Source organism: Diuraphis noxia, unplaced genomic scaffold, assembly GCF_037042655.1.
Source record: "Diuraphis noxia isolate RWA-SAM2 unplaced genomic scaffold, SU_Dnox_SAM2 contig0003, whole genome shotgun sequence".
Classification (NCBI taxonomy): domain Eukaryota; kingdom Metazoa; phylum Arthropoda; class Insecta; order Hemiptera; family Aphididae; genus Diuraphis; species Diuraphis noxia.
In genome coordinates, this window is record NW_028301713.1 from 27,429,449 (window position 1) to 28,006,164 (window position 576,716).

The 576,716-nt window shown below is 28.5% G+C and overlaps 8 protein-coding genes, 2 long non-coding RNA genes and 4 pseudogenes across 36 annotated transcripts in view; 9 read left to right on the forward strand and 5 right to left on the reverse strand.

Annotated features, from left to right (window-relative positions):
* Positions 1-10,420: 10,420 nt before the first annotated feature.
* Positions 10,421-288,372, reverse strand: cac (calcium voltage-gated channel subunit cacophony). Of its 17 annotated transcripts, XM_089223711.1 has the most exons (42): positions 287,914-288,372; positions 161,025-161,217; positions 68,570-68,782; positions 65,531-65,636; positions 65,270-65,409; positions 63,210-63,307; positions 62,001-62,142; positions 55,576-55,819; positions 55,053-55,156; positions 53,454-53,569; positions 53,240-53,299; positions 52,954-53,055; positions 52,711-52,731; positions 51,618-51,830; positions 51,244-51,466; positions 50,553-50,757; positions 50,250-50,471; positions 50,079-50,179; positions 49,881-50,015; positions 49,592-49,781; positions 49,394-49,506; positions 48,480-48,740; positions 47,414-47,581; positions 46,651-46,852; positions 45,074-45,238; positions 44,026-44,136; positions 41,819-41,902; positions 40,545-40,634; positions 33,690-33,806; positions 32,723-32,880; positions 32,377-32,527; positions 31,515-31,642; positions 30,857-31,059; positions 30,623-30,727; positions 30,439-30,545; positions 28,868-28,897; positions 26,769-26,887; positions 26,231-26,240; positions 25,612-25,668; positions 23,658-23,797; positions 22,651-22,808; positions 10,421-17,446 (listed from the first exon to the last, which is right to left on the reverse strand). In XM_089223711.1, the coding sequence occupies exons 2-42, from the start codon at positions 161,204-161,206 to the stop codon at positions 16,542-16,544; spliced, it is 6,399 nt and encodes a 2,132-aa protein (XP_089079837.1). In that variant the 5' UTR covers positions 161,207-161,217; positions 287,914-288,372; the 3' UTR covers positions 10,421-16,541. The 17 variants fall into 17 exon arrangements, with proteins under 17 accessions (XP_089079837.1, XP_089079822.1, XP_089079823.1 ...); XM_089223696.1 differs by lacking the exon at positions 25,612-25,668; XM_089223697.1 differs by lacking the exons at positions 25,612-25,668; positions 63,210-63,307 and adding an exon at positions 65,000-65,097.
* On the forward strand, positions 205,150-221,715 carry LOC149057158 (uncharacterized). Its single transcript, XR_016190984.1, has 4 exons — positions 205,150-205,342; positions 216,250-216,589; positions 216,647-216,762; positions 221,209-221,715. It is a non-coding gene; the product is annotated as an uncharacterized LOC149057158 (long non-coding RNA).
* Positions 209,022-209,521, forward strand: LOC149057159 (uncharacterized; annotated as a pseudogene).
* LOC149057160 (uncharacterized) lies at positions 214,059-214,719 on the forward strand (annotated as a pseudogene).
* A 38,692-nt stretch (positions 288,373-327,064) lies between the features above and the next one.
* On the forward strand, positions 327,065-338,674 carry LOC149057161 (uncharacterized). Its single transcript, XR_016191129.1, has 5 exons — positions 327,065-327,463; positions 337,508-337,591; positions 337,749-337,817; positions 338,072-338,230; positions 338,369-338,674. It is a non-coding gene; the product is annotated as an uncharacterized LOC149057161 (long non-coding RNA).
* Positions 338,675-350,891: 12,217 nt separating this feature from the next.
* Positions 350,892-351,329, forward strand: LOC149057162 (uncharacterized). Its single transcript, XM_089223330.1, has one exon. It carries the CDS (start codon positions 350,892-350,894, stop codon positions 351,327-351,329), a length of 438 nt encoding a protein of 145 aa, XP_089079456.1.
* Positions 351,330-353,923: 2,594 nt separating this feature from the next.
* On the reverse strand, positions 353,924-354,565 carry LOC149057163 (uncharacterized; annotated as a pseudogene).
* A 6,671-nt stretch (positions 354,566-361,236) lies between these two features.
* Positions 361,237-368,126, forward strand: LOC107174011 (uncharacterized). Of its 2 annotated transcripts, none has more exons than XM_015524800.2 (9): positions 361,237-361,656; positions 363,477-363,592; positions 364,038-364,187; positions 365,253-365,325; positions 365,407-365,570; positions 365,669-365,780; positions 365,869-366,089; positions 366,460-366,628; positions 367,311-368,126. In XM_015524800.2, the coding sequence occupies exons 1-9, from the start codon at positions 361,635-361,637 to the stop codon at positions 367,415-367,417; spliced, it is 1,134 nt and encodes a 377-aa protein (XP_015380286.1). In that variant the 5' UTR covers positions 361,237-361,634; the 3' UTR covers positions 367,418-368,126. The 2 variants fall into 2 exon arrangements, with proteins under 2 accessions (XP_015380286.1, XP_015380288.1); XM_015524802.2 differs by having other exon boundaries at positions 361,238-361,675.
* Positions 368,127-370,428: 2,302 nt separating this feature from the next.
* Positions 370,429-376,035, forward strand: LOC149057164 (uncharacterized). The gene is made up of 2 exons (XM_089223336.1): positions 370,429-371,147; positions 373,244-376,035. Exon 2 carries the CDS (start codon positions 373,360-373,362, stop codon positions 376,033-376,035), a length of 2,676 nt encoding a protein of 891 aa, XP_089079462.1. The 5' UTR covers positions 370,429-371,147; positions 373,244-373,359.
* Positions 376,036-377,152: 1,117 nt separating this feature from the next.
* On the reverse strand, positions 377,153-385,042 carry LOC107174013 (uncharacterized). 7 transcript variants are annotated; one of them, XM_089224318.1, is made up of 11 exons: positions 384,787-385,039; positions 384,148-384,277; positions 382,246-382,467; positions 382,015-382,171; positions 381,007-381,896; positions 380,531-380,626; positions 380,379-380,464; positions 380,006-380,067; positions 379,282-379,320; positions 378,825-378,913; positions 377,153-377,211 (listed from the first exon to the last, which is right to left on the reverse strand). In XM_089224318.1, exons 2-11 carry the CDS (start codon positions 384,157-384,159, stop codon positions 377,206-377,208), a joined length of 1,659 nt encoding a protein of 552 aa, XP_089080444.1. In that variant the 5' UTR covers positions 384,160-384,277; positions 384,787-385,039; the 3' UTR covers positions 377,153-377,205. The 7 variants fall into 7 exon arrangements, with proteins under 7 accessions (XP_089080444.1, XP_015380291.1, XP_015380296.2 ...); XM_015524805.2 differs by having other exon boundaries at positions 378,738-378,913; positions 384,787-385,038; XM_015524810.2 differs by lacking the exon at positions 377,153-377,211 and having other exon boundaries at positions 378,392-378,913; positions 380,531-380,623; positions 384,787-385,042.
* A 2,962-nt stretch (positions 385,043-388,004) lies between these two features.
* LOC107174007 (small ribosomal subunit protein uS8A) lies at positions 388,005-394,565 on the forward strand. Its single transcript, XM_089221976.1, has 4 exons — positions 388,005-388,162; positions 388,423-388,577; positions 389,301-389,466; positions 394,416-394,565. Exons 2-4 carry the CDS (start codon positions 388,445-388,447, stop codon positions 394,507-394,509), a joined length of 393 nt encoding a protein of 130 aa, XP_089078102.1. The 5' UTR covers positions 388,005-388,162; positions 388,423-388,444; the 3' UTR covers positions 394,510-394,565.
* Positions 394,566-394,709: 144 nt separating this feature from the next.
* Elk (Eag-like K[+] channel) overlaps positions 394,710-576,716 on the forward strand; it is a 231,636-nt gene continuing 49,629 nt past the window's right edge. For 3 of the 4 annotated variants that reach the window (XM_089221972.1, XM_089221975.1, XM_089221974.1), the window contains exons 1-6: positions 414,495-415,150; positions 425,036-425,121; positions 459,453-459,686; positions 497,901-498,038; positions 527,005-527,138; positions 539,068-539,296. In XM_089221972.1, coding sequence (XP_089078098.1) covers positions 425,046-425,121; positions 459,453-459,686; positions 497,901-498,038; positions 527,005-527,138; positions 539,068-539,296 — 811 coding nt within the window. In that variant the 5' untranslated portion in view covers positions 414,495-415,150; positions 425,036-425,045. Of the gene's footprint in view, positions 395,928-414,494; positions 415,151-425,035; positions 425,122-459,452; positions 459,687-497,900; positions 498,039-527,004; positions 527,139-539,067; positions 539,297-576,716 lie in introns of those variants that run through there. The other variant, XM_089221973.1, reaches the window with a different exon arrangement.
* LOC107174016 (uncharacterized) lies at positions 430,434-435,177 on the reverse strand. The gene is made up of 2 exons (XM_015524814.2): positions 435,010-435,177; positions 430,434-431,677 (listed from the first exon to the last, which is right to left on the reverse strand). Exons 1-2 carry the CDS (start codon positions 435,028-435,030, stop codon positions 431,183-431,185), a joined length of 516 nt encoding a protein of 171 aa, XP_015380300.1. The 5' UTR covers positions 435,031-435,177; the 3' UTR covers positions 430,434-431,182.
* Positions 492,830-493,459, reverse strand: LOC149057165 (uncharacterized; annotated as a pseudogene).

The window sequence follows — 576,716 nt, forward strand, 5'->3', positions numbered from 1 at the left end:
ACAACACTCATTATTTAAAAATGTATTGACTTCTTTCAAATTTTATTTTTTCAAAATTGTAGATTTACACTCTTCTTGAATTGTTTATTTTTTTTATATTTTTCACCCTTATATTTATTAGATAAGCCACTATCAACTTTTGATTTTCAAATGGTAACCTATACTTAAAATTTTATAAATTAATAAAGCTATTTTTTTTTATTAATTATTACGTTAAAATTTCGAATTTAGCGCTAGTAGTTTATGAGTTATAGGTATTTAAAGTTTAGATTGGCAAAGTGGAGTGGTAACCACGCAAAATGTTTGTCCATTGCTCCGTTTGTCTAAAATTTAAATACTTATAACTCATAAATAACTCGTCCTAAATTCGATTTTTATGTATCAAAATTTTTAGAAAAATATTCTGCTTTGGAACGTGAAATTAAAAAACTATGTTGCCATTCAAAAAAGTAAAAAACTTAAAAAATTATAAGGATAAAAAATATTTAAAAATATAATTTTTTAATAAAATCGTTGGTTTTTAACAACTTGAAATTATGTAAAAAAATATTTTGAAAAAAGTCAATACTTTTTTAAATAATAAGTGTTGTTTGATAAAAGAATCACCCTGTATATATACTTGATTTAACAATAATAATACTTGAAGTAAGAATTTGATATGGATAGTTCTTTAATAAATGTATTTAAATTATTTATAGACATAATTGTAGGGAAGTAAAAACAATTATACCTATTAGTTTAATGTAGCACTAATACATTTTATCAGTGATATCGATAAAATATGGTTATTTGGGAGTGCGAGCACCAAAATTAATTTGATATGATTTTTTTTATTTATAAGTGTTATATGTGATGCCAAGTTCCAACACTATATTTTGTTTATATTGTAGGGCTTTTAATATTGTCCGACAAATTCCAACAAATGTCCAACAACGTCCAACAAGTCCTAGTGGAAGTTGTTGGAATGTTTTCGAAAAGTTTTGATCACTTTGTATAGTGTTGGTCGTGTACTTGGCACTACAAACTTCAAAGTCGCGTAACTTTTCTAAACTTTTCCAACAAATTCCAACAAATGTCCAACAACGTCCAACAAGTCCGAGTAGGAGTTGTTGGAATGTTTTCGAAAAGTTTTGAATACTTTGTAGTGTTGGTCATGTACTTGGCACTACAAACTTCAAAGTCTCGTAACTTTTCTAAACTTTTCCAACAAATTCCAACAAATGTCCAACAACGTCCAACAAGTCCGAGTAGGAGTTGTTGGAATGTTTTCGAAAAGTTTTGAGTACTTTGTAGTGTTGGACGTGTACTTGGCACTACAAACTTCAAAGACTCGTAACTTTTCTAAACTTTTCCAACAAATTCCAACAAATGTCCAACAACGTCCAACAAGTCCGAGTAGGAATTGTTGGAATGTTTTTGAAAAGTTTTGAGTACTTTGTAGTGCCAACTTCACGTACCTAAGAAGTGCATCGATTTCTACCGGCGATTAAGATTACTGCAAGTACTATATTGTCTCGCAATATAGGCATATCGTTATAGCATAAAAATGTTAAAATTGTATTTTTTTTTTATCTTTAATTCAATATATTATATGATAAATATACGATATTATTATAGTTATGCCACAACGGCGTACGCAAAATTTTTCAATTGGGGGGAGGAGTCCTTGAAAAAAAATAATTACCGACTGTCAACACTCGTTGAATTCATAACCTATGTATATTATGTCTACTATGTTCAATATTGTATGTACTGAACTTCCTTTTACAATAAACGATGGGGGCCGGAGTGGAAGTATGTAATGCGAAAGCTGCAGTCCCCGCGCGCTCCGGTCATCGATACCATGACAAAAAAAAAATGGTTTAACATGTTAACTCGGACATCGGAATAACGACGCTTGGATAGACGGACAGTGTCAATGCTATAACATCAGTTCAATTGTTATCATAGATTATAGATTTATATGGACAGTGGCACGGCTAAATATATAGTATCTTTAATCATGACTGCTGCAGACTGAAATGTATAAAAATATTATCTACGAACCTTATAGGAGTTTACCCAGTTTAGGACACTATGGTTTGCATTGTTTGCAATAAACAGGTTTTTTTTCTTTTTTTTATTCATAAAGTTTTACTGACGAATGTCATCTTAACTTACTGTTAATAACATTATTTTTTTTAACATTTAGAAAATAAATAACAATTAAAAAAAATACATTAGTGATATAAGATACAAATGACTACATATATGTAATATAATAATAATATTATAATATTATAATTTCTTATTAAATTAAATTAAATTAAATAAATTAGTTATAGGCGTTATAGCAACAAGTCGTGGGGACGTCCACGCTTGAGTCGGCGTACAGAAGGAGGGACACTTAGTTTGTAATATTTCGCACTGTGAGCAGAGTTGATGTGGCCGAAGAAGTTGATTGCTGATTTTTTTATGAACTCAACTATTGTGGGTAGCTGGAAGTCTTGATGAAGTGCATCGTTGCGTACAAACCATGGGGCATTAGAAATGGTTCTCAGAACTTTTGATTGAAAGATTTGTATTTTATGTATGTGGGTTTTTGCACAATTTCCCCACACAGGGGATGCGTAAAGAAGTAATGGTCGTAGTATTTGCTTATATAGCATAAGAGAGCATCTCCAGCTTAATGCAGTTTGACGGTTAATCAACGGGTATAGAACTTTTAGTCTTTGGTAGCCTTGTTGTAGTTTGGAGGTGATATGAGGATTCCAGGTTAATTTCCTGTCCAAGATTACACCGAGGTATTTGATATTTGGTGACCAAGGAATACTATTACCGTTCAATGCAATAAACAAGTAAACACACGATTTAAGAAACTATATTAAATCGAGGTAAATATAAAAACAAAAAACAATAATACGAGCAATGGGGGGGGGGGGGGGGGTTAAGCCCGTTAGCCCCTCTTAATGCGGACGTCACTGTTATTTTATTAAAAATAAACACTATATTATGTTAGTATAATTAGGTACTAACTACTAACTAATATGAAATAATACTAATTGATATTAGACATAGGCGCAAATATTCTGGTGGGGGGGCTTAAGGGGTATTAAAGGCACGCAGTACAATATTGTCAAATGATTTGCAATCCCATATAGCCTTATCATTCGGCTTCCGTTTTTGACAAGACAAATTCCTTTCTGTTTCGTACACGCTTCTTATAGGACTGTCTGTATCAAATGGTTAAAATTGAGTTGGCGTTTTTTTTTCCAAATATTTTGTTTGTTAAGTAGATTATAAAAATATTATCGTTCGTCGTAGCGTTTGCGTAGTTATTGCTTCTATTTTTTTGTGAGGCGGTTGTCGCAATTTGATCGAAAAGTAAACAACACTCCAGCATAATTTTATTAAATCGATAAACATTTAACTTTTATCGGGCACCTACACGTTATATGATCGTGTAAAGCTTAAAACAGTCTCAACGGACCTAATGACGTTGTTTTCGTAAATTATTATATAATTGGTACATCCGTCATGTTCATCCGGACTCATTCGTTTAATCGGTGTGCAGATTTAGTGCATTGAACTCGTCAGACACTGCAGATTAAATCCCGCCCGTGCAATATCATTCGACAAAGCCTCTTTTCGGGGTCGTACTTTTTTTTTTTTTTTTATTGCCGCTGTACCTAATATTCTTCCAAACCGGTGGCGAACGGGGAGGATGAGCGCAGAAGAGGGCAGCGGTGCGCAACGGCTCGGAAACTGCGCTCGTCATCATTTATCAAAACGCATTCGCTATATTATGGAGAGACGCATCGTTCCATTATTTCACCGAAAACTCCTTGAAAGAGCGCACGCACACACACGCACACACGCATGTGTAATATAACAATGCGAGTGGCAAAATCATATAAAAGATGATGATGATAATAATAATATAAAATAAAAACGTGAACTCCGTATAACGGTAAGCCGAACAAAACGCGAACAGGCCAATACGATGACGACTATATAATAACAATATAATATATACGAATGAACCAGAAAATAGTTAGAAATATGGTTTGGTTAGGCGGAGGGGCAGGGTGTGCCTGGCCCACCCAAAGTATTCAGAAGGACTCATCGTTATATATGTATGTATAATGATGGTTTTTGTTTCCAATTTTTTAATAGATTTTTCATAGAACATAAAAATAGAAAAATTCTTTTATATTAGTATTTAAATTATATTTATTGTATTCCATTTAAAAATTGTGTTTATATATTATTATATTAAATATTTGGATATTATTTATCATTACGATTATTAAAAGAATTATTTATTATATTTGATTTTTATTTATGTATTTAAACGTGTTTTTTTCTTTATTACAATAATTAGTTACTGGCAAAATTATAAAATATAGTTTTATTACTTATATTGGGTTATGTATTTATATATTTGTAGTAATGATATGCTGATATACTGATAAATATCTTTTTACAGTATAAGCAATTAATAACCATATTTAAATTTATGAAAATGTAAATATATATTGTAGGTTAAATCTTTTATACCAGATAGTTGAATATGCCTTTATACGTTTATACTCAATAAAATAATAATAATTACTATAATATGGATTATATCACATACGCAATATAAAAAATACTTTAAAAACCAATAAAATATGCACTGAAATATGCAATAAAAAGTTAAAAAATATCCTAAAAATTATGATTTAATCCATGTATAACCCGACGGAACAATGACTGGTTCAGGAGAAAAACATGCACGTGGAGCTTTAGACTTAAAAGAACTGCAATACGACAAATCGCGGGCTGAGAATGAAAAGGTTCTATGTCAGAATATCAAATTGTTCAGCTTAGCGATTTTTAACTTTGATACCCAATATCTTTTTTTCTGTTCATTTTATGAATACCACTATAATTTTAATAAATAAATTAATACATTTACTGTCAGATACATTGTGAGTATTAAGTATTGGACATCCGTACATTTTATAAAAACTAAAAAACTGGGAAAAAAGTGTATAAGAAGAAAAAAGTTCTCTGTATAGAACCTTTTCATTCTTCCAACTAAATGATATGTTATACATAGAACTTTTTTCTTTTTCTGTAGTGCTATACAATATTTTTCTTCTTGTCAGTGTTGCCGACACATGCAACATGAATAATTATAATAACATAATGTTCTTACATTATTTTAATGTTTAATCAAAAACAATAATTATTAACAATTTGAGCAAATAAATAAAACACATTAGGTATCACATCATCGTCTTGACAAAATATTAAAACAAAATAATAAACATAAATTGGCGGCAATTGAAATCGATAACAATATAGTAAATAGTTTTAAAATTCAAACTATAATAATATTATTAAATCTATAAATACCGGCTGGCTACTATTACAAAAATATTGTACGATATTATTGTAATTTTTGTTTTATCGTATCAACGACATCGTGTATTATTGATAGAACCTTTTAATACTAACCAACATTGAATAACATGACGATAGAACCTTTTCATACTTATGTAAACTTATCAGAATAACAAAGTTCTACCGAGCTACAGCTATAATCACGATTCTGTAATTTTTCAAGATATAGAACCTTTTCATTTTCTATATCTCACTAAGTACTAATTGTAAAAACATCATTTTTGAATCAAAAGATGCACAATTAAAAACTAAACAAATTAATGCAAAAAAACGATTTTTGAAAAAAAAGGACATAGAACCTTTTCATTCTCAGTCCGCGAAATGGAGCTTAAAAAGATTTTTTTTCTAATTTTAGATATAACTTTATTGACAGATTTATATTACACATTTCCCTATTTTATCTAACTTCTTCTGCTTGCGCCTTATGATTTACCATGTACCACGTAAAATAGACGATTTTCGGATGCACCGATTTCATCGTTTAAGGGGCGCTGATGCATCAGTAACCTAACCTAACCTAACGTTCATCAAATATAAATATACAGAAATAATTTATTATAAAACAAACGGCATCATTGGAGATCGCTATATAAAAATAAAAATAAATATATAAAAACATATTGCTCAAAACCCTGAAGTATGAAAAATTCCCTAACCTAACCTAACTTAACCTGACCTAACGTTTCGTTTCCGAGCTCTTATTAAAATACACGAAATTGATTTGTATCTTAATTTATTATAATTTCAAGTTTTTGGAAAAAAATATGCAAACTCTATTGTTATTGTATTGTCTAGAAACGATTATAACCTATAATAAATTGCATATTCAATAATGTATTGCCGTCTATGTTGCAAATAGATTTTTATAATATATGATGACTTTATATCGATAACTCTATTAGCTACAGTATGTGATAATAATAATAATTTAATTGTTAGTAATTAAGTAAAAACGAAACGTCGGGACTATATTTAGGGCTGTCTTGAATTTGTTTCACATTACGCACCGCATTTAAGAGTATATTGATGGGGGGAGGGGGAGGGGGTAAAACTGCGTTAGAAACATCAACATAAATACTTACCTGTGTGGTGCTGCAGCAAGCATTGTGGCTTGTTGAACGTCAAAATAATAATACACAAACGGAGTGTACAAGGATACGACCACGGATGGGAGATGGATCGGACCATAATGCCAAAAGATGAAAAGCAGGATGATGGCTTTCTTTTTCTTACCTATCTTTTTCTTCTTCTTCTTCTTCAAATTTTTTTCCTCCTTTTCGAATCGGTCTAATATCGCATTTGTATTCTTTTCCTCTCCTCTTTTCCTATTAAGCAGCTATTTAAATCACCTTTAATACACATGACGTGTCTTACCTTATATCGACTCCATTGGCTGCTGCAGTTTCTTGGCGAAAATTCAATTGGTAACGTCTATTATTCTTAGGTATTTGTGTCAGAGTTTTCCTACGAATAGTGCGGTTATATATACATTAAAAACACACGGTAAAACGTGCTATTTACCGTTTTTAATTAATTTCCTAAAGACCTGCTGCAGTTTAATGTTTTTTGTTTGGTTATGATGTACAGTAGAAAAGTGAATGTGTACTTAAACAAGATTTATCATCAAAAACTGTTTTAAATCCCATTTATTTGTCTCGATTATCCTGCTCAAAAAAAAACCGAGTTGGACTCGCGCACCGAGGGTTTCGTAAAAACCTGTAGAATATAAGTAAAAGTTCACCCATCACACGACAATCGAGTCATAGTTATGGTATATTAAATTTTTATTGCAAAATGAAATTTATAACATCAAAATATGGAAAGCTGGAGGATCATAAATACGCGTTCATGAGGAAAAGAATTAGAAGTTTAAAATTATTTGGAAAAAAAAAATATGTGATCTAACTAAAAATTTAAGGTTTTCGGAATTTTTCTGTTATATGTGCGATAAAACATTGCTTCATGCCGAATTTCGAGATTCTAAATCGACTTGAAGTACCCTATAGGTTTTGATTCCCTCGCAAGTAGTCGCGGGTTTGAAAATATGCGGCTTAAATTGTTATTATTTCTTTCGATTGCGTTGACATAAAACTTTGATTTTGTTACAGTTTAAAGGTATTATAGACTTAAGTATTTAATATGAATTTTAATTTAATACCTCAGCGCGTTCATGAGATAAGGAGTAGTAACTTTGAAATTTTCAAAAATGTCAAAAATATTTTTCAAAAATACTTTTTTTTTTATATGATGAAACTAAAAATTTACGGTTTTCGTAATTTTTTCTATATCTGTACTATATGACGTGACTTCGTACTAAATTTCAAGATTCTAAGTTCACGGGAAGTACCCTGTAGGTTTTGATTCCCGTGCGAATTTCGAAAATGTGCGGCCTAAATGGCTGTATCTTTTGATTACGTTGGCTTAGAAGGTTGATTTTTCTACAGCTTCCAGGGACAGTAGACCTGAGTATCATATAGAAATTTCAGTTTGATACCTCCACGCGTTGCTGAGAAAAACGGTCTTGACAGACGGACGGACGGACAACAAAGTGATCCTATCAGGGTTCCGTTTTTTTCTTTTGAGGTACGGAACCCTAAAAAACGATAATATTACGATTACGATGCCATTATATATAATAATAACAATACTAGCATATTACTTATTATATTTTAATTGTGTATAGATTGTAAATTTCCTTTAATTTATAAATATTTAAAAAAAAAAACACATTATATCCATTATTGAAATTACATAATATTAGAAACGTACTACCCGCCATGACCCCCCCCCCCCCCCTCTTAATCTCGACTCTATGTGTTGTATTGAATTTGAGAAGAGTACACAATATATACGTATTATAACAATCAAAAAGGAAAATCTCAGTCATATTCATATTCCCATTGTCTATGTATTTCATTCTTGCAGTTGTTTGGAACAATGACAAACCTACAGTGCCTTGTCACGCCAATATAGGTATAACAACATACAGGTACTCCCCGATGTGCAAGTTGTGTTATCGCCACTGGACGCCGTTTTCAAATCATAATATTTTAACAATAATAATATAATATTAGGTTTTTGGTACGATTTGCGATCATATTATTTTATTGACAAAAGTTAAAACACAATTTTTTGAATATATATTATACTATCCACCATTTTATTGAAAACATTTTTTTTTCATAAAATTTAGCTTACATTTTTGACAAAATATTCGTTTCAATAACATAGCTGCGCAGACTGCTAAGACTGTTTCCGTGACCAAATATCTAGGGTCATTGTTCTGCTATTATTCAATAACGAGCAACATTTAGGGAATTTCCAGTCTCATCTTTAAAAAGCTGCCCGCGAGATCTATGAGTGTTCGATCCGTTCCAGGGATTGAAAAAAACCGAATTTTTTTTCGATTTCGATTTCTGTTTCGGATGGTATTTATTTTTCCGATTTCGATTTTAAACTGTTTAAAATCGGTATCCAATATCGGATTCAGACCCTGGTTACTGGTTAGTTCTAAATGTTTATCAGTGTTAGTAAAATTTAACGCTGGTACCATTCTCGTGCAGGTACACACGCATATGCACATTATTGTCAACAACTCGACAGCAAAATAATGAAATTAACTGTTCAAATTTCACGTCGACTTACCTATGTTGATTCGACAAAATTGAAGTAAGTGAAAGTTGTCCGATTTTGATTCTGAAAAATGTTTATATATCGTTCGTATAAAACTTTCGGTTTTTAATTTTGATTATGTATTGAAAACTTCATATTTTCAAGTTTTCAATTACAGTTAAGTCCAATAACAAAATATTTTACTTTTACACATTGTTTGGTATGACGGTCTATACACGGTTTTCTACAGAGAATATATTTTTTTTTTTTTTAGAATAAAAATCGGACAAAGGAAACTAACTTGAATTTTGCCAAAACTAAAGGTATATTTTCGATTTAAAATTGACTGCGCAATAGCGACGATGTCCCACAATCGTATTACCAACAATTTGGTAAACAAACTATTAGGAGTTATAAAAAATAGTTTTGTATGACGCGTAGAAATATTTGAATGTGGGGCAGACCGATAAACCAAATTATTTATTTTTTTCTTCTAAACATCCCGTGACTTTTTTGAACTCTTTTTTTACCGAACACACTACGTAGGTATATAGGTATATATATAGGGTGTTTCACGATGATTTGATATGGAATAACTTTTGTTGTGTTGAATATTTAAACTTTTTGTTTCTACATAACTTATAGACACTTGCACCACTATATTTTTAGTGAATTTTTTAATTTTTAATACTGAAAATAAAAAACTTAAAAATTTATAAAATATTTTTTTGGATAAACTCAAAATAGCCTATTTGTGAATCTGGTTATTAGATTAATTTTGATGGTAAAATTATTTATCTAAGTCAAGCAGTTTATTTTTCAGAATTTTCTTTAAATTCAATATTTTTTTAGTTAAATTAATTTGGAACGTAATGGCTTTTTCTAATAATATGATTTTTGAGAATTGGCTGACTTTTTTATCAAATCTTTATGTTACACCCTACCTCCTTATATATATGTGTATTACAGATGTACGATCTGCAAAAATGTTCTCCAAAGTTTGAAAATGTCCAATATATTTGCAGATATAGGCACTCGTGTAAAAATCGTAAAAAAAAAAAATGAAGAAAACAATCGTTTTTTTCTAAAATTTATCATTTTCTTTTCTTTTTTTTTATATATATTTTTTCTTTATTATAACACAAATAAAAACAGATAAATTTTAATAGTAATAAAAAATAATAAATACAATGATAATAATAATAATAATAATAATATAATTATACATATAATAATATTAATATATTATATTGTATATATGTATATTATATAATTATAAAGGTATTACATATTAATATGATGCACATAAGTTCGTAAATATGCATAAATAAATGTATGTCACAATTAACTCGTCTATAGAAGTCGACATAAGTTTCGTAAAAAAAAAAAAAAAACAATATAATATGTATAAATAAACAATTTTAAACGTTATACCGTCTAAGCATATTTCTGTGGTGAAGGGGGGTGGCGGGAGGGAGGATAAATAAAAATGACAGAAATTAAATGTACATAAACTATATAATTATAGTCCAATAATGCGTACACGGAATGATGTAGTAGTATATAATATAATATTATTATAATTATTATTTAAAAACGACGTATGAAAAAAAAAAATGAATTTTTTTTTGGTATTCATAAATTTTTATTTTTTTTAGTATTTTTTTTTTTTTTTTTATAAGATAAAATCTACGCGCGTCTTGTTTTTACAGCATAGAAAAACGGATTGTCGAAAAAGTAACAACAACAAATATTATTTAACAAAAAAATTCGACAATTCATTTTAAATATATCTAAAAAAAAATAGTTTGTTCTAAAAGGAAATCCCTAAAACAATTAGGTAATAATATATGAATCACATTGGAAAAAAAATAGTAATATACCCGTTCCACCTCCGTTTTTATACAGTTTTTTTTTAATTTTTTTTTAGTATAATGATAACACTATTTTTTTAAATATAGGTACTTAAAATTAAATTTTATACATTTTTTTTTTTTTAAATTTTTTTCAACTTTTATTTTGTAACAAAAAAAGGAAATTACAACCGGAAACTTACGGTTAGTAATAAGGCAACTTTGATTACAATATTATTAATAATTTACATTATAATTTAGTGTTCGCAGGTATTGTATATTGAATTTTTTCTTCTTATAATATGTAGGTACCTATATTATTATATATATATTTTTTAATGGCCAAAGACAAAGTGTTGTTATACATATAGACAAGCACGGAAGGGACATCAGCAAGCGTAAATAAAGATATATATATATATAGATGTATATAGATAGAGAGATGGTTAAAGACGTATCATTTATATTTTGTATACATATATTACTAGGTAGGTATACATTATATGTAAAGGATAATAATAAAAAAAAATTTTTTCTTTCGATGGGAAAACAAATTGGATTTCCGAAAATTGGAAAATATCATATCAGACGGAATTGAATACACCACTTATTTTTTTCAAAATTATTATTAAGATATATTATACACAGGTTTGTCGTTTTATCACAGATTTTTTATTTTTCAATAACGCTTCTAAATGCGTTATGCTCAGATGATGTAAGTATATTAGTATGTTAAAATTGCGTTTAATGAGAGTAATAATAGTAATAATAATAATTATATTATAATTTATTATATTTTCATAACATAACAAAAACAAAAAAAATCTTGCGAGAATTGTCAGTTGAAAACACAATAATATTATGTTGAATGATAAAATTTAACGATAAAAATCACCTAAAAATATGAATTCACGACGATCCGTTTATAATAATAATAATAATATCATTAGTATTACAATCAAAATTTATATTGGCAGTTTGAAAACATAAACACGTCGGTGGTGAGACGACGGCAAATAATTAAAATGAAAATTAACATTATATTTTATGGTCCCGTGTGAAATAAAATGTATTATCAACTAGAAAAATTATCCTAGAACTTGATATAATATTGATTTTTTTTTTTTTTTTAAATCGTATTTATTAAAAACAAAAAAATAAACGAATTAAATTAACAATCAAACAAAATCTATACTATGTACAAAGTCATCATTTTATTCACAAATACAGAGATAAAATATAAAGATATAGACGATAAATAGATATTATAGATAGTTAGAGAGAGAGAGAGAGAGAGATATAGAGAAAAGATAAAGACAGGACGATGAGAGAGTGTGAGTGAGAAAGATGTACGCGGGACAACTTATGTATATAATGTTATTCTATCAATCATTATATTATTATGTCTATTTCATTTAAAATTATTTACGTGTATAATATCATATACTCGGTCTGCAGGCACGCACTTGGATCGAAATCGGATACGATTGTTTTTTGAAAATACGAGTCAAGAGTTCTAATTCGATTTATCGGTTTTCAAACACACACACACACTCGCGTTTTAGTCATCACGTCGTAGTGGTGTTTCAGATGCGTCTCCGCACTTTGACCTTCGGGCGAACATATACATACAGACAGAGCTTGATTTACGATTCATCATTATATTGCATTAATAATTTCATACGAGGGGCGGTCCCTAATTACTCGAAATCTAAGCTAGGTGCCTACACGCCAACCATGATATTGTTATACACCTATTATAACTATGGGTAACAAGGACAAAAAGGAGAAACAAATAATTCGTGAGAAATTCAAATGTCACCACAACTACGGTATTAATATGATGAATATCGTTGTCACTTTAATATCGTGTTCTCTGAATGTCTGCCAAGCCTTGTACAAAGCTCACGGGGTGTAAATGTTTGCGAAGCCGTCAACAAAGACAATAATAATTATAATAGGTGTTATGTCGACGTATTATTAATATATCGCGATACGATTAATATGTATTATTTTTTTTTATTTTCCGAAATAAAACCGTTTTATTCAGACGGGTATATACCTACGTATGTCATATCATAATTATGTCGGTGGTTTTGCTCGAATCACGCCCTGTACATAATATTATGTATATGCCGTAGTTTAATATACCTTATAATATGTGGCGTGAGGTGTGTGTGTGGAAGTCATGGTAAACTAAACTGCACAGACGAGGAGAGGAAACAAACAAACTTAATAGTTGAAAATAATATAGTAGAAACAGTGTTATTTATATACGATGAATATATTATCACGAGTACGTCATATTATGGTTTATAAAACCTACGTTTCCGAAACCGCACGAGATGAAACGATTGACAAAAAACAATAATATAAATGAAACGAAACAATATCATATTATTGTATACAAAAGAGAAACGCGAAATGTACAAACAGAACATATTATAATATGATAATAGTATAATTTACAACACGGTTGCCTACACGATCGCACGCAACTTTACAAGTCGCATAATATTGTATAATATAATAATAATAATAATAATAATAATGATAAAATATCATAATAGAGTAGATCATACTGAAAATAACATCGTATAATAAACGCTCCAAGAGTAGGTTCGAAACGAAAAAACCACAAAACACAATATGCTGATTAAATTATTAAACGGTGATCAAACATCATACACGCTCACAAATTAATACAATAGGTCGCGGTAATTAGAGAGAAATCCACAACGATTGTGAAAAACCTGCAGCGTCTACGAAAGCGTTTTCAGATGATGATCATAATATAATATAATGGGTACCTACTATATATATATAATATATTGTAATTATATACTATTATTATTATTATTGTTATTATCAATGAAAAACGGGGGAAAACGATGACGCGCTCGTTGCCGAGACAATCGCTTTTTGTACTTTTAGGCAAAGCGAAATTCGGATTGAGATGATGAAACGCATCCACACAACTGCCGACGAAATCCGACGACTCGAACACAATGGTTCGGAAAACTCGACCCGAAATCGTAAATTTCGATTATCGTGAGTCTGTGACGACGTGTTTGCTCAACGATGAATATAATATATATTATATGAACGTATTATTATAGAGTCGTACGACGACATTACAGTGCTGGAGGTTTAAACGAATAATACGATATTAGGTTCGTTTTTCGCTTTGTCCGAGAAAGTGTTTTTTTTTTTTTACTTTCGACTAGTTACCGTCATTTTCAATACGATTCCGAAAACAATGTCGCGCGGACATCCCCTCGCCGTCATAATAATAACATAAAAACAGATGCTGCGGAAGAAGACGCGCGTGTCGTGTTCGTTTCGAATTTCCGGGAAATTAACAATTTAATACACGGGTTGTATTAAGTTGGTACGCCTGAATGTACCGAAAATTATAATCGACATAAAATTATGTTTTAATGTTTGTACACAACGAACATTTGACTATTAATATTATGTAACGAAATCATTACGCTGGCAATACTACGTTTGCACACGATAAAATATTGTGTTTTATTTAGCTGCAGAATATGACGAATTTTTCAAAATTAAAAAAATGTTTAGTCTGATGATTTGACGAAGTTATTATTACGTATGTAGGTAACGCATCATGTCTATCATCGTATTACAAAAGCTATATAATATCGTGACGAGAATAAAATGTTATGAAATTAATACGATCACAGACGATAAGGAGACGCAAAAAATAGTTCGGGTGCCCTTTGGTTGCGCAGTTTTGAGAAGAAAAAAAAACAATTATAGCGTCATTGAATTTTATTGCCGAAAAAAGTCGCCATTTGCAGTCGTATACTCGGAGTTTTAATTCAAATCGTAAATATTGGACAAAAAAAAAAAATAATTAATAATAAAAATAAAAATCGAGAGTAAATCTTAGCGTTGCAACAATGCAACTATGACATTCTTATCATTATTTTAGTACTTACATTGAGCGTATAATATATATATGTATTATAAATAATATCTATATCGGCGTGAGAACCACGAAACGTATACTGTACGTACTTTAGGTTAGGTTGAGTTAGGTTACAGAATCGATATCGAGAATTGTGGTGTGGGAGGGGGCTTGGCTGAAAAATATGCAATCGATTTATTTCGAAATAGTACGTATCGTCATCACTCATATTATAACGGTGTGTAGAAAAATTATGGTTTGGAAAACAAACATTTAAAACGATAAACATAGAGTAATTATCTAATATTAAATACGGATGTAAATATATCATATTATTTATTTCAAATTATATTAAGTATAATGCGTTTCAGAATCGTTTACGTATTACGTGTCCTGCGGCGAAATAAGCAATAACAATAATATTACACTTGATAATAAAAAACAATTAGTTTTTATTAAAGTGGATTTTCGGTTGTGATGGGGGGGGGGGGGTAGTTATTTACAACGATTGTTATGATGTAGTTTATTAAACTTTAAATAGGTAATTCGAGTCAACAGATCTATATTAATAATCATATAATATATTTCGATATTGTTGTGTGTGTGTGTGTGTGTGTGTAATATATGATTGTAATGAGTAGAGCAATAAAATAATTTTACGATATAATAGAACGAGACACGACACCATGATGTTGATAATAATAATAATAATAATAATGATAATAATAAATAAGAGACGCTTGTAATGTGTAGGTGAACACGACGACGGTGAATTTTATTATATTGTGATGGGTGGCATTCGTGTGGGTGAAAGGGTTGTTGTACGGTTGAAGGGACGACTGAGTGAACAGAAGGGAATGTCCGGCCATATAAAAAAAACGTACGAATATTATAACATAAACGTATATTATGTACCTACACACGAACATATTATTATAATAATAATATGTTACGATTTGAACATGTACGGAAATAACTGCGCGACGATTGTAATACAATTATTATTATTGTTCTGTGAGTAAAAATACCTTCACGAGATATAAAACAAAACGAAACAAAAAAAACAACACTGCGGAAATACAATATTATTATTTATCCACTAAATATAATATTATAATGTAATATACCATATTATCGAGCTCTCAACAAAATGTTTCAACGTACACCGTCGAGATGAGACGTACGTTAAAAAATCAATAATATACTTAAAAAAATTAAAACGAAAAAACGACGAGAATAATACGCGCAAAACAACGAGCCGTGTGTTTTTCATTTTTTTTTTTTTTTTTTTTTTTTTTTTAAGTTCGGAAATAGTTATTAATTATAATAATAATAATAATTAGGTAATAGTTATAATTATAATAATAATAATAATATATGTTAATATTTATAAATTTGGGCGGTGGCAGCGGCGGCTACTGCTGCTGCTTGTTCAGCGGCGACGGCGACAGCGGCGGAACAGAACGTGAGGAGTAGTCCGACAGCGACGACAAAGAGGACGAGGACGACGAGCAGGACGACGCGACAGCGATCAGCGACAGTCGAGGCGATCGTGGCGCCGACGACCGAAACGATCTGACGAGCGTTGTCCGCCGTTGTCGCGACCGTCGTTGGCGGCTGCTGCAGCTTAGTCTATTGTCGTCGTCGTCGTCGCTGCTGCTGCTGCTGTTGCTGCAATGGCGGCGGCGACGGCCACTACCAGACAGTAAGGGTTAGCACCAGTCGTCCTCGTCCGAATCGCTGTGCCGGCTGCTCACACGGCCACCGCTGCTTCCGCCGCCGCTCTTTTGCCGCCTGATGGCGGACACCGATGACGACGACGACGGCTGCTGCTGCTTAGACGACGACGACGCGTACCCGTTGCGCACCGGCGACGGCAGCAGCCGGCCGCTGCGGCCGATCGACATGGCTTGCTCGAAGCTGAGCGGTGGCATTGCCGTCATGGCCATACTCTGTCGGGCAACGGCCGCGGCTGTAGACGTGGACGACGCGGCCGCGGGCGGCGGTTTGGGCAGCGCCGCGGGTTGGCCGCGCGTCGGCGACGCGTTCAGCTTCGGGAAATTTATCGAGGCCGAGTGGTGCGGCGGCCGGAGCTGCAGCGACGACGGCTTGTTGGGCGTGGGCGGCAACCGGCGCCTGTTGCAACCGGCCACTGCCAGCACGGGGTAACTGCTGTTGACCAGCACGGACGGTGGCGGCATCGTCATGACCGCCGATGCCGCGGCCGCCCCGGTCATCATGGCCGACATGGAGGTCGCGTGGCCGCCGCCGCCACCCAATAACGACTGCGGCCCGTGGTGAGACACGGACGACGAAGACGACGGCGGCGGTGCCGATTGCTGGTGCTGTCTCGACGATGTCAGCCCGGCGGCGGCGGACGACGAAACCGATGTGCCGCCACCGCCGCCTCCTCCACCGTGATGCTGCTGATGGTGCTGCTGCTGGTGCTGCTGCTGGTGATGGTGCTGCTGCTGGTGCCGGCCACTGCCGTTCGTCGACACCGGCGATGGGGAACGCGACCGCTGGTCCAGGCTGGTGGTGCCGTAGTACGTGCGGCCGCTCTCCGACCTATCCGGGCTGGGTGACCGGACCGGACTCGTGGACGCCGACCAAGAACCTGCGGGACAGACGTGAACACGCGCACGACCACGTTTCATCGTTATATTAATATTATGGTTTTAACCGTTATACCTATCATGTACACACATGGTATACTTTATTATTATGATTATTTATGCCATCGCAATAAATGTACTTTAACATAATGCTCTAATATATTATAATATTATTTACGCATTGCATAGCAGTAGGTATATTATGATAATAATATATCGATGGCTCGTGGCACTCTTACACAAGTATTTACGTTCATATCGAATATTATGTGTTATTATTCAAAAATACATAAATACGCTCTAAAAATCGAGTGAAGAGTGATCGTTGTTTATAAAACTTGAATGGGTAGTTTTTGTTGTTGTAATAATTTAAATGTTTTAAACTGATGATACATAAATCCATTCATACATTTGCCCCCTCTCCCTCAGTCCACATCTAAATCATTATTCTTAGTATTTTTTCGACTATAGTGACAGCTGCATTCCGCCAATTAGAAATGCCTCAAGTAATAACATCGCAGTACTTTTTACAGACAACGGACATACTGACCGGTGTAAGCCTTTCATGAGTTAAGAGGATGCTTATCGTCCTCGTACGTATTGTCTCCGCTTTTCAAATGTATAAGACACGGAGAATTATGCTCAGTGGAACCGATTTTGGTCGTTACGCAGCTTAAAGTACACTCGACCCCTTCTCCTCAGTCTCCTATCAAAATAGACCTATACTTTATACCCTGTCAAAGCAGTACCGTCCTCGTAATCTCTCCTAACTATATTGAAAATGTTTTTATTAAATCCCTTCAAACTTAGTCGATGTTAATGTTTTGAATACTAAGAATTTTAAATTATTAATAATATTGAAGTTGAAAAAATTAATGAAAAAAATATGAAGAAGACATCGTTATGGCGAGTAAATTTTATGAAAGATTAAATCATATTATGTTTTCAAAAATTTTTATCGGATAAATAGGTTAGGAATTAATAATATATGCTTGAAAAAAGATTGAAGCTTTTGACCAAAAGACAAAAAAAACGAAATAGTTAATATTAATTTGTTTAATTCGTTTTTACACGTGCGGGAGCGGGAGCGCTCCGATATTTAACACATTTACACTACTTGCATTAGTATTTGCCTATATCGAACTCCTTGAAAATTGTCGTGGTCGAATTGAATATTAGATTGAATATTATAATATAAGATGTGATCAAACCCAAAGACAAAAAATATCGTATTTGGTCGCTGTCGCTGCTCGATTTTAACAATATATTAATTATTAAGTGAATTATATAATTATATATAAATATATGTATACAAATACAAAATATTAAAACATAAAAACGCTTAAAACTCGATTATACATTAAAACTTCCTAAAAAACCGACGAGAGATATCTTTAGACGACATAATATTATTATTATGTTGTCACCTCTAAGTTTTATCACAGCGGTCTATAAAGTATTTGCATATTAAAGATAACAACACAAAATCAGTTCTTCTCAATGCAAATTTGCCATGTCGCATGCGCTTGTGTGAGGCCGCGGAGACAACACATCACGTGCGTTCCTAAGCTATATATGTGAATACGTATAGGTATATGTTAAAAGACAAAAACTGCAATTATTATTATTTTTTGCCTATACTATATAGGTATTATGTAAACGATAAAACGGAGAGTTTTCGATAAATCTCAGTCGAATGGCAAAGGAGTGTAATACCTATTATATTATTTATAATTGTTATTATTGATTGGTTATTTGATATGAATATAATTATGCGCATAATATTTTTATGCATTCACACCTATATTTTCTGTATCCAAGAATCGTCGCACGTTTTATTGTTGTACATAAAGTAATAATAATATTGCCAATCGTTTGATTCCGAGAGTTCGTGTATAATAATATTATTATACAATTCACACGAATTGAATGTATAATATGATGATATATCGATTTCTCACTATATAGGTCAAAGGGATCAGGAAATCGTATGAGATGCATTTATAATAATTAAAATCGTATTATAGCATTTGATTGAAGGCACGGACTGCACAATAAATTGCAGCATTATTATATACCCGTATTTTAATATCGGTTAAAAAAAACCAATATTATTAATGAACACAAAACAGCAGTCGAAATAACGTACCTATATAACATTATAATAGGTACCAATACGGTTAAATGTTATAAGCTGTCAATAATCAGATAATATCAGCATTTTATGTCATACTAAACGACAAAAGTTTGGGATGCTGGGAAAAACCCCAGAAAATAGTTATAGAACAATAATTTATGATACTTATTCTAAAAAAAAAAATTATAATATTATGTGAAAAAAAATGTTAAAATGTAAAAAAAAAAAAACGAATTACCTATGAAACCGATTCAGTAATTTTATCAATAAAACACTGGTAAAAAATAGTGTATTATTAAGATTATTCCTTTAGCGACTTAATACGGACTGCGAGTCATCTGTATACTCGTCGTATATTTAAAGATTCCGATATCACCACAGAGTAAACTGCAGCGAAACAATGGCTATTATATTTCAGCGGAAAGCTTTCGTTTCAAAACGTATATAATACATAGGTATAGTTACATTAATCGCATTCATATGACCAATTTACTCAAAAACCAAATAAAATCCATAAACTATTACAAGGCATATAAACGCTTAATAATTGTACTATTTTCGCTGTAAGGCATGCTCACCCCTATTTTTATTTTTATTTTTCAATAATGCAGTTACTCGACGACGTATGGTTTTTAGCGTTTTTAAATATGATATACTTATAGTTGATATACCTAATAAGTATACTTAAAGAACGTACTGAAGAGATACAAACTTTTGGTTTTCAAATGAGAATCTCAGTTTTCTCATTATTTAGTGGATAATGTTTTTAGCGTATCAAAATTCTAACGAGTAGTGATTGGGTTATTTATTCATATTCAATTTTTTTTATTAAGGATTTTAGGTCTAAAATAATGGGTTTGGAAGAAATAGGGGCTATGGCGATTTAAAAATGTTAAGTGTAATTAATATTAATTTATTGACGTTTACAATTTGTAAAAATATTCAGTCTTATAATAAATACTAGTATTTTCATTATTTTATTACCTTTTTTTTTTATTTTAAGGACTATTTTCCTTACTATATATACTATATAGGTCCTGTTCTAATAACTGAAGAAACTGCTTTATTGAATTTTTAATGAGGCGTACAACAACATTTCAAAAACAATTTCCAACTAAATAATTTCCAGATAAAATGGAGATTCTCATTCTAAACATAGAAGACTGTATTGTCACAGAACACTTACTTAAGTACCGTCCGAACAGTTTTTGAGAATTTCAAAGTGTGGTCTCAATGTATAGTTAAAAATTCTGGAAATCTATATTCAAATAAATTCATCGAGAAAAGTAAGAAAATGGAGGTGAGCATTTTTGGTGATCAGCATGTTATAAATATTGAGTATTGTATGCGTCGAAACATAAATTGTATACACATGTTTTAATGAGTGTAATAATAATTGACCAATGATTATAAAACTACTCTTTGAATTTTTTATTAGTATGTAAATGTTTTTTTTATTATTTCTGTTGTGGTATAATAATAATATATAGTATAATATACTGTATACAGCTCATGCGGGCGGATGATTAAATAAAATGTACACAAAAAATAATTTAAATCTATTATACCTACTGTATTAAAAAAAAATAATAGCATAATAAATAATATAATATACCTAATATACTTGTATTATGTCAATAATAATATATGTATTATAGTTGGAAATTATTAATTAATAATGAGATGATATAGGTAAATATAGCAAGATTAGTCAAACAATATTAAATTATCAAAATCATCTCACAGTTGTATTACAATATTGCTGATAATAATATTTCGTAATGTGCAGTATAATATATTATACGCATATGTGATATGTACACATTTGATAGAAATGCCGTTAAAAATCTGAACGCAATACGAAATTCAAGTAAAACAAAAATAACAATATTATGTAATCATCGTACAAGTTTATATAATATGTACTAGGCATATGTATATCGATTCGCAAGTAATAATAAAATGATATAATAATGATAAAGAAATAAAATACGTGCAATAATAATATTGTACCGTTATCCTTATGTCTGACTTCGAGTACCTCGACCTAACAAAAAAAAAACCACCGATGGTTTACTATCGAATATGTCACATCATCATCATCATCATATAATATACGTTTGATCGTCACAATTCCGATATTGATATGCGTCGGTCAAACGCACAAATTATAAACATCACATCGTTGATCCACAATTAGTATATTTTAATAATTTTCACAAAATTACTAGCGACAACAGTGACTTGTCTTCTTGTTCAAGTGATAAAGGAAAATTTTTCAAAAAAATTCAGAGACTTCGTATTATTTTTAATCTAGTCTTGCATACTATGTTTTGTATTCATATTTTATTGGAATAATAATAAAACTATAATTTTAGGCAATCATATTATCATAATGGCTATTCGTAAATAAATATGTATTTATAGTACTTAGTTTATAAAATAAAATCAAATATAAAAATTATTAATTTGCTATGCATTTGTAATCGAGATTAGTGGTTTCCGTCAGAACGAGAGATTATTAGAATTAATTTAAATATATTTAATTAATTTTCAGTAATATTTTAAAGATTCCTAGCCCTTGTTATAACGATATATACACTGCATGTACGGGCGGTAAAGATACGTTATTGTACCTATATTATGCAGCGTAATATCGAATATTATATGTGTGCGGTAACAGAGTAGGTACGGTATAATATATTATGTCGTCGATCGACATTAAATTACAAATATCAAACCTACACATGGACAGAGGATCATATTATATAAAAGTATAAAACCACAAGAGACTATATATTATAATACTACTGATTTATTTAAGGCGATGGTCACAACTTCGATAGAGGGTTGGTTGTGGGCAGATTCGACGTTTTTCTGTCGAAAAATGGGTGCCTACACGCAATAATATAATCATCGTACTACGATGTACATCGCCCATATTGTATATAGTGATACATTTTTATTATAATAATACGGCGTGATAAACCGTGTGAATCGCATTATAGTTATGGGTATACCTGTTCGATTGCAATATTATGTTGGTTTAGGTAAAAATCGCGCATTTACCTCTAGGATGACGACGATGGTCCAGCTGTTTGACGATTTCGACGACGTTGGACACAGTGTCACTGAAGCCGATCTCGTGCGGATGATGACTGTGGTGATGGTAGTGGTGAGATTGTTGATGATATCTCCTGATTGGCGACGGGGTATGACGCTCTCTACTGTGTCCAACACGTACGGCAACAACACATAACACAATATAATAATATAGTAATCGTGTTAAAACGGTTTAATAAACAAAATCAGGGAGACCCCGTCCTCCACTCGTCGTACATTCACCTACTCGTCATCCTAATCGACACACGCTTTATTTCTTTATTATTATTATTTTTTTAATTCTGAGATCCACACGCTATATGTGGATATAATAATGTATACATATGATATTGTTCCCACTTATCTGAGCAGAATAATACACACATTTCGAAACCATTTTTCTTTTTTTTTACGTCAAATACCTCGAATCAATGTATCGTAATACCTATATATTATTAGTAAAAAAAAAGAATTGATCGTTGGCGGATACGCTTTATGAATAATTATCTGGTGCAGTATACTTATTACTTATATTATAATAGTAGATATATGATCCACGACCAAACAACCTTTAGACGTCATTTATGAAGAAAAAAACGCGTTTTCAATAATTAATTATTGTTTGGTTAAAGTTAAAAATTTGCGGCGATTAAACGAAATAATATCATTCCTCCCATCCCCTGGGCCTCACGCCCGCAAGTATTGTGTCACAACGGACCACGGTGGTAAAAGTCACGTCTAAAAGTGGGTTTCCACCATGCACGTTCGCGTAAATCCTTTGCCGTGATAGGTTGGTCCGGGTAAGGTTACCACACGATTAACCTGCACGTTACCGTGTTGTTGGACATATAGCTGAACATTGTACGACTGTACGGTATACGCGTATAATGGAAACCCGCCCTTATAATGCGCACAACAATTTTATCGTAGCAGTAGTGGTATAATATGATGGTTGTCGGTGGTTGACCGCTTACCGTATGCTCGGCGATCGCGATCTCTGTTGTCTGTAACCGGGATGTAAGTGCATACCCTGGTGCTGGGGCTGTTGTCCGTCGGAGTTGGAGTCTTCGGACGGCCTCCGCGATGAAATCACCACGTCGGTCAGCTCCATCACCTGTAAATCGTCCATGACCTAGTGTATAAATATACTGTTTCCGCGTGTATGTAAGACGTTTGCCGACGTTAATACGCACAATATACGTATAATATTATATAATATTGTATATTGTTTTATGACGTATTAGTGGCGGTTAAGTTAATATTTATAATATCATAATATGATAATGTTTGTTTTATTTACACGTATTATATTATAATATAATAATAATGTAATAATGGGAATGCTGTTGAAAAATCAAAACAAACAATAATAGTATAACATTAATGATAATAATACAAAATATTAAAAATAGTCAAAAAAATGGATAAAACCTAACGAAATGAAAACCTGGTGTATATTATGAAAGGAACTTATATATAACAACATTTAAGTTTCCAGGAAGAGAGGAAAAATTAGAAAAAAAAAACATTTATTTTCTCGATTTAAGCAGGAAATAAATATTTAATAACAATATATCATGTATATTGTATAATAAAATTACACACACGGCAGTGCTTTGCCGGTAGTATTTATTGAACGGGTAATATTATGTAAGGGACGAGTCCTGCTTAAAAAAAAAAAAAAATGATAATAATAACAACTATCCCGGTAGGGAATAACAATATTATCGGGATTTTCGGGATTTTGTTTTTTGAACGAAAAGAAAACTACGGTAAACACTCATAAAAAAGAAAAAAAAAACAGTAAACGAAAACAAAAAATTAAACAAGTATCATAGGGTAGTGCGGTTAAATTGTTCCTACGCATGTTGTTGTATAGATTCAAATTTCGTGAGGGGATTGAAAAATAAAAATAAAACAAAAACCGCGGGAGTAATTTAAAATTATTTCACCAACTGACCACAGTTCTATATAAAGATATATGAATAATATGTATAATGTTAATAATGAAAAAGTGGATAAGATTTTGAAAAGTGCATGCAAATTTTGCGCCACATGCATCGTGCAAAATTAAAGTCTATAAATATTATAAATATAATAATAGTTAGAAATACATTATATACCTAAATATAACATAATAATAATTATTAAACATATTAATTAATTGTATACATCTATCCTGGAATAATATTATGTAACAACAGACAAATAGTGTCCGTCCAACACTAAACAATAATATTTAGTACATACGACAGAATATAACAATATAACAATACCTAATAATAATATAATATTACCTTAATGGCATACCTACCTAAATTAAATATATATATATGTATGTATGCTAAATAATAATAGTGATATCCTTACCAAGTCAACAAATAATAATGATAATAATAGTAATAATAATAATAATAATAATAATAATAATAATAATAATAATAATAGTAATAATAATAATGATAATAGTAAATAAATCGTTCTAAATCATCTAAACTCTCTATAAATATTTAACATGTCGTTTTTGTTTCAACGAAGGGTCGTGAAGTGAGCGTATAATATTATATATGCATATATATACATATATTATACACACACATATAAATGTATGATATGCTATATATAGTATATACATGTATACACATATATACTTAAGAGAGAGTTCCATCAAGTGACTAGAGTCTATGCAACCACACAAAAAAGGTCTAAATATACTGTATTATCGAAATTCATATAGTTTCCGAAAAAAAAGTCGAAATTCAAGAGTTCTACGTATATAAACGAAATACAAAAATATAACAACATATAAAATTTAACTTTATATTATTGTAAAGATTATAATATATGTATAAATCAACCAAGGAGTAAAAAAACACAACGTATCTATATCCGGGGGAGTTAATAAAATCTCAAACCGTCAAAATATACCTTTTCTAAAATATCGCCACGTCTCCTCCTCAAACGTTTGGATTGCGTTATATACCGCTGAAAATACACAAACACAGAGCCGTTTTACACACAGATTGTAGTCACTTGACACAATTAAACATTTTGGCACTTGTGGAATCAATATCATCAGTGAACTATATATATATATATATATATATATTATATATATTTAATATTATATTATTATCATGTTGTAAGTATATAGTGCGTAGGTATATCATATTATTATGTTATATTTTTAAATTATAAACATACCTACGTTATTGGACCGTAGAAATAATAATTTAAGTTTTTTTTTACCAGATTTCGATTTATATAATAGTAAGATAAGTACCTTTACGCATGTATAGGTGTGAATAATAAATACTAAATTATATAGGTATACTATAAAAAAATATACCGAACGTATTAGTATTACTTAGTAATAATAATCGTCTACAGTCATTAAAAAAATCGTCTTACAAGTCTCGTCGTTGTGCTTTCTAGCCTTAAAATAAATATATATATATATAAAGAAATAAACGGGAAAGGGTGAATCTCTATGGGTCGGGTTGACGTATTCATGAGTAAATATATTACTTGGTCATACGGTCATCACCTTTTTAGACCTGAAACAAATAAAACCATCCGTCACCGGTATAATATTAGACAGCTAAGTTTAAAACGTCACCTGAGTCGGTGAGTAAATTACGACATACTACTACAATAACGACTACCAACACATCACACGACACTATGAAACATTCTATTCGCCACATCAATACCTATTTATTATATTGTAATCGTAAAATTTTGTTTAACTCAACAAATCATCATTTGTTTTCGTTTAATATATGTTAACAGAAAATTCAAAACATTTTACGCACTTAACACGTCTTATATATAATACCTAATTCATCGATTGTTATTGTTTTTACAATTAACGACGATTGAAATTCACGAGATTATGATAATTATGCCAACAGATATTATAATATCGTAACATTTACTCCGCGATTGTTATAGAAACATTTAAATAACGTTTGATCGCATATAAAATATAATCATCGTGATCAGATATTGGAATTTAGGTCATGATTTTCTAATGTCATAGGTATTGCTAACGAACGCGAAATGTGTCTTTGAATATTTATTACCGGCTCCTGGAGTTGTTCCTGGTCAGCAAACAGCTGTTTTCGTCCTCGTCCTGTCCGCGTTCCGCGTTCCAATTTGTTGCACCGGCAGCCTCCATCAGGCACGTGAAGAATGATGAGTGCTGTTTGAAATTTTTACACAATAATGTTTTATAGAAAAAAGATAGCATAAAGATAAAATAATTAACTAGAAATGGAAAAAAACAATAAAAAATTAGCAAAAAATTACATATAGTAGCTTGTTAGAAGTGCAACAGTGTGCAACTATAGTTTTGTATAGCCTAACCACCACCACCTCCCTAAAAAAAGAAGCTTTATATGTATGATTTTTTTTATACGAAGACGTTGTACGAAGCTTTATCATCAAGCGGGTGTATGTATAAGCTTAAAAAACAGAAATAATAATTATTTTACATTTTATTTTCAAATCTCACGATTTATTGTTTTCTTTCTTTCTTTCTTTTTTTATATATATAAAATATAGTATGATATTAATTTTCTTAGTTGTATATTGTTGTCATTTAAATAAAAGGAAAAATAAATATAAATAACAAACCATTGCATTCTAATATACATATTATATTCTAACTACACATTCACAATATGTAATAATATACAGTATAATAGTAATAATAATAGTATCACATATAATATTCTAAATCCGTGCAAATACTGTGGGATTACTTTCTAAGAATGCGGGTACGCAAAAACACAATGCAAAAAGTCTAAGTCAATAACTAATTTAGTATTTCGTAAGAAGTGTTTATAAGTATATATTAATAAAAAAAAGTATACAAAATAAAATATGCGATAATATAAAGAAATATTATGATGAAGTATGCTATGCTAATAGACATATAATAATATTATTGAGTGGATATGAAATAAATAAATAAATAAATAAATATATATATATATATATATATATATATATATATAAATGAATGAATAAAATAATGTTAATGTAATTCGCTCTAAGGTATATATATATATATATATACTGATCTGTTGAGAGACCCGTGCTTATACATGACTGTAATTATATAGTTAGTTAAAAATGAATCTATTAAAATATAATTTAAAAAAAAAAAAAATAATGAAAAATTAGATACAAATAGTATATATGATAATATAAAATGTTTAGCGCTATGTAAAAGAATCTAATATAGCCAGCTGAACTGTGGTCTAATAGACGAACAAAAATATGTTTATATGACGTGTACACGCACGTTACCTATAGTCTAGAATAATTAATATGGTTAATATACATAAATATATGTATATATCGATAAAAAAGGGTGTTATAGTAATAAAATACATGTTTCAGGTAACTCGGGTTTTAATTTGTAATGTGCTTTTAAAAGACAGGGGATTGAACGAATAATAAGTCGAAAAAAAAACAAAAATAATAATAAAACAAAAAATAAAAAATAAAAAATAAACAAACAAAACAAATAAAAATTATGGAAACATAATAAATGAAAGTTAACTATAAATCGTGATTGAACTAAAATGAAAAACATCGACCTTTCGATAACAATAATATGCTATTATAATAATATATTATGTTAATCACGTCAAAACACAAGTTGAAACGTTGCGACATTAAGTTTATTTTAATTTATTTACAGGGGTGTATACGGACTACAGAGATAGATATTGAACACGGTGATTTTTTTTAAACTCTGTCTGTGTGGAATTATATCAATGATTTTAAATTTTAAATATTTTGCTGACTAAAACGTTTATAAAATATATTAATAACATTTCCAATATCGTTTTATTTCGTTATACAGCGAAATGTATAGCTTTGTTATGCCGTTGTAAGAAGTTTAGCAACGTTTCATCTTAGCGTCTGAATATTATGATATGAATAATGAAAATGAGAGTTGAACCACACTTAAAAATAGCTGTACAGTGAAAAATTAAATTTAAAATGAATAGGTAATAATTTAATAAATATAAATACAAAAACATAAAAAAAAATTAAAAAAACAAAACGATAGTATGAAAAAAAAAATATGAAACTAATGATTAAAAATAATAATAATAATAATAAATTTATATATAAAAATAATTGAATAAACTCAAATAAATACTACCGGCTCTGGGGAACTATGTTCTGCAATGTCCTGAAAGCAAACACATAAATATAAACTGTCTCTATGTCGACTGTTCTCAATTTCCATTTACTAGGTAATTTCGTTCACCCTTTTTCCATGCTCTAAAAAAATATTATGTGTTCTACGAATATTCTAAGCCTAAAAACATCAACAGTGTTCCACGATTTTATGCCTAAAAACAATTTCACCTAACCTTCAATATTCTTCACACATTGACAAATTATTATTTTGTGCACATACTACACTAATCAATGACATTATATTATATATACCTACTTCACTGACTATAATCACCTATCTACTAAAAAAAAACTTTATTATATATCAAATATATTGTAATATATTATGTTTAAAGCTATAAAAAAAAATTAATAAAAAATAATAAAAATGAAAACGATAAACCAACAACACTTTTATTTGTGTTATAATATTTCAACTAAACCTGTACTATTACGTTGATATTATAATATAAACATCAATCAGTTCTGTTTATTATATATATTATTATAAACGTATAAATTTCAAGGATTTTTTTTTTAGAAAAGTTATAGGGGTCTTACAACACAAAACAAAAAACAAAACAATAATTTAAACAAAAACATATCGTCAAACATGTGTAAACGTGTAAAAGCAAAACGTGTATTTTATTTCGTGTGTTCATAAAGCTCAATGTTGTAAATTTTTGCAAAAACAAATTTAGTGTCTTCGTTGTACACCCAAAGTACGAAAACAATTTTGTGGTGGTTTTCTTGTTTTTTTAATAATATTGTTATTGCTATTATTTTGTATAAGTATATTAATTATAGTTTAAAATATGTATAATAATCTTCAAATTTTCTCGTACCTTGTAAATTATAATTATTTATAATGCGGAAATAGAACTATAACGAAAATCATTCACTCGCACACAACATTGATTTTTGAACCATTATTAAAATAATAACAAATAAACCAAAACAACAAAATAACAGAACAGAACATAACAATCCGAAATTAAATAACTGTGCATGCGCTGTACACCAACCAATAATAATAATTGTTTCACCAAAACACATCAATGGAAAACATTGTAACGGGTCCAAGGAAAATAAACACGCATCGATATAATAACAGTTCACAACACAAATAATATAGGTAACATAATATATGACAATTCGTAAAAAATAAAAAATAAAATCAGGGATAACAACACTCAAACAATAAACAAAAAACACAACCGACTTCAACGCAGGTACATTAAATTATGTATATATAAATATATATTATTTTTATTTTTAGGGTTTTTTTTCGTAAAATTTACTAACATTTTTATCGTGTGATTTCCTCACGGGCTGTGATAATACATATATAATGTATTTATTATTATATTTGTTTTACCTATAAATATCCTCGTATTTTTTTAACTTTTTTTTTTGATTTTTTAACAATAATATATCATAATATATGTTTTAATCCTCTTTCAGATATAAATATTACCATTGTTTTAGCTTGCAAGGGTAATTAAAAAATGGATAATATTCAGTATAAACGTTGAATATGAATTGTATTACCTGTGGATTTGATGATTCGACTTGTCCGAATCTCGTGGACTTCCAGCTCTCTAAAATTAACAGACCCGCGTATATCTTGCCTACTGTCAATTTTCCAGCGTTCAGACCTATGCGTCAAATGTAAAATATTTTTAATAAAATTCATTCCCCGTTAACTTATGGAGAAAATGAAAAAAAAACCCACAATCGCTTTTCGGAATGAGTAAGTCCAAAATCTTTCTGGCCTGCAACGGCCATATGTGTCTGATGGTCTCTCTCAATTCCTCGTCCGCCTGGTCCATCTCTTCAGCTATGGACAGAAATACATAATACATTTTATCGATTTGCTAGTGGAACATGGCGGCAAACGATTTGACTAACCACACAGACCACAACAATAACAATACTATGCACTATCAATACAATGACGCTCACTCACCACATCGCATCTTTATGCTCAAGTTTTCCCGGATGAGGGCGAACAGCGTTGTGGTGAACTGCACTTTGCCGTCTTGGTCGACCGGCATGTTCATCCGGATGAGTTTCTTGTACGCCAAACGGTTGGGGCACTTGTTGCCGAAACCCAATGGCGGGTCAATGTTTTTGAGCATATCGTACATTTCGGTGTAGTGTATCTTTCCCCTGAGGTGCGCACAATCAAACAATACAATTGTTACTAACGGTTCGTAGGTCGTTTAGATATCATTATATTATTGTCAGGGTTTCAAGAATTGAATGCATTAAAAAAAAAATCACTAACTATGCGCGCCTTCACCTCGTACTCTTGAAAGTAATTTATTAAAATATTATGTTTTTATTGATATAAAACAATCAATGTTTCACCGAAATGTATAAGAAAAAAAAACGGTTTTATTACGCATTAGTTAGCACTATGATAATGTCTAAATCCAAAATTAAATTTCGTGTTTCTAGTATGGTTATGTAGGTATTGCATAAAATTTGTATCTAATAATACTTGTTATATACTTGAAATTTAAAGTAAAATTCATCAAACATGCAAAGTTGTTAGATTCTGATTGTTACAATTGAATACAATATAGGTACCTTATATTTATATAATATATGTTACTACTCACGTGGCATTCGGATCGTATTCCGCCCAGATCCGTACGAATTCGTCCAGGTGATGGGCACCCAGAATTGACGAGTCTCTGGTCAGGTAATCAAAGTTGTCCATGATGACCGCCACGAACAAGTTCAACATCTGCGGCGTGAAAAGGACAAATGTTATAATATTATACTATCATGCCGTATAGTCGTTTTAAGGGGAAAACGAGGAGGAAGAGGCTGGTGGAACGGACGTGAATAACGACTCATCGTATTATATATGTTTAATGATTATCATTACGATCGACGACGAACGCGTCGATACGTCCCACACAGCATTAAAATATTTTCCATAGTAGTCAAAATAATCAAAAGAGTTGCGTAAATAATTAGAAAATAATTTTTAATTATTAATTGGTCCAAGAAGTTCATATTTGGAAAATATTTTACAGAAAACATTAACAAAAATATTTTAATCACATATTTTCCAAAAAAACATTTTCATAGAAAATTAAAAAAAATATTTAGTCAACATTTTTATGGAATCATATAATATAGCATAATATTTGGTTATTATGTGAAGAAAATATTTATGCAATATTGTTAGTTAATTATTTATTATTCAATCCGCTTCAAAATATTATGATTTACCAAATGATGTGTGGGGTGTGTATCGTTGGCGCCAGTGGTGAATATACGATGGAGGGGGGGGGGTGGCTAGTGGGCTGAAGCCCCACTTTAAATTACATTCGTAACTGTTAACATAAATATAATAGCCTCTAGGTTCTAGATGATTTGTTAGTTGCTATAATAGGTATTATAGCCCAGCCCGAAAATTATTTGTATACATAATACGCCACTGGTTAGCGCGGATAAGTTAGACTTGCTTACCAGAAACGAGCAGAAAAATATGAACGACACAAAATACATGTAGGCCATGTTCGAACCGCAATCGTTGTCCGGCTTCCTGGCACCGGCCTCGCACATTTTCCCGTGATTACACGACAACATGATCGACGGCCACGCTTCGCCCGTGGCGCATCTGTAAAACGGAAACGCGTTAAAACATGTACGGATACACAAAATCTGTTGTGATTCGTTCATGCGAAAAACAGTACGCTATATTTCATAAGATGTCGCGACGACGGATACCATTCACAATAGTTTAACAATATGTATTATTATTATATAGTAATATATCGTCAAAATATAATAATATTAGTATCGTAATCATTACCGAAACAACAACATTAGACCCTGGACAAACGTTTGGAAATTGTTGTGCCTGTTGATTTCCGTGTTGGGGTTCAGCTCAATGTTGCCGAAAATCTGCATCCCGATGATGGCGTATATGAAGAACAACATGCCGATCAGCAAGCATACGTAGGGCAGGGCCTGCGGCGAAACAAATGGTTAATGGTCGGCGGACTGTCGCGGGTGTGCGGAAAATAATATTCTGGAAGTGGTTTTTTTTTTTTTTTTTTTGGGAGGGGGTGTCTTCTATGCCTGTACACTCTCCGACTTAAAAAAAAAGACCTAAATATTGGTATTATCATTTATTTTATAATTTACTATTTATATTTTAGTATATGTTAGACACCTCCCCTCCCCGAGAAATCACCCAAAATACGCCACTGACTGGAATACTAAAACGGGTGGAACTGTTTTCACTCAAAATCGAATTTTTGGTTTTCACTCAAATTAATCAACTTCGCCGAAGCCCAGAAAAATGGATTTGGTTTTTACCCATAGAAATATTATCCCTCACAAACGAAAAAAACATTTTGGTCACCGTTGTCCGAGAGGGTGTTTGACACAAGCAATGTAGTGAAACAACGAAATGTTTTATTTTTATAGGTTTTACCCCGAGAACGCATAAAAATACTTTAATATTCCATAAGTAGGTACACCGTCACCCTCCCAAAAAACACAACACGTAGACTAAACCACAAATGGTGTTGAGGCCTATTAAATTAGTAAAAGAGGGTAAATATTACTTTGCTTATTGTGATAACTGTATACAGATTGTAAATTATCTTAATAATAAAAAAAGGGTTTACACTGATATTTTTGTTGCCGATCATGCATATTCCTATGGGCGGAAACCAAAACCCTATTTTTGAGTTCGAGCTTATTTTTTGAATTTTGAAATTCAATTTAATCGCGCATGTATTATATTGTAATAATATATAACATATACGTACTTTGAACGACTGGACGAACGTCCAGAGCAATATCCGTATCGTGTACCCTTGCCGGAGCAGTTTTATCAGTCTTGCGGCTCGGAAAAGCCTGAGGAATCCGACGTTGATGAAGTTTTCCTGCAACAACAGGTTTTCGTTTACCACACATGGCGCAAAATTGTGCGAAAAGGCCCGCGCCCGGTGACGGTATAATATTGTTATTATACTCGCGCGCCGGTAAAATAATATAAGTACAGCATTTATAACAATATTACATCATTATAAATTATATAGACAACTCCCACTTAACATATGTTATATTTCAAGAAAAAAAAAACAACGGCGTACTTAAGCTCTACACGATAATATTTTAATATGATTAAACGCGTGTATTTTACATAATATTATTATGCGCATCATCACACGAACTAAAGTGTATTTGAACGTCAAGCTCGACGGCGGCGGCATTGTATCAAACATAATAGTTATATAGGTGTGACCCACTATTATTATTATTATTATATATAGGTAGGATGATCCGTTTAACAAGCCAACATTTCATGTTATCTTTTAAGTCAATTTTAGTATTTTTGAAATGTGTATATGAGTTGTTAATATTATTTAAAGCACTATTTTCTTCAAAAATAAATATTATAAAATATTGTTGCTCCTTTTTTTTCTTTCAATATAACGGTTGCTTAGATTTCTTTAGATTACAATTTTTTTTTTATATGTCGATCTGTATTGCTGCGTATAATTTTGTAATCAGAAGAAGAATATTAATAAAAAGAAGACCCTTAGCTATTAAATCTTCTTTATTTATATGTTACAGTCATTTTGAATCGTGAATACAAACTAATTGTTTTGTTGTGCAATATTTTGCATTATATTTATTAATGATTTTAATTTTATTATTTCATATTTATTATATTATGAATATTTTTAAACACTATCATCATAATGATAGAAATTAAATGCTTAATATTGATGGTCAACGATGTAAATAAACAAATAATTAAGTTATTATTTATTACTGTATTGAGATTATTTAGTATTCATTATCTACCTAATTATATATTGTAATGATGTGTGCTTAAGCCATCATATCTTTTTAAATTCAATATATATGATAAAATAATTATAATAATTGTTAGCCATTAAGGATAAGATAGGATACACACATACACACACACACACATACAACATTATATATAAGGAGCTCCGTTTTTAGTCACTGGGCCAGACGTGTTGTACGATCATGGTACGATCATAATCGAGTGTAAAAGACTACGCAGATCGTGTACACAGAAAGACGTAATATTGTTAAAGTTAAAAATATATGTGTGTGTATTAAAAATAAATAAATTAGTTAGTTAAAAATATAATATGTTAATGCCCATTAAAAATAAATTAAATAAAAGTAATATTAATAGACCAAAGAAAAAGGTTTTATTAATTTAAAATACAATTCGATTACCTCACCTGTACCTCAGACGCTAACCACGGTTTCAATTGGGAAGTCAATTTAAGGATTGGAAAGGTAATATATAATGATATTATTATAACCACTAGTTTTAATCATTATAATATGCACTTAAATTACTAGATTTATAGCATTTAGAATTGCAATGTCTGCTGCTTTCCTACACAAGTTTTGCAATGCTGCGTACCAGTGTATCAATTATTCATCAATCATTATATTAGTTTTTAATAAATAATTATAATAATATTATATTTGTTTTAAAATATTTTAAAATGTTGATTATTAGTATTATGTTTATTATTAAGCTATTGTATACAAATAATTTGTTTGTATTCACGATCCAAATTTCCTGAGGTTGACCAAAATACTGCCTATGTAACTTTCCTGGTGTTTCACATGAACCCTATTATGTATATTGAATTGTTTAAAAATGAATTTTGTCTCTGAAAAAGCAATTGAAAACCAAATAGATAGAAAAATTAAAAATTAATTTAATTTGTGAAAATATAGTGTTACCTCTGTACAAAATCATATCTTTTTTACTTAGAAAATTAGTTTAGCCAGTCAAACGGATCATTCCGTACATGCATTTTATATAACATAATATTTTTTTGTATCGTAATATTATGGAGCGTGAAAAATATGATATTAAATAATAATAATGTTTGTGTGATAAGTTATTATTACTATTATTTTATATTATTAATCATGCGTCAATAGCCCGAACATAAAAAATAGTGTAAATTATAACGCGCAAACATATTGTAGGTACTTATGTTGCAGTGGCGTACTTGAACAGAGAAAACGATAATAAAAGAGATGGTGGTAACCGATTTTTCTACACGACCCTTGAATATCGGTGTCGAAGTTCAACATAATAATAATAATAACAATGATCTTTTCTTGAAAATCATTTTTTAAAATACAGAAATCAATTTTTATTTCGATCAAAGCCAATCGCAAATCTGTCGATTTCATCGTTACAATAATGTATATTATCGATACGCAAAAAGGACTAAGCCCATCCATCTCCCATCAAACCCGTTGACCCATCATCAATTACGCCACTGAAATATAAAAGTCGAGATTTCCGAAACGACTCTTATCCTGCCTTGTGTTCGGACGTTGCAATGATATGATAATAATTATATGCGACGGCGGCGATGAGGAAATCGAGTGGGTTTAATGTGTAAATATATATTAGGTATGTTGTTCGGCATCGGCAGAGTTGTGTGCGGCGGTGTACGGTACGCCTCACTAAAGATCAATTTTAGTAGTATTGTTTTCCGTGATGAACGCATGAATAATAACGATAAGAACAGCAATGACTACTATACGGCAATTTAATGATATTATTAAAATATTATGTTATCATTGACATGTGTACCTATTTTTTCAGCGGTCTGCTTCGTACAAAATAATAATAATAACAATAACAATAATATATTTGTCTTAGATCATAATATTGTGTATATGTATATATATATACTATTTTTTATATTGTATATCATACTATGGGTGGAGCTTCAGCGTATTATTTTGTTGTCGATATTAGCGTCGAGTCTCTGAATTGGGTGTTCGATATGCGCATGTGCTATGCAACTCGTCGCATAATAATTATCCATAGGCCGTAAAACAAGGTCAATATTATATTACAATAATATAATGTGTCTAAATAAGCGATTATAGTTGCATCGCGAATGCGCGTATATCGAACACCTAATTCAGAGATTCATCGCTAGTAAAATTGGCAGAAATTTTTTTTTTTGTATTCATATTATATGTGCTGTGACTCCATCCACAGTATATATTATTATGATCTAAGATAATATTTGCATATTATTATGATAGACTGATCGTGTGCCAAGCGTCAGCATCGAAATTTGCGGCAGCGGCGATATAATATTATGATTTTTTTATTTAGCAGTGGCGGCGGCGGCGATATCTCAACAGTAATTATATTGTTAATCTTATAAAAAAAATAATATTGTACATAGCATCAGCAGCAGAGCGTTTAAAATATTAATATATATTACACACCGATATAACACATAACATAATAATATAACATACGATGACTTGCGCAAGCTAGAGGCGCGGTGGACCGGAGTCCGTCCGTCGTCGGCCGAATCGTACGTCGTTTTGTACGATAATATTTTTATAATAATATTATGATAACATTAACAACAATATTATATTAACACAATACAAGAAAATATATACACATACGCAGCGGACGCGGAGAGTGTCGTGGCTGCAGCAATGTCGCGGCCGTTTTTTTCCAGAGCCCCAACCGGCATATCACTCAACAGTGGCGGATTTAAGGGAGAGGGGGGGGGGTGCTCACCACCGTGACATTCGATACAACTGAACCCACGATAAATAGGTCCCAATTGATATTATAATATCGCTAGCGGGCAATGAGTATATTATGTTCACGATATATGATATGGGTAATATCGAAGATTTTGATTATCCCATACCGTCTTCGTTTAATGCCGGGGGAGGGGGAGGTGTCAAATTCGAAGTAGGGAGGGCACATTCTTGGATGGATAACGAATAGTGTATAGTCGTGTGAGTATAGACGAATAATTAAAGAATACGCGTATGATGTACCTACTCACTATACCGACCCATGGAGCGCACGACGCCAGAGCTTCTGTAAAATTCGGGGTGCAAACATTGCTAGCTGCTACGACCTCCACGCCTGGATTTATTTCAAAAATATATACTCAATACCGGTGAAAACTATCGAAAATGGTGATGTCAAAATATATATAATAATGTATAACTATTCTAAAACAATATATTCCAACAAAAAAACTATACAACATATTACTATAATATATATATTTATATTATATATTATATAGGTGGTATACATATAATTATAATAAATAATAACATAAATTGACACGGAATAGAAATGTGTGACTGTGTGAGAGAAACAATACCAAATTAAATTAATAAAAAAACGAAACAAAAAACTTTCGCTCGCGTTCCGGACACTCGGGTTTTTGCTAATGAGATTTTAATCCAAAAATATATTTTTAGACAGGCCTGGACATTTTTAATTTTTATTTATTTTCTTTGCATATGTAGGTTACCTAATGAAATTGCTACAAGAAATATTTTAAGGCAAATTATCTAATTACAGTTTAATCTCTAACTTTCTAACTTTCTACCATATATTTTTTTTTAAATACATCCATAATATTGTATATAAAAGTGGCTAAAAATGTATAGTTTAATTATGCTTTATTATATTGTAGGTACTTTAACACTTGAATTATGAATGTTATTTTAGTATTTGTGTATAGGACACAATAATAATAATTATTTAGATCGAAAAAAAATGTATAATTAAGATTAATAGGATATTAAATTATAATAATACCTCTTTAGTAGTTATTTTCTATTCTATGACATCGTTGTTGCGGGTTATTATACTATACTTTGACACTTGTGTGCCCTATAATTTAATGCAGTTTATTGTAATCTAATATTATGAATTTGTAGTAGGTACCAGTTATAAAAATGTATTAAATGGAAATTAATTAAAAATATAATATGTAAACTAAAACGACATCGAAAATCAGCTAGCGAGCAGTTTTAAAAAGCATAATATAAAACATACACCACACTATGAAAAAAAAAATGCAATGACTTACAGTAAATAATTATACATAAACCTAAGAGCTGAGATTTTAAATCGTTTGTTGCATTGCATATTATTATAATATATCGATCGCAGGAAACTCTAGAAAAACTACTTGCAAGTGGACTCGATCAGAAAAAAACATATTATTTATAAATAAACCTAATAAAAATGTCAAATTAGTAAAGAAAAACTAGTAATAATAAATAGTTGGAATAGAATTATTATTGTTATTCTTCGAGCAAAATATTGTGAAACGCAATTATAATGTCCTATCCAAAATAACGATCATACCTAATATTACATTTTTGCGTTAAATTTTAGGCGAGTACATTATAATTATTGTTATCACCTAATAAATTAATAATGAAAACAAAGGTGGTTTAAAATATATATATATATATAATATTGTTATATTTTCTATACTGTAATAATTTACGTATATTATTATTTTTGAATGCTATATATTGTGTAACAAAATACTCTACAAAAAATAATGACAATAACTACAGTTATTATTAATAACTTATACTATTCTTATTATTCAAAGGTCAGTTTAAATAATATGCTATAATATAACAATATACTAGCCATGGTGTGTTTCTATGTGTATAATAGTATTAATAATAATATGTTGCTACGATGATAAATAATATTATTGTACTTTGGGTACCTACTATAATACTAATAATGCATTAGATGTATTAATATATAATTAGTTATATGACAGTAGTACCTATGTGTGGTATAAACATCAATACTCACTACTTTTTTCTAAAATATTGGATTGTAATACTAATAATTATAAAATAGGATATAATCAAACGTATTTCGTACTACTATACATATAGTATTATGATATACCTACGCGTATAAAACAGCTTTATATTCACAATATCAAAGTCACTATAGTAATGTCATAGGTATAAAAACATAGACCAAAAATCCGAGTAACCCTTAATGAATTATTAATTATTATAATTGTTTTCAATTTCCGTAAACGACAAAATAATATCAATAATTATGATAATAATCATCCGATTTGACGGGAAAAATTGAACGAAAAAATAAAGGACAATCAACTACGGTTATAACGAAAGAATTATAAATAGTATTTAAGCACAATACTATTAAATACCTCAGAAATCCGGATTGACGTTTAAAATTAAAACTACTGTATGTTGGCGATAAAAACGATTTTTATGATATCACGCGTATTCAAGCTGTACGTAGGCCACCTTTGCGGTTAAGGTCCCCAAAAAATAAGAATGATAGGACGCGCCTACACAAAAATCGAACATATTATTTTTGATTTTACTAGGTTATAATATAATTTTAAACAAAACAAATCGTGTTGAGTATTGTCATCACACAGCAGGTGTAAATCGTTACACACAAATATTTAACTGACTATAATATAATAAAATTGTGATTGTGGACAACTGTTTTCTAAATAAGTGTCCTAATAAATGTAAATATATATATATATATATATATATATATTTGGTTGCTGCTTAATTAGTAAGAGCAATTTTTCGATAGCCATTGTGTCGCAAAATAAACAAATATGTATATTTTTTTTCTCAAAAATAAAATAAAATAAAAAATAAAATCCATGTCCAAAGACCAAAAAAAAAAAAATTACAAAAGACACATTCTTCAACAGTATACAAGTGCGGTCTACGTCGGATGCAACAAATTGGCGTACTCCTGATGTTTTAAATATAAAATTTACCTCCACAATTTCTCCGAACATCATTTTCGGTGGTATGTCTTTTTCTATATTTTTCGGGAACACAATTCGGTACACATATACGAGGCGTTCCTATACAAGAGTAAACATGTTACAGATGCTTTTGAAAGTTTATTGTTTTATTTTTATATTCAGATTAGTATTAATAGGTATTTTTAGTTTATTGCATGCGAATTTCCGATAAACGTCGACTTAGACTCGGTGTCCATTCATGTTCTCGAATCTTGACCAAATTTTTGGTTTATGCTATATCATAATATTACTCTACATTTTATTTGGTTCGATAAAAATATTATAATGTAGGTAAAGAAAGTCTCGATCTGTAACCCGACTGGCTTATCTTAGTGTACCTAAAATTGCGGTTTGCGAACATCATCACTACATAATTTTTGCATGGCGCCTGCGTTTTATAGATTTTACATTTATAGTGAATATTCTGTCAAAAGTACAGAGATGAAAACGGTTCGAAAAGCATTTCACCGGCATCAATACTATATGGGTATTTTAAAGCTCTAAGTTACGTCGCGGAAAGTTTATTTAATATAATATAATGTGAATATCGTTAAGGGACGAAATCGACAACGTGCCGGTCGGTTCGCTACAATAATATTTTTGGGAAAAAAGGATGATAATATTAATAGGTTTATGTCTATGTAAAGCGTGTGTAGCGATGGACTGAAAAATATTCACGATGACCGAAATATTATGCAGCGCACAAAGTGGTCGCTAAAAATATTGGTATATATAGTTATGTATTAATTATATAGGAACGTAAACTTGGGTTCTCAACAATATAGATTAATCATATAATAATATCAAACATCGTCACCTGACGTAACAACAACACCGCCTGTCTCAGTTTTCGCAAGTTTTACGGCAGTTAAAAAAAAGTCCATTTCTCCGCAGTTGATGCAGATATCTATAGTGCGATTATAATGCTCTGATATGCGTTAAATAAATACAATAGATTCACTTAAAATGTGAGACAATCGGTGTTGTCTCTTCGTCAACGATTTATATATGTAGCATTTGTTATAAAATATTAGTATTTTATAATACGTATGAGAGAGACAACCATATAGACGAACACACACTTGCATTCAGAACTTAATAATTTTAAATGTAAAATACATCATTTTTTTTTTAATTTTTACATGATTCATAAATATTATGTTATATTATATGCATAGGAAAGAATACGTAGCTGCTAAAATGGTTATAAATGCATATACATAGTATTATTAAAAATATCTTACCCCAAATTCGATGACCAGCGCGTCCACGATACTTCCAATGACCGTAATAAAGTCGAAAATATTCCACGGATCTTTAAAAAAATTCTGAAAACCATTTCGTTAAGCAAACAATGTGTTTTGGTTAGACGTTTGTGTGCAAATACATAATCATATATTATATACTATGTTGAATTAATTAAAAAAAAAAAATTATTATTATTGTGATTAGTGTAAATATTGTATATACGCATGCTTTCCATTGGAATCACCGTGGGAGGATGTGGCACATATTCGTACAAAGAAGGTCGAAAACAAAAATAAATTATAAATATTAGGAGCAATATATTAATTTATTTTTAATCGTATAGGTCTATGAAAATAATGTATAATATCATCGTTATACAATATTACAAAATATTAGATTATAATTAATTTATCATAGATAAATCATAGCATTTATAAATTATCATTTACCTTGCATCCAAACGCGATGAGTTTTAAGACACATTCTACCAGGAATAGCAGCGTCAATAAATGATTGAGGTTCAGTAGAACATTGTTAAGTAGATGCGATTCGCGATGGTGCTGCAGCCACGAAATAAACAACCAAATAAAAGCAACGATTTAATATTACACAGGCAACTAATTTAATGACTTTGGTTAATAATATTGTATCTAATAATAAAACTTTGGTACTGGTAAAAAAAAAAAAAAAATCTAATTTGTACAATCTATACATATTTATATATATTATATATATATATAGGTATAATATATATATATATATATATATATATATATATATATATATATATAATATAATAACATCCGATTTTGGTATTTAAGTTTGTGAAAAACTCGAAAGAAAACAATGGAAATAACATCATTTTTTTTTTTACCATAAATTCTGAAAAAAAATTGTGATAGTTTAGTCATTAAACTATTATATTATTATATTATAATGTATATAAAACATGTCAGATGTTTAAGACATTCAGATGAATTTCAGAAATACGAATCTAACGAATCCTTAGGATTATCATAATGATGATAATAATAATAATAATAACAACAACAATAATAATAATACCTAACTATAATTATAATATTGTGTACTATTTTATAGCTGTGTGCTGCAGGATATTATATAGTGTCACATATAATACCACAACGATGACAAGAATATAATATATATATATATAATATATATATACATCTTGTACTATCGCGTTTGTGAATCCGTGTGTGGAAATGTTGAATCCATTGTGGCTCAAGACTGAGCATAAAACGAAGCGATATACGACGATGACTGCGCGCGCCATATTATATTTTCGTAGCGGTAAACATGCAGATCACGACGAGTACCCCCTACCCCACCATTTACCAACCCGGTGGGTATAAGAGGTATATACAATAATAATTATAATATATTTAACCCTGAATTCGATGGAATTATATTATAGGATCTTATTAAAAAAAAAAAAAAAACAAATTAACAATATCAGTATAGTAGTTGTGGCATGCGAAATAATAACATAGAATTCAAAACGCAAGACATAAGCGGACATAAAGGTACCATATCAAATACACACACACACACGATAATACATGAATAAATCATGCTTGTTTGTCTACATAACACTATATGCAAAGAACATAACATAATAAAGTGGCAGCTATAAGTAGTATGTGTCTGTAAAACTCACGTCATCATATTTATTGGAACAGTCCATAAAATTTCGAGACCACTTACCTTAGAAACGCTGTAGAATTATATCTCTGCAGTGTAGTAAGTAGGTGGAATATATAGCATTGTACACTTCATTCCGGTAGGTAGGTAGTTAATTTTTGAAATTAATTATTTTCAAAGAGGATTGTTGTCAGTGAGACTAATACGATTAAACGATTTTTATTCTTATTTAGAGGAGCAAATTCAATGGAAAGCACGTAACGAACATATATCATTGTAATAATAATATCAATCATTTTTTTTTTGTAACCAAAATTTGTAAAACGTTTCAAAACAAAAATAACTTAACAAACAATAATTAAAGTTTTTAAAGTATAATATAATATGCGAAGCGACGGTAATATGAACATATTATATAACATATTATATTATATTATTTATACTTTAGAGTGATAAATGATTTTTTGTAATTCTAGACAATATCTATTATATTAATCGAAATATTATGGTTACTACTACTTGGCACGTGTTCTCTTACCCTGACTCCGAACGCCAAAATTTTGAGTACGCACTCAATGGTAAACATGCCAGTAAACACCATGTTCATGTAATGTAGAGCAGTCTTGTAGGATTTTTTTTGTTGATAAAACTATAAAAATGAATAAAAAACAAACAATCATCAACCATTAAAGTGAAAAAAAAAATAACGAAAGAAAGAAAGAAAGAAAGATCGAGTGAAAGAACGAAGAGCATTAATTGTTCTGATAGTGAACTAAATATAATAAAATAACATTTCACAAATGTTACACAATTATATTATAACCGTTTTCGTTGTATAGACTGATACAATTTATTTAAATAAAAATATATGTTATCAGTTAGTCGACAACAAAATGAAGAAATAAATAAATCGATATAAAAGGCAGCAATGCGTTTAGTTAAATCAATTTAGTATTTATTAATTCATTTTTTTTTTTTTTTTTGTTAGAAGTTGAAAGCAAAAGTTATGCTGAATAATAGAGAAAAAGATAAACATAAGCAACCTGAAAATAAAATAAATTTAAAAAAATTAAAACCATGATGTGTGTGATATCCACAGCAAATAGGAGTGATCAGCTTAAACAAATTGTGCATGCAATAAAATATGTTGGTCGATAATTTATTCAAAATCAAAATAACTCTAATAGTAATCTCCGCGATAAGTAAAAACGTCGATTTCACGAAAAAATTTGTACTACAATAAATCACTGCGTTGTACTCTCGTGACGATAATATTGTCAACATTTCGTTCGTATTTGTAGTTTATTCTCGTAATAATAATTTTCAAATTATTACTATTATACAAATAATAGTATAGTATTGTAGTCGTTGTTGTTTGGTGCGTAAATTAACTATCATGTTAAATACATGATGATTATAATATTAATAATAAAAATAAACGAGTTCAACAAACATCCGACGGTACGACAGTAATAATTACTATATTATATTTCAATAAGGACAAAAAATTTTACGGCTAAACATGTTTCATAAAATTTATATGTGACGAAACGCGTCCAACGGCGCACCGACGACGATAGACTTACCTTCATCATGAGTAACAGCGTGTTCAAGACGATCAGTATCATGATGAAATATTCAAACGGCGTAGATACTACTAGGCGCCATATTTTGTATTTCATACTGTTCCTGTCTTTTGGCATGTACCTCTCCAGCGGTTTCGCTTGTATAGTAAAATCGATACACGATTTCTGAAACACACGATCAATCGGCAATCGTCATTAACACTATTAGGTATACTATTTAATATTTATACCACATCACCGGTTGATATGTTTGGTTAACGCAGTGACGCGGTCTCCTGGTCGGGGGATTAACGTGGAAGTAATTAGTTGGTGAGTAGTACAGCGAAGAATAAACACATCACAGCTACCTATCTCTCTTTATAGTTTGTATACATGTATACATAGGTAAAGTCTCCCAATCGTTTTTTTTTTTTTTTTACCACAACAAAGCTGCATTTTTAATAATACGTCAAAAGGTGATCTATGGTTTAAAAACGCAATGACGTAATATTTATTATTCATAATAATGTCATTAGGGCCGGAGTGGCGCAGTGGTCACACAGTTGACTACGACTCACACAGTCATCGGTTCGATTCATACCAAAGTGCAAAAAAAAATGCGGTTCTACGTGATCACCAAATCCCCAAGTTGTCGTCCGATTGCGTCATCCGGTTTCCAACTAAGTCCCACTTCACTGGGAGTGAAGACCGCACATGTATCCTCTTGGAGAAGGCGGTAGTATCATGTATATAGTGATATATACATAGATAAATAGTTCACCTGATCTCCCTACTACCCACTTGGGATAAGCATTGACCAAGACCTAAAGGCCGTTTCAATGAACAAATACAAAAAAATAATAATAATGTCATAATATGACGTTTGGACGATGAAGAAAATCTGCGAAAATCGAGCGCATGTAGTGCGGTTACGGATACCATATAGAGCGGTGTGCGTCAAGAGAGGATTGAAGTTTGTTGAAATTATTATGTTAATACGATATTATAATATTATGGTGATAAAATAATTAGTTAATAATGATATAACGCATACTCGTAAACGTTATATTAATAATCGTATTTTGTAAATTTTAAAATAAATTGCAAAAAGACGTCACTAAAGAGGGCAAGAAGGCTAGTGTTGCACACTTACACCGATAGTCTGTAGCCAAGAAATATATTTAATTTGGAGAAAGAATGGACGCTTAAACATAACTAAAATTCTTCAGATGAATCATTGAAAACGCTCACTAATACCAATAAACCATCAGAAAAGTTATTAGTTTGGTATCCCTATCGTTACGACAGTAGCGTTGCCTAAGGAGGGAGGTGTGCTAAGGGGCTGTATACCAATTTCAAGAAAATTAAAAATTATTACTATAGTCTACGAAAGTTACTGCAAATACAACTTTGTACAGCCATACAGGAATCGAAATTTAAAATGAAACTTCGAAATCAGTTAGGTTTTGGCTAACCTAAATGGGAGACCCTAGTGAAACTTAGTCTGCGTAAATTAAATAGATTATCCTCCGCAAAGAAAAATCTTGGCTTCATCACTGCATTACAGCAATAGTACTACACTACGAGCAATGTCCTACCTGGTTTTTATCAATTTCACCGTCTTGTAGTTCAGCCTCTCCCTGCTCTTGAAACGTAATGATGATCAACGCGACGAATATGTTGACAAAGAAGAAAGGAAACACGATAAAATAAATTATGTAGAACAACGACCTCTCGATGTGATAATTCGGTATGGGCCCGTGGTCCTCTTCAGTGGCCGCTATCGAATTTTGCAACACCCTGATGGAAACAACGAAAATTCCAGTCAGTCTATCCTATGACACACTTCTATCTGACATAATATAATGTAAACTGCGACGTGTGTTATTTATAAATAGAGCAAGAACGCATATATTTTTTTTATATATTTTAAACTTTTCGAGGCTTAAATTTTTTGAACATTCATTATAAACGTACAACTTCATAGCGTTTATCGATAAATATTTTACGTTAGCAATTCTTGAGGATGAAATTAAGACGTAATAATACAGTGGAACCTCTAAACACCGGACACTCTCGGTCACTAAATTTCGTCCACTATTCGGAGATGTCAGTTATTAAGATGGTAAATACTATGAGTACAAATGTGGCCGTTCCCAAAATTCCGTCCGTTAGTTGGAGGTGTCCGTCAAAAGAGGTTTCACTGTATTTAAAAAATAATTTTTTTTTTTTTAAATATAACATCATACCGAGTGGTATATAATTATAATTATTGTAAAATGGTTTATTAGCGTTGCCGCAAAAATGCTTGAAAGTCCTTGCTCTATTTATAATTCGCGTCACAGCCGAGTGTTTACGCACTGGGGCCATCCTTCGCCCGTTTGGACGGCGAACAGTGTCAACATGGCCACAGCCACGTTATCGTAGTAGAAGGCCTGTTGATCCCATACCCTCTTCTCCGAGGTTGGTATAAACTTTTGCGAATTTACGTCTTCCGTGTCGCCGGCTTCATATTTGAAATAATAACCCCTGTAAATTGCAAACGATCATAGTTATTATACATAGTCATCAACCGGACGAAGCACTTGCACAGTTGTTAGCGTGGTTTCGGTCATTAGCATCGAGCGATTTTGTATTACGAAAAATTATGTTTGATTATAATATATTTTAGGGATATTTTATTTAAATTATTCAGTTTCATTTATATTATTGTATTAGGTACCAAGTTTTGTGTTATCATATTATTAATTGTACAACTACCAAAAACGATTTATTAAGGCACCAATTACTATAGTAGGGGATTAAGGTATTTGAAATTTTGGTTATTTTTGAAGTTATATTTTATAATTGAGAGCGATAATAAAAAAAGACTCCCTCAGCCGATTTGAGCGTTAACCATTGCAAACAGTAACTAACAGTTTTGCTATTCTGTACGCGATTGAAGTATTTTGAAAATTATTACAATGTCGTTGTTTATTCATTGACTTTATTTATCTATTATTACCGCTTTTATTTCGAGTACCGTTTCGAAAATGAAAAAATGATCTGTCTAAAGTACCAGCTCATGAACACTACCATTCAGAAAAGATGCTATACTTGATACTTTTGAGCAAGTTTAGAGGGAGAAAAAGTGTCTACAGAATAAAAAATAAAAATAAAAATAAATAAACACTATGGTAAAACCAATACATTCCTCGCTCCGCTCAGAATCTAAAAACTTATACAGTTGAAAAAGCCTTATGTTTATAATTTATATTTTTTATGGAACACACGTGTTTTATCAATACACAACTTCAAAAGATGTAAGTATGTATAATTTCGTCCATACGTAATTGCAACACTTTTTTATAAACTTGTGAACGGAGTGATCAGACTAAACGTTTTTTACGTGCGGTAATGCACACTTACATCATTATAATATACTCACTGGCATGTGCCGTTGACGGATTTGCTGCTGTCGTTGCAGTAAAAAAACTTGCCGTGGAACAGCTGAACTGCAATTACAGCAAAGATGAAATGAAATAGTATGTACACGATAAGTATGTTGATCACGTTCTTCAGAGAATTGACCACACAGTCGAACACAGCTTTGAGCTTGGGCACGCGCTTGATGGTCTTCAGCGGTCGCAATACTCGCAACACGCGAAGCGACTTGATAGTCGACAAGTTAGTGCCGACGGAACCACCTCTGTAACATAAACGAGAAAGCGCATGTGGTCAGGAAAATTTTACTAAATAACGATGGGACCATAGTTCATACTTAAAATGCCACTAATTGTAGGTTCAAGTAACACTAAAATGTAAAGTTATAGAAATTAATGAAAAAAAGTATCAGTTTTCAAGACATTTCATTGGTGTTCGAATTTTTTCTTTGTTATCTGTATGTGGTACTTATTTTATTACAAATCATAATATTATTATTACATTTAATTTATTTTACTTACTTTAGTAAATTTACGCATTTTAAACATTATTTATCTTTTCGTGTTTGTTATCAGCGTAATGATTTTATTTACTCGTCCGTATGTATTATAAATAATAATTATTATTATTAGGTCATAAAGACATAAAATCTATTTTATGTTTCAAATACATAATACAAGTAGGACGTAGGTACACTATAGATTATTGGATGTTTTGTTTTTGACATAACTAATAGTTCTGGACATGACGTTTAAGAGGCCAGTATAATATGGTTTTAGAATTATGTATGAATAATGGGCAGAATGATATCAATCATTGGAAACGCAATAGATTCTAATAAAACAGTTTTGATTAAAATTTCGGACAAAAACAACTTTTGGATTCTTAGCCATTGGTTTTGTTATTTTGGTACATTACCCCTTTTGGAATATGAATGAAGCGAACGCGCAGATGACCACAACTGCATCCATTATGTTCCAAAACTCTCTGAGGTACGAACCGGGATGTAAAATTACCCCTAGATCGATTATCTGCAACAATACACATAAGTAGCGTTATAGAGTATCCTTGTTACAGAGGGTTTTCGTTTCACAGTGTCCAGTTGCTGCCTCTTACCTTTAGTATCATTTCTATGGCAAAAATCACCGTGAACACGTTGTCGACTACGTCCAAATAATCGTTCCAATCCGAATCATCGTTAATCGGATCTTCGGCGGCTAATGCCACACTGCTCAAAATGATAATCAGCATGATAAAAAAATCAAAATATCTTAGATTGACGATCCAATGAGCGGCTCTTCTAATACTGTAAGCAAAATTAAAGCAATATGCAATGAGTAGGTATTAAGCGTGAGAGGGAAAATTAATACAAATTAAAATTTTAGTGTAGACTATAAAAAATTACCCGTTGGTAGGTGACAATAAAAACATAGATGAATACGGTAACATAGGTTTCGGTCCTTCGTCTTCTTCCTCTTCTTCTACTTTGCTGTCAGGTTCGTCCGAATGGTGTTTTCGGTGATGTCTGATAAGTGAAACACTTCGAATTATTTCATAAATTAATGTCAAAAACACTCATGAACATGGTTATCAAATGTTTTACCTGGAATTTTGCGATGGCGATGTTGGTATCATTTCCATCTTGGACGGGTCAGTACTCATTTGTAATGCTTCCATTTCCTTCTCGAGTTCTTGTTGTTGTTTCTATACAATATAAGCACCAGCATGAATGAAAAGCATCATAATATAATATTTACCTACCGCTCCCACTTACCTCTTTGTCCTCTTCTTCTTGTTCTTCCTCGGCAGCTGTTAATTCTTGTGCGTTCGCTAAATTGTCGACGGCAATGGCCAAGAACACATTCAACAGCGTATAGTTACCAAACAATACTAAGATAATAAAGTACAGAGCATATATCATCCCTCCACCTTGAGTCTGGGCTTGACTTCTAATGCCTTGATACATGACTTCGTTCCAATCTTCGCCGGTCAAAATCTTAGGGTGAAATTAATAATATAATTAAAAATATTAATAATAATGATAGTAATATAAGATATTTTTATGCGAGTAACTAACTTGAAACACGGTTAGCAGAGCTATTGGGAACGTGTTGAAATTTGTTGCGGGCGTTCCTTCCTCGAAATTGAACTGCCCACCGAACAACTGCATACCGAGCAGTGCAAATATCAGTATGAACAAAAACAGTAGGAAAAGCAACGATATAATTGATCTCATGGAGTTGAGTAACGATATCACGAGGTTCCTCAACGAAGACCAATACCTGAGACGATACGATAAGGAATTACGTGGCTGTGGTGTACCCGACATGACTCTAAGAGTGTTTTACAGACGACTACGTCGGATAATAATATAATTAAGAAAGCCTGGGCAAGTCAATGATAATTTTTAATTGAGTTAAGTTTAGTTGATAGAAAACACTAAAAAGTTTAAAGTAAATTAATTCGTTTAAGTTAAATATTTTTTTGCATATATTATTAACAAAATGTAAATATTTAAGCTATAATATGCATCATCAATAATAATTGTATTATATATTTTATTTGTTAATTATTATGTTTCAATAAATGTAACGTGGATTCGATTAAATTTAACTTGTTATTTATTAAATTTACAATACAAATCAGTTAAGTCGATGAAAATTGAATTTTCAAAATTTAAGTTAAAAAGTTAAAGTCAACTCAACTTTAACTTTTTAACTCGTTTATACCCAGGCTTTAAAATAAATATAAAAACGCGAAAAATTTACTTTGTCACTTTGAATATTCTTAACAACCGAAGTGCTCTCAGCACAGACAAACCAAAGGAACCACCTTTGACAGCTGACCAAACGACTTCGAATATGGAACCCATGATTACGACGCAATCGAAACGGTTGAACGCGGAATCAAAGTATATCCGTATGCCGAGCGCGTACATCTTAATGAACATTTCGGCCATGAAGAGCATGAGGAACACGTACTCAGAATAAACTGTTATTTTCAAAACCGTTACAATTAATATTAATAATAACAATAAAAATAAAAATCGCGGAAAACATTTTTTTTTTTTTTTTAACGCGGTTGTTAAAAGAATAAAATTATGAAGAAAGCAAAAAAAAGTTAAATCAATGAAAAGTCTTACAGACAAAATTCGTTATGTATTCTGGTTGTTTGTGATGTTCGATAGCCACGAACACTGTATTAAAAAACACTAATACGATGACGAACCAATAGAACCATTGCGCTTTTACCATGCGTCTGATCCAAAACCTAAATCGTTTTTCGGCTCTCCACATGGAAGCACAAACGCCCTTTTTCCGCATTCGGTCTTTGAACGTCGGAGTGCGCGGGAAACCTGCGGATTCGTAATAGATTGTTTTCATTAATCTTGGCAAAACACTACTGATCTATGTATAATATACGCTATTCTGTCTACCGATAAACTCGTTATAATAAAACACCAATGGCTAGCCGGCAGCGGTTATATGTGTGAAAGCATAACGTCGTACAAGTAATTAATATTATACCTATCGTGGGCATAGATAGGTAGATAGGTAGGTACTTTTCAATAGTAATTTAATGATTCGGACGACAAAAAACGTATAGATAAGTGACGGGAGAATAGATAGATAATAATATAAATAAAATAAAAAGCAATGATTCTGATCGTGATGATAATATTACAGTACACGACTGTACAATAGTAATTTAAACAAAATAATAATTTGCTCGTAATAATACAACCGTTCGTATACCAAGGTATAGTTTTATCGGTAAATATAATGTGAAATCGTTGGATACCGCGCACGTAACGCTATCATAATCGTCCATATAACCGCCGCTGTGGAATCAGCAACACCGTTTAATAATAACTGTTATAATGTAATAATATACATATTTTATGTTTGAAACAAAGTGTATTTTTTCTCTACAAATTCGTATTATGTACACAAGTTGATTGTTTTAATTATAATAACATTGTCTATGACTACTATATATATATATATAATAATATATCTAAATATTATTATCAACTGTTCACTCTTGTACGCACACACGCATACATCACACGTACACAAACACACGCGCCTCGGACATGCAAAAGTTTGTGTTCTTTCGCAGTGAATAAAATTCCGGGCGTTTCTAAATAACACCCTCATCTCAAACAAAACGTTCTAGGCAAAACTCACGCTTGATGTACATCCCTCTTATACGTGAAACAAAAAAAACCGTACCTTTTTTGCCTTTACCAAGCACTGAAACATAACATTGAACATATCGATAAGGTTTTAATAGGTTTTAGTTATATACACTGTAATGAAACATTATCATAATATTATAGGAGACGGGAGAAAACGTTTATTAGCCACCAACGGCATATCACAATAGAAACACGGGGCGTTTATCACCCCCCGGAATCCACGCCATATGCAATCGCCACGCAGCACAGAGAAATTTACGTATATTATCGTGTTTACCTTCATCGGCTTCTTCTTCCTCGCACTCTTCCTCGGATTCGGTGCTCTTGCTTTTTCCCAACGTTTTCAGTTTTTTCCTTTTTATGTCAGCTCTTCTTCTCGCTGCGAGAAACCGTAAAAACACGTCGCATTGTAATATTACGCAGGTATAACTTAATAATATATGTAATAAGGGTAGAGGTGGGTACAGTATGATAATAATAATAATATTCTTTTCGAGGAAAACCGAATGTAACGTCGAAAAAAATAAATCAATAACGCCGAAGTCGTTCGGCGTGATGTTTACCTTCGATAATGTGTCTTCTCTCCTCATCCGTAGTCCGTTCTTCGGCCAGGATGACCTCCTCTACAGCATCGAAAAAGCGACAGAAAACATAAAAAAAAACCGACGCGTTAGTTGATTCGTTCGAGACGTCATCGCGACAGTCGCCGTTTAATTACTGTACGCATTACGATTTCTACGGGGGTACAAACATTTTCGAACTCAAGCCGACACTTACCGGCTTTGCATATCCAGTCTACATAACCGTTGAGCTCGCGTTCCAGCTGTTGCTGTCGCCTTAGCTTCAAGAACGTTTGCCGGTTTTCGACTTTTTCTCTTTCTTTAGCGAATTCTCTACAAAGCCAGGATACAAGGATCGATATTACATGGACTACTATTATAAAATACTGAAATCTACTATTATATATATATATATATATATATATATTGTAATATGTAAATTATTGTGTCGTTTTTGAACAAAAAAAACATTACCAAACCAAAATTAAACTCACGCAGGGTCTTTGCAGGACGCTATATTATTGTTTATTATTATTATATGCATGTGCATGGATATACAAGGTGATTCTTTTAAGTGGGTACACTAATTATCTCGAAAAGTATTTACTTTTTTCAAAATATTTTTTTACATGGTTTCAAGTTGTTAAAAAACCAACGTTTTAATTAAAAAATTATATTTTTAAATATTTTTTATCCTTATAATTTTTTAAGTTTTTTACTTTTTTGAATGACAACATAGAGTTTTAATTTCATATTCCAAAGCAGAATATTTTTCTAAGTATTTTGATTCATAAAAATCGAATTTAGGGCTAGTAGTTTTTGAGTTATAAGTATTTTTTAATGTTTAGATTGGCAGAGTGGAGTGGTACGGGGTTACCCCGCAAAGTGTTTGTCCACTACTCCACTTTTCTAAACTTTAAATACATATAACTCATAAACTAATCGTCCTAAATTCGATTTTTATGAAGCAAAGTACTTAGAAAAATATTCTGCTTTGGAATATGAAATTAAAACTCTATGTTGTCATTCAAAAAAGTAAAAAACTTAAAAAATTATAAGGATAAAAAATATTTAAAAATATAATTTTTTAACAAAAAGGTTGGTTTTTTAACAACTTGAAACCATGTAAAAATATATTTCGAAAAAAGTCAATACTTTTCGAGATAATTAGTGTACCCACTTAAAAGAATCACCCTGTATTGGATAATTTGTTTTTCAATATTATATTATTGTGCGCGGAACCCCGGTAGCCTTTATTGCAGCAGGTAATAATAATTTTTGTGACGGCAAGTAAAAAAATGTACGTGTACTCAATGTACTCGAGGTATATACACAACGGCAACGGCATTATTATATTATATACTTGGAAAGTTGGAACACAAAATGTAGGTAGGTCAAATACGTATACACACATATTATCAAGGTATCATTGACTGTTCGCAAAATAATTACGCGCGTTTAGAACACGGTATTGATAAAAATACCTGCTGCCGTAATCCAGTTAATGTAAGTATTAAGCATATCGATGTATTTTTTTTTCGTGCGCATCTTGTAATATTTAGCCTGCCGTTCTACGCGTGTTCTCTCGTTCGAGAACTCTCTGCAAAGCGTACAAAAGCGTAAGAAATCCTCATCGGGTATTATTACGTAGGTACCGAATATTCGTTTATATTTTTAACATAATATCCTATAAATAGATACTTGTCTGTCTGTTTGTTTATTTTTACCGTAACATAATATTATATCATATTATTATTGTTGTATGTTTCAGCGGTTTAGTTTAGTTACAATATAGTACGATAGAAATCAGACTCACCCGCTAAGCACACCGAGAACTAAATTGAGCATAAAAAATGAACCTAGAATAATTAGTGGTACAAAATATATCCAATTGAATGGCACGCCGTACGCATCGTTCATCTGAAACCACAAAAAAACATTAATATCGGCAGATCAAATGTACGTAATTCACAAAATGCAGAAGTCACACGTTTTCAAAATATTAAAGTGGAAATACTTACTAGGATAATTATATAGGTAGGTGAGGTATAATAATAGTTGCTAAAAAAACCGTTTTATCAGTTATCGAACAGATAAGGCGTACAAAACGTTTGATAAATATTTTTAAATTGTAAAAGTTTTGATTGGATAATCGATACGAAACAACACGAACCGCAATTATTTACAATCGATGTATAGTTTTCATTTCGCGGCACAACGTTAGTAAGATCTAAACGCGACGAAAAATTAATTTCTATACTACATAATAATATATAATCATTTTCGTTATTTATTTTTTTGTTTTTTTCATATTAACTATAATACGCCGTTCAACTTACCCAGTACAGGATGGTAGTCCACCCCTCCATGGTGATGCATTGGAAAACGGTGAGCATGGCCAGTCCGATGTTATCGAACGATGTGATCCCGTAGTTGGGACCTACCCAGTTCTCAATGCACGTGGACGTCTCGTTATTACAGAAGTACGCGTTGTACGGTTTCGTTTTCTCGTCTGCGTCCGAGTCCGAGTTGCAAGGCGCCGGGTTCGCTCCCTCGATTTCCATCGCAATCAGATTATCCAACCTAATACATCAACTCAAACGCATTAATATGTGACCGTGCTGCGAAAACGGTTCAGTGGGGATGGTAAATTTGTCTGGAGCTATTATAATAATATTATGGACTATAGTTTGCACCAAATAAGAGCGCACCGCGTTGGCGCATCCAAACCCCCCCCCCTCTACCCATCGGGCACGCATGACAGAGTCACTCGCTCTGTCATTGGTCGCCGTTAGTCCGTGCGCCGCCCGGTACGCTCTCATTCGGTACAGACTATAGATAAAATATATACTTTTGATATGTTGTCGACAATGTAAACATCGATCTGACGATACGTATATCATTACGAAAAATACCGATATATCGATATTTTGTTCATTTTTTTCCAATCAATATACATAAATGTCGCATTGTCATCGCTCTTAAAGTATTAAATTAGTGAAAATCTACCAAGTGACGGCACTATGTGTAATAGCTAGGTATTATATATACCTATTAAATAAGTAAATAATTGCTACACTAATGAAAACAATATCCTTATTTGGGCTATTGTGTACCAAGATACACTGGAAATGTTGTACATATATCACTTATATATGGCTATAAGCCCACATTAATATCAAATTGAACACAATGGTCTATTAAATTAATCAAATTCGATTTTATTGTTTAATTTTAAATTCTACCGAGTCACGGGTTGAGTGGAAACTAAAATAACTATAATTATTTGTCCTACCACGAGAGTACCTAATCTAAAACTAACAAATGTGAATGCTTTTGACTATGCCACCCTCCCCCTCATCACCATTAAAGATTCTCGGAACGCAGGTGTTATTAAATCAAATATATAAATATAATAAACAATCATTGAAAAAAAAAATTTTATTAAAAAATTCAAATTGGTAAATATGAAATTAATATGAAATTTTATTTTGTTTTTTTAATAATAAATATCAATATTCCATTATTATTGACCTAAACATATCAATGTACCGATATTATCGAAGGGCAAATATTGATGACAAAATATCGATATATCAATGTCTAATTATATTATCCCTAAATGCGTGTGGCACAACATGATGTGTACCTCTTATTTAGTTAAGTTCGTACATTGCAGACAAGATACCAACATAAGGTATTAATTATTATTATATTTTACACCATATAAACGTTTTTGTCACTCGGAGAATATTATAATATAATAGTATTTAGTACTTATACCCATAATTATAGTAGTATGGTGGTGTCCCGTAAACGAACATGTGATTAAACGATATTGTGGTAACAATAACAACACGATACTCGCACGATATTCGCATCACGATACTCGCAGATACTCGCGGGATATTCGCGGGATACTCGCGGGATACTCGCACATTACTTAATATACGACGTCGACATTTTCGTTATATAATTATTATTAACATTGAAACACATTGTAGTTGTTGTAATTATATTTCAAAATATAATAATCTTGTATGATAACTTAAGTAGGTATTAAACATGTATTATACATAAATACGCACACACGCACACAAACATGATCAATATTTTGATCAATAATAGTATTATATAATAATACCTTTTATTATGTTACTGGTGAATGGTGATCCATAGCTGTTCTTGTCGTATTAAATGCTAAAATTATTGACAACGCTAAAACAGTCGTGACCGATGAACATTAAATGACTAACCAGTTTAAAATTAACCCACATCTTCCCGTACGTAGACAACGAACATGTAAATGATAATAATATGGTCCAAACATTGCAGTGTGTTTTTTCCACCGGTTTAGCCTAGTGAGTAGCTAGCATATATTCAACCGGTTTAATTGAACCGGTTTTAGGTATAGTAAAATACGGCTATAAAGAGGGGCAAAGTACAATATTAGCTGATTATTCATGGGGGTGGAGGGGGGGAAGTGAATGTGGATTTTTGTCAAAGTTATTGAACTGGTAGTTGAAATTTAAATACAATTTAATGTCATATATCCACATGTAATGTTATGTCATGTCCGTCTTACAAATGTACAACATGGGGAATTTGCGTTCATTAGTACCACGGACTAAAATATACTGGAATGGTATCGATTACCTTATAAGGGGTCCTCAAATGTTTCGATACCGCCGTGAGGTACAACTAGGGGTAAAAGCGCCATCTATACGTGTATTATAAAACATTTCCGTGGCCCAATATTCATACCACAAATATAATATACAATAACATAGGTAGTAATATAATATAGTATAATATAATTAAGGTGATTATTTTATAACACTCATTATTTCAAAAAGTATTGACATTTATTCAAATTTATTTTTTAAATTTTAGTTTCGTACTTGTCTACATGCTTGTTAAGTTTTAATATTTTCATCCTAATATTTATCAAGTAAACCACTATTAACTTTTGTTTTTCAAATCAACCCATACTAAACATTTTATAAACTAATAAGGCTATTTTTTCTATGAATTTTCACGTTCAAATTTTAATTTTTCGTTGATCTGTTGATGATATAATATAGCTGCTCTAATTGGGCGGTTTTGGTAGCTGTTTGTGTGTAAATGTGCTATACCTAATCGCGTTGCGTTATTCGCGTGTAAAAAGTATTAGAATTGGAGCTATCGCGTTTCACCGGACGCGACGGAAATGATTATGTGGTATGTATGTACCTATAACACCTAAAAACCACCCAACTTTGAGCAGCTATAACTCACTAATGGATTAACAAAACTTAAAAGTGGTAACGGGAAAATTCATGAAAACAAATAGATTTATGAATATATTAAATTATCAATGTAGGTTGTCATTTGAAAATCGAAAGTTGATAGTTTTTTTATTATTTAATATAAGGATGAAAAACTAAAAATGTTATACAATTTTAGAAAAGCATGAATCTACAAGTTAAAAAAAAAAACTTGAAAAAAGTCAATACTTTTTGAAATAATGAGTGTTCAGCGATAAAAGAATCACTCTGTATATATATATATATATATATATATATATATATTATCAGTGATTCAAACATCTAAGTATACCATATTTATTTTATATTTACGAGACAAGCCTTTGGAAAATACTACATAGGTACCTATAGTATTAACCGAGGCGGAAAACGTCAATATTGGCAAGATACATTAATTTTGTGATAGGGTTCATTCGATAAGTAATTAGAGGTGCAAGGAGGGATATAGAAAGGAATATGATTTTTAGAACTATGTGGCGGTACCTTAAAGTTAATAATATATACTTAAATATTAGATATTAGTTACGTTGTATGTTAGTAGGAGCGCTTTTACCACTAGACGTACTTCTTATGGATGTGGGGGAGTGGCAGTGTCGAAACACTTGAGGACCGTTCCATCACTACCTCTCAACCATTTTGATACCAGTTCAGTATAATATCTTAGTCCGTTACTAAAACCAAGAGTACGTCGTTGGTTTTCTAATAATAGAGTGCATTTACCTGTTAGCTACTGGGCTGTGATCAAACTTTAAAGTAATAAGGATAACATCTGCACTCTGCAGTTTCTACAATGTCGGCATTTCACGATATTTTAATTTCTTAGCGAGTATGAACATGTTAAATATTAAAACGTAAAATGCTCATATAACTACCTGAAAAATGTAAATATCGTAAGAAACCTACGCGAGGACACAGATATAATGTTCTTTTAGTTTTGAGCTTGACCACAGCACAAAATTGGTTCTGCTCGACTTGAATTAGATATAATATTCAAATATTATTATTTATAAGTCAACACATGCGTATGGGACGTCATATTAAATCCTGTTAAATAAGCCAACGGTCTATTTTTTTTTCAAACAAACGAGCATGCTTATATGCACTTTTATGGTATACCGTATAATGCAAAAAGATCAATTAATCAGAAACATGAAGGAGTATCTTAATAATATAACATTAATCCAGCATAACAGGTATCATTAAAATATTGATTAATTATTTAAACACACTCAACAAAACGATTTTGTAATATTATAACTGGAGTACATACAGCTGAATATTACTGTTTTAGAATCAATACAGAGATAACATAAATGTTATGACTTGGTCTTTCGATAATCAAATTCTGTATAGTATGATATTATTATGTCATATCGCATTAAACGAATAAATATTAAAGCTTACTGAAATATAATATACTTAGCTAACATATAAGTATTTAAGGATAATACAAAATGAAAATAAAATAACTGAAAATATTATTAATTGTTGTATATTATTCATACCTGTTTTATAGTTAATCTTTTAACTTTTCCTTAGTTTTGCGCTGTCATTATAAAATAGTATCGGTCACGCATGTATTTGTTAAATTGTTTTTAAACTTATTGTGGGTGAATTAGAGTCGGACTAGGAAAACACGAAATTAAAGGGAGTGCCCGTGGCGTAATTATGGGGGTGGATATGAGGATATTATATCCCCCCCCCCCAGAGACTTTTTGTTTTAAAACAACCATAATTTTATTAAATTCCCGTAAGCACTTTGCTTTAAGAGTTTAAGATTTTAAAATAAGAAATAAGAATTCATGGAAATTATAGTTGAGATTTGTATTTATTTTAATAGTTTAAAACTGCGATATTCCTCAACAATTACAATATACGACAAGAAAATTGTACGGTTCATATTTAAAAGATAACTTTGAAAAAAATTATTAAACTATTTACCTCATTTACTTTATAATAAACATAATACCATGATCTATGAAATTTAATGGTAAAGGGGGGGGAGTATGCTATAGTATAAACTTATATCCTACCCCAGAACAAATTCCAAATTACGCCACTTATTAGGGACCCGCTAAAAAGTTCGAGTTACAAAACGATAATACATAATTGTAAAAAATCTAAGATCGATAAACGTTTGAGATATTGATAATTTTGAGTTAATTAAGTCCAACTATAATTATTGTTTTTCATGATTGTATCGTATGTATGGCGACGTTGGTATTTAATATAATACAATTATTTCAATACCTACTTCATTCTATTCGTATATATATATATATATATATATATATATATATATATATATATGTATTGTGCGTGTAATAATTAAATCATTCATAAAACCATAGTTCGGAAAATTTAGTTGTTTTATTTTAAATTGATAAATAAAAATAATCAATCAACTATATTCGATAAGAGTTTGACAAATTAGTATAAAATATAAGAGATTGACGTGGACGAAAAAATAATTAACCGGATTTTCAAATAATAATAATAATAATAAAAAGCAAGTATTAAGTGGATGTCACTCTGCAGTACAGTAGGTTACCGGTGGGTTACTGTAATGGATGGTATTAAATTTAAATTCAATGGTGTAATATCATTGTATACGAAAAACGATTCTGAGCGGAGACGGTTTATCAGTCTAGGATATGTTATACTATATTAATTATATTGTTATAATTTCAATATAAAAAAACGTCGTCCATAATTATTTAATATTATAAAATCGTGAAATCGTAAGTTTTTCTCCTTTTAACAGCTTTTATTTCTAGTTCCGTTTCGAAAGTCGAAAAATGACCTTTTTAATGTAACTCAAGAACATTACCTTTCAGAAAAAAGATGCTACCTACACTTGATACTTTTAAGCAAGTTTAGAGGGAGAAAAAGTGTTTACAGAATAAAAAAGAAAAAGAAATAAACATCATTGTAAAACAAATACATTCCTCGCTCCGCTCAGAACCTAAAAAATCGTACTTACGAGTTACGACTCTAAATTTTATGTAAGTACGTCGGAATTTTCGGAAACATAACGATTTCTTACAACAACTACTTCTTGCCGCTGTTGTAAGAAATTTGTCTTTCAGCGTCAATACGATAATAAATATGTACTCGGAACTATAAGCGTTCGATTACGAGGTGAAATAAACAGTGTTATTGGTAGACCACCACAGTGTAGGAAGAACTCGAATAACAAAAATGTATACAGCGTGCCAATAAAGACAGGTGTACCTATAATTATCGGCTTCAAACGGATATAGGACAACAAATAAATAAACAAACGCAGCAAACGGGTAGGTTTCCCCTGCAGCTTCACGGCGGTATAACACGGGCGCTGTTCCGCCGACTGCAGGCGCTACAGGGAAAACGCACCACGTTTCAACTGTCCAACTTCCGGCTTATGATAAATAACGTAGGTTAGGTAGTATACTTATCGCGTATACGAGAACACGCACTTGTAGCAAGTCTTGTGCAACGCTCCGGAGTAAAACTCCAATCCAATGATTGCGAATATGATGATGGCAAATAACACCAACAAACCGATCTGGAGCAGCGGAGCCATCGCCTTGATGATGGATTTCAGCACGACCTGCAGACCTAAACGGGGAGAAAAAAAACACACACACATCGGGTTTAAGTCTTGCCAGCAATATAGGTCATCGGTTGCGTCTAGCAAACCATATTATTTCGTATAGTAAGTACGATACATATAGAATATAGTATAATAAATTTCCTCCAATAATAATTGGTCGACGGCAATACTACTCGCGAGTATACGTCGTATTTAATAATATTATAATAACAATATTATATAAGCCATATAGCACAGCGCATTTAGTGGAAATATTAAATTGTACGACGTAGGCAAACAGATAATTTTTCTGACACGAGGCCATATGAAATCAATAATAATATAGATTACCTATGCTATAATAATAATAAATAATCAGTCGACTCTTGAAAACTTGAATCTCTAAGGGAATAAAAAAAAAAATTCAACCAGTTTCGAGTTGTGCCTATAATGTGAAGTACGTCGAAAGCTCAAACACAATTTCATGACGTAACTGCAGGGGTGACCAAAACGCGGCTTGCGCCTCATCGTCTCACTATCCGTGCAAATAATACGTCTGACCTTTGTTTTTCCTTCGCACTATTTTTTTTATTGCATCGTGTTGCTCACGAATTTTGGATCGCTGGCCATCTCAGGCTGTGTAAAATATTACGTATAAACTATAACAAATAATAGAAAGGAAAGCGTTACACATTAATATTAATCGTCCGATGGAGATAGACGGGACAAAAGTCAGTAAAAATCACAACCTACCACACGTTGTACAATATTAATATTACATTTAGGCGTATAATAGCTGTGTATAAAATATTATAATATAATAATATAAATACAATAAAGTATATGCGATGCATCGACGCGACCATTATTATTGGACGTTACCGTTCAATGGGCAAATTGTTATTTTTCGGTTATTATTGTTATTTTTTTGTTTTTTTCTCTGTTGACCTCCATCGTCTGACTCCTTGGCGTGGTGACGTGGGGGAGGGGTGTGTCAAGGGAAATGGGGTTTGCGAGGTCAAGAGCAAACCCCGCTCTACATATATTTTTATTAGTCGGTTCCGTCGTGTGCGTGTGTTTGCGATGTACTCACTTGGAATTCCGGAGACCAATTTGAGCGGCCTCAATACCCGGATCGCTCGCAGCGTCCGCAGATCCATGTTTGCCGCTGACGGTATTTGTGTTATACATCTGTGGCAACAACACTTCTAATCACTACTCAGTGCGCTACCTACCCCAAAATAAACACGCAATCCGTTCTATTCATCTAGTTCTATGCGTCTATATGTATATAGTTAATAAATAATGTATCTGGACGTGTCTATTTAATAATAATAATAATAATAATAATAATAATAATAATAATAATAATAACGATAATGATAATAATAATAATAATAATAATAATAATAATAATAATAATAATAATATATAATATATCTGTTCGATATGGTCGTGCGCGATGGTCCCGAATACAAAATAATAATAATAATAATAAAAAAATTGTAATAATAACAATATATAATATATATATATATAAAATATATATATAATATGTAATAATATGTAAATAGGAAGTAATATAATTATAATAATAATAATAATAATAATAATTATAATAAATAAAACAAACCGGAATCTACGGATCGAAATACAAGAATATTTAAGATACGATCAAATATAGCAAAAATAATGTCGGTATATATATATATTATATATATATATATATATATAATTTTTATGTATTATGCATTAATTTTTTTATTATTTCGTGTGTTAACCATTTTAAGTTAGGGTGCCAGGAATATAGTTGAAAAAAAAAGCACAGGGACAGAGCCGAGGTTGTGATGACAACGGTTTTTTAACGACGACACGCGTGTAAAATATAATAACATATGATATGTAATAATATGGTAATGACATATTGCGTTCCCGTTTCAATTTTTTTCAAACTTGAAACTTGAACTTTTATACTCCCGGGGTTTCCTGATTTTGACCGATGTACAAAATATTATAAACTGCCATACTATAAACAGACCAATAATTTTCTACGTTCGCCAACATTATCGTCCACTATATTCCTAATGTATAATATATTATATGTATTAATATTATGGTCTGATAGCAGCATATTATTGAAAATACAACACATAATATTAAAATATAAAAAATAAAATAGGTATATACGATCCAAAAAAATCTACGATATTAATATTTATTATAATATTATCTACGGTTGACTCGCTCAACTCAACGATGACGTGCAGATTTCTAATAGAAAATTATTTTATATTTCGAGGTAAAGTAATAACCGTATAATATATCAATAAAATATATAATATGTATTATTCATAAAAAACAAAACAAAAAAAACAAAATATTTATAAACGATCAACAGCTTTATACAAAATATATATATATATATATATATATAAATAATATAGACCCGTTTTGTTATTATAATTCTATCTAGTTTTCTAATACGCCTAATCGGAACTAAATGATGTATGAATACTGTTATAAAATCTGTTCGAATCAAGCCGAATAATAATATATAATCCAACTACAAATCGATCAACTGTATCAACGGTAGTTCTACACGGGAATTTCTATCATCCAGCAAAAAGTCCAAAAGAATAATGTATATATTATGTATATATGTAAATATATATAATATATGTATAATATATATATGTATAAAAGTTCGCAAACCAACGGTTACGGTCTAATCCGATACTCGGAATATGTCTATACCAAATGCAATAATACGCCTACAAAAACGGGTTAAACAAATGGTTTTACTGAAAAATAATAGAACATTCGAGGATTTTTATTGTGTCAAAAATGCTTTCCTGTGGTCCTGAGACATTTCGAGTGTCTTACTTGGGATTCTCGAAACCAGTTTCAAAGGCCTGAGCACCCGAAAGGACCTCAACATCCTCATGTCCAGCATGTTGGACTCCATGAATTCAGTCATTGACCTAGAAATCGGTAAACCCCTGAGTCCAATGTATCCCTAGCCGATTTAAAATAGTTTTTCTTAACATATACGTTTTGTTCTAATTTTTTTTTTCTTAGATTTCGTGTCTATTTTTTAAGTATTTTTTTTTATATTAAAATTAGAGTATTATCATAATAAAACAGTGTACTCACCCTGTTACAACTACAAAAAAGTCCATAATGTTCCATATATTACGAAGATATGAGCCGCTGTGCAGTAAAAAACCTAAAGCTAATATTTTGAGAGTCGCTTCGACGCAAAAAATTGCTAGGAAAACGAGTTCGGTTGACTCCTGAAATTATTACAACCAACGAAACGTATTTTAGTATATCTAATAGAAAACACCAGACCAAAAAACCAAAAATCGTTTTATAGGAGGTGAAAAAATGTGCAGTTGCACCAGTATGATTTACCAAAGTCTTAGCAAGTACAGTCTTGTCTCCCCTGGGCAGATGTTCCTCCAGAGCCAACACCACGCAGTTGGCTATGATGGTTAACAGCACCGCATATTCGAACGGAGTGCAAAATATTTGAATTAAGAAAAAATACAATAATAATAGTATAACGTCGTGCACAAATACGAAGCTGGAGGAAAAAAATTACATCTACGTTGAATATTATGCAATTTAATTCTTCTCCCTTGTACTTTGGATTATGGGGACAACATAAAAAAGTGGAGCGGGAGCATTGCGTCGTCATAATAAAGTGTTTTAACGAAATCATATTATATACATATACTACGACGATCGAAAACGAAAGTACAACACTGATAGGATACAATATTGGTACCTATATATATGTATATATTATGTATTATATGACGACGTTAAGTTATTGACCTTGAACATGACTCAGTGCGTGTTTGGAGTCTCATAAAAATATTATACTTTATAGGGGCGGCCGGATGAATAAAGATAGAGAGAGAGAGAGAGAGATAGACGGACAGAGAGATCATTAAATTATTTCCGTTAAATCTAAACAGTGTCACGTCCTCCGGCCTCTCATGAAAATGGCGTGCGCGCGCAAGTAGAGAAAACAACGACTCTGGGCTTATTTATATTAGGTTCTGCACGAAAACCACACTCACAGGGGTTTTCACTACTGACCTATTAAATGCAAGTTTATATTACCCACAGATATACATACGAGTACACACACTATTCGTGGCGTAGAACAAGGACGACCGATGACGTACGCAAATATTCGATTGCACTTTTGAGGTTGCAGGCGACAAGCCCTTAAGATTGTGATCGTATGAATACAATGAAAACTATTTATCATAAATTAATTCATAATTCCTATAAATATATGATCGGTATACATGATTATACAGGCTGATTGGATTTAAAAATACTATATTAGACACCTATCGCCAGTGGCGTGCCCAAGGGGGGAGGTTAGGGGTTATATCCCCCCCCATTGGCTTTTTTTGTTAACTTCAACTTATTAGATATTACCATAGACATATATAAACATTTATATATGGATATGGATATTACTTTTAAAATTATCAGTAATAAGGTATTGCTTATAAATTATTTCCCATTGGCTATTATAAACATTCACTATACGGATTATACTGATTATAGATGAGTGATTATGTATTCATGTTAATACAAGCAATAAATCCTCTAAGTAATAATTAATTATGTTTGTGGTAAGATATAAGATAGAATGATGGATCATGCTTATCAAAAGTATAAATATAAATTTTCGTTTGGAATAACGAATAACTAAGTTGTTTTTTAAGAATTATTTTTCTTTTGTATATTAATTATTTTAATAAAGGTTATAAATGTTTTTAGTTTAATATTGTCATTTTATTTAAACAATAGTGTATAGTGTGTGGCTATTTAAATTAATTCTAATTGTAGAATGATACTCAATATGCATGAATGTACATATTATGTTTAGCAATTTTTGTGTTTGGATAACCATGATTAATTTAAATGTACCTACTTTTACTAAAAAAATTATAACATATATCCCTCCCCAATGAAATTTCCTTGCCACGCCACTGCCTATCGCGGAGGTAAAGCGTTATCGACCAGTCATCTACTCTATAATTATAATGTTAGTATAGGATCTTTTTTGTTTAGGAAACTTCTATCTAATTGGGTTTAATTTAAGTAGGTATACCACAATAAAATCTCTCTCTTTTAGTAATGTATATAGGCAGCCGTCGTTCGGATAACCGCTTTCGACGAGCCACGCGTGATTTATTTAAAAATATAATAACTTAAATAGGTACAAAAGCATCCGACAGATTTATTTCTAAATGTCTAGTAATATAATAATGCGTACCACTCGAACGTCCCTGCAGCGTTTACCAACCGACAAAAGTAGTTGCAACTATTATTCAGCTTTGCATTTAGATCCCCAGTACAAGCCGCTCATCCCTCTAGAGGCCATTTTTGTAAACTGCGATTCTCGGATGGTAATTCTTTTAAAATTTAAATCGAACAATTATTATTATACGGTTTCGAAAACCACCCTGTTAACGTCGGTCTAATACTATACGTCTATATAATGTTATGGCTGCGATGTCAACACTTTCCTCGGTGAAGTGTACACTTTATTATTATTTACACACGTTTTGAAACCAGAGTCACTTTAGTTGCGTCCCGTATAAAAGGTATACACGAATTGCGTGCCAAAAATTACAGGACGGAATTCGTATATTTTAATCAGGGGTTCTCGAACAACTAACAAAAATAAATAACAGTTTTAAATATAATCACAAGTCAATCAAATAGTTTTTTTTATGAAATGCAATAAAAAGTAAATAAATGTTAAATCTTTTAGATCTAATCAAAATCAAAATCAATATGGTCCATAATATATTAAATAAATAATAACATAATAATGTTGTTCATCAAAATTTCAGTCAAAAATTAGGTTTATATATTTTATTCATTATCGTGATTTGTATCATCACTGTCGAAACATCTAATCAGAGCCTGCAGGCTTTCTCATATAATTATTATACCTCGGAGAACCCCTGGAAACGAAATAAAAATTCTACTAAATCATTAAGTTTCTTAAAAATAACCAAATTGCCTTATCTGACATTTGTATTTTTTTTTTTTTTTATCTTTCTCTCACTACCTATGTTGTACTTATATTTTAACGTTATGCCTTTGTAAATCATCTACATTGTACTTATAATATTCATAACGTTATTTAGCACCAAATCTAATATTTACATCGTACAATATGCCAATAACCTTAGTTGTTGCGGCTCTAATAAATAAAAAATAATAAATAAAAAATTCTACTGCCTAATCAATATAGTGGGACGCAATTCATGTGCCTATAGCTTTTTAACGGGACGCGTGCTGGTCGGTCGAACGGAAGGTGTGAGTGTGGGCCGCGCGCAGGACCCGTTCAGATAATATTATCATGTTTTAGTGATATTATATCGACACGAATCGGGCGTTTCAAAAGGATATGGCCATTCGATGATGAACTTGGTGTACCGGCGGACGGGGTTGTCGGTGCTGAACAGGAACAGGGACGACGGCCCGGGGGGCGCGTCCGCCTGCTGGTGGTGGTGATGGTGGTGATGGTGGTGGGACCGTGGCCTCCCCATGCCGGCGGATGTTCCCGCCGACCCGATGCAGTCACGTCCCGCGGCCGCAGCGACTTCCTTCTCCGCCGCCAACCTGCAGTAAACGGCAAACAAAACGTCCAACATTAATACGTGTGGATTAATACTTTACCGTACACACATTATTGCATAAGACATAAAACAAAATAACGGGAGCGATCGCTGCACCATGACAATAAATAATATTTAATAAATTATTCGATGAGTAAATACGTAGGTATAGGCATACCCTGTCTCAAAAGAGAACAATCACATTTTGTGCATCATTAATGGGTTGAGAACAATGCTGTGATCACGCTAACGCAGCGATTGTTGCAATTGAAAAAAGATTCGGCGATGACGAAAACTGGTCGACCGACTGATTATTCTCTTATTTAGAAACCGTCTATTGCGTAGTATATGGTTGTTTTATTGGCTATTTTTGGTACGGAACGTAATTGTTTCCAACACAAGTCGTGTGATCCACCTATATAGGCGTATACTTGCATGTACTTACAGTGAAACCTCTGCAATAATTCGAATCAGTCGGGGACAAGAGAAAAGTTCAAATATTATCGAAAACTCGACTTCGGCATAGATGTTCGAGTTCAAGATTCTAATGTAATACTATTGTTATACACATTATATTAACGTAACATTGGGCGTTAAAGGTATTAAGCATAAAAGATTCGTCATGAACGAGACACACCAGCAAATAGAAATACTCATATATTATTATTATACGTATAGGCACGACAATTTGAGTCGGTATAGGCATAATAATTGCAATAGCCATAAAATGAAAGTTTGCTTAACATCGCCTTGTCTAATATAATATTTTGATACAATATTATATACTTGGAATTTAAAAATCAATCTTTACGTAACAATACGAATATCGTCTCGAGGTGATTTTTCATTCAAACCCGACGACGTGTTAGAAATATAAAAACAAAACTATCGTTGTTAGACTACCCAGGTCTTCGACAAATTCTTGAAAATAGTCTTAGAGAAATACATACTCTCAACGATTATTGTCAATTCAATATTTTAATACAAACGAAACGCACCGCTTTGTACGCTATATAGGTAGGCATTATACAATGATATTGATTATAATTTTGATATTATCAGTTTTCATAGACGACGAATGGTCTTTAAACAGTTTAAACATATTTAAAATATATTATATTTTTTGAAAACGAAAAATTAATCGAACAAAATCCATTATCGACCGTGGCAGTTTTTTTTTCGTTAAACGTTATTATCCAGCTATTATTATTGACGGTTGAACGGGAGTAAATCGATATCAATACGCCCCAACTATGGCATACAATCTGCAGAAGTCTTGTAACATTAGCGTACCTATTACATCAGCTATTATTATGGCATTGAAAATGTATTTCACCGATAAAGATTTACCCGCAAAGAAACAATAAGTGCAAATCGCGAATTAAAAAATAATCCATGACTTACAAACTTGGCTAACTTTAACAACAATTAAAAGTTTCATAGCGTCTTTTGAAAAATGAAATCATTATGTTTGTTTGTTACATATTATTATTAAAACATCGACACAACACTCAATGTCTGATATATTTGGCTTAAAATTCCTTTGAAAATCGCCTGCGATAAGCTGCAGGTATTTTGTTTTCTTTTGTGACACAAAACTTGGGAGTCGTATGAGCGCTATTTAATCTTTTTCTTTCCTCCCGCGCGTGTTACTACAGTGTAGGTAAATATTTTCAAATAATAACGATGATATCCCTTTAATATGCTGTTTTTTAATCAGCTCAAATAGTTTGGCTTTTCTTTGTCTTTGAATCAAACAATATTTTTAAAAAAAAAGATAGATACCACTAAAATATTATACGCATTAGTTATTAGTTTCCACCGTTGAGCTTTTAAGTTTTTACTTATTTTGTTTGATACGAACTGAAATTTTACAAAATAAAATATATTAACATATTTTTTTTATCTTTCAGCATTATAATACGATATATAGGTACTTTCGTTCTATTCTGAGTCATCTTTCATACATCTTTTATGCAATATCATGCCTATGACCTATATTCATGTTGTTCCTAAGTATATAGGTATATATTATATATTATAGTATAGCCCGAGTATAGGTATTCATAAATTACCATCTTTAGTATTTTATTATACGACTTTTTCCTAACTATTTTTTTTTTTTTAGACTGATGTAATACGATTATTGAATGCTAACGCAACAATATGTAAACATGTTAGTTGTAATTTATTGGATTATGGAAAATTGGAAAGATATATAAATAGTATAATGTGTATGATAAAAACAACTTTTTACATAATAGCTTGTAGATTTATAAATTATCTGAATTTCGTTTGTTTTTTGTACGTTTTATTCTGATGATTTGTAATAGGTATGAGTGAAATTAATAAACGATATAGTGAATTTATCAAAGTCCAAACGTCGAGTTCGTCAAAACGTTATATTGATTTAATTAATTTTATTTATTTCGTTAAGTTTTCGTGACATCTTGTATTTTAATATATTTAACTATTTAAATACACAGTTAGGTAACGATAATTAATTTAGGAAACGAGTTTTTTCAAAAATAATATGAGTTGGAAATGGGGGAATTTAGCAGGACTGATAAATTAAATCACTTGGCAAAAATATTTAACTACACGAAAAGACATTCGCCGAAGCGATAGTATTGGAAAATATATTAAAATGGTAAATGCAATTATTATGATATGATAACAATATTATAATACATTTTTATTTGCTTTTTTTATTCAAATAATTCGTTTACGTCAGCAAATTGAATATCATATACAATTATTTGACGATGGATCATTATTATTGGTGTGGGAAATAAGGCACATGGACATTTAACTCGTAATAATGTTTAAACCATTAAGCGATCATAATATAATAATAATAATCGTCGTATATACACCTTAATTTATTGATTACCTTATAATAATATTATTTCAGCGACAATTTGGTTAACAACTCGCAAACGAAATAAGTCGTTTCAATTATCGTTACAAATATTATATAATACACACTTAATATTATTTTCCAAGCGTAACAATAATTTCGAAATAACCTTTTTCATAGCATTAATAAAAAACTTTTTTCTCCGCAAACACGATTTTTTTTATAGCGCCCCGGTGAACGTGACAATTTTTTTCTTTAAGACAATAATAATAACAATAATTATGATTACAACTTACAAGTAGGTAGTGATGAGTATACTGCAGTGTCCGATATTACGTATAGTGTTTTAGCTGGAGTTTTCGGGATGTAAAAATAAAGTTTACATAATCTCTTCACTTGAAAAAAAAAAGGACAGGCGTCTTGCGACATTCTATATGCACATGTACTTAATAATATAATAACTTGAGTACCTACTAACACACACACACACACACACACACGAGTGAGTGTACACCATGTGAACGGTATTCATTTAAAAATGCAATTTTATCACGTAATTTAAAAGCTGAATACTTCGAAAGTCGTCAACGTGACTCATAATCAACTTTATTTCACGATGCGTCAAAAGATATTAAACACGGTTCATTAAAAATAGATATAAAAAAACTGTTTGTACTTAAAGCAAGTAAATGTTACACGAGTTATACGGAGCATTATATATGTTATCCTCAAATCTCTATTCAAACTCTTTGCATCCGTGCAGACTGCCCGTGCAGTATGGTTCAAGAAATAAATACACAATATTTAATCAAGTACAAACAAGTATTATTTACAAACAACTATTGGTACACCGCATTTGCAACAAACTGGATTAAAAACGAAAAATCGATACGAATAGGTAGATAATAATAATGCAAATGGAAAAAAAATATGGAATAATTTATTATTATTATTTATATTTTTTGAAGATTTTATTCAGTACCTAAGTAATAATATCTATACATAATTATTTATAAGTAATGATAACAACTAGATTTACCTAAAGATTTTTTTTCATATTTCGACTTGAGTACCTATTTCATCATTAAATCATTTAGAAAAATATAAAAATAATACGATGATGTCGAATTTCAAACGTAAAATTATCTTCGCCTGAGTCATGCGTTAGAATATTAATAATATTAATATACTAAAAATTAAGACTTAAGCACTAAGCTGCCTCAGTACAATGTAAATACACAATAACAACTAAAAGAGAAATTTTATCGACACTGTTATCTTAAGAAATCGACTTGATAAAATTTATTTTATAGTAACACTTTACTGAGCTCGTCGCGTATAATAAATAAGAAACTTCTCTACTGAATATGACGTAGTCACTTTTCAATATTTAAGGCATCGAGGAGAATTAATTTCAAATAAAATACGAGTTCTAACAAAATCATTATTTTTGAATTCAAAACATATTTAAAACTGTTCACTTTCGACTGAAACATATACAATGTACTTATTATTTCATACGTGCAATTGTAAATAATAAAATATATAAAGACCTTCGACACTCTTTTAGTTTAGGGCGCCTTACGCAATCAAGGAACAGTAGTAGAGGACCGAAAAACCGTGGCGTTGTCGCAGGGTATTTTTAATCTCTCGACACAGAACTTGTAGGCGACCGTTACTGGTTGGAGGGTAAATTCTCTTGACACGGTTGGTCCGCACATTTTCAATTAATGTTACATATATACCATATGTTGTATCGTACGGAATTATGGTGTATATATAACTATTATACGTCTTGAATTGCCAAATTATTGGAAAATCAACAATTAATTATAATATAAAAAATATAATTAAATAATGTGCACACGGTTAGGTTAGGTTAGTTTTTTCATCTTATTTGTTTTTAATATAACTGAATTTATCGATATCCAAGTACAATTATTAATAATAATAAAAAAATGTGCAAGGGCACAGGGGCACGACCATTAATGTGAAATGTTTTAATAAAAATAATACCCTATATTCATATTCTGTATTTATGAAGCTTATCGTATATGATTTAATAATAACGAGACGGCAAGTCGATGGATTGCTTACTATTTTATAATATGTTTTGGCTATGGAATTTACAGTAAATCGATTTGCTCAAATAACCTGCGCTTTGTCGCTTTGACGCCAAAATGTTTGGTTTGCTGTACAGCTGCAGTTGTAGGCGCATAATATTACACACATATATATATTTTCTCTTTGATAATATTACGATGTGATTTACAATCCCTATCAACGGGATTTTCGTCAAGTAGAAACGGTAAGTTAACAAAGTTCATAAATGGAAATCCATACACACTAGTAGGTATATCTTACCGCCCGGTGGTCTTAAAAAGTGCAGTAGATGGTAAATACCTAGATGTGTTAGCAAGGAAATTTAATTTTTGCACCGCAGCATTGCCAAAACACGCCTAGATGCAGTTTACCACTACATTTATAATACAGTACCAAATGCGATGTTATAATATATGATTCATACTCAAAATCAAATCCTCCCACTAAAAAAAAAAAAAAAAATGCTACAACACGCTCGTCGCGCATTCAGTGAGCAATATCGCGGACCGGCCGGTCTTGCGCTTGCTGCTGCGCCGCAAGACGGTAGCTGGTGCGTTGCCGACCGGTGGCGGCAGCGACGGCGATGTCCGTGGCGGGCCGGGCAATACGCGTTGTTTGGTGGCGATCGATGCGCTCCACGGCGGTGGCCTCAGCTCGCGGCGGCGTCCGTGACGTCACTGGCCACCGAGTCACGGTTGTTATTACGTCACGGACGATAAACCCGTCCCACTAACCAAGTTCGAGTCGATACACCGTCCCCCGGCCACCGACGCCGGTGAAAGGGAGAGTTTCTGTCGCCGGAGCCGCCACCGCCGCCGCCGCCACGTTGCCGGTCCGCACGCGCGTCGCACTGGCTGATTTTTTGCGCACACACACCTTTGAATGGCCCGGCGGCGGCGTCGGCGAGCTCGTAGTCGTCGTCGTACTCTTTTGCCCGTCGTAACCGTCGCTGTTCCGGTAACAACCGTTACTACTTGACCTTTTTCCGCGTTACGTCAATACGCGCGCGGCGAGCAGAGGGTGAAAAAGAAAAGAAATCGCGCGCGCCGCACTTTATTAAACACGCGGGGGCGCGCGCGCGCACTCACACTCGTGCGCCAATACACACACACACACACGCACGCATGCACGAGTAACCCGCCATCACCACTAACGCTGCGCACTCATATTATATGTATAATAGTCATATAATACCATATAGTCATTACTATTATGTACATAAAACAGCATATAACTCTATGTGTACCTACCTACTTCTGAACATTTTAATACCGGATGATCCGTTTAATGTGAAACACTCCCTTTTTCAAAAAACTATACTAACGTTTTTTAAAATATTATCACACAATTGTTTAGCAAGTCGCTAAAAATTACATTTTCTCACTATTTTTTATAGTTAACAATTTTTAAAATCTTTTGAGTACATAATTTAATACACGGAAAATGACATTCATTTTTTAATTCCTTATACCTTAGTAGAATTTTCTTTTTTGGAGTAGGTACCTATACTTCTTTTGACGTATAGAAATCGAATTTTGGACGAGTAGTTTATGAAGGGGTTATAAGTATTTAGAGTTTAGTGGAATAGAAATACTCCATAAAATGTTGGTCTACTACTCCGCTCATACCTATGCACTTAATAAACACTTGTTATTTAAAAATTACTTGTCCGAGATTTGATTTTCATAGATAAAAATACTCAAAATAATATTCTGCTTGGAAAAATGTACCTATATATGTTGTGATTTGAAAGATTGAAAAGCTAAAAAAAATGATAATGATAAAAACAGTAAAAATTTAATTGATTTAGTAATTTTGTAATGACTTAAACAATGTAGGTTAAATAGATAACTTTGTTAGTGTCTTCACTCGTCTCAAATAATAAGATGTGTCTTACGCTAAGTGGATCACACCCGTATATACTTACACTATTATGCGCGGATAACAACATCGTGGTTATCGTATAGGTATATCCTAAATTCCTAAATATCACCAACACTCCATCACCATCGATAATTATTATTATAAACCCTATATTTTGTAGTGTAGTCTAATAAAAAGAGATTAGAAATCGTAAATTATTATTTGATTGTAGTGATTGTACATTGTTAAATTCTCATAACTCATTTAAAAATTAAATTTAAAAAAATACCACGAGATTCACTAGATAATATTCATACTTTTAAATTTGATAATAGATCAATCCACTTTAATTTTAAACACAACAGAGTTAAGAGGACGCCACACCCGCTTGTGTTGTCTCCGTCTTACAAACGTATAACATAGCAAAATCTGTTTAGCGCGGGACAACTTTTCTCCCTCAATATTTATAATAGAATTTTCAAAATTTCACAACGCGTTGGTAAGAACTTTATCTGTGTCATAGCGTCGTTATTTTTTTGATAGCACAAACCAATAATTTTAAGTAATTTAATGAAAAAATAAAAAATAAATGTATTTTCTTAAGCTTATAACTTTAATTATATTTATGTTATAAAAAAAATAACGACGCTATGACACAGATAAAGTTCTTACCTATGCGTTGTGGAATTTTGGTAATTCTACTATAAATACAAAGGGGGTAAAGTTGTCCCGCACTAAACAGATTTTGCTATGTTATACGTTTGTAAGACGGAGACAACACATGCGGGTGTGGCGCGGCGTCCTCTTAAGTATAATATACTATTCATAATAAGTTAAATATTGTGTTACCTATATATGTATGTATGCATTTGGAAGACGAACAGACAACGCGTGTTGGAGTGTGCTTCCTCATAAACGACATTTTCAGGCAAATAATCGATTAAAAGTTTATTTATTTTTAGTTCACTATCTAAAATAAAAAAAATAAAGATCGAGAACTATTAAACATCGTCATGAGAATTTACTTTGAATTTAAATTATCTGACGGACAAATTACTGAATATAATATTACTTTAATATTATTACCTTAATATTTAACAAACATTTTGACATTTAACGTACTTATCGAACCTGCAGTACAATAATAATATTCTACATATCTTCTTGCTCGGGTAAGAGGTGATCAAACTCCTTTTCAGTAAAATCTTGGTGTCGTAACCATGCAAATTAACGTTAAATTTTCTATATTTTTTATTTTGTCACATATTTATATCTATAATATTTCTCAAACACTGTATAGTTATCAAAATAGTATAGCTCTTTTTGCACTTTGTTTTATAAATATAATCGTATTAGTTAATTTTCGATTTTTTTTTAGTTTTTATAAGTATTTTTATATATAATGTTGATAAAAGTTAATTGCCCGGGAAATAAGCTTAAAAGTTTAATACAAGGTTTTTCATAAGTAGTTATTATTGAAATTTTTAAAAAAGTATTAAGTTTTTTTTTTATAAACGATTAACGTGAACAAATAAGCAATATATTTTTTTGATTCGAAAATTACATACATTTGAATTTGTATTTTTTTGTTTTGTAGTCAATACCCCTTAAATATTTTTCTTTAATTCCTTGGAATTGAAGATTAATTATAAAAAGTCTCATAATTTTTTTAATTTTTCTTATCGCATATCGCAACCTAAAATATTTCGAAAATACATGTATATTTTTTTTTAGACTCTTAATTTTTAAATTTTTTCAAAAGGAGATCACACTTAAACAAATAATAAGGATTTTTTTTTTTTTAATTTGCATTTTATTATAAAATAATTATAGCAAAGCGATTAAAAAAAATAATAAGGATTATGTTTATATTTTAGAAATTCAAAAAATATCATTCGTAAAGATCTGAAACTTTCCGACATTATGTATATTATTAATTAGTGTACCTACACAAAAAACTTTCAAAATATTTAAATTACATTTAAGCTATTTTAACGGTGATCAGTGATCACACTGTTATAATATTCACATCATTGGTCTTTACTTAATAGTTGTTATAGTAATACTATAACAAATGCGAATATGCGATTCGTTTTTGGGAAAAAATAGTTTAGAACTGTTTTTCGTGGTTTACAAAACATTATTATAATTACATTATTTACAACGATCTATCATTAAATAATTGATATTATACTCAATGACCTGATAAATACCTATACAATACAGAGTAGCGGTTTCCCAGCGACATTTTTTTATTGACTGTTACTCGTATTTTTCTGTTGTCGGTTCATCCACATCAGCTATATAATATTATTATTTTATTATTTAAATTTTTTGGAGTAGCCCCCTCTCCTCGAAATTTTAAGAAAAATAATTTCTATTGTGCGCGACGAATTAACGAATTTAAAACCCCGCTTATAGTTGCGCTCTCTAGGTAGACGGATTATAGTATTCACTATTCAGTATTTATAGTACCTACATAGGTATATTATTGTACATTGTTGCGCTTCGGTCTCGAGACAGTACGAAATATTATCACGGTTAAAAATTGGTATAGTAATTGTCTATAGCTGTTTCAAGTTTTTAGCAGTGTGCAGACGTTGAATAGGTTTTTGTTTAATTTTAGAAAATGTAGACACATTATTATACTATTTATAATAATTCAAAAGAAAATTAAAACTCTTTATCCCCTTTTTTCAAAAATGTGTAAAATAATTGATTTCACACTAACAAGTTCTAAGAGTAAATATCATAGGGCTACGGATACAAATATTTAAATTACAAAAGTGTATTATTATATAGGCTAGAACGATTAAGTATGTTATGAAAATGTATGAATATAAATTTGCATTGCACTTTAGTATACTGTACGTATGTACGTAAACAAATTATCAGCCACTCATGACCTCACGCCCATCCCAACAAAGAAAAATCATGACAACGTCAATGTTTTAATCGATAATATGAGTTTTGGGCTTGTTAATTGTGATTAATGTAAAAATATCAAAGCCAAAATAATATAGATAATTTATTAAACAATAAACGATAAAAAGAAATGCCTTTTCAAAACGCAAGTTTCTCAATAATTAATTATAAAATATATGAAGGTATTTTAGTTTATAAACAACTATAAGATACCTATACGCGTGCGTAGGTGCATGTTTTTTAACATTAAATATTTTATTCAATATTACCTTTAATAATACGTGAGTTGCAAATTTGTTTCCATAAAATTTTTCCACAAAGACACAAAATATTAATGCATACAAAAATATCATACCATAATTATGTGTTTCATCAGTTGGTTAAGTATGTAGGTATAGGCACTTGTTATCACTTATTAGTTTTCATGTATGTCGATTAAACACGCGACCACGAGGAGTGCAGACGACCGACTATCTTTATAGTATAATATGGTATCAACATAATTATAAGTTATAACAATAGTCAAAAGTATGGTAATGAATTAAGAGAACTCTTTGGTTGCATTATACAATATTATGTATTATTTTATCGACGCACGCTCTCTATTTGGATAATAATTATTACTATTTCCGTCCACTTCTGTTTTTATAAACAAAACGGTACCGAAAGACATATATTATTGCGATAACAGTTGTATTGTAATTAAGTATATTATAGTTTGCAGTAGTCTGAATTGCGATACCTTGCCGCTATGCACGTCATCTATATAGGCTGACATTCCCCAAAAATTGGATAGTCCAGCGGATCACTTATTACATTAATCTGGCTCCGATCAGAATTCTATATATATAGCTGCTTACTGATCGCACAGAGAATATCTAATATTCTAGGCACGTGACAGCTGCGCAAATTTAATAATATATAGGTACCTAGTGTTTTTGGAAATAATAAATAATTTGAAAAATATTATTTTTATTCCGCTCTGCCCATTTGATTTTAAATGACGCTCATAGACGGATTGCAGCCCGTCATATACCTATCTATTTTAATAAAATTATCAATTGCGTTTCACATGTATTTTTATTTATAATATCATTAACTAATCGCGTTCGCCTGGTATAAAATATGTTTAATACGGCGATCGCTGTGTATAATATTATACATCAGTATGTCATGATATTATTATCATTGTTGTTATCGTAAGGTTTGAATATTGAGTACCCGGCGACGGAAATAGGTTATACTTGACACTTCCCGTTTTAACGCGATCGTCGTAGGGGCCTTATTATTATATTATAATATTATGTTTTATTGGATTGATTTAAACTTATTTAACTATTTATATAGTATATATATATATATATATATATACCGTGTGTTCACCAATTTAGAGAACACTGAATTTCTCGGCCAGATTATGTTGGAATAAATCGAATATTTTTACAAGCTAGTGGTCTACAAATACACATTTTCAGATAAACTTCAAATTTTTAACTCTCTCGGTACGCTCATGCGCCATGCAACTTATTTTTTTTTTAATAGCAACCGGTATTTTGATACTAAATTCGGATAAATTGAATTTTTTTAAGTCATTTTGACCAATTAACAATGAATCTAAAATCAAAATTGACTGAATGAGAGCTATTCAAATTTTAATAAATAATATAATTTTACAATTCATTATAAAATGCATAAAACCATTTATGATTATTTATTATTGGTTACTTTTTGAATATTTTTACGTATACAGTTGCAATTAATTTTAATTAAATAATTGTATATCCATATTATGTTAACCTTATTTATAACACGTACTAGTTAAAAAAAAAAAAAAAATATGTAAAAATATTCAAAAAGTAACCAATAATAAATAATTATAAATGGTTTTATGCATATTATAATGAATAAATTGTAAAAATGATTTGGTATCAAAAATAACGGTTACAATTTAAAAAAAATTAGTCGCGTTGCGCATGCGCGTACCAGGAGGGTTAAAAATTTGAAATTTATCTAAAACTGTGTAATATTTGTATACCACTAGCTTGTAAAAAAAATTGATTTATTCCAGCATAATTCGGCAGAGAAATTCAGTGTTCCCTAAATTGGTGAACACACGGTATACTATCTGCAATGGGATAATTATAGAGAGGGGATCGTACCAGGGGTACTATGCACTTCTCCTCCCGGATTCATCGTAAAGATGTATTGTAGAGGACTGTATATTATTATATATATATATATATAATGTATAATCATACAAATCTAATCGAAAACTAAACAGGGTGGCATACTGGCATTGGTGTGTATCACAACAAAGCATTCGGAGGTTTAAAATTGTGGTATTTACATAAATTCAGAATTTTAAAATTATTGAAAATATTTTTTTAAGAAAACGTTAAAACTAGCAATATATTTACCTGCAAGGCGTATCAAAATAATTTGAGTTGTGTAAAATGTAATTACCGATATTTATGTTCTGTATTATCGCCCAAAATACACAACGTTGTCATAATAAGCAAAAGCACTTACGGAATGAATAGAAAAAAATTAATTTAACTGATAACGATAACGATTAAATGTCGATAATGCAGTACAATAATAATTATTAATTTAAGTTATATTGGGACCTTGCAGCTTGCCATTAAAACAAATATTTAACAAAATAATTTTAAAATACAAGTATTTTTTAATTCGTTTATTATATAAGTGTATTATGACATGACTAAACATCAAATGGAAATACAATAGGCCGTAGATATTTCCCTCCAAAAAATACAATAAAAAAGCGGGTAAGTGGATGTCGCTCTGCTGTACATTAGGGGGTGCCCCCCCCCAGGGGCGGGGTGGACCTCTGACTAGGGTAGGTTAAATTTGAATGCATTGATAGGTATCATTGTTTACGAAAAACGATTCTGAACGGAGATGATTTGTCAGTCTAGGATAATATATTATATTTAAATATTGTCATACATTCTATTCTGTAACAAATATTTTATTTTTCAATTAGGACGCATTTTGCATAAGGCATAGTTAATAGGTTAATCAATTTTTCCAAAAAACATTGCAAGTAGTTATCATAATTCATAATACCTTATATTATCATACATACATATGTACCTGGTTTGAGGATAAATTGTTATCGTTACGCGATTTCATAAAAATTTTAAACTCAAACGCTCAAAACATTTTTCCTATAATGACGCTTCAAATTTTCTCTATAGTTATTTGAAGCATAACTTATGGAAAACTTAGTGTTGAATTTTATAACCTTAAATATAAATACAAACAATATTATGAATTTTAAACTACAAAATAATTCGCAAATATTCATGGTTTTGACGAATTTTTGTCAATATGTGAAATTCAAATGCTAATAAAAATTTAATTTGAATTTCCGGTGGACATTTTTTTTGTGATAAGGATTGAAAAATTTGTAAGGAATCTTGTACTAAATTTTCAATTCTTAGATTTAAAAAGATTATTTTTCATGAATTTCTAGGTTGAAACAATTTGCGAATTTTTGTGACGTTTACGTATTTTGTCAAAATTTAAAATTTGAATGCTTATAAAAAAACATTGTGACTATGAATTTATTTTATTTTTCAACTGCTATCGTAATAATATGTTAAGAGCCTTGTATTAAATTTTCAAGATTTTCTACTCAAAAAATATATTTTAATTTAAAAAAAAACTATTTATCAATATTTATAAAACAATTATCGAAAATTGCATATACCTATGAATAGTTCAACTTAAATCAAACATTTTTGAAAATTTCATGGTAGATAGAATATACTTATATAAACATTCGGTGAAAATTTCATGTATCAATGGTCATTTGCTTTAAAGTTACATCAAAAATCAAAATCGATTTTGTCGAAAACTGATTGTACGTAAAATTTCCTGTTTTCCCCTTAATTTTTAGTTTGTTTTTCTCAATTATTTAGAAAAGTATTAAGAATTTTTTACTTTTGACCCCCCAAAGTACCAACTAGATTCACTTTCTGATCGAACGAGGTACTGAAGTAAAAAATCGAAGCACTTTTACTGCCCCAAAACATGATGACAGACACAAAAAAAAATATTCATGGTTTTGACGAATTTTTGTCAATATTTGAACTTCAAATGCTAATAAAAAAAAATTGTGCCTATGTATTCTTATAATTTTTTCAATCATTATAAGAATAACATATGAGGAACTGTGTATTAAATTTTCAAGTTTTTTGATAGTGCCAAAAAAATTTTATCGACACTTCAAAAAAAATTTTTCAGAAAAATTGAAAATTTCAGTTGTCATTAAATATCTAAAAAAAGTCAAAATATTTCAAAATTTAAATCATGTAAAGAAAATGCCAATCTAAATAACTGGTGAAATTTTCAAGTATCTATGTCTTATACTTTTTGAATAATAACAAAATTTTAAATCGTTATTGTTACACTATTTCGTAAAAATTTAAAATTCAAACGCACTTAAAATTGTTCCTATAATGATATTTAAAGTTTTTTTAATAGCTACTCGAAGGAAAACTAATGGAAAACTTAGTGTTGTATTTTTAATCCTTAGTTATAAACACAAAATTTTTTATGATTTTTCAACTTCAAAATTACTTGCAAATTTTCGCGTTTTCGACAGATTTCGTAAAAATTTGAAACTATAAACGCTTATAAAAAAAAAATTGTGACTTAGGATTTTTAATTTTTTTTAGCTACAATAAGAAAAACTCATTAGGAACCTTGTATTAAATTTTCAAGTTTTTTTGGTAGGCCAACATTTTTTTACCGGCATTTATAAAAAGAATTCTCGAAAAAATTGAAAATTTCAGTGGTCTATAAATAACTCAAAAAAAGTCAAAAATTTTTGAAAATTAAACTGTATATAGATATCACTAACATAAATATTTGGTGGAAATTTCAAGTATTTATAGTGATTAGTTTTTGAAATACAACCATATAAAAAATCGATTTGGTCGAAGACTGGTTTTTCGTAAAAATTCCCGTTTTTCGTAAAAATTCCCGTTTTTCTGTCATTTTTTTTTGAAAACTGTTGGAAAATGTTTACTTTTGACCTGTATAATGCCCCAATGATATTCACTTTTACATCGGAAACCATCACCCCCCAAAGTTTGAAATTGAAGCATTATTTCGACTAGTTATGCTGTACACAGACACAAAAAAAATAAATAAATAAATAAACACATATCATTGTAAAATCAATTCATTCATCACTTCGTTCTGAATCTAAAATAGTTCTTGATCATTTTCCCTCACCTTCCATTTTTCTCCAATGTTTAATAAATAAAATACTTAAATAGCCAGTATACAGTATAAATAGTTTATACATAGCAACAATAAAAAAGAAAAATAATATGATTATATAATATTTTATATTTTTTTTATAATTATAGGACATTTCAGCAACAAATGAATACCTATTTAAAGAAAAGAAAAATTAGAATTAATATGAATAATAATTGTTTTACTTTTTGTAATTACCCAGACAAGCGTTTTTTGATAGCTGATATAGATAGTCGATACCAGAATGTACGTAATAATCAACCAATAAGCGCTAACTGTGATTCTAGCCTTACGCAATCCTTATAATACGGACCTCTGGCTAAAATATTGGAGGAAAATAGTCATAATTTTAGTAGAAAATGATTTGGAGAAAAATGGAAACCAACCTTTTTTTTTGTGGAAGGAAATGGTCAGTGGAGGAAAACGGTATCTCGTTTTTGGCGGAAAATGGAACCGTCCATATATAATAATGTACTACCTATTCATCATATAATCATTAAATCATATACCTACATCAGAGGGCAGGTAGGTATTGATTTTATTGAATTAAAATTAATTGATTTTACGATAACCTAAACACTTAACACGCACACATATATATACCATACATGCCATATATACCTATATGTTTTTATTTTAACAGTATGGTAATGTTTAGGGGAGAAGGCCGAATGTAACGTCCGTTTACGCTATATCGATCCCGTGTTTTATATAGGCCACGTTCTGCGTTGAATCCACCATCGCCGCGTGAGTATATTTGTGTGTTTTTAAAATTATTTTATGCTGTCTGCTAAATCGAACGTGAAAACCCGCTCTTGTTGTCTTCTCTGTCCACCATACATAATATACACATACTTCAGAGATTATTCCACAATGAATGTATAATAAGTAATAACAATAAATTATGGATTAGAAATTAAATCTTTTTAATTTTAAATGCATATTATAATCATTTTACAAAATAATAATTATAATAATACGTTCTTAAATAAACTATGTATTTTGATCGGTACGATGGACATACATATTGTACACCAATTTTATTTTATTTCAACTAAAACTCGAAACTCAGATTTAATTTTTAATATTTAATGCTGTGCTAACTTCCATTGGTACTTACATCGAGCAATAATATATTCTGTTATAGCCGCATTCAGTATTGGTACACATCATACATACGCGCCTCGTAGAGGTTAAAATTATCTATTAATCCTATATTTGTATTATTATGAATATGGTACTATCAAATTCACCAGTAAATCATTGTATGTAGGCAATTTGTTTAAGTGATTTATAAAATGCTAATCATCGAGAATTCAATAATCGACTACCTACTGATAAATAACATTTCTTAATTAAATTCCTATTTAAAATATACGTACCCAAATTTAGTTTGTTACGTAGTGTGTTAATCGAAATTAATTACAAATAATATTAACCACAGCACAGAAATAATGGTGTTTGCGCGCACACATATACGCTCACGCACACACACAAACACACACGCGCGTTGGATTTCACAAAGAGAACAACATACAATATTAATGCAATATTATGGAGTATTTACACAAACATACTATCGCAGTTTAAAAACGAAAGAAAACATAAATGAATATAATGGAGTCTGTGAAATAATTTACAATATTGTATTCATATGATTATTATAGGAAATACAATTATAGTCTTATACACTTGTACGACTTTTGTATAAATTGCAATGTTAATTATTATTGTATACGTGAATTAATGAGAAGTCGGTTATAACATTTTAAAGGGCGTTCTATATAGAATATAATAATATGTAAACTTATTTCCTTTAGCTAATACGTTTGATAAAAATTGTTACTGACTTCCACAGTCACTATACAATATACTAATATTATGTATTGCGTGTAATGTCAAATTATACGTTATAAATAAATTGAATAATAATAATAAGTAGAAACTTAAAAAAAGATGTATATACTTTATAAAAATGATGCCATTTCGACGCTACTAGAATATGAAAATATTGTAATAGTAATTTGTTAATGCGGTTTTTACTGCATCAACATGGATATTTATAATTATTAAAAAATACAATTACATTTTAATGTTGTTAGTTACATAATATTTTGTGAACATGGTATAATACAATATGTCACTATACCATATAATATTATATAAATATTTTTTCCCTATTTGAACAGCTATTAAAATTTTGCATAAAACAAAAACAGTGAACAAATAGTTATTTAAAAAAAAAAAAATGCATAATTCAAAATGTTTATGGTATACTTGCACGTATAATCGATAGAATTTAATTAAATAAGAAAAGTATGGGTACGTAATGACGCGTTCACCTTCAGACCGCGCCTCAATCGATTATAAAGTGCACACTGCACACTGCACATGCGTACTAGTCAACAGACGACTACCAACAAATCATATTTTAGTCGTCGTGCGAATTAAGAATTTTTAGTGATCCTAAAATGGTAGAATAAAATGTTAAGCCATTATTCAACCATTAATTTTATTGTATTTACTCGTTTATTATCCCTAATCTATTAATACAAAAATAGAAAAATATAACAAATATTATCATTATTGATATAAATAATTTTGATACATTAAATTATTGTTAACTGGACAATTTGGGTTCCGTATATAGGTATTGATAGGTACATTGATTACATCAAAATAATTTTTTTTATAGTGCCATAAAGTAACTAAAAATGTACTTGGCACATGATATTAATATAACATACCTACCCACCAAGCTATTAAACTAATAATAATAATAATATGGAATTTAGCAAAGGGTATACTTTACACGGAAAATTCATGAACTCGTGGTGTTAATGTCGAATATAAACTCATATAAGGTACATAATTTCATTGAGTTTTCGCCATTGGATGAATGTATAAGTATAGGTTTAATAGAAATAATAGAATATACAATTACTATAACGTTAAAGCTACGCCCACGTTTCAAATAAAAAATAAAATCTACAACGGCTATTATATGTACCTCAATAAAGAATTATATTAGAATTTTGCATTATTTATTTCGAATATCACATCAACAAAACTAAAAATAATATAACATAGGCATCTATATCATGACAGATAACTTACTATAGAATAGGTTTTTGGAAATGTTTGAAAAAATATTTTCATTACTCCGTTTTGAATCAATAAGATATTTACGTTCAGAACTAGAAGTATACCTAGTTTACGTATAATATACGAGGTATCATGCAGTTTATTATGTCAGTGTTCTTTTCAGACGACATACAATGACATTCATACTAAAGTTTAACATAGTACGCCGACTAAAAAATAATGAATAAAGAATTAATATAAATAATAATAATATTTACGTACTTTCGGAAACAATACTTCTTCAAAAAACACAAATAGGTAGTATCAGATATATAATATTATTGATTTGAGAATTAACACAGTGTTGAGTAATTAAGTGGCATGATGGTTAATCAACGTTAAAAGTTTATAATTATTATAATTTGTAAATAATACTTGAATTTAAAATTCATAAGTTACAAAAAATATACATCGATATATAATTATAGGTATACGAATTATGGATATGATCATTATATAATTTAGGTATCAGAGAAATAATATAGTTAAAGTTATAATTCTTAAAAATAATGTTCAACAAAATTAATTGCGGATAGTAATATGATACGTTTTATAAAATTTAATTTATTTTAACATCAATATACTTCATGCATCTCTTTACATTATTGACAAGTTCAATGAATGATTATTTATTTAAATGCTTATAAATTATGGTTTATAATATATTAATAAATAATAATTCTTACAGTCATTAGTAGAATTATTATTGGTTAAGCGCAGAATATTTTTTTCAGACACTGTGGGACATTCAGTTGTATAAAATGTAATTATTTTGACGCAATTTAAATTTAAAACTAAGTTTTTCGTCAATTTTTCAATCAAGCTTACATAAAGTTTAGGTACCTAGCTCCTATTCTTATAACCAACTCATAGATCAAAACATTTTTTTAATTGATTTTATTATTAATACCTAGTCTAATAAATAATAATAACTATGTTGTACAACAATAATTTTTGTCTTTACGTTTCGGGGTTTTCATAGTTTTTTTTAACGTTTCGGAATCAATGAAGTATACTGACGATTATATTATTATTATTACATCGATCCACGTTAAAAAAAATCGACCTGAATCATATAGCAGTGAATAAATGGACCTATACGTTATTTTTTGTCCTCTAGTGAAATTTTGCAAATCTTTTTCTTCACATCGTGGTGACGATGGTAGTTTGGTGTAGATATGTTTTCAATCGATTTCAGGGTGGGTAGACAGGATACTCACCCGCATCAGAGCATAGCAATAAATAAATAAATTCAAATCGGAAACTGTAAGTTATCCTCGGGCCGGGTACGCGCGCGCACTAACGGGTATATGCACCTATAATATATGCATACAATATACCTGCATTATAGCCTCGGTGACTTATTATTAACTGAATATATTGTCGAGTAAACAAGATACATCCATATTATTTTAGTATATTATTCAATAATGTATAAGTACCGCCTACTTATATTTCAATACATTTTCCAAAATTTGAAAAAGTCACATTTAGTGGAAATAATATGGAATATAAATGAAATGGAATCTTCAAAAAATCAGCTTACAACATGTTGTTTATATAAGTTTGATAATAATATTAGTAATTTTTTAGAGTTGTGCGTGTGCGTTCCATGTGAATATGTGCGAAGTAACTTGCAATGAACACATTTACGATTCACTTACCTACTATTAGAACAACCAAAATAAGTTATCGTTAAACAGATAGAACATGCATTTCTTTAGTATATAATGCATTTAAAAAATATGTAACAATTTACGCAATAAATAAATAATTTAAATTAACGGTTCAGTAAAATATTAATGAAGTCTTAAACGTATAGCTATAATTTTTCTAGAATTTTATGCATTTAAAAGTGTAATCTAATACCTAACCCTAATCAATTGGTAGATTATATTCATGAACAAAAGCCTACGAAATTAATAGCCGGAGGAATTGATAGTTATGATGTTATGAACATATAGTACCTAGTCGTAGATATCGGATTTTAACCATATCTATACAAGTAAGCAACAATAACAACAATAACAGCTAATAATTCCTATACAATATTTTAAATAGGAATCTGTATAGTATATAATATTATATATAATTTTTTTTTTGAAATAACATCGCACATCTCAAAACCAAATACTACGATAGCCAAGTCGTGCGTCATCCGATGCTTACATATAAATATATTATTATTTTCGAATCTGTACGATATACAGAGCCGTATAAAGGTATTTTTGCCCTAAAAATAAGAAAAAAACTTTTAAAAAAAACCATGATAGTTTATTAGAAACTGAGTGTCATTAGTTTTTTTTATCATCCAAATGACCTAGGTACCGTATTATATCAAAATGCTCTCCTCCAAAATTTTGCACCCCTAAAAATTTACCAACCCGGGCCTAAGCCCCATCCTGGCCCCCCTAAATACGTCCCTGACGATATAATATAGTAATCATTATGCATTAGTTAAACTGAGCACGTTATATTGTTGTATAAGATTGTTTATTATAATATTATTATTATTATTGTTATATCATCGTTGACGCAATATTCACGACGTGTCGACAATACGCTAATTTTCGGGAGCACGCGTGTGTGCACCACACTAATATACCGGAATCCGGGTAAAGTGGTATTGGCGGTATGTGGCAGGGGGGAAGGATAGAAAGGGTTCTGATCGAGCCGGTAGAACCGCCTCCGCCGCCGCCAAACGAAATTGTTGGTAATTTAAAGAGCGACCGAGCTTGCCGGCTGGCTAGCGGGAGAGCATCCACCACCTCCGTCGACAATATGATATAGCGAAGCTAATTGGATTATATTGAATATAATTCCACTAAACCATCTAAAGAGCCACGTAATTCGACAAATATTTTCTGTCGCATTTTAACTGAAGTGTCCTATCTGAGCGTTTACGTATATGTATTATTTAGGCACTGAATTTACACGCAGCAGTTTTTATCTTTAGCATAGGTATAATGACGATATACATAGGAATCGCAAACGATATTATGTTATAATTTATGAGTCGAGGAGAAAAAAATATCCACCACGCCTAACTTAAGACGACATCCTATTACCTTATCCAATTTCAGACCCAGAAAATTAATTAACTGTGTAAACTGATAAATTAAATTGTAAATATTTTTAAAATGTCATAAAACCGTGAAGTGTCATGTTAACACAGTTTTAAATTAGGTATGTTGTATTTAAATACAGAACATAAATTAATAATATTTTTATTTGGTTTTATTTATAAGATTTAAGACCATGCGTATGTGAATAATAATAAATTATGAATATTTCACATCTACACAACATTATAGTACACTATCTATATAATTATGTGATCAAAACCCCGGTAGAGACAGGAATTCAGTCTGATATATTTGTATTATAGTATGGGCTCGCGTACGGAAATTCTTCTACAATCATTTTCAATATCGTTTGTAGTTGAACAAAGTTAATAACACAGAAACCACTCGTTCAAAAATATATTTTAATTCACTAAATTAAATTATTATTCATTTAAATTATCCATTAAACAATGCACAGTAGAAAATATGGAGGTTCTCGTTTACATAACAGAAGTTTGTATCTTCACTAGACATATAGCAGTTTCCTTAAGAATATAATATAAAAAATCTCAAGAATATGCAAATATGTCTTTAAATATATTTAAAAATTCCAAAAATTAGATTTTGAACAACTGCATTTTTGAATAAAATAAAGACGGTGGGCATACTTGGTGGTTACTAATAATAGACATATTATATTATGTAATGGTACCACTAGCTATGCGCATGCCCAAGACTAATACTGAACACCGAAATATTTAATATACATAAACATATATACGTAGTTCATAATCATATTATGGTATTATATGCTATGTTGCTAGTGTACAAATACAAAAAATATAATATCGTATTATTGAAGACAACTGGAGTATTAATGATATCAAAACGATAATAATAGTATTTGATTATTTTGATATATTATGCCATATTTAAGATTTATTTACGCAATATTATATTATATGAGCGTGTAAAACAGCACTACAGCGGGACCCTAAACGGTTCATTCCGTTTCATAAAATAAAAAAACTATCAATACGACAAAGTAATAATATAATAGGATATATTATCCTATTCACGACATGATATAATATAATATAATATTATAGTGGCATATAAATTACGAAAACTTTTAGAAAACGTAATTTATGTTGTACATGTGTTTTTCTCTCGTCGAAACGAAAGGCATAGTTTTATTTTTCATCAATAAAGCAGCGTCAATCGATTTTCAATTCGATCGTTTGCTCCGCTGTTTATAGCAGTAGTTATGATATAGATATTAGATACATATAGCTGATTTCGGTGGATTTGGAGTATATCATCTTTTTAAAACCTTTTTGGTAATGCAATCGCTATAATGACCAAATGTTCTGACTTACCATTTATGGGTTTTAATTTAATGACCCTACAGTTTAATATTGAAAAATATAAAATATATTATAATTTACAGGTACCATAACTAATTATGGAGTTTGAAACTGCAATATGTTATACCTATTATTCAAATAATTGTAATATTAATCATTCCAAATATTGCGTAGGCACATAATAATAATACCTAGGTATAATGTACCTTGTACCTATTTGGAATATCAATAGTTCGTAACATTTTATAGCTTCAGAAATAAATACTTTAAAACCATTCCAAAAATGTATAGTACCTGCGGAGTACGCGAACCTATCCACTGGAACAATAAGAAAAATCATCTATACACTAACGACTTATGAACCTTTTGTACATGAAATATAATGTAACACGAGTCGTGCTGTATTATATTATATTATATTACAGCCCAAACATCAGAATTCAGCATGAAATGAGAATAAAAAACAACCGGGGAAGTCACTCTGCGCTATAGAATAATAATATTTTGTTGAATGTCTATAGTATACCCCTAGTCATTGTGTAGTGTAAGTCAGTGTAGGTAGTGATTTATGACGTCACTTTCACTGATGTGATGATGGTGTAGTGATCACGTCTAGTCCATAGCAATGGTCACTGGATGTGATGAAAAGTATTCTGAGCTGATACGGTCTGTCTACCTATATTTTTAAGGATTTTTAGTCTTTACCTCTAGTCATTGCAGTAATGTATGATTATTGTTAATTTAATTTGAATTTAATGACAAGTTAAACTGACATAAATACGGCGAATAACTATTCTGAGTTAATATATCGACCCACCCCTAAATTATAAACTATGGATCCAATTTGTTACCATAAGGCATAAACCACACTCAAAGTTGAAGATCGAAATAGTTTTTAATTTCCTTTACTATACACACCATTGCAGTAGGTATAACCAATGATACATTTATCACTCTTTTAAAATCAATGAAAAATGTATACCTGTTTCGAAATCTAATACAGTAAAATGATAAATATAATATATCTATGTATACAGATACATAGCATTAGAGTATACCAATGTTTTATTTAATTTACGGCAGTGGCATATTAGGTGTTCAACCGTGGAAGTTTCACCGCAAGTTTAGCATTGGTCAAGTTCTGATCTGTTCATAAGGTGTTTATGGGTCACCCATGTGTGACCTATCCGTAATCTGTTTAAAATTACTTCCTGGCGTCTTGGTAATGAGAAGAATGGCCATGGATAAACTATAGATTTTATCTTATTGAGCTTGGTGTGAAGTGATGACCACGAGATCTGCCATTGAGTTAAAATGTGTTTGTCGATGACGGATTTTAGATCGTGAAGAGTATAGGTGTGCATTTTGTAAGAGAGATGGGAGGAGATGGCTTCTTTGGCATACGTGTCAGCCAATTCATTTCCCCGGATTCCGACGTGGCTGGGTATCCAGCAGAGAATGATGATCTGTGCATTGGTTTTGAGACGGTGTATCTGATTGTGAATTTTTCTAGATAATATGCTGTTGAGTTGGTGTAGATTTAGAATACTGGTTAATGTGCTGAGAGAGTCACTAAAGATTATGGCTTTGTTTATTCTATTTTCATATACGTATAATATCGAGAGCTTGGGAGATCGCAGTGGCTTCGGCTGTAAAGACTGAGCAGAAATCTGGTAGCTTGAACATTTGTTTTATTTCGTTGTATACCACTGCGGCTCCCACACCCAAGTTTGTTTTAGAGCCGTTAGTGAAAAACTTAGTATACTCTTGGTGGTTGTCCAAGAATGAGTAAAATTCTTTCCTATATACACTGGGCAAAGTATCCGCTTTGGGGAGTAGGGATAATGTGGCGTTTATATTCGTATCCATGATCCATGGGGGAATGTGGGGACATTCGTGTTTGATAATTCCGGAACGATCAATATTTGTGTTTTCTAGCAGGTTTCTGATACCTTGGTGTGAGGGAAGATTGTTTTGAGAACGCCTAGCGGCTAGAAGCATACCATTCTTTTTCCTTATTAGGCAGATGGGAGGGGTTTGAGTAATGTTAAATAGGCTGGGAATTGGAGACGAACGAAATGCTCCGGAAACTAACCTTAGGCCGGAGTTATGTATTGTTTCGATCATTTTTAAGTTCGAAGGTTTCGCATTGATGAAGAGGAAAGATCCATATTCCAATTTTGACAGTATGAGGGATTTGTAAATCATTTTGAGTGAAGACGAATTTGCGACCCATGAAGTGTGAGCCAACATCTTGAGAATGTTTATTCTTGTTATTGTTGCTTTTCTAATTTCTTTAAGGTATGCGCACCAATTATTTCTTGAGTCGAATACGATTCCTAAGATTTTTAAAAATGTTGTGTTGTGTATTGGAACATTGTTTATTTTGATGTCTATTGCCTGATATTTTTTTTGGAGGGAGAAAATGATGCTCTGAGATTTTGAGGCAGAGAAACGGAAACCGGATTTAGTTGACTATTTTTCTAGTGATGAAAGTGAATCTTGTAATACGGGTTGTATATTTTGGGAGTTTTTCCCATAAGACTTATTGTAGTATTACATTATTACATATTGGTTAACAGCTGTTTACCAAGTGTTAAAATATTAATGTACCTAATGGCAAAATATTTAATATATTATCGTTACATCGATTGTAATCGATATATTTATATCAGTATATTTTGAAGTTCTTCCAATCATTGTAATTTATTGTAAATTATGTTATTTTTTCTATTGGTCTTTTGACAAACCCAACAGGAAGGGCCATGAGTTAAAATAATAATTTATTTTTTAATAACGCCAAAAAACTTGTATTCTAATGATATTAAACTTAGATGACCAAGTGAGAAAAACTTTATTTTAATAATAATAATAAAAAAGAAAATGGAATATTTTTGTAACTAACAAATTAGCCATATGAAAATGATGTACCTGTGTATCTGTATTTATAATTTAAGAAAAATGTATGCTTAAACCACATAATAAGTGTACAAAGGTAAATATTACTTTTTTCGAAGAGCATTTCTACTCAAAATTAAAACAACTCTTTACAAATTAAACGATTAAACATATCATTATAAATTAATAATTATAATGTAAAATATAATATCATGTACACACTTAAAATATAGTGATAAATAGACAACTGAAACGACTTGTATTGATGTATTTTTAGAGATATTTAATTAAAAATAATGTTAGGTAATCAAAGCTCAATACGATGCCATAGTGTTTGATAAATGACTATAATTGCATGTTGATAGCATGCAGGGTTTTGCTTTGGTTAATTTGTCATATGGGTGAGGGGTTTAACATTACGAGGGATTCCTCATAACTTTGGTATGCTGATGCTGTATGTATGTATCTATGTATGTATGTATACATATATATATATATATATATATATATATATATATATATATATATATATATATATATATATATATATATATATATATCAATAACTATTTAGATTTTTACAGTAATATTTGTAGGAGAAATATACTTACCATTATTTAATTTTTATTCTTTTAGCGTTTCACCTTGTGCGATACACCTTATATACATTATACATACGCATATGCGTATCTTGTAAATGCATACGTATAAATGGATAATTGGATGTCATTGGTAACCATACAACGTTGATAACGTGTAAATATACACACAATATATTACATATTATAACTGCCGTCAGCCGTGTAGGATATACGAGAAGGGTGGTATACAAATCCAATAAGTGTCATTTCCGTTCACATTTTATACAAGTATTGATTTCAACCTATTATAATGATAGTGGCAAAATCGATATTAATACTTTTTTTTAAAACTTATCACAACTCATATTTTTTTAAATTTAAATTTTATTTTATATGTGCGAAATATATACAAATTTATTAAAAAAAAAAAAAAACTATATATTATTATATAAGCACGTTTATATATGTATATATTATTCAAAGTAGTAATTATATGTAACCCCCTCATTGGTTGACTTACTATATTATATTTTTCACAAATGTGAAAAAATATTAAAATGGTGTTCAATAAGTACATAATGTAAAAATATAACAGAATATCGATAACACGTAGGTAGTTGGTACAATACTAAATAGAGTTATAACGCGCTTGATTATATTAATATCGCTGTTCATGTGTGTTTGGTAAGAGGGTGGTTAGGATAGATACTGCACCAAATAATAATTATATGACCTGAAATAAAAATAGCCAGCCAGTTAGATAGTTTCAATATTACTGGTTATTTTAATGGGCTATTAAGTGAACTTTTCCATTAAAAAAATAATATAATTATAGTTGGTAACAATATCGTAGTATGAAATTATTTTTGACTATAATAAGTAATTACCTATCTATTTACATATCAGTAGTTTTTCATAAAAAAAATATTCAGATTCGATAATATAAATGAAATACCAATTGTATAATATTATACGATTTCCAATTGGTAAGAATTTTATTATTATTAATTATTAATTAATATTAATTGTATTTACAATCTATATTATATAATACAACACGTACATTGGATAGTTATAAGTTTTTGACACGGGGTTCACATTACACAAGAAAAATTCATCTATATTACTCTGAAGTTATATATATAAAAGTAAAAAGAATATAATATAACTAGATAGGTATAAATCAGAGTTAAAGCTTATAAACCATTGTCATTTTTAAAATATATATAGTTTAGGTTAGGAATTTAGGATAAAAGGTCTCTAGACTCGATGTAGAACGATTACGCTAATTTGCAGAAACGTTTTAATTTTTAGTACACATTAATATACATACACGATTCCATATGATTGTAAACGTAATCTTGTCATTCCGAAAATGTGTAAAAATGATATATGTATATTATTGTAACGTATAGTATATTATAAATATTGTTGTCCTTTAAACGGTTCTGCTCTTTTGATAACAAAACTTCCGGAAAACATGATTTTAGTTTACATTTTACACATTGTAGGATTCGTTTAATTATCGTATTTTATATTATTGTAACTTGGATTTATGATTAATTATTTCCTTATGATGAGTTATATTTTGGAATTATAAATTTTTAACAGACTTTATATGTAAGGCGGTTAGAAAAACTAGTATACTCTACAGGGTGTCCCGTGAGGATTTACCCATTGTAATATCTCCCGAAATAATGGTGATATCGAAATCCTGGTTTTGTAATAAGACTCAAAAGGATGAGAATTACAATTATTTCAATTTTAATTGACTTTAATGTTTTGGTAAAAAAGTTAAAAAATATATTTTTTTATTTAATTATTTCCAAAAAAAAATAAAGATAGCCATTTTGTAGAGTTTATTTTTCTGAAGATATTGACGTTTTTCAAAATTTTATTTTCATTAATTTCCTGAGTTTTAATATTTTTTTTAGTTTCGAGAAAAATTGCGAATTATTTAACACCGTAATGTTATCAAACATGTGATCCGCCACGCCACGCGCATTCCCTTACAACCGGCTGAATTATACCTTTCGTGTTCCTAATAGTTATAAATTATAATCATATTTTATTTCTTCAAAACTAGAAAAAATATTAAAAATCAGAAAATTAATATAAAATTAAATTTTGAAATGTCAATATTTTCAGAAAAATAAACTCTACAAAATGGCTATCTTTAATATTTTTGGAAATAATTAAATAAAAAAATATATTTTTACATTTTTAACAAAAACATTAAAATAAATTTAAAAATTAAATAATTGTAGTTCATATCCCCGTGAATCTTATTATAAAACCAGATATCTCCATTATTTCGTGAGATATCGCAATGGGTAAATCCTCGCGGGACACCCTGTATATAGTATATTATTTGGATAATTTGAATAATATAATAATATAATTTAATATATATTTAATACAATTTTATAACTACATATTAACATATTTAATTTACATAAAACAAAATTAATATTATTACAGGGGGGGTTGAGGTGAAAATAATAATATTTTAGAGATGTCGTTTGGTTTTTATATCACTCATCGCTATGAATATTTTTTTATGACTCTAGCAGGTTATGAGTAAAGTCAGTAAAATTTTCCAGTTTATTATTAGGTTGTATTATGGAATTAAAATATAACAATTAACTATTAGTAGTTTTACCATTAGTCACGTAAATGATTAAGCGCAATAAAAATAAAATATACACACAACGTTGATGTTTACATAAATATAATCATAATATCATGACGAATATGTACCTATTACAGGGGTTTATGGCAAGTAGGTTGGTATAAAAATGTTTGAGTCGACTGGGTCAAAAGCAGTCTTATACCTAAGCTCGTCATTATAATGAAAATCATTTTAAGACAAATAACTTTTAATATAATATTCATTTGGTCGATTCGTGGCAGGCGCGTAGTTTCAAAGAAATCTATGGCATTGAAATTTTGAGAAAAATTACAACAATATAAAACACTCTATGATTATAATATTATTATTTATTACCTATCATTATGTGTTTCGGAACCATGAAAAGTGTATATACCTATAATAATGACATTTGTTTTCGAGTTCACGGAGCGTAGTTTAAATTGAGCTAGTATTATAGTAATCGGAGTTATAAAACTATAAAACTTCTAAATATTTTAATAAGTATACCTATTATAATTAAAAACATAATGATTTAGCAGTCTTTTTTTAAATACCACTTAAAAATGAAGTATGTAAAATATGTCTCAGTGTAATATATTATTTATATTTATTTTAAATACTACATTATTTACCTCATTTTTTTAAATAAAAAATTTTTTTTTGTAAAATGTGATATTTGTATAATATGATATAATATATCATTATAAACGTGTACCTATACTATATTATACACTACACAGGTCTTAGATTTTCAAGATTTCTCTATCTAAGTAATAATTGTGTTTTCAACGCAAACCTCATCAAAATAAAATAAAACATAATATTTTACGAAATTTTTCATGATGCCATTAAAATAACACAAGATTCAAATTTACCTGGAAAATAATTTTATCCAAATTTAAACCTAAAAAAATAATGAAATTCGGTGTAAACATTTTTTTAAAAACAATGAAATTCCAATACCAATTAATTAAAAAATTAAGAATTAATTTTTATTTAATGTTACTAATTTTTAATTTTTATACATGAGAATATTTTGTTAAAGTTTTCTTCAGTTAAATTGATTTAAAAAAAATCGTTATCTTGCATAACATATTATATTTATACGATTATTTAACTAAAACCAATTTTAAATCATAAATGGTTACTTTAAATTTCACTAGATATTTCATTGAAGACTTTTTCTGTTGCATTTGAACAATATATAATATTCATTATTGGTCTATACGTTAAATATAATAGTATAATTATTTTTAATAGACGCATATTTCAAAATTATTAAATTGATTAATTTAAATTTAAAAAAAAAATGCACAACTGTGCGTATATCGATTAGCATTTTTTAATATTCACAAATTTTTTACATATAATTTCTTATATGTTTGTAAATTTATTTTGCGATTCTTAATACCTACATAGAACGGATGGCGAATAAACCGTCATAAAAATAGCTTATGCATACGTAGTTTGTGTAAAATAAAAGCAAATAGTTTTTTTTTTACTCCACCAATGAAAAAAAACTGATCAATAAACATTAAAAAATAAATAAAATACATTTTGTGTAGGTACCTATATACTCAATGGGCGTTTGACGTCCTCGGAGAACATGATTGAATGGGCAATTTCATTAAGGTGGCCTTTCGAGTGGAAACTTCAAAGGGTCATTAAACTTAAAGGGGCTAGTGAAAAGTTAATTCTTTCAGATATAATATAACTGTTCATGTTAGTTGTAACGGTATATAGTGTATAATATAATATATGTCCATAAATACTATGATGACGCTCGTATAATTATTTTATCTCATTATCAGTTTCTAAACTGCATTTTCAACAAGTTTTAATCAATAATAATTCTCTCATATTTAGGTATTCGACTGACTATCTATGCGATTATTTATCTAAAATAACTATACACAAATATAGTATACATAATTAATTTATATGTAATAAAACATTGGTTTTTGTTTTTCATCTAAAATTATAAAAATTAAATGTTTCTACTTTTATATTCAGATATACCAAGTTAATTTAAAACAAAGTGGAATCAATTTTATGTTTTCAAATAATTTCTATATAATTTAATGTTTATTGTATATAATATAATATATTTAAATAATTAAATTTATTTATTAGACTGAATAAACTGTTTTTCATCCGTTTTCTATTGATAAGAATTCGATTATTTTTCATGACTGATTAAGGACTTAATGCTTGCACAATGTGAAATATTATTGTTCAGATTATTCATTTAAATGATGTTAAACAATTATCATTATTTATAACATGAATTTGTTTGAAATTTATATCAGAATACTGGTATAAGCTTTTATGTATGTTCAATGTTTTGATGTTATAGTTATTATGTGATATATTTTTATTTATACATGCTATCAGACACATCTAATTTTTGTGCAGAAAAGGGGAACTAAATTTTATTTAAAAATAATTACTAATTTTTAAAAACTTTTATTAAGCTTGGTTGAATTGATTTAAAATCTATTGAGATCATAATATTTAGCATAATTTATGTTATGAAATGATTACCCAATAGAAATGTTAAACACTGTGATAATATATAAGAATATTATAATTTTAGAACAAATATAGGTACAACAATATTCAGTCGAATCCAGTTAGTATTAATAATATTTTTTTTTATAAAACTTTTCTTATATTGTTATTTATCATTTCTTAAATCTCTCAACAATAGGCTTAAATAAAATTCTTTAGAATAAGTTGTAAGGTGTTAGATAAGACATATTATACTTGGTTTATTAAGGATTTATTTATCAAAAATAATAAGGCGTAGCTTGTAGGTTTAAACATATTTGTAAACAATATTTTACCAGAGCATTTTATAATAATATTTTAGCATAAAAGCATAAATAAAAAAACAATATTTATAAGGAAACACCTAGAGTGCCCATAACCTTATAGATTGTGGAACAAATAGTAAGAAACATTAATTACGATACTAACACTGATATATACTATAAACTATAGAGTATAGACTCTATAGCGTCATTGTTTTCATTAGTATTTTATTATTTTGTAATTATAAAAAACATAGTTTTTTCGTCAATTATCGTATATATACCCAGATCAGAGAAAATACTAAGTTTCCGATATTCATTCTAGATAGAACTCATCTTGAACCCCAACTCAATAACTGCCTCAATAAAATTCATCATCACCCCCAATCTTCTCAACACGTTTTAAAATTACTCTCTCATTGTACTTTCAACTAGTATTTAAGTGTACTTCTTGTATAATAACGATTTGTATATTTCCATAATTTGGACCCAATGGCCAATGTCACCGTGGGTTTAAATTAATAATAATAATAATAATAATTTAAAAACAACAGAGTTTACGTTACATATTATTTTATAAAGCAAACAAATATATATCACGTTATAGTTTCTGATTGTGAAACACAAAAATGTATATTTAAATAAATATTGTCCGATACATTATATCTTATTTATTGATTTTTTTAACAATATCGTCAAGTCACTTACCATAATTTGAAATGGATATATTGTATGATTTACACGAAATTTAAATTAAATATATTATATTAAACATCAAAAATTCAAATTATATTAAGGGGTATACATTTTAGTATTGAAGTATCAAATGAGAAAATTTTTAAAGTAGGTTTTACTATTCGAATACTTAATATGACACGGCGCAATAGATAGGCTATATATGTACATTAATGTTACAATAATATACACTATCTACATATTATATTTTTATTAATATCCTTGAATCATAATTAATCAAATGAACTAAATCCACATTACGCCAATATTATATAATATTATGTACGTTTGAACAGATTAGGTTTAAACATTAAAAAAAAAAAATAGGAAACTTTTACTGCTACTGTACAACTGATTTCGAGTGTATCAAGACTTGGGACGATATAGTGATCTAGATATTATATGAATGTGTTAAATTTGATCTCAATGACTAATTATCGCTTAAATTACTAAACGGAGACTAGGAATGTCATTTAGAGGGTGGCATAGTGTTCTTTGAACCTTTTTTTTTCTATGTCTTTTATTGGCCAGCCATACAATTTTGATGTCAATACTAAAAATACGTCAGGTTTACTTAACATTGGAGGAATCAATAATTTAAAATTTTATAATTGACTGGATTGGAGCTTTTGAAATTAATAATATACCTCAACTATAAATTTGAGAAATCAAATATTTAGATTACTGCTCAATAAAGAACATATGTACTCAACCAAAAATGTATATTTAGAACAAAATGTGCTTCCTGTAAAAAAAAATATTTAAAAATAACTACTTTTTTTTAAAAGTTATAATTTATTACAATTGATAATGCTTGGAGTCATACAAGAGTCAATATGACTCAAAATGACGACAACAATATACAAAAACCAATTTTTTCATTAAAAAAATTTAAAAAAACTACATCTAGTAGACAATTTGAAATAATAGTTACCAAATTGTGTGAAAAAAATAGCAAACACCTATATAATAAATCTTCTAATTTATTTATTTAAAAAAAAGCCTGCTGCAATGGTTAGGTTGGCTTGGAGTATCCAAACGAATTGATTTTTAATAATATTACTAAATTTATTTAATCATAATTAATGTAACCTAATTTTTGTTTAGACATTTTATATCATCATAATATGCTTGTGTATTTTAAAATAACAACTTTTATTATTTATCTATCTGTAATTTCAATGTAATTCTATTTTGAACACAAATTCTCTTAGTAGATCATAGTAATTTTATGTATAATGAAATGAAGAAGAAAAAAAAGATGTACCTATGTTATATTGAAAGTCACCAAGATTAGTATAATATTATAATACTATAAAATAACAATAAACTGTGTTTATGAAATAATCGTCGTTAACGTTTATAAAAAAGTTGTAATTATAAACGTATTATTAAATTCTTAAAGTAAAACATAGTGAAATATATAACAAATCATTCAGGATTAGATCAGATGGCTGAGATCATATGTTGAAAAAATAGAGAAGAAAATTATACTCAAACGCACTAAATTGTGGGATGAACCAGAACTTAGAAGGTAGAGTTGTTCAAAAAAGTATATAACATCTTTTTGAGCTTAAGAAAGATCTACAGCAATGAGCTGAATAAATTATTGGAGGAGAATTGTTTTGGAAACTACAAGCACGATGACCTGTGGCACTCAGGAGAAGAAGACGCATTAAATGGTGCGAGATCAAAATATTTTTAAAATTAAATTGTGTCCAAAGATTTTTTTTCATCAAATAATATTTTGTATAAATATTTCTATTTCCATTTTTTTCATATATTTTATCTATTTTTTTTTTTTGAATAGTAAGGTACTAGAATTTTTCTACTCTACAACCATCAAAGTAACAACTAGGTCCAATTTTCTACCAAAAACATCCATAATAATTGAAAACAAAAGCGGTTTTATGTTCCAAAACGCAATGCACTCTAAACATATATTATTATAAAAGTAATACCTACATAAGTTGTTCCATCAAGAATCTAAAAAGTAAACGTACAAAAGTTAAACTGTCTAATGTCATTCCGTTGTAATAATTTTTAGTAATTTAAAAGCTAAACTACTCATATGATTTTCTTAATTATTTTAGATATAAGACCTATTACTATTTAATAATTTTAAAACTTTTTAATTGTTCGAGAATAATTAACATTTGTTTATTTTGATATGCTTTATGTATTGAATAAATTTGATGGACTATTCACGATTAATTAATAATCAATAAACAATAAAAAAAAATATTTAATATTTATTGTAGATCCCATAACATTCTTTATCCAACTTAGACAAATAAATACAATTTTTATTTAACTTTTTTCAATTTTTATATTAATTTGAACTAGATATAGTTAATCATTGAATATTACAGTTGAATGTTGTATTGTTCAAAATAAATTATTAAAAACTTCAATAATCATATCATGATACAATTAATATTATTATATAATTCTGTATTGTGCAATCAATTATACATCTATAAATAGATATTCAAATCAACATATCATTAATTAAACGTTTTCAATACAATTAAATTTACGTATAGCGTAGGTATAGGTGATAAAAAAAAATCCAGCGAATAATACAATTTCATTCGAATGTCAAATATAGGTACACGAAATAATTAAAATTATATAATATTATAACAGAGTCGATGTATATTACATTATTATATAATTCCAATTTATCGTGTTATATATATTATATAAAAATATTTTTATATTTTTGTAATATATGTGTACAGGAGTGTTAAAGAAAAATTTTTTTCACTGTTATGTTTCTTTGAAAATTATAAAATACATAGGTGGAACCACCACGATAAAATAAAAAAAACATCGGAAAAAATGTATCTATTCTCATTTCTCACTATATTTAAAGAACTACAGAGTGATGTATATTCGGTTATTTTTGAATTAGGAATGTATGTGGATTACCTTCGAATAACATAATACATAGAAAAGATTCTAACGTTTAGGTGTATTCAAGTTTGGACAAATAAAAATAAATAAATAAAACGATGAACTGGGTAAACGAAATATTTAAAATCTCATTATGATGCCACTGATCTTATAATTAGGTAATTCCATCGTAATTTCTGCAACACTCGTAAGTCAATTTAAACCAAAGTTTAAAGTTGAGCTGTTTGTGTAAATATACTATTCCCGAGGAATAACTTTTGTGTTCACTTTATCGTTAATTGTTCGTCAAAAGTTTTTGATGGCACAGGTGCAATAAAAATAAATTAAATTTTCCAATTACCTATATGAAACGCATATTGACTTTTAAAAATGTTTTTACCGAAAAAAATATTTTTTATTTTACTATTCAAATATTGTAACGTGCCTCACAGAGTGTGTTCGTACATAATAATATAATAATTTTCGATGACCTATGTCAAGATCGACTGGCTTAAATTTTATATGGTATATAAAATTACTATATAGGCTAGGTACTCACGAATATCTTTATTGAGCTAGAGATTTTTCTATGTACTACTGATTTTGTATAGACTGGCCAGCCGGAAAAATATTTGTAGAAAACAATATTACACAATAACTGATGTCTCAGTATGTATACTACACTACTACAGTATAGTTACATAACAGTGATTTCAATTTGTATTAAAAACGAATTTCACATATACGTGTGACAGATATCATTAATACGAGTAGAAGTATATTGTAGGTAAACAATAATTTTTATAAAATGTTCACGATTCTGAATTAGAATTTTCCACCAGCTTATTATTCTTGACGGGTGTATCTCCCTTGACACGTTTATTTTACGAGTAAGATTTCTCAAGTCCGAAAAAAAATCTAATAATAGTACCTATATGAATAATAATTGTATAAACCCAGGTAGTAAGTTATATCAATCAGTGTTCCCAATAGTGGAATGGATTAAACAATAGAAGCGGAGGCTTGATGTCGCAGAAATTCTCTGCATGTATTAATCGAGTAGCGTTGAACAGGATGTTAGGAGTTTGAAGTAGAAGAGTAAACTACGCATTAGTCATTAGGTACTGAAGCGCGACTATCGGAATGTTCAATAATTAAATCTAACTCTCAACCCTCGATATGTGTAATAATAGTATCGAATCTATTTCCATAATGAAAAACTATTTTAACATCCAGCGACACGGTAGTGTCGCGAGCTAAGTAAAAAAAAAAGGAAGGCGAAGCACTCGACCGTGTATATATACAGAAACCTAAACATTCCCATTTAATACGTGTTAATATTTTGGTATTCTTTATTAAAGGCTGTAGGTCTAATAAATGAACCAAATAGTTAGAATGAGATATCAATCGATCGAGAAAATCATAGGCTACGTGCTTTTATAATTTTAAATAGAATCGGTTGAATAGTATTTTAGTTATGATCAAAAAACTGTGGATATTTAAGTGATCATTTTATATTACTTTCGCCGCCGGCTGCCGTATTAAACGCGTCATGTTGACGGGACGAGTGAGAGGATTCTTGCGACGGCGGCGTGTGTCTCCCACTACTATTGCTTCCCCCCACCGCTAGACACATACAACATACTAACACGCGAACATGGTCCACAATCGCTTATCAGTTATCGGTATCGGTGCATTCTGTTTTCGTAATTTGAAATTTCGTTTTTTCGTCTCGCGTCCTGCGTACGAGCTTGTTGTCGGCGTTATTGTCTCGTGTCCATAATATTATTATTCAATGCACGTGGTATCACCAAACCTAACCGTATCGACTATCTATCATTTTCCATTGAGCATTTTATTGTTAAATAATATATAGTCGTTATAATAATAATTATTATTATAACAGTCTTTATTATAATTTATAATACTTTATTGTGACTGTCTTCATATTTGTGTCGAATTGTGTCTACATTAAAAATGGTAACTTAACTCCAAAAGGCGCGAGATATGAGGAAAAAAAATATCAGGAGTCTACTCAATCTAAAATCGTAGTTGAAAGTTATAATAGTACTACTATTAAACAGTGCAGTATTAACACGGTACATGAAGTACCACTAAAAAGAAAGAATCCAAAATCCAAACAGTTATTTCCATTTTATTAAATATTGAAAAATGTACCAATAGATCAATTGGTAAATTAAAAATGCCTCTGGTTCAAGGTAGGTGTACTGCAGATAGAGTATTAAAATGGGTGCTGAAGTATAGGAAACAAAATGTACTTTTGTATAGAACGATATGTTTAAACATCTTAAAAAAATTATAAATAAGACATTACATCATAATAATGGAAAAAAAAATAAAAAATATCTTGACCCTAATAAAAACTAATGATATCTCAACAAAAACACTACGTCAACTCCGTGTAAAAAAACGCTAAGTAAAAAAAAAAAAATATATAAATGCAATAAAATGTGTGATATAAGGTGGAATCTAAGTAAATAGTTTAATGAATAAAATGTATGTATAAATAATTAATTCAAATTTAATAAAAATTGGTTATTTATATTAATTTATAATATGAATTATTTTAACTCAAATTGATCCAATTTTGGTTTACTTGGCCGGAAGATTCAGTCTAAAAAATGTATAGCCAAGTTCTAATAGTTTATGTAATAAATAATGAAAGCACCATTACAATAAATAAATTGTTTCCGGCTAAGTAAACCAAAATTGGATCAATTTGAGTTAAAATAATTCATATTATAAATTAATATAAATAACCAATTTTTATTAAATTTGAATTAATTATTTATACATACATTTTATTCATTAAACTATTTACTTAGATTCCACCTTATATCACACATTTTATTGCATTTATATATTTTTTTTTTTTTACTTAGCGTTTTTTTACACGGAGTTGACGTAGTGTTTTTGTTGAGATATTATTATACAAAAAAATAGTGATTATTCAATAGCTGCAGGAAATATATTATGTTTCTTAGGTCTAACGAAGCTGCTAGGATCACGATTTTGTTCAGGGATTTTAAAAAACTAAATATAAAAGTTAACACCGATTTTTATGTATGGAGTAGACTTGGAAAATTCGGAAAAACGACGATAGCAGATTCCTCGTTTTTCAAAAGACAATTCCCGAGAAGGATTTTCGAAGTTGTGTAGGGCACTGTTACCAACAATATTATAATTGGATGACAAGAAAAAGTGAAGAATTATTAAAATCGCCTTTTTAAATGCTGATAAATTGTAGGAGCAATCAGAAACAAGAGACTACAACTCAATCATAAGCATAATGGTACGCTTGAAAAAAACAAAAATTAACACGTAAAGTATAAAAAGTAGTGAAAAAAAGTCTAATTAAAAGCAGGCACGTCGTATATGGTGGGGGCTTTGGGGTTTCGATCTCGAAATATGGTAGGTATATATATCGAAGATATGTTATTTATTTTTATCAATCAATATATTTTTGATATTGAATATTGTACATTTTTCATTCACCTCCCCCCCTAAAAAAAAAAATTTGTTGAAGAAAGATATGAAAAATCTAACAGAAGGATCAGATTGGAAGGAACCACGAGCAGCTCGCTAGGATGGTCCTAGAAGTTAACTCCGTTAACATCACCATTTTTTTTTTCTTAATTAAAAAAAACACATTTAATGTAGGTAGTACGTATTTTTATATAAATAATAATTATAGTAAAAATGTCAATCCCTGAGAAGAGAACATCACTCGTAAGTAGCACAAGTTGAAGGCACTGTCCATGATGTGACCACAATCTCAGTCCGGTCATCCAGCTGGTTGTCTTTGTCGGGTGCGCGACACACAGAGCCTATGGATTTTCGTTCGTCGGGGGTTTCGTTACGGCGGAGCTAGTGGGACGCGGGGAACGCCCGGGCAGCGTCGACGTCGACCGTCTACCGCCACCACGACATGCTGTATTGTTCGCGACGTTCACGACTCGCCTGCCCGTATCATCGCATACACATAATGTAACACATACGCATATATATATATATATATATATATATATATATATATATACATATATATATATATACACACACATAACGGTGGCGGCGGCGGCGGCGGCGTCTCTTTCACCTCCTCCCAATCCCAAAAAACACCCCCATCGAGGTTATGCCCCCCCATCGTTATTATAGTGTTGCATTGCGACACACGGTGTTCGGCCGCTCGCCGACCGTAACCGTACCCTCGCGAGCACACGCAAACGCGGTTTTCCCGCACACATAATACACCCACACCCCTACACACACACACACACACACACACATGTATATCTTACGAGCCAGCCGCCGCCACTAAAGCGTTTCCATGGAGATGCGATCGGTGGCTGCTATATATATATATATTAATATATAAGTTCTTCTGACCAATTATTGTATAATATACATATCAGCAATACATCATGTATAATTTTATTGTACATGTGTGTATTTTTGTGGGCAATAATGTGAATTTTGATTTGTATTGTATCGTTGCCGCCAACCCATTCTTAGTTCTTATAAGAATATCACACCTCATTATTATATCAAAAACACATCTTTCGATTATTGCATAGCGATTTTATCACCGTATATAATGATTAATTATCATTGTAATTTCCCAAGCAATACTCTCGGATCGTGTGTAAAAAAATATTTTATATTTTAATATTGTAACTTTTCTCATAATTTTTATACGTCGACATAATAGCTGTCAACGACCCGTGTTGGGATCAACTGGCTTATATAGTATAATATATAATTACTAGGGTGCAGGTACTTACGAGTTACGGTTGCCTATATTACTCTACAAATTTTCCAGTAGTCTACTGATTTTGAATGGGCTGACATGCTGGTTAAATATTTTTAGGATGCAATATTATATAAAAACTGATTTCTCGGTACGTACATATATTATAGTGGTTTAAATTTTTAATAATTACAAATTTTACATATGCGTGCAACGGATATAGGTACCTAATATATGTATTCAACAGTAAGTATACAATACTATCATACAATTTTCAAGATTCCGTGTTAACTTCGCTACCACTAGCATACCCTTAGCCCTTATAATAATATCATTCCTTACTATACTCTACAGAACATGTCTTCGAAATTATTGCGAAGTGACTCCATCTTCTTATATAATAATTATTACAATTTTTCACTTAAAAAAACTTTGATCGTGTGTGCACGTCACCACGGAAAGAACCCTGTCGCAAAATAAAGGGAGTCTCGAGGCTTTTATTAAGTATATTATTCTGAATACCTACAAGAATACATTATACATATTATATAGTATATACTGTCGAGCATATAAATACGATCAATTCATAATTTAAAGAAAAAAATAATGTATGATAATAATAACGTTGTAGTGGTGAAAATTTAGAAGCGGTTTAATTATATTTGGTTATTTTTTATCATTATTTATATTTATCATTATTTATTTATATTTATTTATATTTTATACCATTTATACTACTATTAATGTTTGGTAAATAACTAAACGGGCTAGATATATTCTATCCTTTATTCATTTGAGACCTAAAATCCTTAATTTGAGAACGAGATTTTTTTTAACTTTCCATTTAATGCTCAAGAGTGTCCACATGATCACAAATAATAACTATATTACCTAAGTATACAATGTATAATAACTACAAAATATTTTTAAAAAACGTGGAAGGTCACTAGGCGAATATTGCAACAGTATATATTTTCATACTACCATTTTGTTTTCTTTAATTTATGAAAATTAATTTAAATCGATCAAGTTTCTTAATTTTTTCTATAAAGTCATAATAATATAAAGTAGGTGCTAGATGACAACTGAAAATCATGATTTTTTTTGTATTTAAATCAAATTAATACAATACATATATGTGAAAACATAAACGCTTATAATGCATATTTCAAAATCATAAATTTTAAACATACGATTTATTTAATACAACCGAATTAAGCGTAGTTTATGATGGGGAAAATGAGTGGAATAAAAATATTCATCATTGATTTCTGAATATAATACTATTTATTTTATTCAAATTCAAATGTAGATATAATTGGTTAAAAGTTGGTTAGTTTTTGTTTTAACACACACACATATATACCTATTTATTTTAATAATTCAATCTGCTCAGGAGTGGATATAAGCTATACATTATTTTGTATTCATGTATAATAATTTATTACATTTCAGGTATAAGTAACTGCAGTGGTAGAAATAGTTGGGAAGGATGATGGTATTAAAAATATAACTGGACATTATGTAAAACATTGTCGCTCATTGATAAAATATAAAATAATGCACATGAGCATATTATAGTGCTCTAATCTCTGAAAAACATGAATTTCTCGAATTTCACTTTATAACTTTAATAGTGTTATTTTTTATTTTATAAAATTTTAGCCTGTTTTATAAGTTAATAACAGAATAATAATTATAAACAGGTATAATTTGCAATACTGATTTTGCTTGTTATATCAAAATACGTGAAATGAACTTGTCCTATTCTATTTTTGTATAAATATCAAAAGCAAAATTTCATATATTACACATTTATACTTTTGCTCCGAATTAGTTTGTACAACAATAACCGTAATAAGTTTAAGTAACATTTATTTTGAGATTTTCTTTTTATAACAACATTCTTATGTTTTATCAACATTCATTTTTACTAATCTTTATAAATAATAAATTATTAATACTATTACAAGAAAAAAGAAAGTATACAGTTTTTCAATTTTAGTAATATTTGTATTATGGGTACACTATGTATATACTAAATAGTAAATAGATTTGTTAGACTTAATATAAGAAATTTTGTCTAAGTACTCATCAGAATAACTGTTGTAACACGTGCATATCTATCGGAAAACAAGTTTTTATTGTTAGGACAAAATAAATCTGTCCTTGATAGTGATCAAAGCGGTGTGAAACTTTTACTAAAATTAACGTTTGAGAAATAGTTTAAAACAAAATTGAAAGTTCCTAATACTCTTTGGAAAAGCCATAAAAAAAAAATATGAATAGTTGAATAATTATTATCGTAACATAATTAGGAACAATTTGAAAATTTTATAATCCATTATAAATTTCAGTCTTAATTCCCTTTTTAGTTTATGATACTTCAAATCAACTCATTAAATCTTTAGTCTTCACCATTATATAAATTATAATTCATATATCTTGAGATGCATATTCAAAACGTTATACAGCCTAACAGTAAAAATTATAAAGACTTAGCTATAATACATTTAAATTGATATTAAAACAATACTTAAAAAACATTTAGATGTACATTATTATTGGGTATATTTTATTAAAATAATAAAATATTTTAGATGTTTAATTAAATTTTTGAAAGAATCGAAAATATAAATTTGTTCAAATGTCCATAATTTTAATAAATTATATCATGTTTTAAAGTTAGTTTAATTATTAACAAATTTATAATTAGGTATAAACTAATTAAATCGTTGAGTTGATATTAGTTTACAATTAATAATTTGGATTAAAAGCAATCTATATAAGTAAATACATATATGTGGTAAGTTAGAATGAGAGACCGGGCAACATGCTATTTTATATTATGGACATAATTTAATTTATAAATATTAGTATAAATATAATTATTATGATCATAATTGATATCAATATAATTTAATATAATTATTTATGATCCGAAGTTATTTTCTAATCATAGTGCCCATATTAATTTATTCTACACAAATATTGAATAAGTATAATATTAATTTATACTGTTTTATTACCTAACTATTTATTTTTCTTTATTGAATTTGTTTTTTCTAATTATTAATCATAAAAAATGTATATAATTAATTTAACTGTCAAAAATTGACATTTATAATGAGGAAATGGAAAATCAAATAGCATTAGGGCGCAATCAGATAATACCTATTGGCTAGTGAAGTAAAGTTAGTGGATACAAAAATAATGATACTTAAAATGTAATAATATACCGTTTGGCATGGCGTTTACTCATGGGGGGTTTATCGTTTTATACTCGGTTTTGTATAACATTAGTGTAATATATATATAATATATATTATATATACCTATATTAGTATGGGTGTACCGGAAACTATACATATATTATATACAGTAAAACAACAATGATGCGCTGACTTAATTAATTAAATATATGCATATACGATATACCAATTTTATAGTACAGTAATGTTTAGTACATATAATTTGGGCTTCGGCATTGAAACAATTTATTGCGATTTTTTAGGATTACCTTTAGGTTGCATCAATGTTGATATTTAAACGATTTCTATTAAGATTTCATTAACAAAAAATAATGATTGGTTTGTATTATGAACACAGACTTTCAGAGCTTTAAAGATGAGATATTTCAATGCTAAAATTATATATTTATTTTATTTTATATGACACGATACCTGCCCACTAAAAATCTACCAACAGTGCGTAATATGACTATTTCACTTATAATTAACTTGGATTTTTATAATTTATTATTCAATATTGAAATACTTGTCCGATATAAAACAACAAATCAGTAAACGAAAAAAAAAAATTATTTTTATTATTGAGGACACAATACTATAGGACATTACTGATAAAACGTAGGTACTCTGATCGCAACACAATAGTTTCCTGAGAGACCAAGTATACTTCAATTTACAACGTATATTATTATAAAATAATTCATATTTTGGTATATAATTATTATAAAAATCTCCATGCAGCATATGTTACAAGGACTATAATTCTATGAAAGTTAAATTATTGGGATTTTACGAAAGTATAGCTTATAATAATATTATACTCATATAATATGAAAAAAAAACCAATTTTAAAAACTAGAATATATAAAACCAACAACTCTCGTAGGATTATACGATTAATATTATGATTGCCTATCCACACTTCATGGAATCTGTGTACAATATAAATGAAAATATAATTTCGTATGAATTACCTTGATGTTCAGAAATCGGCTTCTAATTCTCAGAAAATTGATGATGCTTTTCGCCGGACCGGAAATAATAAAGTTCACAAACATAATATTATACGTACAACTCACTGTACTGCAATGACTCGCTCCACGAGGAGAAAACTAAAATTTTCACACTGCTTATCAGTACCTATTAATACGCACTCACTGCGGACGAAGTGAAAATATTATTCGATCGAGAATCAAACAGGGTGCTGAAAAAAGTCTAACACCGACCGCGAATTTCCCAGGAATTGACTGACTGACGACAAAGAAAAATATCGCGGTTACGCGCGATTGCGAATACGCTGTACAGCGCCGGCCGTCAAATATTTATACCACGTTTGATACGGTAGATTTTAGACCATGGTTGTGGTGTTTAGTTCATTGTGAAACGCGGCACGGTTGCAGACTGTGAACCAGCCATAGATCTATCTATGGGACCAGACGACTGCGATGTTTTCTGATGGTTAAGGAAAGCGGTTGCTGCTAACTGCAGTTGTGAACTTGTTGTAATAATTGTCTGTGCGTCCGCCACGTCTGGTTTCCTAAAAATCGTTCGCATGTTGCCGTGCAGTTCACTTCGCGATTGCGTAAATTTTAAAAAGTTTTGTGTTTGTGTAGTGTGACTACATTCTAGTGAAATGCGCTTTGTGTAGATAATTTTTGCAACCATCATCACGACTTGGACTGTATAGATTACAACGAGACTTGGCAGTCTACGGTGATTTCGAGGTAAGGCGAAATTAAGTCATGTACCCATGTATACATATTATTCACAGTTCTTCATAATTTACTGTTGCTTAGATTCTAAGCCTTGGAATATATACTCTAGTTTTGCACATGTAATATGGTTTAGATTTAAATAAAACTTAATAAATTATTCGTGAAATCGCTGACTCCTAGATACCGAATATCGGTTTAAAGGATTGGTTCCTCTACACATAAATCCCAATATCACCTTATTTAAAATATGACAAAATACATACCTTCCTATAGTCTAGCTAAAAAATAATATGGGTGCTAGGGGCTATTATCATACTTTGAGTATTTTTTTATAATGTACAATTTCGAATTCTTAGTTTTTTTTTATAACAAATATTTGTGTTGATCCAATAACTATTTAGGTAAATAATTTGCTCAAGTGATTAAATGAGACAATTATATCGACGTCTATTGATAAAACGGTACTGATAATACATATTAGTGATATGCAATTCCTTGTTGCGAGATTGTTCATTTTCAGAAAAGCCTCAATATAACTAAAAACTACGAAATAAGTTTGACGCCATCCGTGTATACTTGCACACACACACACCCACATACACATTTTTTTATTATTATATTTTAATATATTTTTGCAGCGGCGTAATCCTCTAATTTCTTTATTATTAATTCGACAATGAATGATATGTAAATATAATATATTATCTATTTGTTTGAAAAATTATAATTACAATTAGCATTGGGCTTGTGCGTTTAGTTTACTGCTTCACGGAGAGTTCTTCCTCTCTGTCGTTAAAGCTGGCGTCATCCCCGCCGCTGTTGTTTGACAACGTCATAACGGTCAAGGCCGTTTGTCGAAGAGGTCGCCGCGCTCGCCCTAATAAAACAATCCACCGTCGTCGTTTTTATCGTAAAATACAGCGGCGTCAACAACGATATTATTATATCAAACCTACCTACAATATATATAGTATATATTATATACGTGTTAAATGATATTGCGGGGACGCATTTGTACGACACTTGTTAAAAATTACAAAGATAAATTTCTCGATTCGATTTATCTAAAAGAATTCACGCTTCAACATTGGCGATCAGCAATAATTTGTTGAGTGCGATGGAAAGATTCTGTTGCCATCAAAAATCATGATACTTAATACAAATATAATGCATAAGAATACGTCCCAGTAATGTAAATGCAAAGTTCTAGCAATTTTAATATTATAATCATTAATTTTACAATGATACGATTAATTAACGTGTTATACGAAGGGTTGTTACGAGTTTTTTCTTCCGCGATTAGATTCTCGAGGAAACTGAAAAATGTGATGTCCCACATTACAGCAGTAGGTACATAGGTATAGTCTACATATTATTTTTAAATTGTTCTGATTGTTGTAGTTGCTTAAATTCTGTTGTGCAAACTTTTTTTTTGTCAAAATATAATAATATAATACCATAATTTAATAACATATTATAACACGAACGCTAATGAGAAACCTCACTATACCACAAGCACGAGTATACATTATAAAATAGGTACATGTGTTATACATTTTAAACTCAAGGAACTTATTTTATAATATAATATTATAGACTTTAAACAGTTTAAACTTTTAGAGATAATTGTCACTTTTTTCTTTATTATCGATAATATTTTATTGTAATTATTAATAACTAATGGATCAAAAATAACGACGCGTGAATTCCTCTTAGTACTTGTGGGGTGGTAAAAATTGCCAGTAATTTGTGTCATAATATTATAATTGAAAAATACAACTATGTATACCTATCTACTTAATATTATGTACACTACGTACCTTGTTTATCTCCACGGTAGGCGGTAGCAATATACTAATATACATTAAGCATACTAGAATTTCACAATGTTATAGGGAAAATAAAAACGTGGATTAGCTTATTGACTTTTTAATGCATAAATAAGTTTATAAGGTAGAGGACTACTGTTATAAATAGTTTATTGAGACGACGCTTGCTGAGTGCCAAATACAGTCCTGCACATTATTTTTTTTCGAGATTAAAAAATCCAATTGTTCTGATTTGATTGTTTAAGACGTTAATAATAATATTAATAGTAATATTATTATTTTAAAAGAAATGTTTTATTTCACAGTGTAATTTATTACTATGCTTTAAGTATGCATTTTAAAGTTAAAACTCGAAAGTTTCATAATAATAAAAATTTTGTATTATTCTTTTAAATATTATTCTAGATCGATTGCATAAGCATTGTTTTTATTATTCTTAAAGGGTTATTCGAATTCATAAGACTATTTGTAGCAGTTTCTATAATTCTAGAGTATAATATATAATTTTATGATATTATTAGTACAATATAATATATTATATATTATATCATACATCGCTTGTCATAATATCAACGCAGAAACGCATTTAATAGTACAGTACAATAAGTACAATAGTAACTAGTCTAATTTAACCTAACTAAAAATGAGATAGCGATATTTTTGACTATGAGAGTATATTTATAGCCATGTCCATACGATTAAGTTCTAATATGAAGATTAGATAATACTAAATTATAGTATGTATAACAACTTTTAACTATATAGATAAAATATTGATACATAACTATATAAGTTACTCGTATTACAATACTGTGGAACGTTCAATGTTTTATAATCATATAAAAGATAATGATGTATAATCTGTAGTAGCAGCAGCTTGCTGATGGCATTTTAAAAATGAATATACATTTTATCACTTTTTCATCATCACCCAAGTACACTACCTGTTTGAATATTATACATTTTTAAGTGATTTGAAAAAATAAACATAAAAATTATTCTGGTGGGTAGTGGTAGGATAAAATATTGCCAATACTAACTATATTGAAATACAGCTTCGTAACGTGTCTATACCTCGCCAAAGTCACTCGATAATAATTACCCCATTTTCTGAACGGGTAGATATATGCAACTTCAGTATAGTTCATAAATTTATAATGTCATATTATTATTATCGGGAATTGAATTCGAGTATTTTTGGTTCTTGGGTTAACTCTACGTTGCCATCCCGGGGTTAATGCCATTTGTGAAGGCGTGTCATTGCGGTATACTCTCCGGAAGAAGACGCGATACGTTTTATTATGCATTATATCATGCGCAGCAGTGATGTGCACGCTTTATTACTCACGTAAACGGCGTACACAAGAGCTGATACAGAGAAAATCGGTGGATATAACAAAATTGTAGTAGAATATTAATTCATGTGTTGTAAGCGATTATAATATTTTTTTTTAGGTAAGCAATTTTTCAATATCAATATAATAATTAATATTTGTTTTGCTCAATATTACATAATTTTACATTTTTTACATTTTTTACCATTCAACAGCTTTTAAATACAGAAAAGTTAAGTAAAGAAAATGTAAAAATGTAATATAATACAAAAAAAAATACGATTTACCTGAATATTATGCTACAATATTTAATGACTTGTCACTTTTGTAGCTACGTGTAACTATAAATATTACGAAATAATAAGTCAATATAAAAGCTTTATTATAAAAAACTACTAGATACAGTCAGTGTTGTATAAAGATAAATTTTTAATTATCTAGATAAAGATAAAAGATAATTGACAGAAAATTTATCTAGATGAAGATAAAAAATACATCACAATTTAATTATCTAGATAAAGATTAAATATTAAATTTTTTTATCTAGATAAAAAAAAAATAGTTGCTTAATAGGTAAGGTATCAATCACAAAACTAAATTTTCCTAAAAAAATGATTTAATGTTTTTTAATAAAAGTTCAAACAGTAAGCATAGCGCAATTTTTAAGTTAACATAAAATGTTAAATGTGATATGAAAAACAAAAGTATATAGCTATATATAACTTATACCTAATACCGATAATCGATAACCAGTGATTATAAAAGGAATGATTTGTATTATGTAGGTATAAACAGTGTTGTATTTTATCTAGATAAATTATACCGTATACCGTATAAATATAAATTTAATATATTGTAATCGGAAAATAAAAATACGTAAATAAAATTTAATAATATAATATTTTTTTTCTTTAATACATACACAATCTGTACCTGCGGCACAATAAGAGTATGACCAAAGTTAAAATAAAGAAAATATGTTTAATGAAAACACAGTTGCAATCAGTACATTTTTCCATAATATAAACACTAAATACCCATTGTAAATAATAACTATAATAATGTAGTAAAATGTATTCCAAAATTTAATGTATACATATATATATTTTCCTTTCTTTTTCTTGTATAAATTTTAAATAAAGTAGGCTAAAACCCTGTGTTGTTGAAGCCTTAATAAACTTTGAAAAAAATATGTTATCTAGATGATTTATTTATTTATCTTGGATAACGTCTCAGATAACATTATTCACATTTATCTAGATAAAATACAACACTGGATACAGTATTGTTAATTGTTGGTGATGTGATCTTGAATTTTTTTCTTATAGACCAATATTTTTAATTTTAGCGGATTTCGTAATGATATATAAATTATTATGATATATTTAACATAAGATACCAGCTAGTGTTTCTACCAAGCCATATTTCAGTTTTTATAAATTATATTCAAAATGTTGTTAAATCCACCTTTATTATAACCTATTTTCTCTGTATTATACATATAACATAAAATAGACTATCAGAGAGACGTTCATGTAAACAATATTTTTTTAAATGCGAAAAAACTCATCGAAATCAACGATCCCGACGTACAGGTTTGAAGAACTGTAGTTTTGGACGCTCGTACGTTTAACCTTCAAAATATACTATTATTGTATATAAGAATCGTATTATATTTTATAATACAATATGAATAGTTTGTACTGACGTAGGGCTCAGAAAATTAAGTGCGCAAGTGTGTGTATGTGTTTGGCTCGGATGATGATCGAGCGAGTGTGGTCCACAGTACAAAATATATTATTAATTAAACACGCGATAATCGTTTTAAGAGGCACTGCAGGATACACAGTTGAGTAGAGCCGGAATTTGTCGCAAAACGACACGTCTTCCTGTTCTTCCACTCGTCGACCCCTCTTGCGCGTCCGCCCGACATGGACGCTGTCGCCACTACTCCTCCCCCGTACCAAGATTGTTATTCTTATTATACGCCGCCGCGGGATGGGATTTTGGTTTGGCGAAGGCGGCGGCGGCGGTGGTGGCGGTGGCAAAAGACACCGCGATAACACGGTCGCTTATGCTCGGGGTTGGGCCGTGTGTTGTAAGACAGTAGGGGCAAAAGGGGTGTGTTTGCTGACGGTGGTGGTGAACGATGATAACAGAGTGATAGTGAAACGGTTTTCCGGCACGCGGTTAAAACGCGCGTGTATGCATCGCCCGCATTTGTTACATACTTACATATTAGTATATTATTACAGGTACCTACATGTTATATCGTAAATAAATCGTAAATATTTACTTCTAACACCGGTTTGTATACAATAATATAATTACGATTAGATGGACGAGAGCGAACTTTTCATTACTACTTTTATACTGTTTGTGACTATACTCGTATACAATCGAGTCGTATACACAATCTAGAGTAAACTAAAATTCTATACTAACATTCAGCCACCTTGCAGAGATTCTTCGGTGGATAGATTGTAGTTGGCGGCAACAGTGTACTATATTACTACATAATGTACTTACGAGTGCCAAAAATTCTCGAGAGCGTGGAAGGCACTCGGTAATCCCCCTCACCTCATATGGTTGATATGCGCGGGGGTTCGTAGTAGCTGCATGTAAAGGTTGTGATATTATAATATTATGTATTTTAAACGTAATACCTATTATTGTACATTATGTTTAAATCATCATAAACCCCTTAATGATATGGCGGGACGACGTGCCGCCGCTGGTAAATTCCTTGATTTGCCCAAAGACGCGATTTGTGTCCTAACCTATAACCTCTGCCGCGCGTATAATAATATCGATACTGATAACAATACTATATAGATTTCGTTGTAAAAATAGCTCGACCAAGTCAGGCGAAGCGGTCGGGCTGGGTTGAGCGCGGGACGGGATGACTATACAACTAACTGACCTTTGCTAGGAGTTCGAGGTCATCGGGTCCGGCGGTCATCTTACTGTCGGTCCGGTGCGCCGGCTATCTTCCATTGACCGTTTCCACGGCTGCTACAGCGCCGGAGAACGGAACGCAGCGGTTTCGTGGTCGTCGCGGTCGTCGACGACGTCGTTACGGTCGTCGTCGTCGACGTATTCACCGTCACCGCGCGTCGAACTTATCGCTACGGCGCCCGATGAAGATTGTGCGACGACGGTGGTGTGTGGCGGCGGCGGCTGCGGAGCTCAGGCCACACGCCCGGACCACACCGCACCGCACCGGTTTCCGCGACGGCGTCTAGGAGCGTTCGGCGTCGTCGTCGTTACGATTTTATTCGATTTTTATTAAAATATTTTTTTTATATTATTACCACCGCTATATGACGGAAAGTACACTGTCGAGGCGGCGTCGGCGGTAAACACTACACGCACTCGCGTTCACACGCGGACGAGCTCGAACCAAGTGCACCGCACACACAACATATACACGCACACGGACGGGCGCACTCACAAACGCACAGTGGTAAACGACCCGTGGGGAAGGGGGGGGGGTGTAAACACACTCGAGACGAGAGAACGCACTGGTTTTATTCCCAAACGGGTTTCGGTTTTAATTCAATTTAAAAAAATACATTTCGTCGATTAAATTAAATTTCATGTGTGCGTACATAGCATATACATTATATTTATATATATATGCGTGTATGAGTGAGTGTGTGTTTGTGTATATTTATTATGATTTATTTATTTTTTATATATATATATATATATATATATATTATATTTAGTATTATAATTATAATTATTATTTTTATTATTATTATTAATAATATTATGCAGTTTTAGCTTACGCGCGCGTATCGCCGTCAAAACGCACTAGGTCCGGACTGCTGTGTGCGCGCTACTACCGCGGCGGCAAGTCCCCGTTTCACGCGGTAGAGAGTCGCACGCGCGGCGGCGGCGGCGGCGGCGGCGGCTCCTCCAGGGCGCCACCGTCCCACCATCACCCGGCGCACCGCTACCGCGACACCGCGCGCGCCATCCCTTCGGCGAACCACCCTCCACCGCCGCCGACAGGCCGACGGCCCCGGCCGCTAACAACGCCGCGTCGATAAGTTGCCACGTTGCCGTTTCGCGGGCGTAAAAGCACAGCACGCACACGCATACACGAGCGCGGTCGCGCGCGCGCGGGCCATATACGTGTATAGGTACACGTTCGCCGCCGCCGCCACCAAGTGTAATAATAATATTCCCATCGCCGGTCTCTCACCGCGTTATTATATTATTGTAGTAATATATTGTATTATACCGTGGGTACGTGTTGTCATCGGCGTGACTAGTGGTTGGGGTGGGAGCTTACCACCCCATAGACATACGTAGCTCCCCACCACCACTAGTTTTTTTAAAATTTACAGTAGCATTTTAAATCCTAATCTTTGTATACATAAAGGAAACAACCGCCATGGGTGCCATGCCTGTAAAATAATTGATTGTATACAAATATAAAATTATATTATGTTAATATTATGAACGTAGGTACCAAATTTACGAGTTTAAATTATATGATGATGTGGTGTCAAAATACACATTAGATCGACTATAGTTATACGTAAGTAGCCAAGTAGGCGTGAATAATTATAAGGTAATAAATTAAATCGTACTATTTTATAGTTGTTATATTGCTTAAATTTTATTTTTAATGACCAATGGGAAGGTGTTAAGGTTTTTGTTTTCAATTCTGATTTTACAGAACTCTCCACGACTACTCAATTGTATAATAACACTTATGAGATGGGAGGGTGTGTGAGTTGTTTTTGGCCCCACAACTCATTTTGAACTTTGGTTTTCTAGGGCTATAGTTCCCGTCCATGCATGTTTTATATTATTATTATTATTTTGATACGATGTATAATAACATAAGTCTCGTCTGCAAATACTCACGCACACACGCATTTCGTAACAGTACATTAAGCCCCTTATTTGCGGGTACGTGTATAAAGCAAGTCCGTTTGTAGTCGGTGCGCGTGGGACACGGCGCAACGTCGTAGGCGTTTCCGTCGGCATTTAGCCTTTGCTTGAGCGATATAATTATAATATCAATAAGTAAGTCAATATATGTTTATTGGTGTATGATGAAACACTGAAATTTTGATATGCCTTCATTATACATTTTATTTTATTCTCGTGATAAAAATAGTTTCTTCGTTTAAATTGAAAAATATAATGTAGTAGTGTAGTCGTTTAAATGCGATTTTTTAAAGAGTTTTTTTAGTATTTTTTCATTATTTTTCAACATATTACAATAATATTGAAATTTATAATGATATGTGATCAAAAAAAAAATTGTAATGTATATAATATCATAGCATACTTACATATAGGTACCTACATATATACTAATACATTGTACCACTAACCTGTGTTATACTTCAAAATTTATTAACGTTCATAATATCAATAATTTGACATTTATACTAAAATACATTATCTATATTATAATTTATAATTCTCTGATGATTATATCATTTCCAAACTATTTTTGAGTTATCTATTTATAGAAATTTGATTTTTGTGATTTGTCACAGTTTGAATTTTCATCATTAATTTGTTTTCTTTGACTTTCAATTATTTACTTGTAAATCAAGATAACATTTCAATTCAATACAAGATTTTTCATACCTATGTGGTTTTTTTTGTTAACGAATTTTCGCGTGTTTTTTTATTATTACATTTGAGACGTCGAAATTTCAATCTTCATAATTATTATATATTGGCAATAATTTTCATATTACATAATCTATACACATATACCTAATATTTTAATACTGCTGAATGTGTGTAAAAGAATTTTATTATAAATACATTACGGTATTAAACTCTTGCAGAGACTTTTTCGAAACTCGATATTTGACGTTGTGCTGATGAAAGACTTCCACCAAATGATACAAGCGTAATACTACAATAAAATAAACATATTACCAGCTATTTTAGTATTTTTTAATGCTTATTGAACTCGCTGATTAGGAAAGAATTACCTACTTCTATTATTTACGGAATTCCACGGCTAGCATAATATGATAAATAAATTTAAAATTAAATTTTAACTACCTAGTAGTTTTTGTATTATTTTAGTTGTTTACTCAGGACAGTATAATAGGTTCATGACAATGGGTTTGGAAAATAATATGTGATTCGAAAATGTTAGCAATTAATATTAATCTATTAAAATTATTATAATTCGTAAATATGCTTTAATTATATTATAATTAATACTGTTGAGAAACTACTCGTTAAAATTTTGAGTTAGAAACAATAAAATGTTCAAAAAAAAATATCCACTTCATAGAATGTATTACTACAAGATACTACTTGAGTAGTAGAGAAACTCATCTAAATAATTTTAAAATATGGTTTTTAAGTATTTACAATACTTAAAATTTTCAAAACAATCAGAACATAAATGTTTTATTCATAAATAATGGACAAAATCGGAGTTAGCGTACTTGGTGAATAACCCTGTATATATGACACGTGTAAAGCGCAATACCACGTGAAATTTTTACGTGTCGTTTTCTTGCAACGTTAGACTTAATCCCGGATTCATTAAATAATATCACGATGGTCGAATACCCACGGGAAGAACTGCGGGGTGACTCTATCCTTCGCATATCACCCTTCGTGCATTTACCTAGTTCTCACTTTATGTCATCACACTAATATGCACTTGGTCGTGAAAATCATGTTTTGTAAATGGCCGCGTGAATATATTCAGTATAATACTGTCTGTGATTTTTGCGAAATTCTCACAGTTTAATATGAAATATTGTAACACACATTTTTTATCATCCTGTATACATAATATTATTATAATATACATCAACAGCTATTACACCAACGCTTTTCCGCTTTCTGACAGATTATTACACGTGTACAAATAGAATATACGTATCGGTATCACGTCATTATATTATTATATAATGTTATATGAAAGAAGGGAGCCTTGATTTTTCTTTATAATCATCATCCTTTACAAATCTACCTACTTTAGAAAATCCATGATGACCCACACAGCCACTAACGGTTCCTAGCAATATACGGTCTTGAAAACATCATATACTATTATTATTCATCGTACATGTATACTATAATAAATTATCTAATAAGACATTATATTATTAAAGTAAGCTTATCCTATTAAAGTTTTATAAGTATGGAATTTTGTTATTTTATAACAGAAGCGAGTATTTTAATTGTAATATATATTTAATTTTAATATGATTTGAATCGATATTTACATACATTACGGCATCATCGTCAAAATATTATTATACGACTCGGATTTATAATATTCTGCAATATCAAATATTAAAATATGCTAACATTAACAGATAATAATATTAGATACTCTTATAATGTTAAAATAAAGTATTAAAAAAATTAATACATTTAAATATTAAACTACATTTGAGCAAACCCGTAGAGTCTTAAATAACTTCACTAATATTAAATACAAATAAATAATTATCATAAAATATCGTAAAAATATAATTGAATACACATAAATAATAATAAAAAAATAATATTTTTGTTTATTGGTGCATTTATAATCGTAATAAAATCGTACGATAAAAATCACTATTTGTATTTAATATATTAGCGAAAGTATATTATAATGCACTACAGTTTTGCCCTTGAGGCCCTGAGATAAAAGTCAGTATACAGTTTTGCTCAAATGAGGTTGGTCATAACTAGGTTTGCTCGGTCAAAAGCCGAAATATGACTTTGATCCAAGGATTATGGGCAGTTCGCGTTTTGACCGGGCATTTCTGAGGTTTGCCCGATTTCTACTTTTGCCCGTAACATATATATATTATATATATACAAGGTATAACAGATAGAACTGAGTTTTTGGAATAACTTTTGTTCAAATTAATATTAAATTTTTTTTTCATAAGTGACCTTAGAGCTACATATGTATACCTTTTTTTTGTTTTATTTTTTAGTGCCGAAAAAAAATCAAGTTTAATAAAAAATGATTTTACCCTATTTGTGAATCTGATTATAAGAACAATTTTGATGGTAAAAAGCTTTATCTAAGTTACTTAGTTTCTTTTTTAGAATTTTCCTAAATTCAATATTTTTTTGGTTAAATTAATTTGGAACGCAATAACTTTTTAACAAAATATAATTTTTGAGAATTTGCTGACATGAGTATATTTCTTAAATTATTTACTTATCATAATAATGTTAACAATTTTTGTCATACGATGAATTAGCATAGTTTATTTTTTTTTTTTTTTGGTCAGATCTTTCTGTTATATTTTGTATATATATATTAGGAACTATCAAGTATGTATAAATACGTACTCCCATGTTTATATTATAAATTAACAGTTAAATTATTTCACTGGACGATTAGTGTTTTTTAGTAATCTCATAACTATCAATATACATTTTCCTTTTAGATTTTGACCAAAGATTACACAATGTAATTATTATTTTTATGTCTGAAGACATTTTTTATAATACACAAAATACACCAATCTTCAATATACTATCTGATACGAAATTTAATTTAATTTACATTTTATATTTTCGTATTAAATAGCCAATTAAAATAACCGGAAGAACAAAAGCAATATAAGAAAATATATGAATATTTACTAAACACCCTGCAGTTTTGAATATATTGGATAAGTGATTAAATTATAAATATAATATTATTATACATAATATTTTATTTATGTTATCATTAATATTAATATTGGAATCACAAAAAATTAAATTTTATTAAAAACTTGTGTAGTATAATAGTATCAGTTTTCCCATATTAAGGTTTTGAGTGGAGCGATGAATTTATTGATTTTCAATGATGTGGGTTTTTTTTTTTTTTTTTATTAATTAAAGGCTTCAAATACAAATGTTTATTAGCCTACAATGGTTTACATGTTTAATTTATAATATAATGGAGATTTGATAGTTGTGATGTGCTGTCTTTGGTTCTTGTCTTATATATTGGTTGTAAGGTCGGCCATCTTGATGAAGTTTACTATGTTTTTTTCTTGTCCTGGTCCGAGTGCGTCTTTGAGTGAGGAGGTGTTCATTTTTGCTTTTGATCTGGCGTTATGGTAAGTGGGGCATTCTAGGAATATATGTTTAACGGTGAGTTCGCAGTTGCATGTTTCACACCTGGGTTTGAGCTCTCTACGCATAAGATAGGAATGGGTGATTCTGGTATGTTCGATGCGTACTCTGGCGATCATGGTCTCTTTATGTCGTGTAAGCTTGACTGGAGGGTCCGGCCATTTTTTGGTTAATGGTTTTATTTGTGTTTTGTTTTTTATTTTAGTGTCAGCAGTCGTTTTATTTAAAATTTTTATTTTTAACTCCAATAGTTTTTTATGGAATTTTACGGGATCAATAGTAAATATCTAAGTACTAGACTTGGCCAAATAATTGGATAGAACCAAAATTTTAAACAAACCGAGTTTTTGATAAAGTAATATTTTACTTCTTTGTTATAATTCTTAAATAAATAGCGTTACACACTTAAAATGTTCACTGAATGTTTATGTATTCATTTTTTGTGGTCAATGAAAGTTTACAAATATTCACAATTCCATGATATTTTTTTAAAATAATATTTAAAGGTATACCTAATGCTTACAAAATTCGTAAAAAGTGTAATTTGTATAGCTTGAGCTTGAAAAATGATTAAAAGGTTACAAATAAATAGTTTTTACTGAAAACAAAAATCTAATGTTTTGAGGAAAATAGGCATTTTATCAAAGAATAAGAATTTAAATTATCTTCTTGGAATCCAATTATTTTTATAGGGTCATGAAATTTGTATGTACATAATTACATTTTAGTGTATTGCTTAGACATTTACAAATATCTAGATTAGTTTTAAGTTATTATCTATATTGCCATAAATTACCTACTAAATAATAGCAATATATATATATATAATAAGTATAGTCATAATGTCTGTTAGATTGTGTTTGTTGTACAAATATTATGATTTATGATTTCATTCAAATGTAACACTTCAATAATGGTGACTTACTCAAAGACAATTTTACGAATAACACTCAACATGTATTGCACATTACAGCTATTGCCTAAACAGCCCATCATTTCTTATGGTCTGACTTCTAAAAACCACATAACCATAACTTATAATATAATAATTATCAATCAAGTTAAATCGATGGAACATTTCACTTTTGTCGTTTGCAACGAAAAAGCTAATACAATGTAGTAATCAGAAATCTGCATCACTCCACCATCGTAACTACGGCACAGATATTGCAGTAGTTAGGTAGAAACTAGTAATATTGATTTCAGTATTGTACTAAAAAATACCAAAAATTCGTTGTAATTTATAAATATCATAAATGTATTGTAATTAATTTATAATCTCTTCTTAAATAATATTTAATTCTACAAAAAATTAATATTTTTTACATTTTACAATAACAATATCTATGCCTAAATTGGTTAAACCAAACATCTTTCATCGTATGGTTGGACCATAAATGTTTGTTTTAAATTTTCGAAATGAAAGGCTCTTTGAGTTAGAGCTAAAAGTTATTACACCTCGAAAATTTCGTTCTACGTCAGTTAAAGTAACAAAGCGTAATCATTGAAAAATTTCCCTTGTGCTGTGAATATATCATTAAACTATGATACATTTTATTTTAATAATGGTTTTATTTTCAATAACTTTCTTGAAGTTTTCATGGACTGATATACCAATTTCACAAAATATATTGTCTAATTTATTTTGAACTTTTTTAATCATTTTAATAGTTTCTATTATCGGAAGTCCTTGATTTTCTAATTTTAAAATCGCGTCCTGTAAAAATCCGTAGCTTTAGTGAATATCTACTAAATCAGTTGAAGTTAAAGTCTGAATCAAAACATTTCGTGATACTTATATTGAAACAGCTTCGTAAGAATCAAATTCTTGTATGGTACTTTTTATTTCATTAAAATATTTACAATAGGATGATACAGCCTCAAGCCATGTACCCCAGCGAGTGATAATAAGTTGTGACGGTAATGACGTACCTGGTACTTAATTTTTAAAAAGATTAGTTCGGCTTGAACGAAAATCATCGGGCCAAAGAAGGAGCATTGATTTATCGGACGATGTTGTTATTGTTGAATAATTTGCTTATTAAGAATTTCCGTATTTAATAAGTACACTTTTCTTGGTTATAGTTGGTTTGAAGTGTTCCAATCACAACGTTGCCACAAATGACATATTCATTAACATTTTTGATCTCATCAATTGAGAACCAAATTTTATTTCCCTTTATATTGTTTCCTGGATTATTTTAAGTACCGGAATACACTTTATTTATGTAATTTTTGTGTGATGTAGATTCTTTCAGAATTTCCTATGAGTATGAATATATACGAATGTATACGTTTCCAAAAATAAACGAAATTCTGGGTTATTGATTTTATGCAACAAAATACTGACCGATAACAAAGCTTTACACAAGTCTTTAGAAAATTATGATTTTTTGTAATTGTAGTTACCTGAAGTTACAATATTTACGTTTTTGTGGTATTTTGTCAATTAATTGTCTGTTTATACTTTCAGTTTCGATATAGTGTGTTAACTTTAAACTTTCGTTAAGCAATTACTTTTGTTTCACATGATTTACATAAAAGTACGATTCATCACATAAAAACGAAATTCTCAAAAAATTGTTATACGTATTTTTTTTAAAGAAAAAGTTAACAGTGAAAATAGTAGTTAGCTTAGTTTTTGTTATATTTACAAAACATATACAAAACACGATTGCTCAAAATTCTAGAAATGACTAAAGAACAGCTGATTATAACAGTCAAAAAGTTATATTTTACAAATTATTTTTGTATTGTATTGGACATCTTTCGATTTGATATGATCAAAATAATCAGTGGCGTAACTTGGAGTCAATCTTGGGGGGGGGGACAAGCAGTAGTAAAACTAAAAATGCATATATATAACTAATCTTAGTTCGCATTGTGCTATTGTGGTAATAACTAATAACCCGCCATGCCATCACTGTCATCTATCTGCAATTCCTTGTCTTAATATATGAAGGCGCTCGATTTATAATGATACTATTAATAAATAATAATCTTAGGCACTCAAAAAGTCAAAACGATTAATCTATTATTATTAATTATTAAACAATCCATTATGCTGTTTAATTTTGCTATGATAAAATAGAAATTTAATTATAAGTTATAACTTTTAAAGCGGGGCAAAACGATACTATTGCCCGCTCAATAAAATATCTGGAGGGGCAGTAGCCCCCTCTTTCTCCCCCCAGATTATGCCTATGAAAATAATATACATAAAATATCATTATTACTTTATACTATACTAGCAATTAGATTTTATGGCTGAAGATATTTTAGTATAATAATATCTATACAACTGTCGAGTGTCGACTAGATATATAGATTAAATAGTTGTATAAATTAGAAAATTCAATGAAATCACAATAAAATTGAAAAATTCCAAAAAAATGTATTTAAAACTTCTAGATTTGAATTCGTACTTACATGCAACGTATTTAAAACTTAGCAATAATTTGAAAACGTAGCAAAAAGTTGCAAATGCAAAAATATATGTTCCCTAGTAATCGCCGTCACTCACATGAAATACCGAAATGGGAGTGCAAATAAAATTATTATATTATATTGATTTACGAACATTCATTAAAATGAGACGGCGTAGAGTATGTAGTAGAAAAGCATGGTTTAATCTAACAGGAAATAAATCAAATAGTGCTTGCATATATTGTTGTTGTTCTAATTAATTTGTACTACATATTCTGCACGTTTGTGTTTATTAAAAAAATAAAAAAATATAAGTACATTGGTATTTATCTCGATATTTTTTTTTAACAAACATTATCTCTACTTTAAAAATTAAAAATTCGGCATAGCCGTATTGAATATATTTATATTGCATATACAGTAAAAAATAATAATTTCAATTACTAAATATTATAATAGGTAGGTTTCGTCAAATGTGTATGTTTTTATTATCTATTATATGATACTATATAGTATTTTAATATTTATACATACTTATACTGTAAGTTATAGGTAGTAATTTATATAAAAGATTTTGGTATATATATATATATATATATACAGAAAATAAGTAAGAAATACGAGGGTTAAATATTTTTTAATCAAAATATTTTAAATATGTAGTAGAAATATATTAATATAATATGTTCCTGTTACGTAGTGAACCTATATGTATACGTTTGGCAGACTTTATAGACTTTGTCCACCAAGAGAACGCGCAACGGGTTGACTAAATTTTTCGTTTTTCTGTGAATCTCCGTGTGATACTTATTCATAGGAGAAGTAGTTGATGATATCAGGGTGACGTAGGGGGATGCGTAAAATCGGCGCGTTCTCTCGCCGGAGAGAGTATACAACGCATTTTGACATAGAAGTTAAATAATTTTAAATTTAAATATATTAAAGTATTTTAATTAATACTCTTATTGTATCCTTCAGGTACAGATTGTGTATATAACAATAATAAAAAAATATATATTTAAAAAAAATACAATACTAAAATTATTCACCGGAAACTTTAATTTTTTTGTGTACTTAAATGGCCTATCCATAACGCCGTGTTATCCTAATTTGATTATTGAAGTGCATTACAAAAATTTTCGTGAATCACATTTATACTAATTTTAAAAAGCTTACGCATTGGTGTTGATTTGCCACGCTGTATGTTTTTTAATCGATTAATAAAATTACATTAAACAAGTACATGTTTTAAATTTATACGTATAATGAATATAGTATAATATTATTATACCTATATACTCTTATATGAAATATATTCTAGTTTATATTTTGTACTACACTTGTTTCCATGAAAAAATTGCGCTATAGATTAATAAGTAAAAAAAATCATAACTATTATCTGTTTCAGAATAATCTAGTTGGTGGAAAAATTAAAAAAAAAATTCCTACAAAACCAATTATGATATTATTACATTATTATTATCAACACTGTTAAGAGTTAAGTTATTAAAATATTATAACCGAATGAATTATGAATGGATATAATATTCTGTTGTTTTTATGACTTCTGTCTTACGGGTGCATTATAATTATAAGAAACCGAAACACAGTTTAGTCATGATTGCAATGTACGTCATATTAATGATAAATAAATAGTATAATATGCGTAGCGTGTGCCGTGCGGTAAACAAACTGACCGAGTGAAACAACACAATAATTTACAGTTCATACATATCTAATTTAGTGTCCATGTTTTGTATCAAATACGCAGGTTATTAAAGTTAGTGTATTATTATTGTTGTTTTTGTTATAAATGTAATATATGTATTAATATTAGTTACGTCAATTATATTTATTTGTTTAGCTTTTCAAAGTGAATATTGGTGTGATGAATTAAAAAAATTTGATTTTATAATTATGATCCAACTGAAAAACTGAAAAATTTAAATTTGTAATTTAATGTTATGTTAAAATAATGTAAATAACAAATCGTATATTTATCTTTCAATAATATGCATTAGTGTTAAAAATAGAATGTTTATTTATTGTGGGTTGAACACTACTAGTGTGGGTTACTACTAGTTGAACTATTAAATCAAATTAATTAAAAAAATAATTATATGACATAAATATAATTTTTTAACTTACGACGAACCTCGGTTTCAATGTATAACACTATATTTGTCACGTGTATAAAAATTATTAAGTCGAAATATTATAACGAGTTTCTCATTATCAATCATGTATAAGAATTTGGAATAGGTTTGTTTACTTTGCAGAAATTAGACCATGGTAAATTTCAGAGATTTGGTTCAGGTCTACCCATGTTTTAGTGCACATGATAAACTGTTAAAATAGATGTGTTAATTATGAATATCATGTTACCAATAACCTTAAAACAGTATACCTAGGTTTGGGTTATACTCAGCTTGAGCATATGACTTCACCATAACTGAGCTGAAATCAGCAGCATTATATGCGCTATTTCGTTGCTTGTAAGTGCATATATAAGCGTTAAAAAGTACTTGATTTTTTTTTAGTGCCAGAACTTTCAAGCCTAATACTAATAAATATCAGTTATTAGTAAATAAATTTATATTTTTTCAGTAAAATATTATATAATAACAAAAATATAAACAATATTTAAATACATACTGTTAATATATATTTTAAATAGTGTTTATAACTTTTTAGTTTTTATCACTTATCAGAAACAAAGCAGGCGTCAGGAAAAAACTTCTCTATTGTGTAAACAAAGTTGTAATATATAATTCATAGCTTTTCAATAAATTTCCATGACAACCAAAAGGAAAACAATTAATTATTTAAAAAACAAAAATGACTTATGGTTAAGAGGATTTAAATATAAAATGCATTTAAGACGAAACATATCTGAGTGGTTTGATCAATCAATTTTAGGATAATTGATCAGCGTATAGTTTGCAAAGGGAACTGCTCCTGAATTTTAAATAATTTGTTTATAATAATAATAATCAGCATAACAATGGTGTTTTTAAAATAAAAATCTAAATAGCAGAAAAAATTATAAATATGACGTTAAGCTAAATTTGTTTCAAGATTAAACATAATATTATATAATGTATTTTATCTTACACACATTCAAAATACTTTTGAAGTAATAAGCCCGAGGACCCAGAGGCTTCACCTACTTTCATAAGTTGCGCTACTGTATTGAAGATTAAGATTAAGATTAAGGTGTTTTAACAAAATGTTTTCAAGATCGGGTATGGTATGATAAATTTATAACACCAAATATTTTAATAATATATTATGTAATAATTTGCAGTGAACGTGGCGTATTGCGTTTAATTGTACGTTTGAGTATAATGATAATATTATATTAACTTGTTACAAGTTATACATACGATCACAAGGTTGGGAATAGATCCGGACAATAAAATAATATGCTACTAATGTTGTAACACTATAAATTATCTTTCGTTATCGCGATCGTGTGTTCGTTATCGATTTAGAATTCTACCCCTAGATTTCCGTAATAATTAAAATGGCATAAAATTTACACGAGTATCTAGATAAAGAGAGTAGGCGTTATGGATATAAGGATAAAATATTCAATTCATTCGAAGAAAACAATAGCTAATACAATATTATTATGATTGCACAACTGTAAACGTTAGCATCATATACCTAAAATAAAATGTATGTGAAATTATTAATATAATATAAGGTAAATGACTTAAGTAGCATGTTTTTATGACAATTTGTTTTGACTTAATTTTCTTTTCTTCTCGATTTCTCTTCCGTGTTTTGTTCTATTGAAAAATTTGACAACTTTATTCGGTCGATCATTACAGGCAAATCACATCTTCAAATTCAGCTCGAAAAATAATTTACACCTTCCAAAAAAAAATGTGTTTTATCAAAAATTGAAACTTAAATGTTATTTATTTCATATACTCGTAATGTTATATAAGAACACAATTCCAATTCGGTGAGAATATTTTTCATTATTATTTATTTATCTATTTTTTTATCTGTACATCAAATATAGCAATTAATTGATTTTTAAATATTGTTTACAAATTTACAAAAGATGTGTTTTATTTTTCTAATAAAATGTACATAATATTCTACAACACGGTCGTAAACGAGAATAAAATAAGCAGTTATACATTTAGCAGTAACCTTTCCAGTTGAATGTGAATTACACTGATGAGGTTGATAACCACTATATAGAAAAATCGAAGGTCTCAATAATGGGTTACATTTTATATATTAATATTCTTTTTTTTTCATAGTATAATTCCTGAAGCTATATGCATAGGGAACAATATAGTTGATATGTGACATTTTGAATGAAAAAAAGTATAATAAAAGAGAGCATTTACAATATTTACATCGTTGGATGTACATAAGCGTTATTTTTTTATTCCTGATTATTCTTGAGTTTTGAAAATTAATTTTATTAGGTAATATACTTATGTGTATATTCATCATATCGTAATGCTATAGTATCTATATTATTGTTACCGCGGGGACGGCTGTCGTCGTTGTCATAGATTGACTCCAGCGCAGCATTATCTCCAGTTGACAAAAATATAAAATAATAAAATCGCTCTCAGGTTTTGGTTTTATTGCCGCGGTACACATTTTCTATTTTTCTTTTAAACGTTATTTGGAGGTGCTAAAAAAAAATTCGATGACGCAGAGAACGACTGCAGTAGACGACCTTTGTCCTTTTAGTATACATCATATTATATAATATACAGAATGCTCCATTTAACGAAAGACATTCTAATTATTGTTATTTCAGAAAACACTCATTTTTTGAAAATATTTGTTTTACATGATGTTAAGTTTCGTTAAAAAACAACATTCTTGGAGAAAAAATAAAAATTTTTTAGCATTTATTACCGAAGATATATTTTTTTTTAAATCCTTACTCTTTTGAATGATAACATACATTTTTAATTTAATATTCGTTAATAGAATATTATTTAGAGTTTTGATTAGTTGATCTTGATAAAACGCATATTAAGAAGTATAAGAATTTAATTTTTTGACAAGCCGTATGATGGACGAATAGTTTGCATACTTCTGTACCATTTCACTCCACATATTATCTAAAATTTGAATATGTACTTATAACCCATCATAGACTACCTCGATGAAAATTCGTAAATTTCAATAAGGATAACGAAATAAAAGTTATAATTTTTTTTCCAAAAATTTTGTTCTACTGTGACTCAAATACACAAAAAATATTTTCAAAAAATTCAACAGTTTTTAAAATAATGAACGCCATATGTTAAATTGATCAAGCAGTTTACCATATTAAATATTAACATGACGTGAATGTAGGCTTTAATAACAATGCATCGACGTTTGATTATTATAACCATAGTAGTAACTTGGCCATAAAATTAAGGGGAGGTCAGGGGTTGGAGTCTTCAAATTTTCTGATAGCAAAATAAGGTATGAGAACAGTAACTATAAATTGTACCCCTTCCTATTTACGCCTAAAAATATATTATTATTATATTCCAGATATGATATTTCGTCCAAATGACAATTTCATCCTTCACAATGTATAAAAATAAAATAAAATAATATTATGAACACCACCACCGAGGAAGGGCACTGCCGAGTTCGTTAACCGACACGTCACGAAATCCTAATACGCGCCACCGACCATACACTTTAATACCTTCTATCCCGTAAATAGTTAATGGTGCTGTATTGACCCACGGTCCTACGAGCCAATAATAATTGGTTTGTGTGTGTGTGCGTGCGGATACCCACACGTGTGTCTTTTATTCGGCTGGCAGCAATGCCATCCGATTCCGACCGATTACATAATAATAATATGTAATATACATATATATTTATGGGCTGACTGATATTATTATAATTATATTTTATATACACGCAGAATGATAACAATTACGTATAATTATATTAAAACCTATATTTTTTATGTATTAATACACATATAATATACCTACATATGTTTTTTTAAATTCATTCGAAACGTGTAACACACGCCACTGCGACCGCTCGTATAATAATAACCTATACCTAATCACATTAGGCACACGCGGAAAATAGATGATATTACAAATTTACAACCCCTTGTCCCGTCCGCATTATTGTGGGTACGCACACGCGCGCGCACGAGTGTCATCGCGTGCTGTCGCGCACGACTTTTACTCGTTATTCCGATGGCGCTGCCTTTATCACAATACCACAACGTTCACGTAAACACTCGTGGTGTTTCTAGGCGTATATAGTAGAGATTCTCAAACATTTCGCATACCACCCGACATTTGTCTTATGGATAGGCCGTTAAAATGTGTAGGTAACAATAATGACAAAAAATAAAAATTAGAACGATTTTAAAATTGAAATACATATTTTACAACCACAATATAATGCATAAAAATAATAATTTGAGTAAATTTATCATAGTATTTATATAAAGTGCTTATTAATACATGATATTCAATAGTGTATGTCAATTAAACTATTTTAATTATATACAATATATACATTAGTAGAAACATGGTTTTCTACTATAATACTATTAATATATTATGTTATGTAGCCTTTTGCGGGGATCGCTGTCAGTGATATTCGTGCCACGCAGTTTAAGATCCACTGGTGTTGAGTGATTCGATTCGAATATATTTCTGTATAGGGACGCACATATACTTGGGTAAGGGTGAAGTGTGAGGGTCGTTAAGGCCAGATATATTTATTGCATGCTATTTAAACAACTTAACTGTAAATTCAAATACTTACCCCAATAAATTATATACATATTATTTTATGTTTAATGTATTTAATTCAACTTAAATATACAATACTAATATATATAACATTTAATAAATTGTGTTATTACTTAATTTAGGATGATTCACCAAGCATGATAGCCCGAACCTTTAGATATACTTATTAAAGACCATATAACACTAAGACACTCCTTATAAAGTATAAATTAAACAAATATTAAAAAATAGAAAAAAAATGGTTTTTGAGTATATTTTAAAATTTAAAAAATCAGAATTTTCTTAATTTCATTATTAAAGAAAACGTGGGAGTGAGAATTCTAGTGATTGACCCTGAATATTTGCAGTAAACACTAAAAAAATATTTTATATTTATAGTTTCTAATTGCAATGATAAATATTAAAAATTACATAAAGTTTAAAAAAAAATGTGGAAAGATAAGATAAAAAATCGATTTTGTACTATACATTTTAAACATTTAAGCCGACATAATTTTGGTTTATCCATGGATACTAAAAAAAACTAAATTACTTCGTATAATAATTAGTGAAGATGGTGCCCTTTGTTAAAAACCTAATGTTAGCAAACATTAGTCATTACGTCACGAGTTGAGTTTATGGTTAAAGAAGACATTTGTTTTTTAATTAGCTTTCTTTAATAATTAATGGTTTATTATTTTACCATTATGTATTTATTTATGAATACAACTTAGGTTTTATTTACAAAAATAATAAAAAGCCAACTGACAAAAATATATTAATTTTGTTTTCCAACAAAATATAGCATTATATTGCGACTTTTTATTAAAACAATTACGAAATGTTTTCAAACCATACACATTCGATAATAAATTATATTACTTTAACCTAATTTATAGTTTGGAGTGTTAATATAATATATGCAGTATAATAATATCATAATTAAATTATGTATGATTTTTATAAAACAAGTAAACTAAACCACAGTTATTGACTAATATTGAGTTATTGTTTATTCATCATTATAAAGCTGAGAAAATGGTGCAATCGTCATTAATTCGAGTTTACCTTAATTATAGTATAGTTTATAAAAAATAAAAATAACGTTTGAGCTCTAGTACCTTTATCGGGAGTTTACAAAACACCAATAAGTGTTTCTATTCATAGGTAGTTGTGAACTTTAAGTTTATTCACAAAAGCATAACGAAACTTTCATGATTAATAGTACCTTCCTAAACAGTATAGCGGTAATATCGTCTACTCAACTAGGTAACTAGGTAGATACGTCATTATTTTTCACATTTATTGTGTTCACTAATTTTATGAAACTATTTATGTTCACTAAAATTGTTCAGTATCGAGTTGGCATTCAACTACTATATATCAACTACACTGCACGCAAAATCCCTTTGCTTTCAATACTATTTCATATTTGTGTTCGAAGTAAGAATCAATCTTCATAAATTCGTAGTATACTGTAAATATTATAATCTGTATTTTTTAAGTATGCTCACCTGTTCTCATTATTCTCTTTAATAATATATTAATTCATATTTCTGACTTTTTATTTTACTTAAGGAATGTCTTATGATAAAACTACTATTTTTAAAATGGGAACATTTCACCCATTTTTACTACTAATTATTTGGTAGCTGATTTTTTTTAACAATTATAATGTATCTAAATCAAAATTTAATGAGTAGTTTTATAGTCATTAAAATGTTTATATTAAGGATAATAATCCTTGAAAATGGTTTTAGAAAAATATATCTAATATTATATCTAGTATTAAATTTAGACTTGGGCCATTTTACTAACATATTCAAATCATCTAAGTATCCATAACTACTAAACCCATTGGTCAATGTCATTGAAATGATATTATATTTTGTACACAAATCTATATGACTCATTGACTTGAAATGAATTACTTCAATTATGATTTAGAAACATCGAAATTCTCAAGAAAAAAAATATCAGCTGAATAATTATAAGTGGGGTTCCTATATGAAAAATAGATCTCCGTATTAATCCGAGATCATTGATGATAGGGGGTACAACACATTTCAAGAATCTGAAAATATTGTCTTCGAGTGTATTAAATCAGAAGTTGAATAAATACACATAATTTAAGCATTCAAATAAAACAAGCATACTTAAAATCAAACATTTTATAGTATAATAAATTACGCATGTGTAATAACTACAGCGTTCAATTTGTATAATATGTTCAAGTATGAAATAATTTTATATTTTTTATCCACTTTCTTGTATACTCGTATAATATATTATTATTATACTGATGGTTAATGCTTGTACGTACCTACCTATATTTAATATAATATTATTATATACGTATATATTTAGTCCCCATGGACTGAAATTTGATACTTTTTTTAACCTCTTTATTACCCGCAATGCGATTGCTTGGCCGATATTTGATTTGTGACCGCTGAATAAGCAAGTGGAAAGTCAATGAAACCTCTGCGAAAAAATAATATATTATTTAGGTCGGTCTGAAAATATATCCATTACATCTATTGACAGAAATATATAAAGTTTTAATATTATAACGGTGGCAATGGCAGTACAACACATTACAGCTCATGAACTTAGTAAGATGTTATATATGCAAATCACTGCAGCTGTGTGTGGTGCACAATTTCATTTTAGACACTATACCAATCTATATACTCTGTTAATAGAAAATCATGTTTTTGTGGCACTAATTAATACTGTTCTAAAAGCAATAATTATTCAGTGATCGCATCATTGTGCATTATATTTTATTTAATGTGAAAACAATAGAATTTACCGTTTATAATTCATAAACTATGCGCGGTAAATTCAATATTATAGCGAGTACTTGGCTTATACTATTACATTGTACGTACTCCAAAGCTTCCAAAAATGTTTTTGTGAAAAATACTTACTTTATTAGTTTACTGTAAAAGTATAATATACTGCGCATTGTACAAATGTTTATTATATCTACAATGTACCCCTTCAGTACCTATACACAATATAAATGTAATGTATTGGAGACTATTAAGACTTCAAGGGCTGTATTGAGACTATTATTTTATAACTAATTCTTATTTATTATTTATTAGTTATTGTGTGTTTTATATATATATGTGTATATAATATATTATATTTTGATTAAGACATCTATACAATTTAAATGTTTATTATATGTTATGCGTATATGCATGGGAATATAGGTCATGAAAGACCTCATTACGATCGCGTCGTGGCAGCAGATTATTTTAAAACGACACAAAACTCTTAATTTTTTTTTTACAAAAATCGATTTTGCGTAATAAAACAAAATTAATTCTTTACCGTTCGTTGAAACATAGTATGACATTTTCACCCTCTGCTTCTGGCGTACCAACATACTAATGAGAACTAATGTACAGCTGCTTTCTGGGTTTCACTTCGAAGTGAAACACGGCGCGGTCATTAATAATTCATAAATATATATATATATATATATATATATATATATATATATGTATACCTATGTATATATTTACAATACTTACTAATACTCTTGTTGTTTTGACCATCGAATATGGATAATATATCAAGAACAACCAGAGTGTATTACATATTAATTTAAACCAAGTCAGATATAAAATATAATATATTGTTTGTTTAAGGGAACGGCTGAGGAGTTGTCTCTGTGTGGAACTATGTAATAATTAATGTGCACTTAAAAACGATAATATCATACACTCGGCCTGACTAAATGACAAACATAAATATATCATGATATTTAAATAAGTATTTACATTACGGTATCAATATTTTACATCATCAAATGTTTTGATAATTATATTGTGTTGATAACTACTATACATACACCAGATTTCATAATATAACAATTTCATAACCTGGACTTCTGTATTTTTAAGAATATTATGACAAAAACGTCAACTTAAGGTTACCATTTTTTTATAAATAAATAGATTACCATTTATCTTATTTTCGATGAATATGAAATATGAAATCTATACTGTCCATAATCATATGTTATAATTTTTTAATAGTTTTTAAATTTAGCAAGAAATACAAAAATTTTAATTTAATATAATGCACAATAGGTGTACATGTGTAAAAGTTTTCAATTGGAAATTTACTTACTTTTTCAAATATTTCACGTAGGTACCTAAAATATTAATAATTTTTCATTTTATTAGGAGCCTCCGCCAATTACTTGCTTCGCTCATTAATCCCCTAGGAGTCAAGACTACATCATAAGGTCACGTCAACGCCTCTAGGGGTTTCGCCTTAACAACTCGAATGTTACTCCCTTCTCAAGTTGAAGTTGAGTATTGGTAATTTAAAATAAAACTTAAAATATATGGAAGATAAAATATACCAAACTTTATTTTGTGAATTCTCTGTTCCCGTCGCAAGTTAATTCTTTACAGGGAACATGTGTTATATAACAATTACTAGGTAATGACAACAAGAAACACAATTTTCAATATCACAATGTACAGACATTTTCGTAAATAAATTATATTTTACAAGTTAACTTGGATTTAATTGGAAGTAAAATTATATTAATGAACTTAATATTAGTAAAAATGAAGTCAGGTTATAAAAGTTAATAAAAATGAAATCCAAATAATTGGACAAGTAGATAAACCATTTTGGTATTCATTAGGTTTCAATTTTTGAGTTTTATAAATGAGTCACGAGAACGGTAAATATGTTTCAATTTTGTACTCTAACATACATTAATATTTTTCTAAAGCATTGGGAAATAGTCGTAGGTACTTCAAATTTTATCCAAATGATTATAATATGATCATTTTCTACACATTATAAAATTTTTAAAAATTTTTAACTCTTTTTGAACTATTCATAAGCTATTTTTTTTTTTTAGAAATTTTTGATTTATTTTTTATTAATGATTTTCGATAAATAATTTTTTTTTTGGTCATAAATTTTAAAAATTAATAAAAGGTCAAACTTGGTCAAAATTACATTTTATTAAACAAAGAATATATTTTTTTATAATTTTGATCTAAATTAATAATATTATTCATGGGCCACTTATATTTGAATGTATCAAAGTAAATTATTATAACTACTGAAAAAATTTTTGAATTATATAAACAAAACATCGTTTTTTATTATAAATCATGTATCAATACATCAAAAAAAAAAAAAAAATAATAATAATAATAACATAATATATCGCTGTAAATTCAAAACATTTATCTGCGCTCAGGAAATGAAATTAGTTAATAAGTTTGTTTTTAGTATGTTGTACGATATACATGGAATATGTCAATATGAATGTATGCATTATTATTGATTCCTATATAAAAAAAAAATACTAAAATTAAATAACATAATGTTTAAGTAGGTATGTATTTATTTTTTTGGTTACAATGACAGATGGTTTCAAAATGGAAAATAAAATAAAATAATAGAGGGTTATATAACAATATACATTTGCATATCATTACTTGAGTCATGAATTATCATTTAAGTCATATATTTACATAAGTGTTAACTTTTTTAACATGAAATTGTAAGATAACGTTATGCAAACATTAAGTAAAAACTAAATGAAATTAATTACCATGAGTTTTTAATAAAAAATTCTCACCCCTGTACACACACCTGTACCTCAACCATCCAAAACCTCCCTACAAAATTATAATGACTTTAGTTTCCAATGATTGATTTCATAAAGAAAAAGCTTTTTGCTGCAGAAACTATCACTCTATTCTTTAGTTATATTTTCATCATTATCGATTGAATCATCTATTTCCACTCGGGCTTTTAAACAATTAAGACTGCCTATGAATGAAGGCAGCTGACAAATGATTAGAAATACAGTGAATACAAACAGCCGGTCTGCATACATTTGATACATTTGACCTCGCACTATATTCAAAAAATAAAAGTGAATATTTTCTATAAATTCATCAACCTTTTTATAAACCACCAAAAGAGTATAACGTAACAATCCATCGTCTATTGAAGGATGACTGATTGATGTGCACGTCATATCGCGTTTTATTTTAATTTTCATTTTATCTGACGATTGAGAACTCCGATACAAATATAATATGAGGCGAAAAATGAATTTAAGACATTTATTTAAGCCCTTTACTATGATATGCGTATACATTGTTATACTTTCAAGTTCGTTGAAAAGATAGCACCCCTTAACAAAAGGTTCTAACAGTCAATTATCCTCGGGGACATATCTAATGACTCTATCGTCTTCACTGAAACCATTTATCCACTCTAATCAATTGAATCCTTATATATCACATCATTATTATTTGTTTTTATCCAATGGACTTTTACGACACTTTATAAGTTTTTTTTTTATTATTATTTATTTTTGACTGTAAAATAAATGTGTATATATGTTATATATTTTAATTATAATCCAATATCAATTGAATTTAACGCTATTTCTGAGCAATCAAATAAAAAAAAGGGATTTTATATATTATTTATATAACTCAACGCCCAAAGGGGCAATTTAACAAAAATACATGGAAATACAGTGAAACATAAATTCGTAACATATTTAATACCTAAATTCATTAATGGCTAAAGAAAAAAAAAGTAGTTCCAGCTAAGTAATTATATCGATAAAAATTCTTACAAAAATTCCCAACTTAAAGTGAATTGATATAAATTTAAGTTGTACACAGACAAAATTATGACGAATCATTGTAATGCATTTAACAACAATAAAATTATATTACACGCAATACAAATACAAATATTGTGATTAATATTTAATTAAATTTAGGTACCTTCTTGTATAATGAAAATGTTAATAACAATAATACAAATAATATAGTTAAGCAATAACTATTTTTTTTTTTTATATCTATGGAATCCGTATTATCGAATATACATGAAGATGGTAATGAAACAAATTAACTGATAGACTGATGACTGTAGTGTAATGGGTAATTCGATAAGCATGCTCTCTCCACACGTCTGATTTAATAATGAATTTATTCAAATTCTGATTTTTGAGCTTTTAAATATACTCTCAATGAAACTTTTTTCAAGGTATCAATGTTTTTATATTCTTAAAGAAGAGTCATGTGGTGATACGAACTTCTGTTTTTTAAACGAGAACCCACGCTTTTATTGTCAATTATTTAGTGGATTATTTTTCTGAAATTCAGGTTACAGGTTGTACAGGACACCTAACCTAACCTAACCTTAGTAGTACACAAAATCTCAAGTATTTCAAAAATTTTAAAAAGCTGACTTTAATATTTGAATTATTGAAGAAAAAGGGGGATGTGTATTATTGGTGAATCACTTTATATAATATATACTAAACAAAACTAATTTCGAAGTCTATGTAGTGTGTATCTTACTAGAAATAGTAAAAATGCTGTTTGTCGTTAGGTCATTGCGGGTAGACTCGGTGGTGGTATGATGGTGGTATGAGCAGTACCGAAAATCGACAGCACTAGTCGAAACAGGAAGCGCTTTCGAAACGGAAAAAGTCTTTGCACACAAAAATGATCATGTTTAACGTGATTTCATGCAAAATATACGGACTTTACCGCGGTCACCTGAACTACAGCTCCTCCTCGAATTTTTGATCCGCGAGACCCATTCCGGTAGGTAGTCAATACTATTTCTGTCGCAATGTAATAATTGTTATTCCATTCACGCGTACCTGGTTTTTATTTACTACTAAAACTTTTTGTAATTTTTCGCATAGTATTACACTCTAACTCTAACTCTGCGCCAAATAGTCGTAACTAGGTAATAAGTCGACCGGAATATAAACTCGTCGAACACTTTCATATTGTAACGTGTTACTTATTAATGTTGTGTCTGATCGATATTAGTGTATTTAACATTCGAAACTTAAAGCCTTAGTTGATGTTGAAAATTAAAAACAAAACTTAAATTGAGTATTATAGTATTATATTAGATATAATAACGTTTTTGGATGTGACGTCATTGCTTAAGATAAGACGCGTGTTGAAAATCGGAGCAATTGAATTGGCTCCCCAATACAGGTAGTCAATATTTTACCCTTACTAAGTACCTTTGAATTGGCTTCCTACCGTTTTTTTTTCAAAAATTTATTGATTGCCAATATTTATATATATATATAATTTAAAGTACGTATAAGTCATAATTCATATATTTTATATCGTTACACAAAATTATATTAAAAAATTTAAAAACAGAAAATATTTTACCGAAGTGCGTCATTATAAAATTTATACATAAAAATCAATAAGTTAAACAAAAATATTATATTAGACTATTTTTCGGGGTCTATACTTATAATAATTTTTGTATCAGATTGAGTACTATATAATATATATAAAAAGTTGAATATGTTTGGATTTTACATCGTAAAAGTAAACGCTATAATATGAGAATCCCTGGTTAAAAAATAATATTTAACAATTTAAGGAGCGAATTTAAATATACATTTTTCAGGAGCCAATTCAAGGATCGAATTTATATTTACCCAAAATTGGGAGCCAATTCAATGGTAGCCGTTGAAAATAACATATAAAAATATATTATGTTATTAATATATCTCCTATTATTCAACAATCATTCACATTTGCCAATTGTATCCAAATTAAGTTAATTATGTGCATATATTGTATGGTTTTAAAATAAAACAAATGATTCGATTATATTAATTTATATGATTTCATTATTTTATTGTCATTGCAATATTTTTAAATAGGTAAATAAACTTTGAACTATCATAGCAGAGTGATGATTTCAATTATTTTAGTCAATCGCTTTAAACTTAATTGGGTACTTTTGAATTACAGACAACTAATTATAATGTAATTTTCTATCTGTCAATAGAATACAAAAAAAAAAAACAAAAACAAAATAAAATAAATTTAACCAAGCGTACATCGCGGGTCTGCAGATTTTGTGTGGCAAAAAGGGAATGTAATTCCCGGCAATTCTGTCGTACGGAATTTTGAACAATTTTGGAAGATTCTGTTTATACATTTCTCCTATTCTATCTACAAAATATATTTGCAATGTATTAACTTTGAATTTTGACATGTATATACAACGTTTATTTAGTTCAGCTTTTATACATAAATTAAATTCAGCAACATGAATACATATTTTAAAATGATTATTTTTCACATTATATTGACAAACGCTTTTTTTTATTGTTACATATACCTACCTAGTATTATATTATGATGAATGCTGTGTTTGTCCAAAGATTTTACTGGTCTTATGAAATTAATCTCCAAATATTGTCTTGGTCAAACATCGATTGTAATCTTGATTTAAATATTATTCATTATAGGTATATCCATTAAATTATTAATTGTGAAAGGAATAGTATGCATTTCGTTGCCTACTCCAACTATTATAGTTTTTCAGCTATTAATATAATGTTCAAAAATTAGATTATTTTAAAACTTTTTATTCATAAATTAAATATTTATATTGTGAAAATGTTATACATGCAATAATAGCTATCAAAAAAACATAAAAATAAATGTTTATATAATTAAACTATAATTAATGAATATAATATGCGGGATGTCCAATATAATAAACATATGTTAGTGTGAACCTACGAAGTGCAATAATTAGTATATAATTTAAGTATTAAAATATGTGATTAATATTTGAAAATAAAGTTGTCTTAAACTGTTCGAATTTCGATATGCAACAAACGTACGAGTATAGTATTTAACTATTCGAAGGTAGACAAAAATTAAGCTTATTATTTAGTAAAGTTATAATAATTATGTTATTGAAGATATTTTTTCTCATAATTCTACGCACGCGCATTTTGATTACTTTCCATGATATATCTATTATTTTGGATCATATAATAATGTATTTCAAACGCCTGGTTTTAAAACATTTTAATTAATTAATAATATATATATGACAGTAGGTATTATGAAACGAGCTGAATATAGAACTATCTACGATTCATATCAATTTTGGAGAACTATACCGTAACTGTATTCGTAAACAATGTAAAGACACGCAATGGCATGATTAAATTGATCGACAGGAAAAAATATTATTTTGTGTTCCATTGAAAATAGAAACCATTATTCTCATTGTTACAAATTAGAGACAAGTACCTACGCATTGTGTAATAATTATTTACGATATAGGTATATTTACTTTTGTTGATAAACAATAAACACAAACTCTGGGGAAGTCGCTCTGCTGTATAGTAAAGGTGTCAAGACATGTAAGTATCTCTCAATTGTGAGTGAGTTACTGTTGTAATGAATATGCTAAATTTCAATTCCAATGATAAAAACATGTACAAAAAAAAATTCCTAAACGGTCAGCTAACTTTTCTAAATATTTTATTAGTAATTTATTTTTCTTTAGTAATTCTGTTGTAGATAGTTCATATATAACAAAAACAAATCATTCATTATCTTTTCATTTTATAAAAAAAGTTTTGTATTTAATTTTGTTTTTATTTTTTATAATCTTTCACACCATATTATAATTATCGTCATGACAAACTCCCCCCCCCCCCACAAAAAAATTAATAAATATTTTCTATTAAATAAACACTCAAAACTGTTTATTATTTATAAAAGTTTTGTGTATTTTAGCTCACATATTATATTTTATTTTTAGATTTTATATATTAGGTAATATTACATTATAAGATGCCCTTCGAGCCAGTGGTCAAAATCCTGCAAAGTGGTCGTGTCTTGATCCTTGGGGTTTGGGGGGGGGGAGGGTTAATTGTTGTGACTGGTGAGCTAAGAAATATAATTATTATATCCATACTGAAGCTCATAATATGCAGAATCATAAGATGAAATTCTTGATTAATAATATCAATTTACAGTTTATAGTTTAAATATTTTACTATATTTATGTTTATATAATATGAATGTTTTTTTCTTTTATTTATAAATACATAATCTAGTCCTAATAAATGCATTCAAATTTTAAAATTAGTTTGATGAATGTCTTAATATACTATTTTGTAGAATATAAATAATAACGTTACTACATGTGATAACAATTTTGATTAAATGTGCACTCAAGTATTTTATATAATATACTATAACATTATAATGTAATATGTTACTTTAATCTAATAATAATATATTATTTGTGACACGATATGTCTTAATATTGTCTTTGCAGTAACGACTATATTAAGCATATTATAAAATAATAATTACTGATTTTTCACACTATGTATATTGTATACGTCATTTATCAAACGGCTTTGAAAGTTTAAAGTTTTTAATGCAAAAAGTTTGAAAGACCATTGCAAAACGGCATGATAATAATGTATGTTATATATTGCAGATATACCATACGCAATTATTTGAATTAATTTGCATACTATTAGTTATTACGAATAATATTATTATTATATTATAATATCATATAATATAATTTAATATATTATATTATATTTTTTATATCATTATTACTATATATAGTATACTATTACGAAGTTCCCGTTAACTCCACACATGTATATACCTACATGTGTAATTCAATTAGTTAAATAACAATGCATCATTTATTATTTTAAGTACATGCATGCAATGATGCACACACCTAATATAAAATATATAGATTAAACGTCAAGTTGTTGATTGTACAAATTAAAATATTCTTTTACAATATATTGAATACTACTGTAGAATTGGCATATGTGCGTCTTTTAAAATTATCGAACAATCCATAAGTACAGCTATTAAAATAAAATGTCTAACTTATTTCTACCTTATCATCAGTTTGGGGTATTGAGACCAAATATAAGACGTCATATTATTTCCAATCGCAATATAATATTTATAAATGTTAAATACAAACATAGGCACAAATAGGAAGAGGGGGGAGAGATTTAAAGGCTTAGCACCACACCAAATATTTCCGACGTTGTTTTGTTTTGAGCTTAACAGAATTATTATAAGTAGAGTTTTAGTCCCTTTTCTCTATCCAATCACAAATGTTATTTGCACCTTTGCAAAGAATAATTGAAGAGCATCACTAAATATTAAATAGTAAAACAATTTCGACAGGCGTGTATTAAAATTATATACTATTGCATTATAATAATATGGTCTACAACTATTTGAACCCATTGGCTCTGTATTGTGTGCTATTACGAAGTTTGAGCTAACTCCGCAATCCGCATATATATTATAAACATGCATGTGTAATTTAACTAATTAAATTAAAATGTATTATTATTTTATTATTTTATTATTTTACGTACACGCATGTACACACGTAAACGTAATATAAATATAGGATAAACGTAAAGTCGTAGTTCGTAAAAATTTAAATATTCTTTTTATTAATACGAAATACTCTTCTACAATTGGCATGCTATTGCGTGCGTTTCTAATAGTTTTCGAACAATCCATACGTGTACTCATTCGAACCGCACCCAGGTCAAAAAAATAATTGCTCGCCCATATCGTTATCTATTACAATACGTAATGTAATTCAAATAGGCACACAATAATTTCACGGTTATTCGTGCGTGGTTAGGACATGATATTTGCATGTACCTTACCTATAATAGTAATATTAATATGATCAGTCACTAACGGGTACTATAACGAAAATTTATAAAACTCAACAAGTCAAATGTGTAAAAAGGTTCCAGGCGTACATATATGGGCTACGAGTATTAAATAGGTTTTAGGCACCTACTGTAAAATATAATGAATAATAAAAATATTTATTTTGGCCGATTGACCAGCTAACCAATAGGTAATTATTGTAATATAATATATTAATTTATGAATAGCAAGGGCGCCGCGAGGGGGGTGCAAGGGGATGCAATTGCACCCCCTTGGCTTAAAAAATTTTTTTTATGGTATTGAAAAGATATTTTTGCATAATTATCTATTAAAAACTTTGTATCCGACGAAAAAACAAAAATAACTTTGTATCATCATATATTTAGAATAAAAATTTCTACGTATTTAACTAAAATAATTTAAACATTATTTAGAAATCAAAGTATACTATGCACGATACACCCCCCTGACAAAATTCCTGGCGGTGCCTATGATGAATAGGTTTTAGTTTTTTAATCAATGTATCATAATATTATTATAGGTGGAATTATTCATATTATTTATATTAAAATAAACTGTAATAATATAATAGATAGGAATGGTGTTTAATCATATTTCAAATGATATCGTGTATTCGTTTAAAAATATATATATAAACAAATAATTTAAATGTTTTTGTTTTTATTGATCAACGAGTCAATTAGTAAAATCCTTAGCCATTTTAGTATACAGACATATAGTTAATTTTAAATTATTTTATTTATTCGATGTTAGTAATATCAATAATTGTATTGGTTAACATTTGAAATAATATAATATAATAATATTATTATTAGTAGCTATGCATTTATTTCACATCTGCACTGATTTTGTAAAGTAAGAAAAATAAAAAAATTGCTTACATAGAATATGTTGTAGAATTAAATTAATCAACTTAATTTTTATTTTGTATCCTAACATCAATGTAAATATTATTAATACTTGAGGAAAACTATATATTTTAGTATCTGAATAATGGAAAACGAATGAATAAGTAGATATTATTTAAAGGTTAATAAAATTATAGCTTTCCATTAAATATCTAAAAAGAAAATAATATTTATGTTAGTATAAACTTTAAAAAAAGTTAATATTTTTATATATTATAGGCTGGTCAGTCAGATATACATTTATACAAACACATAAATGGTATAGATATCCTACAATATAGGATTTTTTTCATTTATATTTAATAGGCACAAGACAAATATTATTATGTCATCGTCCAATTTTACCGAAGTTGTCAGAAATTATAACTAAATGCAGAATATAGGTAAATACGTCAATTAAAATACAAAAAAATAATTAATAAAATTAAACATATTATTATCAAATAATTAATTGTATATATTTACATGTTGGAAATCTAATTTATTTTACGTAAGACGCCAACATGCAGCTGTAATATTTAATTATTAGCTTTTCTATGGAAACACGAACTACTGACGTTCGTGATCTATCGTATTAGAATAACATTATATTTTTATTATGACAATATGAAAATATACCTAAAATAATATATTAAAATAAAATGGTACCTCAAAAAACAAAACCAAAAAAAAAAAAATTAAAATAAAATATTTTAAACTATCTTTATTATATTATACGATATTGTGTTCGAAACGATACATTATTTTATTGGACCACATTTTATTTATAAATTAAAATACATCATACACATTTTGTAATTTATTAAAAACAACTATTACACTGTGTAATTTTGTATCAAACTAATATCGTGATCTTGAAAATTTAAAGCCATATAAATTGACTTACTTAGATAAAGATGGATCGATTATTGAGACAGATTTTTAAAAACGTACTTTTTACAATAATAAGATGAAATATGTATAAATCATAATGAGAAAAAAACATAAACACATACAAAATAAATATCAACTCTTAAATTAAAGTTAGAAATATAACTTTACTAATAATATACATTTATGCACACCATTCTACAATGGATTAACATACCAGACAGTCATTGCTCATACTTTATATTTATTATCTACTAACAAAAAATTTAAATTTTAGTTATCAAGACTCTATTGGAAAAAAATTATATCATGATAAAATAATTTATTTTTAAATTATGTATTGAAAATGTTGATTCCTAGATTGGTATCAATATAAAGTTTCAATAAACACATCTTTTCTTATACAATACCTATATGCACTTTAAATAGCTAGATCGTTTTTATTTAACAGCAAATATTATAAAAATTACGTTTATATGATTTTAGTAACTTGTTAATACTTTGATCTCAAATAAAATATTTTTATATAAATTAATATCTATTGTAAATCGCATAAATAATCCCTTTTTATTTTAAAAATAATAATAATTGGCGAGTCAAAAAATATTTAAAGGAAAAGTCACATTCAAGTACATAATAAGTTACGACTGCGTGTACTATACCATATTAATGTGGTTTAAAGTTGTGTGGTTGCTGCAATAATTCACGTAACGTGATTGAGTGTACGCCCCGCCCGCTTTCACTAGTTCCCGGATGGGTGGTCATCCAGGTTCTTAATTGCAAAAATCTCTCCACACATTAACTTGTTCCAAACCAACCGTACCCTCTCACCTCACAGTGAAATATATATATATATATATATATACTGTATACATTTATTATTAATTTAATATTAATTGTTATTATCTAATTTCTAAGGATATCAAAATAATTATAATATTTTAAATTTTACCCTTAACTATAAAAATATAGTTCAGGGATCTCAAAATAAATGATTTGATGTTCAAGACATTAAAATAACGTGCCAAAACATTTGTAAGATACCTATGATGAAACAAACGAATCAACGGTTTAACACCAAACATATACATTTAAAATTATTATAGTTAAATGTTTTTATTTTATTTTTTAATATATCATATTATTATACAAATACGATATAATATCACTGTACTAGATGTAAACGAATTTATGTAAATAGTAGGTACTATATCGATAAAATAATATATTAGAAGTGCAGGCATAACAAATAATTTTTATAATTCAATGTCTTAACATTTAACTAGTTAGGTAGGTAGGTACCTTTAATTTAATAATTTAAAATTAAAATACAATCTTTTTATAACGATATTTACTTTTTGAGCGATGAAAATTGTATTAAATTATTAAAAAACAAAAAATAAATAAAATAGAAGTTGAAAATAATAAACTTTCTGTCGAATTAAATACAACGGATTTTCAGTCAAGTGTTAGTGATAGCGGATAATTTTACTATTAGTCGGTCTTATTTATTTATTCGTTTGGCAGTATCATTATTACCTACTATATAGATGATATACCGATGGTTTTTTTTCGTCAATTATTATTGTAAATGTTTATATTATACGAGCCACTGATGGTTCAAAGGGATTTGGATCGTGTCCGAAACGGCCATACTGGCGCGTGTCGCTAAAGCTCCCGGACCAATCAATATCCCGTGACGATCGCCGGGGGTTCCCAAAAAAAATTACAAAAGTCTAGACCAGAGACAGAGGTGACCTATAAAAGTATTATTAATAATATCACGTTAAAAAAGTCCACTTCTGTGTGTATATATTCCATTCTACTTTCTAATAAATCAACCCGGGCAAAATGTAATATTAATTTTTCCCTGTAGGCCGTCACGCAAACGCGATTACTGTTCTATATACTATATTAAATCTATATATAGGTACACCAAACATAATATCAGTTTATTGTTATTATATTACGAGAACCTTTGTGAGTGAGTGGGGTGAAAACCAGAAATGTGGACAGAGGGTTGTTTCATTTGGTTCTGAACTTAGAGGGTGGTGGAATTCGAAATTGATGGATTAGTTGCAGGTGACGCCCTAAATTATAGTTATACGGTATATAGTTGTAAAAAAAAAAAACATTGTTTCCAGCGTCAACGCAAGTAACACGAGAATAAAAATGAAAAATCCTGACCGAGAAGAAAATAAATACGACTCCTATATTTGTTTATTTTTATACTTACCTAAATGTATTTTAGTCTTCGCTCTCGATTATTGTTAAATAATTCGAAACTTTTTAGAATTTTTTTTATACGAAATAGTAGAACATTTTATCATAACAAACTACTACAATATTTCACATAGCAGAATGATATCGTATAATACGTATTATGTTAATACAATTTCCCGAAATTTGTGTTAATTTCTTTATCTCCGTTATACGATCAAATTGTTTTTAAACTGATACTATTTATTATAGGTAGAAATAATTATTTTAAAAATCTTTAAAATCCATTCATAATAAAATAAGTACGTATACCTTATGAATTCGTCCGGTATTATAGTTATAATAATAATAATATTATGATTAAGATTTCAGTCAGCAACGATATTTATACTACTTAGTTTATAACTTTATAGCCACCGTTGAGTCATTAAAAAAATACGTATTTCGCGATCTTCAATAAAAAAAACTATATAGGTAGGTACTAACAAATAATATATTTATATGACATATTTTTTATTTTTGCGCCCAGACATAAATTGCAAACCTTATCAATTCATTGTACTGTATTGAATACGTTTTATATTGTTACTTATCAAAGAATTTTGATGACTACCTATCCGTTTCATAAGGTAATAACTACCTATCTACTTACCTACGTAAGACTTACAAAAAAAAATTTAAATTTAAATATTATTGTGAATGCATATTAAAGTAATTTTGTTTAAATAGAACTATGGCGTATTGTTTTCAAAAGTCGTGATATTATCATCAGCAGTAATCATTATAATTTTATCTGTAATAGACTAAATAATAACATTATGTTTACCTACACTAACGTATTTGATATTGCATATTCAGTGCACCGTTATATCGAAATAAGTCTCGTATTTTAATTCCGATCAGAGTATAATAATAATGTAGGTGCTTGCAGGGTACTGCTAAATTCGGTTTATGTTGTTGAGTATCTACCTAGCACTGTTTTCAATTAGTAAATTTAACTGTAGTACTTTCCGAGTGATGCTCTCAACAATAATTAATATAGCCACTTGAAGCTATATTATTTGGAATTTAAACTCAGAATACCAACGCTATTCCTGGTGAAACCAGAATGCCTCTTAAACATACCTGGAGTCGTGACCTACTCATTGAAAATTGTATATACCTCTACCTCCCCTTAATCTTATATATTCTCTCGTACTAGCAAATTTTAATCCTAGCATAGCATTCTAACATTAAGTGCTTCCAATGGGTGGCTTCTTATCTCCTGACACTCAAGTCATGTCACCTCCATACGCTTATTGTAAAATAATATTCACAGATTGTGTAAATAATAATGAAAGATAAAAAAAAAAGCGGGAAAGTGGATGTCGCTCTGCTGTACAGTAGGTTACAAGTGGGTTACTGTAATGGATGGAATTAAATTTGAATCCAATGATATTATATCATTGTACACGAAAAACGATTCTGAGCGACGATGGTTTATTTGATATATTATAGATTATTAAAAATTTCAAATCTTAGATTTAAAATAATTTTTTTTTATGAATTTCTAGCTTAAAATAATTTGCGAATTTTTGTGATTTTTACGTATTTTGTCAAAATTCAAACTTTAAATGCTTATAAAAAAAATTGTGACTATGGATTTCTTTTATTTTTTGACTGCTATTGTAACAATATGTTAAGTGGTGTATTGTATTAAATTTTCAAGCTTTTCTACCCAACAAATACATTTTTATCGATATTTATTTAAAAAAAATTAAAAATGATTAAAAATACCTATGAATAGTTCAACTTAAGTCGAATATTTTTGAAAATTGCATGGTTGATAGAATATACTTACATCAACATTCGGTGAAAATTTCATGTACCTATGGTCATTTGTTTTAAAATTACATAGACAAAATACAGGTATTAATAACATTTTTTACTTTTGACCCCCCAAAGTACAACTAGATTCACTTTCTGATCGAAAGAGGTACTGAAGTCAAAAGTCAAAGCATTTTTACTGCCCCAAAACGTGATGACAAACGCAAAAAAAAACACACACACACATCATGGTAAAATCAATACATTCATCGCTTCCCTCAAAATCTAAAACTCTGATTAAGAAATGAAACTCATAAGTAGCTGATCAATAAATAATGTTATATACGAACAATTGGTAGGAGTCTTATTATTTACAAATAATTTTATTTAATCCCTCAATTGTTTGCCATTAAAATTCTAATAGTTCCGTCGTACATTTCAAGGGAATACACATTATAATACGATAGTAATTATTATATGTTTATCCGATATAATATGTGGTCGGTAGTTATACTGCAGTGTGTTGTCACCATTGCAACTTGTATTGCGCACCGATGTTTTTCACAGAAATATATTTAAATTGCCAATCCGTATTGATTGAAAAATAAGTCAAATTTTATTTTGAGACGTCGTGTTTCGATGAAGAAATCAATCAATATAAGTGCACACGCGTGGTAGGAATTGCGTAATAACTATTAGCTAAAATTGTTTTCTGTTCTATTTATGCTACTACTACTCATTATTACACTAGCGACATTTAAAATCACATAAAACACATCGTATTGAAGCAATCAAAATGTCAATTAAAGCAGGAATCACTAGAAATTCCGAAGCTGCGAAAAACACATTTCAAAGGGATGCGATATTACAATCCAAGCTATTGAAAGTTAAATATAGTAAACATCACGTTTTACGAATTCGGATACATCGAAATTTAATTTGTAACAATTATAATATAGTGACTAAAATATTTGACAAAGTCTACATAAAGGAGTGCATTGTATAATTGTATTAATATAAACATGTTGGAAACCACAAATAGCTTATCATAACAAAATATAATGTCATAATATTATAATGTATATTATAATTGCGCATTCTAAGACAAAACTTTAATTTTGCCATGTACTGATAAAATATATCCATTATTACGTATTTTTTCAGGTATTTAAAATGTACGAGTTCATTCATAAGGATAAAAACAAACATGAGAAATGATAAAGGCAACGATAAAATTATTAAAAATATAAAATATTTTACTTTAAAAAAAATTTGTTTCATAAAAAAAAAAATGACTTCGAATGATGTGAAGAAATATTTTCAAATCTTTGAATACTTTCTTCAATACTTTCCGATGGGACAGCAAGTCGATGGAAATCATGTTAATACATATTATGTTTTGGTAACAATTTTACTGTATACGATAAAATAAATAATAATATTTCAGAACAATCGTTACATATTTCTATCGATTGAATTAGTATTAAATTGTAGTGTGAACTAACCACATTGGGGTAATATAGATACTCATAATATACGATTTATTTCCCTCATAAACGTTAATTTATTCCTTCAAAAAATACACAGTAGTAATGAATGTTATAGGAAACGAATTTCACAAGTACCTATAGAAATTTCAAACAAGTATAACTATTAGTATATAAAATTTACTTTTTCTCTTTTCCTGGTGTTAAAAATATAGTAATGATTATAAGATGATTAATAAACTCGTAAATGAATTATTAATTTTTTTTTTAAATTAACTTTGCATATATAATTGCATGATTACAGCAAAAATATCGATATTATAACGATTAAACAAGTTTGCGTATAACGATCTAATCTAACAATAATAAGTGAAGAAAAACATAATTATTTTATGTTTTTTTGATAAATTATCAACCATAAATCTTATTTTGTTAAGGTTGTCGGTTAAGGGTTTTTCAAATTTCTGCAATTCTATAAAATAATTTGAAAATTATATTTTATATTTTAGTTGCTACCTTAATTAATTATTATAATCATTTTTCGCTAATCAACCATACGATACCTAAATTGATAGCAAACGGTTTTATACGGTGCATTGCATCAACAAAATTAATTAATTCACATTAATTACCTAACCTAATTAATGTGATGAATTAATTAATTTTTTAATTTTTTTTTAAAGGTGAAAACTTTTTTGGATCTTATCAAAGCCCGAATTTTCATTTTATTTTAAATAGTACAAGAAAAATACCTACATTAGAAAAATAGAAAACATTGTGCATAATTCGAATATTTCGAATATAATATAATATTCTATATATCTTCTACAATCAATTATAATTTTGAAAATAGGGCTTTAATCTGACTTGCAAAATGTTTTCTTATTTTAAATAAAAAAAAAAAAAAAAAAACGAAATCCGACTTTATTCTACAAGGTTTGGGAATTTTTCCTATACCTAACACAAGTTTTTTTTACAAAAAACGCACCGATTTCAACGTCCTTAAATCAGTTAAATCTATTTTTATTGCATACCAATTTATGTAAATCTATATACCTATGATTATTATAACTGGATTATATTAATGTTTTATTGAATTATTAAAACTAAAATATGATTAAAATCCTAGTATAGGATATTAATTCGATATCTATTTTGTGCAGTAATAGTATAGGTATTCTTACTTAGAAATATTTATGTAACTCTCTAAATTAAAATAATATTGCCTATGTACTCGGCAAAAAAAAAAAAAACATCATTTGGATTTACAGTTCGATTGTACGGAAAAAATGAATAAAATTATTTAATTTAAGTCGTATTAATATGTACGTTTTTAAAAACGACATTATTGTGGCTAGAAATTATTTTGGTCCATCAATTTCTCGACTGGTACCTCTACCTAGGGGTGGAACATTCTTTACATTGTAAATTAATGGATTATTACCGCGCTCTGTAGTTTAAGTCACCAACTAAGAGTACACATTTATACTACTATTAAATAATAATATCCTTTCCGAATGAAATAGTTTTCCGACAGATGTCGCTTTCAGTTTCACGCGAAAAAGTTATTATTATCCTACATAATATTAAACTGTAATGTTATTTTCAATATTAAACTAAAATCAAATAAAAGACAAAATCCGTTTTACAATGAAGTTTTTATAAAAAAATTATTTTACGTTATTGACATATTTTTTTTGAGAAATAATATCGTAGGTACAATTTAAAAAAAAAATGTTAATCTTACTATATTATTATAAAAGAAAACGGAAAAATATTTGTAAAGTCAAGTATCTATACTAAAAAAAAATTCAGCATGTGAATATCAAACAAATTCATATTATATTATTACTATTTTTATTATTATATTATTATTTTTATAGTATGCATTGACGAGTGAGATTTATGATTTGTGTTATATCAGATTTAAAACCAAATTTTTTATTTAATTGTGTTGTGTATCACATCGTCTGAACATTTAAAATGGTATTTAGCAGTCCTTATTGTATTTAAATTTTTATTTTGTTAATCGAACTCATCAAATATAAGTGGTACCGAACTATTTAATATTTATACTGCTTATAGTGTGGTCGATAGGAAAATCTAACATAATTTTACAAAAATATCAAAACCACATTATTAGTATTAATAACTGTTGCCAGTTTAAAAAATATAACTGTAATTCATTTATGTTATTGATAATATACAACATTTTTTATTTATTAATAGATATTTCTCTCATCATTCTGAGTAAATTATTTCTCTGTTGTAATTTCAATATTTTTGGTAAATGTTACAGACTGCGAGAGATTACCTCAGCACATTTTTAAAATCTGATTTTTGAAATTTTTATATAGGTACACCGGTACACTTAAGGACCGTATTTTTAAATTCTTGAGATCTTGTTCTTCTTAAGGATCGAATGTCCTCGGGTGTATCACCTAAGGATAAAAGATCCATTGTTATAGTTTTATAAGATATGAGGGCTTTGATAATTTAAATGACACGACAATTTTCGAAAAAAAAACTTATTGAAAAAATAAATATTGATTCGGTTCGTGGTACTCATATAATTGCATAAAAAAACACAAGTGTACTGAAACATGGTTTTAAGGTGCACTTATAGAATTTGAATAAATAAATTGTTAAAGAAAAAAATGTTTGCTGAAAAATATTATGTAACAAGTTTGATTTTTAGTTAAGATTAATATATTATTATATTTATAATTATATAATATAATATCATTATTTTTTTATTTTTTTGGTGTATTGTTTAACTTGAAATATTTCAACAGATTACAATTTTCACCAGATCATTATAGTTTATTAAACATTACATACTTCATCAAAAATATTTGGAAGCAACTTATAATATGTTTATATGCCGAGATATTTACGGTAAATAAAGTATTTTTTCCACAGGCTTGAGATATTTTTATTACAAACATAATTTAAAAAGTTTTTCGTCTCGAAAACAAATGATCACAGGTGGCAAAAACCATCCGATAAAATTTCATTTCCTAATTTATAATATGATAAACCCTGTAACAATGTGATCGAGATTTAGGTCACGAAAATATACTAAACCATGAAGTTGGAGTAAATATAATACGGATTTTTTTATTTAAGTACAATGCAGTCCTAATCGGACTATAGTCTATTAGTTAGGAATATTTGTAATCATTCAACCGTTCATATTAAATATAATACTCAATTAGTGCTAATAATTTATTTAAATTATTAAATCTTATTTTATTCATACAAAATACATTTTGAAAAACAGAAAAAGTGATATTACCTAAACGACTCTTAAGTTTTCATTTATTTGTATTTGTTAATTAAATACATGTATATATCAATAAGAGATGAACAATGTTTATCATTTATTCAAAAACTTAGATAAAAGTTAAATTTTTCAACTGAAATAAATTCTTATTCCTTAAGTTAGTAGATGAATTTTAAAATAATTTGTATAAACAAAAATGCCATATTATATAACTATAGTATTTTATATTAATATTTTTTTTTTATATTTAATGAAAATTATTTATAGGTACACAGAATTTTTAAAAATTATGAAATTTAAAAAACAAAAACGATGAACAGCTATTTTTTGTCATTAAAAGCGTATAGGTTAGGTAACTTATTGTTCACACAAGTGTAATGTCAAATGTAACATGTTAATACTTTGTTCTACAATATTATTATCATACTCCTGATGGATATTAGAATAAAATAATATTATATTATGTAATCCACTCGAAAAGAAAATTATTAATAAAGAATTATGTTTAAACTATAAAACATTTTAAAACATTTTACAAAATAATAGTATAATCGTACTTTAATCTCTATTAACGTAAATTTCATCTTTTCATATCAGTCGCGTCTAATTATAAAACTTTATACTTCCATAATAATATGAATACATATAAAGTTTAATTAATACGCGTATGATGGTATACTATGTAGTATGTATGTACAAGTTTAGTTCAAATATGACTCTTACAAGAATATAATCTCAAAATGTAATTATATCATATATTCATATTATTATGCTAGCAGAATTAATGCAATGAGTATCTATTTAATATTTTTACATACTTTTTTATTTATTTAAAGAGCCAAATACTTCAGTTTATCGTGGAAGTGTAATTTCTGATGAAAATTATTTACTTTCGTAAGTAAAAAGTAATATTGATCACAAAAAAAAAAAAACCTATAGCTGTATAGTAACTAAATCATTAGTTATTATAATATATATTATAAAAAAATTTAGATTTCCGAAGCAATTATATGTAGAAGTACTGAACTATCTTAAAGTTCATAGATAATATTTAATTACAATATAAATTCGGTAAAGTATTTTTCAATAGACTTTTGGTCTAAACATTTATTAACGTTCAGTTTGTATTACAGTGAAACCTCCTTTAACGGACACCTTTCAATAGCGGACACCTCCAAATAGCGGACGACGTTTAAGCGACCGAGAGTGTCCGGTATTTAGAGGTTTCACTGTATAATCATGTGTATATCATCTCACAAGGGGAAATCCATTAAATTTCCTGAGGCGAGGGCCAACATTTTTAACATCGATATGAGCGGAGGGTCTTCGATCCCACACAACTAAAACATTGTCTGATTTTGAGGGCCAAGTCCCCCTCTAATTTCGATCAATGATACAACTATTTTGCACATTTAAATACTCCATAAGAATATATCCCAGCGATTACATTTTTATACATTAATATATGGTTAACCTTTACTGGTAGCATCCTACGGAATAATTATTAGTGGGTATAATATTTGTACAATTATATTACAAATACGATTAGGTTTAGTAAGGTATAGTTAGGTTAGGTAATAAAGATACCTAACCTAACTGTGATTTGTGTCTGTCTTCAGACAGGATCATAATATTATACGATACGTCTTTTGACGAATGCTTAACATCTATATAAGCTATAATGTAATGATTATAATATTGTTTAATTAACACTCACATTATGATGTCGCCTAGTTTTATTCTGGTCTGTATGAGAGCACATGTCTTATGATCCGAAGTAGTCACCGCTCGTCTCCGTCTCCTATACCGAGGACTCCCCGGGCCACCTGGATGAGGTACCGACGGGGAGCTCTCCCTACGCCGTATGCTCATGTGCCTACCAACCACGCCGCCCAACATCACTCCGTCACCTGTAACACGAAGGGTTAATACATTTAATATTTTGAGTAGCCAATAATGAATTGATAATAATTGCCGGATGCTCAAAATAATATCGGAGATGACAATGTACTTTTTTACCAAAAGGGTATGTAATAATATATTGTTTGGTTGCACGATGGCATCTTTGTTGATTATTTAGAAACTCTGATTGTAAAATACACAAAATCCTAGTCTCTACAATAAATAGGTACCTACACATTATAATACGTAATATGGCCCACCGTTTCACTTAATGCGACAAAAATGATTAACTGCAACGGATGTTTTCGTCTTGAAAAACGAGGTTCACATAGTTTTTTTAACATTGAAGTACGATATTTGTATTGATATCGAACTTTAAATGAGGCCAATAGCCAATATCAAATATAAAACAGTATTATTTACTTAATATTTTTTACATTTTCAAGTGAGTGATTTTGATGGCATGATGACGACGAGCGTTGTTTAGGGATTAAAATAAATATAAAACTTAAAAGGTAATTTATAACAGTATGACGTATACTTGAAGAAGAACTACAACGAGAGTATAAATCTGATATGAATCTTATATCAATATATTTTTCAGTAAAACAACCTATCTACCCAGTACCAAGTATAAAGTATACAATATAATATATATGTATACTAATATTAAATTCGTTTATAAGTTTTAAGCAGTTAAAATTCAATAGATGGAAGAAAAAACCAATAGCCATCAAACTTGAAAATATACTTTCCATTAAGGATATTGAATTTCGTAAAAAAGCTGAGAAAAAAACAGTTGAAAAAATTTAAGAGTTATGCAAATCCATGCATATTCTGAGCCTAAACTTTGGATAATATATACCTAAGAGAATTAAGTAAAACAAACTTTATTTGTTTTTTAACTAAAACTTCCCATAAGCTCAATTATGTTTGAGCTTTTATATAATTGTTTATGTTCAAAAAGCTGACACTATAAATTAAAAAAAATCTCTTAACCGCATCAACTATTAACCTTAGTTTAAAACCTCACAGATCAAAAACTATGATGAAATAAATATAGCATTTTTGATTTTTCGTTGTTTGTTAAAATAATATTCTGGGAGAAAAATTATTATTATTTGCCATGCTTGTATGCTTGATTATGATATACTTATTAATTGCCAATGTGTCTACATTAATGCAACAAAGAGGAATGTGTCGAGTCACAAGTTACGAATTTATTGTTTAGTTTGGAATAATATGACTAAAAACTTATATATGAGATAATTATGCATTATTGCTACATGTGTAAAATATGATGAGTATACAAGCAATAGTTGCAGATACATGAGAAAATCGCATTCAAATACTAAAAGGGGAATCATTCGTATATTTACTCATTATATATAATTACGATACCACATACCACACCATTGTATGATCATCGGTTATAACTTTCTAAGTCTTAAAAGTGCATAACTATATAAACAATAAATTCTATCGTTACCCACTGAAACACAATAACTCATCATTTTAATATATATTGTTATGCATTAATATTTAAATTGCTATTAGAAGTCAGTAAGTAAGTACTATACATTATAGTAATATAAAGTTTTTATGGTATTCGAGACTATTGTACAAGCCAAAAAAATTCTGAAACCAACATAAGCCAATCATTGTTTTTTTTTCCGAATTCATTACTTTCCACTCAGCTTAATCTGGTATGGCAAGATATAGTTAAGAGCGAACATAGGGCTTGGTACATGATATTGTAAAATTGTTAGTTCGTGTAAAAATAGGTACTAAAATACACATAAAATTGATTACGATGGTTAACACGTGAAAAAATAATAATTTATGGATAAAATATGACTAATCATCGTATTAAAACTTCATTGTAGGTTTATCAAGACTTAATGTTTTTGAAATCATGTAAACGATTTAAAAAGATAACTAATTAATTTACTAATAGATAATATAATACTACATCTAGGCCGTTTAGATAAAATTTTGTTTTTCAAAGATTATCACAGTATAGCTGCTCTTAAAATGGTATACATGTTTTCCTAAAAAAATCGTACAATTTATAACGTTCAAATAAATTATTACGGAGTCGAATTAAATTTAATTATTTTTTAAATATTAACAAAATTAATCCGTTGTAATTGAATCTATACAATCACGTCATCATAACTATTTTAATATTTTATTTATAATATGCATTCACTACCTTAGATTTTTGTATTACTGTTAATTTTTATTTAATATACTGTACAATATGTACGTCAATTAGTTCCAATTGTTGAATATTTGAAGTGTTCGGAAATTATGTAGGCTTTGGAGGGAGGGGTATACGGTGTTTCGTGTTTGGTGTTGTAAACTTGTAACTTTGTATTAATATTTGATGGATAAAGAGTTATTAACGAACTCGCATAGTTGCTCTGAAACTTACTATTCACTGTATTATAATATTATATATCTTCGAGTACGAACGATCTGAACGACTGTATGCTTCGACACTACAATATATTTTCTCGAGACGGCATTGCTGCAAACGACATTCATAACGACGACTCGATTTCAAAATAGGTAATAAAATCTTTTTATTATATTTTATTATTTTTTTAATGGTTTTCATTATTATTTATAGGTACATGCACCATGTACAAGGTGACTAGTTCAAGAATGTAGACATTCATTTTCTCTAGATATTCTATAGTTCTATACCAAAGATACACATTCAATTTCTTGAACATTCGTATTTTTATTTAACGTATAATTCTAAATAAAGAACAAAAATGTGCAGTAAATATAACCAATTTAAATGTATTTATTAAAATCCGTTTGGGATTGATATGGACAGTGTAATATAACATGATAAATATTACGATTAATGACCATACATTTTTAATTAGGATTTATAAAAATTGATGTTCCTAATATAAAAGCATCGGTCGATTCCAATTCCCGATAAACTTTTCTCCGATACATTTAGGCTATAACCACGAAAAGCTCTTATTTTACTATTATTTACAAGATTGACCGCAATTTGAAGAACTAGTGAACGATTTAAGTTTGTGAGCTGATATTATATTATTATGAATTTCTAGTTATTAGAATATTAAAAAAAGTACATTTTTTGAGTGTCGGATATATTAGATTATGCTATCAATTTAAGATTAAAATTGTTTGAGAACTAAGACTGAACACAGATTATTGACTAGGTAGTGAAAGGCAAATATTAATTTTCACTAATAATTATAATATTTTTAATTGCTATAAAAATGCGTTCAATCGTGATGTAATCAAAGTTATAATTTAAATTTTAACCAAAAAATATTGATGTCTTCACGTGTAAAATCTACTAATAATTTTTCATTTAAATATCTAATTTAATAAAAATTTAAACTTGTAAATTTGAGTACCCATCATTTTTTTTTTAAATATTCGTATATTTTAACGAATTTAAATAAAATTATTGGTTAAAATTGATTCGATTTTTGATAATTATTTAATTTTAGTAAGAACAACCTTGACAGGAACTTGTTATTATATTATCAAGCTTTGTAAAACAAATTTAATCATTTCTCTTTTAAAAATCGATAATCCATAAGAGTGTCGTGTACTACATGACGTGTACACAATATCATAAATAATGTAAATCGCATAATCAGAGCTATCCATTATCTTTGAATGTATTACAAATACCTACGTATAGCTTTTTTAACATTAAAATTGTATAACTATACAATATCTGTACAAAATAATTTGAGATCAGATTGAATTACCTCTATTAAATTGATCAAGTCTGATCTCGGGTTTTGATTTTATAATTTAATCTAAAATGTAGTTACGATGTTTCTACAGGCATTTTTTCCTCGTCGACAATTTCTAGAAGAGGTTTTACGATATACTTGGTAAAAACTATTAGTCGAGACGGTTATACAAGAAATTCTAAATTGATAAAATGTGTTGTGTTATGTTTTTTATTTGCCTTGAAATAAAGAATTTCTTTTGAAATTGCGTACACACGAATAGGTAAAACAATCGTATACACACGATAATATTGACGTTTGAAAATTAAAATAATAAACAAACGTCATCCCACTGTTGTCGTAATTTTGAGTTAAAATACCTTACATAGTATAGTATAATATACCTATAATATATTAATCCATGGGCGTAACAGAGGTGTGTGTATAATATTATAATATATATAATTAGTGTACGTTTTGCCGAAATGGCAATTCCGTATGACACACTATATTTTATTCAACCTGTCAAAATAATGAAATCCTAGATACGCCCCAAAGTATAATTATACACATTTGCTGTAGAATACTGAATAATTTAAAAATACCAAAATTAAGGTGGTGTAGTAGCGGTATTATATAATTTTCAAAACTTGAAAAAATGTTTTTTATTATCCGCTTGATAACTTCTTGCTGTTAAACTTTTGGTAAGTTGTTTCGCAATTAAATTTGCACTGCATTATGTTACAATATAATATTGCCATCTATATTATATTTTGGTGTAGTGCGTTGTATTGTATTATGTATAGTGTATGCTAATTGTTTGTATAGTTGTGAATTTGTGATTGTATTCAAAGGGCTAAGCCCACATGCTCAAAATAAATAAATATATAATCATGCATCACTACTCTTATGTCAATAGATAAATCGTAAAAAATAAGAACATCACAAAAGCACTATGTGCATTGTTAAAAAATAAACGTCAATAATACAATAATGTGTGTTGACTTTGAGTAAATATAATAATTATTTTTAAAAAAGTAAAAAAAAAACTACAATAATTATATAAAAAAAAATCATAAATGTGTAAGACTATAATGTATCATCATGAATTGATTGATATGACATGTTGGCATTGTAGGTATGATTTAAAAAAAAATCCTAAAATTATATAAAAATAAAACTTTTAGTGTAAATTATGTGCCTATAAATTGCAAGTAAGTTTTTTTTAAATTAATCTTTTACCGTAGAATGAACGTAGTAACCATGGTGCATATACCTGATTTAAAGTCAACAATTGAAATATCATTTGAATATTCTAAAGACGTATGTGACTAAATAACAAGTAATGTTTTTTTTTTTTTTTTTTTTTTTTAATATACAAACCTTTTTCTACATTGGATAAACTAAAGTAAAGCTAATAAGATATCGATATTTTATGTTTTTTTTTTTTGTGATATATTATATTCATAAAAGGCGTTCAGGAAATATTTATCATGAGGTATTGTTACACAATAGACATTTACCGTACCTATAAAATATATTAATTTAACAACGAAATGGTTTTTAGTCATTAGCATTTAATTGGATGCACTTTGTACATTTTTATTTCAATTGTTGTAACTGCATTTTTTATTTTCGAACGTTAGAAGTTTTGCGATCTCCACGAAAATAACAATTCTATAGCGTTAACAATTAATAGTTTAACATACCGTTCGTATAATGTGTTGCCTTGTGGTGCACATTTTAACCAAATAAGTGACAAGGAATTACTAAAGGGCCAGTAAATTAAATTCCTACTCACCTGGAGTAGCGTAAACGAAACCACAAAATCCTATTAGATAAAACAATAATGCTCATCTTATATAATTATATTATAATAACACCCGTGTAGGCTGTTAGAATGAAAAACCGACTGCAATGGTTTCTATTATAATTAAATATTATGTTATGTATCTTTATGTTTATGAAGTGATGAACAGAATAAGTGAATTAATAAATATAAAAGAAAATAAGTTAAATATTTAAAAATATCAATGGGAGGTGGGGAGGTTAGCAAGTGCCAATTAGTACAATAACTTTTGAAAATTCGTGATATTTTCTAACAATACTATTCAATTATTCATTGGTCATACTCATAATTCTTCAAAAACGAGTTCATGCTTATACCTAATGAAATAATTTTTAATTAGGTTAGTTTTGGGTATTTTAAATTCGTTTACGACTGTTGTAGTACTGTAGTAGCCAGTAAGGTACTTGCGTATCAACTAATTTATGTTTGATGTTAAAATATAATATTTTAAATTTAACCATTTGATAATTTGTAATTATTTAACTTTAATATTTAATTATAATATATTGAAAATATACCAACAAAATTATTATTTAAAACCATTTTGAATGAAAATAATTACTTTGGTTGCACTATAATTCATAATTTATTCTTTGGTGGTTTTTAGTAGTTTTCATCCAAAAAAAATTAATCTACCATTTTTTTTCCCAATTATAATTGTATGCTATAATAATATAGGTACATTCCGTTTTAACTTTTACTGCAGTGACAATATTATTATTTTAGTATTTATTAGTATCTACCTAGTACCTACCGAAATAATTGCAGTTGTATTGGAGTGCAGTATCTATTATACAATTAGGTTAGGTATAATAATAAAAATAATAACGAACTATGTTATGAGAAACTTCAATAATTATCGTTAATACTACCATTGATCTAATAATATGATTGCACTCTGTTATTATAATCACATGGTGTTGTATATCATACGTCATACGATGACAACCTTTCTAATCGACGAAAAACGGAACGGAAAATTGCGAGTTTAGTATTATTTATATACGACAGTTGTATAAAATACTTGGTTTATATATACATGAGCACCCCCCCCCCCTCCCCTCCCTCATCCCTGTTTCATTGTCTTGGCTATTATGCACTTTTTACGCTCAATCCTGTGAAAGACCTGCAGTCCGGCGAGAAGAGAAGTCATAAGAAACGACGAAAGATTTCGTCAACTTCCATTAGTACACGACGACGCTTTACCGATGATTTTAGATGTTAGACAATAAATTAAATGTCATGTTCACCATTTGCTGTAGCTTCGAAATCATTGTGCAAGCATGCACCACGATGATGCAATATGAGCATAATATGGCGACTGGCATTTGTTCGTGACTGCAGTTAACCGGACGGTAGTGGACAAGTGTTACGTCGGTGTCGGTTCGTTCAAACGAAAACCATCAAACGTCCAAAACAAAATCGAAGATGAACCCCATCATAGTATAACCGATACCTGGTGACTATGTATTACGGAATCTTTCCACAGAGGGGAAGTCAACTATACTGCAAGCGCGGTAAGACGCGGTATAGGTATAATAGTGTTATACAACAAAAAGTCTAATTCCTTTGTAATTTATTGTGTGTTTGTGTGCGTGATGTGACCGCAGTATAGTTACACTAATCTATGTCCAAGAAAAACAAATATTTTTTCACCCCTATAACCATATATCACCAGTGCGGAGGCCCGTATAATAGCTGCTGTTGATCGTTATAGACTGAAACCATTATTGCCATTGGAATGGACACGACAATGAGAGCCCACGTCTGAGGTAAGGGCTATAATGCATGCGACAGGGTCGTAGAACTCTAGTCTCGTACCGTCCCCCCCTCAAAGCGGTCATTCGACGTCGACGACGGACCCGAACTTCTCGGCTCGACTTGGACAACGGAATAATATATCTCAAATGTACATCTACCGCGCGTAAACGACTGTTATAGATATTTAATTCCACCTACGAAATGTCACTCGCCACTTTAGGTATTTATTGTTATTCGACAATCTGTCAAACGTCACAAACGACATGTTAAACAACACTGGTAAATACCCGAGTTACCATAGTAATTACTACAAACACGAAATACGCTAAAGGTATATTATACTATATAATAGCAACAACTCCGCGATTTGTAAATTTTTTTTTAATTTTCAACAATACAATTACGAAAATGTCAAAAGAATCTTAGGAATCGCGAAACGCATGCAGATGAAAACCTCCTCCAGCAAGTGCGCAAACATAACATATTATGTGGTGAGCGATTTCTACGATTTTTTTATTGAGACAAATATCGATATTTGTTTTTAGTACGTGTTGTAATGTTATGCTACGCGATGAACTCGTTGCAATCCATTAATTTATGTTTATACAGGGTGATTCTTTTAAGTGGGTATACTAATTATCTCGAAAAGTATTGACTTTTTTCGAAATATTTTTTTACACGGTTTCAAGTTGTTAAAAAACCAACGTTTTTATTAAAAAATAATATTTTTAAATATTTTTTATCCTTATAATTTTTTAAGTTTTTTACTTTGTTGAATGACAACATAGAGTTTTAATTTCATATTCCAAAGCAAAATATTTTTCTAAGTATTTTGATTCATAAAATCGAATTTAGGACGATTAGTTTATGAGTTATATGTATTTAAAGTTTCGACAAGCGGAGTAGTGGACTAATACTTTGCGGGGTAACCCCGTACCACTCCACTCTGCCAATCTAAACTTTAAATATTTATAACTCAAAAACTACTAGCCCTAAATTCGATTTTTATGAATCAAAATACTTAGAAAAATATTTTGCTTTGGAATATGAATTTAAAACTCTATGTTGTCATTCAAAAAAGTAAAAAACTTAAAAAATGATAAGGATAAAAAATATTTAAAAATATAATTTTTAAATTAAAACTTTGGTTTTTTAACAACATGAAACGATGTAAAAAAATATTTTGAAAAAAGTAAATACTTTTCGAGATAATTAGTGTACCCACTTAAAAGAATCACCTTGTATACATCGTTTGAAGCGTATATTTTTTATAATATATTATATTATGTTCTACAAGCTATGTATTATAGCGATATTTCAAAGATTTTAATTAATTTGATGAGATTTTAAATGCATTTTCAGAAACACAGCCTTACAGTTTTATAGGAAAATCGTGTACTCACTTCATGAATTAACTGCAAATATCATTGATTAGCACTTTGTTCATAATGCGTTCAAATATTTTCATTGAGAGTCAAAAATAATGTTTTATTTTTTTATAATCAATTGATTTGGAACCCTTTTGAAAATAAATACGTAAATACTTTAACTACGACAATACTCTCAATATATTAGTAAATTAGATTAAACATTCTTGAACATTATTATAAGTATAATAATATTATATTGATCTGTCAGAAATTTTATTTCAGGTCATTAAACAATATAAATATACCTTAAAAATAACAATGTTTTGTGATTCATCAGATTGCTTTTATTCGTGTGTATATAAAGATTAAATTAACTTGGTTTGTAAAAATAATGTTCAAAATGGTTTAGTATAAGTATCTTTAAAATAGTGATGAAGCTGCAAGTATGTAAGTGTAGATTTTTTATTCTTATAAAGTAATAATAATAATAACAATAAAAAATCCATGTTCAAATTAAGTTATAGGTACATAATTTCATTAAAACGATGTTGAGGTCGAAATTAATTGCACACGACTTTGTATGTGAAATATGTGGATACATTTGCCACCATAGATTTTCTCAAAGTGCATAATATTATTATATTAGTGGCAAAAGGTCATATATGGAACGTTACACGGCTGGTATGAACGAAAGCTGAGTAATTTAATGAAATGTTAATTTGAATTCAATTTTAAGCTTTAGTAACAACAAAGAAAAAGAAAATCAGAAAACATAAAAATAAAAAAATTTAATCCACTCCAATTTAAAAAAAAAAAAACATCTTATCATTCGAAAATTACTTCATGTGCAGAGAATATATTCTTCAATATTATTCAAACGAAACATTATGAGTAGTAGGTAAAAAAACGTTATATAAATTCCAAGTCATCGGATTCGTGTGCAAAATGAAATACAAACACATTTGCATATTTTTGTAAAATTGTTTAAAGAAATTCGATAAAAATGAACGACATCCCAATAATTTATGATTATTATTTTTTATCTTTTGATACTGATGTCCGTCAATAACTATTATAATTATTTAACTGATTACATACTATTTTAATGATAAGAAGAATTGATATTAATTAAATATGTAGGCTCATTTCAACAGTGAATGATAAAAATTAATACTTTTTTATTTTGTCAAATTATTTTTAAATTATAAAATAAATATAAATTCCGTACTATTATGGATATTATGATAATTAATATTGACATAATTCTATCTATGTATTGTAATATTCTCTAAGAAAATGATGAGCGTAATAACATAATATTATAAATTCTGATTAATATTAATTCATGTGGGCGTTAAAATGGTAAAAATCCATTAATTTTAAATTAAATTTGGATATTATTATCATTTTTACAAGTTTCAGGTTTTAAATTTTCCTTTATAAAACAACAATTTTTACAGTTACATCAAAATCAGTTAAAACAAATGACAAAACTATAACAATGTATTGAGAGTTTTTCTTTATGCACCTATACATATTATATATATATATATATATATGTAAATACCTTCATAATATAGAGTTACATAGTGTTACATAGTGTAACAGAAATACCTGACAAAAAATAACGAAAATTTGATATGCTGATTGAAAGTATGAAAAAAATTTAAAAAAAATATATCTATGATAAATGGTTCAATTATTTAAGCCTTAAAATGTTTAAAAATAATATTTTAAAAAAAATTTTTATATTAAAAATAATTTACTCGGAAAAAATATTGATATTTTAATAAACTGGAAAAATTATTTATTAATTATTTGCTATTTTGTTATTTTGAATTTTTCCATTAGAAATAAAATAAAATTTATGATTTTTATTTTCATTATTAAAAAAAAAAAATATCTAACACAGTACTTAAAGCAATAGCATCCAATAGCAAAAAAATTTTAAATATTTATTTCAACAAAAGTTATTTTATTTTTCTGGTGTTTCTGATAAATCTTAAATATAATATTATTTAAAAAATGATACAATTTTAAAGCAAAAAATTACATACGAAACGGAGAGACGAGAAACTGGAACATACGAAATTCTGTTAGAGAATCTTCACCGGACAATATAAAATGCATGCGATATTGATTAATTATTAAATCTAATTTAATCATCTAGTCCAGCGGTTCTCAAACTGTAGTACGCGGAAGGCCACATGGTGATAGGATGGAAAATTAAAAACAAATATTAGATTCTTAACGTAGGTAGCGATGATTTTACAATTTCGTATGTTTTTTCAATATTCAGATAATAAGGTTTAGGTTTCACGGAAAATATGTCAATAAATAAGATATCGTATAGGTATGATCGTTATTGATATCGTCGATATCTTTTAATCATCTTTGGTACGTGACTGATTGATAATATACTTAAGTGGTACGCGAAAAAACAAGTTTGAGAACCGCTGATCTAATCGATTGTAATATATATATATATATATAAGTGCTACCGACGTAATTTTAGATGATACACGTGTAATAATAGTCACCAAAGTTTTATGGATTATTAAATAATAATAATATAAAAAAAAAAAAACGAAAACGAAAACGAAAAAGAATATTTATATAATAACTATAATAACAGTATAGGTACCTACAATAGACGTCACTAATAATATATGATGACGGGCGATGCAATATATACGTACTTTGTTATAATGGTAATGACGAGCGTTAACGCGTATTATACCACAGTTACTATAAATTGTGACAAATCGTGACGTTAATATTCGCGAAGCCGTCGGACATGATAATATTTTATAGGCAGGCCGATTTCAAATTTAATAATAACTTAAAGTAAAAAAAAAATCCCTAACAGGCGGTCAAACCGTTGGGGATTGATGAGAAATCCATAAGCATATACACATAATACATATTCTTCTTCTTATAATAATGATAATAATTATTAATATTATATGAATTATATTTATTGTACGTCGTCAATCCTCAATCCAAAAGCGAATCGTAAACAGTCGTTTTTCTAACCGCTATGTCGTTATATGTATAATATAATAATAAAATTCGCCTTCGCGGCGCATGAAGAATTAACCATCAGCTAACCACGTAATTTATGTCGTGAAAATGTTGTGCAAGTCAAATAATTGCCTATTTTTTGCAGAAAAGTACTTACGGACGGTATATTAGAAGAAAGAAATGTTTTAATGCACAGTACAACAGGTACGCGTAAATTGAACGGATAAATAACTCTATTTTTAAAAATTTCTCTAACGAAAAGCACGGACGAGTGCACAACTGCAGTGTCATGAATGTCGACGCGTTTTGCTTCGTACCAGTACGTACCACGATTACCACACGATGCCATTTTCCATCATCGCACAATTATAAAATATATAGCACTTCAGTGTTATGAATTATAGGTCTAATAGTTGCCACCTGTCGGTAATTGTTATGATTTTTTTCTTATTATTATTATCCTGCAACTACATGGTGTAAAGCTGATGTGAAAAATATTAGTTTATATATATTTAGCATAATTTGCATAAATATAACATATGTATAATGTATGTATTTTATTATAATTAAAAAAAGCAGGTAAGTGGATGTAGCTCTGCTGTACATTAGGGATGGGGTGGACCTCTGACTAGGGTAGGTTAGATTTGAATGCAATGATAGGTATCATTGTATACGAAAAACGATTCTGAACGGAGATGTCTTCTAACCTTGTCAGTCTAGGATATATTATATTTAAATATTTTCATGTATTCTATTTTGAAACAAATATTTTATTTTTCAATTAGGACGCATTTTGCATAAGGCATGGTTAGTAAATTTTTCCAAAAACATTGCATGTAGTTATCATAATTCATAACACCTTATATTATCATAGATATACATACATATACCTGATTTGAGGATAAATTGTTATCGTTACGCGATTTCATAAAAATTTAAAACTCAAACGCTCAAAACATTTTTCCTATAATGACGCTTCAAATTTTCTCTATAGCTATTTGAAGCAAAACTTATGGAAAACTTAGTGTTGAATTTTTTAACCTTAAGTATAAATACAAATAATTTTATGAATTTTGAACAACAAAATAATTTGCAAATATTCATGGTTTTGACGAATTTTTGTCAATATTTGAACTTCAAATGCTAATAAAAAAATTGTGCTTATGTATTCTTATAATTTTTTAATCACTATAAGAATAACTTATGAGTAACTTTGTATTAAATTTTCAAGTATTTTTATTGGGCCAAAAAAGTTTTATCGACAATCAAACGCACTTAAAATTTTTCCTATAATAATGCTTCGAGTTTTTTCTATAGCTACTTGAAGGAAAACTTATAGAAAACTTAGTGTTGTATTTTTAATCCTAAGTTATAAACACAAACAATTTAATGATTTTTCAACTTCAAAATTACTTGCAAATTTTCGTGTTTTCGACAGATTTAGTAAAAATTTGAACTATAGACGCTTATAAAAATAAATAATTTTTTTTAGGAAATATTAAATATACAATACTAAAACTCATAAGGAACCTTGTATTAAATTTTCAAATTTTTTTCGTCATCCAACATTTTTTTACCGACACTTTAAAAAAAATTCTCATAAAAATCAAAAATTTCAGTGGTCTATCAATAACTCAATAAAAGTCAAAAAATTTTGAAAAATTAAACTGTATATTGATGACACTAACATAACCATTTGGTGAAAATTTCAAGTATTTACAGTGATTAGTTTTTTAATTACGACCATATAAAAAAATCGATTTGGTCAAAAACTGGTTTTACGTAAAAATTCCCGTTTTTCTGTCACTTTTTTTTTGTTTTTCTCGATTTTTTTAAAAACTGTTTACTTTTGACTTCTATGATGCACCAAGGATAGTCACCTTTCCATCGAAAACCACCCCCAAAGTTTGAAATTGAAACATCATTCGACTAGTTATGCTGTACTCAGACACAAAAAAAACACACATCATTGTAAAATCAATACATTCATCACTCCGTTCAGAATCTAAAAAGAAAGATATTTACAATTTGTTAACTTAAAAAAATAGCTGAATTTAGTACATGGTAAAAATATTAAATTTCCCTTGAATAGTTTAATGAGATTTTTTAAATATACTAAAAATATTCTATTAGTCTTCTCGAGTAGATATCATAAATTTCAAACAAAAGCTAATACTACAGCAGAATTGTTGACACTTTTGATAAACAGACAGAGTGAATGTCCGCATGGTTATTGTACCTACTTGCCGTCTGATACACATTTTTTTTTACTTCACAGTCTTCAACTGGTTTATACACATGAATAATAATAAAACAATTCTTCGTTTATCATTGAAACAAAATTTAAACCAATCATTGTATTAAAATCGACTTGACTTCGTCTAAAAGAGTATTTAAAAAAATAAAAAAATAAAAACGATATTATATTTTTATTTATACCACTTCATAAGGCTTCGGCCACATACTAGATTATAGGTAAGGCTACGATATCTTACACAGTTACACGACACGTTTAATATATATAACAGTCGAAAGAGCTAAAAATTTATGAATGACTATTGACTGTAATGTAGCATTCTGTTTATAATAATTTTAAAGTATGCTTAGCAATGAATTGCATTTACATACCCACGAGATCAGAGTAGGTGTACAGTGAAAGTTTAGTTGTTGCGCATGCGCAACATTTAAGAGTTAAAAAATTGTAAGTCATAGGAGTTTATGGTCCAATTATATAGTTTAGTCTCGTGCGTCCCGCAAAAACTTATTTGTAAAATGTTTATAGGTAACTGGAGTAATTATATTATGAATAACTGAGATAAAGAGTGCAGTAGGTACGCTGTTTTTGAGATGAAATCTACAGTTATGTCAGTATGGCTTGGTAATCATATTTTTATAGATTTGAGCGTGTTTGACATTTCGTGGTAAGTCGAACGTGTCGGTTCGTATCATTCGTAAATATGTTTCAAAACATATTGTTATCATCAGTTATTGCACAGTATAAATCGTATACCACACAGCAGTAATAACTAGCTATTGCTATAACAAAGACTTTTTGAAAACTATTCGCGAGCAATCGGCTTTGAGCTTTACAATTCAGTCGTTTATTTTATACGTTGTGTGTGTTAATTTGCATATTATACTATTTCTCAAAATCAATCCACCAGCTGCCTGCAACTCACCCCCTCGACGGGCCTGCAGGTTTACACGCGAAATGTACGTCACATCGCTGAGTCCTGTGCGGATCCCTTGGTGTAGCCGAGCGTTCATTAAATTGTGATGAAATCACGCGTTTCCGGGGAAAACACCGAGGGTGGTTTTGTCGAATTTTGTATTTTGTAGTCGTAATACACCACCGCCGTGGGTCGTCTCGATTTCCGTAGAAACTCGAAAGTCAAACGACGCCATTTTCCATGCGACTACTGACAGTGGTAAAAAAACGCACAACGATATTTTATATTTTACTAAACTACGGTGTGTGCTCTTAGACGGAACCATAGGAATGGATCTCCCTGTCTCGCTTATTTAAACAATTATTGAAAAAAAAAATATATATACATATATAAGCGGCGAATCTATGAATGAGATGTTCAACGAGCATTCGCCCGAACCGTAAAAAATTTAGCTGATGGTCGTTGGTTCACTCAGTCAGAGACTTGTCGCTAATATGTGCATCAGATTATTGCTTGGATTATATGACGTAACCATCCAAAGTATATATGATCTAAAATTGTATCTAAAATCATTACACAAATTACACGAATCGTGTCAATTTCTACAACTGCAGTGTTGTATAGAAATACCAATGATGTTAGCGAGCAACGATTTGTTGTAATAATATTATATTAATTAATCGTTGTACGCAGTCGTCGTTTCTTATGAGATTTCCCGATAATATTATAAAAGTTGAGTGAGTTTAAATTTAAATATTTCATACTTCATGAGACACCTTTTAAAAACTGGGAAAACAGTGAAAACTGTTTACACAATACAGGTAAGCATATATTTTACATGTAATTAACGATAAGAAGAAAAATGTTTATAAAGACGTTATGTTATTGAATCGAAGAGAACGCCTACAATGGAAACCATCCGTTAGTGACGTTTTTAATCTCATAAACGCAATGAAATGTATTTTATACAGTTTTATGGAACCGTTTATTCTTTTGTATCTTAAATTGGAAACTATTAAGATAATAGTATCTATGCAGTTCGGAAGCGAATGGATTATCACTAGGTTTCAAGCTTGCTGCGAATAATTTCTATTAAAATTTAAAATTCACCTTAGGACGGAAAACCAGCATAGGACCAGATTAATTCAAAGCAGCTTATCATGTTCATATTATAAGCTTTTTATTTTAACATATTAATTTATGATATATATGTGATTGATATTTTTGTGTAAGTGATCGATCGATGGTCAAAGACTGTGTAAATATCTCTTTGATATGTAATATGGTAAATATTTGTGTAGAAGGTAAATATCTAACGGTCAAAGACCGTATAAAATTGATATCCTTCGAGTGAAACATTGCCGCTCGAACATAATGGTGTAATAACCGCAGTGAAAAATGCATAATATAATATACTGTAAACATAGTACAAATAATAATTGAATACCTATACTACTTTTTGTCATTGAGCAATTTTGTTTAATGAGTTTCACACAAGCGTACATTTAATTTACATAACGAAGTAACCACTACTGTAGTCGGAAGCAATCTGGAGTAATTTGATGTTCGATTATTCGTTCAGCATATGATTTGTTATTGATTTTCAATTTAATTAATATTAACAAATAGCGTTTTGCACGTATCATGTCGGATATTGTATATTTTGTATGCAGTGATTCGCAGTGATTCGCGGTGTTTTTTTTTTTTTTTTTTTAATCTGAATAATTTCGAACTTCGTTAACCTACTTTACCTTTTTAATTTCGAATCTCATTTTGTTTGATCTTAAACATCAGTGTGATTTTGAAACGCTTGAACTTTTTGTATGCGAACACGACGCGATCAAACTGTACAATATTTGTTAAATGCAACATTTTAAGATTTCAAAACTTCAAGCCGTAATGTTCGGCTCATAGACATTGATTTTGTCGTGTAACGCATAATGATGATAGTATTTCCCAAAAACTTCAATGTAAGTTCACAGCACCTTTTTATACCGGAAGATTATGAATATACGATTTTGATCGTCTCAATTCGTAAAATTATTAAATTAACTGGTCTTGCATATTATGATCTCACAATCGATTATAAAAATTACATTGGCGCTATATGAACCAAAATTGTAAATTTTGTAACGCTTTCAAATGGAAAGGCTTATTATTAATTATATTAATAGGTATAACAAACGATTAACTTTATAATAAATGTTCGATTTTAATATTAATTGAATATTTTGTTTTGAATCTAGATGGAATGAGCTTGTAAGCCAGTAGATGATGCAGTTAATTATATCCAGTTGAATTTATCAATTCACTAAACCCTCCTGGATTTTCACTAAATTTATTAATATTAAAAATTGGTTGTCCTATAATGCTTCTCAGAAATCTTAGTCCACCAAAATTGTGCAATGGGACACGTCTACGAATTATTGGTCTACAAAAGAATTTGACTGAAGCTATTATTATGATTGGATCTGTAAAAGGTGAATCAGTTCTTATTCCTCGCATACCAATGATACTATCAGCTAGTTTATCCTTTCCTATTCAAGAGAATGCAGTTTCCTATAAAAGTATGTTTTTCCATGGCGATAAACAACTCACAAGGGCAAACCTTGAAATTTGCAGGTATCGATTTAAGAAAATATTGTTTTTCACATGGCCAATTGTATGTGGCGTGCTCCATAGTCAGTACGCCCACGAGTTTAGTTATTGAGGCACCAACAGGAATTATAGCTAATGTAATTTATAGATAAATATTATATTAACGATACAAATCAGGCTAATAAATAATTAATATAATATGAAATATTTTTTTAAACAATCTTATTTAAATTTAATTTAACTAGACAATATTTAATCTTACCAGATAACAACAATTAATAAACCCGGCAACGACGGGTAGTTCAGCTAGTATATTATACACACAATGATATATAATACGGTCTGGGTACGCAACATTCCTGATTGTGTGTGTGTGTGTGTGTGTGTGGTGGGGGGGGGGATACGAAAACCGTATTATATTATATTATGCGAACATCCAAACGTGCGGTGTATAATATTATGCGCATTATTTGCAGAGGGACTCTTGCGCGTGATATATGGCAATAATAATTATTTGTGTTTTTCTGACCGTTACCGTCGGCTTAATTATTATACGTTGAACCATTTTTTTTCTTCTGTTCTATGTGACCAGAGGCGTACATTGTGAGTATAACAGGGACCTAACCAGCCCCGTGTACTTAGATATATACTACGACGTCATAACCTATCTATATCTACCTATCCACCACATACATATACCAGCTAGGTACTTACTTGTTTACTTAATACATGCTTATGACCTACTTTCGAGTCTTAAATATGCTAGTTTAAAAATATTATTATTATGATGCTCGAGCGTAACGATGAGTTTATGTAAACGATCGATGCACGTATACGTATACGTAGATGATTTGTTTTTTCGGGCCTCCATAGGTCCGGTAAAGGGACACCACATGGACGCGCATCGCAATCGTTATTGAGTTTATCGTGTTTCGTAAACGACAAGAAAAAATAGAAAAAACGAAACAAATTCGCGAATATACAATGATTGCATGGGTCCATGTAAACTCCACCATGATAACCTTTAATTAGTGTCAACTCTTCCAGGATAAAAAAAAAAATAAACTGGATAAATTTCATATATGAAAAAAATTAGATAAAATTGAGCGGTTATAAAATCATAATATCATAGAAATAATCTTACCCATTAAATGAAAGTGATACTAACCTTCCAGTGTAAAATTGATATAATATAAAATCATAATGTTTAAAATAATAATTATCAGAGAAAATCCTACAAACTTTAATAACGCAACAACAATTATTAATCATAATAATCATACAATATGAAGGTATGGGTTGTTGGGTATGTTATGTTAATTTAACTGTGTAAAACAAAGTGATGTAAAAGTGCAATTTGTAGATATTCCAAATAGATCTGATAAAAAATTATTATTATAACTAATTGGCGTTCCTATAATAGGTACTATATACTATTTTTTTTTTTTTTAATCTTTTTAGTTTATTTGGTCGAGATATATATTTTAATATAATTACGTTTTCCAAGTGTAAAGGCCCAAGAGCCGCATGAGCAAGACGCTTCGCAAGAGCGAAGTTTCTATATACCCATGATAACAGGTAAGAAAATACAACTGACGGAGTTTATCTTTTTATTTTATTTTTTATTTAATTTATTTAATTTATTTAATTTATTTCATATTTTGTTTTTAATTTACCTTTTTATCTAACAGGTATTCTAGCGAAGTTTACAATCGTCCAATTGCATATGAATATTACATTGACACGTCATATGGATAATATTATACTAGAGTGCTAACTGATCTTATGAGTAATATGGAGATTTAAAGACAGTAGCCACCATTTTTAAAAAGGACAGCTCAATATTCATTACACAAACTACAATGTCATATTATTATACTTTTATATTATTTATTTATATATTGTGTTAGGTTTTAGGTACCTATTCATAACTATATATTAAGACATCTAATATGATCTATATGCAACATAATATTTGACCAAACAAGTAGATACTTACGAAAAAGATTATTATTCTTTATCTTTACCCAGATTTAAGAGAACAACCAAAAGTACAGAATGAAACTAGCACTATATGAATTTTAAAATTACCATGCAATTATTTGAAAAGTTTTGAATTAAATTATTTACACAATATTATTATGTGAAGTGATAATATTTACAAAAGACTTAAATTATAATAAGTCGTACTAAAACTTACAATTAGTAATTGTTATTATAAAAATAGTTATAACTGTTGTACAAATATAGGTACAAGTATTTATTATATAATCCTATAGTAGCCAAAAATTTCAGAATATACAATAATAAAATATTATGCTATTGAATTCTTAAACATACATTTTTGAACATTGATCAAGTAAGCATATTGAGTTTTTGAAATTTGAGAAAATACAATATTAAAAAAAAAAAATAATAATAATAATAATAATAAATTGAGTTTTATCATTTTGTTGACATTGATACATTTTAATATAACATTAACCCTACCTATTGAAGTAATTTTGATTTTGATTTAATATATGTTTTTTTTTTAATCCTTCCATTATAAATTTAAAATAATTTATTTTTCTATAATTTAATAATAAAATATATTTACCAATAACCATAATTATTGCAAAAGTCAATAACATAAATATAAGTCATTATTTCTAATAACTTGATAATTTGTATATAAATAGTAAGATACTAGTAAATTGTGATTTTATAATAAATTGCTTGAAAAAATATTTTAAATAGTTACAGTTCTTTTGAATTTTATTAAAAAAAAAAAAAAGGTTCAGTTATTACACTGTTATAGAGTCACAAAAGTTATACATATTATTATTATTACCTAATAAATATACTAAAAATATCATTATTATCATAGTGAGAAAATATTATCGTTTCAGTGTTCCGTGATATGACTTGCGCGATATGGGTAGACCAATTTCCGATCTCCACCCCGTAGCGATTTGTGGAACACCCATCGGGATGACTAGTCAATATAGGGGAGAGAATTTTTCTCGGAAGTCTATAACATTCTGCGTGCGAGAAACAATAATAAGATCTCGATATGCATCTCCAATCACCATCATTCGTGATCTTTGTTGAGTTTTACGGTAGAATTTAAAAACATTTTTTTATGCCTTCCCCGTTCAGAAAATATATTTTTCGTCACGATATCAAATAAATTATACACAGATATTTGTGTTAGATGTACATTTGTGAGTTCCCCGACTTAATTGTTGATTATAAATTCACTGGAAAAGCTACTATTTGTATATTTTTACGCACTGTGTAACAACATACAAATCATACTTACAGATACACAATTACAAAATAACATTAAGACGATGTACAGTCTACAATAATTATTATTTATTACTGTTATCAAAAGATATAATTTAATTAAATAATATTTTGATCATTTAGGAATGGTCAGTAAATCTGGTTTGGTTGGCCAATTTCATCATAATGCGCTGCAAGACAATTTTGTTGTAGGTATTTATAATTGTTAAATGTTAATACCTACGCACGCTGTGGGACAGGGAATGCGGAGAATTTTCGTAAGTTTACATTAGGGGTCTTAAAATTGACCAGTATATATATATGTATATATATGCCAGCCTATAAGTCTGGAAAATCCATGTCAATTATTTTAGACAGAAATATTATCAAGTTGGCCTAAATTCTTCTATAACTCAATGTTATCCGTTATAATACCACCGGTGTGTTATAGCCTGGTGTGGGGGGGGGACAGTTTCAGGGCAAAAGACGCTTATCTCAAAAATACGCGCTCAAGCTGTGATTTATACTATATTTATACATTTTACACAGAGGCTAAATATTATTTTTTTTTGTCAATCACAGCACGTATTTTATACAGGCAACATATTTTAATAATGATCGATAAAATACTCGAATGAAATAGCGTTAAAATACGAATCAGCACACAGAATTAAAAAATTGTAAATTGTTTAGTAACTGTGTAAATGATATTATATTGAATGATGTAAATATTATATAATATATACATCTGATACAAAAAAAAACCCAGCGGTGTTTGATGTCCACAAAATGAGACATTTTCAATGAGTTCGTTTCACACAATCAGAAATAACTATTATGTAATACGGCATTTATCGTTACTTACATATATATATGATATACCACAAGCGTTTTAAATATCAGACTTTTCGAAAACTTAAGTCGAATACATGATCCACTCGTAAAAATTATTCACACGCAACTTCATAATATATTGTTAATTGTTATACAGCTCTTCTGGAAACCCTTCGTGGAATATACTTGAAAGAGCACAGTGTCGACATCAGCTACGATAGTATAATATGCGTATAGGTACATAATGTAACAGTGAGAGAGAACTGACACAAACTGATTCAGTGAACCGTAAAATTAACTTACCACACAGCTAAATGTATACTGACTTAAGTGTAGAGTACCCGAGTTGAATATCATATGAATTCATAATATGATAGTGTTATAGGTACCCGAGATAAAGAATTGACATAATTCGATAAACAACTATTGGACCTAATAGTTCTGCATAGATCTGCAACTACCAACAAATTTGGACGGCTTGATATATAAATATATTTGAATAATTTCTAAAAAAAACTACAGTTTTCAAAAATATACTCTATGTACAATTAAAAATATGAAATAAAACAATGAATCATTATACTTAGTTAAACTTAACGATATTTTCGTAAATATCACTTAATATAAAACTGAAGTATTGTACTTAACTTAAACTATTATGTACATAATATATATGCCCAATACAAGCTAATACTAAAGAGCTAATTGCTTAAAGGGGAGTTGTAAAAATATTATTACTATAATTATTTATTATAATACGAGTAATTATTATGCTATTATTGAAATACTGTTTTGACCAGGTTTGGGTGTTCGTAACAACATATTATTGCTCACCGCACTAAAAGGCATAGGTACTGAGAAAAAAAATATCAGGACACTTAAAATCCATATTTTTAAGATTTATAAAATATGGTATTTAAATATGAAAGATAAATAATAGCACAAGATAATATTGAACTATTCCAAGTTTTAACTTCAGATAATAGATAATAGATAGGTTTGAAAAGAAAACAGACAATGATAACAAAGAATAAATTGATCACTCAAAAGTACCAACCAAATCTAAATTTTGTCAGAAATCACTAAAAACTGAAAATCGTTGTATTTTTTTGCTATTACAGTATTACCAAACATACATAATAAAATATATTATAAAATTAATATCGTATGACACAGAATCTAAAAGACTTCACCTAAAATTATAAAACTAGTACAAATACAAATCGAAATACGGACTCTTGTTAAAGTATATTATAGGCACCTAAGTTATTTATATGCATCGATAATAATGATCATTTTGGAAAATAATTAGGCCCAAAATAAGAACGCTGGTCGTTAATAACGACAGTCATTCTCGTTGGCTAGTAATGATTGACGTCGTACGCGTCGTCAAGGGATTCTTTCAATTTTTCGATGATTGTTTACGAAGAATGTTATTTTTGAATTCATTAACAATTGAGACTCCGACCAAAGCGTTTTATTACTTCTTCTACTATAACAAATAATCATGGACGACAGTATTGCTTCAGAAGAGAAAATCTTCAACATTATGATGGAAGATGACGATACAACCAACAGCCAAAACGAAGATACGAACATTGAAAATAAATGTTCTGATGAAGTTCTGACCACCTTTTTAGGTGGAATAGTCGAAACTATGTGTGACAAAATGACTTCAGAGTTGGACTACGACGACGGCAGCCAATTATTGCTATCTGACGACGCGCTAGGATCAACCCGGGAAGATACAATTCTCGCTGATGATGCGACAATATTGGAGATGGTGACTGAAATTCCAAAGGAAAACAGCACAAGTGAAGAGAAACGTGGCGAAAATGTCGAGACCACTCTTTTATGGGAATCAGACGAGCCAATGTGCGATGATATAACGTTGGAATTAAGACACGGTGATGGCAACCAATTATTGAAATCTTACGACGCGCTTGGATCGACCGGGCAAGATACAATTTTCGCTGATGATGCGAAAATTTTGGAGGCGGTGACTGAAATTCCAAAGGTCAACAGCACAAGTGAAGAGAAACGTGGCGAAAATGTCGAGACCACTCTTTTATGGGAATCAGACGAGCCAATGTGCGATGGTATAACGTTGGAATTTAGACACGGTGATGGCAACCAATTATTGAAATCTTACGACGCGCTTGGATCGACCGGGCAAGATACAATTTTCGCTGATGATGCGAAAATTTTGGAGGCGGTGACTGAAATTCCAAAGGTAAACAGCACAAGTGAAGAGAAACGTGGCGAAAATGTCGAGACCACTCTTTTATGGGAATCAGACGAGCCAATGTGCGATGATATAACGTTGGAATTTAGACATGGTGATGGCAACCAATTATTGAAATCTTACGACGCACTTGGATCGACCGGGCAAGATACAATTTTCGCTGATGATGCGACAATTTTGGAGGCGGTGACTGAAATTCCAAAGGAAAACAGCACCAGCGAAGAGAAACGTGGTGAAAATGTCGAGACCACTCTTTTATGGGAATCAGATGAGCTGATGCGCGATGATATTATAACGTTGGGGATGGACTACATCGACGACAGCCAATTATTGCAATCTTACGACGCGCTAGGATTAACCTGGGATAATACAATTCTCGCTGATGATGCGACAATATTGGAGGCGATGGCTGAAATTCTAAAGGAAAACAGCACAAGCGAAGAGGAACGTGGCGAAAATGTCGAGACCACTCTTTTATGCGAATCAGATGAGCTGATGTGCGATGATATTATAACGTTGGAGTTAGGACACGGCAATGGCAGCCAATTATTGAAAACTTACGACGCGCCCGGGTCACCCAGGCAAGATACAGTTCTGGCTGTCGATACAACGGAACAGGCGGAGAAGGTGGTGGGCATGCCGATCGAGGGTTACGGCAAGAAGCGGGAAGAAGATGAACTTGAAAAGAAGAATGACCCTGAAGCACCATCAGCAATAAATCACAAACCTCCACGTGGAAGATCCCGGCGGTTCATCGCCACTATGTGGAAGGGTGTGAGACGGGCAACTCGTCTTTTGCTGTGCTGTTGCTCCCGTGGGAATTAAGCCCGCAGTTGGTCCAGTGATACAAAATGCTCCACAATTTAACATAAAAATTTTTAAGTACCTAGATATTATAAAAAAAATAAAAATAATCTGAGGGGGATTAGCACGGGCTTCGAACCTCTCAGCTCCTTATCATCCGAGAAGAGCGCCAGATTAGACGGCGGTGAAAGATGGAGGAAGGTATTGGCACGTGAAAGATTCCTAAGCGGTGATGACGGTAAGGCACAGGAATACGTTCACGGACCACCTGTGGCACGGTCGTTGATGTACCTTGTTCGCTAGACCACCTGGTGACTAGGTACGGCTGCTTTGGTCGCTGTAGAGGCGACGAACGATGACTAGTAGTAACGCGTTGGCAACTATTCCGCTCCGACGGTACACCGAAGATGGCAGCGTGCAAGAAGATAATTGGTGATGGCGGCGGTGATTTCAGAGCACGACGCGCTAGATCCAGGAACACGGAAGTCACAGCGTTGCCGGACCCGTTCAAAACTGAACACAATTCAAAGCACAGTGGCGCACGACTTCCGGACGGCAATCAGGGGTTGCAGACGTAACTGACGTGTGGTCAGCGCAAAAATCACGGAAGTATATCACGGTCCACCGATACTTTCCTATTTTTGCCCAATGGTGATATCCAGTTAGCCGAGTGGCACCTCCGGTCGCCGTACGATTTCACAGGACTGCGACGGCGACAGAGACACTGAGCGACCGAAGACAGCATTCAGTCCTGTGGAATCGGGCGGCGGCAGGAGGCCCCACTCTGCTGACTGAACAAGACCATCGGACAAAAAGAGGAGAGCATCGGTGAACGTCCCCAAAATGCAGCTGTATCGTGATACTTCCGTGATTTTTGTTTTGTCCATCCGTCGGCCGCGTCTGCAACACTCGATTGACGTCCGGAAGTCGTGCACTACCGTCTGGCGATGCTGTGACTTCCGTGTTCCTGGACCAGTAGCTATAACAGCTACCCGCCGTGCTCTAAAACCGACGCCGCCACAATCATCAGTCACCAGTCGTCTTCTTGCATGCTGCCATTTTCGGTGTACCGTCGGGGCGGAATCGTTGCCTGCGTATAAAGTTGTCGTTCGTCGTTCGTCGCTCAAACACCGAACGAAGCAGCCGATATGAACTCACCTTGCCATGGGTGGGCCGTGAACATATTTGTGTGAATTACCGCCATATACCGTTAAGGGTCTTTTACGTGCCAAGCCCTTCCCCCATATTTCACAGCCGTCTTTTTTATCGTTTCTCTGGTGAGGAAGAGATGAGAGGAGCGAATAACGTCCCTCCTAAGCTTATTTTTTTTTTTTTGATAATATCTACATAAATATTTCGTACCCATTTGAAATTGTGAAGCATTTTGTGTCATTTAATTTTTTTTTTTTATAATTTATCATGTAAAATTTGGACCATTTTGTGTCATACATATTAAAATTTTGTTTATGTTATATTCGGCTTTTAAAAATAAAAATTCTGTTTTCATAAACAAAAGTTGTTACGTTTTTTTCGTATTAATAAGCGTGTATCTTTATTTATTTCAACAGGATAATAGGTTTCACTGAATAACTTGAACAAATCGTGTTCATCAGCTCGTGTGAAGGCCAATGACAATTAAAATTCATATACTTTCAAGCACACTTGAATAATATTTTTAAATTACGAATAACTAACTAAAATTTTGGGTTGCACCAAACATATATTTTAATAAATCAATTATAGTGAGACTAACAATATTTATCACTTTATTTACATATTATAATAATTAATATAATCACTAATTATTTTAATTAAATATAAATTGAAAGGAAATTTATTAGAACAAATTCAAGTTAAATAGGTACACAATAATGGTTATAATTTTTGCTAGAATTTATATGCAATAAAAAATTGTAAAATATGTATTTTATTATTTACCGAAATCAATTATATTAATTTTCACATAAAAATCAGAAACTAATTGAAACATAAACTACCTACCAATTAATACATATTTATTATTTATTACAAGTAGTTATATATCATCACATCGGATATTTAACATTATTGACACAATAATAGGTTTTTATTGGTTGAAACTGTTAAACTATTAAAAACCAAAATAATGTATTTATATAGTTATTCGTATTGGACCAACATAAATTAGATGGTAAGTTTACGACAGCCAATAATTAGGTATAGACGTTTATTAAATAAACATCATTTGAAATTCATAAGATTTTCACACAATCTCTACATATCCTTTGTTGAAAACGTGGCAAAAACATAAAACTACAAGAGATTTTATAATCACCTTTTAAGCCACAGTAATCCACTCATGCAAGATATCTCTTCCTTGTCAATCCTTGGAAGTCCTCTCAAACGGCTCAAGCTTAATTGAAATAGAAATCTACTGTTAAACAACAAACGAAAAACTATGACTTCGTTCCAATTCTCGGAGTATCGGCAACTGATAACTCCCCGTTTACAATACATCTGTTGTTATAATTTCATCGCATCTGAGTGTTATTAGTTATTACCACTGGGTAGGTTCTCTTCTCAAGCCTTATACCTTATGCCTTATGCCTTGTATGTATATAATTTTTCTTTTTTCCTCTTTCCACACATATGCTTATTGTAAACATTACAGTTTGAAAATATCTAACTAGGTATAAATATATAAAAGGAAAAATCTAAAATTTTCCAAAAACGAATTATATCAGAATTATTATAGTACATTATGTCCAAAATATGCAAAAGTATTAAAAAAAAAAAATTGTCTTATCTGAGCGAGAATAAACAACATCCGCACGATTTTGTTTATTTGGAATCAATGAAAACACCGTGCAAATGCAAATAAATCTTAGCCCTGGTTATAATAATAAGTTCTCTCTCTGTGTCATACACCTATACTCATAGTGTGTGGTAATGGTAAAATTCACACGTCATATTGTTGTACGAATCAAATCAAAACGATTAAATTGAAGTGTTACCGATGTGTGACTTTTTTAAATGTTTACTACAGTTCACTCTTCAGGGCACATGTTAAACCTAAAATATCTATACGTGTATATGTTCTGGAGTGCAATACCGTCAGACTGTTATACTAATGTAGGTACCTATATAATATATTATTATGTATTTGTTACAAACGCTTCTATATCCGTCTAAACTTTATACCCACGTGACTATACATGCATAATTAATACAAGTTAATAATTCAGGCTTAAAAATATTTACATAAATTAAAGCAGTATACAAAGGGATTTTTTTTTGAAGCTAATTCCTCATTTTCTTGAAAAGTATTTACGTTTTTGATATATTTATTTTTGCATAAAAATTATACATATTAATTATAATATAATCTCATGTTATAGTTACCTACCAAAAACCACAAATTCATTGTATTTATTTTATCATTATATTTTATTAAGGTTATTTTTATAATAGGATATTATACTTATGATTGGTTTTATACTTCAGCAACTACTTAAAGCAATCGAAGCAGAGATAAATATCGAATTACAAACGCATTTTTTATTATTATAGTTGTAATTCATGAGTATTTATTTTATTTTAAAGATATAAATTGATATAATCCTTAAAAAAAATAATTACACGTTTAAGGTACTTAAAATTGAGAAATTACAAAAGATTATAGAATTTTATAATATATATGTGGATTATTTGCGTGAAAAAAAAATTGATAAATTTATCATTGAAGTGATAAAAATGATAAAAAAAAATCTAAGGTTAAATAATAAAACATCTTAGAACCATATTTAGAACCATATTTTTGCATTCTTAAATACCTTTATTATTTCTATTGTCACCGCATACTTGACAAATTAGTTTTTTTATAATAACAATATTAACAAACTAAATATAGACCTATTGTTTTGTATCAGTACATACTATGAACATTTAAATGTCCACAATAGAAGTATATAATTAATATATTAATTATTTAAAGTAGGTAAATTATAAAAGCTATCACAGCACTTTCTTTTTTATTGTAGGTATTATGTTCTAAAGTCAAAGCATATCAATTTATTTACTTTTAACTATTACGTATACAGTGCCATAGTTGATAAACAATATATCTCATCAAGGTGGATTATTTACAAAAAATAATATAATAATAATAATATGTAATATATAATAATAATATGTATCCAGTTTAAATAACATTATAGTTCAGAATAAGCGTTTTTGACTGTATTTGATTAGAGGTTATATCACACAACACTTTTTTTAAGGTTAAAAAAATAACTTACCCTTGAAAATATAGGTACTCTCATCTCTATTTTATAACATTAATTTGAATACTAAACGACAATATTTTAACGGAAGAATGGAATCAATAAAACTTTCTTGGTTGTACCATTTCGACGTGATATCCAAAATCAGTAGCACCAACGGTTCAATTTAAATCCAAGGCCAAATAAATGCGCAACGCAACACATTTCAGGACTACACATGTTGTATTTGTCTTATAAATCGTTGATGATCGTACCCAAGAGATGAACCATTACCTTATATTTATTTAGATTTAAAGATAGACTCATCGAACAAAAAGGTATAATAATATTATTGTTGTAAGTCTATCATGTTTCAATTTCCGTCGACGATAAAAACTATTATTTCTTCGAGTCAGCAAACTAATAGAGTTGACATTGTTTAGAAAACACTTGTAACGTTTTTTTTTTTTTTTTACCAATGGTCAGAACAAATGCTACTTGCGACGTACTATAGCGGTACTTACCTAATACCTATATACAGGCCCGTATTTAGGGGGGGGGGGCAATGGGGACTATAGGCTATATAATATTAATACATTATTTAGTTAGTTTAAAATTCACGACGACATCACGCAAGTCACGAAGATACTTATAAATTCATAATAATTTATATTAATATTATAATATTTTATTTTGCAATATAACGTTTCTGAACGATAATATCGTCGGAGGGGCGTCTTTTCTTCGTGAAAATCATGCATAGGTTATGTACCTATTCAAGGTAAATTTCCTATCATGAATTAGACCTAACGACGATCGCACACGACGCGATTGTGTTATAATAACATTACCGGCTGCGGAAATGAACTGAATAATATTTTGACGAATTGCGACTTCCACTCGCTTTGAATTTCCGATATTTCACATGCCGCATATAATATCATATTATAATAATATATAATATATACACGCTATCGTGATCTATCTACATATTTATTATTCTGTGTGTAAAAAAAAAATACCAATTTTTGAGATCTGGTTGAATCGACGTGGATGCTTAAAAATTTAAAAACAAAATCACTCGAATTCACGGAAAAAATTCTTCATGTATGCTGACCGGAATAACAAACGCGTCGAAAACACAACTGCAAGCACACGATCGCTGCACCAAAACAGCTATTTTATTTAGATTGCATATTACAGCCGAACTTGGTTAACACGAAATTGTCGGATACTTTGAACCTTTTCACCGATCCCTAGGATTTCCTATTTGAACAACGCGAAAAAATCGCTATAAACTCAAATATTTTTGTGAATAATTGGAAATTTCGAGTTTTATTAATATGTGTCTACCTATTGTACCTATTACAAAATTGTGATATTTTCTTCATATATCTTTGTATATTTAGTATCGAAAATAAGATCAGTTACCGATAAGTGGCTTAATACACAACAACGATTATACTATACATAATTATATATATATATATATGGTAAATATGTTTTATTACATATTATAAAATATACGTAGGAATTAATATATTGAACTGTTAAAAAAATATAAATTTAGAAATATAAATTGAATAACTTGAATTTTATTCCGGTCCCTTCAACTTCGAGTAAAACAAGTTCGACTGTACCTATATAATATAACTAACATCTATACCTATAACCATAGTATATTACCACCGCATGATGTTCATGATGTTTAGTTGAAAATCGACTACGACGATGCAGTGGCCACAATAATATTTGATCGTAATTGATCTGCGAAAACAATATTTACGACGAATTTCCTATCATGACGCTATTATTATACAGGTAGACATCAGCACGTATAACTGCGCGTGCGCACCACACGTTTGTACTACAATGATTATCATTATTAACGGAGTTGCGGAGATGAACTGAATATTATGTGGGCGGATCGCCGCGAAAGCTGCCCGTCCACTGGCTTGAATTTCCGATATTTCACCATTTCACACTCCTCATAAGTCATAATAATATGATAATAGTTTTGTAATAACAATAATGATGATAATAACAAATTCTAGTGGCACGCGTAGCTGGAAAAACGGGTTTTTTCCGACGAGTCCCGGTGCAGCCGGTGCGGCAGGTTAGGTTAGTGTTTCCGCAACGCCGCCACCGCCGTCGACGTCGAACTCCAGTTGATCGCGGTCGTTTTCGATTGGTTTTCGCGGTTGTCGGTCGAGTAATATTAATAATGTACGTTCAAGCCGACGATGTGTTCGAACCGCGTTTACCCAATAACCATCCGATCGCGTGTGCAACAATAGGTACTTAATTAATATTATGCATGATATACAGAGTGATCCATTCAACGATATAAGCAACCATCATTATTGTTAATTATACTCAGAATACACTATAACGCGTTTATGAAAACATTGTTTTTACATATAATATCATTTATTATTATTAAAATAATTTTTAGTTGTTACAAAACGACATTTTTTAGAAAAATTCAATTTTCTACCACTTCTTTTTAGTTATTTTACTATTTTCAACAGTGATAGGTATACATAAAAATTATCATTATATTATTCTGATTCCCCTTTCATTCTGCTCATTTATTACATTAAACTAGATTGTCGCGATTTAAAAACAGTTGATTTGTAGGAAAACATTGGTGACCCTTGGCCTAAATGCTATTATAACAGATATAATGCATGAACATCAATATTGGATATTATAGAATTATACTAATGTCACATGTAACAAGAAATCATCTTAATAATGTTTAGTCAAATCGCTTATGCATAATTTCATTTAACGTCCAGTTCAATGCACTGTTTTTCATTTCAAATTAGAACTCATTTTTACAGCATGATTTATCATTATATACCTAGTTAGGTGTATATATTTTAACCTATAATAAAACTATAAACATAATAATATGTAATAGCGAACACGCATTGTTATTTATTTCCATGAGTATATCAACTTTTTTTTAAGTCTAATACGCACGCAATTCTAACATTTTATTCGTCCCTTATTTTTCACCTTGATTTTGATTCGTCCGAAAAATTTCCTTTACACCATGTAGATACCTAATATTTAAAATGAAATTAAAAAAAACTACGTTCAAATAACAATAAATAATAAAAATGAATGAAGAATAAATTAATATACTCATCATAATAAGTAATGTATTTTTCGAAATCATGAGACGTGTCACCTTTTAAAATTAACACCTCGAAATAGTATATAATATGTATATGACCCAAATACGATTTAATAAATTAAGTATATTATTATAACTCAAGCTCAGCTCCAAGCCCTTTTTACCACACAGATAAATAATTAAATAATTTGGTGACAGGGTAAATTTGAATTTTCATTCACAAACGAAATTGGTATTGAAGTAAAATATTTAGTTTTTTTTTTTTTTTTGGTGGTAGTGGTAGGTAAAAACGAGTGTACCTAAACACTAGATGCACACATTGCCAGATGACGACGTCAAGGCGAAGTAATTAAATGTATATAATGGAGTGTTTGAAATAAAAATCATAAAAATACCTCCTTGTTTTTCAAAACGTTTTAATGATATATGTATTTTTTCTCAGAGTTTAAATGACTCGATATCTGCAGATCTTTTTTTTTGTTGACGGAAGTTGAATTTGTTTTTCTAAAAATGTATATCAGTCCCTTCCTTCCCTTCCATTTTTTCATTATTAACAATTAAATGAAAACAATAATTTAATAAGCAACTACCGTGTAATTTAAATAGGTTTGCTATCTGTTAATCCGTTTAACTGCTGTCATTAAAAACTTGTACTGACAAACATTTTAATTTTACATTTTGAATTCGTTTTTCAAAAAGTAATAAATATATTTTAATCGAAAACATAAATTTACAACACCACCGCCGCTTGATAAAATCCGACGCGATGCCAATAATTATATTCCATGCTATTACCTTATTTTCAATTTTGTATTATGATGAATTAAAATGTATTTTATATATTTCATATTATTGTTGCTATTATTATTAGATTATAATCTATTGAACGTATAAAGTTAATTGTGTTTGAGAGACTATAAGATGATCGTATTATGGTTAATTATTAATGTTATTATATATAAGTATACGTATACTTATTTTTATAGAGTTCGAAATTTCACGTTTCAATTACTATTAAACGATTAAGATTATTATTGATCATACTGAATAATTGTAGAATAAAACAAAAAAAAACTGCAAGCTGCAATGTTGGCTCGAAGGAGTTAAATTTGAACTGCGCTTTCAAGCTAGTTTGATTAATTTTCAAAAGTTATATTATAATCACCATATCAATGAATTAACTTTTTGACAGCACTGAAAAAAATGTTTGGAGTGGGCGATGCAAAAGCATGTGAGTCGAGGAAAAACGTCACCTGTCGTACACGTCTTTATTGCCGACCCAGAGGACGTCGACCGGCTCGGCGACACTTAATAATAATTTTTTCAAGTTTATTTCTCTGTTATAAATTCGCAAATCGGGCTACGCTATGTACCGAAACGAAGGCCACGAGGGTACTTGCAGACCGCACAAAATAATAAATAAATAAATACGATAAGTATAGAATAATTACGAGCCAGAAACATCGCCGTAATATTTAAATAATATAAAGGTATGGACACTCAATAACATAATACCAATTAGAAAAAAATACAAATAATAATAATAATGTCGACATTTTACAACAAGTATAGGTACTAATAATAAGTAATAATAATATTATAAAGCAGGGCGCCCCGGAATCATTGATAATAATATAAAACACAATCTATTATAAGAGTACAATGTACAACAGTACTAAACAAATAAAAAATTATGTTGTGTTACAACGTTGTTCTAATAAAACACAATACACCTTCATAGTATAAATGACAATATTTTATGATCAGTACAACAAATCCCGGGTGGTCTAGTGGCAATTGTCGATCGGTCTAGTGGGGGTCCACAACCATATAGACACTGAAACGTGTAATCTCCGGGTCCAACTGCCAATGGCGGCAAAACAGGCACGAACGACGACAAGCAGATTTAAGATTCTTAAAACCACGAGGTTCTTTTTTTTTTTTATCGAAGCGTCGGCACAACGGACGCGCACACACGTCAAAACGATTGGAAGAAGACGTCGTAGGTACTTGCACCCCGAGGCACCCGAACAACGCACCACAAAAATTATTATCATTTTTTCGACATTTTCGCGTTACCGATCGTCGAACGGATTGGCGCCGTTGCGGCTGTGCACCGGAGACTAGACTTAGCCTTGACAGGTCGTGATGAGATGCCAGCTAATCATAGACATGGGACAGGCAGGGTGGGGTTATAAAATGTTCTCGACCGTAATGATCGGCGACGACATCGCCGATAACGTTTCGACGGGCTTACTACGATCGATTAGCGTACATAAATATCCGACATCACCCTTGTAGTTGCCACTGATTACAAACGTATTAGACTTGGTGAAAATTAATTTGCTATGATTTTCAAGAATGCGTCTCCAAAATTTTATAGCAATAATAAACAACTGCATTGTACCACTTACTATTTGAAAATACATCATAATATAACACAGTGGCGAACGGTGTATAGTCGTAATATTATGTGTAGGTATATGCACGCTCTAGAAAATAGATATAGTTTTTGGGAAGTTATCATCAGGAAATTGTCCACCAAGTTAACACATCATGTCCGTCTATATATATATTATATAGGTATGTATATAAGTATATAAATGTATATATATGTATACCACTTATATATATGTATATAAATGGTAGATATGCGATATTATAAAAATTATAAAAAATATCAGAACATTAAAAAAAAATCCATACACTTTGTAATTGAGAAATCTGAAATGTGGATAATACGCAAAATCTATCCATAATATTATCTACATATATTATATGGGTCGCATAGGCACATAAGTGTGTGATGGATAAAATATGAAAAAAAAACTTGGACTATTGTGCTATGTATATATCGTATATATATTATTATTATTATATTATAAGGTATTCCAGAAGCTAGCAATCTCTCGGAGTTTCATATATTATTTGGTTTTCTTATGCAGACGTACATAATAATAATAATAATAATATGTATAATTTAAACCACGTGCGTAACGTACGCGTGATATCGTTTTGGCGACACACGACGCCCTGCGAGATCGATGGTGTTTTTTTTTTACTTCCGACGGTGTGCACAAGACGACGCCTCCTGTACATAGTGGCCGCAGCCGGTAAATCCTGCAATGGATCGTTTTGAGGGATAGAGGTTACTGCGAAATGGTGTGTCGTGTGATTTAACACTCGACCAGATGACGTGAATACTTCAAATTATTACAATAAATAATAATAATAATAGTATAAATTATTTTTGATTAACTTCGAGTTCAGCGACCATGGTAATTAGCTGTCTGTAAGTTTAGTTTGTTTATAACTGCGGGGTTGTGTACGGTTGATTAGAACACGTGTACGTTGTCACTTAATAAAAGCCCGGGTGGTCATCCATCTGGGAACTAGTGATACCAGCTGATTCTTGCACTCGGAACACGTTTCGTGAATGAATTCAACCATCGCGTCATACCAGGCCATAATATTAATTATAATCTATGATTTAAACCGCGTGCATACTCGCAACGTACGCTTAATAATATGATTGTTTTGGTGACACACTGACACGTATTATGCACTATAGTATCGTGTCACGATTCCCCGCGAGATCCATGTTTTTTCTTTTTCAAACAAGGACACAAGACGTCTTCTACGATTTTTATAGCCGTATTGAATTACGTACATATATCGTCGTCATGGTATTACAATGCCAATGGTTCGTTTTGAAGGAAAGAGGTAACCTTTACGCACACATTAAAGTGCTGCGAAATGACGTGGGCTTTTGAAACAATTTTAGAGAACTTATATGATGGTATAGGTGAGCTATTACACAGCTGAGGTCGCTTTGCATATAGAATTATAGTCCACGTATGAGTAGGTACTTAACTACTGTATTTATTATTACACTATTACGTTCAAATTGGCTGGGTTTGTCTTATTTCTCGAAGTTGATTTATTTTTTTCGATGAATCTGTCCCATGACTAAAAATAAGCATAACAAAATAACTTCAGGCACATTGATTGAGTGCCACAAACTTTCAAACCTGTGCATTTTGAAAATCGATTAATTAACTAGATTAACTTCAACTTTAGCAGTGGGAATCATTTCGGAATTAGGGAGAAGCAGCTTGACGTAGCCACTCATCACATCGTTCGATCGATTTTGAACTGATACCAAAGAGTTCGAAATAATTTCCAAACTCATTATCAGAATTTGCAAATCACTCACTACACAGAAATTTCAATTTTAGTGTAGAGAGCCTCCCCCCCCCCCCCCCCCCCCCCAAAAAAAAAGGGTATCTTTGCTCCGTACGAATTTTATCATATCCCACATTGGTGATTACATTATTTTATTATTATTGTAATATTATATGCTTATATACGTAATAATATGGTTGTTGGACAGCTTTTTTCAAAAAGTTCCCACACCGTGCCGCAACCCGCTGTTTATATTGCTTCGACTAATATTATGCGTTGCAATGTTGAAACGTCTGCAGACTGCAAAGTGAGTGCGTGCCGGAGAATGTTTACGCCCGGTTCTGCCTGTCTTATACTGCTGCTTATACGCATGCCTTTTACTTCCGGTGTGTGGAGAATGGAATGGAAGGAGAAGAAGACGAAGTGAGCGAGAATTAGGGGAACAGTATATACATATCAGAGGATGCGAGGATTAATATTTGGTCACGTCGTTGACAGTGTTGCATAATATTACACGCACCCATGATGGTGGTGGGGTGTGGGAGCGGGCAGAATATACATGAGGGTGGGAGTAGGTCAAGTATATGTGCTGAATCGACGTCGAAGGGTCTGCAAACGCCACCGCGGTTGGGACGGATAGTTCGACATTATTTTTTACACGCATCACTGACCGTGGTTTTGGCCAGCTGGGCCTTTTGGTTTTGACCGTTTTCGTTTTTCAATACCATCATATAAATTAATGTAGCACAAAATATAAATTATTTAATATAAATTATTCAACGCGAAACGTCGAGCCATGTCACTTATCGCGTGTATAGTGTCAATATCAGCAGCGATGAGGATTCGGTGAGCAATATAACAATAATATTAATGATAATAATATTAATACTGTATACCTACAGGGTAGAATATCAATAATACGAGTTCAAGCCGTTTAGGTTCACAGTTCTTATCATTCACACTGGATAATTTGAGTTGCTCTAAATAAATTATTAACAATATTTATAGGTATCAAAAACAGCAGATAGATATAATATTATGCATTATTGATTGTATATGCAACGGCCAACGAGTCAACTTTGTCAGGGTTTATATGTAGTTAAATATACCATTGGCCATTGGGTTAAGTTTTCAACTTCATGGGCACATAGTAAAACAAATTTTTTTTTATATTAAGAACTTTCAATATAACTTTTATAGTTCAATAATTACAATATTGATAGACACAGTGATACAATAAGTAATAATTGGTAATTAATAATAATGAGCATATGATATAATGATAAATAAGATAATGATGTCAGATAAGAGTAAACAGAACGGAATATTAGTGTATATATACTCTATTCGCCGTAAGTTGACCCACTTGCGCGCATGCATACTGAGCCGCCGAAACGTTCAGACCCCCCATGTCGGAGACAGGTGGTTTGTGATTGGTCAGTGGTGTTCGGCAATCGGTGGTGTTCGTCGTAGTAGTCAGCTGCCACCGTGCATACAGAATGTTATACAAAATAATTTATACGAATTATAGCAATATAATAGCGCGCGTTCGCGGAGATAGTGTCGATACGTCGTGAAGATAATCAAATCACTACGTATACGCCAGGTGCGGTGGTAACGATCAACACTAGCGCTCCGAAGACGCGGTGGCCTGCACAGCTACGACCGGTTTTCTTCGAGCAAGTGGGTCAACTTACGGCGAATAGAGTATAGTAACAGAAATAATATTAAATGTAAATATCATAATCATAATTAATTGGTTGTTATTATAGCGGAAAGAAAATAATTAATTATGGAGGTTAAATCGGATAGGAATTTTGATAGAGCTAATTTTAAATTAGAGTTTTGCGGATTAATGTTCGGATTTTGAACCCGAAGTAGCAGCCGCATATGATGGGATGGATTGAGAGTGGTCAATGGGAAGGGGCTCGGAGGATATGTTTTTTGTAAATGTTATATTTTTTTTGGAGTTTGAAGACTTCAATTTGTAGCGATTTAGAATGGTTTGATAGAACTGGCACCCCTTGAAGCTGGCCGTATGATTTTCGGAACAGTGGACGCATTTAGCTGGGCTGGAGTGATCCTTGGTGCAGCTTTCTGATTCATGAGCCTAGCCGCATTTAACGCAACGCGATGGATGATGGCAGTAATTTTGCGTGTGACCATAGTCTTGACAATTGAAACATTGCGGCGGACCGTGTGTCGTTTTGTTTTGTAGATATGTTAATTGTTAACATTGGGTTCGATGTCGACAAAAAAGATAGGGAGATGACGTTTATTTTTACTAATATTGCGGACTTGCCTCACTATGTGCCCATTTTCCGACAATGCGGACGAAATGTCAGCACTGAGCGTAGACTGATGGAGGTTTCTGATAACGATCCTAAAAGGACGTTGAGAGCGAGGACGAAAAGTATGGAAACTGGCGTTAGTTTCCATCAAATGATTTGCCAGTGCATTGAAATTTTCGCGACCATTGGGATGGACGATAAGGTATAAACGAGTGGCCTTGCATGTATACCCCTTGGGCCCGACGGTCTTTATTAATACATCCTTGAATGCGGAAAAGTTATCGATGTTCCTGATGTAAAAAAGGTGGAGCCGGGGGCTCAGCCATGGTCAGAAGCGAGAGATGAAAGTACAAAAGTGACTTCACGGGAAGGTGGCGCCGCATCAAACACAGAGTCATCGTTAGAGTCAATTGAGGCGCGAACAGCGAAACGGTTTGGTGAGGTGAAAGTTTTGGTCTTTTTCCCCTCGTGAAGAGGATAATTTGGAAAAGAACTAGATAATATTCTTTTTGATGACGTAGGCGTACGAGGTGGACTATTACCGGAACGAATCATAATAAGATATACGTTGAAAACGAAAACGCAATTTACATAATTAAAATACAGATAACGGAGCGAACATAAAAGCGTGTGTTCATGGTGAACGTTATCGCCAGACTAAATTATTTATTTATTTTTTTTTTAATTATTTATTTAATATTATGTTCTCTTCCTTCAATAGATTATGTCATAACGCATAAGCTTATAAATTGATGAGCACTGGAAATTAATATTATTATGTTATTCTTCGTACGATCGACTGGATTATAACCTTCTTGTGACCACATATATAGTGCCGTAAATATACTGCACACGCTCACACATACATATACACACATGATTTAAGATATACCACAACAGCTGCAGGATAGATATAGATTCTTATAAATAATTCCAACCTACTCGCTAAATTATGGATATTGTAATCCACTTATGAATAGCACCAGTAATTTTTAACAAAATTTATGATATGGAGTTAATGTCGACCCAATAGCCCCACTCAAATGAATACTGTATTAAGCAATATGGTTTTATATACCAACAAAATATATCGAAGGAATTAATAATAACAATGTACTAAGCAACGTAGTATTCTATCAGCAAAATCTAACGTTAAGTGTAAGTATATAGCTTATGTGCATATAAGAACATTTTATTAAACTATTAAATATCAAACATTCGTATAGATACAATGTGTATGTAATATATATGCCATGTCTGCTCTAATAAGGATACAATATAATAAAAAGGCTGCATTGTGAAAGATATTAATTTAAAATTTAATTGAGTGAAAAATATACAAACTTCAAACAGCACTGTGAAAAGTTGACCACACAAATCTGATTAATATACTACGGCGGCCCATTTATATATTATACGTTTATTTAATTATCGTCACATATTTATATACAGGATGATTTTTTAAGCATGTTCACCACCATTTTTCTCTTTAATAGTACCTATACATTTATTCAAATTCTAATTTTTTGAATTTTTAATTAAAACTTAAGACCCTGTTATCAAATTTTTAATAATTTTTTGTATTACCTATGGAGTATCCTGTGGCGATACCAACTTCTATTATTCAAGTGAGAACTCCATTTTTTAATGATAATTATTTAATAAAATGTTTATACTAAGAATTAATTATAATCCTTAAAAATGATTTTATAAAAATAAAAACTATATGTAATGTTAGATGTAGTATTTATTAAATTTGGATCAGTTTTACAAATTCTTTATATTGATAAATCAATAGTAATTGTTAACTTTTTTAAATCGCCCAAGTTCCCTATCTACATAACCCATTACCATAGACATATTATCCTTAAAACACAAAGTTTCATAACTCAAAAACTACTAGCTTAAAATTTGATTTAGAAGGTTCTAATTGTAGATTTGTCACAGGATCATCTATCTTTAAGTGGTATACAAATTATAATGTCACTGATTGAAAAATGGTCTTCAAGTGTATTTAAAAATTCCAAAAATCTGAATTTTAATATATACAATAAAAATAATATAATTGTGCTTAAAAATCACCCTGTAAATGTTTGGTCGTTTTTAAATATGCTTCCTGGAAAAGTGTTCTTTTGAATTTTTGTGAAATGTACTCCAATTGCACCGACATGAGTTATAATATTCGATTGTCGTGTATTGTGAAGTGATAATATTACTAATTATCGTAGATATAATAACATGACTAGTAGGTACAAAAATTCTGCTATGTGATATAAATATAATTACTAAGTAGGTACTTATACTCTAATATGTGTTTCAAAGCCGCCCTTCGAAGGGAAGTTCGTAAAACTATACAAGCATATACTATCATCGTTAAAATAAAATACTTAGACTTAGAATTCCATGGACATGATTAAATTCCTAATAATTATTGACGTATAATAATTCCCAGTATTCAAACTTATCTCATTATGTATGTCGAAAATCAGGAACAGTTAAAAATCTATTGATCAAAAATAAAAACATAATAATACAATAAATAATAATTACGCTACGTAAAGGCTTACCCAATTTAGAGTGAAAATATTAAATTGAATATAAAAGCAAAATGTCACATTGCAAAGAGCATCCACTACAGAAATGTCTGTACATAATATACAAGAAAAGAGACAGCCTGCAGTTTGTAATAGGATTCGATTAAACTTAAATTGAAACGTCGGACAAGGGTTGCAAGACGCTTTTTCAAAATAAACTTTTTTATTTATTTTTCTCGTGATTTCGGGTGTACGAGGAAAAATATAAACCGTGAAATCGTTTTGAAATTGAGTGTTTTCGTGCGATACACAATGTCACGAGTTAACATCACAATAATAATAAATAAAATGTATCGTATTATGTGTACGTCATTCGACTGCAGTCGGTACGAATATGTTAAACAACGAAAACAAATATTAAGATTTTATTAGAAATATTCAACTTAACATCCTCGACCTCCAGAAAAAAAAGTATGAATTTAATTCTCAGTGTCATGCGTAGGTGTAATAATGTATATTGCGGATATCTACGAATACCTAAACTACTAAAATCACTTCCGAATACCTAGCTTAGATTGGGTGAGTACTCATTGACACATAAAACGTACACGCGAAACACGAGTTTATTTTTGTTTGTTGTACTTTAGTATTTATTTATTTTAAAAAGGTCGTATGAATGAGCGACGAGAGTATTTCTGTATTTTTAATTTATAGTCGTGTCCAAGGTTAACAATTTCTCGACAAATCATTATCTAGACATTATTATAATATTTTGTACAGATACCACTTTATTGACTGTTTTACAACGATTTTTGACACAAAATCAAATAATAACAATTATTAGTTATTTCGTTGCTACGGTAGAATGAATAAATAAATATTTTTTTTTCGACTAATTAAATTTACTTTGAATAATAAACAAAAACGTTTTACTTCTGGTGTCTACCTGAATTGTTTTTGAATGTTTTGTTTTAATATTTATGCAACTTTCTACATTAGTTTCTAGTCTATAACAAAAGACTTATTTATACTACATACATGTTTACTATATCAATTATTAATGAATTTTGTGTTTGTTCACGACACGTCTATTGTTCTTGTTTGGCTGCTACTTCTAATTATTATTATACGCTTCTTATGAAATGGCTCTAAGGTTAAAGGTATAGTTTGTGTTGTTAGTGGTTCCCTACCTATACTATACGCTATTTTCTAGGAAACTCGAGGTTCCTTATGCACGTCTAATATGATTATTTTTTTTTACAACGTATTCATATTAATAGTTTGGTTTAATTGACTAAAAAATCGTGTATACGCAGAATAAATATCGATGATTGTTCAGTTAATGGTTTAATGCTGAATATGAAATTTAAAAATAAATTCTAAAAATTGCAGTCGGAGGAATTGGGAGAGGTCCATAATGAGCGGTGTCTTAATATTTAAAAATTATGATGTATAGTTCTTTGATTAGAAAACACCCCTTTTTTGGTGTTTGGATTATCTGAATAAAAATGTTTCATATTTTGTGAGGCTGCGCATAATTTATTGTAGTCATAATTTTAGTACCAACTTAAAATTAAATTCGTCTATTTTGTTTTAGTTGTACTGTTAGTTTTTTTTTTTTTAATTTTAAATCTATTCAATTGGAAATTCACAACTTTAAATTACCTTCAGGGTAAAACTTCAATTATTGATTCTGTAATTTATAATGTTATTAGTTAAATCTCAACTATCATAATGTCCATGAATTCTTAATTCTTAAATCTTAAATTGTTTTTGAGTCAAATTCTTACGGGGCGTAGATTATAGTTATTAAAAAAAAAAGTCTGTGGTGGGGAAAAATTCCCATATCCTCTCCATCGTTATACGCTTGCAAATATACTGCAAGGTATATTTATCTATTGCTCGATACTTTATCTTCAAACCAATTAATATAAATTATTTTATTTTTTGAGTTTTGCGCGATTATTTATATAAACTAACTCACGTGACTACGAATATAATAGACCTAATACACGTAAATGTTATATAAATTATAATTTCTATGAATGTTTTTATTCACTCAGTGTGGTAATGTTTCGGTTTGTCTCTTCTGTGTTATATAGTGAACAGTACGAAATCACGAATTTAACTTTCGTATTACAAAATTTTTGAAATCTGTCGAGGTAAAACCTGTTTTTTTTTATATAGTTTTAAATTTAGTGAAATTAAAATAAATAAAGACACCAATATTCTTCCTGGGTAACTATAATAAGCTATAAAAATAAACTGTAAAAGTATAAAAGGAAAAATTTGTACCTATAAACGTTGATATATCTCATTATCATTGAGTATACTCAAACTTGGTATTATTCTAAAAATATGATGTACCCAAACAGTGTGTTGATTTTTTAGGTCCGAAAACATGTACTTAAGCGTGTGTTCCCAATCGTTCTCCCAAATCCCAGGTATAAATATTGTCTTATGTCTAACCGTGTTGTGGCTTAATTTCTGTATGCCCAAATTGTATCCATTGAATTCAATCGGGTTAGGTTAAGTAAACACCAATAATTGTACAATATCGATACAACAGCAGTACCGTATATCATAACACGTCATATATTATCATTTGTACTCACCACACGGTCATTATATCTATGCACTGCATGCATGAAATCCCCGAACATTGTGTCAACGCGTTTCACATAGGTTTTTATTTGTTTTATCGTCGAGCTCTGATTTGCATGACGGTCGGTATAGGTATTTATAATATTTGAATCAAATCGCACGAGAGCTTATCGATCATACACGACTATGCACGACCATCCAACGTGTCGTTGTGAACTTACGATGGCGCGGTGTACGTCTGTCCCGTTATAAATTTAAAAGCGTACGGACACAGACACTCTGGCGCGCACATCATAAGTACATATATATAATATAGTATAGACTATCTGGCATGTAATGAAAACAAATACGAAAAACGAACCGTAGAAATTCGCGAACACTGTACAACTACCCTTAAGTGAGGTTTTTATTACCGCTTTCGTTCATCGCGTATACGCCGTCTCACATAATACACGTGAAAACTGTGATGTAAGTACCTATATATATTTATTATATGCGTATATATACACTACACACGTCATGACCGGACCACCGAACTGAGGTGATGGTGTACACCACATGCCGTAATGGGTTCACGCGTTTGAGAGTATAGACAGATATAATTACAATTTACAATTTACAATAATAATAGGAATCTACCTACCCATACAACCTATCAGCAACAGCAGCAGTAGTATAGTGGCCATACAGCCAATATAGTTGTAAAGAAAGTGACGCAGAAAATTATATTGTTATGTTTATGATAGGTATTGTAGATTTATATAGAAGGACATTTTCGGCCACATTATAATGAGTGTCAATAAATGTCGAACGTTTTGGTGACAACTGATATGTTCGATACCAAGGTTCCTAGGGTACTGTATATAGGATAACATTATTGAGTATAGAGCGCAAAGCGCCACGAAATTTTTTACTTTTTAGTATCACAATAATAATAATAATAATGCTGCACATATCATCTTTTAGCCACCACAACTTCAAAAGTACTCGTTTGTAGGAATTTCATGATGCGACCGTTTTTGGATCGATCTCTATATTATTATTATTGTTAGCAGATGTATATTCGATGGTTCGTTTAGACATTTAGTGCTCTTTGTTATACGATTTTTTTGTAATCGCTGTTATTTTTACCAGCGATATTGAGTTGTAGTTGGTCGCGTATCGAAGTTTGTATCGCACACAACGAGTGACTATTACGCCGTTTTTTATGCAAAATAAAATTCACAGTCCATTTACGAAAACTTTCTTATTTTTGATTAAATTTTATCCTTAACGATTCATAACGTTATTGTTAATATACTTGCAAATGTGTTATGCGTCGTGCGACCGATGAGTTTTTGGCACTATACGTAATATTACTATCATATAATTATAATATTATGTTTTCGTCTGTTAATATTTTACCCGTTTAGTTCATTGATTCTACAGTATAGTGTTCATATAGAGGGTAGATACCCATTGCAAAGGTTTTAAGAAAAATTGAATTAGTTTCGATGTCTTACAGAAAATGTAAACCCTATTTGTTTATTTATTTTTTGAAACTTTCCTAACTGCAGAATGTCATGTTTTATTCATTTCCCACTTTCAAATGGTTAAACTTTTAGTTTGATCGTTTAAACTGAAAATTGTAACTGTTAAAATTAATGTAAAAATGTTTATCTTAATTTTGACATTTACAATATATGTTATGGTTCTATTGTTTTATTATTATTATTACAATAATTTATTAGTTCTTTTATACTACTTCTTTTCAAACCTAAAATATTAGTAGAAACGGATATTTTAAATATTGTGTAATATTATTTTCTAATAATTCACGTGGTTGAATAAAATAGATATTATTATTGTGATGCACAATGAACAATTTTATGTAATATGAACATTTAAGCTATAATTATTTAGAAAATTTGTCTAACGCGGCGCGAATTCGAAACTTTGTTCACTATTTTAATAAAAAAAATCCCATGCGTTTTGCTACCGAAACGTTGTCACATTATTTAAGGCGATTAGTGAACAAATCGATATCTTATAACTTTAACGATATTCGCTGTTTTCGTTTTCTTTTTTCATAATCTTCATTATTAACTGTTGCACCTACGACGATTTCCACATAAATCGATAAAAAATCGATTTTTTTACGACCAACCGAATGATGATTATAGTAGATATACGCGAAGCGTAGTGTATGAACCTCAATAATAAAATCCTGTGGCCAATAAGTTTTCAGTATAACGACAGTACCTACTAGCTATGGTAACATAACAGTTATCATTTTTTTTCTCACCCCGTTTATACTTTATACTGTGTCGTCGTTTTCACACGCAGCACCGTGTTTGATGGCCATAATATAGTCGTACCTCTGGTGAGGACTATAATAATACATAGAATTATATATATGCTTTACTCAGCGGTTGAAAACTTTTTAACAGATCGTTCTTCGAACCGGTGGGTGTAAAACGAATGGCTTTTTTTAACGATGATAACAGTTTAAAATAACATATAGGTATACTACATATATAGGTATAGTTAAATGGCACACAGGTACGTACCGGATTAGATGTATATATAGGTAATATATATACATAATATATGCGTGCATAAGGTGTAACCTCGTGCGAGGCGTTTAACGCGTTCTGCAGCAGGCAAATATTGTTTTAGTCGTAAATAATTAACAAACGGGTCAGCGCAATTCATGACGTGTTGTCAAGCCGGACACGTAAAGTCAAGTGGCGTCGTAAAACGTATAGTTTCTTCGTTGGTTAAACATACCTGTAAAAAAAAAAAAATTAAAAAAATAACGAAACAATGTAATAGAAAACGATATGATATAATAATAACAGACATTTCAACATTATATTAGGGTGTATGTGTAATTCATAAATATTGGATGGTTCTGTCGCCAAGTGATCCATATTTAAACGAAAAATATTCACATTGTTCCTATTGTCCTATGTCATAAAAAACCACATTAAAAAAAAAAATAAAAAAAATATATATATTGTTTTATTTCAGTCTCGCTATTTTGAACGACAAAATATTATACAGCTTTAATCTCATATTCCAAAGCATAATATTTTTTACAGGTATTCAATACTTAAAATCGAAGGACAAATAATTTATCTGTTATATTAGTATTTTAAGATTACGGAGTAGTGGACCAACATTTTACGAGTAACCATATTCCACTCCGTTTATCTAAACTTTAAAACATTAACCCTAAATTCAATTTGTTTATATTATCGAAATTCTCAAAAAAATTTTCTGATTAGGAAATTGAAATTAAAATTGTATAAGGTCCTTAAAAAAGTAAAAACATTATGGAAAAATTAAGAGGATAAAAAATATTAAAAAGCATAATTTAGGTATACAACAAAAATATGTTTTTTGTAACGACTTAAAATCATGTAAAAAAAATATTTTCAAAAACGTTAATTTATACTTTCCCAATTAATGATTGGTGTATATTATGTAGTTAAATGGATCACCCGGTATAAGTATATACTTATTAATAACGATCATCGCGGCAAGATTCTCCGACGAAATTAAATTGGGGTTCTTGCGGTTGAATTATGCAACGGCGCAGTATGCCAAACTTAAGTACACGCATAATACAACATATACTATATTAAAATATATTCCAACTAATCAAGTAATATAAAATTACCGTTTGATAAAGTTGTCGGCTTGGGAGACCGAATGTGTATACAGTGAAACCTCCTTTAACATACTGAATTTTGGGAACGGCGACATGTGTACTCAATGTATTTACCCTCTTAATAGCGGACATCTCCGAATAGCAGAAGAAATTTAAGAGATCGTGAGTGTTCGATATTCAGAGATTTCACTGCATATGTTTTATGTATTATTAAGACATATTTTATAAAGTTTTAGTTTTTATCGACAAATTACTGTCATCGTAAAATCCTAAATTTTCATTTAAGTTTTTCCATTCCATCTATATATCAAACGACAATACGAAATTCTATATAATATATATGTTACGGTGAATGATGTAAACGTGGTAAAAGACGTCATTCCCCGGTAAATGACATCATTTACCTAAAAATTGGTAAACGTTGTAAATGCAGACATTCTCCGGTTATTGTCGTCAATCACCAGTTTAATTGGAGAATGATGTTTAAAAAAAATTTCAAAGCTTGATGTCGGTACAACTGTTCGTGTCCCAATATTAGATGTTGATAGAGCACGTGGTTCTCCGCGTAATTTACTTGCTATTATTATTTCATGCGTAGATGACATGTATAAATTATGTAAGGTAATTTTAATTTGATAATGTTTATTTAATTTAAATTAAATAAATACCCGAATGTTTGAACCAGGTACAGAATATGGGGTGTTGAAACACAAATATACACGAGCACAAATTTATCCGTGTAAAGTAAAATTTCTAGAGCTAGATGAAGCCATGAAAAAAATTAAAGACAGGGAAATAACATTAAGAGAAGCTGCAGCAGGACATGGAATGCTGGTCATCAAGGATTTAATCGATGCAACTGCAAAACTGGTTGTGGTACTAAAAAAATTGATTGCAGTGCAGCAGAAATGTTGTGCAATTCAAAATGTCATGTTAACCAAAATTGTACAAATAAAAATTGTATTAATAATAAATCATTATTATAAATAGTACCTACCTATAGTAAAAAAATCAGTGTATTATTTGAGATTTATCATCATTTACCACTAGTTTTGGTAAATTACATCAATGACCGGTGAAAGATGTACATTTGAATTTAAAATTTGGTTTTTTACATCATTTACCTACATAATCGAATCAATTTGGTAAAAGACGTCATTCACTGGAGAATGACGACATTCACCAATATTCATCTTTTACCGTAACATATATACGAATACGATCTTCTATTCGTGAGCATTCCGTTACTGCATTTTTGTCTTCGTAATAATAATATTATATTATTTCATCACTGACACTGCAATATAAACGAATTCTGAATCAAAAGCCTACGGTTGTAAATTCCGTTTTATAACTGAGGGTTATGCAATAACTACGCACACATTTTATACGTCTTTATTATACTACATCGCGAATCATTACGATTGTCCAACAACCTGTGTAATTATATTAATTTGTTAAAGAGACAGTCAGCCGTCCGATGAAAACTTTTAATCTGGTTTATATGGTCTGGTTATTGACCGAAACCTATGTAATATGTACCATAATATAGATACCACGGTCAGTAGAGTGTAGGAAAAATGGTTTCGGCCAAGTATGTAGTGTAAACCATGTATATTGTATATATATATATATATATATATTATGTACTACTCGTCACATCATACGTAAAATCATTTAAATTATTCACACAGGTTCGATTCGATTGGAAGTGTCGTCAGTGGGTGAATCCTTTCATTAAAATAATATTATCTGTCAGTCATACTTTTAGCCTATATTCTTATAATAATATAGATTGTGTATTACTAGTAAAAAAAAGGTTAACTTCGATGGTTAATTTTTTTTTCATATGTATCGAAATCCTATTGTTTCAGTATAGGTTCTATATTACGCAAAAGGTTTGTGAAATCGCGAGTAGTGATGGTAAATATAGGTAGACTCTAATACCGAGAGGGGGAGGAGAAAGATAAGAAACTTTTCGTATATAAATACTATAATACGTATATTTATAACAATAATGTAATGTGATGTATTGGAAAATAATAAAAAATATCAATGCAGATATATGTGTAGGTAGGAACGTATAATATATAAGACAATGGAGCTTTAAATATTATGACGATTTTTATTCGGTCATCAATTTTCCTTCCAGTATTAATATATTTTGTTTAATATTATATGTAATATAACAAGGCAAAACGAAGACACCTGTTATTTTTAACCATATTGCACCGAATTTATGTCGGCCGAAGAATAATCATTTCTCGGAAATTTCACCTACCGTGGATCGGGAGTTACCGGTTTCCACCAAAAGTGGACCCTTCCCTTTTCCCACAATTCTCGACAAAACCGTACGTCATTTTCGTTTTCCTCCAATTCTCTTTTCCGCCAAATCAAAAAAGTTTGTCTAGTGAATATTATTTATGTCAGTCATATTATAATTTACATATATAATTTAAATTATTTTGTAAATTAAATATAAGGCGCATAATAATAGTTTTCTTACTATTATTAAAAATATTGTAGGTGCTATAATCATTATAGTACAAAATTATATATATACGTACTGTGATTTAACCTAGTGATAAGAAACAAAATTTAATTAATTTTATATGTAAATTAAAATATGACTGAAAAGGATGTGAAATAAAAATGGTCCCCCGTGGACCATGATTGTCGTTGTTTACAAATAATAAAATAGCGATTGTAACTGGATAATATTATACTCGCGGTCTATAGTGTTTATTGTATTTTATAAGCACATTGTTTAATTAAATAAATAATTATTTATGCATAATGTTATTATTTATCAACAATAATAATTAATAAGCAAATTAACTGATTACGCTAAAATCATATTTGCTTGTTAAATTAATATACACAAGATAATTTTGAATGTATTATCATTGACAAATATTTTTTGAATTTATTAATACCTATTTAAAATCTTAAGCGGTTGAAACCAAATACTCCATCATAATAACACAATATAATATCTACCTACCAGACTAATTAAAAATATATTTTTAATTAAAATTGAAATCAAAAACTTTATAGCTAGTCTTGGTAACTTTTAAAGCGTCGGTATGATATCTACTAAATTACAGGCGATCTTAACAAAATCAATTTCAACGTTTTACCTTGTGATCAACGGACACGACCCACAGTGTTCAAACATAATGTAACAAAATCAAAAAAACTAACAGTTAACTATATTATTCTAATTAATATATATTATATATAATTATGTCATATTATGATGCGACTCCCCGAACTGCATCCTACCTATAAATGGTGTTTTGGTTTTTTAAGTATTTAAAACATGTTTGGTTACTGTTTGGAAGAAATCCGCATATTATATCTTGAAACCAATTTTGTAAACAAAAAATAATAACACATATTTTCTATTTCCGTCGTAAATCTCAAATCCTTGTTTGAGTGTGCTTCTTTGAAATGGGATTTTGAGGAAATCCTTTCTTAGTAAAATCGAAGGCACTGTCAGTATGGCAAGTCCTTAAATATAACAACTTCGACTCTCGCTCTACGTTGATTAGTCCGCAAGTCAGTTACTCAGGTTTCATTATATGTGGGCAGAGTGTATGGCTCGGAGCTTACTGAAAAATAAAAAAAATTTCGATCGATTTGGACGGTTCGAAGAAGGCTTAGACCAATGATCGTTACTTTAAAGCGGCTTAACGGTTACCAAAATAACATCTCGATTTCTTCCGCGTATTATTCTTTTATTTCTTATCACAATTATTATTGTCATTATTTCACGTAGGTAGAAAATAGAGTTACTTATAGGTAATCACATATAGGTACTATCCGGCTCCGCAGATGCAGGATTATTGCCCATCTCGGTTTATATATTTTTATCACCCTGTAATACACCTATATATAGTCAAACCTATACTATGTACTACATACCTATAACACAACATAATATCATCAACAGTTAATATCGTGCTCTGTGACAACGATGTCAGGCGTATAATGTACATAATATAATAATTATATTATATAGACGCGATACTGTCGTTATTATTTAATGTAGGGGAGACCGGGTACAAATGTAACACGGGTCAACTGTAACATTGTTGATTTTCTCTTCTAGGTTCGATTTAAGAATAAAAATTATGACAAAAATACGATAGTTGTCCCACTATAATAGCAACTAGTTCCTCTTTATCAATACGGCGATATCATATTGTCCTTATCAGAAAAATAATAAAATACGTTTATCAACTCAGATTGTAAATAAAATATTTTGTGGTATTTTATTATTTAAACGTTGTTATTTATTTATAATTTTTAGTTACTGTTTTATTTATATATGGAAAGAAGTGTTCTTTAACTTGATTTTCTTGTCTCGTCTGTGCGTAGTAAGTATTTTTTTTTATATTTACTTTCTTACATAAATATTGATTGGGGACAATTGTAACAGTTAAACGGGGACAAATGTAACATTTTATTATTGTTTATTAAATTTATATTTTGTAAGAAGAAATTATTCATTATTCTTTGTTATAGGTAATAGCCATGCCACAAATAAGACAAAGAACAACAAATAGAGGCACTGATAGTGAAGCCTTAAAGAGAGCTGCAGAAATCTGTATAAACGAAAACAAAGCTGAAAGATCAGTTGCAAATCAATTTGAAATTTGTCATGTAAGTTTAAATCGTTACATAAAAAAAAATGAAAGCTCACCGTGATTCTGGTGGTCCTCTACCTGAATGTTGTTATCACCCTCACACGCGAGTATTTAACAATTTACAAGAGGCCATGTTAACAAATTATCTAAAAAATTGTGCCGAAATGTACTTTGGTTTGAACACCAAAGATGTGAAAAAACTTGCTTATGAATTTGCATTAAAATTAGATTTAAAAATACCACCTAGTTGGACCAAACATGAATTTGCAGGTGATGTTTAGTTTTCTAGTTTTTTAAAACGCAACAATACATTATCCGTAAGAAAATCAGAGGCTACAAGTTTAGCTAGGGCAATGAACTTCAACCCAAATGTTAAAAAATTTATGGATAAATATGATTCAGTTCTTGTCAAATATAAGTTGGAAGCACATCAGATATATAACTTAGATGAAACTGGGATAACTACTGTGCAAAATCCTGGTAAAATATTAGCATTGGTTACAATATGTGCTTAGCAGTTAGTGCTCTAGGCAATACTATACCACCTATGTTTATATTTCTGAAAATGAATTATAAAGATAATTTTATTAGAGGAAGACTACCAGGGTGTATAGGCACATCAAATAAATCAGGGTGGATGCAAGGAGACCAATTCTTAGAAGTTATGCAACATCTTGTCAACTATGTAAGACCCACACCAGAAAAAAAGGTGCCAATACTACTAGATAACCACGAATCACATTTATATCTACCAGTAATTGATTATTGTAGAAAAAATGGTGTTGTGTTGTTTTCATTTCCCCCTCATTGCTCCCACAAACTTTAACCTTTATACAGATCAGTGTTTGGTCCATTCAAAAAATTAATTTACCAAGAAATGGATTCTTGGATGAAGAGTAACCCTGGTAAAAGATTTACTATATATGATTTACTCTCTGTTACTACTAATGCCCTTGTAAACGCAGCTACATCAAAAAATATTATTAATGGGTTTTCCTGTGCCTGGTGTATGGCCATTCCATAGAAATGTGTTTAATGACGATGAATATGCACCGTCAACTGTTACAAACATTGTTTTAAATAGTACAGATAATATGCAACCTAATGAAACATCTATTAACACGAAAACAGTTATAACAAACATAATAACTGAAACATTAAGTCAAGAACCAATAACTATATCACCTGAAAGTATTAGACCTTATCCTAAATCTCAATTAGCACAAAAAATGGCAAGAAAGGCTGGGAGAAAAAAGGAACAACTAAAATACTAACAGACACACCAGAAAAAAATGAAATTGAACAAAATGCTAACAAAAAAAAAAAAAAATTGCTAAACGCAAACTATTATATACAGAAGCTAGAAAAAATAAACAAACATCCAAAGCCACAAAAAAAAAAAATAAAAATAAGATAGTTGATGAAAGTGATGAAGATGATGATGCTTTTTGTACGATTTGCTCAGAACTTTATTCAAAAAGTAAAAGTGGAGAGTCATGGATTCAATGCCACAAGTGCAAACTTTGGTCTCATGAAGCTTGTACTAAAAATGACTTTACTGTATTTTATATTTGTGATAATTGTGAGGCTGATGATATTTAACTTTTAATGTTGTAACATTGAGACTGATATTGTTTTAATTAGTTATTTTTAAGAGTTATAAAATTTATTATTTTAATTTTATTATTTTATTAAGTATGTTTTACTACTATTTTTAAATTTTTATATTTAGTTATAAAGGCTTAAACTATAAAATTATTATATTAAGTATGTTTTACCACTTTTTTTTTTAATATTTATATTCAGTTATAAAGGCTCAAACTATAAAAATGTTATAACTTGTTGTTTATTATTATATTAGGTATGTTCTACCACTGTTTTTTTTATATTTATACTTAGTTATAAAGGCTAAAACTATAAAAATTTTATAACTTATTGTTTATTATTATATTAGGTATGTTTTACCACTGTTTTTTTAATATTTATATTTAGTTATAAAGGCTTAAACTATTAAAAATCTAATTTTGATTAATATATTATGTATGTGTTACATTTGGCCCAGAACCGGGTACAATATTGTTACATTTCTTTTTTCTTTTTTTAGATCAGATTTTACAGATTCACATATGGAAGTTAATGTTCAATTTATACATATTTCTTAAGATTACAAATTACTGAATCATTTTAGTGCAAAATCAATGCTAGAAAGTTTAAATTTTCCTATAAATAAATAATAGTATGGGAAATGTTACAATTGTATCCGGTCTCCATTTGGTCTGCTGCTGTTCGTTGCGTATTTATATCCTATACTCAGTACAGTAGGTTTTTTTTTATTAATTATTTATTATATAAATATAATTATATAAAAATATATATATATATATATATTAATTACCGATATATGTTGGAAATGCCGTCGTGGCATTAATTTTAAACAAATATTATGTATTTATATCTAGGTACTACTCGCGATCCGGATATTGCTATAAGTACATTTCAGATAAGAAATCTTTTCCTGGGGATGCCAATATATGATAGGGATACGTCTACACGATTAACAAAGCTTTAAAGAACAAAGATCAACAACTCTCGTTTAATACGAAATTTAAAATAATATATTGTGCGGCAAAACGTGTATGTAAAATTAATAATCTAGATTCAGTGCGGGCAAAATTGGCGGGGGATTATGAAGGGAATGAACCCTGGTGACCTTTTATCCGATGTTTATGATCTGACGACCATAAATAATAACCAAATTGTTTATGTCAAAAAGTCATCCCTGTCGGTAGGATATGTGCGGTAAAAGTGGTAAGTCTCTACTTGACAAAATCATTTGACCACCGCACTGTCTTGATTTAATGGTAAATCTATTCAAGACGATTTACTTTAATCTCAAAAATAGAAAATGACTAACTTTACGAGAATGTTATTTATAAGACCTCGCTGGTTTTACAAGTTAATATAATATTTAAACGACAGACAACAATTATAACACTAACATATTAACCAATATTATGAAACATAAACAACAGTGATGATAATAAAAAATTTAATTTAATTTTTTTTAGAAGGGAGAGCAGGTGAGTCACCAATGTCTTCTCCTGAACCGGCTGAACCAAGAAGCATTGGCTGGCATCGGTAATTCCCGGATGGGTGACCACTCTGAATTTTAGTGACAAATCCTTGTCGCCCGTACATCAAGTTTCACAACCAACCATAAATCATGTGTATATATATATATTTAAAAAAAATCTAATAGCCATCATAGTCGCCAATGATCAAGATGAATAAAAAAACAAATAAAAACATTATATTTTCCTAAAAAATTTTAAACAGACTGCCGTACCGTAACCCGTAAAGGCCTAAAACATTATGTCGTTGAAGATAAATTTTATGTTACGTACCTAGGTATATTATATTTGGTGTTGTCGCTGCTGGATATGTATTATATTAATGTGTTTTCAGGTTTTAATTGAATTTGCTGTACGTTTTAATCAAGTCGTTAATCACACAAACAGTTAACTAATGGAAAATGATTTACCTACCGCGTAACGAGATAATAATATCCTTTGATATGGTAGGTAGGTAAAATAAAATGGTAAGGTATTACAGTCGATTTCATTTATTATTATTTTTTTTTTACGTTTTAATTTAAACGCTCGCCTTTGAACCATAGGAATATTTTATGATGTTTCTAATCCGTAATAAAAAGTAAATCGTCTTCAACTGTACCGTAACGTCTTTGTTAAGAGTTCATATTTATTACCCTCGGAAACAATTACGATAATAGCTTTTAAAATACATTAAATTAATAACATTTGTGCACAATAAACTGAAAATAACGATTTTTGTTTTCAATTTATTTAGTTAGAAGTTATAACACCTCATCCGTAACTATACACTAGAACCGAGGCAAACTTTATTCCAAACAACAAATTTTGGTTTAAAACTTTTAGGTACTTTTTGTAATCATTTATGTTATTTTATTCGTCACAATTCAAGCGTGTATTGGTATGATGACAAATGAACACGAGAACATCTCGTTTACAATCTTAACACAGTATAATATGCGTTTACCATATTTTTCCTTGTAAATAATTACAACACATTAATAATTATATATATATGGGTGGCACGCGTTTCGCCCAAAATCAACCTTTACCGTTTCGCCCAGATACCCGTTTCGACCAAAGCCATTTTAGTCGTTTTCAAATTAAGTTGGCAATGGTTTTTAAATAATATAATACATATATCATTATATAACTTTTATTATTATTATTATTAGCTATTTTTAAAAAAGTTCTGATTATTTTAAAATAATTTTGTATAGCATTTTTGATAAAATTAACCTTAAACGCATTTTTTTACGTGCTTTTTCTAAGTTTTTAGAGCATTTTTTACAATTTGTTCATAAAAACATGTCAATGAACAAAAATACTGTTGTGATTAACAAGATGCCTACTTTTGTAAAACTGCCAACGATACTAATAATTGATCATATGGCAATAGCCAGGACTTTCCGCTCAAATTATCGACGTTATATAGGTATCTATTACAAGCTATCTCAGTTATTATCAACCAATTAGTACAACGAGAACTGCTATATTAGACTCGTAGTTGTAGTAAAAAATAATATTATAGTGTTTTTTTATAACTGTAATAATGTATAATTAAATATGATGTATTATATAAAAACTTTTCCTATGGCCTTTTTTTAAAAATATCTAATAATAATAATAAAAGTTATATAATGATATATGTATTATATTATTTAAAAACCATTGCCAACTTAATTTGAAAACGACTAAAATGGCTTTGGTCAAAACGGGTATCTGGGCGAAACGGGATAGGTTGATTTTGGGTGAAACGGGCTGCGCCCATATATATCATTATAGTTAACACTGCAGTGTTATAATATGTTTTATTATATATTTACGTTTGTGGAAAAAAAATTTATTTTAAAATGTAAATATTGCATTCGTTTACTATAATTATTAATGGTAATTGTAACGAATATGAGTGTTTAGATCAGTGATAATTCTACCATAATATTATACTGTGATACGTTTTATAAATTAATCCAATCAAAATATGGGTACCTTGAAAAACTATAAAAAAAAAACGGGGTCGCTTTACACCGAATATGACCATGTCTTATAGTCTCTGGGGGAAGTGAAAAAGGAAAATTCGATTTCCTCGTTTTACGAGTCCGCGTGGGAAATGGTAATAAATACGACGTTTTCTGATAACGTCATCGCCGTTTGAAAGAGTCCAACACATTTCCAGTTAAAATTTCGGGTACGGGGATCTTGGTAAAAATATGTCATTATTATAAAAATATAAAATGTTTAGAACTTAGATGCATTATTCTAACACCGATTTACTGGCACGATTTAAGTCCAACGCGTCGATGCGTTGTTAACTATGTGACTTTTGGTCTCAATAATATTAATATATAATATGTGTTGTGAGTTTTATTTTTTTAGCATGGATGTTTTGGGACACGGAACACCTTTTTTTCTAACCAATTTTCATGACGCTTTGTTTATCACGCTTATCTCAATTTTCTTTGCGGTAGTAACTATATGCTACTATGCTACCGCAATAATATTTAAATATAAATATCGACAAAAAAATTATATATTTTTTTTTTTTTCATTTAACGCGATGTATACCGAGCTTTGACGTTAATACTAATATTGTTATTGTCATGTATATTTGACGGCATTGTTTATTTTCCTCATCATAACACAATATTATATAGTTCATGATATTATTTTATAATATTCACCACCGTGTTTTCCCGTTTTTCAACTCAGGTAAATTGTGAATCGCGGTTGCCCTCCCCATCGATATAAAACAGGGTAATTTTTTTTTTTTAATTATGGTTTTGTATTATATTATGTAATATGATAAAGTTTAGAAATATACATATGATTTTATTATTTTATTTAAAATCCGTCTGCCGTATAGAATTCAAAGCGACCGTATGAATAATTAATACCTATTCGGTTCATTTACAAAATATAATATTATACATTTTTACTTTAATTCTATGAATACTGCAGCGGAGTGCCTTCACAGCTATAGTTACCATCACATATGTATCTGTACATGTATACTATATAATCATATTCACCGGACATTTGAGGGGTCCCCCCGGTTGTAACCACTAACCGGATCACTGAAAGGGAGCGTTGTTAACAGTATAATAATGATTATGAATTGGTTTTATTTCATCGCCGTCATCATACGAGTCCATATTAAAATATATAATATCGTAACGATCGTAGTTTTTCTTTGATGGTCAAATATACTTGAATTTTTAATTAGAAACGTTTATATACATTATACGGTATCAATATGATTTACCTATCTATATTTATAATATTATGCACCGTTAAAATGAATTTAATTATTATGTAAAGCACATGAGCCGTATAATATATGTATAATGTACGTTGTGCATATTATAAATTATACAGTTTCGTGGCGGCCAGGAATGTTGAACGGGGAGGACTGTATACATGTCTTGCAATAGGACTTACTCTTGAAGTATAGTTGATTGGAATAAAAAGTAAAGAAATCTTATAAATATTTTAATCACATTACATATTATTATTATATTAAAATGCACGTCAAGGTTGGTTAATAAAATATTAAAAATCAATGTACGTCGTTTATAATTTAATAATCGATTGTTTTATCTGAAAACCAAATATATATGGCACACGTCAAATTATTATTCCAAAATTCATCTTGCTACTTGCTGTTTATCTCGGAGATATTATAAATAGTCCTCTATATAGTATCACATAATGGATACGCCGCTGACTGAGCATATACTCTACTCGATATTTTATTACATCAAACAAACTCTTAGATATTAGGTACTTAATAATAATAATAATAATATACATATAATCGAGTTCCCGAGACATTTGTAATTTATTTTTATTGACTGTCTTGCAATGTATGCGATAATTATAAAAACTATTCACAAGTCCATGACAACCTATATATGGTACAATATATTGCAATAGAACAAACTGAAACAGATTTATTTATCACTATGATAGAACTCAAATAATACTGCTGTCTCTGAAAAAAAAAATAATATATTATGCGTTGTATAACACGCGTCAAAAATTACATTTTCCAAAATTGATTGTAGGTACCCGTTTAATTATGATTATCTATTATTCTAAGTGGTGTCATTTTTTCCAAGTCAAATACACTTTTATTTCTACCTATATATGTATAATACATATATAGGTATAGAACTATACAGATCTTCAGATACCTAACTGGATAGCTCGATAGAGCTAAAAGTGTATTTGACTTGGAAAAAACGACACTTAGAATAATAGATAATAGATAGCATACAAACGAAAAGAATAACGACGATTTTTTTTTCATCACTCGTCGTCGTGGACTTTTAATCGACACGATTTCACGTCGTCGGCACATAAATCGCGAGCGACACGTTAACACTTACAACTATACTTATATTATACTACCAAAGTGGATATTATACATGTATATGTAAATGAGGCATAAAGCTATTGTACGACGGTGATGTAAGTACGCGACGCACGTCAAATCACGTTATCGTTATATACGGAGAGAGATCAATCGATACATTGCGTTGGTATATTTAATAATAATAACTGGGTAAGAAAATCATATCATGTGGGACGACAGACGATTGACAATATTCCAATAATAATAACTTTACCGCGTATCGCAATATATTTATATATATTATATACACACGAGCTTCATGTCAAATCGCTGATATTTTGCTGCCAAGCTCCGTTGACGTTATCTGCAGGACGTTACACACACTGCAGCCGATGCACCACCTGCAGCACCTACTTGTTGCTAACGACGACTGTTACAACTATCGCTCGATGACTGACATAATAATGATAATGATATCGTCAGAACGATGACTCGTTATTCAACCGAGATTTCTATCGCCGAGTTTTAATTGCATGGTGTTGTTATTATTGTTTTTGTTTCAGCTTCAACGTCCGACGACCATCCGCTCACCGCCCTCAGAAGTAGCGGACGAGGACGTTTTAAAAGAAGAAAAAAATACAACGACCTTTCCTAGAATTGATGATCGATTTTGAAGACCACGCAATTAATATATATGTATTGTTGTTTACAAATTAAGTCTTCGATAGCGAATAGGCAATGGGATAGCTCGTGATTAAATGTTAGATAATATAATGTATTTCTTAAATATATTTTAGTACCTGTCCTATCATACTGTAGAAGTTTTCACAAATAATTACTATGTTACTAGATTACAATTTTCCAAGTTTTTAAATAGATTGTATAATATTAATGATATTCATAAATTTGATTTTTTTTCGTGATTTAGACTTCCAGTTCGTACAAAATGTTACGATATGACTTATATTGTTTGATAGTAGATGTTTTTTTAAACATATTTTGTTATGCAACACTTTCCACTCGATAATAATATTATTATTATCTATAAATATTTATGTTTTTTTTTTTAATAATCAGATGTTATATAAGTTATGAACCATGTTTTATGTTTTATGTAATACTTTAACTATCAAATGAAATATACATTGTAATATACTAATTTAATATACATAGGTATACATAAATACTAGTGGTTTATTGCTATATTTTATTCCAAACGTTAAAACAAATATATGCATATAGTTGGTATATGTATTATTTATACCAAGTTTAGATGACTCTAAGATTTAGGAAACTTGAAAACTAAATTTAAAAAAAACAAAGTATTTCATAGGCAGTGTACATAATTTGTATTGTATTAATACACAAAGGTATAATTTAATAAATACATATTTTTATTAATTATTTACAAATCACTGATTTGTTTGAAGAACGTGAAGCGTTGTGAATTGTGAGGTATTCGAGGTGTTTTGTACCTTTGTAATACGATCGTTGCACAACAATCATACACAAATATCTTTATTGGTGTTATAATCGTTCGTCAGAACTGGGAATGCCATTCATAAACGAAATTCAGAAGATAATTTAAAACAGTTAATATTAAAAGCAGTAGGTACTTTAAGAATTTTCAATAAAATTAAAAATGTCCAAAATATTATATTAAATAATAAGAAATCTGTGAAAAATATTAAGAGCAAATGCGGGATATGCGAAAGCGCACCCTTGCGTATCAATAACTACTCCCCTTACTCGGTATATCCGTATTACGGATTATAATATATAGGTACATTAAACGAGTATAAATAATTTATTGCCTTGTTCCGTGCGTCGAAACGTCGGTGAAACGAATCTCTGAACGAGGCTCCATCATATTATATTATCAACTCTGGTCTCTGGCCCGACAACGCCACTGCAAGTTTCCCCAGGATTACGTACCAAGTGGTTCGTTAAGGTAGTAAGACCCACACCATTTTCTCCTGTATTATCATAACTCATTCATAGGTTCTCGGTAAATTATTTACGCCTCTGCGACGCTTATAAAGAATTTATCGTATTAACGGCAAACCGTGGTAAAATAGTCGTGTGACATAATAATATAATATAATATAGCAATATTATATAATTAATATTATTAAGGGTAGTTATTATTGTGACGATAATAGTCACTTCATATCATTCATAATATATTATAAGTAAGCTATTAAATGGAATATATAGGGTGATTTACACAACATGCTCACCACCTTTTAGATTCTGAACGGAGTGAATGGAGTGATGAATGTATTGATTTTACAATGATGTGTGTTTTTTTTTTTTGTGTCTGTGTACAGCATAACTAGTCGAAATTATGTTTCAATTTCAAACGTTGGGGATGATTTTCGATGTAAAAGTGAATATCCTTGGTGCATTATAAATACAGGTCAAAAGTAAATATCGTAAATATAAATAAAAAATCGAGAAAAACAAAAAAAAAGTGACAGAAAAACGGGAATTTTTACGCAAAACCAATTTTCGACCAAATCGATTTTTTTATATGGTTGTAATTCAAAAACTAATCACTGTAAATACTTGAAATTTTCACCAAATGTTTATGATATATCTATCTATATGATATGATATATCTTTATGTTATCTATATACAGTTAAATTTTCAAAATATTTTGACTTTTTTTTAGTTATTTATAGACCACTGAAATTTTCGATATTTTGAGAATTTTTTTTTGAAGTGTCGGTAAAAAAAATTTGGATGACCAAAAAAACTTGAAAATTTAATACAAGGTCCCTATGAGTTGTTTTTATTGCATCTAAAAAAATATTAAAAATCATTAGTCACAATTTTTTTTTATAAGCGTTTTTAGTTTAAATTTTTACGGAAATCTGTCGAAAACGCGAAAGTTTGCAAGTAATTTTGAAGTTGGAAAATCATAAAATTGTTCGTGTTTATAACTAAGGATTAAAAATACAACACTAAGTTTGTCATAAGCTTTCCTTCAAGTAGCTATAGAGGAAACTTGAAGCTTCATTATAGGAAATATTTTAAGTGTGTTTGAATTTTAAATTTTTACGAAATAGAGTAACGATAACGATTTTAAATATTTGTAAATATTCAAAAAGTATAAGTCGTAGATACTTAAAAATTTTACCAGTTATTTAAATTGGCATTTTTATTACATGATTTAATTTTCAAAATATTTTGACTTTTTTTGACATATTTATAGACAACTGAAATTTTCAATTTTTCTGAAAAATTCTTTTTGAAGTGTTGTTAAAATTTTTTGGCCCAATAAAAATACTTGAAAATTTAATACTAAGTTTCTCATAAGTTATTTTTATAGCGATTAAAAAATTTTAAGAATACATAGGCACAATTTTTTTTTATTAGCATTTGAAGTTCAAATATTGACAAAAAATTGTCAAAACCATGAATATTTGCAAATTATTTTGTAGTTCAAAATTCATAAAATTGTTTGTATTTATATCGAGGGTAAAAAAATTCAACAATAAGTTTTCCATAAGTTTTGCTTTAAATAGCTATAGAAAAATTTTGAAATGTCATTATATAGGAAAAATGTTTTGAGCGTTTGAGTTTTAAATTTTTATGAAATTGCGTAACGAAACGATTTATCCTCAAACCAGATATATGTATATCTATCATATAATATAAGGCATTATTAATTATGATAACTACACGCAATGTTTTTGGAAAAATTGATTAACAATGTCTTATGCAAAAATGCGTCCTAATTGAAAAATAAAATATTTGTTTCAAAATAGAATACATGACAATATTTAAATATAATATATCCTAAACTAACAAATCATCTCCGTTCAGAATCGTTTTTCGTATACAATGATACCTATCATTGCATTCAAATTTAACCTACCCTAGTCAGAGGTCCACCCCACCTCCTAATATACAGCAGAGTGGTACCCACTTCTCCGCTTTTTTTGTAATATATTCATAAATGTAACCTACAACAACGAGACGGGAAAATTATGTGGGCCTTTCCCTCCCCCACGAAAAACTTTTAAAAAAAACATTGACCTATATCACTTATACTATAAGATACTCAGGTTGTGATATGAGTCACCTATAGAGTCGTATTGATCGAGATACGCACATAACGCTTATTTCTCAATATTATTATTGTGAGGTTAATAATGTTACATGTTGTGATTTAGCGTTTGTGTTATAATTCATTTAAAACTATGATGCATAATAAATATACATACAACAACGACCATATTTGATAGCTATATTTATAATAACATTATGAAACCAAAAATTAACGTAAAATACAATATTGTAGGGTAACAATTGTATACATAACGATGATAATTTTCCGTGTACATAATTAGTTTAAATTATGATTGCAATTTTCACTATTAATTTATGTTTCCGACCGGACAAAACGTATTGCATCCTGCTTGATGATCTATTATATTTCTCGGAGTCAGTCTTATAAAGGAATTGAGTAAAATTGTTCATATACATTTTAAGTAAAATACGCAATTTAAATTCATTCTCAATGTACCTGAATTTAAAATCAAAAACTTATTATTTTTAGTATATGTATTTTCTATTTTGATTATAATTAGGTGAAATAAAATAAAATATATTGAGAATTAATAATACTATAATATTTGGCACTGTAAATTTTACTCAACCGAAATATTAGAACTTAAAGAAAATAGATAAGTTAATTTTATAGTTCCACATTGATACGATTTAATTTTTGTGAACAATGAAAATCGATTCAGATGGTTGATGACTGATAAGGTAAAAAAAATACATATCTATATATACTTATTTTACCAAGAATTCAAGTAACAAAGAAGTGAATTTTCAATTTTAAAATTATTTAACAACGTATAATATGTTATAAGACATGAAATAACTCGGAGTAGGTAAAAATTAATAAACATCAACAAATAAGTGGGTACCTCGAACGGTCGACAATTGTCCAACTTTACTGTCTTCCTAGACATTTCTTTAAAAGGTTGTTCTTCTGTTATATCGGAATTCCTCAGAAATACTTTCACATTCGACACCTTAATTTTTAATAACTTATCGCTCAAATTAAACTCAATTTCGTTAATCTTTTATAAATTGTTTAATTTGCACATTTCATTTTACGTTCTAGAATAAATTCAACACCAGGCGCAAAGCGTTAAAATAAACGGAATAATTTGCGTACGGAATTATAAAAAAACGAGTCTGGTGCGTATATAGCTCGCCAGATTTTTCAATTCAATGTATTTTATTTTTCATTAGCGAAATACAGTTTTTTTTAATTTTAATTTTTTAATAACAAACCTGTATTTTTTGCTTTCTTTCAATCCACTTTGATTTTTTTTATCATTATTATTATTATTTACAATCAAAAGAATTATTAATGCTTAGGGAGAAATAAACGTTCAACTTTAATAACTATATAGGACGCAGTTGTTTACAATTCAGACATTCTGTAATGTTTTAATAGCTTTTCAGTAAACAGCGAAATGTAATACTGACCAATATCAATGTGTAGGTACCCTAAAAAGGTTTCCTTTGAGATGTAACATTTACAAATACATTTCCTCTCGTCATCTTTATTTCGTATAGGACTAAACGTTTCGATTTCCACAACGATCGAATAAATAATATATATATATGCTGTAATAACAAATAAGGTTCACTTAAAACAAGTCACCATATCTCGTAAATTGATTTGTTGCATATAAATCGTTTATTTCTTAAATATTTTTATATATATCGATTGTCGTTCAGCAAATATGATTATTACTTCCATACATTTGAAGAAATAAATCGACAGAACGTGCAAATAATTGTACACAAATTTATAAGAATGATTATAAAACAATAATAAATGATTGTAGATTTTTGTAATATTATTTGATATTTTTGATACTTTTGGCGGAATCAACGGCAAATCAAAATACGATATCAATATAACTATAATGGTTATATAATCTAAAAACAAATCGATATTTTAACGTGTCCACACTGTGTTACTGTCTATTTTAAGCCATCCACACTGTTCAATGTATAATGTGTAAAGTGAACGTTCTTTGTCCGCAACGTTTTTTTTTTGTAAAGTTTGATACATCATTACGAAAAAAAAAATCATTTTTTCATCACATCATAAACGGCGACGATGACGTCGGCAATTAAGCGATATAAAGAGAATAAAAAACTCAATGTCGGCGCATTATTGTCATCGCAATTTTGAAAAATGGAAAAGTTCTCCTGTTTTTTTTTTTCAATTACTATATCGAAATTGAAAACGTCTTAGAGAAACGATTTTCTCTTCTCTCTCCTCCACGCAACTACGTGCCAAACTTTTCTAGTAGTTGTCATCGTCACCATTGTCACAGCCCCTTGGGTAGCTCTCTCTCTCTCTCTCTCTCTCTCTCTCTCTCTCTCTCTCTCTCTGTCCTGGAAAACGATTAAATTATATATATACAGTGCAGGAAGTTGAGATTACGGACCAGTGTTTTGTTATTTATATTTATTTTCGCACTACGAATCGGCGGTTAATTGTTCAAGGCAGTAGCACTGTTTACAGAACGTTTGGTAGTTAAGTACGTATCGATCGGTCCGAATGTGTGATCTGGAGAAAATGAAAATGAAAATGAATAAAACCAACAAATGAGGTATTTGACAACCTATATCATGTATACCTATGTCTACCACGAAGTGATAATAACATACTCAGAGTATTTACTCATTGTCATTGCTGAACTGCCGTTGTGTACTATTGCCAACACGAATACAAAAAGCGGAAGTTTTTATTTGTGTGTTCACTCATGGTTTTCAATTTACTAAACATATACGCCTCGTAATTCGCTTTTCGCCGTATGACACAGTGGTCACCGTATGATCTGAATAAAAAACTTAGTTTTTAACTTAACTCGCTTTGATCCGCCTAAGCTTTGCATACTCCATACGTAGCAAACAACCGAAGTATAAACATGTATCAACGGAATTTGAATAAATTAAAACTGGCCAAGTCATGTGGTAATTATCAAGTGTATCTAGCCATACGGAGGCCATCACTGTAACTTGTAAGTATATTCATTTAATTGTAACATACGACAAAAGAACCTGACCAGAAACGGTGTCGTCTGCCCTCTGTAGATTATACTATTTTAAGAACATATTTTAATATATAAGTTATTCATGATAATATATTTGTCTATTAATCATAGGAATATGAGTTATGCCAGAATATCTGTGACTTTCAAACGTCGGAAAGAGTACAATATTCATTAAATATATATATATAATGAGTGATGCGTAATTAAATTTTCAAAAAATATTTTGGCCTAAAAACAAAAATGTTATCAACTCAAGTAATGATTAGGTAAAATAATATAGCTCTAATCAAAAAAAAATCTGAAGTTTAAAATGTGGTGAATTAACGCTAAGAGATAAAACATATTTAAAAAAAATTGTTTAATATCTAGAAAATGCAATTCTAAATATTTTACAACAAATTTCAATCGGTAAGCCTATTCACTTTTTAACTATAACAAAACAAACCGTTTTTCCGATTATTTTGTTAAGTGCAGTGCGCGTCTTACTTTTGATCCCTTAAAAGCATCAACTAGATATAAGTTGAATTTGTCTGTTCCGATGGCGATGATGACAGACACAATATTAAACACACGATGTAAAATCAAAATTGGTGTTTCTGGTCGTGTTTGTCTGGTCAACAAACGCAGATAACTCGTTGGTTTGCTTTTAAATTTTAATACAAAGCGTCATTATTCAGAAAAGCTTGTGTACAATTCAGTCAAATACATTTTAATCAAATAATGAATATTAAACAATCACACAGCATTTAAGTGTTGACGTTCTAATACAACTCCTATAATAATAGGTATTATATTGCATTTATTCCATACGTACCTACTCGGTAAAATTTGGGCTACCAACTGGCAATGTTGATATAAAACCCCAATAAAACCATCAAAGTCATTATAAATAGCGACTTTGATGGTTATATAACTTCCAAGCTCTACAAATAAACTGTCTCGAAATGAAAAATAGTTTGCATCCTCTGAGGATATTACAGCAAAACTTGCCTCAGTAGCTAGTACTTAGTGAAACCATGCACAAACATCTCATATGTCTAATATGTATACGTAAAAACTATCAACTGATAAAATTAATTTTGCCGAAATTCGTTGGACCTTAGTTGCAGTAAAAGCGTCGGAATAAAAAAACAAATCAAATGCATCGCATAACTAGTGCAGCAGTCAATGAAATAATAACTGACTTCATTAAAGTCGTACGTTTATCTATAAATTTGGTTCGAAAGCACTATTCGTTATTATTTCCCAAGACAGTAAAATATTAACCAGCATTTAAAAACGTTTGATAAGGTCACAATAATAATATGTTAGATATTGTGAAAGAAGTTTGATCATATTACGTAGACATAAATTAATTAGTGATGACCAAAACAATACCAAGACTTTCAAAATCTTGGTCTTGGTCTTGAGTATACACCTTAGTTTTATTTAGATATATGTAGATACATGGAAGTTTTCGATAAATTCATGAATTTAGAGTAAAAAAATTAATTTATACCACCACAGGACACTATGTCGATGGTGCATAATTCTAAACTATAAAAATATGGTCCTCAAAAATTCCAAAAGACTGAGTTTGAATACATTTCTATATTAAATAAAAAAGGGAGTGATCATGCATCATAATACATTGTCTAGTATTATAATGACACACATATTATAGCTATTATATAGTCAAAGTATATTTTATTTATGTATTATTATATTATAATTTCGCTACCTATGTATACGGCCATAATATATTTGTATAACTCCTGGTGCCCATGTTGTCATCGGATTTTAATTGGTAAAGTTTAATAAATAAAAAAAATGACTAAATAAGGAAATGTTTGTATTCAATTTCATAAATTTTTTTTCACATAAAAACCTTTTTAAACAATGTAGCTTGAAATATTGTTTTAATAAATTAAATATCCCATTACCTGCTGAGTGAAAAGGTTTAATTAAGTTTTAGTATAGTTTCAAAAAAACTTTTTTTCATTTAAATTATTTAAAAAATTAAAAATTAACAATTTTACAATTTAATCATTAACCGTATCGGAATTAAAAAATAAATATATTTTGTTGATGTAATGTAATATAAGGGTATATAGTACAAGGAATACTAAAATGTTATTTTTATGTAGATATAGAAGATGATATTATTGTATGAACACAATAATACATATTTTAACAATTTTAACGTGTTTACACAAAAAAATTTTTACGTGATTTCACATAATATCGCACATAATGATAATTATTATTTTGGAATAATAATATTGGCGTTATTAGATTTTTTAAGCCTTCAATACAATATATAATTGGATGGCATCAAAAGAGAAGTTTATACGCGGAAAAGTTAAAATTTATAAACTTAATTAATACTCGTAATAATCTTTATTATAATGGTATTTCGAATGATTATTTCGAAATTTGTGTCTACAATTGAATATTATGAAAACCACCGAGTAACAAGTTATTAGTTCGCATTATTAATGAAATCTAATTTTAATAATGACATAAAATATAAATGCAGTTAGTCGTATAAATGAATATAGTGTAATGAAAATTATACTTGAAAATGTTAACAGTTTGTATGAAGCTAGAATAATTGGACGTTTAACAAAATATAAGCGTCCGAATTATTATTATTATTTTTTTTTTTTTACAAAGTGAGTTATAGACTCATAATACACAATTACATAGTCAATAAATAACAATACATATAAATACATAATATAGATGAGTATAAAAATGACTTAACTCTTAAAATTAAAGAATTTTAAGTTAATTTTACGACATATCTATCTATCATAGGCGCAACTTGTTTCAGCACCACAGATCCTGATAATCATAAACTAAAATATAATTTAAAAAAATGTGAGGGCTACGCATACATCGGTGTGCTAAGCCACAACGCCACCCTTATTGCACGAATGCGACTTGCTGTATAATAATTTATATGAAAAAAAAAATGGTCGTGAATTATTTCGTTACTATGATAGCTTAGATGCTTAGAATAATTAGACCTAATCGAACTACTGTTAGTAATAATACGAATAAAACATTTCCCTGGTCGTTTAACGTTGTTTTCGATCTTCTAACCACCGTCGTCGACTGTATTATAACGGCAAATCCGTAATAATATAATATAGCACGAATCATTTAAATCTGCAGCAAATACGCCACATACACGCTGACGTCATAATTTCTAAAAATCGTCGTGTATTACGTGCTTTTATCCTGTTTAGACTGGGCCGGAAACCGCCGGGGAATGGAAAAAAAAAAACGATAGGGCCTACATCCCTGCGATGCAGGATAAAGTAATAGTAAAAATATGTGTTGTAAAATCTTACCAAGACTGCTGGTTATAATATTATAACGAAATAGCTGCAAGGAAGGATGTACCGATGTTGTATATATCTATACCACACCTGTAGCAGCAGCAGATGCTCGGATTCCGAATAAACAGTTTTCGTTTTTCACTTTTGTATCGCATCTGCTGCTGCTTCTGTTTGTAAGGTATACTTAACGATTATCACACACACACACACACACACACACACACACACACACACACACACACACACACGCACATTTATATAAATTCCGGCTATGGGAAAATATCAACGAAATTAGTGCACAAACAAACTTCCTGCCGGTATACGACAATGCTGCTGCTACTGAGCGCCGAACAATCTCCGGCACGACAAATTACACCGATAAATCAGTAATTCAGTTACTAGCGTTTGTTTGAAAAAGATCTCAGAGAGTATATTGTATTCTACACTTTCGACGGAAAATTGTGAGCATACACCCCGCACCTCCGTCCACTTAAGTCCAATAGAAACGCACGAACAGACAAGAGCATTATTCCAATAATCGTGCTTTTAAAATAATATATTATATGCAATATAATATTTTTGTAGCATCGTCTTCCAGGGCCAAATGAATAACAATGATTATTGTTATTTTTTATATCGATTCGTTCTTAAGTGATAATACCTACTAACTAAGGTATGTTTGAATAGTATTAATTATATCGAACAACTTCAAACTGTTGCACGCTCGTTGTAATTTTATCGAAATTGCGCTCGTGACACAATAATTAAAAGTTTTGAATTTCAAATATTTCAAAATTGAATAAGTAAAATTATGAAAAAAATATAAATTTTTTTTTAAACGTACTAAGCTATATTTTTACCAAAACATTATTAGGAGAGCACACAAACATCACTCATAGGAATATCGCATTTAAGTGTACCCGTTTTGGCACACAGGGTTACTATAATGTCGATGAATCGAATGTAGGTGCATTAAATGGTACATGTGGCTCGATAATGATGTTCAGCCGTGTACCAGAAATGATACAACTTGGCGACATGTTATAAGCATTAAAAAAAACCATGGTAATTAACTTGTTAAATTTAATTTGTAGACAAAAATTAAGTTTTTCTAGAAAAATAATTTTACGAGGTTTTAAAACTTTTGAGAAATTTAAATAGCTCGATACCTAATAATTAATCATCATTGAAATTTTGTGATAAAATAATATTGCACAAGATAAAATAATAATAATATTTCTTCGTAAAAAGAGAACTTACATTATTGTTGGGTAATTACTATATTTCGTTGGTATAAAAGATGATTGACAAAAATTGTGAAGTGATCACGTATAATACCATAAAGATAATTGAATGATTCCTAATCAATTGTTCGAATAATTTTATTTTGGGGTACATAATACAAACATCAATATTGTGTACCTACATAATATATTAATATATAAATAAATCTATTTAATGAAAAGTTATCTTTTTGTTCCGGTTGCAGGTTTTTCTTTTTCTTTTAATGTTTTGCGTGTACGGATATCCGGACCTAAAAACAATGTCTGGCCGGCAACTGAACAAAAGGTTTTTATCACAGTTCGTCTCTGCAGTCACTATAATGGATTACTGTCGTTCAATTAGAAACATTGCTCTAAAGTCTCTAAAGCATTTTTTTGTTCACAGTTCACTTTATATATTATACATAATATTATAATACGATCGCTCGTATTTTGTCGCGTGTTCAATATAACCAAGAGGATATGCTATTTTTTTTTCTGGAGATTTGCTAAGACTTGCTGCATAATTAATAAAATAACTATAAATCTAAGAGAGATTTTTATTCACCCCTTCGGGCTATATAGTCAGATTAAAATCCAATGACGCAATTACACTTCCTTATTTCAGATTGAGAAGCTGGAAATAAATTCCCAGCTGATAGTATTAGCGGAGAGGCTTGTACCTTTCGGTTCTTTTTTTTTTACCCCAGAAAAATTGAATATTATTAAACCTTTTCAGTAGTAGTTATAATAAATAATTCAAAAAATGCATTAAACATTATAACATTATAGCATTATATTTACACTAAAATATATTTTCTCATTAGGTATAATATTATTTATCTCGAGTAAATTATAGAATTAATTGCTATCACCATTGATTATAGAATAAAAATTATAATAAATATTATAGTAATATTATATTATATTACTATAGTATTAATGTAATTTAATATATGTGTTATTTCAATTATATATATAAAATATAATTGCATGTTAGTTTGTCGTAGCTGTAAAAACTGGTGTAAACTTAACAATATAATTTAAGCCAATATCTACCTAATATTACCAATTAAATAACTATAATAAATATCCACATTACCAGCATATTATGATGTATTTTTTTTGATTCTGAATTATTTATAGATGTGAAAATTAATAAACATATTCGTTCGTTTACAAATGATAAAAATTATGCAAATGTATTTGTAAATAATTTAAAACGACGTTTCACTCAATAAAACTACATCGTATGATACTGATAATGTAATAAAACAATAAGCCATCAACGTACATAATATTATAATAATATAACTACTAAAAGTAATTTAATTACCCACTATTAAAATGATTTTGCGAATTTTTTATCGTAATTTATATCGGGACATTGAACACATAAAAAATATTATTATTACTTTCCTAAAATATAAAATGTATCTTTACGAAATATTATTAATCATTATATACTTACCTACTTCAGACTCTCAATTATTATAAGGCAATAACATTAAGTAATGCAAGCCACAGAATACACATTGTAATAATATACTCACGAAAGAAACGTTGTCTACCATTTGAAAAAAAAACCGAAACCACTGACATTAAAAAATAATATTTTCTGGTCATGATCACGTACCTAATTGCTTTACAATAAGTCCTTGTGTCTATATTATACTACATTTATTATGTTTTATTATTTATCACATTTTAAAATATTGTTATCAGTCATTATATTATAATATAGTGTTGTTGATTTTGACCTACACGCTGCTGATATTATGTGCGCGTTTGCTTGCCCACACATTCGTTTTTAATGATTTGTTATACTTCCAACGAGGTAGTCGTTAAAAGTTTTATGAGCTCATTAACTCTGGCAAAGTGTTCGCATGTTTTTTTCCCCTTTCAAGTGTGGTAGTCGTAGTGGTCGAGACTATCGGTTTTTATAAAATTTCTTTCTCTGCAGTGCGTTGTGTGTGTGTACACGGTTTTTTTTCTCCTTACTTTCTCACCAGCGCACTCTAGACACTTGGTTTTTGAGCTTAACTAGTGGATTTTCGTTACTCACCATTGACTCGTTCGATTTCCAAAAACACTGCGGATAGTCGCAAGTTAACGATATCGTCAGAAAATTTGTCTAAACGTCGCATTAAGCCACCCCCAGGAATCGACCACTCCGCGACGGGTTGCTCAACCAAATTAATCGACCACAAAAGTCAGAGCTTCAAACGTCTTATAGCAGTATACTGCAATGTTTTCGAGAAAAAACAATTACGATACCTGCAGGGGATCCCGCAAACCGGAATGGAAATGTTTGCAGTCTCGGTAGTCGGAAAATAAAAAAATAGGCTTAGGTATTTTATCCCCGGAAATGTAAAGGTCGGGTTTTCACATTTGGACGGAAACTAGAGAGCAAAATAAAAATTAAAACGACACAGTAGATTTAGCTCTAAGGTCTAAAGGTCTTAACTTTAAACATTTTATCGGATCACATTTTCAAATCGAGAAGTCAGCACGTTTGTTTAATTTTTCACATTTAAACGTCATTTCACGCCGTAGACACACCTGGCTTAAAAACTCGTTCATTATAAATGTATAAAATATTATTTCTACGGGAACGAACGAATTATTAAATTGTTAATTCTGCATTTGAGTAACATGTTGAGTACCAAACTTATAATCCGCTATTCACAATACAACTTTATCACAATATAAAATTGAAAATACATTACAATTTTACTTCGTGGAATATGCAGTTTACATATTTTTATTACTAGTGACTGTGTTAGAATTATATATTATATTATATAAAAGCATATTAATTAATTAATAACAATATTAACAGTTATTGGTGCACTTCAATCGTATTATAAATAAAAATACTAATGAGAGCATAAGTAATAAGTCATCGTGAAATATTGTTTAAAATAATCAATTGTATAAATCTTAAGTGGTTGAAACTAAACATCCCATCATAATAACAGAATATATTCCTACCTATCAACCATCAGACTAATTAAAAACATATTTAAATTAAAACTGAAATCGAAAACCTGACAGTCTTGTTAATATTTATGGCGTCGGTATAATACCTATTACCCACCTACCAAATAACAGGCGGTCTTAAAAAAATCAATTTAAAAGTTTTATTGTGTGTACAGAGTACATGAACTATATTTAAAACAGTTGTTTACACCCGAATAGCTTATACGAGTACAAGATGTGGGTTTTCTGTAAAATCAAGCGATCAAACATAATATGAAATCAAAAAATGAACGGTTAACATAATACTTTGATAAAGCTTCTATAACTATCTAATTGGTTTTTTAAATATTTTAAAATACACTAATACGTTGTAACTTTGAAAAATCCACAAATTCTTGAAAAAATTACAGGTAATAATGTAATTTTTGTATTAGTTAATACATTTTCATCGATCTTACAAGATTGAACATCGATTTGCTATATTAAGCAGGTTTAATTGAACTACTCGCAGGCACTTACTTGCTAGGGTTACTATATAAATGTAATCATTATATTATATTAATATTATACTAATGTTATACAATAGTATAATATTGTCAATAGAGTATATGAAGTATACAATAATGATATTACATTAATTTATTTAAAAAAACAAAAGTTGTCTAAAAGTCTAAATCTGTGTGTTTAATCGTGCCATTTTGAAGTTTTGGTCAATAGACCAAAAGACGTGTGTCATTATTTTCTGATGCAGTTTAATATTTTTGATTGCAACATATTCTGATGCAATACGCGCAGAATTAGGACCTGAACTATAATTTATATATTGATTAAACTTGCAAGGCAGTTATTCATGATGAGTAATTAAATATAATATGTGTGAAGAAAAAAAAATTAGATATAATGTTGTACTTGAGTTATTACGGAATCAAGGTAAGGGCGGAGCATATCATTTTTGAATCCGTAAATATTGCGGCACTTTGACCATGACGTCATAATCCAGGATATTTCGCGCGGGAAATCGTCTCATAAAACGTGAAACGGGTTTATATTGTTCTATGCTTATATGGTTTACGGAGTAATATTATTCTAGGGTAATCTGGGTAATATTTATACGCTTTTACAAAATACGAGTTATTTAATAAGTATGATTATTCATATGATTGCATTTATTGTTTCCAATTAAAAATACGCCTTAAAATACTTGCATAAATAAATAATATTGAAATGAAAAATAAAAATAAAAAACTAATATTTTTGTTATGACTTGATGTTATCAGTATACAGCAAATGTTATTATGTATTATCATTAATTTACTATTGGTTTTATTTCAAACTGTCGGTTGTCGTCTGTCATCTGTAGATCTGATCTACTACAGCCTATGGTAGTGTGGTTTGTACTATTCTACGTTATACTTTTGAACTTCTCATATATTATATAATATTATAATACACTATGTCCGAGAAAAAAAGTACGTATAAATATTGTTATGTACCAAAATGTGAAAGTACAGCTACTAAAACACCAGACAAATTATTTCTATCAGTGCCTAAAGAGAAAAAAAAGAATATTATGGTGTAAAGTTGCTAGAAGAGCTAATAATCATTATTACTGTTGTTAAGATCACTTTAATGTAAGTATATACCTTATTCTTAATGAACTTATAATATATTTTTTTCATGAACAATTCCGTAAGTACCTACCTATTACTTATTTACTAGTAAATAATTTTCTTAATCTCAATGGACAAAATACAATTTACATAATACAAATGCAACTTATTTAAAAAATTATTTCTATATAGTTACTTATATTATTAGTTACTTTATTTTCTTTATTATAGCTAGAAGATGATTTAGTCAACTATATTTGACTTAAAATCATGGGCCCATCTAATGTGAAACACCTTAAACTAAAGCCAAATGTTATTCCCCATAAGTTTGACTGCCAGATAGACCGTAAACAAATTACCAACACACTACCAACTAGAGTTGTCTATAAAAAAAGAGCAAGGCGTGATTTGGTTGAAGCAGAAGTAAATAATACGCCCGAATATAATATTAGTAAATGTTATAATCATAAAGTAATAATATAGTTGTACTTGATATTTATATTGTAGATACAACGAGACACTTGATTATTTTTTTCACTGTGAACTATCTAATAGTTTCTAGTTTTCTATTATCAATTTTAATATAAAGCAACCTAAATTTTTCTAACTATTTTAAAGCACATTCTGCCTAGTTTTAAAAAAAAATTATTAAGTAAGCATAACTGGTGCATGATAAACATTTCTCTGTATTTAACTTATTTCTTAACATTTGTGCTGTATATGCATCATATTAAACTATACAAGCTGTGATAATATAACCACAATAGTTATACATTTTCTCGAATAACTATATCTATGTAAATTCCTTGGCTTGTGCTTTGCATAATAATATATATCAAAACTTAAAATAAAAATTATATTTATAATCTATAATATATATATATATATATATATATATATATATATATAAAGATTATATAATTATATAATATACAAAATAACAATTCAAATCTTTAAATAAAGAAATTAAACGCCAAGGCGCGACGACCAACAAGATTCTTATAAGTGCGACCACTAAGAGGCAAAACTATACTAGCTGGATATTGACGTCAAGCGTAGGCCACGCCCCATTATAAACGTACGCGTAACACTTTAAGTTTGATAACTCGGTCAATTTTAATTTTTAATAAAAATTAAAAAATACAGGTCTTTTTATTTACTGTCAGTAAGAGATTTAAGTAATAATAAAAAATATGTTCAGGTCCTAATTATTGTAGTGTAAAATATTTATTAAACTTGAATATTACCATACTATTTTGTTTTACGTATGTCCTGAGGGGCTGTATGCGTCCTTTTTAATCGTTCACTTTCAGTTTGCCGGAAAACGTTTGTCAAGGACTCGCTCGAGCCTGTTTTATAATTTCTCCGATTTTGTTTGAATTCATATAATAGGTGCTATCATTAATTAAACATAAAACATAGCTGTGTTAAACGCATGCCACACGCAGTTGTACGAGGTTAATATTATTATATTATTACGATATAATTAACGGACGAACGATACAAAACAGTCGACAGAAAAAAAAAACAATACAGTCTCCAATTACCGTGAGGGTGTTTAATAACGTATATAATATGCAAACCATATATTATTATAACGAAATAATCTGAAATCACAATATACGCCGATCGGTATTGATATGAATACAAATTTCCTTTCATTTTTGTTCGTACGTTTTACTATATTTCAAAAAAAAATCGTTGTTCGTTGGTCACGATAATAATATGGTATATATTTTGGCTTAAGTTTATTTTCGTACCTATCGCAACAACCGTAGCAATGGCTAATAACAATTCTAGTCAGTGGAGTGTAATTTATATTGTAAGTCGATAATATGATTAACGAACGAACGACACAAAACAACCGATTGAAATAAAACAATACAGTTACAACCCAACATGGTTGTGATATTCGTCAATCGTTGAAACTGATAAATAAATTGAAATTGACCGCGCCAATAAATGATTCGTGTACACCAAACGTGGTTTCGACCACGCCGCCATAGTGTGGTCAGGCCCAAATTCATCTTTATACATTTTACGATATTTAAAAAAAATGCTGTTCGACAGGCTAAAATGTTAGCCTCTGATTTTATACCCTAGTTGGTTTCGAGAAAATTTTGAGTTAAACTTTAAACTTTATTCCCTTATCACAACTGTAATGGTCAATAATATTATTATTATTTCGGTTAGAAGCAGTTTTGAGACTAATTTCGATAAATTTATCTAAATAAATAGTTGCCAATTATCAATTTAAGTATCTAAAGTAAAATTTTACCCATCTAAATAAATTTATCTTAACGAGTAAAAACAATAATTGTATAAATGGTAAAAATATTTTTACATTTGTACATAATAAATATAATAATAATATTTAACATCAAGCAGTGTTCATTTATTTGATATTATATCATTATAACTTAAATGAATAAAATATTTAATTTTACAAATGTATTATTAATTTATACTTTTCCCTAATTTCCATTACAAACTTTAATTTAAACTTAATGTCTGTGAACCATATTCAAAATATTAGTAAGGTAAGGTATGTTCTTAAAAAGATATTTTTAATAATAATTTATATAGATCAATTTTATTATTGTCATCTTTTATCATTGTCTAGATGATTTTTTTGCCATTTTATCATAAACTTTACCTATATAAAAATGTATAAAATTCCAATACTGGTCAGCAGTCATTGTATATGATACACTGCGCGGTTGTGCAGTGTTCGTCGATTAAAATAATAGAAATAATATTAACACATAATCTCATATATTACGCCATATTTGTGTATTTTTACATGATGTTCGTGTCCCTACGGTTGATATTTTATAATCATTTTGAATTTAGTGATTAATGTATATTATAGTTATAGCTGTTATTATAAAGCCGTTAATTAACGATCTAATTTTCACGAGGCAAGTGTTTATTTGCACTTCCTGATTGTAAATTATATAGCTATTAAATCGATGAATTCAGAGCTCAATATATGACTGAAGACATGCAAATTAGCTTTAAAAATAATAATTATACCAGTATTGCGAACAATAAATTAAACCATAATTGTGCGATCGTTACAACATAAGAGGTATATAATATTGATAAATCATAATAATAACTGTAGGTACATTATATTCAAGCATTGCACAGCTGGACGTGATATATACATATATACATATATCTTATAAACCTGTAACTCTGTCATTTTGGCGTTCTGCGATTTCAATTTTGGTTTTTACAATATAGTGAATTTATTAAATATGAAAATTAATGCCCAGAAATTTATTTGTTTTTTATTTCGTTTTCGCTGGCGATATTTTGATTTTAAGGCGAGGTATGAGTTTGTAAATTATCACATTTAAAAAATGCTTCATAACTTTTTTCAAATTAAAATATTGAACAATGTTATTGATGCAAAAAAAAAACACACGACGTTTTTACCTTTAAGTTTTGATAATATGTAAATTAACTCTATTATTCTAATTAAAGACATAACTTTTGTACAGCTAAACGAAAATTTGCTATGTCGTGCGTTTATAAGACGGGCAAGGTGGGGGTTTGTCTAATATGGTGTTTTTAGTTTTCAAATTTAAGTTTAACCAGCAGTCTTGTAAATAATAATCTTATTTCAACTTTTTTAATAAATATTTTAGAATTGAAAACTTAAGAGCTACTTAAAATTTAACAATACATAAAAACACAATTATTGAAAACTTACAAGAATATTGACATTAAATTAACTTTTTGGATTGCAATATGATATTTCAAGTAAATATTGTACAACTCTTTTGAATAAAACTCACTGTAAAATAGTACCTACTTAATAATATTACAGTTTAAGTTGTTGATACTTAGAAAGTGACTGGAAGCCAATACTTTTTTCGTAAAATGTAATAAGTGATATTTTTAAAAACTTTTTACCATAGTATTCAATTTCTCGTTTGTGATGTGCGTATAATACTGTTATATATGTTTCACTAAACAAAACAAAAAGGGTTTTATAAATTATAATCATACTATCTACTGTTATAGCGTATATATAGGACTTTGAAATCGTATTAGTGAATTGTTTATAATATAATAAACCTATAGGTATATTTACAGTGGTATATACTTTCAAAATTAATACAACGAAATAAATTTATATTTTATATGGGTTCAATATATTAAGGTTTAATTATATCGAATATCAATTCAGTCTATAATGTATTCATGAATGAATAATATTATTTTAGCGCAATATTTTTGAGTAACTACTAACTGTAAAATCAATACAGTGCATTCGTTGTATATGAACTAAAAATAAACCTTTTTTTTTTAAATTGATTTGATAAATAAATTAATGTCCAATCTTCAACACTGTTGATACCTCTTAAGCGTTATGCGAGCATGTGACAGGGGGTTAATTTATTTTTAAACGTTAATTTATTATTTAATATCCATTTTAATAAACTTTAATAGCTTTATTATTGTTATTTATATTTTTCAAGCATATAGCTTTACTCAATAAATCTATACACGATTAAAATGACCTTTTCGCCTACTTACATGTTACGGCGACAAATTTAGTCTCGTCGATTATGCTTCAGTAAACAGCCACAATGCCACATATTTTAAATGCGATCTCCAGTATTGTACTATGTCATTTATTCATTCTATGTATAGAATATTTTACTTGATATTGTATAAACATCTTATGTAATAATACACACATAGTCGGAAATTCGTCAATTGTACAACCTATACAAATTGAATTGTTATAGGTATATCATTTACTAACATGGTATAAATATCCAATAATATTTCATCACCCGTCTACGTATTATCAGGCGATAAATACATTATTTTTCAATTCATTTGATATTGGCATGAAAATACAACACAGCAATAAGCGTAAAATTGTAGTTTATACTTAAAATATTTAACTTGAATTAAAAGAGCAGCAGTAGATAGAATTCGTTGTCTTTATAACATTTGAAAAGAATAATAAACTTTTAGATTAAAAAATCAATTAAAATGAATCAACATTTTATTAAAAACGGCTGTTTGCGTTTATATATTTTTTCTTGTTTTTATGTTGTTTTTGTTTAGTTTGAAATCAAATAGGTACTTATATTTTAGTATTTAAAGAATAAAAATGATATATGCTCAGTTTTTAATCAATGGAATATAACTATTGCTGTTTAAAGCTATAATAATTTAACTATGGTTTGATAATAATATGTTGTGAGGCTGGGTATGGCCTAATTTATACAAAATAAGAAGAATTATTAAGAGAACAGAAAAAAGATCCTAAAAGACTATTATCATTATACATTCAATATCTTCATTAAACATTTCAGAATATTAATACAGACTAACAAAAAAATAAAATTTAAAATATATAAAAATTGTAATTAACATTTAAGAGATTAACTAATGGCCCTTGCTGCAGAGTTATATAATATAAAGATCAATAAAAAAAAAAAAATGAAATTTATTTTATTTAACTCAATAATATGCATTTTATAGATGCATAAACAGACCAAACCGATGAACTTCATTTGAGATTGTTTACGCTATGATTAACACTTTTTGACATTTTAAGATACAACTCTTAATTGTTCAAAATCCTAGGGATAAGTTACAGCTGTAAATTTAGTATTTTTCGAATGAAGAACATTACGTTTATATTAAATAAAGATAAACATTTTAATATAACAAATTTAGTTATTAAGATGGAAGGATGTTACTACCTTATATTTTAAACTTGGCTTAAGCCAACATAAAAATTCAGTGTAGAACAAAAATAATTATCCCATTACCACAAATGCTGATATACCTACCAAACGTTTGGAAAAAAAATTGATGGTATAACACACCTAAACTTTAATATTATGTTTGTTATTAAGTCGGGTGAGATTATTTTTTTTTTACAAGAAAAAAAGATTAAAAACATATACTCATTATAGTTTTTAATTATTCTACTTATATATTAGATTTTCTTTTCGAAAAATATTTATAACCACTGACGTATTTTGGGTGCCAACGGGAAGTTTGTTCATGTCATTTAATTAAATTTCAAACTTTCTTTAACACTTGTGTGGTCCGATTATGTTCAACAGTTATGTTAAACAGTTTTCATATTTTACCAACATTTCTATTTTTACTCTAAAAAGCTCAAATTTTTCGTCTGCAGTGGTATTACTGAAACTAAAATAAAAGTAAAGGTTAAATAACATGTACAGTATAAGTATATTTCCTGAGTAAATGCAGCTGTACTTATAAAACAAAAGTATTGTAAATAAATTTCACTCTTATATCTTTGAGGATAATTCACATCCGTTTTAATTAAAGTTGTTACGTTTGTTAGAACCACGAACAGACCCAGCGAGCTAATTAACGATAAATTACATACTGGGTAGGTTATTAAACTGGTGGGAAAGATTGTACATTTCTATATACAATGCAATATGTCATATATATATATATATATATATATCAATAATATGTCCATATCAAATTATATTACAAAGTTTAATATATTTAATTTATTGGAAAAAATGTGTTAATATTTTGGTAATGTGTTATTTTATTTTATTGGACACCAGTTTGACCAGATGCATGATTCATTGTGGTGGATTCATCCAAATGATCGAGAAAGGAGAATGACGTAATTTATATTGCTATAACTTTGATTCTAAATTAACATCGATTTGGCTTAATCATTTATTTTCAGTTTATATGCAATTAAATTGATTTTAATTTAATTTACTAATTAAAATAATATCTATCACAGTTTTGATTAATCCGTAAACCAGTATTAATAGAAAAATTATAAAAAATACTGAATTATTTGTAAATTTATTATAAAAGGGTTATATTAATAATAATAATAAATCATATTTATACTCTTAATGTCCCTTTACATACAATGGTTATAATTAATAGAAATTATAAAGCCAAACTTTAACATTTAAGTAGGTACAAATGTATATAATACATTTTAATTTTTATTAGCAATTTTAAGAATAATGCATAGTACTTTTTATTGTAATTCTTAGCCCTATAACTTAATATTATAATATATATAAGGACAATTGTGTATAGACTATCATCTGTGTTTATTATATTATTCGTAGCTTATAACATTTTTCGATTTCAAACTTAGTGATGAATAAATAATTTATTTCTTGTCTTAATTTTATTCGTGTAGATACAACAGCAGTAGTCAACGCTTCACCGTCGAACAATAAAAAAAAAATATAATTTTTTATATTTAATTATGTATTTAGACGTACAAATAGGGTTGTTCCATTTTATTAGTATAAATTAGTTATAATTTTTAAATTGTGATATTGATATGATCTCACTGTAATAGCACCATCAAAACTAAAACTTTGATTTTATTAATATATGAAAAATGTATGGAAATATAAAAAAATTATATAGGTATTGCTAGATGTTTATATTTTAAACTAAATTATAAACAAACTGGTAGTAATATTATGTTGGTAACCTAATCAAATGTAAACATGGTTGTACTCTGGTTTTAGGCTATTTATAATATGTCCAGTTTCTCACCTCTCATACGTGTGGCATGCTCTTCTGATTTATGGTCTTGGATCACGCGAGTCCTAAACGTCCTCGTTCTCCACATTTGGCAGTTTACACCATATTCCTAAAGCATTATACCCGTCCATCGCACAACATTCGTTTTACCTTCCAAAACATCGATTCGTATTTAATGGCCATCCCCGTGAACCTATCCATCATATTAAGCTCCTAGCAATTTAGTTTTAAATTACAAAATAAAACTTCGCACCATATATAGTCGTTAAGGTTCAATATTATGCAACGGAGATATGAGATAAATCTGCAAACGATATTCACCAGCACGCGTCCTTTGTTCACTTGATTTAAGAAACACATTTATTAATAAATTATAGGTTTATTCAATTTTTTTTTTTTTTTTGTAATCAAAGTGCCGTTATTCGTTATACGCCGACGAACTTCAAACGTACAAAGACGTCTATTGGAAATCTCTAGTCTCTCGATCACCAAACTCTGACTTACTGACTCAGCTTCTGACGTACACTATTCAAACAGACGCAATAATTAAAAGGTACCACTTTATTAAAAATGTTGTCCAACGTGTTACAGTTATCGCATCAAGCGTATGTATTATTGTTTAACCCATTTCTATTATGCTACATGTGCTAAAAACTCACTGACTAAGACTTACTTCTAAATGTTGCTATTTATTACATATATGTTTGCTTAACCTAGTTAACAGTTTTTTAATAATATTATTGTTATGATAGGTGTGTATAATACAGCAAAGGCGTAAGTAATAGATTGGTGTCAAGTGAAACCAATTTGCTCCCGATTCGGTCGATAATGTCAGCCGAGTTCGAGTTAATTTCGAGTTATAAGTTTTCAGGTTTTTAGTATATATTTATTTTCAACACAATGATAATATTACAAAATACAGTAAAATTTTTTTTCAAGCGTATTGCTCCTGGCCAGCTTGACTGTTAAGGATTTCAGGAGATTCGTATGATTGCAACTTTGCAAGTATACCTACCTAGGTATACTACCCGTTTCAAGTAGTCCTTTTGAGGTTAAACGATAGATACGGAAAATCTTCATCGATTTGAAGAGACGCGTACCAGGGGATAATACAAAAAGACTTCAAACAAACTTTAGCTTGTTATTGCTCTTAATAGTATACGTCGGTTCTTTGTCGTTTTGGACATTTTCGATTAGTTTCTGTTAGCGAAATACGATTAAAGATCAGAGAATCATTTATTGGAATTTGGACCATCTCATATTGTTAAGTTCTGTTATTGGTTGTTACTCGCCATCTGCAGCTGCTATACATCATCTATCCAAATAAAATGATTTAGCAATACGTATAGTTATACGAGTTTTAAGACGTTTTGTTCACTGTTTCAAACTTATTTTTACTTAATAGCACTTTCGAACCATAACCTCGTTCTATGCCATTGAAAAATTCTCGGACATTAAAACACTTCAATCTTAAAAACTAATTAGTATGTCCTTTAACTACTTGTCTTGTCTGATGGCTAATATTATCACTATATAAATATAATTTTTCAACTCCGCAATAATGAGCCATGATTAATTAATTTTTACAGTGTATATTAAGTTGTTCTTATCTTTTTATGACTGTAGGTACACTGAGATATTACTGTGTTTGAAAATAAAACTATTTTGTTCACAATTTGAATGTATATTATTACAATTTTTATTTATTTTTATTCCATCTGTGTTTATTTTGTGTCTATATATATATAGATATATATGTATATTATGTTGTATAATATCAGAAATATATTACATAATATCATGACATAAAGGGTAGCTTATTTTTTTTAACAAGATTATACATTACCGGTAGGTACTTTAGTTTTTTTTTGGTCACTAAAACACATTTTTTTCTTTTAGTGTACTTCGTGTAAAATTGTTTTCACGTGGAAATAAATAAACAAGAAAAAAATATATATATACATATGAAATTTACTTGGTAATAATAGTCTTCGGCTTAAAATCGTGTTTCGTATGCAATAATTTATAATTTAATTAAAATTCAAGACTTTCATTACGGTGACTTTACTCAATGACGAAGCAGTACATCTACATTATTCTACTTTTGTGCGTAAGATCAGTTACCTAATTTCCCCATTTTTCATCTCTGAAAATATTATGCATCACTAAAAATAATAATATTCAAAACCCCTGAAAAAATGTTGTTAAAATGTTAAACTATTATGATAAACTACTTTAACTACCTTTGAATTTGAATATTCTCTAAAATAAATTAATACACACACACTTATATATTTTTTTTTTCATAATGTTTTCAAGTACATAATAATATATTTACTATATATTTAAATGTATTTAACGGTTGCAAGATATGTTAATTTTTTCATGAAACTCTTAAATGTATGTATTAGATATAATATTTGATATAACGCTTTAATATTTAAAAAAAAAAATACTCTTTATTTATGCAAACATGATGTACACGCTAAATGTTATATACATTTTATGTAGTTACAAAATATAAGACTTTAAACTTTCAAAGTAATAAAGGAAGACTTGAAGGTTATAAACTTATAATATACAAGACACAGTAACGAAATTGTTTAAAAAAATAATAACTAAAAAAAAGCAATAAATAAGTCTTATCAAGCTGTAAAAAATCTTTGGTTCTTATTTTTATAATTTAAACAATATGTTTTACTATTTTATTGTTTCAAGAAACAGGTAGGTATAATCAAAGATATATATTTTATTGTCCACGGAACCGTTTAAAATGTTCTATCTGGGCAGGGGTCTCATTTACTTTCATCAACTTTTATGTATTTTTTATAACAGTAAATAATATCGTATTATTATAATGTTCCAAAGGGATCATGTTAAATCTCTTCGACAACAAAGGTGTTTTTGTGTGTGTGTGTGTGTGTGTGTGTGTGGGGGGGGGGGTAAAATAAATCGTTAAATTAAATTACCACCGGGTGTGCTTTTTTTCGCAAATACAACCATCACCCTTCTTAATTAATGAATATCTATAGGAATTTCGTTCAATATCAATTTAGTGTAATCGTCTCAGATGCTGCTCTGCCCATGATTTACTAACGGTTTAATAAACATTATTCTCCCGTGTCGTTTATTATTAAAATCCGTGTCGCATATTAAAAAAAAAAAAAACAATGTAATATATACAGAAATACAGATTATAGTGCATACCACGATGTGTTGTCTTGTCACACACAAGTATGCACACACTTTTTGGCCAAAGGGAAACCTCATTAAGCCGATTTGAATTTTGGACCAGAACTTTGATTAAAAACAATCCTCCTGTTTCAGCGGAGACTAATCAACAACAATAACACGTATCCGCATATTATACGAAGGATTAAATAACTAATGACAATAATACGAGTATTCTCTACCCAAATCAACGTTTTCAAAAGTCGTGAAAGGGAATATTATGTATAGAAAGGGATTTCGGTCGACCATTAGACCGACACATATGGTATAACGGTGACGGTGCCGAGCAATTGCCGTAGTCGAGTAAAACAATATATTCTGTGGGCACATAATAAGTTTTCGATTTTCGTGGAAAATATGTTAGCTTTCACTTCTATAAATATTTGAGGTAAAAAGAAAAAAGGACGACAGGTCGATTTTCAAAATAAACATTATACGGTATATTCGTTATAGACTATCACCACCTATCCTTTTAACATGACACGCAACAACAATAGCCAAAAAATTTGCCAAATTCACATTATCTAACAGACATTTATTTTCTGAAAATTAATTAGGCACCAGATAACAATTTATTTAGAAATTTAAAAATGGCCATTTATATTTCTTAGGAATTTAAACCATACGAAATAATATTCGAAGTGCATGTTATAAAAAGTTACATTATTTTTTATGTTTCACTTTAATTTTAATTTTTACAATGAACACTTTGTACAAACTTTGTTTAAAAAGTACTAAAAATGTAAGTGTAGCAACAGTAGTAAGTTACTGGTTTGATAAAAAACAAAAAACAGGTAAATTTAATTTAATTTACATCTTTCTTTCACACAAGTTTCTCGCAATCGCATAAACCGCTATTTCAACAATTAATACTGACCTCGTATTTCATTATATAAATAATGAATATTGTATTGTATTCTTATTATCAGGGTTCGGATTTTATAGCATCAAAAATCCTAAAATATGCGCTATGATATGACCAAAAAAACCGTAAAATATGCTCTATAAATATGCCCTAAAAAAATCAAAAATAAATACAAATCAAAATTTAGCAAAATAAAATTTCATATTTAGAGTCCGTGATGCATTAAACAAATGTATAGCCCACTCTGCTATTTTTATCTCTATCCTATAATAAGAAGTATCAAATGCTATAAAATCCGAACCCTGCTTATTATCTTAGTATTAAGTTAGTATTGTTAACCTGAGGTTATTCAAGAATGAGTCAACCATTGTTTATTACTATTTATATAAATTGATCAATCACAAGGTTTTCAAATTATAAGTATTTTAAATTCTATCTTACAACGCCAATGATACCAAAAGTCATCTTAATAAAACATTTTTAATATCTGTATTTTGATAGACAAAAATATAACATTTGGTTAGTTAAAAAAAAAATCAATTTATACATAATCTTTGTATTATAGTTAATAATTCAATATTTGATTATTAATACTATAATACGAAATACAAATATTTGCAAAAATGCTAAAACCTTAAGTTATAAGTCAACTACCAATACTGAATAATTGTCATTTAAATTCATGGAGTACATTTTGTTTATTTTTTTTTGTATATATATCTTAAAAAACCTTATTTTTTTATCTGTTAGAATCAAACACAAAATAAATAGAAGGCTCTCTCCCGAATATATTTAACTTCTATCAAAGTGTAAATTAATATACTATGATTTAGAGGAATTCAAATCATTGAAATGAAATAAGTTTTCCATAATTTCAGATTTTCTTTTAAGAGCCTTGGGCATATAAAATAATATTAAGGTAATCAGGGCATGAACTCCGGAATCATAACTAATATGGTCAAGAGCCTGAAGTTTTATGCGACTTTGACATCCAGTGCCAGACATTTCACAAACAAAATTTGATTGTTCAAAAGAATAATTTTAAAACTTTTTTCAAAATCAATCAGTACCGAATAGTTTATTTATAAATTTTACATAAATAAATATTAAAATAGATATTACATGTGAAAATATTTTCAGAATATATTATAACATTACTTTAAAAAAATATCGCTTAAAATGAATATTTAATTTTTTTATTTCTTTTATGTAATAATAATTTTATTTTTATTTATACCTTAAGTATAATATTTGACTAGAACATGCATCGCTTAATTCATATTATTTACCTCTCCCAGTTACGAAGTTTTTTTAATTATTTAAATTCCCCGTACTTGATGAAGGTAAATTAAAATTTAAAAACAATGCATGATAATGATGAACACTCGAAAGCGTATACTGAAATTATTATTTTATACTAACTTTTTTAAAATTGATAATTTGATTACGAATAATGTTTATAGCAATAACCTCTGTTATTCATTTTTTTAAATTAATATTTTTAATTTAGTTTATTTTAAAAATTTCATGAAAACTATGTTTTTGTTCTATAACGAATAGTATGAATTTATATTGTATTTCCTGCAAACACTAAGTTCTTTATATTCGGGATGTAGATATCGACTTATAACTGTAGTCAACGAACAGTTAAAATCTTAATACACTTTAAACGATAATATTGTCACACTCATACATTTTATAAAAAACAATCTAATCGAATTACAATTTATTTATTACAATTTCGTAGTATTAGGATTATTAGGTAGGTATACTCGTAAGTCTACAACTAAAAGCATTAAAAAAGGTGAATTATTTTCAATTATTTTAAATCGAAATTACGAGGTTTTTAAGTTGGTGCTTCTCATCACGTGAATAACACTACCATATTATATAAATTGATAGACAAATTTCTTTTTTATTCTTCTGAAAAATTAAATAAATAATTAACGCGCACGTTTCTGCGTCGAATAATCTTATCTAAAAATATATTGAACTCTGTGTTAATCTTACCCAAACCTCCAGTCTCATAGACATAGAGTTCTATTAACCTTTATACACGCTTGATCTTAATCCGTTATTTTTGTCGAAAGTACTACTACACTTGTACCGTATCACTCTGTCCTAGTTATTCTTTCGAATGTTTGTAAGTAGCCGAACTCATGAATATTTTAACGTGGTCTTTGCTTAGCAATCGTGCGCAGTAGTATATATACGTCATGTTAAGGTAATTTTGTGAATGCCTGGGTCATTAAAAGGTCACACTGGGTGTCTGGTACGCCGTTAAAACACAAGTCATTTTACCGAGGGGGAGAAAAAAATATAAAAATAAAGAGAGAGTACCGATAAAAATGAAAGGGTTATATTGTTATGGTTAAGATATGTGACCTAAGTATATTAAACTTCTGGAGCTTTCGACGCGCTTATCATAATAATATATCATCATCATGACGTGTAACCATTTTTTTTTCTGGACATATCTTAATATAAGTAATAATATTATCTTTAACCACAGGACCCTACTGAATAGGTATTTTAGATTTTTATTTATTAATATCATAAATTATGTTAAATTGTATTTAAATACAAAACAAATTGAAAACAACTTTTTTATCAATTAAAAAATATATACTAAAAAAATATACAGTAAACACTTTATTATTTTCTTCTTATACTATACGTATTAATATAAATTGGATCTAAGTATTTTTGGATATTATGTTTTATAGTTGCAAATATTTTCTGTTTTTAGATTTCATTACCAGTGTTACCATGTTTAAATAATATTTTCGTCTACAACAGATTAGCCTAGGTGGTCCTAGAACTACATAAGTACTCTTATAGGAATTTATCTGTAGAAAATATGTATTTCTCATTTATAAAAAGTGCATTAATATAATTTTTTTTTTGTTTATCAAAATCAGTGTTTTAGCAAAATACTGTAGAATGCTATATATAAAAATATATTATTTTATGAAAACATATTAAATTAATTTATCAATGCCATATTGCCATACATATTATTATCACAGCTTTTACATATTCAATGTTTAATAACTAATACATTCGCCGTTCATGAACGATTATAACATGACGTTGTAGATCATATAAGGTAAAGCAATTACAATTAGGTATAATTTATTAATGAATAAAATAATAATTAAATTTTAAATTGTATTTTCGTAATTTTCACACAACCATAGGGAGCCTTTTTCATCCAAAAATCTCATATTTTTATAAGCATATAATATCTTCCATATGAGTATTCAAATGATACACTGAACTCTCCAGTTAAATGAATAAAACAAAAAAAAGGTCAAGTGCATTTGGCATTCTCTAGAAACTTTCTCATTCCAAGAGATTTGCTGTATCACGCAAATGGATACGGCCCAAAATGTCCAATCATATTAATGCATAATTAACTATAATATTATTATCTATGTATTTTTATGATTAAGGATGAATTTACAATATTTTTTTTAGATCTGATTTTTCACAAAATTTAAAAGTTGAGTTAGTGATTTATTTTCAGGATACTTAATTTCTTTTCTCATCACACTCTAATGTGTATTTGAATTAAACTAACTAACTGACATAGTCAGATAAATATTTCAGATTTAAATATATTTTTTTTTAATTTTTTTGAAAATATACACTCTATAATTGTTGGTATAATAACTAATAAGTATATGTGTTAAGATTTAAATATGATGATATTTTTATATTCTGCGTAAACCAATTTTTTTGAAATATACTTCTCAGTACATATGTCGTAACCTAACCTATTTGTAATCAACTTAAAATATACTAAGTTATACGAGTTATAATGAAATATAATTATTTTAAAAGAAATATTACAATTGGATACCGGTATGATTTTATAATATGTTCAATGTTATTTTGTCATTATTTAATTTTGTTTATTTATTTCAGAAGACACTTGGTTTTACCGAACAAGTTCGTTATGCGTCAAACATTAAATAAATAGGTACCTTAAATTGATGAGGATCTGCGTACCAACTAAAGTAACTTTGAGCTTATCAAAATTCAAAGTTTTGAAACAATTTTCATGATAATCACAAATGTTTAAGACCAGTAACTCAATCAAAATTATTTGGTTATTTTGACCGTAGACGCTCCAAGTTGTCTTTGAAATAATATGTCGAAACATTCGAGTTGATGAATTAGATTACAACTCAAATATGTGTAATGTAATATAGAGTTCTTTATTCAGAATCGTTTTTCGTAGCGGTCATACCTACTGTGTCTGCACTTGCAAATTGAATTATAATATATGTGCAGCTGACATTATATTATGTGCCCACCCGCTGCAATAATGCGTTTCCACTAAGTGTACCTAAATCAGTGGTATGTCGATCAATACTGACCACTTAGACAACAAAGGCTCGTTTGGTTATTTTTTTGACCCTTCGAAAACGCATAACATTACTATCGAAATTATTTTTTAAATCAAAGCATTAATTTTATTCGATTTTTTTTTTTGTAAATTCGATGTATTTTAGTCATAATAACTATTATAATGACATACTAATATTGATTTTTTTAGACACAAAAAAACACATCAAAATAATCACTCAAAATATATGGCAAAATCACTGGTCAAACCAAAACAACAAATTACGTGAAAAAAACATAACATAAATCCCTGGCCGCAATACAAAATTTCAAGAAAAACCAAAATAATAATAAACTGACTCAGAATCGGACACACCCACCTTACACATAGACACCTCATGAAGAACCAACCACCGTCAGAATGCACCACATGCGGAGTAACCCTCTCAGTAAAACACTTGATGACAGAATGCAGATCAAATGAAGAAGAAAGAAAAAAACTAAATATACCAACCAACTTATATGAATCATCGGACCCGACTGTCAACCCGAAAAAATCATGTCATTCCTCAAGACAACCAAAATAGATAAATACATTTAATTAGAATAAATATAGTCAACAGCCCTTATTATTATAATTAAATTGTCACCTAAAACATGTACATTTTAAGTAATAGTATAATGTAAATTAGGTATGTATAAAGCTAATGGCCCATGTCGCCGAAGCTACGAGTATAAAGATCAATAAAAAAAAAATAATAATAATATTGATTTTACATTTTAATATTTGCATTCAATCTTTTATTATTTATATTTTATTATTCACTGTTAATAAAAAAATAAAAAAAAAACGGTATTTGATTTATAATTATTTTTAAATATATTACATCATATGTTTTTAAGGTCTATACACTTAAAATAAATATTGAAAAGTTTATAAACATTTTTTTTACGTGTGTAGTTTCTAATAAAAATGTACCTTCAGTTAAAATTAATTTTTAACTTACTGCATAATATTATACTTTACAATGTCAATAAATATTTTTAAGGGTAGGTATGTCTATATTATAATATTTAATGTGACTATTAAAACATTTTATAAAAGTACAAGAAATAAAAATAAAAATATTGAAACTTCTAAAGAGAATTGTGTTTTTATTATATTTTCATTGTTCATTTTCAGATATACCGTGTTATTAAAATTAGTATTACGATAAAAACTAAAAATAATAGTTAACAATTGTACATACCTAGTACACACTGATTATAATTTCAGTCAATGTTATAAAGGGAGATATTATAGATAAGTCTTTTTATATATTTTTAATAAGAAGTTGAAATTAAAACTAAAGTTATGTAAAACAGAATGATTACGGTTTAAACGGAAAAAAGTTGATTTTCTTTTTCATCTTATCAAAATAAACTTCTCACGCTGTAGAATATATATTTTACATGCGAAACTGTAAAAATGTAATTTTTCTCGTGATTGACGTATAAAATGAAAATTTAATTCATGAAAATACATTCGTTCATTTTTATTTTTTTTACAAAATTCGTATTTATCCAGAGTCAAATTACTTCCGATATTATCTTTTAGAGGCTTTATGGTTTAAAATGGTGAATTTAGACACAAAAATGTAATTATACGCTCATTTACAGTTACAAAGAAATCAAAACCTAAAAGAATATATTCAGTTCTATCGTAATTTATTATTTTCAAATATTTTACTGTCGTTTGCAATGAAACGTGTGCTGTATGTATAATTGTGTAGGTGCAGGTATTCGTCGAAATTGTTATTTCGTTTTATTCATCGAAAATTATTTACATTTCCTCATTTAAACATCACTCTTGATGCGGTACAAACTACACGCTACCTCTAAAACGGCTATTATCATGGCAAACATACAGTTGATTAAAAGTTAGACGTTAGGCAAACGAAAACAACATAGATGATAACGTGAAATCGTATAAACAAATTGTTTTTATATTAGTAACTCAGACTAACTCAAAATAAGTTACATTAAATCAGGATTCTGTGTGAAAGAGTGTTTTTCAAAAAGGATTAATAATAAATGATCGACGATTTAACTTGAAAACTGAAAGAGTAAAACAACTCGTATTTTTCAACAAAAATGTGTCAATGCACTGTGTCAGGCATTGTTGCTGCTACGTATGAGTCACAGTGAAAAGTAGCAGTGACTTTTACTTTTTAACATCACTATAGTTCTTTTCAAAACTATCCAGACTGATGGCGTCCACTGATACGGATACACCGAAGTATATACACGGTACCATCAGTCTGGATCCCGCCAGCAGTTACGCCGTAGCATCAACCTGACATAAACACGTCGACGGCCACCGCGAGGCATTACCACCAGGCCGTGTAGTTTCAGGCTAGCAAACAGCACCGTGGACCGAAGACAGCATCCGGGAGGAATCAACGAACGTCTACCGGACAGACGGGCCAGGACAGAAACAAGTGTCCCACAACATTCGCGAAAAACGATCAAACACAGGAGAGCAACAAACAAACTACGGCCAAAGAAGTCCCCCCCCCACGAACGCGCCTGTCCAGGCCACGCTTCCCGGGCGGATCCGCGATCAAAAGCCACTTTATGGAGCGGCCTGAACGCGGTACACCGTTCCCCCTCCATGATTGAATTTCGCGAAAACATCCAAACATTGTGAGATTGTCTCGAATCCGAAAAGTATACGATTTGTGAACCGTCACCAATCTTGTATATGTTTGTACATAATTATAATTTTGATATGGAAATAAAATTAAACTGATTACCAATAAAAAACGGTAGGTATTTGATTTCAAAACGTTGCGGAAGTCCTCATCAAACGGGAAACGTTACACTCTAAAAATTATCTGACTCTCCTTTTCATAATAATCACATAATTGCAATTGAGATTTTTTAATGTGCACATTATATGACTACGGACGTTATACAACACAAACATTTACTTTTATCTTAAACATTCTATTGTTTTACATTTTAATATTTCACTTGTGTATTTTAAAATTTATAAATAAACGATATTACTTTTTCTTTTGTCGTGTTGTTGAATAACACCCGGCATTTTAACGAAACTAGGTTCTATATTTCACATAAATTTCACGTGTAATTTCATAAATATTTTATTTATAATAGCAAGGTAATTAACGTAACATTTTTATTTATTTTTTGTATATTTTATACAAATAAAATATACCGTATTGAAACTTTTTGGATCGAACAGAAATGAACATTTACCTTAAGTTCTTTCAATCGTTTTTACCATAATTCTTATACATTTAGCAATTATTTTTTGTGTTATAAAAATTGTTCACAAATTAAAAAGAATATTCGTTAACGCTTAATGATGGAAAGACTTAGATTGTTTAATGTAACAAAATAATGTAGAAAAAATAAGTCAAACAAGTAGAACAAGAATCAAAATAATATATCAATAATCTGGTTTCCGGATCACAGCAACAGAGAAAACGACGTAAAAGTAGACTAAGAAGCTAAGAAATGAATAGAATCCTCAGACATCACCAAATTAAATATTTCTGCTTTTGCAGATGTAAAAAACCAAATAGAACTCATCAAAATCAAATAAACACACTAGCTAGAACAAAACATCAAATTAAGAAAAATTAGAACTTCCATCTTCAGTCGGCCAACCCACTTCACGAAAAGAAGAGAAAATGTAATAATAAACAGACTCCACATCGGACACACCACACACTCGACTAACGCAAATAAGTCTCACGGAAAAGGATGAAAAACCTATGTAAACTACCTGCGGTACTAAACTGTCAGTCAACCGTATCCTTATAGAATGCCTCCAGAACCAAGATGATCTCAACAAACTCAACATATCCAACATCAATTTGGCCGAACGTGGCACCGCCTACAAAATGTCAACATTTTTCAGAAAATCTAAATTGTTCGATTTAATTTAAAATAATATTACCTATTAGGAATTTTTAAACATTAGGAAAAAAAATTGTAATTAATAAAATAATTAACGACTGATGGCCAATGCATCGCCAATTTTTATTAGATTAATAAAAAAAACATAATATAGATATCTAAATTTACTAAATTAGTCATTTTCATTTAGATTACTATTTGAACTTAAATTTTTAGTTCATTCGATTATTCTATAAACAATATTTCACATCATGTGGTGAATTGTAAATTTATTTTTTATTTTATTTTTATACAATACATACAATCTATCCCTTTAAGAACAATAAGAATATGTGATAAATGATTTATTTAGGTTTTTACACGATTAATTTGTAGAAAGGAGTCACCCAGTGGTAACATTATAAATACCCTCACTTAGATTGTAAAATATAAAAAATAAATAAAAATATATATTCCATTAATAATTTATTAGAATTGGAAAGAATAGTACTTAATACAGTCTACAGCTGCATTTTAAATCTAACATATTAAGTAAATAATTGACCGGAAGATTGGACAACTTCAATAATCTAGCATAGAAGGTGCTATGGACCGACATAAATTCATTAAATATTTTAAAGATTAAAAAAACTTGATTAATTTTAATGAAATTTTATTTTTCATGTATATTATAGTGACGTTTTCTGCGTATTACACCATTGTGCTTATATACCAGTTCTAATGAAAAAATACGAACAGCCATAAAATGTTTATAGCGGCGCATTAAGTAGGCAAAATGAGTACACGTGTGTGTAGGTGAGCAATAATATTAAATGAGTGGCATGAATTTACAACGAATAATTATAGTTATTATACTATCATTTTATTATTTGTAGTTATAGATAAAAACTGCAATGATTAAAAATAGCGTATATAAATATTTTATAACAATAATAGTAATAAGGTGTATAAAACGAATCAAATTACAGATGAAAAATAATAATCAATGTATTTTCCAATTGTTCGTTTACGGTAATATAATATTTGTCGATTTATAACAAAGTTGTTGTGTGATATTTTTCACGATTACGTTACGCTGGAGCATTACCATAATAATATCGTACGCTTTGAACAAAATACGTGTGTACGCCTCGGCGAATAAAATAATCAAAATAATATTTCAATCCGCAATGAAAACGTAACATATTATTATTATTATATGTTATAATATGTTCGTGTCAACGCAATTGCAGTTCAGTGGAAAGATAAAATCGATTTACACATTTACTGAAGTATGAGTGTATTATATAGAATATTATAGGAAAATCGATTAATTTCCTTGTTCAGCGTATTCGAACATATTGTAATATAATTGGTAATAAAATAGTGCGTAGGTATATCAAAATAATATACTCGTATTAACGACAATAATCGATGTTGAAAATAATAATAATATTGGAATACAGGAATTTACTTCCGTTGGTCAGTCGATGTTATAATAGTTAATGAGGTGAAGGAACGACAGATGAATGTGTTGCGCAATGCGGAGGTCGAAGTAGTGGAAAAATTCCCATATTAATAAAAAATAAAAGACAAAAAACAATTTAAAAAATAAAAGTACCGCATTGCTACCGATGTTCACTTGCTCGTTCCAAAAGTTTTCAATGCGGAACCAATTACAGTCGCCCGCGTCCGGGCGTCGGCGGACGTCAAGAAGTCATTTCCGGTTGGCGGGCGAGACGACAGCGGTGCAGTGTCGGATCCTGCCGGTTGTGGGCTAATTAAAAATCTCAGGCGGCGCGGGGCGGTAGATGTGCAAGTGTTGCCCGAAAAGCACCGTGTAAAACGAGTGGGTGGTAAGTAATATTATTGTGTATCAGCAGATGAACGAGGCGATATAAAAAAAAAAAATTAGTAAATTACAAGCACAAAAATGTGTTAACCTCTCTGCAGATAATCCGCAAAATGCGATTTTATAATTGCGTGCGTTCGAAAACTTACCCCAAGCCGGTGCGATACACGGCGGGTGGGTGCATCGGTGTAATAGTGCACACCCGCGTGTCGTTCCTCCGAGCGGGCCAAAGGCCATTTTACGAGCTATACTGCGGGTGTGTGTGGGTGTGGGTGTGTAGCGGCCGGTAATTCATCAGTGACGGTGGCTCTTGTGCTGTAGTTCGGCAAACACACCAAAACTTTTTTTCCTATCGCAGGCGAACACACACGCACGTGCGCACATACCACACACTTGCGTTCGACTTCTTTAGCCCTTCGTGCGTATGATGACGTCAAGATAAAATCACGGAAATCCGGGAGGGGGGCAGAGGGTTGACTCGAGTACGATAGTGAGGTGAGGGTGTGGATTCGAGAGGAGGGGAGCATTGATGAGCGATAATCCGCCACTGACACGCCAACGTTCTTAAAACCGGCGGCGGCGGTGGCAGTTCCGGTATAGTTGTGTTGTATATACATATATATATATACTTGATGGGAAGTGCGACAAACAAAGTTGTCGACTGTTTGACCGGGTCGATCGATATAAATAAATATATATATATATATATACACACACTTACGAATATATATCTAAACGCATATGGTTTTGCGGTGTTAGAGGCACTTCCACCGGCGTGATTCGCGGTTGGTCTGAAGTGGTTCGGTCATCAGATAACGTATTATTTTCGCAACGCCACCACGTAAGACATCGGTCACTGCAGTGGCAGATCTGACGGAGGAGGTCACAGGAAGGGTGCTTGCAATCCTTCATTGGGTCGAAAAATGTTTTCCACATAATAATTGCGTAAGAACATCAAAATACGCTTTTTATTATGTATAATAATAATACACCGAATCGCCGGTCGGCTGACAGTGGGAGGAATATCAATAAGTGTGTCATGTGGTCAACTCAAACGTATTTAAAGATATTATATGTAATTAATTTCGAGCGATTTAAATAAAACCAGAACAATGATACTGGTTGTCGGCATCTTTACTCGAAAATATTATGGTTTTGGGTAACGACGCGTGACAAAGTCGGCACGCTGCGCCGTTTTCGTCGTTGTCGAATTTAATATCACGTTAGCACAATAAGACATTAAACGACTTCTTGAAAAATAGAAATTCAGTAATCACGGACTTATCGAAAGTAATAAAAAATGTTTTTTCAATACTTAATTTATAGCTTTTACTTAAGTAAAGCATTTATTTCAGCATACACGGTAACCTTGATTCATTATTATTTTGTAAATACTTACTCTATAAGTTCATTACAAGCCTAAAATATAAATCAAATCGTCGAACATATTTGGAAAAATATCTTACATTTAAGACGAACAAAGTCAAACTTCAAAATGGAATGTTTTCCATGAAATCTAAAAACGGACATATTCATTAAACCTCTAGTGCTCCCCCCCTCCCCCACTTGGAAAGTTCCCGAATCAGCGCCTAGAAAAAGTTCACCGACGATTCATTAACCCACAGTGTGTGGTATATATAGTGCTGTAATAGTATAACAGCCCTCGAGCTGCTGCCGCGAGGGGAATGACTTGACCCTTGCAACGATATCATTATGCATATAGCATAGGTAAGTACCTACGATATATTACAAGAGACGACCTCGCGTTAAATCGCTGTTGCGTTCGTAAATTTATTACATTTGAATATTCGTGTTCAGCGTCCGTTGAATAATAATCGCTCGCTTTGGAATAGATATACAGAACTGTAATATTACGTAGGTATAATATTATCATCGCAGCGATAATACAACGATTGTGGCTATCTCCTTTTGGTATACTACGTCGTATAGCCGCCTGGAATTATTTACACGTTTAATTATTCCTGTCGGTCCGTCCCGAACTAAAAATAAGTGAAGTTGCGCGCGTGTGTATTTTCGTGCTGGTTTAATAAAATAATAAAATATATATCACATGTATATTGGTCACGATATAACACCGAACGAGCGTATGACAAAACGGTGGCGGGAATAACTATACTGAAGTCGATGAAATGTGCTTTTTTTTATTTTCGCAGCGGGTATATCCGACAATTAACTAATCGCCATCATAAAAGGGTTTAAATATTTAATGAGCATTACAAACTGTGGAATGTGCTTATAATTTATGAGTATATTATACATACCTGTACGTGTTTACTCGCCAGTCACGTAAGTATATATCGACCACACGTGATATTAACGGATTAAATAATGCTAGGCAATTAAGTCCAAAACTTTAAGCCCTGAGGCCTTGGAGTATATATGTTAGCGGTTGACTTATTTCTATTCACAGACTAGGTAGTTTAAAAGCACACAAAAACAACACAGCGTAATAAGTAGCATAGTTTAAATTAGCGTTTTTCATTATTATGTTTTTTTCGCGGACGGTATAGCAATTTGCGAACAATACTTGTATTTATATTTTTTTTTTCTTAACATCAATTAAATTAATATTAATTAATAATTATCATTTGCATACGATCGAAATTAAATCTCAGTAATAAGACTTAAGAATTCAACAGCAAATGTCCAATCTAAAAATATACAAAATTATAAACATTATTTACCTATAATATTATCAAATTTTTGAAAACAACGAAGCAATGGAAAATTATTATATGTATTAGATATGTCTCTGAAACATTGCGTATAATATTATTATGCACTTCAAAACAATTATTTACAAGTAAGTACATTGTAATGTGACAGTTGATATTTTATTTTGCGTATCTGAATAACGAACGTTTTCAATTTGTATACAACTAATTAAAACCATTATATGTGTTTCTGAAGTTCATTCCATTCACATAATATTATGAATAATTACTAAAGCCGCGATGCATTTTTATGAATATCAAAAGTTCTAATAGGATATTTGCCAAAACTTTAGGCCATCAATATTTGAACGCGATTCTTTGTTAATTGATTAAAATAATTCATGACGAAAACCCGAATAAATTGAATTATACGCATCTAGATACATCACAAACCACCACAGTTATGTGATGATATAATGTATACTGCATTTGAATTCCTATATGTTAATACGCAAATGTAAAACCCACTGACTCCTGCATGATTAATTATTCAACCTTGTGGTGTTAATATTGTACCGTAAAAAAAAAAATAATAAAAAAAAATAAATTATGAAACTCAGAATACCACTAAACATTTGTACGATTTAAAACAATAATCAATTAGAATAGAAAAACAAATCAAATTTCATGCAAAGTGCTTTTAGATAAATTACTTTTATCTACTTATTGTACATTTCGTATGTATCTAAACGCAATCACTCATCCATGTAGTAAGAAAAATCCTAGAAGATTTTTATTAACATAAAATAAACTTAGACACCATTTAGGAACCAATGTACATACGGCCACATTTTGTACACTCAACACAACATTTAATCACTAATACTTTCAAACCTCAATAGACCTAAAAAAAACAATAAAAAGCGTTTTAGTTTAAAATATACTTGAGTATTTATCGTAGAATAAAAAAAAAAAATAATGCTATGCTTAAAACCTGAATAAAACAATAGATTAACAAACACTTATCTAAGGGATGCAAATTTGAATTCTCTTCCCTACAAGTCTTGACTTTTTGCCAGTACCTATTATACCCTTGTATACTGCTGGCAAGTATTGGTATAAATATATATATGAACTATGTAGGTACATATATTTTTGACGGTATGTCAAAAGTGAAACTTATGAATAAAAATGTAAATTCGAGCGTATTCATCATATGGGGCACTGGTAAATAAACAGTAATCAGCATAATAATACAGTTTTGGAGCGTTAAAGCAAGGGGAGGAAAACAAGTCATTTACCGAGGCGAGTGACGGAAACGATAAGGGAGGGAGGTAGAGTGTGATAAATGAGAGTCACCTTCGAGATGTTGCTGGTGAAGATATGATGAAATGAGTAAGGCAGCACGGAGTTAGATCTGCACACAAACGTAAAACTAGATACGAGATAATATTATTATACAAGTTCTATCAAATAGATTAATAAGATGGATTGCGAAAGACGTGGCACAGGTTAAATAGGGTTTCACGTTTAACCGTCAAGAATTTTTGTTGTTTTTTTTTTTTTGCGTACATACCTTTATCAAAATATATTATTTATTATAAATATACAACACATGGGCGTGATAATAATATATTATTATTATTGTTTCTCGGTAACAGGACCTTAGCCTAGTGACGCAAATAAGTGTATTGCCCCAACCGTTCTTAGACCCAACGATTCTTCACCGTGGGTCCTATGGTAATAACGAAATGGCAAAATTTCTCCCCTTAAATTTTAAAATGGCGTTTTCCGCAAATCTCATGAAATATTTCATTTTTATGAAAAATAACAAAAAATCATTTTTATTCTAGAGTAGAAATGTTATTGAAATATATGTATGTTTTTTACATATCTAGTACGTTATATAAATTACATAAAATAAAGATCATAATAATTCAAGAAGGCTGAAAGTTTCGAGCTTGAAATATTTCAAAGTGAAAATTTCATGTAAAATATTTCCTACTCATAACCCTGGTTGTAACACGTGTTTGTGTATCTGTGGCAAGGATATGTTGCTAAAAATTCCAGGTGGTCACCCATCCGAAAGCTAGCGACTGTGGCTGGTATGTACGCACAGTGTGGTTCCGCTGATTGAGTGTACGATCACGCTTCACCAAGCCACAATTTATTATGCCGTTGGACAATATTATAATAATTATATTAAAAATAATAATTATTATAATAATGGAAGACCAGAAACTCAAAATCCCAGTTTACCCATCAGATATAAATCACTAAAATTTATAATTGAAAATTTCTCGAATAAAAACCTAAAAATACATGACTTATGTAATCAAGTCGGAACAAATGCCTCGGAACTACTTAACCTACTAGAAAATATACACCCTATGCTAATTAATCGCAGTATCAAGATCAAAGTAAAAAAGTTGACAAATTTACTGTTTCAAGTGCTTCCTACCGAAGACAACCCTACCAAACATGAAATTTAAAATACAACACTAAACACTACCACCCGCAATGAACAAAAGAAGCATAAAAATCCTACAATGGAACCTAAATGGTATCTACAAAAAACTCGATGAACTGAAATTATTAATATCTGAACACGATCCTGAAATACTCTGTCTACTTCAATCATTTTAACGTAGCAAAACTTAAAAATTACAACGAATACTACATAAACAGAATAGATTGCCTACGCAACAGTGGCGGTGCAGCAATATATATTAAAAAAGATTACCCAAGCAAAGTAATAAATATAACCTCAAATTTGGAAGTCATAGTAGCTACAGTCAAACTAAATGACTTTGAATTGAAAAAATGTAAAATATACCTCCACAATCAACACAAATTCAAAAAAAACGACATAGAAAACATAATAAAACAAATATCCAGTCCTTTCATAATAACAGGTGATTTTAACAGCCACAATAATATATGGGGATCCAAAAAAACCGACAAAAGAGGGAAAGAAATCGAAAAAATATTATATGATGAAAACCTAACTCTACTAAACAACCAGGAACCCACCCGAATTAACACTTCAAACAGAGAATTCTCAAATATTGATCTAAAGTTTGCCAATACTAACCTCTCCCAACGCCTTGAGTGGAAATTTCTGCCCAATATCACCAGCAGCGACCACTTCCCCATAATAATCCAAATCACCCCCGGATATAACGACGCAAATCATAACACAGAAAGATGGAACCTAAAAAAACCAAATTGGACCCTATTCTCCGAATCATTAGAAATGGAAATATCAAAAATCAAAAACATTGAAACATTAAATATAAATCATTTAACAGAAGTCCTAACAAAACATATAGTAAAAATAGGTGAATTAACAATTGGAAAAACAAAAACAAAAAACCTAAAACCCAGAGTACCTTGGTGGAACCTCGATATAAAAAAAGCCATTATTAAAAAAAGGAAGCACTTAAAAATTACAAAAAAACTAAAAACCAAAAAGATTTTATAAACCTCAAAAAACTTAGAGCCAAATCAAAATATTTAATAAAAACAAGCAAAAAATTATCATGGGAAAAATTTACCAGCAGCATCAATGACAAGGTGGACAGCAAACTAATTTGGAACAAAATTAAATCCCTCAAAGGGCTCAGTAGCAATAATAAAATAAACTTATATGAAAAAAATAAAAATGAACTTATAAATGACCCAGGACAAATACCAAACGAACTGGGAGAATACTTTTACAAAAACAGTAGTAATCAAAATTACACCACTCAATTTAGTACATTCAAACAACAATGCGAAAAAGAAACCATAATAAATACAGCAGATGAAAATCACACCGAACAAATTCAAATGAACCACCCTATAACTTCACAAGAGATAAGCCATTTCATAACAAAAATCAGAAGTAAAAGTCCTGGACCAGATCAAATACAATATGAATTTATCTATAATTTTGGAAAAAGAACACTTGAAGTACTAACATCACTGTACAATAAAAATTTACGGGAAGGAGTATGGCCAGAAATTTGGAAATGCGGAATAGTAATTCCAATACCAAAACCAGGAAAAAACAAGATACGCCTGATCCAATATCACCATACACGAAAAAAACAATAATGATTTCATAAAACTAATCAAATAAAATAAAATTATCTACCCCATATTATAACCAATGAACTAATCGCCCATCCGCCTTGGACAAGAAAATACCCAATTAATACAGAGCTCAGTTCATTACCCAAATAACAAACACCGCGCAATTTATACAGAAACCATTTAAAAAGCATAATATAAAACTATAAAGACAACCAAGAAGTATATACAGACGGATCTAAAACACATGAAGGAGTCGGGCTATCCATAATATTCCCCCCAAAAAAATACTGTACAAACTACCCCACAATTGTTCCATATTCACAGCGGAAGCGATGGCTATTCTATAAAGGCTATTGAGATCATTATTCAAGAAGAACATTCAAAGTTCATCATCCTTAGTGACTCACTAAGCACCATAAAAAGCATCCAAAACCATTTCAATCCTGGGGACATTGCAACCAAAATTCAAAACAAACTAAATGAAGCATAATATGAACACGGAAAAAAATAACCATTATGTGGATACCCGGACATACAGGAATAAGAGGAAACGAAATAGCAGACGAACAAGCTTCACTCGCAATAAACAATACAGATACTCCTTTGATAGAACAAATATCATACGATGACAAAAAAAAATACATTAAAATAATCACCAACGATAAATGGCAAAACATCTGGTCCAAACAAAATACCAAACTCAACGAAATCAAAGGTGACACTACCCAATGGTATAACCCCTCACTCAAAGAAAAGAAGAAACAGTAATAAATAGACTACGGATAGGACACACTAGAATCACACACGGTTTCCTCATGGCCAAAGAGGAACCTCCCCCCCCTCTACACAACCAGCGGATCAAATCTCACTGTCAAGCACATTATATCGGACTGCATAAAGTATAGTCAAGAAAGGATCAAACACGGGATATCACACAACCTCGATGCAGCCCTTGGAGCCAATCACCAACTCAACGCAGATTTAATTCTTCCTCAAGCAAACCAATATTTATAATCAAATCCAAACATGTAAGCAAACGTAATGTAAAAAATAAAATAACTAATGGCCATTGTTGCCGAATTTGTAAATGATCAATAAAAAAAAATAATTATATATATATATATATACATATTAAGTAATTTTGTACGAAAAAAAAAGGTTTTAAGTTAAAGAACCGCTGAGGCAATATTAAATTTATACGTATCAAAAAAATATAAACTATTATACGACATACACACAAACATAATAATAATAATAATAATAATAATAATTCAACACCTATGATTGTTTTTCACGGCAATTGCAATATTAAAACGAAAATCATAAATTTTAAAGTCTGTAATGTTTTTGTTTGACGTTACAGCCCACATTATAATTTATTACATTTTAGCTGTTCGACAGTAATTATTATGATTATACTCCAATAAAAACCTTTACGTCCATTTAAAACAATTTTGCGTTATATTATGCGAGGAGTTAAATTGTTAAATTGCAATGGCAAAAATATGTTTAAAATTAATTTAATTTAATTTACGAGATTGCGCGAGTAAAAGAGAATTATTATTGTTTTATAGGTACTTTCATAGATTTAAATGTACTGTACAGGTAGGTTGCTTTTGGATAGGTACGCATTATACAGTTGCAAAAAACAAAAGATAAATAAACATGCGCTTTCAAAAATATGAATAATTCTAAGCCAGGTTTTAAAAACAATATTTATGTATACAGCGTAATTAAACATAATATTTTCTTTTAAATATCATTGTGTCGTCAAAGCATAATACAACTACATATTTTCAAAACAAAAATGGATAAAAATAAATAAAATAGTATTTAACAATGCAACTATTCAAAAATTAAATTAAGCTTAAAAATGGTTGAACGTTGAAGTATATATAGTTCTACTACTATTGTTCGTTTTCGATAATTAATAAAAAACTGAGGCAAGCAATTTAAATTAATGTTCGATTTTGAATACATTCGAGCATTTTTGAATAGAACATTGAACTCTGAATTTCCTATATTCGACTGAATAATGTTCGAGCGATGCAACTGGTGTGAAAAATATAAATCATAAAAAATTATCAATTTTCTTTCGAATCGATTTCTATAAAACTAATAAAAAATTAATTATTTGAATGATATAACTATACTTATATAACTTATACAACTTATCGCTTTAATATCGCTTATGTTATAATATTATATTCCAAATAGATGCGCTTGCTCTTGAACGACCTATACTATATTTTATCATTTTATTCATTTGTTAATACAAATATTTATATATTCTAATAAAAGTTAAATTGAATACAGTAAAACCTCTTCATAACGGACATTTCATTACAACAAAAAATTATTCAATGTTCCCCCGAATAACCTGAACAACTCATTTACAATGAACCAATTTGTTGATACAGAACGATTTCGTATAAGGTTTTAGTGAATATACTTAACTAGGTATGATTCGTAAATGATAAAAATCAAAATCAAAACAAATCTACATCGATAAACTAATAATTAATCGATGATTTAAATTGATTTGTTAATTTTCCTAATATTCTGTAGGTAGGTACTAAAATTAAATAAATTTAGTAAGTACCTAAATTTTTAAATTATACTAAATTAAATTAAATTAATTGTTTTAGACATGCTTACCATTGAAAATTTGAGTATTTTTTTTAGTACGTTCATAATTGAATATTTTTTTTTAAAAAACCAAACATTATTTTCTAAGATTATTTAATCCTCTTAAGATTTAGAAAAAAATAAGCCCCTTTTATCAAAAATAAAAATTTTACAGGATAAAGAAAAATTAAATTCAATGGACTGTCGTTATGACCAACCAACGTACCATATTTTTGTTGAAAGAAAAGCCCCGATATGATCAATTGAATAGATTATTTTTTTTTTTATTATTCTTTGCTATGTCCCATAACAAATTACATATCTACAGTTTCCATGACCCTTATAATGATAGGACTAACAAACCTTGTTATAAACCTATTATTGGATTTATATATATATATATATATATATACGGTTTTATATATACTATATATATATATATACTATATATATATATATATATATATATATCAAATTATTAATAAATATTTACCAAACTTGGAAAAAAGATATGATAATACGATTGACCTAGAATCTATATATTTACTATTGAGCACGATCTAAGTAAATATGTCGAATTGTCGAATAAAACCACGATATTCCTTTCGCATTTATTTAAATATTTATACACTTATCTTTGAATGTTAAACTTTAATACCGAATCGTATATTATACCGTTGCTGAAAATTCCAACAACATCATCCATAAAATCCGTATGAATATATAAATAACAGTTTGATGTATACGGAACCATAAACCGTCTTTTTTCGGCAACGCATGAGATTGGGCGTAATAAAAATCTCACATTATTTTAAAATATGACTGGTGATCAATATTTTTATATTTTCCTCACCAAGGGTGTAAACGTACCTCACTTATTTTTATTTTTTATTTTTTGTTTCGAGTTTAATAGTTCGTGTGTTTAAACGCCTAACAACTATCATCGGCGGCCTCATCGTGAAATCTTATTTTATATTCGTTTTACCGAACTCGTTTTCTTTTTAATACAAATGGTAATCTCGTGCAACGTTAGAATCGCTTCAAAATATGCTTTTAATACACAAACATTGCCGGATTCGAATTTTCGTTTGATCATTTTGATGACTTAAAAACTTGTTACATCTACTAAAACACACCCAAACACATATTGGTCATAACAAGGTTAAATTATTTAATATTATTATTATATTTAAAATATTTAAACTACGCAAAATCAATCTATTATGAATTAACGCGAGTTTATTGCGCTATGCGAATTCTTTAAAAGGCGATGCCATAAATTTAAAATACAATTTTATATTTTTAGTGTCATAAATGAAATTGAATTTATTGGTACTTAGAATATATGGTACGTATAAGCCATATAAGGGCACTTGGGAATACGACGAGTATAAGTTTTTGCGTTACCTACCTACCTACCTACTACCATCAAAAACTGAACGAACGTATATTATTATAAGGTATAGGTACTATAGCTAGATGGTAAACGAACTTTTTTTCTTTTTCATACTCTTCAGTCAAAATAACGAGTGGAGTACAACTGTCAAATGATGACTGAAGTGCTGTCGATGTGTTTCATTTACTGCTACCAAATAGGACATATGCCGTTTTTGAGAACATTTAATGTACTACACCGTGCGTCATCCCTTTGACACATTCCTATAGTACATACCTACATTTCCGAATATTAGAATAATACATAATGATTCGGCGTTTTCCGCGGTGCACTTTACTCTGATAAACTATTTCCTAAAAACTGAACAAATAAGGAACTTTAATACTATTGTAATGATAAGTTTATACAAAGAACACTGCTTCAGTGAAAATGTCAACACTTCAATGTGATATGTCAGTTGTAGCGGGTGAAGGTTTTATTTTGTAGCGTCGATATATTAATATTATACACTGCGAGGAAGGAATGATAAAATATAATATTCGTTTCAAATAATTTACGTTAAGTTTAAAATCAATCATTTTTGTCGACGATGATATTTAGAGGTGTTTGGCAAATATTTTGTTAAATAATGTGGTATATAATATGATAGGTACGCGATGAAACACAATATAATATAGCTGTTGAATTTCGAATTTAATCACGAAGCTAATGTGTTCAACTTCGAAATCGATAACTGCACGACCAGCTGTACATTTCAAACACGACGTTTACATCATTGGAATACAATCGGAATTCCTTCGTGATTTTTACCACACCGTGTTTTCATTATGAGTGAAATTCGAATATTTTTCTTCACATTTTATAGCGTGTTCGTCGGCTTTAGCAGGAGCTATGCATTTAATTCGCAAAATATAATAACTCACGAGCGGAATTCTCAAGTTTAAAGAACTAAAAAAGATTTTAAAAACATAATATTATAATAATGATATTACGTTAAGTATTTAAAAAAAATTTAAATAAATATAGTTTAATTTTATAAAAATTAATAACAAAAATATTTTGACATTTATATAAGTACCTACTTATACTTATTCTTATACCAGATAAAATGTGATGTCATTTTTAGAATATGGTTTTTTTAATTTTAACACGTGACATATAAATTTCTATGAATTAAAAATGTAAAAAAATTTGAGTACTTAGTTGTTTATAATGTTCGTATAGTATAACGATGTATACCGTCTATTCACATTATCCTGGAATATTTTTAAAAATTTTATTCATTAATTTTCATAGGTTTTTGAAATAAATAAATAACATTGGATCAAGTTTTACTAACTATTGTATAAGAAATAAAATATAATGTATTCGTGTTTTGTAAGTAGGTCGTACCCAATGAAGTAATTGGAAAATAAATAAAAAAGTTTTGGTGGCATATGATTTAGGTACCTACAAACGTCATAATATTGACAACAGCTAGAGTCAAAGTTGAAATAACTCATGACAAAAAGTAAGCCCTATAAGCATTGTTTTCTGTGATTTTTAATTATTATGTTTTAAAATACATCTCTAGTCTTTGTATTCAGATTTGTTTTATTGAATATGTTAATTTTTTTTATGCGGCGTCAATCATAGCCAAAAAATACAAAAATTAATACAATTGGTGACTGTATTTATCCTGTTGTTCAAAAACAATATTTGACATTGTACTACAATATTAATAATCGAATAGTTATAAAATCAAAGAAAATGTCATTTTCCAGGTAGTACACTGAACGAAAAATTGAATATTTTTCACTATAGACTATTTTAATTAATGATACGAGAGTAGGCATATAAAATAATCTTTTGTTCAGAATAAATTAAATAATTATTATCGGAAAAATATTACACTCGTATCGCGAAAAACAATCAGAAAAAAAATAATACAAAACAAAATACACTCAGTATTATTATGATAGCACGTACCTATCTATCTATTCACACCTATCTATGTATTCACATTTTTACAAAAACATTGTGATTATTTACAAAAATGAAACCATCATTAATTCAACGTCCAAACCACCATTACGGGTATGTTTTTCAATTAATTGTTCGTTGAAAAAATATATTTTAACTTTTTGTGAAAATGATCCATTCGTTGATAAAACATATCATATTAAAGTACATGGAATAGTCGCCGTTTATTGATCGATGTTTTTGCATTGTCTGATTCTTTATCGTGAAAAATATTATTTTGACGTGTTACAATATTATGTATCCAATAATACCTACATTATTATGAGTCAAAACCAATTTTTACAATATATTGATGTTGACATTTAGTAGGTAATCTTAGTTAATTGCCTGATTGCCAGAGATAGGAGTTTGATGTCTTTTACATTTTTATTTCTATTCATGCTATACAACGATTTAGAGTAGGTATGTATTTTTTTTTTTAAAGTTAATTTTCATGAACATATTACGTTATTTTTGTACATATCAACGCATTATATTTTATTATCATAACTATATAATTTTATCTTATCTCAAAACCCGGATTTAATAATAATAATTTTAATAACTATTATTATTCTTATGTTTAATTTAAATAGAGTTTCGGTATTTTTTTAAGTTAATTTTTTAGGGCACTTTTGGGTATGTTTTAAATTATAAAATCATATATCTAATTATGCCTATTATTTATTTTGATAATATGAGGCTTGCAATATTATTATGGAGCAAGTCTGTTTTTTGATTTCAATAAAAATACATTTATCGCTCGCTCAGAACCTAAAGTAGACATCTTTTGAAATTTAAGAAAAATATACATAATATTATTATTGTTTTATTGATTTTTTTCATTTTCATTTTCATCCTTTCATAATAATAATAATAATACTATCGTACAATCGAATTCATAGGTACCTACGCGAAATCAAAAAGCATCATTGCGATGATAAGTTCCAACGTAGTAATGATATCGTTTCATCGTACATCGAAAGTGTGCTCTTCGATATGATAAATTCTTCGTGGACGTTTTCGTTCTGGATTCCGGACGGAACCCACAACATTTACGCAATATTTCACCGGTCGACCCTCGAGGACTAGCGTATTTCTTTTGCTCGCTTATTGTTTGGGACGTGCATCGAGGTCGTCGCCGTCGTATGCCGTTGACTATAAACCATATTATTAGATATATTGCACTGCGTGTGTATGTAATCTTTCGCCACTATTGCCCACCGTACGAATCGTTGGCAATTTTAATGCTGCACATTTGTCGCCAAACGGGACTTTTATTGAATTCTCAAGGTTTTTGACCAGAGAACAAAAATGTTATCAAAACATTAAGGTGTTTCAAAACATTGCGATATCATGTAAAAAAATGATATAACAATAGGTATGTAATAAAGCTACCCGTGGAATTATATTTTTCTGTATTTTGTTCTATTACAGTATATGGCTTTGTCATTAAGAATCTTCGTCAATCTTGCTCAGCGATGATGTGAAAACAGAATTTGTCAGTCGGCTTAGTTCTGAAGTTTTAATTAAAATTATTTTTATTATTTATTTACTTTTATAACTACTTTATGTTTTTATCATCAATAAAATAAAAAGTACCCATGACTGGTAAACTATGATTCCATCATAATGTTTAAGATGAAAAACTCACGTTTGCCTAATAAAAAAAAATTTTTAAATATTATTTTTTGGTACTATACATATATAAGCTTGAAAACAAGATTTTAAAGTTTCTTGATCATAACTTCCAAAGAAAATTTAATCGACTTTTTAATCAAACGAAAATCCACATTTTGAAAAAACCACTAAGAAACTAAATTTCATTTGTTTCAATATTTCGTATTTTCATCTACTAGTTACTAAAGATTACTTTCTATATACATTCTATATGTTCTATATAATATTGAAAAATGTATCAACTAATTGCTTTAATTGTTGCGGTTCGATTAATTTCTATTATTTAACGCAATTATATTGTGCAACTCGGGTTTTGGAAATAAGTATTTATATTATAAACTAGTTTAGAACTCAGGTAATCGTATCCGAGTACCTAAAATTCAATATTTGTCTGTCATATACGCACTGCTTAATAGTGTACGTGACAGAGTGTCTTATACCCTCACGAACATATTATTTGATTAACGTAACATATATTATGATAATTTATTTGTTTTATTTGGTGCCTACTTATTTATTAAACACACCGCATCGAATAATTTAATTATATGACCACCTGGTCGGATTATTGTGATAATTTTTTTGAGGGAGCACTATTTATTTATATACATAAAAGACTTGTAGTCTTAAAAATATTGTGGTCCACGAACCCTTTCGAAGTTAAAAATTAATTTTACAAACATTTTGAATTTTTTTTTTTAAATGAAGTATTTTTATACAAAATATCAATGCCGTATGTCAATGACGGTGTTTTGCCGCGAACCTTTAACGTATAAAATATAGAATATGACCCAATAGTAATTTGGGCATGAGGCCATACAGTCGTAGGTGTACGACAATATAGGCAATAATGATTTGATAGGCACGTGAATGGGATATGAACAAACCTTTTATAAACTAATTTCATTACTTAATTGATGCAATTCGATTAATTATTCTTGTTTAATGCACTAATTGTTCAACTCGTGCATATACTTGTAAGAAATAAATCACGCTATTTCCTAATGGTCTAGGAATTTTCAAATTTGACAAAAGATCTTCAAACACATAATTTAAAATTTTTTTTTTGTTTAAGAAACTTGGTAAGAACCATTAGTTTAAACAATTACAATAGACATGTAATATATAATATACATATATGTTTAACAATATCATCAAACAAAGGCCGTATTTTGACCAATTATAATTTTAAAGTGTCATAACCTAACCATAGTGTTATGAGTTTTACAATTTTTTCATCGAACGGAAATAAGTCAAACAGCGCATAAAGTTATAGAAGATTAATCTATACCTACGTTGGAAACTCAAGTTGATAAAAAAAATCAATGGTAACTGGTGTTACGATGATGGATTTTTTTTCGCTCAGCTATAATAATGGATACCTGCTCTATGAAATTACTGAATCAGAGTTGAAACAAAAAGTCGACTGCTGGTGTAAGTTTTTTTATGTTCCTATTTTCAGTAAAAGCCGGTACTATATCTACCCTTACCGCCTATAGGCAAAAAGGTTTTTTATATCCTCACGCACGCGTGCCAACGATTGTATGAGCAACTCATTTGAATAAAATTATAACTTTTAACTGAGAAAAGCATTTCGCTTAATGTAATAACTGTGCATCGAAAAAAGTATTTATATTATTATTATTATTTCAGACATATAATATAATAAATCAAAATTAATATTAACTGCACGATTCGTCGTTTAAATAAAAAATGTATGTTTTGTACTCACAACTTAAAAATTTTGTAAAATATTAAAAAAATTAACATCTACGTATTTATTTTAATTATTATTTTATTTTATTTTATTAAAAACCTAATCGAAATAAAATAGTATATTACTAAAATCGCATAAATAGAATTTTATGACCTGCGGAAGTCCTAAACAATAAAATTAAAAAGTTCACCGGAAAAAAAACTTTTAGATTCATTACGTACGATAGTAATTAACTATAAAAACATTTAAAAACTCTTTCTATTCCAACTAAAAATATAATATTTAAATTATCCTTTATATGATATTATCATTCAAAATGTTCAATTTGTGAGAGTTTGTTCAAGATGGCACTTACGACGTACGCTACGATTAAACTTATAGTTTTCATCGAACTTCGTTAGTTCATTTATCGTTGTTGTACCTAGAGTGTAGAAGTTTATATAATATAGTTTTAAAATAATACAAAGAGTTAGGTAGTCGTACAACTTTATTAAAATATTAAATTAAAATATTAAAAATATGTTTATTTAATGCTCATACTACATAGATTTTATTTATTCTTCATCACATTCGTTGTTTATTTGTTTAATATCGTGACAGACTATTTATTCATTTTTTCAAATAAAAAAAAGTTTATTTTTCCCACGAGTTTGACAAATGTAAGGATTTTAGATCTCACTTGAGATTCAACATAATAACAGAACGTTTTACATTTAAATTGTTTGCAAGAAATACATAATTAATGATATAACATCCAATACGATAGGTTTTACTAGTGCCTCCCTTCAGGCTGAAATTAAAAAGTCCAACACCACCTTATAGATATTAAAAACTATGTATACTTTGTACTTACAATTATTAAAAAATATCAGTCTTAAGTGTCTAGAAATAATATATTATAATATATAAATCATACATAATATAAAAAATAAGAAACTGAATAAAACTCATCGGTAAAAATAAACATTTTGTAATAAAATTTAAATTTAAAAAATAAATATTAAACATAATATTATAATGTATTATTATTATTATAATACCTACTTAAATTATATAAATATAAATGTATTATAAAATGTTTGAATCGTTAAGGAAACACTCATTCTTTTATTTATTATTACCTGCTCATTGGGTGGCTTCTAGTAGGTACTAAAATATTTTCGATTATGATATGATTTAGGGTACTTTGTGAAGCACCTAGAAAAAAAATGTCCAACCTTTTCCATTTCTTAAGGCAACTAAGAAATATGAGTCCAATACGAATGATTTCATAAAGATTTTTCAGAATGTTGTACATATACTGATTTTTCATTGAACAACATTATTTTAATTTTGCATAATTATTAAGAACGTTTTATCTTATACCGACTCAAGATTGGAATCAAATCTTCCTGAACACCTGGCAAAATCACTTGGCCACAACAACTCTTCACTCGCAGTAGCCTTCAACTTCATTTCATTGGCAGAACTTCAAAAAAAAATTAAAAAAAAAAAAAAAAATGTACACTTATTCAAATGTAAATTCTGTAAATTATAGATGTAAATAATGTAATTTCATTGTTCCCAATGGCCGATGTCGCCGAGGGCTTATTCTTAATAATAAAAAAAAAATGAACGTTTTGTGCGACGATTTGTATTATTTTGATCTACGCTTTTCGTAGAATTAAATTACGTTTTCGTAGAAGCATTTATAAAACATAATTAAAAAATTACAATCAAATAAGAAGATAGAACATAATATCATCATTTAAAATCGTATAATAATATAAGTAATCAATAAACATTGAAAATATGACTTAGTTTAATATTGTACTGTTTGATTATTTATTGATTGAAAGAAAGGCTTAAGTACTTATTTGATATTTCAATTTAGTTCACAACTAATGGATGTTGATTGCATGAACTGAACTATCGATGCTCAATTTCACTGTTCTTTATTTTTAGTACTTACATGCATTAAATTTACGTTCTCGATACATTTTTAATGTGCACTCTCAGTACTTCACTAACCTCAGTATGCTTTTAGATATTCCTATAAAACATTTCAATATGATTTTGTTATATTCTTGATTTATTTCGTGATACGAAACGACTGCTATTAAATACAAATATAACATACATATATGTATGATACAGTACGGGTACGATATTCGGATCAACATGTTGAAATAGTCATACACTGAAAAACGTTCGAAACATACATAATTAGGTATATATGTCTATCTAATTTCAAATTAAATTGTTTGCTAAGCATCTCAACTAAAATGAAACTTTACAATAACTTACACACAACACAATATTATTATTATATTATATTCGAGTCACTGATCTCCTTTCCGACCACAATACGCCACCGCGTGAGTGTTAAAATATTTTCGCATTCGATCGGTCGCACAATATTATTATAATAGACAACTGTCATTATTTCTTATACGCCTCGAAGTGCAATAATGTCTATAGGAATAACATGTTTCAATCATGGTATTCTAACGTAAAGTGTTTTTTCTCAACAATGATATATATGTTTATATATGAATACCCCTGTAGATCAACAAGTTGGAAAATATAGTCAGTCGTCGGTTGATAGTAGTTTTGAAAAGCTTTCAAAGTCTATGATGGGACAATATAACATTTGAAGTTGATACTATAATTATTCTGCATTGATAATAATTAGGTGCTAGTTTTTCGTTCGAAACGACAGACTAGAGCGACTTTGCTATACGTCAAAACAATAACACATTGAAAAACATTCGAAACCTACACGAGTACATATAGGTACCTACCCAATGATGTTGTCTGCGGAACACTTCGACTCGTATGGAACATTATAATAATGAACACACAACATAACAATACCGTATTATATTTGGGACACTGAGCTCATTACCAACACTAATACAGTAATACGCCGCCACCGCCGACGCTTGAGTAGGTATTAAAATATTTTCGCATTCCATCGCTCGCGCTATACTGTTATTGTAATAGATATATAGGTTAGGTATTACCGGGCGGGCGAATAAACACTAAACAGGACGAATTTCACCCACCCATACCCATACTCATACATATTAACCTTATCATGTGAATTATCGATCCCCGATAATCTCGAGCTCCGAAGACTTTCAAACAAAAACACGGGAATTTCATATAAATATTTGATTGTTGTTGGTGGCGAAAGTACCACGTATAATAAACCATAACAATAATCATGTTGTGCATCGTTAAGTCTCGATTGACACACATGACAAAGAAATATCCCACATGCATATGTATTGTTTATTTTGTTTCATACGTAATAAATTCCAAAATTACATTTTAATACGGGAAAAGGAGAGAAAAAAATACATATATAAATCAAGTTGTGTGTTAACTGTACATATTATAATATAATTTAAGGACAGGGAAGGAGAAAAAAGTATGTAAATTATACATTAAATTATTATACCTCGTATGCGGGTGCGCGGTGCAGTGTACATGATATTATATATCTGTGTGGTATAAGAATTTGTGCTGTAGTAGTTTTACCACGGTCATGGTTTATTTTTGGCGGTCTTTACTATCTGAGACAGCGGAGACTATATTGTAATATTATTATTATTATTATTATTTTGTCGGTTCGGTCTTCGACTTGGCCCGAGGACACCGGTATGGGCATTTTGCAAGACGCGAGATCGAATTCGACGCGATGGATTCATTTAATATAATATGAAATAATATCATTATTGGTATTATCGAAACGATAAAAATGTTTTTTTTTTTCTTAACAAAAACCAAACGCCAAATGTCGGAACTATAAAAAAAAAATAATAATACATAGGTGCATGGATTACACATCCGATCTCGCGGAATTTGTGTGCGCCATAATTGTATATTGTATGATTTTAGTAAAATCGTGACACTAACGTTCAACAATATTTACCATTATGACGGTGCTTTGCGACGTGCGTTTGCCGTTGAAGTTTCGCTGCTTCCGTCGATATTTATCGCGTTTCCGCTTCCGTTTCCTCGTTATTCGACGTACTCGCGCGGGTTCGTCAGAGGGTTGAATTTCGCGTCCACGTTAAACCTCTTGCCGTGTCCCTATATATATACGATTACGACGATACGCATGTACACGTGTGGAACTAAGTATCCAATATGCCTAACGTTGCGCGCGACAGATGACACGGAAGAGCCGGAGAGGGTGTGTGTGTGTGTATGATGTAAGCAACGCTCTACAGAGACAAATATAAATGAAATAGAAATGTTTCTGTTTTTGCGTTAGATACCATCGTTTAGACTTTTAAAATTCATATATTGTGTATCTTTGTGTGTGGGTGGTTGATGAGGGGGAGGGGAGTGTGTGTGTGTTAGCATTAAATAACGGTTCCCCGTGATGTGTGTAAACGGCCTCACCGAGTTGGCATACATTTACTTTTAAAAATGTTTTAAATATATTGAATGAGTGTGTGCGTGTGTGTGAGAGAGAGGTTTGAGATTGAACGCCCGATGGGGTGGACGCATGGAAATTGTTCGTTTTTACTTTTAACTTTAACGCGTTACGCCACTATACGACCATTACGAGAATAACTGTATAGTCGCAACACACACACACACACGTTGTGATAGGTACTCACACTAAGTGTAACATAAAACGCCAAAGAGTGAAACTCGCCCGAAAATTTCCATTAATACTGTCTATAATTAATTTACCCAAGATAGTAATTTTTTTTTTTGTAACGAACATTCTCTTACTCTTAATGACATAGAATTAATATACATAAATTGTGTTGTTTTTATGAGTTTTATAATAGGTACCTATATATTTATTATTTATAATGTTTAATTAATTGTCTTGTATAATGCCATTACACAAACCCATGCATTGTATTTTAAAATTACATTCGTGTGGGTCATGTAACAATAAATTGTGCCTTCGTCGAGCAATAAAATTGGTCATTGCACTAATCATTTAATTTGTTTAACCTATAGACATTCACCAGGAGCCACCTTCAAACACGTCTGTATTTACTTAGTTATGAAGTTGATCATACAATACAATGTACATTTGCAATATAATATTATATACATAAGATATTATTTAACATCTACTAACTATAGGATCCACCACGTACACCCATACTTACTAACTACTTAAATATTTTTTGAGGAAGTTGAAAGTGCACCTCCTAGTCGAGGGAATTCTAACGCGTTAAACGTTTTTTTTAATTCCAGTACATGAATCTTTAACTCCACTTAGCGGTTTCGTAAGCTGTTTGGGAGAAAAATCATCTTCATCGCGATAATTATATGTAAAAAGTTAAATTTTTAATCCCAGCTCGTTTTCAACGGAGGCGTTTTTATCTACAAGCGTTTAATTGCCATAATTAATCGTTAACTATACTAATGATAGAAAAAAGAAAATATTTCCCTCGGCTACATAATATGTTTATACGTATATAGGTATAAGGTGACAGTGAATACGATTGTTTAAAGAAGAGTAATAAATTGGAATTAAATTCCTAAACGAGCGAACCGGATGGTCTTTCCTCCGTTTTTTTTTTACGTCTTAAACACTTAAACAGACGGTGAGGATACTATAAAGTGTAAAGCGTTTACATTAACTTTTCGTATAAAGCGCCTTAGCAGAACGCCTAGGATAGTCATAATTTTTCGTTACATTTGACTTTTACAATAAAGTTGTTGTGATTCTTTTTATTTAACGTTGAAAACTATTTAAATAAATTGTATACTTTGTTTTATAATATAAATCATTATAAATCGTTGTCTGCGTTCGTAATTTATCAGGTACTCTAAGAATTATATTCAAGTGAATTTTAAATACCCACGTCTTATTACCCATGGGCGCAACTAGGGTCGATTTTTTTTTTTTTTGGGGGGGGGGGTAGAATTTTATAAGTTAACAGGCTTACTTTTTAATTTATATTTGTACCTATTATGTGGAATTAGGATAAATATCCTGGGGGGGGGGGGGTCGCTAGACAAATATTTGGAAAGCCCCCACCTAATATCACCTATCATTATACTGCTGCAGAATTGCTGAAAGCTATATTGTCTAGCGTCAAAAAAATTATGCCTGAAAATGAAGAATTTTTTAATACGTCCGTTTTTACTTTTTCCGTGTAGAATAAATGTTCCAAAAGTTTCATATAGTCATTTTATAGATTGGAAATTCTATACAGATGGTACTTTAAAAATGTCATCTTTGGAATTTTCTACCACTGTTACAAGTAACTACAAAAAAAAAAAAAACTGTACCGAAAAACTGCTGTTCTAACACTAGCACAAGAGAAACCCGTGTAAGAGAAAAACGTATTGCACAACTTTTCGATAGTTTTGGATATTTGACACTTTTACCGATTATTTATTTCACATAATATACTATATCTTTTAAAAGTAAACAAATCCGTTTCAGATTCTAAAAAAAAAAAATATCTGGAATATGAAATTAAAAAGGTTCACCGTCAGAAAAGTTAAAAAAAACTTAAAACAGTAAAATAACACAATGACAAAAAAAAATAACTTTAAAAGAATAATCACCTTTTAAAAATATAAACATTTCATACAACATAATATTATCAACACCAACTATCGTAAATCGCTAAGAATCTGTACGTAGAATATGATATTACAATAGTGTTCAATAATAATATTATGTTTTATTATCGTATCGTTATTAATGCCTGCCACACGGAAAAGTGCGCTTGGGGGGACCAATTGTCTAAAAACGTAAAACGTATAAAATTATGTTATACCATCGTAGTATTCTTGTTCGAAAATATTTATTAGCTTTTTTTTATTTTCTTACGAGTTCGAAGTACCTATTCATTTTTTATAGCCCAAATATTTCCAAAAAAATATTTATTTTTTTTGGATCGCGTAATACAAGCGCAGGGATAATTCAGTATTCTGTGTTTCTATCAATATTTATCATAACTCTGTTTTATTATTATTATTATTTTTTTTTTTTCGGAAACTATATTTACGATCCGGCCTACCACAGAAGAGTATTCGACGTTTGGCTTACCCATAAAGCCTTTATCCCGGCTTGTCCGTATCACTATATTATATACACGTCTGTACATTCGTTTTTGTTTTCGTTTTACTGATTGTGTCACTTGTCGTAAACGGAATTACATCGTGTTGTATAAATTACGCGTCGTATACGGCGGGTTGTGTTTTATAAGCTGTTCAGCCCTGTGTTTTTGACACGTTTTCGTTATTATTCCTAGGCAATTGTTTTTACGTACCTAGATGTAAAGATTTAAATTAAAACACACAGCATAGGTATACTACGGTTAATCTTAATGTGTTTGTTTTTCGTAAAATGAGTTAGTTAACAAAAATGTATTGCGTCTTCTTAACTGACAAGCGATAGTTTATGTATGATAAAATATTATAATATTATAAAATAATATAGAGAGGTAGATACCTGTTTATTTCACGAAATTTTCTCATTATACAATAAATTATGAAATTAAGTTGTTCACTGTGCAGTTGTAGTCTTATATTATTATTAGTTATTACTTATTATGCAGACGGCGACTGAAGTTCTGGATTGTTGACATTGAAGAACGCATTTAATCTCCACGATAAATTTCCAAGTTAAATATCTCGTTTAGATAAACAAATGGAGGTAAGTACACATTAAAATATAAACATAAAACATTATACTTTTGTCGGAAACATAGTCGAATAGAGACAATAAGGTATGGTAGGGGGACTAAGCGTACTTAAAAACTGTTTATCCCCTCCCTAAGCACAGATTAGATCATGGCGTAAACATATTAAATAGCTTACGTTCTCAGAATTCGTCAAAATAATCTTCATTTCTTCCCAAAAAAAAAAAAAAAAAAAAAAAAATAGTAATTTAGAGCATATACTTCTTCCGATGTAACTGCGACATTAACATCGGCCGATGTGTAATTAGCAATATATATTTTTTCGAATGATATAAAAGTATATTTGCTGCACTAAATAGCCGATTAAAAATCACCCTAAAGTCCGACCTAGTTATGGCTATGTTTTAGACATATGTTAAAATATATTTCTAATAGCCATCATGTTTCTCGCATTAAAATTAAAACTCCAATTACAATGTCGTGTCGTTAAAATGTTAACTCATCTTGAAATCATTTTCTTTTATAATCTGTTTCCTCCTTTATTTATTTAAAAACTTATTATAATTTCATATTATATTAAACCTACAGCTTGGGTATTAACGTTTGATTAAATCACGTATTGTTGCTATTATTATTATTGTTACTATCATCATCATTGTTATTGCTAAATAACTTTCAACGGTTTGCATATAATATCAACAGAAATTAAACCGTTTTGGCAAGGCTGTTTGATTTTAATTGAACAAGAGAAAGGAGTTTTGAATTATCCGTCTGTTATAATTGCCTTAGTCTATGATTTTATAAGTAGGTACCTACCCTTAAATAACGGTTATTATTCCATTGATCACTATTATTATACTATACCGTCATAAAGGTTATTATAAAACATGCATGACAAAAATAAATAAAATAAAATAAATTTCCTCTATCCACAGCTAAGTAATCAAACGATTATTTTTTTCGAAAAATAAAAAAAAACCTATACAATTTGTAATAAATTAAAAATATTTGGATGAAATGGCACTAATTTGATGTTTGATTTATCAAAATCTTTGAAACATTCACATTAGAATGTTAGAAAAATTATTTTTAATCGGTTTTTTAAATTCATTGTCTTTTCCATATTTTAACATTTTTAAAGTAGGTATGTTACTTGAATGATTATCTCAATATTTTTAAAAGCATACAATAGTATTGCGTTTTTAATGATATTTTTTAATGTTATGAATATCGAGCCCTGCCCAGATAATGAAGATCCGGTGATTAATAATTTAAAAAATATCTATTCATGCAATATGCATATTTTTCGGCTCTAAAAGCTTGTGGACTTTTCTTGTTCGTCATTAACATGATAAACTGGCTCATAATTCATAGTTTAAAAAAAATAATATATCATTAATGCTAACTTTTAATTTATGAAATAATATTTTTTCAGGTCATTAATACCAAAGAATAAATTTCCATTTTGATTTCAGTAGTTTCATAATCTCATTCTTTTTATTTATCTCTTAAAGGATTACGAGGCGTAATTAATAATTACATTATTCATTATGAACTGAATATATCTTAGAAAATATTATATAAGTACTACATATTGTAGATAATGAATAATGATATAATAAAATATACTCATCACAATTGATATATAGTTATTATACACTTATAAAGTACAAGTAAATTATATTTTGAGTATCACATTTTATTTTTGCAATAGGTTTATCATGTTATCATATAGGTAATATCCAAAAATATAAAACCGCATCATTGAGATATTTGTTTACTCGTCAATCACCTAAGTAATCGAAATGCAAAATTTGGTTTTTGTCGGGGTACCTACGTGGTACCGTATTTTATATTCTGTCTGATGTAGGCGTGCAAAGCATAAAATGAGGAAAAAACCGTTCACATTTTCCGTAGAAAATATTTTTACAACTGACAACACAAGGTAGTAAACCTTGAAGTCTTAAACACTTCAAGCTACTCAAGGGGTTTTTATGTGGATACCATGGTCCAGGAACACTTTATTTCTTGTCTATATCTATTTACTGAAGAACAAGCGGTCGGAAACTTAAACAAAATTCTTTACATAGCTGGAACATTTAAATATGAATAACCTTTATTTATGTACATAATCTGTTTTTGATGGATTAAATATTTTATAATCATTCAAAATTATCAAAAAAATTATGATAAACATCCGAAACATTTCTTTATACAATGCTGTAAAACTATCAAAATTTATTTATTTTTTAATTTTAAATATTGAAGTACGAGCACTACAGCATATTATTTAATATTGTAATATAATAATAATTATTTATTTAATGTTCCAAAGGTGAATATTACAGTGAATATACTAGGTATTTAAATAATAGACAATACTTAATGATAGTAAAAATACAGAAATAAACATTAAAATTCATTAATAATATACATTATTATTGACTGCAGTTGTAACAGTGGTGATCGAATAATAAAAAAATAACTTTTATCTTAGAGTTAAAAGATGGAACATTAAAATATATACCTCCTGATAATTCAGAACACTTTATTTTATTATTAATAAAATTATAGATATCCATCATAAATATCAAAACATTTTCTTCTCAATGATAAATAGTTTTAAAATAAATGAAGAATTAGTGTAAATTAAATTATTCAATTTAAAACAAAGCATATGGAAAAATGATTTTGGATTTTATCTAATTTATTATTAACACGGATTAGTAGGAACTCGATATAACCAAGCCGCATTCTAAAATCTAACGTGTACGTCAGTGTACACAATATTACCTAATACAATTATTTTAATTGTAGATTTTCTTTAAATATTTAAGCCAAAAAGTATCGCTTTTGAACTTTTAATCAAAAGAAAACATCGTACGTTGCAAGAAGACGCCTACTAGCTTTATCTATTATCATTTTAGATTAAAAAGATTACAAATAAATGTAAATACCACTTTGAATATAAATTAACAAAAGCAGAAATATATAGATTCACTGTTGGCACGTCTTCGTAGTTGAGGAAAAGCAATCAGAAGCAATAGATATTGCGATTAAAAAATTCAAAGTAAGTATAATGTAAAAAGCTTATATTATAATTTTAAATGGACACTTTTTTAAAAAGTTTTTCTGTAAATCTAGTTTCTTATTAAAAAAAAAAACTTTTATGCGGATACTTATTAGTCTTAGAGCTCTGGTTTTTAAAACATGACAGTATTTTTTTAATTAACTTTAAATTCAACGATAAAAACTGTTAAAAAATGTCGACGACTTCTTAGCAAGATCGCAAAAATTCAAACCAGACCATATTAGATATACAATTATTTTAATAAATTCGATGTCGAACCTTCCCCATTCTATTATAAAGCAATATTGATGGATTATGGTATATTATTATATAATAATAAAGTAAAGTGTTCATTCGGAATTCAATCAAAAATTCGATATTAAAACATAACCAAATATGATAGGTATAATAATTCTAATATTTTATACTTTTTTTTGTTTATCAAAATGATCATGATTTGTATAATTTCATATTTAGTTGATTTAAATCAATATTCATCAATATATATAACTTGTATGATATTTGAATTCTGTAAAATTAGGTATAGAATAATTTTTCTTAAAACAATTTTTATATTGAATATTTTAAATATTTGAGTATACGCAATAGCACTTAACTGTTTATTAGTTTTTCATTAATATACAAAAAATATTAATATTTAACAATATAAACAATAATAATTACTGATAGTTTATTATTTTATTATTTACTACAATTTAAATATTTTACAGAATTATTTTTTCAAAATTTGATTAAAATGATTAAAATGATAAAAGCAAGTATCATATTAATTTCGATTATTCAATTCATCTTAAAACCACATTTATAATGCAGAGTTATAACAAACTTACACAACTACATATTATTACATGTCGTAAGTATGGAAAGATCAATCATAAACTATGAACTATTAGAATTCGGCTATTTCATTATTAAAGTCATATTTTTACAAGGTTTCTTCAATTTAAAATTAAATCATAATCTTTACTTATATTTTTGAAGATCACATTTTTTTCTTGGCTTAGCTTTTTATTTATTTTAAGCTATTAAATACTAAAATATAATGTAAGACTTAAAAAAAAATTATTTATTAAACAATCTCCTGGAAGTTTTGAAACAAAATGCAATCATCTACTTACGTTTAACAAAAAATTAATTAAATTATCCGATAACCTTTCATGATTACAAACTAATACCAACTGCCCCAAGCACGCCGCATAACTGTCGATATAATGAGTTACTCTTATAAATTATTACAAAAGAAGTCACGTCATAATTAATATTTCCTATTGGTTAGTAAATATTGTAACCGTTTCACATGAATTAATTGAGACAAAAAAAATTAACAACACAAAAAAGATGCTAAAATTGCTTTTTAATTTAATAAAAAAAATATAATATATGTAATATTGTATTAAACTTTCAGTTTTTGTGTAAAAATTAAAAACATAAATAACATAAAATACAAAAAATATTATGTATTATAAATAATGAGTTTGTGGTTTTGCTAAATATCTCAACAATTCGAACTTTAGAAGCTTATAAAAAATTGTAACTGCTTTTATGTATTTTCAATATATTTTAATTTTGGTAAAAATAATAAATAATAATTGATGAGAAACTTTATATTTTATTTATAATAACGCACAAAAATATTCTATACAGAAAAAACACTAAAAAAATTTAAATCTATGCATATAGCACAGAATAACCGGAAATATTTTAAAATTATGTCATGTATAAGAACTATGCTGATGATATATTCGGAGAAAAATAAGTCTTTGCAGTTATTTATTTATAAGTTTCAACAAACAAAAACTAAATAGGTAGTTCTTGTCAGAGACTACGGTTTACTTAAAAATTCCAGCCATTTTACTAATTTTATGAAAATGTTTCACTATTATTTATAATTCTAATGGAAACCGTTGACCAGAACTAGATCACAATCGAAGGAGAAGACTCTCGAACATTTTAGAATATTTTAATACACACCAAAAAGTTTTAACATACACACAAAATTACATACCTATACAATATTATAATTTTAAGACCGATAGAGTCTAAAATTAATGGCGAAATTTTTCCGGTTGAAAACTTATTGAGTTTAAATTTTTGATCGATTCTTGTGACTATTATCTGCGAGTGTCAATCGATAAAAATATTTCAACAGACAAAGAGATTTATTGGGTGGAATACCTATTTTTATAATGTTAATTATAATTGTACCATTAAATCCATCATAAATACTCTGATGCGCAAAATAATTCATCATTATAAAATATAAAATTAAATTTTTTTAAATTTTTTCTATGATACAGGTCTGAGCCCAAAACAAATGGGATAATATATCAGCGACTGACCTGTAGAATAGGGTCGTCCACGTTCTGATGTCAACCAGTCCCCATGGTGGCAGTAGGCGTCGTTTTGGCGGTTTGTTCACGCACGTTCATGGTTCAACGCCGGCGAGCCGGACGGACCACCGCGAAGACCGCGACGGCGGACGGACATGTCAGAAAATAAAATCTGGATAGAAAAATCGGGAAATTTCGAAATCCGCGTCGTGGCGGACGAAAAATGGGGGATGGAGTGGATAAGGGATGATGCGGAAGGAATTGAAAAAACAGTAAGAGGGAAAGAGAACTGCAGTCGTCACCGAACGGACAGAAAATTATAAATATATCGTCGTATCAGTTGACGCACTCACGCACACACCGACACGACGCGACACGACTTTTATTTTTCGATATTACACCTGCAGACTGCTGGCAAAAATAACACTCGGAAACTCGCGCGCGACACGACGGCGACTGCGACTGCACACGGTGGCGGCGGCGACGTCGGAGGACTCGATCGAACAGGTGGTCCGGGAATGACGAGCGCGCGCGATCGAGCCGTCGTATAGCGGAGGGTTGCAACACTTTGTGCGTGTCCGCCTGTGCGTGCGCGTGAACGCGGGTGTACGGTCGCGGCAAGCTGGTGGTGATGGCGTGTCGGGTGGTGTACGGTCGCCGGCGCGCGCGCGTGACCACCTGCGTGCAAGAGAGGTGGATGGGGAGATCACGGTGGCCGCCGGTAGGCCGGGTTCTGTGGCCACCACGCCGCATTGTGTGTGTCTCTCTCTCTCTATCTGTGTATCTATGTCCGTCTCTCCCCATCAATCCATCTCACTCACTATTTGTCTCCCTCTCACTCACATCCCTCTTTTTATGTCACTCTTTCACCGATCCCCTCATCACCCTGTAACCACCTCAAAGTGCAGCGAAAACGTTTGGGTCCGGTGCACTGCCGTTGAACGGACGCGACTACGACCACTTGCTGTTACGATGACACAGTAGTATAGTCCTGCCGATGGCAAAACAATATTTATTTTTTCAGTTCCTTGAAATATAATTTTTCGTATACGATGTAGGCAAGCATGTACATTGATGTTAAAATAATATGGTACTTTTTTTTTAGGCATCTGCCTACACTTATGAAACTAATTAAATTATACTATAGGTAGTAACTATAGGATTAAAATTCGCTTAATTGTCCAGTACATAATAAACTAATTGCTGCAACGCAATAATATTAATGAATGTATTATATGTACCGCATTATTCAACAGTATATTTTAAGCCCGCGGTATAAAATTCAAAATATTTTATTTAAGATGGAATATGGAACCTACATGAATTATTAATCGCATACAAAACGCGTAAGAAAGAAATTAGTGAACAAAAAATGCTTAAAATTTATTCAACAGGTTAGGTTACTAATCTAACCTAACCGCTAAACACAAAAATCTTCACAACATTTACACCATTGTATAAAATATTTCTATATACGAGTACAGCGTGTAATATAACATAAAGTGGCTCGACCAGGATGCGTTTTGGCTATTAAGTAGTTAGGTACCTACTACCTACTATGTAATGATTCAGTTATCTAAAAATATGGAGTGATTCAAGTGATTGTAGGCTCGGCCCGAGGAAAAAAATATTCAAATGGTCTATTGTAAATTCAGTCCATGTTTTTTTCAGGTAAAAATTATTAAGGCGTAAACTTGATTCAGGGTTTTCACAGGCAAAAATTATTTAGGTATAAACTCGTCCCGGGTTTTTTTTAAATTTTAAATGATTGACATGGAAACCTGAATAAAAATGTACATATTATTTTCTTATAATATTTTTGAGAACCATTTAGCATTATCAGAGGACACAAAAGTGTGTAAAAAATTTAAAAATATTTAAGTAAAACATAAATAACGTATAAATCTATTTTTATTTTTATTTTATTTTTTTGAGTAAAAGCGTATGTATTTAAAGTATTCACTAACCAATATATTTCATTATTTGATAATTTGTAGGTGTTCTTTCTAAAAGTTTTTTTTTCGTATTCTGGAATTGATAATATGGTGTATCTAGAATGTTAAATTTAATGTATGTTTCTGTTTGTACTTCTTTAAATTATTTATTATTTGCAAATTAATAATTATGTCATGCTTATTATATATTATATTATGAGTACGACCTTTTTTATCATCTGAAGTTTTCAGGCTGCAGAGCTTACAATCAACCTATTTCATAACTTAAAATTTTCGAACTAAGTTTACAACAGAAAAAGGTAACCTCGGGCGCAGTTTACATTTACCAAAAATATATTGTCCTATGGTTCTATAATTTATTTTTGATACTATTATTATAATATGTAGATTGATGACTATAATAAAAAGAGTGTAAAGTCCCTTACATGTTAAATAATATTTTTTCAAATTGAAAACATCCTCCAAAAAACTAATTCATAACTACGCGCCTGCAGGTATAATGTATATATATACCAAATACATGCAAGTACAAACACTATATAATAGGGTTATGTATGTATATTATAATTCACTGTTTTTTTTAGGTCAGTTATAATCCAGATTTTGTGACCCGATCCATTCAAGCAAAAAGAAAATTCTGTTCGGTTTATTTATATTGCGTAATCCATATCCTACACATTGCATAATACGTATTATATACATAATATATATATTATTTAGACATTTCTTTCGTTAACATGATCGTATAAATTTAGGTATTAATATTAAGTGAGTATTTGTTGTGTTGTTTTGGTGCTGTTGGACGCAATAATCGTCAACATTTTCTTCAGACATCTACTGTAGTTAAAATTCAATTCGTAGTACCTACTCGATAATTGACACAGCTGTGGACAGTCACTTTAAATTGAACTAGAATCCAATTAACAAATAATGTACCATATAATAAAGCTCACTCGAGATTAAAATCTCTAAGACCAGTAGCATCACGATACGTCTTGACAGTTACAGCGAAACCACGAGGGAATACAAAAAACTTCCTTTCCGGCTCAGTTAGTACAATCAACGTTTAATTTCCGATCTATAAAGAATCACGAAATGGTTTAAAGTTGTTTAATCATTTTCGTTTTCTAAAAATTAAAAAAAAATCAATTCGATACCTACAAAGCGTACTATCTTATATTGCAATAGCAGTAAAGAACATTTTACGGCACACAGACTGAAAATCGAGTTAAATAATACGCACTTAACTACCAATCAGAGGCTGTAAACCAAGGTGATAACGTCACTCTCAATAATATTATTATTGTTATTGGTTTTATTTTCAAAAATGAAAACGATCAACTGGCAAAACGCACGATTGGGGCGTGTTACACTCTTAACGTGAAATCTAAACTCCGAGACGTGTCTCGCTCTCTCATGCCGTGTTGCACTTATGTTTTATATTATTATTACTATTATTACTATATGATATTATTAATCACCACATTAATAACCATAGTGCACAACACGCACGCTAAATAATTGCACGTTCTAACGTTACTAATTAAACCGAATTCGGTCGGCCCGTCGTAATTAATCGGCACTTAATGTAATGAACTCATTTTACAAATTAACTCATTTTGGTCTTAGCCTACCGTCTAACAAATACAGTACGTACATCATTTTTCGTAATAAATCGTCGTTGTCAAAACAGACCAGTTCCATCCATCCATGCGTACGATAAAGTAAACGCATTATTATTCGATAGGTACGCAATCGGGGATATCATTTCAACTTATGCTATAAACAACTATAAGTAAACCAAAACAATTTACAGTAGGTCAATATATAATTTTTTTCCCGTTACACTCACTCTCATAAAATAATATAATAACTAATTAATATTGTAAATCTAATAATATTAGATTAGCAGATACTTAAATTTCTTTTATTTGTATCTAAATATTTATAGACACTATATTCTACATATTAAAAACATCGCATATAAAAAAATCTTAAGATCTTCAGTAAAAAAATAAAATATTTAATATAATCCAAACATCTTGATAAGTTTTAGATATGCATAAACATATAGGTACCCTACAACACCTCAAATTACGCCAATGTATGTACAGGGCTATAATACACTGATACACTGTAAATACAACCTCTAACGTTTCTTCAAAATAAACATTTTTTTAGGTGATGTGTGAAATAACGACGTGTAATATAAATCGATAGACATTACCATGATTATCTTACGACACTGATAAACGGTATTCCTACTAAAAACTAACTAGAAAATTATCGTGATTCAAACAACATAATATTATAATAATTACGCCATCGTAAGAAATGATGTGGGGAGATGCTTATCCAAAGTCGGACTGAAACCATAAAAATCGGTCTCTTGAAATTCACCATGACCCGGTCTAAATTATCTGGTTATAAGGAAGGACTTATGTAATTTTCAAAAATTATAAAATATACATATAGTCTATGCATTAACAATGATTGATCTTTAATTTTCGAAATTCCTTAAATATTTGCGGTTAATAATTTACAAGAAAATTAACTTAGATTTAACAAACGAATACATTAATTAAAATTTGTCATTCGATCACAAAAATTATCAGCCAATAGAGTAATTTCCAAGTCATCACTACCCTAACCAATCTGTATATGGTTAGCATTTTTCTATAAGCTACTATTAACCTCAAACAGCCACACTTTTTATTGCTTGTGAGAGTGAAAACATTTGTAAATTTTAAATTAGATTTAAATGTTTATATGCATGTTATTTGTATTTATGTTTTTGTCTATGGCTCGACTCATCTCGTCAAACAATTACAATTAAATTGAATTTTAATATTATTATTATTTTCCATATAAAATATGATATTTGATTATAGCCAAACATAAATGTTTAAGCTGAGTTGTATGAAAAATTGAAAAATTGCATGGTTCTATAAAATTTAATAAACCATTCATGGACCACCAAAGTATATTTAAGAGACCATTAGCTAACTATTGATTCATTAGATGTTTAGTGGATGTTTGACCAACCCGGTATTCGTATAATATGTTATTAAATATTGCATAATAAGTAATATTACGTAATAAGTTGAATAGAAAATAATATAAAAATAATTGATTGGGATGAGAAGTTATGTGAATTTAATTTGACTACGTATTTATAAAGTAGCTTCATAAAAAAATTTTCCTTTTTCCTGGAAATCCTACAAAATATCCACCCAATGTATTAGATAATATTATAATCACTTTATAATACACGTAACTTATTCACATCTGATTCGATGAGGCATGAGATTTACTATCAAAATGAGACTTGTCGGTTTTTATGCGATTAAGTTTCCGAACGTCAGTCGATGATAATACAATAAAATATAAATTGGGTTTACGGCACTACTATCTTTATTATTTCAGACCTTTTTTTTTTTTCGATGTCGTTTTAAACTAACTAAAATAACATAAAACACTAACAATATGTTCCTAGAGCATTGAAAAATGAATTATTTTTATTATTTCCTAAAATGATTCTATTATTGTTTGGACGTAGACGCTTATTGTATTTTCGTAGTCCCTATTAAAATTCTATAACAGAAGCAAAAAAAAAAAAAAAAAATGGAAAACAGATGAAGGCGATAAGTTGTTATTTGCGTTCAGTTGTAATAGAACAAACAACACATATCAGCAAATCATGCGTACCTGTGTGATGCGTAATAATAATAAAAATGTCGAGACTATTATCTGCATAACGAGATCCCCTCAAAAGTATACACTTGGGGGAAAATCTAACATATTTATATTTTATTTTTTTAATTTACGTGTACAGAAGTGGATAACAAAAAATTATAAGACCACTCGCAGATTATCATACTTATTTATCCTCAGTACGATTGGAAATTCTCGACAATATTATTTTTTTAAGTACTAGAAAATCACAAAAAAAAAATTATACAAATATAAATATAATAGGTACACAATTTTTTTACGATTAATTTACATTATAGAAAAAAAATTGTTTTAGATTAACTGTCTAACATATAATTATATAGTTAGTGACACAATTTTTTCCCATTTCGTTTTTTATTCACTAAATCAAATTATAACTGGTACTATTATTAAATCATGATGACAAAAGTATTGTTGATATAGGTGCAACTTTTTAGTAACTTATGTTCATATTTATGAAGACGCCAAGATTTTTGTACCATTTTAAAATAATGATGTGGAATAAAAACTTATTTTTGTCAAATGACAACTGCGCTTTTTAATGTAAATAATGACAATATGAATTTTATACTACCGTATAAACTAAACCTATAACAATCTAAACTAACCTGAACGGAAGGTGGACAATCGACCGACAATCATTCGACCGACAGGACAATCGACCGACAAGGTCAATTGACCGACAACCAAAATACCGACATTAATATTAATATTATATGTACATAGTAATTTAATTTCAGTTATTTAAAAAAATTTTTTAAAATTAATATTGTATAATAATAATAATGATAATAATTGTATAATTTAAAAATTTAAAACATAATTCGTAATATAATTTAAAAATATTGTAAAGACTAAAAATAATGTATAAATGTATGCGATTATAGAGTGTACATTACATGGTTACGTTGTGAGCAATACCCCGAAGATACTCCAGACGTGTATAACACGATGTTCACGATTGTTAAAAGCAGTCTTCAAGCGCTGTTCACGTTTTTGCTGAAGATTAAAATGCGATAAAATGTTTCGATTAGATAAAAACATTAAACGTATCTGGATGGCTTATCCATTTTATGACCAACTTATTTCTATAACGTTCTAATATCCGACAATTTGGGTTTAAACTGCTTTATTTGTTGTCTTTATTTTATTAAAAGAGACATGTGCCAATTTTCAAAACTTTCAGCTATATATATATATATATATATATGACAAAAGTTCCCGATTAAATGATATTTAAAGACGATTTTTTTTTATTATTACATATTATTATTATACAATATTTATAAAAATCTTTTTAATATAACTGAAATTAAATTACTATGTACTTATAATATTAATGTCGGTATTTTGGTTGTCAGTCGATTGTCCTGTCGGTCGAATGGTTGTCGGTCGATTGACCCAGAACCAACCTGAACATACATCGAAATTAGCTTCTGATTTTTTAAACTCGACACCTCAACGTATAAAAAAATGTTTGTTACCATTTGGATGTTACGGAAAAACATTCAAAACTGTATGAAAAATTGAAGTATCTATTTGAATATGATGTATACCCACTTAACAATTCCAATAATCTTAATTTGAATAAAATGCGATAAAATATGAATTATTAAAAGATAAAACGATGTAAACACATGGTTAGTGAATCCACTCATACAAAATAATTTACAACATTGTTCTATCACAAACGCCGCCGTCTAACAGTAGTTAGTATATTACTTGTTGTTAGGTATACATTTATTTGTTTACTATAGACGTGGAAAATTATGATATTGTAAAATTATCATAAACAATGGCTCGTTTTGAGATAATATGTTTGGTGGGAGGGGGGTGGTAGGCGAGAGTTAACTATAGAGTTTTGAGTGATAGTTTTAATAAACAATAGCGAGTGTTAACGATAACCAATTTAATATTGACTCAATGGCGCCAAGACTGCAAAGGACACTGGTTGACTCGGCACTCCTCACCGACACGTTTTTCAGTTTATATGTTTTTCTACGAGTTTTTTTAGCACATTTACACGTGGGATCGTTATTAATAGTATTATAGGTACTACATGTGTAACGTGCGTGACTCATTTTGTACGCGGTTCAATAGATATTAAAGCTAATTACACAGTACAATATGATGTGCTCTTTTTTGGGGGGCGTCGAAGTAAGTCCTGTGTAGCGAATCCTGTATAAAACAGGACTCAGTGTGATTCGACAATAAGTACACAACTTCATAATACAGCTATATCCTATCGTCAATTAAAATCCATATACGGCACCTAATTAAGGCCAATGCAAGACCTATTAATTTTTATCTAAACGATCTAGACGACTGACAATAATTAAGGTACTTCCGAACGTCCAATTTAAAAAATGAAAATATTTTCGATTTGGTAAAGAAGTTTACTTTAATCAGCCGGAGGAAATATTCAATAGTTTTAATAGTTTTTATGGCATTTAATATTATAAAAAAATATATAAATATGATAAAAAATAAATGTTTATTCCCATCTAGACTTATCTAAAATTGTATTTATACTTCAATTGATGCAAAGTGATAAAGAGCACATACTATATTATTATATATATCAACTGCAGTTTTTAATATTTTTAACGATAATGACATTATTTTATACATATATACATTAAAATGTTGAACTAGGTAAATCCTTTTTTAAAGGCATTTTCCTTTATTTTTAGATCATCTATTCATATTCATATTGTCATTTTGAAAGGTCTTCTAGTTCATCAACTTCCGAGTCCTACCCTAATTCAATAACCAAACCCATATCTTAAAAACTTATTATCATGGACCCATTTTCCTTATTATAGATACACAAAGTAAAATAACCCAAAAACTGCTATTTTGAATTTGAATTTTGATGCGTAAATATTTTTAGAAAAATAACCTCTTAAATATTTTACATTATAAAAATGATAGATTCTCATTTTAAAAACAGAATTAAGTATTTCAACATGACACTTCTTAAGTACAAAGAGTCTCTAGAGCTGGAAAATATGGACGTCAAGTATATATTTAAAATTTTTGAAAATAACTGAATTATTGAAGAAAATAATAAAATATTAAAATGTGGGTGTGTGTGCTTGATGAACCAATTCAATATTAAAATTACTTATGTGTGCAAACTTAATTCTTATTTCCATAATATAGTATCAGATTCAAATATATTATGATCAATAGGCAACTATTATCTACCTGTTTAGTGTGCTCTTAATGAAAAATATAAAATAAATCTCAATACAAAAAACCTCTATAATTGGAAATATGATAGTTGAGTTGTAGGTAGATATGTTAAGAAATTTCGAAAATTAGAATCTGAGAATATTTAATATTTTGAATCATTGCAAAATAAAAAAAGTAAGGTGAGCGTGCTTGGTAAATCACCTTGTATAATATGTATGTATGTAAATACTTTTAAATGTGCATGCAGTTCACCAGGAAAAAAGGTTTTCCGCACCAAATAATTCTGCAAAAACATAAACGATTATTTTTTTATATACGGAGTTTTGCTTTAAAGTAATCGGAAAAAAAACTCCAAAGTGTAATGCAGTGTGTATGTTTGGGGCTCTTTTACCTCACATTAAATTTAAACAAATAAATCATAAATATTCACTCGTTCGAGTAGCTAGTCCAAAACTGCCGCCACTATAGATCGGCGTGTAATGCAGTCGTACCGGAACGATATATGAAAATATTATATTGACAATTGACATATTATTTTGTACATAATCTCGCGTATAATAAATTATAAGTCTTGAACCGATTTACAATTCCTAACAATAATAATAATATACGTTCTCGTAAACTTGTTGTACAGCAACAGCAGTAGCGACAGCAGCTGTAGTAATCTCAATGCGAATTTGTCTTCCACTTCCAAATAGTTATTAGGCGTAGGAATACGCGCGCGTTTATTTCGTCTACAGTAAAATATTATGCGCATTATAATATATATAGGTGGGTATCGTTTTCAATATCACTGAACGATGTTAACAAGAAATGAGATTTAAAATGAATATGGATCGTACGAGTAAGGTTATGTTGCGTACATATTATATACGGCATTATACGTATATACTATATATACTATATGTATATATAGCGACATCGGCGACGCAGCCCTTATTATAAATATATATTATACAGTTCATGTATGTACGTTGTTCGAGAAAAGGAAAATTCCAGGATTACAAATGATGATTATATTTATTCGTCCTTTTCTTTTTTTATCCTCGCCGTGTTCCCAGCATCGAATTTGAATTATACCCGGTGTAGGATAACAGTGAAATAACATTATAATATTGCGTATCATAATATACCTAAATCGCGGTACTGACTTGCAACTATGCAACTATAGTATAATATAATACTATAATAATAATATATAGGCAATGCAACTATAATATTATATATAATATTGAATTGTAGATATCTGCTTGTATAATACTCGTATTATTATTATTATTATTATCATCATCATCATCATCGTGTCCATTAATACCAAAATTAATATTCACTCTTCCGGATTTTGCAAAGCCAGCGAAATGTCGCAGGACTCGACTTCATAAGTCTAACTGCAGCTACAACGAGCATATAATAATATTAATAATATTATGCGCTGCTGCAGACTGCACCGGAATTACGATTTTATTTCAATGGATAAGTACCTATACTCTATAGAAATATGAATTATTCCTACGCAGATACTTTCTTTTTGTAGTGCGATTGCGCACAGATCGAATAAGAAAGTTAAATTCTGGGCTAAATTCCGTGTTATTGATATCCTTATACCGATCATAATATTGGTTTTTGGAAACTAATAATATCTGAAATTAACTAATACGCCCGTTTCACCAGCCCTTTCCTCATATTGAAAATCAAAGACTTTTTTGCAATAGAAAAATTGGCAAGACCATAATCATCATTTGCACAGTTCTATTTAATGATCAATAATCAATAAACTTTGAGGAATTGAAACGTTTTACCAGTTACCCCAAGATTAAAAAAAAAAAAAACATTTTCCGAATCTTGCGTTTAGATTTTAGATTATTTACGTTCTTTACAATCACAATTGTTTGCATAATTAGTTATTTACATTTTTATTAGGTTAAATGTTGGTTTAATTAGTATAAAACCCTAAAAAAAAAATTAAAACCTAAAAACTTAAAATTACTCCTTGATATTGACTAAAACGCTGAACCTGAAATCATTTTTTTATATCAAAAATACAAAAAATCATTAAAAAAACCTGATTTTAGTTGGTGCATATTACCCAATAAAGATGCAAATTTAATTTTTTTATAACATCTAGTCGACGATAATTTGCACCCACGTCAGATTTTATTTTTTGACTTTTGAATTCTAAGTTTTCTAAGTACATAAAATAATAAATATAGAAATTGTATGTTATAAAGCCTCAAAAACGACATGATGTATTGCTATATTTCTGTTTACCTATCTCACGTTCAATGTGGTTCCCAAAATGTATTTAATTTGCAGTGGACCCTGGAGATTTACAAATTTGGGAATAGAATTTACAATTATTTACAATGGATTACAAAAATTGTACAATAAGAGAAAGATGCCTAACTTCATGTTGGTACGTTAATTTTTGAAAAGACAAGGGTGAAACAAGAATTCCAGAAGTGGTGTATAGGTGTTGAAAAAAGTTTAAAAGTTAATTCTCGACCATGAGGTTGAGAAAACGGTTAAAATAAGGAAAAACTGATTGCTTGGTAAATATTAGCATGTGAATATCAGGTGTAGACTATTGCTATTCCATGCTAAAAATGTTTCAACAATCCCCCCTCAAATTTTATTGATTATTGATCATAAAGTAGTATCGTGCAAATTTTTATGATGATCTTGCCAATTTATGCTAATTTTTAGGGCAAACAAAGCTTTAATTCAATATGGGGAGGAGGAGCTAGTGATAAGCGGACGTTGATGAAACATTAAAAAATATTTACCCATATTTATCCGTTTATATTATAGCGGCAACAAGTTTTATTGGTAAAAATGAACAGCTTGTATAAGCTATGTCTTTAGATACTGTGCTTATCAGTATGGTAACAATGTTATTATAATTATGATAATAATAGAGTGATGTTAATAAAAACTGAAGTTTTCTCCCTGGTTTCCTACCTGGTTTCTTTTACTTATGTTCTCAAAAATTTATATTTTAATATGTTATCAGTATGAAGTATACGGTCATTAAACCTCCTTTTCATCAAACCGTTCAGCTCTCAATACTCACATGCTTGTATGCTACCCAAATAATGTTACCTATTTTATAAATTTTTATCATAGATTGTATACATATTTTTGTATGTTCTAATAAAAATAAAAATAAACTCCTGTTCAACGTCTTGTCAAGTATAACAAACAGTAGTTTGTCTGGACACCTGTAATCAGTTATATTAAATGTATTATTTTCAAAATCAGAAAACAAAATTTTGACTTTTGTATCACAAATGTAAACGTATTTTTTTAAGTTAGGTATTTAATTTTAAAAATTTCTAAAAAATATAACTTTCAATTTTCATCCTATTAGGTAAACACCTAATAACAATACATTACATTTTTATTATTTTCACATCTATCCGTGATGTATGAAGGAGGAGGTAAATCCTGCAGAGATTCGGAGTCAAGAGCATAGGCCGCGGTAAATCGATTGCGGCTTTTTCGAATACATCAGATTATGATGCGTATATGTTCACGGTATTATAATAATAAATTATGGTAATATTGTGTAATTTGCATGCCTTATAGCTATTATGTTTATACAGCATACACCAGGCCAGAAGGTACATTGGGGTTTCGACTCTTCACGCGTTTTGCCTGGCAAAGTTGAAACGGGTAAAACTCGCCTAATGACTTCGACGATTTTGTAGGAAGCATGCCCGGGGCGAAGTGGTCGCTGCAAAGTCGGCGTCGAAACCACGAAAAGCCTTTTCCATCTATAGTACTCACCCTCTTCCTTCTCTCATACCTCCTCTATCAACCCTACCACACCCTTCACCAACGACGACAAAGATGACGATAATTACCTTTGACGAACAAAAATATATGTATCGAGGAATTTTTTACGAATGAAGACAAGTGCGACGTAAAAAAATATATCATCGTATCCTATACACCTATACGTTTAAGGTTTCCCACCATTGTTTCGCGATGTTAATGCACACACGACATGCACTCGCTATGTATAACATCTCTTCGACGACTATTAAAAACCAAACTTTTTGATGGATTACTGAGAAAAAAGCGTGTGTCTGCCCGACATTTATTCTCTTCGAACCGCCAATTCCGTGACAATACACGTAATTGACATAACGTCGTTTTTGTCGAAAACGAGTGATAAAACTTTCCGTAAAGTTCGGTGGGGGGAGACACGGGAGATCGACGATTTTTGTATACGTCATTAAAACAAAATACGTTTGATTGGAAAAAAAAATCACCGAGTACATAACCACATCGTACGTCTTTTTTTCTTTCGCATACTGCAGCGCCTTAAGTTTTACTTATATCATCACGTGGCATAACTCGATATAATATTGTTTTATTATTTTTGTCAACTGCTTTGTCATATAATAATAATTAAATTATGCTCTCTGATTATTTCGATTGTAACGACCTCGCATAAAATTCCTTCGCACAAAATCAAATGATTATTCCACATTTTCATGACGACGGTGGCGTTGATCGTAAAATAAAAAATACTAAACACTCCAAACCGTTTTATCGGGCCCCCACACGATATACGTGGTATTAAACGCGTATGTGGGACTCTTGACGAGCGTGTTTAAATAACTGTCGTATAGGGTTATATTTTAAGACCATATACCAGCTGGACTCGTAAAAAAATAATATTATTTACAGCTGCTTATTGACTGCAGTATAACGTTGTATACAGGTTTATTGGTCTGAAATAACATAATTTATCATACGAGCATAAAAAATAATATTATGTCATTCTCCTGAGCAATAATATGCCTGAAATATTAATCAACGTAAGATATTATTATTTCATTATTAGGCTGTACGCGCACTCTATACAGCGTGAACCACCGAGCATAATAGATTTATACTTTCGTTGTCCTTCAGTATCTATAATGTATACTATGTTTGAATTACGGTTTTAGGATTTTTTAAATAAAGTAGCTAAACGATATAGAACTAAATACTTATGTTATAAAATACTTTTATTTATTTTAAGCCAATTAAAAAGTGTCTTGTGTTAAAACTACTTCTTTTTTAATCAAAATCACAATAATTAAATGAGGTTGGTTCTCTAAAAGAAATCTGTTTTGTCTTGAAACACTCTAAAAACGACTAACGAAAATCTATTAGTATTTGAAAATATCATAAAATATGCTATTAAAATTTGGGAAGCCAAAATTTAAATTTTAAACAAAATATCTATATTATCAGAGGATAAATATGAGGGTGAACACGCTTGGTGAATCATCCTGTATACACTATATAATATAGAGATCTAATAAAAAAAAACTATCTTCGCATCACGAATATACTGATAAATATGTTGGTACCCATATCAAAAGTTCGCAATAACGGATCGCCTGAGTTCGAACATTTTAGTACAAAACTATTCCTATAAAAAAACTGCACTGCAACTTCCAAAACCTCACCACTACTGAAATTCTGTGGGAAATATTTCAGTATTATGTCACCCATTTTTCAAGTATATTTTAAAATGTCTATTGTTATTTGGTAATAATTATTATTCCCAAGCTCGTAGCATTTTTTCAGCATCATAGTACTCAGTTATTCACTAAAAAATGTCCAAAGTCGTTAATAATTTTCTGATAATACCGACCTAGACCGTTCTGATGGTAAAACGTGTGATTAGGTTTCATAATTTCATGTAATTTCAGAAATAAACTTATATATACAATCCATAAAGAATTTCGTGAGAGTAAGAAGTACATAAGTTCGTGGTTTAGAAATACATTTTACGATACGATGCAGTGGATTCTTCTTCCAAAGAAAACATCAAAAATAAAAATATGATTATCAGACACATTGGAAAACTGAACGATTTAAAATCGTAGTTACTACCTTTTCAACTATAGTAATAACAATAATTTGTTTGATAACTCGTGATAACTTAAATATCTAACACGTGTACCTACTGTTGAGTTTTTTCAATCCAAATGAAAAGCATTATAATAATTTAAAATATTGTGTTGTGTGATAAATTTCAGAGTAGAAAAAAAATTGGCCCCTGCACGAATCGCCGTAAACTCGTTTCGCTAAATTTTGCGCCCTGTTTTCTGCAAATATTACATGGTCGTGCAAGACTACGTGCTGGTACAAAAGATTTGGAGGGAAGTCATCACAAAAATTGTTTTCTATAAATTGTATAAAAGTATCGAGTATTGTGTCCGTGTATGCACGAGTTGCATAGTATAATATTAATATATTGTACACATAAATTTGCCACAGTTGTTGATGACATTCGGTTTTTTCAGCATGTTTCTTATATTACATACGATCTCAACTGCCTAACAATTTAAGTTTCCATTTGTTACACGGAATCTAATAATGTACAACATTATACAGTTTTATCATGCATTTTTTTCTAGTTACATTCTAAAAAGTGCTTAAATTATATTTTCCTTTGTACACATATACGTTGTTTCTTACGTATAACCCCAAAAACCTACTTTAGATATTATGGTGACAGCGCCACTAAAAGATAATGCAACAGGACGCCTATCCACAGTATATTAATATTATTTAAATATGGATGACTTAAAATTTAAATCGTTAAAATGTTTACGTCGAATAATGCATGTGGACATGTAGCAATGTGGCTAATCAATTTTTTTTTCTCAAACGGCCAACTGACGTCAACAATGTAATTCCAAAATATAATGTAGTGAATTCACTTAGTCTATGCTTGTGGGTTCCTTAATACCCTCATTATTTTTTACTAAACTACAGTGAAACTTCTAAATACCAACCACTCTCGGCGCCGTTATTTAGAGGTTACGCTATTCAGAGGGAGGGAGGAGGGTAAATACTCGAAGAAATTAATAATTACATACTTACAACATATTTTATTATTTATATGTATGATATTTCTATAATTCTATTATTTTAATGTAAATATTAATATTGTACATATTATTATTTAAAATTATATGAAAAATTCAATTACTATAACTTGTATAGACCTTGATGCATAGTAATTTTATGTATCAAGGCATTTTCTAATTCAACTGCGTCGGAGTCAATACGTTCATATGTAATGGAATCACAAACACAACTAAATACGAGTAGCAAATAGTAATGTAGGATACTTCACGGAACATAAATAGAAATCGACACGATAATGGACAGATAAGATTAACTTACAACTATGATAGATAGATATACTCATAAAGGCATTGCACAATTATTCAATATTTTAAAATTGTCAAAATCAAAATGAAATTACCATAAGTGTCCGGTATTTAAAGGTTTTAAAGGTATCCGTTAAGGGAGGTTTCATTGTATATAATAAGTAGATATTAAAAAATGCAGATAATCTTTAATTTGGTGAAACCCTAACCTAACCTAACGCGTAATTATAACAACTAAGGCAGTTTTCACTAAACGCGTGTGCGGCCGTGTACACGACGTACAACGTTCAGCTGTGTCCAACAACACGGAAACGTGGTTAATCATGTGGTAACCTAACCTAACCAACCAACCACAGCAAGGGATTTACGCGAAGTGCGATGCAGTGGAAACCCACGTTTATTGGTTTTTACGGTTATACCATGTCGTCGACCATCTTCCGCGTACGGAACCCGCGGTGTAGTCGGTCCTTCGATCTTCAGTGCCGCAGTTGGTAAAAAGTTCGAGTTAAAATTGTTCCCCCCTCACTTCGCGACGACGTGAAGAGGGAGATGATCCAGATATCAGAAGCCGTGGGGAGTGGGACCCGTCTCAAGACCGACGCTGCATCCGCGGGACACTATGGCGTCTGCGGTATTCGTTTGCAAATAAAGCCTTAGGGACATCGTGGTAGCGGCGACGACGATCACCTCCGTAATGTCCACGACTTGTCTCGGAAAGGCCTGTGCATGGTCAGGTTTTACAATCGACGGAATCGATTACGCACCACCGGAAACATGTCGGACGTATCACCGCCGCCGTCGTCGACATAACCTATAACGGTCTACGTGACAATGTGACCACTTCCGTTTCCGCCGTGAAAACGACCGCGTAAGCGTCCGTTTACTACCACGACTACTATGGTCTACGTCTGTTGTTGCCAGCAACAGCAGCACTATCGGAAGTGAACCGCCGACGATGTCAGTAATAATGACACGGAAACGATTACCGCGGTTCTTCATCCACTGCAAGTCCGTTCCAAGTCAGACGACTAATCGACAATGGTCAATGAATTCGACATTATATGAAAAGATGGACTAAGTATAGATCAGGAAGACACCGGGATTACAGGGATCACTATTTTTAAGGAAAATATTTGTTCGGCATTGGGTATTATATTATTTCGAAGCGATCAACATTATATTTTCTAAAGAATGATATAATTTGTGATTTATATATTTCATTGATATATGTTGTGATTTAGGAATAATATCATTGGTGGATCTACGGATATTCTAGGATACTGGACCCCACAAATATCCGCCATGAACAGCTTTATCCTGAACTGATATTTACTGGAATCATACTAAGTACGATAATATAAAAGATTGAAAACAACTTCAGAAATCATAGGTATCTTTTAAGAATAATAATAATTAATAAATTAGGACACAATTACTCAGGCACTTAAAAATCGGAACCTATATTAAATAAGAATATTACCATTAACAATTAACAGGATTGGTATTTGGTATTTATCTAGTCAATACTATACGAGTCCGTATTTTTCGGGACTGACAATAAATAAGAATCTTTTATTACTGAAAAATACCGTGTAATATATTTTGATCAATTGAATAATTGATATTCCTATTTATTACCGTACCTGATTTTCAGATACCTGAGTATATGTCCTTATTAGAAAAACTATTCCTAAGAGAAGTAAGAGATATGATTTTTGAAATTTTTATTTCACTCTTCTAATATTATAAAATCTGATAACAGTGAGTCAGTGATAACATACTACTTTGTACAATTCCAATTTCCAGTAAATATCAGTTTAAGATAATACTATTCTAACTAGGTATTCCATTTTTATACTATTCCTGAATAACACCATTCTACGAAAATATTGTTCCTCTTTTAAATATAATTCCAAATAAATATTTTCCCGAGAAAAATTAAGCCCTATAATATTCCTATTAAATAAGTTCCCGATTTATAACACCCTCCTTATTTATTATTATGTGTATGCGCCCCGCAATTTCATACCTACTAATAATATTATTCACGCCTCGATTTGAGTGTCACTAGTTGTCAGCTGCGGAGGTCTTTTCATTATTATATTATTTTAATTTGTACTGGTTGCATATTATTATTTTTTGTATGTTTTGTACCTCATCCAATTGGATCAACTTAAGTTGATTGGCCATCACTGGTAAATATTGTTTTATTATAGCTTACATATTTATCTTAAGGCGTGTAAGAAATAAATATTATGTTTAAATCAATCATTTATGTATATGTATATTTTGAATGAGCTGTGATTGATCCAGTGTGGGCGCGAGTCGTATGCGCCAACCTCAGTGCAGGAGCGGTTGCGGCGAAAAAAAAAATATATTGCTAGTCAGATTTTCTGTGTGCTGATAAATTGTATCTCATTATTTCATTTTTTATTTATGGATTTAATTAATTTGTATCGAGTAATTCCAAATTTGACATACATTTATCATTGAAGATATAAAGTTTGTTACTACAAAAAGATTTATTACTTAATTTACCTGGGATACAAAACCATATGTATTCTTTTTTCCTAAAAAGGAACAACACTAAACCTAAAATCTATTTAAATGACATCTGTTTGTCTTTTGCTGAATACATCACTATTCTTGGCTTCACATTAATTCATGCTAAGCTAACATAGAAGCCTCACATTTTGAAAACCAAAAAATTAGCCTTCAAAAATCTAAGGGTAATTAAAACGCTTAGTCTTCTAGAACGGGGCGCCGAGTACTCCATTTTATTAAATACCTATGTATATTATATATCAGTAGTTAGATCAAAACTAGACTACGGCTCAATCTGTTATAGAAATTCCAATTGTAATATAACCAAATTTCTTAACCCAGTTCATAACACCAGTATAAGATGTGCAACTGGAGACTTCAGAAGTAGCCCTAGCTCAAGCATATTAACTATCACTGGGGAACCTCCACTTCAATATCGCAGACTGAAGTTGTGAGAAACGTGTCAAGTTAAAAATAATAAATTTAGTGAAAAACATGTCAAGTCATTCAATATTATATTAATAGCCAATAATTTATTATTATAGTATTTTTGTATAATTTGTTTATTGATAAAACTTTAGGATCTTTAACACGTTCACCACCGCATGTCAACTATAGTTGACACACGGTCTATTAATTAAATAGAATTTCCTGATACGTGGTTTTTTTAACAACCACATAAATCATATGGTTTTATTCAAAATATTTTTCTTTATAATTCGGTATCATTGGTTTTTGAATAGCTCCACTAGATAGCGTTTTACAAAATTATACAATTTGAAATGAAATTTATTTGGGAGTTTTTATTTTGATGATTGTTATTTTACTTTATTTAGCCATACATTTTTTCAATATTAGAATTTCCTATTGTCTCATACTATTTCAAGTACCTACCTCATAAGGTTTTTAATATTTTATCATGATATGAAGACATGAAAATATTGTATTGTAAAATCACTAAAATCTATGTGGTGTATTAACATATTAAATCTTATTTTTTTCTGTAAGTATAGTACCCTATATTATAATTTATAATATACCGTAACCAACACTTATTGGAGTATATTAATATACTGTGTAGTATGTACTAGTACTTATAGTCTTTTTCATTGGTTTTCTTACATAGGTAATATTCTATAAAACTATTATTTTCAAAGGTGTTACCTAATGTTCATCAGTCTATCATACATTTTATAGAACTTTTACAATAATTATTTTAATTTTATTATTAAACTTCATTGTAAAAATCCCTTATGGCCTTATGTATATAATTACTTAATCTAATTGTAAGCTAATAACCGTAATGTTGATGCTGTGACAATAAAAAATAAAATTCCAATAAAAAAAAGATAATTGTTCCTAATCTGCTCAATATCATTAATAAATTTAATTAGTCAACTCGTATTCCAAATGTTTACTGAAGTCTGAGAAACATGCAAATGAAGTTAGGTAGGTAGTTTAAATATCTCAACTATTATTATAATATCGTTAAGGTCCAACACAAATCAATAATACAATCGGATCACAGTTTATTTTAATCGTTGACCAAAAAATATGTTATAAATTAATAAGTGCTATTAAATTTCGGTATTGGTATCTAAAGTACATTTTATTTTTCATAACCATATTTTATATTTTTTTATGCGTGGTGTATATTTGTTATCTAACTTTTGCTATAGGTATTTAGTACGAATCGACTTATAGTCTTTGGTGCACACGAATCCAATGTACGTGCCTGCAGTCATAACAATATTATTATGCACCTATGGCTTGCACGGTAAGAGAAGACGAACCATACAAAACAGTCGTGGCCCACGGGTGAGAATAAACCGTGGTTTGATAATTCAAACCGAATTCGATATGTCAGGGGCAGACGTAATTTGTGGATTTATTTTTTACAATATAAAAAAATATGTTTACACACGTAAATACGAGAAACTTCGGCGTCTCCCTCTCTCTCAACCTCTCTACATCTATCACTCCAGTCTTTGTCGCTGTACAAACACATGAACTACCTACCTACCAACGTATAGATATACTAACGGGCGTGGTCTGTAATAAATTCGCGCACATAGTACGAACATAATAATGTCGTACGCTTTTGTTACGCGATGGGGCGGAACAGAAATACTATTCAAACGAGACTGAAATATCGTAATGCCATACGTACACATACAAACGCACACTTGTACGCATATAATAATAATAATATGATGTTCATATATATTTTTGTCGCAGGCGACGACTGCAGCTGCAATCGATCGCGATTCGTGAGTCGTGACCTGAGCGATCCCGATCCGCATAATTATATTATATTATTGTACACATGGAAGCAGTTCTGATATTTATTTTAATCTATTCGTGGTATGGTCTTCATTATAATTCGCCGGGGCGCTGAATACAAGGACCAATGTGATTATGATGATGATATTATTATTATTATTATTATTATTATTATTATTATTATTATTATTATTATTATTATTATTTTTACTATTGTCATTAATTTATTATTAAGCTGCTCCTAATATATTTCATTACAATGCATTATATTGTTGTGCAAGGTAGGAAAAGAGAATAAGCAGCAGTAGATTGGTATTTATATTTTATTCTTTTATAGCGCTCAAAAGATGGAAACGAGATGACATCCTCCTCTACATATACGTAAATGTCGGTATAAACTATAAACCCCACTACTACAGCTGTCGCTGAAAAAAGTTGTTTATTTACCTAATTTGAATTACGGCTGGTGGCGTACATATTATTATTATGGTATAACGGCGACACTTGAACATTTTGAGTGAAATTGAGTAGTTGTGGTAGTAGATGCGCCTGCAGTGTAAAAAAATGGAGATATTTCGAACAAAGAATCTTAGGCCCTACAAAGTATTATATATAATTGTATTTCACGTACAAATAATAGCATTATAATAGTATAATGATAACTATAGTAATATTATATCGTGATTGGACTATTCGTCTGACTCGTGGTCGGAGGTGAAACATGAACTATCATATTTTGAATGATTATCTTTGATTATATCGCAGCGATTCGCATTCATTTCGGAGAGCCGTTTTTTCCCTTCGAATACCCCTAGATATAATATATTCATAATAATATATCTCTATATTATCATTGTATTTATTCGAAAATTTGAACTCAATGGAAACGGATTTTTTTCCTATACGTTATTTAGATTATTATAACCAGATAATACATAATACGCCATTCTGCAGACGTTCACCGAAAATGAGATGAAGAAAAACTAACTTTCAGGTTTTAATGACACTACGCAGGCTGCAGCAGAGTATTGGTATACGTCAGTAGAAATAACGGTAGATTGGGGCTCGTCTCGTGACAAACTTTCAGACAATTTATGTCACCTGCATTACCGGTTATTTGGAAAAAGTATCAATTCATTTTTAACGATAATAACGAACTTGTTATTTTTTTACACTGTCAGCGTATATTTGAAAAAACAAATAATTAGGCAATGATGCTTTTGGATGTTATTTAATTTTTGCTCGTCGCGTTGTGTTTAACACGTTGAATGATCACGATTAATGGGGTGATTATAGACATCGTATGCTAATATTTTATCATTATTTATTATATATTACTATATATCTCACATATATATACCTATTATTATCGTCCATATTTAGCCCACTTATTGCAGCTTATATGCAAAACTATCCTCTGCCTTGTATTTTTTATTTCATACAAGTTACTCGGTTGACGAATGACAGTCGTCGTTTGTTTTTGGACGTTATTTTCTAACCTAATTCACAATGCATTACCATCAAATCAACAACAAGAACACACTGACGTGCAGTATAATCATTTTTATTATTAATTAACAATTTCGGATACGAAAAATGTGAAATAAACCATAGGTAATATCTATATAACCAGAAATAATTTCTTCCACGTACAAATCGATTGTTAAAAAAAATTTCACACATCAGTTTGAAACTGAAATCACGAAAAAGTAAAACTTCTCAAATTTATTCGATATATCATCGACATATAATTTTTTATGATTAAATAATGTACCTAGCTATGCACTAAATATCATCTCAATAGTCGTTCCAAATCAATCCGCTTACAAGTTTAAAACCATATATTATATTATATACTCCTGCAGGTGGTCGATAAAGGTTCGATTCACATATGCCTATAGGTAACTTTTTTAGACGAGCGAAAAAGTTTCGGTAAATCGACTGCTTATTACGAACGGAGCTGAGCTCAGGATGATAATCGTAAAACTAAATCAGTGTGCTCTACAATAAATCGTCCTTATAAGACTTTAAAATCCACCTCGCCGTATCATTATATTATTATATAGAGTGCTAGAATTTACTATATGTGATATGAAACAGAAAAATGTGCAATTAACTTTAATAAAATAAATGGTAAAATAAACATTAAAGATAAAGGTTGATTAACATGTGAAGAAATCATTAAGTACTAATTATTTACAAGCTACCATTAAGTAATTAAAATATAGCATCTCCTAATTTAAAAATATATACCTGTACAAAGAGACCAATGTTACTTTTTACGTAGACATTTTAAATCTTTTTTTAGCCAGTCATGCTCTCAAATAAATCCATAATATTTTCAATAGATTTTAAATAATTGTTTTTGTCAAAGACAAAATACCATTGATTTTATGAAATTCAAATAATCAACGAAGTATTATGATACGTCTACTTTCGTTTGAATATTATATCACATAACATTTTATTTTTCTTGTTAGAAAATTCAATAATAATTATGCAATATACTTTATCTAAAATAACCAATGAATAATTATTACCTATAGTATCAATAAATGAACTGATTTTTAGACATTACTAACCAAATTTAAAAAAAGGATGTTCGCATATAAAGCATTTCAATCGTTACACTGATACAATCAGATACATCTGATAATTCAATCAGAAACTAGATACATCTTACACTGATTATATAATATTATACCAAAAACGAAACACAAAAACTACCTACTGTTATGATTAAATTTGATGCTGTGTGCACGCCTATTATGACCATAAAATGAAAACAATTATGAATTGTCGCGCGAAATTTGCTGCAAGGCAGTATACAACAGGTTGTCGCGACACGGCGGCGATTTCGCCCTTTTTATCTACAACCCCCGTCCATAAACTTATTTGCGCATTATCATTTATTACTATTTCATCCTTTCATTATTTTTATTAAATTTGTTACTGATTATTACGACAGTCAGTCTCGGTTCAATTGTCGCAAACAGCGCCGCCTTATGCAAAATGACACATAATATAGATTTATATCATAATATTATATACATGTTGATTCACCGAGCTTATATAGTCACCCCGATTTTTTTTCTTTAATAATGAATTTATTTAAATACTTATTTTCGGAATTTTTGAATATCCTTAAAAGCCATATTTCTTCAGTCTTGATTTATTCATAGGTATTACTTAATAAATATATATAGTGTCCATTGGCGATACAAACTTCTGGTTTTTTTCCTTCATACGAGAAACCTCCTTTTTTCTGTAAATTATTAAATGGAAAGTTATTTGAAAATATTGATGTACTTAACTGAAAATTTGAACACGAGTAGTTTTTCAGTTCTTAAAGTGTTACTAAAGATTATATTTTTTTAAAGAAGCTTTACAAAAACAAAAAACATGAGTAATAGGTATTGGATTTAGTTTTTTATTTTATTTGAATCATTTTTTATGAATTATAAATGTAGATAAATTGATATGAATGGCTAACATTTTCAAACTACAGTAGCCTTCTTAGGCCATAAGGCCTTATGGCCATCATGGATACCTAATTACACTTAGTGCACCACAGTTAAGTAAATCAAAAACTAATCGTTTAAATTTTGATTTTAAAAGTCAACATTTTCAAAAAAAAAAAATGATCCGCTATAATATAACCGCTATTAAAGTACAAACAAGCATAACACCAGAATTTTTCCTGGGAAAGCAGAGTGGGGTAAATATTTTTGTACATGGGCTAAGGTTTTTTCAACAAATACAGAGGTTATTTAAATAAATATGTTCGTATCATATAACATAATGTAGCTTATATAGTAAACTATATAAAAGAGGAATAACGTTTTAAAAACAGAGATTTATTTTGAAAACCTCCGTAGATAATTGAAATAGGTTAAAAAAATAATTTATTTTTTTCAAACACCATTGTTATGCATCCACCAAACAATATGGCTGGTAGGACCGTATTAGAAAAAATACATTTTCCACGTAGACCTTCCACTATTTTGATTTTACCCTCCAACAAATGTATAACTCTATTTTTATTTTATTTTTTTTTTTTTATGTTCTAAATCATAATACAATTAACTCATAATATTACCTTATTTATAATTATTGTTATTTATTAACAAATTAATTACGACCACGACGGTACATCCAAAATCTACTTTTGAATAGGTATTAATTAGGGAACGAACTTTAATGCCTTAAAAACCTTTAAAATTGTTTTTAAATTCAATAAAAACACAATTTTGAATTTAAATTTATAAAAAAAGCATTTAGTTAACTTAACAGTGCAATACAAAATTATGATCTAGATAAATAGCTTATCATTATCTTTACCTAATTGCATGTAATATGTTTTAATGTTTTAACTTGTATGTATATAATATATACGTGTGTCAACAACAATTTCGTCAGAGTCAGGGTTTATCTGATCGGTAAAATCATAATAAATATTTTTTATTATATTATGTAAAATTAAACAATTGTAAACTTGTAATAGCATATAATATGCTGAAACATTTTAATATATTAAATAAAAAATAAATTTTTTATTTTTTAGAATAAATTTTAATCTACATTTTAATCGAATTTTATCCAATCCTACACAAAAATGACTTAAAAACATAAAAATGTAATAAAGTCTTAAAAATGCAAAATAAATATTACGTTTTTAATTCCTTGATGTATGAAATGAATACTTTGTGCTTGGAAAGCAATGTTTTTGGACATTCAGAAAACAAAATGCAATTTTGCATTCAAATCCGTTCCCTAGTAATAATATAAAAATCTATCATAATTTGTTATAATACATTTTTTTTTTGAATTCGTGGCAAAATCAAAATATCTATTTACAATTTATTTTATATTTCACAAGAGAAAGTACCAAAAACTCGTGTTTTTATTTACCTAAGCTTTTTTGAGTTTCCATTGATTTTATACACGTCATGGTGCAGCTACATATAGTGCAAAATGTCAAACACAACATTTCTAAAAAAATGTCTACAAGTTCTGTGGCTCGTATTACAAATAAAGGTCTGTCGAGGTTTTCGTACACATTTCCTCTGCACGGTGGTTATATTTTTTCTCCACGTAGCTGTCATAAATCAAACGCGTATATATATTATGAACTATATTCATATATAAATTGTATATGTATGTACCTACATATGGTACACAGATATGTTGCTTAGCAGCTTTAATCCGATTCTTTTTCAAAAAAAATCACAACAAACTCGCGGTGTTTACTGTTCATGGCGGTAAAACGCAGATAATAAAATTTCATCGAAATCACCGGCGTTGTTTTATATTATTATTATTATTATCATGATTATTATTAACGTTTGTTCGTCTAATGTTTTTTACAATTTATTACAGTACCATAGCTATGTATTATTGAGATTTTTCACATTTGCAATATAACTGCAGGTCGGGTAATCAATGCATGTTTGTCGCTTTAATTTATTTTGTTCGCGAACATCCTACAAAAATGTCTAACCTCGAATAATATTATGTCATGCATTTCCAATTAATGTAACTTTTTTGCCAATCTATAGTGGTCCGATACATTAAATAAATGAGAAAATAATAAGTGAAAATACGCAACACGTTATTTAATATTAACTACAAAAACCTCCATATTTTATTGTGGCTTATCAACGTGGTTTGTGTGCATGACCTAATTATTATTATGTATAGGTACTGCAGTTAGTAATATTGTGTTCGATTCAAGTCATTTACTGTGTGATAAGAATTCGGCCAAAATACAATATTCTTAATCGTAAAATAACAAATTCTATTAAAAACAGCTGAGAAGGTACCTATTAATTATTTGTTTGACAATAGTTTGTTAACACGTAAACAATTGATTTTATTTTCTATCGTCGTTCATAAGACTAACCACGTACCTCTAGACTGTTCACCGGAAAATCTATCAAAATCTTAATTTAAAATCTACACACACCTTGAATTACATGTGAGAACCAAGTGTGTTATGATTAAACTAAAAAATGTTCTATGGTTCACGTTAAATGATAGATCATATACAGTATCGAAAATTACCGAGAAAACCTAATCAATAAAATTTGATCCTTAAATTTGATAATAGGCCAATTACCCACACACTATTTTTTTTAAAGTTGATTGACAATGCTATAGTCGTTATGTGGCATTATGCTGAATTCATAAATTTTCATTTACTTTAAATACTACAGTCTCAAATACTTAAAAATGTAGTACTATAGTTCACAGATCTGGTACTTGGAACAATAAACATTAATAATAAATACAGTTTAATAGTACGTGCACATATATACGTCATGCTTGTGTGCGATTTTAAAATAGGTGTGAAAACATTTTTGTGTAAGGTCAGTTTATGCTTCTGTTTGTCATTTTAGTTTTTGACGATTAATAATAATATTCTTTTGAGAAACACTCGCCGTCAAGCCTTCACATTAACAATTTTTTTTAGCACCCACCTAATATTTTCTATTATCGTTCTATGATTTCTATAATATTTTTAAATTAATTTGTGTTCCTTTGGTTAATTTGTAATATTATGTATGTTTCCAATATGATTGTGTTTAAATAATAATATGCTGCATTTGAACTCTATAGTTTTTTTTTTTTTTTAAGTGATACATTTTGATTAGATTAATGTCAACGTTTTTAAGTTGTTTCTTTGATTAATGGTGCAATCGTAAATTAAAGGAAATGTACTTTTAAAAAGTTTCCCGCAGAGCTACTAAAATTGGTTTATTGCACTTTTTCAATTACCTACCAATCTTATATAGTATATATCGTATATAACATATTTTATTTTTCACCACCCATATATATTTCTACATTTACCTTTCTTTCTCAAAAACTGATCATATAAGGTTAAATTTAATATTATCGTACCACCACGTACCACTAATATTCAGCTAATTTTTGAGCTATAATAACATTATTAAAATATAATCAAAAATATACAGTTAGTAATTTAAATTTATCTCATAACGTCAATGCTTTTATTTTTATTTCAGTTAAAACTTAAACCATTAAGTAGGTTAGTAAAGTAACAGAATAACAGAACCACTGTAACTAATACACGATAATCACATTTGTAATATTATATTTGTTTTTATTTTTTATTACTACAGTTTTTATCAATATAGTTTCATCGCGAGAATTCAATCTCAATCGTTTAAAACTGCTGAGTATCTCCCATCAAAGAAATTTGATGAGAAGAAAGAGAGTATAATATACAAAAGTATTGGACAAAACTTACCTCCATCTATCTCAATTTATTTGTGTAGTCATGTGTAAGATATTTTCAATACTGAAAAACCCTCATTTTCAAACAATTTTTTTTTATACTCGCTTAGTATCCTTTAACACTTTACTTTTTCAACATTTTTAACATATTTTCTTATCATACCTATGCATTAAGACTTTTACCTTTTTTCAATTGTGTTCACTTTAATTATTGTTTGTAATTTTTAAGCCAGTTGTTTACTCGATTTATATATATAATAACTTGTTTTTCTGAAAATATGCAGTGCTAGTATGAATTTATTATCAATAAAAAATATATCGACTCATAATATTATTTAATTGTTTAATCTAGATTAGAACAGACAAGTAGCTACGGGGAGGGTTTAGGGGTTTCAACCCGCCCCCTCCTTCACCCTATAACAAAGTGAATATGTGAAAATATAAACATGTCTAGTATATTCTAAGATTTAAAATGTATATTTTTTAAATCATTCTTTTTTTTAACTGAATAAATACTTAATATGATATTATAGTAAATTTATAGTACAGTGTCCGAGGTGTATTTATAGTGCCTGAAGGCTATAGTGCTTATAGTATATGATAAGAGACGAGAGTTTAAATAACAAAAAGGAAATAGAGAAAAATTAATTCCATTCATTAAATTCATTTTATTATGTGGTTACCGGGAAATTATTTTAAGAAGCAGAATGAAAGAAAAAAAAAGACCCTCTTCATAGAAAATTCCTAGGTAGGACCCTGGCTTAAAGAGATAGTTGAGAATTCAGCAGTAACAGCGATAAACAACATTCCTCGTATGCTCACAACTTAAAACCTTGCATGCGATATATTGATATAAACAAAAAAAAACTCCAAATAACTAGGTACGAAATATAGAAATAAATTGGTTTAACGTTCAACGTTTTTATAATATTATCAACATTTTTTTTTCACACAAATAAACAAAACCGTCTTGCATTACACATAAATCTCGATGTATATTGATATTGTTCCGAGTGAATAACCATCGCAGTGGCCCGGCGTGCATAATGACGTTTACGATGCGCGTCTATCGGGCGTAATAAGCAAACGAATTTAACGAACAAAAAAAATAAATCACTCCCACATTCCATTAAATTGAACGATTTTTCGGGAGACTCCGTGGACCACGCAGTGATGGCTGACTGTGACAAATTTATTTCTCCAACACATTGTACGTAATATTATATGCCCATCACGTACGCATGTGCGATTTTTGCATATATGCTGGGATGAAAAAATAAAATCTGCTATCTTGTCGGGGGTACCGCCATTCTATCGATTTGTTCGATGGCACGGTAGAATTACATAATATATATATATATATATTTATTTTTAAAACAATATTTTGTTCATTATATTGCATCATTTGAAAAATAAATCTCAAGACAGAAATCACTTGACGTAAAATAGGTCAAGATGATTTTGTCTGGTCGGCCACGACACTAAATATGGTAATTAACACTTCTTCAGGTATATTCTCCATTTTTTTTTTTTTTTAAATTATATTCTTTCCTAAAGTATAATACATTTAGTTTAATTTACAATCTCTCGAGGTGCCCCTTTCAATTTGTCAAAATTTTTTGTTTGTGGAAAATGCGTTACATTTATTTTTTTAACGCGATTACTTACATACAAAATAAAGGCGAACACATTGTAATCATCAAAATTAATTATGATAATAACTAAATATATATGTGTATATTATACATTATAAAGTATCTATACTAATGAATAATAATTAATTATGAAACTGAAAAGTTATAAAAATGTATATTATTTTAAGCGAAATATACTATAAATTTAAATAATAAACATCAATCTGTAACCCGATGGGCTTATGTCACCGGGGGTATATTTTGTTTCATAAAAAAAAAAACATCAATCTCTACCTCAGTGGATCAAAATCCATTATTAGGTGTTCAATACCAAAATTAAGGATTAAATTATTATATCCTATAAATTATTAATATACTACACTTTAAGTCAAAAAAATGCTACAATATTAAGCACATAATCTTATAAACCACTGTGGCTTGGTGAGGCGCGGTCGTACGCTCAATCTGCGGAAACACACTGAGCGTACGTACCGGCCGCAGTTGCTAGCTCCCGGATGGGTGACCACCCGGGATTTTTAGCAATATATCCTTGCCACACTGACACAAACACGTGTTACAACCCTACCCAATTAAAAACCTACAAACAAATATACAAAAATAATCTCTACCGTACCACCCCACACCCAATGGCCTATGTTGCCGCGGGTTCTCCTTACAAAAAAAAAAATCTTATAAACATCGGGGAGTAGTTTAAATTAGTCTTTTGTACATTATTTTTGTTATATCATATCTGGCTTAAATAAATTCAAATATAAATAACATAATATTTATAATAAAAACATTAAAAACATTAAAAAAAACAGTTAATAATAAACATTTGAGTATAAAAATTGATTAAAACATCCAAATTCGCTGAAAAAAATAATGATAGAATTAGATAATTAAATAGTTTTTATTTTTTTATTTAGTACTCTCAGCGTAAACTATTAAAGTTCGACAATTATCTTAATAGTTTAAGGTGAATGTATTTAAAAAAAAAATTATTTTATAAACAATTGTATAATTTTTTTTTTTACATCAAATATTTGTCAAGCACGGTGACAAGTTGTCGCTCAACATCTACAGGTTGATTTAAAATTTATGTTACAGCCATTTTATCATATAAATATTCGAAATAGTGAAAAATGTATGATACAAAAGTTTTTTTATTTAAAAACATCTATTATGATTTCACAATTTAATAAATGTTTACAACATTTTAGGGGGGTTTTGAGAAGTCAACTTTAAAAATTCGTATCGAAGCGTATACTTTTTTTGCAATCATAGTTTAAAGGATTTTTTTAAATACATTTATTAAATGAACAACATTAATTAATACAAAACTCTATGCTTGAGAGCTATTCAAAATTTTTTGAAATTGCATTTTTAATTTTTAACCACAAGACACGCACCAACAGGTAGCATATAATGGTGTTATCACTTATCGTTATTATACGATTAGCATCGTCTCTTCTGCGAATTATTCTTCCGTATCAGAATAAAATTAATTATAACTTGTTTGTCGTCGTTTATACCCAAATACTAAATATTGATGCAGGGGTGGCAGGGTTGACGTGGGGTGCTCCGTGAACCCAGCCATAATAATGTTTCGGATCTCTGTTTAAAAAAAATAAAAAAAATACTTAAATCCATATTATGAATTGCAAATTATATTTTCCTTAAAAAAAAACCCTTGTCTTTAATACGTTTTCATTAGACTTAATTGACAGTAATAAATAAACTAATAATAGTTTTCCTCGTCATTTGAAAATTGAAAATCGCAATGGATCAAATGTATAAAATAAAAAATATTTTAATCAATATTTTATGTTGCTGTTAATAATTGATTGAAATAACTGAATGCAAGAATATTCCACCAGAAGTAAAAGCCAGTATAAATAATTTACAAAAAATATTAAATATATGTTTTAATCAAAGTGGAAGACAATTTTAATACTTAATGTAAATACATATATTATAAATACTTAGTATAACTTATACGTAATAATATATTGTACAACAAATAATTTTAGCTTATATTTATAATTTATTTTTTTTAATAGAAAAAATACTGAAGTACTTTTACCTTAAATTATGTAAACACCAAAAGTTAATTAAATGTATTATATTTATTTTTTTATAGTTAAATGCTTATTAATTTTTACTATTTTAAAGAATATAAATAAATTATAGTGAGTATTTAAAAAAGTTATATAGATGTATAATATATATATACAGGGCGATTTTTTTATCATGAACCACTCATTATTTCAAAAAGTATCAATGTTTTTGAAAATATTTTTTTACAAAGTTCCATGTTGTTAAAAAAACAACGTTTTTATAAAAAAATTATATTTTTTAATATTTTTTATCCTTATAATTTTTTAAGTTTTTTACTTTTTTGAATGGCAACCTAGAGTTTTAATTTCATATTCCAAAGCAGAATATTTTTCTAAGTATTTTGATACGTAAAAATCGAATTTTGGACGAGTAGTTTATGAGTTATAAGTATTTAAAGTTTAGATTGGCGGAGTGGAGTGGTACGGGGTTACCCCGCAAAATGTTTGTCCACTACTCCGCTTGTCTAAACTTTAAATACTTATAACTCATGAACTATTCGTCCAAAATTCGATTTTTACGTATCAAAATACTTAGAAAAATATTCTGCTTTGGAATATGAAATTAAAACTCTAGGTTGCCATTCAAAAAAGTAAAAAACTTAAAAAATTATAAGGATAAAAAATATTAAAAAATATAATTTTTTCATAAAAACGTTGTTTTTTTAACAATATGAAACTTTGTAAAAAAATATTTTAAAAAACATTGATACTTTTTGAAATAATGAGTGGTTCATGATAAAAAAATCACCCTGTATAACTTTTATGTAATAAGTATTATGTTTGATTCATATTTTTTAAATATCAATAATAAACATTTGAGTTTAAAAATTGATATAAAACATCCAAATTCGTTGAAAAAAAATGATAGAATTGGATAATTAAATATTTTTTATTTTTTTATTTACTCTCAGCGTAAACTCTTATAGTTTACAATTATTACTTTAATTGTTTACGGTGAAAGTATTAAAAAAAAAAAAATTATCAAACAATTGTATAATTTTTTTTTTACATCAAATATTCGTCAAGCATGGTGACAAGTTATCATTCAACATCTATATTAACATTTTATCTTATAGCTCAATTTTGTTTTTGTATATATTATATTTTCAAAATATATAAACTATATGTTATTGATGTGTGGAAAATATAATATATATGAAAAAAATTGGTCTATAATATGAATAATTATAATGTAAATAAAGTTGTTGAGTGATTACTCAGGCATCGCAATCAGTTGAAGATTTTATGTTAAGTACAAATAGTCTATTAACGACGGTTATACGTATACAGTATACTCGATTTCGGTTCGATTTATGTGAATATAATGATTCTTTGAGTCATAAATTGTAAAATGGATGCTCGTCTTAAGAGCAAAGTCTTTTGGACACGAATAATTTAACTGCAAAACCAAAAGTTGCATAAATTATAAGAGTACAAGATTAATAATTAAATATAAACTTTCATTTCAAATCATTATTAAATAAATAAAAAAATGACTGCAGATAATAATGTTATCTAAACATATTCAAAGTCTAAAATTTTTAGTATCACCCCTTAAATATCTATCAATATATTCATTTTCAATTTAGACTATCAAATTTTTAATTCATTAAACTGTATCTTTATACTTTCCTTTTTTTTATAAAGTGGATATACAGCAGTTGCTTGTAAAACTTTAATTTGAATTGTCTTAATTATTTGATTCAAGAAGTGTTCATATTCTACTGAATTGAATGATGTGTGGTTTTTTTACAAACTAATTTTGATGATTTGTATATGGCTATACTGAGTTATTATGATTATTCTTTATGTTACGATTTCGGAGAAACTGTGTAATATTGTATTGTTGTTTGTGTATTAACTACAAAAAAAAAAATGATAATGAAAAAACTGGATGAGTTAATTAAGTTATTAAATAAAATATGTATATAATTGATAGAAGATCGTTTATCGATTAGCTGTAACGAAAACAAAAATGTGAAAAGTAAATGGAACTGAAGAGTAAAACACTAAAACCTAATATATAGGGAAATGTTTCATATTAAAAATAGTTTTACCAAATTTGCCTAGAATACAATGACGAAATGTATCATAACAAATTTTTTGATATTATGCGGAGAGGCTTAAAATTATCAAACATTAAGAAAACTTTATCTGTTGATGATGTGTTGTACCAATGTCTATTGTGAGATCCATCGACGAGCTCAGTAAATTTATATATAACAGGGATTATAACTCCTTCTAGGGGGTGCCGCCATTCTATCGATTTGTTCGATGGCATTGTACAATTACCTAATATATTTATATATATATATATATTTTTTTTTTTTTTGAAACAATATTTTGTTCATTATATTACATCATTTGAAAAATAAATCTCAAGACAGAAATCACTTTACGTAAAAAGGTCATGATGATTTTGTCTGGTCGGCCACGACACTAAATATGGTATATTAACACTTCTTCAGGTATATTCTCCATTTTTTTTTTTTTTTAATTGTATTCTTTCCTAAAGTATAATATATTTAGTTAAATATACAATCTCTCGAGGTGTCCCATTCAATTTGTCAACATTTTTGTTTGTAGAAAATGCATTATTTTTATTTGTTTAATGCGAGTACTTACATATAAAATAAAGGCGAACACACCATTATAAAACCAATAGTTCCACTCTACTCAGTATCTAAAATAAAATGTCGATATGTGTCGGTCATAGAACATATTTTATAGTACATGAGCTTGCAGTGTATATTGGTTATCGTATATTGGAAATAAATGAATAAAACTAATAAATAGCATTAGAGGTATAACGTGTGGCTTGCAAATATATATTATGAACTACATATCTTGTTCTAAGAAAATCAAGGCTGAGCAAGTTAATGGTACCTATATTTTTAACTTAGTTAAGTTCACATTAAGCTAACAAACACTATTAACTTCAATTTATAAGTTAAATTATTTTGATTTTTTTTTTTAATGCATTGGAAATGTATAATATCTTATATAGCATAGACTATAGATGCATATATGAATATATATCTATACCATTATCGTGTATGTAATTTAAAACCTGTAGTTCTGTATAATTTAAGAACTATGAATAGCATATGTTTCATGCCGGGTTCATTTAAATTCAAATTTGATTGTAAATGTTCTTACTGTATTGCATAACATTTATAATTCAAAAATAAATAAACTAAAAAAAAATTAATTAATTAAAAAATATTTAAAAAACTATTATATTTCTATTTATAAGTGGTGAATATTATATATATATATATATATGTATATGTATACATTTTACAACTAGGTTATTCGAAATATTTATTTAAATTTTAATTACAGCGTCAACTGTATGAACTATGAATGTATAAAACATGTATGTATAATACACCGTTATAGGTAGGTAGAGATTTTGGCATTAAAATTATTATAATATAAAATATAATACAATATAAATCAAAATGGCCACAGTTAAGGATAATCGTATAATAATATTGCATTAAATATTAATGAATAATAAATAATAACTAACGAGTTTGTAATGAGTATAATGATGGACATTGGCTTCGAGAGCTCGTATTTTATGAATATTATTAATAATATGATATTATTATTCATAATAAGTTTTTTCTAGGCGTAAAGGCCTAAGTCAATTACAAGTTCTGAGTTTTGAATCGTTGCTTTTAAAATACGATTTAAATTTGTATACGATCAAAAATAATATTATACATAATATAGTATATTATACTTGTTGGAATATTTAAAATACCGTTTGGTTTTATTGATATTCGTTTTTCGTGTGAAAAACTGTTAATAAAAAAATTTAGTTAGTTCTCCTCGGTATACCATGTCCACTTGAAGTAATGAAATAATATTAATTAATATTAATTATTTATTTATCAAATATTGTATAATTTTACGTCCTACAAATTTTCGAATTCTTTCATACTAAATAATTTCACAACATCCCGGTCACGGGCGGCATCGTTCTTTGGGCATTTCGCGGTGTCTAGAGAGAGAGGCTGCCGCCCCCCAACCGGGCATGGCAGAAACCTACGGGTGCCCATTCAAAATTCTGCCGAAAACCCACGTGTTAAAAACCTACTGTACGTTCCCCAGGCTAATGAACTCAGTTTTCGAAGCCTTAACCCTAAAAAAAAAAATTCACAACATGTATACTCAATTAAAATAACACTCTATATTTAACGGAACTAACTAACCAAACGTAATTATATAGATTAATTCTATCATCCAATCAGTATGCGACTTTGAGTAGGTATCAAATACTTCATATTTGTATACCCATAAATAACATAATATTATTAATATAATATTAGAAATCTCAACAGTATTATCGTAAACAATCTATGACATAATTGTACACAGCATAGTATGTAGGTCCGTACTTAGGATTCCAGTGATACAAGTGTATTGGTAAGTACCGTTAGTTAAAATATTTAAGAATGTAATGTAATATATAAAATAGTTAAAGCAGTGTATGTAAAATATATCTAAGAACCTAAAAATTGAATTATATAGCTAAGAAATTCATGGTAGAAACAAGCAATCATACAAATAAATAAAAAATATTACAAACAATGTCAACGATCAGTGTGTTCCTATTATATCACCTATTAAATTTGAATATTACCTGTCAATTAAAAAATTTTAAAACATCACAATTTTACAATTTTTTGTAGTTATTTTTAAAAATATGAATTGCTTTCACTCACTGAAATGTTTTCATATTTTTACTAAATTACTCGATAAAATCATTATTTTTACATTTTTAGTAAAGTTGATTTCTTAAATCAAAAAAAAATTAAGCGGTTTTCGATAATTTTTTTTTTATACTTAATACATAATATGTACTACATAGTTTAAAGAAGACTATTAGTCGTGTATCACATTTAAAAACTACACTACTCGTACAATATCTGCATTATATTTCAATTTCGATTTTCTTATTTTTCTATTCGATAATACATTTACTGCTAGATATATCGATCCGAAAAAATCTATCATAACTATTAATGAAACTGTCCACAATAAATCAAATTTTTTATTAAAATTTAAAACTTTTACAACTGATCACTTGCGATTGTAGATCGTTCAAATACGCAATATATATTTATTATATCAATGACGAATACAACAACACGTCAACAAATATAAATCATATAGGTACAGAGTGGACTATGTACAGTAGCAATGTTTTCCTGTTTATCTGCCTTACTATAAGACAGTGGTCCACTCTGTATACACAGTTCTGATGCAGCGTGATATTAACTATATTATTATTATTATTATTATTATTGTATCGACATATAAATATATTAAATTTCACGTAATAAATAGCACTCCGCGAGAACATTAAATCGTACCTATAATGTAAAACAAAACATCATCGACTATAGGTATGCGAATATATTCATTTATGTTTATAAACCTATAATATTTTAAAGTGGATTATTTATTATAGGTATATATATGTTGTGTATGTTATATATTATATAAAAGTTATCGGTAATATATATTACTTAGTGTTTTTTTATGGGCCTGTGTGTATTGGAACTTACATGGAAACCGGAGACTATTATTAATCGGTCATTGAAACTTGAAACTTAGGACGGTGCAGGTACTCTCAAATACGTTTTAAGTAACTCGTCAATTTTTTATATTAAATTCGATTATATTTCGCCCTTAAGGGGACTTCTAAACTTGAACTTTTTTATATTTATTCTCCGCGCCCGTGCTGTAGGTAATATTAAAATATATAGTATTATATTATTATATACCAGTTTTCATCAAAATATTAGCTGGAATTTAAATCGTGTTGGCTTTTACTTTTTAATTAAAACTGACTTAATTTTTCATCATGAGGTACGATTTGCCATGGATTATAATTTTTCGTAAAAACGTTCTAACGGTGTTACGCGCTTAATTATTCCGCGCATGTAAAGTTTTAAATCAAAATATTATATCTTATGAAAAATTTTACTCGAGGATTCCTGTTATTATTTTAAGACTACCGTCGAGACGGAATAAAATTAGAATAATGGGAAAGTACTTGCTCTGTGTAAAATCATTGCGGCATCAATTTATAATGGATAGTTTTCCTTTTACATATTTTATATCATTCCTGAAATATGTTTTGAAACAGAATATTTTACCAATCGAATAACTTCCGTATACATTTAAAAATTAAATATTGTAATTTATTATTGTATTATACTTACCCAACTAACCAAGCATAATATTATTATTCGATTGTTATTGTTTTAAAACTTTTTTTTAAAGATAAGTACACACCGCTGTTATCAGATTTTTGATTGGAAAAATAATTCAAATCTTTCAAACATCGATAAGTAATTTATTATACAAAATTGAAAAAAACATCTCAACGAATTTATTATCATAACTTATTTTTGAATTGTTTTAGTTGTAACAAACTATAATTTTCCTGAAGTTTTAAATATTGGCAAAGTATACATATTTTATAATCACTCATAAAAATATATACAGTGTTTACAAAACATTAAAGGCCGCCTCGTGCAGACCGAGTCTTCTGACCGGATCAGGTTTTTATCATTATTATTACTACCCAATGTTTATCTTTCAAAGGGCCCTATACATTTTCGAGTTAAAAGTTAAAATTAAATTTGAAGTAGGTACGTGGATGATACAAGAAAGAGGGCATAGAATATCGTGCATATAAAATCGATTAACCATATATCATTATATTATTGACTTGACGACCAATATCAATATTTTTCTGTGCCGATCAACAGCTGCGCCCATCTGTTATTATTATACCCGTTCTTGTTGTTTTACGACCCGCCGCGGTAAAACGTGTGCAATTTAATAATGAAGTTTTTACATACACTGTCGTTATTACACTCACACATACAAGAAGAATAACCCTTTAGTGAAAATGATTGCAAATCACGTGACATATGTTGCTGCAAATAATTGTATGGTAAAATGTTTCCACAACTTTGTGCAGATAAGTTTTAACAAGCTCGTAAAACTATATATTACGATACACAATAATAATAGGTACATACGAAGGATAATAATAGCTACAGTTGTTAATAACGATGATTATTATTATTATTATTATCATCATTGTTATTGTTCTGCAACAGATTAAACTGCAATCGTTGTCGAAGTTTGTTATTCGAAACAACTAAAACACCATTAACGCCATATCGACGTCCACACGCATAGACTTGCCGGAACGATAATGTAATAACAATAGTCTCGAATCCATTTTGATTGTCGTCTGCTGCAGTTTTAATACATAGTAGACTTCAATAGCTCAACACATAGGAAATAACATTTACTGTGAGTGCGTTAAGTGCGCAGAGTTCGGATTTGAAGGCAAATGCCTTCTTTCTTTCTTTTTGGATTAAAATGGAAAAATAATTTTTGAATTATAATTTATTTTATTTAATTTCTTAGATAATAGTTGAGTATTTTTATTCCTCTTTCATTATCTAATTCCTTGATATTCGTCTGCATGTACGAGTACAATGTACATTATCGACGGTAGAAATTGATAAGAGCTTGTGAAAACGACGAATTGTCGATGTTATGTTTAAAATTAGTTTCAATAGGATTTATTGATGATATCGATAGCGGTAAGTTAGTTCATTGTTTTTTTAAAGTAACCGTACTCTACCTATCGCTTTTTAATACTAACTAGTCGAATCTACTGAGATCTATTAAATTTTCCAGTTAAATTTGTAAATGCTTCTTTGGCATTTTAAATGCTTTTCTTATTGATTTTATAACCTTCAAATCCTAACCTTAATTATAAGTTTTAAAATAAAATTGTATTTTATAAATTGTTTATAATCGTTTGTTATAATATATTTGTATGTATTATTATGTATCAAAGTTGGTCAACGCCAAAATATCAACAACTCTATCATCGAGAACAAGTTGATAGACTCAAATTAATATTTTTAGTTAAAAAATATTTGATTTAACTCTATAAGGACGTTGAAATTAAAATAGATTGTCCAGATATAAAAAACAAAAATATTTTTGATTACCACTCGTGTGCGTTAGTTATTTTTTCAGTTTGTACAGGTGTTATGTCTCATGGTTGTAGGTATAGTTGTTTTTCTGCATTAAAAAAAATATAATTCTCTACTATTTAGTTATATTCAGCTCTATTTATAATCTATTGCAGTGGTTCTTAACCTTTTGTAGAACACGGACCTCCGATGAAAGGTTTTTAGAAATAGTGGACCCCCACCAATTTTTTATTGAATATCAATTTTTTACAAAACATTTAATGTTATCACAAAATTAAAATAATTATTTTATATTACGTAAACATTATAGAAGTAGACATAAAAAAACATACACGTTTATATCCTGGACCCCCAGGGGTCCGTGGGCCACAGGTTAAGAACCGCTGCTCTATAGTAACCTAGAGTGACTTTTTTGTCTAAAAGTCGAACCTACTATAATTACCAATAGATACTTGTTAAATACGATATTATAATATATTAACATATTTTATTTTAATACGATATTCGAAAATAAATATTCGGTAATATGATAAGAATAAAATATAATCTTAATTCTTGAAAATACAACATTTCAACTTTTCTAAGTACCTAAATAATTAAATTAATAATCCAGGATATCTAAATATTTTAAGTCCACAAGCCATTATATTGGTTAAAAACATAATATACAATACATCACGCATTTCCATGAGAGTGTGACAAAAATGTTAAGCAGATCTAAAAATCGGAACAATCCACGCCTGCAATGTGGGTCATTTTGATACACTATGTACAACGTATTTTATTTTACCATAAAACATCGACCAGCTTGTTTTTATTTTACGACGTTTGTCGGGTGAAACGCCTAAATGGTTGATTATATGATATCACCGAGTACTCGAATCGGATGATAGAGTAGGTATAGTATAGTGTCATTCGTGTTCATTGTTCAGCCCATTATGACTATACATCGTGGTACCATATATTAACTACTTAATATAACTTTATGTGTGGTACGACGTGCATAATAAAATGTGTATAATGTACGAACATAAAATTCGATTATTGAATTATAATAATCTAAATTCGTGTGTTTTAATTACGAGAAATATAGAATGTTCACCGCGGTATTACATATGTAATATAGGTATATAGGAACATGGCATTTGTATTATCGGAGTAATACATTATGTAATGTAGTAGTCAAGTTCCGACAAATCGATAAACTATGATATGGTGTGCGAATAAAATATCATAAAACTGCGATTTTCAGTATCAATAATAAACAATCGTAATATACAGCTCTAGCAAAGAACGTTAGTTGTAAATGTCACTTTTTATAAATTTTGTGGAATTTCGGAACTCGGAATCACTAATCATCGTGATAATAATATTTATAAGCGTAGGGAAACTAACTGAGTTTCTGATATAGTTATTGTGTTAAACTTCCTCGGTTACAACATATTAACTCTGCTATTAATTATTATTATTATAACACCTAATTTTGGTTACTTAAACGGTGAAATAATAATTAATTACATGTTTCTACACGTTTGTACTCGTATATTAATATGTATACACAAAATAATAACAGCAATAAGTACCGATATTCATCGTTTTGCCGGTAGAAAATTCTAACATTTTAAAATTCGCATTCAAATAAAAATTGCTAGGTTCATCATTGTACTCGATCGTACTTAACATAAGTACCTATTTGTAAATATTGCAGTGATAACTTTAACTTTAGATTTTTTAGTAAATCCAACATTGGTCAAACATAATAATTATAATTGGTATAATAATGTGATATCGTTACATTTTGAAATTATGCACCATAACGAGTAATATGATACGAGTAACATAATCTTGACTCTATTATTGATAGTAATTTGCATATAACTTAACATCAATGATAATATTTTTTAGTTATTTACAAACATTTAAATGACCACATCCTACGACAATATAGCCTATACATAGGCATATACTACTATTGCTGCCATTCTTGTGTAGTTACTATAATAGTTTCCTACAAAACAACAAAAGTCTTACACGTAACTAGTATAGTAGCTTATATAGTCTTACACATATTTCGTCCCCGTCAGTTATTGATTATTGATTGACAACAATTATTATCATATTATATTAATATAAAATACAATATATTCACCAGGTAAGGTTACTGAACAAAACAGCCTTCATTTGAAAAATAGAAGTTTTTATCGCGACTCGACACTACTTACATGATATTTAGAGTGTATATAAACTTAATATATAGATCTATGTTGGATATAAATCATATTATAAAATACTACTTTTATTTGGTATATACTTTTAAAAAAATGTGAATTAATCGGCCGTAGCTATTTTCCTCCAAAAACGAGATACCGTTTTCCTCCACTTTCCATTTTCCTCCAATAAACTTACATAACTTTTTCCTAGTTCCTTAAGTATCACTTTTTTTAGTCGTTAGAATAAATCGTCAATTGCTTTTCACTTACACGCATTATTCACTATTTGTCAATTTACTTTTTTTGGTGATGGCAAATGATTATGTACATTTTTGTGTTATTCATCGGCTACTATTTCTTCATTTTTATTAGTGTATATAACTGCTTGACAAGTCGTTAAATAACATCGCCAACGTGATAATTCAGATTTTGACTTATATGCTAAAAAATATTTATAACTATCACGAAATATCAAAGGTTTTCCTCGAGAACTTTCAATAAACATCGCTTTTTCAGACATGTTAAAAATTAAAATTTGCTAAACTTTAAAACATACTATAGGCACTACGGCGTACGGTAAGCTACTAAAAATATAGTCTTATTGGTACGAGTATTTAGTATATTGTCTAACTGTCTAACTGTCTAACTGTCTAACTGTCTAACTCATAATCATTGACATTTGATGATACACAATATAACAATGAAAGTAAAATATATATACGTATATGACCGTATATGTTGTATATTTACGAATCTTTATTAGGCTTAATCAAAGTTAAAATCGACTGTTATAAACTGCGTGTGCTGTCAGACACTTAGACTAGCGTTTTTCCCTAGCCGATAAGAAGGCGATCAGAATTTAATCAACAGATACGCGCAAAATGTGATCCTATAGCCATACTCTATTTTTATAATACGAAACGCAACACTGCAACACTGACTAAAATATTGGAGGAAAATAGACATAATTTTAGTCAAAAATAATGTGAAGGAAAATGGAAACCAACCTTTTTTTGTTTTTGGCGGAAAATGGACAGTGGAGGAAAACGGAATCTCGTTTTTGGAGGAAAATGGTACCGCCCAATTAATCGACTAAAAAATGAAATATCGAACCCGAACCTGCGTGGGTCACCACCCCTAATCTAACCTAACCCAACCTTATGTGCACGTCATACAATTTATTGTAGGTATATACGCATTATATTATACTAAAGAAGTAGGTGAGGGGGAGCTAAGAAATATACTGTGACGCATTTTGTAGTGATACATTTAAAAATAGATTTTGTGACTACGCACAGCCATTTACACGTCACTTCATTTTATTCTATTATTGTCGGATAGACACCTCGTCAGTTGCCGTGTTATCTTTCGATCTTTCGCGTCAATAAATGTGCGTGCAGTTAAACAATGATAATAATTTTACGTCAAACAGATAGCTGTAATACCGCTTTAATAACTGGATCGGACCTTTTACCGATATTCATTTCGTTGATACTGTGTATTATTTTAATATACATCAGAACTATCGATAAACAACTATTTACATTATAATGTAATACGCAACTACGCTTATTGAAACGATCGAAAAATATTACCGTTAAGTAAACTTAATAAAAATGTCATCTATCAAAATATTAAACCTTATACCATGGCGATTTTGAAATACAGCTGTTCAAACGTGTACAAACATGCAAAAAAAAACCCCCGACATTAGTTTTTCCTTTATAATTGACTGATTTTACATTAGTTTTACATTATTTATACTATTTTAAAATAAATATGATATCTGTGAGTATATAGCTATATAGGTACTATCTTAATTGAAATATTAGTTGTCGGAAAAACTAAGAACATAAAGGCGTTTAGAAAAAAAAAAAGAGGTTCGAGAAACACACAATATCTGTGGATATATCAACTTCTGCGAAGTGAATTTATGAATATATTTTACGTCCATAACTTTCTACAGACTTAAACTATATAACGCTATTCGTGCATTACTTCGACGAGATTAACTTAGTTCAGAAAACTCTCTGTGTAGCAAAAAAAAAAGGTTCGTTTTTGAATAAATACAAACAGAATTTAATGTTAGACCTAACAATGTAGCTTAGCATAAAAATAATGTCGTTTCCCTGAACCAAAACGGAAGTGCGCCGGATATCGTCAATTCCATTACATGATACTATTGAATACTATTCTGATTATATTTAAAATATTTAATAGCTTTGTGGCACATGTTCGTCTATGATTTCATTTAACTCTCCTGCAGTTTTAAATGATATGTGTTGTCTACGATAATAATATACCTCTTTGTCAGTGACATAATATTATTATTATTTTGTATAATTATGATGTCCGAATAATAATTATTGCAGTCGTTGGTATAATGACGTATAAACCGTTTTCTGCACAGAACCAAATTAGGGAAGTAATCTAAACCAAGAACGATGTTCAAAAGTAAAATATTACACCTGTCAATGATTGTTTAATGTTAGACGAATAATTAATTTTACTGTGGTCGAACGGACAGCAACATGACAGTTGTAGTTAGCAGGTATAGTTAAGACAATTAAAAAAAAACCACATGTCATGCCTAATCTGCCTGCTTGGGAAAAGTTGTTCGAGTTTAGTTAAGTGATTCGGATTTATATCGTATAAATAATGTTATATTATAATTAATGTCATATTTTATTTATATTCTATCATATACCTATAACTATTATATGCATTTGTAAGAATAATTCGCAATAAATCTAGAAACGTCTTGGTCGGTGAGTATTGTTTCTCGTCGTGACACAGGCATCGAACGACATGAATTTTTAATTATCCGCGATATTCTTCTTCTTACGAGGACATACATGTGTGTGTGCTACACAATAAATAGAGCTCGGATTTTAAAGCATAATAAATAACAGAAAAAGGACAATATTGTTTTTTTTTTAAAGCGGGTAAGTAAGTGAATGTCGCTCTGCAGTACAGTAGGTTACAGTGGGTTACTGTAATGGATGGCATTAAATTTGAATTAATTGATGTAATATCATTGTATACGAAAAACGATTCTGAGTGGAGATGGTTTTTCAGTATAATATATGTTATACTATTAATATATTGTTATAATTCAAAAAAAAAATCCGTAATTATTTAATTTTATAATTATAAATTCGTGAAATCGTACGTTTTTTCTCCTTTAACCGCTTTTATTTCGAGTACCGTTTCGAAAATCGAAAAATGACCTTTCTAAAGTACCAAATCAAGAACATTACCTTTCAGAAAATATACTACACTTGATACTTTTGAGCAAGTTCATGGGAAAAAAAGTGTTTACAGAATAAAAAGAAAAAGAAATAAACATCATTGTAAAACCAATACATTCCTCGCTCTGCTCAGAATCTAAAATCAAAAATGAAGAATGGTCAAAAAATTAACATGAATTAATAGTAAAACTGAATAAAAAAAGATTTAAAAATGAATTTAAATTTATAAAATAACATATTACCTACCATGTATTTGGAAAGATTTTCAGTAGTGAAACTGACTCTATTGTCTGACAGAATAAACATTCATATATAAACATGCAGGTACATTAGAAAACCATGCAATATAACCATTTAGTTCGTACTGCGTATTCCGAATTTTCTTATTTATTAAATTAAATTGTTTTTATTGCTATAGCATATACATATAATATAATACACAAATTCCACAGCTAGAATAAATGAAAAAAGTAAAAATAAATTGGTTTACTTGGAATGAGAATGACGTGAAATGTATTTATGTATATAAAAATTAGATTTCTATCTCATACATAAAAAAAGAAGCATTTGCTTTAAAATCCGAGCGCTAACAAATATTATTGACATCATCATTATGTCATACGGATAATAATTTAGAAGCATATTGTTTTTATATTTTTTATAGTAGATGTACACTCTTGGTTAATAATTGATCAATTGGTTAATAGTAAACATATTTCGCTTCCCACTTGTTGTATGACTGTTATTTGTATAAATGGTGTGGTTAAAAATATATTTTAATTAAAAATTATATATTATAAATCATTTATTTTTCTAAAATGCAATATTAATTTTATGAAATGTTGTATTTAAAAGTGTTGATTGTATTTTATTGTATAAAATAGGTAAATTTTTGCATACCAAATTTTGAACGAAATAAGACGTGTTAAATTATTGTTGGTTTGTCGAACATTGGATGTCGAAGTATAACTGATGAACAAAATTAATTTCCTACAAAAAACTGTAAGGAGGTATTTACAGATAAGATATCGATAATTGAGATATTTAAGAGCTTATAATCAAACATTATTCTCAGTCGCTGAAACCCCTAGGACGAAACTCGTACATGTTACGAGAAAACCGCGACGCAACTCGGATGTGTCGAGACAAGACTGCGGACACAACTCGGAAAAAATATCATTTAGGAACGCAGCTTGAATGCACCGGTATGTTCATAATAATATATTATAAAACGGTATATTTTATTTTATAGTTTATAATCATCAATAATATTCATATTATTACTACCTTAAAGAATTAAACTCGTGGGCTAAGAGTAATAAAAAAGTTCTATGTTGCTTTATTTTTCAAAATTTACTGTTCCAAATATTTCTTATAAGTTTCCAATGGTGCATGTCTTAAGCTAGAAATTAACTTGACACGAGTAGTAATGAATGAGATATACACAAAGCAAAAAGGATTACGATGGCTTTAAACAATCCTTAAATATGCTATTCTGTAAAATAAGATATTTTGACGTAGAACCTTTTATTTACTCTAAGCAGACGAACTGCACTTTTACTCCGCAGGCCACTATTGTGCACAAAACGTGCAGTTATATAACATCACATAATATGATAGGCGTCTGTGAAACAATATTAATTATATAAATTTAAAGATTTGACGCGTGTTTAAAATAATAATATAATACCCAGTCGGTAATAATACATTACGTAGCATACTCCCTAATGACTTTACCTCCAAAACGTGACGACGGCGCCACGGCGGTAAGTTCATATTATATGGCTGAGCTGGTGGTGGTTTGTCGTATAATTTTCGTTTTCACGATTTGAAGACTATTATTGCACCACACAGCCCGGGTTACCCACGTCGTAGTGGGTACGTCTTATGTGCGTCATAATATTTTTCCTCGGTCGGCCGTCACCTTCGCAGGATGTACAAGCATAAAAATAATGGTCCCCATTAGATGTGTACATATATAGGTATAGCTACTGTGCAGGATGTGTGGGCGAACATAACGCGTCATTTTTTTTTTCCACTAAAAAGTATTATTTATCGCGTTTTTCTGACGATCAAGCACACATTACACGGTCATGTTAAATTTATATATACGCCAACAAGCGCGGGTATACGCCGCATTAATACCTGTTGCATAATGGATCAACTACACATGCCCACGCAATAACGCGGTCGATAACAGTGCGAACTCATAAACCACCAACTTTTGCGACAATGAATTTTAAATAATATATTATTTTCTAAGGATTGGAGCTTAACCCAACCTAATATTTCCATCGACAAGTCTACAGTGTAAGTGAATTATAGAACACTGCACCACACGCCAAGTGGTAGTATAATGAAATAAAATAAATTTATATTATAGTAACAGAAACGAAGAAAACTGAAATCTCGCGCCCGGGCACACGTAACAACCATGCACGATTTATTACTTAACCTATATGCATTTTATAGAAACATTAAAATGCAGCTAATTGTTATTATTATTTGTTTTCAAGTAAATATATGATAATCATGATATTCCGTCTCCAATATTATCATAATCTCAGGATTTTTAGATTTTTAGATCAAATTAGATTTAGATGTATTGTAGATAACTATTATAATATTATATTGATTATCAATAACCTAACCTAATGATAGCATAACTTTACTATCAAAGACTTACGAGGTCACTATAAGACCTGTTATGGTTATAAATAATATGTATATATATGTATTATATAAGCAAATGTGAGGTATAACTATAAAGAAATAAGAAAGAAATGTAGCACATGGATTAAATTTTTAAACTTATTTTTTTATTATTCTAATTATATTTAATTGCAATCAAACTATATTTAAATTGAAAGTAAATATACATATTTTATATTAGTGACCAGTTAGTATGTTTGAGAGGGCTAGCTAAGTAAGTTTTAGTTTAAATGATTAAACCGCATTGTATTAATTGCTCTCGTATAACTGGGGTTTAACATAGGTACCTGACTATAATATAATGGAAGAACGTAATCATGAAAATTAATCATGAAAATTACTAAATATATATGTATATAATTTATATACATATGTATATACATTATAAGGTATAGATACTAATGAATATAAATTAGTTATGAAACTGAAAAGTTATAAAAATGTCTATCATTTTAAATGCGATATACTATACATTTAAATTATAAACATCAATCTCTACCTCAGTGGATAAAAATCCATTATTAAATTAAGGAATACCCAATACGAGAGATTATTAATATCATACACTTTAAGTCAAAAAAAAGCTACAACATTAAGCACATAATCTTATCGAAATCGGGGAGTAGTTTAAATTAGTCTTTGGTATATTTTTGCTACCTATATCATATCTGGCTTAAATTCAAATATAAACAACTAATATTCATAATAAAAACATTAGTAGATACCCAAAAATATATTGTAAATAACATTAATTTGACAATTGAACGCCTTCCTAGACGGACGATTACGTATTTCATTTATAACTTGTATACTGTTAACAATATGATGATAAAATCATTAATAGCACTGGGTACGGTGACGGGGATTGCAGGTTGTTTGTTATGGCTTAGAAGACGGAATTTGTATAAAAAAACGATAGGAGATTTGAAGGTAAACAAATTATAATTATGCGTTTACGTGTGGTATTTAAATTAGTTTGGTTTTATAAAAGTTAAACATTTTACGACAAATCCTAATCTAATATTATGCCGCCAATTAACTATTATGGGAGTTTCTGAAATAATTACAGGTATTAGGAACGTGTTATAGACTCGCTCCAATGTTTATGGTAGAAGAAAAACTATTTTTTGATAACGATGTATAGGCAAGTTTTAACTGATGTTTATTAGGTGCTTAAAGTCAAACAAATATTTTTCCTGTAAGTAATCGCATAAGAATTTATTTTCGATTCGAAACGCATAAACCAAATATTTATAAACCTTCATTGTACATAATTCTTGGATAGTGTTTAGGTGTTAAATTACAATTGAATAGTTTTAAATATAATATATGGTGCTCGGTAATCAGAGTCCTGAATAATATTTAGGATAGTTTTTCGGAATAATAAATTAACTTTTTACAAACGTAAAAGTTAAATACACTTATACAAGCAATTAGGCTTTATGAAATATTGTTATTTAAAATTTTAGACCGAACAAGATCTGGTGCATGGTTTGAGTTCTTCAACAGCTGAGCAAAACATAGATGATAATGATATTCCAATGACCGATTCCGTAATATGAACATAATTAATTAATATGTATTTTAAGTTTTAAAATGTTATTAAGAAATAATTATTAGTTACAAAAAAATAAAAAATAATTCTCTCTTGTAAATGGTCAAATGTATTGCGTTTATCCGTTAACAATTAAAATTATGTAATTTTTTCAGGTTATGTTATTTTCAAGCCCTGAAGAGCCAAAAACTTTGTTACCGAGTGATGAAATTTTATTACCGGAGGTAAATAATAAAATATTTTATTTAAGTTATCCCCCGCCCTTATTTGAGATTTTTCACATTTTACACCTCGTATTTACGGACCTTGTTATTTTATATCACATTTTATTACTAACTTTCGTTGTAATTATTTGGCATAAGTCACAAATAATTTATAAGTAAAATTTAGAACTTATCTCATAGATCAACATAATATGTTTTTACTGTGAAATTATTAAAATTTTAAATAAACCCATCAATTTTAACATAATTTACAGATGATAATTAATAAGGAGAAGGAAAAACAATTAATAGATCCTTTAGCACTGCTAAATCAACTAACACCAGGAATCAAATATGTATACGACGTTATGAAAAAACCCCTTCAACCATCAGAGTAAAAGCAACGATTCATAGAATACCTTTTGTTGCACGAGGTAATTTATTATGTTGTTACTACTTCTATTATCAACTGACATTTATAATAAAAATTGTCCATTACTTTAAATATTTCGTGTAATTTAAACTCAGAAAAAAATAATCACTTAATATTGGTATTAATTTTTATTTTACAGCACAAACAATAGAAGCTGCGAAAATCAAAATTAGCATAATGGCACTTTACTATTTTTATGGATATAATGATTTACGATATTCTTTACATTTCTACCTTTTTCATTAATAAACACATAAAATTACATTTTAATTTCAGCTATAACCATATGCTTGGAGTGACAGAAGGATGGAGTTCGCCTGGATCATTGTAGAAGATTAGATAAGTGCAAAAAACAAGAAAATACAATTTGTTAATTATTATATATATTTTTTTTATTCGATTCCTGGTGTTACCAAGTTGATTTAGCATTGCTAAAGGATCTAATTATTGCTTTTATTTCTCCTTATTAATTATTATCTATAAATTATGTTAAAATTAAAGGATTTATTTAAAATTTTAATATTTTCACAGTAAAAAAATATATAATATTTAACTCAGGCATCGAGTTTCTACGTCACTGCAATGATGTGTTATTACAGTGATCTGTGTAAAAATTAATAATAAAATTGGTTAATTTAATGTATTAGTTATTTTTTTTTATTTTAACGCTTATTAATTATTGCTATTTTAAAGAATATGAATAAATTATAGTGAATATTTAATAAAGTTATATAGGTGTATAATGTATATAACTTTTATGTAATACTTATTATGTTTGATTGATATTTTTTAAATATCAATAATAAACATTTGAGTATAAAAATTTATTAAAACATCCAAATTCGTTGAATAAAAAATGATAGAATCGGATAATTAAATAGTTTTTATTTTTTTATTTAGTACTCTCAGCGTAAACTATTATAGTTCGACAATTACTTTAATAGTTTACAGTGAAAGTATTAAAAAAAAATTTTTATCAAACAATTGTATAATTTTTTTTTTTTACATCAAATATTCGTCAAGCATGGTGACAAGTTATCACTCAAATCTACATATATTAACATTTTATCTTACAGCTCAATTTTGTTTTTGTATATATTATCTTTCTAAAATATATAAACTATACATTATTGATGTGTGGAAAATATAATATATATGAAAAAAAAATGTTGTATAATATGAATAATTATAATGTAAATAAAGGTGTTGAGTGATTACTCAGGCATCGAGTTCCTGCGTCACTTTAGTCATATCGTAGTTGTGGATTGATAATATTTTGCTTTCCTTCCATCAAACTATAATATTATATTACATAATGTGAGATAATGGATTAAGAAATATAAATGGACCTCTTGATAACAGACAGAGTGATCGAATTGGTTGAGTGCTCCGTAAGATCTATCAAAATGGTTAAACTATCTTAAGCAATAAAAATCTATGAATGGCACTTATAACATTTTTGAGTTGGTGTACACCAAAATTCCGACATAACAAAAAAATATATGATCCCTAAAGGACTGGGTACATTACCTATCTTCCGAACACATGCATATTGCATACTTTACAAATGGTACAATTAAAACGCTGCATTAGTATTATCACAATTTCCGTGATATTGAAAAACAAAAGTTTTTTATTTAACCCGAAAGTGTCATCAAAAATCATAGCTCATAGAACTATACTTTTATGAAAAATATTGTTATTTTTATATTTATATTATTTCTATTCATTTTTTCATTTTTAGATTTTTATTCTTAATTGACAGCAGCCAGCTATACTATTACCACCATTATAATAATATTTAAAACGGAATATATTTTATTTTTAGGTATATTATTATATATTGAATAAATAATAGCATATATTATATAAATATATATAATAAATAAATAATAGTTTCTTATTTTTGTAGAGGCATTTCAAGTTTAGATATTGGAAATGAAAAGTGAAAGACTCTAGTCTGAAATTTAAAAGCTCATAAATTCATATTTTTTAATCTCATAAAAAATTGACTAGGTGTGTTCAATAGTGTAAGTATAATACATAATATCTGTACGAATATCTATAATATTATGACGTGTATTGGTGCATAGTGTATATATTGTTGTGGCACAGTAACGACGGCTCATAGAGGTATCGCACGCTTAATTTCCGTATTAACGTACTAATAACAATTATACAACGTATAGTTTTATGCGAACCCGAATAGCACTTTGATATTATTTCTTTTACATCGACGACAGCGTATTATTGATCACAAGGGAACCTCTCAAAGCAATGTTTATAATTCACTCGCATTTAATAATTTAAAACGATGGCGTGTATATAGATGTCATTAGTGGCTAAAAGCTTTCCAATGCTCCGCTGGTTTCTGTTCACGCCTTGATTATAATGATTATGAATAAAATATGTATATACTTATAACGAACACCGTGAAAATAAGATTATAAACTCGTGCGCGAGTGATTTCGACAGCGAATTCGCTGCACCCACTTCGATTGAATATGCTATAATGAAATAGTATGGCAGGTTCAGTGCGTCTTATTATTGTTATTGAATAATTGTCTTATTCTCTTTGCGTAGGTACTCTCTAAAAGTCTTGGCCCCAATACCGTGTCAATATCACACCACTTACTATATGCATGTCAGTTTCTTTCCAATTTTCTGTTCCCAGCTCTCATCTTCTACTCCATATGTGTCACGCAATCATACCTCTTGAAGATAATAATCATTCAAAGACTACTCTTAGCCGCCCACTTTTTTCACGACACGAAAATAGGACAAGCCACCGAATCTGTTGGTATATATGAAAACTGTTACCGGACCCATTATATCTATCAACGCACGCAGTCCCTTATATCACCTTCACTATCTTCCTATACAGTTGTTTCAACAACGTGTTCAAAATTTTTTCTCCAAACTTTGTTTTCAAAAGTCCTCAACTTTCGTTTTGTTACGCTCGTCGTCATTCAGGTCTCATGCCCAGCTTGTTAGAGTTTGTCTTATCAAAACAACATACAGCATCATTTTTGTTCAATAGAAAACATTTAAAAATTTAAAAATTCCACTAACGCGCAATTTTTCTCAGATTTATTCAATCATATGTGTATTTATTATCGCCACCAATTGTTCAGTTCTTAGAGTTGCGGCAAAATATTAGAAACCTTTTAACATAAATTCTCTTACTAATTGCCTTACAAACTATTAATGAGCTTTATAATTTAGTTTCAATTGAATTGTTTGTAGACCTACCGTCCCTGCTTTAGTTTTCAGTCCTATCGGTAGGTACATTGACCATATTATAGCCCAGTATTTCATCACTGAGAAACCGAGAAATCACGTGTTATAATTTTATTAATCTATGTGTGACCCACAATGCGCTGTCATTTGTACCAGTAACGCACGTAAGACTCTTCAGAAGGTGTTGTGCTAATAATATTTTTTCCAAAATTATATACTACTGATATTAGATAAGAGAGAAATTATGGGGGAAATTAATTTACCGCGAAGGAAATATTTCAAGCGGTTTTTTTACCTCTTACTGCCACCTTTTCCAATATTATATGTAACAAGATCTGAATTTAGAAAGAGTGCCTTTTAGTTTCAATCTTATATCAACACTATGAAGGTCGATAACATTGTGTTTTGATAGCGATTTTCTTACATGCACAAACTACATTCATTTTATAGCGAAACAAAATTTTAGCATTACTTTGTATAAACTTTCTTTGTGCATGCCGTCGTATACTGTCATATTTTGTCGTATAATTTATGGAAATCTATCAATAATAATAATTGCCAGTTGTCACATATTTTATTGATATTCATATATTGCCGATTTTCTCTTTCTGACACCACACAAATACTCCTTCATATAGTATTCCATATTTTAATATAAACATAGCCAAATCGAGAGATTGTTTTATATTTAAAATTAAAAATCCGTCAATATATAATATTGTATAACGTATTTATCATTTTTCTTAGTTAATTCAGATTTTTAACGAATATATATTGAAGTTAGCAATAGACACTTTCGACAACAGTCAACCCACGGTTGTAATTAAATTAAATATTATAAAACATGAATTAAATTTTATGACATAATGATTTCCCTAATTAGCCTCTCAACTCTTAATATAATTTTACACCGGTCTGTTACCCTTACAATACTGCTGATGTTGACCCACATTTATAATTAAAAATTTTTTCTTTACTCTTGTCATGAAAACTACTACTCAATCATGAATGTGTATCTTGAAATATTAATTTTAATTAAATCATTTAGACTCACGTATTCTAAAATGTGACTAATTTATAAGAGCCAATAAAAAAATATAAAGGATTATTAATTGTATAATTGTGACAATAGAGTTAATGTTTTACCTTCTATTTTAGTATGAACAAATTTTAACCTACCATGCTTTAATAGGTATTACAAAAAAAAAAAAAAATTAATTAGTGTAAATAAAAATAATAATATAATAGGTAAGTTGGTGGTGTTACTTTTAACCTTTTTTAAATCATAGAATAATTCCTGTTTTAACAATTTAAAACAAAGTATATTATGTTATAATATTATAAATTACCATTTAAAAATCTATAGTCAATGCTACTTAAATATTTTTATTTGTCACAAAATGTTATTGACTAATATTCACATTAAAAATCACCACCGATGTATTTTTCATGCCAAAGCATAGATACTGCGCTTCGACCATTCATAATAGTCACCTACACATCAGTGTATCCAAATTGCCTATACATTGCGCCGGCCAACCGATAAATATTATTATTATAGTGAAATTTCCAGATAACTAAGTCGCATGAGGAAAAAAAAAATACGTTAAACAGCATTAAATATTTGTGACAATAGAGGCCAAGATTCGTTAAACAACTATTTTCTACTTCATTCCAAACGGAAAAACTAACACTATAATATAGTTGCGCGTTTAAAGATCAAAACCAGTGTAGGATTTTCGTAGGTTACAATAGTTACCTATTATTTTTTATTTAAACAATAAATTAACCTATAATTCTCATGAAAAAATAATACTTTGAAAAAAAAAATAAGGAATAGATGGAAAATTATTTTGAAATCAAAATATTCAAAATAATTTGCTAAAAAGTAAATAAATTAAAATCTATTTACTCAAAACTGTGTAATATGCTGATCCCCGTCTCTCAATTGTCTCACCCTTAAATATTATATTTGGTCAGTTTTATCCATCATTGCTAGATGAAAAAACCTTATATTATCTTCATTATCCATGTGATAATAGGACGAATGATAAAACAAAAATTATAATTTCATTAACTGTATAATGAACTAAAAAACTGTGATATTTTTTTAATGGATTAAGTCTATTTAAGAATAATAATATTATAATTATTTATTAGAACTTTATTTAATCAAACGATATTCGTAAGAACCCATTCTCGTTATAGGTATCACTTACTTCGGTAGGTAATTTATTCAATGTCATTGTTCATTTAAATAGAATTTGACGAAAAATAAAAAATAAAAACATTTAAATTATCTAGGTAATTTCATTTGAGTAAATTTTTATGCGATCAACTTTTTTAGTGCACGAAATGAAAAAACTTCAGAAACATTTCCACACCCGCCGCTGCAGTGATCGTGAGTTCTAGTTAAGTCGTACATCGCTTTTCTATGCCTCTAAACGGACATAATTTATATAATAAACTAGCTGATCCCCATGCACTTCGTTGCCCGTTAAAAATACCGATTCTATATGATTAAAATGTTTTGTCTAATTCGTCGTTTATACCCGGCTAGTCATGATCAAAACTTCTCATGAAAAAATTCCTTTGGATTTACAATATCTTAATCTCCATAAAAGGTTTTTAACACAGTCATTTAAAATATAGGACTAAAAGTGTATTCAATCATAATATTTTATCGCAGTTTTAGCTTTGTAAAATGTAAAGGTCACGCGATTTTTAAAATTGGGACCTTATAACAAATTGCTAATTTTGTATTCTTCCATACTAAATTGTATAACCAATAGCAAGCCTATAATAAACAAAAATATATTTATTTTTATTATTATTATTATTCTATTATTTTATTATTATTAATATTCTATAAAAAAATCTCAAATTCGCAATAAAAAAATTAAGAGCTACTTATCAAGATAAAATATATCCTATAAATTCGTGGGACAGTGTAACTTTCTGATACAATAAAAAATTTTAAATTGGTTAAGTAGTTCCAGAGGTTAAACCAAACAAACGGACAAATGTTCTTCTTTTTATTATATAACATTTTAATCCGTGTATAGTGGTAGAATTTTGAAAAATTATTTTTTAGTGGGTCCCCAAGTCATAAAACAAAACTATTGTCCAAATTCCATACTCATAGCTTTAGCAGTTCCGGCTAAGCGATGTAGAATCACCCAGGACAAGTTATTTCACCTAATATACCTACATAGATTATTATCATGATAAAGCTAATATAATATAATATGACGTATATTCAAAATGACGTTATTAAAATTTGCGATACTATGACGGCTAATATAAATGTATTCAATATTAAACTACCAAAAGGATTTATGGTATTTGATTTGTTTTCGTTTCTCGGGCCCGTATAAGAAGATCAAAACGTCAAGATATTATGTCGGATAAAAAATATGTTTTATTCGTCAACAAGGATTTTTTGTTTGGAAATCCAGCAGCTGTTCATAATTAATTAGTCTTCCTCTCTGTATACCGTATCGGGTCAATAATAATAATAATAACAACAACAACAGAATAGTATTATACGCGGTCGCGTAACACACACATATATCAATTTAAAGCCTGTCGATGTCGGTGCCGTTTGAGACCGCACGGGACATGGCGTATTGTATTGCATAGAATAATATGATATATTTACGATTTCGCACGCGCTCGAGTCCACCTACCACAACAACTGGGGACGATTCAAAGACGTACACAATAAGTCTTGATATTATAATAGTAATAATGATACAGTGTACAAATTCAAATTTCAATATAGAATGTCGTGTTGTTGTTATCTCTATATATAAAAACGAATTCGTATTTACCATGGTTATCGCATCACGCGTGAACGGCTGGACCGATTTCGTTGATTCTTTTTTTGTTGTGTTCGTATAATTATCAGAAGAAGGATCTTATGAAATAAAAAGTTAAGAAAGCGAGTGATTGAATGAAACTGAGGATCAACGCGAAACGCGGTGTATTATAGTTAAACGGATTCGAAATCAATATTGTGTTTAATCCCTATCGAATTGCATTTAATTATAACGTGGAAATCAATTATAGTTCACAGCACATAGTTGCTATTGGACCAAATGAACTTTTGTGTCAATATTTCAAGGCATTTAAGTTTAAAAATGAAGCATTTGGATTGTGTTGCTCTAGTGGTAAAGTCAAATTGATGTCATTAGTACTAACACCAGAGCCACTAGTTTCCGGAACAGGTCAGATTCTAAACATTTTTTGACTCATAATGATTCATAATATAGTTCCGAAACTAATAAAAACAAAAAGAATTAAAAGAATTATTATCCATACAGATTGATGGTTTGGGAAAATGAGAACAATCATATCTTAAAATATAATGTAATTTTGGTCTGGGGGGGGGGGGGCAAGGTGAGCATTTTTCAAACTGTAATATAAGAAAAAAGATTTTTAAAAAAAACTGTTCTAATAAAACTACAGTTGAACTGTAGATTTATAAAAAAAAAAAATTGCTTCATGCCATAGCCCCATAGTTCTACATCACATTTTTGCACCTTTTATATAATTAATGTGACATAATATTAAAATGACAAATGTTTAAAAAAAAAAATTTTAAGAACAAAAACCTACTAGACGACCTTTGACAACATAAACGCTAATATTATCATATCTTATTTAAATTAGGAACGGAAAATTGTCACAACTACACATTACAGGGCAGGTGTGTAAATCTTAATTTGTGTGTGTGTGTGGGGGGGGGGGGGGGTAAACATGATTGTGTGTTGCACACCTGCCCTGTAACGTGTCATAGGGAATAGTTTCCGTTTTTAATATACGTATTGAATCCCAGCAACTATGACCAATGGGCCAATAATATTTAATAGTACAAAGATACTTCAAAATGCGTATAAATGGATTATTACCCAAAACGTTTGACACATGCGTAGACATAATTCACGACTGGGTAATACATAATATATTATTACATACAGCTTACATAACTCTAAGTCATAAGAAAACGATATAATTTTATATAATATATTGTTTTGTTTTTCGTGAGCATTTTTCGAATGACAACGAAATACATTTTTAATTTAATAATTCAAAGTTTGATATTTGAATGAGAATTCCATTAAAATTCATATTATTTTACTACTGTCGTTCAAAAAAGTAAAACTTAAAAATTATAACGGAGAAAATATTAAAAAAGAAAATAAAGAAAAAATACAAAAAAAAAGTTTCGAAAAATGCTAAAAGTTTTCGAGAAAATCATGGTAATTTATATTGGAAATTATGCTAGACCACGTGGAATCTTTTTGATGTGTTTTGGTTTACTGGGCTGTCCTTCTGTATTATAGTTGCATTTCATATAGTAAATAATAAGGGAACTAACGTCGTTATGTGATATTAATATACTTACGTTATTGTTTCACCCAATCAGAATTGTTTTATTTTTACATTTTGTGGCAATTAAAAACAATATATTGGACATAACGTAAAATATAACGTATTACAAAGTGATAACTACGTACCTATAACGAATGACACGCTCTACGCAAACAGATTAAAGTTAAGCGCATTAATAGTATTATACAACCAGCGGTGATATACATACGCTTATATAGTAAGTACCGCAGTATAAGATTTTCTATACATACAGAATGTTAAAGAAATGCCTGACAAATAAAAATAAAAATTGATAAAATTAAAAGCTAGAAAAAAAATTATAAAAATTCTATAGACAGTGGATAATTTAACGTAATTTACTTCAAAATTAGAACAAAAGTAATTTCCTTTGACATGTTATTCTATTGCATCATACCATAATATAGAGTAATATTGCAACTCTAGATGTTGTATACCGGCTACCTATGCCATGAATTTATATAACCGCGCTCGATACCCATCACGTAATATACACATCACGAAGTACCTACTATACAAACTCAACTTTGTTTTTTTTTCTACCAGAAAAAAAACTAGGACCTGGTGGGAACTGTTTAGCACAGTGTCCACAAAGGCGTCTTCTTAATCCTCGCATCACACTCTCGACGATGGTCCATAACGATGAGCATTTGTTGCGCACACACACACACACACACACACACACACACACACACACACACACACACACACACACACACACACACACACACACACACACACACACACACACACACACACACACACACACACACACACACACACACACACACACACACACACACACACACACACACACACACACACACACAAACTTACTTATATAAGTAAGGCATTTATGGATTAACCCTTGAATTATCATAATATATAGATTTCGACACATGCTTCGATCAATGCTTATAGAAGCGTAGGGTGTACCTATATATAAGTATATAATTTTCATTAGGAGGTAAATCCGTTTGTAAATTATAAATTATAATTATAATAATAATACCCTGCTACGTAGAATGAACGTTTTTATTTACTAAGCAATAACTTAAGCATATAGTAATGATATTAAAAACGTTTTATTAGTTTCTCATCATAATTTCTCTTTTCCGCACATTTTCACTAGATTAATGACATCAAAACGAACATCTAATACGTCGCCTGAAATATTATTATTCTAATTAATTTTTAATTTTTAAAATAATATTGAAGAATTAGTTACAAATCTTTCTTTCCAAACTTATCGAGTACATAATGCAATATCAATGAGCCTAATAAATTGCAATGGAACTTTGTACTGCGAATGTTGCCCATACAAATTGGAATGCTTTTTTTGTAGATATTCGCACTTCCCAACCATTTATTTGTCTATATAAAAGTAAAATTCTCATAAATTATGTATAATATTGATCGATTATTATAGAATACTTACTAGTACACTCAATTTATCAGTGAATATAGATGTAGTTATGACTATGGGGTGCCAAAATAGAGCATAGATAAGTATCATAACCGTTGTCATAATATACAGCTATAAAAATATATATATGAAATTAAATTATAATAAACATATTTGAAAGAGTTAAATTTAAATTAAACTAGTATTTAATAAGTATAAATATTCATTTTTCGATCAAAATTACCTCTGCAAGAAATTGAATTATTCTATTTTTTGGTTTTGTATTGTACGGCCAAATATCACATTCGACTATAGATATTGCAGCTGCAGTCAAGAAAAGTACTGACGATTGGAAAAATTGACTATCAAATGGATAGATCTTCGGGCCAGTTTTGACCAATGGACAGGTTCGTATTTCTGATGAAAATATAATGTATATATATATAGTCAAGGCTATTAAACACAATTTTTGTGTAATTTTAAGCAATCCTTCATTTATGAAAATCGTCATTTTAGTAAATTAAAAGTATAATGTTTAGAACTGCTGATTATTTTGAAAATCAAATAATAAAAACTATATAATATTATGTAACACTAACTAAGTAAATATATATTACCATGGCAATTCATATATAAGTAAATTATAGAAGATTATATTTTAAATCATTTTGAAATTATTACTTTTTAAAATATTTTAATTTATTTTATAACAAAAAGTATCAACTTAAACAATATGTAATAGTATGTAATAGTACTATGTACTAGAACTATAATAGTTTTTAACGTTTAGTTAACATATAAAATTTAACCTAAAACTATATTCCATAATATATTTATTATTTACAAATAAATACTATTATAAAACCTGGAAAGTCACTATCCTGTATAATGTAATAAACTAATAAATTAATTAAAAATGGCCAAAATATTTTGAAAATGACGTATACTATGCTAATTAGATGCTAACATAAATATTAAATGGAATTTTATGCACCTACGCTTATTAGTCTTTGATTAAGTGCCTGAATGCACTTGGCCTGTTTTGTTGCTAAAAAAATACCTAGCAGGAAAAACTGTCACGCCTCGTAGAGTTTATTACTGTGTTATACACAATCATCTAAAATTTTAAAACTGTAAATCATGGCTTCAAGTTATTCATTTATTATTACATTTTTATATCATACTGAAATTTCCAAGATAACAAGGCGTTAATTAGTCATGGTAGAAACAATAGGTAATTAATTCGCAAATATTCAATATGTCCACATAAATGGTAACAATCGCCTGTGGCCTAGCTGTCGCCACAAAACACCATCACTGAGGCAATATGCCTATATTATGTTTCACTTTGACGTCCACTATAATTAAGAGATATTATTACGTTACTAACACTGATATTAGTGGATTAACACTAATCTCTAAAACAGTGTTTCACAACCTTTCTGATATGGTGACCCTCGTATTCGCTATTTGTTCAGTAAGTTACCCTCTACCCCCCCCCCTAATACATATAGTAATTTTTGTTGTAAGCAATTTCAATATTATAATATACAATGTTGAATAATAAATACTTGATTCAACTAAATGAAAAAAAAAAATTGTTCAGTTAAAACATTTCGGTGAAAAAATACAAACTGACATCATTAATAGAAAAAGTGGAAAAGTGGACACAACAGATTTAGAGTGAGTCACTTTAACTTAAATTAGGTTTGGTAAGGTTTATTTAATTTAAATCGAAAAAAAAATACTAATTTAAGCTTACCTATTTAATAAGTAAGTATTTCCTATGCTATTGAAGCGAATGGTCAATACCTAGATAAAAAAAATTCCGTAAACAGCTCAAAACGAGTCTAAATATTTTAAAAACTATATCAAGTATAATACAGATAATGATAAAATATACATAAATTCGTTTTTGAATTACAACAAAACAAGAAAATAGTTCTTTGAAAAATCGAATGAATATACAATGTAAAAATCTTAATTTCAAATACTAATAAAAATGTAATTTGACTTTTTATTAAATATATATATATATTTTTTTTAAGTATACAGTTTGTCAATAGTTTATTACATTCAATTTTAAAATCCTTGATTCTTATGGATTTCTAACTCAAAATATTTCGAACAATTTTGTAATTTTGATAAAATTTGTCAACATTTAAACTTCAAATATTCACAAAATTATTGTAGATTTACACTGCTTTTTTTTAAATTTCCACTAACAAAAAACAGTGGGGAAGTGGTAGCCTATCGTAATTTCCTCAAACATCTTATACCAACTATTTATTAAAAACAATTAGACTATTTTTAATAACTCCATCCATGGATTTCATTACAAGAAACTGTAAAATTTGCTGGCTATCGATGAATGATGTTGATGCATCACATTGTCAACAAATTTCTGTAAAATAACATCAATGACGAATGAATTAATTGACAAAATTTTCCCAAATCTACCACAAAATTACAGAAATCGTCAGTGACTTATAGTGCATGGGCTATATTAGCAGCCAAAAACTATGATGTAAATACAATCAACGTCACTATTCTTAACGAAATTTCAGACTACACGACAACGTACCAGCCTATCGATACTATAATGAATCAAGACGAAGTTGTCAGATATCCAACTGAATTCTTAAATTCATTTGTTTTGCCAAGCATGCCGTTGCAAGTTCTAACATTGAAATTTGGTGTGTCCATCATTGTTTTTCGAAACATCAATCCATCACGACTCTGCAACGGTACCAGGCTTTCAGTGAAAAAGTTGATGAACAACATCATCGAAGCTAAAATTTTTAACAGAATGTTTACAGGCGAAGATGTACTGTTGCCATGCATCCCAATTATTCCAACAGATATGCCTCTTGAATTCAAACGTTTGCAGATTCCGGTGCGACTCACCTTTGCTATGAAAATCAACAAAGCACAAGTAAAATCGCTACAACCTATAAGTGTGTGGACTGAATTTGGAAAATCCATGCTTCACACATGGACAGCTGTATGTGGCATGCTCACGCGTCGGAAAACCTTCTGATTTCTTTGTGTATGCACCAGAAGGAAGAACAAAAAATATTGTGTATCCAAAGCACATTAATAAATACAGTAAGGTCTCGATAATCTAAACACAGGCTAATCCGAAAGACGCGGTAATCTGAATGGGCTTGAGAATTATCTTATCGTCATAATATGTACATATTATGTATGTATTTATAAATATTATTTTCCGGTGATAAAATTTTTCAATTGTGTGGGACAAGGCATATAATACCAATTCATAATGGGAACCAGTGTACAAAAAAAAAAAAAAAAAAATCAATATTATAAATAGTAAAGCTCATAATTTATACCCATAATCATATTAATATTTTTATATTATATTCATTGTCTTTTGAAATTACGAGTTTTTACACAATTAATACAAATAAAAATAAAATTTCATATTTTAAATTACAATAAAATTGATGTTTTTTTAAGCCATATGTGATCCGAACAAATCGCTAATCCGATCGACCCTTTTCCCCAATCTCTTCGGATTATCGAGACCCTATACTGTATCATGCAATTGAATATTTAAATTGTCAGACTTTTCTCGTTAAAACGAATAAAATTATGATCATAATCATAAACTAAATTGAATATTGTTGTAAGATCATAACTTAGTATATTTTAACCGTTATCTATCTATATGTATAAAAATATACTGCTAGCATAATCATAGATAATGAATTCAACATTTAGTTAATTTGCTAATACGCGGTAAACCAACTATACGCCTGACCTTCGTACGCTCTAAGCTAGTGACTCTCTATAGAATAAATTCAGATTAGCGCTTGTAACTTATTTAGGTACAATGGTGTGCGTTTGTCTTTTTTACATCCGTTTTCTAAAATTGAAAATGAATTAATGACTATTAGGACTCACGACCTTAGCGCTATTCAGTTTAAAATAAACTTCATTGACTATAAGTGCCGGATCAGACTAGCGTTTTTTCGGCTGCCGATAAAAACGGCGCTACCGAACCGCAATCGGCTCGACCGTTCAGACTGAGCGTTTTATCGGCTGCCGATTTCCTTCAAACAAGATTAAAAAGCGCGGGAATCGTTGTTAATTTGTAATAGCAAAGCTAATTTTTGATTTCAATGAAATGTATATAATATTATTTATAATTATCATGAATTCATGAAAATCAAACTTGCCAACATGTTGTTCGACGGTTCAGTCTGTTCAGTCTGTCTGTGCAACAAACGTATTCACTTGTACTGAATCTTATACATACAAATTAAATCTTAAAAATAAAATAGTGTTTATATAATTTCCATTATTTGAGAAAGGCATTTTAAATCAGGTAAGTGTTTATAAATTGAAAATATAATTGTTTTAATTTACAAGTACAGTATATATAGTAATTGCAATTATAACTATACATAGAAATGAGCTCACTTTTGGAAATTATTTGTGCGGCCGAAGCTGCTGGTGAACTTCAAGAACCAGCACAGAAGCATAGAAGTATTGGGTCCATCCATTACACAGTAGTAAAGAATACGACATGAAATTTCAAATATTTTATGACAATTTAAAAAAATATCCTGACAAGTTTTTCGACTACTATCGCATGTCCATTCAATCGTTTGAAGAACTACTCGAAAAGGTCCGACTAAATTTGACAAAACAAATTTCGCACCTCCGAAATCCTTGAAGTCCAGAAGAACGGTTGACGGTGAATTTGAGGTAACATTTTTTAAAACAATTTTTAAATTTAGTTTTATTTTTATTTTTTTTATATAAAACGTAGGTATAATATGTGATGACTAAAACACATCACATTATTGCTTATTTAATATTAGCTGGTGCCTGGTACAATAAGTAACTGGAAAATTTTTTCTTTTGCTACAAAAAAACCTCTCTCTACATGTATGTTCGTAGCATTTTTTCTATAAAAAAAAAAATAAGTTTTTCAGAAACAAATGTTTTTTTTAAAAACACTCAGTTGTAAAATTAATACATCTTTGCTTCGCTCGGTGACGATATACACCCAAAACGATGTCATAATATTATGGATAGCGATACTTATTAGTTATTACTATAAAGTAGGTACTTAATATACTAAAAAAATTATTTGAAATAAAAGTTTATAATTAATTTTAAATATCATTACAAAGTTTAGAATATCTCCTTTTCTTCAAATCACAATATCATTAAATTTGTAAAATAATAACAAAAACATAATACAAAAAATAATAAAGGAAAACATTATTGCATAAAGCTTAACTTTCAATATGCAAAAAATTAATAATAAAAAAAATAAAATCATGTATATTTTATAACCTACCTGGTTGTGTTTTATACCTTATAATTATTATTTATTATAAATAGTCAATCAAAATAAATTTTATTGTTTCTGGTTTGATGGTAATGGTTGTGACGTGGGTGTAAGTGTGGTTGGAATGCTGGATATGAATATGGGTAAATCTGAGCATTTGAATAAGAACTGGAATTATAATGTATATTAGACGATGGATTTTGGTTCATTGTATTATAATTATTAAGATGTATAGGAGCAGTTGGAACGGGATACTGATGTTGTGGTTCATGGAGTATATTTTGCTGTACAGGTGGATATGGGATATTTTAAAATATTTTTAAATATTGAAGGCTGTTTAGGTGAAATTCTAATTTTTGCTCGTCGTTTAATAATTTTAAGTAAGGAAGAAACGACATTACAATACTCATGTCTGGACTTGATGTCATTTCTTGATTTTTTTTTTAGTTGATCAAGTAAATTACTTTGAAATGGAGTAATTTGATTTTTTTTGGTGTATTATTATAGTTAATAAGGTTAGATGAAACGTTCGCTGGTTTCTCGGAGGAATCATCATCTAGATCGCTTAAACAGTGCAGACGTCCTGTATCGTCTTCTACATTGTCAAAATTATCGGTCATTCTAAAAATTAAATATAAATTTATGTTTAAAATGATTTATTAAATTAATATTGTTTGATTTTCATAATTAAGATAGAGACATAAACATTGCCAAAAAATTAAAAAAATATTTTTAAAATATCATTCTTATATAATATATGAGTAGCACCTATACTCTATTTAATTTCTAATTATTATAAGTAAGCAATTATAATAACAAAATAAAAGTAATTAATTCACTTACTTTCTTTTTTTAGTAGTTGTATTTAAAAATGACATGATTTGTGCGTATGCGTACGGTTTTTTTTGTGTTGCTTCTGATCCGCTTCTAATACTTTTTTCTTCAGACATATATTTTAAATATGCATCACGAACATGTTTCCATTTTTTATTCTTTAACTCTTTTACTAAATTAAAAATAATATTCAGTAATAATTGTGATTTAAATTTTATATTACGTATTAAAGCTATCATGAGTTATAATGTAATTTTTAGATTCTGATTTTAATACCAAAATTAAAAAAGTCTTTTAACGAAAATGTCAATCTAAATAACTGGTGAAATTTTCAAGTATCTACCACTTATACTTTTTGAATAATAACAAATATTTAAAATCGTTTGAGGATAAATCGTTATCGTTACGCTATTTCGAAAAAAAAAACCAATTTATTTACTCAACTCTGTATAAATGACGAACAAGTTTTCTGTTGAAAATATACATTTTAACGATTTTTTAGTCGTTAAAATTTGATTTACACACACCAAACAATACGAAAAAATAAGAAACTAAAATTGATTGTGTATACAAAAATTATCTTTTATTAATTTAACAAATTCATAATCAATTACAAAATTCAAATATGACAACAATTGAACGAATATTTATAAAATATGTATAAATTTGAATAGATACATGTCTCAAATCAAAAAAAATGAACATACAATTAATATTTTATTACTGGAAAAAAGTAGAGCAAAATTATTGCTATAATCATTGGGAAAAACAATTTTGAAGATAAATGTATATTTTTTTTATGAATTAGCACAAAATGGCTAAATTATTAGATTTTTACAAATAAAAGATTTTCAAAGTTGAAAAAGGGGTTGGGGGAATAAACAATAGCACAAAATGACTATGATTTAAATTCTGCGAGTATAAGAATTAACCAAAGGGAGGGGGGGAGACAAACAACAAAGAAAAAGGAAATATAAAACAAAAATATATACACAAAAAAATTTATAAAATTAAATAAAAAAAAAAATACGTCAGTCAGGAGACACAAAAACAAGGAGGAGAGGATACGGGATGGCGATTGGGTGCGGATTTGTAACAGTTTTGGCCACTGGTCACCTCCACAACATTTCACGACCGTTCCCACGGGTAGACGAGTGTCACGGGCGCGTTTGCTCGGACGCGTGACGACCTTGCCCAGCCGGCGAGGCCAGACCGAGACGGCCGCGGGAGCGATGGTCGACGGCGACAAGCAACGGCGGCTAGTGCGCGATGTTAGCGCTTTGATGGTTGACGGCGAGACGATTCTAGCGACAGACTTGCGGCGGATACCGTTGGAAACGAAGCGAGAGAATCGAGATTTGGCGCATGCGGAGTGTACGGTGATCGCTATGCGGACAAGCGACCCGGCCGATGTGGGTTTACCGCGGGACGAAAAGGCGAGAGCCATCGGACCGCCGCACGAGCGACGTGCCGCGATCCTTGACAATCGGTAATTTTCGTCCCTTCAGCCGCGTCTTTGTCCTGCAATGACCGTCACCACGAAGTCGCACGCCACCGGACCCTGAAACGTTCATAGTTTCCACGGGTCCGGTGCCGCTGACGTCCGTGTTCCTAGCGCATAAATCTCTATACCACTTACCCCGTGCCAAAGTGTCCGCCACTGCCATCGTAACGAGTCGCCATCGCCGTCGTCATCATCGTAGGTACGGTCGGGGCGGAATCGTTGCCCTCGCCGTTGCCTCAACTAACCACCGTGCCGTCGACATCGTCGTCCGCCGATCCACGCGACCGTAACTGCCGGGCGCTCGCCGAGCCGCCAGAGGGTCTCGCGCGTCAACGACGACCGAGCGCGCTACGCTCGTGAACCCGTCGCTACGTGGGTGGTCGGGAAACGCGTTAGGGTGACTTACCGCCGTGCACCTTCCGTGCTCTTTCCCGTATCCTCCCCTCCTATTCGTCGCCGTCTTCCTGACGACATCTTCGGCCCTTAGGGGACCGCCAGACTAACGTGGGTCGCGGACGGTTTCTCTTCGCCAGCAACATAGACGTCGGAAAATCCGCCTGACGCCTTTCCAGCACGAGGTCTTGTACCTTCGTGGCTGGTCGGATTTTCCGGTTGTTGCTGGCGGGTCCAGCCTACCTACGACCTCACCGCTGTCTGGCTCTTCAATGCCCTGAGCCGGCTCAATTTCGTTCTCAGCTTCACACGTCTTCTTCACCGTATCGTCGAGTGGGCCGTCCTCGGTAATCGGAGTGGGTTCGACAGGCCCCAACTCCAAGGACGGCGCGTCGCCACTCGACAATATTGCACTTCTGCCGACCTGGTCATTGGTGTCATTAGTAAATTCTGCGTCGTGCGTTACGTCTTTGAGGACCACAGTGGACTCCACGGGTTCCGACTCTTGCAACAGCTCGACAAGTTTCGATATGGTGTCTTGGTCGATAGAATTCAGGAAAGTAAGGAGCCAGGTGTGCATGTTGTAGTTATCGTCATACAATCCGTCCATGAAGCCCACAACTATTTCATGCAGGATATGGACTAGTTCGACTTGGATTTCGTGTGTGTTACGGTAATGAGTATCCATTTTTTAAATGTGCGTATGTAGTCGCTGGTCGAATTGAGAATTGCAAATGAACTAAAAACGTCCCTTTCAACACAGAGACCGATAAATTTAAAAATCTCCTAGACGAAAACGTTTGTTACTAGCCAGCGAGTACGATAGGTAATCGTTCTTATCGGCCAGCAACATTAGAATTCCGAGCGCGTTATTTTCCTAAACTTTCTGCAATATTAGCGATTTAAATACCTTAAAGGTAACTTATACTATTATATAGGCTTAGCTATGAAAACCAAAATACAGAAAAAAATGTATAATATTTATGAAAAGAATAAATTAATAATCACAATAAGTATTACCATTATAATCAGTGGCGTATTTTGTATGTTTTTTGGGGGGGTGTCCAGATAATATCGGTATATACCTACTTATTTGTTAATTGGTTGTAATATTTCTCTGTTTTACATTTACTATCATCAAGTTCATAATATACTCATCAAATATTGTAATGAAACATTTTTTATTTATTTAATTAAAAGTAGTAATTTTTATGTAATTTAAATCATACATGTATAAAATACCTACTGTAAACATAGTTTTAAAATTTAAAAATAAAAATAAAAGCAAATAATAATAATTTTTTAAATAGAAAATAGAAAATAATAAATACACTTAAAATTATTATACAAAGTAATTTAAATAATAAATTCAAGACGCCTTTTTTTAAGCTCAATTCCTTCAAAACATCATCAGTAGTAATTTGTTCATTTCTGTGAATCGATAACATAGCCAAACCATTTAATCTCTTCTATAATAAGTAACACAGGCAAATGAAGGCACGGAGCTGTAAGATAAAAATATAAATTGCATGTATACTGTAATAGGATAATAATAACATAATATTATTTAAACATATTAATATACATTAGTACCTATATAGTTATCTTCATCGGTCACAATAATTTAATAATTATTACTATATATTTTGTTTGTTACATTCGATACCAGTGGTGCTATAAGAATAACAGTTTTATAAATAATTAAAAATATAATAGGATAATAGGTACATTATTTAAAACTAAATTTATTTTCTTTCCTAATTAGTTTAGGACTTAATATAACATTAAAATAGTTCAAAACGAACCACATATTTTTGTTTGTCAAATTCCCTTTAAAATTTATCAAAATTAAAGATTAATTTTTTTTTTGGTTTGGGGGGTGTCCAGACACCGTGGACACCCCCCAAACCAAAAAAAAAAATACGCCACTGATTATAATGTTATGTTATAATTTAATATAATTTAATAATTTAAATAATATTGCTAGTGCGTATATGTGTATATTACCTATTTAGATTTATGATATTACCTTGACTCTAAACATACGATGACTAGAAGGGACGAGTTTATATTTGTCCACATCTGTATAGCAAGTCTAGCAACACACACGTGACCAAGTAATATTCTCATTATGTCTTCATGGGACACATATAATAACGGCCAAGCACATATTTCACAGTCATTCATTACTGTTTAAGTTTTAAAATAATTGTCCATTGTAAACTTTAATATAACTATTAAATATACAATTGTTGAATTGTGTCATATTTTTTGATTATTATACACTTTTTTTGTGTTATTAATGAAATGTTGATTGATATTAATTTGTCTGTTGTAAAAATAAATTGATTTTTGGTTTTTATTTTAAGAACAACTCTTGTTGAATTATTTCTGTTACCTATTTTTTACAAATAGCAAGAATAGTTCAATAATTTCGTGTGAGATTTACAATTATTCATATTTCAATATCATATATTTGATATTAGGTAGTATAGGTACACCAATAGAAAAAATGTATTTTAGGTTTAACTATAATTTTTTTTCTTCATATATTATATAATATTTTCTGTTGTGCGAAGACTTAGGTTAGGTTAGGTTTAATAATTAACGAGTTATATAATTTCTTGGATACAGACTAAAAATTGTTTTCTGCGCTATACCTATACAGTGTGATCACGATAAGTGGAAACACTCAATAACTATGTGCAGGCTTCATATATTTCAATTCTGCTTTTTCGGCTAACTAATAAACATTATTATACACATTTTCAAATAATTAGACTATTTTTTTGACACTTAACTTTGCGCATGCGCACAATAACTTTTTTTTTTTAAACGGCATGATCCATTTTTGACCACAAATTATTTTTTTTGGTATTTTTTTATGAATTTTAGTGGTTGAATTTCTTTTCTAAGTCAAAAAATGACCGAGTTACAGCAATTTGATTTTACGTTATTTGCACGGGTATAACAGATTATAAAATACTTAGTTAATAATAAAAAAATAAAAATAACTAATCCAAATTATGAAATACCTGTTTACCTATTGTAATAACGTAAAATCAATTTTCTGTAACTCGGTCATTTTTTGACTTAGAAAAGAAATTCAACCACTAAAATTCATAAAAAAATACCAAAAAAAATAATTTGTGGTCAAAAATGGATCATGCCATTTAAAAAAAAAAAGTTATTGTGCGCATGCGCAAAGTTAAGTGTCAAAAAAATAGTCTAATTATTTGAAAATGTGTATAATAATGTTTATTAGTTAGCCGAAAAAGCAGAATTGAAATATATGAAGCCTGCACATAGTTATTGAGTGTTTCCACTTATCGTGATCACACTGTATAGGTATAGCGCAGAAAACAATTTTTAGTCTGTATCCAAGAAATTATATAACTCGTTAATTATGAAATACCTGTTTACCTATTGTAATAACGTAAAATCAATTTGCTGTAACTCGGTCATTTTTTGACTTAGAAAAGAAATTCAACCACTAAAATTCATAAAATATACCAAAAAAAATAATTTGTGGTCAAAAATGGATCATGCCATTTAAAAAAAAAAAGTTATTGTGCGCATGCGCAAAGTTAAGTGTCAAAAAAATAGTCTAATTATTTGAAAATGTGTATAATAATGTTTATTAGTTAGCCGAAAAAGCAGAATTGAAATATATGTAGCCTGCACATAGTTATTGAGTGTTTCCACTTATCGTGATCACACTGTATACGTGTATGTTGTATCTAATTAGTAGTTTTATTCTTTTATTACGATTTAACCTTTTTATCACCAGTTAGTTTCAATTACTTACCATGTATCCGGAGTCTAGTTTACATTGCAGCTCATTTCAAAATTTAACACACACTTTCATCATTATTAAATAATAATTTAAATCAAATATGTGTGATTTTTTAGGTGGTGTATGTACTTACTCTAATTTATGGTAGTATCTGTAGTGTAGGTACAGTGACGACGTGATAACGTACTAGCAGTAAGTTGTTGCTGGTGGTGGTAGTACAATAACAACAAAAACAGTTACCCACATCATGATTATGTAAAATAATGTATTACGATAATTTTATAAGCTTAAAAATCATGTTTTGGTTCAGATCCATACTCACGTCACACACCGACTATATGATAATATGATAAAAATAAATGAATAATTTTTTTTAAAATTTTAACAGGAAATATACAATCTGTGCCCTTGAGCACAATAAGAATATGTGATATAATATTTATTTATTTTTTACATGAAATTGTGATGGAAGAAGCCATCCAGTGAAAGCACTAACTATTTGTTAATTAATAATTTTTATTTTATTTTTATTTCATATAAAATAAATGAATAATAAATTTATTTAGTCATGATAATATTACCTATCAATAAAATGATTTTGAATAATGATTCCCGCCACAACACGTCGTCGTCACACCCTACCGAAAGACTATCAAAATGTTACTATCACAACCATAGACATATAATAAAATTATAATTATAACATACAATATAATGCTATTATAATATGTCATGATCACAACGTAACGATTTGGTTTATGTAAAAGTCAGTTTCTGCTAAATACGTCTTCCTTTCAATCTCTTGTTGTGTTTGGTTAGTTGGGTCAGGTTACCACACGGTTAACTATATTACCGGTGCAGTTGGACATATCAAGCTGAACATTTTTCGTGTACACAGCACACGCGTACAGTGAAAACCTGCCTTTGATGAAAAAATTCAACGCTGTCATTGGAAGAATCTAGCGGTTGATACACGGTAAGCTATTGTGTTACCGTTGCATATGACCATGCCACAGAGGAGAAACGTGATAACATTATCTATTCGGTATTCCTTAGGTTGAAAATTCTAGAATGATTATGTAGTTATACCAGTAGTGGTTACATTCAATTTGCGGAACATAGTTGACAATATTTTTTTTGTTTACACCACGGCCATGGTTTATTGTTTTATAGCGCCTTCACTAATTGATACTGTTGTAGTGTTGTAGTAGTAATAAACTACTCAAAATTACTATTTGGAGTTAGTTATTCGGGAATCAAAGGCACGTCCGACTGTCTTAGAACCGTTTTTGATTTGATTCGACTTTTGTTCAATATTCCAGTCCACAGATTAGCATAAAACCATCCTACGATCATTACATAGCTCACCGCCTGCCTGGTGCGACTGTGCGAGTGTGTATTTTTCGGTCTGAGGTCTCGCCGAGTGACCTGTTCCGACAATTTACTCGTAAGTCCTTCGTTAACAGGTGATATCGTTGTGGAAAGATCAGCCATGTACAACACTAGAAGTTCAAGTACGGAAAATCTATTTTTGTTAGTTATTTATTATTATTTTTTTTTGTGCTACTCTAGGGACAGACACGCACCCTTTTTGTAGAAACCCCATTGTCGTGGTCTCATCTAACCTACAACTTAACTGATTTTTTTTCGTCTTGTAGACACTAGTCTGCATTATTGTTGTTTCTAGCCACAAATTACCAAAATATGTGATATTTCCATGGCCTATTTGTTCGTCCACTTAATAATGGTTGAATATATTGTATGCACCTCGCCTCCTGTGCTAAAATCCTTTGATTTCCTACGTAATAATAACTTGTACCTAAATATTATATAAAAATAAACTTAAATTTATCCAAATTTATGTTCTTAATTCATAAACTTAATTTAATATTTCTTATCCCAGACTGAATCGAATAAATAAATGCATTTTTAAAGTTAAATTTTAAAATTCTATAATTTCTTATAAGCATGTGCCTACCTTATTGTTGAGCAGTAAATATTATGTAGGTTCTTCATCCTGCCATAGGAACATTTTTTTTTAAATGGTAGGTAGGTAATAATTTCTTAATTTCTACTTCTTTATTTCAATATATTTTATTTAGGTATCTACTTAAAATTGCATTAAATTATAAATCATTTTTTACATATTTTTAAGCTTGAATGAATGACTTGTTTGTGACCAAATTCTCATACAATTAAAAAGGCCTCCACTGTGCGCACATTATAATATGTTAAGCTTCAATCAATGACAGCTTAAATATTTTGAATTAAAACATACTAAGTACCTATTGTATTTTTGGTATTTACTACAATCTTACCTATAGGTAGTTGGTCGTTTTAATAAATTAATAGTTAACTACATTTTGCATTAAAATAATATATATTTGGTATTCTTTTAAAAATATTGTCATGACTATAAATAATATACTATGTGACTATTCTCATTTATTTTTTCAATCTTGAATATTCATAACCTAACCTAACCTATGTAACTAACATGAATACGTAATTAATAAAATTTTGACTTGCGAATATAACATATTTTCCTTTTCTATGATTAGTTTAGGTCATTTAATCATGTAGGTTCGGAAAAACACCTTAAAGGAATTTTAATATACTGAAACTAATATTATCAAATACTATATATTCTCATAAGTAAATTGTTAATTTAATAAATATTGTATATAAATAATAATTTAGTCATTGAAATTAATAATAGGATTATGATAGGATTATTTACTCCCTAAAATTTAGTTTAAAAATTGTTATCTTAAAGAATCTAAAAATTATTCGGTAGAATGATGAGTGGCTAGTGCAAAACTAGCGGTGACCACTGCTATAGTGGAGTTATGTATCGTGATGATTAAGTAAAATACATTTGACATTGTTTGATTAGATCTTTGTAAAATAAGTTTAAAGGTACCATATAATTTGTTGATACCAAAACACTATTATTTTGAGATTATTTTTCTGTAATTTGTATAAAAATTTGTAAACAGAGTTATTGTAATATGCAAGAAATTCCTAATAATGGTGATTTAATATAATTATTTTTTTTTTAAGAGGAAACCCGCCAGAAATATAGGGTATGAGATGGTACTTTGGGGGTTATTTTTGTAGATTTTTGAGTTTATAGAATTGTCTGTGTATTTGTGACAAGGATATGTTACTAAAAATCTAGGATGGTCATCCATCCGAGAGCTTGCAAATGCAGCCGGTACGTACGCTCAGTGCATTTCCTGAGATTGAGCGTAAGACCACGCTTCACCAAGCCACTTAATTTAATTTTAATGCTTCCTAATAAATGATTAATATTATTACTTTTATTTTTTAGGTGGTGGTAGCCACGGTAATCAGTATAATATCAGAAAGGTTGAAACTTTCAAACAACAACAACAACCACAGCAGCAGCAGCCAACAATTATTAATATGGAAAATTGTATAACACCAGTAAGCTTTTAAAATAAGTTTCATTGTTATCGTCATTATTTATTTGATATTTATTTTGATGCTGAAAATAGATATTATTTAATCTATTTCTCTATAGGTGATAGATCAAAGGTTTTTTTTCTGGTACTAAAACTATTATAAATATTTAAAAGAACGAAAAAAGAGTTTTTAATTTTAATTCTTTAATAATTAAAAGAAAAAATGCTTCGATCGATTACTAGTAAAACAAACAATTCCAAAGCTGTTTTTGGAAAATAACTCCGACCATCCAAAGCCCCACGCTGTTGTCTCACTCTTTGCTACATTTCTATACTTTAACACCGGTATCCAATCCCAATAATTAGCTTTTTGTTTTCTTGCCACAAAAATATTTGTGATAATAATATATTAATATTATTTACTTTATCGTACTTAACATAAAAATTATATTTGCTTTTATTTTTAGAAAACAACTAGTCAAATGAAAAACCAAGTTCAACAACAATTCATGCCCTCGCATGATGTACCATTGCAATCAACATGTCCCAAACCAGATGTTGAAACTCAAATACCCCCAAGCTCGGTTACTCAAACATCTCCTGTTAAAGATGTTAAGGTATACAGTTATGTTTTTACATTTAACCATTGCAATGGTCACAAACTCATATTTATATATAAATATATATATATATATATATATAATAACTAACACCACTAATCTTAAAAATATACAAACATTTTTACCATTGCCTTGAGCAATATTAATTTTTGTATAGTGAATACTAATTAGTAATTACTTTTATGTATTTAAAATTAAAGTTTTATTTAATATGACGCCAAACCATTAATATTTTTATTGATTTATAAACTAATAACATTGCAAAATACATGTCTATATATTCTGACTGATTTAAATTTCCCCATAGATTTTAAAATTACAGTGCATCTATTTCAGAGTCATAGTGCAGATTTGATCAATCCATATCATTTTTGGATTAGAGATTGAGAATATAATTCTTGGGGCATCTTGCCTAAACGTGAGACAGCTAAGCTTAAAATTTGTTGCGGTGATGTAAATTCAGTATGGTTGAAGCTATTACTTGTTGCCAATACTCTTAATTTTTATACAAATATAGTATTCCTTTATGATAACCTAGTATTATTAATTAAAATAAATTATTCAAAATAAAAATAATTTGAGTTTTTTTAGTTTCATTTAATTATTAATTTAACTAATTAATCATATTTTTATAATTTAAATTTATTGTGATTGGTAACTTGTAAACCCTACTATTAATTTGATGGTATTTATTATATCATCTGACCAATAGGATTCTATATATATACTAATAATGTGTTTATTTAAAATCCAAGTCAATGATATTTTATCATCATTTGTGATGGATTGTGTCTTAGCTTTTTTGGTAACTACATAGACCTTGGCAGATCAAATACTGTCCTCTTATAATAATAATAATAATAATTATTATTATTATTTTTATAATAATTATAGTTAATATAATTAAAATATAATAATGTTAATTAATTAATATTATTATTATTATTTATGCTAAATTATTTTGATGTATTATCTGCTAAAGTATATGTGTTTTGCGCTAACTGAAAATACTTCTTCGCTGCGTTTTTAAAAATTGCTTATGTTGTCTCATTGTATATATAGAATAAACAAATAAAGCTTGAAAAAGAAACATCAATTAGCGAGAAGTCAGATATAAAATGGCCCATCAAACGAAGTATGCAATTCTTCTTAAATTACATTTTTATTAATTATTTTTTTTATTTTTTTTAATTTATAAAATTTATTTTTATGTTAGAAATTAATAAAAAAGAAAGAAAAAAGCGCTTAAATGCTCGAATGCGTCGTTTAGTAACTCCTAAAAGTCCATTAATGGTCTTCTCTGAGTTGTTTAAAGATGTACCAATTCAATTACAAGAGCAAACAATAAATAATGTTATGGGTTACACTGCTACATTTGAGGTAAGATGTTGAGATATAATTGAATTAAAAAACTTAATTTTTTTCTTTATTTGTATTATAATAATTATCAATCTTCGTTTAAAAAAAAAAAAATGTAGATTGATGGGCAAAGGTATACTGCAAATCACGTTTCCAAGACTCAAGCCAAACAAAAGGCATGTGAAAATTTCTTGCGCATTATGTTGGCCAAAAAAATAAGTGAGCGATCTGGTAGGTTACAAATGTTGAACTAGTTAACTTTTAATATTGCTGAATATAATATAGTATAGGTATTATATATTGTCATATATTTAATTAGAAAAAAAAGAAGAATCTCCCATGGAAACAGAGATGGAAGATGGAGAAAATGGTATTGTTTCTAAACCTAAAGGACCCCCACAGGAGGATTTCCCATGGCCACATTTCGCTTCATTAGCTATGCATAACTTAATACATCAATGGGAACTGCAGCCTGTTTCAAAAGCTATTAATTTACAAGAAGAACAATCAAATGCCATAAAATTGCAACCAAAGTCAAAGGTAAATAATCATTTATTTACTATTTACAATTTATTCTTAAGAGGATGCCACATCTGCATGAGTTGTCTCCGTCTTGCAAGTGTGTAACATAACAAATTTTACGCTCAGCGGTTCCAATTTGTTAGTTTAAAATTTAGAGTGAATTTACCTTTTATAAAAATTAAAGGTAATATTATTATCTAGGTTATTGCAGAGGCTTTTGATTATATTTTAATTATTAAGCAAATTATGAGTATTTTAAGATATACAAACAATTTACAATTTTAAAAATACTTAACTCGTGAGCTATACTTTGATTGTTTAGTTGATATACACATGTATACCACACTATTTTATAATTTTATAACTCGTGTTTTTATTTTAATTTTAGGCAGGTGCTATGAGAAAATTTCCTGATGACCCAAGGAATTGCAATCCAATACAATTAATAAATCAAATGAAGCCTGGTGTCAAATTTATTGAAACTATTATTAGTTCAAAAACACCATCAGTTTTTCAAGTGAATTGTGAAATAGATAATGTTCCATTTAGTGGACAAGGTAGTTTTTTTGAAACAATATTATTCTACTGTTTTACTTGTGGAACTTTTATTCCAATTAAAGTTTCAAAATTCCTTTTTATATAAAATGTAATAGTATGATATACAAGATGAACAGAAAGACCTAATAAAAAAATATGCTAATTAAATGTATGACAAAAATGTTTAGTATTTTATGATAAATAAATAATTTAAGAAATATACTCATGACAGCAAATTCTCAAAAATCATATTTTTTTTAAGTTATAACATTCCAAATTAATTTAACTAAAAAATAAACTACTTGACTTAGATAAATCTTTTTACCATCAAAATTGATCTTATAATCAGATTCACAAATAGTATATTTTGAATTTATCAAAAAAAAATGTTTTATTTTCAGTACTATAAAATAAACTAAAAAAAATTACTATAAATGTAGCGTTATGGTCACTTAATGAAAAAAAGTAATTTCTATCTGTTACACCTTTTATGATTTTTTTTTTATACTTGTAATCACTTTATTATTTACAGCTTAAATGGTAAAATAGCTTCACTTATAAAAATAAATTCTAATAATAATTTAATTTTTTTTAAATAAAATCTATTCACACGTAAACATAAATAAAAACAAAACATTAATTATGAATACTTTTTTTATTTCTACAATAGTTATCTTATTTCTACTAATTTATATTTTATAGGATCAACGAAAAAGGCTGCTAAGAAGGAATGTTGTATAGCAGCTATCAAATATTTTTGGAAATTTGATTTCCATGCTATAGAAGATAGTTCATTCACTATGAAATAAATATATATAAAATAATTTATGTTTGTTTGTGTACTAGAGAACTTTATTAGTCTACTGTAATTATTTTGTTTTCATATCTTCTAAGGATATTTAGTGGTAATTACTGTATGAACATGTATTACTTGTAATATTTATTACTGTTTCCATTTTAAAAACATCAACTTATACCTATACCTAATATTAAGTTGATTTGAATTCTCAATCCAATAGTTATTAAAATCTAAAATAGATAGGTTATATATCATATATAGCTAATATTGTATATTTTAATACACATTTTGGATATTAATACACTTAAAAAAAAACTTTGTTGTAGGAATACTTATAACATAAATAATTTTCTCTGCAAAATCTAAACCTAGAACCATTGTGTAAAAAGAAAAGATTAGACAGGATCACATTTTTTAATCTTGGGTAGAACAGGGTGTGGGGAAATTAACCAGTTGTACTCTGGACAGTATCTTGAGCTGAAAAAAAATTTCCAAACAACCAATATTTTGGTTCTCAATAATAACTAATAACTAAGTCACAAAAATATAATTATTTTTTTTTATTATTAACTACTGATTAGAAATTGGCTATTTAGTATTATTGTGCACTTTATTGATATTTCTCCATTGAGTAGAGTATGTCATTTTTAATAGTACATTTAATAAGTATAAATGTTTGTTTTTTGCAAATTATAATTAGTGTGTATATTTCTTAAAAATTATTGTTTTATTTTTATTTAACCAAGTGTTCCTGTTATCCTAATATAATTTTAAACATATTTATCTTAGGATTTCTCTTGCTGAGAACTTACTTTTTTTATTAATAAGTCTAAAACATCATTTTTATAAATTATAAGTATACTTTTTATTGGCAACTAAGTTTTCAATTATTTTAGCGAACCCCAATTTTTTTTTTAAATTATGGCATATTTAAAAAAAAACTTATTTTCTATTTTTTTTTTTTATATATAAAAAAATTTCATGTGTGTAAGTATTGATATCTAATATAATGATAGATGTATGAATAATTATCTAATGATTACTATTTAAGTATAAACTGATGAATAACCACAATATTTTAGATTAATCTACAACCTTGTAACCCTGAACAATTAAAGACTAGAATACTGATAAAATGCTCCCTATATCCTATTACAAAACAAAACAATCGTGTAATAAATTAATACTATAATATACTTAACTATATTGAGCTTTTCAAATTAATACTTCCCTTCCCATATGTTTGTATTACACATTTATGGATATTAATTAGTTAACTATTTTATGTCAGGGTACCATAAAATTTGGTGAATAGGAACAAATTTAGAATAACATATTTACGATCTTAAAATTATTATCTTTAATTTTCAACTTTATATAGTTGTAGGTTGTGACAAATTTTTTTTTTGAATAATTAATCAATTTTTTATCTTCATAAAATTTATTGTAAATTGTACTTCAAGGAAATGGTAACATAATTAGCATTATTTTCCTATTAGTTAAATTTACAAACATATATTGATAATCTTATATTTTAATTATTTTTCCTGACAAACAATTAAATATATATTTTAGTCATGTACCTATTTCTTTATAATGTACTCAAACAAAACGCTAGGAGCTTATTATATTATATTAACTAATAACGGCAAATATGGTAATAATTTTAATGGTATTTACAGATCGATGAGTAATGTAACAATAAAAGTATCCACATTTTCATATTATTAAAATTACTTCTATAGCTTTTATTTTGTTCATTTTAGAAACTAGATACTAAACATAGCAAATATGAATAAATATATTGACTTTATAATGATTTTTTTTTTTTCTTTACCGCAGAAAATGTGCTGATCGTTAAATTCAACAGAGATTTTTCAAAGTAAATTGGATCTATAATACTTTTAAAAATATTTGGGAAATGTAAAAAAAAATATTACAATTTTAAAATTATAATTAAAATAATTATTGGTATATAATATTAAAAATTAACTGAGTTATTTAATTTAATAAATTAACTTTTCATAATATGAAATGTAGAAATATACCTATATTATATTTGTATATACCTGCTATTTTCAGCATTGATTTTTCAACAAAAGTTACATTTTTTTACATAAATATATTAAACTTCTATATTAAAACCTACTACCATAAGTATAATATTACCACCAAAAACTTTTGTCTTATATAATAACTAATATTATTATTTGACATTAGTATTCTTATGTCGGGACTTTCGGGTTGCATGAAAAATTAATGAATTTAATGTTTCAATAAAATGAAATTAATCAATCGTGGGCCATTAAATCATGTTTAACGTTAGGTAGCTTACTATATAGTCGCAAACAAGTTTAAACGAACCAACTAAAAAATAAATGCATTAATTTATTAAAAGAACGTAAACGGGTTTCTGTTTTGATCACTGGACGTGAACGAATTTATTTTTTTTGTCATCTCTTACTACAGACAACGCAATACACGTTATCAGGTATTTTAAAATTATTATACGTCTCGATACGAGATACTCTAATTTTATCTCAGATAGGGTTTTTTAAGTATCCATCTTAAATATTACTAGGTTAGATATTGACCAGCCTTGTCTACAGAGCCGTGTGTTATAACTAGGGGCCGGAATTATATTCTTTTGCATATTTTTTTTTTAAGGCTATACAGTCAGACGGGGATTCAAAATCTTTACAAATCATGATGAAACCGATTAATCAATGGCAAAAGTTTTTTTTAGCATATTTGAGAATATTTCGTACAATAAAGAATATTTGAGAATATATCGATTCATTTTCCCGTGACTTCAGTTGACGTGGAACATTCATTTAGCACGTATAAAAACATACCTACAGACCGTCGTACAAATATGACACTAGAATACATCGAAAAAAATAAAGTTATTGTTAACTGGTTTCAAAAATGTCCATAATTAAAAATACTTTACTGTCATTAATATAATTTAATCAATTTTTTTTAACATTTATTATTTTGCATATAAATGAATATTTTTATTTCAAGAGAATATAGATTAATAAAAAACTTATTTTTTGCATATTTTATTATGATTTCTAAAGAATATTACAAGAATATTTTCAACTTTTTTAGCATCTTATTTTGGCTATTTTGAAAGAATATAATTTCAGCCCCTAGTTATAGCTATTTGATTAGCCCCCTTAGCCCCTCTCCCCATGCTAAGCATATGTCGTGGGTTATATTATATAAATGCGTAGTGCAATTATTTGAACATTACGTGACAAAAATTACCATTTTTGTTTTCTAGCGTGCCATGAAAAATATTATTTATTATATATTTATATGGGCATATTATTATGTAATAAAAATATTTCAACTTTTCAAAATCTTTTCGCGAGCCACCTAGGGCACGGCGTGCCATGGATTTGCCATCGCTAATATAGTAAATCCGCACGTCCTCGCTAATCGTCATCGTTGTTGTAATAACAAAATCATTCATCACTCACCGATGAAAATATGGTAGAGACGTTATAGAGTATCTATGTGGGTACCTACATAATATTATTAATTTTTAATTTTTTACTATAATTTAATAATAAGATGCCTACTTAAATACGCCGTAATAATAATATTAATATTATTCAATAGGTATGCCTTTCAAATATTCAGTTTTACTGCCGACGCGACGTACCTAGATATAATGGAAAAGACATTTTACCTGAAAGTTTATCTAATCCACAAACACTAGAAAATTATAGGTAATACATTTTATTTATTTATTACGTTGGTTAGGTTAGGTAAAATAAGGTATTATTGTTATTATTTATTACAAATCATTTTTGAGCTGAATATTATTGATCAATATAATTACCGCCTATTATATTATTAATTATTATATTCATGATTTTATTAAATGGGTGTACCTATATTACATTTAATGTTAGGTACCTATATTTATTGATTTAGTTCTTGGAGATGAACATATTTCACTCATTATCATATGATCAGTGGTGTAGCTATTTAGTGAGGGGGGGGGGGGTACATTGTGGCCCAAAACTTTTTTTTTATATTATAATGCGTAGGGAATGTATGATATATCAACGCTACAAGGCTACAACCATATATAATAGCTATGTTAACTGATCAAAAAGATTAAAAACAATAATTGATGTATCAGATAGCCAGTAAGAGGGTAGTAGTTATTGATTAACTATCAAAAATTATATCTTGCTTAGTAAATAGTATTTATATTCAGAATCGGACGACTCATAATAATTGTGATTTGGGGCCCAGACACAGTATAGTTTTTAATTGGCCCCAACACAAAACACATACAGACTTCATAAATAGATTTAACTGCCAGTTAATTGCAATAAAATATTATTTTTTTTTTTAGTTAAAAAATAATTTATTAGCTACTTAAAAATAATTTATTGTTAACAGGTACATATAATAGGTATAATTATTTAAAACAAACAATTTTAAACAAATTGGTATACATAGAATAGAAAAAAAATCAATAAACATAGGTACCTAAGCAGTGTTTGGCGAGTTCCTTATAAAAAGGAATTCGTTCCGTTCCTCGTTCTTTTTAATAAAAAAAAGAATTTGTTCCGTTCCTTGTTCCTTTTTAGTTCCAAATAAAATAAAAATTTTTATTTAATCATACATTTTTTTCATTCATAGACATACTTCGGTACTTTACTTTTTAATTATACTTATACTAGTTAAACATACCTACAAGTACATATTTTATAATTTACTATTTAGTTTAAAAATATAAATACTGATACACATATATTAAATGAAATATATACTGTAGTTTTTTTTTTTATTCATCTTTATTTTTTTAAACAATATAAATTAATTATATAACAATAGAAATAGACTATACTGTAAGTACTATAATCTAAAGAAGAGAACCTAGTACCTACCTAATTAGTAATTACTAATGACGAACTTTAACAATTAAGTTCGATACCTACTCAGTACTCGATAACGATTTACTCTAAGAAAAAAAATATTTTAAGTAATTAATATTATTTATATATCTGTGTAAATTGGAACTCGAAAGGAACGAACAAAAATTCGTTATTTTTCCTTGAAAATAAGAACCAACTCGTTCCGTTCCTCGTTCTTTTTTAATATAAAGGAACTCGTTCAACGTGCCGTTCCTTAAAAAAGGAACTCGTTCAGGAATCCGTTCCTTTTGGAACTCGTTCCTTCCAAACACTGTACCTAAGTAACTAGTAACTATATATATATATATATATATAATTATATGAACTATAAATTATTATAAAAATTGGATGCCCTTTATTGTTTCTTTAATTTATTGCTAGAAGATCCTAATATATTAATAAATAATAATTTCATCTTTGTTTATAAGTTGATTGATATGTTTTCACCAAAGTGACAAAATAAAGGATCCAGATATTTATGGAACCACCCCCTCCCATCATCCTTCAAAAACAAAATCATTATGAGGCCACATGATCATGATGTATTTCTCTCATATTATTATGTTTGACATTTTTTTTCGTCTAGAATATATTTTAGGAGTTTATTGTAAGGGCCCCACAATGGTGGTAGAGCTATTGAACTTGGAGTTCAGGGGTCAGTTGAAATGAAATGGTTATTTTTGAAATTTCGATAGGTATATAGGTACTATACTATAATATATTAAAAAATATTTTATAAGAGTTCTCAAAAACTAAAGGGCCAACAATTTGATGGGGGGAGGTTGTTGTATGTGTTTATTAAATTAAATTAAATAGACATAAACTAATAATATTTTAATCAATTAAAATAGTTTAATAAAAATAGTTAGATGAAAGTTCTTGTATTTTTTCAGACACATAATAAAGATTATTGTAAGCAAACTCAAACATATGAAAAAAAAATGATAAACTTAATGAAGATCTTCAACAATCATTTGTTAGCATACATATTTTTCATTCCAATCTATAAATGATGAGCGTTGTCAACAATTCCAGATCACTATTCAAATCAATAGATACTTTAAACTGCGAAACCAGTAATTCATCCAACATAATTAAGAATATAAATCTTAATACAGATAAAACTGCAAATTTAAATCAACCGACTGATGCATTTGACTATTATAGTTTTTCTTCAGATACAAACGAAATGTATTATTCAGATTCTGAAGGATCAAAATTGTTGATCTTACCTCAACAAAATGAATTTGTACATAATGTGGCTAATGTGCCATCCGCCTTACACACTCCTTCTAGTTCTGATTCCGATATTGATTATTGTAAAATGATGAATAACAAACCCATAGCAACCAGCAGTCCCTTAAGTAATCATCAAAATAAAATTAGAAATAAATATTACTGGGAAAAAACTTCTAATAAAAAGCTATCAGTTAAACTCAAGATGTCTAATAATGATAGTAAATCAAAATCAAGTAAGGTTAAACATAATAATAATTCTGATACGACAATTTCTTCATATACAGCACATTTCACTAATACATCTAATTTATTACATAAAACTGCCTCACCAAAATATAACAGTCCGTTAGTTGGTTCTGAAAATCAAGAAATAACTGACAAACATACAAAACATACAACTTTTAATAGTATAAAACAAGTTTCTCAGAAAACTTTGAATGATGTGACAAACATATTACACACGAATCAATCCCAAACAACTATACAGACGTCCAATGTCACGACAAACACGACGTTGAATAGAAAAAGTAAAAATTCATTTCAGTTAAATTTGGTATCGGACAAGACAATAAATTTAAATCTAAACGAATCAAATAAGATAGATCTAGTGTATTCATTGAAAAATGAAAAAAGTTCAACGAGAAATAAAACTAATGGAAATCAAACAGTTCATAAAAATACAACAATAATATCTAATAAATCACAGTTGACTAACAATATCAATAAACATTCAACATTTGATGAGAACTATCTGAATAACACTGATCTATCAGACATCTTTCAAATGGAATTGAGCTTAAAAATGTTTTCTGGAAATATTGTACCATACTTGAATAGTATGAAGCATGAGATATTACAAATAATGAATAAGTGTATGTATAAACGCGATGGACAGATAATTAAAAGATCAAAACATATTAATGAAATCATTGAAAATATTCACAATGTGATGAAAGCAAATAGCATGTACAATTGTATTGACTCTTCATCAAATAAAAAAGATTATTCAACTATACCATTTGTAGGGGTTGATTTGAATAATTTAAATGTATTAAATGATAAGTTGGAATGTATAAATAAAAAACTGGAACAATTTAAATTCCCATTATGCGATAACATAGTGAATGAACAAAAAGATAAATCAACAAATCAGTTTTATGTGCAAAATGATTTTTTGGAATTCAATAAGTCTCGTGACGATTTATTATCATCAAAATCTGCAACTGGCAATGCCAATGATGTAATTTCATTAAATAAAACTGCAGCACTTGATTCATCCGGTTGTATCAGAGGACTAAATACATCAAATTCTTTACTACAACCTGTTAGTGATTGCATCGATATTAATGAATCATCTAAGAAACACTTTTTAGACAACTGTAGTTTGCTATGTATGAATGAATTGCCAATAAATGAAATATCAAAAACCATGGCACAAGATTTAAGTAATTTGTCTTATAATGAACCTCTTCTTAATGAATTGGTACCTATAGACAATAATAATTCCGTTAATTTTGAAGGTGTTAACAATAATGATAATTCGGTGGAAAAAAATCAAAATCATTACTGGCTAAGAAATAATCCTAAATCGACTGAACATTATTTTTCGCCTTTTCCTAAAAATCCTTTTAAAACTCAGAAAAAAACATGTATTAAATCAAGATATAACAATATGTTTATTTGTAAGGGAACTGGTAATAATAAAGTTGTTCATCAGTATAAACTCAAAACAGTGTTAAAGGCTGATTCGGATGAATTTATGAAAATAATATGTCCAGATATTAAAAACAAAAAGTCTAATAATAATAATCAAAGTACTACTGTTTTTGATATTTCGAATCTTAAACCTAAAAAAATTGAAAAACCTTGTCGTTGTGGAATATTTCCGTCTCAAGTTCCTACTTCCTGGAATGATTCGTTACATACATCTTTACATAAAAATTTAAATAAACTCCAGTTGAAGAGCCAAGTTCCCGTAAACATTTCAAGTAAAATTAATACCAATGGATTTCTTTTTAACATAATTAAGGTTACTGAAAATTGTGACGATTTGAGGCTTAGACTTACATTGAAAAATATACAAGATTTTATACATTTAGAAATTGATTCTTCTAAGAAAAGTATTAATTATTTGAACCATACAATATTTTTAGCAGTAGATCCTAAATTCAAAATTATTGGATATTTAGAAACAGAGCCATTAACAAATGCATGCATTTATCAAAACAGTCAGCTTTCGACAAATTTAATTGCAGTCAAATTTGGTATATCTAAGTTATGGGTGATGGTTAAATATAGGAATAATGGAATAGCAACAAAATTGTTAAAGCAATTTTGTGACGAAGAAAATTTAAAAACAAATGATATTGCTTTTGCGTTTCATGGAAATCACGGAATTTCTTTTATTAAAAAATACTTTGCAAATAATTCTGTTCTAATTTATTAAAATTAAAACTTTTTTTCTATAAATTTAATTTAATTTTTTTTTTTTGTAAATTACTATTATATATTATAAAATTAAGCATTTTTGAATATTCAATTATATCATTATACAATATTATATAACTATTTTAAAATAAATGTTTGTCATCTTTTGTTTCATATGAAAAAACATTAATTTAATGAAATTAATAATAAAAGTTGTTCTAACGATCATCTTTTTTTTTTTTTATTAGCTTTTAGTTTAACTATTATAACACAACAATCATATAAAATAACATAACTAGATAATAATGAAATATTAAAAACATGTAGAGTTAAAAACAGCAATTATACGATAAAACCAGCCTCCAAAATAAAATTAATAGGTAATCATATTTACGATTATTTCCAAATTGGAGTTGGGGATAGAAGAATGATTGAGGGGGACAATGATGGATTTAAGAGAATTAAATAAACTAATAGGTAGGAATGTAGAGTAAGGATCATAATTAAAATTGTCTAAACGTTAGAACTGAATGAAAAATCATAATACATCTATGTAACAAATTTAAATTATATTGTTTAACATGAATACATTTTTTTTCGGGATACAAAATAAATATTTACTAGTTGTTATTGTTTTGCAAAAAAAAAAAATACAATTAATAACTATCAATAAAAGTTACTTAGCATACAACAACTAATAAATTTAGTTTTTAAATCAACATTTATCTGAATTGATATATGAACAGTATTCTTAACAAAATTTTTTATACAAATCAGAAAACAGTTAGCATCTAAATATGTAATTTATCTATCTTATATATGTAATGTATATATGTTAAATATAATATGTAATTAAGTGATTTTTTTATTAAATTACCTTTTAAGGTAATTAACAGAAAATTAAATATCAGGATACAATTGCCAATTGGTGAACTTAATTTAAAAAATAATGAATGTGATATTACATATTTAATAACAAATTTATTAAGGATGTACATAAATCAGTTGGTACTTGATTAAAAAAATATATAATATGAATAAATGCGCACTGCATAGCATCAAAACATTTTAAGTAAACATAGTTGATAATCATCCAAGAAGACAATTTCAAAATAACATAATATACTTTATGTCCATAGTAATAAAATGCTGCTGCTTCTGTTATGCTGAAGAATATGGTTGTGAATATTTACATCTGTGACCAACATATAAAAATTCATATTTTGGTTAAAAATTAACAATATTCTGTTCTCATAAATAATTGGCGTTACAAATTTCAAATCGGTAGTACAATTGTAAACAAAATAAAAATAACATATTTCTTTGTCTGTTTTACAATAAGAAAATATATGATTTGTATTTGTAAGCCTTAGATTATATTAATATATAGGTCAAACAGTTGCAAAAAGTACTATGTCTGTGATAATCTTATTTTTAATGAATATATATAAAAATTTTACAAGAATTTTTCTTTCAAGTTACAGAAGAGATGTAAAAATGTGATGTAGTAACAAAACAGTGTCTGTTCAACCACTAACAACTTTTTCAACTATTTGACAAATAATGTTACAAAGAAATAATATACATTATAAAACTGAATTAAAAACTTTTCTAAAACTGAGAATAAATATTAAGTCATAATAAATGTGACAAATAAATAAACAAATATAAAAGAATAAAAACATTAACATACAAATTATATAAATGGTCATAACAGTTAGGGCTAGATTACTAGTAAGTATAGTAGACAAAACGTTTAAGTAATAAGTCATATACATGTAAAGATAAATAACTTTAAATATTAGAATTAGAGTTTTAAATGTTTCATATTTGTTTATACACTTATTCAAGATGGTAAATCAAACAATAGTAATATATTTGCATATTGCATTGAAATTAATTAAATTAAAATAGGAATTATTTACAAAAAAAAAATAAAAATAAAAATAATAAACATAAATATAAGTTAAAAATATCAAATTTATAAAAAAATGTTTGACCAATATTTTTAGCAGTTTAAATACAAACCAAATTACATAAAACTACAAAATACCACATATATGATTTGTTTGCTTTTATTTTATAATTATAAATGTAATTGTTTCAATGTATTCTTTTTTTTTTTATTATTGATCTTATAAACATCGACGACAAAGGCCATTAGTTACAGTTATTTATACATACATTTTTATTTTAGATTTAAATTTTACTATACAGATTTGTTTTGCTTAAGAATCTATGTAATTCTTTATTAAAACAACTATGAGTAATAAATAAGTGATTGGAATTGAAAGTATTATAATTTAAAAGTAGGTATTATTGTTTATTGTATTTTTTTATTATTATTATATATATATTGCATAGCCAACGTTGGGTAGTGAAATTCGTAAAATTTATTTTATTCCATTTATGGAAAATAATTTATATTTTTTATTACAAAAAGAATACAGCAGGTACAATAGTCCTGAAAATGAATGAATACTATGAATTTTTATTCTTATAATAAACACTAAATTAAAAATATTTTATTATTGAAACATGAAATTATTTTAGGAATATCTCATAAGTAAAAATAAGTTTTTAACTTGTCACTAGTAAAAATATGTTATCAATCAAATAAGTTAAGAAAAATGTTACTCTGTAGTTTGATCTGAATTGGTTATAATGTAATAAATTTACAAGAGTAAAAAAAGAGTTGCATGTGATTAGGACATCAAATACCTGATCTATATCTGTAACATTAATGTTTTGCCTAATGATCTTCTTTAATTCTTTTTGTTTCATGTTATTATTAGAAACACCTTTTACCCTGAAATGAAGTGGAACTTTCTTGTAATTTCCTTTTAGTCTTTTTGCACACGGATAAGATTCTACTTCATCACTACGATCATATTGATCTAAACAAAAACAATATTTTATTTTTAAAATTACATTACACACTACTCTTAATCTTTATAATTTTTAAGTATGTTGTTACAACAAATTATTTTGAGTATGTACGTACAATTTACATGTATACTATTTAAACATCTGCTAAAATATACCAAATAAGCCAAAAACATTAAAAAAGTAAAATAAAATACATTTTTTAAAGATAATTATTGTGGTATATTGAAATGGTTTCCACAATAGTCATGGCATTAAATATGATACAATATGTAAAAAATTTACAATATGTAAAACCATGAATTCATTGGGCAAGGTTTATTATCAATTAGTCTATTTTTATTTAATATTAATAAAGAAAAAAAATATATGAACTTACTTTCTGAAAGTAAAATGACTTTTCGGCCTTTTGTATTACCTGAAATAATAAAATAAAATTGAATACATATAACAATTTAATATTAATATTATATCTTATATCTAATAAATAAATATAAATATAATCTGGTATGTTCAAAAAATTTGCAAGGTCCAAGACAAAATTAATTGCAAACCTTAAAATACATTTCTATTTAAAAGTATTCTTAAAATACTAACTTTTTTTGGAGTTAGAAATAATATACAGATCTTAAGTAACACCAAAAGTCATACCTAGTAGTTGATATAGACATTATATTTCTAAGAAAATTAAGGCTATAGGTGTGCATAAAATAAACAAAGTTCTGTTGGTTTCTGAAAGTATTACTGTTTTTTCTTGGTTATATATAATATATTCATTATTCAGTATCCGCTTCTCAATAAATGTTTGACTGACTGTAGTAGTTAATTATGACATAGTAATTATTTCATAGCTTTATTTTTTTATGAAACATAAAATGTTTAATGCAATGAAATAATAAAACCTTTTTTATTTTGTTTATTTTAACAAGAGACCAGAAAACTAACAAATAATAAAAAATAAAAATTGCTAGGCCGAGTTTCCCGCTCTCAAAAATAGATCAATCATAATGTTATACTAGTAGTAGTAAATTTAAAAAAAAGTATTAAATGAGAAATTTGAAACTTATAATTAAAATTGATAAAGTGATAAAATAAATACATACTTTCAGTTTGTATTCTTATTTCTGGTTTGTTAGAAGATTTTTTTCTTTTCATTCCATTAGCACTGCAATAAAAATATTAATTAATATTATTTATGATATTTTATAGACTCATTTTCTATGAATTGAAACATCTTATGAAATAGGCAACAAACTTCTTAAAAATATGTTTCCTATAATATTAATTTTTAGTTCATAAGCATTTATGGAAAGGTAAATCAATCTTTCCATAAAACACAAATACTTTTATATATTTAATCTATTGAGTACATTAAAACTTCTATACTGCTAATCCCTTTTAATGTACTAGAAATTATATTTTGAATTTCAAAATTAGGGTTTACAGCTGATATAATATATATACATTTAATACTACCTAGAATCAACTACATCTCTAATTGCAGACTGTAGTAACCGAGTAGGATAAAATGATTCTGATTTTTTCTTTGCATCCAATTGATTCTAGACAAATGATAATTTTTTTATAGGAGCAAGTTAATTAAATATTATAATTTTTTTTTTTTTTACCGTATTTAGTCGAAGAGCTCTCCGTCGTTTTAGTTCTGTTCTCAGATCAACAGAATCAGTCTGTTGTATGGATAAATTTTTAACATCTAACACCTGCTGTTTGAAAACAAATAATACATTAATTAACAAACTAGTAGTTTCAGCAAAGAAAAAGAAATCAAAACTTAATGAATATTTAATATTTAATTTCTATTTTTTCTTCAATTTAAATAACCAGAAATACAATTATTATGTTATTAGTCCAAGTAGAAATTTAAACTGAAATTAAAGAAATAGACAATAAAACAGATTTTAATGTAAATTGTTAAATACTTCTATTAATAGATAACTTTTCATTTCATTTTTGATCAATATTTTTAGTCTACTTCTTTGATCTGAGTCTAAATTGCTACTAAAAGTGGTTTTTTTCTAAATATTTTTTTCCTTCTTTAAGATGTTGTTTTGGCTTAGTTAAATTCAAATGTTCTTTTTCTTACTTCTAAAAGAGGATCAAATGAACTCATTTTCACTTGTTTGACAACAGATTCAAGTTTGGCTGTTTTCGGTAAGTGATCATTATTATCAGCATATGGAATAGTAGAAGATATTTGCCTTGGTCTCATCAGTTTTTTTATTGCCATTGGGCTATTTGATTTTGTATTAGCAGAGCCATTATCTGGTGATCTTGATTTCCTCTTGAGTGTGGATATACTTTCTTCATTAAATGGAGATTGTCTTCTTTTATTAGGAGATATGACTTGTGATGAAAAATTGCATGTTTGTTTTGTAGTAGAGGAATGATTTTGAGAATTTGGGGGAGAATATTGTATTGGAGATATAACTTTTTCTTTAATTGGTGATAACCTTTTTGGAGATACTGATTTGCATTGAAACTTTGAATGACTTATCGTGGTAGAACATCTATTTAAATATTTAGTATAAGGAGAGATTGATCTCTTTATATTAGGCGGCATTGGAGATTTCAATAAGTTACATTGAGATGGAGAGTTTGTATTTGTTTCAACAGTAATTTCTGATTCAAGTTTTTTTTTAGATGGATTTAACTGTGATTTACTTTCAATGATCTTAGATTCATTTAATACAATAGGTTCATTTTTTTTATCATTTAATTCAGTAGCTTTTTTTACTTCATGATTATTTTTTGTTTTTAGATTTGAACTTTCTTTGATATCTTTACTCACTCCATCAGCAATTTCAGCCTCTATAATATCCATTAATTTGTCGAGATCATCTAAATCTTGATCTTTTTCCCCCAATGATAAAATATCACAATCATCTGATTCTTCTTTTTTATTTATTTCTGGTTCACTATCTTCACTTTCTTCAGAGTCAGATTCATGTTCTAATCTGCTGAATTTAGTGGTAACTAGGAAAAAAAATGTAACATATAATTAAAATTTTATTTCATTGATATATAAAATTAAGATTTTAAAACAAATCTTGATTATTAAAAAAACTATAATTTTAATGATTTACATACATACCTTCATTACTTGAATCATGAATATTTGGTGATTTTTTATCCTCAGAATTAAGCACAGGGCCAGAATCAGTAAAATCAGAGCAAAAATCATATTCAATATTAGATGGTACAATAGCTATCAAATTTCTATTGGGATGAAATGACTTTTTTAAATTTACCTGTAAATCAAAGTAATTTGGTAGGTATTAATTAACAGTATAATTACAATGTACTTTAAAATTTAAAAACTTACATGTCTGTTATGTCTCAATGAAAATTTACTGGACAATTTATTTGATGGAGGAAACCATCCTTCATTGTTTCTTGAAGGAGTATTATAGGAACTACTACGAGAACTATGTGGCAAACATTTAACTGATTTACTACCCCTAGTATTAATTGGTAAGAATGATTTATTTTTTAACGTCATAAGAGCAGCTAGCCTTAAATTGTCAACATCATCTTCATCAATGCTCTACAAAATACATACTAGGTATATTTAGTTTAACATAATACAATAAAATCATGACATTTAACTCATTTAAGATCTACATTAATTACTAAAATCAATAATAGATTACATTTATATTTTTATTAACAAATATTAAAGTGAAATATAAACTTTGATTTTTTTTTTAAATTAGATACCTATCTATTTAAAACTAATTAAAATAATGGAAAAATAAAAACTGTTATATTTAATTATAGTTGTACATACAGGTGAAGCAGGGTGAGCAGTGTGCTTTAATTCCACTGGACCCTGATCATCCCGAAAATACTGGCCAAGACAGACTAAAGCCGCTAATCATTACAATGTACTAACCCTATAGATTGTGAAATTAATATTTTTTATTAGATATTTTAACTACATTACATTATTTACATTTTAATAATTAAATTAAGATCCCACTAAACCAATATAAAATTAAAATGCATAATAATTTTTAAAGTAGTTATGTGGATAATTATAGGGTTGCCAACTTTTATAATTTCAAAAACTACACCTACTGAAAACCTTTTTTTATGATAAAATAATGAATGATTATAAATAATTAATTTTTATATTAGTTTATTACTATGTTTCTCATATTACAATATTAATAAGTAAAAATATATTATTTGAACAAATACATTTAGTTTTATTTATTTCATTTAAATTTTGTGTTACAATTAGTTTCAACAATTATGTAAATAAATAATTACCTAATATAATAAATTAAGTTAATGTATATTAATTAAGTGCTATGCTTTGCTATTTTTAAAGTTGTATTTTTTCTCGCTTCTTGCCGCCTTTATAAGCTTTCTGTTTCCAAAAATTCACAAAATATTATATTATCTTTGAGTATATAATACCTACTTGTCGCTATTGCATAAATACATCAAGTGACTTAGGAAAAATCTGGACATTTAATAATTTATGTCATCCAGTTGAAACGTATAAATGTACACTGGACAGGAATCAGAAAATCTGAACTGTCAGGGCAAAACCTGGACGGTTGACTACCGTATAGATGGTGCACAAAGGTAGACTACGCAGGGCTCATAATTTAATATTGCATCGAACCGATGAATCCGTAAATTAGGATGTGGGTATATTTATTCTATAGTAGGTAGGTACCTATATCAGTGGCACAACTAGACATTTTTCATCGTGATGGGGGGGGGGGGGGTCCGAAAAAATTAACTATCTTAGTATAATACAATACATCATAGTATTCATGAAATATTTAAGAAAATAAATTATAAGTAAATGGTCGAGATATGAGAAAATGGGTTTGTAAAGATGTCCAATGACCTCAATTAGAAACTATGCACACACTTCGGTATTATAATATAATAAATTTGGTATGGCCACTTATCAAATCATTGTCTATATTTTTGATTTGTAAAGTATTCAATCATATAAGGTAGGAACAACTTAATCAAAAATTGTATCATTCATAAATAAACACTAAAATTATAAAACCGGTTGTAATACCTATGCCATCAAAACATCAAAAAAATAATCTTTAAATATGTATTCGAAAAATATGCACTAAAAACTCGTGTTGTTCTATTCATGAAGTCGTCATTAAATTTAAAAAAATATCATTTAAGAGGATTAAACCTACCTGTACTATATTAATTAATCAATTACATTTTGTTTTTTACTCACATTATAATCCATACTTTGCAGTCGTATTACTTGTATTGATTGTTAAGAAATAAAATAATACTGCCAATTCCTTATAATATGTTGATACTTGATTTACGAAACGATGTTGAACTACCTAACCATATACCTACTTGAAAGTATAAAAAAAAAATAGATAATTAGCACTAGACTAGGATTTCTTGTCCGTTTAGGCGTTCCGTTAATCATTATCGCGAATATTAATTAATATCAACACACTAACACAGAATATTAATTAATATAATTAACCCTTGAACATTATTGATTGATCGTATTTGTAGACTGATCAGTGATCGGTGACTGGTGAATACCTATAACGGCCAACAGACTGAGCAGCGCGCCAAATGCTAATGCTCATGCTCCCATGGGCACAATTAATATTACAAAATTAATATACACAAAATATTTTGTCATTTTGCCAGTGCCACAGTGGAAGAAACGAAAAAAAATTTAAAGACACAATGCCGTTGCGACTACATAGATATACTAACATGTAAGTATGTAACTATTGTAACTATGTAAGATTATTAATATTATAGATTTTTAATTATAATCATAAAAGATAACTATAATATATTTTATTATTAGTTTTAGACATTATACGCTGCAAATACAACTTACTGTGGCGCGGTCTGTTGTTCTGTAACTCTTTAGTGTTTCAGTGTTTGATTTTGATACAAGTAGATAGTAAATACATCACACCATAGAGATGGACAATAAATTTAATCTATTATGTTGTAGTGTGGTTAGATTCTAGATAACTATTCCTGTCTGTAGTCTGTTATACCTTATACGTTTTGTATTGAATTGAAATAATATAATAGCCGTGTATAGAAATTACAATACTCTCTATAATTCAGTTTAGTGTTATTTTGTCATGCCACCATGCAATAACCATTACCATATTAACGAACTAAACTCAAATCTTAAATCGTGGTTAGTAGCTAGGTAGCCTGCCTGGTACTTGGTAGGTACTGATTACTGATTACCAACTTAACTGTATCGCATATTTTATTTATGTGCCTATCTCATAGACACAATATGACTATAATTATTTATAATTCAATAATTCATCATAGAGTAAGTTGTATAACTGGTACTTGTATATGTATTATGTAATACTTGCTATTACAATACTAACAATAATATTGTTTTATGCGTAAATCACGGGTTAGTACCTACCTATAATACTTGGCTCTCCCCCCAAAACAAAAAATTTTACTGACTTTCGAAATTGAATCAACGAGTTACCAAACTTTATTATCAGCGAGCTGATTTTAGTAAATTGATTAACTAATAATATTAGGACTTAAAGTTTTTTCATATTTGTCTAGAAAAGTCGCAGAACAATGTGATTTATGTAGGTATAAAATATATGTTTCATAACGCTTTATAACATAATATACATATAGTATAATAATATAAACATTATTTATTTACAATTAAACATTAAAATTATTTTTAGCATATTATAAAGTTATTATAATATACGTATAAATTTTAGACAAATTAAGAGCATGTACAAATTTAGATAATGTTGATATTAAATATAAATCTGTTAAAAATATAATTTTATGAATAATGTCTACCGTCTACGGTCTACCTTTATAACATACCTAATTTTAATAATATAATTTACGTAATTCACCGTCTCATCACTGGCAACGTATGAATGAAGTAAACTTTAGTTGTCCGCCGAAATTTTAAATCTATCGTATACTGTTGTTTGATTCCTAAATATAACTTAAGAAATTTAAATAAGGTATAAGGATCGATGGGCTTTATATCTAAATGGCTTTGTGGGTACCTATTATATAGTATATACCTAGGTATATTTTACATATGAATCATCAAAACTCACTACTAATAAATGTGTGTTTTATATCTCTGGGAGATAGGCGTGCGCAGACTTAATTCGCAGGAGATGCCAATATAATTCAAAATAACTCAATTTTTAACTCTCTTCAAAAAAAAAAAAAACATAAATCAGAATTTTTTTCTAAAATAATGTAATACATAACTACAAAACTCTCTGTTACGTTTATGATAAGAATTATGATAATATTGATAGTTTCCAGCGTTTTCACTATTAAAAGTAAAAACATAAAACAAGCTATCTGAGTAGACTGCAGGGGATGCCATGGCATACCCGGCATCCCCCTTGTGCACGCCTATGATCTCTGGTCCTGTAACTTTTAAATGTTAAGACATTTAAATAACAAAGAATGATATATTGAGCTATGATATTCATGTTACATAGTAGGAACATAAACATAATATCAGTACATCGTCTTTTTTACATGTAAAATTGGCGTGATAGTATTTTTGTTCGATATAAGTAGTAGGTACCTCGTAAAGTCCTAAGAAATTACGATATAAATATATAAAATACATTTTATATTCTTATGTACCTATTTCATTTAAATGTAGGTACTATAGGTATTTATATTTTTTCATGGTTTAAATGAAGAGTAAGAGATGCCGCTAAAATGGACGCCTATACCCGCCTGTCAGCCGAAAAAGGTACCTAAATGCCGGTGTATTCAGGTGGTGCTAAAACGCCAAGCAGAATCCAAGACTTCAAGATGCCTACAAGTACTAATAAAGGACAATACCGGCTATACTGCAAAATAATAAAATACATGGCAACGACCATAATGTGCATTATGTGTTATATTTTATGAGTTTGCTGATTTCGTACCTCAGTTTACGGTGTCTGGTGAATGCTGCACTTCTGCAGGTAAACGTGAATTATTAATTATTGCACCAGTTGCCAACGCATTTCGTATCGGTACAATATTATTATTCTAGTACACAGTACCTAAAGTTGTACTTGGTAGACAAAAGAATAAATAAATAAATAATTATATTGTGAAGTTAGAATACATATAATGTTTAAGATAAATATAATAAGTAATAATAATCAAACATCGTAGTCGTCTTGCCGTCAAACATGTTTAAAATTCATATCAATTGACCGAGTTGCTATAGTGCTATATTTACAGTAAGTATTGTAGGTACAGCATACGCATACACACTCAGTACAGTGTACACGTCTAACGCCTATAATATACAATATATAGGCAACATAATCACCACGTGACAACGATTCCATCTGGAGCATAATAATATAGACCTATCGGCTATCACCTATAAGGCTATTAAGTTATACAAAGTATATAGGTTGTGGTTGGGAAGTAGAAGCCAAATGAGAATTTATCTTCACTTCTCGAAGACCCAAACTACTATATTATGTACCCATCAATAGCATTGTATAACATTCTATACTATAATATTCAATATACTTCATATAATATAATAATATTGGTTTTGAAACTTGAGTTGAAGTACACACTATGTACTCAGTTGGCTTAGTCGGGTAAAGAATACTATTATTTTCATTCATTGTGAGAACTAAAATATTTAGAACACGCATTCCAATACATTCAAATACTTGTTATGTTCTGCATATTGAATATTCGAAAGCGAAAAGCTAACACAGAGAACATTATTTATTTTTATAATGCAATTTTAATAAATGCATAATGATGCTTATGCGTATCCACTAAAAAGCGTCCACAGCTACTAACTACGACGCGAATACTGTTTGGTATAAGTGTAGGAGTTTTAAATTTCGCGCCGACCGCTGTGTTGCCAACTGCACGGCGGGATAATTTTGTTTCAAACAACAATTTGAAATTAAAAATGTATCCCTAAAACATTAGAATATTCGTAAATTGGGAATTTTAGCAATGTTTGTGATGAATGTAAAATGTTGTTGATGGAAATCCAACGAACTTAATTTTAACAATAATATGTCTGTGGGTCGCGCAATGAAATATTATCACCGATATAAACATAACCTCAAATAGTTCCTCTCTCCCAGTTCGCCCTGCTGACAACCGTTCGTGATCTCAGTCTTTTTGCTTCGGGCCCGGAGTCGGTGTAATGTGTTGAGGTGGACTCTGATCGCGTTATTCATCCATCGTAATCCCAGGTAATTATGAGTTTCCGAAATCGCAAACCGACCGCTTTTGACCGTCAACTGGTGTACTTCGATAATCTGTTGGCGGTCCGACGATCCGTCGTCGGATATGTCCGGATTTCGAGACCGCTCGTTTCCGGTCAATAATAGTTGAAGGTTTATACCTTTGGTCTTCGACGGTTGCCGACGACGATACCACTGTCGAATTGGGCCTGGATAATCGTCAGCCGGTATCGTTTGTTGAATGAGAAATTATTATTTCAATTTTTCAGGTGTATCAATTAAAGTGTCAAGATGGTGCGCATGAACGTATTGAGTGACGCTCTTAAGTCAATAAACAACGCCGAAAAGCGAGGTAAACGCCAAGTCCTCATTAGGCCATGTTCCAAAGTCATCATCAAGTTTTTGAAAGTCATGATGAGTCACGGTAAGTTTGTGCTCACAAATTATATCATATAAAGTACCTATATATCAACAATCAGATTTTGTCTGTTTTTCGTCCAATAAAAAAGTTTTAATTGCTTGGTTTTTTCTGTCCCCATCTCAGAATTCTAACATCAAGTTTGTTTCTTAGTATGTTACCTTCTGAGTAATTATTCCAAACTCTCTAAAACGTTATAATCATAATTTAATCAATTCATTTTATCCCCAAAATACAATAAAACTAATCAATATTTTATATTGATCGTTTATTTCTTTAAATGTATTAGAATATTGTATGCATTTGCAAAGAATCATGATTGCTATATGTACATACATTTCATTAAACAGTTCTTGTTTCTATGATTGTCTCTAATTATGTAGTGATGTATTACATGAGTTAACTGCAATACATAAATTCTTATACAATTGTGAAACCTTAAGATAGTATACTTCTGTTATTGGTAGGTTTGCCGTTTTTACTTATGTTGTGTTATGGTTATTAAAATATTCAATTATTATGATAGTAGAAAGTCAGTATAATATGAACATTTAATCAATGTTAGTTTTTTTCAAGGTGTTTCTTTAATATTCTTTTTAGTATATTTTATTTATAGTATTGTCATAGTACTTTCTAGAATATTTTACATTTTTCTTTATATTATATATAAATATTGTTTCAATTTTATTTGTTATAAATATGGGTTTCTAAAATATATTTAATTTTTAGGTTACATCGGTGAATTTGAAATAGTTGATGATCACAGGGCTGGCAAAGTTGTGGTTAATTTAACTGGTCGTCTTAATAAATGTGGTGTCATTTCTCCAAGATTTGATGTACCTATTAGAAATATTGAAAAGTGGACTAATCAGCTACTGCCTTCCAGACAGTTCGGGTAATTTTAAAATTTCATTAATTGGCTAGTTAATTTATTTAGGTAATAAATTAATTAACATTGATAGTTTTATTTTCCTGTGTTTATTAGTTAATATAATAATTAAGTTACAGTATTATTGGTTAAGTCTTAAGTGTAATATTTTATTATCATTTTAACTTAAGTTTATTAGATTATAATGAGTACTTTTTAAATAAATTATAATATTTAGGTTCAAAATTACTGTCGTCATGGGGGGATAATTGTAGGGCTTTCTGTGAATTTTTAATACAGCCAGTCTTGCATTTATTCCACTTTGACTGCGGAAAAATCTGTTACAAGTTGCCATGTGCATGTTTAATAAAGACAAATCTGGATTATGCATTTATTGGTACTATAATGTATTTGCAATATTAATTCTAATTAGTTACATTTTTAAGAGCCAAATTTATTTAATTTATTTACAAGTAACCATACTAAAATTTCAAGTGCAAATTAAATATTTGCTTTGTACTTGTAGTTGCCTTTGGTTACTGATACCTATATATAATTTAAAAAAGTTAATAAATATTTATAGAAATGTAATTAAGTAGATGTCAGCACACTTTTTTTTCTGGTCCACGTGCAATATAGACGAAATGTATTTACTTAGAATCATTTTTTTAAATTGTTTTTCTATAATCCCCGCTATAATCTTATGTAAAGTCACCTTAAGAGGAAACCATATCTCATGTGTTTACGCTCTACTGATCATGTTAAGCTCCATTAGTTTAAAAATTATAGTAAAGTGACCTCTTATAACATTAAAAGTTAAGAATTTTATCTTCTTTTTTATAATAGTTCAATTTCTTTAGCAAGTTAAGAAGTCAATTCACTTAAATTTTTAAACCAACAGATCTAAACATGATCTGCTGAGCTTAAATTTGGTATGTCACACCCTTGTAATGTTGCTTACACATGCTGGTATACCATCCTTTTACTTAATTTTATTTTTAATCTGAAAGTCTATTCCTAAGTCAGATAATAATATAATATAAAACTGATATATCATACTCTTAAAAATATTATTCTCTTTATACTCGGGGGGGTTACTTAAAATTCTTAAATTAAAACAAAAACCATTTTAGTTAAGTGTTTCATCTATGTTGTGTGCGTGATTCTGAGTGATAAAAAATATTGCGCCGACATCCTCTCTATATCTTCCGAATCATTTAATTATAATGCCGGGTCCTCACAGAAACAAAACAAAAACCAAACTCAAACCCTTCTTTTTGAAGTTTGAAAAAAATAAAACACAAACAAAACATGTGTGTCCATACTGAGTTGAGTAAAAATTAAACAAAACATGAACAAATTTCAAACCTTATTTTCGTGTTTTGTTTTTGTTTTCAACTATCTATACAGAAATATAAACTCATCGTTTTATTCCGTTCATCCTTAGTCATTCAGTCTGTCTTCAGAGTTCTAGCTTTCTAAACTCCTTGTACTTAAAAGTTTTTTAAAAAATTTTTACTGTGAGTGAGAATGTGGAAATTGAAAAGAGATATTGAAGACGATGAAGATTTATTTATTTATGTTGGGTGCTGGGTACCTATATTTACCTACAGTTACAAAGTAAAAAAATAAATAATAAGATTAAAAGACGTTTTAATTATATAATAAATATATATTTATAAATAACCAAATTGGTACAGCCCCTGAAATCCCGATAAAAAATATTGCCTGTTGGTTGTTTTGAAAACATGTCCACACATGTTTGACAGTGTTTGCAAAAACAACAAAACCAAAATCTTTTGATGTTTACCGACACCGCTCGGGACACAACTTTGTTTTTCAAAACACGAACAATTTGTTGGAAAAAACAAAAAATGTTTTAAAAATGTATTGATTTTGTCGAAAAACAGAGGTTTTGTTTTACTTTTGTCGTCTCTGTGTGGACCCAGCATAATGTTATAGCTTACGCTATTTCATTTTATTTATTGAGTTATTCAAGTTGTTTACTTGTTATGAGTTTCTTTAATTTTTCATTAGGTTTTTTTATTGTTGGCAGTTTTTTACTTTTTTCCATACTATTTTTATGCTTCATTCATACGTCGATTGTATTGTTTAACAGGAGGTATATTACCAACTATTTTTAACATTGTATTTTAGTATTATAATTTATAATCAAATTTCTGTATTTTGTTTATTTTTAAATACATTTTCCAAATAAATATTATGATTTCATAATACTTGACTAATAAGTATGTATTAAGAATTATAATTTTAAATAGATCTCTAGTTAATAAACAGTTAAATAAAAAGTGATTTTGATTGTTTTAATGATAATTTGTAATAGTTCTATATATTATAAATGTATTTATTATTTTATAATTATTATGCAAACTATGGTGTTGGAACGTTAAAGTTTAATGTAATTTTCCTTAAACCTTCAATGCTTGCAAAATTAAACCTTACATTATTTTCAGATGTACTGTACCTACATGTCTTTACATTGCTAGCTTGTATAAACAAATTCAGATGTTTTTTTTTTATTTTACATTAAGAATATCAACATAATCTGTACATTTAGCATAATAAGTGTAGAGATGATAGAATGAAATTTTTTAATTTAAATATGATTTAATTTTTTCCCTTTTAACTGTTCTAAATATATAAAAGAAATATTTAAGTATTATTATACTATACAAACTATAGTATTGGAAATTCCAAGTTTAAACATTTCAATTAAGTGTAATTTGTATAAATTTTTCCTAAATTTTAATTTTAATATGTAAATACTGCCTTACGTGTCTTTTATATGACTAGCTTGCACAAACAATATGAACTACTGGATTAATAGTATAGTTAATATCACATGTACTCTGACTATTAATGTAGATAATTAAAAGAGCACAGGACTAAAAGAATAATATTTTTTTTAATGTGAACAAAATGTGTGTAATTTATGAATTGTTGTATTAACAAGGTTTGTTTTCTAAGAAAAAATGTTTAGATTTAACATTTCTACTTAATTAATTTGATAAGTTATAAGAAATTTAACAATACATTAGACGTTAATGAAGCTGTCATACTACAATTGCTTATCTCAAATGTGTATAAGTTGCTTGCTAAAAAAAACCCAGTTTAAAGTAGTGTCAATGGACGCACCCTTCGCTTAGTCTCTTATCATGACTCAACCGGTTACTATCTCTTAAATATATTTTTATATTTATGAAAAATTCAATTGTACATCACAATTCTGATATTCTCCCTGTATTTAAACTAAAAATCTCCATATATTAATGTATACATAAATGGAACATCAAAAATAAAATATTACTTTATACTTGTTTCAATTATTAGTCTTATGCAAACAATGGTCTTGGAACATTAGAGTTAAGTGCAATTTTCCTGAAACCAAAATGTTTGCAAAATAAAAATCTTACATTATTTTCAGATGTACTGTATCTACATGTCTTTACATTGCTAGTTTGTATAAACAAAGTAAATTACTAATAGATACTGTAAATTATTTTACATATTAAATGTTAATATTTAAGTATTTAAGAGATTTAAAATATGTTACAAAAATACACAAAATTATAAATTTTGTAATGTAGGTATTTTATTATATTAAATTAATAATGTATAAATATTTATCAAGCACCCAAATGTTCTTTATTTCTGGATTTAAAGATTTATCTGACTGTATTTAAAAATGTTATAAATATGTATATTTTATTATATAAACAGGCCTGCAGTTGCTATGGCCATTGGTCATTAATTACAATTTATAAAATTATAAAGTATTTAATAATAATAGTTAGGTTATATAAGATAAATGAGATAATACAGAATAACTTAAGAAAGTAACAATATAATATACATATTCAATGAAATATAGTAGTGGGAATATGTGAAGCTAATCACAATAGATTTAACAGCTATGTTGCCAAAATAAATTGGCAAAGCTTGGTAATGTTGGGAGATTCAAGGCTTAGAGACTCCATAAGGTGATCTAATATTTGTATCCTTCCTCTCTGAGATATACACATCGGACTCTATTTTCTGTACTTTTATAATATGTCGATTTTAAATATATTATTTTTGAGAGTATCTTTAATTTACTTAGTGTGTATTAAAGTATTGAAAAAATCACTATAAAAGTATTTAGGGGATTGGTTCCAATATTTGTTTTTTCTGTCTGATAAGTGCAACATCGTGAAAACTACATACTTTGCATCCATCATAACAATAAATAATTATTTACAAGCTGATTAATATTCCATGTCAACCCTACATACAATTTATTACGATTCTTTTGAATTTCTCTCCCCTATTTCCAAACATTTGATTATTTGAAGGTTGGGATATTTATGAATGTAATTTATTATTTTTAAAAGGTAACTAATTAAATTTTAAAAAATTGTTTAACAACCAATTCAACAAACAAAAGACTTACTAGTCCTATAGTATAATTTTTAAGTTCAAATATGCACATCAATTTTTTTGTTATTTTTTACTGATTTCCGTAATTAGGTTAAATACAATTTGGGCTATTAAATTAATAGTATGAGATATCTGATATTTATTTTTCAAAACGGTTATTGATAGTTTTGTGTGGTAATATGTAAAATTTTATTTATTAATTGCTGCTGTATTTTATATGAATAGATAACTGTTTCTTCAATTATGCAAGTTCCGACTGAAGATATTTATTGTTAAATAGCTTCTCATGAGCTTGCTAAATAAAAAAAATACATTATTTTCAAATGTATTGTGTCTAATGCCATTACATTGCTAACTTGTATGCACAATTTAAAAATACATGTTAACTTAAAATTAATTTTGATGTATTAGTTTTAGAGTATTCAGATTTTAATTGTAATTTAGTCTATGTATTACAATTGATAAATATACTTCAGAAAATAATTATTACAATATTATTCAAGTTTTGATACTTAACAGCAATTTTTTTTTTGTTACAGATTTGTAGTGCTGACCACCAGTGGAGGTATTATGGATCATGAAGAGGCCAGACGGAAACATTTAGGAGGCAAAATCTTAGGATTTTTCTTTTAAATTGTACGTTTTAACTTTAATTTTTATGACTAATAAAAAAATGTACCATTACAAAACTATTTTTTTTTTCTTACTGATAATAAACAATGATGATAGGTTGTAGACATATTTATAGTTAATTTGATACATTAGTAGAAATCAATTAGTTCTGACTCATTATGTCCTAACCTGTAGTTAATGAAAAATGTCACCAGGTATTCTTATTGATGTATTTTCTATTGAAACGTATACAAGGTTGTTGTTGACACAATATTAGTTATTAATTGTATTCCTGATTTATATTTCGTATAATACATTGTGTATTTCCAAAGTAATGTATGCCTAAAGAAATGAATACTGAGTTCAGTATGTACACGATTATTGAAGAAGTCTTTTATAATAATTTGTTATGAAAAAAGTTAATTTTTATTGACATCTCTGGTTTTTATTACATAAAATAAAGGTCTGTAATATTGTATAAGTATGTTATTATATTCTTATTTAAATGGTTATATTTTATTGCTTACACTTGATAAGTTAATAACCGTTTATAATTGTTACGATCTATAATAGCCACTTGTGTAGTAATACTAACTTATAAATCTTATGTAAGAGTACTCAAAGAAATACTCATTCTAAGTATTCACAATATAACATATATGTATAATTAAGAGACCTGGTTGATGACTGATCAACAAACAAATTCTGGTGAAGCTTTTAAACTCAGAAGTATAGCAACTTATAGTAATTTATTTTACCACAATACATGAAATATGTAACAGCGCTAATGATACAGATACAGAAGGCAGAGTAAACAATGAAAGTGCTTTTCCATTGTTACTGGAAAGTAGATATTTTAAATATTACCATTCATTCTTATCTTCTAATAATCAATCATATATACCTATTCCTATGATTATATGTTTATATTCAAACACCTATCTACTGAAATGACCGAGTGATTACATTTAAGTTTAATGTAAATAAGTGTCCATGCATAAAATATGCTTAGAAGTTAATAATACATTGTCATGATTGATCTTTATCTTACTTATAGAATGAAAACAATGCTTTTTAATGATATGTACACTATGAAATTGATGTAAATTGATCTGAATGGATCAATTGGAAATAAGCAACTCTATAGCCCGTAATATTTTTAACTTTTAAGTATCTACATTATGTTGTCTATATAATGATATATTGTATTATACAATGGATATCATTATGCAGTAGTAAACATTAGTATGAGTGAACACCTGTCAGGATCAACCTTTTAATTTTTGTTGATAGTAATAATATTATATATTAATTTTAATTAATATAATTTATAATAAATTTAAACTTTATTCTTAGATGGTTAGATATATTCAAGAACCTGATGATAATATATGATCCAAATGTATTTTTCAATTTGTGCTTTTCATACAAAATAAATAGTAAGTACAATCTATTTATTTTGTTATGTATTAAGTCTTTTATATTTTGAAACTTGTGAGGTCTGTTATTGAATCTCATCTTAGTAACCATCGTAAAACCAATTTTACAGATAGTTAGATGATGAGGTACTACACTATATATCCACAATTCTCAATTGCAAAAAAATATCTAACTTGTCAAAAATGTATTCGCCGCGCGTTGTGTGAAATCATCAACGATGACAAAATGTTTAGTCAGAATGTATCTGACCGATAAATATAAATCGAAAATATTTACTGTTTATTCATCTTGGAATTCGTTTTGAGGAAAAATACATACTATAATAGCACTTTCATTCAATAGAAATGCTTTTCGGTAGTCTGATTCAAACCGTCAGACAATAAAAAATGATCTGCCTTAAAAAATATTGCACCTACTACACCGTTCTTCCTACTTCATCGTCAATTTATCAAAAAGAATTCGTTAGTCAGCACACTATTTCTTTTTCTTTGTGATGAGTTTAGTATCTTAAAACTCCTTTGAATTCCACCTTTGAAATGCTCCACCTCATATATTTGTTTTTAGAAAATTGAAACTTTTTTGAGATTTTATTTGGATCGTAACGATATGACAGTCGGTATTCAGTGTTATCAAGGTCAAATGATTTGCTTATGAGGCATGGTGGTGCCTATTTTTTAAACGTCAGTTTTTAATTAAAGCTATACAATTTGTTTATTGACAGGTATCTACCTAAGTTATCATGTTACATAATTAAAAAATAGATAATCACGTGATCATATATAACCCTCATGCTCGAGGTTTTGGACAGGCTCGGAGACGTTTATTGCTTGTATTTCATCATTACCTACCTACCTACTATACCTAGTATACCTACTATACTCGTAAAATGTGATCCGTGAATAATAACTAGTTGAATAAAAAAAATTTTCCCATAACGACATTAATGTCTGTTAGAAAAAAAAATTATGCGCTGTACCTATGTGCACGTTTAAACTTGCGTCAAGTTGAAATAGTTGAATATTGTTATAATAAACTATTCGTTTCTACACTTCACGATGTATCACCTCGACCACTGTATAAATTCGGCGACTGTGGACGATGTGTTCTAAACAATAATGAAGGTACCTATATGTATATTCGAGATCGTTAGACTTTTAGTCGTCGCCGTTGGCGAGTTTGATTATAATGAAGAAAACTCACAGACGATGACAAATGCACATAAAAATATATATTTTGTATTTGTAGTGTACAATATATAAATATATCTATTAACTGTGAGAAAACCAAAAGCTCCAAAAGAACTGGAAAACCTCGTGATTACCAGTGGCCCATGGTTATGTATCTATTACAGTTTAATGGGTTAATATTTTAAACATAAAGACATATTATATTATCATATTGTATGAGTAAGGAAATTTATATGCGAGTTGTTTCTAAATTATTAAATTTTGTAGTTTCTGCATATATTATAAAAAGTAGTCGTTCTTATAAAAGTTTAACGTAAAAATCGTAGGATATTAAATTGATGTATACATAATATTTTACATTTATAGTAGGCAAACCTACTTATATATATTCGGGCACATAGCCAGAGCCAAGAGGCTTTTGCAAGGTATTAAAACAATCCCTCCAGCCACATTGAAATCCAAGTAAGTATATATTATAATATGTTTTAAAAATTATTATTTAATATTACATACTTACAGTAATGTATTTGGTTTAAACAAATATTCAAAAGTTATAAACGTATTTTATAATTTATTAATGTGATCTTATATAACTCCCTGATATGAATGCGTGAACAGCCCCTTTGCCCCGAGTTATATTTAAATATTAAATTAAAACATTACCTTAAAAAAAAAATTGATCTTGAATACGCGTCCGCTTTTACTTATTTGAGTAGAACACGGATGCGCACGTTTGTCGTTTTTGGCAACACGATAGCGTATGTCTGTAGATGGGTTAAAAGTACCTTTAAGAAAAAAAATATAAACACGATTGCGTATGAAATTTTATGCAACGTTATCAAATTTACTGATTTCATCGTACATAAAATAAATAATAAATAAAACGAGTTTAACTAAATAATAAAAAGTAATTAGTAAATAAATAAAATCATCAATTATTATTTTAATAAAATTATTGTAAATACATTTTTTTTTTAATATTTGAATTTAAATTTCTTGACATCTGTAGCCTACTAATTTTAAATATTGAATTACATTTTTATAGATTTTATACTTATCATAATCCTTTATTGTATTTTGAATTCTGTTTAAGTCTTTTTTGCCACTTTCTTTACTCTCCTATTATTAACCGATTGTATAATATTGATCTGGTCTTTCAATATTTGAATAAAAATATGTGTTGGAGGATGACCACTCTGAAATTGTCCATTAAAAGTCCTATAAAATCTTTCAGATCCATTTGTGTGGTACTAAAAATACTTGATAATTCGAATGACAAAAAAAATAAAAAAAAGACTAATTTTGATTCATAAACAGGTAAAAATGCAAAAAAATTTCAAAAAATACAAAAACGCAAAGTAAAATTTTTAATTTGAGTTCTCTATATCACGAAAAACATTTTTCTGCTATTTTTTAAGCATCTCTTATTTCTAAAGAAATATGTAAATGCTATAAAATCTCAACCCTGGTCATTTATGGTATACATATGTACCGGTATGAAAATTGGCAACAACTTCGTATGCAATCGGGTAGTTAAAAATCAGGTAAAATCATACGAAATCGTGTAGCTATTAAAAAGGTATCGAAGATAACGAACGTACGCAATCATGTTTTCTACCCACTTATTTGGTACTTGTTACTTGTTAGGCATATTATACTAATACATTTTTTTTTTTTTTATAATATAAATATATTTACAATCTGTAACATAATAAAACAATAAGTAAATATGAGATTTTTTACCAGGTTTGGAGGCTTGGCTGAAGGGTGCGTCCATTGACACTATTTCAAACTGGTATTTTTTTTTATTTAGCGAAGTAAATCACGATGCCAATTTAAGACAATTTTTATATTATTAATATTACATTTGGCTTGTACCTGCTCGCGCGGTAGCGCTTCCCTATTTCTTTAACACACATAAACGGCATGCAAACAATTTGAAAGTTGCCTATTTTGAAAATGATAAAATTTAAAATTTTTAAGTACTGCAGATTATAGTTATTTGAAATTTGAAATTTTGTCTTTTTTAGGTGACATAAATCCCGTCAGACCTAAAACATAACTTAGATGTATGGCTACCTATATAAATTCGATTATTCAAAATTCTGTTTACTCTAGTTTTGTTATAATTTCATCATTTTCCTAAATCGATAATGTAAAACGCAGTGTTAATTATTGTCATGTATATTAAATGATAACAAATATCTATAACTATTGTTTATTTTGTAGTATTCTCGTATACAGATAAATAATACGTGTCCCCTTTTTTTTTAGTCGGCAAATCGAGCATGAAAAACGCACGAAAAGCACAAAAACTATATAATACCTTGATTCGTATGAGAATTTCGCAAAAAATACGATTACAGTATTTATGTATTTACATTCAAGGTAATATTCCAAGAATAACCTGAAAAAACCCAGATTTTGAAGATAGAAAAAAAATGTCGAAAAAATCTTTATTGGAATATCACAGTTGGTACGCATATACTATTTATAGTGACCTCAGTAAAATGCCCTGTACATAAAAAATAGTGCGCCATTAAATATAGGATCACCAACCCGTGGGTTGCGGTACGGCCATAATTGGCTCATCTCTGGAGCTATGTAGACATATCGGTGTTTCTTGGCTCGAGTTAAAATCGCGATGGGTAAACATTGTTTGTTGTTTATGTAGGTATACCGTATACCCGCATCTACCACCCTTATCACAAGAACAAACCATGCGTTTTTGTTAAAGTACCATACGAGGTAATAGCTGGTAGGTTCACAATTACAGCTGCAGCAAAGTTTCTTTGTCTGTAAAATGTGCATGCTGAACATCCTTTGAAATTGTTTTTGTGTACATTATTTACAAGTCAGCTATCAATCACCTCATGTTGTTATACTTAACGTCGTTTGCATAAGTATAATATTGTTCGTAAATAATTACAAAAATACCTGTACCTACTATACATCAGTGTGAAGTGTGAAGAATGTGATTCGTCAAGTATGTCCACTCCTATTTTTTTTATTAATGCAATTACTCAAATTCTGATTTTTGTAATTCTAAAAATACATTTTTTTTTTAATAATTGGTGACAACAATTTGTATTTTATAAATGAAAATCTCCCTTTTGACTGTAAATTATTTACCGGATAATTTTTCTGAAAATGTCGCAGAAACAAAATTTGAACAAAATTAGTTATTATATTAATATATTATATATTATAATTAATAGTTTTTAGTTTTAATTTTTCATACTAAGGATAATTATAGGCCAATGACTATAGTGATTTAAATAATTGTAGTAGGTACTTAATATTAATACTTCAATATTAATAATTTGAAAAACGATCTAAGTATAATAAATAATAGTAGATCCGATACCTCTTTTAAGGAATATTATTTTTGGGATAAACATTTTAGTAACTGAGAAACTACTCTTTCGAATTTTTGGATTAGGCAAGTACATCAACATTTTTGAAACAATTATCCACTAAATAATTTACATTAACACAGATAGCTTCACATTTGAGAACCCAAAGTTTGTATCATCACAAGACACCCCTTAATTAGTAATTAAAATTAAAAAATATTCGAAAATTCAAAAAATCATCATTTGAATAAATTCATTATTAAATGGAAAAACGGGGTTGGGCGTGCAGTTTGGTGAATAATTATGTATGATACAATAGGTATTGTAATATTTATGTTAAAATTATATATTTCAACAGACATAATATTATAGTCGTTTTGTTTTTATTAAATATTTTTATAAGCTTATTAAATAATTATGTCTATATACATCTCATCATGAATTTATAGGTTTAGGCAGTCCCCTCACATAATAGTTTTGGCCTTGGAACAGTGCTGAATTCGTGCCCCTCTCAAATAACAATTCATTTTTAAACAATTTTCCGATATAATATATTGAAGTAATTATTTGCATGAACGCCGGGCCCCTTGAAAGTCTCGGCTCCAGTACCATGGGTCCTTCTGACCCCCTCTTTGTTGGGGCGATAGGTATAGATATATAGGTGGTTGTATAATTTTACCACTTGCTTTAGATTGCATCCACCACATACATTTACACACGGAGAGAAGGTGAAAATTTTTAATTTGTCTAAAACGCAAAAAGGATTTTAAATAGTTATTAAAATTTACCTTCTTTTTTAAATTAGGATAGCTTATTATGGGTGGGTCGGGCCATCCTTGTCTTCTACATATAACATGTATTATACGAGCATACATGCAAAACTATTCCTCCGTAATTAATTAATTAGTGTTGATAAAACAAAACGCAGGCGCCAGAGTACATATATATAATATCAAACAAATTTTCGGGGCTTTCGTTTTTTATTTAATTTATTAAAAAATAAAAATAAAATAATATGTTCAGTTGTGGTGAGTAATTAAATGTAAATTACTCTTGATTTATACCATTAATAAATTGAAAACATAACAAATATGTTTGAACTGGAATAACTCTGAATAAACTGTAGCTAAAAGATTTTACAATAATAATATATCAAAACAACATAGTAGTTACATAAGTTACATTACAATATCATTCATCAGTTTTTTTTAGTTCAATGATATTTATTTTTTGAAATAATAATTATTTATTAGTTATAATACTTTGTAGCTACCTAGGTTCCTACTTATTGTTGTTTCTGCCTGAAACGATTGTATGCGATTCCGTATCGACTAAATTTTTTCTGTTTCTCGTATCACTACAGGGTTTCCACCTATTTTCGTATCGATTTTTTAAATATTTCAGATGAAAATCTATAAAAAAATTCTCATACCTACCACTCGTTATTTCTTTCAGACATAGAACCGTTCATTATTCGTTCTTACTGTGAATTCGCTCGTTTATCGTTGTTATATGCTTACCAAAATTGTTATATTGATAATTCATTTTTTTCATTTTTATGTTTTATTAATATTGATTCAGCGATATTTTTGTAAAGATTTTTTTTACGAATAGTTCAATTTTGTTATAAATCAATATGGGTGTAACGCACATGTTTTAAGTAGGTAATAATATTTAAGTAGCTAAAAATTCTTTCTTTCTTTGATCCCCCGATTTTTCAATATCAGATAAAGAACGAGAAAAATAAAACAATGGTTTTTATTTTGTATTAAAAAACAACATATTGGATTTTGAGATTGTGTCACATTGAATCTCCAGCTGAAATTAAGGATCATGTGTATAAGCATGTGTATTATACATGTGTATAATACCGTACATGCAATGCATTCTTTAATATCATTAAATGACTTATCAGAACTCCAGTTCCAGTTCCAACAAATATCTATCTTTATTGTGTGGTTATATTATACCTATAGTGGTTTAGAGATTTCCGCTAAATTAGAAATAAATTCTCTAATATAATTTATTATACTCTTAATTATTTGCAATTCTTATTAATTATATTAGGCTATTTAAAATTTAATATTGATTTAGTCCGTTCTTTATCCGGCTTAATTTTTTCTTCATTAAACAAAAATTCAATACATTTAACTTTAGTTAGACAAAACTGTAATTTGTTCACGTCAAGTTTTAGGTTTAAGTTCAAGATGTACTTACTATAAGTTAAAAAAAATAGTTTAATTCCTGATCTGAAATTATAACACCACAATACCGGAAATATTCATAAATGAAAAAACAAATTTTAAGTCTACAGTTCAGTGTCGGCTACAGTAAATTTACCACGTGTATCCAAACTAATAAAATCTGTGGACACCCACCCACCCACCTTTCCTTACACACATACATATTAATGTATTATTAGGTAATAATAATGTATTATACATTTATATACACCTATATATTCTAAATTCTAATAGAATGTATCACCATGACTATTCCCCAAGCGTCAGTGCATGTTGCATGTCTCGTGACTGCATTACTACTACTGAAACCATCGTTAATTAGAGCAATACAGCAAGATAATTTATTATGTATACTATTTGCTATTTACACTGTATTATAATATAATACCTATAATATGTCAAGCAGTTAACCACCTACTCACCCACCTCAAAATCATGTGTATCCGTCGATACACTTGAGGTATAGGATAGCCGCCACTGCTACAGTTTATCAACAGTTTATTTTAACTATAGAGTATATTCTTCTTTTTTTGTCCACAAACGTTCATGTTCGGTAGTTGAATTATAGAACAAAGTCACTCTGAGTTTTTTTTATTGATCTGAGCTTTTATCGATCCAACCCTTCTCGTGCATTGTTGTTATTAGCATAACATTTTTTCTTTTTACGTTGAACGTAAGATGGTAAAATAATATTTTTCCCACACCCGAGCATAGTTGAATTTATGTCTCTTTTTTCATGTCTAAATAGCATTTCTAGATTTAAAATGTATTTTAGATTCTGAGCGGACCGATTAACGTACAGATTTTACAGTGTTGTGAGTTTTTAATTTTTATTTGTGTATGTGAACACAATAAGTAGTCAAAATAATGCTTCGACTTTCAACTTCAGTATATTTTTCGCCAATGAAGTGAATCTAATTGAAGCGCCCGGAAAAACGAAAAATAAAGTTCAAAAGTAGAGCTGGTATTATTTTCGGTATTGTCAAAATCGTAATCACTTTTGCTTTCGTTTACGCTGTTATTATTGTGGAAGTCATCAAGTACATTATCTAGACACGACCGTCCAGTCTAACACCAATGGCACGCAGATGTCGTCTATTTCGGCCTAACCAGCTGTTAATGGTTACGCCACCCAGCACACTGCTCGTAGCTCATCGGTAGTGTTGCTATGATGGTTAAAAAAAAAAACCGTTTGGTTATAATATTAATAATGTTATTTCCATTCACAATCAACTAAAACTGCTGCATAAGCGAATAAACGCGTGAATAAAATTATGAATAAACCTAACAACAATTAAACTTAATTTGATAAGTTTACCAATGTGGTGAGATTTTTTTCTGCCTCAAACGACAGACTGAATTTAAAAAAAATCATTTACACATAATATACACACACACACCAAAAAAAAAATATCGACTTTGAAGTAAAATAGATTAGCCTGTATATAAAATAAAATAATAATACAATTGGATGAACGCATGTTTTTACATTAATAATGTCTGTGTTAAAAGCAAGAGTGAACGTTATTAAATTCTAATTAAAAGTTATTATTTACAATTTTTAATACTAATGGATTTAATTTAATTTATCTGGAGGATAACGAATATTAATACTTTAAATTTGGATACTATTAATTTTGTATTATAAATGCATCAACATACCGTATTACCGTAATGAGTATAAGATGGATGTTATAGAAATATGTACACACTAGTATAATATGCTATAAAAGCCGTCGTAGACTAATACAGACAAAAATAATATTTTAGTGAAATAAATAATGAAAAATTATTTAAATTGTTTATATGAAAAATAATAGAAGATATTATTTATTCTTAGTATAAGCAGTAAATATAGTCATAGATAATGTTATGTGTTTATGGAAGAATCAAAGAAAAAAATTGATTAACAATTAAATCGTTCAATTTAAATTATTGATTTTTTTCTTAAAATTATTCAATTGGCTGATTTAGACTTTTACTTTATAAAATGCTGAGAACTTCACTTCTATATTAATGTTCATAAAAACAATTAGATATAAAAATGATAACTTAATAATTATATACCTAGGTAGTTACCGACATGTAATAATAGTAGGCAGAGTTACAACAGACGGTGTGTTCAAAAATCGATAGGAGAAATTTGAATGTGGATATTTGTTATAGATTTATATTAGGTATATATTGGCGCACTATATTGTAATAACTACCCGCGTTGTAAGTCGTAACTTCTGAGTATAATTTGATTTTAAAGATTTGTTATTTAAATTCTGAAGGTATTATGATAAATTTAAATATTTTCTCGCGAGTAACGGAGGAGTAAATCGTATTATTATCATTGTTCGAAATAAAGGAAATTAAACATAATTTGCAACAGAACCTCTTTCTAAGATGATTTTGTTATAGCCGCGGGTGAATTGAATACGTCTCGTGTTTTTGTTCTCATAAATTTTAAATGCATCAAATTTGTACGAACAATTAATAAAAATTGCAACTACCTGCTTATACTTACAATTCAATGACAAGGTTTAAATATATAAAATGTTTAAAAGTAATAATTATATTATTTTATTCTCATATAAGATTCGACCGGGGAATTGGCGAATACCTACAATACATAGCGCACTTGCAGTGTCGATTGATTATATAAATGAAAAATTAGTTAAACATTCACGAGGAGCAACCTGAGTGCATATTTTATATGCAGCAGAAGTGTAGCAGAAAAATGTATACTTTAAGGAAACGACAAACGAATCAAGCGTATCGGAATAATATTATAATATTGTGTATGGGCTCACAGTATATAATCTATTGTAGCTTTTTGTGGCATAATATAGAAGCGGTAATAATATTACTATATATTATTATAGTAAAACTTATATTGCCTATTAACTAGATTCGCTGTTATGGGTAAGCCGTTCAACATTGTTCGAGAAGTGATCGCGCATTGGCATTCTGATTGAGATCGTAATCAATGAGAATATTGAGAATACATTTCCTTCCGTCGTTAATCGATACGTGTGAATCGCATAAAGTTCATCATATTTACGATAATAATTTGCCTATGCATTATTCAACTTTATAGATACATTATTATAATGTTCTGTATACTTGTATATAATAGTATACTATATTGTAGCTTAATGTTTATACAAAAGCGTTAATAATATTACAACTTATATTATCTACATAGGACCTATAGGTAGTGGTAGATACAATAATATTGTAGTTTGATTAGTGATCGCACAAACTTTCCGATTGACATCAGTGTAATATGCTTGTAGTAATTTGTAAGACATTTCGAGATTATTGAAGTTAAAAAAAATGCAAGGATATCATCTTGGTATGTGTTTTTAAATGCCGTTTTTTTCTTGTGACAAAACTTAAAAACGATCTGATGAACTTTTGTGTAAGAGTAAAAAACTAAAGTCGACATTGTATTGCAAAATAATGGGAATAAGGAAGTTAAATTAACCCGGTAAATTAATAAGTGCAATTCGTAGTACTATAGGTCAATTATTATTTAAAAAAATAATAAACTCTAAATTGCTGGTCCAAATCGGTACAACTTAAAAAACAATTTAGGGGTAAAAAAAAAATTCCAACATTGGTGTGTCAAGGTAACCCACATCATCTATTCAACTATTCAGGTAAATTATAATATCGTGGATAGACTACCTTAAGGTGTATTGTGATTAATACAGTTTATATAGGTACTATATTGTAGCTTATTGTTGAATAATATATAGCATACAGTAGTGGTAATAATTAAACGTTGGCGTAGTTAGGGGTGGCACTGAAATTGCGGGGTTTGGGGGGGGGGGCTTGACACAGTACGTAACTGATGCCAGTACAATGTACTGCAGGCACCGCACCGACCTGTCTACACTTTATCAACCATCACCCCGGAACGTGAAAAAATTCTCACAGAGAATAAAAAAAAAGTAATTTCTATATTATGGTCTATGCAATTTACTGTAAATACAAATTCATTTAATCTTATATAGAAACTTTTTAACCCTGCAGTGTAAACACATTAGTCCCCTCACAGTAAAAATCAGGGCTATTCCACCGCGTAATATACCTAATAATATCATGCTAAATATCATACTACTTATTTATCTATTTATTCTGAAATTTTTAGATTATTAAAGCGAAAAAAAAGAATATCTATATACGTTTTTAAACGTCGTTTTTTCCTTCGATGGAACTTAAAAAACAATCCGATGTAAGAGCAAAAACAATTGTCCAGAAAAATAACAGCTGAGAGAGGTGGGTAGAGTTTAATCGATAAGACGTGTGTAGGTATCGTATTAATGTGATTAGATTTACAATAATAATATGTCTATGCGTTATTCAACTACATATATAAGGTATTTGGTGCAGTTTTTGGTTGTTCCCGATTATCTTAAAAAATGCTAGAGATTTTTGATGTCGACTTTCCAGGAGTACCAACTGGATATAATTTTTACCAGAAAATATGTATTAAAATTGCAGAGTAAAGCAATGTTTCTTTCATAAATCTTTTACAAAAAAATACAAAAAAATAATCGCACACATCATTGTTAAGCTAATACATATTTTCATAGGTCTATTCAAAGTCTAAAATTAATTTGATTATTCGAGAATAGTTTTGAAACCATGAAAGTACAAATAGTACAATGTTGTTGAAAATTATGATAAAATTACTAAAATACTATATACGCTGATTATTATTACCCTAAACTTTAGGGTAGAATAAAAATAATTTGAAGTACAATAATTTCAGACATTATTTACTCACTAATTACGGATATGGATAGATATTTATGCATTCTTAAAGGAAAACTTTTAAATCAACAGTTCTAAAAGAAGTTTTCATTTTATGTTTTTAAATTCAAAAATATTTTTTACATATTAATAATATATTTCTGAATATATTTTTATATTTTAATATTAAAATTGTACTTTCCAAAACCTTTTAAGAAAAAACATAATATTATTGAAGAATAACATTATCTTGTTTTTTTTGTTTATAATTTATGTTTTTATTTTTATAAAACCCTAGTTTTGAAATCCATCGCACAAATCCGTAATAGTTACTCGTTGGCTTTCAATGTAAATCCGATCCTGAAAAGTTCAAGCTTTATGTACTTTTCCATTGAAAAAATGTTCGATATTCTAAACTTTGTATATTTTGTTATTGAGAAATATTTGTATTACTTTAAAATATTCAAACTCATAATAAAATGTATAAAGACAGGATTACAGTCTTACAGAACTGAAACGAGGACTCGTTTTGTTTAGGTCACTTCGATACGGTTCAGTATTAAACTACGTAAAATTGCCTTACTAAAATACTACTGTTGTTTAAAATTTGAAATCGTCAATAAATCATCATTACATTTTTACGACAAAACCAATTTAACGTATAAAAATGATAAAATGACTTCATTAAACAATGTTTATAATAATATAAAAATAATATAAGATTATATAAAAATATAATTTTATAGATATTTTAAAGTTATCAAAACCAATGGTTTTCTTTTTTTTTTTAAGTTAGAAAGTCAAACTATAATATTTATATCGACAAGATATCATATTTTGGTGATCAGATAACAAATAAACATAATGTTTATCCAGACATTGGTGGTTTTTATATGATATTATTATTATGATTGGTTGAATATTACTATTTTTTTTTTTTGGACGGTTATTGTCACATTATTGAAAAATTCCATACCATATCATTAGACAGCTAACGGACACTCGATAAATCAATGTAGTGTGCCTTATAAATATTTAATAATTTAAAATTGTACTGTACCTACCTAATAGGGTTAACATTATACGTCCTGCACCAATTTAAAATAGTCAATCAATTCGAGTGATGTCACTCGCAATCGTTTAAATTTCGAAAACAAAAAGAACCAAATGTTAGTGGTGGTAGAAAGCTGCCAAGATGGAAGAACAGACCACGAATAATCAATGACAAGTTGCGAGAGAATTCTTAGAAAGTCTAGAAATAAATTATATTAGAAGTCTATAGTCTAGTGTATATAGCTTATTTATTCACAAGTATTGTGACCTCCTCCCTGTATATATGCACATCGGCAATCGCTCACATAAACAATTATTTAATATCTGCGAGATAACATTTATAATCAATATAGGTACTTATATAACACATTATGATTGTAAATAGTGGTATTACATAAAACTTATTTACGTTCATGGTAATCATGAAAAACATAATTTTAATCTAATTTTGTTTGATTATAATAATTTTTATTTTTATTAGAATTTAGATTTATTCAGTTATTATTAAACGTTAAAGCTATCTAGGGACAATTTATAAAAGTAACTTGTGTAATATTGTTTTAGAGTTGAAGAATTTAGGCACCTATGATGTATCTTATGATTTACTTAACGGTCAAATCGAGGAATCGAGTTATACGCTGAAAAATAAAAATAATTGTATTTAAGAATTAGGACTGTAAACTTTTGGTCGAATCAAAAGAAACCTTTTAAACAAAATCTGAAGTTTTATACCTTAAATGTATTGCTATAATACACATATATATATAAACATACCTATAAATCACCCAAATGATTCAATCTATTGTGTCGAGCAGTTTTTTTAAAAAAACTTTTAGTCGAACCCAATCTATTAAGTTGTTACTTTTTGTTTGTTTAGCTGTTGTGTACTGGATGTTCCGAGTATGCTTTTCAAATGTTACATTTTGAACATTTCTTATTGTAATTATTGGAGAGATACTACGTATTACGATGAGCTGAGAAATGTCGCCAACGATGTTATGAAATTGGACAATTATTTGATTTAATAATAGAGAGATTTATTGATTAGAACCCTATCTTTGAAAATTTGCGTTGTTGACGAATTTTGAAAAATCAATCGTTTTTAAAATTTATTTAAAAATATCTTTTACTTATTTTCACATGTTATCAATCAATAGATAATCACCTATACATATTTATATAACTACTTATATAAAAGCCAAGTGTTTTTCATGAAAAATATATGTGTTGTTTATATTGTATTTATATTTAATTAATTTAATAAATAAATGATAATCATAACCAGAAGCCGAGTAACCTAATTATTTATGTTATGCGTAATGCGTATATGACGCATGTGTGCTATTTTTTTTGTGGGTCTGAAAACAGTTTTTATAAAAGGAAAAAATTAAAATTTTTTTCTTTGAGAATAGTCTATGGTAGAAGTGAGGTCTTTATGTAAAGTATAATTGGACACAAAAGGTGGAGCATTTGTAATTTTTCCAAGAGCAATATTCTGGAACTGTTGGATTTTGTTAGTATTAGATACTTTAGCAGTACCCCACAATTGAAGACCGTAGGTCCACATTGGTTTTAATAGTGTTTTATACATAAGAACCTTAACTTTTAGTTTAGAGTGTTTATTATTTGTAAGCAAGGGACGTAAACTGCGGAGTCGGGAATTTAAAGCAAGTTTTTTGATACGGGTGTGGGCATTCCAAGTAAGGCGTTTACCTAAATAATTTTTACCTGTAAAAACCCCGGGTCGAGTTTACAATCGCCCATTCGAATAACCCGAGTGCAAAATTAATCGGCACGCGATTATTCCCCGTATCGGAAGTTAGCGAAATAGTCATCAATACATTATTCAACAAAATAGGCATTATATAACGTATCTTATGGTGAATATTGGTAAATTTGGATTAGCGTCGATAGTGTTGTATGTCATTAGCTCAATTCAAAAATTTTCTTATTTATTTGTCATAAATTATAACGGAAAAACCTGACGGTTACAATATATTTTATAGGTAATTTATCAGATAAACAAATATAATATACCAAACATATAAATAATTATTATAATACATCAATGTGACAAGAATATGACGTGTTATATAATATAAAATACGTTTAACATATTCCTATGGTTTTAGTAAGTAGGTGACAAGGTTACAGATTTAAAATTATTTAAAACGTTGTTTTTTCTCTTAGTTCATTGTTGTTATTATTTTATATTTTATAACTTGTGCTCGAACAAAAATCATGATAATAGAAATAACACAATTCATTCGTTTTGAACGAGTACTATTTTTTCGAATTGTTAATATTTTGTCCTTTGGTCTTTTGTTTGCCTCGTAAAAACGATTTGATTGTAATCACGTTAGAAGTCGGTATAATGGTCGTTGGAGTGAATACGTTTAACTTGGTGTTAATAGTGCGACAGTCTATATCGGTGTGGACCGCGCATACTTTCTCAAAGTTTTGATTAATGCATATTATTGTATAATACCTATACTAAAATGTTGTAAATGTTTTTATTTTTTCATCATGGATCATAATATTGTTATACGATTGTCAAATATTTTTTGATCGGAATGTTCCTGGCTCGTAGTGCTTACTGCTTACATTAAAGCAATTAATATTGTTATTTCTTTAAATAAAATGTATTCGTTGTAAATTTTATCGAGTTAGTAATTAGTGTACAAACAAACTGTAAACGAATCAACTCAACCGAGCTTTTGAAAATTTATACGGTTTATATAAATATAATTATTAATTAATTTTAATTTCACTCGTACCTAGCTGCATGTGGATTCACTTATATTATTCATAAAAGTTCTGCATTTGTTATTAACTTACGCGGAAAATGTGACTAAACCTATTACTCTTCAGATTTATTTTTGTTGATACATAATAGTATGATGTGTACATTATGCAAAAATATACATTTAAATCCAATTAGGTACGTTGTTAATAGGGTAGTGTACGACGCGTATACTAATGTAATTGTATTCAATTGCGAACAGTTTTGATATTTATTTTACAAACAAAATATGGCGCAGTTTGATTATGTAAGTATAGGTATAACAACACGGAATATCTAAAAAAAAATATATTTAATGTGTATAAAATAATAAGAATTTTATTACAAAATATAGTTTCATTTAAAACATTATAAGATACCCCTAATAAATCACAAGTATAAGTACGGACAGTACGGTATCATGGTACACAAATATACCGTAAATAATAACATACATTTAGTACAAACAAATAAATCAATATAATTTGCCGTACGTAGAACGCAGTGCATAATCTCACTAGATACAATTCAACAGGTCTGTACGACAATGTCTGCAGTTATGGATGGAGCTACAGGCACGCGCATAAAATTATCATGGTCGTAATAATATTTTTGCTATTCAATTTTATTGAACTATTTACGCAGCCAAGTTGTTTAAGTACCTTCAAGTATTTTTCAGTTAATAACGCTTATGTAATTGCAGCACTACCTACTTACTGCAACTCGAGTATACTTATCAAAATTCCACTTTTTGTCGTGATTTTCGAAAACTATTGGAATTTGTAAATCTAATTTTTAATACCGATACACTGAATGTGTAGAGTAATTATGTCTAATCTCTAGGCTTTATGCATTTTTCAGAAATAAGCGAATATGGTGTTTTTAAATTTGCAGTGTATAAAAAAATTAAAAAACCAGGTTAATATTCATATGGTTTATATTAATTGATATAAGTTGCAATCGGGCGGGCGGCGGGGGTGCTTGAAATTCAAATATTACCAACGATGAATATTTTTTATTTTTTTTTTGTAAATTTCGTTAATCATTTTACATGTTATGTCATTGTCACTCACTTTTCGAGCGTGCTAATTTCTTGGTTTTTTTTTTTAAACGTATTCAACGCAGTTAACTATTATTCCGTATAGGTACAATTTATGTTGGTACAGCACGATACGGAGATAAATAAATACAACAAAACAATAATATTTATTGACAATATTAACTATGTAGCGACGATAAATAAATAAAAGTCAACAGCCGTAATTTGAATATATATGCTCTGGTAACTAGCGGACGGACATAACAAGTATAGGTATAAGTTGTTCTAAACGTAATATGTTTAGAAAATTAAATTGTGTTGATAAAATGCCTGTGAAAATAATGAAATTAAAATTTGCAAAACAAAATAATAGGTCAAAAGTAAAATGTTCAGGGGCTATATGAATAGTGTTATATATTATGTACAATAAACAAATTTACGATAAGACTCGTTTTGGGACATAAAGTTTTGAAAAATTATCGTGGTTTTATTAGAATATGAGGTGCTACTTCAATGCGTACCTCGGAATATTCTTCCTAAGCACACCACTGCCACACTACAGAGTGCGCGATTTTTTCAGTTTCGCTAACCGCACGTTACTGTCCAATAACGATGTAACATAGGTAATATTATTTTTATCACAACTGGTTGGGAAAAAATCATATAAAATCAGTAAGAATATTAATAATAATAATGATTATACTATGAACCGTTACAGTACTCATTGAAGGCACCAACAGTTGGGGAGGGGGTAGCAGGGTAAGGAAGCTATTGATTTTCCTAGGAATTTCGTACTGCATGTACTTAAATAAAAATATCGCTATAATTGATATTAGAGTGTAAGTAACTTTTTTATCTTGGCCCATGTGAAATTTCATCTTGCGGCCGCGCTTGAGTCACTAATAATATTCCTCGTACAGTTGTAACAGCATAGGATATAATGGGTTACTATAATACAATTTTATTATTATTCTATCGCGATATAATCTTCAGTCATCGCCAACCGACGTGATTTTTATATGATATTATCTGCTACTCTGTCTGCCGATAATGTTGCCAGTACATAAGAAAATTACTAATATTTTTTATTAATTGAAGCCTCAACAACTTACGATGTTTAAAATATTAATATTATAGGTACTTATATTATAATACTATTATACGAAATTTCGAAATATTACAATACAATATACCTAGTTATTTTTATTCGTTTGTTTACTACATCATGCTTTTATTAAAAAAAAAATTCAAATTTAAAAACGTAAATTACAACAGCAAAATAAGATGAAATAAAATAAAAACACACAATTAAGATAAAAATGGAAGTTTGCAATGTAGATATTTAATAATTGTATTTAGGTTTTGATGTACCGTACGTCCGTACCTATTCATTAAGAAGCCAGTGGGTAATACATTTTTTTAGCATCGGTAGGGACATATTGGTCACATTTTTGGACATTAAATCATGTATCTGATTTCCAACGAAATTGAAAATCTTACGATATCCCAGTTTTTTGGGGCCATTTTAGTGAGAAGTTATTTGCTGCACATCTAGTTTTGATTTGGTGATTTACAGACGATAATAGAATGTTTTTTACGTGTATATGGTGTAAGTCTTTATATATAAATTATTTATGTTGGGTGCATTAACGTTTTGAAATAAGTCTTTTGTTGCAGGATAACTTTTTATAAAATAATACGCAACTCTTACAAAAGTATTTTGGCATTATTTATAGATACCTACTTTGCATCCCATTATGTAATTACGGATTCAAAGATGGATACGTCATAATCCGTAAGTCTTTGTAATCTATATATAGGATCTCGCGTAGTAGCTTGATAATATTTAGTTTCAAGTAGGCACGTGAAAAAAGTAGAAAAAAAAACAACATAAGAATGTTATTGTCATTACACCTCTGTGCGGTATACGGATAAGTACAATAATAATAATAATAATAATAATAATAATAATGCACACCGGCGGCGGCGTTGCCTAGGGTTGCACGGGGGCTCGGCTGTTGCTACCGCGTCCAGCATCAGCACCAGCATCAGCAGCAACAGCCGCCGCCGCCGTCATCGTCGTCGTCGCCGTCGCCGTCGTCGTAGCTGCCGCACTCGTCGTCGGCAGTATCTCGTTAACGGCGCTGTGCACCGCACATAGGACGCGCCTATACACACGCTCGCGACCACATCAGCGCCCGCTGTCGACGCCGCCTCCGCTGTTTGCCGCGTGCTCATCGCCGTTAAATCTGTTCCCGCTTTACCACCCCCGCCGCCGCCGTCGTTTACTCATCCGTTCGGGCGACGACGACGACCGGGGTTGGCCGCCGCCACCGCCACCGCTGCAGCGTTACCGTACACTACAGTGACGTCGTCGCCACTGCCGCCACTGCCGCTGCAACCATGACGACTGTTGCACACTCGGCTGTCGGTGCATCCGCTGCAGTGATGCGATTATGACGGTCACCTGCTACCCCCACTCCCTTTGAAATTCGCGTCCCGATCGACTTTATATTTATATCATCATAATTATTATTATTATTAATATTATTATTATTATTGTTATTGTTGTTATTGTTATTATTATCATCTCAATCGTTTTAATAATACGAAAATATTTGTTGATATTAAATATATTATAAATTTCAACATACAAGCACGCGCACACACACACACACACACACACACATATATATATACTCGTCTTCGCCGACGCCACTGCGGCAACGATCGGCGCCGCCACTTCCACCGTCGTCGCCGTCGATCGCCGCGTTATCCGTGCGCGCGCGTGTACCATATTATTCTCTCGTCAGGTAAGCCCCCTAAAAACCCTTGTTTATACTGATAGCTACTACCATAATAATATTACTTACCTGTTTGACTTTAAAATCATAGTAATAGACTATGGTTAACGTTGTCATCTATGCCTCCGTCGACCGTCACCAGGTGATCCGTGCCAAAGCCATAATTACACGTCTTGTATAATATCATATCGACGTCAAAGCGACGTCGTCATTACAGCGATAGTAGACAAAAAATAATAACCGTGCACCCGTCGCGCTGAGTGTTTAAATTTCATTTTTATTGGAAGATTTATCTAATATCTAATATATTTAAGCCTGTAATTTCGTCATAAAACCGTTATGAATTTTTACGAACAAATTTCTAGAGATAACAATAAAAATGATCATAATATTTTACTATGGAACTACGTATGAGATTTTTACGCGATTCATGGATTCAATTGATAATTGATAATTGATTTATAATTTCGGTTTCTATATAATATTATGTGATTTACTATAATCCGGAATCCAAATCGATCAGAACCTGTTGAACAAAAATGTATCATAAAAATTATTTACTACCTCTGATTATAACCCGATGTGTAGATCTTTCAAACAGTCATGGAAATTAATTATTTAATTTTTTTAATTTATTATACTTTAAATGTGTTAATATAATATATGAGTGTAAATAAAATTTTAATTCGTCAAACGTTTTACTATGAAATTAATTTTATTTATTTATATGTAGTTAACTAGATTTAAAAATAATAATTCAGAAATTTACTAAAATATAGTATTTTGTATGAAGTTAGAATTTCAAACTAAAATAGTTCATATTTGTGTGATTATGGATAGCTAGGTAATACAAATTTTGTCAAAGTTTGAACTTCAACGTTTTTTTCAACAAAAAAAAAATTGTTGAATATATATTTTTGTTATACTTTAATTTTTTTGGTATGAACGACTTTACTTCTTAACTTAGCCTAAGTCCTTACTTAGGAAATTATTTTATAACCAAAATCGATAAAAACTAAAAAAAATTTAAAATGCTTAATTATGCATATAGGTTGATTGAAAAGAGCAAACTCTTTTGATACTTAAACCATCTTTAGAAAATACTCATTTAAAACATTAAAGATACATTTCAAGCCTCTGTGGCCATTCAATATCATTATATAATTACAAAAAAATAAAAAAAATAAATAAAAATTGATCCTTCAAAGTTCAAAATTGGTACCCTATTGGGATAAATATTAAGTTGTTCGTATTTTGTTTTCTGTTTTTCCAAATTATTTTGATAACAACTGTGAACTTTTACTTTTGACCTCTCTAAATTCAAACTAGATATATTTTTTTAACATAAACTTCGCTCAAAATTTAAAATGCGTTAGATAAGTAAGAGTATGTATATTGTATACAACATTTTAATGAAATTTTACAAACTTCAAAATTATTAGAATTAAATATTATTTATCAATATAATATATTGGATTACGTTTAAGAATTTATTGTATGAATGTTCCACCCAAATTAATATTAGAAATTATTTTAAAAATTCATTGTTTTTGTACTGAACTTATTATTATATTTATCATTTCAACTAATGAAATACATTTTTGAAAATCTGCAGCACATAATAATATATTATGACGTATATGCACAAGTACAATGAATATTACCTATTGTGAATTATGAGATTCAATTATTCATCTCCCTGGGTCAACCACAATAGTCGAGTAATATGTTACAATCAATTTGAATTGCAAAGTTTTAATCTTTAAAGTAGGTATCGGTAAACTTGGTATTCACAAGACCAAAATTGAACCATTGTTATCTTTATAAGAAACCTTCTACGTCAGCTTTATTATTTCGACATAGCATCGCAATGGTGAACCTATACAACTTTAAACAATTTCGAGTAATAATTTGGATCTTAGAGTCTTTTGCTCTCTTGAAACGGTAGGATAAAATAACTTTTAGAACTCAGTTTTTTCTCTCGAGAGACATTCAGACATATAGGTACCTACCTGAAAAGTGAATGTAATAAATTGAACTAAAACTTTTCATCGATACTTATGTTAACTGGAATTAAAAATATACACATAGGTGATTTGATCGTGTCGAGACTTCCTAGTTCCTATATATATTATTTATATATAAAAAACACATAACTTTTCGCTATAATATACGTTATATTTAAAAAAATTTATTAATTATAATATGAAAATGAAATTTTGTTAGTAAATTATATTATACGTTACATAGTGCTTTTATAACGACATTATTCATTAAATTAAAAATGTTCAAGTGAATACAAATTAAGTGGGCAATACCGCTTCATAACAAAAAAGAAATAAAATTAAAAAAAAAAAAAAATATATTATGTGCATATACCTATACAATTTATGACCGAGCTAGCGCACCTAGGAATATTATTATGGTATTAGCACACAATATATTATTTTAAATATATTTTTGCACCAAGTTTGTTTTACGCATAGGAGGTAGTACATACTTATATCAAATTACTCAAAAATTACTCTCAAAATACGAGCAACTGAACTCTTCATGGAAATTCAAATATAAAATAACATAGATAGATTGTCTTAAAATTATTGGCAAGTATAGTATAACGGCTTTCTTCAACCTTAGTTATTAATTATTGTCTAAGATATCAATAATTATTATTGTGCATAAAAGACGCACAAACTTAGCCCTACTGCATGCTGTTGCCTATCTTAATAATTAAAAAAAAATACTTAGCAAGGAAGCTAATTAATGAAACATGAGTACGAGCTTTTATAGAACTCAATAGGTACCTACATTTAAAAAAGAAGGTTTCCCATGTTATTTGTATATGAAAATATCTATATTATTAGGTAAAATGTTCATAAAAAAAAAAAATATAGTAATGTATCGTTATTAATGATTTATGACGAATAATGATACATTTTGATTACCTAGGATATAAGTAATATTAATTTAAAAATACAACAGTACTTATTTCAACTTGAGATTTAAATAATTTAACATTTCGAGCAAAATCAACGGACAGGTATAGTGTTAAAAACAATTTAACCTTTTTTTAACTATGCAATTTTTGAAATATTTGAAATTTATTTTCTTTTATGTTTATATAATGTTGTGAGTCAAAATTGCTTGATAATTTAACACAAGGTCTCTCATAAGTTGTTTTGACAGAAGTTACTTCATCAGTTATCCAAAAAAAATTTGTTATTAGTTTTTGCTCAACTTTTCACAAAATTGAAAATCAAAAGAAAAAATCGAGATTTTTCCTCTAATGGTTTTAATTATTTTATTTTAAATTTAAATTTAAACTTTTTACCATTAGATAGATACTTATATTACCTTATTATATTTATTTTACTAATGAAGTTTTTAAATGCATTTAAAAAATTTTAATATTTTGACAAATTTTAAGATTTATTCACATTTTTCAATTTTTTGGGTCATAGCTCACATGTTGGTATTGAATTCTTTAAGTTGTATGTTTCGGAAAAAAACCAGTCGAATTTGCTCAATTAAATAATTACTCATAAGAATAAAATTAATCTAATACAACATAAACTATATGCTTGGAAATATTATGTGCTGACCAACAGCCTCTTTTGTTTAGAACCGTTTTGCGCACATAATTATGTATCATTGAATTCAAATTCAACACATCCATTACTGGTGACCTACTCAACGACGAGTCGACGAGTTACACTTGAAACTGAAACTTTAAACCTGTAGTCTAGAATATACCATTATACCAGTAGATACCGTGATGCGAGTTCCGAGGTTTTTATCGTTATACTATCTAAGTGTTCAGTCCTATAATAACTTTTCCGTTAAAACGTAATAAAAATAAAGTGTTAAGTGTAAGATTAAATTGTTTTTATATTTCCAGGATGATTTAACATTATTGTATAAGTATGTTATATTTCAATTACCTGAGAAAGTATATACATTTAATTCTGTTGATGAGAACGAATCATATTTTAATATTGCAATGTATTAAAACGTACTGTGTTTATAATACAAATTAACTTTGGTCAATTAAACTATTTTCAAACACTTTTTTTTTCTCATAAAAATAATTTTTTTAATCTACGGATCATTTTATTTGTGATTCAAAATATTATAATGTTATGACCGTTCAGACAAAACCTTATGTATTGATAAAGTATAACTATATATTAATCAAATTCAACTCCTTTGTGTCTACATACTAAATGTATTGTGTATTTTGTGCACTGTATATATTATATATTATTGTATAGAATATTAGTAGTTGATCAATGTTTGTGTGCGTTTATACAAATATGTTGGGTTTAAATTTACAATTATATTCTAATACATTTCTAAACGATAGTAAACAATATTTCAATACCCGGATGTCACTGTTTATTATTATATCTAATGTTTAACCGAAAAACAAATAACTACCTGTTATAAGTCGTATAGTAATGAAAAGTGTGCTATAAAAAAAATGAAAATATATAAAAGTGGATAGAGTAAATAAATCGGATACTGTGTATACAAATATCCATTACATAAGTATATATCACTTTGTTACGTTCATCTTGGCGTAGAATATTGCGGAGTATTACTTTCACAATTTAAATGCAACAATATATCAAAAGCGATTCGGAGTGGAGTTCACAGAAAACCACATTTTGCCCAGACTTCTTTGACATTTTTAGAATTTTTCTCTACTAACGCTAATAATGGTTGTATATTATGGAACTTTTGAACTATTTTCAATGCCTGGAAAGAATTTTTAAGTCGTAAAGCAGGTATTATAATTTATAATTTTCTTATATCAAGTCACAATTATTATTTTTATTATAAGGAATAAACGGTTTGTTGGTAATATTTATTTATACATTGACATATTGTATAATATTGTGAACTTCGAAACAACCAATACGTTACAATTTTTTATTTGAATATCTGTCAAGTATTTTTGTTCAAATTTTCAAAACTTTGTATGCGATATTGTATCATAATTATTATTGGCTTATTGATGGACAACGAAACGTTTTTTAATGACTAATGCGCATAATCATGTAGGTATTCATTAAAGTAATAGGAATAGAAAATAATACATTATTATATAAAATAAACTTACTTTGTGAATTTTGTCTACAAAGCATTTTGTCTCACCTCCCTAGTCCACGTCTTGTTATATCTTTTAAAAGTACTTTATCGGGCTAACAGGTTGCCGATTGATTAATATCTCGGGATTTGGGCTGAAATCGACGATATTGTGTCCTTTCTATCTTTCCTGAGGGAGATACATATACCCCGTGCCGAATAAACGAAGAAAAATTCTTTGTTATCGTGTCTTATTTCTTTAGCAAAGGATACTCTTTATTTCACTGCAATTTTATCTGTATCCTGAAGACCATTGCACAATCAGCAAATTCGTTACGTAGTATCTGTTCCAATTAGCACAACCGTGTTAGACCGACACACGTATTCTATAGCCCACGGTCAAGGTTTCAATTTATGACTAGGTACTACGCGTGTATAGTGTTTGAAAGACAAAAATAATGTGCTAACAAATAACACTAAAGGCGCTAAGTTGAATAATTATTATGTAAACTTATTGTAATGAATGTAATAACCATCTCAATAAAGACTGTTCCAGGTACTCTATATACTTATCGGTTTTATGATCATATCAAATCTTCCTCGTTACGCGTCTTACACGTTTAGAGAATTCACTAAATTTCTATTATATTTTAATAGTTAATAATATATTAATATGAAATATATATTGTAATTTGTAATTTCTACCTGTTTCATGATGTTATAAATTATTTGGCTTAACAATGCGTACAATCTATTTATCGATCGCCATTGTTCTACAAAATGAAATATTTAAATCAATTAAATAAAAATTGATCTAAATAAATAGAATATAATATAGTTTAATACAATTATCTTAATTCTAAATCAAATATGTATTAAGTTGACCTATAATAAACTTGCAAATATATTTATTACCGAACAAAATGCGATGGTGGATACACAATATCATATGTGTCCCCATCAAAACTTTTTCCTTCGTCACCGTAGTAAGTGTCTTTCAAATATTATGGTTTATTTAAATTTAACCTTTAAATACTGCATATTATCTAAGATTGTTGATGCACACAATGTTTATTGTTATCATGATGGTGTTAACGCCAAATCTAAAACCAACTAAGATCACTGTGGCCATTAATTCATTCGTTTTTCCTCCACACCAATACAAATTACGTAATTGTATTAATTTATATAATATTACAGTAATCGTATTATGACTACCTATCTCAAGTTTTAATTTAATTTTAGTTTCACATTTTAATCTGATCTGAATTAAGCTGTGAATATATTAATAAAAGGTTTATCGGAGATTTATTTTAATATTATAATACATTATTTTTAGCCAAATGAAACTACATTAATTAACCATTATGTTTGTTATAATCTATTTACACAAACTATGTTTGAAATGAGAAAGTAAACATTACAAAAAAATTACTTAATACTTATCATGACAGTAACATGTACAATGGCACTGTACTTAATTGTACTGTTAAAATAAAAACTTAATTTCCAAAAAATCTAGCCTATATGTTTAACAGTTTAAGACTAATGTCAGACATATATTCATAGTTCTCACCAAAATAATTAGACATTTCACAAAATAATTTATTATTAGTACTTATAGATTATTTTTAGACCTGTGTCTACTAATTTAAACTAAACATTTTTTTCCCCAAATAAATCAATTGAAATATATCGTTTTCGGTTAATGTTTACTAAAGAAATTACTTAATTTCTTAAAATATTTATTATTATTAATTTTTATTAGTGAAATATAGTAATGTAACATTTGTTTTAATATTTACAATAAAAAAAGGCACAATTTAATAATAATATTATATAGGTACTCGTATTATACCTATATAGCTGCGCTTTAACACTAATCACCATTCACTACAAAACAATTCAAACAAATGAAATTATTATTTTTGATTCATGAGTTGTTTAAAGGTTTTCATTATATAATATGCGTTATTATAATAATATTGAACGTAAACGTGTTTATATATACGCGTACATAATACATACAAATTAATTTGAATCTGAGAAAAAATATTTGGAAAGCTTAAACAATTTGTGACATTGTCTTTTCAGTTTTTGATCTACTTATTGTTCTCTTGGTCTCTTTGAATGTTTAAAAATCTGATTTGCATGTTTTGAAAAATAATTTGAACATAGTGTCGAATTAGCAGGTTGAACGAGCGTCGTTATTAGTTGGTGATTTGTTTTGCCGTCAGATTTTCTGAATAGACTGACTTATGAATGCCTTGCACTTATAATGATTATTATTTGCGTTCGCAAAGCTTCTTGTTTCTATCGTCAAAACAGAAAAAAATCACAGTTGTCAGTTCCGCATGCCTTAGCTTAAAATCTTTCCGCGAGTACCTACCAAATTCCGTAAGCAATTGTGTTTTTGATTTTTTCGAAATAAATTATCCGATCGATTAATTAGTGTTTGCTCTCGAATTATTAATTTACAATTTTTATGAAGTTTTTATTACAATAAGTAGGTATGTATTACTTTCGTTATGACTTTTTTTATTTCAAATCAAATGAGCTTTAATGTGATTATATTATTTGGTACCTAACATTTTGAATTGAATTTGAATTTAATACGTAGGCATTTAATTCAAATGATTTTCTTTAAACATTATTGAAGTTCATTTTATTTATTTTAAAATAACAATATACTTTATAATAATATAAACTAGGTAGGTATGGTTTGTTTTTGTAAACATTTTTTTGTTTTATTTACTGATCGTCAAGCATAATTTTGATAAAAACATTTTTTAATACTTTATTTTAATATTAAATAATAAATTCTTCCTTAGTTAAATAAAATTATAATGTGCATTTTATCATGCTACAATACATTTATATATAAATTATTATCTAATTTGTATTGTTGTTTAACGGTATGTAATATTTATGAAGATCTTACAGATATAATATTAGAACCGAATTTAAGTTTTTCTGACTGAACAAAAATGATTTTAAAAAAGGTGATGTTCACTCTGTGATTTATAAAGAGCACATGTCACTCATTCTTTCAAGACCCATTATATCTGAAAACTCTGTATACTGTTCATTGGTTCGATCTAATCTTGAGTATTTGCCTTTGATTTGGATCAACGGTACCTTATTTCAAACAGATTGAAGCTATTGAACCAGCACACAATTGTTTTCTGGGATTTCATTAAAATTTAATACAAACAAGCGGTTCCGTGGTTCTTACCAAAATGTCGCGAATTTCCTTAATATGTTATCTGACCACATAACGAAAGGTGATCTTATAATTTGTTTCTTAATTTATTATTACTCAGTCTAATATCTGGTAAGAACCTTCCTGAATTACAACTCTTTCTTATCGATTTAAAAAAACATGTACTCTCAACTCAAGACTTCTACATTCTTTGTAAATATCCAAATTTTCTCTAGTACAAACGATTCACTAAATATTATTTCCTGCTAACGATGTCCTATTAATATGTGTCAGTAACTCACACATTGTTGATTTTATTTGGTTAAATTTAGCAGTTTTTATTACTTCAGCTGAATGTCATGATTATTATAGTAAAAATATTATGTTATTACATATTGACATTCAAAGTTTAATAGGACCCGATGTCCGTTTGTATGAAAACAAATAAATGAATGAATAAATATTTGTTATGTTCATTAAGCTTCAAATAATTGAACTAATTCCAATATTATAAATTTATAACAGCTTAAATATTAATAATTATATAAGTAGTTTGTATTATGTAGTAGGTACTAATTTTTTCATAATTCTCAATACCTATTAAAAAAAAATATGATAGATACCAGTGAACACTTGTTATCTTGTACTGTATTATAAACCAATAGATATAAAAGACTGGAAACCGATTGATGGGTGGCTGTGTAGAGCTCGATCACTTTAATGATCATCACTACTCACTATATTTTAGTTCATGTTATGTATGTTATAATACCGAATATGTTACTATGGTTAAAAATGGTTAAAATGGAATAATGACACATAAATGATTATAGTTTACTACATTGATAAAATACAGGAAACTGCCTATAAATAATTGTTTTATCTCTTTGACACGTTAGCTTAAGATCTATGGCGAGTTTACACGATCTGTTGGATAGTCTCACTAATATCTATAAACAATCTATGGTAATTTTAAGAATATTTAATCTCGGCATTTTATATTCAAGAATGATAAAGTTTGAGCTGTATTTCGTTAGTTAAAAATTGTTAATAGTTTTTCAATTTATTTTTAATTATTTCTGAACTTCATTTGTTTCTGTGAGTTGAGTTTGTTGAGATTGTATAAAAACAATTATTTATTTTGAGTCGAGGTCCTACAATATATTGTACAGTGTAGATCTCAGTTCATTCCAGTTTATATCGGTCTAAAAGTATTCAAGCTGTTTTGCTCTTGCTTGATTACTATATTATAACATTACCTCGCTACCACAGAAAAACTTAGAATTATAACTACATTTTATTTCAAATCGTATCCGATAGTTATGGATTTGGATTTTTGTATAAAAACATGATAAATAAATGTTAAGAAATAAACCAAGTTTGAATTAATTATTTCAAACAACATTTTGTTTGGAAATTAATGATTTATCGTTGCTTTTTTAAAATTTAAAACCACTTTCTAATAGACCCCGACCACATCTTTTGTTATGTAGTTTTTGTTTATTTCTTTTCCCCCCAACTTACTGTATTATATTATATTACTTTTTCTAATTTAAAAATGTCTACGGTTTTTACTAATTATACTTTGTAAACTATTTTTTTAGGGTATAACAAATGCCTGCCAGAAAAGGATTATTGGCGCCTCAGAATACATTTCTGGATACAATCGCGACACGGTTCGATGGCACACGTAAGTTTATATAATAATATTGCACTTATAAAATAATAAAATTCATGTGATATATTTTAAGATAAATATAATATAATCTATATTATGTTAAATAGGTAATTTATCTTCACTCAGAATAATTTTTCTTCAATTTCTTATTACCAATGTTTGCAATATAATATAAAATATAAAAATGTATACATAACATATAATTCCACGCTTAATTTTAAAAATATTGTAAACTTTAAATTGAATAAAATCCAATAAAAAATGTATACTAGAAATCACACTTATACTCACATACTTCTATGATGTTTGCATTTAATTATTGCATTATTACTTTAAAATTATTTTAGCATTTTTATATTAAATAATTTATTTGTGGGGGTTTTATAAGTAATTTCGAATAAAATATAATGATAAATAAAATATTGTAAAACAAATTCGATTTTAGTTAGTTCAATATTCGATGGATTCAGCTCTATTGTTCAAACAATGTTATTAATGTCATATGTCTGGTAGCTACCCTATCCATGTGAAAGCAACCTTTCGGGTGGATTCCATTTATCCTTGTCTAGTGAGCTACTTCGGTTCAACCATCTGTTCTCCTGGGGTTTTGCAAAATGTTGTTGGTTCTTTTTATCCCAAACGTATTTCTCGATAGTCATCAGTCAGAATACCAAAACCATTTTGTCGTTTATAATATTTTACATTTTCAACAAATGATTTGTTGTCTTTTGGACGTTCACACCAACTGTTATTATTATTTTATTTAAGCCAAAATTTTCCACACTTTATAGCCATTAAGTTATTACTTTGTGTAAATACATGGATTCATACTTACAATTTGTTTTAATAACTGATTATAAGGCCAATTCTCACTTATTTTTTTTTTTTTTTTTATTAAGTTTTTTTTATATTGAATGCTTTTTGAATTTTTAATAAATTACATTTTATAATATTGTTTGATATAGTTCTTTGGTGTCGCATTTAATTTTTACGGTGGTTATTTTGATAGATGTCGTCGTTAATTAAGAAAGTGTATTTTGATTAAAAAGAAAGTTATTATTACATTATTATAAATCATAAATCATATTTTAAAATTTAAAAATTGTCACCATTTTAATATCAACATAAATTATAACAAATTTAATATAGAGTATTTTAAAATGTTTAAATTTTGTTATTATTATTTTAGTTTTCATATCTAAAGATTAATAAGTTGAATTATTATATTAAACAATTATTGTTTGTTTTCAGTTATTGTGTTTGCTACTTGAAAATACTTTTTTTGAAAAATATCTAAATATCTACCTAATTATAAATAATTTTAAATATATTAGTGATGCCTATATTAGTGGTGCCTAAAAAATAATTTCAAATAGTTAAAAAAGATACTACAATTTAAATGTATTAAATGCACATATTTAATTCATTCATATATATCATGGTTAGGTCCCGGGATGTGATATAACATTATAATATAGAAAAATGAAATATATTGTATTCAGTCATTCTTTTTCACCACAATATTGCATTCTAAGAAAAAAAGCAAATTAAGTTTTAATAAAGTTTTTACGAGTGAAAAAAAATATATTCACGGCAGAATTTGTATGCGTATTTACATTAATTACGCTTCTATAACAAAATGAGTTAATAGAGAATAATTAAACGTACCTTTGGCTAAGTAATGAAGTAATTTTCATTGTTTAAATAATTTTCATCAAGATAACGTTATATAACATAACCTTATATATCTTTAAACAAAATAATATGAGAATATTTTTATCCAATTTGTTATCCAATGCGTATAATAAACAATGATGAAAATGCTAAGTATAATAAACAATGATGAAAATGCTAAGTATAATATTATGCAAAGGTGGGAAAGTTAATGAAAATTATTAACTCAAGTAAAGTTAAGACGACACAGGGTTGATAAGTTAAAGTTAAGGTTAAAAAATTATAAATTTAACTCGAGAAGTTAAAAGTTAATATGGAAAAAAAATATCAACTTACCTCAGTTAAAAAAAGGTAATCTATTATTTTTTTTAATTAGTAGGTAAATCACATAAAGGATACCCGTATCTATACAATATCTATATCTATACAATATACAAAATAAACAAAATAAACAAAATTATTTCATCAAGAAAAAGAACAAAAATGTTTGTGTTATTATAGTATTGGATTATTCTTATTTTATATTACCTAATATTTATGTCACTAATAAACAAAACAAAAAATCAAAAATGTTATTTACTTGATGGATTTAATTCAACTGAGAAAAACCAAGTTATTTCAACTGTCAATCATTGAACTAGTTAAGTCGATTAGAAAATAATCTAACTAACTAATTAACTTTTTATCAAGTTAATGCCCACACATGATATTAAATTTGATTTTAAATGATTGTTAAAAATCACCCGCGTGGAGTTAAAAACATAAATAGGTAACTGTCTACTTTTTAATTATGATATTTGATATTTTATTATTATTTGCTATAGTTAAAACTTAAAACACGTATTGTATAGGTAATTAATAATCTCACACTTTTACTTACACACTCCAATAATTCTCCCGATCGAACAGTATTTAAAACCTTTTTTCGGTACATTAAAATCTATTATAGCAAAAAGAAAGTTTATTTTATGTTTATTTTGTTTTATAGGAATAATACTCATATATAACTTTAATTTACAGCCATACATATGTCTAGGCAGGTAAATAGTTTATGTTCAACACATGTTAGAAAAGCAATATAATGATCGAAAAATTACCTTTAAAATGTCTTAAGTACCAAATAAATAAAATGTACAATCTATATAGGTACCTAAATCTATACGGTTTACGATATTTTATAAAAACGTTTATAAGAACATAATTTCTATTAGTAAACATTTAAGCAACAAAAATAATTCATTAAAATAAAAAAATCCTTTCAGTTTTTTAACTATCTTCTCAGAGACTAAAAATGAAATAATTAATAATTAATATAAAATATGTACATTTCAGTCATCATTTAATCGTTCTTAAATAAAAATTGGTTGATAAAATTATTTGTCATGTATTTGTTACATTATTAGAATTATTATCTGATCTGAACACAGTAGAATAAATTAAGATAATTATTTTTAATATTCTCTTAAATTATGTTTATTGAGACGTATAATAATAAATACATATTTTGATTAGGTATTATAAGGTCATATCTCAAAATACTAAGTTGTGTAAACATTTCAACTTAAATGGCTGTAAACAATATTTTGAATAACAAATTTTAATATTTTCAGATTTATATTAGCTAGGACTCTAGACGACATCCGGATGTCAAATCTTTTTTGTTTAAAGCGGGTTAAATCTGAAGTGCATTTCAACAAACCGGGCCAAAATTGTTTAAGGAAAAGTAGAAATGTGATTGAAAATATAGATGAATCATTTTATTACTATTTTATTTTATTTTAATTCTAAAAAGGAAAAAATTATTTTAGTATATATTTTATTTTATTTAGTTTGACTGATTTATTCTCAACAACTCACATATCGTATAATATACATGAATGGATAGGATTGTGGAGGTGAAATTCAAATATAGTTCGGTGGGTTGGTTCAAAAATCTTGCAAATATTATATTATAGAGTGAAGACTATAATTTTTTATGTTACATATTGATTTTTTATTCGTTTATAAACGTGACCAATAACAATTATATCAATTTTATAAAAACAAATAATTGTTTCATGTCTATTATTTAATATTGCAAAACCGCAATTAATTGGTGGAAATTTCAAGTTTCCCCGTAATTAATATTTTATATTTGAGTATAAAGTAAGTACCTGCGTATTAAAATACTATTAGGACATATCATAAAATACAACTTAACCTAACCTAATCAAATTTTAACACATGAATGATAAATCCATGTGGTTTTATTACAGAATAGATTAATCTATTTAATCTATTCTGTGGTTTTATTAAGGTAGGTATTAAATGTTAATGCAAAATCAAATATGTAACATATATTAAATCAGTCACATTTAAATGAACATGATTATAGTTTAATTACCAATTAATATGCGACTATGCGAATATAATAATTATCATTATTCATAAATCATAATCTATAATATAATGTATTATGGCCGGTGTATGCCCTCAGGTTTAACGAATAACTTAGATATTCCTATTGTTTTTCGTCACTTAATTGTATCATTTGGAAATTTAGCATACATCAATTATAAAACCTAATTATAAAGACCCTAAAGTTAAGACGAATAGAAATAATGTTTTCAGAGGTCCAAACATAATATTATATTATTTAGTAGGTACATAACCTTATATAAATTTAAATTTTTCATTTTTTGTGGCTTTATATTTAAATTATATTGTTACAGATGTAGGCACACAATATTAGATACATATTACATATCGTAATATTATGCTGAAGGCTATTATAAGTAGTTGCGTTTTGTTATCATAAATTGTTTTGCATTACAGTGTCTAAAGATTGGTATCACAAAATATAATATAATGTCAGTATACTGATTAAAATATTTATTAAGACACGCTTATGAACTTACCTTTACTATTATACGAAAAACTTGATTTATAAATAACTAAAGTCATTTAATATTATTTCTAATTCAGAAAAGAAATGTCACTATGAAAAAAAACTATTTTATAATATATTTTGGTACTATTACTATAATAATATGATGTATGTACCATTGCTTATTACAATATTGTACTAATAAATTGTTTACCAGTAATATCAACATCAGCTACATATCTGTTCAAATAACTTTTTATTTTTTGAATAAAATACAAATTGTTAGGTATATTATTCATTTTCTATTACAGACTCCAAACAAACAACAAATAGATTATAAATGATGGTGGTTAGCTTTTTTAGTTTATTTATCTATAGATAAGTAGTCTATTTATCAATAAAGTTAGCGGTACATACATTATAGTTTTCAATAATTAAATTGTATCTACATTATTTGTTGCATTTATGTTACAATGAAAAACGTCAGTTAAAATAAATTCTTAAGCGCCTTAATTGAATTAATAATGTACATAATATGTATATTAATACACGTGTGATTTATGTGCTTGGAGTCAATAAATTAATTTGTTTTTCATGTGTTTTTCGCTTATTAATTTTGTACAAAACGTCATAGGTATAAGTTTAATATTTTGTATTATGTATTGTAAATATTTGTGGTATTAACGATATTTGAAAGTTTGACAATTAATTAACTTGAATCAATTCTCACATTTGTACCGTAATTGCAGAAAATACGGCTGAAATAAAATCAATACCCTTGAACTTTGAATTGAAAAAAGCATTTACAGTTTATTTTTATTCCATAGTTCAATTAAATTATATCAAAAATCCTATTAATTAAGATTATTAATGGTATACTATATTATTATGTACTGTAGGTTAGTATATAGGTACGTACTTATAGTGTTATAATGAATCGCAAGGTTAAGGATCAAACCTGCATTGGTCTACCAACAACGTAATAGATCGCCAATCGTAATACCTATAGCTATATTTTATTAAATATTACATCATACATTGTTTTAATAATAATAGTAATAATAATAATAATAATAATAATAATAATAAAAATAATAATAAAATGTTATTAATAATTTTAGGTAGTAGTAGTAATATATTTTATAAAAACAATAATAACAATATTATAGTACCCACTTAATAATAACATTTTATTGTTCATATTCGTACGTCGTAGGCACCCGCTATAGAAATAAATTAAATTATCTCATGTGCAAAAAATTCTACCGACGCCGCAGCCTTAAACAATGGCATAAATGATTAGATGGTAGGTAGTATAGGTACTAGATACTCAATATTTGTCCATAATAACAACAATAATTGTCAAAAAAAAAAAAAAATAAATAAAAAAAATAGTGGAACTTTTTGTTCGTAAAAAAATGTAAAAGCATACGAGAACAATAATTACAAACCAGATTAAATTATCAAGCGAAGTTTTTCGAAGTCAAAACGATGACTAAAAACTATCGATCACAATAATAGTCCCCAATTGGTTTACAAGCGCATGCGGACATCGATATCGGGATCTACTGGGTCGACGGCATTATCGGTCACCGATGAATATGTTGGGTCTACATCGACAGACTCGTTGCCGCTATCGCTCTCGGGGACCAACGCCACGGAGTCGTCCAATATCGTGACGTCATCATCACCGCCGTTGTATGTTTCTTCTGGTTCTCCTTGGTTCACCACCGAGGTTACCGGGATGTAACCAGTATAATCGGTTTCCGTGGTGATGGTGGTCGTCGTCGGTATCTCGGTAGTAGTTTTTTTCGTCAACCCCAGTTTGTTCTTCACCCAATGTACAACGCCACCACCGTGAGTACAGTTTTCTTCGTGTTTGGCGATTTTCGAGTGGACGGTCTTCAGCCAACCGCGGATACCTTGTTTCACCGCCGTTGCGGTATCCTCGATCCCGGATGTGGCGTCTTCGGTCGGGTGTCCAATGGCTGGCACGACCAACACGGTGACGGCCAATAAGGCGAATACCTATGCAAAACCGGAAATTCGTTAATATACACGTCTTGGATATCATTAGTTGAAACCACGGCTATCAACAGTAGATAACCGTGGTTGAAACTCAGCTAAAAGGTGGAAGGGTTGAGGTTTGTTACTCCGAGAGCACTCCCCCTTCCCCAAACACCAGATTCGATATCGATTCCTTGAATTCATATTTTTGTGGAAGTAATATATTATTTAATTGCATTTTTTTTATTTTATTCGGTAATTTTTGGTTAATATTGATTAGTGTAAGAGATAACATATTTAACATAATAATTAATAATAAATACACCGATGGCAAACTTTCCCATGTTGGTAAAATAGGTGGGTTAGTGCTTACACATCTTCTTCAAACACGCCACTGATTAAGTGAACAACGCACACTGTGTACACACATGATATTATATTATATTAATGTACATGATTGAAGGTTGAAGCAATATGATGGGTAATACCATTATTAACACCGTGCAGTGTACGTTTTCAGTTGGAATCAAATTATGAAGAGTGTACGATGACGGTCAAGAAAATTTCTGATCGTTTACACATTCAAGGTTATAATGTTATAATAATATAATATTATACTATGTTTTAAAACCTGTCGAAACTCCAGTATTTAAAATAACACAAACAATTTTGACTCGCAGTAAATCGAGCATTTTATATTTAAATTTCAAGGCAGATATTATTCGCCTTCATAATTTTAACTCGCGTGGGAATTCGTTTTTGTAAGATTATTAAACTGAATAATATCATACTTACATACCGGTATTACGTTTTAATTTTGAATACTAATTAATGCAATCATTAATTAATACCTTAATAATATGGTATGTGTTTAAACTGCAAATATAATAAAACTATGATAACTGATATTATGATTATCTAATTAATCAGAATTTTCGCTTATGAATTTATGGCGTTTAGTCAATTAAAAATGAAGACTATAGTAAAGCAATTTGTAAAAGTCTGCCTATCATTCATTTTGTTTGGTGATAATTTGTTGGTTCATTGAAGCGAAGCCCCACATTAATTGTGTATTTTAATTTCTCTAGGGTGTAAATTAACCACACCAGTATATTGGAATTTTTATCATGACTTTTTCTTAGCTTTGATTCAATTTTGTTGATATCGTAAATAGCTAGTTTGAACAAATAATTATTACGATACAAATCATTCATATCAAATTATTTTATTTCTTATTTGATGATGAAACTTCATAATTTAGAAACTATAATATTATTAGTAAAAGATAAATAATTTTGTTTGTAGATATCATAAATTGAATCAATACAATTATAACAGAATTGGTAAAAATTGAATTAGGGTTACAAAAAATAAAAATAGTTTGTTTCTACCTACTATAATCACCGAGTAGGTACCTAACATTTGTTATTGGATATTATTATTTTTGCATGTAGTAACACTTTATTAATAAGTAATACTTTGTGATCTCTGTTATCTTATCATTGTGATTTTTAAAATAACTAAATACATTTCTAAGTATTGTAAGATATATCATTATAATTGTTTTCATATTATTATAAAAATTAAAATAACTAGTATAAAATATATTTTTGTTTATAATTTCTTAGTTAACACTAGATAATGATATAGATTATATAACTTAGCTCGTTTAAATTTGTTGATCTCTTTTTTTGTAGCAAAATCAATATCATACTGGGTAAAGCTAACCTACTTTTGTAATTAAACTGATTAGTCTTTCTTTTGGAGTTGTATTTAACATAATATATTATATATATTTTTTTATATATTATATTAAAAATGTGTCAAAAATATATTATTAATAAAGCATGCTATTATAAGTTTGATATTATTTTAGTGCATTTATTATGTAATATTAACTACTGAAGAAATAGTGTACTATTAATGGAAAATTGTACTCTTATTTGTAACGAAAAATATAGTAAAAATTTAAAATTAAGTAACATAATATATTAAAAGGAATATCATATTAAATATGTTCATATCTTAAGTATTTTTTTGGTCAGTAAATAGCTGCATACAATTTATCAAAGGTATTATAATTAAACAATTTTATCATTTCACATCACAGAACACGAAAATATGAACTCAACATTAACTATGAAAATGATTCAAAAGAAAATATATTCATAATACCTATTATAGCTAGTGTCTTATTAAAATTAAATTTGTATACCACCTGTTGTGGAGTTATATTCCATAACAAGTCGTTCTAATATATTTAGAGAAGTATTATATTTTATAATACATAGTTCAAGATTCATATACAAAGTTTTCCCTTAGAAGTCTGATACTAATGTATAGAAGGTCTCATAGAATAGTAAACCGTGCCCGTCTCTAACTTATCTTTTGACATTCATATTTATTTATTACTACATATTTAGTAACATTAGAAGTACAAACGAGCATTTATAATAAAAAAATACAACTTTCATTTAATAGTTACAATTAAATATCAACGAACGAAAAGAAGTGTTTTTTGTTTTATATTTTCGTTCTAATAATTCATCTAGTAGGTAGTAATATATTAATATTGACGAAAATTTTAATATAATAAAATATTTTAGATTTTTAGAATATATATAATATACCTACTTTTGATTTGAACAAATATTCAACATTTCTAGTATTTTTGTAATCTGCAATCTTAATAAGTATTTTATAGATTACTTTGGTTTTAAATTTATTTTCATACTTAATCACATAATTTATTTAGTGTAAATAGCTAATGTTTTTTTCTTTATTTTTACTCTTCAGATTTTTTTTTACCGCTAGGAAGGCTATTGTTTCAACTCATACTTCTTATACTATATGATAAAATAAAATATGTATTATAGGAATTCAAATTTGACATTTTTCTTCATGACAAAAATATATGAAAGGTGCATATTTTATAATTAAAAGTTGAAAATATCAATAATTTTTATACAATTGTCTGTTGGTAGAATATTAATATATATTTATGATTTATTAAAATGTTCCAAAACATATTATGTTAAACTTAAGTACTTATATGATATGTTTCTCTCTAATTAATTAATGGTATACCGAAACGAACGGTGAAACTTAATATGCATCGAATTAATGTAACATTTATGGTACAATAATTATTTACCATTACTGCGTGTAATGTCAACCGTATAAACGAACAATGAAAATCAATGAATATTACTTTTTTCCAAAACCATATTAATGCCCTTTAATTAAAATATTTTTCTCTATTAATATTATATTATAATTTTGAAATTCAGTTTCTACGATAGCAGTATTATATGTTATTAACAAACAACGTAAATTAAATATCAAAAACTTACGGCGAATTTGTTGAACATCATCGTATTGTTATAATGTTTCTCTATTCTTGTGTGGTGTGAAATGAATGATTGCTGAACCGCTGGTCTTAATTAACTGCGTATACGTCCGTTTGCGAACTGTTATTATCCGCCAAAGAACGTCGTCTTTTTTATAATAATCGCCAACTACCGTCCTCTTGTTCTGCACTTCGAACCTATCTATCCAGTCCACCACTCTACCGCCGGCTATCAATACCATTCGCGATTACCGTTTATATACTGTTACGCACACAAATTTCCCAAACGCACGCACGCACAGGCACAACGACGTCGTGTCTTGTACGATTTAACAACAAAACAAATGAATCACATAGTTTTACTGATAGGTATAATATTATAATATTATGTATGTCAGGCATTACAATAATAATAATAATAATAATAATAATAATAACAATAATTTAGGGCCCGGATTTATATGCTCTAAAAACCTCAGAAATATGCACTAAATAATATTATGTATTTATGCTCTTATTTTTTGACGTGGTTTCCTTTAAAATAATTTTTTTCAAAGCGAATTGATATCAAATAATAATCATTTATCAGAATTTAAAAAATCAAATACGAGTACAAAATTAAAATAAATAATTCGATTTCGTCTTCATAGTATTATATAGATAAATAAATTGTCTCATAACAGTACGTTATTTCCATGTTTTTTTTTTCGTCTATACTTCAGGTGAATTCCGAACGGGCCATTTAGCTATCAGACCACCGGGATTTTTCGTGGTATCCCGGTGGGCCACTCCGCCTCTGATTCCAAAGATTTACTAATAGTAAGATACTTAAAAAATGTGTTTCTATAACAAATACCAAGCCGTAAAGCCATAAAGTCACACTGCCGCAGGTGGTGCACAGCACTTGCGCATTAGTGCAATCCGCGCGCACGCCTATGCAGTTTTGCCGTGCACTTCCATTGTAGCAACTTATGGCTACTGGGCGGACTTATTGAAGGGTGGTAGAAACGCAATTGGTCGCTTAACTGGTTGAGCAGAATGTGTGTTTATAGTTTTTTGATCAATGTGGCCATGAGACTCAAATTTTGATTTCTGTGAATTTTTTACATTGTCATGAGAACCACATTTGGTTTAAATATTATTTATTTATTTTTATTAAATAATATCTAATATTGGTTCTCATTTATCGGTTTTTTGTCATTAAATTTATGATTTTAAGATTCTGCTCTATACTTTGATATGAATAGCGGAAACATAAAATTATTTTTATTTTTAAGACGTACATATATATTTATATGACATGTCAATAGAAAACAAAATTGTGAAATAATTTTGGCAGTCATCAAAATCTAGTTGAGATCCAAATAATTGGGTCTCATGGCACTCAAACTCCTGGTCCTCAGCTACTGGCCGTTAAGCTCATAATTTTTGAACTGCACAGTTTTAAAGGCAATTTTTGGGAAATTTGAAGTGTAAATGACCGTCGTGCTTATTAGTATCACATTAAATAGACTGCGGTTAGTACACATATTTCCCACACGTACGCACGAACAGGCGCACAGGCGTACGGTTTTATAATTGAAACAAGCGAATCATGGTTTTATCGATAAAGCGATATTTATAATATTATGTTTGATATTTACAATAATGATAATAGTGATCTGGTGTCTGTGTGATGTTGGACAAATTTCAGTCACGAAGGTGTTCAGAGTGTCAGCACGGGCCAGTGTCACCAGTTCCCGGATAGGTGATCATCCGAGTTCTTGTGACCACCGCACATACATATTATGCATGGCGTGTTTCGAACCAACCGTACCTTCTCCCGCAGTAAAAACCAGCTAATAACCGATGAAACCGATGAATTCAGTTGATACCATAAATAAATAAAAAAAAAGTTATAGTGATATCTTATGTCATGTGCCTACTCGTCCGTTGGTAGGTACAACTCGTGAATGCTGGACGGTTTTATATATCGAAGGGTGGGTGGGAGGATTTCGAACAAGGTTTTAAATTAAAGGCTATTTCTGGGAAATTTGACGTGTAAATGATTGTCGTGTTGGTTATTACATTATAGACTGCAGCTTAGTACACACATTTTCCAAACTCACAGTCAACAGACGCACAGACGCCGCAGATGGAATGCTGTGTCTGCAATTTAATAATGAAATAAATTAATCAATGTTTTACTGATATAATACTATGTTGGATATTATACGATAATAATGCGTCCTGTCATTCTGCATTAGCACAACAACTCGTGACGGCTATGACTAATGAGGGGTAGGAAAGCTTAGAATCTATGGCTCAAATTTTTTTAACACAGTTTTAGAGGCTATTGCTGGGATTTTTCACTAATTTGTCGTGTTTATTATTACAATATGAAACAGACGTCGGCAAACAGCGGCACAACTATTTAATACGGCACGCTCCTACATGAAAATTTAATTGAATATCGATATATTTGCAAATCTTTATAAATGTACCTTCAAAATATGTCTATAACATTTTCATTTTTATCTGACTTGGCTCACGAATTTTTTTGTATTTTTTCAAAACGAGTTATGCACGAGTCTAAAAAGATTGCCGATCATCAATATCACAGACAGTTGTATAAATTATCGTCGTGCTTATTATTACCAAAATTATATATTGTAGTCCAATACTTTTCTACGTCAAGACGATGTGACATTTAACTAAATGTATACTATATACATGAGTGTAGTATATATACATATAATACGTCATATGTATATTTTAAATGGGAACCCTCACGACATAGGTTATTGGGTGTGGAGTGGTACGGTGAAGGTTATTTTTCTATATTTTTGTTTTTAGTATATTATAATGTCACAAAAGTTATTGTGTAGTATCATAGCGATACCGATAAAATATCAAACATATTATAGTTTAGTGTTCGATTGGGACGACGTTATAAATAAAAGTTCAAAAGCCTAAATACCCTCCCCCAAAACAATGTTATTAAATAATTTATTTTTATTGGGTCCAACGACGACGAAATCACTTCCTGGCGATTACTTAAGCCCAAGAACGTTGACCATCACAGTGTTCAGGGTTCGCAGTTTTAAATATTTTATTTTAAAACATTTAATTTAATGATGTTTTAAACAATTAAAATTAAACATTGTGGATTAAAAACAAAATGTTTGGATTGAATGTTCAAAATGTGTTCTACATTATATTTTTTATTATGACTACAACTATTAAAATATTAAAATATATAACATTATTTAAACTCTATTTTTTTTTTCAGTTACTACAACTAATTATATTAATTTTTGATGTCTATATACACTTAAATGATAACTCAAATTAATTTTTCTTCTATTAATAATTTAAATGTTTAATGATAGTTAATCGATTATTAATACTTAAGTGATAACTAATACAATATTTTAAAAATGTAAAAATGTTACACTACACCAATAAATATACTCGTTATAGAAAAAACAATTGCATATATAATTTTATTTTGTGCATACAATATAATATCTCCTTAATTATTTTAAAACATAATAAATGATTTAATAATTAGGACGGATTATAAGGATATATTTTCAAGTAGGTAAATGATATTTTCGAGTTTTTAATCTACCCATTATTTGGAAATATGTTTGTTTAAAAAAAAAAAAAACATTTTTATTGTTGTTTGAATTGAGAAAAACTGTTTGTTTTTTTGTGTGTGATTGCTTGTCAAAGTGTACGTGTCCGTGCAGCAAAGTGGACAGGGAATAAGTGATCCCCTAAATACGTACCATCTACCCCTGGCGGGGTTTCTTAAATTGTATTATTATTTTGTTTTTTTTATCGGGATTTACGACCTGCCACTACCTCGAAACCCGTGGAACGTTGACCATCGAGCAGGTGGTTACGCGCGTCAACGTGTATACGTGCCCGTGCTGCAGGGTAAAGTGAACAGGGAATAAGTGATCCCGATAAATTCAAATGGAATCGCCCTGAACCCTTTAAACACGCGTACCGAGATTTTACTTCGGTAATCCGGGATTTCGCATACCACTGCAGCACCATAGCAGATGGACGGGTATTAATAATAATCACAGATAAATAATATTGTTGGACCGCCCGGTGCCGTGGAATAACATTTTATGCATTATACGTCATATTGCGTTTTGTATCATAAATATTATATAGGTGTAGGCAGGTACAAGGTACGTGACCGTGAATGCATTTTTGAGTCTCCTCGCTTGTACTCGTTTCACCTACAGAGAAAAAAAAATCGGGCAGGTTTTATCGTTCCGATTGCCGTGCAGGCTGAATGTAGACCGATTTCATTTAATAATTAACGTCATTAGCATCAAAAACATCTTACAACGACGAGCTGCGTATTATTAGTGTTTCCTTTTGGATTGTACTAATACAGGGGCGGATCCAGACCAAAATAACGGAGGGGGTGATTTTAACGGACACATATGATATAGATAAAATTAAAAATATTAATTTTGTTATAGTTAGGTTATTTATTTAATAATAGTAGTATATTACCAAATAATAAATATAACTGATAACATAGTAGCAGTCACGATTATAAAGAAAAATAATATAATATAATCGTGGTACCAGCATAAGTTTGGTATAAAAAAAATAGTTTAAGATTTCCCTATTTACCCTTGAAGTAATTACGTCAAAAACTAAAGTTTGTTACGGTGAACAGGGGGAGGCGATCGCCCCAATCGCCCCCCTCTGGATCCGCCCCTGTACCAATATAATGTATTATTATAAATCATCAGGACGAATTAGATTTGCAGCACACACACTTGTATCTGTAATATTTGCGTCTGTTGTGTCGACGAAAATAAAAATAATAAGAATTGAGAATGGCGAATAACTGCGTCTCAGGAAAAGAAAATAATAATTTTGCCAGTCCGATGGTACCTATGCTAAAATAGAAACTAATGAGTAGATAAGTAGGTATTCAAAGTTCAACTTTGACCCGATCTATTAACGATAAGTGTACAAAAAGATAAGCCAACAATAATTTACCGTTAGTCCACAACTATAACATTGTTGAATTGTTTATTTTGTTTTTAAATTATTAAAATAACATACATTTTATCGATTACTAAAAGAATTATTAAAATCAAATTAGTTCGCTTTTAGCGCTACTAATGTAATAGAGGTACCCATATAATTAATACACTAGAACCAAACAATTGTTAAAATTTAAAAATACAAAAATTTATAATACCCAAATATTCATTTATATTTTGGCGATTATGAGTCGGCTCAATAATTGATCAATATTTTGATACATAAATTGGGTTTGGCAAAGTGACTGCTACAATTGAATGACTAAAGTTTCGACGTGTTAGCGCGCGCTTTTGAAATGTTTTTCTTGTCTATATTAATTGTCGATATAATATTATACAGATATTTCAAAGTCAAGACGATAAGATAAAGGATTCATATACTTTTTATTTTATTTTAATGCCATATTCTTTGTTATCTTATGCAATTTGTTATATAAACATTTTGATCAAAGAAATCTTTTGTTTAAAGTGTTGCGAATTTTTTGTCTGAGATCGTGATAATGGATTTAAACAGCAATTAAAATTTAGAATTTTCTTTGGATTGAAAATTGTATCGATTTTATATTTCAAAAGAATAATATAATATTTCAATTTTCACAGTAGGTACCTACAGGTACTAAAAAAAAAGGAAATTAATTTAAAAAATATAACGGACTTATAGTTATGTAACTGCGGAGAAAATAATATTCCATAAAGAATTCTGTACTTACTACTAAGAAAATATTAAAAATAAGTATAAAAAATTTAAAATTTACCATTATTATATTTTTTTATTCGTGTAGGTATTTTTATTTGTAAACACAAGACTATAATTTTTCGGTAATATTTTATGTAAAAAAAAGTTTTGTATCAAATGATTGATGATATTTTAAGACGGTGATACTCATTTGATTTTGCATTGTTGAACGAATGAATGTTTTATCTAACTTTTTCACACAACATAGGTACTTAAAAATAATTTTAGAACTATCCATTCTCCCTTCCCTCAATCCGTCCAGACTGGTAAAAATGTTATCTAAATTACTTATTGTATTATGTTATACAGATTGTATATTTTTTTCTACTTTAATAAAAAAAAAAAAAACAAACTATCCATTCAATAAACAAACATAATGTTATTCTAAGTTAGCCATCATAGGTACTAATTACCTACTTAATTATAAAACGCAACGTTTATAGCTCATAGTATAGCGTTATGATCAGATTATAAATGTTATGTTTTATCTAAGAAATAGAATACAACTCATACATTTCGTGGAATTTTTTAAATTAAATATTTATCAAACTTAGTAATAGATTTTAAATTTAATAATATGGTTCGTGGTTATCTATGTTCCTAATCTACATATTTTTCTTAAATAATTGTATGACTACCTATTAATAGTTATAACTTTGAAATAGTTGTATAGATAGTTAATTACATGTTGTTTTGTTCTATGGAGTAAGTACATGTTTTTGCTAAGTGATATAACAAAAATCTAAAAAATTAAAGCGGATATTTTTGCGATTAGCCAAACACAATCAAAATTTTTTCTACCTTTAGTCATTTAAAATATTAAAATATCATGAAAATAGTTAAAGATTTTGAATAGTATTACCGGGCAAACCACTGACCTAGTATATTGTATTTCTGTTGTCCGTCATAAAGGTGTTAGATCACAACTGTAAACATTTGGGAAATTGTCGCATTTTAAAATTCTTGTAGGTGCCTACGTTATTATGATATTTATAATAACAAACTATTATATTTTAAAGTTTTTCAAAACCGTTTGAATTAACTAAACAAGAGACATCTATTATTATATTATTCTGTATTGTTACGGCGTAAAGGTTTTCACATTATATATTTTTATCAAATGAAATGATTTGATATTTTGCAATAGGAATGACTAACTTTAATTTTCTATAAGTATAATAATTATATTTAAATTTTTCGCTATTGTGCTTATTTAATTACGTTTTTGAATTATGTATAAGAACTTTGGCACTTCAGGTAAAATACAGTTCGGTACAGAACTTCAAAGAGCACTCAGATAACTAGGTAATGACTTCTCTCATGTTTATCCCCATTATTATATTGAACTATTTCAAAAGTCATACTATATATTTCGAGAAACAATAATTGATATTAGAGATTTTATAAGCATAAATTGTTATTGTCATTTTTTTTTTTTTTTGGAAATGTTACCAATATTTTGTCGTCTTAAGATATTATTATCTACATTACGCTGAGAATTTGATTTCGGTGGAAAAAACCCACATTCTGCGATTGTTTTATACTCACAGATAATTTACTTAAACTATGACTGTAGTACAGTTATTTTGAGTATTTTTTGGCAATTAATGTTTCAATAATACCGTATGAGAACATTTTTATCTTTTCTAAACGAGATACGACGTTGCGTTTAATCAACATTTGGTAGCCACCTATTACTGAATTAAAAATTCCGATTTTATTTTCGAGGTCGACGATAATAGTTCTTTGCGATTTTCGTAACATATTAACATTCACTAATACTGTTTATAAACCATAAATCAATAATTACCTATTATAAATTCAACCCATGAACTTATTTAATTATAGGATAACGCAGTATGTACATTACCTAAACTTATGAGTGATAATCAAGACTATTTTAACCAACAATATTTTTTAAATATTTTTAATTTTAAGAAAATTCATCATACCCAGGTACTCGAGTACTTAGTTGGTTGTATACCATATTATATTTTATTAATAATTATAATTATAGTTTTATAGTTACTATTGTCATTATAATTTATCAATCATCACGAATCTTATCATAGTGCTATAATATTGTTAATGACAGCGTGGTGACCACCACGTCTAATTTAATACCTACTTATATAATATACTCGTATATGCATATCTACGATATAAATAAACAATTTTGTAAATGCACATCTTAGCCGGCCGTCTTGTGTTTCATAATATTATCATCCCTCTTTATTTCCACCGAATCGCGTCACTTAATGCACAGTATATAAATAAGAACAGCGTTTCGACTTCCATCACAGATATTAAAACTTTTAGTCAAACTTTCGGTGCCTATACGTCTTTCTTTGCATAAATATTCTGCATAACGGTTGATGGTATATTTTCTTTTAATATATATATTTTTTTACCTTATTGAAACGAAGATTATGTGAAATACACACACACACACACACACACACACACACACACACACACACACACACACACACACACACACACACACACACACACACACACACACACACACACACACACACACACACACACACACACACACACACACACACACACACACACACACACACACACACACACACACACACACACACACACACACACACACACACACACACACACACACATACATATATAAACTGCCCGAGTGGTGACTAGGGAGGAGGGGCGTCGTTCCCATATACACATGCCCCTATATCCTGTCAACCTTTGTGCGCCATTAGGTCGATATTCTTGTACATAATAGGCAACTTTGACAATCCTTCTACCTTTTCGAACCTTTCCTGTTTACTTATACATAGAACCGTTTTTGAATCTCGTTAACAAAATTATTGTGCCTGAGAAATTTGAAATGAATATGAGCCATCCTTCGTGTAATATTTTTGATGGACGAAGGAAAATATATTTTATCGATGATACCTGCTATTATACACTATATACAAGTCTACAACGTTCATTATTATTATTATTATTATTATTATCATGTTATGATTTAGGCTTGGGAATATATTTTTAAAGAATTTTACAAATCATCGCGTTATTTTTAAAACGTGTGATAAAATATGTAGTTGAAATTTTTAATAATTGTTTGTATTATGAACATAATATATATATTTAGATATAGTTAATATAGATATATTTTTCATTTTATTTTGTTTTTATATTTTATGAAAAGCTATAATCAATATAAAATTCGAATCTGGAAAATGTAAAAGTTTCAAGAATTGTTTCATCGAATATTTCAATTATTGAGATGATTCAACTTTTTCTATGTGGTTAAATATATATATATATATATATGAAATATAATATACCATGAATTATTTCAAGTTAAAAAAAATACGATTTTTCTTTCTTTTAATTGGTTTAATAATACAATCGTATATCTGTTGGGAATTTTGCCGATGGTTTATCTTATTGTCCGTTTTCGTAACAAATCGTTTAGATAGGTACTTAAGTCAAATTATTATACATTGACTTTTTATCAATCGAACGGAAATTGAAAACATGAAACACTAAATTTTGAATCTCATAAGTTATGCGAACGCCGTCGGTGCCTTATATTTTTTAGAAGTAGCTGCACGTATAGACGTACAACACTGGTGTGGGTATTTGTATTTTTTTTCTTCTTTTTTTAATTTCTTTACAAGTGTTAGTGTTTTGAAAATACGTTATTTACCATATTTTTTTTTGTTATCACATTTCAAATGTTCCTCATTGAAATTCCATATTATACTTGAGTAATTTTATGAATTTAAATAATAATAAATTTAATAAGAAAAAAAATATTTATCTCAAGTAAATCTGATCACATTTATCGAGACTTATTGTTCATTGTAGAATGGCTAAAATTATTGGAGTTATTTCTAACATTCTACTAGATCGACGACGAGAACTGCTTTTTGATTTACAATAGCCTATATATAGGTTAAGTTAGGTTATTTATTTACGATTAATAATTAATTTCTCTTTTTAAAACCTCTTTTAACAGTTTTAACCAAATATACAAGAACGTGCTTTCGTATATATGATTTTCGTTATATTTATTTGGATGTATTAAACCTATTACTGTAGTTAGTTAATTTTTTCGTTGAAAGATAACTAACATTAGAATGCAATTTGCGAAATCTCTTTATACAATAAATCAAGTCGTTTAGCTGTTATTCACTTCATATTTAAAATACAATCTTCTGTCCTCGTTCACTAGGAACCCTAAATTCATAAGATGCCATCATCCATCTTAATATTCTTAGTTTAGCACGCAACATTTATCTACCTCTCTATGGATCTGCCCTGTTTGTCGGTGCTCGTTCTTAATGTTCTAGCCTTTCATATTATACCTCCTTTCAAAACGCTACAGGTGTAATAAATTCAGCACATATATTTTTGCCTGTACAAATGATACCTATGGACCCAGAATACTATGGTCTTAGATTTATTATTATGTCGTAATATCAAGAAGAAAAAAGATCAATTATTTTCCGATGACTTTTCTGAATTGAATAATAATACCGTTTCCCATTATATGGCATTCACTTAGTTTTACACAATGAGCGTTTATAATATGTTTTGGATCCTTTAAAAAAACAAAAAACTTTACGTACAGAGTGATTTTTAGGCATGCTCATTGCTCACCCTATAAGTTTGCTTGAATGATGTATAAATTAAAATTCTGATATTTAAAATTTCGAAGTACATTGAAAACCCATGTTTTTGAATGCTTGATATTTTTTTGTACTACTTAAGTATAATCCTGTGAAAATAAAAAATCCTGGTTTTCAAAAAATAAATAGGAGATCCCTTGGCTGGTACCGAATTGGTTCTTGTGCCTAAATTCCACATGTTGAGTTGGTTTCCGCTCGAAAAAGGTATTTTATTAAGTTGAGCCGAATTGGTTCCCATTTAAAAATAGGTGTTTTATTAGGTAGCGCCGAATTGGTTCCCGTTTAATTACGCACATTTTCCTTTTCAATTTTATAGGCTTAGGACTGTCAACTTCAAAATAGGATTGTTTAAAAATGTGCGTTAATGAGTGTTAACAAAATATATAATATAAATAATTTAAAATAGTTGAGGTCAACTAGTCATCACTTAGGTTAGGTGGTGTACAAAATGAAAATAATTAACTATAATAATTACAGTTTAAAGTCATTGATTGGACAATTTAAAGCAAACCTACTTTAAATATGCAATTCGCGAAAGCTTCTCATCAATATACTCAACCACACAGTTTCCTAGGTATTGGTTATTATTTTTTTTTTTTTTTTGGTACCTAGTTAGTTATAAGTGCGATTTGAGTACGTAAATCTTAATCGTTATCTTAATCGACCGCGGTATCAGTAATGATTTGCTAAAATTCCAATACAACAATCTATTTACATTTTATTGTATATACTGCATGCAGAGTATAGGTACATTTATATTTTATATTATCTAGTTTATAACCTATAAATACCTTTAAATAAAAAAAAAAAGTTTATATACCTATTGTATAAGTGATTTAAAATTTTAACTATTTACTTAAACACAAACGGGAACCAATTCGGCTGTACCTGATAAAACACCTTTTTTAAACGGGAACCAGTTCGGCCAACTGTCGGAGAGTATGAGTAGGAGACAAGATTTCTCAAACGCCATTTCACGATCTAATGAGTTTAAATAATAATTGACACAAAGAAAATGATAATTTTTGCACATCAGACAGATTCGGTCGTTATTTAAACTGTTATTAATGTGCTCTGCACATGTTTACGTTATTAAATCTTCAACACCTCATTGGTATCATATGCTAGACTTATCTCTTTTCTTTAACCCGTATCTAATGAACATTTTCAATGAAGTTTATGATTAATCGTGCGTACGTATATTAATGTTCGTCTCTTAAACGTTCAGCAAAGAAAATCAGAAACATTGTCGTCAATACAAAATGTTGGAAACATCCCCCTCTCTTTGATTAATGATGATGAAATAATTGATGCTTAATTAACATTATTAGTTCGTATTGAATGTATTTTGTCGCTGAATAATATATTATAATATAGGGAGTAATAATAGAGATAACATTTTATTTTAATTAAAAGCTAAGTAGGTAGGTGTATTTATACTGAATATTCTAAAAATATCAATATTACCATTCAACATTACCTATTATAATGCGCTATAATTAATCAATAATATGTTTCTTAATTACTTATAAAATAGCAAACTATAGATTCCGAGGAGCTGCTGTGTACCTGACAAAACCACGGTTAAATTTCAATCGAAATAATAACTAAGAATATGCACTGTCCATACGCGTGGTTATAGGTTAATAAATTAAACCATAAAATATTTTTCCGGAAGCCCGAAATATTTTCTAAAACGCTCGTCAATGGGCAATACGAACAGAGTGTGGATTCAATGATAAATATAATAACAATAAAATATGTGTTTTAAATAACTAAAAATGTACGTCAATCTACGAAGTGGCCATGTTTTAATCTGTTTCATTGCAAATCGTTAGGTAATCAAAGATTGTTACGTCGGAAACGAATTAAAATATCTCGAGCTTTTGAATACTGTGGACATACAAGTCGAATTAAATATATTGTTACTATTCTAATGAATTGGAATCATTTGAGTTGTTTGTACAGTCATTTGAACTGGCATCGTTGGGTCCTTCCGGAATTTCTATCCTTTGGCTGATGTATATAATATAGTACATGTTTCCCTTAAAATAAATTATGTTTTAATTTAAAAGGGGGTGTTAAGGGCGCAATGCCAGATTTGTCTATTTAACGAGTACCCATTATGGAAATATATTGCACATTTCACCATTCGGGGCCAACGGGTTGCCAATTTAGTATATTCTGTTGTTGGTAAAATGTTTGTTGTCGATAGCTGTATACGTTTTGCGTTTTAGCGATTGTCGTGAAAAACCATTTATGATTTAGGTTCGTCAAAATATTACAATGAGTTTGATATTTGTATCGACATAAAACAAAATGGCGTAGTACCTATTATAAAAACGTCAAATAGACTGGAACAAATCAGACGTTTTTAGACATACCTTAAAATAGGTACCTAGGTCGAGGTAATAAGACATCTACGAAATAGGTATACATTATTTTCGTTAAAATAGGCGTGGTAATGACCTTTAGACGTCATCATTTCAGTCTTTTTTAAAAAAGATTTGAAATCATGTGTTTATAAAAAACACTATCGCATTATGTTGTGCGTGGCGTTATTTATTTTTATCTTTTTTTTTTTTTAATTACAATAGGTTTATTTTCATGGGGTACAATAATATATAAATTACAATCCAAATATTATGTTCAAACACGAATGTAACATAGATGTATTTGCACGCAACCGTGCGTATGTTTCAAATGATAATACAAGCGAAATAAGTCTTTGAAAAATATTTCATTATGAAAATAAAAAAAAATAACATACAAGTCTTTGTGAAAAATTCATTTTTGTGATGTATGGCTGTTCGTTAATGTTTCCTTTATTCGTTTACAAATTCAATGGACAGGAGTTTACTACTAATTTTTTTGACGATTTCTATTGCTAAAACATGTTTTCACAATCCTCCTTTACTTGGATAACTTCTTCTTGGGGGTACATTACCATGTCAGGTACAATATACTTTTTTTTTAATAATATGTATTTTGTAATTTAATTTTACGATCCAATATCATGGTATCACTTTAATGAAAAAATATAATTAGTTACATAATTTTGCATTCCATGTTTTTCAATGTTTTTTTTTTATAATGTTTGTTGTTCGATAAGCGTTTATAAAAGAAAAATACACCAATTATTTATTTATATCAAATTGATACTATTGAATTATTTTTTCTTTGTTTATAATAATATAAATGAGTCATATTTCAGTATTGAATATTATTTTTATTTTTTTATATAGAACTGATAATATTTTACGTGGACGTAAAAATTATTTAACATTTGGAAGATATTTTCTCGAAAACTAAAATATAGTTTAAATTAAAAATCTCTAGCTTTATTTTTTAAAAGGATTGAAAAGTAAAGTTTTCACGAAAAGTTTTAGAAAAAGTTTAAAATACATTTTTTTTAGAATATTTATTTGTACCGCATTGTTCGGAATAAATATTTTTTTCTTATTATTTTATTTTACCATTACTTATTATTTCAAACATCAATTTGAAAACATTAATGATAACAGGAATGTGACAAACAGTTTAAATCAAAAACTTACATAAAATAATAAAACAGTTAATTAATTATCATTGTTAAGTAATGAGCGAACAGTGTATGTAAGTTTATTAAAACAAACTACAAGTACTTTAAAACAATAAATTACGATACATTTAAAACTTAAGCTCGTTTAAACCGAACAGTATTATTTTGCTCACAACGTTCTCAATTTAGTCGAGTTCAACACATTCCAATTCACACGTTAATTTTCGTATTTTGTCTCTTCGTTTTCATAGCCGAGTTATTTCTCTTCTGGGATAACTAATAAATAATAATCATAATAATAATAATAATAATAATAATAATAATAGTAATAAACATCCCTGGAGTGACATCTTCTCTTGCTACGTGCCCGAATGACCGTGAAATGAAACTACTCTCCTCCATATGTTCTCTTCATTGAGCTTTATTTGATAATACACTTTTCATTGGGTACAACGTTCAACGGTGTATTAGTATTAGATAAACTTAATATGTAGAACGCTCTTTTTTATTAACTTTATTGGCGATAATCGATTTTGCGACCGTGGTAGTTAGTGTTAATTAATTATGATTTTATTTTTGTGAAGATTTTCAATTAGTTGTTTCGCATATTATTATGCATTTAATTTACATCCATCAAAATATTTAATTTCCGTTAAAACGAAAAAAAAATCAGTCTCTCGGAGTTCGTTGTAACAAGATCATATTGTAACTTGAAAATTTAAGTTTCAGATGATCATAAAATTATGACGCTCGACTTTTTTTTATTATAGTTATTTAAAAATTAGCTTTGCATAGTTTTGAATTCTATTTTTAGCTATCATTACGGGAATTCCGAAACTTACATTATGATAACACGTCTTCGTTCATCTACTGACTGTCCCACTGTAAATTCAAAAAATGTGACATGTGGTGTAAAATACAACAGTAAATTATCATTATCATAATCAAGTTGTTAAATAATTATTTTGCATAGTATTTTGTATTTTTGTTATGTTAAACTTATTTTTTTAAATGTCTGGTGAGTGGAGCAAAGAATTTACAGTCAATTTTATCGAGTTATATCGAGAAAGGCCATGTTTGTGGACAATTAAACATTCTACCTATACAAATAGGAACTTAAAACATCAAGCGTATGAAGAACTCACCATTTTAATCAAACAAAATTTTCCTGATGCAAATGAAGAACTTGTAAAAGCCAAAATTCAAGACATGAGAGAGGCTTTCCGCAAAGAAAAAAAGAAAGTGGATCATGCTATGGTAAGCAACAGTAGAGCTGAAGCTGAAACTCTATATGAACCATCACTATGATAAATACAATTATATTTATTTAAATTATTTTTAATGATTGTAGATAGTTGTCTGTTTACCTTTTAAAATCAATGCTTGATGTGTAAATGAGGTACCTACATATGCGGGGAAGGGTAGGCATGGGTAGGTATAGGTACGAGTTACTTCTTAATCATTTAACTAGGTACTACTGTGAACATAGTAATCTTCATTTTTATTTTATAAAATTTAAAATCGTACTAGAAAGTATGAGTTATATAATATATTTTTTATTATGATTATAAAATATTTTATAAGCAAGTATTTTTAAGTAAAATTTAAAAGACAGCTCTCCATTAAGATTTGAAGATCAATTGGGTGAAGATGACAATGTTTCAAATCTGGATATATTCAATAATAATAATTTGAACATAGAAATTAATGATGAAATTACAGTTGAGGATACCATCGCACAACAGCCGCCATTAAGATATAAACATTATTGCAGAACTTTTGGTGAATAAGATCCTGACAAAGGGACTATTAAATCAACTGACTGAAAGTATGGATATCACAGAAAATTATTACATTCCATCAAATGTTCAACTATATCCACATACACACAGTACTCACACAACTCATAAAATCCAGAAATTTTAAATAATAATAGGTACTACACAAGAATTGGAATCTCGTGACTATTATACTAGTTTATGACTTTACTTATTATAGGTATACATCATAGTAATAGCTGTAATACTTATAACTGATAATATTAGATTATAAGATAATAATTTTTAATAGTAAATTAATATCTGTATTATCACAAGTGTCTATTATATTGTTATTTTTAACTAAATAAATGTTGTTTATGTCTTATACTTACTTTCATATATTCGTTGATTAGTGTATTTACCATCACTTGGCAAGTTTCAGGGAATATGTACCCAAGGTTTGAACTGCAATGCCAGTCTGAAATTTGAGTCTTTCATATGACAACCCAGTTGCCAAGAAAGACAATGTAGCAATTAATCGTTCAGAATCTGGTATTGAATCGTGCATCATAGTATTTTGTTTTGTTAAATTACGTTTCAGTAATCCTAATAGATAAATACATAATAAAATTAACCAATTCAATTAGGTACACATTATTATTATTAATATGTTTTTATTTGTACCGAATAAGTAATTGAAAGTCTTTGAATTCATACGGAGGTAATTTTTGAAGTCATCAGGCTCAGTCATTCTTAGTTCATTTATTAGTGGCATGTGTCCAAATACACTTCATTTTTTATCCATTTGGATCTATTTTTTTTTTTAGTTTTACTCAAGATTGTAACTGCAACCATTCCCGCAGCAGCAATGGCTGCGTTTTCTGGTTTTCATAGTACAATAAAATTAACACAACTTAAATAATTAAATAAAATATAAATACAAATTAATAGCTCACCTTTATAAAACAAAAAAATTCTTTGTTAACATCTAACATGCATAAAACATCCATGATAACATTGATAACTGATAAACTGCATAAAATCCTCTTGTAATTTTAGTTTGGTCTAAAAGTCAGGGGACACATCGGGATTGATGAAATCGGTCAGTTCTCACACCATTAACCAGCGGTTTTGATCTTTCAAGGGTTTGTACTTTGACAACCGAGAGGACAAGAATGTCGTGTTAGTGGGCAATAACAGATCAGAACTGTGATATTCCAAAACTGCCGATACAACCGTCGGTTATGGATCGCAGTTCTAAACTGTTGAAAAAACTCTTCGTGTATGGCCTACTAATATTAATTCTAAAAGCAAAAAACAATAATAGTTAATTGAAATTATTTATAATTATAATGTTCTTTTCTTAAGAAATTATCCCTTTAAGATTTAAAATTTCGATAGTAATCATTTAATTAAACATAATTATTATTTTTTTAATTGATCGGAAACATTAGTATCTGGAAAAAGATCTCGATAAATTTTCAAGACTAAAAATGTGTTAGGAGAGAGTTTTTTATTTTATATTAAAAAAAAAAAATACAAAATGCACACAATGAGCGTTTTCCCACGGATTACTTTTTTTCTTGTTTTTTTCCAAGGTTGATAAATGACATAACGCTAATTCTTTTTTTTTTAACATTAATTTAATTAGTTATCCGAAATGGCTCGTGCCAAAAAGGCTTTCTCATAATACATTTCGGAGAGGTATAGTACTGTACAACTTTACCATTAAAATTTATTTCTGAATTGTCTTAACTACAAAATATATTCAATCAAAAGACAGTAGTAAAATTATTGAATTATTGTAACTGTTTTAATAAAAAAAATACCGTGCTCAAAACATTAGCCTATAATATGGTTATTATTTTGGTAACTAAGTTCAATTAAAATTATTTGACATTTCTTAAAAAATAAAACTCTATAGAATTTAAATTAATTTAACAGTACCGAGTAGTTACTAGTATCAGTGCTAAGAGACTATTGGATTTCCAATAACTATTGAATATGTTTCGAGTTTCAAATCAAAGTATGGAATAATTTAATAATATTCTTAAATTAAATAGAATATCATTTAAAATTCTTAATTCTTTACAACTTTTTCATAAATGATCGATAAGTTGTTTGTTTGATTTAACGTTTATTAATAGTTTTGTATTTCACCAGAGTCTACTTATAAATATGATTCTGTGTTAAGCTGTTTGGTTTTCATATCATTATAATATTATAACAATTTGATATTTTAGTATAAAATACCAACAATCATTATTTTACTTTTTTTGGTACCTATAATTACTCAATTGAAACCAAAATAATAAAACGTAGAGTAATCCATCTGCAGGTTATGTCCTGGACACCCTGTAATCGTGACATATTATACACACTGTCAAAGTTGATTTTGACATGCGTTATAAACTTATAACGAATGATTGATGAACGTCATCAGAGCAGTTATGAAGCTCTCATTTCCCTTAGAACATCGATACCGGATATTTTCTTCCTCGGAACTCTCCTTGTACGAAAACAGAGTGAAAGTGCATACAGTAGACTGGGCCTCGTTAGAGGTCAATGACGTAAGGGGAAAAACCTTATGGTTTTTTTCTTCCTCTCACTGTGTGATTTTTCACACTGTTTTTTTACTAAACTTTGTGAGTTTTTATGCGATCATTAAACGTCGTACTTTTTGACTCAGGAAAATCGTATGCCCACGTGATTAACAGCGAATGAATTGGGTTATTAGTTTCTTCTGAAGATAATTTTTTACGATTTATTTGCGAAATATTTTCGTAAGTACTTCATGGATTATAATAATATTACAACATGCATGCACAACGGACAAATATAATTGATGTGAAAATATACATGATATTATTAAAATAATTATGGTAGGTATATGAATACTGTAATTATAATATATTTTTTTAAATTTACTATGATAAATTAGAAATTATAATTTTTTAAATTTTAAATACGGTTTAAATAGATGTCAACACAATAACTTATTGTTTTTTTTTATATACTGATTGTACATTTTTTCCACTTAAATTAAATTTAAAAAAAAATTAAAAAAAATATGGTTAGGAAAAAAAATTAATAGGCTTAATATTTCGTATTCAAAAACAAAATTATTTTTATTAAAAGTTTAAAGGCTAGATATTCTAATATTAATCCCAAATTCAAGTGCCATTATACAATATTATAACACACAAATTAATGTCAGTATTGTTTATAAAATATTTGTAAAACAGTAGGTACTATCAGGCATTAGCTTTAAAATATCCACCCGTATATTCTCATCCTTAACCACGAAAATATTTATAGTTTTTTCATCACCAGTAATATTATGTCCAGTAAAAATGAATGTCTAGATTTTAAAATTTTTTATACTACCTAGCTATAAATTAAAAATTAAGTATATCAATATTTTAACACTGATTTAAATCAGTGTCAAGTAAATAATATTTAACTTTTCGAATCCTAGTTTGTTCTATTTACCTAAATGTTAGTATCATTTTTTAAACAAATCTTTGTAATAGAAGTCACGGTTGTGTATTTTTAATAACACATTTTAGTTTGCTACAAACTCATAAACATTTTTATTTAACTTAGTAACAAAATAATATAGCGTGTGTTTTTCTCTTCCGTCAGCTTTAGTCATCATAGTATAGGTGCCCATTTTTGCACAATCCACTCGTTAACGATATTATAATGCAAAGTTTTTCTTTTAGATCAACATATAATGCACTTTTGAAGTACTCATGTTTGCTTTCTGAACCTGCATGAATACCATAAGAAAATACATAGTTAATACAATATGAATTGTTACTTGTTAGACAGTATGACGTGGACGTCTTCTAATCTGTTGTTAATTCTGTCAAAAATTGATAGTAACAAAAAAGTATTAATCTATACAATTAATGCGTCATAAAATAATAATTATTGAAATATTTTGAGGGAAGCATATTATTCATTTACTATTTGACACTCATTGTATCATGATATACCAGCAGCGTAGCCAGGATTTTTTTTCGGGGGGTGGGGGGGGAACTGATCAATTTTTAAAATTAGTAAAATACAATTTAAGACTTTTTGATTGAATATTTGTAGACCATTACAATAATTTTTAAATTTTATTAACATTTCGGGGGAGGGGCTGCAGCCCCCTAGGCCTCCCCCTGGCTACACCACTGTGATATACCTACAATAAATAATTATATAATACCACTAAAATATAATATTATAAATGTTGTGTTATTTACAGTTATTTCTTACATTTATACATTTTGTTTTTATTTTTTGTACAATAAGATATTCCTAGTTTTCATATTTTTACTATAATTCATTATTAAACGGCATTTAATAGTTGATTAATTGAGTATTATTAATTATTTATTTTATGACTGAAATTAAAGGGTTTTGTTTCAAATCTTAAGTTCTATAAACAATTAATTACATTAATTTAATTTATAATATTATAATAACAAAGGTATTTTTGTCGTGTGGCTGTTAGAATTGTATTAAATTTGTTGATGAATTAGAAAAGTTGAATTAATAAATAATTATACATTTACGAATTATGATTTAGTGATTCTGAGTGATTTTATTAATTACTTATTATTGAAATATATAAAAAAATGTAGGTAATATATAAATGTTTAATCAAAACAATTTTCTCATTTAGTCTAGAATGATAATATATTAGTTTATATTTTATAATTTTAATTGTAAAAATATTAAAAGTTTTAACTGTTATTTTTTTAATTTTAATATCAACAAAATTTTATTTTCCGAAAACTTGTGTTTCTTAAGTGTTTCATATGTATATTTATTTTAGTTATTTTTTGAGGATCTTAAAACTTTCTACTTTTGAATATTGTCAAAATAATAAATAAAATATATATGTAAAAACAAAATACACACTCCGTTATAAACCTTAATACATTCACATCACTCCACTTAGAATCCAAAAATTATTTTTTTGATACTTAAAATATATTAAAATAATGATTGAATACCTTAGAACTTTGTATCACATAATGTCACATAAAGTCAGTATAATGATAGGTAGCCATTAAAAGTTAAACTATTGACGTTCGACATGTATCTTATATTTTGAGAAAAAGTGTTCGGTGTTTATTGTTTAAATAATTACTTCGTATAAATAATGAATGGAATAATCATGTAATAATATAGCTTGATATGGTACGGCATATTATATATAAGACACGTTATGCTATAAAGTTACGTGTTTTAGTTGATATTAGCATATATGTTTAGTTTTACATGTTTTTAATGCATTAATACAAATAATTAATGACCGTTATTAACTTAACGTAACTGCTACGCTTTGGGTTTCTTCATAAAACGTTATTATATTTATTTTTTAAAATGTTAATTAGGTGGCTATATACAGGGTGATTTTTTTATATGAACCACTCATTATTCCAAAAAATATCAATGTTTTTTAAAATATTTTTTTACAAAGTTTCATGTTGTTAAAAAATTATGTTTTTTAATATTTTTTATCCTTATAATTTTTTAAGTTTTTTGCTTTTTTGAATGGAAACCTAGAGTTTTAATTTCATTTTCCAAAGCAGAATATTTTTCTAAGTACTTTGATACGTAAAATTGAATTTTGGACGAGTAGTTTATGAGTTATAAGTGTTATAACTTATAAGCCAGGCTCGGAACTTTATGCGCTAAAAATTACTCAAATATGCGCATACATATGTGTTAAAATCATCAAAATATGCGGTATAATATGTATTATAAGTATTTAAAGTTTTGATGGCGGAGTAGAGTGGTACAGGGTTACTCCGCAAAATGTTTGTCCACTACTCCGCTTGTCTAAACTTAAAATACTTATAACTCATAAACTATTCGTCCAAAATTCGATTTTTACGTATCAAAATACTTAGAAACATATTCTGCTTTGGAATATGAAATTATAACTCTAGGCTGTCATTCAACAAAGTAAAAAACTTAAAAAATTATAAGGATAAAAAATATTAAAAAACATAATTTTTTAATAAAAACGTTGTTTTTTTAACAACACGAAACTTTGTAAAAAAATATTTTCAAAAACATTGATACTTTTTGAAATAATGAGTGGTTCATGATAAAAAAAATCACCCTGTATATATATATATATATATATATATATATTAGTCCTATCGATATTGTCTACAAAGTGATTCACCAAGCATCACCCTTTTTTAGATTCTCAACGTAGCGATTAATGTATTAATTTTAAAACAATAATGATTTTGACTCTTTTTAAGCTGCGATATTATATAGACATATTATATTTTCTAATTTTTTATTTTTTGATGTATTTTCCTTATTATGTCGATGTTTTTTTGCTCTGTGAAAAATCTTTTTATTTTTATTTTATTGAATAAATCTACAATCTATAAACATTTTTTGTATAATAAGTAGGTTTGGTAAATGACAAGTAAAAAGAAAATAGATATCATGATTTGTGTGATTAAGGAGAATACCTAATTGTAACACCCTATAACGTGACAGAATAACAATGGAAAAGAGAGAGAAAAAATTTTTTTGTTTATTTTTATTTTTATTTTTTAAGGTTTGAAGGTGTTACCTGGTACCGATCTCCGGTACTTATTAAGCTTGATTACTGAAGAATAAGATCTCTAATAATAACTTCTGCGTAGGAAGGGATTGTGTTGTTGTTCATTGTGACTAAGGGGCGAATGTAATGAAGGAAAACTTTGATTCATTAATTTTGAACTTCTATCTTTTTGTCCAGAGGTCGATTATGTTGAGGTTTATTTCTAACATACTAGAAACAGTGATTGAGTTTTCATTGGAGGCTACAATTGCCGTATCATCCGCGTAGGAACCGAGTTCGGTAGAGGAAGTTTTAGGAATGTCATGTGTAAAGATATTGCATAAGCAGTGAGCAATATTGTTGCCTTGAGGAACTACGGCTAAGATATTGAAGTAGTTTGAGTGGCTCGAGTTCTGATGTACGACGAAAGTATGATCGCTCAAATATGATTTTATCAAAAGGTAGTAAGGGCCAGGCAGAGATTTTTTAAGTTTGAAAAGTAGGCCATCAAACCAGACCCTATCAAACGCTTGTACAACGTCTAAAAAGACGGCAGCGCAGTAGTGTTTTTTCTCTTGAGCAACTGAGATAGTGTCAACTACTCTGTAGAATTGGTGAGTGGTAGAGTGATTGGTCTGAATCCAAACTGAGTGTCAGGGACAACTTTTGCCGTAATAGCAAGTGATATAAGTCTATTTAATAGGATATTTTTAAATACTTTTGATAATGTTGGGAGTAAACTTATAGAGCGATAAGAAGTTATTTTTTCAGGAGGTTTGTGGGGTTTTTGAAATCGTTATTATTATTTTTTATTTTTTTTATGTATTTTCAAAATAAATATTTCGTTTATAAATGGTTGTCATTGGTTGCTCGGACAGATGAGGTTAAAACAGGCATCAGAGTGTTGAGTTTATGAGATCAAGTAAACAATTTATATCTATAAACAAATATGAGAGTTTATTTACACAATTATTGATCTAAATATTTATTGCCTAAAGACTCAAATACAACTTAACTGATGGTCTCGACATTTCAGAAATCGTTCTTAGAAATATCAGAAAAGATTAAAGAGTACTTTCAAACCCTAATTGGAAATAAACCAAAAGCTATAATACCTGATCTAAAATACACTGAAATCGATACATATATACTGTGTTTTATAATAGTTGTTTATTTTACCCTGGGTGTAGTCGGGTCATACAGATAGTACATAATAAACCCAACGTTTTAGACCAAAACTAAATTAATCTACCATAATATTAATAGTATAATAAATTACTTTAATATAGCAAAATCGGAAAACATGACATCAAAACTTCTAGGTTGATAGATAGTTTTCGCTCAAAATTGTTTTTCGTACATATGTAATGATTTATCATCGAATACAAATTTAATCATATATGATAAAATATAATGGATAAGCCTACACAAAACACTTATGGGACAGCGTTCTCGAAATTTAGGTTTATGCTCCAACAATAGCATTGTTACTAAAAGTAACCAATAAGTAACGATTCTGGCTTATCACTATGTACTATAATAACTGTTATCAAATAAATATAATGTATTATTCCAAACATATTATTTACTTACCACATTTTTGAATATTTGAAATTGTTTTGTACCATTTATAAATTGTTTTGTGGCGATTCAAACTTTTGTTTTCTTATGAGAACCACCCTTTTTACTTTGAAATATTCAGCAGATAATATTTTTGAAAGTTTGTAAGTACTTTCTTAATATTTGAAATAGTAGTTACCAGTTTTTGGTATTTAACTTAACGTTATAGAAAAAAGGCAGGGGGTGAGCATTTTTGGGTAATCGTATTGTATGACTCGTTAGCATTTACAAAGCAGTTTTTTTTATTATTCACGATATAATATAATTCTAATAATATAATAAAATATAATAATGTAATATTTTTAATATTACTTAGTTGAATGATATGCCTGTTCTGATAGAATTTAAAGTGTATACAAATAATATTTACACTGTTGTGGGATCATAATATATTATTATGTTGTAATTATTGTGTATATGTATAATGTATGTGGAATGATATATTGTATATTGTGTTTTGTTGTCTTGCAGATAGTAATTTCGTGCTCGGAAATGCTCAAGTGCCATCACTGTATCCGATAGTGTACTGTTCAGACGGATTCTGCGAACTCACTGGGTTTGCCCGGGCGCAAATTATGCAGAAGGGTTGCGCCTGTAAGTTTCTATTTGGTCCGGATACTAGTGACGACCACGTTACACAAATTGAAAAGGCATTAGAATGCAAAGCTGAACTAAAACTGGAATTGATTTTCTACAAAAAAAATGGTGAGTTTAGAAATGTTATCCTTATACATTATACGATATTATAAGACAACCATAATTATTCAACCGCATAATAAAATTGAAAAAAAAAATTCAATTTCTAACTGATAACTTGGGTAAGTGGGCGTATGGAAATTGTTTTTAATTTTAATAATATCAATTGATTTACGTGATAAAATACATAAGTATGTAAAGCGTTTGTATATGGATAAACTAATTCGTGCACCGTAGTGAACTTAACAGAGTACGTAATATTATGTCAATCTTACTCATGTTTAGTAAGCGGTTTATTTATTATTTGTTTTTAAACCATAGTTTAAGCATATATCACTTTTTATTAGTATCATCTCAGTATTCTGGTCGCTATTCAATTTGACGACCATTATAACAAACTTCAATCAAATATTTTATGAAAAATTTAATGTTTTTTTCTAATAATAAAAAAATGTTAGATATTGCCTGGTCTACGGTTAAAAAAATCCCCAACGAAATATTGTTTTTGAATATTCCAAAATGAAAACGAAATGATTTGCATTAACGTTTGAATGTATTAAAACAACCAATGGTCCACAATAAGATATAGGTAGCATTGCTTATTAGATTCTGAACGAAGTGATGAATGTATTGATTTTACAATGATGTGTTTTTTTGTTGTTTGTGTACAGCATAATTAGTCGAAATAATGATTTAATTTCAAACTTTGGGGGTGGTTTCCGATGGAAAAGTGAATATCGTTGGTGCATTACCTATAGAAGTCAAAAGTAAATATTTTCCAACAGTTTTCAAAAAAATCGAGAAAAACAAAAAAAAATGACAGAAAAACGGGAATTTTTACACAAAACCAGTTTTTGACCAAATCAATTTTTTTATATGGTTGTAATTCAAAAACTAATCACTATAAATACGAGTACTTGAAATTTTTACCTAATGTTTATGTTAGTGACATCTATATACAGTTTAATTTTCAAAAAAATTTGAATTTTTTTGACTTATTTATAGACCACTGAAATTTTCGATTTTTTTTGAAGTGTCGGTAAAAAAATGTTGGATCACCAAAAAAACTTGAAAATGTATACAAGGTTCCTTATGAGTTGTTATTATTGTAGCTGAAAAAATTAAAAATTCTAAGTGCTTTTGAATTTTAAATTTTTACGAAATAGCGTTACGATAACGATTTATCCTCAAACGATTTTAAACATTTGTTATTATTCAAAAAGTATAAGCCGTAGACACTTGAAAATTTTACAGTTATTTAGATTGGCATTTTCCTTACATGATTTAATTTTCAAAATATTTTGACTTTTTTTGAGATATTTATAGGTAACTGAAATTTTCAATTTTTTTGACATTTATTTTTGAAGTGTCGATAAAATATTTTTGGCCCTATCAAAATACTTGAAAATTTAATACAAAGTTTCTCATAAGTTATTCTTATAGTGATTAAAAAATTATAAGAATACATGTCATAGGTACAATTTTTTTTTTTATTAGCATTTGAAGTTCAAATATTGACAAAAATTCGTTAAAACCATGAATATTTTTTTTTTGTGACTGTCATCACTCATCACGTTTTGGGGCAGTAAAAGTGCTTCGATTTTTGACTTCAGTACCTCGTTCGATCAGAAAGTGAATCTAGTTGACACTTTGAGGGGTCAAAACTAGAAAATGTAAAATGAATAAAACAAACTAAAAATATGGAAAAACGGGAAATTTTAAGCACACTCATTTTTCGACAAAATCGATTTTGATTTTTGATGTAACTTTAAAACAAATGACCATTGATACATGATATTTTCACCGAATGTTTATATAAATATATTCTATCCACCATGAAATTTTCAAACATTTTTTGACTTAAGTTAAACTATTCATAGGTATATGCAATTTTCGATCATTATTAGTTTTTTTTAAATTAATATCGATAAAAATTTATTTTTTGGGTGGAAAATTTGAAAATTTAATACAAGGCTCTTAACATATTATTACAATAAGCAGTTGAAAATTAAAAGAAATTCATAATCACAATTTTTGTTTTATAAGCATTTAAATTTTGAATTTTGTCAAAATACATAAAAATCACTTTTTTCAAGGTTAGGTTAGGTTAGATCAATTCGCAAATTGTTTTAAGCTAGAAACTCATAAAAAATTTTCTTTTTAAATCTAAGATTTGAAAATTTAATACATGATTCCTTACACATTTGTCAATCTTTATCACAAAAAATATTTTCACCGGAAATTCAAATTAAATTTTTATTAGCATTTGAATTTCAAATATTGACTTAATACGTAAAAATTACGACAATTTTCAAATTATCTTAGATCGAAATTCATAAAAGTTTTTCTTTTTAATTCTAAGATTTGATAATTTAATACAAGGCTCATAATATATTTTTACAATAGCAGTTGAAAAATAAAATAAATGTATAGCCACAATTTTTTTTTTACATGTATTCAAGTTTTAATTTTGACAACATACGTAAAAATCACAAAAATTCGTAAATTATTTTATTCTAGAAATTCATAAAAAATTTTCCTTTTATACCTAAGATTTGAAAATTTAATACAAGGCTCCTAAAATAGTTTTACAATAGCATTTGAAAAATAAAAGAAATATGTAGTCACAAATTTTTTTTTATAAGCATTTACAGTTCAAATTTTGACTAAATACATAAAAATTACGGCAATGTTCAAATCATCTTAGATCGAAATTCATAAAAGTTTTTCTTTTTAATTCTAAGATTTAAAAATTTAATACAAGGCTCATAATATAGTTTTGCAATAGCAGTTGAAAAATAAAAGAAATATATAGCTACATTTTGTTTTTACATGCATTCAAATTTTAATTTTGACAACATACGTAAAAAATAAAAATCACGAAAATTCGTAAATTATTTTATTCTAGAAATTCATAAAAAATTTTCCTTTTATACCTAAGATTTGAAAATTTAATACAAAGCTCCTTACAAGTTTTTCAATCTTTATCACCAAAAAAATGTCCACCGGAAATTCAAATTAAATTTTTATTAGTATTTGAATTTCAAATATTGACAAAAATTCGTCAAAACCATGAATATTTGCAAATTATTTTGTAGTTCAAAATTCATAATATTGTTTATATTTATATCTAAGGTTATAAAATTCAACACTAAGTTTTTCATAAGTTTTGCTTCAAATAGCTATAGAGAAAATTTGAAGCGTCATTATAGGAAAAATGTTTTGAGCGTTTGAGTTGTAACGGAGTACGACATAAAACGGTCCTTTTCAGGACCACTAACAACTAAAAACCACATGCAACACATATTAAACGCAGTTCCAAACGGCAGGTTTTACATAGTAAAGTTCAACGGTATGACAAGGAAAAACCGCACTGAGCTAGTAACAGCCACCAGGCAACGATACGATGATGACTCGTCATACCAACAATCTACAAACAATCAGCAACAACTTTACCGATCCAAATGGGTATATATACCAGTAGATTTCAGAAACTCTTTACTCTTCAACTTCATCTCTAATCGTCAACAAGTAATCAAGAACTATTACTACACCGACGACTAGAGATCAGAAGAACAACCTACACCGACTCTACAGCTCAAGTTCAGATCGCCGAGCAGACCAGCGTCGAGGCGAAGCGAACGCAGCGTGACCAGAATCAGCCGACCAATAATAGTCGGAGAACGAAGACCATCGAACCGGCAGCAACAAATTCGACGACGTTGAGTATCCGGGACGACAAGTGAAACCACCGGACCGAACGTCATACAACATTATATACACGATTGCTGTCATCGACACCGTTCTCTCCCTTACCGACCACTTGCTAAAGTACCGTCGACCCGAGCTCCTTTCCATCAAGTAGTAGCCGCTTGCACAAGCTACGCGCTACTGGTGGAGGACTCCTTCCCATCTTATAATTCTATATAAATAATTATCTCACACCCATTATATGTGATAGGACCGAACGATAACATCGTCGGTCGAACACGAGCTCTCACCACGTCAGTCCGCTTGTGTAAGTCTGACTGACGCATTCGTGAATCTCACTCCCCCCGAGATATTGTACAAATATTAAATAATATATTACTTGTATAAATAAAAGACCAGCCATTAAATCCTAAAACCAAGGTATATTTATTTCTACAAAGAACGGTTGGTACTTAAACTTACCACACCGTATCAGAGTTTTAAATTTTTATGAAATCGTGTAATGATAACGATTTATCCTCAAACCCGGTATATGTATATTTATGATAATATAAGCCATAAGGTATTATGAATTATGATAACTACATGCAATGTTTTTGGAGAAATTGATTAACCATGCCTTATTAAAAATGCGTCCTAATTGAAAAATAATATATTTGTTACAAAATAGAATATACGAGTATGACAATATTTAAATATAATATATCCCTAGACTGACAAATCATCTCCGTTCAGAATTGTTTTTCGTATACAATGACACCTATTATTGCATTCAAATCTAACCTACCCTAGTCAGAGGTCCACCCCACCACCTAATGTACAGCAGAGCGACATCCGCCTTCCCGCTTTTTTTAGATTACATTTTTTCGTGTTAATTATATTTTATCAATAAAAACTAAAAACTATAGGGCTGAGATTACAATTGATTTTTTTATTACCTTAATTTCCGGGTCGAGTTAACATAAAAAAATTAAGTCACCAGCTGAGTTTACATCTATACTATAAGAATATTATAATATATTTATATTTTAGTGTAGATATATTTATATTAGTATAATACTTCATCATTCTATACATTGCATTTTGACATATGTTATAAACTTAGTTATAATATAGTTATATCTTGGTTATAAATACAACATTTTTTTATGATTTAAAAATTTAAACTATAAACGCTTATAAAAAAAAATTGTGACCAACAATTTTTAATTTTTTTTATCTTCAATAAGAACAACTCATAAGGAACCTTGTATACATTTTCAAGTTTTTTTGGTGATCCAAAATTTTTTTACCGACACTTCAAAAAAAAATTCTCATAAAAATCGAAAATTTCAGTGGTCTATATATGACTCAAAAAAGTCAAACATTTTTGAAAATTAAACTGTATATAGATAACACTAACATAAATATTTGGTGAAAATTTCAAGTATTTAAAGTGATTAGTTTTTGAATTACCATATAAAAAAATCGATTTGGTCAAAAACTGGTTTTGCGTAAAAATTCCCGTTTTTCTGTTACTTTTTTTGTTGTTTTTCTTGATTTTTTTGAAAACTGTTGGAAAATGTTTACTTTTGATCTCTATAATGCACCAAGGATATTCACTTTTCCATCGGAAACTACCCCCAAAGTTTGAAATTAAATCATTATTTCGACTAGTTATGCTGTACACAGACAAAAAAACACATCATTGTAAAATCAATACATTCATCTCTCCGTTCAGAATCTAATAAAGGAATATGTTGTTACATCTATAATCATTTAAATTTGATTAAATGCTCCTGTTCTCCATCGTAATCGCCTTTGGTTTTAACTATCCCATTTGTCATTTGTGTAAGGTCAGCTTAAAACTTGTTTTCTTTTATATGTTTGATAAAACTTAAAAGTTATGTTATGATCTTGTATTCTTGTTAGTAAATAGTAATAACATTTGAACAAAAAATTAAATGTTGTATTTACGAAACATAGGTTTTGATAAATGATAATATTGATATAATGATATTAATATAGTTATATGCCTATATTAATTAATATATTAATCTATCAATCTATGGTTTACAATAATATCATCATTGTAAAATAATAATAATCATAATAACTTGAGAATAAAATAATAATATGACATCGCATATTATTGTATACAAATAATAAAATCAACATTATTAAATTTAAATGAAATATAATAACACCTCATAACCTATATATATGTGAACAATTTAATATTCAAAATTAAATTGTGTAGTGGATGATGCTTACTGTACTACAGATAACCTTTCCAAAAAGATATTTACTTCTTACAAATCGTCGTTTCCGAGTAAACACGTAATAAATAACAGCTGTTAATAATAAAAATATTTAACAGTTAATTAATTCAAAAATATAAAACTATAATATTTGGACTGAAGATGTGCATGTGTTGCTAAAGCTATTCGACACACTCCAAAACTGGACCTACAGTCTATGGTAAAAATATTATGTTATAAGACTATAGATGACTATGAAATGAAAATCGAAAACGGTTTCCATGTTTGTCTTATCTTCAACCACACTAGAAATTTAAACAAAATTATAATAACCTATACTATATCTATAGTTTACTACTATTATAATCTGTGGCATAAACATATCGACGGGAAAGTTAGGGTGGATAATTTCCTCCCTAGCGAGATTTGACTTGTGGTATTTTATGTTGTAATAATTCTCGTAAATTAGATTCCAGAAACATCAATCTTAAATATATACTATCCGCGTCCACAGCCATGAAGGCCGGTAAGCGATTTTAATCTATGTCCAATCATAATATAGTCATAAAGACTTATTATTATAATGATCACGATATATTATAAAAATCTACCTTTTACAAAAACAAGAAATTTGTTTATATATTGTAATATTGTATCATAACTATATAAAACCAATATATTCATTGCCCCACTCATAATCTAAAATATGCATTTTAACTAAAATGCAATTATTAGGTATATACTATTAGTTATTAAATATATTTTTTATTTTATTTTAACTAGTTGAAAAACTAGTTTTGACTTTGTGAGATAACAACGAGACAACGCTAAAGAGTATGTAAAAAACAGAAAGTCTCTCCAGGTAAATTAATAAAATAAAAATAATAATTTGGTTCCATGGATATTGTGATATCAAAAATAAAATAAACTTATTTACAAATCATTTGTTAATTCAATCAACTGGTGTATAAGATAAAATAATAGTTTATTTCCGAGAATTATATGATAATGTAATTAATTATGATACAGATGATCAACAATTTTAAAAACGCGTGTTACCACAGTATTGCAGTATTATACATTGAAAAAGTTTTGGACGAAAACCAAATTTAATGCACCCGTGTGACTACCTATGAATATTGTCATTATTTTTACAACATAAAATAATAAAAACGCTGATAAGGGAAATTGATTGAACAAAGAGTTGTTCATAATGTAAATTTAACTTAAAAATACATTATTTAATAATATCGATTATTATTTGTATTGAAATTAACAATATTTTAAGTATGAAGATAATATTTAAAACTTGTATATTATATTTATATCATATATTGTGATCAATTTGCTATTTGAAATTTATGTATAAACATAAACGATGACATTTTGATTGATTATAAACGTTGTGGACTAGACTATTTCACAAATTTGGGGCATAAATCTACCTACCTACGAATTTTTGGTTTATTAAAACTTAAATATTGAGATTATAATGATTCATATAAAAGGCAATCTTAGATTTGTTGTAATAATATAGAAACTACCTATTTATTTTAGAGTTATGGGACACATAATAATATTATGTAACACTATCTATTTAAAACTTTAATAATAAATTACGCATCATTAAACTTTTCTCTGGAGAAAAGCGAGTTGAAACTAGCATCAAAGCCAACTCTTTTATGGGACAATCCATCACAAACTTTTAAGACAAATATTTCAAGGAGTAAAATTGTACTTTATTCAAACGGCGTATACATGATCAAACTGAGATGGATTCCATATTACCTTTGACTTGCAGTATCGAAGGATGAAAAGTTAAAATGTGAAAGGTATTTTTATTTTAGATTCTGAGCGGAGCGATGAATGCATTGATTTTACCATGATGTGTGTTTTTATTTATTTTTTTTGTGTGTCTGTCATCACGTTTTGGGGCAGTAAAAATGCTTCGATTTTTGACTTCAGTACCTCTTTCGATCAGAAAGTGAATCTAGTTGTACTTTGGGGGGTCAAAAGTAAAAAATGTTATTAATAACTGTATTTTGTCTATGTAATTTTAAAACAAATGACCATAGATATATGAAACTTTCATCGAATATTTATATAAGTATATTCTATCCACCATGCAATTTTCAAAAATGTTCGATTTAAGTTGAACTATTCATAGGCATTTGAAATTTTCGATCATTATTAGTTTTTTTTTAAATTAATATCGATAAAAATTTATTTGTTAGGCAGAAAAGCTTGAAAATTTAATAAAAGGCTCTTAACATATTGTTACAATAGCAGTTGAAAAATAAAAGAAATTCATAGTCACAATTTTTTTTCATATGCATTCAAAGTTCGAATTTTGACAAAATTCGTAAAAATCACAAAAATTCACAAAATATTTTAAGCTAGAAATTCATAAAAGTTTTTCTTTTTAATTCTAAGATTTGAAAATTTAATACAAGACTCCTAACATATTTTCACAATAGCAGTTACAAAATAAAAGAAATACATAGTCACAATTTTTTTTATAAGCATTCAAAGTTTGAATTTTAGACAACATACGTAAAAATCATGAAAATTCGCAAATTATTTTAAACTAGAAATTCATAAATTTACTTTTGAAATCTAAGATTTGAAATTTTTTAATAATCTATAATATACAGATAAACCGTCTTCGCTCAGAATCGTTTTTCGTATACAATGATATAATATCATTGGATTCAAATTTAATTCCATCCATTACAGTAACCCACTTGTAACCTACTGTACAGCAGAGCGACATCAACGACTTACCCGCCTTTTTTTATTTAATTATTCTCTATTATTTATTTGTAGTTAACTAGTTATGAGTATTTAAACTTAAGATGAGCGTGGCAATAAATCATATTTGTATAGCCTTAGATTATGAAAATATATATTAAAAATGTTCATCAATATTTAAATAACAATGCAAATATTTTTACTACTCTAACATGTAATAACATATTGTGAAATTGCGACCATTACCTTGTAGTTCGTATATTATGTAGTATTTTAATTGATTAGAATAAAAGATCGAATATATCCCAATGTCGTACAACACAAAATAAATTACGGTATAGTAGAATTTATGTGAATGTGCAATAAATTTGAACGAAATCGAGTGCATTCGATTTCGTGTGGCAAAAGTGAATTGGTAATAGTGAAGTTTTTATAAATGAATACACAAGAATGAAGAAGTTTAAGGGCTGGATTTATGGTGAAATAATGAAGCTTTTTACCCTCTCACACCTATAAAATAGATATATTATGTAGAATTACACAAGATTTTATCGATGCCATAATATAAATATAATTATTGTATTGTATTTATGAATATTAGTTTATTATTAATAATTAAATCAATTTAATATTTAAAAAGATAAAATATAAAATAATTCACCAAAAAAATCAAAAGATATAATAGATATAGATATATAAAACCTACTCAATGTGCCAAATTGTAAATTAATGTTTTACAAAAAGAAAATATTGATATTCTATAAGTTTTTAATGCAAATTGAATTGTATACTTGCACACACAGTATACCTATAAAAATGATTCCCAATCTGTTATTATCCAATGCAATATTATGTAAGTTAAACATTGTAAACCCCTTTTTTTAATGAAAAATTATTTATTCAAATCATGAGAATTGAATTTTTTTTACTCGTATGAGGGGGTGGCCTGATTCCCATATAAAATACGAGAAAATGTTGAATGTATTATGGGCTTGGCCAAAAATATAATATTATATAACTGCAACCTATACAATATGAAGTCATAGAGTTTGATCACTGAAAAATATTATACTCTTCCCTCTGAAATCACCCATTCTACGCCCATGTTATATGTAAATTATATAACATGACGAGCATCGTTCGTTAAACGGGTACAACACATCTCTCATCAAACGATGCAGTTGTCGTTGAACAATAAATTGTTGGTTAGCCTTAGCTGTGTTTATAATATAAAATTATCTATGCCCATTCCCTTGAGTAAATGGGTAGGCTCAATTTTGATGGTTAAAAACAAAAAACATTTCGAGCATAATATTATACAACTGTATAGTCTGTACATGAAATTATAGAGTTTGATGTCGGAAAAATATTATATTCATACTTCCAAAATTGTCCATTCCATTCCTTTGCTATACGTATACTTTTTTTTATTAGAAAAGAAAAAAAATAGGTAATTTTGATGGGTTTTAATTATTATTTGTACAAGGCGTGGTTGCGTGATAGAAGAGGGTGCCCACTGCCCAGTGACACTACTTCAAAATTGATGTATGTATTTAGTAGGTCTCGTGTCCATTTTCGTTTGAAGCGGTGGATTGGATTATATAGAAGTGAGAGGGAGGAGAAGTTAGAGATGAGAAGATTTGAATGATTTATAGTACTTTTATGAAATTTTTTGTAGTGATTTGACGCAATTTCGGAGATAGTTAGAATTTTCAAGTCATTGTGTAGATTGAGATTGCTGACATACCAGAGAGAGTTGTTTAAGAGTCAGAGATTTATTAATTTAAAGGCTTGGAATTTATTTAAGTTGGAGTTTCTAGAGGTTCCCCAAATTTGTATGCCATGGCCATTGCTGGTTGAATGATTTGTTTATATATGAGAAGTTTATTTTTAAGAAAGAGATTAGAACACAAGAGCTATCTGAATTTATGGAGTTTTAGATTGAGAGAAGATTTTTTGTTTTTTTATGGGTTGCTGAAGTTAATCAAGGTGCAGTCCAAGATATTTTTCAGAGTTTTGTGTTTGAATTATTTTGTTATTTAATATTAAAGGTTGACTATTTTTATGACCAAGATTAAATGGAACGAGAGTTGATTTATTGTAATTAATTTTTATACTCCGCTTGTGAAACCAGTGCTGTATGATTATAAGATGTTTTTGAAGATGGTTTGTGGCAGTTTGAAGACATTTTATTGAAAAACAGACTCGCGGTATCGTCAAAGATAGCTAGAATAGAATTATTTGAGTTTAGTATGTCAGAGGTAAATAGATTATATAAGGCAGGAGCGAGAATGCTGCCTTGAGGAACCTCAGCATTTATAGAGGGAGATGACGAAAGTGTTCTATTCAAGGGGAAGGATTTGACAGTATAAAATAGAGGCGCAGAAAGAAAACGAATTTTGTATAGCAGACAAACGTGTACTTATAGTATATATTATGATATGACGTACATCGTTCGTTAAACGGATTCGACACATCTATCATCAATCTGTACAGTTATCGTCGAACAACATTGTAATTTTCTTTACTTTTGCAGCCGTGTGCAGAGGTTTAGTTAAATGTCACGGATTTTACTTAGATGAACATGAACTATTCGAGCTAAGAGATTTCAACGAACTTTAGCAACGGATTAGGTTATAAAATGTCCACGAGGGAAGACTGTTTTGTGGCTATCACAGAATCTATTAAAAGGCAGTTGATGGTCGTTCCGATTCCGAACACGTATAATGTGAAAAATTCGTTTGCGAAAACTGCAGACAAAATAATAATACAAAATGTAATTCTAGTTTTGTACCAAAAAAAGCTCATATTCTGTAATTAAAAAATTATGACAATCTAATTAGAAATGATTATCATAAACGTTGGTATTTATCGAGGACAATCGTCTTTGGGCTGTATTAATCGTACTAAAGTTACAGTAATATTGAACTAAGATTATTTTACACCTGTTTAACGATAATTAAACTCAAACAATTTAGATTAATAATTTTGCACTCGAGGCTTAAAGTGTATGTCAGTTTCTTATTTCTTTTTTTTTTTTGTATTCAGGTTATTATAATGATCAAAATTTATCAAGTTGTATCTCTTCAATCATTTTAAAAATAGATATTTTACCTTAAAATACAAATATTTCATAAAAGGTCAAATAAATTTAAGTTTTTTTATTATTGTTATACTTTTAAAAATCTATCAAATTAATAACTTGAAAATCAAACGTTATTTCAGAAATATTCTTAGCAGACCTCCTAAATGCACAATATTCAACACAAAATGAATTATTGTATTATTGATACATGAAGTAAAAATATTAATATTATGTTAAAACATCAATTTATAGCAGGGATGGGCAACTCAAAGTAACTAGCGGTCCACTTTTAAATACTTTAAAATCTAGCGGGCCGCAATACATAGGAGAAAGCAAAAAAAAAAAGGTCCATTAAATTTACTAACGGCAGTACGGATATGACTAAACCGAAAATGAAATAAATACTATGTTAGCTACGCCATTATAAGTATATATATAGACATTTAATAATTTAGTTTCGGTTTAAAACTAGATAAGAATTTATATACACATTTTATCGAAAAACATAATAACATAAAAAAAAAAACAGATAATCGCTAAAATTATATGAAGTAATTTGAAAATGTAGCGCGGGCCAGATAAAAAAGGTTCGAGGGCCGCATGCGGCCCGCGGGCCGCCAGTAGCCCATCCCTGATTTATAGCATCAACAACTGGTGTTCACTTTTTAAAAATATTATCATAAATCTAAATAAATCATAATAATAATTATTATTATTTATGCATATTTACGCCTTAATTTCTGAAGTTATTCGCGTTTTTAAAATGATACACGAACGACTTAATTTAATTTAATTATTAGCATTGTTTAATGTCAAGGGATCAATTTTTATTAAAATTCAGAACTCATTAAAGCGCTTGATTTGTTACAGGTAATATGCTTGATTTTATAAACTTATAAACTTGTAACAGCGGATTTTTCTATAAAGTGAGCTGTACTTTGGTCTTTGATCACTTGTTTCCTCGTATTTTCAGTTGAATGATTTAGGTTTGGATTTAACAAGTTGAATTATTATATGGTTAAAAATTACTGAACGTTATAGTGAGTGTTTGGGAAATACAAGGGAATAAAATAGTACGAGTTCGAGTTCTATATATCTATGGTTTAGAGACGAGTTACATTGTGATAAATACATCATGAGAATAATAGACAGACGATGAAAAACATATAACGCGTCTCTTGAAATGGTAGAAGTTTTAAATAATTTTAACTTTCACCATCCAACAGCAATCGCCAGCATTTCTCCATGAGATTAATGTGGTCTGAGCATTGTTAATCTGTACATTAAAAGCTCTACTATGAACTTGACACTATGGTATACTATTTGATACTATTGGTGTTATCCAAAGACCTTACAATACTTGACCAGAAACGTGTTTAGAACGGCATTATGAGTGGCGTTAAAAATGTTGACGGTGATGTATGCTGTTTTGACGGAAAAATACAGTGATGTAAGTTGCCTTAATGACAAAATACAATAATCTATATATTACGTCGTCTACACAGAAAAACCTTGTAAGTAAAAATTAAAAAAAATTTTTTTTCTTTTATTGGATGCATTGAACATTTCTGCACATTTTGATATCATAATATCATTGTTTTTCCCGCTATCTTCATATGATAATACACTAAAACAGAAACTCGTAACTACAGTATCAATACAAAACAGTCATAGATTTTCGCTTCTCCTGAACAATTTGATAAAAGTGACTTACGAGGTTTTGTTGTGTAGCCGATTATGTATAAATCCTATCCCGCAGCAGTCACAGAATCATAAATTTTGATTAAAGAAGTAAACAAAAATTGCCTCTAACTTTTGTTTGTTTTCTTACACACATTAGATTTCTAGTAGTATAAACTATAAAGTCAATGACGTTATCGCATTACAGTCGATTACCAAGACCAAAGCGGTCACCGTTAACCATCGACCATGTTATCGATTAACAATAATGCCACTACAACCTGCCCACGTTTTTATGTTTATACACCGTCGGCCGTTGTATACAAACGTGTTGATGACAACGAGCGCGACGTATCGAGTGGTTCAGCCACCATTTTTGATAAACGAATTTTTACACACACACAGTGTGTTTAATTTTTTAGTGTGTTCCGTTCTCCTGCTTATATGTTTCGCTTTAAACAATGATCGGTAGTGTTTTGAAACGCTTGCATATGTCCATCGTTTTCGCCGTATCTTAATGTCGAGATCTCGTGGTGTATTCGTCAGCAGTCAACGTGGATAAGACTGTGAGTCAATCGATCGCCAAGAAGGCTTGGACGGCCAACGAGAAGGTTAAGGAGCCAGGTCAGAATTATATGTTTAAAATGTCACATTAGTTAATAATTGAATGATAATTTGTTAGAGTAGTTGACTTAATAAGAAAATGTTATATTATATCATGGTTTTCTTTTTTTTTTAAACTATGTAATATATAATATAGTTATCCATAATAATACCATTATTATACTTCATATCATTTAATTTTTTGTCCGTAAGTCATGTCTACCTCTACCTAACCGTAAATGCGAGTATTTATCTTCCTTACAAATATACAGATCTTCAAATATATTTGTATATATATATTTATTTTTATGGTTTGATAAAGTTTGATGTATGTATCTACAACGATTTACAAGATTTTAAATCAAAAATATTCACAACTTATAACTTACAAAAATAATATATATCTGGGAAAAGTAACTAATCAAAATAAAATTTATAATTTATAGATGTAGAAATGTATAGATTTAATGGAAATAATAAATATAATTTATTTGTTAATCTTTATTTAACGTTAAGTACGTCATTACTATTATATTTATTTCGCAATGTATTGTATCTATATTGCCTACACGTTACGCCGTGTTACACATTTTGTTATAAAATACTACATTGTACTACAGAATAATACAAGTTTCACTTAAGCTCACATGACTCTGGAAAATTTAACAGAGATTATTATTTTTTTTTGCTAGAGATATAATACATTTTTCTTATATGATTAATATCTTGGATATAATATTAAAAACTATTAATAAATAGCAAACCTAATATTAGTATAATTATTAATCAATAATATTATGTTCCTCATTATTTTGGAAATCACGTGAATGTTAATTGTTATTTCAAAAATTAGTATTTGAAAATATTTTACTTTGAACTTGGCTTGATTGTATCATATTAAATACTTGGTGTGTGTATTTTGAAACTATAAACTATTACCTACCATTTAACGAATTTGAAGTAAATCTGAACAATTTTTGTTGTAAATTATCTTTATTTTTATGTTTTTCAGTCTGTATTGTATGTATATAGCTTTACATTTATCTTATACAGCCACTTTTTTACGGCACCAAGGTAAACTGTTTCGCATTACTTATTAGTTAGGTACTATACCCATGGTATTTAGAAATTTATGAGAGTGTTAATTAAATGAATAAATAAATAAATGTGTTAGTATATTTATCGAGATTTTAATGATGTATTAACTATAACATTGCAAAAGCAATCAACCATTTCGAAATTTACAACCATTGACGTGTTCTATAATAGTAATCATATTATTGTTAGAATGTTTTGTTGTTTGAAATTGTTATTTGAAAAATATGAAGATATAAAATTTATTTTTGGGAAATAGAGGGTGTATTCAGGGAAAGATCGATGTTTGAAAATTTACCATTGGTTACGTTCATATGGTTAGGATATTTATCGTTTAACAAAATAAGATTTTGGGCTATGACTAGTATTTCTATTAATTGGCCTCTGTAGTCTGTTGTGCTTGAACCCCAAAATCTATCGATACAATACAATTTAAACCTTCTGCTAACTATAACCATAATATTAATGTTAGTGGAAATCACACATAATTAATACCATATTAATTGTATAATTTTAGTTCTAAAAATCACTCAATATGTATTAAACAAAAAAAACTTATAACCTTTGCTGTTGATGTTTTTAAGTCCAATAAAAAAAAAAAATGTAAATATATAAATATATATATTATATAATTTTTATGAATACAATAAAAAAATCCTAAATGAAGATATAAAACGAAAAAATGTTGGTGCGTAATAAAATAATACATATTACAATAGTGTATATATTTATAAATCATATCAAGTACTTTGCGTTTGTTTTGATATTTAGAATCGGTTCAAAACAGTGCACGCTGCATTGCGGCTAAACAGTGTGTTACTAACAGTAAGTTGTCTCTTATATATAGTGATTATTTACAGTAAACACTTATCATTTCGAACTGTATCAAATTTTTTTGAAAATATTTATTTAAATAATTTTAAGCCGTTAAAAAGATAAAAAAAAAAAAATAGATTGTCAAGTTTTTTTGTTTTGGTCATATTGTGTTTTTAATTTTATGTTCTATAGGAGAATATATTTTTGAGAATAAATTATTTTGATGTTTTAAAAATCAAATAATTCTGAACTACTAATTAATTCGTTATAACTAATAAGTAATTGATTTACAAATGGGCTATATGTACGTCACAGTAGTACTCATTAAAATGTTAATCCACTATCCTGTTCTTCAAGCTTAAATATTTATTACTAATTAATGGTTCAATTTAAATTAAATTTTATTTTTTGAAACTATCAAATTCTCAGATAATTCATTGATATGAAATTAAAAATGTTTGTTTTCATTCAAAAACGTAGATAACATAATGTTAATATTGATAACGAATAGTTAAATTTATTTGTGTTATGCGATAACTTTAAACTCTTCAAATAATGTATAATCAAATATTTTTAGAAATCATAATGGTAATAATTAAGTGTCTGCTTGAAATAGTGACCCAGTTTATTTTATGGCAAAATATCTAATTTTTTTTTGTTTATATTATAATGTTATATTTATCAAGGGTAAAATTATGATAAAGATTTTTTTTTAAATGTTTTAAATTTGTAATATCCATTGAGGTGCATAATTTCTGAAATACATTTGCCCTATTTCAGTTCATAAAATTGACATTTGTTTGTACAATTCGTGGTCTAGGAAGAATAAAGTTTTTCTTAGCTCTTAAACAAGTTTTAGTTTTCATAAAATATATTAAATTCCGTACAGCTGTTAAGTTTAAATTATATCACGTTCTAGTCACGTCCTAAACAAAAATAAATTTTTAATGTATAAATCGGAATGTATAATATTTGAAACGAATAAAAAAGTGATTCACTAAAAGAATATGGAGTGAGGTATACTTAGCGAATGGTCATCATGTCTAAGGTGAAGACTTGAATCTAAAACGTAATTTAAATTATTCCTTGCGATATTCATCCAGAAAAAAGAATCAGCTGTCATTTATTGTTATTGTGTTTTAACAAACTACTTTCTCAAGAATTTCCTTATGTTATTTTCCACAGAAACACGAATCTCCACTTGTATATATGATGAACTTAATTGCATATTAGTTTTTAAATAAATTAATAGTTTACAGGTCCAATCCAAAAATAATATTTAATAATAATAATAATAATAATTAAGTTAAAACAAATAATTTAAAAACACAAGTGTCATCGGTGGGTGGCTTCTTAGCTCATAATTTCATGATTTTTATTGTCTTATCTCATAATCTTATTGTGCCGATTGTGTACAGATTGTCTATTACAAATAAAGAAAAAAAAAAAACAGGTCCAATCCGAGATAAAATTCCATTTAACTCTGAAAATATTGTCATTACGTTTCGTCTTACATGAGTCTTATGCAATGGTTTTTCAACACCGTATGATTGTATGAAATACTTTTGGTTAGTTGACCATTAAAATCGTTTTAAATATTGTATTTGAATCTCAAGCAAATCGTAACGATTTAAATTTTGAAAATTTGTCTTACTAACTCTAGTATTCAACCATTTTATTTGGTCCATAAATTGTTAGTTTTAACCACATAATGAGTATGAAATTTTTCAAATGGATTTTTCGGTTTATTTGTTTTGGCGTTTTGAACGTTAAGTATATCAATACTTAGGACCATCACTGCAGCCTACCGGTTCGAAAGAAACAATGCAATTCACCGTGATATGATGCTGCCTACAATAGCAGACGAAATCCAAAGGTTTGCTCGCAAACACGAGACGAGGCTAGATCACCATGTCAATCCATTGGCCATTCAATTATTAGATAACTCCAAGGATATCCGACGTCTTAAGCGTCTGAAACCATACGACTTAGTTTAAGATTTTAGATTAAGGCAGGAGACACTTCATTGGAAGTGACTCCATCAACGTGTATTACACATATATATTTTATGTCAAGTATGTAAAATATGTGTAATTGTCAAACATATTTATAAAGACCTTTGGGTCGTTTAAATAATAAAGCCCCAGGGCATTAAAAAAAAAAAAAAAAGTATATACATTTTTATGATAATTAGTCGTCGTTTTATTTAAAAATGTATAACGTTAAAGAAAAAAAAAAATTTAAGTTATTTTATAATATATTGAATATAATAGATTAATTATTCATATATGATTGTAGTTAATATACATTAAAATAGCATTGATCAAATGGGTTCATAGTAGTAATTTGTACACGATATGTATAAATATCTAGACGTAACTTATTGAGCAGCACTAGTAGAATTGCTATAATGTTTTAATTAACGGACAACATTTATTCTCCATCAATATTGATAATGAATTAATGAGTCTTTCTTTATTTAAATTTTTGATTGGTATTTAATAAATGATTTCCTTTTATTTTCCTATTTATTGAACAATTAATTTCATTATTAGTATTTAATTATAAATTACATAAACAAATCCATTAATGTATTCATTTAGTGATATATTTTTTTTTTATAAAATTGTATTAATGAAAAGCGTTAAATACTTCAATTCTAATTAGTTGTAAATATCAATTGCCTCATAAAATAAATTATACTCAACAAAGTTAAAATTATTATCATTGTTTACAAATTTCAAGATATTATGTAACTTTAAATTAATGCTGTGTTTATTTATAAGTAGATTTTCATTATTATGTATCGCTATAAATCAAGATTTTATATTCTGCCGGTTCTAAAACATAATAATTTATCTTGATCACAATAATTGTTTATTATTATCTAACATATCGGACATTATCAGCATCCCGAGTGTCGTGGGTATAATTTACGACATAACTCAAACTATCTCTTCATTAATCATAATTCTCGATATTTATATCACAAAAGAATGCCTTAAATTCATAAGATTATAATAATTTAATAATTATGATTTTTAAGTTTTTATTTTTGAACTTGAATATGATGTGGAGTCGGAATCGATGAATTATTATTACAATTTATTTAATTTCTAAAACCACTTGCAGTTTACATAGAATTTAGATTTTTACCAGAATATCGTTGCGAAATTCCAGTAGTGCATTATGATAAATTGTTGATCGATGTTATCAAAAGGCTAAATGAGTAAGAATAAGGTAAAGGTGATTTTATGGCGTAATTGGTTTTTCGTTTCCTTTAAGGCAGTATTTGTGTATAATATTATGATTTTTCATGTTTATCCTCTATTAATTATAGTACTTAACACCTTTTATGGCATGATTTTCCAAGAATTATCCTAGTTTAATGTAGGTATAAGTTAATAGAAAGTGAGCACTTGGTTTTGTATTATTCAATCGCGTATTTTTCTATTGCGATGTTATATGTAAGAATCATGGTGAGGCAATGTAAAAGACGATGAGCCGATGAGCGCATAGGAGACATTTTGTAATCAATTTATATCATGGCTTATATGTATTTTATTAAGGAACAAAAAAAATGATAATTTGTATTTGATTGGAAATCAGCAACAAACAAATGTAGGAGTTTTAAATTATCGATACTTTCAAAAGTATAATTATATTATTATATGTTAGGTAATGAGGAGATTAATTTTTTTTGAGAAATTTCCATACAAGTAATTCTTACGTTTCATATTACCCTTATTCAATTGTTGTAGAAACGACTATAATAAATGAGACACTGTTTATTATTTTTAATTTTTATAATTTACAGCAGAATATACGATTTACAGAAATTTCGGTATGTGAATAGATTTTCTTTAATGAACAGATTAAATGTATGTATAAGCAATATTGAAGCTTAGACGAGTATAGAAGTGAATATATATCACGTTATGTGAGTACTTAATTTTTCGAATCCAATGATATTATATCATTGTATACGAAAAACGATTCTGTGCGGAGATGGTTTATCTGTCTAGGACAGCGGTTATCAAAATGTGGTACGCGTACCAATAATGGTACGTGAAAGACTCCATGGTGGTACGTGAAAGGCCGCATGGTGATGATAGGAAGGAAAATAAAAAACAAATATAAGATTCTTAGCGTAGCGATGATTTTACAATGCCGTGGTTTTTTTTTTAATATTTAGATAATAAAGGTTAGATTCCACGGAAAATACGTCAATAAATATGATATCGTATAGGTATACTCGTTGATATTGTCGATATTTTTAATCATCAGTGATACGCGACTGATTGATAAATGATAATATACTTAAGTGGTACGCGAAAAAACAAGTTTGAAAACCGCTGGTCTAAGATATACTATAGATTATTAAAAATTTTAAAATCTTAGATTTAAAAATAAATTTTTTTATGAATTTCTAGCTTAAAATGATTTGTGAATTTTCGTGATTTTTACGTATGTTGTCAACATTCAAACTTTGAATGCTTGTAAAAAAAAAAATTGTGACTGTATTTCTTTTATTTTTCAACTGCTATTATAAAAATATGTTAGAGCCTTGTATTAAATTTTCAAATCTTAGATTTAAAAATAAAAACTTTAATGAATTTCTATCTGAGATAATTTGAACATTGCCGTAAATTTTACGTATTTAGTCAAAATTTGAACTTTAAATGCTTATAAAAAAAAAATTATGCATATATATTTTTAATATTATTCAACTGCTATTTTAACAATGTGTTAGAAGCCTTGTATTAAATTTTCAAGCTTTTATACCCAACAAATAAATTTTTATCGATATTAATTTAAAAAAAAAACTAATAATGATCGAAAATTGCATATCCCTATGAATAGTTTATCTTAAGTCGTACATTTTTGAAAATTGTATGGTGGATAGAATATACTTATATAAACATTCGGTGAAAATTTCATGTATCTATGGTCATTTGTTTTAAAGTTATATCAAAAACCAAAATCGATTTTGTCGAAAACTGATTGTGCGTAAAATTTTCCGTTTTTACCTTAATTTTTAGTTTGTTTATCCCGATCATTTAGAAAAGTATTTAGAATGTTTTACTTTTGACCCCTCAAAGTACCAACTAGATTCACTTTCTGATCGAATGAGGTACTGAAGTCAAAAATCTAAGCACCTTTTACTGCCCCAAAACGTGATGACTGCAGACACACAAAAAAAAGAAACACACATCATGGTAAAATCAATAAATTCATCGCTCCGCTCATAATTTAAATTAAATTTATTTTAATATGAAATGAAAATTAGATATTCCGAGAGATCAAATGCATAAATATCGTATATCATCATCTTCGTTGTTTGAACTTATTGCGACTGTATTAAGTAATAATATTCCTTAACATCAATAAAATGACAATAAAAAAGTTTTGAATAGGTATCCCTTTTGTAATATTTACCATTATCCACGAGATAAGTACCATTGAATATTAGGAGAATATAGCATTCATGTATATCGACATAAAGTCGAAGACAATATTCGATGCAACCGTTGTGAATATCTTTTAAGCCGCCACGAAAGCCCATTTCACTCACTATAAACCAATTACTGTGTGATAGAAAAACTTTTCTCTAAATCCCTTTCAAAACTTATTTATCCATCCCCCGCCACTGATGATTCAAATTTTCAGTACCTGAAATTGTTTTGCTAGTTTTTCATTACACGTCCATAACATATTAAACGATTTTGAAGAGGTATGCTTACTCTAAAAGATGGTTGTTTAGACATTAAAATATGGCTATTTTTATCTGTTTTCGTTATCGGTTTTATTAATGATCGATGTAACAAACTATCCGATTTTCCACCTAGTTTTCATTTTAATAGGTGTTTGCACTTTTTCTACTCCGTTGATACAGTAATAAAACGTAACACATTGCTTTTTTTTGGTTTTAAATTTTTTTTCATGCCATTAAAACTTTAGAAGCTAGGTTCTTTTAGAACCTATATAAGTGTGTGTGTGTGTGTTTGCGTGCGTATTTAGAAAATAATATATAGTATTGTTTTTATTTACTTATATTTTTGCTTTCAAGAGTAATAGGAGAATGTTTACCTTTATTTCTTCTCGAATTTATTAAAAGCGTTTATAAACCACACATATATAATGGCGCACTTTTAATAAGAATGATTTGAAACAAAGATTTTATGGAAGAATATTACATAGACCTTTTATGGAAATGAAATTTGATCAACTTTGAGGGTTCGTTTCATTGTTGTGCACAATTGTATAGTTTATTAGTTTGTTTTGTGTATACGAAACACAAAAAGGACCAGCTAAGGGGACATTTAGACGTTCGTAAATAATTTAGAATAAGTACATTTTTAAACATTTTGTTTGTATTTTTATTTTCAAATTTAGCACTTTGTTGTTGTAGTTGTTGATTCCTTTTTTTTAGTGAAGCAATTGTTTCAATTTAATTTAAACATTGGTATAAACATCGACATAAATAAATATTATAAATATCATATTATAAAATGTATAGTTTTGATAAAATAATCAGAGAAATAATTAAGATTTTAAAATAAAACGGGAAAACTTGTTCTCCTGGATAATACTTATGATACCTACGTGCCTTATTCGTTAATAATTTACTGAAACAAATATGTTAAACTTGAATCGAATGATGAATCATTAAGTACGAAAAGTCTATAAATCTATTACTAGGTATATTTTATGATATATCATGTATGTTACAATATTGTTGTGAACTAAGTAGTCAGTCTCTTTATTTATTGATATTTCAAACCACTTTTAGTACCTAGATAATTTAACTTAAATAATTTTCTTAATTTTAAGTAGGATAACGAATTTTCCAGCTCGTATCTAATCTAAAAAAAATTGTCAAAATATAAATTTTTCCAATAAATCGTTTGCTGTCTATATATTGTGCGCATACATAACAAATCACTATGACATTTAACTTATGTATCGTTTACAAAATAAAATTATCTTAATTTTTAATAAGTTGAAAATACGATACAGACAATAAATTATAAGTAGGTACATAACTCATGCTATACCTTGTATTAAACTGTCAAACCAAAGGTATTGAAATTTTAAAAAGTTATAAATTTGTATTAACTCTAAACAAAAATTACACATTTCAGTGATTTTTATGAAATTTTAGCAAAACTGCTTTGATAAAATATTGCTAGTTTTTTTTGATATTTTTAAATTGCTACAAATATAACATACAATGAACCTTATATAACATTTTCAATAATTTTAATTGAGCATAAATATTAATGAGTAAGTCTTAATTAATAATAAAGATTATGTATAAATAGTAGTGAAATTTTTCATCGATGATGTACGTTTTTTTTTTATAAAAAAACCACACGTTGTAAAACCATATATTATTCATTATTGCTCATTAGAATCTATAAATATTAGATATTTATTTATCAAACAATTTTGCTTTTCATGTATAATAATATTATTATGATTACAATTTACAAGTGTACATAATCTAATAATAATCAAAATAACTTTAATATCTTAAATAGTTGAAAAATGAAAATTTTATGTGATCGACGAACTTTATTTTAAGAAGTTAGGAGGTAGTTTAATAATCATTTGTATTTTTCTAACATAAACTTCATGGTATTGCTTTCCTTTGATATTAAATTATTTACTTATCCTCGAAGGTATTATAAATGATAGATAACTTTAATGTATGTATAAAAGATATTTTGTAAATTCGTATTAACTTCAATCACATAAAAGAATGAAACGATAACGATGAAAAGCAATTATTAGTTTTTGCACTATATAATTTCGTATCGGTATCGCATGGTGAAAATGGGTAGAATGTCTCTAGATTAATAAAAAAAAAAAAAATATTGTACCGTTTTTAATTTGGATTGTGAATTAAATTAATACGCCACTCTTTCCCTGCCATACTATCCACTAAGTATTTTCTACTACATAAAATTGGACGATGAAGTAATGTGAAGTTCCCTGGGCTATATATTATTATAGTGCACCGCCGTTGGTATAAAGATATAAGCAATTATTTAATGTGTGCCAGAAAAATGATTTTGTAAATAGCGTCTTTGGGATGTCATTGTAAACAACGCTCTTTGAGATTGAAAAGTTGAAAATAGATTATGGAAAAAAATGTTTCTTTTCATATATATGATAAGTTTAATATTATAGCACCTAAAGAATGGTTAATCTTGAGAAGAGTTATACCATGTGTAGTTGTACCAACTGTAGTATCCCACCAATGATTTCGGAATTTCATCATCAACCTCCGGTAACACGTATTATTTTCTGACCCCTACACAATATAATTTTTTATTAATGCAGTTTTCAACCGGGTTAATTCCTTGGCCTTAAATTATATACCTTATACAGACCCCCCCCCCCCCCGAAGATTTACCCATTGCGGTATCTCACGAAATAATGGAGAAATAAAAAATTTGGTTTTATAATAAGATTCACAGGGATAAGAACTACAATTATTTCATTTTTTAATTTATTTTAATGTTTTTTTAAAAAAAATGTAAAAGATATATTTTTTTATTAATTATTTCCAAAAAAATTAAAGAGAGCCATATTATTGTAGAGTTTATTTTTCTGAAAATGTTGACGTTTCAAAATTTTATTTACATATTAATTTCCTGATTTTTAATATTTTTTCTAGTTTTGAAGAAATAAAATATGATTATAATTATTAGGAATACGGAAGTATTCGGCCGGCCGTATGGAAATGCGGGTGGTGCGGTGGGTGACATGTTTGATAACATTACGGTGTTAAATATTCGCAATTTTTCTCGAAACTAAAAAAAAAATTTAAATCAGGAAATTAATTAAACTAAAATTTTGAAACGTGAATATTTCCAGGAAAATAAAATCTAAAAAATTGTTATGGTCAATTTTTTGGAAATAATTAAATAAAAAAATATATTTTACTTTTGTACCAAACTATTAAAATAAATTAAAATATGAAATAACTAGCACTTACAATGAATTAATACTCGAATACCTAATGAACCATCGTATTCATAATATTATATTATCGATAACTTCCTAAAAAAGTATTCCGAATAAAGTATTTTAAACACCTACTTTAAAAGTTATTGCACATTATTATACATTTTAATGTATATAATACATAAAAACCTACATTTTTAATTTCTACCAGACCTTTTATATTTAGTAATTATCAGTATATCGATTTTAGTAGGCGAGGGTTTAGAGGTGTCAAAATAAGTATATCCATTAAACGTATACATTTTTTTTAAAAAGGGTGTCCTGTAGTAAAATAAAAAAATTTCGTGGAAAACATCTAACTAAAGGTACTATTGAACAAATATTTCTGTATTATTTTTATCATTGCAATATTATGTTGTTATATGAAGTATTGGACTTTTATATAACATAATTATATGTGTATATATATAACGCTGAATTACCCGTCGATGCTGGATTTATTAATTGTTGTTATCTGGTAAAATTAAATTTAAATAAAGTTGTTTAAAAAAAATATGACATATAATATTAATTGTTCATTAAGCCATTTAAGCTGGTTTTTATCGTTAATATAATATTTCTCTATAAACTGCATTAGAAGTAATTCCTGTTTGTATCAAAATAACTAAACCCGTGGGTGTACTGACTCTGGAGCATGACACATACAATGGGTAACGTGAAAAAAAATCTTTTTTTATATTGATTCATGCAAATTTCAAAGTTTGTCTTTGTGTTTTGTTTATGGTCATGTCATAAAACATACTATTACAAAAAACCACATTCTCTTGAATTGGAAAGGATAATCTAATGGTATCATTGGTATGCGAGGAATAAGAACTGATTCAACTTTTGCAGATCCAGTCATAATAATATCTTCAATCAAATTCTTTTGTAGACCAATAATCCGTAGACGTGTCCAATTGCACGATTTTGGTGAACTAAGATTTCTGAGAAGTAATAGGATAACCAATTTTTAATATTAATAAATGTAGTGAAAATCCAGGAGGGTTGAGTGAATTGGTAACTCAACTGGATAATAAATTAACTGCATTATCTACGTCCAGTACTGAATTCACTGATCTGTATTCCATATTTTTTGCTTTGAAAATGTCAAATAATACTTTATTTATTTCTCCTGCTGTATCATTTTTGATGTCACTATAACCCTCTCAAATAACCAGTCCATTGATTTATCTTTGTTGTTTTCGATGCCTGGATATATTTTGTCTGTTATTTCCTTTATAGTTTTTACAACGGTACCTAATGCAGTCTGCAAAGTAATTTTTTCTTCATATTCTGAATATTTTCCATCTCCTATTTTTAAGAGTAACTCTGAAAACTGCTTAACAGTCTTGTCTCCTTTTAAATAATATACTCGAATAGTTATGGTCAAAGAAACTTTTTCTATTAGAGGCCACAAATATGAAGACTTGATACAGGCTGCAATGTCGTTAGCTCGAGTTTCTGAATAATAAATAATATGTTATGCCCATATTATATTTCCAATGAAAACCTCTAATCAATAATAATTATAATAATTTAATAATATAAATAAATAAATATAATATAAATAAAATTAGATATTGCTTGATAGATGGCGCCAATATTGTATACTCATAACTACTTAATTTTACCTTTAGGAGTTGAATTTCCAAATATCCTTTCTTAAAGCACGGTGAAATTATAATATTAATGCATCCTGGAAATTTCAAGCAGATCGGCCCTGTGGTTTGGGATCCACGGTGATCGCTCTGGAGGACAAATTCCTTTATATATAATAAGAAGAAGATTGTAGTTCTTACCCCTTTGAGTCTTATAACAAAATCAGAATTTCGATATCACCATTATTTCGGGAGATATCGCAATGGGTATCGTTATGGGTATCCTCACAGGACACTCTGTATGTACTATAATATAATATATGGAAAATAAATCAGCTAAATTGGTAAAAACCGTTAATTTTTAAAAGCAATTTTAATAAGTTTTTAGATGATCAAAGAACATTCACGAAAAACTGAAATGGTATTCACATATTTCACACTTATTTCACGAGGCTGTGTTTTGTTTTAATTTATTTACAATCAATAATAAGTCAATCACTTAAAGAATCGATTCCATGGAAATATCTAACTACTACTATTACTACTATTTTTTTTTATTTTTTTTTTTATTTAAGTAGTTAAATTAATTGTAAGTGCTGTAGCGTCCCAGCATCCAGGAGGACGAACGGCTGGTGTTGAGGTAGATGGATTGAGTGAAATAAGTATAACAACTTGGTTTGTGATTAGTTATTATATATTTATTTGATTGTTATGTAAATAAAACACTTTTACTGCACAAAATGATTTAATTCAAAATATTCCAAGTCCAAATGATTAATTTAGAATGGTGTCTGGTGTGAAGGTGCTTGCACTGACTCTGGTGGCTCACGTCTGATTTTGGTCTATTCGGGACTTCTATATAGTGCTACTGTCTGCTTTTCCGCTCCTATCGTTAAGATAAGTATGTGTCCATCGTCTAATCGTGCAAAAGCTGACGTGCGTATCACTATAGGATACCGTAGCATCCCATGCTCGTGCGGCTGTTCGGTCACATCCTACTATTCGTGACACACGCGTAATCTCAATAAACCCGATGCCCTAATTAGGTATCTAAATGATTTCCTGCCAACACGATAATTTCGTACAATGAGCTTTTTTTATTTTAATATTCTACTCGTACCGGCTATCGAGATTTGACACAATGTGATCGGTGGTGAAATCATTTGCCCCAGGGACACTCACGTACACCTACGTGCAAATGCGTATTTAGTAGTCTTAGCGTGACGTCAGTACATAGCAGTGCTTATAAAACAAAAATAACACTTATAACAAAACATGATTTTTAAAACTAAAAAAATAATAGGTAAACAATTTTTGAAAATAATTCAATTTATAGTAGTCGGACTTTATATTTTATTGTCTATCGATTTTGTTTTTAGTATGATTGTTGAAAATCACAAGTATTTATAGACTATAATATGTATGTAAAATCAATTTTGGTTACATTGTCTTAAAATTCATCACTTATTGATTTTTTTCCTCAGATATTGGTAACATATTATATCAAGTTTTAAAACACAACAAAAGTGAATTATATTAAACATTTTCGTAATGTAAGTTTGTGTAATAATGCCACTACAATTGAACAAAAATAATCATATTATTTATTTTTTTCATTTTTTATTTTTTTGATAAGTTTTTTTTAAATATGCATATATTTCAATATACGTTTTTTTCAGTGAGTTATTAACTATACATTTAATTATATTAAATTAAAATAATAGTTACTCATGTTCGTAATGTAGTTATTAAATTATGAAACAACAGCTAATATAATATAAGCGGAGTGCAACCGTATATTGTACAGCTGGTGTATTACATAAACATAAAAAAAAAAGTTCTTGTATTAATTTTTATTGTGAAAATGTATTTTATGTATTTATTTAGATCGTAATTTTGTCATTGTTTAAGTGTTCAATGTAAGTATATTGTATGGTATAATAATATATTGTATTAGTGTTTTCGTATACGGAAAACGTATACGTAAACAAAAACTGGATTGCTTGTGTCGACGATAAATTAGGGTTAACCAGTTGAATTGGAAAATGTTTGATTTGTTTTCAATGAAATATTAACATAAATACAACTTTCTTTCTTATTTAAATACGTCTCATATTATTATACATTGTATAGGATATAATAAATCAAATTTTCTTTAGTCAACCGATTTTGTGAAGAGGGGAGGTATAAACTTGTCTTTTAATAAAATAAAGTGCTGAAATACTCTAAAGTTGAGCGGTTATCTTCAAAATTGAAAGAAATGATAAATCGTCGAAAAAAATATGAAATCGAATTTTGGTTAACCAAAAAATGGTCAAGGTTTTTATTTTTTTAAAAAACCCCTGTACATGTACTTAATGTAAGCTGGTTATAATACTGTTAAATCGAAAACATTAGAGTACATAGAAAATTTAAAATATTATATATTATATTCAAACGTTTTAGATTCTGAACGGAGTGATGAATGTATTGATTTTACAATGATGTGTGTGTGTTTTTTTTGTGTCTGTATACAGCATAACTAGTCGAAATAATGCTTCAATTTCAAACTTCGGGGGTGGTTTCCGATGGTAAATTGAATATTCCTGGTGCATTATAGAGGTCAAAAGTAAACATTTTTTAACAGTTTTCAAAAAAATCGAGAAAAACAAAAAAAAAGTAACAGAAAAACTGGAATTTTTACGCAAAACCAGTTTTCAACCAAATCGATTTATTAATATGGTTGTAATTCAAAAACTAATCACAGTAAATACTTGAAATTTCCACCAAATGTTTATGTTAGTGTTATATATATACAGTTTAATTTTCAAAAATTTTTGACTTTTTTTGAGTCATTCATAGATTACTGAAATTTTCAATTTTAATGAGAATTTTTTTTAAAGTGTCGGTAAAAAAATGTTGGATGACCAAAAAAATTTGAAAATTTAATACAAGGTTCTTATGATTTATTCTTATTGTAGCAAAAAAAATTGAAAATCGTTAGCCTCGATTATTTTTTATAAGCGTTTGTAATTCAAATTTTTATGAAATCTGTCAAAACGCGAAAATTTGCAAATAATTTTGATGTTGAAAAATCATAAATTTTTTGTGTTTTTAACTAAGGATTAAAAATACAACTCTAAGTTTTCCAAAAGTTTTTTTCAAGTAGCTATAGAGAAAACTCGAAGCATCAGTATAGGAAAAATGTTAAGTGCTTTTGAATTTTAAATTTTTACGAAATAGCGTAACGATAACGATTTATCCTCAAACGATTTTAAATATTTGTTATTATTCAAAAAGTATAAGTCGTAGATACTTAAAATTTTTACTAGTTATTTAGATTGGCATTTTTTTTACATGATTTAATTTTTAAATATTTTGAATTTTTTTGAGATATTTATAGACAACTGAAATTTTTTATTTTTCTGAAAATTTTTTTTTGAAGTGTCTATACAATTTTTTTGGCCTAATCAAAATACTTGAAAATTTAATACAAAGTTCCTCATAAGTAATTATTATAGTTATTAAAATATTGTAAAAATACATAGGCACAATTTTTTGTTATTAGCATTTGAAGTTCAAATATTGACTTAATACGTAAAAATTACGGCAATTTTCAAATTATCTTAGATAGAAATTCATAAAAGTTTTTCTTTTTATATCTAAGATTTGAAAATTAAATACAAAGCTCCTAACATATTTTTACAATAGAAGTTGAAAAATAAAATAAATATATAGTCACATTTTTTTTTTATAAGCGTTCAAAGTTTGAATTTTGACATCATACGTAAAAATCATGATAATTTGTTAATTATTTTAAACTAGAAATTCATAAAAAATTTTCTTTTTAAATCCAAGATTTGAAAATTTTTAATAATCTATATTATATCCTAGACAGATAACCCGTCTCCGCTTAAAATCGTTTTTCGTATACAATGATATAATATCATTAGATTCAAATTTAATTTCATCCATTCCACTTGTATCCTACTGTACAGCAGAGCCACATCCACGACCTCCCCGCTTTTTTGTTTATTTTATAATAATATTTGACGTGGATACTAGCCCAAAGGGTTGGGTAACCAAACCTTTAACCTACCTTTAAAGCGTTAGAAAATTATTATTTTTGTTTTTAAATGATATTATGATGCAAACTCATACATTTATTTATTAGATTTACGCACTACGTTCTCATTGATTTATAACCAACTTTTGACACGAAACTAAAAATGTTAAAAATTTGAAATTAATCTTTTCAAGGTATTTTTTGTTTTGTAAATGATTAGAATTGTTAGCTTTTAATTTTAAGTTGAAATCAAATTCTTACTTATCTTACTCAGAGAATAAATTATTCAACAGGGAATGTAAAGTTTTTATTATAAAATTAATATAATTATGAATGAATGTGGTTAGAGATTTTTAAGGTATGAAGGCTTCCAAAGTTTCTTATATTTGAAATACCTTCTTATGTCATAGATTAAAATATACTAATATAGATTTTAATCTATGCTTCCGTAAACAGTGTAAACTTTATTAATTAACACAAATAGTTAAAAACGTTTCACTTAAATTATATTTATACGAGTACCTCCATTAAAATATGTATTTTTACTGTTGCTTTAATACATATTATTTTTTAAATCTTCAATTTATTTTAATATTTTGTGTTCTCTAATTGAGTTAATGTTTATGTCTTTAAAAATTATAAAATAATTTATTTTTGTGTTTATAGTAATAATTAGTGACAGTTATAAGTAATCTATACTTAAAATCAATTATGAAAAATATTACACTTAATATAAACGATTTTCTTATAGTTTTCTATTTGAAAAAAAATCAGACTTACATTTACTAAAGCTCAAAACCTTATTACTAATATTTATGCATTTAATCTCTTATTATTCAACCGAAGTGATTGACGAATGAAAATAATTATTATGCCATTTTAAATGATAAATGAAACTAATGTCTTAAAAAAAGTTTTTATAAATATAGAAATATTAAAATAATAAATTAGGTACATCATGCGTGATTTTATTACAAATATTTTTTAACTAAATTATTGCTTAAAAATGAGTCTGGGTCGCAGCTGTTTTTGTATTTTGAATTTATTTAACTTATGAATAAATCAAAATTTACCATTTTAAGTTATAACTTCAACAACCTGCTCATTTAGAAAGCAAAATGCATTTACAATGATACGAGTATTATACATAAAATTATTAAAATATTAATAAACCTTATATTATAATCATAATATAACGTTTAATAGTTGGTATAATATGTATAATGGCATAGATTTTGGTGTTGAATAATTTAACGCTCAATAAATTCCAAAATATTAATTTTAAAAATATAATTTATTTCTTATTTAATTTTGGAAATATCTTAACCATATCAATATGTCGATACGTAATTATATTATTATAATGTTGTTTTCTACGAATGTGTAACCTATTATATTATTATATTATTATGTTCACTGTACCGAAAAAACTATGTATTTATTCGTTTTATGAAAAAAACTACTTACCTATTCCGAAATTGTTCAATCAATGGACCGACCTACAGAGTCTAATCACGTATCCACGAGTTTTAAAATGCACTATAAATAACAAGGCGGTTCGATAGATATTTTCTAGAATTACTTATACTTAAAATGTCGTCTGTATTTCTGTTTTATCAAATTTTGAAAATCGTTCGTAAACACGTCATTAAAAATCGATAATGCGTAAATAAAACAATAACATTATAAGTAGGTATTGGTATCGTAATAATTTATGTTTATCATTCTGCAGTTTCAATTATTTCCGATCGGAAGCGTTTTTTTGGTTATTACGATAATATTATTTATCATTGGTTTCAAAAGTATATAATAAAAACACACGAATGTCGAGCACCGAGTTAAAGGAAATTAAATTTTGATTCTGTTTATGCCATTCAGCTTTTTAAATTTGTAGGTAGGGTAGGTATTGTAAATTTATGATCAACACATTAATTATTATGATAACGGTTAGCAGGTACCTACGAAAACGACATTTTAGCTGTGTATTATAATAAGATCTTATACTTTTGCTATAAAATAGTTTCTACAATCAATATTATATTAACCTCCAAGAAAACGTTAAAACTATTTTATTGCAATGTGGAACATCTTGATGACTATTTATGCAAATAAATGATAATATTATTATGTATTATTATTACGTGCATCAGCGATCGAGTAATAATAATATATTGAAAATTACCTACTCATATAGTGTTTCTGACAGTTAAAAAAAATATATTTCTTTACAATATTATGTATTACTGAGATTCATTTTAATATCTTATGCCAGTTGTTTAAATATAATTTACACTATGTAATATTTGAAAAATAAATTTATCTTCCAAGTTGCTGACATGGATAATTGAAGTTGATATTGCAAATCTAGGATAAAAAAGTCATGGATAAAAAAGCTACGGGATAAAAAATACATCAGATAAAAAAGACATGGATTTATTTTAAAATTGAGTACAATAAAACTTAAAATTATTTAAAAAAGTTAAAATTTAAAATGTAGAATAAAAAAACTATTAAAATAATCTTATTGTGTAAGCAATAGCTGTTAAATATTTATCCATCGTTCGTAGAGTTAAGCCATCACTACATATTTGGTATAATTTTTCTTGCATGTTTTCATAAGTTTTTTTTTTTGTTTATGTTGCCTATTGCAAATTGAGCTAATTATGTATCATCAGAAGACAACTCTAACCTTGTTTTTTAAATTAATGTCCAAATAGAAGGATGATTGTGGCCTACTAATTTTGAAAAACGATGGATCCACCCATCTGTTTGGTTATTGGTTCGATGTCCATTCTCAAGGGTAGTTTTATGGATATTCCATATTGATGGTGAATAGAGTGGTGGGATATTTCGTAGTCTGATACCATTATTCGAATTACACTGAACGCTTCTATAAGACCCGTGGACATACGTGGTGTCAAAATAATCTATGGCCTCCGATGGCATAATTGTTCTAAAAAATCGATTCCCTTTAATACTTTATCTTCTGGTAAAAATGCTAGACTATCTAGTTTTCTACAAAATACACTAATATTATTATTAGTTCGATACATATTTTCAAGTCCAAGACTCTGAATTTTTCTTTGTGTGTTATAGGTAAGTTGATAAAAGCACCCTTTAACACAGATATGATTTCCAATTATATTTATATTGTTTTAGCACAAAAATAAATCCATGTCTTTTTTTATCACATGTATTTTTTATCCCCTAGCTTTTTTATCCGATTACGGTATATTGCAAGGGTGGCTAGCGATAAGAGAGTCGACCCATACAATTAATAAAAAGTAATATGAATAAGTGAGAAAAGGAATAATACTTATTATTGTATTAGTAAAAATTTTAAGACGAAAATCGTGGGTTAACTATCCTTAGTATTGCTGCTAGTGTAATTTCCGTGGTCCATCGGACTAACCATTATTCTTTTTAGAGTCGTTTGTATAACAACCATGAATTCGATCATACAGAATTGTTAACGTTAATAACATTCAACTAAATGAAAATATTCAGGATAATAACACCACATAAATTGAACACAACACTTTATTACCGATGAAAAGTTAAGACCGATAACGTCGATTGTATAAAACAGTATTTTATACCTAAGGATAACCCGTTTACTTCATTTGTCACTCTAATTTTGTGTTAAAAAAATGTCGTATTTATGATTTTAAATAATCGAAAAACATTGAAAAATACATGGTGTATTGAAACAATTAAGTTAATAAATAAAAATAAATAAAATAGGAATTTGAGGTATCTGTTCTAACTTTTAATTTAACGTTTATTTACATTTTTAATCACATTATATATCTACTGATAGTTATTGTGAAGCATTATTTAATATCATTATTAAAATTAGAAGTTCTATAAAATACTATAGAATACTGAAATAATTTATTTTTATAACTACATTTAATTTTCTACTACCAATATCATTGTTATTTATTATTTAAAATACCACAGTCTGTAACTAGGTATTTAATTTTAAAATAATTTCAAGTTATAAACTAGGTAGGTATAAGTTTTATGTTAACAGAAGTATTGTTTATAGAAACCATTTTTTAATGATGAAACTCCACAATATGGTATTATAATTTAAACAAGAATTTCGGTGAATTATAAGATTTAGATAAAGGAGACATTCGACTAAATCATTTATCAAATATAATCTATTCAATAATGCATTTTCCATTAATTAAGTTTTTAAATGTTTTTCAATTCCAATTTAAATCACACAGATATCTTAACATATTTTACATTACTTAAAATATAAATTTTAAAAATTAAAAATATTTTCTGTAATATATTAAATTTGATTTTTTGTAAAACAACATTTATCAAGAAAATTGTTCAAAACTTTTTATTTTATTGAAAACAAAAATAATCGTGCCCTTTGGTCAATATTATACATATTTTCTAGTTGAATATTTCACCTGTCGTACAATAAAATTATGATTTTTCACTCAAAATACTACTAACTGAGTTATTTAAGTTATTATTTAAAGACCACATTGTTTTCTGTAATTTTTAAGCCACGTTTTTTCCATAATTCTGTCTTCTATTCTTTATTTAACGTAATCCAATTCTAACTGAGTGAGTAACCTAAATATTTGGGATGAATGAATAATATAAGGATTAGTGTAAAACATACCAAATATGGGGCAAGGGTTCATTATAAAGTATTTTCGGCCGTGGAAGAGTTTAAAATTAAGCGGTCAATAAATAGCGTATTATAAAAAGGGCAACCTTTTAAGCTATAAACTGCATTAATGGTTTATAAATTATAGCACCACTTTCTGTTAAATATAATTAACTTACTTTTAGTCAATACCTAGCTAATATTATATCTAATATTACTCTACAAAAAAGTAAGTAACTGCTTGTTAGTTTCAGTAATTTTGTTGGTTTATAAGACACTTGTAACTCATTAATAATTAGAAAATAAAATATTTAACTAGTGTCAAGGACTGAAATTATCATATATAATATATTTAATTTTGAATAAGTTGATGAATTTCAACAAATTCGTATTAAGGTCAAATATACATATATATATATATGTGTACTATAATATACCTAGTAATTATCTACCTATCACGATTTTTTATTTTAGTATTATTACTAATATAATATGTATGGCGTAAATATGAATGCAATATCGAATTGAATAATATCTTAACAGTGGAAATAAATACATTTATTAGCATTTATTTCCTATTTGTATGGCACAAAAATCAATGTTGCGTAAATGGATTGCTTGAGAATACAATGTATTAGAACATTATTATATATTTGTATAAAGATAGGTATATTCAACCTTACTCAGAGTCATAATTTTTCAGTATCTATTTATGTATTATATAGATAAAATGTATTCAAACATAAATTATGTTAATTTTATATTTAAATGTGTTCATGCGTGGGTGTATATTTCTGTGTAAGTGTTGCCTAAATCATAATTTGTTCAGTGTATTAATGATAAAAATGTTTGTTTGTATTGATACGTGTCTTAGTGTTACATGAGTAGGGTAGTGAATTTAATGCAATAGAGAAACCGTAATATACATATGCATGTGCTTATTCGCCAATGCACCGGGAAATGTGAATTACGATTTTAGATCATACACTAAAATCACATGACATGACGTATTTGGTTGGTTAAGTCATAGAGATTTAGTTGAAGAACTACAACTACCTATATTATGTGATAAGTACCCAATTACTTTATCTATATTGTTAGTATATTTTTAAGTTCAAATTTTATTTGGTGTGATAATTTACATTTTATTTTTAGCTTTGAATATAACTTTCAAACTTTTTATACACTACCTCATAATGCCTTTATCCACTTGTTGTTACTTTTATAATTTATAGATAATTAAAAAACGTATTGATTATATTATTACATTTATGATAAGCAATTTATATGCCTGTCATTATCATTGCATTTTAAAATAACAATCGGACAGTTATGTCGGATTATATTTCATTTGCAATGGTAATTAATAAAGTACAGAAGTTCTATAAAAAATAATTTAAAAACGTTGGCAGGCTCGTGGTTTTGCAATGTTTTTTTATGTCGAAAAGTTAGTTTTTTAAATATATATAATCATTTAACTTACATTATTTGTGTTTTTACTACCTTCTTTCTTGTGTTTTTTTTTATCCTTATCACCACACCAACCACTAATTAATGACTACATTTTTGTTGAAAATTAAATAATAGTATTTAAACGAAAAAAAAAAAAATGCCACTGTGTCTACATCGGCACGTTATACATTTACGTAACTTATCATCGTGGAAAGGGAATTGCGATTCACTTATGTATAAAGAGAGAACTGAAAATGAGAAGAAAAAATTTTTAAATAATTGACAGAAGTATGGCGATGGCGCGGAAACACAAAAGTGCTCGCTGTGTACATTTGGTACTCGTTGCCGTCTTTACTGTCGCTTGTCACCAAAACAAGATTTACTGGTAAATGAACGATAAAGTCATTAGAGATGTTCTTTGTTGTTTGCTGAATAAATCAGCTATGAAAAAAAAATAATAATAATAATAATAATGGCAATAAACGGCCACGGTACTAAAGGTAGCGTAAAAATCGGACGTTTATACGAAGTGAAATCATTTACAGATGTTTCTGCCTTTTCATTTGCATATATTATAATATATATATATATATAAATTAGGTTTTATATATAATTTTGTTATATTCGTTTTTTGATAACCGAATAACCAAGGGACGTAATATTTTAATTTTTACCCCGACGTTTGCAAATGTCGCAATTTGTCGTTTTATCACACACTGCAGAGATACAGTATTTTATTTTATTTATATTATGTAGAAGGTGTCATAAGATAGTTTATTATGATATAGTATAGTTTAGTTTATATAATTCCAAAATCATTATTCCATTTACTCAATACCCGTTCCCACATTATAATTTTCAATTTCTATCACCTAAATGTGTTTTGGGGTGACGAGTTCACTGCCAAAATAATTTTGGTATTAGATAGTTAAGCTTTGACGGGGATCACCGGCCAGTTTTCGTAATTAGTAGACTAGCAGTTATTAAGATATAAAATGTCGATCGAAGATAATAATATAATGATATGAAATAATAATATCTATGTAATTCAATGGTTCACACGGCGATAGCGCTGATAGCACTACTGAAATAATATATTTGATTGTATGGAGATAAATTAATCATATGAATATAAATTAAAACATTAGTTTATAAATATTTTGAACAAAGACATTTTTGCCATAAGATATTTTGACCGGTCACTTAATGGTGAGTCAAAGAAATGTGATTTTATTGGTTATAAAATACTACTTTTACGAGAGCTAAAAAAACAAATTGGAAATAAGATACCTCATCGTCTACACTACTAAAGATTGACTCGAACGGAATAACGATATATACCTCTTGTCATGATGAAATATTTGAACGTGTTTAACGAAAATGATTTGTCAGGTCTACCGTAAATTTGAACCGTAGTCTGTTTGTCTGTTTCAATACGGAAATAACATTTTGCTGTGGATTTAGAAATCAATCGTGTTCTCTTTGTTTAGGATCTCCATTCTGGTGTTTGCTGGACATTGTGCCGATCAAAAATGAAAAACGAGAAGTGGTGTTGTTCCTGGCTTCACATAAAGACATCACGCACACGAAAATGGCAGAAATGCACGTGGGCATGGACTACGATCCAGGTAATACTAGTCGTAGTACAATATTTAAATATATAAGATATCCTGTGGGATTTAAGCTATAGTAGGTATTCTACTATTGATATAGATGTATATTATGAAGGGATATCCATTGAAAGCTCCGGTCGAGTTAACGGCTTAAAACAGCTATGCAAATATTTATTTCCCGCGTACATTTGGTTGGGAATTTTATTTTCTTGGAAGTCCAAAAATACGTATGGATATAATATAAAGAACTGTGACATTTAAAGTGTTTCAAGCAATACAGTTATTAAAATGTTAGGTAACTTATTCATATTTGGCTGAAATTTTTTCGTTGGAATTTATTTGACACGAGTAATGATCAATATTAATTTGTAAATTACAATGCATAATCAGTAGTTTCTTGGCATACTTATAAAATACACAATATGAACGTGATATATTTAAAATCGATGAATTTAAAACAATTTCAAAGTAAATTACTATTAATTACTTTCATTATGCATATTACAATATTTGTACCATATACATTTCAATTTATTATATCGTATGTTGCTTAAAATAATATGAATCATAATTTTATACTAGTTTCATCCTGTGTTCAATAAAATTAATTATAGGGTTTTTTGAGAACTATTATTCATTTTATTTAAGTAACAACAATACTCAAAATCTTATTTAGATAAAGTTTGATTAAAAATAAGATAATATCATGGATATAGAAAATTCGAAACACAAATTGATAACTAAATAGTAGGTAATATAACAAAAAAACGTCATGGAAAGTATTGAGGTCAGATTAAAGTTGGGAAGTTTATTATGAGATACAGTTTAATATTATCGGCAAATAATAAGACTTTAGCAAACAAATAAACAATATACAATTCAATAACAAGAGAACAAATAAGATGAAGAGAATAGGGCTAAGAAGGCTAGTAGGTTACATAATAAGATAGTATGATAATGGTTTATTGGAGAGGATATCGTTGATAGAGAAATTCGTATACGTGTGGTAAAGTATGATGCAAGCCAAGAGAGAATAGGATCACTATTGTCAAGATTATCTTGGGACTTGGGTATTTATTAGAAGACAGTGGTCAGTCAACCGTATTGAATACTTTTTAAAGTTAGTAAATATATAGCATTAATTTGGAAATCAACTTCGAGGTTATCAATTACTTATGATGAAAGATTTTCGGGCTAAAAGCCAAGTAGACTACTATAACCTAATATAATTATGAAAAGGTCAATACTGCTCTCGGTACATGAGTTAAGGCCGTTAAGGGTTTCTAAAAGGTTGAGCAATAAATTAAAGAACATAGATGAATCTATTCTTTGAAAAAGTCCATTGGGTCACAAGATTTAAGTATATATGTGATCTAAAAAATTTTCCACGCGACGGAGTAGGTTCTTAGGTATTAAGAAAGTTAAATGAGGAGAAAGAGAGGATTAGACAACAACATACAGTAAAAGTAATTTGAATGGGCAGAAATGTTATCTGGTTCGATAGAATAGTTGTTTTGTTAATATATCTAGACAGGAGAGGAAATTAATAGATTAGTGTTTGTCATGTTTTACATTAACGTGTTTGTCGTCTTTGAAAAGGAGTTGGTGACAAAGGTGGGTTTAAAACTGGGGAAAATAATTTAAATAGATCGTTTGGAGAGCAATCTACTGTCTCGTTGAAATGTTAACGGCGCTAATATTTATACATTTAACACATTTATTTTAATCATTGACTTCCATTAATAAATTAGTAATCATAATTATTTCATTCGTTTGAAGCAATAATACCATATTACATTCAGATTAAACATTCAGTTTGTATTAGTAAAATATTTAGATTGTATTGTTACTAGATACTGTGCCAATTATCTTAACGATACGATGAGTTTGTAATATTTGAACTCTTGTACAATATACTAGTACAACGGTTCTCAAACTTGTTTTTTCGCCTACCACTTAAGTATATTATCAATCAGTCGCATACCACTGATGATTAAAAATATCGACAATATCAACGATTATACCTATACGATATCTTATTTATTGACGTATTTTCCGTGAAATCAAACCTTTATTATCTGAATATTAAAAAAAAACACATGGCATTGTAAAATCATCGTTACGCTAAGAATCTTATATTTGTTTTTAATTTTCCATCCTATCATCACCATGCGGCCTTTCACGTACCACCATGGAGTCTTTCGCGTACCACTAGTGGTACGCGTACCACAGTTTGACAACCGCTGTACTAGTAAATAGTGCATTTGCAAAAATGTTTTAGGTTGAAAATATATTATTATTGTTGTAAATAGACAATTTTTAGTCTTATTTAATTCTTGTTTGGAGAAAATACCAATATTTAATAGATGTTAACATTAAATTTTAACGAATTATAAATTCGATTAACTGATAACTTAAAATCTCAGAACATATACATACAAAAATGGATTATAAATTATAATTATTCAATCCGTTTAAAAACAATTGTCAACCCAATTAAAATGTTTATGTATAAATCGTATAATATATAATATACATAATTGTATAATTTCATATGATCACTCAATGATAAAACTGAATTACGTGGGTGAAAATGAGTTTTATATTAGTCTTTATATTTTGATAAAGTATTTTACTGTGCGTAGGTACCAGTTTGTTAGATACTTAGTTTTATGTATGTTTTATTATTCTGTTGGTAATAGTTGTTGTTGAATTTTTAATGAGCTGTCTCGCAAGATTGATAAATCCATTTTTATTTGGCGCTGACGGACAGCTCCAAAATATACACCAGTTATCAAGTCATGCGTAAGTTTTATAGATTTACTCGTGAAATGAGTGAAATCCATTTTAAATATATTCCGAACCATATCAATATTTTTTTGCTGGAAATTATAGCTAGAGATAAATTACATTGAAAAGTCCAAGAATCAACGTTTAATGATTATGTATAAACATCAAGGAGTTGGGACTTATTTTAGGATTGAGAACACTTTTGTTTTTCTCTTTTGAATAGTAATTATACAATTTGGAAGAGAGTAGAAAAAAAATCATAATTCACGAAATGTATCGGAAGTATGGAATATATTTAAAAGAAAAAAAGTGTTATGACAATAATAGAATTATTATATGAAATTCACTACGTTGTATAAATGTTATGATAATAATTATTAGTGTAACACGGCTTATGATGATTAGTAACTATCATAGTTCAAAGATCTTTGTAAATTTTTCAATTTAAAGAAGATAATTTGAATTGGATTAGTTTTGTTTCATAAAGCCAAAGTTCTATAATCATACTATAACGTACAATTATTTGTGTTTTTAGCTTTGGACCTGTTAAATGATTTATTTTTATTTTTGTTTCTGAATTGTTGATATTATAAATTGCTTATCTTAATTTCACAACGATAATAATCTTAACGTAAACGTAATGGCATTTTTATCAAATAAAAATAAAAATAAAAACAAAAATAATGCTTATACTCGTGTTGGTTTCGTGCCACTAGGTAGAGTGTCAGTTTCTGTAGTAATTTAAAATATGAAAAACAATGATAAATCGTCACATGCAGAGCAAAATTTTGATCCTAAGCTGGATTAGTACCAAGTCCTTGTTAAAATGTCTTTATACATTCGACAGTTTCTTTGCTAAGTATTTATCGAACTTAGAAAATCAAAAAATGACTTTTTGAAATTACCACAAGACTCGATACTCTTATCTGCGTAGGACTACTTAAATCTTTTGGATTACACTACTGTAAAAAGTTATATTAAATGAATTTTTATACATTTATAATTAATTAAAAAATATTAAAATATATGCTTTTAAATTAAACTCAATAAAAAAAAAAGTAAAATGATTAACTATATATATATATATATCATCAAACATTATTTTTATCCAAAAAGTAAAATAAAAATAGTGAAGAATATAATTATTTACTAAAAACATGATATTAAACAAGTAATATTATTAGTTTTACTAATTAAAATTAGAATAAAAAAACGAACTAAATGAACCAAAAAAATTATAGCAATAATATTAGAAAATAGTATTCATATTATTTTTGTTTATCCATTTACTAAATCTTTTGAAGCATATGTTTAATACCATACTGATGTGTATTATATTAATATTTTTTATTTAAAAAAATTTAACTAAATAACTGAATAAAAATTATTTTTTAAATCATTTACAACTGAATAAGTTGGTATATAAAATTGTAATTTTTATCATAACAGTTTTAACATAAATATCTAAAGTCTATGAATAGTTATATCCAATAAATTTTGTGACTTTCTGAAATATAATATGGCAATTTTCGACAAAAAATCAATACAACCATATTTACAATCAAAATAGCGTCCTTAAGAGGACGCTACACCCGCATGTGTTGTATCCGTCTTATAAGTGCGTAACATGGCTAAATCTGTTTAGCGCGGGACAACTGTTCTCCCTCAATATTTATAATAGAATTTTCAAAATTTCACAACGCATAGGTAAGAACTTTATCTGTGTCATAGCGTCGTTATTTTTTTGATACAGCACAAACCAATAATTTTAAGTAATTTAATGAAAAAATATATGTATTTTCTTAAGCTTATAACTTTAACTATATTTATGTTATCAAAAAAATAACGACGCTATGACACGGATAAAGTTCTTACCTATGCGTTGTGAAATTTTGAAAATTCTATTATAAATATTGAGGGAGAATAGTTGTCCCGCGCTAAAAAGATTTTGCTATGTTATACGTTTGTAAGACTGAGACAACACATGCGAGTGTGGCGTCCTCTTAATACATTGGACATCTAAAACTAATATCGAATGATTCAAATATTTCACATTTTAGTACTCCTACTATAATTTAATTTTTGATTGTAAGTAACTTTTATTTTTTACTATCGTACAAAATATATTTAGTGGACGTATAAAGTGGTTATTTCAACTTTTTCAGAACTCTTGTATAACTGTGATATAATTATTTAGATAATATAAAATTTTCAGTAATTAGTAAAGAATATATTCCACTAATAAAAATTGTCGTAACTCAAGCTATTTTTAAAATTATATGAATTTCAGTTTTGGAGAATTCGTGATATAAAGTTTCATTATAAAAAATTATTAGTCTGGACTTGGAATATTGTACTAAACATAATATTCTAATTAATAAAAAATAGAAACCCTTATTGATTTTTATATTACCTTAATTTCTTTATGTTTCATTTAAAAAAATTGATTTTGTAAATGGTGTATTAGGAAAAAAAAAGTTAACACTTAAAGACTTAAGTACCTGGTTATATTATACTACCTTACATTTCAAAATTAATTTAAAACCCACAATAGTTTTGAAATATAAAATCTATTAATTAAATTATAAACTTTTATGCCAAGCTGATAGGACTTAAGAATAAGTAAATTCACTTAATTTTTTATGATCAACTATGATAACAGTAGTTTTTAATTATGATTTTTTTAATAAAAAATAAATATTTATTGCCATACTTTTATTGTTCTCCTTAGAGATTTTCAGTATAGATTATAATATTTAAGTTAGTGTAGAAGGATGGTGGATTATTTGAGTATATTTTATTGACATAATTTGTTCTACGTGTTATTTTTAAATTAACAAACAGAAAATATACCATTTATTCTATAGTTTTGCAATTTTTATGTACAATAAAAAATACAATTTTTACTTAACGTACCTGAGTATATTTGAATATATAAAATGAAGCCATCGATCCTATTTAGTATTTGACGGTATAATATATTGTCCAAATTTGTACGATACAATTATGAGATCCATTTATCTCTGAGAACTTTGGATGTTTTAAAAAAAACATTGGATGTTTTATATTCGATTTTGATTTTACTCAATAAAAGTAATTACCTATATATTTATTTTGCTATATTTTAAGATATTTTGCAATATAATGTTTCACATAATATAATGTAAGCATGTTCCAAGAAGGGATTTTGGTAAATTATATGGGAATTGGTTATCAAAATTAGTATGTTTTTCACACCATAGAGTTGGTTGTGAAACTACTTATCCAACTGTTGAGAGTTTTTGAGGAGTAGGTTTTAAGCATAGTAAGCATAGATAGGTACCGATCTCTTCACAGTAATGTTTAGCAACAAAATAAAAGACCATGAAAAATACAGCCATCGTTTAATTGGCTTAGTTTAAATAGGGTAAATGCTTAAAGAATATTTGATGACACTAAGGATTCCACCATGTTAAAATTGTGCAGTGTTGATTACATTTATTGTTAATTTTCCCGACCGGAGGTAAACCTAAAGCAATCTTCTCGCGAAGTTATTATACCTAAGCTGAAAAACAACAAACACAGTGTCTAAACCACCTTAGGCGGATTGTACATATGTCCTGTCAAATTTGTCCACAAAACGAAGTACACTGCCACCGAAATCCTCACGAACTGAGATACTAATATACAGTCGATTCATACTAACCATCGTATTTTACTCCAAATCATATTTGGGTAATACAAATATATAAACAGTATACTATTATAATATTACTAGCTGAATAACTAGGATTTGTCTATGTACTATTTCTTTTTTTGCAGAAAATCTTGCATGACAATATCGGTTTTAGTGTATCTCATTTCACGGAAAAATTTGCGTCAGTGTTCCTATTTACTTTTGTAAATTAATTCTTCCTAAATTAGAAATCGTATGTCATACATTGAATTTAGCATTTATTATATTTTAATGTGGTTTAAATTACTATTACTTTCTAAACTTTTCGGACATTTATAAAAACTATCCCTAAGAATTTTGTCAAATTCAATTGAGTAGTTTTGAGTAGGCATATAAAATTCACACATATATTTGGTTTTAAAATATTGTTCTTATCCTAGGCCTTATACTGTGTGACAATTTTATGGATGATTATACCCGATCTACTCGAGTAACCTATTGCAAACATTTGTATACGAAAAACAATAATACTAACTTTCATTATTGATAATAAATCTACAACCAATGCAACTATTTATAAACAAAAATTATGACAATTATTATGTTTATAAGATAAACTTTTGATGGATTATCGGTGTGAAAAATATGTGTAGTCAAACTTATTCAACTTCTATTTTCATATTTGTATTAAGTAGAAAAATATATTAATTTGTTTTGTATTATGTATTACCTATAGTATTATCTATAACAATATATTTTTTTAGATTAAATACATTTGTTTACACAAACTTTTGAAATACTTTATGAGTATAATTATCTATTGGTATAATATACTTACCTTTCATGCGTTAAACAAAGTTGTGAATTTATTAATTTAATCTCATAAGTTTAATTTGCAAATGTTCACATGTTTCGGAATTGTCAATAAGTATTCACTATTGTGGAGTTCATAATATTGCAAGCTTTTTTCATGGGCTTGTTTGTGAATTAATTCACTCTGATCATAACGGATCAAGATGTTCTTATTTGTTATTTAGTTGGTGTTGGGCTTGTATTTTTTTTTCGAGGGACCACCATGGCACCACTTATATTTATATGTAGATATCTGGTAAGAACATCGTTAATCAAGCTCTGCTTGTAAATAAGATTGTGGGTATATTAAGTATGATATTATCTTAATCAGGTTGCGTTACAAAAGCTATATATATATATATATTTATATATTTATTTATATACGTACACACGAACTATTTGATTAATAATATTATGAAGAGGGGGGGATATATAGTAAATAGAGTTTACCATTTCATTTGTTTCAAAAATCTCTTGTACACCATTTACGAGGATAATGTCGATCAAATACCAATATATTAATCTTATGATTATCTGATAATATATGACTTATGTATTGCAGTGAAATGTCATTATATTAGTAGATGAGAAAAAGATAAGACGCGTGTGATTTCCTGCTTACTCCAACACGTAAGCAAGATAACATTATCTTTTAGTTCTACTGATGTTAGGCTACCATAAAGCTTGTAGAAAAAATTCTTGAAATATATAAATTTTTATAATAGCGTATCGATATTATAATGTTCATATTGACTTAGCCGAGTACATTATTTAGATTCGGAGCAAAAATGTTTCAAATAGGTTTTAATTTTTTAAGTTTTCCACCACTTAATAGAAAATACAAATTGAAGGTAGTTTTGGGTAGAAAATTTTACACATTCTTTAGATAAAATAACAAAAACAATAAAATAAAACAATAAGAAAATGGGCATATTGTCACATATTTTAATTTTTGGCAAATTAAATTTTATTTTTACGTTCTACAAGCTGAAATACCCGACGTTTCCGGATTTATTAATTGTTGTTATCTGGTAAAATTAAATAATGTCTAGTTAATTAAATTTAAATAAAATTGTTTAAAACAATATGACATATAATATTAATTGTTCATTAAGCTGATTTTTATCGTTTATATAATATTTCTATAAACTGCATTAAAAGTAATTCCTGTTTGTGTCAAAATATCTAAACTCGTGGGTGTACTGACTCTGGAGCATGCCACATTGCCACATACTATTGGTTATGTGAAAAAAAGTCTTATTTTATATTGATTCCTGCAAATTTCAAAGTTTGCCTTGTGTTTTGTTTATTGTTATGGCAAAACATACTTTTACAGAAAACCGCATTCTCTTGAATTGGAAAGGATAATCTAATGGTATCATTGGTATGCAAGGAATAAGAACTGATTCACCTTTTGCAGATCCAGTCATAATAATAGCTTCAATCAAATTCTTTTGTAGACCAATAATCCGTAGACGTGCCCGTTTTTCACGATTTCGGTGGCCTAAAATTTCAGAGAAGAATTATAGGACAACCAATTTTTAATATTAATAAATGTAGTGAAAATCCAGGAGGGTTGAGTGAATTTAGAAATTCAACTGGATAATAAATTAACTGCATCATCTACATCTAGTACTGAATTCACTGATCTGCATTCCATATTTTTTGCTTTGAAAATGTCAAATAATACTTTGTTTATTCCTCCTGCTGTATCATTTTTTGATGTCAATATGACCATATCAAATAACCAGTCCATTGATTTACCTTTATTGTTTTCGATGCCTGGATATATTTTGTCTGTTAGTTCCTTTATAGTTTTTACAACAGAACCTAATGCAGTCGACAAAGTAATTTTTTCTTCATATTCCATCTCCTATTTTTAAGAGTAACTCTGAAAACTGCTTAACGGTCCTGTCTCTTTTTAAATGTCCTCGGATAGTTATGGTCAAAGAAACTTTTTCTATTAGAGGCCACAAATATGAAGACTTGATGCAGGCTGCAATTTCATTAGCTGTAGTTCCTCTTGGTACGACTGGTAGAGTTTGTTGAAAATCTTCAGCCAACAGTATCGTGACTCCTCCCATCAATAAATTCGAATTTTTCAGTTCCTTAAGACAGTTGTTTAAAGCTTCAAATCCTTTCTTATGAGACATTGGACTTTTATCCTAATCTATGAGCTTGCTTTTTTTAGAACTTTCACCATATTTGTTGTTCGAATTGAGTGGAAACTTGAAAGCAGAATGAGCAGTTTTTCTTCCATGTAAAAGCGTAGCAGCAATTCCTGATGATGCAGCTGCAATTGCAATCCCGTAATATGAGCTTTTTACTATAGCCAAAAGTAGATTGATTAAGTGGGTTTTACCGGTTCCACCAGGAGCATCTAAAAATATACATTTTTCTAAATTTAATACTATGCTATTTAATATTTGTTAGTAAACAAACCACTGTTCCTCAATCAACCTAAATAATTGCTTGTTTCTTTTAAATATTCTCTATTTTTAACAATTCATAAGATCTTGTAGGAGATGGCACACCACATTCTTTTAATCTCATTCCACCCAGATTCAAAACAAAATCTTCAATTAATACCAAACATTTATTATAAATTTCATCGTTTGTTATATTATTTTCCATGTGTTTTCTATGGTATTGTCGCCGGATATTATCCGAAAAATTGTTCTTATAATTATTCCAAAGCCTTGAAGTGTCCGATGGATTGAAAAATATTAATATTATACCGAATAGTTATCTCATTTTATTAGTTGAACGACACACTGCTGCTTCTTCTAAACCTAAATTCTTTTAAAATTTAAACAAATTAAGCTATATTCACCATGAATATTCATACCACTCTCCTGCATTTATTTATAATTGTAGATTTGTAACTTGTATCTACAAACGATGCTTTTAGAATACATTTAGTCCAACTTACTGAATTAAAAAAAACAAGTAATATTACATCTAATATAGCAACAAAAATCTTCAATTATATTAAATTACTATGCTGACATGAAAAAATTAATTTCGCAGTTAGAGTTTTAAACGTACGACGTATATATATGTTACTTTATGCATATGATTTATCATTTTATCTTAGAATTTTTTTTAAAATTAAATTTAATGTATTGACAACTATACGGCTTGGTTCGGGTTGAACTAATAAGTTAACTGTATATTGTACAAAATAATACTGTTACAACTGCATTCATTTTTTGGTTATAATTTGAAATGATTAATAAGTATAGCCATAATATATAGATATATACTACCTTTTTTATTTTTCTTGTTCAAAAACCAGAAACGGGTAGAAACTGTTCATCGCAATACTACCACCAGTTTCTATAGGTATATACTACTATATGTTATATAATAATACATAATTCAACGAACCGTTTACATGAGATATGATTTAAAATATATATCTGGGACAATAACATAGTATTCGATTGTAGTACGAGCATATCAGTCAATATTTGGAGTAATTATTAAGTATTTAAATTGATTACATAAAATGCATTTTATTAAAATATAATAGTGTTATATTGTAACAAATTAAAATTCAATATATTATTTCCCTTGTTTGTTATTTAGCGAACTATGAATAAAATGCACTCGCGTAAATACTCGTACACGATCGAACTCCATATATTTTTGAAGTATAATACACATAAAAATTTTTTTTTTAACGCGTTGAACATCCAAACAGTTGCGGTTTTTTTTAAATCATAATCCAGCTATGCGCAGTTGTCAGTTTGTCACGCACGCTAACGTCGATATTCCCTGAGTCTATACAATGATAATAATTAAACGAACAACAACGGTTCCGATTAATATTTACTTTATTATTTTTGTACATTCGATAGATTAAAATATATTTTATTATCGAGTGAGAAAGGTTTTTATGATTTACGAACAAACGGCCATAAACCTAATACACATTTGATTCGAGCCGTTACCCGTTTAATGTTAATAAAAACATTAGTAAATATTATTAATATTTGTGAGTGTCTTACAATATTAATAATCGTAAACACCATTTTCGTTTGTTCAAACTTATAAATTTATCATCGAGTCGTCAACTATTGCATAAGGCACCTACCTACATAATCAATTGATTATTAATTGTTCCACAATAAGTTTTAGGATTCCATAATATATTATGTAATGATCGAGTACACGTGTACATGATAGGATTCCACTGTTCTGTATACACGTTGTTATATTTTGAAAACGAGTTAAAAATCCAACGATTGCAGTTTTAAATGATAATCTGACTGGCGCTGAAGTTGATATTATCCAATTCTAGAATATAATAATATGAATAGTAACGCTACCTATTAATATCTTACCTATAGGTACCTATTGTTTTTGTCTTTACAAAAGATTATAATAAAATGTATAGTCGTCTGTCGAGTGGTTAAAAGCTACACACGTATTAAAAGATTTGTGATTTTGGACTAAACAGTTATACTATAGGTATTATCTAAATTTATTATATAAACTAGTTTATATAATCAATGGTATTATATATTTATTCCGTTCGTTTTTTTTAATGATAATATAATATTGTATTAATATTTAATAGTAGTTATGTGAGTGTCTTGAAAATGCTGATAATCTTAAAAACTATTCTCGTACGTTCAAATTTTCAAATTAATTATTTAGTTGTAAACTATTGCATTACATAATCAATTGATTTTATATTGTTTAATGACACGTTTAAGGTTTCCATAATATTTTATCTATACATCGTGTAAACGGGTACACAGTTACATTTTCACGTTGTTATATGCTGAACATCCAAATGAATTTGGTTTTTAATGATAAACGACTGTTGGATAATTGTGGGCAGCACTGAAGTTGATATTCTCCAAGTATATATCATGATAAGTAATAACCATACCGATGAATTTATTAAAGCCATTATTATTGTTTTTGTCTATTCATTCATAAATTCAGAAAGTATACGATATATTACAATATAGTAATAATTAAAGGATAAAAGTTTTAAATGTTTCATTATTTTTGACTAAACGTGATACTAATATATTATAGATATATATTTTATTCTTTCCGTTATCTATTTAATAATAATTAACAGTGTTAATAAAATGTATTTACTGTTTTGAGTGACTTATCGTAAACTAAATTCCGTTCAAAGTTTTAAATTTATTATCGGGTTGTCAACTACTGTGTATTACATAATCAATTGATTTTTTTTGTTTAATAATAAGTTTTAGGTTTTCATATATTATTACGTATAGATTACCTTATAACCACGTTACGTATCCATCTGTTGCCATGGCAACCATTGCCATTTTCGATTTTAACATTTGGTGACGATTCTTTATGGTTGGCAGATAAATATGCCTGCATGTATACATAATCTTGTTCCGTTTATTTTGTGCATGGCATATTATCTAGCATCCGAGTAATACAGCTATAGGTACACAATTTAAGAGGACGCCAACGCCCAACACCACTATGTGTTGTCTCCGTCGTACAAGTGTGTAGCATACCAAATTTTACGTTCAGAAAACCGCGTTGATTTCTATTAGTTTAAAATTTAGAGTGAATTGACCTATTATAAAAATTAAAGGCAAAATTATTATCCAGTGCATCTCATGGGCTTTTTATTATATTTCAATTTTAAAACTATTTGTAAGTATTTTTAGATATACAAACAATTAACAATTTTAAAATATTTATAACTAGCTTTAAAATTAAAATATAATAAAAAGCATTCTATCATAAATTACACCAAACAGAAATCAGATAACTAAATATTCAGTTCAAAATATGGAGTGTAAGATCGTAATATTTGCCAAAATTATGTGACAAATGTAATTATAATTAACTACTCATGTCAACCTTTTTATATTCACGTACCACCTACACATTTAAACAATTTTCATATACCACATGACCAAATAAATGCTTCTTTGCTTATATAAAAAAAAAACGTGTATACATTATTGTAATTTATTAGGAACTACAAAATGATGATAATATTATAAGAATTTAATTCGTAAAAACAAAATAAGATATGGACAATTTTGTATATTATCATTAACATCGAGTAAACCAGATAATATTTTATGTGAATAACTATTCACTATGTTTCATTGTAATTTTTTTTTTATGAAGGGCTATTTATTTAGAATACCATTGAGAGTATTCCGCGTACCACAGGCTGAGAAACGATGACCTGTGTAGTAAATTTTTTTCTTATCAAATGTTAAACTATATTAACTAAAAAATCGATTATATTAACGTTTATATACACAAAAAAATGTCATAATATTATTTTAAACATAAGTTCTTACACAGTAAATAATTGTGATATTTTATGAGTTATTGCTTTTTATTTTTTGTTCCATTATTTTAATGTAGGCACATTTAATGTTTTTGAATAATATCGGTACCTACCTATGTGGTATACCTATAGGTACGAACGATACTCTTACGTGCATGTGCCATTTTTCTCGTTCGTATTATTATTATTATTAGCATGATCATTATTACTATATAAATTTATTTACTTACCTATTCGTTTTATCAGTTAAAGACATCAATGCCATTAAAAGGTCGATCACGTCACGTACAGATGTTTCACATCCGTTGACAGTGTTCAGGTTAAATGGACTTAATTTGTTTCAACAGAAACTGAGTAATGAATCAAAACTAGACAGTTCCCCTCGACGTTTACGTGAATAAAGTTTTAATATTTGTTAACAGTACATAATACAACTATAGTGTTGTATAAAGTTTTGGCAGATGTTTTTATTATTATATCGATGCATATACCAATGAAAAAGGTTCACTGTATTCATAAATGACTTTCAAGAGGACGCTTGAAAAGGCAATTTGTAAATGTAATTTTTTTTTGAAAAACGAAAGTCCGATAAAATATTTTTACAACAGATAGAAGATGAGATAAAAAAAAAAATGAAAACCGTTATAGTTGCTTAAAATAGTCGTTCACACCTCTCATTGTTGTACCGTAGAATATTTATCCTATGGGACTAAGTGTAATGCATTATGTGCAGTGATCGTTTACTATTATATATAGATGACATTTTGTTACTTTGCATTACCTCAAATAGTGTTGGGTAAACTAATAAAACCCAATAGATAATTAATGATTAAAGTATATAAGGATTGTGTTTAATGAAATATAATATTTTTCAATTATTATGTATTTTAATAGATGCATGTATTCATCGAGCTTATCAATATCCAACCGTGGATCAACACATATCGTTCAATAATAATTTTAAATATTATGTTATAAACCTGTAGGTAATATAAATATAATCAACCTATATTAACCATGGTGCATGATTGCATTTTAAATTGTAGTCTATCTATCTGCGGCTATTTTAACTGGCCAATTTTCATCACGCCATGTCAAATTTTCGATTTATTGTACATCCAATAAAGAATAAAAACTATACTAAATAATATAATTTATATAAACGTCTTATTCATAATATATATATATCCATTGGTGCGAAAAAATCTAGTGATTTAAAATATTTAACAAAACTCATAATATATATATCGGTTTTAATAGGTGCACGATAATATACTATTATAAAGTGGTAAATCACTGGTTCATCGTAGAGGCGTTTTGCAGCCCTAAACTATATAATATACTCTTAAAATACCTCAAAACTTATTCAATGTTTTTATCATTTATTATACACGCATACCTATTTAAATTTATCAACCTCTGTGCATTGCGATGAAGCTTTTCGCGAGCTATTAAATATGCATTCGACAATAAATCTTATAGTCTTGTCGTTTCTTTGGGCAAAAGGGTTTTTCGCCTCAGTCTGTCACTGAGTCGACTTTGCCACAAAATCATACAATCATAATAATTGAACGGGAAATTTCGTATAATATTATCATCATCAATATCAAGGCTTAACGGTGGCAGAGATGGAACGTCTGTAGCCTTGCCTCATTGTTAGCCTATAATAAATGTTGTGATACACCGCGTGATGAGTTTTGATTGATGACACTTGTAGTTATAATACGTAATTAATTATTACAAATCCTCATATCTTGATTATACGCACGTGATCTCTTTTCTCGTTTTGATGCGGATTTCATTAAAATAAAATTTAAACAATTAATACCATTGTGGGTAGGTGTGTTACATCACCCCGAGGGACTTTTTTCTTTTCTTTTTTTATGTTTTAATTTAATGTACAGTGTTAAATTGTATAGTAGATGACATATATGAACATTTTATTCCTTATTTCTCGTTAGAATACGAAGCTCGCCCTACTTTAATTTATATCATCATTGTAGTTCGACTAAATTAGTTTTATTTTTTAAAATTTAGAATAGGCTAAATAGTTTAGTAATAATAAGCATAAGCATCCGTTGGCCATTGTGATAACTATATTGATGTAGAAAAAGTGTTAGATGAAATTCCCGAAAACCCCCCAAAAATGGTTATTATTTTATAATATAAGTATTAAATTATGAATTTGAAAATTAAAATTTTTGAGACAAGTGCCTAATATCATGTTAAAAATTATCACATATTTAATTGAAAACATAGGTAGCATATATATTATGAAAGTATACCTTTCATAAATGTAATAAAACGAATAAAGGAACCCGTGGACCGAGGAGGGGACTGTTAATAATTCATCCGATGAGTTGATTTTTTATATATCACCTCCCAAACGAAAATAGTAAATGTGCCACTGGTAGGTAGATATACTTACGGAGAATAAAAACAAAATGCGTAGATATACGATGCGTTATTAACTGATGCGTTTTTTGTGGTCTTACGAATACCAAAAATTTGTATATCATTAACTAACCGTTTTCAACTAACCGTTGAACATAAAATATTTAAAATACATAAAAAAAAACTATTTATACATTTAGATATGCCGTCACGCCCGTCACGGTGCTTCAGTTTTTAAGTGAAGCGAAAGACTTATTGGAATGATACCATAGTAACAACTGCTACTTTTTTTTCCTAACAAAAGCCACTCAACATTTTTGTGTCAGGTATTTCAATTATTGTAGAATATTGGACACAGATTTTACTCTTTGAGAATGTTAAAATTAGAAAATGCTCCCCATAAATAGTTTAAATATAACTTTGAAAAATATGACATTTTTGTCTCATCCTTAATTTTTACAATATTATAAATTTATATTTCATCAAGGACATGATTATTAAGATAATGTCACTTATATACAATCTATAACTATTTATAAACTATGTTATATTTGGTACATTTTGACTATATTCATAAAAATATTAATTTTACGAGCACATAAATAACAATATGTTAAAAAAATTATACGAACTTACAGTTTGCAACTCAAATGATTTATTATGCTGTATGGTTAACCGGTCTGCGTAAAAATCAAATTACGTGACGACTGATAACTTTATGATTGGATTTTATAGTAACTTAAACTATCCTGTTTGTAATTTGTTCAATAATTTAGTGCAGATACGGAAAATTGGCACTTTGTTCTACTTTTATAATATTATATAGCATAGTTCTATATGTAATGTTAGCGAATTAATCAATTATATTATTTATATCTATCATTTAAAAATTCATAAATTTATATGTGGATAATGGTATTTTTTTAAAAATAATTATTTCTGAGGTATAAGGTTTTTTTTTTTAAAGTTCTCTACATACATAGAGAGAAGTCACTCATTGCAGACATTTTTAAATATGATATTGGCGATTGAGGTGGGTATGGATTATATAATGGTTAAAATATATATAAAATAATTTTATTTATGGATAGAGATTTTGCTATTATTTATTAGTGGATTTAAAAATAGAAAATGTGATTTAATCTTCTGACGTCGTAAAAATATTTTGATAGAAATTATTTAAAATTAGGTGTATTTCTAAGTTATACATAGGTATAAACTGTGTTATTTTAGGATAATACTAGTTTGGGTTTAATTCGTATTGATTATCCCATTAGTGTTCCATTATTAAATTTATTTAATCATGGAGAACTCTATTTACCAGAAATTTGTAGGTTATATTATGTAAGCAACACAATAATATGTTTCCATTGACTCGACGAAGTAAAATATACGTATAATAGTGATCAAAGCTGATGTTTACGATTTTTAATCGGCTAAACAAAAAAAGTGTTTGATACTTTATAGGTAGCAATGTATATTATTAAACCCAACGCATACATTGAAAATATTACAAGTTCAATCAAAGTTCGATGCTTTACAATGTTCTTTTCAGCGTATGAAATTAAACACAGTAACCTTACTCGTAATAGCATTCTAGACACAAAACAAATTGAAACTGCTGTTAACACTCATGATAATATTTTATAAACCATTATGAAATTAAATTATGGTAGTCAAATTTTAAACAAAACCGAATTAATCATATTAATATTGTTACATTATTCATATGTACGTGAATTGTTATAGTACCGAACGTATTCTAAAAATAAACAACGATAGGCTCAAATAATTTTAAAAAAGTTGTTCAAATTTGAGAGAATATAATTTTTAAACCGTGATTTTATTTGCATTTTTATCTTATTTGTGAAATATGTGTTTAAATAATCTTAGATTAATTTATTCTTGTGATACAATTGATAAATATATATATATATATTTATATGGGTAGGTATACCATTATAATATAATCAATATATTATATGGGAGTACACGGAAGGATATTGGATCTTTAGAAAATAGGATTATATTATTAAATTAGTTCTTTCCTTGTACTTCAAAAAGAATAATTCGAAAAAATCCAAACAATACTATTGTAATTAAAACTTTTCTAGTAAACCTAATGAAAACTTTAGAAATAAAATTGATTACGAATTAAATTATTACACCAGCCACAATAATTATGCAATGTAATCGAAAGTCTATCGATGAGCTAAATAACATACACTCTTTATTTAGATTGACTTTGAATAAAATTGTATTAAAATATTTTTTTAAAAACAAAGAATAATTATATTAGAAGGAAACACTGAATTTGAAAAAGTTCGTTAGGTATATTAAAAAGGTGGAAGAGGGTTGTTAGCCGCTCTGCTGTACACTCTGTACAGTAGAGTTGAGTGAACCTCGTCATTGAGTGGGTCACACTATTAAAGTGATAAATGGATATTTTAAATTTAAATTCAATATTTTTTTTTTCATTTTATTAATTAATTGTTTTAAAATGCGAACAAATTTGACAGTATCAAATTTAATGATAAATTATTACATGATGTTAACCGATTCTGAGTAGATACGTATTATAAGTGTACATTATGTTATATTTATATTAGCATCGATATTATTTTTTATAGTAATTTGTTTTACTATCAGTAATACCTTATAAATAGGCAATGGTTAAAACCAATCTAAATATTCTAAGAATGTCGTCGTTTATACCAAAATATAGTTATGTACGTTTACATTTCAAGTCCTCGCTAATATTTTATAATTACAATAAAACCATAATTGATAATCTTTTTTTTTAAATATAAATTTCATTAAAGTTTTAAGTTCAAATATCTATAAAAACAAAATTGTAGGTACCACTCAAAAGAAACCACATGTGTTACATTTTTAATCCTAGCTATAAAAATACTATATTATACATTTTTACTAAACACAATATAATTTGCAAATTTTTAATACGCTAACAAAAAAGTTTTGAATCTATATTAAATTTTTTATTTTAATAATTAAAATTTATGAGGAACTTTGTATCATGATTTATAGCTTTTTAATCTAGCAACAGTTTTCTTAAAGAGATTTATTCATTTATTCATCATTTTTGTTTATAATGATAATAATAATAATATGATACAATGATATGATTAATAAATTATTATTGTATTTATACGATTATGTTATTATTTAATTTTGTGATAATATGATAAATAGTAAAATAGGTATCTTTTTTTATTTTTTATTATTAATTAAAGGCTTCAAATACAAAGGTTTATTAGCCTACAATGGTTTACACGTTTAATTTATAAATATAATGAAGATTTGATAGTTGTGATGTGCTGTCTTTGGTTCTTGTCTTATATGTTGGTTGTGAGGTCGGCCATCTTGATAAAGTTTACTATGTTTTTTTCTTGTCCTGGTCCGAGTGCGTCTTTGAGTGAGGAGGTGTTTATGCTTGCTTTTGATCTGGCGTTATGGTAAGTGGGGCATTCTAGGAATATATGATTAACGGTGAGTTCGCAGTTGCATGTTTCACACCTGGGTTTGAGCTAATAGGTATCTTGTTTATTATTAATGGTCAATAACTTTGTTGAAAATAAATAGCATTCTTCGTTTCTATATACTGGTTTTACCAGCCGTATTCATTGATTGTTTGAAATAAATTAGAAAATAGTTGTGTACTTATATTATGTACATTATAATAATTGGTTTTATAATTTAACTATAAACCAGAACCTTTTTACGTAGTCACCCAAAATATTTAACTCATTTTAAAATAAATATTATATTATTAATTTTTAAAGTTTTTTCTAAGTATCTTAATAAATATATAAAATATAATCATCATATTCAAAATATGATATATTGAACATATTGCAGTAAATGCATCCTTTTTTTAAATATTTTATTTCATTTTTTAAATGTTAGTATATTTTTACTACTGATGTTTTTATATTTATTGTATTATATATTTTTTTTTTATTCACCCTCGTTCAAAATGCCACATACAAACGCAGCTACGTTAATTTTATCAGATCAATCTTAGTCATATGTATAACTGTATTAGAAGTATAACATTTTTGGAATATATAAAAAAAAAAATAATAAATATAAATCATAAGGTAGAAAAAAATATTGTTGTAGAGGCCTAGGGCCCAATCTCCATATATATATAATATATATATATTATATAGATATATAGTACATATTATGCTGTGTCCATCCCAACTTTTTCATTTCTAGGTTCATCCCTGAAACGGTGCTATTATTAAACTATCTTTATTTTGATTACTTTATAATGAGAGAAAAATGTCTATAGGTGCAGGCGTGGTATACTTTTAAAATGTTATTATCAAAAAACAAATATTTATTGGATTAAAACCACACAATGCCAACAATTCTTTGTTGATATCACATTATAATGTATAAATTACAACCCATTTTTATATATTTTAAAGCTATATCTTGTTATAATATTATTCTGGCTAATATTCCAGATACTCGACATCCCTACTTTAACTGAATTTAATTAAATTTTAGTTTTTGGAATTTTCGAGCATACAATGTTTTCAATTGCTAAAATTTTTTTATAACAACATTTTAAAGTGCTTTAAATTGATTCAAACTTATTTTTCAAATGAGAACGGCAATTTTTTGTTTTACATTGTATGTGTAGATGATTTTTCTAAAAATTTTGATATCTCTAAATCGCATTTTGAACGAGTATTTTTTAATTGTTTCAATTTCATAATGGTTTTCATAAGATAAAAATAAAACATATAATATTTAATTGAATACTTTTATTAAACTATGCAATTTTTAATATATTTAAATTAATTATGTAGCAAATAATTTTCAAATCATTACAGCACATATGTTTATCTTTTAAACATCTTATAATCAATTCAAGGATAAATAATTCATAAGCTATTCTTTAGAATTATTAAGGTACTTTAGAAAAATCATTTTTATTACAATTTACAATAAAAAAAAAAGCTGGTAAGTGAGTATCACTCTGCTGTACATTAGGGGGTGGGGTGGACTTCTGACTAGGGTAGGTTAAATTTGAATGCAATGATAGGTATCATTGTATACAAAAACGATTCTGGGCGGAGATGGTTTATCTGTCTAGGATATATTATAGATTACAAAAAATTTTAAAAATAAAATTTTTATGAATTTCTAGCTTAAAATAATTTGCAAATTTTCTTGATTTTTACGTATGTTGTCAAAATTCAAACTTTAAAAGCTTGTAAAAAAAAATTGTGACTATGAATTTATTTTATTTTTCAACTGCTATTGCAACAATATGTTAAGAGCCTTGTATTAAATTTTTAATCTTTTCTACCCAGGTTGATAATGATCGAAAATTGCAAATACCTATGAATAGTTCAACTTAAGTCGTACATTTTTTAAAACTGCATAGTGGATAGAATATACTTATATAAACATTTGGTGAAAATTTCATGTATCTATGGTCATTTGTTTTAATGTTACATCGAAAACCAAAATCAATTTTATCGAAAACTGATTTTGCGTATAATTTACCGTTTTTCCCTTAATTTTTAATTTGTGATCCCGATTATTTAGAAAAATATTGAATTTTTTTTACTTTTGACCCCCCCCCCCCTCCCCAAAGTAGGGTTAGGTTAGGTTAGGTTAGGCTAACCAACTAGATTCACTTTCTGATCGAACGAGGTACTGAAGTCAAAAACGAAGCACTTTTACTACCCCAAAACGTGATGACAGACACAAAAAAAAAATTAAATTAAATAAAAAATAAAAACACACATCATCGCTCCGCTCAGAATCTAATATGGTCCTAATATTTAAAACATAGAACTTTTAAAAGTTATAGATCTCCAAAGGACAATCGTTACCGGTAGCTACCTATGAAAAATTTACAAATATTGGGATATCAATAAATACCTGTATTTCTACGTCAAGCTAAAAAGTCGTTAGGATTATTTGTGAATTACTCTGTAGTATCTATTATGTGATATTAAAAAATATCATTTCTCAACTTATGCTTAGTATAATATTATACAGACAAATGCTTTAATATAACTTAATAAAATGAATTTAAAAAAAAAATAACCACAACTAATTGTTCAATATCAAATTATTTATCAAAATTTTATTGTTTAGATATAATTATTGATTATTATTTATATACAATTATGTTACTTATACTCAATCGTATGTATGTTGAACGTATTTTCTTCGAAGGAAATACGCGGTCTTTGTGTTTGAATTGATAACTATATTGTTTAAAATAGGAATGTACTTAAATTACATACTCTAACAAGTTGTATTTTTTTAAATTGCACGTGGTACTATTTACTTAGAAATGACAATAATTGACTACCTACTCGACTAAAAATTTAAATTTACCCAATCAAATATATAGAATAATAAGTGTAGTGTGTACGTTAATATGATAGAATAGATAGAGAAAGACTATGGAAATTCTGAAAAAACTTTGGTTTAACAACTAAATTAATCAACATGATAAAACTGTGTGACACAAATACCAGCAGTTAAGTCAAGGTGAACAACGAGATATCGTCTTCGTTCACAATAAATAATAAATTGAAGCAAAGAGATGCGATGTAACTAGTTCTCTGGCATTGGTGAGTGTAATAAGCAAGTTATCGTGAACTGAGACATTGAACCTTGATGAAGGAAAATTCCTACTAGCATATGCAGACTATGATATAGTAGTTATTGGAAATTCGCATGAGTGTATTAATAGAGTACTGTTGAAGAACATTACTAATAAAGATAGGAAAATAATTGGCTCAACAATTGACAGTGGAAAAACTAAATGCATTAAGGTAAACGAGGGGGGGGGGGGTGATAATAGTAACCTACACGTCGGAATTAACATCTTCGGACAAGTACAAGAATTTAAATACCTCGGGTCTACTCTAAATAACCAAAACGACATGCATGGAGAGATATATACCAGATTGGACGCTGCTAACCGATGACTTTATGCACTAAGAACCCTCTTTAAATCTAAGCTGTTGTCATGGAAACAAAAGAATATATTCTATACATAAGTTACATCTGCCCTGTATTGACATATGCATGTGCCACATAGGCAACGACAAAAGGCGATGATGGAAAACTACGTCTATTCGAGAGAAAAATTCTTAAAAAAATTTACAGACCCGTATTCAACAATGCGGAACAGAAATAGGAAATAAGAACTAACACCGAACTATACCAGCTTTACAAAAGAGAAGATGGGATCCAATTTACTAGAGGAACAAGGATAGAATAGGCAGGCTATGTGTGGCGAACCGATGGAAGCGTACTGGAAGGAGCATTCAAATTTTTGATAAAAGGATAGATAAGAAGGGGAAGGCCGCGGAAAAGAATTATTAGAAGAAATTGGAGGGGACTGGGAACAGGCATACAATAGAGAACGATGGAAGGAAATAGTTTTAGCGGTAAAGAGTCTAAATAGCTCGTGAAAAGCCAAAAATAAAAATATATTTTTAAGATAATTATTACCAAATACGTAATATTTTAAAGCATAATTAATTATAATTATAAATATTATAAAAAGTTCAGTATCATTGTCGTTAGGCATCATGAATTAATTTTCATTTTTAAAAATATAATTTTTTGGGGAGAACATATTGTTTATCCATTTTCGAAAAAAACTTATATTTTAATTTCAAACTATTTTTTAAATATTTTATAAGAATAATTATTTTTATTATTTTTACGTTGGTACTTATATTATGTACTAACATTGATATATTTAAGGATTCTTTTGTATAAGTTTGAAACTTCACAATGTTAATACTTAATACTGGAACATTATAAAAATAATAGCTTATAAAATCATTAATGCTTCACTTTCCCCTGAAAGGGTAATTATTTTTTCAAACGTTTTAATAATACCCAAAACTGATATCGACTGCAAATCCATGTTTTTCATACTTAAAAATAAATTGCTACGTGGGCCTATATATTTTTATCTGTGATAAACCAAATTTCTTGTTATTTGACAAACATCGCTTGAAAATCATTTCTATATTCCTACGTATTTCTCTGGAACTGTGCTTTTATAACTTTGATACATTCCTTTTTGTTAAACGCCGACACGCAGCATTCCCGAATCTTGAGTCAGTGACGGGTTTTTGTTTTCAAACTAATATTTATATACTTTTAAATATTATTACAAAAATAAATTATACATAACGTAAATAACTTATGTTAACAGTTGGAATTTATGATTAATAATTTTTCGTTATAATATTGTATGTGTATTAATTGCATAGATTTAAAAATACTTATATCATAAAACAAATAGTTTGAGTTATATTAATGAAAATAATAATAATAAAAAATACAAGAATTATTTAGTGAACTTATAGTATTAGTTTGTTTTCGAATATTATACAAATAATAATAAATCAATTTAAATAAGCATCAAAATAAATTATTTAATCCAGGTCTTTTAGAAAATGTCACCACTGCCGGATCACTTATTTTATTAAGTACTACAGTATCACATATTATTTTTGTCCCCAAGCCATCACAAAAGTGATGATCTACTAAAAATTGTAATCAGCTGAATATAAACCATAAACTCATAATAAAACGTAAATTTTAAAAACCTATTACAACGCATCTAACACTCTATTATAATCGTTTAGTTAATCATTAAAATTAAAAAAATTAAATAAAATATTTACTGTTAAACTGTTTTATATTTTTTCCTGTAATCATATTAAGTGTTTCTACGTGCATATTATGTTGTTTTTATTGGTTTATGCTCCACTTTTAAGTAAAGAAACTGAACGAAATATTAAATCGAGCATCTTTATTCTTTACTGTGATCGCTTAGTTACCTATACATATTTGTTTTAAAATATTTTTCTTCCAACTATTTTAACTAGTTTTTTCAGAATCATTATAAATATATCTGTAAGCATTAGTATAATCTTGACTAGGTATTAAGTAAAGAAATTCTACAAAATATTATATTTATCTTTTTTTATGTACTCGTACATCATAAACGATGTTATTATTATATTATTATTGGAAACTAACATTCAGGAAAATCTATTTTCATACTCAAGTTATGTTTAATGTACTTATACATATATCTAAAAACCAACAATGCATGCCTTTGACAAGTTTAGAATATTTTTATAATTTATTAACACTTCTCTTATTTTACAACTTAAGTGATGATAATATACATATTTATATTCTTCTTTATTATTTTCATTATTCATGCTTTATTTAACTAATGTCATTAATGTGCAACAGACTAGTTCAATGCTACTGTAAAAAATTGAAACATATTTTATACTTTTTAGCTTATCATCATTATATTTACTAAACATTATTCATATTATGAATACTAGCTATTTATCTGTTTATAGTGGAATTTTAATAAAAATGTTAATATTAATAATTCAGATATTTTAGAACCTTGTACAAAATATCTTGAAAATCTACTAGCTATTAACAATTTCTAATATTTCAAATTTTTATTTAATATACGACCAGCTTAATGATAAATATTGTGATAAATATCACGGATATACAATCGGAATAATCTAGTGCTTTTATGAGAGAAGAAAGTTTTTTTTTTTATTTATTAATAATTAAAAGCTTAATATTAGCACTTATACATTTATAACCTTAGTTGTTTTTTCATAGTAATGTATACGTTGAGTTAAATGTTTAGATTTAAATATATACTCGAAGTGCCGGTAGGATTATGATTAGAATTGTTAGATTAGATTATTAATGTAAGACACGATACGAATGAAGTTTTGTCAATCAGTTGTGGTGTATCGTTTAATCTTGAGATTTGATCAAAGGTGATTTTAAGATTGGAATGTTATTTAAACGATAATAGAAAAAGGAACAATACCACTGAATCAAATGAAATGTGAAAATACTTTGTTTAAGATGATGATTATTATTATTATTTACAAAAACTCGCAAACTTCCAATTTGCGAAATTGCCTGGCATTTTTCTACAACAAGAATGTAATCGATAACCTTATTAATACTGGAGATTTCGATTGAGATCAGAATGATTCAGTATTTTTTTGGCCCCCTATTTTTCTTTTAAATCGAAAATCTAAACTTTGAAATCCTAAAATATAGCTGAAAATCATATTTTTTTTTAATTCTTAAAATATTTTGCATCACTTAAACTTTATTTTTGGCGATCAAATATTAACATTAAATTTTACATTTTAGTTGCTATCATTAGCATTATATTTTCCCACTAATTTACTATCCAAGATTTTTTTAGGTTTAACTGTGCTTTTAAGTATCAAAAATTACTTCACAGGCAAATCTCTAATGGCTTATTAATATTTCAAATTTTGATTTTTTTTTTTTATTCAACAGAACTACTTTTAAGTTGGATCAAGGCAAAACTTTCATTTTCAAAAATAGTGCTAGAAAAATACCTAAAAAACTGATATTTTTTTATTAAAATGAATATTTTAATTTTTACAAGTTTAATTTTTTTAATTTGGCTTTGATCTGACATGCAAAATGTTCAATTATTTTAAATAAAAAAAAAACTTGCAACATTTTATACAGAGTATGAGAATTTTTCTTATAACAATGTTTTTTTGTACCTACTAAAAACGTGCCGGTTTCAATGCTTTTCCAACAAACTATATGAACGAAGGTATTCACATTAAAATGAATTGAATATGTCAATCGCTTATAACAATTATATCTATTGTTTAAAAAATATTATCAATACCATTTGATTAATATTAATTAATCGTGTACCAGCCGTTTACTGTACTTACAATAATTATAACTACCTATTGCAACTTATAAATTATACATTACTACAGAAGTACGTATTTATAGTTTACATATTATGTATTAATAAAATGTGTTGATTCAATGGGAGTCTCTTGGGAATTTAGCGTATTAAAATTTATAAATTCGACAATGTCCTCCATACCTCAGGGTTTAAAATTCGTATAAAGAAAGTAGGCAGCTGATATAATATAAATTTAATTTTTCACCCTTTAAGAGTTTAAAGGAATGACATTATTTCCAAGAAAAAAATATATATGTAAATTACTCCGAAATCGTATCAAACCATATGGTATCGATTTTAGAGATGTTTTTTTAAATAACTAGTATTAATATTTTGAATATTGCATGTTATATTCATTCTATAAATTTATAATTTAGATTCTGAGCGTCGTGATTATTTGAATTTTTTCATCCGTTTACATGATAAATAGTTGAAATAATGTTTTGATTAATTTCAGTAAATAGCCTGGTAGGAAAATGAATCCAGTTGGTGAAATATTTATATCAAAATTAAATACTCCTAGTAGTTTTAAAAAGCGTCGAGAAAACTAAAAAAATTATGGAAAAACTAGAAATTGTATTCTGTTGAAATTTTGGTTTTTCGTGAAAACTTATGATTGGAAAAATTAACCGTAGGTATTGGAAATTTTCACTAAATATTTGTGTTAGCATTTTTTATACAAAACAAAATTTTCAAAAAATGTTGATTCTTGTTGAGCTATTTACTGATAGAATATCTAATCTCTCTCAAATGGGAAAGCTATTTTTAAATATAAAATTGTTAATTTCTCTACACGATAGGTACTGAAAAAGCGATTGTTATTACATTTATTTAATAACAATAAAAGCCTCTCATTTGCTATCATATAATTTTTAATGTAAAGAACATTATTTATTTTTTATTTAAACAGCGATTAAAAAATTTAAATCAAATGGAACGTTCAATTAATATTCGTATCCTCTAGTGGACTGCAGACTGCAATTGTTGATAATAAAACGTATCTTCCATCTAATGTAGATACATGCGATTTAGTGTTAGGTACTTTTTAATATAAAAAAATTATAAAAAACAACCTTAATTTTAACTGCTATAAGCTTAGCTGGTATTTTATCATCGGACCGGTAGTCAAACAATACACCTATAATACCTAATAATAATTTACGTTTAGCGGAAGAATATTGTTATTACTATGGAATAAATTATTGTTTTCAATTAATTTATAATATGAGTATCATATTATTACATCGTTATAGGTAGGTATATAAACATGATTTTTGAGATATGGCCTTAAACCATTTATATAAGTTATTGATATTAATACGACGATGTGTGCCATACACATTTTATCATTTCTGGTGCATATAGTATATAATTATAATATTTATTCGTCTTTCCTATGCACGAATAGCAATCACTGACGGCGTTCAGCCGATTTCGTTGTCAAATAAATAAATTGAATTTTATATTTCGGCGCTTATACGTGAAATGCGCTGGCATTTGGTGTATATACACGTACTTGACACAAAACCGTATTTGATTCGATGTTATGGTAATAAAAATTTTACTATGACGAATTTCCATTACGTTTAGTGATACACATTCCATGTCAAAATTCGAAATACGAAGGGAAAAAAATAAAATATGAAATTCGTGTATATTTCACATATTATGTATATTTTATATATTAAACCTTTATGCGAATTACATAATATTTTTCACACGGCGTCTTGTATATTATTCACGACATTCTTTTATCTAATAATATACGACGACCGACCGGAAGCGGTACACTGCTAGGATTTATATTTTATATAATATATAACATTTTTATTATTATTATTTAAACGCTAACAAAATTGTATTGTCTATATCAGCGGTTCTCAACCTTTTTATAGTCACGTATCACATACACAATTTGAAAATTTTTGTGTACCACCTGACCATTTTTTTGCTTATTGATAATGTATACGTTTATGTTATATGTATAGAATTTTGTTAATAAATTAATTTTTTATAAAGGTAGATTTTCTTCGCGTACCACCTATGAGCTTCCCGCATACCACAGGTTGATAACCGCTGATCTATATTATTATGATCATATTATATTATTGTCATCATCGATTCGTATTTTGTGTTTGTACAGAGGAAGCCGAACCTGAAGAACCTGAACCAGCTAGTAACGCATACGGACGGCGGAGAAGCAGAGCCGTACTTTACCAATTGTCCGGACATTACAAGAGTGATAAACCAAAAACTGGCAAGCTGAAACTGAATAACGTGAGTATTTTTTTGCAATTGCGCGTGCGTTTGTTGATTTATTAATGGGGTGGCAAGATTGAGTACGTATTTACGATTCTGTACGATATCAACTCTACCGACTGACCTTGAAAAACATCACAAGATTGCATACGAAAACGAGTGCAACGTTGCCATAAAAATATAATTTTAAACTATTCAGTACCATGTTTTTAATATTATAAAATACAATTTTTCATTATTAATGTTTTCAAAAATAAACATACCTATAATAAGTTTACTGTCGATATGTCAAGTAAAAAATATGCATTATGAATTTATGATAAACAATAACAGTAGGATATTTTTTAATTGCTTATAATTATTTTATTCGAATTTTTATTTTGTATATTACGATTAAATGTATTAAAATAATAAATCCAATAGTACCTACAATAAATTAAACGGTACCTAGCTATATTCTACATTATGAATACATTATTATAATTATATAATAAATATATTGTATTATATTAATACAATATATTAATATTTATTGATTTTTACGTGGTGAGAGGATAGAATATGGTTTCATTAAGCGTACCTATTTATTTTTTGCACCCATTAATAGTTTACTGTACACTTACTTTTTTAAGGCTGTTACCAGAAGAAATTCAATAATACATTTTTTTTTTAGTTTTTATCTGACGTAATAAATTATATTATATACAAATAAGTCCAATTGATTTCGCTTGATGTTGAGGATATATTATGCCTGAATGAATTCAAAATTTTATCTAACAATTATTGTTAACAAATAATTTTTCATAATTATATTCAAAAGTACGTGAACTCGTTTCAAATTATTTGTTTGAATAGATCCACGGGAAATTAGAAAACTTTTCGTTATAATAATCAAAATATATATTCTACAATTCAGTTTTATTCCATAACAAAACACAGTACCTAAAATATTAATATTGCCAGGATGTGCATTAGAATATTATACTCGGTGCTCTAAAACATTAAAATTTCCTTCAATAATAATAAAAAACAAAACTACATCAGTGGATAACAATAAAAATTTACTCAAGGTAGTATGAACGATTTTACACAAAATCAAATAAAATATAGAATTCCGATTGCTGATAGGCATTAAGCATGTGTCATAGGTCTCAGCTATACGTGACTAATCACATCATTATTTTGGATTTACCTATTCACAAATTTAACGTATTTTTTTTTTACGTGACTCACATGGGAAATTCATAATTTTTGAATTGTGTTAGATATAATAAATGTATAGATATTAGTCAACATTACAATAAATAATAAAAATTTTAGAGCAAGAAAAACAATTTAAAAATTGTGTGTTGTTCTGCTTAAAAACAATGATTATAATTCAGAACTATACTAATTTGCCTATTTTAATTGATCAAAGGTCATATTTTTCAATAACATTCTTTTTTTTTGTAAATCACATATTTAATTTTTACTTGAACAGAACACGAGCTATAAATTTCAATGTTTTTAAAAAAATCACCAAACCATATTCTATAAAGTCAAAATAGCAAAAGTTGTTTGTGTTAAATAATCATTATTGCCAGTATTTTTTTAAGCATAGCACATATAGAAGTAGTATGTAATAATAATAATAATAATAATGATTGTCGGAATATATGATTGAAAATCAGGATTGTATATTTATTCAATTGCTTTTGAATATAGAATATTGATTTCGTATATTCTAAACACGATTCCATTTCGTTCATAAATAGATTATTGTACAATATACTAGATAAGCTACTCGAGTACATAAAACCAGATTTTTAGATTTTGAGTATATTGATGAAAGCATTTCACCGTGGAGGTCTTAAAATTATATTCACAAGCGCGCGTGTGTGTGTTATGTATCTGTCATCATCATATTATTATAAAGTGGTTAAAATTCAACTTTGAGGTGGTTTTTAGAAGAAAATTGGATCAACTTGAAACGTTGGGAAGATGAGGGTTGGAGTTCAACCATACACAGTGCTTTTTAAAATAAAATGTATTTTAAAAAAAGAGAGAATATTTACAAAGCAACATCACATTTAAAAAAAAAAATTAAAAAACCTATTATCATAATATTTTCAAAATATTTTAAATATTTTAAATATTTTAAATATTTTAAATTGTTGCAGTAATTTTTTGATTTTAGTTGAAAACATTTTTTTCCTGAATTAATATGTGTGTACTTTTCATAAACATTTTCTCACAGGTTATTCTTGCAGGAATAAAAATGTATCAATAATACTAGAAATTGTATTCATATCTTAAAGCTTCAAATTTTAAAGAAAGTCATAAAAAGTCATGAAAATGTATAAATAATGATGTAGTGCCTCACCTAGCCTGCACGAGTTCATTTAATTTATACCTACCTATATATTTTAGAAATCATAACATTCTGTATTCACCTGATTTTTTTACGTTGTTAATATACCATCGTTTGAACTTTGAATTTGAACTCAATAATAATTGTATACAACATAAATTATATTATGTCATGTATAATATGGGTATGTTGTTTTACTTGATTTTTTTTTAAATTTAAATTTGAATGGAATGCAAATAGATATGTCGACTTTTAACTTAATCTAAAAGAAAAAAACATTTTTTGATTAGTCCTTAGTTTAAAATTATTGTATTGAGTAAAACGACAAAAATCAACAGCAACTTACTAACAAACATTTAAAAATAATATTGTACTTATACGCATAAATGTACATCTCTTGCCTGCATATTAGGCCGTACAACGATTTATGGAAACTAAAAATGTAAATTCTGAAAATAAATATGCCAGTGACTAGTTTGATTAATTCGTCTCGTTTCGTTTGTTTGGGCGTGTAGCGTTTTAGTAGGTATGTTGCTGTAATGAGAACAAAAATGATCATATATTATATCATATAAATTAAATAGGTGTATGAAATAATGTTATAGTTTAACTAGGGTGGTATTTCATCTGACGGTATCAGTGGTATGAACAAAAATATATTTAACCTCCATTTGCGTTATGCGAGCATGTTATCATTATTTATTATTTATTTTCAATAAACCATCGAGTTTAATTAGGCAGATGCTATTTAAATATATATAACGGAGATAATCTCGTTTCCAACAATCATCGACGCGGTCACGTAACGTGAAAATAAAAATATTTAATAAATTATTTCAACGTTGTTTTTTACTACGCATCCTGGGTATGAAAATATATAGGAAAAAATATTTTATAGTTTTGAAAATATTTATTATTTTATTCATTACTTACAATAAATAATACACAATATGTACATCGTACTTATTCAATTATAGTTTATCGAAGATGGGACATAAAATTAACATAATATATGACAGAGATAGTTGTGAACGATGTGTATGAAAATCGTATAATTTATTTTTTATATTAATTTTATAATCTGTCATTGAAATTGATATCCGTGGAACATAAAATAATTAACTGAGAGCCACTTGTTTGACATGTCTGATTTAGATTAAATTAAAACACTGTAATTAAAATTAACAATCATAGATTATGGAGCACGTGTGTAAGTAACAATGTTATATTACTATGCAAATCGGCCAACTTATTTCCTTATCAACCTACACTATCATGAAGCTTTTAACCCGTATCATTAGTATGGTAACTAAGTTAAAACCTAATATTTTGGTTAAATATCTATTACTGTATCAGCCCTCGCCTGAATTTTTATTGAACAATCAGTTATACCAACCTGTATTTATCCTTTGCCAATTATTTCAATTTATAATATAATATATATTTTTAATAACTACGACAGTAGATCATTAGTGATTGGTAATTACCCTAAACTCTTTGATGATATTATATTTCCACATGCATGTACTGAACTTCGATAATCTGCTCACGAATAAAATTAGTTCTAAAATACTCCAAACCACCCTGTTGAGAACGTTGTGTGAATAACTTAACATTAAAATGCAAATTAAATTATAACATCATCGATACCTATTTTATGAGTTATAATATTGTACTACACTATCATCTAATACATGATATTAATTATTACACGTTTTGATACTAATGCTGTTTCAATATATGGATGAAAATAAATCCGATAACGATTATCTATTTTTTTACTCGTGTCAATTTTTCAAAATTCAATTTAAAAATTATAAATATTTATATTCTAGAATATTAAGAAATTTCACTGCTATCATAAAGGACCTCATGTCCTTGTAAACGACTTTATTAAATACTATTGGACTTATTCTCATAAATATTGTTATTGTTTTATTGTAATTATAAGCTAACATTATTAGTTTCATAATTTTATATTATTATTTATCTTAAATAACTTTATTTAAATAATTCTACGTATATAATCGTAAATATGTGTATAAATATACTACTTTATTAATCTATACCTACAAATAGTGCTATTATAGTTATATTATATTATGTTTATATATTTCATTTGTCACAAAATATACGCAACTCTTGTTATCATTTTAATTGTAGAGCTATAATAATTTATGCTGGAAGCTAAATAAAATAAAATAAATATTTAAATATAATAATATTATTTTGTATTTTCCAAACTTATTTTTTTTTATTTCAATATTTATTCAATCTGTTCACAATAAAAAAACAATAAGTAATAAGGATAGCATAGAAATATACAAACATGATTAACGTAAAGAGAAGACCGTTCATTAACAGAACCTTAGAAATTTTTTTCCTCTATTTTAGGGGATATCTAGACCGGTTTCTTTTTAATCGACGTTGAATTTATGGTAATGTAAGAGAAGACATATTTTGAATGAAGGTGTTTATGTAGTTTTTCCGAATTTCAAATCAAGTTTTAAGTATATTTTAAGCGTAGGTACATAATAATATCAAGTATTACATAATTAAACAATTTGATTGTATACACATAACTTCTAGATGAAAATTAAAATTTAAAATACCTAATGTCAGTTAGTAACGAAATTATTATAATTATAAAGTAAGAATTATAAAAGTAAGAATAATATTTGGCATTAAATTATGCAGATAAATCATAAAAAAAATGAATACCTACTTAGTAAATATTTTAAACTTCTGCAGGCGAACTTTAATTCATTTAATTTTTATAGGGTTTGAATAAAATATATTAATTCTGACGCAAAAGTATTATAATAATCGCAGTATCAAAAATATTGGTGACCTCGGTGTAGGACTTTGCGTCATATTATTCTTATTACATCCCATTTATTCCGTAATTGTATGCTATAACTTATATTTAACATCACAACTGTAAAAAATTAAGTACATAGTAAGCTATGTTAAACGGAGGGGAGTATAATAAATTGTATTTTTCTGTTATAAAATATGATCGTGTATAATTTTTAATAATATATAATTTAAACAATTTCATAGGTGTACTTATTATTTTTTTTTCAAACCGCTCTTGGTTTCTATACAATTTATTATATTATATTATGGTGTTCTAATTTATCGCGATAACCGCTAAATGGATAATAATAGTAAATACGACCCACCTAATATAGCTTCCAAACACATCAAAAATATAATCTAATGTGTTAAAGCTTATTGAATTAAAAATGCCAATGCCTTTTATTTATATAAAGAATGTTATTTTATGTACCTATTGTGTTTATAAAATAATGTATCTACAGCGTTATATGGTTATTTATGTAACTATTTATAATCCAGCTCTAACAAGTATTTAACATATTTTTCTTTTAAATGTACAAAGTGCACATATTTTTAACTCAGATAGCTTTTATAATATTATAATATACTATACTGTAGGTACTTTTATACTATATATAGAATATCAGGTATATATATTGAGTAGTACACGGGTACTAAATTATTAATATATTTTAAGTATTTATTATTAAATTTTATACTATGAATTCAAAGCATCACGATAATAAAATACAAACTGATATAATTTTGTATACAAATTATAATATTAATTGTTCTGTAATTATATGTATTGATATCATCATCCCAAACCCACTGAAATAATTTTAATTTGATGGTTTGTATTCAGAAACGTGAATATTTGCAGGTCGTATGCTCCAAATTTTTCAAACTAATTGAAAACCTTTATGATCAAAAACGAAACCAATTATACCTTACTTGCTGGATAATATTTTCAGATGACGCTATGATATCGGTATTACGGGAAACTTCTCTTACTAGGTTCATTTATCAATCATTTTGCAATATTAAATGGTTCCAAACACCCGTTTTCTAAAGATGTAAAACGTATATTTAACTTAGTATGTTGTGCAGTCTGTTATATTCTTTTAGTGATCTGGAAGGCACATAATATCTTTTTTAAATAATTATCAATTTAATATCCGCACTGTTTGGGTTTTACTTCTACCTTGTGGAGAACCTTTTGGGAGCAGTTTTCAAAACAATTTATTTTGTAAAATATACGTTAGTATGATAACGCAGATTGTAATAAAAAATATATCGTCTTTTCCTCTTTTCAATGCAAATCACAATGTTAACTATTATTCAATGATCGATTACCGGTTTAATCTGACCAAACTGTAAGTAGGTACATGTTGTTTTCCCTGTAATTTTGATCATTGAAAAATTTTTAGACTAAGGTTTTAACTGTATCCCGCTGTATTTGAGTCCTTTTTAGAATTTCCAAAATACTCGTAAATCTAAAAAAAATTAGTAATGTATATAATATTGGTACAATTTAAGATAGTTTTTAATATTCAATTGTCGTTTTATTAAATTTGAATTCAAATTTCTTTCTTTTGGTAATAATCATTAAATTTGGTTCTCTTTCTAAAATCTTAATATAACATCAATATTATATTATAATTATATTCAATATCCTTAATTATTTTTCATCCAACTTGGCTTTATAATATTATGATCTAACACCAAATCATATTATAATAAATATTTTTACTTATTATTATTATTATTTTTTTACTTTGATAAATACACTATAATATATTTTATATACATCTTAATTTTAGCCTCTATCGCTAACTCTATTGAATCAAGATATATTTATATAAATTAACTAAACTATCTTTCATGTTATTTCCTCTGTGTATATTAATCACTTTACCAATAAATAATTTATCGGTTCAGTAGTCACAAACTACTCTGAATTTACTTTTTACTTCATTAGTTTATAAAATTTCAATGTTGACCTCCTTGGTTTATCGGAAGTTTAGGCTTTGAGTGCAATTGCTATACACGTTCAACTTTTCGTTAAATTATTTTATCATTGCTTTAGCTGATTCGTTATTGGTTTTGTTTCTGTGTACTCCTATAGTTGGCGAACCTAATGAATATAATAATTGAGCTCAATTTTATAATTTTAATTTATAGAATATTGTAAAAAAAAAAAAAAAAAAAATGATTTTTTACGTGCATACACAGTACACACGTGTACAATTTATTAATAATAATACATTTTATTGTCTAGAACACAATTGTCTGTCATACTATATTAAATTTATGAAATATCTCAACGCGTCTATTGAGCGTTAGCATTCAAGAATTATAAAATATACTAAAAAAATTATATGATAATAAATTATTATTTTCATATTTATATTTATATTATTATTAATAGTACATAATTAAATGGTTGTATGCTAAGATAATTTGATGATTCAAAAAGCACGCTGACACTTAATTCTGATTTTTAGATTTTTTAAGGATGCTTAATAGCGACTTACTTTTAATTATTAAGATTATTTCTTCTTTTTATTTTTATTCAGGGGGGATACCAAGTTATATAATAAGAAATATGTTTTTCCTGTAATTAAATCAAAATTTTTCATTCTGTATATTTTTAGTTATTTACCTTTTTGCACTAATTAATACATTTTATAATAATTTTGGTCTATATTGGTTTATAATACATTTTTAGATGTAATTTGAATTCTGTTATAGTTCTGTAATTTTAACTCTCTGCCTTTACCACAACCGTTAGCTTAAAGAAGATGATATATGAGTTATCGCATTCGTATCGTATAATATATTATAAATATCTTCTACTTCATTATATAGCTGAAAGCGATACGTAGTTTACGGTGAACTCTGATGGTAGCTTTTGGCAATAGCAAATTACGTATTTTTTACAGTATACTATACCACAGTTTTTTTTTTTGTACGCGATTGAACAAACTATAACCGTGGTTAGACGGATGGAGGTGATAGTAGTACCTGTTTGGTAGCTTTGCCTTTTAATTACACCACGTGATCAAACAATTTTGTCATTGAAATATTTGAAAAAAATATCACAATCATATTTAGATATCATAGAATATCCTATAGGTACGCATAATAATAATACTCTGGTTCAATCGTCATAAAAATATGAAGACATATTATTTGTTTTGCTAGGTATTGATTTAGTATGTTTTGTCATTGAACTGTACTAAATCTATTAAAAACAATACGAAAATAATCCAGAAGCACTCCATTTCTAATTGTGAACACTCTTTTTTAGAAAATACTTAATTTCGGCATTACGCATTTGTATTAAGTAGATACGCACGTTTATAAAATCAATAATCATTGAATATTAAAATACCTGAAAACCAGTTAATTGAAATATGATAAAAGGATTATCATCAGCTGCCTACTTACTTAAAATTCGACTATTATATTGTAATGAATAAAAGTTAATTTTAGTATTACTTATCACCAACCCTCAGCTAACTAGTATCATTTATTATTACTTCGATAATAATAATAATTTATTAATTTCCCTAAGGGCAATAATAAAACATTTAAATGGCAAGTGTCCGACAAAAATGCCTACAAACATGATTAATGATTAAAATATTGTTGTCTCGGTAAAATACACAATATCTTCATGGCACATGTTTGTCTTAATATTATTATAAAATTAATTAATGTAATCATAAAATAATATCTTGTGTTTGTGTGTGTAAAATGATAGATTCTTTCATTTAAATAATATTTATAAACTTGGTTTATGAAGATAATTACCTAATTTTTTTTTATAGAATACCAAAATTAATTGGCATATTATATTTATTTTAAATATCTTGTTAAAATGTTATATATTATAATTTTTAGTATTATATTGAAAAATAAATAAATATTATTAAAAATAATTATTAAGTAAATAATTAAATAACCATAGAAAGTGTCATCAATCACCTTTTATCAAATAATTTTCCTGTAAATATACTCTTAGCACATATTCTTATTGTATTAATGATACAGATTGTATATTACTTGTGAAAAAAAGTATTATATTGGAGTTGAGTCATTACCTATTTTTAAATCGAAGTACCTTAATATTGCATTTACATTTATTATTATTTTATCATTTTAACTTATTACATTTTATCATAGTATTCACGTGAAATTATGTTATGTAATTTTTAATTGACCATAGTTCTAGAAGAACATTTAAATTTAAGGTCATTACCAATATATTATACAATAAATATGTACATAGAAATCGAATAATCAAGCGTATACCACTACTATATTACTATACAGTGTAAAGTATATAGCTCAGAAAATGTATTAAATAATGAAAAATAATAGTAAAGATATGAGTTTTTCAAAATTTGTATATTTTCATTTTTCATTAAAATGAAATGGCTACGTAATCGCAATTTAATTTTTATATTCGTTCCGGAAGAAAATCATTTATTTGCGTTTATTTTTTTTTTAGTATGTACAATTGGATGCATTTACAAAATACAAAACATATACCTTTAATATTTCTTAACTTAAATTTTTGAGCTAATTTAATTAATATTTGTGTAAACTATATCTGCAATGATACATTTAGGTACGTTTATCGTTAGTATATAAAATATAAATTTAAACGTCTTTAACTGATTGAAAATTTTTATAGAATACGAACTAAATGTTTAAATACATTTTAATGGACTATTGGATTAGAATGGGATGTCTTAAAAACAACTAAAAGATACATAATATTTTCTATACCAATTGATTTAGCCATGAGTTATTATAATTGTATAATAATAACATATGGGTACTTAATTGTTAAATTGAAGCAACAAATGAAATGTTTCAGTGACATTTATATTCAAAACTACAGTGACTCTTGGACGTGTGTTGTGTACAGGTTTTTTTTAAATCAAAACTTCGGGCCATCTGTTACACGAGTGTCTGATCGTTTATAAGATTCGTTTAAAAAAAAAATTAAGTGTAGGTAACTATGTATATTATTCATTCTAGAGTGTTGAAATTTATTCATGACCAGAAACCTATCCCATTTTCTACGTTGTTATTTTCGTAGAATTTCTATTAATACTATTCAAATGCCTAGGGATCAACTAGCATTATTCATTTTGGCGTTTGACTCGTGTCCTAGTTGCATAGTTTAATTTTCCTCTGACACGCGCACAACACATCGCGTACGCTTCTTAACAATGTATTCGAAAGACGTTTTGCAAATTCACCTGGCGTCATGTTATTAAAATGGTGTCACGTTTTCAATATATGTATTTGCATTAAATTTCCAACGCTTAGAAACACAATTTTAATTTCATCCCATACGCAATTTTCAACATAGAGGCCATAGTTAAAGCTGTTAGAGAGAAATGTGGCCAGCATATGGAAATTGACCAACTACGAGTTTAATTAGTTTTGTTACATTTTCCTCATTGAATCGGATAAAGTTAACAAATTTTTCTTGACTAAAAAATTATTAGTGTTATTTTCATTCTTTTTGTGTATTCTTTGTGTGATTTCCTGGAATTTTGATAAAAACCTAATTAAATGCTAAATAATTGCAATTGACCTGCAGAGAATTTGACTGACCCTCAGTGTAGGTATAAAATAATAGGTAATATGTGATACCTAGTGGATAATTTTTAAGTACCTAGGACTGTGAATATATTGAGCATATTTTGATTTTTGAAAATCATCACATTCGTATATATTCCCAATATTGTAATCTTGTAATTACATATTATTATTATATCGATATAGTTGATAAATGGATGGTTAAATATTGTACCGTTAGTCGATCGTAATTTAGTGAACATTTGTTGGGAAAGGGGGATTTATAATATTGAAATCCTTATTCAAAGATGAATGACGATTATAATATGTCATAAACGTTTATAAAAAAAGACAAATATTCCATGTTTTTCTGAGACGGTATTGTTTTCCATAACCACTCAAAACTTTTATTTCTATCGTCTGCAGCGGCCTGTATATTTGTATGGGCACTTAATACGACAACCAGCTGGCCAGTTGGCGTTGTACCATCTCGCAATAATTTTGAAAAAAAAAACAATTTTAGCCGTTTCTACACCTGTGCACCACGCCGTAAACACTAGTCTTGGGCATCTCTCTCACGTCATATATTAGGCTTTGGTTGTGCTCAAATAGAATTTTCAATCTTCCACACAAGACACATACATAAGCTGTAGAGGAGGACTCGCTGCTTGCATATCAACCAGCTTTTTGACGTTTTATCTATTAACTAAAAAAATTATTAAAAATAGTGTGATTAATGTAAATAATATGTTGAAAAGTCCAAATTTTCAGCAAAATAAACTCTACAAAATAGGTTCTTTATTTTATTCAAAAATTAAATAAGAAAAAAATTATGTTTCGAACTTGCAGTTTACCAAAAAATTTAGTTAAATTAAAAAATAAAGTATATGCGGCCCTTGTATATGTGAGCCTAAAAAAACAGATTTATGATATATTTATTCATATCTAGCTACTAAAACGACGAGCATCGTCACAAGCACCACTTGTTCACATCGCCAAAACACACTCCTCGTCCTACAACAACCCCCTCGCGCGTAATTGAAAAAATTCTTGTGAATTATCATGACGTGTAATCATTTTGTCGTACATGCCGATTTATTTCGTATATTATTATTGGATTGCTTTTCATGTGTGTGTGTGTTTTTTCCACAGACGTTGTTGCAGGGATCGTCCGCGCCGTTACCGGAATATAAAACGTCAGCCCTGAAAAAATCTCGATGGGTATTATCACACTACGGAGTTTTCAAAACGTGCTGGGATTGGCTGATACTGATAGCCACGTTCTACGTCGCGATCGTGGTACCGTACAACGCCAGTTTCGTCAACACAGACAAACCGTCAATGGTCAGCGACGTGGTCGTCGAGTCGCTTTTTATAGTCGGTAAGTCGCTATATTCATCAATCATTACCGTGGTATCTCGCCACATAAATTGTATCCTACATCGATTCATCGACCGCCATCTCCACTTCATCCGGCAAGTCTGACTAAAGTCTGACTTGAAATATCCACTATGGGTTTGACACCAGTATTACACACACACACACACGCACATTTATATACATATATATAATAAACAATCATATTGCATATTATTGTACAATTGTATAATATTAAGCCCGCGAACGAATCTACTGTCACAATTTTTCATGGGACAAATATGTTTGTTTTAAATATTTATAATATGAGAATATAATAATATTTCTATGTTACATATTTAACATATATATATATATATAGTATATATTATATAAAAGGAACGGCGTACTTATCGCGTACAAATATTTAAGATTTTACCCGTCTGCCAAAAACACAAACGTATGTATTAAATGCGTCGTGTAGCATAATAATATTAGAAAATGTAATAATATTATTCTTAGAAAAATGTGAAATATACCGTGTATATTTTGAATAGACAAGAAAAATAATAATTTGAGTATACAGTGGTTTTCCACTCGTCGTAGGAATCAGTTGAAAAGTAATTTTAAAAATTCCCATCCATCGAAACCAACAATGTTAATAATATAGTCAAATTTCTAAATTCCAAGTTTTTGATTTCAAAATGCCAATTGTACCACACGGATCACAAAAATTACAAATATGCTTACATGAAAATAATTGAAGAATTATTGTTTTTATTATATTTTTAATTTATAATCATAGTTTTAAAACGCTGAATTATTTTATTCTGATCACTAAATTATTATAGTAGTTTAAAAACAGCCATGCAAACATCTTGATCGGAGCTACTCTGTCAAAGTTTATTATTTTAGGTGACATGATGCGCTCTGTTAAAAATGACTAAAAAGTCATTTAAACGCGAATTACTTTTGTCTTTCACTCCGCTTAATTAGTACAGTATATTATAATAATATTATATCGTGGTTGTCGGCTACGTAAATAAAATAACGTTACATATTATCTAATATAAGCGATCTTTATACCCGACTATATGACTATAACACGAACAAAATGAAACGATGATGGTTCACGATAAATGATAAATCTTGATACTTACGTGTCACAAGGTTTTACTACTCAAATGGTTTAAGTCCGTTCAATATTAGAGGTGCACACGTTTTATAAAAAAAACTTCTTATTAAAAAAATACATGAATATATACGCCTTTGAGATATAATTAAATACATTATCACGGAAATCGTTTTTAATTATTTATAAAATATAATGCAATATCAATGACTTTGTGCGTGCTGCCTTAACGAATTGATGAGCTACTTCCTGCTTGTAAGAACTCAGACGCCGAAGTCGATACGGAGACTATGGTTTCATATCATGCCATTAAAATAGATACCAAATTTATAATTTTCAAAAACGGGTTTTCACATACATTTTTCAATAATTTATATTTCCATATAAATACTTTATATAATATGTACTGTATATACGTTAATTAAAAAATGTAATAATTAAAACAAAATAAGCCCAATAGTACAATAAATTAAATTTGAAGTACAATATAAGTACAAATTATAAATATTAAAACCTTGACATGGAGTAAATAATTAGTCCGCATCCCTGATACTAAACATCGTTTATTTTAATGTTAGTTATGCCCATAATTGTGGTTGTATTACATGGCTTATTATTTGGATGTATTAAGTTGGAATTACATTGATTATATTTTTATTCTTAGAAAATATTTTTATATTCGCTTCAATATGTATTTCTTCCAACATTCAATGGCAGCATATAACAATGAACATTGAGCATGCATTGTAAAATTTAGCATTAATTGTACCGTAAAAACTCATTAATGTTAATCTTACTTCAAATTTAGATACCTATTTAAAGTTATTTTCCATAAAATATTTTCGAGATTTTGAAAACGGCAACGTTGTACGTTGTTTAGCGGGTACATATAACATATTATTATATGTGATCATAATAGTTCAATAGTTAAATAAGTATGTAGTCTGTATACAATCTTAATTTACTCAATATATCATAGTAAATTTATTAACCATCATTGATGGTCAAACGCGTAAGTTTCAGTAAACATGGTTTTTTTTTACAAAAATGTACCATTAATTATTATAGAATAAACTTTTATGGATAAGCGAATGGATTATTTTATGTGAATTACCATTCTTATAACGAGAAAATTATTGGCTAATGTAATATATGTGTTGCGAATATCAAAAATGTATTCAAATTGATAGATTTAATTTAGAATATATTTTTTTAGCTTTTATTTATTAAAAATTTCTGATTAAATATGACATTTTAATGTCAGTTTTATTAATTCAGTTAATTAGTTGTACTATCATATATTTATATCCAAATATTGTTGATGTTCCGTGATCATATTACTTGAAAACCATTTCACCAATTAACGATGGAGGCGACGACCGTTAATTAAATTACGCCCAGGGATCAAATATAAGGGACTAAAGGATGGGTTTTACTTGAATAATTGGAAAATTAATTTTAAGAAAAAAATTACAACTAATTAAAATACGATTTTCATAATGAGTGAAATGATAAATTAAATATGTTATGCTCATTATACTCGTAATATCACACAAGTTACTAATAAAAAATAAATATCTTCTGTCGTATTTGATTATTATCAATACAGTATGACGATAAAAAGTTTTATCATAGGTACTTAATTACACATGTAAATTTTTATCATGCATTTTATTATACATCATGATTAAGAACTATACCTACGGGCTACGGGGTATCAACAGAAAACTTGAACTTTCTAATTGGTATATAATATTATTTTTATTGAATTATACACAAACCGACAAGTTTATTAATACAATAGAGTTATATAGACTTCTTATAATCAATACCGTGAATATTTATTACCTTTAAAGTTTATTCATCCTATTCTTTACATCGAGTTCGAATTATCAATGTTGTGAAATATAAATCAGAATTGAATGAATTATTCAATTATTTATCACCCTAAAAGACGTTTATGTAATATATAAATTATAAACAGTGGACTTTGCGTTCGTGTTAGTTCTGAGATTTATTCAAAGTTAATGGTCGAAAAGTAGAGTAAGTATTACCTTTTACTTTGGTGCAAAATGTTCAGGACCATGGGTAGAATTACTTATTTCAAAAAATAATATGATATGATGTAACATATGAACACAAAACAAATATAGTTAACTATAATTATTTTTTTAGCAAATCAATGCGTATGGTTTTTGATAAAATACATAATCATTGGGCGTAAATCCAAAACATAAATAATTATCAGCATATTGACGTATAACTTTAAATTTATTTTAATCGCTCAATGCTGACACAAAGTATACAAGCTAAACACTATGAATAATAAAATGGCACACTTGAAGAATCTCATGGCATAAGAGGTTGGGAACTCTTTCAATATCTACAAATTTTAACGAATTTATTTCGTTTAATATTAATAATACTAAATTGAGTGTGTGGTATACATAAAAATAAATAGCTTTTGGATTTCTAAAATAGTATGCTTTACCTATATGCATCCTATGCATTTAGCTGATTCGTATATTAGGAGGTGTATTAGTTAGAAAAAAGGTATTCAAACTGTGCGTCACGGCTCCCAGTGGCGTCAATATAGTTTGCTAAGGTAGCCACATCAAAGCACCAGAAACTATCATTAATTTAGGTCTTGTAAAATTATTAATATAAATATTATTAAAAATCATTTATTGGTTTTACAATGATGTTTATTTCTTTTTCTTTTTTATTATGTAAACACCTTTTATCTTTCTAAACTTGCTCAAAATTAGAAAGTGTAGCATCTTTTCTGAAAGGTAATGTTTAATGTTCTTGAGCTGGTACTTTAAAAAGATCATTTTTCGATTTTTGAAACGGTACTCGAAATAAAAGTGGTCAAAGAAGAAAAAACGTACGATTTCATGATTTTATAATATAATTACGGACGAAGTTTTTTTTTTTTTTTTTTTTAAATTATAACAATATAATTAATATAGTATAACTTAATAGACTGTAGAGCGACATCCACTTACTCAACCGCTTTTTTAATACTAAAATCACTGTTATTATCACTCACGTTGGCCATATTAGTGTATCCGTATGGTTTGAATATTTTAACAATAGTTTGGGAATGTTAAAAATATTATGAACACATTAAGGAGTTGTGGGATAAAAAATTTGAATATCTTTGGGTTAGAATAGGATTTTAGTTTTCAGGGCACAGGACTTAAGGTTTATTTCATTATTTTGTATGTGTTGTCATTATAAATGCCACAATTATTCAAAATCGTTTAAGCAGGATATTTTAATCAATAAAATTCAAATTGTTGTTTTTGATGACATTTTTTAATTTAATATAATATAATTAAACTAATCAAGATCTTATAGATTTGTAGATAAACATATTGAAAGCATTAACCTTAACAAAAATTTTTGGTTGTAATAATTGGATAATAATTCTAATCCAATTATGTTATGAATTGATTTGTACAATGTGATGAAACTATTTTTACGAATTAGAAAATTTCATATATCAATAATATGATTATATTATTTGATTACAATACTAAGTAAATAGGGTATTTATTTTTTTTTCACTCCTGATTAAATTGAAATCATGATAAAACCTCATGCATTAAATATTGTACTTTATGTCAGTAATTTGAGACTTATCAGTTTTTTGCTCAACTATAATACTTATTATTCAAATCAAATATTTGTAATTTTACATTAAAATAACCAAATAATTATTCTATTTTATGAATAATTTTAACTATACTTTTTAATATATAATAAATTTATTCATTTTTGTATTCGAAAATTTGGTTTTATACTTATTATAAGATAAACGATGCAACCAAAATTTCAGCAATAATAAAATATATATTGCAAAATCAATTCATTAAATTTACATCAGTGTAGTATATTTTATATATTTAACAGAATTTTTGTCCAAGGCTTATGATTTCAATGTATTTTATTATCATCAGTTATATTGGTCCTTAATTGTATGCATTTTCCAGTAGCGGAAATTGCCATTCAAACATTCTCTAAAAGCTACTTTACTCATATTTCTCTCAAAACCACTGCAAAACTCTGATCATGTAGCTGCTTATAAACCAGCGGGAAATAATATTGATTTACTGTTACTCTCTACAGGTTTCATTAACTAAATTATATATGAGCAATTGAAAAATTGTATTTGTGTATATCTACCTTATGTTTGTAGTTGCCATTTAAAATATCAGCTAGATATGTTAGACCTTACTGAACAAATGTTTAATTTAATTTTCTTAAGAGTAAAAAGTTATATATAAATAAAATATACTGTATATTATTATCTCATAAATTGTTTAAAAAATAATACATTTTAAAAACTGATTTTTAGAGCATATTGGGTTTGGTCATGTATTTTTTTCTGATGTTATGTATCATATCACAATTCGTACAAACAATATACTTAAACTAAAATAATAATTTTAAATTTTAGAAAAGTATACAAGATCATATATTATTATTATGATATTATCGTAACTAAAATATATATTTGTAATACAGTCGTAATTTGTAATTTTTATAAATTTATTTGTTATTTAAACACTAAACACCAGTTTTTTTTTATAAAAGATTTTGAAAAATATTTCTTATGAGATTTTTGAAATTAATTTTACATTACATTAAATATTTATATCACTTTTAATAATTCAGAGTACATGCTTAGCTACTAACATAAAATTTGTTTATTTTTCACTAATAAGTCATAAAATAATGTTCTATATTTTTAGAAAAAAATTAGTTATTAGGACTCATAAAACACATTAGGTCAACTATAAATTCGAAAAGTATAAAGTCAAAGTTTGAAATAGTGGGTATAACGAGATATACAGGGTGATTATTTTATCAAACAGCACTCATTATTTCAAAAGCTATTGACTTTTTTAAAATTTTTTTTTTCAAAATCTTAGAACCATCTTGTTCTAGAACTATATATTTATTAAATATTTTCACCATTATATTTATCAAGTTAACCATTATCAACTTTTGATTTTCAAATCACAACCTTAAAATTTCATAGACTAAAAAGGCTATTTTTTAAATGAATTTTCACGTTTAAATTTTCATTTTTCGTTAATCCGTTTACAAGATATAGCCTCCCAAAGTTGGGTGGTTTTGGGTGGTGTTTGTGTGTTATAGGTGTATGTTAGGCGGTATTTACACACAAACACCGTTTAAGTTTTTTTTGATAAAATAATCACCCTGTATTTCTAGTGTAACGAAACAACTCAAAAGTTATTTTGTTAAAAATATGTTTTTTATTTGTCGGGGGAAATATCTATTATTATTATTTTTATTTAATCTAGTAATTTATTTATTTATTTATTTATTTTTTTTTTTTTATTGAACTAAAAAAACGTCAACAACAAAGGCTATTAGTTTTTTGTTAAGATACAATGTTAAGGATATTACAATGTTTATATGATGCTAACTACATATGGTTACTATTTAAGTTAATGTTACAATTTTTTATTTTATCAATATGTTTAAATTTCGTTGTATAAATTCGATCCTTTGAGAAAGGCTAGCATGTTCGATGTGGTCTCGTTGCTCGGTCCCAGAGCTCCATACAAGTTGGGTGGAATGTTGTATTTCTCCAAAACTTCTAAATATTGATAACACTCTGTTATTATATGTTTCACAGTTAGTGTAACCCTGCAGGCTGCAAATTGATTGGGTTCTTCTTTAGCCATGAGGTGTTTATGTGTCATCCTTGTGAGTAATTTATTTTATAATAAACATAATATATTATAATCTAATGTGTTGTATTGTGATGACAATAAAAATGATAATAGTTTTAATTTGTTATCTTCGAAATATTTTATGCTCATACCTAAAACAGTTTCACTATTATAATATAATTTTTAAACATATTTCACTTATAAACATAATATCAACATTTTATCTAAATATTAATTGTAATTTTTAAATGTCATATTTGAATTAGGTATTTCAAAGAAAAAAATAACAGTTATATTCATTCGAAATTAATTATCATGGTTAGGTTAGGTTTTAATGAAAATTTGAGATTAGTAATTTGTGTGAATCAGACCTCTGCCAATATTAACATATTTTGTGTTATGAAAAATGCGTATTATTATATTCTGAGTGTAAATGATATGATATCATCAATACGATTAGTCAATATCGCTTAATGGTTGATCAAACTTGGTTAAATTAATACCTCGATACTTATTTTTTAAATGTAATAATTAATATTCAAAATAATATATAAGGTAGCGTTGTTCTCAATAAATTGTATATTGAATACTTTTACTCCATCATGAATCCATCATGATCAAGTCATCTATACATTTCTCTGATATGAAAAAAATTTCAAATTGAATTTCAAATCTAAATTATCCTTACATACAAAAAATATTATATATAAATCACTATTAAGGCCTATATGGGCTTATGCCATTCAAATTTGTGGTTGCGCGAAATCCTTGTAAGTCCACTCTATACAGGCTTTCCAATCAATAGCACTCCGACTCGTCATCTCTGCACCTTGGTGCATATCTAACGATACACTGTATAACGATCTAAACATTGAAACAATTAAATAGTTAGCTTCTAAACACTACTATTCTACTCTGAATTATCAATAAATCCGAACCCAAAAATCTCATTACTCTCATGCAAAACTCTTCTTGGAAACCCTATACGTCGGTTGAAACGAAAATGGTGTAGAGACTTACTCAAATAAATGCACAATAAAATAATTCACGTTGGGTTCTATCAATGGATGGCCTCCTTTCTCATATTAATCATGTCTCACCTGTAATTTTATCATCATATTTAATTGTTGTGCTCCACTAGCATAGATTGTTTATATTAAAAAAAAAAAAATTGGATTTATTTTCTTAAATACTCAAAATTATAAACACTATTTACCGATTTCAATACTATATTATTAATACCTAAAACGCTTTAGAATAATATTACATTGTTGCTGAAAGTGGTTTGCATATTAATGTTTAGAAAAAGATCATTAATTTAATTAGTTTTATTAATAAACATATTATTTTCTATCGTTGTCATAAAAACTTATTATAATATACTATAATGTATATTAGTATATTATAGTAACATAATATGTATATAGTTATATATTGTCTATAAATAATAGGTACAGGATTATCAGGAAGATAATAATAATAATTTGAATTCCATTGTAATGTTACAGATATACACTTCATAATACAAATTATGTATTACATATATTTTTGAATAATAATTATAAAATATCATAGGTGCACATATTCAATGAACAGACATAGGCATATGGGCACCCATTGGGGGGGGGGAGATAGGGCACTTTCCGCCCTTGGATAAAAAATAATATGAATCAACTGTACCTATATATATTTATATGACAATACAAATATAACGTGCATATTTACATTCATATGTGAAAATAACGATAAATCTTTACTTTCTTACATTTGAGTTTTTTTTTGATTTTGACCCTCCTTAAAATTTTACCTATGGGCAGCGCGTATGGACATAGGTACATTGCTGTAAACACTGAACGCCAAGAATTATAATATTATATTTATCACGGTTGTCAAAATACTAATTAATATGAATACGGAAATATGATTTGAAGATATATTTTTTATGTAATAAATACCTACTCACAATAAGTACCTATTGTACATTTTTATTGGCCATATACTTGTTGATATTACAAGAGTTCTAAGCAGAGGTTAGTATTCAATAGATTTTACAATGATGTAACTCGTAGTTGTCTAACCGCAATGGAAGTGATGAGACCTGCAAATTTAAATTAACTGAAACCTTTTTTTATTGTAGTACCTAGAGAAACTGATTTGAATGAGAATCTTCCTAAAAAATTACTTTCATTCCAATCTGTGAAATAGTTATGATGAATTTATGATTATTCTAACTTGCATATAAATATTATTTATAACTAGATTATTTTAGCCCTTAAACAAATAGACACTACATAATATAATGTTATTAAAATATACAATGTAATTTAAACTTAGTTTTTAATATTCTTTAAGGAATAATTGTGTAGAAATTATGTAATTATTGCATCATAGATATTATTTCAACGCTTAAACAAATAAACACTACATAATAGTATACTATACGGGTATTATGCCATTTAGATTTCAATTTTTAATATTCCTTGTATCTGTAGCTGTTTTCGGAAGATCAGTGATATTTTTGTTATCTATCAAAATGTTAAACATTTAAACACATAATATATTGCATTAAAAGTGTTTAAAAATATTTATGTGACATTTAATATGAAATGAGTTATATAATTGTATTTTTCTCGTAATTTAATTTTCAGTAAGCAATTTTAAAAGGAAATAAACACTTATGTAATATGAGTAACTATGTGATGATTTATTAATTCTTTCAGATTAAAATGAAAAATGCCACATGATCTTATACAAATCAGGTTGTGTAATATGTAGAAACTTTTTTGATTGTGCTGATGTTGATTTATGTCTCTTTGATTGAGTGTCACTTTCCTTGTTTGATAAATTAAAAAAAAAAAAATGTAATACAGAAACACATTACTTACACATGAGAGCACATATTATTGCTTATATTTAAATATAATTAAGCTACGTATTTATTTTATTTTTTTATACTTATAAAAATACTAGCCGTTAATAATTACCATGGAAATAGTTAAATAGAGTCATATAGAGACACATTTGTTTTACCTTCTATTGTTTCTCCATCTCATTACAATCCCATTATAAGATAATATCATATTATTATTTTATTATTCTGTAGATAAGTTACTTAACCTAACGTAGTCATGTGTATTTTTTTTAATCATATACAAAGATATATATATATATATATATATAATCATTATAATTCTGTACTATTCATCTACGTGGTTTTTAAATCAAAGAATTTATCACATTCCAATGTATACCTATTCTAAACTTTTCAAAAATATAAATCAAATTTTTGTTTGATAAAAACAAAGTAGTAGGTACATCCAAAAATATTTTGTATATTTAATAATCATATAAGTACATATTAATCTACCATTCTAAATTTCAAATGTAAAAAAAAACATATTTTATAAGTATTATGCACTAATTGTATAAATTATGTAATCTATGGTTTATGATATGGGGATAAGACGTATTTAATTAGTAAGTAATAATTTAAAATGGCTTACCTGTTACAGTAGATTTAAAATATCTTATTCTTGATTGGCTAATTATGTTTATTTTTATTTATAAATACTCCATATTTTATTACCGTATCCATTAAAATATTATAAAATGTATATTATATAACAAAAATTGACGATACTTTATATTCCATTCAGATTTTTGCCAAAAAATTTAGCTGTATTTTATTTTACTAGGTATACCTTATTATTATTATATATTATAATATAAATAAGATAATTACGCACTTCATAAGACTTATATGTAGATGATATATTGAAATAAAATACAAATAAGGTCGTTAGTAAGCTTTATTTACCAGTTTATTTTTAACATTTTTAACGAAAAAAATTTATATATAATTTATATCTGGTAATATTTTTTTATTATCCGTCAGTATCTATTATACGTAATTCTGTCTTCACTATATCAAAATTTACTGTTCAACCACGTGATTGTAGGTATGAATAAGTGGGGAGTTGGCTTTTGCCGTTAAGTAGAGAAAAAAATATAGAATTATACATTTAAATTAAGAGATTGTGTATGAAATAAATAAAGAGGGAGATAAAGAGAGCGAGGGAGTAAGAAAGTGTTGGAAAAGGAGAAGGAGAAGAGACAGAGATAAAGACCAGACAGATAATGATTGTGTGAAGCAGACTGAGTGACAGAATGTGACTAGAGATATTACTGTGTTTTGTTCATTGACAAAGTCCGTCAGCCGTGAAAACATTTTGCTAACACAAACGTAGCTCACAGTTCATTGCACCCCTTTTCCTTGGACTTACTGCCACCGGACCATCTAAATTGCATACGTAGTCGCAGCTTAATAAATCACATCCACCACTATAATAATGATAATAGTAATAATATATTGTAGCTTCGCCGTATCTAGAGACGAACGTATCTTAACACGATTAATAATTCTATAGGTAGAAAATTAATTACAACCTTTGGAATGATTTAACTCAAGCAAATCAATCTTAATCAAATTTTTTTCGTTTTCATTCTTAATTACTGTTTTCAATTTGAAATCACTTCTCTCGTTCAATTAAATTATTATATACAAATATATTATAGATATTTTTTACAAATTTTTCTAAATCCTATTTGTAGATATATTATTACTTGTACAGTAAATCAAAAATATTACAACTTTTTTACTTTTTTCTATCACATATAATTAGGTACACACGTAATAATTGTAATTGTAATTGTTATATTTCATTATATCAGTAAGTAGGTACTACATAAAAACGTTTTAAGTTTTTGGAATTGTGTTATAGTAAAAAATAAAAATAAATATTATATACATGATTTTTATATCATTATCCCTAGTATAAATCAAATCGATAAACTGTTTTTTTTTCTTCCTATTCTATGTAAATATTTATAAGTATATAATTGTATAAAACTCAAAGCTAATGGCCTATGCTGCCGAAGCTGTAACGTTCAATAAAAAAAAAAAATCGATAGGTTTGTCTTAAAAATAAATAATAATGCATAATATATTAAACGTATAGTTTGCTGATAAAAAATACTGCTATGATAGTTATTAAAATTTTATAAATGTTTTGATTAAGTGTATTTTTTCTTGATAGCACAGTTCTTACACACTATTTGCTTATAGTTTATATTAAGTTCAATCGACAGTAAGAAGTATATCAATTCTGAAGTTTTTGGAATTTAATTACAATATAATATGTTGAAAATAAGTATTATGCCCATGATTTTTATATACCTACTATTATACATGAAATCGATAGGTCTATCTAAGATAATAATAGTAAGTCAAATGATAATTTGTGTATACTCGTACATATTATTCTAGTGGTAATTATTACAATGATAATTTTTATGACAATTTTAATAAAAAAATATGAAGAAAAATATTGTAAGCGTTAAGCTAATTATAAAATTAAAATTATATTATTTTCAATAAATTATTTTATTTTACGTTATTAAAGATAGACTTACGAGATTGTGCTCATTTCTTAAGATTACTTTTGAATAATTTTTACAATTTGAACAATTTATGGTCATTCAAAGCAAACAAATTACTTCAGTTTTTCAGAGACAGGATAACCGTAATTTATTTAAACATTTGAAACACTACATTTAGTCAATGCAAATGCGATTGAATTTTTTTCAAACAAAAATCACTGCTGTCTGTTATAATAGTTAAGTGCGTATTTACTTAATTTACTCGAGAGTAAAATTCGTGCAAGTATAATTAATGAGTCATATTATAAAACCTTTTACGGATAATATGTAAATAAATCATAAATGTTTATAATTTGTCTTAAAGTATAATATTCAAATAATGATATTTATGTTGATTTTAAGCGATTTGTAAAGATAACTAAATTTAGTAAACAAAAACAAAAATACGACGATAACGTTATATACATATTATTTATGTATACATTTAAAATATTCTGGTTTGAAAATAATGTCTATCATTTGTAAAAATGAAATTATATTTTATATATATAATATTTTTTCTTTTTTAATGAGTATGGGCTATATTATGGTACTACGACTTTAATGGAAAAATAAAATAATATTTACTCTTCATACATTTTATAATTATATATTAGAAATTTTATTTTATTACTTAAGACATCTAATAACATAACATTCATTGAACTCGTTATTTACTCGATGTTTAAATCATTTTTTATAAGTATTGAATAACAGCAAAAAAAGTCTTTACCCAACGCTTTCAAAAAATATATCTGAAATAAGATACATGATAATTAAGTTATTAAAACATAGGCACGTAAATAATTACAACGTTGTCCATTAAAAATTACCAAATTTCCCTTCAAACGACTCCCACCAAATTTTTTCCCCAGGAAAACGAACGGCTAAAATTGCCTTATTATTAAAACGAGATTATTAAAATAAATTTTGAAGGATAGAAATCAACAATAGGATTGACTACACAATTAGTATATTGACTGTTATTAAAATCGTCAATATTTGTAACATAAATTATGAATTATAACAATTAATTTTGAATCAAAATGTGTCGCTTAGACACAAAGATGTATCTACACGAGCGCATCTGTCGAATTATTTTAAACAATTCCGTTCTCTATTTCCGGTCTAGTGTCATCATATTGTTTCACATAATATGATTATATGCCACATGTATCGAAATATATTATCTAAGCCTTCACACACGTAAATCACCTCATTTACGATGCAAAACTGGACCCAAAACTTACGAACTTAAGATTAATATATTAGATTTATACGTTTATGTTGGATTATATAGTAGTTAAACTAGGTAGCAATATAATATACCTACCTAAGTAATCATATTATCTTTTTCTAAAATGTATAATACCGCCGGACATAGATTAACATAACATTATATTATAGTATCATAGGTGGTAGGTAATAAATTCGTTTTAAAGACAAAATAACAATCACTACTCTGTCTTAAAAAATCGAATATATTTATCAAAATATATTTGAATTTTGTTAGTATATAATCGAAATGTACAGATTATCATATTATCGAATATCCACAATATTATGTTTATTTTTTTTATAAGTTCTTTATTACTCGATCATAGCGTGAAACAACACAATTATTTCTTATCAAACAGAGTAAGGCTTATACAATTTTCCTAAACGTGGTTTTGCCAATATCTACAATATAAGTGGTAAACAAGACTGCTGAAGGGTTATTATCTTCGGGTAACTATTGGTATTGCAATGACTCAAAATAAAGCGGCTGACTGAACGAATTTTCACAAAAAAAAATAATATATATAGAATTATTAATAACTTATAAAAGTCAATATCACGTACCTTAAAACGGTGTCGATAAGTTATTAATTGTATAATTATTATTTTTATAATAATTTAAATTTTATTAAAAACTGGTTTTAATTAAATAGCTCCATTTTACAGTCATTATTTTTACAACTATTATTATGGAAATTACAAAGAATTGTTACCTTTAATCAAAATTCTAACACGATTTTATTTTCTAACAAAAACTACTCGTACATTCAAAGTTGAAGATTGGAGTATTTTTATTGATCCTAAAAGGACGTTAGACACAAAACAACATAACGACAAATAAACGTCATTGTAAAACCAATTATTTCAATGCTCCGCTCAAAATCTAAAACTAAAAACAGCCCAAAAAAAGAGCTGTTGAATAAAATACAACGACGTTAAATTCAATACATTACATACTCCACTTAGAATTTATGCATAATTGAGTTCACGTCTATTTTTAATGAAATTTAATATGCTAAAGCTCAATACTATTGTGGTTGACAATTTATGTAAAAATATAATAACTATCTAAATATTATACACAATTGCAAACAGTCCTCTAAGAATACTTTTTATTTTTATTTAAATATAGAATTAAATATTTTTTATAAGCAAAACAAGAATATTTTATTATAGAACATTAATTTTTTATTGAACTATCGATAATATTATCATATTATTGTACAAAGTTAAAAAGTTTGGCTTAATTTTGTATAGCTCTAGAAAATATATTATTTAATTATAACTATAGTTAATATCAGAGCATATTTTAAGTAATTTTCACTGGGTGGTACTTCAATAAAATTGTCTACCAGAGGAACATAGAAAGAAAATCAACTCTCCTATCTCAACAATTTTGATATAGGTTTATTAACTGTACTCTACTGAAAAATACATCTACAAGTTGTATATAGGTTTATTTATTGAGAATTTGAGATATTATTATTATATCAAAATAACCGATTTTTCAATAATAAAACTTTGATAAAATAAGTAGAACAGAGTATATATATTTCTCAGTATCTGTATTTAAAAAAATACGTGTTAAAATTTAAAATTATATTTTTGAATCTATGGAAAAAAATGTTTGTATAAATTCTTGATTTTGGTATAGCTCTGGGTCAGGTAGTTTCCTTCTTTTCTCTTTAGATTCCAGAAACTTAACATTTTAATGACAGCTATATTATAATAGTATACACTAGGTATACAGTCAACAAACAGGATAAGATCATTACTATTTATTAATACTAAAATTCGTCCAATATTGGCTTTTATAGCAAATTACGGACCGATTGAAAAATATTTCTCAAAGGGCCGAGACTGTCCAATCCGGCCCTGGACGAGTATAAGTATTTGATATTTCAATCACAGAACAATGCTATGAAATATGAATACTTCTAAACAATTGTATAAAAATAGTATAAAATTTACCTAGGTATACAGTGCATGGTCGCCTCGCCTGTCTTTCATCGGGAGTACAGGACGAAAATTCAAAATATGTAGAAAATTAGAAATGTTGTAATATTGCACCTTATTCCCACCCAACCTTCAATTTACGGTGACGATCGACGACTTCCGAAGAAATTGATGGCATTGTTAAAATTACGTGTTCTATTTTCGTACTACATCAGTACAACTATATCTATTCGTATAATTTATATTATCAATAGGTATATAATATAAACAATTCCGACAAAATAGTTGTGAGCATGTGACATGTTTTACATTCAATAAAATATTACCTATTATTGTTTATTATATAGTATGGGATAAACTATACAAGAGTCGAAAGCTTAAAATAGTTTTATGTTATTTATACATATATTATATACATAATTATTGACATTGGTACCTATCGGTTGTTATGAGAATATATTAGTCAGTGGCAGTGTGGCACTATCACCTACCAGTGGGTAGCATTAAAATATCACTGGGGGGGGACACTAGTGCCCCGTACTTTGTATGTTAAAATATGCTATGATTAATATCCATCATATAAAAAAAATATACTTATAACAATCTAGTATTGTAATTGAAAAGTTTAAAATGTTTTTATTCAGAGCTTATTAAAACCTCCCATAAGAGTTAACGTAGAGTTTGATATTGATTACCTACCTAAAACTTACAAAAAAATGTTGTAATTAAATTTAAATGTTAATAATGGGTTGGTTTATAAAAAAAATTATTATCAATTCAAATTTTTAGTGATGATTGCTAAAAAAAAACTTTTATCTCTATTTCTTTGTGATTTATTTTGGTTATTATACATGCCAACCGTATAATGTAAAAAATGTGAAAAATTATTCGATTAAAAAAATGTCTACAGACAGCTCAAAAATGGCAATTATTATGGGTACGTATTATAAAATGGATGATACCTAAAAATAAAAAACAATAATCGCCAATAATTTCGAACCACTAGGACATGTTATTTTTAAAGTTACAACGAAAACACCATCATCGATTTAATTAACAACTCGTATGTTGTATTCCATTGGGTGTTCCCCGGGGAAGAATGACGGGTCATCCATACCCTTTGAACTTTTCATTAGAAGTACTAAAAGGCATGTTATTCGCCATTGTCACTGTATGTTGTTTTCAGATAACTTGAAACTATTCCATCATACATGATCACAGTTGCCATTGATTGTCAATTATCACAAAATGGCTTTAACGGGTGGTTGTAATAGAATGGCTAGCCCTGAGTATCAAAAAGTGTCGCTCTGTGCCGTACAATATAAGTATTTAGCAAACCAATAGTTTTTGACTATTGTTGGGAGCTACGGTTTTGAGCAAGTGCATTAGGAAATACGCCGTTAAATATAATATAACTAATATGTATAGGTAAATAAGACATTTATTTACTCAGCTCTACTTGTAATATATGTTAATATATGTTTTTTTAATACACAATACCATATTATATCAGTATTATGCCATTTAAAATCTCACAGTACCTTAAATTATGGGAATTTAAACACGAGTTATAAAATTTATGAGTTTATGACCTATTTAAGACTGCTTAATAATTTCTGGAAATATTTTAAAACCATAATAATACAAATAGAATCAATTAGAGTAGTTAGTTAATTAATTTTAGAGTAAATCAATACTTAATTCATGCTCCAACCCTGATATATGTAAGTACGTATAATGACTAGAAATGATTTTGATTTAAGAAATGCATTTCTTTTTTTTTTTTTTTTTTTATAAAGTTTTCCTGACAATTGGTCATCTAAACTTAAGGCTAAGAAATGCATTTCAATCATCCTAACTATTTGTATGAATTATTATTAGCTAACTATGCTATATTTTTAAATAACTATCAAATTAATTTTCTGACAATATCAACCAATATAATATTTTATTTTTTTATTATATTATATACTATAGAAATAACCTATACAAAATAGTTTTAAACTATATGTGTAACATGTACCTATAATATCTCATGGTATCATATGTTTTAATAGCACTATATAATACAAACTCAAATATCTAAATATTATTTGTCACTGAATACAATATATGCAGGTACTATCTATATTATAATATTATTACCAACTCATTGTCGAGGTCTAATCTGAAATACATTTAGATTTACGAGGTAGATTGGTGTCGAGTCGATCGGATATATACGACGTAATGCATCGTCTTAAAAAATACCTTAAGGCCCACGGGAATCTTAAGCCTTAGGTTTGTGCATTATGTTCTCATTATAATACTCGAAAACGATAGAAAATTGGAATCAAGTTAAGTTTAACGATAATGAAATAATATCTTTAATTTACTGTCATACTCTGTTAATGCGTATTATTTGATAGTACTGAATACCAACCTTCATGACAACTACTTACCCGTTTTCTACTCGTCTTTCGGTTAGTACTCTTCATGGCAGACGTCTGACAGAATCGTACAATTTCGTTTGTTCGCCTTTACTGAAAATAATGATTCACCTGATGTTCTAAATGTCATCAACTTCAAAGTTTCGTCTTTTTACTCACATTTACCGTCTCCTTTTATTATCGTCCCACGCATAATGATCGTGTTGGAATGACGTAACACGTCAATGTAGATCGGAGATCCGTTCTTTTGATATTCATCTACTTTCGAATAATACAAACGCGTTAATTGTAATAATTTCTATTAAAATTAATGTTTTCTAATTATTGTTAAAAATATATAGGTATATAATCTACTACAACATAGAAAAATTAACATTTTAAAAATAATTTATTTTCGTTTTAATGTGTCTGTATAGTTTGATAAAACAAAGTATTATATATCAAAATCAATAATAATATACTTTTAAATAAACCAAATGGATCATAATTAAATTCGTTTTAAAAGAAAAATATAGGATATAAAATCAAAAAACATCAAATGGTTAAATACGACTTTAAAGTTCTGTTCTTACAATTTATATATTTTAGTGAATACATAAACATATAGATGATTCATTAGCCATAAAAAAATACTAATAACATTTTCTTCTACAAATGTTATTAAAGTTATATAATGCCTTAAGAATTTTCTTATTATAATTCCGCGTACCTATTTTTATCATCTTGTTTTTATTTTTATATTTTTAGAACATTAATAAAGATATTATTTTTTAATGGGTTTTAATAATTTAAAAATAAATATGATGATGTTGAATAAAAAAAAAAATTATAATTAAAGTTAAATTTAAAAATACACACTTTGAAAATATATACTAGATATTGCAAAGTTAAATAATATTTAATGCGTATTTCTTTAATTTATGCTAAGTAGAATGTAATACCTATACATAGCATTATAGCTGAACCTGTATAATTTTTTTTTCGATTAAAAATAGATATTAAGATTAAATAACATTTTAATAACTTGTAAAAACATAAAATTTAATTTTTCATTTCTGGAATAATAATTTATACGCAGTAAAAAAATATTTATTATATTGGTATATTTTTAGATTCAGAGAGGAGCGATGAATGTATTGATTTTAAATTATTGGTAATTTTTTTATTATTATTATTATTAGTCGTATAGGTATGTGTACACGATAATAGGTCAAAAATATGCTTCAGCTTTCAATCTTAGTAATTTTTCAGGAGTGAAATTTATAAATGTATTTATATAAATGTAAATTTTTTAATTATGAAACTCTTTCGAAAGTATTATAGTTATCAGTTATGATAATATTAACTTGACATTAATATAATTATTAAATAAATAACAGATTAAAAATGTTTATTCTTACAAAAATTTCATATTTTAATTTTAAGAAATCCATAATTCACAAACATCTGCAAATGTATAATAATATATACTGACAATAAGTTTAGAAAATTCATTCTCAGTGGTGGTCTTTACATCATTAAACGAAACTAAACAACCAAAATTCTACATAGGTATTTTATAACATCAATGGAAAAATGATGATAAATCAGTCAGTCAGAATAAGTTATTTTATATACAGCGAAATCTCTTAATACTGGACACTTTTTCAGTCGCTGAAATTTTGTTTTTTATTCGGAGGTGTATGCTATTCAGAGGATTTCGATTTTAGAATGTTTGTACTTTTGTAGTTTTAGTTTATTCCCTAAAAAAGTCTAATTTTGAGATATATCCTTTAAGGTAGGTTAGTTAAGTGTATATATTATGTATTTATATATAAGATTAAGCCAGACATAGCCATACTGGCATACTGCCATACTGGCAATAAAAGTTACATTTGAATTGGGTCTGTACTATTATACTTATTGGATTCACCTATTAATCACTCACACTGCGTGATAAAGTCAAGTTATACAACTTTCCTCAGATGAGTAGAAACCCCTTGGGATTTTCTACAAGAAGCTAAATTTTTACTTTTCCAAAACTCCAGATTATTTTCAACAGCAGGAGTAAGTACATTGTACATACGTAAAATAAGAAAAAACAGTTTGATATATTATTTTATCTGTGAATATATTATAATACATGATAGAGGACCTCATACATATCAATTAAACAATATTCAAAATAAAAAAACCTGTTTTAATAATAAAGTCGCAACATCGTGGTTTTTTAAATAATGAATATTTTTTTTTCATTTTATCATTAAAATGAGTATTTTTAAAACGATTTATTTATATTATACCTACTCATTAACTACGAAACTAAAATCATAGGTTACAAGATTGTGATTTTCTTGGAAAACAAAAGATAGATTATCATTAGTAAGTTGGTCAAATTCTCAAAAATTAAACATTTTGATTAAATTAAATTTAAGTATAAAATATAAGTTAATATGATTTTAAAATAAAAACGTGATTAGAATAATCAATATTGTATTTTTTATTTAAAAAAAAAAAATGCACATTTTGTAATTATCCCACTTGCATTTATTACATACGAGACTACCTACTTGTTTTTTAATCAAAATATTCCAGATAAAGAAAATTGGTTTTACATACATAAAAACTGCTTTGTTTTTTTAACCCTTAAAATGTATAATATTAGAAAGCTTGTTAAATCTATATTACGTTAAAAATTAACACTTAATTAAATCGAGTTCCGGGTTCATATTATTATGATAATATATGCTGCTCGTTTTTATAAGCGATTTTAAATTTTAATAATACACTAATATATTAAGTAGGTATAATGTTACATTTTGTGGGTTAATATGGTAGGTATCAAGTGTATTATCTGAAGATTTAAAGTTGAAAACACTTGAATATAAATAATATAATAATAATATTGATAAACTATTGAAAATATTATATATTAGGTATTCTACTTAAATGCGTTTTGGCCGTTTTGGGGAAATCTGATAACGATTTTTTTTTTTTGTTATTGGATTCATGGGAATGACTGTTAAATTTCAAAAAATTGATTTATGAATATAATAATATTATTTAACTAGCTGAAATACACTTCGGTATACAAGAAAATCAAAAAATAAATAAATACAAACATAAAATTACAAAAGTAATAATAGTTTTAACACATATATAGACAAAAACCTCACCAGAGCTCTTAGAAATCGGTATTCTATTATACTAACTTGACGCAAGTACGTTTTTGTTAAATTGCTACTCTTGTACCATATAGAATTTAGTTTACAAGTTTAGTCATTAAAACGTTCTCGTTTACAAACTTCAAATTTTCAGAGTAACTTTCATGTCAGTCGTTAATTTTTTTTACACATTCAGAACTAATAACTACTACAATACAGTGTGAGATCTATCGTTGTGAAACTTATATCATTATACCAAGTGTGGTGTTATCGATTGTAATATAATATGGTTATAATACTGACATTTAATGATTAATAATTAATGAGATATATAAACCTCCAAAATCACTTATACTCTTACTGTAAAAAAAAAAAAAAAAATGTACAAATGATATAATTTATGTTTGAAATATAAAAAAAAAAAAAAAAATATTATAACCAACGTCATTTTCAGTAAATTTTTAGTTGAAAAAATATAGATTCATATATCACCGACAATTAAGCTAATAAATTCAGCTTTGCAGTATTTGAAAATCGGTTACCAAATCGAAAATGTGACAAATCTTTTCATTCGAAATAAAACAATTTTTCACTATACCTACCAAACTGCTAAGTCTATCGGCGTGTAAAGTCTTGGGGGCAATATCGAAAGAATTATTTGATACGTCATAACGAACACGAGTATGACGTGTACGTGTGCGTGCGTATATATAGCGATTCGAAGTTTCAACAAACCAATTTTTATAGTGAGCTTCCTCTACAGGCTATTCGGTCTTTGTAGTTTTTGCTTGTATTGGTATTCTTGTTTGTCTTACAACTATTTGTTTTTTCTTTTTATCGGGATAAATGCAATATATGACAAGAGTCGTAAAATGTTTTTGATAGAACTGTCAATGGCTCTATCCGCGCCCTTTCCCGAGATATCCGAAAAGTCATTCGAACGTTTCTCATAATACAGATCACGTGTATTATATGTACAGATGTTATTGCGCCCAGGTATATGGAAAAATCGCGTGGTGAAATCGTGCCGATAAAACGAGTTTAATGTGAAATCAATTTACTAATACCACAATATGAGTATATGGTAACGGTTTGAAATTCTACACGTTGTGTTAAAATGTTTATATTTCATGTTTTGTGAACTACATAATATACCTTCTAACAGTTCTAACTATAATCATAATACGTTATGCTGAAGTATAACTTATGACATTTAAAATTACGTTCAAGTGATATTATTTAAATATAACACTTAGTGACACCTGTGTGCGCCACTTTGACTTTATAATAATAATAATATTATGTGTGCAACTTTTCTAGTCAAATAACAATGGAAAGGAAATAACCACGTAAATATAAGATACACGATGTGCATAATATGTATACTAATATTTGAAAAAAAAGTATATACATATTATAATATTTTAGATAACGTAGCGAATCAACATAATTATCATTACATTTTCATAAATCAATTGATTAGGTAGCTTTATAATTGCTTAACATTATATTATCACACGTAGTATTTTTGGTATTTAAAAATGTGTCTTGTGTAGGGTTTGTGGAGATCCAGAAAGCTTACTATCTCGAGGGGATAATTTATTAAACACAAAATTATAATATATATGACTAATTTCCCTGAGAGGTTAAATATGTTTTGCTAAAACAAAATAATATAGTTACTACTAGATACCTTTGAGTATACATTTATTTAGTGAGCATTGTCTTTATGAATTATATTTAATGCATGTGACTAGTGACGTAAGTCGAAAATTTCCAAAAAAAATTTTACATCACTACACATGAGCCATATTGAAGCATAATTATTATTTACTTTTAATTATTTATTTATATCTATATTTTATATAACTTTATTATTTTAAGAGCCATACATAATGTTTAACATAATACCAACAAAATCTAATATTTGAGATTTTAACACATCGATGACTTCTTTTGGCATATTTCTGCCATTCTAATGACACGTGAACATGACCAACCCACTTAGTTGTCTGTTATTGTATCTGCGCGAGATCATTCGACTATTATACTTGTGGCAGTTTTCACAACTATTAAATATTATATACATATCGATTCGTAGTACCTATGATAATAATCGTAAATAACCTAATATAAAGTTTATGAATTGAGAGTATCTCATTTTTATTTTCTCAGAATCAATATTGGTCTTTTGACTTTTTAGCATAAATCATTATTGTTACGCTTAATACTTACTTTTATACTTTACACTTGTCATCTACCTTAACTCTATACCTTCGACACAAGCTTAGCTTACGGAAGGTATATAATTTTTTATTCAATTGTATGTATTTAATTGTATGTATAATATAATAAAAAAAAAATAATAATAAAAAATAAATAATACTCATAACGCTTTTGAAAGCCAACTACTATTCGGACATAGGGCATTCGTAAACTGCGCCTGAATCTTTATCTATATGTTAATATTCATGTTAAAAATAAAATATATTATAAAATATTGTACTTTTTAAAATAATATTTATTTTTTATTTTTTAATTTAGTTTCACTCTATTAACTATTTATGTAAAAAAACTAATTTACAGATTATAATATATATTCTATTTAAAAAAAAAAAGAAAAAACAAAGAAGATTAATGATTTATATTATATGGATATAACGAATTAAAAATTTTAATTTTAAATTAGTAATTTTATAATTTTGATTAATTTTCCAAAAATATACCTATTCATTTTTAAAAGATTACCCGGGTGCAGTATGATTACATGTATGATTTTAGGTTTAACTGTACCTTTGGCGCAGTTTACAATCACCGCGGACACATGAGTTCTCGATATTATCATAAGAATTACCCTGCTGTGAACAAAAGATAATTTCTTGGAATACAAAAACGTATTCAATTAAAAATACCGTATGGGGATCCACTCCCTTTATCCCACGACCGCTATAAATACGCTTTTGTATCGATGTGATTGAACGTCGTATATTCACTAAATATTCAAAAGCTCACTACCCCGTACCTATATTGTATATAGACTATATTAAATTATTATTAAACTATTCCTATAAAACATATAATAAAACGGGTATGCGCATCATAAGCAAATATCGCGGAAACTATTAATTCACCCGTAAGTATATTGATGTGATAAAATTCATTTGATAAACTTTATAAATTCAATTAACGAAAATAATGAGTTTCATACTAAATACACGGCTAGAACTTTCGGTAAGCTATAGTACGTATGAGTGGATCGCTTGGTTTGAACTGTCACATAATGTACAAATTTAATATAATATAGGTACCAATAGTATGTAGGGATGGATTGATCAATTGACAGCTTAAAATCGTTTGAAATCCATTGGGTATTGAAAGCACCGTTGTGTTTCGGACAATGTCTTGATGGTGGTGACGTTTGATTATTATTTTCATTTTTCTATCACGGTACGGCAAACGAAAATTACCTCTTACACCATAATTATGAGTGCATAGAAGATAATATTTATAATAATTGCAGTAAAATAATATAGCAAAGTCATCGTATTTTAAGTAATTAAGATAGGTAGGTACTGAATTTTTATTCGGAAAACATAAACTTCCACATTTAAAGTTACTTTTGTGTAGTATTTAAATATTTAATTACAAAAAAGCTTATGATATTTACGTGAAACTCTACTAAACAAACTAAAACCATTTGTATTAAACATGACGTATAGAATTATAAATAAAAAAAATACAAATATGATTTGAAATGAGTAGTACCTAAAACGATTATAATATTTTTTTGTTATATTTTAAGCTTTAATTGTAGCTAGTGTAATATATTTTGACCAAAGCATAAGGAAATACAAAATAATATTATACATTTTTTAAGAAACTTGTTAAAATTATAAACCAACCTATATTATTCTGTTCGATATTTTATAATAATAATATACTATTTAGGTACAAAGATTGACGACCAGGTGGTCAGTTTAAAATTTAAATAAACGTTGGTATAAAATATAATTGTATTGGGATATAGATATTTAAATAAAGACGCAATTTAGTTTTAATAACGTGTGTAACATTGATACCTAATAATAATAATAATAATAAATATTAAATTATTTAAGACAGATATAGGTTGGTAGATATTATAACAACGGTGATCGTGTTTATAATTTTAACAATAATACCTAACAACAACGTCGTAATATTATAATTACCATGCCCATTCATTGTGATACTATTACATAATATAAGCTTACTAAATATTATTACCTATAATATTATGCAACCTGTAATAATAGCATATATTATAATAAATTTATATTATGTATAAACCTTATCATAACTTATCGGAATGCATGTGCGAAAAAGGCACCGTGCCTTTAAGAGATAAGATATACGTATTGCGTATCATATAATTTTGGTTATCTAACGATTGAGAACATTACACCTTTTTGGCCGAACGATTGAGAACACTTAAAAATAACAAAGAACTTACCGCTGACCCCAAAAAAACCCAAAAAAGGATACGATTGAGAACGAATTTACGTGCAACATTGCCATATCATTTATTATTTATCATTCAACAAATATTCTTGAAGAAAATCATATGTAATATAAATATGTTTAAAAATGAAAAAAAATGTAGAATTATAAGAATATGTATTATATATTATTATGTAAAAAAAAGTAAAACATGTAGAATATTATAAAAATATGTATAAAAAATGTAATAAATATGTTATGAGTTACCTGTATGAATTAGTTGAAGCGGGATAGCATAATCCAACATACTCTAGATATTTTAATAAATTATTAGAACTTTTATTTGCTACATACCATACATAACATTCTTTATCGTTCGATAGTCAATTATGGTGCTCAAATTATTGTTCGATTAAATTTGGCAACGTTGAAAATAAAATAAAAATATTGAACGTTCTCAATCGTGTTACCAAAAATAACGTTCTTAACCGTAACGTTCTCAATTGTATTTTACCGATAATTGTATATAATTATTTTTTAATATTATGTAAATTATTTTCTTTTTGAATTCTAGTACAACGATAATATTTATAGGTATTTAACTCTTTTACAATAATCCAATTTTTTTCACTTTTGTTTCACGTGATTGGTTTTTCCGAGCGGCTGTCCACCATCTCATCGTAAATTTTATCAGTTTGTCGAAGCACGCCTGCGGGCGGTAACATTATTTTTTTTTCTCCAACAAAACGTCACCATAGAGAACTTAGTTCAGAACCATACGCTTACCGTTTGAAGCTAAATGCATATTTTTACAACACTTTTTTTCATAGACTTAGTGGTTCGAAACCAATCAGTTTAAATCTCAAAGGTTTGGAGTAAGAATTATTTTGAGAAAAAAAACAATATTTCTACCAGAAGATGCATGTTTATAACAACTCGTTACAGAAAACAATATTAATAAATATATTTTATATATTATAATTAATTTTAACCAACGATGTTTTTGGTAATTTAAATTTTCAATATAGTCTTGAAAATAGAAAATACAATTTTTCTAAAATAAATCATTATTATTTGTGACTATTGCACAAATACATTGGTCATGTAGTTCATAAATTGTGAATAGCTTAACACTCAGTGACAAGACTATGTGGCTATGTACGAGTAAAATAAAAAATTAGCTATGAAATTTAAAAAATTACATCTCGTCTATAATACTGAGATTTGTGATTTGTATACTACATATTAATAATATAATAGTATGTATTATGTAGATATGTTTATTTGATCTTTGTTATTTAAAAAAAAAATTATAAGTAGTTATGTGTCGTAAAATATGTAAATTGAAAATTTACTGATTAAAAATGCGATGCTACTTAATGTAAATTATTATAAGACGTGCGTGTGGTATAAATAATTAATTATACAAATTTGTGAGGAACTTAACGATGGAATTTTAGTTCATCTTTTTAAAGACAACGATTTTCAAGGGGGAGGTGTGTGACAGAATCACTAAGAATACTGATAATAATTGGCCTACTATATGTATTCTCCGATACGCCCTTCAAAATTAACTTGAATATTAAACTGTACATTCCATTATGTACTTCATTATATGAAAATAATATAAAACATAAAATACAAAGTGATTTTATAAGCATGTCCACCCCCAGTTTTTCCTTCAATAATTAATTTATTCAAATTCTGGTTTCTGAAATTTTTAAGCATAGACCATTTTTGTTTAAGTTCTTGAATTATTTTCATACTACTAACATACCCCATTCTGTGGTAATAAAAACTTCTGTTTTTCGGATTAAAATTTTCCCCTTTTTAATGTAAATTATTAATACAATTTTTTTGAAAATTTTTATGCACCTAATTTCAAATTCAATTGATTAGCTTTTGTCAATTAATAAAATGATTGGTGAATCAGCCTGTAGTTATGTCTTATTTTTATTTATATTATCATCCGTGATACTAAAGTATATAATATTATTATCCTATCAGCTTTCAGCTGTTGTGGTGTATCACAACTGCGATCGTGCTATTTATCTTTATTATTGTTTATTTGATAGTACCGCCACACATAACAATAGCTTAATTATAGACAAAATTCACGATTGCATTTTTTAATACTCTATTTGGTTTCTTTTTTAAATAAAAGTAAAATCGTTTCAGCTGGTTTTTTTAATTGCTTATTATTTATATTATATGTTTGCAATTCCTTTATTATTAGTTACCCACCTACTTTAAAATTAAAACATCCACAAAAGTTGACATGTATTGTAATTGCTGCAATATTATGATTATAAAAAGCATGTAGAAGGCTTACTAACAATTAAATGTAATACATATATATATATATATATATATATATATATATATATATATATATGACATATTATTATGGATATAATTTAAATGGACCGGTAAAATGGGGAAATTGGCCTGCCAAAACTCGCATACTTGAAAAAAAAACTGAAATGACACCCCTGGATTTGATAACTACCGACCCTAGAGACATATTCGAATGTTAAACGGTTTGTCTCTGTTTCTGTTTTTTTTTTTTTTTTTTTTATTATTTTACCTAACTTGTCTCATTCTAAAACGTTTACCGAATCCAACCTTACGAATGTTATCTGAAAACTTTGCACATTTGTCGCCCATCCAGGGGTTAACCCCGGAAAATCCTACAAAGAATAATGATCGATGTAATTTATTCCATATGCAGGATTTTTTTAAATAGAACGCGTTCATGGTCGTAAAACAATCTAGAAATGTAAACTGTACGAGGTAACTGGTAAGCTATTACTGGGTAATTCAGAAATTAAAACAATGAAATAATTATAAAACTAAGTAGTGTGCGCTATACAATTATTGATATTAGTTATCCAGTAAACGTTAATTATTTAATAACTCTATTCTCGACATTTAAGTTAAGTATTATTTTCTGATATTATATTGATTTTTATACTGTAAAAATAAAGTAAATAAAATCAAGATATTTCTAAGGTATACTTCTCAACATTTCAGAATAGGCTTTTCTTGATTCTATTATGACATTAGGGCACCTATATGCGTTCATAATATTATAATTCGTATAATTCTGTATTATATTATAATAATACATTCATGTGTATAGTATCACTTTACGTTTAGAGAAAACAATGTCATAATGTTACAATAAGTAAAATAATAATATGTGGTTTGACGTGTTATTGTATGTGTTCTATACATTATTATTATGGTATTATTATAAAACGTCATTTACGCGACAAGAACAGCCATATAGATAAGAAATATTGCTGAACAAACTGCGTATGTCATCTGAAGGAGTTATGGATCTCAGAGTATCGCATATTCCTCCAAAAATGAATAAAAAAAAAACCCCGTTTGTGTTCGGTGTTTGTTAGGGCGTGTGTGTATGGGTGGGTGCACGTTTAAGTGTCTTGTATCGTATTGTTAATATAATATGGGTACTTATATGAGTTATAATATATAAAATGTTCATTCCACCTTTTCGTTTTACAATAAAATCCTACGCCAAAGGGCCAGAGGGGACGGTTTTCGCTTACACGGAACACAATACACCTACCTGTAGTAGTAATCTGAATAATATGAAACAATTTCGAACGCGCAATATGTGTACGTAACCGGGGTAGGTATACCACGCATAGCTTTGTAATTAACGTGTATTATAATAGTACATTGTGAAGTGCTATCTCACGAAATTAATGAAATTAATTAATCTTCATGCGTACCATTAACTGTTTTTTTTTTTTTTTGTTTTTGTTTATATCTCCAAAACGTAATCACACGTATCTCATAACCCAACCTGACATCAATGACGGTATTTAGTTTCTAACCATCGTATATTATGTGAAGCTCTATTAAAATTATTACACATCAATAATATAGTTATAGATGTGTGATAATAATTAATAATATAATTTTACTTTGAATTACCTTTTTCAAAGTTCTTCGAAAAGTATCTATTGCATATCAGGCTGTCATATTTTATGAGCTTAAAAATCGTTGGAAACGACCATGAGTATACCTAGTTAATTATAAAAAAATTTTAATATGAGACAAAAAGTCTATTTGAGCATGGATGAGCGAGATAATATTATTATGCCGACGATCGACCGATGGCTTTTATAGTGCCGAAACGCGTTATTATTATATGTTTTTATTTTTTATATAACAATTTCACTTTTAGACGTCGTCGTAAAAAACCAATCACCGATGTTTAGATTTTAGAAAGTGTGAGAAACTTTAGGGCCGGTTCCAATTTAAAGACAACCTATTGTAAGCAATACCCGCTCATTCCTCGTCATCATGGTGTGTACACGCGGTTCAGTGAGCTTTTGATTCCGAATAAATGAGTTTGTTTTATCCACGTATTTTCTTTTTATTATCATCATTATTATTATTATTATTTTATTTTTACGTTGTCGAGCATCTTGATGTTACCCGTCCTGCAAACACGTATCACATTATTCCATAGTGATGAACACTGTTTTTCTCGTTTACAATTTCTGTGGATAATCATGTGCCGTTGATGTTTTACGTTATAAATGTTATAGTATATAATATCATATTTTCTGACTACAAATAATGGTACCTATATTATATTTTTCACCGCCGGTGCAGTCTATTATATTATACATATATATTTTTTTTCATTACTTCAAAACTGTATGTTGCTGGTTTAGAACATTAGTATTAAAAGATAAAAATAAAATAAACGTAAATATTTTAATATATCCACGAATAATAATATCGACAATATTTATATGGGAATCTGCAGCTCGGGTGTTGTGCGTGCGTGTGTGCAATATACGATATGGTACACATACGCACCACGAATAAAATGATTTTAGGTAAAATTTCCCATGGGCTCAATAATTACAAGTATCTTGAAACAAGAACACAGCAGGCAGTTTTTATGATAGACGTAAACTTCAACCCTGACTTCAGCTGTACATCCCGAGTCTCGTCTCGGGTCCCATCCACGTTAAGTCTTTTATTTTTACAGTTATATTTTCATTATTTCGTTGTTTATGACCTGACGAGATAGAAATGTTACCAATATAATGACCTTTGTATGTGTGTACAATAAAGGCATTTTGCGTGTTATATAAGGATATCCTTGGGATTTAATTTTGAATACAATAATGTTGATCCAACAACATTTATTGAAATTTTTTTATTATTCCTAAAATACAAGCATTAACAACAACAACAAAAAAAAAATAAAAATTTAGGTACGCAGTATTTTCACTATTCTATTCTGATATTTACAGTAATATTTTTTGGAGTAAACACATAAAGTCAAATATAAAGAGTCCGTACCTATTGAATATTGAATATAAATCAATATAAAAATTATATTGTAATTTTTGAAACTAATATTGTATCCACAAAGTTTAAATAAAAAAAAAAATCATATATTATGTCGATAATTGTTTTTTATTTTTATTTATATCATAGTTATTTTTGATATTATATAACCGATAAAATCCAACTCTATAATATGGGTGAAAAAAAATTGGAACATTTTCGTAATAAAATCTTTATAAACCTGCTGCTATAGATCCATAAAGTCCACTAGGACAATTTAAAAAAAGCATCAATCATAATATCATTATTATGGTAGACAGCTGTTATAAAGCGAGTATTATATGATGTATTATGTATGGTTTACCTATTTCTCAACGAACTCGGAGCAAGAAAAATAATACGATTAAAAAACATTTGAAAATCATCAAACGGTATATTATTGGATAGGTGATACCGTACAGCATGTAGTTCGTACTTAAGTACGCGTACCTATTATCGATATAACTCATGCCTAAATCTGCCATAACTTGCGCACGTTTAACCACTCAAAGGCTTAGCATATATTGTAACAGATGTATATTTTTTGGTTTCCGATTTCCAAATCGTCAAACGATTTAAATGCCGACGCCCACGGTTAATGCTTATTATTATTTCTTTTTATTTTGATGACCACGATGACGAATACAGCACACGCGCACAATTCCCAGACAAGGTCTCACAGGACATTTTACGTTCTACAACTCTAAGGTCGCTTTAGCCTCGAATACGGAACGAATGGCCACGATAACGAGTACTGGACGTTCGAGGGTGAGATATCTTTGACCTAGATTACGTTTTATTCTTTCTCAGCTGACCGCGATAACGAGTACCTACTGTAAGATAAGTACAACCACGTCTTGATATCTCTTACAAAAGTGTTGTTCTCCACAACAAAAGCCTTAAATAAAACTCGAACAACACTTTTAGTCAGAAATACTTTTATTTATGTATCTAAGTATAGAATAATCGTAAAATAAAACACACGGTCCATGCTACAGTTGTCACTTACCCACGTAAAACCGTGGAACCTATACGCTCTATCAAGACTTTATGACGACAGCGTGTCTGCCTTGTGCCTACGCGTACAGCGGTGCCTTATATATGCACACATATGTTAGTGCGTTGTATATTTTAGCTTAAGTTTTTGACCAATTGTTTACTTATTCACTAAAATGTACTTCTACATTATATATTATAATTTTATGATTGTCTAAGATAGAACACAAGATGGTGATATAATTGTATGAATACTTATCGAATATCAAATGACAGGTTATCCATTAACATGTTAACACTCATATTATTTCGAAAAGATTTAACTTTCTTGAAAATATTCTGTTCACATAATTTAGAGTCTTTTCAAAACCACATTTCTGAATCTGAAAATAATGTATATTATTATTATTATTTAATGTTTTTCACTCTTTTAAATTACATCATACATATTTTATAGTTTCATATTCCGAAGCACAATTATTATTTCGAGTATTTTAATCTATAAAAATTAAATTTGGGACAAGTAGTTCATAAGACAATTATAAGCTTATATATTTTGGATTAGTGAAGTAGTGGACAAAATGTTGAGGGGTACCCTTGCTGTACCACTCTGCTATCCACTCATCGAAACTGCATACGCTTATAACTATTGAACTAATATTGTCAGAAATTCGAATTTTTTAGATTATCGAAATACTCTGAATAGTATTTTGTTTTAGTATATGAAATTGAAAATGTACAGTCACGTCCTTCTCAAAAACTGTGGGTATAGAAATACAATATTATGTGATTCAAAAACATAAAAAAAAAATCGTCGTGTGGTACATTTCATAATTCGTTGTATTATTTAACATCAGGTAAAGTGGCACGTCTATAAGTACGCGTACTCATACCTATATCCTTCTTCTTCTGTCTTGTAATCGACCATTAAGATCATGCAGTTAAACATAGCTCTTGCCACTTCCCCCTGTCCAATCACTACGACATACCAATCGGTATTTGAAACCAGCATTTTGCACATCCTTTCTGATTTTATCCTCCCATATTAGTCGTGGTCACCCCAAAGGTCTGTTTCCTCGAGGAGTCCCAAATTGAACCACCCGGATTAAAGTTCCTTGTTTTATTCATACATGTCCTGCCCACTGGAGTCTCCTATTTTTTTCTCTAATTATATAACGCATTTGAAAACTGTTTAAGCTCTTCGTTTTTTCGGACTCTCCATTCCCCCGTGATTTCATATCTACCTGGTCAGAAGATTTGTCTTAATATTTTTCTTTCGAAAATCAGCAGTCTATTTTGTTCTGATTTCCGTAATGTTCACACTTCACATCCGCACCTATATTATAAACTGCTAATACGTGTTGGGTGTGTATATTTTGCATAATAGTTAAATCGAGCACTTTACCGTGTTTGTATAGATTGTAAAATTACATTTTATATCGTATATTATGAATGGTAAAAAATCGTAAATAAATAATACGCATGCTTGGCGCAATAATATAAGTGTAATATTAATATCGTTACGACACCGGCGGAGAGAGAAAAAAACCTTTAAGACATACTACACACTATCCTTTCAGTAATGATAGATTGGTTCAGCGTTTAGTATTAATGCGCCTGTTTGATGAAATGTGGTTGTGGGTAAATCGCACTTGTCAGTGTCCGCCTAACCTACTCGGCGATAAGCTAACGTCGCCAAATCTACTCGGGGAAACTGCTAACCGCATAAAACGTAGATACGCGTTATTTGGTAAATTTTTATATATATTTTTCCCCCCATTCAAATCCCGTGAAATTTAAATCGAACACATTACCCTTCAGAAAATGCCCAACACCTATACTATTATATTATTGTTATTACATGACGAAAAAATTATAATAGAAAATATTCATTTTAGCTGATCGGATATTCAGACCACTTAGAAACGCACCCAATAATAACTCGTAATAGAACGCTTCACAATTCATATAATAGTATTAATAATTAGGCGCATTATTGTATAAAACGTATTAATCTCATATTCAAACAATACGCGATAACAAATAATAATATATTATAAATACGGCGTGTGCGAAGTGACTTATAGATTGATTTAATGTCCTAACACGGTTAATTATTACAAAACGTGCTTACACGCTTATACTTAATACAATTTTATTACATTATTATAAATGCGTAATAATGCATTACTTCATTAACTATAGTCATTAATTCACGATTTATAATATAATACTGGGATACACAATAAATATATTATAATCGAGATATTTATACTATAATAATAATAGTGATAACTATTGTCAAGTGACAGATAAGTATTATTATTTTGTTACCGAGTATAATTTTCAATTTAAATGCGTTTGAAAATAAACCTCAATCAACAACGTTTATCTTATTAAGGAAAGTAACAACTTTTTAATTTTTCACTTTTCTGTTTGCTATACTTTTTTCCTAACCAATTTATATGTTAAAATATTCGAATTATTAATATCGTATACTTCTACCCGAAGCGAGCATTAGACTATTATGATTCCTATTATTTTTATTTTTGTGGAGGAATGGTTAAAAAAACACTCGTGACTTATCTAAAATATATATTATTCTAAATCGTTCATGTTCAAAAACAATAAACATGCATAATAATAATATAATCAAAAATTATATACATATGCATTGCAGTGTGAATAGTTTGATATGCGTACATACTTGCTTATCACAATAATAACTACCGAAACAAGACGTGTTAATGTATTTAATACCTTACCTTATGTACCTAAAATTTGAAATCGCACATATATATATACATAGTGTCAGGGCCGTATTTATGGGGGAGCTACAGGGTACTGTTGCCCCGGGCGGCTAATTTTTGTATTATTTAAATTTGTATTTTGTATAATGATTAATGAGGCGTATTTTTTTTTTGCCCCTTGGTTTCAAATTCCTAAATACGGCCCTGCATAGTGTAAAAGAAAAAACTGACCAACGAATTTTTTTATAATCAATATATAATTTTTTTTTTTATATAATTTAAAATGTATATCACTTTCGCTTAATTTATGATGTATATTTTTTCATCTTTACTTTTTTTAAATGAAAATAATTTTTTAAATATTATTCAAATTTTAGTATAAGAACTATTTTGACGGTAAACATTAATTATCAAGTCAGTCAAGTAGTTTATTTTTTAGAATTTTTTTCAAATACCAATGTTTATTTTTTTGGAGTAAATCAATTTAAAACGTAACAACTTCTTATTTTTCTGACATGAGTATATTTTCATAAATTATTTGTAATCTGAACAGTGTTCACAATGTTTGTAAAGCCAAACAAAACGTTTTAAATGCCTTCAATTCATTTTTGTTCATATCCTTCTGTTACACTCTATATAGGGTACATAAATAGAATAAAAAGCCAGTCATGCCCTCACATTGCACACATGGAAAACTGAAGTGTACTAATAGACACGTCACATTCACCTTATGTAATAATATGTAACATGTAAGTCGAAACGATCTACATAGATTTTAATTATTCATTTTACAATATAATATAATATAATACCATACACTGCAAAGCTCATTCGTATAGCTGGAGGTAAACGGTGCAGTGTATGTGTGGTACATTGGGGGTAGAATAGAACGAGGCGAAAATCCCATGTGTGGTAGTCATCCATCCGAAGTATATAACGCATAACACTGTTTGGCTCTGTGTTAAGCAACTGTCTTTATATTATTATTATTATTATTATCACTGTTATTATTGTTATTATATGTTTATATACATAGAATTTAATAATATTACGTTATAAAATTGTATAGATATATTATATTTTAAACGTGGGAACGCTCAGGACGCTCTAATAGCGGTAATTTATAACAACGAATCTGATATTTTTGCGGCTACTACACTTACCGTTTTAGAAAAATTTTGAATTATGAACTTCAAAAATACGTACGCTATAAATTATTATTTATTTCATCCGAGTAATTCATAATATTATATTATTATTCCTGGAAAAGAAATACATTTTTATATTCATTTATTTTTCAAAAATGCAATAGTCCGCAGTGAACATGTTGGTGTGGGCCCCTCCAATTATTTAAAACTATTTGAAATAAAATTAATTAATTAAATAGTGTATACAATTTAATAATAATACAATACATTTTTTTTGCATAGTATCAAGTTGTAAAATATTCATTACTAAAATCTTCATACAATTATTGTAACAAGTATATAAGTAATATAGCAATAAACGAACATTTAGATTATTATGTATTTCAAAGAGCTAATTACTTCCTCAGTCAACTCATTTGATTTAAATTCCAAGTATCAATTACGCAGCTATATTACGAAAAATATATTTTAAATGTTAATATTTTTGTCTACTCACTCACTCACAATTAGTTTAAATCTTAAATTCAATATGACATTAATAATCGTTATAACTTTGTAGCTGTATGACCTAGATAGCCGTAATTACTTTAACTGCAGCTCGGAGTAGATAGGTATTCTCAGTATTTTATTTTTGACTTTCATCTAAATTAACTATATGCTTATAAATGATATACCATTGATTGAATAATTAAACATCAACATTTTTGGGAAATAATTACTTCTAGTTAAATTAATTAAAAACGAGGTTTGCTATTTTAAAATGAATATTAATCAATGCGAAAAATTGTAAAAAATTATCCATGTATTATATATATATATATATATATTAGTATAAAATAAAGTATTCTTATAGAGAAGTTACAAAATTATTTGATTTTTAAAAATCACACTGGTAAAATATTGACTTCAAAAACATACCTAATAACGTTTTTGATATATTTCAAATTCAAAAACCATGTAATGAATACGAGTTCATAATGCATAAATATAAGTGATTATTTTTCCAAAGGCTTAATACAAATAATAATTTCAGTTTGTTTTCTTGAATAAATTTTAATTAAAATGTAATAACTCAATAGGTACCTAATTGTTCAAGGTAGGTGTATACATATAGTTTTTTTCACTTTTACTCTATAGAAAATTATTACCCCTTTGTCGGGTTTTAATTATTATCAAACTTGGACAAATTTTCGTGAAAAAGAAAAATATAAGAGATTAAAGATTATTATTAACCTAAATAAATTCGCAAAGCAATAGGTATAAAATAGCAGTTCAATTTTGCAACTATTAGTTGTTGCATAAATATAAAATTGTATATTTTTAATGGAAAAACAACTTTTTTTTATTAGAATAGGGTTGAACATATTCTCATTTGTGTTTTGGCATATTTTATTTAGCTAATAGTATGACTTAATAATGTGTTATATACGCTTATGCTATTACACATACAAATTAATAAAATATGTTATTAATTTAAAACGTTTTGCTAAATTCTAAAACAAATTAATCAAATTTATTATTCCGTATTCAAAAAGAAAATGAACGCTATCAAAAAAAGTGAGT

Excerpts from the sequence above, each read along its gene's own strand:
- LOC107174007 (XM_089221976.1), top strand. The coding sequence starts at position 388,445 with ATGGTGCGCATGAACGTATTGAGTGACGCTCTTAAGTCAATAAACAAC. Across the intron at positions 388,578-389,300 it reads GAAAGTCATGATGAGTCACG|GTTACATCGGTGAATTTGAA; the intron begins GTAAGTTTGTGC and ends TTTAATTTTTAG. Across the intron at positions 389,467-394,415 it reads CTGCCTTCCAGACAGTTCGG|ATTTGTAGTGCTGACCACCA; the intron begins GTAATTTTAAAA and ends TTTTTGTTACAG.
- LOC149057162 (XM_089223330.1), top strand. The coding sequence starts at position 350,892 with ATGAATCAAGACGAAGTTGTCAGATATCCAACTGAATTCTTAAATTCA.
- cac (XM_089223711.1), bottom strand. The coding sequence starts at position 161,206 with ATGTTGGGCGGCGTGGTTGGTAGGCACATGAGCATACGGCGTAGGGAG. Across the intron at positions 65,410-65,530 it reads CTGTACTTGCTAAGACTTTG|GAGTCAACCGAACTCGTTTT; the intron begins GTAAATCATACT and ends TAATAATTTCAG. Across the intron at positions 62,143-63,209 it reads ATTGGTCTCCGGAATTCCAA|GTCTGCAGGTCGTGCTGAAA; the intron begins GTGAGTACATCG and ends CTCCCCGTTTAG.
- LOC107174013 (XM_089224316.1), bottom strand. Across the intron at positions 381,897-382,014 it reads TCATGATTCAAGTAATGAAG|TTACCACTAAATTCAGCAGA; the intron begins GTATGTATGTAA and ends TTTTTTTCCTAG. Across the intron at positions 379,321-380,005 it reads AATAAGAATACAAACTGAAA|GTAATACAAAAGGCCGAAAA; the intron begins GTATGTATTTAT and ends TTATTATTTCAG.
- LOC107174011 (XM_015524800.2), top strand. The coding sequence starts at position 361,635 with ATGTACAACACTAGAAGTTCAA. Across the intron at positions 365,326-365,406 it reads AAAATGGCCCATCAAACGAA|AAATTAATAAAAAAGAAAGA; the intron begins GTATGCAATTCT and ends TTTTTATGTTAG. Across the intron at positions 366,629-367,310 it reads TGTTCCATTTAGTGGACAAG|GATCAACGAAAAAGGCTGCT; the intron begins GTAGTTTTTTTG and ends TATATTTTATAG.
- LOC149057164 (XM_089223336.1), top strand. The coding sequence starts at position 373,360 with ATGATGAGCGTTGTCAACAATTCCAGATCACTATTCAAATCAATAGAT.
- LOC107174016 (XM_015524814.2), bottom strand. The coding sequence starts at position 435,030 with ATGATGTTCAACAAATTCGCC. Across the intron at positions 431,678-435,009 it reads TGATGTTCAACAAATTCGCC|GTATTCGCCTTATTGGCCGT; the intron begins GTAAGTTTTTGA and ends GGTTTTGCATAG.